Here is a 576,716-nt window from a genome sequence, read left to right as displayed (position 1 = left end):
CTCTGGCATGATGAATCACCCTTCACCATCTGGCAGTCCGACGGACAAATCTGGGTTTGGCGGATGCCAGGACAACGCTACCTGCTCGAACGCATAGTGCCAACTGTAACGTTTGGTGGAGGAGGAATAATGGTCTGGGGCTGTTTTTCATGGTTCAGGCTAGGCTCTTAGTTCAAGTGAAGGGAAATCTTAACCCTACACCATACAATGGCATTGTAGACAATTCTGTGCTTCTAACTTTGTGGCAATAGTTTGGGGAAGGCCCTTTCCTGTTTCAGCATGACAATGCCCCCGTGCACAAAGCGAGGTCCATAGAAAAATGGTTTGTCGAGATCAGTGTGGAAGAACTTGATTGCCCTGCACAGAGCCCAGACTTCAACCCCATCAAACACCTTTGGAATGAATTGGAACACCGCCTGCAAGCCAGGCCTAATGGCCCAATAGCAGTGCTCGACCTAACCAATGCTCTTGTGGCTGAATGGAAACAAGTCCCCGCAGCAATGTTCCAACATCTAGTGGAAAGCCTTCCCAGAACAGTGGAGTCTGTTATAGCAGCAAAGGGGGGGACCAACTCCATATTGATGCCCATGATTTTGGAATAAGATGTTCGACCAACAGGTGTCCACATACTTTTGGTCATGTAGAGTATATATATTTTTTGTAAAATATTTCCTTCTTTATTATTTTCCCATAACCCTACCACCCCTCCCCTAATTGGAGTAAACTGATTAAATACATGTTCCTTCTTTATTATTTTCCCCTAGCCTTTCCACCCCTCCCCTAATTGGAGTAAACTAATGGTCAACAATACTTAGGCATCCACTTCCAGCTTATAATGTACATACTACATACATTTCACGGGCAGAATATTTTACATTAGTAATCTTTTTGCTTGTTTTTAGTCCATGCTTTCAGCTACCCTCAACCCCTCCCGTCTATCTCTGAAGACCATATAGTTTCATTTATAGTTGCCATATATTTTTCAAGTGTTCTGTGATGTTTCACAAAAGTTCTGAACCTTTCTATTCTCATAGCTTCTACAGATTGTAAATTGTTTTGCTAAAAGTATTATTATATTATTGATATATTTACTTTTACTTTTCAAATTACCCAACAGTGCTATTTGCAGAGTTAGCTCCAGGTAAATGTTGCAAATCTTCCGCCATTCCTGGACCTGCGACCAAAAACAAGCTACAAATGGTCAGTACCAAAACAAGTGATCTAATTATTCTGTCTCTTCGCAGCATATTCTGCAGAGCTGGGATGGTTGTATCCTTCAAAAATATAACATTCTATTGGCTGCAAGAATTTTGTATAATTATTTAAATTGAAAAACTACGTTTTGAATCCGAAGTCGCTTTGTGTATCAATTCATAAACCATGTGCCATGGAATCGGTACATCGAAAATCTCCTCCCAACTATTTTGGAACCTGTATGATGCAGCTGTACATTTTTTGGTCCTTAAATGAAACTGGTATACTTTTTTATTAATCACAATTTTCTTTAGCTAATTTTGGTCTTTAATGCAGGGCCGACAGACAAGTTCCTTACCTTTTCCCCTTTCTACTTGCCTCCTCCATTTTTGCGGTAATGCTTCAATCAGTTGGTTGTAATTTTGGATAGAGAAGACATTTCCATAAATTTTTGTTAAACTGCATGTGTGACAACTCCACCAGTCCTATTGATAATATAATTTACAAAGATTATACCATAAAAAATACAAAATAAAAAGAAAATTAATACATTTGTATATTTTAGTTTAACCATAACATTTGTTATAATATTTGTTTTGAATTCTCTGGTGGATTAAACTGAAATTGCATCCAGCTTTCTATTGTTTGTTTTAAAAATAGCGATATTTTGGAGATTATTTAATTTTCAAATAACAAAAAGTGAGAGGTTGTAGTCTGAATGAAGGGGAAAAGGCCATTCTTGAACACGGGGTGAGCCATTCTTACTAATCTGCTAGAGAACCAGTTTGGATTTAAGTATAGTATGACAAGCCTTTAGTGAGAGGTCCAATGAATTACTATTTAATCATTTCTGCCCTCCAAATTCATATTCATTATATAAATAGGCTTGTTTAATTTTGTCTGGCTTGCTGTTCGAAATAAAGAGGAATATTGTTTTGCTCATATAATTTAAAAAACAAGTCGTAAGGTGTAGGCAGAGCCATAAGTAAATAGGTAAACTGGGATATGACTAAAGTATTAATTAGAGTGATCTTTCCATAAATACACTGGTATTGTACTTTCCATGGTAGCAAAATCATATCTAATTTGTCTAACTTCTATTAAAATGTATTATAGTGAGATCATATCTTTCTTCCGGGATATGAATACCGAGTATGTCCACTTCTCCATCAGTCCGTTTTATTGGTAAATTACACGGTAATGTAAAAATTGTATTTTTTAGCGATCTAATATGTAATATGGTGCATTTATCGTCATCCGGTTTTAATCCAGAGAGGTTAGAAAAATTATATAGATCCTCTCTGAGACTGTCAGACATGAATCGTCAGTGTACAATTACACCTTTGATTTTAATCCCTGGATTTCTAACCCCTTGATATTATTGTTGGATCTGATTTTAATTGCAAAAATTTCGATGACTATAATAAATAGATATGCCGATAGTGGACAACCTTGTTTTACTCCTCTTGACAATTTAATACTTTCTGAGAAGTAGCCATTATTTACTATTTTACACCTGGGGTTACTGTACATAACATTAACCCATTGTATAAGAAATGTTCCTTTTCAAAGTCAGCTATGAATACCAGGCCTGGTTTACCCAGATTGTTTATAGTGTTCTATTGTTTCCAGTATTTGACTTATATTATCGTTGTCACGCCCTGGCCATAGAGAACCATTGTTTCTCTATGGTATAGTAGGTCAGGGCGTGACTAGGGGGTTATTTAGTATATGGAAGTCTGTTGTATTTCTAGTTTTCATATTACTGTCAAATCTACCATGCCATTGTTTTAATTGCTATATTGTATTTACTTCGCCACCATGGCCTATTTATTTATGGCCTTATCTCACCTCATTTGCTCACATTGTATATAGACTTATTTTTCTACTGTATTATCGACTGTATGTTTGTTTTACTCCATGTGTAACTCTGTGTTGTTATATGTGTCGAACTGCTTTGCTTAATCTTGACCAGGTCGCAGTTGTAAATGAGAACTTGTTCTCAACTTGCCTACCTGGTTAAATAAAGGTGAAATAAAAAAATAAATTTCAAGGTTGGTGTGCTTGATATGGTTCCCAATTAGAGGCACCTGGTTATCGTTGTCTCTAATTGGGGATCATATTTAAGATGGATTTTTGCCACCTGTGTTTTATAGGATATTGTTTTGAGTTAGTGCACGTAGCACCTCTTAGTTACGGTTCGTTGTTTGTTTCGTTCTTTCTTTTTTGTTTTGTGCGTTTCTGATATTAAATATGTGGAAACCATATCGCGCTGCACCTTGGTCCAATTATTACGACGATCGTGACAATCGTCCATGTAAAAAACCTGACTGATTAGGATGAATGATATCCGACAATACATTTTTTATTCTATGTGCTATACATTTTTCTAGGATTTTGGCATCACAACACTGAAGTGTAAGAGGTCTCCAGTTTGGATCTTTATATTGACCACCTGGGACCTGTTTCAGTAATAGTGAAATCAGACCTACTTGCTGAGTATCTGATAGTCAACCATTTTTATAGGAGTGGTTAAAACATGTTCTATTAGCCAACGTACAATCAATTGATAATAAAATAGACAAACTACGATCACATATCCTATCAACGGGACATTAAAAACTGTAATATCTTTTGTTTCACTGAGTCATGGCTGAACGACGACATGAATAACATACAGCTGTCGGGTTTTAAGCTTTTTAGTCAGGATAGAACAGTGGCCTCTGGTAAGACAAGGGGTGACGGTCTATGTATATTTGTAAACAGCAGCTGGTGCGCGAAATCTAAGGAAGTCTCAAGATTTTGCTCGCCTGAGATAGAGTATCTCATGATAAGCTGTAGACCACACTATTTACCAAGAGAGTTTTCATCTGTATTTTTCATAGCTGTCTATATAACACCACAAACTGATGCTGGCACTAAGACCGCACCCAATGAGCAGTATACGGCCATAAGCAAACAGGAAAACGCTCATCCAGAGGCGGCGCTCCTAGTTGCTGGGGACTTTAATGCAGGGAAACTCAAATACGTTTGACCAAATTTCTACCAGCATGTTAAATGTGCAACCAGAGGGAAAAAAACTCTAGATCCTCCTTACAAGCAAAAACTAAAGCAGGAAGCACCAGTGACTCAGTCAATAAAAAAGTGGTCAGATGAAGCAGATGCTAAGCTACAGGACTGTTTTGCTAGCACAGACTGGAATATGTTCCGGGATTCTTCCGATGGCATTGAGGAGTACACCACATCAGTCACTGGCTGCATCGATGACGTCGTTCCTAAGGTGACCGTACGTACATACCCCAACCAGAAACCATGGATTAAGGCAACATTCGCACTGAGCTAAAGGGTAGAGCTGCCGCTTTTAAGGAGCGGGACTCTAACCCGGAAGCTTATAAGAAATCCCGCTATGACCTCCGACGACCCATCAAACAGGAAAAGCATCAATACAGGACTAAGATTGAATCGTACTACACCGGCTCTGACGCTCGTCAGATGTGGCAGGGCTTGCAAACTATAACAGACTACAAAGAGAAGCACAGCCACGAGCTGCCCAGTGACTCGAGCCTACCAGACGAGCTAAATTACTTCTATGCTCGCTTCAAGGCAAGTAACACTGAAGCTTGCATAAGAGCATCAGCTATTCCGGACGACTGTGCGATCACGCTCTCCGTAGCCAATGTGAGTAAGACCTTTAAACAGGTCAACATTCACAAGGCCGCAGGGCCAGACGGATTACCAGGACATGCTCTCTGAGCATGCGTTGACCAACTGGCAAGTGTCTTCACTGACATTTTCAACCTGTCCCTAGCTGAGTCTAATACCAACATGTTTCAAGCAGATCACCATAGGTAACCTGCCTAAATGACTACTGACCCATAGCACTCACGTCTGTAGCCATGAAGAGCTTTAAAAGGCTGGTCATGGCTCACATCAACACCATTATCCCAGAAATCCTAGACCCACTCCAATTTGCAGACTGCCCCAACAGATCCACCGATGATGCAATCTCTATTGCACTCCACACCTGGACAAAAGGAACACCTATGTGAGAATGCTATTCATTGACTACAGCTCAGCATTCAACACCAGAGTGCCCTCAAAGCTCATCACTAAGCTAAGGACCCTGGGACTAAACACCTCCCTCTGCAACTGGATCCTGGACTTCCTGACGGGCCACCCACATAGGTAACATCACATCTGCTACACTGATCCTCAACATGGGGGCCCCTCAGGGGTGCGTGCTCAGTCCCCTCCTGTACTCCCTGTTCACTCATGACTGCATGGCCAGGCACGACTCCAACACTATCATCAAGTTCGCCAATGACACAACAGTGGTAGGCCTGGTCACCAACAACGATGAGACAGCCTATAGGGAGGAGGTCAGAGACCTGGCCATGTGGTACCAGGACAACAACCTCTCCCTCAACGTGATCAAGACAAAGGAGATGATTGTGGACTACAGGAAAAGGAGGACTGAGCATGCCCCCATTCTCATCGACGTCGCTGCAGTGGAGGTTGAGATCTTTAAATTCCTCGGTGTCCACATCTCCAACAAACTATCATGGTCCAAACACACCAAGACAGTCATGAAGAGGTCACGACAAAGCCTATTCACCCTCAGGAGACTGAAGGCATGGGTCCTCAGATCCTCAAAAGGTTCTACAGCTGCACCATCGAGAGCATCCTGATTGGCTGCATCACTGCCTGTTATGGCAACTGCTCGGCCATCCGACCGCAAGGCACTACAGAGGATACTGCATACAGCCCAGTACATCACCTTTCGGTTACTAGTCCAACGCTCTAACCACTAGGCTAAGCTGTAGCCCCATACATGATAAACAGAGAGTAGCAGCAGCGTAAAAAGAGGGGTTGGGAGGGCACACAATGCAAATAGTCCGGGTAGCCATTTGATTACCTGTTCAGGAGTCTTATGGCTTGGGGGTAAAAACTGTTGAGAAGCCTTTTTGTCCTAGGCTTGGCACTCCGGTACCACTTGCTATGCGGTTGTAGAGAGAACAGTCTATGACTGGGGTGGCTGGGGTCTTTGACAATTTTTAGGGCCTTCCTCTGACACCGCCTGGTGTAGAGGTCCTGGATGGCAGGAAGCTTAGCCCCAGTGATGTACTGGGCCGTAAGCACTACTCTGTAGTGCCTTGTGGTCAGAGGCCGAGCAATTGCCGTACCAGGCAGTGATGTAACCAGTCAGGATGCTCTCGATGTTACAGTTGTAGAACCTTTTGAGGATCTCAGGACCCATGCCAAATCTTTTTAGTTTCCTGAGGGGGAATAGACTTTGTCGTGCCCTCTTCACGACTGTCTTGGTGTGTTTGGACCATTCTAGTTTGTTGTTGATGTGGACACCAAGGAACTGAAGCTCTCCACCTGCTCCACTACAGCCCCATCGATGAGAATGGGGGCGTGCTCGGTCCTCCTTTTCCTGTAGTCCACAATCATCTCCTTAGTTTTGGTTACGTTGAGTGATAGGTTATTATTCTGGCACCACCCGGCCAGGTCTCTGACCTCCTCCCTATAGGCTGTCTCGTCGTGGTGATCAGGCCTGATCCCTGGTAAGAATACTGTACACTAGCTGCGATTAAGTAAACCTCTAGTTATCCTCCAATATTCCACCCACTAAAACCTCCCCCCATCCCAAGTTGGGTTGTCGTCCCAGTGACTGGCTAACCATCCCTGTACACATGGATCCTAGGGCCTTTAAGTGATATGGGCCCATCCTTTAAAAAGAACACATGGTCAAACCTACAGTACAGAACAGAAAATATATTTTGATTTGTTTAACACTTTTGGTTACTACATGATTCCAAATCTATTATTTTGTAGTTTTGATGTCTTCACAACTATTCTACAATGTAGAAAATAGTAAAATAAAGAAAAACCCTTGAATGAGTGTGTCCAAACTTTTGGTACTGTATATCAACTGTAACTTAGTAAACTCTTAAATTGTTGCATGTTGCGTTGATATTTTTGTTCAGTGTACAGTGCATTCGGAAAGTATTCAGACCCCTTTACTTTTTTCACATTTTGTTATGTTACAAAATACCCCATAATGAACAAAACACATTTTATACATTTTTGCAAATGTATTAAAAATAAATAAATGAAATATTACATTTACATAAGTATTCAGACCCTGTAGTCAGTCCTTTGTTGAAGCACCTTTGGCAGCGATTACAGCCGAGGCTTCTTGGGTATGACGCGACAAGATTGGCACACCTGTATTTGGGGAGTTTTTCCCATTGCTCTCTGCAGATCCTCTCAAACTCTGTCAGGTTGAATTGGGAGCGTCTCTGCACAGCTATTTTCAGGTCTCTCCAGAGATGTTCGATCGGGTTCAAGTCCGGGCTCTGGCTGGGCCACTCAAGGACATTCAGATACTTGTCCCGAAGCCACTCCTGCGTTGTCTTGGCTGTGTGCTTAGGGTCGTTGCCCTTCACCCCAGTCAGGTCCTGAGCGCTCTGGAGCATGTTTTCATCAAGGATCTCTCTGTACTTTGCTCTGTTCATCTTTCCCTCGAAGCTGACTAGTCTCCCAGTCACTGCCGCTGAAGGACATCCCCACAGGTACCAGGTTTCCTCCAGATGTGACACTTGGCATTCAGGCCAAAGAGTTTAATCTTGGTTTTATCAGACCAGAGAATCTTGTTTTTCATTGTCTTAGACTCCAAGCGGGCTCTCATGTGCCTTTTACTGAGGAGTGGCTTCTGTCTGGCCACTCTACCATAAAGGCCTGATTTGTGGAGTGCTGCAGAGATGGTTGTCCTTCAGGAAGGTTCTCCCATCTCCACAGAGGAACTCTGGAGAGCTGTCAGAGTAACCATCTGGTTCTTGGTCATCTCCCTGACCAAGGACCTTCTCCCCCGATTGCTAAGTTTGGCCGGGCGGCCAGCCCTAAGAAGAGTCTTGGTGGTTCCAAACTTCTACCATTTAAGAATTATGGAGGCTACTGTGTTCTTGGGGACCTTCAATACTGCAGACATTTTTGGTACCCTTCCCCAGATCTGTAACTCGACACAATCCTGTCTCGGAGCTCTACAGACAATTCCTTCGACCTCATGGCTTGGTTTTTGCTCTGACATGCACTGTCAACTGGGACCTTACATCGACAGCCCTAAGAAGAGTCTTGGTGGTTCCAAACTTCTACCATTTAAGAATTATGGAGGCTACTGTGTTCTTGGGGACCTTCAATACTGCAGACATTTTTGGTACCCTTCCCCAGATCTGTAACTCGACACAATCCTGTCTCGGAGCTCTACAGACAATTCCTTCGACCTCATGGCTTGGTTTTTGCTCTGACATGCACTGTCAACTGGGACCTTACATCGACAGGTGTAAGAAGAGTCTTGGTGGTTCCAAACTTCTACCATTTAAGAATTATGGAGGCTACTGTGTTCTTGGGGACCTTCAATACTGCAGACATTTTTGGTACCCTTCCCCAGATCTGTAACTCGACACAATCCTGTCTCGGAGCTCTACAGACAATTCCTTCGACCTCATGGCTTGGTTTTTGCTCTGACATGCACTGTCAACTGGGACCTTACATCGACAGGTGTAAGGTCCCTGTCGGTGTAAGGTCCCCCTGTCGATGTAAATTCAATGTCCAATCAATTGAATTTACCACAGATGGACTACAATCAAGTTGTTGAAACATCAAAGATGATCAATGGAAACAGGATGCACCTGAGCTCAATTCCGAATCTCATAGCAAAGGGTCTGAATACTTATGTAAATAAGGTATTTCTGTGTTTTATTTTTAATAATTCTGCAAAAAATTCTAAAAACCTGTTTTTGCTTTGTCATTCTTAGGTATTATGGGTAGAATGATGATGGGGGAAAAAACTATTTAATACATTTTTGAATAAGTCTGTAATGTAACAAAATGTGGAAAAGGTCAAGGCGTCTGAAAACCTTCCTTATGGACTGTATATACACCTCACATGTGACTCGTAATAAGACTAAGCAATTAGCCTATTAAATGAATTATCTGACTCCATAAGATAAATAGCAACAATATGCAAGAGCACTATAGTTTAATTACAGTAATAGGCAATGAAGCAATGTCTGAGAATGGAATTCTAAATACAAGTGTATTTAATTACTTTGTAAAATGAATGGATTCACATAATTCATAAAGCTTAAGTTACAAAGAATTAACAAGCATTACAAGGCATTATTCTAAGCATGGTCAGAAACAGAAAATATGGCTTATGCCATGACCCATATCTCATGGGAGAGGGAGAATGAAAGAGTGTAGGTATCTCACCACTGCAAGTCAGGAACATAAGAGAAATAATAATTCATCTAAGACCCTTTTATTAGCATCTGAGTTTTTTGGGATTCAAATTCTGAGTTGTTGACCAATAGCGTTACTGTAAAGTTAACCTCCAGTCAGATATCAGACCTACATGTTGTAATCACTACAGAACCTCTTCTTCTCAGAGATGTGACAATGGGGTTTGGCAAGATAACGAGGCATTCCTAAGACAACACGGAGGTTATTTTTGCATACAGTTGATAAGAAAAGTCACTTCAGGGGCTGGGTCGCCCTACACGCATGCACACCAAACAGTTCAGCAAGATGATACACCTTAGAAAAACGTTTTGTAAAAAGTTGTGGTGAATAGGATTTTCTAAATGCATGTCAATCGATCCTCTCTTTCCAAAGTAAAACAAAATCATTATTACCTCACTATAGAAAATTATGCTGAGAGATACATTGTTTATTGTTTTGTTTTCTCTCTGAAAATCATACCCACCCACAGAGCATGGATGCCTTTTGTAAGCAAATGTATGCTGATTACTTCCTTCCACTGTGTTCGGTTGCCTCCTTTCCTGGCCAGTGAAATTATTACAAACTGTGTCCACTGTCCAGCCACAGACAGTATGGCAGACATGATAATATGAGCTGCAGAATACAGCCTTTAACAGATGCATCTGATTGAGACATTAATAATGAACTGGGTCTCTAGTTACATTTCTAGAAAGCTACCTTTTAATTCTATCACTCCCTGTGGCTTCTTAATGATAGCATAGTCAGACTTTGTGTCTCTCTCCCTGTTCTAATTTCTTCACCTTGCTCCCTCAGGGGGGTATTATGAAAGAAAAATAAATTTCCCCCAGATTTATCTCCTGAAAAAAAATATAGAAATATGTGGTTTTATAAACCAGACAGAAATATGTAAGGGGCTCAATTAAACGTGGAGGCAATCTTGTTATTGGGTCATTCTGAGTAAACTCAGCCACAGTTGCAGTGTGTGCAGGATTTGTATTTCCTTCAAACCCAAGGCCAAGGAACATAGGCCAGAGGGTAAGACGGGATATTGAATTTCAAACTCTATTAACTTGGATAATCTATAATAGCACAGTAAAGTCTATCACACTAAGATAGAACAACATTAAGGACGGATTAGTTTATTTTACATTGCATAAATAATTATGCAGATCAAGATGGTTAGAGTTTTTAAAATAATTTCACTGTGACTACTTGCTCCCATTTTCACAAAATGAATGTCCCCACTTGGCACACTGGGGACCATTTTCATAGATGTTCAACAATTGAAAAACATAATAAACAGCTAGTAAAGAATATGCAATGCATGGTGCTATGTATTGCAATTTTGACAGTTCGCTGTATCCCATGAAAAACAAAAATAAACAGCTAGTTAGTAATACATACTTAATGCATGGTGCTTTGCACTTTCATTTTGCAAGTTCGCTGTATCCTTTATGATTGGCTGTCATTGAGAGTAACATCTTCAATGCTCTTCAATGGTCATTTCAATGCTCCCATCTTACAAGGACAAGGGATTTCCAAGCCATATATCATATTTGCACTGCTATCAAAGTATTCAAATGACCTCTAACATGTATGTATATGTCATTTTTTTCTGGCCTTGTAGGCAGAGTTTCTCTGTCCAGTGTCTGTGTTCTTTTGCCCATCTTAATCTAATTATTTTTATTGGCCAGTCTGAGATATGGCTTTTTCTTTGCAACTCTGCCTAGAAGGCCAGCATCCCGGAGTCCCCTCTTCACTGTTGACGTTGAGACAGGTGTTTTGCTGGTACTATTTAATGAAGCTGCCAGTTGAGGACTTGTGAGGCATCTGTTTCTCAAACTAGACACTAATGTACTTGTCCTCTTGCTCAGTTGTGCACCGGGGCCTCCCACTCCTCTTTCTATTCTGGTTAGAGCCAGTGTGCGCTGTTCTGTGAAGGGAGTAACATTTAACATTTAAGTCATTTAGCAGACGCTCTTATCCAGAGCGACTTACAAATTAGTACACAGCCTTGTACGAGATCTTCAGTTTCTTGGCAATTTCTCGCATGGAATAGCCATTTCTCAGAACAAGAATAGACTGATGAGTTTCAGAAGAAAGTCCTTTGTTTCTAGCCATTTTGAGCCTGTAATCGAACCCACAAATGCTGATGCTCCAGATACTCAACTAGTCTAAAGAAGGCCAGTTTAATTTCTTCTTTAATCAGACAACAGTTTTCAGCTGTGCTAGCATAATTGCAAAAGGGTTTTCTAATGATCAATTAGCCTTTTAAATTATAAACTTGGATTAGCTAACACAACTATGTAGATATTCCATTAAAAATCTGCCGTTTCCAGCTACAATAGTCATTTACAACATTAACAATGTCTACACTGTATTTCTGATAAATTTGATATTTTAATGGACAAAAAAAATAGCTTTTCTTTCAAAAACAAGGACATTTCTAAGTGACCCCAAACTTTTGAACGGTAGTATACATATGGGATGAGTAGTGCAAAATATGTAAACATTATTAAAGTGACTAGTGTTCCAATTATTTAAGTGGCCAGTGATTTGAAGTCTATGTATATAGGGCAGCAGCCTCTAAGGTGCTAGTGATGGTTATTTAACAGTCTGATGGCCTTGAGATAGAAGCTGTTTTTCAGTCTCTCGGTCCCAGCTTTGATGCACCTGTACTGACCTCGCATTAGCAACTAAATCAGTGTCAAGATCAGTGCTTAATTTATAAACTGGGAGCTTCCAGAACAAAAAGTGAACCTGACAGGAGGGTGACCTGGGGGGCTCTGAGGTACCTGAACGCATGAAAGAAAAATCACTTTTATAATAAAGCATTGCATGCGTTATAATCGCTTTTGTGTACTAGCATAGAGCAATAGAGTAGAGAGAGGCGCTTGCAGAAGTTGCACATGTGGAGAACATTTTTAGTAGCCTATGGTCTGGGAAAAAAATTTGCCTTTGTAAACGCATTTCATGCAATTCTACATAATTTTAGATGACTGAATCTTTTTAATACCTTACAAATCTCGAAATGACAGGCTATACTTTGACACTGACAAACTGAAAATCTGAGATCAATAAAAAGGACTTTGTCTTGAATCCATCAATAGCCTAGGCCTAGGTGTGTGGAGACACACACATATTGTACAATATGAGGAAGAAATTATAGTCCTAAAAAAGCTTTTCTTCAGTTTCACTGACTCACCCAATGATGTGCAGCTCACTCACCGGCGATGGCCGATGTGCTCATGCCAAAAGCTTCTCTCTCTCGTTTTACTTTGTAAAACAATGCTGTTCGCTCAATAGGTCTATTTTGAAGTTGCATGCGTTGCATGCTCATGTCTATCAGAGCAGGGAGAGAGGGAGATATCATAGAAAGTGAATTTCATTCTAGTTCTGAGAGAGACACAGGCCCTTCTCTCTCTCACCACAGCAATGGCCATGCATTGGTCTATACAGGCTACAATGTTGCGCAAACCATAAACCCAGGCCAGCCCAACACAAGTCAATTCTTAGAATATCAGGCACTGTTTTCACATTAGGTTTTTTAGGGGGCAGCCAGGAGATTTACAGAGGAGTCAACATGAAAGAATTCTGATTGCTTTTATTCTCATTTTTACATTGCAAACATTGAAAATAATGTTTCATGTTACGAGAGGTACTGGATCCTGGCAAATGGGTTCCGGAAAGAAACAGTCCAAAACAGAGGTCAAGATCATTTTCTGAGTCAAAATGCAAGCCAGGGTCTACCACTCAGATTGTTTAAAAACATCACAGGAGGTTGGTGGCACCTTATCTGATTGGCCAGAGGTTGCAGTTGATTTAAAATGTATGTAGTTCTGTTCTTGTCTACTGATGTTCTGTATTATGTCATGTTTTATGTGGACCTCAGGAAGAGTAGCAGGCTCTCTGGGCCTGCTGGGTAGGCGAAGTTCTACCTTCAGACACATGAAATGGTTCAAAATGGGAACACTTTGTCTTCCCGGTTCTAGGGCTGCTGAATCAAGTGCACCTACCACTAACAGCGTGAAAAAAATGCTTCTATGTTGTATACCACAGTCGTCATATTAGGGATATCTAGGTGAAATGTCCAACATTTTCCAGAAACTCGGGACATGCTCACTCAGGGAAATCTATTTGAAATATCAGTTTCTCTTGAATCCAGGACATGTTACTTTCACTTTTTTGTTTCCTTCGTTACAGGTTATGAAAATCTATCGTCTGAGGCTGCAGCAATATCCCTTGACTTTACCTGAAATGATACAAGATCACCGGTGAAGTGCAACCAGTGGAACGGAAGAAGAATTCCTCACTACTGGCAGAACATAACTTCTAATAGTTATCTATGTGGGACTGATACCAGTGTGGAAGAGCTGGTCACTTTTAAAGGACTTGGTGAATGATTACCTTACCAATAGGACGATTGAATATTATTCTCTTGTAGATTAAAAATAAATTGTGAGTTTCCTCCTAATACAGGACATGGTAGGAATCGTAAGGGACATCATTACACCTGTTAATACCTATTTTCTATAACTTTGTTTTGAAATCTATTTCTTATTGTAACAGCAAGTACAATGTGTCCTTTGTGTTTAATAGAAATGCAAGGTGTTTAATGTGAATTATTTTATGCTTACTGCTAATGTTGTTTATACTGTCTATTTTTTCATGTTTTTTATTGTTTTCTGAAAATACATTTTAAGTATATTTCTTTTTTTAATGTCTAGGGGGGGGTGTAAGATTATGTCAAAGATAAATACACAAGAGACAGAGGATGAGAGGTCAAAAGGACGAGAAGTCAATACAGAAATAACGATTAAGGGAAATAGTGTTTTTTCTGTAATAGGGAATTACTGATCAATGGTTCAGAGACATGTCTTCTGAAATAGGATACTTGTTATCTGGTCAACCACAGGCTAGCGCTGGTTTATAAAACTACATGCTGTCCCTTTGTTCTGGGGAGAGCATCACTAGAGAGCATCACTAGAGAGCATCACTAGAGAGCATCACTAGAGAGCATCACTAGAGAGCATCACTAGAGAGCATCACTGAGGACAGGGGAGAATGACCATCTACCTCCCCATATGATTTGTCCTCTTTGAATAAACCAATTTTCCTCCCCCTTATTTGCTTTGGAGTTTGTGTTATTGAAGAATAACATAAATTGCTAACACATTCAATATAATGCAGTACCGCGGTCGGCCTTGATCTTCCGTGGCTTCAAGCACAATGAGAGGGGGCAGTCGTTCTCCTCTGTTTGGAATCAACCTATGTGAACATACTATGGCATAATACAGGTTATTTATCTTTAGAGTAATCTCAGTACCCAGAACAAAAGCACATGTGCCCTCGGGCCAGCTACTGGATTTGGTTCTGGGAGCAGAGATTTACAAATTTGGACAAACGAGTAACAGACAAGTGCCCCCTTCTAAGAAGTCCATTGGATTTTACAATCTGGGCTGCATGTATTTTGGTATTTTATTAGGATCCCCATTAGCTGTTGCAAAAGCAGCAGCTACTCTTCCTGGGGTCCACACAAAACATGGAACATAATACAGAACATCATTAGACAATGCCCTATATGGAGGCATCTGTTTTTGATGGAACTATTTTGCAGTTTAGCAGTTAGCCCCTACAATATGATTGCAGTGAAGGATGCATTCAAAGTCACTAACTTTGGTTGACTTCAGTGGATGAAGTAACGTGCTTGAGCTCTTACTCAACCCTTAAAGGGATAGTTCACTCAAAATCTTTTTTGTATTTTGTTAATTAGTCGACCGTTAGAATGATTAGAATCCCCCAACCCCAAAAAGTGCATATCAACAACAATTTTGCGTTTTGATAAATGTTTCTACAAATTTATGTTTTACTTTCCAAACCCCCAAATGGTGAGTCATATTGGAGGCAATGGAGTAACTACTGGTAGCTCCAATTCTCAGATCAAACTGCTTTAGAGTCACAGGGGAGATGGGTTTGGGGTTCACTGCTTTTGAGTCTGACCAGCAGTGGTGTGAGAAGATAGAGTGAGAGTTCTGAGACAGGCTCAGTGCTTTTTGATGCAGACCATAGAAGGGATGGCAGTGCCAGACATAGGAAAGGATCAACAGTACGTTTCTAGTGCATGGGCAACACAGGTAGCTGTTGGAAGAGATAGTGCTAATGTAAAAGACTACTCTGATTAAGATGGGGAGAGGAAAGTATTTTGATCGCAATATTGTGGAAATTAAACATTTCTAATAAAACACAAGGCACAGAGAGACAATTTCTAGGAGGAAGAAAGCTTAGTACAGAAATAATGTTTTACGTAGCTGTAGGGTCAGCAGATAAGTTCCCTCTGTATGTCCAATAGAATTAGAGGAAAGTTTGATATTGACATCAATTATACATTAGAATAACAGGTTTGAAAAATTTTCTAAATTTTTTGGTCACAAGCTGTTCTATTAGGGTTTTGAGGAAAACATGTATTACTACATGAAATAACATTTTCTTCCTCATTACAGAAACCAGCAAATCAAGAAATGTTAATTGAGGATGTCAAATGGAAATTATTGCATAATTTGAGACAGTTATATAATTTGCATTTACTGTAAATACACAATGTACACAACACACAAAATGTGTCATTCTTGAATTGCAGTGGCTTTTGGGCATGGCATTTGGGGAAAAATGTTGTACATTTTTCTAGATTTGATTTAAATGTACATTTATTTATATATTTTGGCTTGAATGTTAGTTGTATGATTCATATACATACAGTGTATTATGTTTCTCATGGTTGTGAGGAGGTGTGCCTTTCTGTCCAATGAGGTAATTTCTGGATGATATTTCTGTCAGGGGTCGCTCATCAATGTTTTGCAAATATCTCTATTTACATTTCACATGTGGCCAATAATGCATAATGGAATGGATGATGGGTTGAAAATGCACATTAGATATATAATTCGCGCCCGGTGCAGCTGTCACTAACATTCTTATATGCAAACAGCATGTGTAAAATAACCACTTATTTAAGTGTAAAGATGTATGAGCAGGTAATGAAAAGTTATGTTTGTCAGAACAGTAGGCCTACAATTAATTAAGAGACCAACAATAATGGCATGACTTAAAAGGTACATCTACTGAACTAAGGAAAAACACTACCCAATAAAGATTCATATTTGAACACACCCCAATGTCTCTGAATCTTTAACAGTGATGCTAAATCATGACTGTATTTTGAGAGTTATCATTGAATATACAGTTGTAATCACAGAGGGGCTCAAAGATTACGGCTCTCCTTTTTCACATTTGATTTAGGAGAGGACGTGGGGCCTCTCACTAGAGAACAGACTCCCATTATATTGCTCATTTCTCTTCATAATAGAGCTGTCAGTGGAATGTGTGGCAAAAGAACAAGCTCTCACACATTCAGATGCATGCATGCACGCACGCCACAGGAGGCTACTGAGGGGAGGACAGCTCATAATAATGGCTGGAATTGAGTGAATAGAAGGGTATCAAACACATGGAAACCGTGTTTGATGTGTTTGATAGCATTCCATTTATTCCATTCCAGTCATTACGATGAGCCAGCCCTCCCCAATTAAGGTACCACCGGCCTCCTGTGATGGACACGCACGCCCTCTCTCTCTCTCTCTACCTCTCCCCTGCCTGCCTCTGTCAGAGTTAAACACCCACAGATTTGGGGGAAATTAAATTCTCTCCGCTTGAACCAATAACAGGGTCATTTATTATCATTACACTGCTCCAGTATGCAACAGAGACCAGATCATGATTCCATATGTGTTATTTCATAGTTTACAATGTAGAAAAACCCTTGAATGAGTAGGTGTGTCCAAACTTTTGACTGGTACTGTATATATACATAAAAATAAAATAACAGTCATGGGAAACACAAATGAAACATCACAAATCAACCAGAAAAACAGTCACATTCCTCCACAAATAAGTCCCCAATTAATGCTTTAAATTGTCCGAAAGCCACCAGAACATCAAGATGAAATGTATTTGGAATTTTGTTCTAGCAATACGGTGCATTAAAACTAAAAGCAGATTTACCTAGCTCGGTGGAGACCCTAGGAACCTCAAGAGTTAACCAAGCCTGTGAGTGGGTTAGCCAACTCAGATGTTTATACTTCAACAGCAAAGTTAGATAAGATGGAAGTGTATGAAGTACGGCCTTGTAAACAAAAAGGAAGTAATGTAGAGATCTACGGCCTTTAGTGAAGTCCAGCCAACCTTTTGATGCAGTGATTAGTATCAAAACTGTCACATGTAACAAAACGAAGGGCACTATGGTAGATGGCATCCAAAGGTTTAAGAGTCGTAGCAGCTGCACTTTGACAAATAATATCACCATAATCAAAAACAGATAAAAAGGTTAACTGAATAATCTGCTTCCTACTGCTTAGAGAGAGCCATCTGTTTCTGTAGAAAAAGACAACTTTAAATCTGAGCTTCTTATTGTCAAATCCATATCATTCCAAATGCCTAAGTATTTATATGCGGGAACACGTTCAGGGCTACACTTGCTTCAGCCTGCAGGGCCATACTTGCTTCAGTGTGTGAACCTGTGTGTCAATGAAGTGTTCCTGTCTCAAGGTCAAACCCTGAGGCCTAGAAATCAATTGTACTCTATACAACTCAGGTAAGTGTCGCTCTGCTCATTCTCATGGTTATAAGAGTTAATTGCATTCAACAAGTTCCTTTTGGCACGTTCTTCGAGATATGGCTAGGCAGTTCTTTGAATAGTAGAATGTACAATATTTCCATGGTAATGTTTTCTTTTCCATGATAACGTTGTTCAGTCCCCTGAACGGTCACATGCAGAGAAAGGTGAGACGATTCTATTGTGAATAGACCTCCCCTGCTTTCCCATCCTCTTTTCTCTGTAGGACCATATGTGAACACAACTATGGCAGGACATTATTTTCCCGGAAAGGGAGCGAGATGAATAATACACAGGGATTATTATATCTTTCTCGATAGCCTGCGTGATGTCGCCGCTGTGAAGGGCCAGTTGCTCATCCTAAATTACACAGTTGGGTTTGCTGTTCTCTTCTGTGTCTTCCCACTGCTTAACTGCCATCCTGTCCAAGGTTTGGGCCACTTCCATGCCGTTCGTCGCTGACTGTTAGGGGAATCAATCATGTTATTGAATTTGGAGGATGAATTTGTCTTTGAATTATTCTTATATAAGTTCAATATGCTTTATTAAACCTACAAATTAATAACAGGGAGGAGTCTTAAAGTAACTGTCCAGTGTTTCCCGATTTCTATTAAATATGACCTATAATTACTTACGATATGAGTGAAATATGTTAATATGTTCGTGTATACCGATCATAAAAAATATAAGTAGACCACTGAATGGCCAGCTCATCCTCCTCTAGACCGCTGTTTGGCCAGCTGATCCTCCTCAGAGATAACATGTTCTATGAGGAAATAGCAAACATTTTTTTTAAGTTTAAGGTGGGGTTTTAAGTGTTTTTTTTCTACAATTTATGCTTTGGCCACGAATATGAGTATAGGACGAGTCAACAAAATTATTTGGATATGAGTAGAATCAAATATTAACTTTTAAAAGTCTGATTTTTACCAGGTAGTTACTTTAAAGGGGAACTGCACACACTGATTTGGCCTCATTTTTTGGCTTGCTCCTCAAGAAATTCTGGTGGCCATGACAGAAGCCAAATGTGAGTTGGCTTGGGGGTGTGGTTTGATGTGGGTGTTTCTTGGGTGTGTCCTTGCTACCACCAAGACACACCCATCTGCCAGAACCATGCCCAACAGGTCAGACTTAACCTACCTAAGTCTGGTCTCCCCATCAATGACAATTGGTGAGCAGGCAAAAGGTGAGACTGGAGGTAAGGTCTTTGCCAGCCTCCCATTGATGGGCATGGCAGCGTAGATCAGCTCCTGGCCCCAAAGATACTGGTCGGTCACACACAACCGTACACAGAGCACTGATTATGTTTTAATGGTGGTTATGATTAGCATGGTGGAACCAACCTGATAGCTGCATTCACCTTTCTATTTCACTTCAGATATCATGATATGTGAAGTGAAATAGAATGTTATGCACAGAGATCAGGCTTGGTACACCAGCCCAGGTTATGAAGGTGAATTGGGACAAAACTCAAAACTGTTTTGATCTTTGATCTGGTCAAATGTCACCAACCTTATTCAAGTGTCCTCTCTGTTCCATTTATAGGAATGCTCACAGCAAGGGCATGTTTGCCTGATGCTAGGGATCCCTTTGCTGGTCTTCTCTATGTTGCATGTTCGACTGCAAACTGGACATCTCTCGAACAACTGCAGCAGGCAATCCTCATAAACAATGTACTTCTTCATCTTATGAGGTGGTGTTGACTGGGAGGGCCTGTGACCGGGTGAAACAGCCAAGTGGTAAATTGCATTTTGTTATAAAATAATATTTCAAATAGTTTAATTGCAGGAAAGCACAGGCTGGAAAGCTGTAGGCTACCAAAATATTTGATAAACTTCCAAATATTGTTTTACAAAGTAAAACGAGAGAGAGAGAGAGCAGCAGAGAGGTTTTTGGCATGAGCTCATTTTGAACTCATTTTGGCATGAGGGCATCCTCACCAGCAAGTGAGCTGTGCATCATTGGGTGAGTCAGTGAAAGCATTTTTAGGACTATAAAAAAAAGCTGTCTTGAACACATCGGAGATTTCCCAGCTCCTAATTCCCAGTTGTTTTAAACAGGACAGTCATGTAGAATTGCATGAAATGCGTTCATAAAAGGCCCAACATTTCCCAGACACTAGGCCACAAAAAATGTTCCTCATGTGTGCAACTTCTGTAAGTGCCTCTACTCTACTTCTCTATGCCACTACGCAAATGTGATGGTATGCATGCAATGCTTTATTATAAAGGAGATTTTTTTCTCATGCTATTCAGTACCTCAGAGCTCCCCACTCTCGCACTCACTTTTTATTTTCCCCGGCACTAAGCCTACATGGCCCAACCATAAAGATCCTTCAAAGTCAACTCTAATTGATCTCATCTTAACAAATACACCAGAGAAATATAATACTACTGGTACTTCGCCCAAGACATTAGTGACCATTTCCCAGTTGTTTGTGTTAGAGATGTGAGAATACAAAAATGTAAGCCTTATGTCATCACAAAGAGGAACTTAAAAAAAACTTCAGTGAAGAGGCTTTTTTAGTTTTATTGACCTTGATTGCATTTCAGCTATCCCTGAACCTGACTTAGCTTTGAGCCTTTTTGCAGATGTCTTCAATACTATTGTGGATAATCATGATCCCTTTAAAAAACGTACCGGTTAAAGGTAGATCGAATGCCTGGTACAGTCTGGAATTATTAGAAGTCATTCATAAACGAGATGATGCTTGGGTCAAGGTCAGGAACACAAGCTTAGCCCCGGACTGGCAAACTTTTAAGAAACTGAAGAATCATTGTGTAAGACAAATTAGAAAGACAAAAATCTGATTATTATGCAACTGCTCTTTCAGATTGTAATGGGAACCAGACTAAACTCTGGAAAACTATCAAATCCCTGAAGGGTTCTACTTCCTCCTCTCTGCCAAAACAAATTAATTCAGACACTGGCCTCATTATGGAAATATATACTGTCATTAATGCATTTAATCACCATTTTATTTCAGCGGGCTCTCTCTTTTTAAGAACTTCTAAGCGTATGCACCATGATATTAGGCTGGATGCTGATAGAGGAAACTTGCTGAATGACGAGATAAATGATAGTCAAAGCTTTTCTTTTAGGCTATTTACAGGGAAAAAAAGTCCTGGATGCTTTGCTAGCAATAGACAACCAAAAATCCACAGGGGTCGACCAATTGGATCCCGGTCTACTTAAGTGTGCAGCGCCCATCATCATGTTGGCTCAATAACCCTCATTTTTTTTATTTGACATCATTATTAGGAAATATTCCAAAAGTATGTAAATCCGCTCTTGTGCTGCCACGCCATAAGGGCGGGGATAGTAGTGATCTTAATAATTATCGCCCCATTTCAAGGCTAACTTGTCTAGCGAAGATTCTTGAATCCTTGGTAAATGTACAACTTTCCTATTTTTTTATCTGAGAAATGTATTTTGAATGTAAACCAATCAGGGTTTAGGCCTGGGCATAGCACTATTACAGCAACCACTTTCGTTTTGAATGATCTTGTCAATACTTTAGACACTAAAATGAAATGTGCTGCTTTGTTCATGGACCTGTCAAAAGCTTTTGATACTGTTGATCATGCTATTTTATTGAATAAGTTGACCTCGATAGGCCTGAGCTCTGACGCCTGTTCATGGTTTCATGATTATCTTAGTGACAGAACTCAGGACATCGTGGTTGATGGGGTTAAATCTGAATTTCTTGAAGTACATAAAGGTGTGCCACAGGGGTTGATTTTGGGATATTCCCTTGTTTACAGAGTGGGAGTGCAGCAGGCAAACCCAGTGATGCTACTGGTTCCTACTCATCTAGAGTTGTGACACAGACACTCGATCAAGCATTTAAAAAGGCAGCATTTATGCACCCACACCAAAAACTGCTCAAGACCTCACTGCAGCCTTTTCATATTACATTGCAAAGGACATGATGCCATTTCAAATTGTTGAGAGGCCTGGCTCTGAGGCTGATGAAGGTTGCCGTGCCTCACTACAAAGTGAGTGCTGCGAATTTTATTTTATTTGCTTACTTAAGGTTGTGTTCATTTAAACCCGCAGTAGGGAAACTTTTACCTCTCATGGCCACATGGTGCCATCTTTAATGTTAATGTTATTATTTTCATGTTTATGCACACAAAAAGTACATAGTGCTGCTAATTTAATTTGTTGTTTTTCAATATAAAACTTGTTGAAATTATTTAAGTGTGTATCTGTACTTTTTGAACATTTACAGCACATTTTAACAATACCGCGAATATACTGATAACCATGATCATTTTGGTCACTATAATAGTGATATGACATTTTCATACCGTTTCATCTGTACTATTATGTATGCTGTTGATCAGGCTGTGTCAAAACTACAGTCAGATTTTATAGCTATGCAGGAATCCCTTGCTGATTTAAAACTTGTGCTAAATACAGGCAAAACTAAATATTGTTTTCAAACTCTTGTAAGAATGTTTCAGATTAACTACATTGTTCACTCATTCGATGGTTCTCCAATCGAACGTGTTCCCGCATATAAATACTTTGGCTGTGGAGGCAAAGTCAATCCGTATAGGGCCCTTGATCCTTTGAATGATTTAGGGGAGATGAAACAATGGAGCCCGTTTCAATGAAGTGAAGCAACGTGGGTAAAGGGGCGATTTGCACGTGGAGCTTGGCAAAAGGGGGCATGATTTGTTGACATAATTGTAATCCAAACCTTAATTTACTCATTGTGACACACTGAGGTTCCAAACTCTGACTTTATGACCAAAAATATTCTATATACACATTGTAGTCAATTTTGACAATAGAATAAAATGTTTGACTCATATCGATGCCACAGGCCGTTTTCAAAGGAATTAGTTGCTTTTTAGGGGCAGTCACTCTTTAAACATGGTCTGACTGTGAGTGAATGTGGTCACACAACCACAGATTATAGTAAAATAGACAAATTACTTATTCGAAATTTTACACAGGCACACAAAATTACTTTTTTTCTTGTCCGTGGGGTAGGGGTTAAGGTTAGGGTGTAAATAGTTGCAAAGTTGCTAATTAGCTTAACAAAAATCTAGCTAAATGGTATAGTCGGTGTGCGTTCTCAATGGACATTGTTAAATAGCGTGCTTTGTAAATTCGCTCTGGCTATTTGTTTGGATTTCAGAGCAGTCTTGTCTGAATGTACTAGAACGCAGAATAACTGATGGTTTTATGAGCGGTCAAGGCCCGTTGATTATGGCCGGTGTCAGTAAACGTTAGGGAAAATAACGTAATTTAAATTATTGCCAACAGCGCAGTTAGTCACCAACGCTTTTAATAACACGGACAAAGCCTAATCAGCTCTGCTGGGTGAGTAGAATGGAGAGTGAGGATGTGTTTTGTTGTTTGTGTCTGGAAGTAGCTAGCAAGCTAGCGCATTTTAGCCAGTTAGCTTGGGTGCTTAACCCTGCTCCTTGGCAGATTTTGGGGTTGAATAATCCTTGTGAGAATCAAGGACAGTGGATTAGTCAATGGATTAGGTAACATTAAAATTGGCAGTATATATGGGCGAGAGCACGAATTATGTTTACAAATAGTCAAACTGTGCATCACACCGCATTTAAATGTAATCGCTAAAGGGTGTAGATTTGAGGGTTCTGTGTTGATACAATATGTAGTAAATTTGTTATCGGTGTAAAAAGACGAATAAACTCATATGCCAAACATCGCCACATTAGTAAACTATTTGGTAGAGCAGGATCACAAGGCATCATATGGGAAAGTACAACCAGCGAGGCAAGAGAGAGCATAGTAATTAAAGTGGCCTCCCTGTGAACAGAAGTTGTGTTTTGACTATATATATCTTTTTTTATTCACCTGGTAGTTGTGTTATGTGCCAGATGTTAAGACTATAAACCATAATAATTGGGTTATTTGCGGGATGTATTTGTAATTTCAATAGTATTGGGTCTATGTTACTGACAGAAATCTGAGTTTCTGATTGTGATTCAACTGGTTCCATGTTTTTCTTAGCAGCCAGTGTTTGTTTTAAGATGTAAACTGAACGTTTTAACAGCTTGCTTAGTTCTAATTTAAAGGCTAATTTATTCAACATGAATTGCGAGGCAATTTTGAGGTAATACGTTTTTGTGGCCTAAATGGTCTGCTGGAATAATCTAATGAGAATGGAGTCGTATTTGAATCCTGAACGGAATATATGCTTGCAAACAATTGCAAGTGTTTGTTTTATTACTTGTAGCCTAATCAGAAGAAACATTTACCTAAATCTAATTAATTCTAATAATAGCGGATAGGCAATTGAGAGAGCTGTGACCATGATAAAACTAGGCTACAACAGCAATGGATCAAATTTGTAGGTAGTAAGAGGCTGTAGTATTGTGCCCACCGAAATGTTTTTTCCTTAAGAATTGGCTGATGTATTTTATACATTTGGCGCATTACAGGTTAATCTTAAAATAAGACGTTTAATAAGTGTGAAGCAGAAAGGGAATATCCAGCAGAGGGTGGTATTAAAAATATAATATTGTCGTATTGTTAGGGAAGACTACAATAAAAACATTTCCTTCTAGTAAGGAGAGAATAATCATGTTTGGATTCTTTTCTTTACTAAACCTTACGATGTGTGACAGTGACAAAGACTTTGATAAGGAGGGTTGACGTACACTTAATGAGTGTTGACAGTATGTGAATGGTAATATGTTAGTTTTTTTTTTTATAGCACTCTAATGATGCAATATTTTAGTGATTTGAAAAGCTGAGGTTTCAATACAAGATTAAATGATGAGTAGAGAGATTGAGCCTTGAGAATGTAAAATAGATTAGCTGTGGTTGAAAGCGAGCAGGCAGTGGGACGTTTGAAGTAGAGGTATGAGAAACGTTCTTTGACAGTTTCTGATTATTGTTGCTCGGTTTTGTAGTTTAGGTAACACCAGTAAATTGGAGCAGGAAGGTAATGTCATGTTGTGGAACAGTGTCAAGTATTTAAAGTAAATGTTTTAGTATTGAAAATTGAGCTGATTGAATATTGAGCTGACGAGGCCAACTTTTTGTAGGTCCTAGATTTGTTAAAACAGGTTTTATGTTTTCACTAAATTAATACAACAGGTTAAACTGATAAGAATACCAGAAAGGGGCTCTGGGTTTCTTTACTTTAGGTGTCTATTCCACTTAATGGAACACTGTATTATCTGATGTGTTTGAGTAGGATTCTTTCTTCCAGGACTGATGGAAGTCCACTACAGTATGTCTGTTAAGGGAGCTCCCACATTAAATAAGGCCTGGCAAATTTTGTTTGTTTTTACCCTACATTATGAATATTTGTAATTTATTTTTGTAATAGTATTTTTATTGAAATTTCACAATTTTCACAGCAACAAAGATAAAACAAAAAATACAGAAATTAGACACAAAAGCTCAGTAAAAAAAAAAAGGGATTGGATCCAACACATGGAACGTACAGTGTAATCCTGAGAAAGGTAAACAACTACCATTCTAAGTAAATCCTTGCAGCAGAATAGCTGATAAATCAGGTTCTAGGTAATTTAAATAAGGTTCCCACAGTTTGTAGAACTGATCTGTTTTAGAATGTAATGTATAGTTGAAGTCGGAAGTTTACATACACCTCAGCCAAATACATTTCAACTCAGTTTTTCACAATTCCTGACATGTAATCCTAGTAAAAATTCCCTGTCTTAGGTCAGTTAGGATCACCACTTTATTTTAAGGTGAAATGTCAGAATAATAGTAGAGCGAATGATTTATTTCCACTTTTATTTCTTTCATCGCATTCCCAGTGGGTCAGAAGTTTACATACACTCAATTAGTATTTGGTAGCATTGCCTTTAAATTGTTTAACTTGGGTCAAACGTTTTGGGTAGCCTTCCAGAAGCTTCCCACAATAAATTGGGTGAATTTTGGCCCATTCCTCCTGACAGAGCTGGTGTAACTGAGTCAGGTTTGTAGCCCTCCTTGCTCATACACGCCTTTTCACTTCTGCCCATGTAACAGTGTAGGTTCCGTCCCTCTCTTCGCCCCAACCTGGGTTCGAACCAGGGACCCTTGCACACATCAACAACTGACACCCACGAAGCATCTTTACCCATCGCGCCACAAAAGCCGCGGCCCTTGCAACGCAAGGGGAAACCCTACTTCAAGTCTCAGAGCGAGTGACGTCACTGATTGAAACGCTATTAGCGCGCTGAGGTCAGGGTGTTGTGATGGCCACTCCAATACTTTGACTTTGTTGTCCTTAAGCCATTTTGCCACAACTTTGGAAGTATGCTTGGAATCATTGTCCATTTGGAAGACCCATTTGCGACCAAGCTTTAACTTCCTGACTGAGATGTTGCTTCAATACATCCACGTAATTTTCCTTCCTCATGATGTCATCTATTTTGTGAAGTGCACCAGTCCCTCCTGCGGCAAAGCACCCCCACAACATGATGCTGCCACCCCCGTGCTTCACGGTTGGGATGGTGTTGTTCGGCTTGCAACCCTCACCCTTTTTCCTCCAAACATAACGATGGTCAAACAGTTCTATGTGCAGTTGTATACCGTAGTCTGGCTTTTTATGGAGGTTTTGGAGCAGTGGCTTTTTCATTGCTGAGTGGCCTTTCAGGTTATGTCGAAATATAGGACTCGTTTTACTGTGGAAATAAATTCAGCCAAAAAAGAAACGTCCCTTTTTCAGTACCCGGTCTTTCAAAGACAATTCGTAAAAATCCAAATAACTTCACAGATCTTCATTGTAAAGGGTTTAAACACTGTTTCCCATGCGTGTTCAATAAACCATAAACAATTAATGAACATGCACCTGTGAAATGGTCGTTAACCTGTTAGGGCTAGGGGGCAGTATTTACACGGCCGGATAAAAAACGTACCCGATTTAATCTGGTTATTACTACTGCCCAGAAACTAGAATATGCATATAATTATTGGCTTTGGATAGAAAACACCCTAAAGTTTCTACAACTGTTTGAATGGTGTCTGTGAGTATAACAGAACTCATATGGCAGGCAAAAACCTGAGAAGATTCCTTACAGGAAGTGGCCTGTCTGACAAGTTCTTGTTCTTCTTGACTCTCTTTATTGAAAACTGAGGATCTTTGCTGTAACGTGACACTTCCTACGGCTCCCATAGGCTCTCAGAACCCGGGAAAAAGCTGAATGATGTAATTCCAGCCCCTGGCTGAAAAACATTAGCGCCTTTGGTAGGTGGTCTATCAGAGGACAATGACTGAGGCGCGTGCACGAGGCGACTAGATGTATTTATTTTCTCTCTCTTTGTACTAAAACACAGATTCCCGGTCGGAATATTATCGCTTTTTTTACAAGAAAAATTGTATAAAAATTGATTTTAAACAGCGGTTGACATGCTTCGAAGTACGGTAATGGAATATTTAGAATTTTGTCACGAAACGCGTCGGGCGCGTCACCCTTCTTTACACTTTCGGATAGTGTCTTGAACGCACGAACAAAACGCCGCTATTTGGATATAACTATGGATTATTTTGAACCAAACCAACATTTGTTATTGAAATAGAAGTCCTGGGAGTGCATTCTGACGAAGAACAGCAAAGGTAATAACATTTTTCTTATAGTAAATCTGACTTTGGTGAGGGCTAAACTTGGTGGGTGTCTAAATAGCTAGCCCTGTGATGCCGGGCTATCTACTTAGAATATTGCAAAATGTGCTTTCACCGAAAAGCTATTTTAAAATCGGACATAGCGAGTGCATAGAGGAGTTCTGTATCTATAATTCTTAAAATAATTATGTTTTTTTGTGAACGTTTATCGTGAGTAATTTAGTAAATTCACCGGAAGTTTGCGGGGGGTATGCTAGTTCTGAACGTCACATGCTAATGTAAAAAGCTGGTTTTTGATATAAATATGAACTTGATTGAACAAAACATGCATGTATTGTATAACATAATGTCCTAAGATTGTCATCTGATGAAGATCATCAAAGGTTAGTGCTGCATTTAGCTGTGGTTTGGGTTTATGTGACATTATATGCTAGCTTGAAAAATGGGTGTCTGATTATTTCTGGCTGGGTACTCTGCTGACATAATCTAATGTTTTGCTTTCGTTGTAAAGCCTTTTTGAAATCGGACAGTGTGGTTAGATTAACGAGAGTCGTGTCTTTAAAATGGTGTAAAATAGTCATATGTTTGAGAAATTGAAGTAATAGCATTTCTAAGGTATTTGAATAACGCGCCACGGGATTCCACTGGCTGTTACGTAGGTGGGACGAAATCGTCCCACTGGCCCTAAAGAAGTTAAGACATTAACAGCTAACAGACGGTAAGCAATTAAGGTCACAGTTATGAAAACTCAGGACACTAAAGAGGCCTTTCTACTGACTCTGAAAAACACCAAAAGAAAGATGTTTAGGGTCCCTGCTCATCTGTGTGAACGTGCCTTAGACATGCTGCAAGGAGGCATGAGGACTGCAGATGTGGCCAGGGCAATAAATTGCAATGCCCGTACTGTGAGACACCTAAGACAGCGCTACACGGAGACAGAACGGACAGCTGATCGTCCTCGCAGTGGCAGAGACCATGTGTAACAACACCTGCACAGGATCGGTACATCCGAACATCACACCTGCGGGACAGGTACAAGATGGCATCAACAACTGCCCGAGTTACACCAGGAATGCACAACCCCTCCATCAGTGCTCAGACTGTCCGCAATAGGCTGAGAGGCTGGACTGAGGGCTTGTAGGTCTGTTGTAAGGCAGGTCCTCACCAGACGTCACCGGCAACAATGCCGCCTATGGGCACAAACCCACCATCACTGGGCCAGACAGGACTGGCAAAAAGTGGTCTTCACTGACGAGTCACGGTTTTGTCTCACCAGGGGTGATGGTCGGACTCGCGTTTATTGTCGAAGGCCTGTACTCTGGAGCGGGATCGATTTGGAGGTGGAGGGTCCGTCATGGTCTGGGGCGGTGTGTCATAGCATCATCGGACTGAGTTTGTCATTGCAGGCAATCTCAACGCTGTGCATTACAGGGAAGACATCCTCCTCTCTCATGTGGTACCCTTCCTGCAGGCTTATCCTGACATGACCCTCCAGCATGACAATGCCACCAGCCATACTGCTCATTCTGTGCATGATTTCCTGCAAGACAGGATTGTCAGTGTTCTGCCATGGCCAGCGAAGAGCCTGGATCTCAATCCCATTGAGCACATCTGGGACCTGTTGGATCGGAGGGTGAGGGCTAGGGCCATTCCTCACAGAAATGTCCGGGAACTTGCAGGTGCCTTGGTGGAAGAGTGGGGTAACATCTCACAGCAAGAACTGGCAAATCTGGTGCAGTCCATGAGGAGATGCACTGCAGTACTTAATGCAACTGGTGGCCACACCAGAAACTTGGCTTTCTATTTCTCAAAGCCTCCTTCACTCATGCTGCTAAACATAGTCAGTTTTACAAGGGTATCTTACCGATCCTTGACTTCGCCGATGTCATTTACAAAATAGCCTTTACACATGTTAAGTTTGCTGAAAATAAACGCAGTTGACAGTGATAGGACGTTTTTTGTTGTTGCTTTGTTTACATACTTTTGTACCTGTTTCCTCCAGCATAAGGTCCTTTGATGTTGTTCTGGGATTCATTTGCACTTTTCGCACCAAAGTACATTCATCTCTAGGAGACAGAATGCATCTCCTCCTGAGCAGTATGACGGTTGCGTGGTCCCATGGTGTTTATACTTGCGTACTATTGTTTGTACAGATGAACGTGGTACCTTACGGCGTTTGGAAATTGCTCCCAAGGATGAATCAGACTTGTGGAGGTCTACAATTTCTTTCCTGGAGTCTTGGCTGATTTCTTCTGATTTTCCCATGATTTCAAGCAGAGGCACTGAGTTTCAAGGTAGGCCTTGAAATACATCCACAGGTACACCTCCAATTGACTCAGGCTAATTGACATAATTTATCAGAACCTTCTAAAGTCATGACATCATTTTCTGGAATTTTCCAAGCTGTTTAAAGGCACAGTCAACTTAGTGTATGTAAACTTCTGACCCACTGGAATTGTGATACAGTGAATTATCCATGAGGTGCAGAGAAAAAGGTGAACTCTGTTGGAGGGATGAAAGGTTCTCCAGACATCAGCATACCGCAGATCCTCTCAAATAGCTTTAATTAAACAACCTAGCTTGAGGAGAGGGTGAAGGTATGCTGCTGGGAAACTTGTCAATAAGGGGGTTCAACAAACAATTACAATATCCTCCAACCACTGCAGTGTCTGAGTTTAATTCTGAGAAGTGTAGAAATACCTTAGTGAGGAAATCAAGGGGGAAGTAAATATTCATTATGGAAATGTCCTGCCCTTGTAAAGTACCTTTAATTACAACAAAATGCCAAGATTTATCTTTCACACATTTCAACACCTTAAGTGGTAGGTTATTTTTCACAAGAATTTCCACACCTCTACTTCTGGATGTAAATGATGAGTAAAACACTTGACCAAACCCCCCTTGTTGCAATTTCAAATGCTCCGTCACGTCCTGACCAGTATAGGGGTTATTTGTGATTGTAGTTTGGTCAGGACGTGGCAGAGGGTATTTGTTTTATGTGGTTTGGGGTGGTGGTTTTTTTCGAAGGGTGTTTGATTTATTATTTCCGGGTTATGTTCTGTTTTTGTATTTCTATGTTCTTTCTAGTGTAGTATTTTCTATGTTAGGTAATTGGGTGTTGGACTCTCAATTGAAGGCAGGTGTTTGTAGTTGCCTTTGATTGAGAGTCCTATATATAGGGATGTGTTTTGTTTGTTAATTGTGGGTAGTTGTCTTTAGCACTGCTGTTATGTGTATAGCCTGTTAAACTGTCGGTCAGTCGTTCTTCGTTTTGGTGTTCACTTTATTTAAAATAAATATTCAAGATGAGCATCCACATTCCTGCTGCGTTTTGGTCCTCTCTACCCGAAGACAGACGTTACATGCTCCTTGTCATCCAAATGAGTTTCTTGCAACAGAGCAATATCAATATTTAATTTTTTTCAAAAAAGATAGTACTTTTTTCCTTTTAATGGGGTTATGGCTCCCTCTAATGTTCCATGTACATAAACGGAGTCTGTTACCTGCCATTGCACTTTGACCGACCAATATGCATACTGAATCCTACTATAAAGATAGGGTGGTACCCTTTCCCATGTGTTGAACTCTCCCCATTCTCACCGAGCCTAAACAAACTATATGAACCCTGAACACGAACTATACTACACCAGAAAAATAAACATGTAAAGTTCCAAGGGGGGTTTCCTGCTAGCTAACATGCAGGGGATTTCAACTCTCCAATGTAAACTCTTAAGTCTGCATAACCACTCTATAGCCTCATCATTTAAACATATGAAAATCAATAAAAGAAGATTGAGGCTCTTCCACCTAAGATCAAGCCTGGACACCAATATCGATTCCCACAGATCTCAATCTGAGCTAGGGTGGCAGTTACTGTAACAATAAAAATGTTACTGAACAAGAGCACTTGAGAACTCACAGCACTGCTTCATGACCAGACTTGAATAAAAAAGTTATCCTATGCTGCAAAGGAGCAGGGTGAAGATATTTACCCGAGAGAGTCAATAAACGCAACAGCCTCTTCAGGTGTGTAAGGCTTCTTAGGCGTTCCGTTGACCATAATCTTCAATGTGGCCGGGTACAGCAGTGCGTAGTCCATCTTCATTCTCGTGAGTTGAGCCTTGACCTCATTAAATGCCTTGCGTCTTCGTACAACCGCTGTGGAGTAACCATTGAAGAATGAGACCCTTGGACCTTCGCGTTGACTATCGTCAGATCCGATGCGTCTGGCCGCGTCCATGACGCGCTGCTTGTTGGTGAAGTTGTGGAACTTTATAACCGCTGGCCGTAGGCGCTGGTTATCGATGTTTGAGAGCGATGGGCTCTATCTAGCTTCATACGTCCAGCCTTAGTATCCATTTGTAGGTACCCAGGAATCCATTCCTCAAAGAATTTAACTGAACGTTTCCCTTCAGTATTTTCCAGGAGTCGCACCACACGGATATTGCAACTGCGTCCTCGGTTATCCAAGTCATCAATGTGCGCCGCCATTTCACGCATTTGTTTCTCAAGTGCCTTTATCTTAGATGTAGTTGAAATTTCCACAGTAGCAATTCTTCCTTCCGCCTCATCAACACCGTTCTTATTATGATATCGATCACTTTAGTAATGTTATCAGTCATCTTTTGAATCACCAGGTCCATCGTGCCTGGATCTGCAATGGTATAAGCTTCGCTAACGTTAGTTAGCTCATCCTGCATATCTACGGGGTGGTGGTTTTAGTCGAGTTCTTAGTAGTTCTGCTGGGCATGTAGTCGGAAACTTTTGAGAAATAGCCGTCAAGACTTATTGTAGGGTAATTTATTTCGAAAATTCTACCACTTTTTCAAGCTAAAAGATGAATATAAAGAAAGAAATTAACGAATGCCACGGGAGCTCTCTGAAACAGTGTTCTTTACGGTGCCATTTTTCTTGTTAGTGTTTTAATGCTGTCTGATTTATTATGAGTGGTCTATTTTCATTTGGTCTTATCGGGTTTTTCACAGTCAGAGAAAATGTACCTTAAACCTCTTACATCTAGATGTTCCGCTATCCAATGATAGAGCGTGGCGCGAATTACAAACACCTTAAAAATCCCAAAACTTCAATTTTTCAAACATATGACTATTTTACACCATTTTAAAGACAAGACTCTCCTTTATCTAACCACATTGTCCGATTTCAAAAAGGCTTTACAACGAAAGCAAAACATTAGATTATGTCAGGGGAGTACCCAGCCAGAAATAATCACACACCCATTTTTCAAGCTAGCATATGTCACAAAAACCAAAACCACAGCTAAATGCAGCACTAACCTTTGATGATCTTCATCAGATGACACTCCTAGGACATTATGTTATACAATACATGCATGTTTTGTTCAATCAAGTTCATATTTATATCAAAAAACAGCTTTTTACATTAGCATGTGACGTTCAGAACTAGCAAACATACCGAAAACTTCCGGTGAATTTACTAAATTACTCACGATAAACGTTCACAAAAAACATAACAATTATTTTAAGAATTATAGATACAGAACTCCTTTATGCAATCGCGGTGTCCGATTTTAAAATAGCTTTTCGGTGAAAGCACATTTGGAATATTCTGAGTAGATAGCCCGGCCATCATGGCTAGCTATTTTGACACCCACCAAGTTTGGCACTCACCAAACTCAGATTTACTATAAGAAAAATTGGATTACCTTTGCTGTTCTTCGTCAGAATGCACTCCCAGGACTTCTACTTCAACACCCAATGTTGTTTTGGTTCCAAATAATCCAGTTATATCCAAATAGCTGCGTTTTGTTCTTGCGTTCAAGACACTATCCGAAGGGTGACGCGCCGGCGCGTATCGTGACAAAAAATGTCAAAATATTCCATTACTGTACTTCGAAGCATGTCAACCGCTGTTTAAAATACATTTTTATGTGATTTTTCTCGTAAAATAGCGATAATATTCCGACCGGGAGACCTTGTTTTCGTTCAAACACTGAAAATAGAAAATGGAGTCTTCACATGCACGCGCCGCCCGTGTCATTGTTCTCAGAATGACCACTTTCCAAAACCCCTACTGTTTTTCGCCCAGGACTGCAGAGTCATCATTCCCCGTTCTGGTGCCTTCGAAAATCTCACGTTACAGCAGAGATCCTCTATTTTCGATAAAGAGGCTATAGAAGGACAAGAAATGGTCAGACAGGGCACTTCCTGTATGGAATCTTCTCAGGTTTTGGCCTGCCATATGAGTTCTGTTATACACAGACACCATTCAAACAGTTTCAGAAACTTTAGGGTGTTTTCTATCCAAAGCAAATAATTATATGCATATTCTAGTTTTTGGACAGGAGTAATAACCAGATTAAATCGGGTACATTTTTTATCCGGCCATGAAAATACTGCCCCCTATCCTAAACAGGTTAAAGGGGCACACATGGAATTTTCTGAAGTTCTTCTTTTCTGAGTTTTAATTTAACACGTTAATTATTTTGATAAGAAATGTAGTGAAGAAACTTACTGACAGTTGTGGCTGTTTTGCGTGATGTTTTGTTGTCTCTACCTTCTTGCCCTTTGTGCTGTTATCTGTGCCAAATAATGTTTGTACCATGATTTGTGCTGCTACCATGTTGTTGTCGTCATGTGTTGCTACCATGCTGTGTTGTAATGCGTTTCTGCCTTGCTATGTTGTTGTCTTAGGTCTCTCTTGTTGTGATGTGTGTTTTGTCCTACATTTAAAAAATAATAATTTTTAATCCCAGCCTCCGTCCCCGCAGGAGGCCTTTTGGTAGGCCGTCATTGTAAATAAGAATTTGTTCTTAACTGACTAGCCTAGTTAAATAAAATAAAAAAATACTGTAACCGTTGAATATGAAATATTGGTTATATGTTATTGTTTTTACATAATCTAATAGAGAAAGAGAATTTATTTGATAATTAATAGTTATGTGTGATTAGGACCACGAGAAGGATAGACCTGTCTCTAGTCTATTTTACTATGAAGTTATGGGTACAATTATTTTATTATGGAGTTATTAAGGGTAGTAATTTAATTTGATTTGTGTCAAAATGGGGGAATTACAAGATCCTTTGAGGTTTTTGAATTGAAGTTTACACACCTTGAGTGATATGTAGGAATGTATCGAATGATGTCTTTTTTATTTTTAAAAAATACAATAACATTCATGGCCTTGTTGAAAAAAAAAGAAATACTCCTGTATACTGACAGTTGACAGCATATAGACAGCATTATCACACTGTCAACCTTATCACACAGGGTCAGGAAATTATCCAGATCATCCAGCAGACCCAATCTGGTGTGATTTATATATATATATACTGCTCAAAACAATAAAGGGAACACTTAAACAACACATCCTAGATCTGAATGAAAGAAATAATCTTATTAAATACTTTTTTCTTTACATAGTTGAATGTGCTGACAACAAAATCACACAAAAATAAATCAATGGAAATCCAATTTATCAACCCATGAAGGTCTGGATTTGGAGTCACACTCAAAATTAAAGTGGAAAACCACACTACAGGCTGATCCAACTTTGATGTAATGTCCTTAAAACAAGTCAAAATGAGGCTCAGTAGTGTGTGTGGCCTCCACGTGCCTGTATGACCTCCCTACAACGCCTGGGCATGCTCCTGATGAGGTGGCGGATGGTCTCCTGAGGGATCTCCTCCCAGACCTGGACTAAAGCATCCGCCAACTCCTGGACAGTCTGTGGTGCAACGTGGCGTTGGTGGATGGAGCGAGACATGATGTCCCAGATGTGCTCAATTGGATTCAGGTCTGGGGAACGGGCGGGCCAGTCCATAGCATCAATGCCTTCCTCTTGCAGGAACTGTTGACACACTCCAGCCACATGAGGTCTAGCATTGTCTTGCATTAGGAGGAACCCAGGGCCACCACACCAGCATATGGTCTCACAATGGGTCTGAGGATCTCATCTCGGTACCTAATGGCAGTCAGGCTACCTCTGGCGAGCACATGGAGGGCTGTGCGGCCCCCCAAAGAAATGCCACCCCACACAATGACTGACCCACCGCCAAACCGGTCATGCTGGAGGATGTTGCAGGCAGAACGTTCTCCACGGCGTCTAAAGACTCTGTCACGTCTGTCACGTGCTCAGTGTGAACCTGCTTTCATCTGTGAAGAGCACAGGGCGCCAGTGGCGAATTTGCCAATCTTGGTGTTCTCTGGCAAATGCCAAACGTCCTGCACGGTGTTGGGCTGTAAGCACAACCCCCACCTGTGGACGTCGGGCCCTCATACCACCCTCATGGAGTCTGTTTCTGACCGTTTGAGCAGACACATGCACATTTGTGGCCTGCTGGAGGTCATTTTGCAGGGCTCTGGCAGTGCTCCTCCTCCTGCTCCTCCTTGCACAAAGGCGGAGGTAGCGGTCCTGCTGCTGGGTTGTTGCCCTCCTACGGCCTCCTCCATGTCTCCTGATGTACTGGCCTGTCTCCTGGTAGCGCCTCCATGCTCTGGACACTACGCTGACAGACACAGCAAACCTTCTTGCCACAGCTCGCATTGATGTGCCATCCTGGATGAGCTGCACTACCTGAGCCACTTGTGTGGGTTGTAGACTCCGTCTCATGCTACCACTAGAGTGAAAGCACCGCCAGCACTCAAAAGTGACCAAAACATCAGCCAGGAAGCATAGGAACTGAGAGGTGGTCTGTAGTCACCACCTGCTGAACCACTCCTTTATTGGGGGTGTCTTGCTTATAATTTCCACCTGTTGTCTATTCCATTTGCACAACAGCATGTGAAATTTATTGTCAATCAGTGTTGCTTCCTAAGTGGACAGTTTGATTTCACAGAAGTGTGATTGACTTGGAGTTACATTGTGTTGTTTAAGTGTTCCCTTTATTTTTTTGAGCAGTATATGTGTACATATGTACACACACATATATATACACACATACATACATATAAATAAAACATACCTTATTTACACAAGTATTCAGTCCCTTTGCTATTGGGCTCAGGTGCATCCTGTTTCCATTGATCATCCTTGATGTTTCTACAACTTGACTGGAGTCCACCTGTGGTAAATTGATTTGGACATGATTTGGAAAGGCACACACCGGTCTATATGAAGGTATAGTTACTCTGACAGGGCTCCAGAGTTTCCCTGTGGAGATAGAACGACAACCATCTCTGCAGCACTCCACCAATCAGGTCTTTATGGTAGAGTGGCCAGACGGAATTCACTCTTCAGTAAAAGGCATGACGACAGCCTGCTTGAAGTTAGCCAAAAAGGCACCTAAAGGACTCTTAGACCATGAGAAACAAGATGCTCTGGTCTGATGAAACCAAGATTGAACTCTTTGGCCTGTATGCCAAGCGTCACGTCTGGAGGAAACCTGGCACCATCCCTAGGTTGAAGCATGTTGGTGGCATCATCATGCTGTGGGGATGTTACATTTACATTACATTTAAGTCATTTAGCAGACGCTCTTATCCAGAGCGACTTACAAAATGGTGCATTCACCTTATGATATCCAGTGGAACAACCACTTTACAATAGTGCATCTAAATCTTTTAGGGGGGGGGGGGGGGGGGGGTTAGAAGGATTACTTTATCCTATCCTAGGTATTCCTTAAAGAGGTGGGGTTTCAGGTGTCTCCGGAAGGTGGTGATTGACTCCGCTGTCCTGGCGTCGTGAGGGAGCTTGTTCCACCATTGGGGTGCCAGAGCAGCGAACAGTTTTGACTGGGCTGAGCGGGAACTGTGCTTCCTCAGAGGTAGGGGGGCCAGCAGGCCAGTGGTGGATGAACGCAGTGCCCTTGTTTGGGTGTAGGGCCTGATCAGAGCCTGAAGGTATGGAGGTACCGTTCCCTTCACAGCTCCGTAGGCAATCACCATGGTCTTGTAGCGGATGCGAGCTTCAACTGGAAGCCAGTGGAGAGAGCGGAGGAGCGGGGTGACGTGAGAGAACTTGGGAAGGTTGAACACCAGACGGGCTGCGGCGTTCTGGATGAGTTGTAGGGGTTTAATGGCACAGGCAGGGAGCCCAGCCAACAGCGAGTTGCAGTAATCCAGACGGGAGATGACAAGTGCCTGGATTAGGACCTGCGCCGCTTCCTGTGTGAGGCAGGGTCGTACTCTGCGAATGTTGTAGAGCATGAACCTACAGGATCGGGTCACCGCCTTGATGTTAGTGGAGAACGACAGGGTGTTGTCCAGGATCACGCCAAGGTTCTTAGCACACTGGGAGGAGGACACAAGGGAGTTGTCAACCGTGATGGCGAGATCATGGAACGGGCAGTCCTTCCCCGGGAGGAAGAGCAGCTCCGTCTTGCCGAGGTTCAGCTTGAGCTGGTGATCCGTCATCCACACTGATATGTCTGACAGACATGCAGAGATGCGATTCGCCGCCTGGTTATCAGAAGGGGGAAAGGAGAAGATTAATTGTGTGTCGTCTGCATAGCAATGATAGGAGAGACCATGTGAGGATATGACAGAGCCAAGTGACTTGGTGTATAGCGAGAATAGGAGAGGGCCTAGAACAGAGCCCTGGGGGACACCAGTGGTGAGAGCGCATGGTGCGGAGACAGATTCTCGCCACGCCACCTGGTAGGAGCGACCTGTCAGGTAGGACGCATTCCAAGCGTGGGCCGCGCCGGAGATGCCCAACTCGGAGAGGGTGGAGAGGAGGATCTGATGGTTCACAGTATCAAAGGCAGCAGATAGGTCTAGAAGTATGAGAGCAGAGGAGAGAGAGTTAGCTTTAGCAGTGCGGAGAGCCTCCGTGACACAGAGAAGAGCAGTCTCAGTTGAATGCCCAGTCTTGAAACCTGACTGATTAGGATCAAGAAGGTCATTCTGAGAGAGATAGCAGGAGAGCTGGCCAAGGACGGCACGTTCAAGAGTTTTGGAGAGAAAAGAAAGAAGGGATACTGGTCTGTAGTTGTTGACATCGGAGGGATCGAGTGTAGGTTTTTTCAGAAGGGGTGCAACTCTCGCTCTCTTGAAGACGGAAGGGACGTAGCCAGCAGTCAAGGATGAGTTGATGAGCGAGGTGAGGAAGGGGAGAAGGTCTCCGGAAATGGTCTGGAGAAGAGAGGAGGGGATAGGGTCAAGTGGGCAGGTTGTTGGGCGGCCGGCCGTCACAAGACGCGAGATTTCATCTGGAGAGAGAGGGGAGAAAGAGGTCAAAGCACAGGGTAGGGCAGTGTGAGCAGGACCAGCGGTGTCGTTTGACTTAGCAAACGAGGATCGGATATCGTCAACCTTCTTTTCAAAATGGTTGACGAAGTCATCCGCAGAGAGGGAGGAGGGGGGGGGAGGGGGAGGAGGATTCAGGAGGGAGGAGAAGGTAGCAAAGAGCTTCCTAGGGTTAGAGGCAGATGCTTGGAATTTAGAGTGGTAGAAAGTGGCTTTAGCAGCAGAGACAGAAGAGGAGAATGTAGAGAGGAGTGAGTGAAAGGATGCCAGGTCCGCAGGGAGGCGAGTTTTCCTCCATTTCCGCTCGGCTGCCCGGAGCCTTGTTCTGTGAGCTCGTAGTGAGTCGTCGAGCCACGGAGCAGGAGGGGAGGACCGAGCCGGCCTGGAGGATAGGGGACAGAGAAAATCAAAGGATGCAGAAAGGGAGGAGAGGAGGGTTGAGGAGGCAGAATCAGGAGATAGGTTGGAGAAGGTTTGAGCAGAGGGAAGAGATGATAGGATGGAAGAGGAGAGAGTAGCGGGAGAGAGAGAGCGAAGGTTGGGACGGCGCAATACCATCCGAGTAGGGGCAGAGTGAGAAGTGTTGGATGAGAGCAAGAGGGAAAAGGATACAAGGTAGTGGTCGGAGATTTGGAGGGGAGTTGCAATGAGATTAGTGGAAGAACAGCATCTAGTAAAGATGAGGTCAAGCGTATTGCCTGCCTTGTGAGTAGGGGGGGAAGGTGAGAGGGTGAGGTCAAAAGAGGAGAGGAGTGGAAAGAAGGAGGCAGAGAGGAATGAGTCAAAGGTAGACGTGGGGAGGTTAAAGTCACCCAGAACTGTGAGAGGTGAGCCATCCTCAGGAAAGGAACTTATCAAGGCGTCAAGCTCATTGATGAACTCTCCAAGGGAACCTGGAGGGCGATAAATGATAAGGATGTTAAGCTTGAAAGGGCTGGTAACTGTGACAGCATGGAATTCAAATGAGGAGATAGACAGATGGGTCAGGGGAGAAAGAGAGAATGTCCACTTGGGAGAGATGAGGATTCCAGTGCCACCACCCCGCTGGCTCGATGCTCTAGGGGTATGCGAGAACACGTGGGCAGACGAAGAGAGAGCAGTAGGAGTAGCAGTGTTATCTGTGGTAATCCATGTTTCCGTCAGCGCCAGGAAGTCTAGGGACTGGAGGGTAGCATAGGCTGAGATTAACTCAGCCTTGTTGGCTGCAGACCGGCAGTTCCAGAGGCTGCCGGAGACCTGGAACTCCACGTGGGTCGTGAGCGCTGGGACCACCAGGTTAGAGTGGCACGCGGTGTGAAGCGTTTGTATGGCCTGTGCAGAGAGGAGAGAACAGGGATAGACAGACAAATAGTTGACAAGCTACAGAAGTGTTGTTTCTTGTATTATTGTCTCCTGTGTCTTTAGAGAACTGTTTCACTTTGATATCCTTTTTCTTCTGTCCTGATTTTCTCTTTCTTTTCTTCTGTTAACTAGATATTCTTTGTTGTTCTTCGTTAGCTAGCTAGCTTCATTGCTTATGTTCTTCAGCGGCATGGATTGGGAGAAGTCAGGATCGAGGGAAAGATGAACGGAGCAAAGTACAGACATCCTTGATGAAAACCTGCTCCAGAGCCCTCAGGACATCAGACTGGGGCAAAGGTTCACCTTCCAACAGGATAACGACCCTAAGCACACAGCCAAGACAACGCAGGATTGGCTTCAGGACAAGTCTCTGGGTGTCCTTGAGTGACCCAGCCAGAGCCCAGACTAGAAACCGATCAAACATCTCTGGAGAGACCTGAAAATAGCTGTGCAGCGACGCTCCCCATCCAACCTGAGAGCTTGAGAGGATCTGCAGAGAATGGGAGAAACTACCCAAATACAGGTGTGCCAAGCTTGTAGCGTCATACCCAAGAAGATTCGAGGTTGTAATCGCTGCAAAAGGTGCTTCAACAAAGTACTGAGTAAAAGGGTCTGAATACTTATTTAAATGTGAGAGTTTTTTTATTTTTAATACATGTGCAAACGTTTCTAAGAACCTTTTTTTGCTCTGTCATTATGGGGTAGGGTGTGTAGATTGATGAGGAAAATATACATTTAAGAATAAGCCTTTAACGTCACAAAACATGTAAAAAGTCAAGGGGTCTGAATACTTTCCAAATACACTGTATGACATAATGAGGCTCATTTACTAAATGCGGCTGTTGTAACATTTGGATTTTCAACTCCTGATAAGAAACCCATCAAATTTGAGCACCTACTACATCAAGGATCAAGCAAGTAATTGTGCAATACCAGACATGTTGGTATGGAGTTGACGTTTAGATTTACTGTAAGATGTTGCGGTTGAGTTAAGATTAAAAACAATTTATATTTTATCAAAAATAGCACCAATGATCATAACTCTGAAATTTCCCTTAAAATAAGACCAAATAAAAAGTGTAGATACTACACAAATGCTGCCTTAATTAGCAGCATGAAGGGAAAAACAGTAAACTGCCATATTTCATATAGAAACTAGCCCTTTCTGCTATGATACCACCTGCATACTTTACAATGCAATAGAGGGCCAAAGGATCATTTATGATAGGCAAAAGCCTATTTTTGTCACAGTCTTGAAGGCCATGAACAATTTAAAAGCAACACAGGTTTTGGTTCATCACCAACCTTTGTCCTTCACTTTGAAATCACATCTGAAGACAAAGAAATGTTGACCAGAAAAAGATAGACTCATGCTGTAAGTAGGGTAAGCACTTACAGAGGACATTAATGAGTTGTTGGCACTGGAATGTGGGGTTCTTAAAAGGAGATTGAGTTTCAGGGTGGGGTTCTCAGTGGTGGGCTCTCTCGCTGACCACGTCCTGCAGACGTTTGAGCAGCACATCCTCGCTCTCGGGACACACCCGTTTGGTGGGGGACTCGCCCAAGTAGTCGCCCTCCATGGAAAAGGCCCTTTTCCTGCTCACCCCGCCCTGGCGGATCATCCGGTTGATGTCAGTCAGTTCCTGCGGAAGGAGGGGGTAAAGCACAGGTGAGCTAACATTAACATACAGACAGGAAGTAAAGGAACCTTTGCCCCTGGGAGTGCCCCTGAGCCAAAAGGGGTCCCCTAAATCCTGAGTGGCGCAGCAGTCTAAGGCACTGCATCTTAGTGCAAGAGGTGTCACTACAGTCCCTGGTTCGAATCCAGGCTGTATCACATCCGGCCATGATTGGGAGTCCCATTGGGCAGCAAAAAATTGGTCCAGCCTCGTCTGGGTTTGGCAGTCAATGTAAATAATAATTTGTTCTTTTAACTGACTTGCCTAGTTAAATAAATGTTTTAAAAAATCTGCCTCCTAGCGTACACCTGGCCATTAAATATATTTGAATTATTCCAATCATTAAGCCCTTGACTACTTCAATCAGGTGTGCTAGTTCAGCAAAATTGTGAAATGCCTGGAGCTCCCTGAGGAGAGGTTTGAGAAACATCAAGGTAAATGGACTGAAATATTGTCCATAAATTACCTCATTGGAAAGGAAGGACCATACCTCCCCACACTCATGTGCAAAGCATATTGTTTGCCTTAAACTATGGACAATGTTGATTCATGAGTTAATACATTGATTTATGTTAAAGCATGTGTAAATGAACCATACAGACTACACAATTTGATGTAAAAAAATGTGCATCTAAACTTCTGTACTGCCTCTTCAAAATACAAAACACACATGCATAAGTGTGGGGACATACTTTGGAGGGGCTGCCGTTGATCTTGTAGGTGTAGGCAGAGTTGGGGGTGAGACAGGAGCCGTTCTTGTGTGGGGACACGTAGATCGAGTGTCTCTGGGAGATGCGGCGGGGGGACAGGGGCTGGGCTCTCATCGAGGGGAACGGGGACAGAGGAGGGGCCTCCATCTGGAAGACAAGAGGGAACAAACAACTAGCTTACAAACCTCAAACTTCTGACTAGATACTGACAGTGAACTGGTGTCAGGACAGAAGTATGCTCATGGTTAAAGTTTAATTAGTCATATGGTATATACTGTCCAATGAAATGCCAACTTGCAGGTTCCTTCGACAACGCAACAATAAGAAATAATAAAATATAACACGAACAGAAAGTAAATGGCACAGTAGAATATAAAAAAGCACAATTTATAGTAAAATATTTACACAGGGTATCATGGAAGGGGGGATTAGGGGGCAATTGTTTAAATTGTGCAGTATTAGCAATAGTACAGAAGAGTCTGGTATCAGCAGTTGTGATATGTGTGTAGCATGAATGTATATGTATGTGTGTGTGCGCATGTGTGCCAAGGTGCAGAGAGTCAGTTCAGATTGCTTGTAGATAGAAATGGTCTCCGAGCCTGTTGGTATCATACCCTGTTGTCCATGCTGGGGGCGGCGTATCGGATGGCAAAGCCCTTAATCTTCAGCACATAGACAGAGTTGTAGAACTGGATGAGGTCGCCTCGCTCCTCGCCTTGGACAAGAGCCTCCTCTCTGCTGCTCTGGTCGGCTTTCTCAGCAGCTGAAATTAAGGCTGGTGGGTGCATTGTTCAGTAATGGATACTCATATCACCAAAGAGTCTGCCTACCGTATTGTTAGCAGTTGATGTTATTCTTCAATAACACAGACCCCAAAGCAAAACAGGGGGAAGAAAACAGGTTTATTCAAAGAGGACAAACCATGCTTGAAAGTTGGTGGTCATTTCTTTCCTGTCCTCGATGATTCTCTCCACAGAACAAAGGGACAGGATGTAGTTTTATAACCCAGCCCTAGCCTGTGGTTGGCTAATTAGAATTCCTTGCAATAAAACTGGGCCAATGGTCAAATTTGAAGTATCCTATTTCAAGTTCAATGTATTAACAATTTGGACCAATGAGAACTTGTCATGTAGCTATGAGTCCCAGACTGAAATTCCTCCCATGTCTCTGACCCATTGATATTACAGAAAGAAAACACTATTTCCATTAATCATTAGTACTCAATTGACCTCTTGTCCTCTGCGTTGCGTATTTATCTTCAAAATATTCTTACAGTATCAATATATTTTTTCAGAATTTCTGTGCTAGAAACAAACCATATGAAACCAACATTTTAAAACAGCTGGACATTCATTCAGGTTACATTCAGTGGAATTCATTTCCAGAGTCTTTCTCAGGGCCGAGGTATCTTTTAGTGGTCCGAAAATAACTATCCGAACCACCTGGCTATACTCCAGTAGCGGACAGCTGCAGATAGAAAGGCTATTTGGGGGCGTGCTGTCTTACATTTTCCACCAGAGGTGGGTTCCACTTCCATGTTCTCGTCTGAGGGCTGTTCTCTGGTGCTGCTGGGCCGGATGAGGACACTGCGGTAGACCTGTGGAGTGAGTATAAACAAGAGCCATAAGGAACATCACTCAAATTATTTTTTACTTCACGACAGACACAAATTCTATATGTAATATAATATTAGTGGTCTATATTACAATCTGTTTTCTGACTATACACCAGAAAAATGCACCTCCCTCTGCAGAAGTGTTTGAGAAGATCTTGAAATAAAGTACTGAAGAATTCAGAAAAATCTGGCATGTAGGTTACTTACATGACTGCTGGCTTGTGGTTGACTGCGGTAACATTTCATGATGTCCTGGAATGTGTGGCCATCTTTCGTAATCTACAACATTCATATGTATACTATTAATAGGAATCCAAGCAACAATCACTCAGATGAGAAAATAAATGTTGAATGTCTGTATGCTTTATGACTGCGTTTGTGCCAGGGACCGGCAAGACATGGCCTTCTTCCTCTGGGTACAGCTTTCTTAAAACCCAAAAACAAAACAAAAATCTGTGTGTTCTCTCTATATCTACTACCCTAACACATAATTGTTTTAAGATCGCTTGATGGTCCATGTCATTACTATTTGATTATCTATTGAAGGACACCTAGGGCTATCAGAAACAAATGTGTAAAAAAAAAAAAAAAAAGAACAGGCCAAGACAGGAAATTCATCGGAAAAATATTGGGATCATCTGGTAGTAAGTGTGTAGATGTGTGTAGAAAAGTGCTTTCAAATGAGATGTGTCCTACGCGTTTTGTGGGTGTCGTAGAGGGAAACATTAGACACGTGTTCCTGAGTCTTAGCTTTCAGCAATGGGATCATAATAGCTGATAGCTCCAACTGTTCAAAAGTTGTTTTTTTTAATTACACGCTCTGTCACAACTGTCAATAATGGATAGAGGTTACTCACGTAACTACAGTTCTATGAACCAAGCAGCGCATTCAATGGATTTAATAATATTGGGGGGACAAAATAGCCCTCAAATATTGGGAGGACTTATATGCTGAATATGCAGTCAGAATAATATTCTACAGTGAAAATGGGTCAATTCTGTTGAAGGTTATATTGAGTCAGTAAGATAAGGTGATGATTAGGAGGCTTCTTTATGATATGGGCCATCCGGAGTATGGCATTTATCGCAGTAGGATGGACACACATTGTAGTATTGAGTCAATTGTCAGATTACAGTTTCTTCTCAAGGAAATGTGCCATAGATGCGGTAGGGGTCAATCGAACTCGACCAAAACAATGGAATTGCGATGGAAACACGTGGGGGAAAGGGCCATGGGGAAAGATCCAGAGTCTCCTCATTGCCCCCTGGCAAAATCTACCTACATTTACGCTATTGTTTGTGTATTTCAAACTGTTGAGGCAAAGAAATATATATATATTTTTAAATCGCAGTATAATGCTTTTTGTATGGATGTCAACCCCAACACATGTTCATGTCATTGTTACCAATCAACTGCATCACAGTTAAAAACAACAACTGACTACCACCAAATTCAGTATGCGAGCTATGCTAACCAGCTTATAAGAATGGGAGTTAGCATTTAGCAGTCACTTCTAAAACTGAAAAGGGACAACTTCCATATGTTATGAAGTGAAAACAGTCAAATATATCAAAATCGGACTTAAGTAACCACATGGAAGGCCTGTTACAATACATAAATCCTGACGGACTTGACGAATAGCCACTCTGTTAGATCAGATTTGTTAAACGTGCACCATTCCATTGACTCCTGTACTACATCTGTTTAAATATGAGATTGAGGCAAGCAGTTCAACACCGGTAGGTCTCATTATTCACCATTTTGGGCAGTTTGTCCAGTATAACAACTACATAAGCATGTGCATCCATAGAATTAGAATGCCATTCAAATGCCATTTCTGAGCCAGCCATGTCACACAACTAAACAATACATTGCAAACATTCCGTTTAAACATTCTGGTGACTAGGGAACATAGAACACCAGTTTTAACAAGACAATCTAGCATATTCCTCCTGAGGTATAGTTATTACAGCCTAGAGAAACACATCAAGATCTGTGCCAAGCCACCCTCCAAAAGCTCCAGACCGGGAGTCTACGACTCCACCAAGTCCCGGCTCAAGGGCACTGACCTAGCCGCCGGCTACATCAAGCGATCCATGGTGTGATGCACCAAGGGACCTGGGCCGGTCTGGAAATTATCACTCTTTTGTATGTTTGATTCAACGGACAGATAGGAAGAGCAGTGGGGCTGAGATTCGAGAACAGACATATGTGCTGTTGGCATTGGTGGTGACTGCTAGACCAACCTCAGACCAACTGTTGCTCAAAAGATGACCTCTACCTTGGATCAGCGAGGGTTCCAAAAAGAGGCAGTAGTATTGTATACAGAACCACCAAAATCCACTGTATTCAGAAGTGTCTTAAATCCACAAACACCTGCAGTTCTTCAATAAAATAATGAATCCAAAGAACTCATTACAAATATTTTCAGTCAGATTTCTTGATGGTGCAGAAAAGTATTAGATATTCTATATTAAGAAACAAGGGAATGCATTTGTCAAATTTGAATATAAAAGGGTATTCTCTGTTTTAATAGGGAATGTAAGTATAACAATTTTCCTATGAATTGAAAAAGATAAATTAATAAAATCACTTTATTATGGTCCACATAAGAAATAAAAACAAGAAAGTACCATACTAAGTACTAGGTACCCTGTATGACACAGAAATAATCAAGTCATTGTCAATCCCTCTGTTCAAGACCAACAGAACATCGCTGAACTCATTCAGTGAATCCAGAAACACAGGCGCATAGAAAGCCATTTAGCAGTTCTCTCTCAGTTCTCTCTCAATGAATGCATTGATAAAGGTAAAACAACCAAAAATAAACAAATCTTTCTTCTCAGTGCTTTAGTACCTTAGAGATTATGTAGATGGCACAAAGGAGGAGCTGGTCCAGGTGTCTGTCTTTCATCAGCTCTGGACACTGGACGATGGAGTGCTCAAAGCAAGTCCAGATCTTGCCCCGCAGCTCTGCAGAGATGTCCAGCCTCACGCACAGGTCTCTCAGCCGCACACTGGCCAGGTGGTACACCTACAGAGAGCAAGAGGAGGGGGTGAGAGAGAGCGAGAACGCGAGAGGGGGGTGGGCGAGAGAGAGAGCGAGAGGGCGAGGTGGGGGCGAGAGAGCGAGCGAGGGGGGCGAGAGAGAGGGCGAGGTGCGGGCGAGAGAGGGGGCGAGGTGCGGGCGAGAGAGGGGCGAGGTGCGGGCGAGAGAGCGCGCGAGAGCGAGGGGGGGGGGGCGAGCGAGCGGGGGCGAGAGAGAGAGAGCGAGCGAGGGGGGGCGAGCGAGCGGGGGCGAGAGAAAGAGCGAGCGAGGGGGGGCGAGCGAGCGGGGGCGAGAGAGAGAGAGCGAGCGAGGGGGGGCGAGAGAGAGGGGGCGAGAGAGAGAGAGCGAGCGAGGGGGGGGGCGAGAGAGCGAGCGAGGGGGGCGAGCGAGCGAGCGAGGGGGGCAAGAGAGCGAGCGAGGGGGGCGAGAGAGAGCGAGCGAGCGAGGGGGGCGAGAGAGAGCGAGCGAGCGAGGGGGGGCGAGAGAGAGCGAGCGAGGGGGGGCGAGAGAGAGCGAGCGAGGGGGGGCGAGAGAGAGCGAGCGAGGGGGGGCGAGAGAGCGAGCGGGGGCGAGAGAGCGAGCGAGGGGGGGCGAGAGAGCGAGCGAGGGGGGGCGAGAGAGCGAGCGAGGGGGGGCGAGAGAGGGGGGGCGAGAGAGAGCGGGCGAGGGGGGGCGAGAGAGAGCGGGCGAGGGGGGGGCGAGAGAGAGCGGGCGAGGGGGGCGAGAGAGAGCGGGCGAGAGAGCGAGGGGGGGCGAGAGCGGGGGCGAGAGAGAGCGAGCGAGGGCGAGAGAGAGGGCGAGGGAGAGCGAGGGGGGGCGAGAGCGGGCGAGAGAGAGAGCGCGAGAGAGCGAGGGGGGGCGAGAGCGGGGGCGAGAGAGAGCGGGCGAGGGGGGGCGAGAGAGAGCGGGCGAGGGGGGGCGAGAGAGAGCGGGCGAGAGAGAGCGGGCGAGGGGGAACGAGAGAGAGCGGGCGAGGGGGAACGAGAGAGAGCGGGCGAGGGGGAACGAGAGAGAGCGGGCGAGGGGGGGCGAGAGAGAGCGGGCGAGGGGGAGCGAGAGAGAGCGGGAGAGGGGGCCGAGAGAGGGGGGGCGAGAGAGCGAGGGGGGGCGAGAGCGGGGGCGAGAGAGAGCGAGCGAGGGCGAGAGAGGGCGAGGGGGGGCGAGAGAGAGAGCGCGAGAGAGCGAGGGGGGGCGAGAGCGGGGGCGAGAGAGAGCGAGCGAGGGCGAGAGAGGGCGAGGGGGGGGGCGAGAGAGAGAGAGCGAGGGGGGGCGAGAGCGGGCGAGGGGGACGAGAGAGAGCGAGCGAGGGCGAGAGAGCGAGGGGGGGCGAGAGCGGGCGAGGGGGACGAGAGAGAGCGAGCGAGGGCGAGAGAGCGAGGGGGGGCGAGAGCGGGCGAGAGAGAGCGGCGAGGGGGGCGAGAGAGAGCGGCGAGGGGGGCGAGAGAGAGCGGCGAGGGGGGCGAGAGAGAGCGGCGAGGGGGGCGAGCGAGAGCGAGGGGGGCGAGAGAGAGCGAGCGAGCGAGGGGGGCGAGAGAGAGCGAGCGAGCGGGGGGGGCGAGAGAGAGCGAGCGAGCGGGGGGGGCGAGAGAGAGCGAGCGAGCGAGGGGGGGCGAGAGAGCGAGCGAGGGGGGGCGAGAGAGCGAGCGAGGGGGGGCGAGAGAGCGGGCGAGAGAGAGCGGGCGAGGGGGGGGCGAGAGAGAGCGGGCGAGGGGGAACGAGAGAGAGCGGGCGAGGGGGAACGAGAGAGAGCGGGCGAGGGGGAACGAGAGAGAGCGGGCGAGGGAGGGCGGGCGAGGGGGGGCGAGAGAGAGCGGGCGAGGGGGGCGAGAGAGAGCGGGCGAGGGGGGCGAGAGAGAGCGGGCGAGGGGGAACGAGAGAGAGCGGGCGAGGGGGAACGAGAGAGAGCGGGCGAGGGGGAACGAGAGAGAGCGGGCGAGGGGGAACGAGAGAGAGCGGGCGAGGGGGAACGAGAGAGAGCGGGCGAGGGGGAACGAGAGAGAGCGGGCGAGGGGGGGCGAGAGAGAGCGGGCGAGGGGGGGCGAGAGAGAGCGGGCGAAGGGGGCCAGAGAGAGCGGGCGAGGGGGGGCGAGAGAGAGCGGGCGAGGGGGGGCGAGAGAGAGCGGGCGAGGGGGGCGAGAGAGAGCGGGCGAGGGGGGCGAGAGAGAGCGGGCGAGGGGGGCGAGAGAGAGCGGGCGAGAGAACGAGGGGGGGCGAGAGCGGGGGCGAGAGAGAGCGAGCGAGGGCGAGAGAGGGCGAGGGGGGGCGAGAGAGAGAGCGCGAGCGAGGGGGGCGAGAGAGAGCGAGCGAGCGAGGGGGGCGAGAGAGAGCGAGCGAGCGAGGGGGGCGAGAGAGAGCGAGCGAGCGAGGGGGGCGAGAGAGAGCGAGCGAGCGAGCGGGGCGAGAGAGAGCGAGCGAGCGAGCGGGGCGAGAGAGAGCGAGCGAGCGAGGGGGGGCGAGAGAGAGCGAGCGAGGGGGGCGAGAGAGAGCGAGCGAGCGAGCGAGGGGGGCGAGAGAGGCGAGAGAGGGCGAGCGAGCGAGGGGGGGCGAGCGAGCGAGGGGGGGCGAGAGAGCGAGGGGGGGCGAGAGAGCGAGCGAGGGGGGGCGAGAGAGAGCGAGCGAGAGCGATGGGGGGCGAGAGAGAGCGAGCGCGAGAGAGCGAGGGGGGGGCGAGAGAGAGCGAGCGCGAGAGAGCGAGGGGGGGCGAGAGAGAGAGCGAGAGAGCGAGGGGGGGCGAGAGAGAGCGAGCGAGGGGGGGCGAGAGAGAGCGAGGGGGGGCGAGAGAGAGCGAGGGGGGGCGAGTGTGGGGGGGGGGGCGAGAGAGAGCGAGGGGGGGCGAGAGAGAGCGGGCGAGAGAGCGAGGGGGGGCGAGAGCGGGGGCGAGAGAGAGCGAGCGAGGGCGAGAGAGAGGGCGAGGGAGAGCGAGGGGGGGCGAGAGCGGGCGAGAAGGAGGGCGAGAGAGAGAGGGGGGGCGAGAGCGGGGGCGAGAGAGAGCGGGCGAGAGAAAGCGGGCGAGGGGGGGGCGAGAGAGAGCGGGCGAGGGGGGGCGAGAGAGAGCGGGCGAGGGGGGGCGAGAGAGAGCGGGCGAGGGGGAACGAGAGAGAGCGGGCGAGGGGGAACGAGAGAGAGCGAGCGAGGGGGGGCGAGCGAGCGAGCGAGGGGGGGCGAGAGAGAGCGAGGGGGGGCGAGAGAGGGGGGGCGAGAGAGAGCGGGCGAGGGGGGGCGAGAGAGAGCGGGCGAGAGAGCGAGGGGGGGCGAGAGCGGGGGCGAGAGAGAGCGAGCGAGGGCGAGAGAGAGGGCGAGGGAGAGCGAGGGGGGGCGAGAGCGGGCGAGGGGGAGGGCGAGAGAGAGAGCGCGAGAGAGCGAGGGGGGGCGAGAGCGGGGGCGAGAGAGAGCGAGCGAGGGGGGGCGAGAGAGAGCGGGCGAGAGAGAGCGGGCGAGGGGGGGGCGAGAGAGAGCGGGCGAGGGGGAACGAGAGAGAGCGGGCGAGGGGGAACGAGAGAGAGCGGGCGAGGGGGAACGAGAGAGAGCGGGCGAGGGGGGGCGAGAGAGAGCGGGCGAGGGGGGGCGAGAGAGAGCGGGCGAGGGGGGCGAGAGAGAGCGGGCGAGAGAGCGAGGGGGGGCGAGAGCGGGGGCGAGAGAGAGCGAGCGAGGGCGAGAGAGGGCGAGGGGGGGGCGAGAGAGAGAGCGCGAGAGAGCGAGGGGGGGCGAGAGCGGGCGAGGGGGAGGGCGAGAGAGAGAGCGCGAGAGAGCGAGGGGGGGCGAGAGCGGGGGCGAGAGAGAGCGAGCGAGGGCGGGGGCGAGAGAGAGAGCGCGAGAGAGCGAGGGGGGGCGAGAGCGGGCGAGGGGGACGAGAGAGAGCGAGCGAGGGCGAGAGAGCGAGGGGGGGCGAGAGCGGGCGAGGGGGACGAGAGAGAGCGAGCGAGGGCGAGAGAGCGAGGGGGGGCGAGAGCGGCGAGGGGGGCGAGAGAGAGCGGCGAGGGGGGCGAGAGAGAGCGGCGAGGGGGGCGAGAGAGAGCGGCGAGGGGGGCGAGCGAGAGCGAGGGGGGCGAGAGAGAGCGAGGGGGGGCGAGAGAGAGCGAGCGAGGGAGGGCGAGAGAGAGCGAGCGAGCGAGGGGGGGCGAGAGAGAGCGAGCGAGGGGGGGCGAGAGAGAGCGAGCGAGGGGGGGCGAGAGAGAGCGAGCGAGGGGGGGCGAGAGAGAGCGAGGGGGGGCGAGAGAGAGCGAGGGGGGGCGAGAGAGAGCGAGGGGGGGCGAGAGAGAGCGAGGGGGGGCGAGAGAGCGAGCGAGCGGGGGCGAGAGAGCGAGCGAGCGGGGGCGAGAGAGCGAGCGAGAGCGAGGGGGGCGAGAGAGAGCGAGGGGGGCGAGAGAGAGCGAGCGAGAGCGGGGGGGGTGAGAGAGAGCGAGCGAGGGGGGGCGAGCGAGAACGAGGGGGGGGCGAGAGAGAGCGAGCGAGGGGAGGCGAGAGAGAGCGGGCGAGGGGAGGCGAGAGAGAGCGGGCGAGGGGAGGCGAGAGAGAGCGGGCGAGGGGAGGCGAGAGAGAGCGGGCGAGGGGAGGCGAGAGAGAGCGGGCGAGGGGAGGCGAGAGAGAGCGGGCGAGGGGAGGCGAGAGAGAGCGGGCGAGGGGAGGCGAGAGAGAGCGGGCGAGGGGGGGCGAGAGAGAGCGGGCGAGGGGGGGCGAGAGAGAGCGGGCGAGGGGGTGCGAGAGAGAGCGGGCGAGGGGGGGCGAGAGCGGGCGAGAGAGAGCGGCGAGGGGGGGCGAGAGAGAGCGAGCGAGGGGGGGCGAGAGAGAGCGAGCGAGGCGAGAGAGAGCGAGCGAGGGGGGGCGAGAGAGAGCGAGCGAGGCAAGAGAGAGCGAGCGAGGGGGGCGAGAGAGAGCGGGCGAGAGAGAGCGGGCGAGGGGGGGCGAGAGAGAGCGGGCGAGGGGGGGCGAGAGAGAGCGGGCGAGGGGGGGCGAGAGAGAGCGGGCGAGGGGGGGCGAGAGAGAGCGGGCGAGGGGGGCGAGAGAGAGCGGGCGAGGGGGGCGAGAGAGAGCGGGCGAGAGAGCGAGGGGGGGCGAGAGCGGGCGAGGGGGGGCGAGAGCGGGCGAGAGAGAGCGGCGAGGGGGGGCGAGAGAGAGCGAGCGAGGGGGGGCGAGAGAGAGCGAGCGAGGGGGGGCGAGAGAGAGCGAGCGAGGGGGGGCGAGAGAGAGCGAGCGAGGGGGGGCGAGAGAGAGCGAGCGAGGGGGGCGAGAGAGAGCGAGCGAGGGGGGCGAGAGAGAGCGAGCGAGGGGGGCGAGAGAGAGCGAGCGAGGGGGGCGAGAGAGAGCGGGCGAGGGCGAGAGAGCGAGGGGGGGGCGAGAGCGGGCGAGAGAGAGCGGCGAGGGGGGGGCGAGAGAGCGAGGGGGGGCGAGAGAGAGCGAGGGGGGGCGAGAGAGAGCGAGGGGGGGCGAGAGAGAGCGAGAGCGAGAAACATTTGAGTTATTTGTAGCAGCTAGTACTACGTACACCATTATTCATCATTTTTGTTGCATGTAAAAATAAAGGCCCCCTGTAGATAGTGACTGTGTGCTGTTCTCTGAGATAGATACGTGGAACAGCTGGGGGTAGGACAGGTTTGCGAACCACTGATATAGGGAATAGGGTGCCTTTGTGCCCTCTGTTTCACCTTCCTGAAGAAGAGGGCCAAGGAGCCGGTGCGTCGGGGCCGGCTCTGTTGGGGGTCTGGCTGGGCCTGGGGTGCCGGAATGGGCCGGCTGGGGGAGGCTGTCAAGAGGACCTGGGCTGTAATGGGACTGCCGGGCTCCCCTCTGGTCTGCACCTGGATCAGTGTGATGCCTCCCAGATCATTCTTTATACCTGGGGATCACATTGGCACACTGTACTCAGAACAGGGGGGACGATTGGCTTGTGGAGGCGTTGCACAATTTCATATCAATAAAATGACAAAAGTGTGTTACATGTAGAGTTGAAAAGGGAGGGTATATTACTAGAAGCTGATTTCAGCAGTAAACTACCAGAATTTTGCTCGCTTTCAAATTTGAATAATTGTATAAAATGACATCTAGTGGCCTTTTTGTGTACTTATCACAGGGTCTGTAAATTCTCTCTGGCCCTCTGTGTGGCCTAAATATAAACCATCAACTCAGTGAACACCATTGGTGTTTAATATGAGGGTGTCAGGATTAAATTGATTTTATTTTTTACACACTTATTTTACCGTGTCGATATTTCAGTTGTAAATGTTTTGGTGACAAATTGGTAGCAGTTGTGAAAAAAGTCAATAGTTCGAGTTATTTGAAAATAATACCATTGTTGAGAAGATGCTTTTTTTCTCCACTAATTAGGTAATTTTCTCTTGAACTATATGGTCTATTCACTAGAAATTCATGGACACAGATATAAAAAATGAATACTATATATTAATACTAAATAGTTACACTATAAATGTCCAAAGTAACCATAGATTACTGAAAATTCAGGTAACTAGTTGTGTGTGTGATGGTACCAAATTGATAATGATTTAAAGTCGCTATTCAATCTTCTAGAATAACTTAATACATTCTATATTAATTCATTTGTTAGCTGAAGTCTGCAGACCATTTATCAGAGATTGTTATACAAGATACGGACAAAATAAATCTGAGGACACCACTATCCTCTAGAAGCGTAGTGGTATCCTTTCGGGTTTGTTGTCATTTTTTAAAGGCCTTCTCCTTAATTAAAAACATAAACATCAGCCACAAGATGGGTATGGGTAAATCCAGTGGTGTAAAGTACTTAAGTAAAAATACTTAAGTACTCCTTAATTAAGTAGCTTTGGGGTATCTGTATTTCACTATTTATATTTTTGCCAATTTACTTTTGCTTCACTACATTACTAAAGAAAATAAATGTACTTTTTACTCCATACATTTTCCCTGACAGCCAAAAGTACTCGTTACACTTTGAATGCTTAGCAGGACAGGAAAACTGTCAAATTCACACGCTTATCAAGAGAACATCCCTAGTCATCCCTACTGCTTCTGATCTGGTGGACTCACTAAACACACATGCTTCATTTATAAATTATGTCTGAGCATTGGATTATGTCCCTGGCTTTCAGTAAATAACACCATCTGGTTTACTTAATAAGGAATTTTAAATGATTTGTACTTTTCCTTTTGATACTTAAGTATACTTAAAACCAAATACTTTAAGACTTTTACTCAAGTAGTATTTTACTGGGTGACTCACTTGAGTAATTTTCTATTAAGGTAGCTTAACTTTTATTCAAGTATGACAATTAGGTACTTTTTCCACTGCTGGGAAAATCAATGTTAATTCCATCACTATTTGACAGCATCCCTTTCGGTTTAAACAAATCTTTCCATACATGTTTGCACATAGAAGAAGTGGTCAGAAAGTTACTTTTTAGACCCGAAGTCCAAAACATTCTGGTGAAGAAAAAAAAAATAGTTTGAATAAAGAGTCATTTTCAACTTTACGTCAAGTATCTAAAAATGCGTAAACAGCTATTTGTTTTCCATATTTGCATTAGGGCTGGGAATTGCCTGGGACTGATATTAATCACGATACTTAGGTGCCGATACGATTTTCACGATTCTATATGTATTGCGATTCAATGTTCCAAACATACAGCTCACCATGTCTGCTGCTGAGGGACAAGAGAGCCACGAGAAAAATTTGTTTTGATCAGTCATGGAAATAAGTGCTAAAATCGAATTGGCTCCCTATTTAAAAATATGGAGAACAATGTAGCATAGACCCTATTTCACATCAGCTGAGGTTGTGTTTTGCCTACCATCTGTTGAGATACAAAATTCTCTTGAATACAGGGTGGGGTGTCATTTCTATCATAGAAATATAACTAATTTAATGAACCTATCCCTTCAGACCACTGCAATATAGCTGGTACACCATTGAAATGTAAAATTGAATTTATTTTTTACTTCTAATTACAACCACAAAGATGACTGCCGGTCCACCCACTGCCAACTAAAAATTGTCATGTCTATTCTATTATCTACATTTCAATAGGTTTCCTCTTTGTGGTACCATTTGAAAGTACATTTATAAGCCAAAACATGACAACCAGCCTGTATTCAAGAGCATGTTGTGTCTCAACCGATGGCTGGCACAACACAAAAACCTTAGATCAGAGATGTGCGCCACACAAAAATCTGAACTCATCATGAGGGGCCGCAGCAGCTCACGGGTTGTATACCTCAAATAAAACATTTCATGTCACATGCACAGAATACAACAGAGAAATGCTTACTTATAAGCCCTTAACCAACAATGCAGTTAGGAAAGAATTTCATAAAAAACAAATAATTAAAGAGCAGCAGTAAAATAACAATAGTGAGGCTATATACAGGGGGTACCAGTACAGAGTCAATGTGCGGGGGCACCGGTTGAGGTAATATGTACATGTAGGTAGAGTTATTAAAGTGACTATGCAAATATAATAAACAGAATAGCAGCAGCGTAAAAGAGGGGGGCAATGCAAATCGTCAATGCAAATGGGTAGCCTTTTGATTACATGTTCAGGAGTCTTATGGCTTGGGGGTAGAAGCTGTTTAAAAGCCTCTTAGACCTAGACTTGACGCTCTGGTACCGCTTGCTGTGCGGTAGCAGAGAGAACAGTCTATGACTAGGGTGGCTGTAGTCATAGACTGTTCCTACATCCATACCAACAGTCTGAGCTGGCCCTAGCCTTTTGGGGTCCCTAAGTGACATTGCGAGCAAAACATTTTAAAGGTCACCCTCTTGACAATGTTTGATCCGGGGGACTACAAAAAGCAACACTAGCTGCCAATCCCTACCTTAGATGTAAAATATGGTCTAAACTACAACAATAATTGAGGATAATGGTATATTTATTAAAAAATATTTTCCCCCCAGAAGTTATAAAATAGTTTGACAACCCTGTTTGTAAGCTTTTAAATTATGTTTATCTTTTCCAGTGATTACGACATGGATATGGCATGGTATGCAAAATGGGTAAACTCTGAGCACTTTTATCTGTTAAATGTTTTGGCATTCAGGTCCAAAGTCACTTCCTGAGCACTTCTACAATGGGCAAATATGTATGGAAGATTTCATTCAAATCAAAAGGGGTGCTATCAAAAAGTGATTGAATTCAAATGGATTTATCCATATATATCATTAATTTAACTGACCAAAAATGTGTATAAATACCACAGCGTGTGATAAGTTATCGCAGCTGTACCTTGCAGTGGGATGCTGAGCTGCTGGCCGTTGGCTGTGGTCATATTGAGTATGGTGGGAGTGTCGATCTTCAGCGTCCCGCCGGGCGTGAACATGAGCCTCTTGGCAAGGGACGGGGACTGCTGGGCCTGGCTGCTGCTGTCGTCCCCAAACAGACGCCGCTTGGCACTGCCCGCCGCCGGGGAGCTGTAACGGTCGTGGACGGATAAGGGCGACGGAGGAATGTCTGGGAAAAGGACAAGAGGTTCAGTTTGTTAGACTTAAAAGAGCATTCATTTTCCTGGGGAACTTAGCATAAGCCTGAGTAGAAAATGACGAGGCTTTATTTCATCGTAACACAGACTGGCACAGAGTTCAATAGAGCGTTCATGTTATTTTGAGGACAATATGGATGTACAGTCTTCTGTTATCAAAAGGGACATTAAAGTCACACCACTCCATGTGAACCCCAAAGATTATTATACAAACTCCCTCTAGTGGCTGAATGAGGACACACTGACATAAAATACTGACATACACCAAAAGGAGAAAAATAAGAAATGCTGACATATTGGCTCTCTCGTTTAATATTTTCTCAATTCCTCTCTACCTGCCTCTTTCTGAAGCAGATTTGATAAGGTCCATGTAACTTGTCCTCCAATGCGGTTGAGGTGGCAAGGAGATACAATGCGAGGAATCGTGGAAAGACTAATTGAGATAGAGGCTCTAACACCTCAAGGTGGCGGCCTACCTTTGCGTGCGCTGCTCAGGCCCGTCCTAAACTCGCGGATGCGGGGGTGGATGATGGGGGAGAGGGCCACCAGAGGGAGGTGGGAGGGACCAGCACTGCTGTTCCCCGTGTCAAAACTACTGGGGAAGTTCACCTGGATACGATAGGGGGAGGAAGATCAGTTAGGAATAGTTAAGAATTGATATATTTGTAAATGGTTAACTGACACCTCGCCTTATGGGAATTCCATTGTTACCTAGGATCATGTACTTTTACTATTATATGGCTTGCATTATTGTAATTTGAGGGGTTTAAGTGCCAAATCAAAATGCACTAGGCACAGTTAACCACAAAAATACTTTGTCAGTTAAAGACAGAGCCAGGATCTAACTCAACACATTCCAAAAGCTAAATTAATGCATCTTATAATATAACTTATTCACCACGATAACACAACAGTAAAAAAACATTTTCTGATGTACAATGCACATCCCCATGGGCTGGCTTTGTAGTTGTAGTGTTTCTGGGTGCTCACCTCCTCCACGGTGGGGACCTTGTTGTGAGCCTGCTCCAGGGCCTCCCACAGCACAGAGTCTGCTGTCCAGGCCCGGCACTCCAGCACCTGCTCTTCGATGGAGTTCAGGTGCTTCACCATGTCCCGGGACAGACCCTCCTCCGAGCGGATGAACACCTCAATCACCTGCATGTACACATTTTCAGCGTAGGTTGACATCAGATAGTGTGTGTGTGTGTGTGTGTATACCAGCAGACATTTTTATTTCACCTTTGTAGCACCAGGTAGGCCAGTTGAGAACAAGTTCTCATTTACAACTGTGACCTGGCCAAGATAAAGCAAAGCAGTGCGACAAAAACAACTGAGTTACAAACAAACGTACAGTCAATAACACAATAGAAAAATCTATTGAACTGAGATTGAGATTGCCTGCAATGACAACAAGCTCAGTCCGATGATGCTGTGACACACCGCCCCAGACCATGACGGACCCTCCACCTCCAAATCGATCCCGCTCCAGAGTACAGGCCTCAGTGTAACATTCATTCCTTTGACGATAACCGCGAATCTGACCATCACCCCTGGTGACCCAAAACCGTGACTCGTCAGTGAAGAGCACTTTCTGCTAGTCCTGTCTGGTCCAGCGACAGTGGGTTTGTGCTCATAGGCGACGTTCTTGCTGGTGATGCCTGGTGAGGACCTGCCTTACAACAGGCCTACAAGCCCTCAGCCCAGCCTCTCTCAGCCTATTGCGGACAGTCTGAGCACTGATGGAGGGATTGTGCGTTCCTGGTCTAACTCGGGCAGTTGTTGTTGCCATCCTGTACCTGTCCCGCAGGTGTGATGTTCGGATGTACCGATCCTGTGCAGGTGTTGTTACACGTGGTCTGCCACTGCGAGGAGGATCAGCTGTCCATCTTGTCTCCCTGTAGCTCTGTCTTAGGTGTCTCACAGTACAGACATTGCAATTTATTGCCCTGGTCACACCTGCATTTCTCATGCCTCCTTGCAGCATGCCTAAGGCATGTTCACGGAGAAGAGCAGGGACTTTTGTTAAAGTGACTACGGATAGATAATAACAGAGTAGGAGGGGGGGGGATATTTGATTCGAATCTACTGTGATTGAGTGTTTGCGTGCGAGTGCAGCTAGTCGGCGGGCCACTTACCTTAAAGAAGTAGAACGGTCGTAGTTTGAAGATGCTGATGATCCAGGGGAAGGTGCGCTGGGAGCTGTAGGCAAACAGCACCACCTCAAGACAACAGGCCATCAGAGAGCAGTGGAAGATGTCCTGCTCCAGCAGCACCTACAATTTTCAATCATTGGCACACTGAATGTCCAACAGTCTGATGCAATGCACCATCACACCTTAGCTTTGCTATTCTTCATATCTGTAAGCGTTAGTTACCATATAGATGTGTGCCATAGCACGAAACAGAAGAAAGCAGTCTGAAACAGCGAGGCACTATCTGAACTCGTCCAATAAACACTTTTTCAGTTTTCATTTCAGATACTGTGTACCCTAATGAACACGACCCAGTGCAACTTACAGCCATGTCTTTGCCGTGTAGCCTCCTTGTCTCTTGGGCCATGACATTCTCGAGGATCTTGTAATAGAGGATTTCAGCCAGCTTCATCCTGTTCTCAGCAAAATCTGAACGAAGGGGCCAAGAAATGGCATTAGAAAGAACATACAAGCTTTCATTGACCCATTATCTTAATTCAATAGTGGTCTTGTGTCTGCTTTTTGCCTGATCAAACTTAGAAGTAATATGCATGGAAAGCGGAACATGCACAATAGAGCGGGACACCTCGTAATTTTGAGGCATGTTTGACAGAACACTTACGGTAAATAGCAAAAGAGTGTCTGAGCAGTTGCGTACTAAGTCCACTTTTTGTACTAATGTTTACTTTTTGACATTTGTGGTGTACCCCTTCTCCAAGAATATTTAACCCCTATTTCTGCATGCTCAATGTATTCCATCTGCATGCGTGTCTGGTATCTCACCCATGTGTGATCCAGGCAGTTCCTCTGAGTCCTTTGTGTAATGTTGCTTGAACGTCTCGCCCAGGGTTTTTACTCTGCCCAGAATAGCTACGATGGGGTCCCGCGAACATGACCTACATGTGGAAAAAGTCACAGGGCCAAAACAGTTAAACACCACATACCTTCCAACTCAAGTCGCAGTGGCCTCTGTTTCTTCTCTCCCTGGGACTTGATTTATCAACCAAATCACAGTTGGGCGCAATTACATTTCAATGGGAAAATTTGAATTTTCGTTTACTTCCTGAATTGTAATTGACCCAAAACCAGATTAACATGCCAAGTTTACACAAACTATTTAACATGTAGCGAGGGTTTCTCCGACCCTTGTTATAAACCCAGTCCTGGACTAAAACACACTTTCAATGGAGATTCTCCAGAGATTCCAAATTTTTAATCCAGGACGAGGCTTCATCTCAGATCTGGGTCCATGAAAATGTCCCTATAAACTACATCCACATTTGAGGCAGTGGATGTGCGCTTACTTGAAAATCTGCATCAGGGCCTCGCTGGGGGCGCTACGCAGGCCCGAGACCATGCTCTGGAGTCGGCTGACGCTTTGCGTGGCCGAGGACACAGGGGTCACCAGTAGCTCCTTCTCCTTCAGGTAACGCCTGCCTGTCAGAGGAGTGGAGGGGGCAAGGGTGCGCTTCTGCACACACACACACACGACAGAACAAGGTTTTATTTCCTCTCAAAGTCACATGATCTCTGTTTAAGCTCCTTAAAAGGTTTTTGATTAGTGACTGAAAATGGGATGGTAAACAGCCTGAGTGGAATCACACTGACATTTTATTCACAAAATTATTATTTAGCGAGATAACATTAGCAAAGATGTGGCGAACACAGACAAGACAGAGGGCATTTTGTTTTAGCAGTAGGCGGCAATTTAATTTGAAAAATCTATATTTTATAATTAATCAGGAAAAAACATCTGTTCAGTTAGTTTGCGGAGATGGTGCCATAAATGAGCCTCATCCCTGTTGATTTTCAGCTGCATGTTTAGGAATTGAACTGGATTCAGCCATCTACCTTCTCAAAGTGCTGTTGCAGGTTGCTCTCCACCTGCATGCGGGCTGACAGCTGGCAGGCCCGGGGTTCTGGTGCAGCCTTCCTGGGTGTCCCGATCTCCTCGTCGGCATCCGCCCCCAGGAACACCCTCTCGTCAAAGTCCCCCACAGTCAGTACATACTCCTCATACTCCCGGTTTATCGCTTTACTGGGTGGCACACACGTTATCAGACCATAAGCAAGCAACGTTAAACACAAGAAGTTTCAAACGTGACCGAGATTGATAACATTCTAGGCACCTCTAAAAATGACAGATTAGGATTCAATAACAAACTTACTTGTTATCTATGAAGTTTGGTGTATCCAGGAGATCTGTGAGCAGCTCCTCATTCCCTTTAAGTATCTGGAGGAGAAGACAATGTATGAGTCAACACACTGGGCTCTGGGGGCTTAACAGTTCCCTCGCAGGGATCAAACGGGACTGATGCAGTTTCCCATATTTTCAAGGATCATTTTATTCTAGTCCAGACAAAAAGATGTTCCAATTACTATCTCCCACAGGATTTACTATATTCAAAATAAATTATGCCGGCATCTGTATGACCTTGGCTGGGGGGGGCATGTGTCTGAACATTTTATGTGTAGGGGTTTGTGGTTGGATTATGGAATGCGTACATTACTGAGCTTTTGTGTGTGTGGGGCATAGTCGTTTTAACCCACCACAGTACTCCTCCAGATAGCAGGTTGTCATTGTTTTAATGAGGGGTCTCACCTGCCGCTCAAAGAGCCTTTTAATGTAGGGCTTGAAGTAGTGCTCCTTGATGCCCTTGGCTTCCACCACCAAGCCGTCGTGTAGCTCACACAGCCGATCGATGACACATGGCGGCTCATCCGGGGTGTTGTTTTCCAACCTGAAGATGCTGGGCAAGCCTGAGGACAAAGGAAGCCAAGGTCAAAGAACATTTTTACATTTTGTTTATCTCCACTCTTCAGTATGTTATTGATGCATCGCCACTGATTAATCTGCCCCTTTCTCCATTTCTTTCATATTCAAAAGTATAATGCTATTTTTCAGAATTCAAGTCTGAACGACTAAGTCAAATAAGTGTCATCAGCTCGCTTCATTTTATTTATTACCTTTTCTAATGTAGCTGTGTTTTGTTATTGGTTGCAAATCACGTAGGGCTGGGCGATAAATCAATATCAATAATTGAGGTAATTACTTCCCTCAATAACGATATAAAAACGCTTTGATTAAGTTTCAATATTGTCGATAAAGAATAATTAGGTACAGCAGTCCATTTTACCTCTGACGCAGCAGGAACGTGCAGAGAAGTGACAATATGCCCACTAAAAACCACTTAGCACTTTGAGTTATGGAGTAGCCACTATTAACCATGTGATGTAGGCGAAAACAGTGGCAGGTGATAGCCATGGAGTAGGCTCAGCTTCCAACTAAGAAATGATTGATAAAAATGGTTCAACCATTTCAGTTATTTGTAAGTGGTTTGGCTTTTTGAAGTCCGACAAAGAGCAGAGCAACGTTTCGTGCAAATTGTGCCGTAGACAGGTGGCTACCAAGTCTGGTAATACAACAAACCTTGTTCACCATCTGAAGCAAAATCACTCTTTGGAACATGATGAAAGTTTGAGTTTGTGCCATGGTATTGATAAACGCCCCTCAAGCACCAGCCAATCTAAGGATGTTCGCCCGAAGCAGACAACACTGACAGAGTTTATGCCCTACGAGCAAACATTGAAATGACAAAAGACATCACAAATGCTATTATGCATTGCATTGCCAAGGACATGCTACCAATTAGCACAGCCGAAAAGTAAGGTTTCATCAAGAGGCTTATCAATTGAATTGACCCCAGGTACGTTCTCTCTGGCCGCAAACATCTCTCACACCGCACTGCCTAAACTCTACGCCGACTGTAGGGAAAACGTTTAGGAACCGCTTAAAGATTTTGCGTATATTGCTACTACTACATATCTGTGGTCTAGTCACACGTCAGAGCCTTATATTAGCCTCACTATCCACTATATGACAGAGTGGAATTTTCAAAATGCCTTCAAACATACTTTCCCGACAACCACACGGGTGAAGCTATAGCAGAGGGGCTCATTGACACTCTCGCCTCCTGGGAACTCAGTCAAGACAGACAGGTCTGCATTACAACGGATAGTGGTGCGAACGTGGTGAAGGCCGCTCAAATCAACAAATGGACCAGACTGCAACGTCTTGGACATTATCTGCACTTGGCCATTGGTAAGTAACTTTGTCAATTGTGTATATTGAAGTAATTGATGAGATGAAACTAAATGTGCATTTTTTTATTAAGTTCAATATTACATTTGTACATAACTAAAGGGATTGTGATTTTAACATTTTATTAAAATCTCTTGATTTCTCATAGAGAGTGGGTAGATACAAACGAGTGGATCGAGCAATTGGTGTGTAAGAAAGTGGTAGGTGCCTTTTCCTATTCGTGGAAAAAGAGACCTGGCAGTTGCTCAAAAAGAACAACCTAGAACAACACAAGTTGGTGACAGAGCAGCCAACCAGGTGAGGATCATGTCAACAGATGATGCAAAGAGTACTGGAGCAGGAGAAAACCATTTCGCAGGTCTTGTCCAGTGACAAGACCCAGAATTTAGCTCCCACCTATAGAGATATACAGTTAACAAAATTAATTAGGTTGGAGTCACTAAAACTAGTTTTTCAACCACTCCACAAATTTCTTGATAACAAACTATACTTTTGGCAAGTCGGTTGGGACATCTACTTTATGCATGACAAGTAATTTTTTCCAACAATTGTTTACAGACAGATTATTTCACTTAATCACAATTCCAGTGGGTCAGAAGTTTACATACACTAAGTTGACTGTGCCTTTAAACAGCTTGGAAAATTCCAGAAAGTGATGTCATGGCTTTAGAAGCTTCTGATAGGCTAATTGGCATCATTTGAGAAAATTGGAGGTGTACCTGTGGATGTATTTCAAGACCTACCTTCAAACTCAGTCCCTCTTTGCTTGACAGCATGGGAAAATCAAAAGAAATCAGCCAAGACCTCAGAAAAAAATTGTAGCCCTCCACAAGTCTGTTTCATCCCTGGGAGCAATTTCCAAATGCCTGAAGGTGCCACGTTCATCTGTACAAACAATAGTACCCAAGTATAAACACCATGGGACCACGCAGCCGTCATACCACTCAGGAAGGAGACGTGTTCCGTCTCCTAGAGATGAACGTACTTTGGTGTGAAAAGTGCAAATCAATCCCAGAACAACAGCAAAGGACCTTGTGAAGAGGCTGGAGTATCTATATCCACAGTAAAACGAGTCCTATGTCAACATAACCTGAAAGGCCACTCAGCAAGGAAGAAGCCACTGCTCCAAAACCGCCATAAAAAAAGCCAGTCTACGGTTTGCAACTGCACATGGGGACAAAGATCGTACTTGTTGGAGAAATGTCCTCTGGTCTGATGAAACAAAAACAGAAATGTTGGGCCATAATGACCATTGTTATGTTTGTAGGGAAAAGAGGGAGGCTTGCCAGCCGAAGAACACAATCCCAACCGTGAAGCACGGGGGTAGCAACATCATGTTGTGGGGGTGATTTGCTGCAGGAGGGACTGGTGCACTTCACAAAATAGATGGCATCATGAGGGGGAAAATGATGTGGATATATTGAAGCAACATCTCAAGACATCAGTCAGGAAGTTAAAGCTTAGTCGCAAATGGGTCTTCCAAATGGACAATGACACCAAGCATACTTCCAAAGTTGTGGCAAAATGGCTTAAGGACAATAAAGTCAAGGTATTGGAGTGGCCATCACAAAGCCCTGACCTCAATCACATCAAAAATGTGTGGGCAGAACTGAAAAAGCATGTGCGAGCATGGCTCGGTTACACCAGCTCTGTCAGGAGGAATGGGCCAAAAGTCACCCAACTTCTTGTGGGAAGCTTGTGGAAGGCTACCCGTAACATTTGACCCAAGTTAAACAATTTAAAGGCAATGCTACAAAATACTAATTTGAGTATATGTAAACTTCTAACCCACTGGGAATGTGATGAAAAAAAAAAAAAAGCTGAAATAAATCACTACTATTATTCTGACATTTCCCATTCTTAAAATAAAGTGGTGATCCTAACAGACCTAAGACAGGGAAGTTTTACTAGGATTAAATGTCAGGAATTGTGAAAAACTGAGTTTAAATGTATTTGGCTAAGGTGTATGTAAACTTCCAACTTCAACTGTAGGTGTTCTTGAGTCCATCAACCAGGCATTGACCCCACTCCTAGAATTCACAGATGCTCTGTCTGGTGAGTCTTATGTCAGTGTGTCTTACCTGAAGCCAGTACTACACCTATTCAATACAGAGGTCACGAAACCTGATGATGAAACAGAGCTCACCCAAACCATCAAAACGATAGTCATGGACTATCTGAATGAGAAATATGATGACCTAGCCACAGATGACCTCCTGGACATTGCCTCGTTGGTCGACCCTTGGTTTAAAACACATTACATCAAAGAGGAGAAGGTGGGCCACATAAAAGCAAGAGCTGTCTCAGAGATGGTCAATGAGGGACATGAAAACCCAAGCCCAGCACAGGGAGACGTTGCTGCTGCTTCACCACAACTGCCAGCTAAAAAGAGAAAGTCACTGGGCAGTTTTTTTCAAAAAGCCATGCTCCACCACCACAGGTCTTACTGAAATCCAACTGGTAGAAAAGGAACTCAGCTGCTACCTTCAGTCTCCTGATGCTGACAGTGAAACCAATCCACTGGACTGGTGGAAGACCCACCAAAAACAACTTTCCCCAAGTCAGCCACCCGGCAAAGCGCTACCTGTGCATTCCTGCGACCAGCTCCGCCTGAGAGTGTATTTTTAGCACAGGTGGCAACATAGTGACCTGCCATAGGGCAACTTTAAAGCCAGAGACCGTAGACAGACTTGTCTTTCTTGCTTGTAACTTTTAAGACAACAACTACCCCAACTTCAACTGTTATGTGCCATTAGGCTAACAGTTATAATGCATCTTTTTTATTTATTGTTCATAACTTGTAAGGGTTTACAGTTAAATGTTATTTGTGAGTTCTACTTCTGACAATAAGAAACATTAAAGCCTTGTGTGTTCAAGCATTCTTGAGTCTGAAGCAGATATGCACCTTTTGAACATTTGATTAATATCGTGATAATTATCGTTATAAAAAAAATATATATATATCTATCTATATAGTGATAATTTATTTGCCATGTCATCCAGCCCTACTTTTACGTCAATTATAGTGTGCTACCTTTGAAAAGTGGGTTGACAAGGTCTTTCCTGTTGGAGCATAGAAGGGCATTTCCAAACACCAAGTCCAAGCAGCAGAGCAGGAGGTGGTATGAGTTCACCAAGTCATCGCCAATCATACGGAAATTTCCTACAATCACAATCGGGGAGTAGATTATGTCACTAATAGGTGGGACTGAAGGCATTGGGTTAAATTAAACAGAATTTCTCACATTGGTTAAAACATGCTAAAGAGAACTGATTACATTTCCTAGCTTACCTTTAGTGTACACAAACAGGGTCCAGCAGAATTTGAATACATCGCTGACGTGACAGGGCAGGCGCCTAACATAGTGAGAGGAGAGATAGGGTTTCCGTTATGGTAGCATTTCATGCAGTCGTCTGAAAAACTTGCAATTAATATTTCAAAAGTGATAAGATCTCTCTTTGGTAAAGAGAGAGCGAGCGAGCGCCCGACCGACAGCGAGAAAGCGACAGACAGCGAGTGAGCGAGGGCCCGACCGAGAGAGCGAGCGAGAGCCCGACCGACAGACAGCGAGCGAGCGCCCGACCGACAGACAGACAGCGAGAGAGCGAGCGCCCGACCGACAGACAGCGAGCGAGGGCCCGACCGACAGACAGCGAGCGAGGGCCCGACCGACAGACAGCGAGCGAGGGCCCGACCGACAGACAGCGAGCGAGCGCCCGACCGACAGACAGCGAGAGAGCGAGCGAGCGAGGGCCCGACAGACAGACAGCGAGCGAGGGCCCGACAGACAGACAGCGAGAGAGCCCGACAGACAGACAGCGAGAGAGCCCGACAGACAGACAGCGAGAGAGCCCGACAGACAGACAGCGAGAGAGCCCGACAGACAGACAGCGAGAGAGCCCGACAGACAGACAGCGAGAGAGCCCGACAGACAGACAGCGAGAGAGCCCGACAGACAGACAGCGAGAGAGCCCGACAGACAGACAGCGAGAGAGCCCGACAGACAGCGAGAGAGCCCGACAGACAGCGAGAGAGCCCGACAGACAGCGAGAGAGCCCGACAGACAGCGAGAGAGCCCGACAGACAGCGAGAGAGCCCGACAGACAGCGTGAGGGCCCGACAGACAGTGAGGGCCCGACAGACAGCGAGCGACAGCGAGAGAGCGACACACACACACACACTGGCCCGAAATGTTTAAACGAGAATTTTTCCATATATTGACACATCCTATGTGTTTTAATCAAATTAAAATATTGTTTTAAGCACAGTGTTTGATTCAATAATTAAGACACACAAATTACTAGAGGGAGTGATTTGACCGGACTCAGACTTGCTGTGCAAATTTGATTTATTTATTTTTAAATGGCGAGTGACTGACTAGCACCCGTTGTCTCGCTCTCCTCCCTGCTCCAGCGACCACCACAGAACATCAAAGTGGTCCATGTTGCTGAAGCTGCATCATAATTACAGCCATTTCTGACTGACAAGTTCTGTTGCCGAAATCCCTAATTTGTTTAGGAAAAACATTACCTTTTCCCTCAACCCTTGCTCTCTTTACATGACACATGTATGCATCGCATGCATGTGACCAAAGACCTATTCTCATGGGACTAGTATTACTAGAGAACATTGGTTATGCAATTATTTCTCCAGAATGTCTGTCAGTTTCCTTTAAGCAAAATATTTAGTTAACATTGAGTGTGACTCCAGTTCTTGCTTACGTCTAGATGTGTCTTCATGTAAATGTTGTAATGTAATTTAACTTTTTTTGTAGTATGCATTTCTTAAATTTTATTATTTTCTAATTCATTCAGGCCCTGTACAAAGAACTCGTTACACGCCACCGTCAGCACAGAAACCAAGATGACAAACTCCTGGAAGTCCACTTCGCCATCTTTGTTTTCATCCAGATCACTCATGATCTTATTCCAGAGGACGATTCAGACGGGATACTTTTTTTACTTTTCTTTTTTATAAAATAGATGGTTATGTCAGAAGCCTGGAAGTTCTTATTCAATTCATATGCACAAAACAAACAAAAGCATTCACTGTGAAAGTTGATAGGCTACTTGTAGGCCATTCATACATAGCTTATGTACAAAACTTAAATCAATTTATTGAATCAGTTATTGTTTTCTTGCGCAAACCGCGAGCAACACCTATAACAAACTCTGAACACCGTAACACGTGACAACACAATGGATGCAGAGGATGTGACAAACTCGAAAAGAGAAATGTTTACTGGTTGCTTAGGAGGTAAAGGGAAAAGCAGATGTTTGGATTCAATTTGACTAGTTGTGGAAAATACTGGAGATAAAGAAAAATAAGTTAAGGACCGAGGGCTGCGTGCATATTGTGTGTGCCAAACAGGTGCTGTATAGATTACAACAATGTTTCTGACTGTTTGGAACAATGTAAACTCTAAATAAATTACAAGTGTACCAGCAAACACTACAGCAAACACTAAAAACAGTCGCATTCATTTGTGAATGCAATTTACAAAATGGAACAGTTTATTTAAGCTAATTATTTAAGACTTGCTTTATTTTAGAACTAAAATAAAGGGAGGCGGACAGACAGAGTGGGCCAGACAAACAGAGAGAGAGAGGGAGAGAGAAGGACAGACAGAGGCAGAAAAAGGGGGCTAGAGAGAGAGGTGTAGGCCTTTACCTGTGTTTTCTGCTTCTAGGCTGTCGTGGGGGTTCCCCTTGAGGATCCTGGAACATGTCCATGAATATGGGCTCAAACTTCCGAAAGATCACAGTTGACACTTCAAAGGTTCTCTCCAGGCGGCCCATGCGATTCCGAAATTCTTGAGACAAGTTGGACATATCCGACCATTTCTTCATCTTGTTGAAGAACTGAATCAAACTGAAACCAATGTATGAAAATAAATGACATTAACTTATGAGTTATGGAAATAATCATATAGTGCACATAAACAGTGCCATCAAAGCATTCATACCCATGACTTATTACACATTTTGTTGTGTTAAAGCCTGAATTAAAAGTGGATTACATTGGGGGGTGTTTCTCACCCATCTAAACACAATAACCCATAATGACCAAGTGAAAACATGTTTTTAAAAATGTTTGCAAATTCATTGAAAATGAAATATAGAAATATCTAATTTATTCAATACTGGTTAGAATCACCTTTAACAGTGATTACAGCTGTGAGTCTTTCTGGGTAAGTCCCTAAAAAGCTTTGCACACATGGATTGTACTGTTAGGTTCTAATTTTTCAGAGTAAATAACTCACACTAGAGAAGCTTAATTCTTCCCAAAGGGTCGACACACCTGTATTCAGACAAAAAAAAACATTTCACAAAAGCACCGATATTTAACGCTTTCTCCTAGGCCGAGTCTCCTCCTCCACAACTTAACAGCCAATGCACCTCTGCTGATAGACAGAACCATAGTGATATCTGTTCTTCCTCACTTCATCTAACCTGACCTCTACCCAAAGTACTCACTCCTCCCCAACTCAAGGCTGTCATGGTTATTGATACCAGACTGTCTCTCTTCTCCTGATGGATAACAATAACATATCCTGACAATGTAAACGTTATACATTACCCTCTCTCCCTCAGTGACATTGTTAGTTTCTAAGATCTCCACCCGTCTCCCCTTATCAATGCCTGTCACATGTACTCAACACATTCCTAACTTAGTGTTTGCAACTATATACTTTCCTCCAATAACCCTTACCTTCTGGTGTACACTCTAAACCTAAGCACTCCAGTGACATGACTAAGTATGTCTTCATATTCTCAGAACCCAACAGTACAAAATGTGTCCATTATTATTTTCTAAATTCAAGCCCTTTCAAATTGGTTGTTGATCCTTTCTAGACAACAATTTTCAAGTCTTGCCATAGATTTAAGCAAATTTAAGTCAAAACTGTAACTCGGCCACTCGGGAACATTCCTTGTCTTCTTGGTAAGCAACTCCAGTGTAGATTTGGCCTAGGTTATTGTCCTGCTGAAAAGTGAATTAAATCACCCAGTGTCTGGTGGAAAGCAGACAACCAGGTTATTCTCTAGGATTTTGACTGTGCTTAGTTCCATTCAGTTTATTCCTTATCCTGAATATCCCCAGTCCTTAACGATTACTAGCATACCCATTACATGATTCAGCCACCACTATGCTTGAAAATATGGAGTGGTACTCAGTCATGTGTTGTATTAAATTTGACCCGAACATAACACTTTGTAATCAGGATTTAAAAAATGTAATTGCTTTCCCACATGTTTTGCAGTATTACTTTAGTGAGTTTATGCAAACAGGATGAAAGTTCTAGAATATTTGTATTATGGATTAACTTCAAAGTTCTATCACGGCCATAAAACTCTGTTTGAAAGTCACCATTGGCCTCGTGGTGAAATCAACGAGCGGTTTCCTTCCTCTCCGTCAACCTGAGTTAGGAAGGATGCCTGTATCTCTGTAGTGATTGGGCGTATTGATACACCATCCAAAGTGCAATTAATAACTTCACCATGCTCAAAAGGATATTTAAAGGTCAGCTTTTTAAAAAACAATAGGTGTCCTTATTTGCGAGGCATTGGAAAACCTCCCTGGTCTTTGTGGTTAAATCTGTGTTTGAAATTCCCTGAATGACTGAGGGACCTTACAAATAATTGTGTGTGCACGGTACAGAGACATTCAAAAATTACACTAAACACTATTATTGCACAGAGTCCAAGAAACATTTGACTTGTTCAGCAAATGTTTATCCCTGAACTTATTTTGTCTTGCCATAACAAAAAGGGGTTGACCCAATACATTTTTTATTAGTTTGGAAAAAGTGGAAAAAGTAAAGGTGTGAATACATTCTGAAGGCACTGTAGACATGTGGGAGGTTTGGGGACCAAGCCTCTTAACACTGACCTCAGTTTTGACGTCCTGAGTATTCGAGTCAGGGACACACAGTTGCCTTCCATCACCCCCTTACCCACAGTGGGTGTGGAGCCCTTTCTGCAGGCTGCATAGAGAGAGCAGGCTAGCCAATGAACTACTTCCCCCTGAAAGAAAGACAAGTCAGAAGTGTATGGCAAATGACAGTAAGTCACAGTGCTTTATGCTATACCGTATATCTGGGTATTTCGAAACAGACAGTATGATTTTCAATACGGTAAAAAAGTATGAATATACACAAATTTGGAGGGTTGGGGGCAACCCCAGCTAGCAGGGTCTGCAGGGGTGCGTGCAACACCACTACTTAACTATTTCAACCCTTCTACAATTTCAGCAGCCCCGCAGAAATCAAATTAACATTAAAAAATATCATAACCTGTCTATTTAAGCTAGATTTCTTTTTTTGTTGTTGCATGGGCTGTCTCAATCCACCACATCCGCTGATATCGCCCATACGATTCTGCGGTGAAAGGTGGCAGAGCTACAGCGGTGTTTGTCAGACCACGAGACATCGCCCTGCCACCAAAAAAAAAGAAAAGAAAATGTCTTCTCACGAAAACGTTAAGGCAGCCCACAGCACCTCTCTGATTCAGAGGGGTTGGGTTATATGTGGTAAACACATTTTAGTTGAATGCATTCAGTTGTACAACTGACTAGGTATCCCCCCTTTCCTTTTCCCTAATAGCATTGATGCCAAATTTAATGTTTCAAATACTTTTGCTATATAATTCTTTGATACGGGGTCCATATCAAATAGAAAAATGATCCTTGGTATGACCATATTTTTTTTTTTTTAGCTTAGTAGAACCCCCCCCCGATGTGCAAAATAAATGTCAAAGCTGATGTGCATACCTATGTAACGTAGGTAGACAATGTAATGACGCCACAAAAAAAACATATAGCGCTACATGTGCAACACAGCATTCCTAACCTAGCCCACTATGTCTGCTGTGTGGATTAAGCAGTCAACAAGTCGAGCAGTTATTTGAAAGACTAAGAACATTTCTGCGAGACAACTCAAAAGGCCAAATCCATTAACGCCAAGATAATGGAATTCAACAGTTCTCTGTCGTGGATGATGTTGGCTTTCACCGACTGGTTGAGCACCTCGAGCCCCGGTACACACTACCAAGTAGGCACTATTGTTCAGACGTTGCCCTACCGGAGTTACACAGTATTGTTGAAACACACATCAATGAGCTACTTGCTATGGGTGTCACTGCTATTAGCTTCACGACTGACATTTGGACCAGCAATGTCAGCCTCATGAGCATGCCGAGTCTGACAGCACAGTGGGTCGACGAGGATTTAGTACGAAGGAAAGCCATATTACATGCTCAAGAATGTGCTGGTTCTCATACCGCTGCTGCCATTTCAATGGCATTTGAGAACAAGTTTGAAACTTGAACACACTACTAGCTCAATTCGAACAAATGACTCGAGAAATAAGCTCATCAACTGTGTCATGACTGGCCTGTGAGGATCAGGTTACAATGGATCACAGCTCTACAGAGATCTTTCCCTCCCGCAGAGCAGGAGAGGTATAGAGGGATTGGTGGGGGGGTTATGACTAGAGGTCGACCGATTAATCGGAATGGCCGATTTCAAGTTTTCATAACAATCTGTATTTTTGGCCACCGATTTGCCTGTGTTTTTTTTTTTACACCTTTATTTATCTAGGCAAGTCAGATTAAGAACACATTCTTATTTACAATGACGGCCTAGAAACGGGGGTTAACTGCCTTGTTGAGGGAGGATTCGTTTTTGCAACCTTCGGTTACCAGTCCAACGCTCTAACCACCTGCCTTACATTGCACTCCACAAGGATTAACAGGCTGACTACCTGTAACGCGAGGGCAGCAAGAAGCAAAGGTAAGTTGCTAGCTAGCATTAGATTTATAAAAACAATCAATCTTAACATAATCACTAGTTAAACTAGTAATATCATCAACCATGTGTAGTTATCTAACGTGTCCTGCGTTGCATATGATCGATGCGGTGCCTGTTAATTTTCATTGAATCACAGCCTACTTCGACAAACGGGCTTTGATTTAACAAGCGCATTTATGAAAAAAAGTACTGTCGTTGCACCAATGTACCTAACCATAAACATCAATGCCTAACAGGAATATTTAGACTTAGTCACCTGTTAGATAAAATACGGAATGGTTCCGTATGTCACTGAAAAAAATACTTTTGTTTGAGATGATAGTTTCCAGATTCTACCATATTAATGACCCAAGGTTCGTATTTCTGTGTGTTTATTATATTATAATTAAGTCTATGACTTGATAGAGCAGTCTGACTGAGCGGTGGTAGGCAGCAGCAGGCTCGTAAGCATTCATTCAAACAGCACTTTTGTGCGTTTTGCCAGCAGCTCTTCGCTGTGCTTCAAGCATTGCGCTGTTTATGACTTCAACCTGGGTGGGTATAATTTGTGGAACGTTCCAACAGGAATCTATTCCAAAAACTTTGTAAATAACAAGGTTTCCAAAAAACAACGCATACAAAGTTGTATAGCGGCAGAATAAGATACTGGGTAGGGAGTGGTCTATTTCATTGCGTTTTTCACTCATCACGTTTATTCCGAAAAATGTCTGTCCTCACATGTCTGTTTGCCTATGGACAAACATTAAGAATAAGCTACGTGGTGAGTTGAGGCCTATTCGGCAGCTAGTTAGCTAGGTTTGTATGCGCTGCTACTTTGTATGCGTTGTTGGTTGGCAACCTTTTACTTTACGTTTTTTGGAACAGATTCCTGTTGGAACGTTCCACCTCTTCAAGCCTATCAACTCCCAAGATTAGGCTGGTGTAACCGATGTGAAATGGCTAGCTAGTTAGCCGGGTGCACGCTAATAGCGTTTCAAACGTCACTCGCTCTGAAACTTGGAGTAGTTTTTTCCCTTCCTCTGCATGGGTAACGCTGCTTCGAGGGTGGCTGTTGTCGATGTGTTCCTGGTTTGAGCCCAGGTAGGAGCGAGGAGAGGGACGGAAGCTATACTGTTACACTGGCAATACTAAAGTGCCTATAAGAACATCCAATAGTCAAAGGTATATGAAATACAAATCGTATAGAGAGAAATAGTCCTATAATAATATAATAACTACAATCTAAAACTTCTTACCTGGGAATATTGAAGACTCATGTTAAAAGGAACCACTAGCTTTCATATGTTCCCATGTTCTGAGCAAGGCACTTAAACATTAGCTTTCTTACATGGCACATATGGCACTTTTACTTTCAACCAAATTGAACATGTTTCATTATTTATTTGAGGCTACATTTATTTTATTGATGTATTATATTAAGTTAAAATAAGTGTTCATTCAGTATTGTTGTAATTGTCACCATAAAAAATAAATAATAATAATAAAAATAAAAAAAACAGCTGATTAATTGGCCTTCTGGGTCACCCAATAATAGGTATCGGCGTTGAAAAATCATAATCGGTCGACCTCTAGTTATGACCTCACATCCATCGTAAAGTATAAGGCATCAGCTCAACTCCTTCCTAGTCTCTAATGTGAGAGACTGGAATGTGTGTGCCTTAGGAAGAGTTTACAGCCCGAAAATACAGAACATCAAATAAATGGACTTTGGGACATTATATTTCATCAGACAAAATGGTGGTAACAATGGTAGATGGAATATGAAAATTAATGTCGATTTTGTTATGTTATTAATAGTTAAATAAAGACGTTATGACGAACACATTGTAACTTGAGTTTTCATAATGTATATGTGCTGTTTACATACTTTGTTGTGTAGAGAATATCCAGATGAAAGAGAATGTTTTGGTAACGATAAGACTGATATTAGTTGTCTAAATGAGATCCTACTAAATCCTAATACCTTGCAACGAGATACATCCCAGGGAACCCAGAGGGCATGTCAAAGACGGAAACGCCCCTTGTGACCCGAGGGCATAAAACATGCGAGTTAAGAATTTACCTTCAGACTAAGTTTACCATGCGCTGCAGCCGAGGTTTACGACTTGTCGTGGCCCCAAAATGCAACACGAGGTTGATGACAAAGAAAATCTCTAAACATTCAAGTTTATGGTGGAGTAGCTATTCTGTATCTAAGAAGGTGAATTCAAGAAGGACCAACCGGTTATTCTCTTCAAATCATTGGTTGTCTACACGGCCCTCCTACCCAAGATGGGAGCGTCGACACGGCTGATAAGCCTCCTAAGAAGACTACTCTCACAGAACGAGTGCAAGGAAACCGACAACCAAGAGAAAGTACATTGATTGTCCACACGATGTCTGAGACTTACACCCAGTAACGAAAGAAAAGGGCGTCGGCCAAACCTATCCCACTAAGCGGAACTCATTCCACAAAGAGATACCCAATGGAGACCTTCAACAGGTAAATACATCTATTATAATTCTGACCCATAAGAGCAGCAGTTTGGGGCAAGGTGTTAGGGCTAAACTAAGCATAGTTTACAAATGTATCCAAGTGAGCTTTTCTCTCGAGCACTCGCTCTTTAAAAATCTCCATCTTGTACAACACCTGTCATATTGTGCTGGTCTGCTAGGGACCTGTTGCCATTGTACTAAGTTCTAATCAATAGCCTAGACTGTGTGTGTGTGTGTGTATGTATATATATATATAATATTATCATTTAGCTTGTTAGTAAATAAATACTCAATTTGTGTGGTACAGAACGATTTAATGAGACCCGGGTTTGTGCAGATTTACAAATTATGCAACTTTCATAATGCGGCTGATGAAATTAATCAAGTGACTGCTTTGAAAACGATATTCGGGAATCGTTAACTCATTAAACAAAATTTTCCTGTGGTGCCCCAGGTTACTGAGTTAATGGTTATCGGTTTACATGAAATGTCAGCTGGACAAAATGGAAACAGTAACACTGTGCACCGAGGAATAGAGGGCACGGACAGACAGAGCTGAAAACTTCACTGCTTGACAAGCATGATGAAATCCTAGTTGAGAATGAAACGACTAAACAAATGAACAGCTAAACAGCACGGCAAGTACTGGGGCGGCAGGTAGCCTAGTGGTTAGAGCGTTGGACTAGCAACCGAAAGGTTGCAAGATCAAAGCTGACAAGGTAAAAATCGGTCGTTCTGCCCCTGAACAGGACCCCCTGTTCCTAGGCCGTCATTGAAAATAAGAATTTGTTCTTAACTGACTTGCCTAGTTAAACAAAAGGTCAAATAAATTTAAAAAGTGAAAGAAACAGGTTTCGATTATGTTTTACTGGTAATGGGGACATACGAAAATGATAAATTAACATTTTGGTCAGAGAGTGTGTGTGTCCCAACTATTTAACCCTACTTTATGCCACCTTCCAAGAAGTCATTGTCAAGTCCCTTGTCAGTGCATAAAGTAGCATCATCGCTATTTAAAAATAATAATTCAGAACAGGCAACAGACTTACCTGTGTGTGGTGAACATTAGCAGCAACAATTGAATCGGCATTTAGTGCCTTCAAAATAAAAGTCCCTAATTGAGTGAGGCAAACGGATAGTAAGTGAAATCATGGCATATATTTGGACTAGATAATGCTAAACAAGGTTGGAATGCTCAATAAATTCAACAAGACAATTATTGGTTAATTGGACAAAAAACAAAAACATGTTAAAATCTGTTGAAATCCCACAGTGGGTGTAATAAGGCGTCCGCATGCTTCCCATTCGAAACAGCTTGTGCCTCTATTATGATGATAGTGTGAGCTTTGTTTGTTTAGTCTTCAGCAATAGTTTGAGCTGTTCGTGCACCCTATATTTGAGGCAAATCGAAGTCTGTAGCCAAAGTCTACCGCTCTTAAATTATTATTATTTATTATTAAAAATTAAAATAAAACAATAAAAAAAATTGGTGATTAGTCAACAGTAGGGATTCTTCAATTAAGTATTTGTTGTCATTCAACGAGTGGCGAATCATTTCCACGCACATTTTTTTAACTTGAGAAATACTGCTCCAAACATCTTTCACTAAACAAAAATATAGTAGGAAGTTTACATAGACCTTAGCCAAATATATTTTAACTCAGTTTTTCACAATTACTGGCATTTAATCCTAGTAAAAATTCCCTGTCTTAGGTCAGTTAGGATCACCACTTAATTTTAAGAATGTGAAATGTCAGAATAATAGTAGAGAGAATGATTTATTTCAACTTTAATTTATTTAATCACATTCCCAGTGGGTCAGAAGTTTACATGTCCTCAATTAGTATTTAGTAGCATTGCCTTTAAAATGTTTAACTTGGGTCAAATGTTTCAGGTAGCCTTCCACAAGCGTCCCACAATAAGTTAGATGAATTTTGGCCCATTCCTGCTGACAGAGCTGGTGTAACCGAGTCAGGTTTGTAGGCCTCCTTGCTCGCACACGCTTCTTCAGTTCTGCCCACAAATCTTCTATAGGAATGAGGTCAAGGCTTTGTGATGGCCACTCCAATACCTTGACTTTATTGTCCTTAAGCCATTTTGCCACAACTATGGAAGTATGCTTGGGGTCATTGTCCATTTGCGACCAAGCTTTAACTTCCTGACTGATGTCTTGAGATGTTGCTTCAATATGTCCACATCATTTTCCTCCCTCATGCTGCCATCTATTTTGTGAAGTGCACCAGTCCCTCTGCAGAAAAGCACCCCCACAACATGATGCTGCCACCACCGCGCTTCATGGTTGGGATGGGGTTCTTTGGCTTGCAAGCCTCCCCCTTTTTCCTCCAAACATAACGATGGTCATTATGGCCAAACACTTATATTTTTGTTTCACCAGACCAGAGGACATTTCTCCAAAAAGTACGATCTTCGTCCCCATGTGCAGTTGCAAACCGTAGTCTGCCTTTTTTTAATGGTGGTTTTGGAGCAGTGGCTTCTTCCTTGCTGATCGGCATTTCAGGTTATGACGATATAGGACTCGTTTTACTGTGGATATAGATACTTTCGTACCCGTTTTCTCCAGCATCTTCACAAGGTCCTTTGCTGTTCTGGGATTGATTTGCACTCTAGGAGACAGAACGCGTCTCCTTCCTGAGCAGTATGACGGCTGCGTGGTCCCATGGTGTTAATACTTGCGTACTATTGTTTGTACAGTTGAACGTGGTACCTTCAGGCTTTTGGAAATTGCTCCCAAGGATGAACCAGACTTCTGGAGGTCTACAATTTATTTTCCTGAGGTCTTAGCTGATTTATATTGATTTTCCCATGATGTCAAGCAAAGAGGCACTGAATTTGAAAGTAGGCCTTGAAATTCATCCAAAGGTACACCTCCAATTTTCTCAAATTATGTCAATTAGCCTGTCAGAAGCTTCTAAAGCCATGACACCATTTTCTGGAATTGTCCAAGCTGTTTAACTTCTTTGGGATGGGGGCAGTATTTTCACGGCCGGATAAAAAAACGTACCCAATTTAATCTGGTTACTACTCCTGCTCAGAAACGAGAATATGCATATAATTAGTAGATTTGGATAGAAAACACTAAAGTTTCTAAAACTGTTTGAATGGTGTCTGAGTATAACTCATATGGCAGGCCAAAACCTGTGAAGATTCCATGTAGGAAGTGCCCTGTCTGACAATTTGTTGTCCTTCTGTTGCATCTCTATCGACATTACAGCATCTGTGCTGTAACGTGACACTTTCTAAGGTTTCCATTGGCTCTCTAAAGCCGCCAGAAAGTGGAATGGGGTGTCTGCGGTCTCTGGGCAAAGTACAGCAGCAGAGTTTGTAAGTGGTCAGCCTGGGGACAGTGAGACTGGAGATGCGTGTTCACGAGACTTCTCCATTTTTTTCTTTCAGCCTTTGAATGAATACAACGTTGGAATATTATCGCTATTTTGCGAGAAAAATAGCATAAAAATTTATTTTAAACAGCGTTTGACATGCTTCTAAGTACGGTAATGGAATATTTTGAATTTTTTTGTCACGAAATGCGCTCGCACTTTACCCTTCGGAGGACCTGAGCCCTAGGACCTTGCCTCAGGACTACCTGGCTTGATGACTCCTTGCTGTCCCCAGTTCACCTGGCCGTGCTGCTGCTCCAGTTCCAACTGTTCTGCCTGCAGCTATGGAACCCTGACCTGTTCACCGGACGTGCTACCTGTCCCAGACCTGCTGTTTTCAACTCTCTAGAGACAGCAGGAGCGGTAGAGATACTCTCAAAGATCAGCTATGAAAAAGCCAACTGACACTTACTCTTGTGTTACTGACTTGTTGCACCCGACAACTACTATGATTATTATTATTTGACAATGCTGGTCATTTATGAACATTTGAACATGTAGGCCATGTGCTATTATAATCTCCACACGGCACAGCCAGAAGAGGACTGGCCACCCCTCATAGCCTGGTTCCTCTCTAGGTTTCTTCCTAGGTTGTTTTTCCTAGCCATCGTGCTTCTACACCTGCATTGCTTGCTGTTTGGGGTTTTAGGCTGGGTTTCTGTACAGCACTTTGAGATATCAGCTGATGTAAGAAGGGCTATATAAATACATTTGATTTGAACGCACGAACTTGGATATAACTATGGATTATTTGGAACCAAAACAACATTTGTTGTTGAAGTAGAAGTCCTGGGAGTGCATTCTGACGAAGAACAGCAAAGGTAATCCAAAACTATAATATGAATATAATTATTGGCTTTGGATAGAAAACACCCTAAAGTTTCTAAAACTGTTTGAATGGTGTCTGTGAGTATAACAGAACTCATATGGCAGGCAAAAACCTGAGAAGATTCTGTACAGGAAGTGCCCTCTCTGACCATTCCTTGAGCTTCTTGGCTCTGTTTATTGAAAACTTAGGATCTTTCCTGTAACGTGACACTTCCTACGGCTCCCATAGGCTCTCAGAACCCGGGAAAAAGCTGAATGATATCGAGGCAGCCCCTGGCTGAAACACATTAGCGCCTTTGGTAAGTGGCCGATCAGAGGACCATCAGACTGAGGCTCGTGCACGAGGGGATCCCATGTTTTTATTTTCTCTCTCTTTGAACGTAAACACGCTTTCCCGGTCAGAATATTATCGCTTTTTTACGAGAAAAATTGCATAAAAATTGATTTTAAACAGCGGTTGACATGCTTCGAAGTACGGTAATGGAATATTTAGAATTTTTTGGTCACGAAATGCGTCGTGCGCGTCACCCTTCTTTACACTTCGGATAGTGTCTTGAACGCACGAACAAAACAGAGGATATTTGAACATAACTATGGATTATTTTGAACCAAACCATCATTTGTTATTGAAGTAGAAGTCCTGGGAGTGCATTCTGACGAAGAACAGCAAAGGTAATAACATTTTTCTTATAGTAAATCTGACTTTGGTGAGTGCTAAACTTGGTGGGTGTCTAAATAGCTAGCCCTGTGATGCCGGGCTATCTACTCAGAATATTGCAAAATGTGCTTTCATCGAAGAGCTATTTTAAAAATCGGACATAGCGAGTGCATAGAGGAGTTCTGTAACTATAATTCTTAAAATAATTGTTATGTTTTTGTGAACGTTTATCGTGAGTAATTTAGTAAATTCACCGGAAGTATGCTAGTTCTGAACGTCACATGCTAATGTAAAAAGCTGTTTTTTGATATAAATATGAACTTGACTGAACAAAACATGCATGTATTGTATAACATAATGTCCTAGGGTTGTCATCTGATGAAGATCAAAGGTTAGTGCTGCATTTAGCTGTGGTTTGGGTTTATGTGACATTATATGCTAGCTTGAAAAATGGGTGTCTGATTATTTCTGGCTGGGTACTCTGCTGACATAATCTAATGTTTTGCTTTCGTTGTAAAGACTTTTTGAAATCGGACAGTGTGGTTAGATTAACGAGAGTCTTGTCTTTAAAATGGTGTAAAATAGTCATATGTTTGATAAATTGAAGCATTTCTAAGGTATTTGAATAACGCGCCACAGGATTCCACTGGCTGTTACGTAGGTGGGACGATTCGTCCCACTGGCCCTAGAGAAGTTAAAGAAGTCGAATGAGGTAGAGTACCTTGTGATAAGCTGTAGAGTACACTATCTACCAAGAGAGTTCTCATCTAAACTCAGCAAAAAAAGAAACGTCCTCTCGCTGTCAACTGCCCTTATTTTAAGCAAACTTAACATGTGTAAATATTTGTATGAACATAATTCATCAACAGACATAAACTGAACAAGTTCCACAGACATGTGACTAACAGAAATTGAATAATGTGTCCCTGAACAAAGGGGGGGTCAAAATAATCAAAAGTAAGTCAGTATCTGGTGTGGCCACCAGCTGCATTAAGTACTGCAGTGCATCTCCTCCTCATGGACAGCACCAGATTTGCCAGTTCTTGCTGTGAGATGTTACCCCATTCTTCCATCAAGGCACCTGCAAGTTCCCAGACATTTCTGGGGGGGAATGGCCCTAGCCCTCACCCTCCGATCCAACAGGTCCCAGACGTGCTCAATGGGTTTGAGATCCAGGCTCTTCGCTGGCCAAGGCAGAACACTGACATTCCAGCCTTGCAGGAAATCATGCACTGAACAAGCAGTATGGCTGGTAGCATTGTCATGCTGGAGGGTCATGTCAGGATGAGCATTGAGATTGTCTGCAATGACAACAAGCTCAGTCCGTTGATGCTGTGACACACCGCCCCAGACCATGACGGACCCTCCACTGCCGAATCGATCTCGCTCCAGAGCACAGGCCTCGATGTAACGCTCATTCCTTCGACGATAAACGCGAATCTGACCATCATCCCTGGTGAGACAAAACCGTGACTCAGAGAAGAGCACTTTTTTCCCAGTCCTGTCTGGTCCAACGACGGTGGGTTTGTGCCCATAGGCAACGTTGTTGCCTGTGATATCTGGTGAGGACCTGCCTTACAACAGGCCTACAAGCCCTCAGTCCAGCCTCTCTCAGCCTATTGCGGACAGTCTGAGCACTGATGGAGGGATTGTGCGTTCCTGGTGTAACTCGGGCAGTTGTCGCCATCCTGTATCTGTCCCGCAGGTGTGATGTTCGGCTGTACCGATCCTGAGCAGGTGTTGTTACACGTGGTCTGCCACTGCCACTCCTGTCTCCCTGTAGCTCTGTATTTGGCGTCTCACAGTACGGACATTGCAATTTGTTGCCCTGGCCACATGCGCAGTCCTCATGCCTTCTTGCAGCATGCCTGAGGAATGTTCACGCAGATGAGCAGGGACCCTGGGCATCTTTCTTTTGGTGTTTTTCAGAGTACTAAGGCCTCTTGTGTCCTAAGTTTTCATAACTGTGACCTTAATTGCCTACTGTCTGTAAGCTGTTAGTGTCCTACCAACCGTTCCACAGGTACATGATCATTAATTGTTTATGGTTCATTGAACAAGCATGGGAAACAGTGTTTAAAGCATTTACAATGAAGATCTGTGATGGTATTCGGATTTTTACGAATTATCTTTGAAAGACAGGGTCCTGAAAAAGTGACATTTCTTTTTTGCTGCGTTTATATTATTCATAGCCGTCTATTTACCACCATAGACAGATGCTGGCACTAAGACCACACTCAACCAACTAAGGACATAAGCAAACAAGAAAACGCTCATCCAGAAGCGGCGCTCGTAGTGGCCATAAAAATGACTTGTATTTTAACAGCAACGGTTCCAACCTAGACTTGTTTTCAACAAGAACTTCTACAGTAATATGTACAGTAGGCCTGAATTTTTCATCTTCGTCTGTATTGTTACTTAGGGTTGCACTATCAGAAGCTAGCTAACTTGCTTTGGCTAATGTTAGCTTTTAGCTGTGTACAAGGCCAGGGGATTGTTTGAAAGAGAAACTCATACTATTATGAGATAGTACTCCCTTATTTCTGCTTATCGCCTTTTATAAAATGAGAATGCCTTGCTGACCGATTTACTGTCGAAGCACTGTTTCCTGAAGCATTCTGACCTGTCCTGAAAGAATTCCCTGGGTATACCGTCATGCTGTGGATGTTTGGTCAGGACGTGTCGTTATATGAATTTGTTCGTTTTGATTGACTCATTACTAAACACTTCCCTGCACAAAACACATTGAAGGAGCTCCTCGTTAATTCTCAAAGCTTGTATGAAAGAGAAACTCATCGGTGTATTGATTTTTCATGACGATTGAGCTCAGTCAGAACTTGTTGCGAGCATGAGTCCATTTGGAGAGTGGGAATGACAAGTCAGTGGCTTACAGCGCATCATCTGCTGTTGAACAACAGCGCTGCAGCATGTGTCGGAGTGATCTTCCAAGAAAACTCCTGAAAAAAGATTTGGTAAACCAAGAAGCACACGGGCATCTCCCACACATGCAGCTGCCAAACTGAGCAGACACCGCTGCTAAGCAGAGAGTGCACTGAATAGAGACCGCAGTTGCACTTGGCCAAATCAATTAATTAAATAATTATACATTTACTCTTACACGTCGCGACCCACCATTAAGAGGTTCTCGACCCAACTTCAAGAAAGGCAGCTCCATAGGAATGAATGGAATTCTACAGCATTTCAAATTAGGCCTAAAGGTTTCAAGGACAAAATTACACGTATAGAAGTATGTTTTTGTTGTAGTTGGGACAGTAAAATTAGCCATCTAAAAAATAGATGGCTAATCAAAAAAAAAAATGTTTTATGTTAAACTCACAACAATAAAAAAATATCTGCATTAATATTGTCAAATACAATACGTGGGGAAAAAACGAACGGAGCCTTCCTTTAGCTTCCGTTTTGGAAGCTGAGATGACGTTCCAAGATGGAGGTTCGGTACACAGCGCCCCCTATCAGTCATCTGCTGTATATATAAATTGTTGGTTAAAACCAGCTAAAACAGTGTACATACATTAAGTGTGCATTTTGCAGTTGGGAAATTATCTTTGATGTGATATGAAAGTAGAAGGATTTGTTTATAGAACGGTACCGCAATTGAGAATCGATTCACAATTACATGGAGTATTTGGCTGTTTTGGCTTCCACAACCAATTTGCCTTTAAAAACATGTAAGGTCCATGGAATAGAAGGAGTAACGTTTGCCCAATAATGGACTTAAAAGGAGTCAGTTACGTTGAACTCATAACAAAATCGTCCTCCATAATCTTAAACGGAACTGACCGCGACTGGTGTGTTCCCAAATGATCAGACAAAACAAAAAAGGTAGGTAACTAGTTAGCTAACTAACCAACCTGATGTCTAGCATTGTGACCGATTTCGCAATTTACCAGTTCCCTGCCTTGGCAAGTGGGCTGGTTGATGGAAAATAGTGTTGACTATGTTCAGCTAACGTTAGCTAGCTAATGGCTATATGCGCTAACCAACTAACGTTCAAAACGAACGACGTTAGTAACATTGCTAACACAACGAACGTTACCAAATATGAAGAGGGGATAATAGCTTAACATGTACGTTACGCTGAACACACGCGACAGGAGACTTAAGAACGTCCATGTCCGGCCGCATTGTTGATCCCACAATATCTGATCCCAACGTCCTAAACAAAGTAACGCTAAGAGGCTACGTATATCCAAAACTATTAAGTACCTAGTTTAATAATATAGCTAGCTACTGTTAATTAGCTGGCTAGTTTACCTCCAGTGTGTATGTATTCCAAATCGACTTGAAGTTTTGCATGGCTTCAGATGCCGTCTGTTCGTCCATATTCAGCTCCTGACAAAGCATTTCCAAGCTCTTTCGGACGGAACTCTCGTCCGTCCGCCCGGAGTCGGAATCTGACTCGTCTCCCCGCATTTGTAAATCTAAATTACAGTGGCAGAGAAATAAAAATATATAGCTATCTATGTCAACAAAGCAGTCCGGAGACACCCACAAACAGACCACCGGTCACTCAATTCCCATAATGCACTGTGGTGCAATTGGCGCGAAAACGGATCCTTTCCGACCAATGAGTAAAGGCCCCAAAGGACAAACAAAGGAACGTAAAGAGGGCTGCGTTTCAAAATCAAAGTGTGCAGTCCGAATCCTTAAAAGACACCCTATCCCCTCAGCCCTTTTATTTTGTATTTTTTGTTAATTAACAACAAATCAATACAGGAAGTACATGTGGGATCATGTGAACCTTAAGTCTTAATAGCCTTAGAAAAAAAAAACAAAGCCAAGTCTCTCAAGGGAGTGGAAGAGGAACTGATGCTCTACTGTGTCAAATGCTTTATAAAAATAAAAAAATAATATGAAGCTATCCTCGGTTATTAGGTCTGAGTAGTCAAGTATGTCTAATACTAGTCTGATATTAGAAATATGTCTGTTCCTCATAAAGCCAGACTGTGTTTCATCAATGATTGCATCCAGGACTTCTTTAATTATTTTTGCAAGTAGTAAGGCTAATATCTTATAGTCATTATTAAGAAGACAAATTGAACGCCAGTTATCGATGAGCAGCACTTCTTTTTTAGGCTTAGGTATCAGTGTTATTAACCCCTGACTCATTGTAGGAGGAAGAACATTGTTAATACTCTCTAAAAAAAGACTTCAAATAGGAAGGGAGCTACTTGTTAAGAAAATAATGTGTAAAATTCTGATGTAATTCCAACACCTGGTGATTTATTGTTCTTTAGATGTTTGATAGACTCAATAATCTCTTCAATTTTAATAGGTTCATCACACTGTTTAGATTCTATCAGTCAAAAAACATATCTGTCGATTCCTGACAGTACGTAGAGCTATACAGAGTACGTAGAGCTATACAATTGCTACAGTATTTAGCGATTCATTTTTGGTCACCTGTAATAACACCAATGTTTAACTTATGGATAGTGTTATTTGTAGAGTGAAATTTCTCAAGTCTAAAGAAATAGGATGAATTCTGTTCTCCTGCCTCAATCCATTTTTTCCTAGATCTAATAAAGGCTCCTAATGCTTTTAATCTATATATACTGCTCAGAAAAAATAAAGGGAACACTAAAATAACACATCCTAGATCTGAATGAATGAAATAATCTTATTAAATACTTTTTTCTTTACATAGTTGAATGTGCTGACAACAAAATCACACAAAAATAATCAATGGAAATCCAATTTACCAACCCATGGAGGTCTGGATTTGGAGTCACACTCAAAATTAAAGTGGAAAACCACACTACAGGCTGATCCAACTTTGATGTAATGTCCTTAAAACAAGTCAAAATGAGGCTCAGTAGTGTGTGTGGCCTCCACGTGCCTGTATGACCTCCCTACAACGCCTGGGCATGCTCCTGATGAGGTGGTGGATGGTCTCCTGAGGGATCTCCTCCCAGACCTGGACTAAAGCATCCGCCAACTCCTGGACAGTCTGTGGTGCAACGTGGCATGGTGGATGGAGCGAGACATGATGTCCCAGATGTGCTCAATTGGATTCAGGTATGGGGAACGGCGGGCCAGTCCATAGCATCAATGCCTTCCTCTAGCAGGAACTGCTGACACACTCCAGCCACATGAGGTCTAGCATTGTCTTGCATTAGGAGGAACCCAGGGCCAACCGCACCAGCATATGGTCTCACAAGGGGTCTGAGGATCTCCTCTCGGTACCTAATGGCAGTCAGGCTACCTCTGGCGAGCACATGGAGGGCTGTGCGGCCCCCCAAAGAAATGCCACCCCACACCATGACTGACCCCCCACCAAACCGGTCATGCTGGAGGATGTTGCAGGCAGCAGAACATTCTCCACGGCGTCTCCAGACTCACGTCTGTCACATGTGCTCAGTGTGAACCTGCTTTCATCTGTGAAGAGCACAGGGCGCCAGTGGCGAATTTGCCAATCTTGGTGTTCTCTGGCAAATGCCAAACGTCCTGCACGGTGTTGGGCTGTAAGCACAACCCCCACCTGTGGACGCCGGGCCCTCATACCACCCTCATGGAGTCTGTTTCTGACCGTTTGAGCAGACACATGCACATTTGTGGCCTGCTGGAGGTCATTTTGCAGGGCTCTGGCAGTGCTCCCCTTGCTCCTCCTTGCACAAAGGCGGAGGTAGCGGTCCTGCTGCTGGGTTGTTGCCCTCCTACGGCCTCCTTCAGTCTCCTGATGTACTGGCCTGTCTCCTGGTAGCGCCTCCATGCTCTGGACACTACGCTGACAGACACAGCAAACCTTCTTGCCACAGCTCGCATTGATGTGCCATCCTGGATGAGCTGCACTACCTGAGCCACTTGTGTGGATTGTAGACTCCGTCTCATGCTACCACTAGAGTGAAAGCACCGCCAGCATTCAAACGTGACCAAAACATCAGCCAGGAAGCATAGGAACTGAGAAGTGGTCTGTGGTCACCACCTGCAGAACCACTCCTTTATTGGGGGTGTCTTGCTAATTGCCTATAATTTCCACCTGTTGTCTATTCCATTTGCACAACAGCATGTGAAATGTATTGTCAATCAGTGTTGCTTCCTAGGTGGACAGTTTGATTTCACAGAAGTGTGATTGACTTAGAGTTACATTGTGTTGTTTAAGTGTTCCCTTTATTTTTTTGAGCAGTGTATTTACTGCTACCCCAGTTATCACTCCTTTCATTGGTGCCCTTTTCTTGAGAATGAAAAAAAATCACATATCTTGCACCCATTCGTTTTACTCCGAGCGCATTCTCCATCTGCCCAACAGAAACACAAACAATTATCACTAGACCACTTCTGGTTACCCTCACCGATTCCACATGACCAAACTCTTTTTTCACCCACCGTGAAACCACAAATGGATCAGCCAAAAGGCAAGAGTCAGCTTTTTCCATAAACTTCACTCCTACGGTCACAGACTCTTCTTTTTCCTGATCCTTGGTGCATACCTCGGTCTCAAATCGGTCTCCGATAAATTCACAGCACCTACCACCTCCGATACTTCACCCTCATTCACTTCCATTTCTCCTCCTGCCTTCAGCTCCCTCTGCTTACACTTACTACCATTCTTCTTTAACATACCATTGCCCTTTTTTCCACCATTTGTATCCGACTCAAGCTCCCCCTCTTCTTCCCTCTCTCTCAGACCTCTTCTCCCCTCTTTTTCGCTCCATTCATCCTCCGTTTTCCAAGTCTCCTTATGATAATACTGCTGCCCCACTCCTGACACCAATCTTGTTGTTGCCTTCTCTAGGGACTTCATTTCCCCAGAGACAGTCAGGTGTCATCCAGCCGTCTTCTCCGCCCTAAACCCTCAGCTCTTCAATTACGTTTTACATCGTCACATCCAAGTGTGCCTTAAAGGGGAATGGAAACACTATGATTTAGAACGCCAGCTAACTGTAAATCGCCATATTGGCATTGTTGCGTCACTGACAGGAGAGAACATTTTGAAACTCCCAAAAATGGCTGAATTTACCAGGTAGCTCAGAGTCTGAGAATTAAATAATGTTAGTTAGGGAGCCAATAAACCTACTGAAGCCGTTCATGTTTGAACCGATCGTTGCCCCAGATCAAAGAGTTTGTTCTCGTAGCAGTAACAACACAGATATGTTTCCTGAAACACCTCAACTAGAGGGTCGACGTAGGCAAACAAACTGGTGTGAGTGGGAATGCTGCCAGGTAATGGCTAGAGTAGGAGAGTATGTGTTGTAGAGAGATGGTGGCGATATAGCACAAAATCCCAGCGCATGGTAGCAGCATTACATCCAGTCAGAGATTCCTGTCAGTTTGTCTGGCGATGTATTTATTGGACATGTCGGTGCTCAATATACATAATCATTATCCTATAACGATGTTTATCATCAGCGCCTTCAGATTAGACAACTGGAGTTCCAATCGCAGACAGCATCATGATTCATGAAATCTCAATCTAAACAATAATGGGGCGTCCTCATTATAAATACGTTGGGATTTAGTTTCGGTATCAGACTAACTTTTCTTATGATTTTGTTTGCCGAGCATACAGGCTGGCAGTTTATTGGCAATTCACCCTATGGGCACGAGAGAATTGGATGAGGTGTATGGCATCTCATCCCTGCGTGTGTCGTTTCTTCCATAAGGTGCGCATAGACAGAAGCAAAGGCATTGAATAAAACCAGTTAATTTAGTAAATCTAGCCTAGTCTAAGACATAGGCCTAATGCCTGCACCTTATGTAAAAATAGTTAGCTTGTCCACTATAACAACAGGTTCAAGCGTAACCACAAACTTGCTTTGAAGATAAAACTACTTTCAGTGCGCACTAATCCCGTGTCCCTGTCGCTAGAGTAGTAGACCTCTTCTCAACTAGCTTTGTCTGCCATCTATTGGAAAGGAATAGTAACTACACTGGGCAGCTAGTCAGAGTCAAAGCAGACTTTAATAATATATGCCATTTAGCAGACGCCTTTATCCAAAGCGAACTGGGTACATGGTAGTGGAAACAGATCATAGAAACAGGATTACAATTTTGATATCATGGATGGTCAGTCTTAGCATCTATAGCTCTGTCTTTGAATTTGAGAGTGGTTACATTTCTCCAGCCTCATCCATCAGCTTTTTACCAAAAGAGGAGCAGGGAGTCACTTTGTTATTGTTTCTACTGCTGATTACCACTTTAAGAAGTTAAGATGCAGAATAAATAAACCCCAAATATGTTACAGATACTATAAAAATGTCCCATCACTCAGTGAATACACAGCATCCAGCACAGCAAACAATCAAAGATATTTTACAAAGTCCTTTTTACATCAAAATAATAACCACAGTGGTTATAGAGGGCGAAACAGTTCAACACCTCAGGAGCAAATGTCAGTTGGCTTTTCACTGCTGAGCATTAATAGGTTGAGAGAGAGAGAGAGTTGAAACAGCAGAACCGGGACAAGGTAACACATCCATTGAAAAGAAAAATAAATCAGTGGAAAAACAATTCCACTCCGATTCCCTTTATGGATGGGTGTATCTTTGAATTCGCTGTTGAATGGCCAGTTCCTTCTTTATTTTCGGAACACCATCCCGCTGATCGATAGTATATCTTGGCTCACACTGTGATGATTGTGATTCTGAGCCCTCAGGTTCATACAGTGAGTTATGGTCTTCATTGATCTCACTCTCTGTCAGCTCCATCTGTGTTATAGGGGCAGGACTCGGTTGTATACTGATGATCGTGAGCGCAATCTAGCTGGGCCCTGAACTCTTTAATGATGGTCCCGGTAGACCTCTTCTCCACCGCAGCACAGGAACACTGGCACCAAGGGGTCAGTTTGGCATGCTGTACTAACCATTCTTTCAGTTGGTAGAAAACAATTAAGGCATCTATTAGGCTATAGTTAATCACTGCATATACTTGAAATAAAACAATAGCCTTGGAAATAACATGGATTTGCATGTACCACCTGCCTCCTGCACAGTCTCCTCCAGGATGAAAACATCATCCTTAAAACAAACTTTTTGTTAAGACAACTGAACCCACATATATCAGTTGGCATTAACAAGCTACCTGTTGTATGCTTTGTCAACACACACCACACACACATTTATTTTTCAGCAAACATTAGCTATGTCAACTTCAGTCTAGCTAAATGAGGTGGAGCTAACAAAACATTACAAAAAACAAATTTGTCAACAAATTGTATTACAGTACTTGACTATCTGAGGTGGAAGCTAGCTACTGTAACTAACGTTACTTAATAACGGGTACACAGAAACTGTGTTGCAGTTGAGAGTTGCTTGCTAATATTACTTTCTGGGGGATGTTACACAAAACACACAATTAGCTAGTTACGTTCAACTAGAGTTGCAACAAAGTTGTCCAGTGTCTAATGCTAGCCTAGTCAACAACAGCCATGACCGGTTAACGTTACCGCTGGGGCTCCATTGCATCGACTCCTCCGTTCAGTCGCTTTTGATGATGGTCGGTCGGTAACCCCTACACCATAACCCTCAATGTCAAATGGAGGGCAGAGGGCTTCAACATAGGCCTATGACTCCTTTCTATTCGGAAACTCCCGGTTGCCGCATAGTAAGTGCCCTTCATCGCGAAGTCTGCCTCCGCGAAATGCTGTCTGCAGATCCTACTAGCTCGAGCTTGCAAGTCCTTCCTCTTCAGGACATGGAGCCACTTCTTCAAAAGTTGTATGTCCTTGGGCAGCCGATGGTAGTTTACCGAGGATTTTTTTGGAGCGGGTTGCATTGAATTGTTGGTCGGTCATGTTATTAGGGTGCACATATAGTCAGTTTATGGACGTGAACGTGGGTAACTTTTATTTACCCTATTTAGGCAGTCCATGTACCGCATATAGATGGCTGTCTACCTCGGGATGGAACCGTCTACCATGCCATGGTATACAAAGTAATCGTTAATAAGCGTTATGGTGTAATGTAACTAAGCTTTTAATTTATAGAACTGAGGTTCGTTTAAATTTTTTCAAGAATCAATAAGCCAAAGCCCAATGACGTTCCTATTCATTTGCTAATTTAATTGGGCTTCAAGGTAGGCAAAGGTGCATAATTACTGTCTATATTAATTTACCTTAGGTCCACAATTTGTGTTTTTTTTATATACCAGTCTCAACGTCAACAGTGAAAAGGCAACTCTGGGATGCTGGCCTTCTAGGCAGAGTTGCAAAGAAAAAGCCATATCTCAGATTGGCCAATAAAAAGCAAAGATTAAGATGGGCAAAAGAACACAGAGACTGGACAGAGGAACTCTGCCGAGAAGGCCAGCATCCTGGAGTCGCCTCTTCACTGTTGACATTGAGACTGGTGCTTTGAGGGTACTATTCAATGAAGCTGCCAATTGAGGACTTGTGAGGCGTCTGTTGTAGCCACTCACCAAAAATATGTAATTACATTTCTTCCCAAATGAGCAGTGTTGTGGCACTAAGTGATGGTTGTATGGGGACTTATGGCTCTATCACTTCCTAAGTGTCAAAGGAACTGAAACGAAAAGGAATGAAAGCATAAACAAAAGATATACAAAATATAGTTATCACACCAAAATCATCTAATTGGACTGTATTCTATATACGTCCAAGGTCCTGGCAAAATGACACTATCAATGCATTGTCTAATGTCATGTCTAGGGCATTTCTAATTTGCAGTATGTAGCTTAGGCGCTATCCTAAATTGATAACTACATGATAAGTCTACAGCTGCAAGGCACCAGCTTCGGGCAGTCTACAGGGATGACCTATGGACCTCTTGTGGAGAAACTGGTGAGTACTGTAGTTGTAGAGTCAAAGGCCTCAGAGTACATTTTCAACTTTACTAAGGCTGGTATTTTGTTCGGACCCTTAAGTGATCCGAGCGTAAATCCCCATTAAATGTTCCATTGTACCTGTGCGTTTGTGCTTACACAAGCGCACATACCAAGGGAAAGAAACCAAGTATCCTGGTAGGTTGCAACCTGTTCAGAATTAGTCTGACGTCATCAGATAATTTCCAGGTCAATGCCTGGTGGTCAGTAAGAATTGATGTCGACCTCAAGACATATGTTAAGGGAGCCGTAGTAGTTTTACTACACGTCAATGTGTCTTACACCATTGTAGCGGTGATAGGTATGAAGGAGTCTATTTCATAGCTATGTTATCCACGGAGGAGCTAACCTCACGATGGAAGTACTCTTTAAGCACTGAACCAGTCGTATGCGGTGTGATCATGGTTCATGCCTTCTAATAACTTTCCTCCTGAGTGGAGGGTTCTATTTATTGGTGGCATGTGTGTTAACCATCAGAAGAATGTTTTGGAGATTCCCTTACATGTGTTGCAATCTGAGTGACTACTAACTCTGTCGCTGTTATCAATAGCAATTTGACTTGTGAGGACTCTAATCCTCTTACCAATTGTTGCTGGACTGACTGTGCTGGCATTGGTGCTGGTACTCAAGGGGGCCAGTTATCCTACCGATTTATTCTGAAATATTATCCTACCGGAACACGATGAGAGCATTTTACTAGTAGTTGAACCTACACGTAGCAAGGCATGACTATTTTTGCCATTTGTTTTGGAGGTGGAAGTCCACTGGACTTCTTTTACAACAAGTGTGGTACACCTCAGTAATATCTTAGATGTGTTCTAAGATTATCGCCGCCTAGGGGCCTGTCTGCTCCTCACTGTTCTTATAGGGGAGTTTACAACTAGATTTGTTTTCTGCTCTGGCGGCCTCGTACGGTGTTGCACGTATTCTCGACCCCCCCCCCCCCCACCGGCCTCGATGAGGCTCATCATGGGTCTGGGCTAGTATTCCCCCTCTTTGTGTCTCGGGACCCCCCCACCAGCGGTTGGTGTTGGTATCCGAGGCACAAACGAAAAGGTTGGACCATATGTACGAGTTGTCAGCGGCTGCGTTATGAGAATGGCTGTAACCTTTCAACCAAATCTCCTGGTGTTTGTGCTTCAAAACGTTCAGTGACTGTCGAGGCCTGTCAATCACCACAGCGTCCACATGTGGCAACATCTTCAGTACCTGCGAACTGAGACGAGGATATCTGTCTATGATATCGCAAAGTGTTTCACCAGTGAGAGTCATCGGGTCAGTTGCGGGACTGACGCCATTAGTGTCATTGTAAGGGGTGACAGTCCACCACAAAGCGGAAGATATATCATCAGAAGCAGAGTATGCTCTGCGTATCGATGTTTTACTTGCTGAGATGGCCGCAGTGCTTGTGAAAATGTCCGAAGGGCAAGAGAAGTTAATCTCAACTACAGTATTGCATGACTTCGAGGAGAGAAGTTGTTCATCAGAGACTGCTGGCTCGAAATCATGAAAAGAATGTTCAATCAGGTTTGCTGATGGAATATGTCGAGATATCGTAATCTCCTTCGATCGGATTCTGCACCAAGAGGTTTCAAAAGTATTTTTCCCAAGGGGTGCTTTTGACAGATACCCCCCGTGGATGACTGTGTTGCAGCTAGCGTTAGGGGAAGACAGTGTGGTCAGTGGAGAAGGCACTGTCAATCAATCAATCAAATGTATTTATAAAGCCCTTTTTTTACATCAGCCTATGTCACAAAGTGCTGTACAGAAACCCAGCCTAAAACCCAAAACAGCAAGTAATGTAGATGTAGAAGCACGGTGGCTAGGAAAAACTCCCTAGAATGGCTGGAACCTAGGAAGAACCCTAGAGAGGAGCCAGGCTCTGAAGGGTGGCCAGTCCTCTTCTGGCTATGCCGGGTGGAGATTATAACAGAACATGACCAAGATGTTCAAACATTCATAGATGGCCACCAGGGTCAGATGATAATAATAATCACAGTGGTTGTAGAGGGTGCAACAGATCAGCACCTCAGAAGTAAATGTCAGTTGGTTTTTCATAGCTGATCATTCAGAGTTAGAGACAGCAGGTGCGGTAGAGAGAGTCCAAAACAGCAGGTCCGGGACAAGGTAGCAGATCAGGGTTCCATAGCCGTAGATAGAACTGTTGAAACTGGTTTTCCAATCCATCAGTGGGAGTAACCGATCCATAAAGTCTGCTCCGAGTAGCAGGGGTTCAGATTCGAGGCTGGTAACATACACAGGGTGAACGAGCGATACGTCCTGGAAGTGTAGTTTCAGCATGACTCTCAATGTGAGAGGCAAGGTAGTCTGAGTGAAACCTCGACATGAAAGTGTCGCATCGTTCCACTTTTAACCAACGTTTATAGTTGGCTTCAAAGCCCTTTTGAGATCATTGAACAATGTTTGAGAGATGAGCGATATTGTTGCGCCTGAATAAATTAGCGCTTGACAAGTTAAGCAGTCCTCCAGGACTGTTTCCAGGTATAGCCGTTTAGAGTTGCGTTTAGTGGACATATTCCCCACAAAGTGGAGTGGTCATTCGCAACGACGTGATGTGCCATTTCTGTTCAAGGTGAAAGGAGATCGACTTTTCGGATTTTGAGTGGGCTTGGCTTTTCTGAAGCTTTTGACCTTTTTCTTCGCAACCTTTGTATCAGTCTATAGACAAAGCCCATGGGGCTTGTTTCTTGATCGAGCGGGCCCTGGATAGGGTCTCAAGTGAGACTGGGAGAAATTTGATTTTTAACTTCCTTGCTAAGGGTGTTAATTCTGATGTCTGGCAATTCCCCATCTAATCCTTGTGACTTATCTTTTACCCTTTTCTCCAAATGTTCTTACTTTAGTTCTTCATGTAGTGGAACTTCTAGAGAACATTGGTCTACGTTTTCATCGTCCTTTAACCCTTTGTTACTCTTGTGCTCTGACACTTTGTGTGGGTTGGGTGCAGGAACGTAGCGAATAGGTCGATTGTAGCGGTAGTCGTTCTATATTGTGGAGCTCAACCCCATAGGGGAGCTCTGCTCCTAGTGGTTTACCCTAGGCAGACAGCGAACAGCCTGAGAGGAAATTATGCACACACCTGGATCCAATAGGAGTACAGGTGTCCCTATATAAGGGGACCCTTCCCCCTAATCAGCCTCCCATTATCTTCAGCCTCAGGACTGGACTGAAGAAGCCTAGAAGAGAAGAAATCTCAGGACAAACCTGCTATCGATATCCTGTTCTCGCTGTCGTCCTTCATGAGAACACCTTTTCCACCTCTAAAGGCTCTTTTAAGAGCTCAGTGTTGCTTTGGACCCACACGACTTATGTTTTGTGTGCTTAGGTTCAAAGCATGCTAGGGGCGGCCTCACCGATCCTCAGGAATGCCCTAGCTGCACATTCCTTTCGTTAAAGGAGTGGAAGCGGCTGTGGGCATTTTTCAGAGAGGATACTCCTCTAGAGGACGCCATGTCTATGCTAGCCTCAGGTTCTGAGGCGTCAGACGACGACAGCGCCTCTGGAGATGAGGATATTGGGAAGTGTCTCGGTTTTTCTCTGGAAAAGCCCAGTCTACCGACCGAGGCTGAAATGACCCCCCTTCATAGGGAGAGTGAGGGGAATTTCACATCCATATGCGAGGACGAGATGGACTCAGTTTTCAGCGGCCTCTCTGCGCTCTGATTTTACAGGGCTCATTGAGCAGGCCGCGAGCCATCTGGAGATTACACTGCCCCCCATTCCCTCCGTTCCGGAAGTGGATATAATGGTGGGTGGCCCCTACTCGAGACCAAGACTGGCGGCTGTGCCTTTGGCACCGACCATGCCCTCACTTGCTAAATATGTGGAGGGTGCATGCGAGACGCCTTTAACAGCCAGAGCGCCGGCGAGGACGGAAGAGAGTGCAGCCGTGTGACGGCGCCTACTGTTCATCCCCCACCCCTGCAAAGGGATGGAGGAGTCAATGTGTCTTCTGTTAATAAAGAATATGTTCCATCTGACTTTGTCACAAGAGGAACCTCTTTTCCACAACAAAACTGAGACCGCTCGGATTCCTTCTCTTTCTATCTCTCTCTTCCTCTCACCACTCTGAGTGTAGCACAGCCCACAATGAGTGCGTAGCTGAGCACACAGAGAAGGACGTTGTGAGTTGGAATGACATGAGGAAAGCAAGATGGACGCTTTTAATGAGCCGTCATGCTATACCTCATAAAAACCCTACACACTCTTAGGAGAGAAGTAGCTAACATGCTGACCAGACATGTCGCGTGCGTCGCAAAATACATTTAGAAATCCATGTTATTCAATTATTGTACCTACACTGCTCGCGCGCTCCAACGAGCGTCTGCGATGCCAAGGGCTAAAATAGAACTCCTTTCTATTTCTGAAGCAGATCGCGCTGAAAGTCCTGCCTCTCCCATCTCCTCATTGGTTTATAGAAGCAGGTACCCACGTGCCATCTCCTCAATGGTTATACCCACGTGGGTGATGAAATGTTTTGCCGGTTATCGTGGTAAAAGTGAAGATGCCAATCACCATATAAATTCAAAGATGAAAAAGCCTGGAAGGAGGAGAGATGACTAGAAACGATTCAGTTGGCCGTTTTATGTGTGGATTAATTGTTGGAGTAGAAGACCTTGTGCATTTCAGGTAAAATAACAACTCAATGTTTATATCCCTGGACAAATTAGCTAGCAACAGCAAGCTAGCGAAATAGGACAAATTAGCTAGCAAGTGCAAGCTAACTAGCTGAATTGCCATACATGTTGAATGATTTTCGACCTGTCCCCAAATTAATGCATTGGTTCAGAGTCTGTTCTGATATTTTAACCTGCGTGTCGTGATCGCGTTTGGTGTAGGGGGACAAAATAAATGTATGCACGATAGTGCACAATGGCGCACGCGCGCAGCCGGTTTGGGTTCCGTGTAAGGGTTTAACCTCCCTGGGCAAGGTGGGATGCTTGGCTCCCTGTGGGGACATGTATAGTAGACTTACTGCCTTGTCTTAAAGGGATACTTTGGGATTTTAGCTTCTCCAGAGTCAGATGAACTCATGCATACCATTTTTATGACTCTGCATCCAGTATGATGGAAGTCAGTGGAAGTTTTGCGAGCTAATGCTAACCAGCATTAGCGCAATGACAAGAGCTGTGTTCAAATACTTATACTGACTGTAGTATTTTTGACATACATTGAGTATGTAGTATGCCTATTGGTCATAGTGTGGATATAAATTCAGCAAAAAAAGAAACGTCCTCTCGCATTTATTTTTTAGCAACCTTAACATGTGTAAATATTTGTATGAACATAACAAGATTCAACAACTGAGACATAAACTGAACAAGTTCCACAGACATGTGACTAACAGAAATTGAATAATGTGTCCCTGAACAAAGGGGGGGTCAAAATCAAAAGTAACAGTCAGTATCTGGTGTGGCCACCAGCTGCATTAAGTACTGCAGTGCATCTCCTCCTCATGGACTGCACCAGATTTGCCAGTTCTTGCTGTGAGATGTTACCCCACTCTTCCACCAAGGCACCTGCAAGTTCCCGGACATTTCTGGGAGGAATGGCCCTAGCCCTCACCCTCCGATCCAACAGGTCCCAGGCGTGCTCAATGGGATTGAGATCCGGGCTCTTCGCTGGCCATGGCAGAACACTGACATACCTGTCTTGCAGGAAATCACGCAGAGAACGAGCAGTATGGCTGGTGGCATTGTCATGCTGGAGGGTCATGTCAGGATGAGCCTGCAGGAAGGGTACCACATGAGGGAGGAGGATGTCTTCCACAGCATTGAGATTGCCTGCAATGACAACAAGCTCAGTCCGATGATGCTGTGACACACCGCCCCAGACCATGACGGACCCTCCACCTCCAAATCGATCCCGCTCCAGAGTACAGGCCTCGGTGTAGCGCTCATTCCTTCGACGATAAACGCGAATCCGACCATCACCCCTGGTGAGCCAAAACCACGACCCGTCAGTGAAGAACACTTTATGCCAGTCCTGTCTGGTCCAGTGACGGTGGGTTTGTGCCCATAGGCAACGTTGTTGCCTGTGATGTCTGGTGAGGACCTGCCTTACAACAGGCCTACAAGCCCTCAGTCCAGCCTCTCTCAGCCTATTGCGGACAGTCTGAGCACCTATGGAGGGATTGTGCGTTCCTGGTGTAACTCGGGCAGTTGTTGTTGCCATCCTGTACCTGTCCCGCAGGTGTGATGCTCGGATGTACTGATCCTGTGCAGGTGTTGTTACACGTGGTCTGCCACTGCGAGGACGTTCGCCTGTCCGTCCTGTCTCCCTGTAGCTCTGTATTAGGCGTCTCACAGTACGGGCATTGCAATTTATTGCCCTGGCAACATCTGCAGTCCTCATGCCTCCTTGCGTTCACGCAGATTAGCAGGGACCCTAGGCATCTTTCTTTTGGTGTTTTTCAGAGTCAGTAGTAAGGCCTCTTTTGTGTCCTAAGTTTTCATAACTGTGACCTTAATTGCGTACTGTCTGTAAGCTGTTAGTGTCTTAACAAACGTTCCACAGGTGCATGTTCATTAATTGAACAAGCATGGGAAACAGTGTTTAAACCCTTTACAATGAAGATCTGTGAAGTTTGGGATTTTTACGTATTATCTTTGAAAGACAGGGTCCTGAAAAAGGGACGTTTCTTTTTTTTGCTGAGTTTAGTTAGCATGCTAAAAGTTCGCAGATGTTGTACTAAATTCGCCAAAGTACGAAGTATACAAGCAGTGGACACTGTGCTTTTCTGCAATTCTTAAACCTGTTAGGGACAGACGTTCCGCTAGCGGAACGCCTCACCAATATCCCTTGGTAGAGCGTGGTGTGAAATACAAATACTTTAAAAATGCTATAACTTACATTTCTCAAACTTATGACTATTTTACACCATTTTAAAGACAAGACTCTCGTTAATCTAACCACATTGTCCAATTTAAAAAAGGCTTTACAGCAAAAGCAAAACATTAGATTATGTCAGGAGAGTACCCTGCCAAAAATAAATCACACAGCCATTTTCAAAGCAAGCATATATGTCACAAAAACCAAAACCACAGCTAAATGCAGCACCCACCTTTGATGATCTTCATCAGATGACACTCCTTGGACATTATGTTATACAATACATGCATGTTTTGTTCAATCAAGTTCATATTTATATCAGAAAACAGCTTTTTACATTAGCATGTGATGTTCAGAACTAGCATACCCACCGCAAACTTCCGGTGAATTTACTAAATTACTCACGATAAACGTTTACAAAAAACATAACAATTATTTAAAGAATTATAGATACAGAACTCCTTTATGCAATCGCGGTGTCAGATTTTAAAATAGCTTTTCGGTGAAAGCACATTTTGCAATATTCTGAGTAGATAGCCCGGCCATCACGGCTAGCTACCATCACGGCACTCCCAGGACTTCTACTTCAACAACAAATGTTGTTTTGGTTCGAGCGCATTTTGTGACAAAAAAAGTACAAATATTCCATTACCGTACTTCGAAGCATGTCAAACGCTGTTTAAAATCAATTTTTATGCGATTTTTCTCGTAAAATAGCTATAATATTCCAACCGGGCGACGTTGTATTCATTCAAAGAGAGAAAGAAAAACATGGAGAATTCACATGCACGCGCATCTCCAGTGTCTCTGTTCTCAGCCTGACCACTCACAAAATCTCCTGCCGTTTTTCGCCCAGAGACTGGAGAGACGTCATTCCACTTTCTAGCACCTTCTGAGAGCCAATGGAAGCCTTAGAAAATGTCAGGTTACAGCAGAGATGCTGTATTTTCGATAGAGATGCCACAGAAGGAGAACAAATTGTCAGACAGGGCACTTCCTGTATGGAATCTTCTCAGGTTTTGGCCTGCCATATGAGTTCTGTTATACTCACAGACACCATTCAAACAGTTTTAGAAACTTTAGAGTGTTTTCTATCTAAATCTACTAATTATATGCATATTCTCATTTCTGGGCAAGAGTAGTAACCAGTTTAAATCGGGTACGTTTTTTTATCCGGCTGTGCAAATACTGCCCCCTAGCCCCAACAGGTTAAAGAGCAGCTGCGTATACAACCCCGTGTTGGGCAGATGACGCAATCGCTGTCATGAGGCAGACGCCTCAGTTAGCCTGTTGGGGATAGGGGGCAGTATTTGCACGGCCGGAAAAAAAACGTACCCGATTTAATCTGGTTATTACTACTGCCCAGAAACTAGAATATGCATATAATTGTTTGATTTGGATAGAAAACACCCTAACGTTTCTAAAACTGTTTGAATGGTGTCTGTGAGTATAACAGAACTCATATGGCAGGCAAAAACCTGAGAAGATTCTGTACAGGAAGTGCCCTCTCTGACCATTTCTTGGCCTTCTACACTCTCTTTATTGAAAACTGAGGATCTCTGCTGTAATGTGACACTTTGTGAGGCTCCCATAGGCTCTCAGAAGGCGGCAGAACGTTGAATGATGACTTTGCAGCCCATGGCTGAAAAACAGTAGCACATTTGGTAAGTGGTCGATCTGAGAACAATGAGATGGGCACACGCATGCACGTGAAGAGTCCATTTTAGATTTTGAGTCTTTGAACGAAAACAGGGTTTCCCGGTCGGAATATTATTGCTTTTTTACGAGAAAAATCACATAAAAATTGATTTTAAACAGTGGTTGACATGCTACGAAGTACGGTAATGGAATATTTAGACATTTTTTGTCACGATACACACCGGGCGCGTCACCCTTCGTTACCCTTCGGATAGTGTCTTGAACGCACGAACAAAACAGAGGATATTTGAACATAACTATGGATTATTTTGAACCAAACCAACATTTGTTATTGAAGTAGAAGTCCTGGGAGTGCATTCTGACGAAGAACAGCAAAGGTAATCCAATTTTTCTTATAGTAAATCTGAGTTTGGTGAGTGCCAAACTTGGTGGGTGTCAAAATAGCTAGCCCGTGATGGCGAGCTATCTACTCAGAATATTGCAAAATGTGCTTTTGCCGAAAAGCTATTTTAAAATCGGACATAGCGATTGCATAAAGGAGTTCTGTATCTATAATTCTTAAAATAATTGTTTTGTTTTTTGTGAACGTTTATCGTGAGTAATTTAATAAATTCACCGGAAGTTTGCGGTGGGTATGCTAGTTCTGAACGTCACATGCTAATGTAAAAAGCTGGTTTTTGATATAAATATGAACTTGATTGAACAAAACATGCATGTATTGTATAACATAATGTCCTAGGAGTGTCATCTGATGAAGATCATCAAAGGTTAGTGCTGCATTTAGCTGTGGTTTGGGTTTATGTGACATTATATGCTAGCTTGAAAAATGTGTGTCTGATTATTTCTGGCTGGGTACTCTGCTGACATAATCTAATGTTTTGCTTTCGTTGTAAAGCCTTTTTGAAATTGGACAGTGTGGTTAGATTAACGAGAGTCTTGTCTTTAAAATGGTGTAAAATAGTAATATGTTTGAGAAATTGAAGTAATAGCATTTCTAAGGTATTTGAATATCGCGCCACGGGATTCCACTGGCTGTTGAGTAGGTATACCCTAGAGAGGTTAGTGTAGCGCAGACCCGTGCTGCGTTCACGGAGTGCTGGAACCACAAGGTTACACGTATAACCGAAGTGTCGGCGCCCCCGATTCTCACAGAACGCGTTAGTATTCCCTCCCCCTGGACTGTCCCACCACTTCAGTGTTGGGGGACAGCGGCGGCTTGGGCCATAGAGGAATACAGGTCCTTCCTACTGTCTGTACCACAGCTTCGCGCTCTCCCGCTCTCAGAGCACTATTGGGAGTGGCAGCGAAGCCAGGAGGAGAGGGTGCAGCTAAGTCGGATGCTGGAGAACTCCCTCGTTTTCGGGTGTGGTGGAGACGGTGATGAAGACGCCAGAGAAAGTAGCTGCTCTTGTGAAAGAGATTGTGGAACTTTTGGCAAAGGAGGAGGTCACAGTAGTTCCCCAAGAGCAAAGGAACAGCGGGCTATAGTCGCCCTATTTCCTAGTGCCAAAAAAGACCGACCGAGGCCAATATTGGATTTACGCACTCTCAACGAGAGCGGAGCCAAACGGCCCTTCCGAATGCTTACGACAAAACGTCTACTGGAACGTATTCACAACAGGGACTTTTGTGTAAGCATAGACCTAAAGGACGCATACTTTCATGTACATCCGCATCACAGGAAGTTTCAGCGTTTCACCTTTCAAGGGGTGGCCTAGCAGTATGCGAGAATGCCATTCGGGTACGCCCTGGCACCTCGCACCTTTTCCAAATGTGTGGAGGCGGCATTGGAACCGTTGCACCGTCAGGGGATAAGGATATTAGCCTACCTAGACGACCTACTGGTCTTGGCCCCGTCAGCAGAGCTGACACAGACAGTGATTCATCTCACACGTCTGGGGTTTGCTGTGAATTGGGAAAAGAGTGCGCCTTGGCCCAGTCAGCAGATTGTCTACCTGGGATTACATCTAGACACTGTGACTATGAAGGCTCGAATTTCGGATCCTCGACGGGCTGCCTTGTAGCTATCCCTAAGAAGGTTTTTTCTGAATCACATGGTGACGGCATATTCCGTCATTACACTTTTGGGTCTCATGTCGTCTGCCCACTCCGTGCTTCCGCTGTGACTTCTGCACATGCGAGAACACAACGATGGTTTGCCCAACTACAACTGGACCCAGTGAGGCATCGTCATTGGTTGTTGATAGTTTCCCTCTCGCTCAGAGCGGACCTGAGCTATTGGAGGGAGACCCTTTTGACGCAAGGCGTCCCAATAGGCAGAGTGTCATCCTACATTCCAGTGTACACAGACACTTGTCTTACTGGATGGGGAGGGACATGTCAGGCTCGGGCAGTCGGAGGTGTGTGGCCTCCCTCGGGACGTCAAATCAACCGCCTGGAATTGGAGACAGTTCTACTGGTTCTGACCCACTTCATGTCTACCCTACAGAGCCACGACGTGCTGTTCTGGTCGGACAACCGAACTACAGTAGCCTATATAAATCACCATGGGGGAGTTAGGTCTCCTGCACTCCACCGGTTGGCGGAGGAATTGTGGCTGTGGGCTCACGAGCACCTTCGCTCGTTGACAGCAGCACACATTCAAGGCTGTCAGAACGTCTTAGCAGACCTCATGTCTCGAGGGGTTCCCCGAGACGACGAGTGGCAACTGCACCCCGACGTTGTTCTCCAAATATGAGAATGGTTCAGGAGAGCCGAGGTGGATGTGTTCGCGTCACGTGTGAACGTGCAATGTCCCCTATGGTTTTCTCTACGAGCCCAGGATGAACCGCCACTAGGGATAGACTCTTTTGCGCACCAGTGGACAGATGTTCTCCTGTACGCATTTCCACCACTCTCCTGCATTCTCCCACTGCTAGCCCGCGTGAGAACAGGAGGGCTGTCAATCATATTGATAGCCCCCGATCACCCAGGGGCTCCGTGGTATGCGGAGATGACTCAAATGTTGATTGCGCCAACATGGCCAATTCCACTTCGAGAGGACGCAATGTCTTAGGCTGCAGGCATGACAGAGCAATTGCCTCTAATCGGCCAGCCACTGAGGGTCTGGCTCCTGAGAGGGACAGGTTAGAGTACCATGGGTTATCTGATTCGGTAATCATAACCATACAGGGCTCGCGTGCCAGTTCCACATACAGGACGTATGCCAGCAGATAGAACGTGTTTTCACAATGGTGTGCCACAGAGAATGTGGACCCCCTGTGCTGTCAGGTTGAGAGTGTGCACTCTTTCCTACAGTTCATGCTTGACAAACAGCGCTCACCTGCCACCATCAAGGTGTTCGTGGCAGCGATTTCACCTTGTCATGAGGGGTTTGGCAGAGACACCGTCTTCAGTCACCCTCTAGTGGAGCGGTATCTATTGGGAACGCAGCATCTTAGGCCAGCGGCTAGAGCCACGCTGTCCCAGTGGGATTTAACTTTCGTACTTGAGGCGCTCTGTGAGACACCGTTCGAGCCATTGAATCAAATCCCCCTCAAGATGTTGTCACTGTTGCTTGCCTTGACTACAACCAAGCGTGTCAGTGATTTGTGTGCTCTTTTGACGAGACCCGACTGCCTTGCCATAAATGGCGACTTGAGCAGAGCGGTACTACGTCCTAACCCGGCATTTATGCCGAAGGTTATTAAGAGCTCGTACAGGTCACAGACTGTTGAGCTATGGGCTTTCTCCCCCTTCCTCATGCGGAGCGGAGAGAGGAGCGACTTCATCGCCGGTGCCCGGTGTGCGCCTTGGCGTGCTACGTGCAGCGCACAGCGATGATTAGGTCATCGCCTCAATTGTTTGTGTGTCACGGTGCTAGTGCACTGGGTAGACCACTTTCAAAATAGCGGCTGTCTCATTGGCTTTGTGAAGGCATTGAGACAGCTTATGAGGCAGCAGAGCGACCAATGCCTCAAGGCCTAAGAGCCCACTTCACTCGTGGAGTAGCGGCATCTACGGTCCTTTTCAGAGGAACTGGGGTAGAGGATATTTTTGCAGCGGCGTCATGGTCGCCACCGTCTCCTTTTATCCGATTCTACCTGTTGGACATGTCGTCTAACTCTAGCTCATTCTGTACTCAGCGTGGCTGAGGGAGAACTTGAGTTAAGAAAGGATACAGAACTAGTGGGCTGTGTTCCCATTAGGTCCGCTCTTTTTGACAGAGAGAGAGACACGTGTGACATGACCTTTGTTTGACACTGTCAGTACAACAGGGAATGTCTAGACTGCCACCAGTGTGTCACTGTGCTGGGAAATAGTACTGTAACTTGGTGTTACTTGCATATTGGACTGTTAGCTGAATAGATCCATCGGCCAATTTATTGGACCGCTATACCTATTTTGCCAATTGGACTTGGACCCCTCTGCTACTCGGAACCCTACTAATCCATCACGACTGGTCTATCGACGTCACCGCACGAGGAGGCTAAAACAGACTTTCCTCCGTCGCGACGTCCCTCTAAGGGCCTTCTGCTAGCTTGCTAGCCCCAGCCTGCTAGCTGTCTGAATCGCCGTGTTGCCAGCCAGCCCAACCACTCACTGGACCCCTATGATCACTCGGCTACGCATGCCTCTCCCTAATATCAATATGCCTTGTCCATTACTGTCCTGGTTAGTGATTGTCGTATTTCACTGTAGAGCCTCTTGCCCTGCTCAATATGCCTTAACCAACCATTTACTTCCACCTCCCACATATGCGGTGACATCACCTGGTTTAAACGTCTCTAGAGACAATATCTCTCTCATCATTACTCAATGCCTAGGTTTACCTCCAATGTACTCACATCCAACCATACCTTTGTCTGTACATTATGCCTTGAATCTATTATATTGCGCCCAGAAACCTGCTCCTTTTACTCTCTGTTCCAAACGTACTAGACAACCAGTTCTTATAGCCTTTAGCCGTACCCTTATCCTACTCTTCCTCTGGTGATGTAGAGGTTAATACAGGCCCTGCAGTGCCTAGCTCCACTCCTATTCCCCAGGTGCTCTCATTTGTTGACTTCTGAAACAGTAAAAGCCTTGGTTTCATGCATGTTAACATTAGAAAACTCCTCCAAGTTTGTTTTATTCACTGCTTTAGCACACTCTGTCAACCCGGATGTCCTAGCCATGTCTGAATTCTGGCTTAGGAGACCACCAAAAACCCAGAAATTTCCATCCCTAACTATAACATTTCCCGACAAGATAGAACTGCCAAAGGGGGCGGTGTTGCAATCTACTGCAGAGAGAGCCTGCAGAGTTCTGTCTTACTATCAAGGTCTGTACCCAAACAATTCAAGCTTCTACTTTTAAAAATCCACCTTTCCAGAAACAAGTCTCTAATCGTTGCGGCTTGCTATAGACCACCCTCTGCCCCCAGCTGCGCCCTGGACACCATATGTGAATTGATTGCCCCCCATCTATCTTCAGAGCTCGTGCTGCTAGGTGACCTAAACTGGGACATGCTTAACACCCCGGCCAGCCTACAATCTAAGCTTGATGCCCTCAATCTCACACAAATTATCAATGAACCCACCAGGTACAACCCCAAAGCCATAAACACGGGCAACCTCATAGATATCATCCTAACCAACTTGCCCTCCAAATACACCTGTGCTGTTTTCAACCAAGATCTCAGCAATTACTGCCTCATTGCATGCATCCGTAATGAGTCTGTGGTCAAACGACCACCCCTCATCACTGTCAAACGCTCCCTAAAACACTTCAGCGAGCAGGCCTTTCTATTCGACCTGGCCCGGATATCCTGGAAGGATATTGACCTCAACCCATCAGTAGAGGATGCCTGGTTATTCTTTAAGAGTGCATTCCTCACCATCTTAAATAAGCATGCCCCATTCAATTTTTTTAAAACCAGGAACAAATATAGCCCTTGGTTCTCTCCAGACCTGACTGCCCTTCACCAGCACAAAAACATCCTGCAGCGTTAGCATCGAATAGCCTCCATGATATGCAACTTTTCAGGGAAGTTAGGAACCAATATACATAGGCAGTTAGGAAAGCTAAGGCTAGCTTTTTCAAGCAGAAATTTCCATCCTGTAGCACAAACTCAAAAAAGTTCTGGGACACTGTAAAGTCCATGGAGAATAAGAGCACCTCCTCCCAGCTGCCCACTGCACTGAGAATAGGAAACACTGTCACCACCGATAAATCCACTATAGTTGAGAATTTCAATAAGCATTTTTCTACAGCTGACCATGCTTTCCACCTGGCTACCCCTACCCCGGTCAACAGCCCTGCACCCCCCACAGCAACTCGCCCAAGCCTCCCCCATTTCTCCTTCACCCAAATCCAGATAGCTGATGTTCTGAAAGAGCTGCAAAATCTGGACCCCTACAAATCAGCCGGGCTAGACAATCTGGACCTTCTCTTTCTAAAATGATCTGCTGAAATTGTTGCAACCCCTATTACAAGCCTGTTCAACCTCTCTTTCGTATCGTCTGAGATTCCCAAAGATTGGAAAGCTGCTGCGGTCATCCCCCTCTTAAAAAGGGGGACACTCTAGACCCAAACTGCTACAGACCTATATCTATCCTACCCTGCCGTTCTAAGGTCTTCAAAAGCCAAGTTAACAAACAGATTACAGACCATTTCGAATCCCACCTTACCTTCTCCGCCATGCAATCTGGTTTCAGAGCTGGTCATGGGTGCACCTCAGCCACGCTCAAGGTCCTAAATGATATCATAACCGCCATCGATAAGAGACATTACTGTGCAGCCGTATTCATCGACCTGGCCAAGGCTTTCGACTCTGTCAGTCACCACATTCTTATCGGCAGATTAAACAGCCTTGGTTTATCAAATGATTGCCTCGCCTGGTTCACCAACTACTTCTCTGATAGAGTTCAGTGTGTCAAATCGGAGGGCCTGTTGTCCGGACCTCTGGCAGTCTCTATGGGGGTGCCACAGGGTTCAATTATCGGGCCGACTCTCTTCTCTGTATACATTAAAGATGTCGCTCTTGCTGCTGGTGATTCTCTGATCCACCTCTACGCAGACAACACCATTCTGTATACCTCTGGCACTTCTTTGGACACTGTTAACCTGTTTAGGATAGAGGGCAGTATTTTCACTGCCGGATAAAAAACGTACCCGATTTAATCTGGTTATTACTACTGCCCAGAAACTAGAATATGCATATAATTGTTTGATTTGGATAGAAAACACCCTAAAGTTTCTAAAACTGTTTGAATGGTGTCTGTGAGTATAACAGAACTCATATGGCAGGCCAAAACCTGAGAAGATTCTAAACAGGAAGTGCCCTCTCTGACCATTTCTTGACCTTCTATAACCTCTTTATCGAAAACAGAGGATCTCTGCTGTAACGTGACATTTTATAAGGCTCCCATAGGCTCTCAGAAGGCGCCAGAACGTTGAATGATGACTCTGCAGTCCCTGGCTGAAAAACAATAGCACATTTGGATAGTGGTCGATCTGAGAACAATGAAACGGGTGCGCGCGTGGACGTGAAGTGTCCATTTTACATTTTCAGTCTTTGAACGAAAACGACGTCTCCCGGTCGGAATATTATTGCTATTTTACGAGAAAAAAATCGCATAAAAATTGATTTTAAACAGCGTTTGACTTGCTTCGAAGTACGGTAATGGAATATTTGGATTTTTTTTGTCACGATACGCGCGGGCGCGTCACCCTTCGGATAGTGTCTTGAACGCAAGAACAAAACGCCGCTATTTGGATATAACTATGGATTATTTGGAACAAAAACAACATTGGTGTGGAAGTAGAAGTCCTGGGAGTGCATTCTGACAAAGCACAGCAAAGGTAATCAAATTTTTCTTATAGTAAATCTGAGTTTGGTGAGTGCCAAACTTGGTGGGTGTCAAAATAGCTAGCCTGTGATGGCCGGGCTATATACTCAGAATATTGCAAAATGTGCTTTCACCGAAAAGCTATTTTAAAATCGGACACCGCGATTGCATAAAAGAGTTCTGTATCTATAATTCTTAAAATAATTATGTTTTTTGTGAACGTGTATCGTGAGTAATTTAGTAAATTCACCGGAAGTTTTCGGTGGGTATGCTAGTTCTGAACGTCACATGCTAATGGAAAAAGCTGGTTTTTGATATAAATATGAACTTGATTGAACTAAACATGCATGTATTGTATAACATAATGTCCTAGGAGTGTCATCTGATGAAGATCATCAAAGGTTAGTGCTGCATTTAGCTGTGGTTTGGGTTTTTGTGACATATTTTAGCTTGAAAAATGGGTGTCTGATTATTTCTGGCTGGGTACTCTCCTGACATAATCTAATGTTTTGCTTTCGTTGTAAAGCCTTTTTGAAATCGGACAATGAGGTTAGATAAAGGAGAGTCATGTCTTTAAAATGGTGTAAAATAGTCATATGTTTGAAAAATTGAAGTTTTGGGATTTTTGAGGAATTTGTAATTCGCGCCACGCCCTATCATTGGATATTGGAGCGGTGTTCTGTTAGCGGAACATCTAGATGTAAGAGGTTAACTAACCCTCCAGACGAGCTTCAATGCCATACAACTCTCCTTCTGTGTCCTCCAACTGCAAGTAAAACTAAATGCATGCTCTTCAACAGATTGCTGCCCCCCCCTTGCCCGCCCGTCCAGCATCACTACTCTGGACGGTTCCGACTTAGAATATGTGGACAACTACAAATACCTAGGTGTCTGATTAGACTGTAACTCTCCTTCCAGGCTCACATTAAGCATCTCCAATCCAAAATTAAATCTAGAATCAGCTTCCTATTTTGCAACAAATCGTCCTTCACTCATGCTGCCAAACATACCCTCGTTAAACTGACCATCCTACCGATCCTCCACTTCGGCGATGTCATTTACAAAATAGCCTCCAATACTCTACTCAACAAATTGGATGCAGTCTATCACAGTGCCATCCGTTTTGTCACCAAAGCCCCATATACTACCCACCACTGCGACCTGTACGCTCTCGTTGGCTGGCCCACGTTTCATACTCGTCGCCAAACTCACTGGCTCCAGGCCATCTACAAGTCTCTGCTAGGTAAAGCCCCGCATTATCTCAGCTCACTGGTCACCATAGCAGCACCCACCCGTAGCACGCGCTCCAGCAGGTATATCTCACTGGTCACCCCCAAAGCCAATTCTTCCTTTGGCTGCCTTTCCTTCCAGTTCTCTGCTGCCAATGACTGGAACGAACTGCAATAATCACTGAAGCTGGAGACTCATCTCCCTCACTAGCTTTAAGCACCAGCTGACAGAGCAGCTCACTGTAGGCTGAATCATCATGATCATGCCTACCACCATTGTGTCGTCAGCAAACTTGATGGTGGTGTTGGAGTTGTACATGGCCATGCAGTCGTGAGTGAACAGGGAGTACAGGAGGGGACTAAACACACAACCGTGTTGAGGGTCAGCGTGGCGGAGGTGATGTTGCATACCCTCAACACCTGGGGTTGGCCCATCAGGAAGTCCAGGATCCAGTTGCAGAAGGAGGTGTTCAGACCCAGAGTCCTAAGCTTGGTAATGAGCTTGGTGTTGAACGCTGAGCTGTAGTTAATGAACAGCATTCTTACATGGCCTTCCCTGTGGCTCAGTTGGTAGAGCATGGTGTTTGCAACGCCAGCATGGTCAGTGCAACGCCAGGGTTGTGAGTTCGATTCCCACGGGGGGCCAGTACAAAATTTTTTATGAAATGTATGCATTCACTACTGTAAGTCGCTCTGGATAAGAGCGTCTACTAAATGACTAAAATGTAAATGTAAAATTGTATTCCTCTAGATGGGGAAGAGCAGTGTGGAGAACAATTGAGATTACGTCATCTATGGATCTGTTGGGGTCGGTATGCAAATTGGAGTGGGTCTAGGGTGTCTAGGATGGTGGAGTTAATGTATGCCATAACATGCCTCTCAAAGCATTTCATGATTACAGAACTGAGTGCTACAGGGCGGTAGTCTTCGTGGCATGAAGCCTTAGAGTTATTGGGGACAGGAATGATGGTGGTCATCATAAAACGTGGGGATTACAGAGGTTGAAAATGACTGTGAATATGCCTGCCAGCTAGCTGTTCTGCGCATGCTCTGAGAATGCGTCCTGGAATACCGTCTGGCCTTGCGGATGTTGACCTGATTAACGTTGGCCTTGGAGAGCGAGATCACCCAATCTTCTGGGTCGGTGCTGGCCCTTACACCCGGCACTACGTTGTTGTTCCAACGCGGGTGAAAGCGCAACATGTCATACTCTTTTGTTCCAGACAGCATCAGATACATGAGCTACACATACAGAGACCGAGGGGTGCTGTTCCCCTCAAATTGGATGATTTCTACGGTAAGATTCAGCTACTTGCAAATTGAAGGGAAATTATGAAAACACAGGAGATGAAAGATAAATCATTTTATTTTTATTGGTCAAATATTTGGGGAAGCCTGGCGTGGATCAGAAAACCAGTCAGTATCTGGTGTGACCGCCATTTGCCTCATGCAGCGCGACACATCTCCTTCGCATAGGTAATAAAGGAATGTATATGTTTAAAGTAATGACTAAAGGATTCCACCCTGAAATCATATAATTGTATGAAATGTGTTAGAGTCATTCCATAATGTGTGTGACTAGACCATTGTGTTACTATTTCGCAATATGAGCTGGGTAGAGTTGAGACATTCAAGGCCAACTGAACTGTCGACTTGTGATAACTGAAACCAAATAACAGGAAAGAGGCCTCCCCAACTTAGGTAAGGGGGAGTAACTGTTAGGAATGGCTAGAGGATAATGAGAAATTATGTGTTAGTATCGTGGAAAAATACAGCCCACCTAAAGGGAGGTGGAGTTTCTACTGGTGTGTGTGAGTTATAAAATGACTGTGTTCTCATTTTTGACTTCAGAGTACTCTCTGAATAAATAATTAACCTTTTGCAGAATCTGAGACTTTGCCTAATTATTATTAAACCCAGGGTCTTACAAACCTCGGGGAATTGGTGTAAGCCTAAATGATTGTTTACTTATCACCATTGGGATTGAAAATTCTCGTTACAATATGGTTGATCAGGCTGTCGATTGTGGCCTGTGGAATGCTGTCCCACTCCTCTTCAATGGCTGTGCGAAGTTGCTGGATAATGGCAATTGTGTTCATTTTCTGTAGCATATGCCTGCCCATACCATAACCCCACCGCCACCATGGGGCACTCTCTTCACAACGTTGACATCAGCAAACCGCTCACCCACACGATCTGTCATCTGCCCGGTATAGTTGAAACCAGGATTCATCCATGAAGAGCACATTTCTCCAGCGTTTCAGTGGCCATCGAAGGTGAGCATTTGCCCACTGAAGTTGGTAACGACACCGAACTGCAGTCAGGTCAAGACCCTGGTGAGGACGGTTTCTGACAGTTTGTGCAGAAATTCTTCAGTTGAGCAAACCCAGTTTCATCAGCTGTCCGGGTGGCTGGTCTCAGATGATCCCGCAGGTGACAAAGACAGATGTGGCAGTCCTGGGTTGGCATGATTACACATGGTTCTCTGGCAACAGCTCTGGTGGAAATTCCTGCAGTCAGCATGCCAATTGCACGCTCCCTCAAAACTCGATATCTTTGGCATTGTGTTGTGTGACAAAACTGCACATTTTAGAGCGGCCTTTTGTCGTCCCTAGCATAAGGTGCACCTCTGTAATGGTCATTCTGTTTAATTAGCTTCTTGATATGCCACACCTGTCAGGTGGATGGATTATCTTGGCAAATGAGAAATGCTCACTAACAGGCATGTAAACAAATCTGTGCACAAAATTGGGAGAAATAAGCTTTTTGTGTGTATGGAAAATTTTAGGGATCTTTTATTTCAGCTCATGAAAAATGGAATCAACACTGTAGCGTTTATATTTTTGTAGAGTGTATAATTATATTCAGCCCAAGGGCACAGCGGTCACGAGGCATGGATTTATTTTAGGGGGCATCAACGGTATGCCACTGGGAAATTCGAGGCCTGGAGAACACACTAAATAGCCTATATTGCACTCCCATTGGAGAATCAGGAATGGCATCAGTTTGTAGTCCTAAAACCTGAAAATGAGTTACCTCTTGTTCATTCAACCATCCCTATGGGGAAAGGTTTTGGGATAAATGTTGAAAATAAGGTCTGTGGTTAACACAGACATAAGAGATATTACGTTTTGTTCTGAGATGTCACTTAACATAACCTTTATGAATTATGAAGCCTTTGTGCTTTTCTTATCACATAAATGCTTCAAAATACACAAAAAGTGACTTTACCTGATGAAGAGTCGCACAAAACATATACGATCTCCTAAGCCTGTGTTTACCAGGCATTTATCCAAAAACTAAATTTCCCCAACGAACCATGGTGGAGTTAGTACCTACAAAAAGACGCCATTACTATTTCTTGTTGGCGCGTTATAGCATTTATTTTCATATTTCCATTAGGGTACGCCTACTCTGTGAAGTGTGCATGTGCAATAACTACATTTGTCCTCGCACTCTTTCTAAATACAATTTTTAGAAACTTTGGCAAAGGTTAAAGTCTACAAAACTTAGTCCACTGTTCTTAACAGATTTTGGTTTTCGGAACAGAACTGTATTGAAATCAAATGTTTCATCGATGAGAAAATTTGGTGGTGATTTGAAATGCCAGGCAGATGCTTCAGATTTATACATCCGGTGAAACATTTGTCTCATTGTTCCATCTGTGTAGTTGCTCCTTTGGCTGACACCATGGGTATAATCATTACGCCGATTCGGTTGCAAAACCTTTTGCAACTGTATTGAGATCAAATGTTTTGCAACAAACGGAAAACAAGTTTCAATTAGACAAATTTAGGTAGATCCCTCCCCATTTCGTTTTCTCCATTTGGTTCTTAAACGGTAAACGGTTTCTGTAATGAATGCATCCCAGCAGAGATACTTTTGAGCCATGCTCTTGAAGTCTTCTTGACTTGAGTTCACTGTGTTAGTCACGTGGGTCGTGCGTCAGCCAGGCTAGCTGCTGCTAGCAGTATGGTGAGAAATGAATACCCCTTCACTTGAAAGTTGAAAGTCATCTTTTATTGCACAATAAAATATCACATACCATGTTTTGAGTTAAGTGATTGGTCCACATGGGAATATTGGACCTAGTTCAACAAAAAAATGTAATCCACAACTGTGAATGTTGCCGATGTCAGACAGTACTTTTGTTTTGTAGCATGATATTCCCACAATGTAGCTAGAGCTTCAGTACACCCATTTAGTGAACACTGGCTTTGACTGCATGAGCTGAAAATGAATGTCCTAATCTGTCAAAGGTCCTTATTCAAGCAGCTGTTGAACAGAACCTTGAAGCGTGCATGCATACACACACAGAGTGGTCTGCCATCTCTGTAACTTGGATTGTGGCAATTGTCAGGGCCTATATAACCAGCATGTCCAGGCATGCAATCACAACACACACAGCATGGTATTGGCAAGCCAGAACCTGTATATTTCCCCTGACGTGCAAATACTTTACAGAATTTATGTATAGGGTCTGACACCTAGTGTCTGACCTGACAGCAGAAATAGGTTATAGTACAATTCAGCCCAAAGTTCACACGGATACAACTGACCCTATCCCAATGACCCACAATCTATGGCACGTTAATAAGTGCATTACACTTTTTTCAGGAAATCAAGTTGTCATTTGTTTTTTCAACTATTCTTGCCGCAGGTGATGGCAAAAAGATACAATACACATTCTACAATTTGAAAAGAGCCAGCAAGCCTTAGAAGCGGGACTGTTGTCCCTCTGAACCCTTTGATGTTACAAACCAGGCATAAACATGGAAATGCTTAGATAAGACTTGTACAATAAATACATATGAGATACATGCTTGAAATCAATCTGACTTTACCATAAATTACCAAAGACTAACTGAAAAGAAAACACACAGTAAAAACATTTTCATGACATGAAGACTGAATAAATATTCATTGACCTTCAACTGCACCAATTAGTTGTTTTTCCAAGTTTTCACATACAAGCAAAGTAATGGGAAATAGGTGTGGGCTGGTGTGTTGATGAGATTTTAAGATTGATCAATTAAACTAACGAGTTGGATATTATTAGTTTCCCCAAAACAGTTTGCCTGTCTATCTGAAGACACATTGCTCAGCAAATGTTAGTGGAATATTGGATCCAACATGCTGAATATGTCTACAATTGGATGATCATAGGTTAACATCACATCCACTTCAGTTGTATACATACTGTGCACCCCTGACCTCCTTACGAAAACTGAAGGCCTCGTATGTGAATATAAGCATGTGAAAAGCTTGTCGTTTGAGTGAAATAAGGGGCCACTCATCAGACATGATCAATCAGGAATTGCATGGTATCCTTTACATTGATTACATGAAATGAGATTTGAATACGTTCAGGGATGTTTATGCATTAGTGATTTCGGCCTGGATATACAGAGCATTCGGAAAGTATTCAGGCCTGAGTTTTTCCACATTTTGTTACGTTACAGCCTTATTCTAAAATGTATTAAACTGTTCCCACCCCCCCCCCCCCCCCATCAATTTACACACATTACCCCATAATGACAAAGCAAAAACAGGTTTTTAGAAATGTTTGAACATTTATAATAAAAAAAAAAATAATAATAATCATATTCACCTAAGTATTCAGACCCTTTACTCCGTACTTTGTTGGAGCACCTTTGGCAGTGATTACAGCCTAAAGTCTTCTTTGGTATGATGCTACAAGCTTGGCACATCTGTATTTGGGGAGTTTCTCCCATTCTTCTCTGCAGATCCTCTCAAGCGCTGTCAGGTTGGATCGGGAGAGTCGCTGCAGATATTTTCAGGTCTCTCCAAAGATGTTCGATTGGGTTCAAGTCTGGGCTCTGGCTGGGCCACTCAAAGACTTATCCTGAAGCCACTCCTGCATTGTCTTGGCTGTGTGCTTAGGTTTGTTGTCCTGTTGGAAGGTGAACCTTCGCCCAGTCTGAGGTCCTGAGCGCTCTGGCGCAGGTTTTCATCAAGGATCTCTCGCTACTTTTCTCCGTTCATCCCCACAACATGATGCTGCAATCACCATGCTTCACCGTAGGGATGGTGCCAGGTTTCCTCCAGACGTGACGCTTGGCATTCAGGCCAAAGAGTTAAATCTTGGCTTCATTAGACCAGAAAATCTTGTTTCTCATGGTCTGAGAGTCCTTTAGGTGCCTTTTCACAAACTCCAAGCGGGCTGTCATATGCCTTTTACTGAGGAGTGGTTTCCATCTGGCCACTACCATAAAGGCCTGATTGGTGTAGTGCTGCAGAGATGGTTGTCCTTCTGGAAGGTTCTACCATCTCCACAGAGGACCTCTGTCAGAGTGAACGTCGGGTTCTTGGCCACCTCCCTTACCAAGGACCTTCTGCCCTGATTGCTCTCTTGAAAAGTATTGGCGGTTCAAAACTTCTTCCATTTAAGAATGATAGAGGCCACTGTATTCTTGGGGACCTTCAATGCTGCAGACATTTTTTGGTACCCTTCCCCAGATCTGTGCCTCGACACAATCCTGTCTCGGAGCTCTACGGACAATTTCTTCAACCTCATGGCTTGATTTTTGCTCTGACATGCACTGTCAACTGTGCGACCTTATATAGACAGGTGTTTGCGCCTTTCCAAATAATGTCCAATCAATTGAATTTACCACAGCTGGACTCCAATCAAGTTATAGAAACATCTCAAGGATGATCAATGGAAACAGGATGCACCTGTTGTTGCTTTGTCATTTTGGGGCATTCGTTATGTTTAGATTGATGACGAAAAAAATACATTTTATCAATTTTAGAATTAGGCTGTAATGTAACAAAATGTGGAAAAAGGAAGGGGTCTGATTACTTTCCATATGCATTGTACATACATGTAATCAGCGGAATTTTGACAAATGAGGAAAATATCAAACCTCAGAGGCACTGATGAGAAAAGTAATTTGTTGTTCTCCATATTGTGCTTTTTACGATTGATTAACTTTTTGGAGTATGAATTGGACCATGAAAACAACATCGGAAGATTCTCTCATAACAATGCACTGACTGATGCCACAGTAAGTCCAAATCCTGGTTTTGCATGTATGCATACACTTGAAGGGTCATTTTAAAACAAACAAAATACTTTGCTATATATAATTTCCAATATGGAGATGTAACAAAACATCTATATATATAAAACACTAGCTAAATAAGGCATTTTACTTTTAATATAATCAACAAAGTTTAAAAAAAGAAAAAGTGTCATATTTGGTGAAAGTTTGGCAAAGCAAAACAAATAAATTATATAGTAAAGTTGTGACAAGGCAAAAATAATGTCTTTCAACAAAGAAAGGTGACGCTAAAGCAACACGAGCTAGAAATACAGCTCAACAACGAAATGTCCCCCATGGGCCAGGTTGTATAAGTGTGCACATCCACGCACACACGCGCACAAATAAAAGATTAATAGACAGAATACAGGTACAGGTAAACATTCACTAAAAAGACACTGTGCAAAAATGTGAAGTCAGAAGTTGTTACGCTTAGAAGCGAAGTCTTAAACATAACCCCCCCCCCCATAAAAAAACAGACCCTGTTATGAAATTTAGATTAAAATCTGCTTTTGCATCCATTTAGTGTAGTACAGTACAGTATGCCCAGCAAACCGGGAAGATTTCCAGAACATTAGCAAAGATTCCCATTAAGTTCTAGTTAGGGTTCTATCTATTATTAGGATGATAACATCCCAAAAACATTCTTTTAGTGTTTTTGGGATGAATGAGAACTCAACGTTCTGGGAATGATGAGAACTCAATGTTCTAGGAACTTTCTTGCAACATCAGGCGAATGTTTTATACAAACATTGTATAATCCTCAGCATAACTGTACAGTTTTTGTCTTATGAGAACATTTGCTGCAACCTAACGAATGTTCTGGGAACTTTCACAGAACCAATTTTTGTTAAATACAAGAAAACACTGGTACTGAAGCTAGTAGCTATTTGCCCCAATATGTTGTAAACTAAAAATGTGGTGTGCTTGTAAACAAAAGTAACAGCAATATACAGCTAAATAGATTTACATTAAAAAAAAATATTAATATGAGCTAGTGTACAGGAGTTTAAAATGCATCTGAGGAAAGAAAAGGAGACCACGAACCCTTTAAAACAACGAGGCACTCTGCGACTGCTTTACACACAGTATCTATCTGATCAAATGACAAACCTTTCCCTACCACAGACAGATGGCAATGGACAGATTCATTTTGCATACCCCCCTCTCTCCTAGAGTACCCTCTGTGTGCTTGTCCCTCAATGGTGAGGCACTGGCTCTCAACAGAGCCCTCTGTGACAGATTTGTCTATGGCACCTCTTCACTGCTCCCGCACTGGCACAGTTGACCAAGTCCCAAGCTATTGCCCGGCTAATAACATGACTAGTAGTCCCAGTGAAACTGGGAATAGGTTATCCTTCAAAGTGACTGTGTGAGAATAACATTTACAAAAACATTATCAAACCTCAGGATTGTTCTTTGCCTTCCATTTAATATATATATATATATAATCAAATAAAATGTTTTTGTTGTACTCAATGTGTTCTCTCGATCGGGTATAGTAACATTGTTTTCTCTAAATTTGCCATAATCTTTTTCTTTAAAAATGTTTACAAAGCAGCAATAATAAAACAAATAGGGATGGACAAAAGCTGTCCTATTAATAACTTTGCAGCAGTTGGGGCTGCAAGTTACCTTGCATGCATTGCTTTTAAAATTATATAATTATTAATGAATTATTATATTAAAGACATTTTGAAGGACCTTCAATTAAAATTGCCATTCGTTTCAGGCTTTCGGATGTGAAACAACTTTAGGGGGATATTCATATAATCCTGTTAACACCAAGGAAACTGGGGGGTCAGTAGTCCCTGGACAGCTACATCATTCTGGGTTGTTCATTAGGCAACAAATGGATTAAAAAAACGGACATACAGGGAGGGAATACCTGGACTTGTCCGATAAACGCACATTTTCATTTTCCATTGCAAAATGTTTTACAATGTTTTCCCATTGCGTGCCTTAATGAACACAACCTAGCCCTATACTGTAGTTGCCTTTGAACCCAAGAGTGCTGTCAGCATATTTTGATTGGGAAAAAATATTTTCACATCCTCCTCCTCAGTCAAATAGGCCCCCAGATTCACCTTTTAGCATCCAGGACATACCAGGCGTCTTAAAAGGTGCAATATGCAGAAATCGCTCTGCCATTTTCTGTTTGCTAAAATTCTAGTAGTTTGTCTAATTTCCATTTACATGACAAAATAAGCAATGTATTGTGTACAGAATCATTGATCAATCTAAACCGTTGTGAAATATACACTACCGTTCAAAAGTTTGGGGTCACTTAGAAATGTCCTTGTTTTTGAAAGAAAGCAAAGAAATTGTCCATTAAAATAACATCAAATTGATCAGAAATATAGTGTAGACATTGTTAATGTTGTAAATGACTATTGTAGCTGGAAACGGCTTATTTTTATGGAATATCTAGTTCTTTGTTTCTGGCCATTTTGAGCCTGTAATCGAACCCACAAATGCTGATGCTCCAGATACTCAACTAGTCTAAAGGCCAGTTTTATTACTTCTTTAAATCAGCACAACAGTTTTCACCTGTGCTAACATAATTGTAAAAGGGTTTTCTAATGATCAATTAGCCTTTTAAAATGATAAACTTGGATTAGCTAACACAACGTGCCATTGGAACACATAAGTGATGGTTGCTGATAATGGGCCTCTGTACGCCTATGTAGATATAACATTTTTTTTTTTAAATTGATCAGCCGTTTCCAGCTACAATAGTAATTTACAACATTAACAATGTCTATACTGTGCTTTTATTTAAAAAACAAGGACATTTCTAAGTAACCCCAAACTTTTGAACGATAGTGTACTTTCAATAACCAAAAATGTTTTATTTTCAGCTGTTTGAAGCTGGTGAACAAAACTAAAAGTAAAAGACGCAAAAACTAAACTTAAGAACGGGGAGCATAGAAGTAGTGCACAGAACAGATCTACCGCTTCTTAGACTTGCTTTCAATGACAAATCTATAACTCACATTTCTATGTGAATTTGGTCAGGTTGCCCAAAAAGTTACATATTGCAGCTTTAAAGTGCCACGATCATGATGCAGCAGACCGTCAAGGCTGCTTGATCTGTGACAACCATGTAATACTGATTAGCAGTTCCTCCCTTCCGTCGCTTGCAAGTGTGTGTTTGCATGCAGGAGTGTCCATCACTTTCATGAAGTTCTTGAATGGAGCATGTGTGGGTATATACAGTATAACATAATCACAAGTTTGCTACAGGGCAAGAGCTCTATAAACATTAAGTGGATAATAAAAGTCTTTACAGGAACATTAACTTACACACCACAAACTTTACACTTTTGCACGGTAAGAAAGAGGGAGAAGTCTATTGTGAATCCTGTGCCCCCCTTGACTCTCTCTCCTCATCTCCAGGCAGTTTTTCATCCTCCATCACTCTATTCTCCTCCGTTTCTCTCTCCTCTTCAATGCTCTTCTCTGGGTTGACCTCTGGAGAAGCATGGGAGTCGTTTCCTGTGACCTCCTCCTGAACGTTGTCCTCCATCTGATGCTCCCTAGCCTCTGGCCCGGCCTGGTCAACCTTGCTCTCCCCAGTCTGACCATCGCTGGGTGTTTTCGGAGGCCCACTGTCCGTCTGTAAGTGGCTGTGGCTGCTTGCCTCCTCCACCACCCCTTCCTCCCTTGTTCTTTTCTTCTTCCTCTTAGGGCTGCCAGAGGACTCTGCGGACGGCATGCCTGGCAGCGCCATGATGCCCCCGTGTGGGAGGAACATGTGAGGGTACAGCAGTCCATGGGACAACCCTGGAACAAGGAAAGGGTTAAAGGCCAGGTGGCTGCCACTGCTACTGCTGACGCCACTGCTGCTGCTGGCCGCCGCAGTAGTGATGGCTGCGATGCTGTGGCTGCCTATCGCGCCTTGCTGCTTTTCTTCTGTCGACTGCTTGTCCTCTCTCTTTCTCTCTCTGTCAGACTGCATGCCGGAGCCATCTGCCTGTGTGCTCGAAGACGCCTGACTGGGGCCTCGTGAGGGGCTACTGGCCGCGGAGGAAGCCGTAGTTGTGGTAACTGCAGCCGCTGAGGAGGTGGGAGCGGAGCTGGTGGGCGGCTGCCCCATCAGCCCCTGAACACTGAACATGTGGGGCGCGCCATGTATGCCGTGGAGCATCATGGGAAGCATGCTCAGGCCGTTCTTGGCATCTTCACCAGCGGACACGGCGAAGCCATGGGGGAATCCCATCAGGCCCGTGAGTGGGATGCCCTGGACATTGCGGAGGTTCTGGAGGCTGACCAAGTCCATGCTGCCGATCAGGCTGCCGTTCATGAAGAGTGGGCCCATGGGTGACTCCGAGAGGAGGGGCTTAGGCATCTCGCTGCGAGGACGACGGCCCCGGCGGCGGGGCCCTTGGTCGCGGCACACGGGCTCTGTGAGTATGCGGGTGAACTTTCCCTCGGGAAGAAAGCCCTGGAAACACAAGGCATTAGCTTGAGGAAAATGCAGGAAGTGTTTTGAAGGACATCTGTACTCTTTGTAAGGCAGTAGGTTCTGAGAACTGTCTGCATTAAAGATGTTGAAATGCCAAATTAAAAATGGCATTCTAATGAAACTATTTGACGAGACACTTGTGTGAATGAGAGTGTGTGAAAATTCCATGCTACTCACAGAGTGTTTCACAACATCTGCCCAGTCGGGTGCCACGTAGTACTCAGTATTCGCGTCCAGCCATCGGGAGAGCTCCTTGATTGCTGGAGCCATAGCACCCCCAAGCTACAGAACAGGAATATACAGCCCTTAATCATTTGTACACACACATACCATAAATATAACTGATGCATGTGTGTAATTCAGGTTGTTATCTTGTCAAAGCAAGTCAAACATTACATTTCATGCATATTCCTGAAAGTTATGTCTTATCAAAGGAGTGTATTTGATCAATGTGAAGTAGTACAGTTGGGTGGGGAGAAGTGTCTTCATTCACCTGTTAAGTAGCTAGATTTTCAAGCGAATATTGTAATGTTTCCATCAAAAAGAACTTAGTCGTATAATAACTCCTCATTTACCAAATAAAAAAACAAGTTCTGTGTTTCCATCCCATTTTTAACAGTCGATGGTTTTGCCACAAAAAGTTTTGCAATAAACAACAAATGTGCCAACTCTTGTATGGTGTAGTCAACAGCTCCCAGACAGGGTACAATGCAGAGGGTGATGTAATTATGGATAAAAGCAAGATAATTTGTATTTGTCAATTGGCAGCCAAACACCGTCACCATCATACAAATTAAGACCATCAAAAAGTATTTGGAAATTAGCGTCAAGCTCAGTGTGCACTTTCACCAGCCTGTGAAGTTCTTATTACCTCTGCAGCCTAATAAACTGAACAGTGCATTCGGAAAGTATTCAGACCCCTTGACTTTTTCCATATTTTGTTACGTTACAGCCTTATTCAAAATAGTTTCCCCCCCACATCAATTGACACACAATAGCCTATAACTAGAATGCAAAGACAGGTTTTTATAACATTTTACAAATGTATTACAAATAAAAAAACTGAAATATCACATTTACAGTAGTCAGACCCTTTACTCAGTACTTTGTTGAAGCACCTTTGGCAGCAATTACAACCTTGAGTCTTCTAGGGTATGATGCTACAAGCCTGGCAGACCTGTATTTGGGGAGTTTCTCCCATTCTTCTCTGCAGATCCACTCAAGCTCTGTCAGGTTGGATGGGGAGCATCGTTGCACAACTATTTTTAGGTCTCTTCAAGCGATGTTCGAACGGGTTCAAGTCCAGGCTCTGACTGGGCCACTCAATGACATTCAGAGACTTGTCCCGAAGCCAGTCCTGCATTGTCTTGGCTGTGTGCTTAGGGTCGTTATCCTTTTGGAAGGTGAACCTTTGCCCCAGTCTGAGGTCCTGAGCAGGTTTTCATCAAGGATCTCTCTGTACTTTGCTCCGTTCATATTTCCCTCGATCCTGACTAGTCTCTCAGTCCCTGCCGCTGAAAAACATCCCCAAAGCATGATGCTGCCATCATGCTGTGGGGATGTTCAATCTTGGTTTCATCAGACCATAGAATCTTGTTTCTCATGGTCTGAGAGTCCTTTAGGTGCCCTTTGGCAAACTCCAAGCGGGCTGTCATGTGCCTTTTACTGAGGAGTGGCTTCCGTCTGGCCACTCTACCATAAAGGCCTGATTGGTGGAGTGCTGCAGAGATGGTTTCCCTTCTGGAAGGTTCCCCCATCGCCACAGAGGAACTCTGGAGCTCTGTCAGAGTAACCATCGGATTCTTGATCACCTCCTTGATCAAGGCCCTTCGAACTCGATTGCTCAGTTTGGCCGGGCGGCCAGCTCTAGGAAGAGTCTTGGTGGTTCCAAACTTCTTCCATTTAAGAATGATGGAGGCCACTGTGTTCTTGGTCACCTTCAATGCTGCAGACATTTTTTGGTACCTTTCCCCAGATCTGTGCCTCGACACAATCCTGTCTCGGAGCTCTACGGACAATTGCTTCAACCTCATTGCTTGGTTTTTGCTCTGACATGCACTGTGGGACCTTATATAGACAGGTGTGTGCCTTTCATGTCCAATCAATTGAATTTACCACAGGTGGACTCAAATCAAGTTGTAGAAACATCAAGGAAGCTCAATGGAAACAGGATGGACCTGAGCTCAATTTTGAGTCTCATAGCAAAGGGTCTGAAAACGTCTAAAAACCTTTTTCCACGTTGTCATTATGCGGTATTGTGTGTAGATTGATGAGGATTTTTATTTATTTAATCCATTTTAGAATAAGGCTGTAACATAACAAAATATGTAAAAAGTCCAGGGGTGTGACTACTTTCCGAATGCACTGTACATGCTTTTCCAAGTCATTGTGGGAGGAACACGCAACATCACATGACTGCAAGTTTACTGTGACATGGTTATTCTATTAACATTTGCGCAAAAAAAATATTTCCACTGCCATTTGTCACATAGTATGCCTTCAGGAAGTATTCACCCCCTTTCCCACATTTTGTGTTACAGCCTGAATTTAAAATAGATTAAAGAGATTGAGATTATGTTGTCACTCGCCTACACACAATACCCCATAATGTCAAAGTGGAAGTATGTATTTTTTTATTTAATTTTTTTGCCAGTTAAATTAAACAGAAAAGCTGAAATGTCTTAAGTCACAACGTATTCAACCCCTTTGTTATGGCAAGCCTAAATAAGTTCAGCAGTAAACATTTGCTTAACAAGTCATATAATAAGTTGCATGGACTCACTCTGTGTGCAATAATAGTGTTTAACATGATTTCTGAATGACATCCTCATCTCTGTACCCCGCACATACAATTATCTTTAAGGTCCCGCAGTCAAGCAATGAATTTCAAACACAGATTCAACCAAAAAGAGCAGGGAGGTTTTCCATTGCCTCGCAAAAAGGACACATATGGGTAAAACATTTGAAAAGCAGACATTAAATATCCCTTTGAGCATGGTAAAGTTATTCATTACACTTTGGATGGTGTATTATGGTGTATCAATACACCCAGTCACCACAAAGATACAGGTGTTCTTCCTAACTCTGTTGCCGGAGAGGAAAGAAACCGCTCAGGGATTTCACCATGAGGCAAATGGTGATTTTAAAACAGTTAGAGTTTAATGGCTGTGATAGGAGAAAACTGAGGATGGATGAACAACATTGTAGTTGAGCCACAATACTAACCTAAATGACAGTGAAAAGGAAGCCAGTACAGAATAAAAAATATTCCAAAACATGCATCCTGTTTGCAACAAGGCACTAAAGTAATACTGCAAAAAATTCACCTTTCAGCAGGACAATAGCCTAAAACACAAGACCAATCTACACTGGAGTTGCTTACCAAGAAAACAGTGAAAGTTCCTGAGTGGCCGAGTTACAGTTTTGACTTGACTTGACTATGGCAATCCCTGAAAATGGTTGTCTAGCAATGATCAACAACTAATTTGACAGAGTTTAAAGAATTTTGAAAGAATAAATGGGCAAATGTTGCACAATCCAGGTGTGGAAAGCTCCTAGAGACTTACATCTGTAATCGCTGCCAAAGGTGATTCTACAAAGTATTGACTCGGGTATGAATACTTACATAAATTAGATATTTCTGTATTTCACTTTCAATAAGTTTGCAAAAATGTCAAAAAAACTGTTTTTACTTTGTCATTATGGGGTACTGTGTGTAGATTGGTTAGATTTAAAAAAAAACATATGTAATACATTTTGAATTCAGGCTGCAACACAATATATGTCAAGGAATACAGTGAAGACACTGTATCTAATTCACAGACCAAAAAATGATCCACCACTGAGGAACGTATTTTGTTTTGATAACATTTAGGAAAGTCTAGCTGTCCACAATTTGCTGTTTCCATCAGGCCTGTCGTAGGGCTGGGCGATATGGCTTGAAAATTGCATCTTGTTTTTTTTTCAAACTTCTTGGCGATTCACAATATACAGTGCATTGGGAAAGTATTCAGACCCCTTGACTTTTTCCACATTTTGTTACGTTACAGCCTTATTCTAAAATGGTTTAAATACAACAAAACCTCTCATGGAAAAGCGAAAATAGTTTTATTTTTTGAAAATGTATATAAAAAAAAAAAGATACCTTATTTACAAAAGTATTCAGATCCTTTGCTATGAGACTTGAAATTGAGCTCAGGTGCATCCTGTTTCCATTGATCATCCTTGAGATGTTTCAACAACTTGATTGAATTCAATTGATTGGACATGATTAAGAAAGGCGCACACCTGTCCATATAAGGTCCCACAGTTAACAGTACATGTCAGAGCAAAAACCAAGCAATGAGGTCGAAAACAATGGTCCGTAGAGTAGTATAATGGCGCCGGAGGAGATGGTTGCCGTTTTACAGGCTCCTAACCAATTGTGCCATTGTGTATTTTTCCACGTTATTTCTAACTTATTTTGTACATAATGTTTCTGCCACCGTCTCTTATGACCAAAAATAGTTCCTGCGATTACTCACCGCGTACTGGACAAAGATTGTTTTCTTTAATGAGTCGGTCGCAAAGGATTTACTTCAGACACCGGACAAGGCCCAAATCCCCGTCATTTGTATGAAGAAGAGACAAGAGATATAGGGGTCGTAGGTCGGGGTGCATTGTAAGAATCCGAGTGGGTAACCCGCCTCCAATGTCAGTCCTATCAGCCAACGTGCAATCATTGGATAATAAACTGGATGAGCTCCGATCAAGACTGTCCTACTGACGGCACATTCAAAACGGTAATATCTTATGTTTCACCGATTTGTGGCTGAATGACGACATGCTGGCTGGGTTTTCCGTGCATCAGCAAGATAGAGTAGCTGCCTCCGGTAAGACAAGGGGTGGCGGTCTGTGTATTTTTGACAATAACAGTTGGTGCACGAAATCTAATATTAATGAAGTCTCGATGTTTTGCTCGCCTGAGGTAAAGTAACTCATGATAAGCTGTAGACCACAATATTTATTTAGAGAGTTTTGAACTATATTTTTCATAGCTGTCTATTGACCACCACAAACCGATGCTGGCACTAAGACCATTCATTGAGCTGTATATGGCCATAAGAAAAGAAGAAAATGCTCATCCAGAGGTGGCGCTCCTAGTGGCTGGGGACTTTAATGCAGGGAAACAAAAAAGTTTTACCTAATTTCTACCAGAATGTTACATGTGCAACCAGAGGGGGAAAAAAACCCCACCTTTACTCCACACACAGAGACGCGTACAAAGCTCTCCATCGCCGTCCATTTGGCAGATCTGACCATAATTCTATCCTCTTGATTCCTGCTCACAAGCAAAAACTAAAGCAGGAAGTACCAGTGACTTGCGCAATAGTGGTATTGCGGTCAGATGATGCAGATGCTAAGCTACAGGACTGTTTTGCTAGCACAGACTGGAATATGTTTTGGAATTCTTCCAATGGCATTGAGGAGTACACCACATCAGTCACTGGCTTCATCAAAAAGTGCATCGATGACGTCGTCCCCACAGTGACCCTACGTACATACCCCAACTAGAAGCCATGGATTACAGGCAACATCCGCACTGAGCTGAAGGGTAGAGCTGCCGCTTTCAAGGAGCGGGACTCTAACCCGGAAGCTTATAAGAAATCCCGCTATGCCCTCCGACGAACCATCAAACAGGCAAAGCGTCAATATAGGACTAAGATTGAATCCTACTACATCGGCTCTGGCACTCGCCGGATGTGGCAGGGCTTGCAAACTATTACGGACTACAAGGGAAAGCACAGCCGTGAGCTGCCTAGTGACACGAGCCTACCAGACGAGCTAAATTACTTCTATTCGCGCTTCAAGGCAAGCAACACTGAAGCATGCACGAGAGCACCAGCTGTTCCGGACGACTGTGTGATGACGCTCTCCGTAGCCGATCTGAGTAAGACCTTTAAACAGGTCAACCTTCACAAGGCTGCAGGGCCAGATGGATTACCAGGATGTGTACTCCGAGCATGCGCTGACCAGCTGGCAAGTGTCTTCACTGACATTTTCAACCTGTCCCTGACTGAGTCTGTAATACCAACATGTTTCAAGCAGACCACCATAGTCCCTGTGCCCAAGAACACCAAGGTAACCTGCCTAAATGACTACCAACCCGTAGCACTCACGTCTGTATTCATGAAGTGCTTTGAAAGGCTAGTAATGGCTCACATCAACACCATTATGCCAGAAACCCTAGACCCACATCAATTTGCATACGGCCCCAACAGATCCACAGATGATGCAATCTCTATTGCACTTCACACTGCCCTTTCCCACCTGGACTAAAGCAACACCTACGTGAGAATACTATTCATTGACTACAGCTCAAAGTTTAACACCATAGTGCCCTTAAAGTTCATCACTAAGCTAAGGACCCTGGGAATAAATACCTCCCTCTGCAACTGGATCCTAGACTTCCTGACAGGCCCCCAGGTGGTAAGGGTAGGTAACAACACATCTGCCACACTGATCCTCGACACGGGGGCCCCTCAGAGGTGCGTGCTCAGTCTCCCGCCTGTACTCCCTGTTCACCCATGACTGCATGGCCAAGCACGACTCCAACACCATCATTAAGTTTGCAGACGACACAACAGTGGTAGGCCTGATCACAGACAATGATGAGACAGCTTATAGGTAGGAGGTCAGAGACCTGGCAGTGTGGTACAAGGATAACAACCTCTCCCTCACTGTGATCAAGACAAAGGAGATGATCGTGGACTACAGGAAAAGGGTGGCCGAGCATTCCCCCATTCTCATCGACAGGGCTGTAGTGGAGCAGGTTGAGAGCTTCAAGTTCCTTGGTGTCCATATCACCAACGAACTGTCATGGTCCAAACACACCAAGACAGTCGTGAAGAGGGTACGACAAAGCCTATTCCCCCTCAGGAGACAGAAAAGATTTGGCATGGGTCCTCAGACCCTCGAAGTTCTACAGCTGCACCATCGACAGCATCCTGAATGGTTGCATCACCGCCTGGTATGGCAACTGCTCGGCCTCCGACCGCAAGGCACTACAAAGGGTAGTGCTTACGGCCCAGTACATCACTGGGGCCAAGCTTCCTGCCATCCAGAACCTCTATACCAGGCGGTGTCAGAGGAAGGCCCTAAAAATTGTCAAAGACTCCAGCCACCCTAGTCATAGACTGTTCTCTCTGCTACCGCACGGCAAGCGGTACCGGAGCGCCAAGTCTAGGCCCAAAAGGCTTCTTAACAGCTATTATCCCCAAGCCATAAGACTCAAGAACAGATAAAAAATAATGGCTAGCCTGGCTATTTGCATTAACCCCCCCATTTTTACGCTGCTGCTACTCTCTGTTTATTATCTATTCATATTCACTTTACCTCTATCTACAAGTACGTATTACGCCAATTACCTCGAGTAACCTGTGCCCCTGCACATTGACGCTGTATATATATATATATATATATATATACATACATACATACATACATACATACACACACACACACACACATGTATAGCCTCTTTACTGTTATTGTTGTTTTTTAATATTTTTTTTTTACCACTTATTTTGTATTTAAACTGCATTGTTGGTTAAGGGCTTGTAAGTAAGCATTGCACTGTAAGGTCTCTGTTATTCGGCGCATGTGACAAATACAATTATTTGATTTGATTTAGAGCTCCGAGACAGGATTGTGTCAAGGCACAGATCTGGGACTGCAGAAACATTTCAGGAGTAGCTTCGGGACAAGTATCTGAGTATCTGAATGTCCTTGAGTGGCCCAGCCAGAGCCTGGACTTCAACCCGATCGAACATCTCTGGAGACCTGAAAATAGCGACGCTCCCCATCCAATCTGACAGAGTTTAAGAGGATCTGCAAAAAGGAATGGGAGAAACTCCCCAAATACAGGTGTGCCAAGCTTGTAGCGTCATATACCCAAGAAGACTCGAGGCTGTAATTGCTGCAAAAGGTGCATCAACAAAGTAGTGAGTAAATGGTCTGAATACTTATGTAAATGTGATCAGTTTATTATTTTTAATGAATCTACAAAAATGTCTAAAAACCTGTTTTATCTTTGTCATTATGGGGTATTTATTGTGTGTAGATTGATGTTTTTTTTTTTTAATCCATTTTAGAAAACGGCTGCAACGTAACAAATTGTGGAAAATGTCAAGGGGTCTGAATACTTTCCGAATGCACCATCTTGATTTGTGCAAAGCTGTCATCAAGGCAAAGGGTGGCTACTTTGAAGAATTGAACATTTGTTTAACACTTTTTTGGTTACTACATGATTCCATGTGTTATCTAATAGGTCTGATGTCTTCACTATTATTCTACAATGTAGAAAATAGTCAAAATAAAAAAAACTCTTGAATGAGTAGGTGTCCAAACTTTTGACTGGTCCTGTATACTTCCATACATTTTTTCCTAGCGCTAACTGCGTAGCCCAAACTGTTTGGACGCTATAGACGCTCTAGCTGTCATTGATTGGATTCCAATGCAAAAAATAACAGATCACTCTAGCTTTAACTTTTATTATGCTAATTATATTTTAGCGGGGGAGCAGACAGACTCTAGGAGGTTAACCTACTTTTCTGCAATAATGACTGATCTGGCTTTCAAGTATGTCTATAAAAATAAAAAAAATTCAGAACCATTCACATCCACTAATAATGACCAACTTCTGGTAGTAGGCATTATAGAAAATTAACACAGGTCTCATGAACAATCTCTCAAGGACAAGCCCACATGCTAGTGAGTAGCCAGCTAATCTTTAAATTTAAAGCCAACTTGGATCTATTTGCTTGTTAACAAAGGTAGAACAGTGGAACTGAATAAACCCTCCTGTCCGTCTGCAACTGTTTGAACAACATGGCCTGTTCACTTTGTTTAGATGTTGAAATCAAGAGGCTAAAATGTTGCTAGCAGTGCGTGGTACCGCAATGCTGCGCGCGACAGAAACTGAGCATTAATATTCCAGTCGTTTTCACTGATACTCCCATTTTATTAGGGTCTGCTCTGTTCTCATTTTGGGAGTTGAGACATAAAAAGGGTATCGTTAGAAGGGGAATCAACCGATTCTGTTGGTAGTTGCACAGTGCACACAGCACAGGAGCAAAAGAAAGGAGACCAAAAAGACATTCATAAAAACAAAAAAATATAAAATAAAACTAGATTCTTGCGATGCAGGCATTTGGAACATCGTGCTAAAATACGTTTTTTATCCGACAGGTACTTTACTCTCATATGGTTGAATAGAAACATGATTCATGTCAGTGATGTTAAGTGTGCTTGTGCATCAGTGTTGGTGTGTGGTTGTGTGTCAAAAAGGTTACCCTGCGGCCAGTGCTTCTGTGGACCACGGGCACCCTCTCCTCCCCTGTTAGGGAGTTGACGTCCAGCTTGGTGGGGTCTTTGCAGCGATGTCTCCGCTGTTTGGGCCGCTCCACAAAGCTGTGCAACATCGCTGCGCCAGGAGACTGAAACCCCAGATTTGGCAAGATCAGCACACTACAACATCACCTGTCATCACGTGGTTGGAGAGTTACTTATCCAATAGAACTCAAGAGTATTCTTCAATGAAAGCTTCTCTAACATCAGATATGTACAGTGCAGTATCCCTCAGGGCAGGTTCCATGTGCCGCTACTTTTACAAATGATTTGCCATTTGTCTTACAAGAAGCTAAAATGACTATGTATGCTGACAATTGCACACTAAAGTTGTGGCCAAAAGTTTTGAGAATGACAAAAATATTAATTTCCACAAAGTTTGCTGCTTCAGTGTCTTTAGATATTTATGTCAGATGTTACTATGGAATACTGAAGTATAATTACAAGCATTTCATAAGTGTCACAGGCTTGTATTGACAATTACAGGAAGTTGATGCAAAGAGTCAATATTTGCAGTGTTGACACTTCTTTTTCAAGACCTCTGCAATCCACCCTGGCATGCTGTCAATTAACTTCTGGGCCACATCCTACATTTACGTAATCTACATTACATTTACGTAATTTAGCAGAATGGACTGATGGAAGCCCATTCTTGCATAATCAATGCTTGGAGTTTGTCAGAATTTGTGGGTTTTTGTTTGTTTGAGGATTGACCACAAGTTCTCAATGGGATTAAGGTTTGGGGAGTTTCCTGACCATGGACCCAAAATATCGATGTTTTGTTCCTCGAGCCACTTAGTTATCACTTTTGCCTTATGGCAAGGTGCTCCATCATGCTGGAAAAGGCATTGTTCATCACCAAACTGTTCCTGGATGGTTGGGAGAAGTTGCTCTCGGAGGATGTGTTGGTACCATTCTTTATTAATGGCTGTGTTCTTAGACAAAATTGTGAGTGAGCCCACTCCCTCGGCTGAGAAGCAACCCCACACATGAATGGTCTCAGGATACTTTACTGTTGGCATGAGACAGGACTGATGGTAGCGCTCACCTTGTCTTCTCCGGACAAGCTTTTTTCCGGATGCCCCAAACAATCGGAAAGGGGATTCATCAGAGTAAATGACTTTGCCCCAGTCCCCAGCAGTCCAAACCCTGTACCTCTTTCAGAATATCAGTCTGTCCCTGATGTTTTTCCTGGAGAGAAGTGGCTTCTTTGCTGCCCATCCTGACACCAGGCCATCCTCCAAAAGTCTTCGCCACACTGTGCGTGCAGATGCACTCACACCTGCCTGCTGCCATTCCTGAGCAAGCTCTGTACTGGCGGTGCCCCAATCCCACAGCTGAATCAACTTTAGGAGACGGTCCTGGCGCTTGCTGGACTTTCTTGGGCACCCTGAAGCCTTCTTCACAACAATTGAACCGCTCTCCTTGAAGTTCTTGATGATCTGATAAATGGTTGATTTAGGTGCAATCTTACTGGCAGCAATATTCTTGCCTGTGAAGCCCTTTTTGTGCAAAGCAATGATGACGGCATGCGTTTCCTTGCAGGTAACCATGGTTGACAGAGGAAGAACAATGATTCCAAGCACCACCCTCCTTTTGAAGCTTCCAGTCTGTTATTCGAACTCAATCAGCATGACAGAGTGATCTCCAGCCTTGTCCTCGTCAACACTCACACCTGTGTTAACGAGAGAATCACTGACATGATGTCAGCTGGTCCTTTTGCAGCAGGGCTGAAATGCTGTGGAAATCTTTTTGGGGGATTCAGTACATTTTGCATGGCAAAGAGGGACTTTGAAATTAATTGCAATTCATCTGATCACTCTTCATAACATTCTGGAGTATATGCAAATTGCCATCATACAAACTGAGACAGCAGACTTTGTGAAAATGAATATTTGTGTCGTTCTCAAAACGTTTGGCCACGACTGTACACATCAGCACCTGCAGACAGTGAGCTCACTGAGACTCTTAGCAAGGAGTTACAGTCAGTGTCAAAATGGGCAATTAGCAATACATTGGTCTTAAATGCATAAAACCAAAAGCATTGTATTTGGTTCAAAACATTCTTAGACCTTAACCTCAACTGAAGTTGTGCATAAATTGTGTGACCATTGAACAAGAAGATCAACTCCTAGAAGCAACACTGTTATCATGTTCAAGTTATATTGACAAAGTTGTTGTGAAGATGGGGAGAGTTAAGTTGTTATAAAAACATGTTCTTCTGTACTAGTTGTTGAGGCTTTGATCTTGTCTCATCTTGATTACTGTCCGGTAATATGGTCAGGTGCAGCAAAGAAAACCCTAGTATAGCTGCAGTTGCCTCAAAACAAAGCAGCACTCCTTGCCCTTAACTGCACACACAGAACTAACATCAACAAAATGCATGATAGTCTTTCATGGTTGAGGAGAAAGACTACTTCTCTTCTAGTCTTGAATAAGAAACGTGTGTTTTAAATGCCCACCCACTTGTATAATCTTTTTGCAAACACTTCAAACAGACATACATAATCCACCAAACATGCCACTAAAGGTTGCAAGATCGAATCCCTGAGCTGACAAGGTAAAAATCTGTCGTTCTGCCCCTGAACAAGGCAGTTCCTAGGCCGTCATTGAAAATAAGAATTTGTTCTTAACTGACTTGCCTAGTTAAATAAAGGTACAAAAAGATAAAAAATAAAATGTTACCCAAACCAAAAACAGATTTAATGCATTGCTCAGTTATATATAAAGCCATGTCATCGTGGAATGCTCTGGAACCAGAGGTTACCCAGGCAAAAATAAAAAGTTTAGCTTAAAAAAACAGATTTAAAAAAACATAGTATCACAAGATCGAATTTAACTATACTGAACAAAAATATGAACGCAACATGCAACAATTATATATTTTTTACTGAGTTACAGTACATAAGGAAATCAGTCAAAATAAATACATTCATTAGGCTCTAATCTATGGGCCTTGGAGGTCATAAGCCCACCCACTTGGTAGCCAGGCCCCCCCTTCTTCCACCCCCTCCTCAGACGATTCCGCAGGTGGAGAAGCCGGAGGAGGTACTGGGCTAAAGTGGTTACAAGTGGTCTGCGGTTGTGTGGCCGGTTGGACGTACTGCCAAATTCTCTAAAACAACATTGGACGCAGCTTATGGTTGAGAAATGAACATTAAATTCTCTGGCAACAGCTCTGGTGGACATTCCTGCAGTCAGCATGCCAATTGCATGCTCCCTCAACTTGAGACATCTGCGGCATTGTGTTGTGTAACAAAAGCGCACATTAAAAAAGTGGTCTTTCACTGTTCCCAGCACAAGGTGAACTGTATAATTATCATATTGTTTAATCAGCTTCTTGATATTCCACACCTGGTGGATGGATTATCTTGGCAAAGGAGAAATGCTCACTAACAGGATTATAAACAAATTTGTGGACATCATTTGAGAGAAATAAGCTTTTTGTGTGTATGGACAATTTCTGGGATTTTTTATTTCAGGTCATGAAACTTGGGACCAACACTTTCCATGTTGCGTTTTTAGTTTTGTTCAGTGTATATAAACTACATGACCAAATGTATGTGGACTTCTGCTCGTCGAACATCTCATTCCAAAATCATGGGCATTAATATGGAGGTGGTCATCCATTTGCTGCTATAACAGCCCCTACTCTTCTGGGAAGACTTTCCACTAGATGTTGGAACATTGCTGCTGGGACTTGCTTCCATTCTGCCACAAGAGCATTAGTGAGATCAGGCACTGATGTTGGACGATTAGGCCTGGCTCGCAGTCAGCGTTCCAATTCATCCCAAAGGCAATCGATGCTGTCGAGGTCAGGGCTCTGTGCAGACCAGTCAAGTTCTTCCACACCGATCTCGACAAACCATTTCTGTATGGACTTCGCTTTGTGTACAGGGGCATTGTCATGCTGAAACAGGAACGGGCCTTCCCCAAACTGTTGCCACAAAGTTGGAAGCAAAGAATCGTCTAGAATGTTATTGTATGCTGTAGAGTTAAGATTTCCCTTCACTGGAACTAAGGGTCCTAGCCTGAACCATTATTCCTCCTCCACCAAACTTTAGTTGGCACTATGCATTGGGGCAGGTAGCGATCTCCTGGCATCTGCCAAATCCAGATTTGTCCGTCGGAGTGTCAGATGGTGAAGCGTCATCCATCACTCCAGAGAACGTGTTTCCAATGCTCCAGAGTCCAATGGCAGCAAGCTTTACACCACTCCAGCCGACGCTTGGCATTGCGCATGGTGACCTTATGCTTGTGTGCTGCTGCTCAGCTATGGAAACTCATTTCATGAAGCTCCGGACGAACAGTTTGTGTGCTGATGTTGCTTCCAGAGGCAGTTTGGAACTCAGTAGTAAGTGTTGCAACCAAAGACCGATCATTTTTATGCACTACGTGATTCAGCAATCAGCGGTCCCGTTCTGTGAGCTTGTGTGGCCTACCACTTCACGGCTGAGCTGTTGTTGCTCTTAGATGTTTCCACATCACAATAACAGCACTTACAGTAGACCGGGGCAGCTCCAGCAAGGCAGAAATATGACAAACTGACTTGTTGGAAAGGTGGCATCCTATGACGGTGCCACGTTGAAAGTCAGAGTTTTTCAGTAATAGTCGACTTCACTAATTTGAAGAGGTGTTCACATACTTGTGTGTGATACATATATATATACACACACACACACCAAAAGTAATATTTTCAACAATGTAGAAAATAGTGAAAAAAAGAAAAACCCCTTGAATGAGTAGGTATGTCCAAACTTTTGACTGGTACCGTACGTAGTGCCTTGGGAAAGTATTCACACCCCTCGACTTTTTCCACATTTTGTTACGTTACAGCCTCCTTCTAAAATTGGTAAAACATATATTTTTTTTACACACCATAAATACCCCATTATGACAAAGCAAAAACAGGTTTTTAGAAATTGTTGCAAATGTATTACTAATAAAAAAACGGTCATTTACATAAGTACATTACCCTTTACTCAGTACTTTGTTGAAGAAGCCTTGAATCTTCTTGGGCATGACGCTACAAGCTTGGCGCACCTGCATTTTGGGTAGTTTCTCCCATTTTCCTCTGCAGATCCTTTCAAGCTCTGTCAGGTTGAATGGGGAGTGTCGCTGCACAGCTATTTTCAGGTCTCTCCAGAGATGTTTGATCGGGTTGAAGTCCGGGCTCTGGCTGGGCCACTCAATGACATTCAAAGACTTGTCCCGAAGCCACGCCTGCGTTGTCTTGGTTGTGTGCTTAGGGTTGTTATCCTGTTGGAAGGTGAACCCTTGCCCCAGTGTGGAGGTCCTGAGCGCTCTGGAACAGGTTTTCATCAAGGATCTCGCTGTACTTTGCTATGTTAATCTTTTCTTCGATCCTGACTAGTCTCCCAGTCCCTGCAGCTGAAAAACATCCCCACAGCATGATGCTGCCACCACCATGCTTCACTGTAGGGATGGTGCCAGGTTTTCTCCAGATGTGACATTTGGCATTCAGACCAGAGTCCTTTAGGTGCCTTTTGGCAAACTCCAAGTGGGCTGTCATGTGCCTTTTATTGAGGAGTAACTTCCGTCTGGCCACTAACATAAAGGCCTGATTGGTGAAGTGCTGCGGAGATTGTTGTCCTTCTGGAAGGTTCTCCCATCTCCACAGAGGAACTCCAGAGCCCTGTCAGAATGACCATCGGATTCTTGGTCACCTCCCTGACCAAGGCCCTTCTCCCCCATTTACTCAGTTTGGCCAGGTGGCCAGCTCTAGGAGGAGTCTTGGTGGTTCAAAACTTATTTAATTTAAGAATGATGGAGGCCACTGTGTTCTTGGGGATCTTCAATGCTGCCGAAATGTTTTGGTACCCTTCCCCAGATCTGTGTCTCGACACAATCCTGTCTCGGAGCTCTACAGACAATTCCTTTGACCTCAAGGCTTTGTTTTTGCTCTGACATGCACTGTCAATTGTGGGACCTTATAAAGACAGGTGTGTGCCTTTCCAAATCATGTCTAATCAATTGAATTTACCACAGGTAGACTCCAATCAAGTTGTAGAAACATCTCAAGGATGGTCTATGGAAACAGGATTCACCTAAGCTCAATATCAAGTCACATAGCAAAGGGTCTGAATACTTATGTATTTTTTAAATTTATTTAACCTTTATTTAACTAGGCAAGTCAGTTAAGAACAAATTCTTATTTACAATGACGGCCTACCCCAGCCAAACCCTAACAACGCTGGGCCAATTGTGCGTAGCCCTATAGGACTCCCAATCACGGCCAGTTGTGATACAGCCTGGAATCGAACCAGGGTCTGTAGTGACGCCTCTAGCAGTGCCTTAGACCGCTGCACCACTCGGGAGCCCTAAATAAAAGTATGTTTGTTATTTTTTATAATTTAGGGGGAAAAAAATAAATAAATTCACTTTATGGGGTATTGTGTGTATATTGATGAGTAAAAAAATTATAATTGAATCAATTTTTAGAATAAGGCTGGAAAATGTGGAAAAAGGGAAGGGGTCTGAATATTTTCTGAATGCACTGTATAACTCTTATTCAATTAAATTCCAAATAAATTGTTTTAATGTAATATCTTATGTTGTTCTTGTCTATTACTATTCTGTACTTTCTCATCTATTTATATGTTTTATGTGGACCCCAGGAAGCGTAGCTGCTGCATATGCTGTAGCTAATAGGGATCCTAATAAACTAAACCAAACAATATTCTCTTACTATAAAACCTGGTGAGTTGAACCCTCTTAACATTAACTTTCTCACAATTTCAGAAAACATATGGGTTCCCTCTACCTGCTTATTCCCTCTTGATTCCAGGAATCCTCCAATGGAGAAGGAATCGTCCAACATTGATTTCTGGAGACACTTTCTTTTGACAATGATCAACTCACCGGTGCAAAAGTGGGCAGTTCCATGTTGTAGTTAGGATTCTGCCGCAGCCATTCCATCAGGCCCTTGTTGGCAGCCTCTCTGTCAATGGCCACCACCTCTGGCTGGGTGGGTGTGGAGGGTCCCGGGGGGCACTCTGGTGGGGAGGTGGACGACACCGCAGAATGGCTGACTTCTACCCTACCCTGTAGATGAAACAATTATAGAAAACTCAATCAGATGTCGTTGATTCACCACTCAAATCTAGTATGAAGCTCTAGTGACAACCTTGCGTACCAATGCACATGAATTGCCTCCTCCAAGCACGAAACCACAAGAGTCAACTTTATTGTCCTTCCCCCTGAACTTGGTAGGGGGACAGGTCCACAGTAATTATCATCAAAACCAGGAGGGGCAGAAAACTAGTACCATTAAGCTGTCCTTTTTGCTGTTCACAAAACCAAAAGCACTTCTGACTTTGCAAACCTGTTGTTCCGGCACGTGCATTCCTCTGCTCTTGACGAACCCCATGTCGACTGCCTCCACGTTTCTCCGTCTGCCTCTCCTTCGGCGCATGAAGGCATCGTCGCGCCTCAGGTTGCCGTTGACGATTTGGCCGGTGACTGGGTGGATGAGACCTGCCTGCAGGATCCCGGCCATGTCTACTCCCACCGAGCCCTGCATGGCACTCTGAATGACACTCTGCATGCCGCCCATGGCAGGCAGTTTGTGGGAACTAGGATGGACCTGGTGGCTCATGTGGCCTACAGTGGCTGCCACGTCGCCCCCAATGCCCAGATCGCCGGCCTTGGAGAGGTCCATGGCCGCCTCCTGCCAGCCGTTGAGCAGCAGGGCCCCGTCTCTGTGCGGCACCGTTAGGGGCATCTTCTCCCCTGGATGGCACTGCTTACTGAGCACCACGCCCTCGTACTCAAACGACCGCCTACCCCGCTTTAGTTCGGGCAGATAGGGCGGCGCCACCAGCCTCTCCTGCAAGAGAGGCAAGGATGTCAACCTCCAGCCTCCTGGGCTGCATTCTCCGGCACCTCTTTGCTTGTACTGAACAGGATGGAAATGGAAGGAGAATGGAAGAATATTAAGAAATACTGACAATAGAAAGGTGAATATCCACAAAAACATCAAATAAGATTTTCCACAACAATGGTTATGAATTATGATGTGAGAAAGGGACAAAGCATGAACATGGGATAGTCACCTTGGGCAGGCGGGTGACAGAAGGAGCTGGGATGTTGAAGTTAAGGCTCTGGGATGGCTGTACCCTGGTTGAGATGAAGCCAACCCTCTGGTGCACACTGTTGGGCACACAGGTGTTTGCCAGAGAGCTGGGAGAGTCATACTGCTGGCTGGACGAGGGCCACTTCCCCTTCAAGATGGCGTGACATATACTGTCCAGGCGGTTGATGATCACCCGGTCCTGCAAGGCAAAGTTGCACAAAAAAGCCCCATGTCTCATTCCCCTGGTTCCCAGTATATGGCCCACACACACACCCACACATTTGTGAACAGGGCACGACAGCCCCTCTTCTCCCTCCCTCAGGAGGCTGAAAAGATTTGGCATGGGCCCTCAGATCCTCAAATGGTTCTACAGCTGCACCATTGAGAGCATCTTGACTGGCTACATCACCGCTTGTTACGGAAACTGCAAGGCACCTGATCGCAAGTTACTACAGAGAGTGGTGAGTACTGCCCATGGCAAGCGATACTGTTGCACCAAGTCTGGAACCAATAGGACCCTGAACTGCTTCTAACCCCAAGCCAAAAGACTGCTAAATAGCTAATCGAATGGCTACCTGAACTACCTGCATTAACCCTTTTTTGCAATAACTCAATGCACACACACCGGACTCTACCCATACACTCACACATACTTACACCGACACACACACACTTTAGACCACATATGCTGCTGCTACAGTCTATTATCTAGCCTGAAGCTAAGTTACTTTAACCCTACCAACATGTACATCACAGGGTTTCCATTAGGAAAATGTGGTGCCAGATGTGACCGGGAAGATTTTAATTTACCGTCCATTTTGAGAAATGTTGCATACCCATATGCATTGGGTGCATAACCCATTAGGCATCCACCCATTGTGCTCAGATTGACAGAAATCACATTTAGATTATGGTAATGCATATTAACAGAACATGCAACTCATGTAATGAAGCAGTCAATAAAGCATAATTTTCAAACATTTGCCAAAATGCAATTTGCAGGAAAACACCATTCTAAACAGTGCACCTGGGAAAACACTATTCTAAACAGTGCAACTGATAGTGGTTCCATATGTGACAGAGATGAAAACTTAGAAAGAGGGGGAATCTAAAGATGCAACCACTAGGATGGGTTGCTATTATGACTAGGATTGTGCCTTTGGCTTCTGGACAACATAAAAAAATTCATATGAAACCAATAGAACAGGAGAGAAATGGCATAGTGGCAGGTCCAATAGGGAAGTAAATAAAATACATTTGTGAAAATTATATAATTACTACAGGCTATACATAAATAAATAAAATAATTCCAAATACTTCAAAAGAAAGAATGACTTACCCACAGAGGAATCGAGGATCATTAGCTTCTTTTAAAAAATAGATATGGATTGTTTCAAATCACAAACTTGTAGGACTATGCCTATTTGGGAAGCCAGCAATTTGGACAACACACATGGCAATAGGCAGCCCTAAAATTTCCCGGTTGCTGTAATGCCCCCTAAAAAAAATAATTGCCTTGCGGCCAAAGTGCCCATTGTGCCCTCTTACTTAAATGGCTCTCTCAGATATCTCAATTGTTATTAGCAAATGCCCGTCACGTGATTGGGTCCTTCTCACAGGTGTAGCAGCTCTGAAGTAGGCTACAAGTGAAGACAGACACGTCAGGGATGCAACAGCGCGTGTCCTTATCGAATTCCCGAGGCGCTTATTGAAGATGTTAAAAGAATTGTCCACATATACTTTTCATCACCTAACAAGATGAGGAGGCCTAATGAACAGCAAAAGCACTATGTCAATCTACTATCCCCCATAGTATAAAAGTTGACCTAGTCTGTTGGTCAGCTTGTCCTTCTGTGCGAGAAATAAATATTCCAAACATACTCTGGGACAGTTGTGGAACACTATAGATCCCAAATTAATACAACCACTGTACACCGAAAAACCTTTTAAAGCAATGAGGCTGATGCAACAGATCAGAAAGTTTTATCAACATTTTAAGCTAAACTATTAGGCTATTTCTTCACATTATAAGAGCAGCAATGCGCACACGGCAGAATAGCTACTGTTTTTTTTGTTTTTAAAATCAATTTAATTGGCTATTTTGGTTAATGGCCTAGGTGCCCTATCTGCCTAGGTGGCAGATAGGGCACCTCTTGAAGGCCAAATGGCCTTGACCCTAAAATCACAAAATTTCAGGCCGGTCAGTAGGTCTAACTGATTACTGAGTTGCGGCTTTCAGTGAAAATCATCTAAAATATGCGTGAAGATAATGTGTCTTGAGTATAATTTAAAATCTTGTCTTGTTGCTCTTTGTGCTATGTTGCTCTGTCTGCATGCTACGTCTTGCTTGTCCTACAGTATGTTGCTCTGCGTGTGCTCACTGCTCTCGTCTGTATTGTTATTGTAATTGTTTTTTTGTGCTATGTTGCTCTGTCTGCATGCTACGTCTTGCTTGTCCTACAGTATGTTGCTCTGCGTGTGCTCACTGCTCTCGTCTGTATTGTTATTGTAATTGTTTTTAATAACCTACCCAGGGACTGCAGTTGAAAATAAGCCGGCTGGCTAAAACCGGCACTTTTACTGAAATGTTGATTAATGTGCAATGTCCCTGTAAAAATAAAATAAACTCAAACTGTTGAGACAAGAAGCGGAGGGGTGTGTGGCGAAGATATAGGCGAGTCTCTCTCCGAATGGCTACGCTGTCTTCCGCCAATTCTTGCGCATTCATTGTGTGAATTGTTTACCCTTTGATCATAAAAATAAAATAAAAATATCCTGATTACATACAGTATGCATCCAAGAGTAAATGTACTGTTAATCTCTTGTCTCTTGGTTACACTAATTTCTGTTAATGCATGTATGAATTACAGTCATTTACCATTCTCATTGTTTACAGAGTTCACAAACTGCTACACTCATTTCATAACCATCACTTACAAGATTCGTCATTTTTTTAATTGTCTTTTGTTTGGAGTGCGCCATGTGAGCAATGAGCATGTGTCTGCTTTCTCTGTCCTGGTAATGTTGAGGGCTTGTGCGCGCATGAGCACGCATAGAAGTACCTGGCCTGCTGCGTGGAAATGTAGGAACGTTTTTTTTTTTTACATTGCGAATGATAATACACAGAAAGTATTCACACCCTTTGACCTTTTCCACATTGTCTTGTGTTACAGACTGAATTTAAAATGGATTAAGATTTTTGGGCCCTTGGAGATTGGCCGAAAATTGCTAAGAGCTTAAGAATCTCGATTACTTTTCTTCAGAAGGAGTTTCACCATAGCAGTTTTTAGTGCAGTCTGGAAAGTGAGTGATTAACAATTGCTTGCACTTCTTCAAATAAGACTGTTTTGAATAAAAACTGACAGATAAAAACTGTTTTGAAGAAGGTGGTGGGGATAGGATCGAGAAGGCAGAAGGCGTAAGTTTGATATCACTTTCCTGAGCATGTCTGTGTCAACCAGTGAAAATAACTCCATAGTATCTTTGCGTGGTAGGTTAGGGCACATATCAAACTTCTCAGTTCTTGCTTGACTGATACCCTGCCTAATGTTCGCAATCTTATTACAGAAATATGCCGCAAAGGATAGGAAAGTTCACATAGGTTTGCGGGGGTAGGATTTATCAGGCCATCAATGGTCGAGAAGAGCACTCTCAAATTAATTTCATTAATAGTGATCAAGTTAGAAAAAGTAGCCCGTCTGGCATTTCTATTGCCAGAATATCATAATGGACCTGCAACTTTGACTTTCTCTTCTTCTGCAATTTCTCTTTAACTTATTTGTTTCTTCACTCATCGAAGGTGCTCTCCATTTGGATGTGGTCTTTTTCAACATTACTGGAGCTATGGCATCAATGGTTGCCCTTAATTTGGTATTACATTTATCAACTAAATAATCACAAGAGGAATGCAGAATGTGATGGTGTATTGGTCATACACTTAAAATCTGTAGCAACTTCAGAGATAAGATAGCGTTTCTTAATAATACATTCAGTATTACCCTGTGCTAACAAGGTAGTAAAAAATACACAGTGGTGATCAGATAAAGTGCAGTCGGAAAGTATTCAGACCTCTTGACTTTTTCCACATTTTGTTACATTACACACACACACACACACACACACACACACACACACACACACACACACACACACACACACACACACACACACACACACACACACACACACACACACACACACATATATATATATATAAATAAAATGTAAAACATTTAAAACCTCACCAACCTACATACAACACAATTTTTTCCAAATGTATTGAACCTTATTTGCATAAATATTCAGACCCTTTGCTATGAGATTTGAAATTGAGCTCAGGTGCATCCTGTTTCCATTGATCATCCTTCAGATGTTTCTTCAACTTGATTGGAGTCCACCTGTGGTAAATTCAATTGATTGGACATTATTTGGAAAGGCACACACCTGTCTATATAAGGTCCCACAGTTGACAGTGCATGTCAGAGCAAGTTCCGAGACAGGATTGTGTCAAGGCACAGATCTGGGGATGGATACCAAAACATTTCTGCAGCATGAAAGGTTCAAGAACACAGTGGCCTCCATCATTATTAAATGGAAGAAGTTTGGAACCACCAAGACTCTTCCTAGAGCTGGTTATCAGGGGAAAGGGCCTTGGTCAGGGAGGGGACCAAGAAATGTATGGTCACTGACAGAGCTCCAGAGTTCCTATGTGGAGATGGGAGAAGGACAAGCTGTAGTCCAGGGTGGTTTTCAATAAGTACGCCCCTACAGTTTGAAGATAAACATGTTTCAGTTAGAAACATGTAATCAACTTTGAGCTCAGTAACGAGGTCATTCACGAGAAATAACATTTAAAAGTGCCATATTCACCCCTGGGGCATCTGCCTCAAGGTAACCAATGGAATAACAAATCAAGTTATTAATGTTATAACCACGTTTTCTGATAGTCTCCAATCTATCACAATGGTAGGATATGACAGTTTGTATAAACTCACTATAAGGTGGAGTTAGAGGAACATAAATTAGGTTACTCACAATAACTATAGTGCAATTTCTATGGGTGTTGATATACTTTCCAAGTCCTCTGTTACTGATGATGAGAGGGAGGACCCTGTTCGTTAGTCTCTAAAACAGCTTGCGATGTTGCTGGAAATAATCCTGGAACCCCTGCGTTTAGGGTGAATCCTGTCTCTTTTAAAAAGTGCATGTTCAAATAAAATTTGATTGGTCACATACACATATTTAGCAGATGTTATTGCAAGTGTAGTGAAATGGTTGCTCCCACAGCAAATCAAAGTTGTCACAAAAGGAGACATTCTGGTTGTTGCAGAGTTTCCCGGTACTCGTTTAGGGCAACAAGTCGGCTGAAACGTTCCAAACCCCTTCAATAGCACGGGAGGGGGTAAGGGCTAATTATTTTCTTCCCTGTGCTAGTGAGAGTGTTTACATTTTTTTTATAGTCCTCCCTCAGATTGCCTAAAGCAAAGGTTGTTAAAACCTACGTGAGGGATAATGGTGTCAATATTGGAGTAGTTGGCCAGAACTGTAAGCAGGAGGGAGTTGATGTCATGGACACAGGCTCCTGGGTGACAGTGGACCTTCGCCGGTCCACAGACCGTAGGCAGGCCAAAATCTCTTACCATCGAGCTGCCCACAATGATGGTGCTCGTGATGGAATCCGATGGGGAAGGAAGAGGGGGAGCGGGATGGGACTGCCTCGGGCAGGGGGGGGATGGAGGCTTCGACCCAGGCTAGCCCGACTCTTTGCACCAGCAACAGTTTATGGCATCGGAAACCCCAGGATGGTTGAAGATGGCCCAAGACCCTTCCGTCTTGAGTCAGCGGCCTGCTGAACTGTGGTGGCTGTGGGGGAGGGTGCCACCGGGTCGGCCATCAGCTGGTGGCATACTCCCAGGATCTGTGCTGACTCCCGGGGCCTTGAGAAAATCCAGTCTCCCATGGGCCGTGGATTTGAGCTTAACATCTGTCCATTAGATTGGGACAGATCAACGCCGCCGACTCATCGACAGCTTTGCTATAGGAGGCATTTATAATGGAGATTTGGTTTGCCTTGGCAAGGTCGGTGTACTTAGAAAGCAGGTTATCCTTTTCTCGCAGCCGATCTCTTGCATTTAGGGCAGACAAATCCCTGTCCACTTTTCAGTTCCACCTTATCTTGTGATTAAGTGGAAATCATTTCACACCTAAAGCATTTGTGCCCAGCTGTGGATAAAAACACAGGTGAGCTAGCGCTGCTAGCATAGGTCTGCTCTGTTTTCATGACGGGTAGCAGCTAACTGGTACTTAACAGGAATCCGGAACACAAACTTACGGTCCCAGCCGTAAAGGCAAACTGCGTTGCGGAATCCGTAGCAATAAAAACTTTAGCTATGATTCAAAATGATTTAACCCATAACAGTCCAAGCCCTGTCTAAGTCGGGGGAGGAAGGGGGGTTCTACAAAACTATATGGAATTGTGTTAAGAAGGTCATTCCAAGGATAATTTTGCCATTTGAAGTGCGACATCGGCGGATTGAGACACATCCAATGCAAAAAAACAAATCTCTCACTTAAACAGATTTTTATGGGGATTTTTTTTATTATACTAATAAGATTTCTGCGGGTGCGCGAGCATCCACTCTAGGGGGTAAATCAAAACAATTTCATAGAAACAACAAACCGAATCTAGGCAGTACACTCTGTCTGTTGCGCGCTTGGATGACGTATGTTGTGTGAAGTTGCTTACAGTGAATGTTCCTGAGTGGCCGAGTTACAGTTTTTATTTAAACCTACTTGAAAATCTATGGCAAGACCTGAAAATGGTTGTCTAGCAATGATCAACAACCAATTTGACACAGCTTAAAGATTTTTTAAATATTTTATTTATTACCCCTTTTTCTCCACAATTTCGTGATATCCAATTGGTAGAGAGCGAGAGTTGCACCCCTTCTGAAAAAACCTACACTCGATCCCTCCGATGTCAACAACTACAGACCAGTATCCCTTCTTTCTTTTCTCTCCAAAACTCTTGAACGTGCCGTCCTTGGCCAGCTCTCCTGCTATCTCTCTCAGAATGACCTTCTTGATCCTAATCAGTCAGGTTTCAAGACTGGGCATTCAACTGAGACTGCTCTTCTCTGTGTCACGGAGGCTCTCCGCACTGCTAAAGCTAACTCTCTCTCCTCTGCTCTCATACTTCTAGACCTATCTGCTGCCTTTGATACTGTGAACCATCAGATCCTCCTCTCCACCCTCTCCGAGTTGGGCATCTCCGGCGCGGCCCACGCTTGGATTGCGTCCTACCTGACAGGTCGCTCCTACCAGGTGGCGTGGCGAGAATCTGTCTCCGCACCATGCGCTCTCACCACTGGTGTCCCCCAGGGCTCTGTTCTAGGCCCTCTCCTATTCTCGCTATACACCAAGTCACTTGGCTCTGTCATATCCTCACATGGTCTCTCCTATCATTGCTATGCAGACGACACACAATTAATCTTCTCCTTTCCCCCTTCTGATAACCAGGCGGCGAATCGCATCTCTGCATGTCTGTCAGACATATCAGTGTGGATGACGGATCACCAGCTCAAGCTGAACCTCGGCAAGACGGAGCTGCTCTTCCTCCCGGGGAAGGACTGCCCGTTCCATGATCTCGCCATCACGGTTGACAACTCCCTTGTGTCCTCCTCCCAGAGTGCTAAGAACCTTGGCGTGATCCTGGACAACACCCTGTCGTTCTCCACTAACATCAAGGCGGTGACCCGATCCTGTAGGTTCATGCTCTACAACATTCGCAGAGTACGACCCTGCCTCACACAGGAAGCGGCGCAGGTCCTAATCCAGGCACTTGTCATCTCCCGTCTGGATTACTGCAACTCGCTGTTGGCTGGGCTCCCTGCCTGTGCCATTAAACCCCTACAACTCATCCAGAACGCCGCAGCCCGTCTGGTGTTCAACCTTCCCAAGTTCTCTCACGTCACCCCGCTCCTCCGCTCTCTCCACTGGCTTCCAGTTGAAGCTCGCATCCGCTACAAGACCATGGTGATTGCCTACGGAGCTGTGAAGGGAACGGCACCTCCATACCTTCAGGCTCTGATCAGGCCCTACACCCAAACAAGGGCACTGCGTTCATCCACCACTGGCCTGCTGGCCCCCCTACCTCTGAGGAAGCACAGTTCCCGCTCAGCCCAGTCAAAACTGTTCGCTGCTCTGGCACCCCAATGGTGGAACAAGCTCCCTCACGACGCCAGGACAGCGGAGTCAATCACCACCTTCCGGAGACACCTGAAACCCCACCTCTTTAAGGAATACCTAGGATAGGATAAAGTAATCCTTCTAACCCCCCCCTTAAAATATTTAGATGCACTATTGTAAAGTGGTTGTTCCACTGGATATCATAAGGTGAATGCACCATTTTGTAAGTCGCTCTGGATAAGAGCGTCTGCTAAATGACTTAAATGTAAATGTAGTTACAGTCTTGTCCCATCGCTGCAACTCCCGTACGGACTCGGGAGATGCGAAGGATGTGAGTCTTGCGTCCCCCGAAACATGACCTCGCCAAGCCACACCGCTTCTTGACACACTGCTTGCTTAACCCGGAAGCCAGCTGCACCAATGTGTCGGAGGAAACACTGTACAGCTGGCAACCGAAGTCAGCATGCATGCGCTCGGCCACCACAAGGAGTCGTTAGAGCGCGATGGCACAAGGACATCCCAGCCGGACAGTTTTCAATACATTTGCTCCCATTACTAAAAGCATGTTTTCACTTTGTCATTATGCAGTATTGTGCATATTAAATCCATATTTAATTCAGGCTGTAAAAACAAAATGTGGAATAAGTCAAGGAGTATGAATACTTTCTGAAGGCACTGTTAAAACTCTAGTTCCTCACAGTAAGGTATTTGAAAAATCTTTCCAACATTCTCCCCCTCGATAATCACCAATCTTCGGTATGAAAGATCAATGGAAGTTATAGGCCTACTGCTACATTGGCCTAAAAGCTATGAGTTCAATGCGCTAATTTATTTAGCCGCCAATGGATCACGGTGTATCAATGTATCCATTTGGCAGAGGCTGGTGATGTCGCATTAGTTGACTTTTAACTTTTATATAATTTTAATTCAGATATTCATTATTAACCACGGGATAACGATTTTGAGAAACAAAAACATTATTATGGAAATGAAACTGTTCAACAAAAATGTGCATATGACAATCATAACTGGCACGCAAAACGGTAGAAAATGGTAGGATAAATTGTAAGCTTCCCCAAAATTGAAACTCACGTGCCGCCTATGAAGCCTTTAAAAGAATTGCCTTCACGTTTTCATGGTCGGATTTTGCCACCAGGTTTCAAACAAATAAGTATTTTTTCAAAATGCATACTGCCTCCAGCTCACATTGTAAAGTGGTGGGTGATGTGCTGATAGCCTGTTGCCTGCACTTGAATGGTAAATGGGATACGTGCTTCAATTACCAGTTGAGAAATAAAAGTAGCAGCTCTTTTTAATTGTGCACCAAAACTGTTTAACACGCAATTGCATTTAGAACTGTTTGAGCAAATGAATGGGCTTATAAAAGCACACATTTTACTCGTGGAACATCCAGCTGAGGAGCTGCAGGAGAAATCCCGCTCAAAATAGGACCTGTACGCTGTGCGCGTGTGATAGATGTGTTGGATAAATAAGATACAACTACTGATAAATAAGATGACTAATGAAAATACACACAGACCAATTTAATTCTACAAAATCGACTAGCCTTTCCATCAATGAATAAAAAGCATTATTTTGCAATGGGATTTTTTTGCGGGGCCTGCAACAGTTTTATTTTATTGGCTTTTCATTTATACATTTTTTGGCCAAAACCCCCAAATTGCTGGCTAACGGAAACCCTGGTACTTAGCTACCTCAATTAACTCGTACCCCTGAACATCGAGCTGGTACTCCCTGTATATAGCCATGTTATTTTTGTTATTATTATTTTTTAACCTTTATTTAACTAGGCAAGTCAGTTAAGAACAAATTCTTATTTACAATGACGGCCAAACCCTAACCTGGACGACGCTGGGCCAATTGTGCGCCGCCCTATGGGACTCCCAATCATGGCCAGTTGTGATACAGCCTGGAATCGAACCAGGGTATGTAGTACTGAGATGCAGTGCCTTAGACCGCTGTGCCACTCACCACTATTGTTATTCACTGTGTATTTATTCCTTGTGTCACGATTAGAATTTTTTTTAAAATAAACAAATATCTTTGCATTGTTGGAAAAGGACCCGTAAGTAAGCATTTCACTGTTAGTTTAAACCTGTTGTTTACAAAGCATGTGACAAATAAAATTTGATTGATTTGATGGTCTAGCTGTCAAAATTGGCGACATATCATGAAAATGTATGATTAAGAAAATCTGCTTTTTGGTTAGGGTTTAGCATGAGGTTAAGGCTATGGTTAAGCTTAGGATTAGTTAGAAAATGAATATATATATATTTTTTTTTACTTCTTGCTTTACAGCTAACGCTAACCCGATAGTGACAACCAATTGTCTTGGCAAACATGAAACAAACTGCTTTCGAAGTGGTTTGCGGGTCAGCTCCCTCCAAACAAATCATTAAAATCCAGACGGAAAATATTTACACAAGAAGCAACCTAATATCACACAGTCAAACTCTCAGTCATTTAGTAAGTTCACCATTCTGCCATTCTCAATGTTAAATACCTTTGGCCACTCAGAGAAGGAGTAGAGGGCTTTCTCCTGCAGCAGTTGGGCGATGGTAGGCTCCCTCGCGTCCTGCAGACTGTCAGGCATCTCACACATGGACATGGGGGCTGCAAACCGTGCCACCTCTACATAGCTGTCCACCACGGAGGCTGTTGAGTGGTTAGTACATAAAACAAGATCTCAACTACAGGGCATCAGGAGAAGGTGCGTGGAAAGGTCATTTTCAATGCTACATGTTTAAAGACTGCTAAAAAACTAAAGCCACAGCAATTTTTACCATATTTAATTACCATATTTGAATCTTTACAACTGTCTAGCTGTAGGTTACCTGGAGTTTTTCCCCTTTTTTGGGGCCTCTCCTCGATCTCGTCCTTCACTTCCAGCAGCCCCTTTGCCTGCTCTAGTTTGGGCGTGAGGACAGTGCTGTCAGGCTCCAGGATGTCCGACTTGCTCTCAGAGCTCTCTGGGTCCAGAGGAAACTCCAATTTGATCTGTGGCTCAGGCTGGGACGTGGGGACTGAGGGGGACGGGGGCAGAGACTCTGTTGCGTCAACAGTGGGTAGTGTGTGTTCGCTGAAAGTGCTCTCTGCTTCGGCAGGCCCCTCTGAGGCCTCTTCTGGTTCTACGTCGTAATGCTCCTCGAATGGCCCTGCGAATGGTTCTTCTCGTGCTGGGTCTTTACAAGAGTCTTCCAGAGGCCCCTCCACTGGTTCCTCCTCCTGGGGATCCATGGGTGACATCTCCAAAGGTTCTTCAAACTGCCCCTCTAGAAGCCCCTCCTCCCCTGGCCCCAAGGCCATGTCTCTTTCTAAAGTGTCTTCCCTTGGCCCCTCTAGAGCAGCCTCAAATGACTCTACTGGAGATCCCATTCCCGTCCCATCGCAGGCACCCTCGAAGGGCTCCTCTTGGTGAGAGTCCTCGCATGATATACCTGAGGCTTCCAGGCCCTGCTCCGGCCCCACCAGATACAGACTGTCCACAGACATTTCTTTGTCAAACTCAAAGGCCACATCATCCTCTGCCTCTCTCTCCTTGGAGCTGGGCATGTGGGCGACGGCGTCCGAGTTGCTCAGCTTCTCCTCTGGCTCCTCGGCATCACCCTGGTGGTGGGGGTACAAGGTCATATGGGACAGCGACAGGGGCGGAGGGGGGACGTAGGGTGAAGGGCAGCTTGCGGAGAGGTCGGTGTGCTCCTCAGCAGGCTCCTCCTCGTTCACGCCGATGTCCTTGAACAGCATAAAACTGGAGGGTAGCGGCTCCCCTGGGCCGCTCCGGGATGGGGGGATACCCAGGCAGTCATCAAGCACTCCCCCTGCTCTGTCCTCCCTTCCCCCATCTCCCGGCTGCTCTTCGGGGTCCAGGAACGCCGTCTCAAGGGCGGGCGCCCCCAGGATAGGGTCAGCGTCGTTGAAAATGTCTGCGGCGCCGGCGTGGTCCGTGCTCTCCCAGGGCGCCTGCAGCTCCTGGTCCAGCTCCAGCGAGGGCGCCATGAGGCCCGTCTCCTCAGAGGAGCCCTGCTCCCCCACCAACACGTCGCTGCGCAGCTTGCCCGAGATGATAGGGTCCATTTCGGCCGACTGCTCGCCATTCAGCTCCCCCTGCACACCATACGAGTTGAGCATGCTCTGGCCACCCTGCGCTGAGTTGAAGGGGAACCCGTTGAAGGCCTCCTTGGCAGACTTGCAATGGAGGGAATCTGAGGCCAGGCCCTCTTGCTGCAGTGAGGCCAACTCCAAGGACTCATCCAGAGGGGGGCAGTCCAAGAAGCCCTCCCTGGGCCCAGACACCATACCTAGGCTGCCCCCGGGATCCGTGCCCACTATCTCTGGCGGGTGACCATGGACGTGGATGTGCGGGTGAGAATGGGCATGGATCGACGAGGAGGAAGAGGGGGTGGCTGGGTGGTGGTACTCCGGCGGCTGGGGAGAGTGGCATTGACCGAGGCCCGTCTCATACAGGCAGCAGGGGTGGTGGTGGGGTGAGGGGGTCATGCCTGCGTGGTGCACCCCAGGATGGTAGCCCTTGTGATTCTCCTTCTGGACGTAGTTGCGGTGGGCCTCCAGGAAGGAGAGTTGCGGGTCGTTGAGGATGTAGTAGTCGGTGCGGCTAAGGCCGTGGCGGGCTGCCCCAATCAGGAGGTCGCGGTCGTGTTTGCCACACTCCCACCACACGGGCAGGTAAAGGCTGGGCCGACACAGTTGCAGCCGTGGGCCCAGCAGCAGGTGGCGCAGCACCTGCTCTCTGACCTTGCGCAGCAGTTCGATGCGGTAGAGAGTGCGTGCTGCTCGCTCCTCCGTGATGGGCTCTACAAACAGATTGTGGTCCAGAGGCCCTGACAGACAGATGGAGAGGGCTTACTTTCATATAATTGTATCATTCAAATCACACCATTGCAATGTCACTACTATTGTAAAAATAATACTGTCATAAATCTACTAACTTCCACCTATCTTCCCCATGCTTTCGAAAGCACCGCTAAAATATGCAAACAAATCTATAAAGTGAAGCATCCTTTTAACACAACTTCCTTTGGCAGAGACATTTGTTAATTTAAGGATCCAACCCCTTTTTAAAAATGTTCGCATAAAATGACATGCCCAAATCTAACTGCCTGTAGCTCAGGACCTGAAGCAAGGATATGCATATTCTTGATACCATTTGAAAGGAAACACTTTGAAGTTTGTGGAAATGTGAAATTAAATGTAGGAGCACATAACACATTAGATCTGGTCAAAGATAATACAAAACATGCGTTTTTTTTGTACCATCATCTTTGAAATGCAAGAGAAATGCCGTAATGTATTATTCCAGCCCAGGTGCAATATTTGGCCACTAGATGGCAGCAGTGTATGTGCAAAGTTTTAGACTGATCCAATGAACCATTGCATATCTGTTGAAATGTTGTATCAAGACTGTAGAGGTTAAAGGTTGAGTAAGATGTTGTAGAAGCTTGCAGGATGCATTACTAAGCAACAACAGCTGCAAATACCAATAAAACATCATCATGTAATTATTTCCTTGCTTTGTCTAACTACACTATTTTGAATGTAGGAAATATGTTTTGTGGTTCCAAGTGGATTATTTATTTTGTTTCATAGCACAAAAGTATTCTAGAAAGTTTATCATATTGGCTTTTGCCAATCATAAACTATTTACATATTATAGAAATGTGGGTACATGTGGATTAAATTCTTACTTATTGCACCTTTAAGGGCAAGCTCTCTTGCTCTGCCTCCTGTGGAGTAGTTACCTTCGTCCTTCCTGGGGGGCAATCTGCAGGCGGTGCGGCACATGGACACAAAGCTGCTGAAGTATCTCTCCAGGCTCTCGTCCGTTTTCCTCTCCAGCCGAGCGAAGGAGCGGAACTGACTCCAGTCAAAGGTTTTCTTCTCCGGGTCGTACACTACGCCGAACGACGACACGGTGCGGTAGAAATCTGCTTGCTCACGCCGTGTCCACCTGCTCATAAAAACACAGGCCTACCATAAGCCTTTTATAAAGGGGACATGCACTGACCATGTGACTGCCCAAGGCATCAGCTGTGGGTATCTCAGCCAATAGCAGTCTGGTTTCAGAAACACACATTGAAGTCACATTTCTAAATCCATTTCCGACTTCATTTTTATATTATGTCTTTGACACGCACAATATTTTAGGGCCACAAACAAGGAACCAGTCCAATTTCATCCCCTTGCCTAGCAGGCTTTGACAGATCTTGAAGGATATGCTTTGTGAAAGTTAGTTTATAGGAATGCTAGCTGGAGACATCATCGTATTGCTAAAATATACCCAGGCCTTACAGATCAGTGAACATAGAGGGGGGTAAGGGGCAAAGAACCGAAAGGGAACGGGACCAAGGCAGCACATAATGTATGGGATCAATGACATCACCCACCTTTGCTCTGACATCATCACCCACCTTCTCTGCCACTCCAGGAAGAGAGGGTCAGGTTTGGCAGCGGTTGCCGTGCAGTGCCTAAGCTCCTCCCCCAGTTGCCAGGACATCGGCCCCGGGCTTGCCCCTGGCAGCAAGAAGTCATGACGCAGGGGCTCGCGCCGCATGAAGCGCTGGTAAGCTGTGATGAGGCGACGCAGCCTGGCAGTAAGATTAGGGCCAGCGGGCCACAGAGGGCGACCCTTCAGCTCCATGCCCTCCTGGCCCAACTCTTCCTGGCCAAAGCCCTCCTGGACCCTGTGTCCTGTGTCTGGAAAGTAACAGAATCAGATCAAAGCTTTGTTTACATATATTTACATGCATTTTATAGTAACTTTTATAGACATTTTTGAGATGGGAAAACTTGTTTTTTTATGAAGTTAAACATTTGCTTTTTATGACTGAATGTTAGGTGAAATAAAACTACGTTTTGACAAAATTACACTTCCCCTGAAGGCAATCTATTTGTAGATTAACCCACGTGACACCTGCAGAAAATGATTGAGGTGGAACTTGGAGTTGGTAAGTTCCAGTTTGTAAGACGTTTTATTCAAAAAGACAAGTTCAAAGGTAGCTGAACACTTACCTTGAACAACAATGTCATGCTTGTCCATTGCATCATTGCTGGAGCTGGTTTCATCCTTTTGGAGCAAAAATAAATGATAACTTCACAACTCAACCTTTTCAGATACTGAATCCTTAATTTTCATTTAGCTGAGTCACTCGAGAGTCCATACCTTATTATCAACCCTTTCCACTCCTCCTTCCTCTTGCTTGCTTTCAGGATCGTCTTTCACGTCATCACTTTTGCAATTACTAAAAAGAACCAACAATTAAGATAAAGACCACAAAATGATATCACTTACTCCATCACCAGAGTCAGCTTGACCACCCAGAATGTATTGATGTATTTAGGGGAACTAGATTTGAGGTATTGCTGATACATTACATTTTGAGACATGCAGACATTGGTTGACATTCACATTCGTACACAGCACCTGAGATTCGGTACTGCGGATGTTCATATTACTGTATGCCATCCTACAAATAAGACTTGTGCCCTACGGTAAGGCGGAGTTGGTTCTTGCCTGTCAGTGAGGTCAGCCATCACCTCTCCTCCACTCTGCTCGGCTGAGAGCGCTGTGACATCAGGCATGCCCACCCGCTCCAAGAAGCACAGCTCTGGGTCGGCCCGCATGGCGTTGTACCGCTCGTACCCTGAGGAGACACCAGGTGCCAGGGTTACTGAGCGCCGATGGTGATGACGGCAGTGGCTTTAGACTTAAATCTACTATTCATGTAAAATGTATAATCAATTTATCAATGACTAGTAACCGTGATATGTGGTAGGCTACGTCACATGTGCACCACATCATTACTCTCGCTCTGCTGTGTGTGCATTTTGCTAGCTGTCACTCAAATGGCGAGGGGCTGAAGAGCATTGGCTAGAACTCCAATTGCTAGGGGGCTGGCCCAATTTGGGAAAATGTAGGGAAAAGCACAGCTTCCAGAAAAACAGTCACTGTCAAACTAGGGATTTCATGGCTAATTGAGGTAAGAAAGTAATTCTGCCCATAGATTATGCATGTACGAATTACACATTGACACACAGCCCAAAGTGGGAGGTTTTAAAAAAATACTTCATAGTCGCCAAAGTTCCGGAGCATGTCTTTAAAAGCGGACTCTAATCCACTGATCATCAGGACCTTGATTAGTTAAATAGGATGTTTTAGTGCCGTCTTCGAATAAAAAAAATTGCACACCCTGAAATTCTCTAGAACCAAGGTTGATGTATGATCTTCTGAAATGGCTAAACCATGACTTCAATATACTGGAACATAAAATACACCGACCCAAAATATATACACAACATGTAAAGTGTTGGTCCCATGTTTCATGAGCTGAAATAAAAGATCCCATGAATGTTCCATACGCACAAAAAGCTTAAGCTTGTGCAGAAATTAGTTTACCTCCATGTTAGTGAGCATTTGTCCTTGCCAAGATAATCCATCCACCTGACAGGTATGACATATCAAGAAGCTCATTAAACAGCATAATCATTACATAGGTGTACCAGGCCTTTTATTGGGGACAATAAAAGGCCACTCTAAAATGTGCAGTTTTGTCACACAGCACAATGCCACAGATGTCTTACGTTTTGAGGGAGCGTGCAATTGGCATGCTGACTGCAGGAGTGTCCATCAGAGCTGTTGCCAGAGAATGAAATGTTAAATTCTACCACAACGTCGTTTTAGAGAATTTGGCAGTAAGTCCAACCGGCATCACAACCACAGACCACGTGTGACCACGCCAGCCCAGGACCTCCACATCCGGCTTCTTCACTAGCGGGATCGTCTGAGACCAGCCACCCGGACAGCTGATGAAACTGTGGGTTTGCACAACTGAAGAATTTCTACACACTGTCAAAACCGTATCAGGGAAGCTCATCTTTGCTCGTCGTCCTCACCAGGGTCTTGACCTGACTGCAGTTCAGCGTTATAACTGACTTTGGTGGGCAAATGCTCACTGGCCACTGGCAAGCTGGAGAAGTATGCTCTTCACTAATTAATCCCGGTATCAACTGTACTGGGCAGATGGCAGACAGCGTGCGGTTTTCTGATGTCAACGTTGTGAACAGAGTGCCCCATGGTGGCAAGTGGGGTTATGGTATGGGCAGGTATGGGCAGGCAAAAGCTACAATTGCATTTTATTGATTGCAATTTGAATTTAGCAATACCTGATGAGATCCTGAGGCCCATTATCATGCCATTCATCCGCCACCATCACTTCGTGTCAGCATGATAATGCACAGCCCCACGTTGCAAGGATCTGTACACAATTCCTGGAAGCTGAAAATGTCCCAGTTTTTCCATGGCCTGCATAACCACCAGACATGTCACCCACTGAGAATGTTTTGGATGCTGTCTGGATCGACGTGTACGACAGCGTGTTCCAGTTCCTGGCAATATCCAACAACTTCGCACAGCCATTGAAGAAGAGTTGGACAACATTCCACAGGCCACAATCAACAGCCTGATCAACTCTATGTGAAGGAGATATGTCGCGCTGCATGAGGCAAATGGTGGTCACACCAGATACTGACTGGTTTTCTGATTCAAGCCCCTACTTTTTTTTTTAAGGTATCTGTGACCAACAGATGCATATCTTTATTCAGTCGTGAAATCCATAGATTAGGGCCTAATGAATTTATTTCAATTGACTTATTTCTTTATGAACTGAAACTCAGTAAAATCTTTGAATTTGTTACATGTTGCATTTATATTTTTGTTCAATGTACATACAATTGGATAGTATAGTAAGAGCCATGAGGGTCTGACAAACAGGAGACCCTAGACTAGAGGATTACCGTGTTTGTGTACCCCTATGAGGAGAGACTTATCTGCCTCAGCATCCCACCAGCCTGCTGGGATCTCGATGTAGTCGATATCAGGCAGTGCCACCTCCAGTTTACTGCACAGATCACACACAAATCAGCCATTAACTTTAGTCTGGTTTCCTGGACCTAGATAAGTAGTTGGTATGATTAATGGGTGCCCTCGTGGTGCACTTTGTACCTGGCAGGAATACCCTCCAGGAACTGGGCAGCAGCCTCTCCCAGGACTTCCGCCTTCAGGTAGTACAGCATCCTCACCCTCAGAAGTACCCTTGGCACAACAAGGCACATAACACAACACATAGACCAGTCATCAGCCTCTTTTTTGATAAACACCAAACCACTTAGGGCCAGTGGAGTTGCTAAGCGTTTTCCCCTGTTTTTAGGAAGACATAAAACAAACAAAACTAAAACATGAAACTGTCTTCATTTGTAAAGAAAAGCTGCAAAAGCTTAGTAAATCTAGCCGTTACTCCCTAGGCTTCACCACCTAAAATCATAATTTCAAACAAAACTAGACTATGTAGGTTTTGTAAGCTTTAGCTACCTTAGGAATCCCATTCCTCATAGAGGAGAACATGACTGTTCACCAACAGCTGAAAGTGAGGAATGGGGCACTCACTTGTTGCAGTGCTGTTTGAGGTGTTTCTTGTAGCTGTCGTCATGCAGCACCACCTCTGGGTTGCAGTTGACCAGCCAGTCTGCATGCTTCATCTCGGGCACACTCAGCTGGTTCTTTAATTTCTTACCCTTGCGTCCTCTGGGCACTGGGGCCGACAGACCTGCTTGTGGAAAGGTTGGATTTGAACGATACCAAGTAATCACCTTACTGCACACCAGTCAAAATTAAAGCACAGACTTTGGGATCAGAGTTGGAGCTATGGCTACAGTCATTTGGAGACCATAGGAAACCATCGGACAAGGGTGAGGATAGCTTTTTTTTATGCTAAGGGAAGACGGAGTAGATACAAGATGTAGTACAGATACTGAGTGTGGATTCAAACCCCCATCGCAGGGGGCCATGCATGGTCTGGAGTCAGCTTTCTAGACCATTACGCCAAACGTTGGCACTACGAGTTGCTTTTCAGAGCTTGATTATTCATTTGAGTGTTGTCAACATAACTAGCCATATTGCCTGTCCTCTTTCTCCCACTCCAAATTTGAATGAGTGAATGGCAGCTTGTATCAGGGGATGTTAGTGAGTTTCTCACCAGAGTGGTTCTGCAAGTCCTGTTTATGGCCATCTTTGGCAGGTGTGATGAGGTCCCAGATAAAGCTCTTGATCTTGTCGTCGCCCTTGTAGTGGCGCACGCAGTAGACCAGCAGCGACCGGCACAGCACCTCAATGTCACATTCGGCCAGTTGCCACTTGAAGCGCCCGTGGGTCAGGATGTCCTTCCAGCGACCCCAGCTGTGTGAGCACACGCAGAGGTGGAGCGGGTGGCATGAGGACAGATACACTACACTAGTGTCAGAGTCAGTTGGATACAATACCTAAATACTGTACTCTAATGTAGCCTACTGCAGTGATTCCAAAACTTCTCCTCAAGTACCCCCAGCCAGTGCTACATATTTGATGTATTCCACAACTAATTGGTCAATTAATCACCTAGCCCTTCATTAGTTGACCAATTGAATCAGGTGCGCTAGCACCGGAATACATCAAATAAATGTTACTTATTGGGGGTTACTTGAGATGTTTGGGAAACACTGGTGCAATGTAACTCTGCAGTAATTAGTAAGAGTGCTTACTAAGGTACAATTTGAGGTACAGAGAGCACTTACATAAGGCACAATCATTTTTACAGCAAGGCACAATAGAAAGGCTATTGAAAGTATAACTGAGAAATGTAAGAGGCGGTGAAACTGACCCGAATATGAGCAGGTTCTTCTCGACACGGAAGCACTCTGCACGGAGGTAGTGTCTGTTCCTCTCGCTGAGGCGGCGGGTGCGACAGGGCCTCTCCTCTGAGTCGCTGTCCAGCTCTGAGAACTCCATCAGCTCGTCATCCTCGAACGAGTTGTAGTGGCGTGTCTGCTTCCTCACACGAGGCGTGTCAATCACCAGGCTCTCCTGTCACAGACGGGGGACAGAGGTTCAGGTGTAGGCTTTACTGCAGGCTTGCTATAGAGATGCTAGTTGTAGGCCCCAAGAAACAAAGAGATCTGCTGTCGGATCTGACAATGAATCTTGATGATTGTACAGTCGACACAAATAAAACTGGAGGATCTCAGCATTACTCTGGTACCCTTATCTCCTTTGAGTAACATACAGTTGAAGTCGGAAGTTCACATACACCTTAGCCAAATGCATTTATACTCAGTTTTTCACAATTCCTGATATTTAATCCTAGTAAAAAATCCCTGTCTTAGGTCAGTTAGGATCACCACTTTATTTTAAGAATGTGAAATGTCAGAATAATAGTAGAGAAATTATTTATTTCAGCTTTTATTTCTTTCATCACATTCCCAGTGGGTCAGAAATGTACATGCACTCAATTAGTATTTGGTAGCATTGCCTTTAAATTGTTTAACTTGGGTCAAACATTTTGGGTAACCTTCCACAAGCTTCTCACAATAAATTGGGTGAATTTTGGCCCATTCCTCCTGACAGAGCTGATGTAACTGAGTCAGGTTTGTAGGCCTCCTTGCTTGCACACGCCTTTTCAGTTCTGCCCACAAATTCTCTGTAGGATTGAGGTCAGGGCTTTGTGATGGCCACTCCAATACCTTGACTTTGTTGTCCTTAAGCCATTTTGCCACAACTTTGGAAGTATGCTTGAGGTCATTGTCCATTTGGAAGACCCATCTGCAACCAAGCTTTAACTTCCTGACTGATGTCTTGAGATGTTGCTTCAATATATCCACATCATTTTCCTCCCTCATGATGGAGTGTTCTTTGACTTGCAAGCCTCCCCCTTTTCCTCCAAACATAACGATGATCATTATGGCCAAACAGTTCTATTTTTGTTTCATCAGACCAGAGGATATTTCTCCAAAAAGTACAATCTTTGTGCAGTTGCAAACCGTAGTCTGGCTTGTTTGTGTCATGCACAAAGTAGATGTCCTAACCGACTTGCCAAAACTATAGTTTGTTCAAATAAATTGGTGGAGTGGATGAAAAACGAGTTTTAATGACTCCAACCTAAGTGTATGTAAACTTCCGACTTCAACTGTCTAAAACATATTTCAAGAGCAGCCTTTTCCCATCTTTGTAACACTGCAAAAATCTGAAACTTTTTTTCCCAAAAATAACACAGAAAAGCTGATCCAGGCGTTTGTCACTTCAATATTAGACTACTGCAATCCTCTACCCTCCAGCAACTTGGATAAAGCACTAAATAAACTTCAGCTAGTGCTAAATACGTCTGCTCGAATCTTGACTAGAACCCCAAAAATGTGATTATATTACTCCAGTGCTAGCATCTACACTGGCTTACTGTTAAGGCTAGGGCTGATTTCAAGGTTCTACTGCTAACCCACAAAGCATTACATGGACTTGCTCCTACCGATCTTGCCGATTTGATCCTGCCGTACATGTACTACATGACCAAAAGAGGTGGACACCTGCTTGTCAAACGTCTCATTCCAAAATCATGAGGATTCATTTGGAGTTGGTCCCCCTTTGCTGCTATGACAGCCTACACTCTTCTGGGAAGGCTTTCCACTAGATGTTGGAACATTGCTGCGGGGACTTACTCCCATTCAGCCACAAGAGCATTAGTGAGGTTGGGCACTGATGTTGGGCGATTAAGCCTGGTTCGCAGTTGGCATTCCAATTCAGGGCTCTGTGCAGGCCTTTGCAGTCAAATTCTTCCACACCGATCTCAACAAACCATTTCTGTATGGACCTTGCTTTGTGAGGCACCATCGTGTCAGTAGAGTGGTCATAATAGTTTGTAGGCCAAACCGTTCGGACGCTACATACAATTTTGTGAGAAGACCAATTTTCGGGATGTCGCATGGTTTGACAAACACCTCTCTAGCTCTGCCTCCTTTCACCGCAGATGCGGATGGGCGATTTCGGCGGATGTGGTGGATTAAGACGCAGCTCATGCAAAAAAACATCTCTATTCTATACAAATGGATTTTGATGGGGATTGTTAACTAGATTTCTGCGGGGGCGCGACCATTGTAGGCTAAGGGTTACATTTTTACTGAAGACTTATCTTTTCAGTAGGTACTATAATTGAGTGTAGTCTGGCACAGGAGTGCGAAGGTGAACAGCAAGGCACTGGATTGACAAACCACCCTTGCTGCCTCTGCTCCACTGGGATTCTCTGCCTCTGACCCTATTACAGAGGCTGAGTCACTGGCTTGTTCGCGCTCTCCATTGCCGTCCCTAGGAGGGGTGCATCACGCCATGCCAGGCTTTTGTTGCTATACTCGACCTGAGTGGGTTTAGTCACTGTCGCGATCTTCCTGTCCAGTTTTGCGCCCCTCTTGGGCTCGTGAAGCGGGGGAGATCTTCGTGGGCTATACTCTGCCTTGTCTCAGGATAGTAAGTTAGTGGTCTGTTGCTTTCCCTCTGCAGGTGTGGGGGCTGTGCTTTGGCAAAGTGAGTGGGGTTATATCCTGCCTGGTTGGCCATGTCCGTGGATAACTTTGGACGGGGCCACAGAGTCCCCCGAACCCCACCCCCCGTCTCAGTCTCCAGTATCTATGCTGCAATAGTCTTTGTGCTAGGGTCAGTCTGGTGTAATTCTCCTTATTGGGTCTTATTGGGTGTCCTGTCTGATCTTAGGTATTCTCACTCTCTCCCCTCCTGGAGGAGCTGAGTCCTAGGACCATGCCTCAGGATTAGCTGGCCTGTCGACTCCTGGCTGTCCCGGTCCCCAGTCCACTTAGTGATCCAGTTTCTGCTGTTCTACCTGCGGCTTTGAAACCCTGACCTGTTCACCTGTCATGCTACCTTGCCTCCAGAAATAAAAGCTTCTCCCAAGTGGGTATGACACCTATTCCCGTTGCCTGCTGCACTGCTGCTTGGATTCCATTTGCCAATCTGTTCACCGTCTGCCCTGGCCTGTCTCCGCCTGTCTGGTATAGGTACCCCCACCACACTCCCACCTCATTCCGAGCTTTCGCTCACCTCCAGCACACACACACTGTTGGTGTGAGTGACTCTGAACTTACAATGGCTAGCCCCAAGTCGTTATATATTTAATTTAATTCTTGTGCATTTTGCTATTTGCCTAATGACTCCTGCATGCTTTGTTGACTACGAACTTTCTAAACCCAACCGTGGGACAGACTATGTTTATTTCCCAAACTCAGAACTCTGACCCTATATTGGTTTCACAGACTTTTGGCATCCCATCCTATTCTAACCACCTAGCTGGCTTTGTATTCATGTTACCTGATGAAATTGCTGTACAATATGATCTTGTTGCCATCTAATTCACATTCAGATGTCATAAATAAGCACTGCAGAGCTCTCCATGTCCTGTGACGTGCCTTGATTGTATTACTGTTGATGATATCTGGAAATGTGCATGTACACCCTGGCCCATCTACTGTTGCTAGCCCAAATTCTGACTTGTGCTCTGATATCTACTTCACTGATTGCTGCTCTCGTAAAAGCCTGGGGTTTCTGCACATTAAGACTAAACGCTTATTACCTAAAATGGATCAATTGAAAGTGTGGGTTCACAGCGCGATTCCAGAAGTGTTGGTCATTACTGAGACGTGGTTAGGGAAGAGTGTTTTGAATACCTTTCTGGTTAACCTTTCGGCAAGACAGATCTTCCAAAGGTGGGGGAGTGGCAATCTTTACCAAGGATCACCTTCAGTGCTCGGTTGTGCTCGGTCTCCACCAAGTCTGTCCCCAAACAATTTGATTTGCTGGTTTTAAGTATTAAACTTTCAAATGGCTCTTGTTGACTGTTGCTGGGTGCTATCGTCCCTCATCAGCACCAGCCTGTACCCTACCTGTTCTAAGCTCTCTCCTGGCCCCATACACCCTGACTACACTGCTCGCGTCGCAAAATATATTTTGAAATCTATATTATTCAATTATTGCACCCACACTGCTCTTGAGCGTCTGCGTTGCCAAGGGCTAAAATAGAAGTCAGATCTATTTGTGACGCATATCGCTCTGCAAGTCCTGCCTCTCCCATCTCCTCATTGGTTTATATAAGCAGATACCCACGTGCCAGCTCCTCATTGGTTATACCCACATGGGTGATTGAAAGACAAACTGTGTTGTCGGTCGTCGTGGTAATACTATGAAAGTTCAAAGAAGAAAAAGCCTGGAAGGACTAGAAACGAGATGACTAGAAACGAGTCGGTTGACCGTTTTATGTGTGGATTAATTGTCGGAGTAGATGACCTTGTGCATTCCAGGTAAAATAACTACTCAATGTTTATATCCCAGGACAAATTAGCTAGCAACAGCAAGCTAGCTAGCTAAATTGCCATAAAGGTTTAATGCTTTTCGACCTGTCCCCAAATTCGTGTTCGCGTTTGGTGTGGGGGGACAAAATAAATGTATGCACGATGGTGCATGCGCACAGCCGGTTTGGGTTACGTGTTACACTAAGTCTGAATTTGTCCTACTACGTGACCTAAACTGGAACATGCTTAAACCACCTGACCAAGTCCTAAAGCAACGGGACTCCCTAAACCTTTCTCAGATTATTACCAATTCCACAAGGTATGACTCCAAACACCCAGAAAAAGCTACTCTCCTCGATGTTATCCTCACAAATAATCCTGATAAGTATCAATCTGGTGTTTTCTGTAATGACCTCAGGTGATCACCGCTTTACAGCCTGGGTTCGTAATGGCTGCTCAGTGAAACGACCTGTCCTGATTTGTCATAGAAGCTTGCTAAAAAACTTTAATGAGCAAGCCTTCCTTCATGAACTGGCCTCTGTAAAATGGTATAGAATCAGCTTGATCCCCTCTGTCGAAGACGCTTGGACATTCTTTTTTGTTATTTTCAGTGGTATTGTTAACAAACACGCCCCCATGAGAACAATTTGATTTAAAAACAGGTTCAGCCCCTGGTTCGACCGTGATCTTGCAGAGTTACTCCACCTCAAGAATTGCATTTGGCGAAAGGCTCGGCACACGCATACTCAGGCTGACTGGCTCTCCTTCAGGCAAATGAGAAATAAGTGCACTCAGGCTATCTGGAAGGCCAAAGTTAATTACTTTAAGGAGCAGTTCTCTCTCTGTGGGTCTAACCCCAAGAAGTTCTGGAAAATGGTTAAAGACCTGGAGAATAAACCCTCCTCCTCACAGCTGCCCATGTCTCTTAATGTTGATGATGTGGTTGTTACTGACAAGAAGCACATGGCTGAGCTCTTTAATCACCATTTCATTAAGTCAGGATTCCTATTTGACTCAGCCATGCCTCCTTGTCCGTTCAACGTTTACTCATCTCCCACACCTTCTAATGTGACTATCCCCGATGCGTCTCCCACTTTTTCCCCTGACCCGCTACAAAGTTTCTCCCTGCAGTCCGAGGTGCTAATGGAGCTCCTGAAACTTGACACCAAAAAACATCTGGGTCAGATGGTTCAGACCCTTTCTTCATTAAGGTTGCTGCCCCTATCACCGCCAAGCTCAACTCCGACCTTTTTAACCTGTCTCTCCTTTTTGGGGAGGTTCCCATTGCTTGGAAGGCAGCCATGGTTCTTCCTTTATTTAAAGGGGGAGATCAAGCTGATCCTAACTGTTATAGGCTTATTTCTATTTTGACCTAGTAATCAAAAGTGTTGGAAAAACTTCTCAATAATCAACTGACTGGCTTTCTTGATGTCTATAGTATTCTCTCTGTTACGCAATCTGATTTCCGCTCAGGTTATGGATGTGTCACTGCAACCTTAAAGGTCCTCAATGATGTCTCCATTGCCCTTGATTCTAAGCAATGTTGTGCTGCTATTTTTATTGACTTGGCCAAAGCTTTTGATACGGTAGACCATTACATTCTTGTGGGCCGGCTAAGGAGTATTGGTGTTTCAGAGGTCTTTGGCCTGGTTTGCTAACTACCTCAAAGAGTGCAGTGTATAAAGTCAGAACGTCTGCCATCTCAGCCACTGCCTGTCACCAAGGGGTACCCCAAGGCTCGATCCTAGGCCCCACGCTCTTCTTAATTTACATCAACAACATAATGCAGGCAGTAGGAAGCTCTCTCATCCATTTATATGCAGATGTTACAGTCTTATACTCCACGGATGTTGTGTTAAATGCTCTACAACAAAGCTTTCTTAGTGTCCAACAGGCTTTCTCTACCCTTGTTCTGAACACCTCCAAAACAAAGGTCATGTGGTTTGGTAAGAAGAATTTCCCTCTCCCCACAGGTGTTATTACTACCTCTGAGGGTTTAGAGTTTGAGGTAGTCACCTCATACAAGTACTTTGGGAGTATGGCTAGACGGTACACTGTCCTTCTTTCAGCACATATCAAAGCTGCAGGCTAACATTAAATCTAGACTTGGTTTCCTCTATCGCTCCTCTTTCACCCCAGCTGCCAAACAAACCCTGATTCAGATGACCATCCTATCCATGCTAGATTACGGAGACATCATTTATAGATCGGCAGGTAAGGGTGCTCTCGAGCGGCTAGACGTTCTTTACCATTCGGCCATCAGATTTGCCACCAATGCTCCTTATAAGACACATTACTGCACTCTATACTCCTCTATAAACTGGTCATCTCTGTATACCCGTCGCAAAACCCTCTTAGGCCTCACTCCCCCCTATCTGAGATATCTACTGCAGCCCTCATCCTCCAGCCCTCATCCTCCACATACAACACCCATTCTGCCAGTCACATTCTGTTAAAGGTCCCCGAAGCACACATATCCATAGGTCACTCATCTTTTCAGTTCGCTGCAGCTAGCGACTGGAACAAGCTGCAACAAACACTCAAACTGGACAGTTTTATCTCCATCTCTTCATTCAAAGACTCAATCATGGACACTGTTACTGACAGTTGTGGCTGCTTTGCGTGATGTATTGTTGTCTCTACCTTCTTGCCCTTTGTGCTGTTGTCTGTGCCCAATAATGTTTGTACCATGTTATGTCCTGCTACCATGTTGTGTTGCTACCATGTAGTTATCATGTTGTGTTGCTACCATGCTGTGTTGTCATGTGTTTCTGCCTTACTATGTTGTCGTCTTAGGTCCCTCTTTATGTAGTGTTGTGTTGTCTCTCTTGTCGTGATGTGCATTTTGTCTATTTATATTAGGGATGCACAATATATAATCGGTGAACATATAGGAATCGGTCGATATTTGCTAAAAATGCCAACATCGGTATCGGCCCGATGTCGAGTTTAAGAGTAATAACATTTCAGCGAGACAACTCAAAGGCGAAATCCATTAAAGCCAAGGTAATGGAATTCATTGCCCTTGACAATCAACCAACCGTTCTCTGCCGTGGGTGATGTTGGCTTTCGTCAACTGGTCGAGCACCGGTACACACTACCAAGTGCGCTATTTTTCAGATGTTGCCCTACCGGAGTTACACAGTAATAGCATCACTGCTATTAGCTTCACGACATACATACTATGGACGCCGTTTGGGTCTTTGCGTTTCAAAAAAGATACAGTAGCGAAGTCAAAGCTGTACAAAAAAGTCTGCAAACAAGCAAACACCGGCCACGAACAATGTGTTTACAATACCGCGTTGGTAAAAAGCATAATTTGTTCGACCGCAACTTCTGGGGTAGCTAGCTTTAACTTCATTATTCATAGCAATGATTTAGGAATCCTTGTGAGTAAGTATTAGCTAGGTTGCCACTTGTTGTTCGCCTATTGAAATTGAACTTCAGTTCATGAAAATAAATAGTTGCCAGCTACTTAACCTTGTTGCCCAAAGCTAACGTTATAAGCAGCCAGCTAGTTTCATTTGGCTAGTAAGGCTCGACCAGACCGGGTTGTGTTGTGCAGCTAGCCACAATAAGGACTGGGCACAGTTTGCCTTCAAAATAAAAGTATGTCATTGGCAGTGATGCAAATGAATACAAATAGAATTATGCCATACTTTTATTTTGTTAGCTAACCACAAAGTCCACTTTTGTGGCACGCTTCACATAGATGGTCCGACCACCATTAATCAAATAATAACTGTCTTATGAATTAGGGTTATTTTAGATGACTATAGCTACTGAAACAGATTGTCGTTTTGCTATGTTTTGGGGGAAGAACATTGTTTGCATCCATGAGCTAGCTAGCTTTTTTTTAATGACCAGCACTGTATGTGCGCGTGACAACTTTACCAGCATCATAGCATACGTATCGATGAATCGTTGTGACATGAAATATGAGCAATAGTGTAATCAATGTGTAATAACTACGTAAAAAATGTATGAATGTGTTAAAGTATTATGTGATGTGCAGTCATATTCAGATCCTGATTGGTCACCACTGTGATTATTATTTGACCCTACTGGTCATCTATGAATGTTTGAACATCTTGAAGAACGATCTGGCCTTAATGGCCATGTATTCTTATAATCTCCACCCGGCACAGCCAGAAGAGGACTTGCCACCCCTCAAAGCCTGATTCCTCTCTAGGTTTCTTCCTAGGTTCCTGCCTTTCTAGGGAGTTTATCCTAGCCACTATGCTTCTACATCTGCATTGCTTTGGGGTTTTAGGCTCAGTTTCTATATAAGCGCTTACAACTGCTGATGTAAAAAAGGCTATATAAATTAATTTGATTGATTTATGGACACACTGTTAATCTACGTCAGGTATTCCCAAACTGGGGTACACCGTCGGGGGTACGCCAAATAAAAATGTGATTCACACTTTAAAAAAATATAAAAATTCAAACAGTACATTTATATTTTCCAATGGGGCTATACATTTGGGTGAGGTTTTTTTCTCGCCCGAGTAGCCTCGTTTCACTGCCAAAAATAAAATTCAACCATCTAGTGTTGAGCGAAATAACAACACAGTGTCAAATACAGGTAGCCTAGTCAAATAATTAACATCCAATCACATTAACCGTTACTCTCTCGCGGGAAACCTTCACTCTTGCGCAGACATTTAGAAACAAAACATGACAATTTGAAAAATAGGCCACGGGAGTTTTTTGAGCGAGAATAAAGACAACTTTCAAGTAGTAAGACATGTATAAAAGCAACAGATACCATTAATAAGAAGGGGCTAGAAGCGTCTTATATGGTGAGCTACCGAGTGGCTAGGACAGGCAAGCCCCATGCTATTGTGGAGGACTTAATTCTTCCTGCTGCCACAGATATGGCTGGGACAATGCTGGGGGAAAAGGCCCCAAAAATTACACAGACAATGTCTCCATCAAACAACACTGTTTCACGACACATCAGTGAAATGGCAGGACATGTTTTGAAAAAATGACTGCTTCTAATACAAGCCAGTGAATTATATGCGTTACAGCTGGATGAGTCAACAGACGTGTCAGGCCTGGCACAGCTCCTGGTATATGTCCATTTCGTTTATGGGGGGTCAATTAAGGAAGACATCCTCTTCTGCAAACCACTGGAAACCAAGACAACATGAATGGATATTTTTAAAGTACTGGACAGCTTTGTGACATCAAATGGACTTTGGTGATCAAGATGTGTTGGTATCTGTACTGATGGCGCAAAAGCCATGACAGGGAGACATAGTGGAGTGATAACACGCGTGCAAGCAGTTGCTCCCGAGGCGCTTGCAGCCAAGGGAATGCCTGACAGCTTAAAAGATGTTTTGGACACTACAGTGAAAATGGTTAACTTTGTTAAAGCAAGGCCCCTGAACTCTTGTGTATTTTCTGCATTATGCAATGATATGGGTAGTGACCATGTAACGCTTTTACAACATACAGAAGTGCTCTGGTTATCAAGGGGAAAAGTATTGACACGTTTTTTTTTAATTGAGAGACAAGCTTAGTTTTCTTTACTGACCATAATTTTCACTTGTCTGACCGCTTCCATGATGACGAGTTCCTCACATGACCGGCCTATCTGGGTGAGGTTTTTTGTCTCCTGAATGATCTGAATCTATGATTATAGGGACTCTCTGCAACTATTTTCAATGTGCGGGACAAAATTGAGGCTATGATTAAGAATTCTGAGCTCTTTTCTGTCTGCATTAACAAGGACAACACACAGGTCTTTCCACCATTGTATGATTTTTTTGTGTGCAAATTAACTCAAGCTTACAGACAATGTCAAATGTGATATAGCGAAGCACCTGAGTGTGCTGGGTGCGCAATTACGCAGGTATTTTCCTGAAACGGACGACACAAACAACTGGATTTGTTAACCCTTTCACGCCCTGACTCCAGTCCACTTACCGATATCTGAACAAGAGAGCCTCATCGAAATTGCAACAAGTGCTTCTGTGAAAATTGAATTTAAAATCAGAAGCCACTGCCAGATTTCTGGATAGGGCTGCGCTCAGAGTTTCTTGCCTTGACAAATCGCGCTGTTAAGACACGGATGCCCTTTGCAACCACGTAGGCACCCATGCATAGTACTAGCACACAGTATACAGCACAATACACATGGCCCAAACAAATGCCATCTAACAGTCTTCAAACAAATACATTTGAAGTAAAAGACATAAGATGTGTACACACACACGACTAACAGACAACACACGCATACACAGGCCAAAAAAACTCACATTACAAATATACAGTACAGTGTACACCATATACAGTACACACACAACTCACAAAATGCATACGCAGCACACTAACACTATATACAAGCAAGCTCTAATACACACCATACACACACAATTAATTCAACTGCACCCTCTCCTCCTCCCTCTGCTTTGCATGCTGTTTTTTTTTTTTTAATCTCATTAATGCAACCCATCTGTTCGGCAGGTTGAGGAGTGCCAGATATTTAAACCGTTTTGCGAGGCCTATTCCGCTTTCTTTTCCAACCCGCATTCTGAGTGGCTCTTTTGATCTGCAGCGACAAGCTTTTTCTGTAGCCCCTCCAACACCAGGCAGTGGCTACACCCTAGTCTGGGATCACCAGTCGTCCCACAGCGCCCTTCCCTAGTTCCCCACCCTTTCCTTCCCTCCCCTCTTACCTTCTCTGCTTTGGAATCAATCTCCAGCTCTGCTATTTTGGCCCATTTCTGCCAGAAGTTGGGATCGTCCAGGGAAATATCAGTTCTGTTTCCAGAAGACACAAAGCTGGCCTGGAAATGACAAGGAAAACAAAAGCATGCACACACACACGCAGGCATCAACTGGACTGGATCCATGCAAGTAACATACACTGGGATGTGCTGAGAAAGCTGATAAGGTGCGAAATCTGACATTGGTAAAAGATAAGAAACTGAAACTTGTGGATACTGGCTAACATGTCATTCTTCCAATAGTTCTATACTACAGCCTAACATGCTGACCAGACCGCACGCACATGTGCGCAAGTTGATTTTGTCCACCCACACCAGACGGGATCAGGACATGCCGGTTGAAATGTCAAAACAAACTCTGAACCAATTATATTAATTTGGGGACTGGTCGAATAGCATTAAACATTTATGGCAATTTAGCTAGCTAGCTTGCTGTTGATAGCTAATTTGTCCTGGAATATAAACACTGGGTTGTTATTTTACCTGAAATGCACAAGGTCTACAATTAATCCACAGATAAAAGGGTAAAAGTTTTTTTGTAGTTCTCTCCTCCTTCAGGCTTCTTCTTCTTCGAACTTTATATGGTGGTTGGCAACCAACTTTAATGTCCATTACCACAACCGACTGGACTTAAGTGTGGACCTCAGTTCTTTCAATCACCCACATGGGTATATGCTCCTAAAAACCAGTGAGGAGATGGGAGAGGCAGGATTTGCCGCAAGTTGAGAGTCACAAATAGAACCAAGTTCTATTTTAGCACCTGGCTACGCAGACGCTCGCGAGCAGTTTGGGTGCAATGATTGAATAACATGTATGTGTACATTTATTTTGCAAACGCTCGTGCACGTGACGCGTCCGGTCTGGTCAGCATGTAAGGATTAGAGTTTAAGATATAATGTAGGGGTAGGGTTTGGCAAAGGTGGAGCCCTTGACACTCAAACTTTAATTTCCTCATTGTAGTTGAGCACAATAATGTAATACTCTAATCTCAAACTACCACCATCCAGCAAAGTAATACAGTGAGGTTTTGGGACAGTGAAACCCTTCATGTTGTTTTGGCTCTGTACTCCAGCACTTTGGATTTGAAATGATACAATGACTATTAGGTTAAAGTGCAGACTGTCCATATCAGGTGAACTGTTTTGAAATGACAGCACTTTATGTAAATACATTTTAGGGAACCAAAAGGACAAATTCACTTTATGTGTATTAAAGTAGTCAAGTGTGTAGTATTTGGTCCCATATTCATTAATCATGAATGAATGGTGAATAATGATGAGTGAAACATTTAGAGGCACAAAGATCATACACCCCAAGACATGCTAATATACTGACTCCTCACAAACGCACACCTACTCACATACAAGCTGCTGCTACTCTGTTTATCTTATACCCTGTTTCCTAGTCACCTTACCCTATACATACTGCATCTCCTCCATCACTCCAGTATCCCTGCACATTGTAAATATGGTATTGGAACTGACCCTGTATGTAGTACGCTTACTTATTGTGTTTTTGATATTTATTCCTATTTCTCGTGTGTTTTTTCTAGTATTACATTGTTATTTATTAATGCATTATTGAGTTTGCAAGAAAGGCATTTCACTGTACTTGTGCATGTGTCATTAAAAACCTCAGCATTTTTGGGGTCTATGATATTTATGCCTCTAACTTTCACACTCATCGTTATTCACGATTCATTCATGACTATACGTAATCATGGTAGAAACCAGATTAATGTAGAAGTGTTTAGAAACATATTCCTTATTTGTATTTTTTGTAATTTTTACCCTTTTTTCTCCCCAAATTCGTTTAATCCAATTGGTAGCTACAGTCTTGTCCCATCGCTGCAACTCCCGTACGGACTCGGGAGAGGCGAAGATCGAGAGCCTTTCGTCCTCTGAAACATGACCCTGCCAAGCCGTGCTGCTTCTTGACACACTGCTTGCTTAACCCGGAAGCCAGCTGCACCAATGTGTCGGAGGAAACACCGTACAGCTGGCAACCGAAGTCAGCGTGCATGCGCCTGGCCCGCCATAAGGAGTCGCTAGAGCGTGATGGAACAAGGACATCCCAGCCAGGCAAACCCTCCCCTAACCCAGACGATGTTGGACAAATTGTGCGCTGCCTCATGGGTCTCCCTGTCGCGTCCGGCTGCAACACAGCCTGGGATCGAACCCGGGTCTGTAGTGATGCCTCAAGCACCGCAATGCAGTGCCTTACAGGCTGACTACACCGCTCGCGTTGCGTGTGCGAGCGTTGCAAAATAAATGTAGAAATCTATATTATTCAATAATTGCACCCACACTGCACGAGCATCTGCGTTGCCAAGGGCTAAAATAGAAGTCAGTTCTATTTCTGACGCAGATCGCGCTGCAAGTCCTGCCTCTCCCATCTCCTCATTGGTTTATAGAAGCAGGTACCCACGTGCCATCTCTTCATTGGTTATACCCACGTGGGTGAATCAAAAACAAACGAGGTCGGTGGCGGTAATGCACCTGTTGCTTATCGCAATATGAAGTCAAGAGAAGAAAAAGCCTAGAAGGAGGAGAGATTACTAGAAACGATTCGGTTGACCGTTTTATGTGTGAATGAATTGTCGGAGTAGAAGACCTTGTGCATTTCAGGTAAAATAACAACTCAATGTTTATATCCCAGGACAAATTAGCTAGCAACAGCAAGCTAGCTATATAGGACAAATTAGCTAGCAAGTGCAAGCTAGCTAGCTAAATTGCCATAAAGGTTTAATGCTTTTCGACCTGTCTCCAAATTAATGTAATTGGTTCAGAGTTTGTTTTGATATTTTAACCTGCATGTCGTGATCATGTTTGGTGTGGGGGGACAAAATAAAGTTATGCACGACAGCGCACGTTGGCACATACGCGCAGCCGGTTTGGGTTCCGTGTTAGACCGCTGCGCCACTCGGGAGGCAACATATTCTATTCTTATTACAATAAGTGACTCAAATGACAATTCGTTATTTACCATTAATTTGTATTGGCCACAAAATAATCTGAAACACAAACAAAACAAACTGCAAATGTATCCAAAAAGTTTGTAGAGTAACAAGCATTATGTAGTCATTGCGTGCTAGGAATATGGGATCAAATACTAATCATTGCGTGCTAGGAATATGGGATCAAATACTAAACTTTTGACTACTTTAATACACAAGTGAATTTATCCGAAAACTTTTGGTTCCCTAAAATGGTGGGACTATATACAAAAAGTGCTGTAATTTCTCAACAGTTGACCCAATATGGATGAAAATGCACTCAATTTATAGCTGATAGTCTGCACTTTAACCTCATAGGCTAATTGTATCACGGTATCATTTAAAATTCTAAGTGCTGGGTACAAAGCCAAAACAAATGTGTCGCTGTCCAAATACTTTTGGACCTCATTGTAGATTTAGGTTGAAGGTTAAGGGTTAGGTTTACAATTGAGTTTACCTTGGCAAATGTGGAGCCCTCTGTCTGGATGGTGGTGGTCTGGATATGGGTCAGAGGTTAATGGTCAGAGGTCAAGGGTATAAGGGTCAGGATTTACCTTGGCGAAAGTGGAGACCTTGCCCTCTGGCTGGATGGTGATGGTCTGGATATTAGAATCAGGGGTTAGAGGTAAGACTATAAAGGTTGGGATTTACCTTAGCGAAGGTGGAGCACTTGCCCTCTGTCCGAATGGTGATGGTCTGGGTATCAGGGTCAGGAGTTAGAGGTTAGGAGTATAAGGGTCATGGTCTTACCTTGGCAAAGTTGGAACCCTTGCCCGCTCTCTCGATGGTGATGGTTTGAATATTAGGGTCAGGGGTAGAGGTCCGGGTAAAAGGGTCAGGGTTTACCTTGGCGAAGGTGGAGCCCTTGCCCTCTGTCTCAATGGTGATGGTTTGTGTGCGGCGCTGCAGGATCTGGTCGATGTCCTCCTCGCAGAACTTGGAGCCCTCGTCCTCCTCGTCCATCAGCGCTCCATATGCCCCCTTCCTCAGCAGGTCCTCCACCTCAATCTTGGTCATCTGCTGCATCTTTGGGACACCATGCCCCCCATTAGTTAAGAAGCCATAGCAACAGATCTCAGATCAGCTGGACCCAATTACAGATCAAGGTTGAGGTCAATTCCATTTGAATGTATTTCCTGAATTAGATAAGGGATCCTTAGGAATCAAAAACAGCTGAGAGATCTAAAAATCTGTGTTTATTGGTATATTTGGTAGGGATGTGGAAAATCACAAAGCCGTCTTCTGCTGGCACGGCTAGTGAAAGTTTGATGAACGAGTGGAGGGGTACTAAACCAGGATAGTCCAAAGGAACATGTTTAGCATGTCCGCCGACAACTATGTTGTACTGCAAAACAGGCAACAAAAGCGTTGAGGGACTGCAGTGCTGAGTGTGGATGACCATACAAATGTCAAAGATTACTACTACATGAAGGTGGTAGACAACGCAATGTTTATACAAAGAAAACCCTGACATCAAACATTCATCCTTTATAGTTTAACCTGGTCCTAGATCAGTTTGTGCTGGCATGAGGCTGAATGACAATAGGAGTTGGCAAGACAGCACAAACAGATCTGGGACCAGGCTGTTATAGCACAGTCTCTCACCCCATTGAGGCTGCCCTTTCGATTGATGTCCTGCAGCACGGCCTTGTCTAGACCCAGCTTCAGACTGGCTTTGTCAAACATCTCCCTCTCATAGGAGTTCCTAGTGATCAGTCTGTACACCTTCACTGCTTTACTCTGGCCGATGCGGTGGCAGCGAGCTTGGGCCTGGCATGGACAAACACAGAGCAGTTTTTGACAAATAAGGCTTAGAACTGTTGTTATATTAACACTGCCATTAACAGTGTGTGAAGAGTAGTCTTTTTCTATATGCCATGTCATACTCCACGCACACATGAAATCTGCTGGAAATATACTACCCTACCAATCAAATTGGTCGAAAATTAGTTAATGTCATTTTTGCAACATTAAATACATGCTTAATCATGTGGACAAGTATCCTGCCTCTATTGTATTGTGTTTTGGAGAAAATGGGGGTCATGTTAACAGTAACTGCATAAAGTTACTGTGAAACCAAGGTAAATAAAATCTATTTTTCTCAGTTCCACGCTATGAGCGTAACTGCCCTTTTGCTTGGTAGGGCAGTATATATAGCCGCCGCTTTTATCTGAAGAAACTTACAGAGTGTATACATTTTCGTAGGGGTGAACCCAGCAGGAACGGAACCAACAATCCCGACATTGCTCTATCAACTGAGCCACACAGGATAACCATACAATGACAATACAACTTTACTGTCCATAGTTACAGCGAACAACGAAAATGTGTCTTGTATTTGCAGTGCAGCGCACGTGGTTGGAGAGCATGTTGTGGGGTTAAGTGCATTTCTCAAGGGCCCAGCAGTAGGGGATTGTTGTTAGGAACTGAACCCAGCAGCCCTTCAGTTGCCAGATCAATTTCTCCCTTTTTTCGAACAGGCGACCTTTTGGCTACAGGTCCAAATCCTTAGCAGCTGGGCTACATACTGCTCCATGAAACCACTTCAGGAAATTAGTATAATACTTTTAAGTCCAGGACTGGGTTTAATCGAGGTGTGAAAAACGTGCCCTAAGTGGTACTGAACTTTGTGCTGACTAACCTGTAGGTCATTCTGGGGGTTCCAGTCCGAGTCGAAGATGATGCAGGTGTCTGCAGCGGTCAGGTTGATGCCTAGGCCCCCAGCACGAGTACACAGCAGGAACACAAAGCGGTCCGAGTCCACCTTACAGAACCTGTCAATCGCCGCCTGGCGCAGGTTTCCCCGCACTCTGCCATCAATGCGCTCATAGGTGTACCTGCAACCAAATATAAAACATATGAAAATACTGTAACGACCTCAACCGAACACCCAGCAGAAGGTTTGGATCTTTTGGCGTAATGGCTAATCTGTTCAGCTGACAGTCGCTGGACCCAGGTTTGAGTCCTGGTTGGGGTTACCCTCGAATTCGCGACAAAACACACACTCCCCTATGTACACTTTATATAGAAATGAGTGGATTTGGCTATTTTAGCCATACCCATTGCTGACAGGTGTATCAAATCAAGCACACAGTCATGCAATCTCCATACACAAACATTGACAGTAGAATGGCCTTACTGAAGAGCTCAGTATCTTTCAATGTTTCACCGTCATAGGATGCCACCTTTCCAACAAGTCCGTTCGTCAACTTTCTGCCCTGCTAGAGCTTCCCCGGTCAACTGTAAGTGCTGTTATTGTGAAGCGACAACGACTCAGCCGCGAAGTGGTAGGCCACACAAGCTCACAGAAACGGACTGTTGAGTGCTGAAGCATGTAGCACGTAAAGATCGTCTATCCTCGGTTGCAACACTTACTACCGAGTTCCAAACTGCCTCTAGAAGCAACGTCAGCACAACAACTGTTCGTTGGGAGTTTTATGAAATGGGTTCCCAGGACCGAGCAGCCACACACAAGCCTAAGATCACCATGCGCAATGCCAACCGTCTGCTGGAGTGATGATTTCTCTGGAGTGATGAATCACGCCTCTCCATCTGGCAGTCCAACGGACTAAACTGGGATTGGCGGATGCCAGGAGAACACTACCTGCCCAAATGCATAGTGCCAACTGTGAAGTTTGATGGAGGAGGTTAGGCCCCTTAGTTCCAGTGAAGGGAAATCTTAACGCTACAGCATACAATGACAATCTAGGCTATTCTGTGCTTCCAACTTTGTAGCAACAGTTTGGGGATGGCCCTTTCCTGTTTCAGCATGACAATGCCCCCGTGCACAAAGCGAGGTCCATACAGAAATGGTTTATCGAGATCGGTGTGGATGAACTTGACTGGCATGCACAGAGCCTGGACCTCAACCCCATCAAGGACCTTTGGGATGAATTGAACCGGCGACTGCTAGCCAGGCCTAATTGCCCAACATCAGTGCCCGACCTCACTAATGCCCTTGTGGCTTAATGGAAGCAAGTTCACGCAGCAACCCTATACTCCAGCATTTTGGATTTGAGATCAAATGTTTCCTATGAGGTGACTGTACATAATGTCACCTTTGATTTTAAGGTATTTTCATACATATCTCATTTATCATTTAGAAATGTAAGCACTTTAAATATCTAGTCCCCCCCATTTGAAGATGTCATAAGTGTTTGGACTCATTTCTCTTATAGTGTACTAAAGTAGTCAAAAGATGGGCAAAAGAACACAGACATTGGACAGAGGAACTCTGACTAGAAGAAAACCTTTCCCGGAGTCGCCACTTCACTGTTGATGTTGAAACTGGTGTTTTGCTGGTACTATTTAACTTCTTTGGGATAGGGGGCAGTATTTTCACGGCCGGAAAAAAAAACGTACCCGATTTAACCTCTCTAGGGTAGGGGGCAGTATTTTCACGGCCGGATAAAAAACGTACCCAATTTAATCTGGTTATTACTCCTGCCCAGAAATGCATATAATTGTTTGACTTGGATAGAAAACACCCTTAAGTTTCTAAAACTGTTTGAATGGTGTCTGTGAGTATAACAGAACTCATATGGCAGGCCAAAACCTGAGAAGATTCTGTACAGGAAGTGCCCTCTCTGACCATTTCTTGGCCTTCTATAACCTCTTTATCGAAAACAGAGGATCTTTGCTGTAACGTGACATTTTCTAAGGCTCCCATAGGCTCTCAGAAGGCGCCAGAACGTTGAATGATGACTCTGCAGTGCCTGGCTGAAAAACAGTAGCGCATTTGGATAGTGGTCGATCTGAGAACAATGAAACGGGGGCGCGCGTGCACATGAAGAGTCCATTTTCTTCTTTGAATCTTTGAACGAAAACGAATTCTCCCGGTCGGAATATTATCGCTATTTTACGAGAAAAATCGCATAAAAATTGAATTTAAACAGCGTTTGACATGCTTCGAAGTACGGTAATGGAATATTTTGAATTTTTTTGTCACGACATGCGTCCGCGCGTCACCGTTCGGATAGTGTCTTGAACGCAAGAACAAAACAGAGGATATTTGAACATAACTATGGATTATTTTGAACCAAAACAACATTTGTGGATGAAGTAGAAGTCCTGGGAGTGCATTCTGACGAAGAACAGCAAAGGTAATCCAATTTTTCTTATAGTAATTCCGAGTTTAGTGAACGCCAAACTTGGTGGGTGTCAAATTAGCTAGCCCGTGATGGAGAGCTATCTACTCAGAATATTGCAAAATGTGCTTTCACCGAAAAGCTATTTTAAAATCTGACACCGCGATTGCATAAAGGAGTTCTGTATCTATAATTCTTAAAAGAATTGTTATGTTTTTTGTGAACGTTTATCGTGAGTAATTTAGTAAATTCACCGGAAGTTTTCGGTATGTTTGCTAGTTCTGAACGTCACATGCTAATGTAAAAAGCTGGTTTTTGATATAAATATGAACTTGATTGAACAGAACATGCATGTATTGTATAACATAATGTCCTAGGAGTGTCATCTGATGAAGATCATCAAAGGTTAGTGCTGCATTTAGCTGTGGTTTGGGTTTTTGTGACATTATATGCTAGCTTGAAAAATGGGTGTGTGATTATTTCTGGTTGGGTACTCTCCTGACATAATCTAATGTTTTGCTTTCGCTGTAAAGCCTTTTTGAAATTGGACAATGTGGTTAGATTAACGAGAGTCTTGTCATTAAAATGGTGTAAAATAGTCATATTTTTGAGAAATTGAAGTAATAGCATTTTTAAGGTTTTTCAATATCGCGCCACTTGATTCCACTGGCTGTTGACTAGGTGGGTCGATTTCGTCCCACATACCCGAGAGAGGTTAATCTGGTTACTACTCCTGCCCAGAAACTAGAATATGCATATAATTAGTAGATTTGGATGGAAAACACTCTAAAGATTCTAAAACTTTTTGAATGGTGTCTGAGTATAACAGAACTCATATGGCAGGCAAAAACCTGAGAAGATTCCATGCAGGAAGTGCCCTGTCTGACAATTTGTTGTCCTTCTGTGGCATCTCTATCGAGATTACAGCATCTGAGCTATTACGTGACACTTTCTAAGGCTTCCATTGGCTCTCTAAAGCTGCCAGAAAGTGGAATGGGGTGTCTGCTGTCTCTGGGCAAAATATAGGAGCAGAGTTTGTAAGTGGTCAGCCTGGGGACAGTGAGACTGGAGATGCGTGGTCACGAGAACTCGCCATTTTTTTCTTTCTCTCTTTGAATGAATACAATGTTGCCCGTTTGGAATATTATCGCTATTTTACAAGAAAAATATCATAAAAATTGATTTTAAACAGCGTTTGACATGCTTCTAAGCACGGTAATGGAATATTTTGAATTTATTTGTCACAAAATGCGCTCGCACGTTACCCTTCGGATAGTGACCTGAACACACGAACAAAACGGAGGTATTTGGATATAACTATGGATGATTTGGAACCAAAACAACATTTGTTGTTGAAGTAGAAGTCCTGGGAGTGCATTCTGACGAAGAACAGCAAAGGTAATCCAATTTTTCTAATAGTAATTCTGAGTTTAGGCTGCCCCGACGTTGGCGGGTCTGAATAGCTAGCCTTGATGGCCGAGCTATGTACTCAGAATATTGCAAAATGTGCTGTCGCCGAAAAGCTATTTTAAAATCGGACATAGCGATTGCATAAAGGAGTTCTGTATCTATAATTCTTAAAATAATTATGTTTTTTGTCAACGTTTATCATGAGTAATTTAGTAAATTCACCGGAAGTTTTCGGTGGGTATGCTTGTTCTGAACATCACATGCTAATGTAAAAAGCTGGTTTTTGATATAAATATGAACTTGATTGAACAAAACATGCATGTATTGTATAACATAATGTCCTAGGAGTGTCATCTGATGAAGATCAACAAAGGTTAGTGCTGTATTTAGCTGTGGTTTTGGTTTTTGTGACATATATGGTTGCTTGGAAAATGGCTGTTTGATTATTTGTGTCTATGTACTCTCCTAACATAATCTAATGTTTTGCTTTCGCTGTAAAGCCTTTTTGAAATCGGACAATGTGGTTAGATTAACGAGTCTTATCTTTAAAATGGTGTAAAATAGTTGATTGTTTGAGAAAATTGAATTGTGGTATTTTAGTTGGTTTTGTATTTCGCGCCGTGCGATGCCATTGGCTGTTGGCTAGGGGTTCCGCTGGCGGAACATCTGTCCTCAACAGATTAACTTCATCGGGGTATGGGGCAGTATTTTGACATCCGGATGAAAAGCATGCCCGTAGTAAACTGCCTGCTTCTCAGGCCCTGAAGGTAGGATATGCATATTATTAGTAGATTTGGATAGAAAACAATCTGAAGTTTCTACAACTGTTTGAATGATGTCTGTGAGTATAACAGAAATCATATGGCAGGCAAAAACCTGAGAAAAAATCCAACCAGGAAGTGTGGAAATCTGAGGTTTGTAGTTTTTCAAGTGATTCCCTATCCAGTGTACAGTGTCAATGGGGTCATTTTGCACTTCAAGGCTTCCACTAGATGTCAACAGTCTTTAGAACGTTGTTTCATGCTTCTACTGTGAATGGGGAGAGAATAAAAGCCATTGGAATCAGATGACTGAGAAAATGACATGAGCTCAATCGCGCGCACTCACATGAAAGTTAGCTGTGTTCCTTTTCATTTCTGAAGACAAAGGAATCGTCCGGTTGGAATATTATGGAAGATTTATGACAAAAACATCCTGAAGATTGATTCTATACATCGTTTGACATGTTTCTACGAACTGTAATATAACTTTTTGGCTTTTCGTCTGAACTCACTGCGCGAGCACAGTGGATTTGGATTACTCGACTGAACGCGCGAAGAAATTGGAGGTATTTGGACGTAAAGATGAACTTTAACGAAACAAAACAAACATTTATTCTGGAACTGGGATTCCTGGGAGTGCATTCCGATGAAGATCATCAAAGGTAAGTGAATTTTCATAATGTAATTTTTGTCATTTCTGTTGACTCCAAAATGGCGGGTATCTGTATGGCTTGTTTTGATATCTGAGCGCAGTACTCAGATTATTGCAAAGTTTGCTTTTGCCGTAAAGCTTTTTTGAAATCTGACACAGCGGTTGCATTAAGGAGAAGTGTATCTATAATTCTTTGAATAACAGTTGAATATTTTATCAACGTTTATGAAGAGTATTTCTGTAAATTGATGTGCTCATTCACCGATAGTTTTGGGAGGCAAAACATTTCTGAACATTACACGCCAATGTAAAATGGGGTTTTTGGATATAAATATGAACTTTATCGAGCAAAACATACATGTATTGTGTAACATGAAGTCCTATGAGTGCCATTTGATGAAGATCATCAAAGGTTAGTGATTCATTTTAGCTGTATTTCTGTTTTTTGTGACAACTCTCCTTGCTTGGAAAATGGCTGTGTGGTTTTTCTTGTTTAGGCGCTGTCCTAACATAATCTAATGTTATACTTTTGCCGTAAAGCCTTTTAGAAATCGGATGTGGTTGGATTAACGAGAAGTGTATCTTTAAAATGGGACATAATAGTTGTATGTTTGAGAAATTTGAATTATGAGATTTGTTGTTTTGAATTTGGCGCCCTGCTATTTCACTGGCTGTTGAATAGTGTGTCCTGCAGACACTAGCATCCCACATACCCCAGAGAGGTTAATAACAAATGTGTACGCCATCTGTAAATTCGAATACAATTGTTAAATTACGAGCCTAGTTTGTTTAGCCATGGAAAAAGTCAGGAACCTTCCCCTAGCCATGATTGGCTGAGATAATGGATGGGCTGAACATGCCAAGAGATGAGTTCGGATTGGTCTGCCACGTAGCACGCTTATGTCTTCAACACGAGCTGCTCAGTATGTGTAGATAATCCTTGCTACAGTGGCTTTTGTGAAAGATATAATGTTAGCCATGGAGAACTACACAAGTATTGCTACTGATCTCAACATTGCTGCCCTGAATTTAGCAGGCGCTATCGACAAAGATCAGTGGGGAAAAGTTGTGATGGACTACTTTCTGTAAACAGTCAGTGTGAACCGGAGTGACTTGACACAACGGGTCAAACGAGCTGTAGCTAGCTGTAGCTGTAGCTAGCTACAAACAGAAAAGCGTTCATCCATGTATACGGGTAAGAGTCTAGCTAGCTACATTTTTAGATATTATACGTTTCAAATTTTATCAGAAAGTAGTTTTCGTTGCAAGTTAAAATCGTACTGTTAGCTAGCTAGCAAACGTTAGTTTGCTGGCTCGCTAGCTAACGTTACATGTATTATCTGTGCAGTAATGTTATTTGTAATCCCAGAAATACATTTGCATTGCTAGTTATAGCCTAATGTTAGCTAGCCAGCTGACATTGAACCTAGTTGGTTAGCTTTAGCTACCTGCAGATTCATACTACAGCATTTCATGAATGGTGGCTAGCTATGACAATCTGTTTGTACTGTAGCTATGGGTTGGGATTGTGGTTCATTGTTTAGCTAGCTAGCTACATGTCTAAACAAAAGACTCCTCTTTGCCAGATGATTACAGGACCCATCAAGTTAGCCAGGTGTGTCTGGGTGATTACGGCCATCTATTGTATTTCATGAACATGTGTACATGTCGAGACAATAGTGACCCATCCACTTAACTAGATGTAGCTGGGGGGTGGTTATAGCATTTCTTTCACATAACCCATCAATTTAGATAAGTGTGTCTAGGTAAACCTCATCTAATAATTATGAAATATTTTTATCTGGAGACTTTCTTATTTTTGATATTGCGACAATGCAAATATTCAAGTAACCATTTCACTGCACCATGTACACCTTTTGTATCCTGTGCATGTGACAAATAAACATTGACCTGCACCAAAGTCAGATTAGGATATAGGCCAAGGACTAGATAAAGTGTATTTTTACCTGGAGTTTTTATCCTATTGTAGGCTACTACTTTCACCACTTTTAGTCTTGAAATCTTTGGTTGTTTACTACACTATAACTGCCCTAACCCCGGCTCTATCCTTAGCCCCAGGCTCACCTCCTCTGGATGAGGTAATCCTCCAGGATATCCAGGCAGCGCACCATCTGGGAGAAGACCAGCACCTTGTGGCCGCCAGCAATCAGCTTAGGCAGCAGTTTGTCGATGAGCACCAGCTTCCCCGCCGCCTGAATCATGGCCTGGAGGTTGAAGTCCCAGGCATCGGGGCTGTGTGTTTTCCTGAAGCTATCCAGGATCTTCTCCTCCGCACCTGGACGTTTCCATCGAAAATTTACATTTTATTATGAACTGTGAACATTTTAAGTGTTTTTGTGTGTTTGTGTGTCCACATGTCACCTTTGATCAGGTAGGGGTGGTTGCAGCACTTGCGCAGCTCCATCATGGTGTTGATGAGGTTGGGCATGTTATGCTGGTTGGCCCCCTTGGCCAGGAAGGTGAAGTTCTTCTCAAGGATGGCACGGTAGTACTTCTTCTGCATGTTGGTGAGCTCCACCTCAATGATGGTCTCCTCCTTGGGTGCCAGGTTCTTCTCCACGTCGTCCTTCAGTCGCCGCAGCATCATGGGCTTCAGGATGGCCTGCAGCTTCTTCACCTGGGGTAGAGGAGAGCAGGGTTGGGGTCAAAGGAGGACAGAGGAGGTTAGGATCTGATGGTCTGCAGTAATGAGACTTAGAATGTCTAGTGTAGCTACAGACTTAACAGCATACAGTTTGGACTTAGACAATTCAATTGTTTGTTTAGTCTGGCCTGGACACAACATTATGTTTACTGTGGCGCTATTCATAACAATATGTTTAAATTGCCCACACCTGCACTGCAGATGCAACAACTTGATACCGACACAGATTCAAAAACTGCTTGATGATTTAAAGTGCAGGCTTTCCATTTTGTTCAGTAGCATGTTAACTGCCATTAAGTATATGATACAATGTTTAAAAGGAAATTGTTGAAGGGTATCTCTGAGAAAGAATCAACATTCCCATAAATTCCAAAGGTAGGTTTCCCACTTTGCTACACTAAAAGGGTATCTCAGAGAAAAATAAATTAAAAATTAAAAAAAATAATCACCTGTTCCTCAGTCTTCAGATCTCCAAACTCCTCTAGGAAGAGGCTCTCTGAGGGGAACTGTAGGGGCTCCAGGAAGTTGAGAAGACTGAAGAGCTCCTCCACCGAGTTCTGCAGAGGGGTACCCGTCAAGAGGACCTTGTGTTCCTACAGGGGGTGGTAGAGGTGTAATACACAACAAAATGGTACTCAGATTTGAGTATTAATACATAAAAAAACATTTATACAGCTTTTCAGGTCACTCAAAGACACGTATCATCCATGTAACTCAACAGAGATTCCCACTCGCTAGTCTGGCTCATTACAATGTTTATTTTTGTGCAGTATGTCCCTCTTGACCAAGGAAGGGCATCCATGCTACCATCAGCCTTGGCTGGTGCTGCACTGAATTGGACTACAACGACAATGCAGACGGCCAAGAAAGTTAGCTAGCTACCCCCTCACCAGGTTCATGAGCTTGAGTCCCTCCAGGAGTTTACAGTTGCGGTTCTTGAGGCGGTGGGCTTCGTCGATGACCACGCAGCGCCAGTGGATCTTCTTCAGCTCTGGACAGTCGGCCATGATCATCTCAAAGGTGGTGATCACCCCGTGGAACTTGTACCCGCCTGACACTATGTTTCCCTAGACACAGAGAAAGACAAAAGGTGGAGTAAAATAAAATAATTAAGAATACCTTTAACACTTCTTTAACACACACTTTTTAGAGCAGTTCTTTAAAACACTGCTTTAACACTTTGATGAAAACCGTTATGTTGTCCTCAGGGAGTTCTGGTCCTAAACATTTAATCCTACTACAGTAAATTAAAAACAATGCCATGGCATCAGATTGCTGTCCTCTTCGATCAAATATCAAAACGTTGAAGTCGTTTGTGTGAAATCCTCACATTTTGCAGGGTTGATATTAGAACTCATTCGAATATCTTGTAACATTAGAAGGTCACAAAAAGTGGGGGCGTGGATGAGAAAACCAGTCCATCTGGAGTGACCACCATTTGCCTCATGCAGCACGACATCTCCTTCACATAAAGTTGATCAGGCTGTTGATTGTGGCCTGTGGAATGTTATCCCACTCTTCAATAGCTGTGTGAAGTTGTTGGATATTGGCGTGAACTGGAATACGCTGTCGTACACACCAATCCAGAGCATCCCAAACGTGCTCAATAGGTGACATGTCTGGTGAGTATGCAAGCCATGGAAGAACTGGGATATTTTCAGCTTCCAGGAATTGTGTACAGATCCTTGCGACATGGGGCCGTGCATTATCATGCTGAAACATGAGGTGATGGCGGCGGAGAATGGCACGACAATGGGACTCAGGTCATGGTATCTCTATGCATTCAAATTGTCATTAATAAAATGCAATTGTTTGTTGTCCGTAGCTTATGCCTGCCCATACCATAACCCCACCGCCACCATGGGGCACTCTGTTCACAATGTTGAAATCAGCAAACCACCCACCCACACAACGCCATACACGCTACGCTGTCTGCCATCTGCCCAGCACAGTTGAAACCAGGATTAATCCGTGAAGAGCACACTGCTCCAGCATGCTAGTGGCCATCGAAGGTGAGCATTTGCACACTGAAGTCGGTTATGACGCCGCACTGCAATCAGGTCAAGATCTTAGTGAGGACAATGAGCACGCAGATGAGCTTCCCTGAGACGGTTTCGGACAGTTTGTGCAGAAATTCTTTGGTTGTGCAAACCCACAGTTCCATCAGCTGTCCGGATGGCTGTTCTCAAGACAATCCCGCAGGTGAAGAAGCCGAATGTGGAGGCCCTGGGCTGGCATGGTTACACGTGTTCTGAGGTTTTGAGGCCGGTCGGACAAACTGCCAAATTCTCTAAAACAATGTTGGAGAGAAATGAACATTCAATTCTCTGGCAACAGCTCTGGTGGACATTCGTGTAGTCAGCATGCCAATTGCACGCTAACTCAAAACTTGAGACATCTGTGTCATTGTGTTGTGTGACAAAACTACACATTTTAGAGTGGTCTTTTATTCTCCCCAGCACAAAGTGCACCTGTGTAATGATCATGCTGTTTAATCAGCTTCTTGATATGCCACACTATTAGGTGGATGGATTATCTTGGCAAAGGAGAAATGCTCACAAATAGGGATGTAAACACATTTGTGCACAAAATGAGAAAAATAAGCATTTTGTGCATCTTTTATTTCAGCTCATGAAACCAACACTATAGATGTTGTGTTTATATTTTTGTTCAGTATACTTTACCTTGAGACTCTACTTCCTCAACATGAGTTCCTCAAACCCACTTGAGGCATGACGTACAGATATTGTCAGTACCATGGTACCACATTTCCAGAGATACTAATGTCCCTATACCTCAAATAGAAAGGCTGTATAAACACATATATATTTATACACTGCTCAAAAAAATAAAGGGAACACTTAAACAACACATCCTAGATCTGAATGAAATAAATAATCTTATTAAATACTTTTTTCTTTACATAGTTGAATGTGCTGACAACAAAATCACACAAAAAGAATCAATGGAAATCCAATTTATCAACCCATGGAGGTGTGGATTTGGAGTCACACTCAAAATTAAAGTGGAAAACCACACTACAGACTGATCCAACTTTGATGTAATGTCCTTAAAACAAGTCAAAACGAGGCTCAGTAGTGTGTGTGGCCTCCACGTGCCTGTACGACCTCCCTACAACGCCTGGGCATGCTCCTGATGAGGTGGCGGATGGTCTCCTGAGGGATCTCCTCCCAGACCTGGACTAAAGCATCCGCCAACTCCTGGACAGTCTGTGGTGCAACGTGGCGTTGGTGGATGGAGCGAGACATGATGTTCCAGATGTGCTCAATTGGATTCATGTCTGGGGAACGGGCGGGCCAGTCCATAGCATCAATGCCTTCCTCTTGCAGGAACTGCTGACACACTCCAGCCACATGAGGTCTAGCATTGTCTTGCATTAGGAGGAACCCAGGGCCAACCGCACCAGCATATGGTCTCACAAGGGGTCTGAGGATCTCATCTCGGTACCTAATGGCATTCAGGCTACCTCTGGCGAGCACATGGAGGGCTGTGCGGCCCCCCAAAGAAATGCCACCCCACACCATGACTGACCAACCGCCTAACTGGTCATATACGCACGCACGCACGCACGCACGCACGCACGCACGTAATCTGCCTGTTACTCAGGCCTAGAAGCTAGAATATGCATATAATTCGTAGATTTGGATAGAAAACACTCTAAAGTTTCCAAAACTGTTAAAATAATGTCTGCGAGTATAACAGAACTCATATGGCAGGTGAAAACCTGAGAAACATCCAACCAGGAAGTGGGAATACTGAGGTTTGTTGTTTTAAGTGAATGCCTATCAAATATCCAGTGTCTGTGGGGTCAGATTGCACTCCCTAAGGCTTCCACTAGATGTCAACAGTCTTTAGAAGTTGTTTCAGGCTTCTATTGTGAAAGGGGAGCGAATAAGAGCACTCTAAGCAGATGGCCCATGGAGTCCTGGGAGTGCCACCAGATGAAGATCATCAAAGGTTAGTGATTCATTTTAACGCTATTTCTGACTTTTGTGACACCTCTCCTTTGGAAAATGGCTGTATGGTTTTTTTGTGGCTAGGCGCTGACCTAACATAATCGCATGGTGTGCTTTCACCTTAAAGCCTTTCTGAAATCAGACACTGTGGCTGGATTAACGAGAAGTTTATCTTTAAAATGGTGTATAATACTTGTATGTTTGAGGAATTTTAACTATGAGATTTCTGTTTGAATTTGGCTCTCTGCAATTTCACTGGCTGTAGACCAGGTGTTCCGCTAGCGGAACCCCCTTCCCAGAAAGGTTAAAAACTGAGAAGGTCACTTCGGGTGACTTTTTAAAAGGATATTCTACTCCAAAATGTATTAAAATAAAATTGTGTTGACACCATCTGAAATATATATATATTTTTTTATTTTACTTAACTAGACACTACCAGTCACGGCCGGATGTGATACAGCCTGGATTCGAACCAGGTACACCTCTTGCACTGAGATGCAGTGTCTTAGACCACTGCGCCACTTGGGAGCCCCAAATATAATTGCCCTTTAAAATCATTATAACCTGTAGCATAACAGATGCAGCATAGCATCTTTAAAAAAATTGGCTTAAGCTTGGGGTTGCCAGGGCATCATGCTTTTAGGGAAAGAGGATCATTTTGTAAACATATGAAATTGCAAAGTTGACTAATTTCAGTTATTTTATCCCCAAAAATTTAAAAATAACATGACGGAAATCCGTCACAGTGAAGAAGAGGTTTAACCCTTGCACTCACACATACCCTCACACACACCATGTTGGCTCACCTGCTGGTCCTTGTGGTACATCTCGTACTGGTGGATCATCTGGCGGCTGATCTGGCTGCCGTGGTAGACGATGACATTGATCTCCGTCCAGGTACGGAACTCCCTCTCCCAATTGGTGATGGTGGAGAGGGGGGCGATGATGAGGAAGGGCCCCCGCAGGCCCATGGAAAACATCTCGAAGAGAAAGGTGATGGACTGGATGGTCTTCCCCAGGCCCATCTCGTCAGCCAGGATGCAGTTCTTCCTGTATGGGAAGAGGTGAGAAAACTGTTGTGACAAACAGGAAGATGTGGGAATCACGGTGGTGTCAAACACAAAAACAAAATGTCATCAAAAAAGACAAAAGGTGCGGGTGTTGACCTTTACCATAGCGGGTGAGTAAAAGGTCATCTCGGAACATAGAACCAAATCTCACATGTGCTGTCCAGCTAACTCAGTTTGATTCTGGGGTCTAAGGTTTTCAAATCTCTTCTGAGCGGAAGTAACATTTAAGTAACAATCCACATTAAGCCTCTGCCAAAGCCAGTCCCCAGCCCCTCCCATTCAAAATAACCCACCTGTTTACAATCCAAGCGGCACGCGATGCACTGAATGACAACATATAGGTATCTAACAAATGTTTTTGATGCAAATATTTCACAGGTTAGCAGTTTAAAGTTAGTCCACCACACCAAAAGTTGTCATACCCGCCATCTCAGCCTTGACTGATTAAAGTTCGGGACAATGACAATTTATCTACATCACCAGAGTCAGCTGAACTCATGGATACTCATGGAAGTTCGAGGTCGCTTTGTGAGCCAATGCTAACTAGTGTTAGCGCTAGCTTAGCGTAAAGACTGGCTGTGCCCGAAGACCTCCAGTCAAGGAAATATTGTTTGATATCAGTGTACCATAAATATTTGGTTAATTTGAACACCTGATCTCACCTTTTGATCTTGCCTGGTTTCAATATGTGTTATTTATTTCTGGGCACAACAAACCATTTGTGATTTTGATGTGAACAAACTGAACAGCTGTCTGAGCCTCTTGTAAGGGATGCAACACCACTGTATTGTCCATCAGAGTGGATAAACAACAAAACAAAAAGCGATACACGGCAATTACTTTCAACGAGCTACTCAAATCTGTCATAAAAATTATACTCCGACACAACTGCACAAACAGACCAATTTCTCTGCATTTGAAGATTTGATCTGATTTGTGTTCATCATTAGAAAATCAAACATAATGTTCCATTACACTACCAGAGAAGCAGCTGTAGACTTTTTTTTTTGTAATGAAATCCACTCCAGGTTCTAAGACACTTTTCATAGATTTAAAAGGATCAGACGGGTGTAGGCATTATGCTAAATAGAAATAACCTCCTAAGACTTACAGTTCCGGGCAATAAAAAGTTATTTCTAAACATTTTGCCGCATTGAAAGAGACATGCAGAACGGCGTGTGGCAGGAAGCACAACTGCAAGTTAAATTGTGTTCTACATTGCAAGACAGTCAAGTGAGTTTCACATTAACAACTTACCGAAGTCATTTATGTGGACAAAAAAATATCACACTTGATCAGGGAAAACAGCAATATGCCTTTACGGGAATTGCCTTGGTCGAAACATGATGCAACTTAATTTATTCAGGGCCAGTCAGTGGTGTAAAGTACTTAACCTGTTGAGGGTAGGGGGCAGTATTGACACGGCTGGATAAAAAACGTACCCGATTTAATCTGGTTACTACTCCTGCCCAGTAACTAGAATATGCATATAATTATTGGCTTTGGGTAGAAAACACTCCAAAGTTTCTAAAACTGTTTGAATGGTGTCTGTGAGTATAACAGAACTCAAATGGCAGGTCAAAACCTGAGAGATTCCTTTACAGGAAGTGGCCTGTCTGACCATTTATTGTCTTTCTTTGACATCTCATTCCATTACAAAGGATCTCTGCGGTAACGTGACACTTCCCATGGCTCCAATAGGCTCTCAGAGCCCGGGAAAAACCTGAATGTTGTCATTCCAGCCCCAGGCTGAAACACATTATCGCCTTTCTCAAGTGGACGATCAAGGGACTGTGGGCTTAGGCGCGTGCACTGGCTGCCCCCGTCTTTGTGTTTTTTCCTCTGTTTACCGAAAAGGAGATTCCCGGTCGGAATATTATCGCTTTTTTACGTGATAAATTGCATAAAAATTGATTTTAAACAGCGGTTGACATGCTTCGAAGTACGGTAATGGAATATTTAGAATTTTTTTGTCACGAATTGCGCCATGCGCACGACCCTGATTTACCATTTCGGATAGTTTCTGGAACGCACGAACAAAACGCCGCTATTTGGATATAACGATGGATTATTTGGGACCAAACCAACATTTGTTATTGAAGTAGAAGTCCTGGGAGTGCATTCTGACGAAGACAACAAAGGTAATAACATTTTTGTTATAGTAAATCTGATTTTGGTGAAGGCTAAACTTGCCGGGTGTCTAAATAGCTAGCCCGTGATGGCTGGGCTATGTACTTAGAATATTGCAAAATGTGCTTTCACCAAAAAGCTATTTTAAAATCGGACATATCGAGTGCATAGAGGAGTTCTGTATCTATAATTCTTAAAATAATTGTTATGCTTTTTGTGAACGTTTATCGTGAGTAATTTAGTAAATTGTTAGTAAAGTCCCCGGAAGTTTGCGGGGGGTATGCTAGTTCTGAACGTCACATGCTAATGTAAAAAGCTGTTTTTTTATATAAATATGAACTTGATTGAACAAAACATGCATGTATTGTATAACAATGTCCTAGGGTTGTCATCTGATGAAGATCATCAAAAGGTTAGTGCTGCATTTAGCTGTCTTCTGGGTTTTTGTGACATTATATGCTAGCTTGAAAAATGGGTGTCTGATTATTTCTGGCTGGGTACTCTGCTGACATAATCTAATGTTTTGCTTTCGTTGTAAAGCCTTTTTGAAATCGGACAGTGTGGTTAGATTAACGAGAGTCTTGTCTTTAAATAGCTGTAAAATAGTCATATGTTTGAGAAATTGAAGTAATAGGATTTTTAAGGTATTTGAAAATCGCTCCACTGGATTACACTGGCTGTTGCGTAGGTGGGATGAATTCGTCCCGCCTAGCCCAGAGAGGTTAAGTAAAAATAATACCCAAGTAATTTTTGGGGGTATCTGTACATCACTATTTATATTTAACTACTTTTACTTCACTACATTCCTAAAGAAAATAATGAACTCCCTGACACCCAAAAGATCTCGTTACATTTTGAATTCTTAGCAGGACAGGAAAATGGTCCAACTTATCAAGAGAACATCCCTGGTCATCCCAACTGCCTCTGATTTGGTGGACTCAATAAACACACATGCTTTGTTTGTAAATGATGAGTGTTGGAGTGTGCACCTGGCTATCCATAAATAAAATTTAAAAAGTATTTGGTTTGAAATATACTTAAATATCAAAATTAAATGTAATTGCTCAAATATACTTCAGTATCAAAGGTAAAAATCCTTTCAAATTAATTATATTAAGCAAACCAGACATCAACTTTTTCTTTTTTTTTTTTTTAATATACGTATTAGAATTTGTACCTGCTCTCGTTGGACTTGGCCTGCAGATTTTCTACCTTTCTCTTCAAATCTGAAAACGTTGTGAAGCTATGCCCATTTTCTGAAGAATTTTTGCATTTTCTTAACCTGTTTGGGATAGGGGGCAGTATTTTCACAACCAGATAAAAAACGTACCCGATTTAATCTGGTTACTACTCCTGCCCAGAAACTAGAATATGCATACTGTTTGAATGGTGTCTGTGAGTATAACATAACTCATATGGCAGGCCAAAACCTGAGAAGATTCCATACAGGAACTGCACTGTCTGACAATTTGTTCTCCTTCTAGGGCATCTCTATCAAAAATACAGCATCTCTGCTGTAACGTGACATTTTCTAAGGCTTCCATTGGCTCTCAGAAGGCGCCAGAAAGCGGAATGACGTCTCTGCAGTCTCTGGGGCGAAAAAAAGCAGGAGTTTTTGTGAGTGGTCAGGCAGGGAACAATGACACTGGTGTGCGCCTGCACGAGACGACTCCATCTTTTTCTTTCAGTCTATGAATGAATATAACGTCGCCCGGTTGGAATATTATCGCTATTTTAAGAGAAAAATAACATAAAAATTGATTTTAAACAGCATTTGACATGCTTCGAACTACGGTAATGGAATATTTTGAATTTTTTTGTCACGAAATGCGCCCGCGCGTCACCCTTCGGATACTGACATGAACGCACGAACAAAACGGAGCTATTTGGATATAACTATGGATTATTTCGAACCAAAACAACATTTGTTGTTGAAGTAGAAGTCCTGGGAGTGCATTCTGACGAAGAACAGCAAAGGTAATCCAATTCTTCTTATAGTAAATCTGAGTTTGGTGAGCACCAAACTTGGTGGGTGTCAAATTAGCTAGCCTGTGATGGCCGAGCTATCTACTCAGAATATTGCAAAATGTGCTTTCGCCGAAAAGCTATTTTAAAATCTGACACCGCGATTGCATAAAGGAGTTCTGTATCTATAATTCTTAAAATAATTGTTATGCTTTTTGTAAACGTTTATCGTGAGTAATTTAGTAAATTCACCGGAAGTTTGCGGTGGGTATGCTAGTTCTGAACATCACATGCTAATGTAAAAAGCTGTTTTCTGATATAAATATGAACTTGATTGAACAAAACATGCATGTATTGTATAACATAATGTCCTAGGAGTGTCATCTGATGAAGATCATCAAAGGTTAGTGCTGCATTTAGCTGTGGTTTTGGTTTTTTTGACATATATGCTTGCTTTGAAAATGGCTGTGTGATTTATTTTTGGCAGGGTACTCTCCTGACATAATCTAATGTTTTTCTTTCGCTGTGAAGTTTTTTTGAAATCGGACAGTGTGGTTAGATTAACGAGTCTTGTCTTTAAAATGGTGTAAAATAGTCATATGTTTGAGAAATTTAAGTTATAGCATTTTTAAGGTATTTGTATTTCGCGCCACGCTCTACCAAGGGATATTGGTGAGGCGTTCCGCTAGCGGAACGTCTGTCCCTAAGAGGTTTAAGAATTGCAGAAAAGCACAGTGTCCACTGCTTGTATACTTCGTACTTTGGCGAATTTAGTACAACATCTGGGAACTTTTAGCATGCTAACTAAACTCAGCAAAAAAAAGAAACGTCCCTTTTTCAGGACCCTGTCTTTCAAAGACAATACGTAAAAATCCAAAACTTCACAGATCTTCATTGTAAAGGGTTTAAACACTGTTTCCCATGCTTGTTCAATGAACCAAACAATTAATGACCATGCACCTGTGGAACGGTCGTTAAGACACTAACAGCTTACAGACAGTATGCAATTAAGGTCACAGTTATGAAAACTTAGGAACACAAAAGAGGCCTTACTACTGACTCTGAAAAACACCAAAAGAAAGATGCCTAGGGTCCCTGCTAATCTGCGTGGACGTTTCTTAGGCATGCTGCAAGGAGGCATGAGGACTGCAGATGTGGCCAGGGCAATAAATTGCATTGCCCGCAATGTGAGACGCCTAATACAGAGCTACAGGGAGACAGGACGGACAGACAAACGTCCTTGCAGTGGCAGACCACGTGTAACAACACCTGCACAGGATCAATACATCCGAGCATCACACCTGCGGGACAGGTACAGGATGGCAACAACAACTGCCCGAGTTACACCAGGAACGCACAATCCCTCCATAGGTGCTCAGACTGTCCGCAATAGGCTGAGAGAGGCTGGACTGAGGGCTTGTAGGCCTGTTGTAAGGCAGGTCCTCACCAGACATCACCGGCAACAACGTTGCCTATGGGCACAAACCCACCGTCACTGGACCAGACAGGACTGGCAAAAAGTGTTCTTCACTGACGAGTCGTGGTTTTGGCTCACCAGGGGTGATGGCCGGATTCGCGTTTATCGTGGAAGGAATGAGCGCTACACCGAGGCCTGTACTCTGGAGCGGGATCGATTTGGAGGTGGAGGGTCCATCATGGTCTGGGGCGGTGTGTCACAGCATCATCGGACTGAGCTTGTTGTCATTGCAGGCAATCTCAATGCTGTGGAAGACATCCTCCTCCCTCATGTGGTACCCTTCCTGCAGGCTCATCCTGACATGACCCTCCAGCATGACAATGCCACCAGCCATACTGCTCGTTCTGTGCGTGATTTCCTGCAAGACAGGAATGTCAGTGTTCTGCCATGGCCAGCGAAGAGCCCGGATCTCAATCCCATTGAGCACGCCTGGGACCTGTTGGATCGGAGGGTGAGGGCTAGGGCCATTCCTCCCAGAAATGTCTGGGAACTTGCCTTGGTGGAAGAGTGGGGTAACATCTCACAGCAAGAACTGGCAAATCTGGTGCAATCCATGAGGAGGAGATGCACTGCGGTACTTAATGCAGCTGGTGGCCACACCAGATACTGACTGCTACTTTTGATCCCCCCTTTGTTCAGGGACACATTATTCAATTTCTGTTAGTCACATGTCTGTGGAACTTGTTCAGTTTATGTCTCAGTTGTTGAATCTTGTTATGTTCATACAAATATTTACACATGTTAAGGTTGCTAAAAATAAACGCAGTTGACAGTGAGAGGACGTTTCTTTTTTTGCTGAATTTATATCCACACTATGACCAATAGGCATACTACATACTCAATGTATGTCAAAAATACTACAGTCAGTATGAGTATTTGAACACAGCTCTAGTCATTGCACTAATGCTGGTTAGCATTAGCTCACAAAACTACCACTAACTTCCATCATACTGGATGCAGAGGCATAAAAATGGTATGCATGACTTCATCTGACTCTGGAGAAGCTAAAATCCCAAAGTATCCCTTTAAGACAAGGCAGTAAGTCCACTATACATGTCCCCACAGGGACTATGTCAAGATTTCGAGGAGGAAGAGGGGGATAGGTGTCCTACCTGTTGTACCAGTTGAAGAGCAGCCAGTTCATGCCTTCCAGCTGGTACTCTCTCAGCTGATTCCCATTTCGGTAGTCTTTGGACTTGTCCAGCTTCTGCCACTTGTCTGGCTGCGGTCTCTCCTGCACAGAGTGCGCACACACAGGGATGACTGTCCATCTCAAATAAGAGCCACACACACCCACGTCGAATGGACCAGTACATGTGCACCCCCCCTCCACAGAACACTATCAATTCTCACAATCACACAGAGATAGTCCACAAGCTACTCTCCAACAACAGAACACCTAATTCAGACACATTCCTGATTGTTTCTTTGTTTAAAAATGTAATTAACAATCAAATCAAAGTTTATTGGTCCCGTACAGATTTGCAGATACTATAGCAGGTGCAGCGAAATGCCTGTGCTTCTACCGCCAACAGTGCAGTAATACCAAGCAATATTTTTTTTAAACAATACACATATAATACAGAATATTTTTAAAAGTATACATTCTGTAGGTTACAGGGGAGGGACTTTCTATTTACACTCACCACAAATTTGTATTCAGGGATTCTCTTGATCTCCTCGAACTCCCGAATCTTCCCCGGGTCCACGTCTTCTTGAAGCTCCCATGTAGCCTCCTCATAGGACAGGGAGCACCATTTAACTAGGTAGTGTGTCACCTCCTGTAAACATACACGCACACACAGATATAGAGTGACAGTCGGTCAATGAGTCAGTCAGACACGGATACATACAGAATGTAGCCAGTGAGTCAGATACACTAAATGAAGCAAATGCACGCGCGCATACACACACACGCGCTTGCATAAAAAAGGTCAGTGGTGGTGAGTAACTGGCTTTCCCTGTCTCACCTCTCCTGTCTCTGTATCTGTAGTGATGGCCACCTCCAGAACTCGATCCACTTCTATGTAGTCAGGGTTAAAGAGGTCTTCATCAGGCTACATGGAGGAGTAGACGTTAATCAATATAAATGTGTTTCATGTGATACTTTACATAGCTATAAATGTTATGCAAAGTACAAAATGTACACCACTACAAATCAAAAACACTGTCACAGAGTAGCCAACAGTACATTTTTATATACAAACATAAAATATCCCCCAAAAATTCCGAAAAATGTGAGATGCGAGTAGGCTCACCTCAACAAATATGTGCTTCATTTGGGCCTGCTTAGTCCTGAAGCGCTTGATTTTTTGGTGTATGCGAGGGTCCTTCTCCAAATCCTCTAAAGTTGCCCATTTACAATGCAGGTAGGAGCTGTGAGCAAGAGTAAAAGGGGGGTTAAATTATATATTCAAGGGGAAAAGCATCTCAAGTAGTGTGTACACAATGCACTAAATTAAACTAATCCCACCATTTAAGAAGCAATCCCACAGGCCATAGTATCTTAACAACATGTACGGTTTTAAGAACATGGAAATGCATCGTATAACATAGATAAATATGAGAAAATCCTCCTTTTGACTGGGCGTAGCATTGAAAACCTCTCGAGAGCTATATCATCATAATGTGTCATACACAAAGAATTCTTCAAAGGAATTGGGACTATTTGATGCTACAGAATGTCTGTTATCAGATAATCACTGTCATTGTGGCCTTCCACCTTGCTAAGCACACTTACAAATTTCTGTACTTGACATAGAACTCCTCTGACTCCTCAGGTGTCTCCTCAGGGGATGCCTGGAAAGAAAAGAGAAAAGAACTAGAGAAAAACTAAAACATCAAATAAAGTAAACAAACATGTTGCTAATCCACAGACACCTTGTTGTTAGAGTGTGATACATACAAATATACACACACACACACAGTACCAGTCAAAAGTTTGGACACACCTACTCATTCAAGGGTTTTTCTTTATTTTTGCAATTTTCTACATTGTAGAATAATAGTGAAGACATCAAAACTATGAAATAACACATATGGAATCATGAAGTAACCAATAAAGTGTTAGATCAAAATATATTTTAGATTCTTCAAAGTAGCCACCCTTTGCACACTCTCAGCATGCTCTCAACCAGCTTCATGAGGAATGCTTTTCCAACAGTCTTGAAGGAGTTCCCACATATGCTGAGCACTTGTTGGCTGCTTTTCCTTCACTCTGCGGTCCAACTCATCCCAAACCATCTCAATTGGGTTGAGGTCGGGTGATTGTACAGGCAAGGTCATCTGATGCATCTCTCCCCTTATTGGTTGAATAGCCCTTACACCGCCTGGAGGTGTGTTGGGTCATTGTCCTGTTAAAAAAAAAATGATAGTCCCACTAAGAGCAAACCAGATGGGATGGAGTATCGCTGCAGAATGCTGTGGTAGCCTTGCTGGTTAAGTGTGCCTTAAATCACGACAGTGTCACCAGCAAAGCACCCCCAGACCATCACACCACCTCCATTCTTCACGGTGGGAACCACACATGTGGAGATCATCCGTTCACCTACTCTGCATCTCACAAAGACACTGCGGTAGGAACCAAAAATCTCAAATTTGGATTAATCAGACCAAAGACAGACTTCCACCGGTCTAATATCCATTGCTTGCGTTTCTTGGCCCAAGCAAGTCTCTTCTTCTTATTGGTGTCCTTTAGTAGAGGTTTCTTAGCAGCAATTCGACCATGAATGCCTGATTCACACAGTCTCCTTTGAACAGCTGATGTTGAGATGTGTCTGTTACTTGAACTCTGCATTTATTTGGGCTTCAATTTCTGAGGCTGGTAACTCCAATGAACTTATCCTCTACAGCAGAGATACGCCTGGATCTTCTTTTTCTGTGGCGGTCCTCACGAGAGCCAGTTTCATCATAGCGCTTGATGGTTTTTTGCGACTGCACATTGACTGACCTTCATGTTTTAAAGTAACTAATTGGCTCAAATGCGTTAAGGAGGAAAGAAATTCCACAAATGAACTTTTAACAAGGCACACCTGTTAATTCAAATGCATTCCAGGTGACTACCTCGAAGCTGGTTGAGAAAATGCCAAGAGTGTGCAAAGCTGAAAAGGGTGGCTTCTTTGAAGAATCTCAAACAAAATATATTTTGATTTGTTTAACACTTTTTTGGTTACTACATGATTTCATGTGTTATTTCATAGTTTTGATGTCTTCACTATTATTCTACAATGTAGAAAATTGTCAAAATAAAGAAAAACGCTTGAATGAGTAGGTGTCCAAACTTTTAACTGGTACAGAATATATATTTATTTTGCCGAGACCTTTGCTAAAGATCCGAGAGACAAGTCACATGGCTTCCTCAGATTCTCATCAGATCATCCGAGAAGCCTCCAAGGTAGCTAGCTAGCTAGCTTGTAATCCTGCAAGTGTAGCTAACCTTATTAATAGATGTATGTAATAATTGTTAGCTAAGAAACAGTAAAGTTACGCTAGCTAAATAGTTTTTTGGGTTAATATACAGATTACCTGGCTGGTGATGTCATTGAGCTCAAGAGATACAATTAAACTGTTCACGATTTTCAGAAGAGTTTCAAAGGAAGATAAAAAATAGAAAAAAAAAACATTCTACTCCAGTTTAAGTCACCAGAAGTGACCTTCAGTTGTTCAACAAAATAAATCTCGGCATCCACTGCTGAAAATAAATATAGGGGAAACGTGTGCGTGTCGGGCGGTGTACCTCTTTCTTCGCAGTTCGAACCGACAGGATTTTCTCAATGATGTTCGCCTCATCTTCAGGGGGCTCCTGTGACGGAGGGGAGAGAGGGGATTACTTACGCAGGGTAAGAGTGTGTTTGGCCTTACTGAGGGGGACAGAAGTTGGGCACAGCAGAGAGAGGGGGAGAGGAGAGACTGTGGCTGTGTCCAAAATCTATGCAGCCAACTACTTACTAAATGTATAAACCATACTAAAAAAAATACTATTTAGTAAAATCGTATGCAGTAAGCTACTAGTTCTCAAACCTCTCCTCGGGACCCCCCTGAACTACCTCAAGGGCTTGATGATTAGTTGGCAAGTTGAATCAGGTGTGCTAGCTCTGGAATAGATCAAATACATGGAATGGCTGGGCGTCCCTTAGGACTGGTTTAAGAACCACTGCAAAAAGCAACAAACATACAGTCATCCACAATGAGAAGTCATCATCTAATGCGCAATTGGGTTGTTCCCCTCCATTCATTCATTTTGGTACATCTCGTTCTCTTATCTGATAATCAGCTGTTGTCAAAAGACGATTCTCTTCGTCAATAGTGCAGCAAATTCATACTAGATGAAAAGTCTAAATGAGTATGACATAATCAGCTGTTGTCAAACACGTGTGTCTGAAAAGACAATTCTCTTCCTCAATAGTGCAACGAATTCATACTAGATGAAAAGTCTAAATGAGTTTTTCAAAATTTAACATAAAACCTTTTTGGCATACCCAAAAGGCCTATTAGGATGATAGTACGAGTATTCAGACATGGCCAAAGACAAAGAACAAGATTGCTACCTCAGCCTGCCAGGCGAGAGTGGCAGCGTTGAGGGCAGGGATGCGGCCTGTCCCCAGCACAGCGATGGTCTCCCCGTCATCATCTACCACCTTGAAGTCCAGGTCCTCGTTGTACTTTCTGCGCTTCACTTGTCGCCCTGAGCGACGCTTCTACCAGAGAAAAAAGATAGAAGGGGGTTGAGGGGTGGCTTGGGTTAACTTAGTGTAATCGATTCAAGCAATAGCTACTGTACGTAGATAAATACTGTATACTGATAAAATATGTTACTTGGGGAGTGTCAGCATGATAAGTACGTAGATTGTGGTGTTAAACAAACCACCGCTTTCAAGTAAACTGAAAATCTAAGAATACAGTATAGGCTACACAAATTATACACACACAGCTATACTAATGTACACTACTACATAAAAACATTGTAATAGTGAGGTTTTAGAGAAGCAAGTGTCACTCAGCCCATCCTGCCCTTCCCCCAGCCCTCATGCTGTTAGTCAGTTCCTCACAGTGTTGTCAAGGGGGTCGATGCTCTCCTCTCCCCCCACGACCAGCGTGGACAGGGAGGCCGCGTCGTCGCTCTCTCCAGCCTCCTGGAGGACAGCCACGCTTTTCCTCTTGCCCTTTTTCTTCTTCTCCACTGGTACTGGCCCTTGTAGGACTTGCTCTCTGTAGAGGCACAGCAGGGTTGGCACCATATAAATACTAGAGAATGTCTATTCTAGTAATTGTATTTCTATGGTTGGAACTAGGGAGTGTTTGTAATCCGTACTCAACTGACCAGTGGGTCATGCCTGCAATGTGTGTTTAACGCCTTACCTCCTCACATCTCAGCAGCTATACTAGCAGAGAATGCCCACAGCTGGATGAGTGGGACATTTTCTTTTCTTGGTTATGTTTTTTTTGGAGTGTAGATAAGAGTGCATAGGTTTTAAAAAAGTTACCCACAGTATTCGGGTTTCTAGGTTTCTTCCTAGGTTTTTGGCCTTTCTAGGGAGTTTTTCCTAGGGAGTTTTTCCTAGCCACCGTGCTTCTTTCACATGCATTGCTTGCTGTTTGGGGTTTTAGGCTGGGTTTCTGTACAGCACTTTGAGATATCAGCTGATGTACGAAGGGCTATATAAATACATTTAATTTGATTTTGATTTATTCATATCTCAAATCCGTCCATCCTGCAGAGTGATTAGGAAAATGCCCCCCACTCTGCTGCGGAAATTCCAACCAGACCACAGAATTTTGCTAAATATTAGCACCGGACAAATATTAACTCCCACAACTACATCACCTAAAACAAAGGTTCAAGGACATGGTACAACCTGGAAAAATCTCCCCTTTGGGAAAAATCCAATCTCTCAAACTGAGAGGAGTTGAAGCAGAGTTACAGCAGTGAGTCTGACTTCCAAACATTGAGTTATAACCCACCTAAATGAATTTAATTGTATTACGCCCCACTAGAGAAACCATGTCTCTAACTAAATACAACCAAGTCTTTAACCGCAACCCACCCAAGAGAACCTGGTTGTGACCCATCAATCGAGAAACCGAGTGAAATCGAGTTAATCGAGTGAAAGCACTAGTGGTAAAAAGCCCCTCACCTGGGTTTGCGGCCCCTCTGCCTGGGAGGAGATGGGGCGCTCTTGCATTTTGCGGGGGGCTTGACCAGGGGCGGGGCCTGCACCTGGACCTTGGGTTTCCTCCCTCTCTTCACCTCTTTTGGTGCCTCTTTCGGTGACTTCCCCTCCTTCACCTTGACCTCCAACTTCATGGGCGCCTTAGACTTGCATGGCAGCAGCTCCTTCCCTTCTTTCTGCTGCCTCTTTTTCTTTGGTTTGTTGTCCTTCTCCGAGCCCTTGTGCTGCCAGGCGGCACCAGGCTCGCCCTTTTTGTCTTTTTTCTTTCGTTTCTTCTTCGCCCGCCGCCCGCCCCCTCCATCATCCTCCTCGCTATTGAGGGGTGACGAGGGGGCGCAGGGGCTGAGGCTGCCTGAACTAGTGCCCGCCTCGCCCATCCTGGGGTGCTTGGCGTGGGACATGCAGTGATTGATCTGCCCACCTCCTAGGACCCTGATCTGGTCCTTGGAGCCTAAAGGTCCGCTGGGAAATTGAGTTTGTGCATTTTGGTCTGTGGCAGTAGAGGCTGCTGTAGCTGGAGTGTGCTTTAGTAAGTGGATGGTAGACATCTGGAAGAAAACAAGAAGATGTGTTAATGACTCGATGAAAATACGCTAGATAAAATAATAAAATGGGTGTCATGCCTCTATCTTCCACTCATAATGAGAGTAAACACAGAACTGTGGGCTTACTGCAAATGCAAATCCAGTCATTGTTCAGAATCATTACACAATGGCTTTAGAAAATAACTAAATCACCAGAAATGTCTAGGATTTTACCACTGGGCTTTCTTTAAGGGTAGTCTTTCTCAGTAAAATTTGGCACATGACAAATGTTTATGTATCAAATTAGAGGTTAAAACCCCAAAGCCTGCAAATCCTCTGAAATATTTTATGCCATTCTCAGAATTCCTTTACGGTTCTGAATTTCTTCAATCCTCTGCATTTCCATGTTCCCCTCTCCCTTCCTCAAATGCACAGCTGGGCTGTCATAATGCAGTTAATTATACGGAGAAATAAAATCTATACCCTTCCCATGACACATTATGACTCGCCCTTGAAATGAAAGATGTCAGTCAAGAGGGCCCGCGCTGGTCTACCGATTCTGTGATATAGTAAAGATGTGCACAACCCTGACGTTGTGGGTGGGGGGAGGGGCATTATTTGTTATGGGGTGTCCAGATATTAAACATGATTTTGGCATGCATAGCCATCTGTACACGAGCTGAAGCAATCCATTAGTGAAGGTCAAACACACAGGTGAAATCGGCATGCATCACCAGGGTGTTCGGAGTCTGACCCAATTTGACTAAATCTGTTCCTCAATGCTTTTGTGTTAATATTGTTACAGAATTATGAGCACATGAAACCATAACTTTATTCAAGACTCATGCCAAGAAGTGTACTTTTACAGCTACAAAGATACAAAAGTAGACCCAGAACTCATTAAAACTCAAGGACACATAAGGTCAGAGAGAAGTCCTTGGTTTTCATATAGCAACAATATGTTCTTATAGCATCACCAATTGTACCCATGAGCACTGAATCACTTCCAGCAGAGAATTGTGTGTAGAGAAGGCAGATATGGCACGATTCATGTGATATGGGCTAATATCGTCGCGGGCCCATTTTGAGCAACATGTTATTTATAAACCAAGGCAGAGCACATGTGGAGGGGTATATGGGACGACTTAGACATGCAATTTCTGCCATGCGGCGTTTATTTGCAGCCTGCCTCATGCAGGTATGAGGATAATGTCAATGAAACAGACTCCCAAGCGCCAGTTGGAATCAGGGCTGTTGCCACGGAAACAGGGTCTGTACCAAGCTGTGGGAAGCAGCAACGTAAACACGCAGTCTCTGTGGTAACTCTTTCATTGCCAGCTCGCGGGACTATTTGGCATTTCCTCCGTTTAGCATTTGATTGGACAGACGCTACCCGATAGCCTGCATCGGTCAACAGCTGCTTTTTCCAGTCTTCAGGCTTGGTTGAACCATTGAAAGAGAAAAGGTCCCGTGTGGCTCAGTTGGTAGAGCATGGTGTTTGCAACGCCAGGGTTGTGGGTTCGATTCCCACGGGGGACCAGTACGGAAAGAAATGTATGAAATGTATGCATTCACCACTGTAAGTCGCTCTGGATAAGAGCGTCTGCTAAATGACTAAAATGTTTTTAAAAAATGTAAATGTAAAAGGCCAACCACTGTCATTAGGACATAGCCTTGGTCAGATAGTCAAATTCCACACACACACCTTGAATGGAGCTCTTAGGATTGTGAGATGGAAAACACACAGGTTCAGCATTCATGTAAAAGAGTGCCACCAAATAGTGGAGGTCTCAAAAGTTTAAATTATAGTGACAAATCGGCCTGGGCCCTCGGGTTAGAAGGGTGAATGACCAGTAGGAGACAGATGTACAGAACACACATTTATCACCACAGAACAAACAGACACATACACACACGGCAATAGGAAGTAGACTAATGGAATAGATGAAAGTGACGTGGTTTTCTGTAATGGAATAGAACAGGGAATCTATTACACATCAGCAAAGGCTAATAGCAATGAGGCATGTAGCACAGGCTAACAGTAATAGCACCGCTATGTAACAGTTATAGCTGTAATGTACACAATATAAATGACTACGGATTAGCATGTAGCGACTAATAGCACTGGGCTTGCGAGCAGGACGTAGCACCATAATCATGTACATGTACATAATCATGTACACCATGTACATTAGCAGTGAACTAGCATAGTATACAATATGTATAGACATTAGCAGTACCTGGTGGTAGCAAAACACAGTAAGCTATACAGTATGAACAGGATCTGCTATAAGGCTAGGCCATAGCAGTAGGCAATAGCATATAAAACTATATTACATTTTAGTAATTTAGCAGACACTCTTATCCAGAGCGACTTACAGTTAGTGCATTCATCTTACGATAGCTAAGTGGGACAACACATATCACAGTCATATTATGTAAATTGTTACTCAATAAAGTAGCTATCATCAAAGCCAGATCTAGTAAGGAAAAAAGTCATGAGATCAGAGGTGGCATAATGGGGCACTCTGGTTAGGGTGTTTGGTTTCAGCATAGCCTGAAGGTGGGGAGGGGCAGGTCCTCTTGCTGCTCCGTAGGCAAGTACCATGGTCTTGTAGTGGATGCGAGACTGGAAGCCAGCGGAGTGTACAGAGGAGCGGGGTGACATGGGAGAACTTTGGAAAGTTGAACACCAGGCAGGCCCCAGCCTAAGTTACAGGGGTTTGATGGCACAAGCGGGGAGCCCAGTCTACAGCGAGTTGCAGTAGTCCAGACGGGAGAGGACAAGTACCTGGATTAGGACCTGCGCCGCTTCCTGTGTGAGGTAGGGTCGTACTCTACAGATGTTGTAGAGAATGAGCCTGCAGGAGCGAGTCAATGCTATGATGTTTTCAGAGAATGACAGGGTGTTTTCCAGGGTCAGGCCAAGGTTCTTTGCACTCTGGGAGGGGGACACCATGGAGTTGTCAATCGTGATGGAGAGGTCTTGGATCGGGCAGGCCTTCCCAGGGAGGAAGAGCAGCTCCATCTTGTTGAGGTTGAGCTTGAGGGCCGACATCCAAGCTGAGATGTCTGCCAGGCACGCAGGAGGGAAGGAGAAAATAAGTTGAGTGTCGTCCGCATAGCAATGATAGGCGAGACCATGCGAGAATATGATGGAGCAGATTGACTTGGTGTATAGAGAAAAGAGGAGAGGGCTTAGAACCGAGCCCTAGGGGACACCAGTAGTGAGAGTACGAGGTGCAGACACAGATCCTCTCCATGTCATCTGGTAGGAGCGGCCTGCCAGGCAGGATGCAATCCAAGAGTGTACAGAGCCTGAGACGTCCAGCCCTGAGAGGGTGGAGAGGAGGATCTGATGGTTCACGGTGTTGAAGGCAGAAGATAGATCTAGGAGGATGAGAACAGAGGAGAGAGTCAGCTTTGGCAGTGCGGAGAGCCTCCGACACACAGAGAAGAGCAGTCTCGGTTGAGTGACCCGTCTTGAAACCTGACTGCTTAGGTTCAAGATCGTTCTGAGTGAGAGAGTTGGTCAGACAGCACGTGTCACGTTTTTTGGTAAGAAAATAACGAACGGATACTGGTCTGTAGTTTTTGATGTCAGCGGGGTCGAGTGTTGGTTTCTTGAGAAGGGGAGCAACTCTGGCCATTTTGAAGTCAGAGGGGACGCAGCCAGTTGTCAGGAATGAGTTGTTGAGGGAAGTAAGGATTGGGAAAAGGTCTCCAGAGATGGTCTGGAAAAGGGAGAAGGGGACGGGGTCGAGCGGGCAAGTTGTCAGGTGTCCGGACCTCACTAGTAGCAGGATCTGGAGAGAGAGGGGAGAAAGAGGTCAAGGCGTAGGATAGTTCTGTGTGAATGGGACAAATGGACTCAATAGGCTGAGTGAATGAGGAAAGGATGTCGTCAACCTTCTTTTCAAAGTGGTTAACAAAGTCATCCGCAGAAAGGGAGGAGGGAGGGGGTAGAGGATTAAGGAGGGAGAAGGAAGAAAAGTTTCCTAGGTTTGGAGGCAGAAGCTTGAAATTTAGAGTGATAGAAACATTCTTTTGGAGAGATTGGAAACCCAAATTGGTCTACATGGACAAGTTCTGGCCTGGTTTAGATCTTATCTGTCGGAAAGATATCAGTTTGTCTCTGTGAATGGTTTGTCCTCTGACAAATCAATTGTAAATTTCGGTGTTCCTCAAGGTTCCGTTTTAGGACCACTATTGTTTTCACTATATATTTTACCTCCTGGGGTTGTCATTCGAAAACATAATGTTAAATTTCACTGCTATGCAGACGACACACAGCTGTACATTTCAATGAAACATGGTGAAGCCCCAAAACTGCCCTCGCTAGAAGCCTGTGTTTCAGACATAAAGAAGTGGATGGCTGCAAACGTTCTACTTTTAAACTCGGACAAAACAGAGATGCTTGTTCTAGGTCCCAAGAAACAAAGAGATCTTCTGTTGAATCTGACAATTAATCTGGATGGTTGTACAGTCGTCTCAAATAAAACTGTGAAGGACCTCGGCGTTACTCTGGACCCTGATCTCTCTTTTGAAGAACATATCAAGACTGTTTCAAGGACAGCTTTTTTCCATCTACGTAACATTGCAAAAATCAGAAACTTTCTGTCCAAAAATGATGCAGAAAAATTAATCCATGCTTTTGTTACTTCTAGGCTGGACTACTGCAATGCTCTACTTTCCGGCTACCCGGATAAAGCACTAAACAAACTTCAGTTAGTGCTAAATACGGCTGCTAGAATCCTGACTAGAACCAAAAAATTTGATCATATTACTCCAGTGCTAGCCTCCCTACACTGGCTTCCTGTTAAGGCAAGGGCTGATTTCAAGGTTTTACTGCTAACCTACAAAGCATTACATGGGCTTGCTCCTACCTATCTTTCCGATTTGGTCCTGCCGTACATACCTACACGTACGCTACGGTCACAAGACGCAGGCCTCCTAATTGTCCCTAGAATTTCTAAGCAAACGGCTGGAGGTAGGGCTTTCTCCTATAGAGCTCCATTTTTATGGAATGGTCTGCCTACCCATGTGGGAGACGCAGACTCAGTCTCAACCTTTAAGTCTTTACTGAAGGCTTATCTCTTCAGTAGGTCCTATGATTAAATATAGTCTGGCCCAGGAGTGTGAAGGTGAACGGAAAGGCTGGAGCAACGAACCGCCCTTGCTGTCTCTGCCTTGCCAGTTCCCCTCGCTCCACTGGGATTCTCTGCCTCTAACCCTATTACAGGGGCTGAGTCACTGGCTTACTGGTGTTCTTCCATGCGGTCCATGGGAGGGGTGCGTCACTTGAGTGGGTTGAGTCACTGACGTGGTCTTCCTGTCTGGGTTGGCGCCCCCCCCCCCTCCCCCTTGGGTTGTGCCGTGGCGGAGATCTTACTGGGCTATACTCGGCCTCGTCTTAGGACGGTAAGTTGGTGGTTGGAGACATCCCTCTAGTGGTGTGGGGGCTGTGCTTTGGAAAAGTGGGTGGGGTTATATCCTGCCTGTTTGGCCCTGTCCGGGGGTATCATCGGATGGGGCCACAGTGTCTTCTGATCCCTCCTGTCTCAGCCTCCAGTATTTATGCTGCAGTAGTTTATGTGTCGGGGGGCTAGGGTCAGTCTGTTACATCTGGAGTATTTCTCTTGTCTTATCCGGTGTCCTGTGTGATTTTAAATATGCTCTCTCTAATTCTCTCTTTCTTTCTTTCTCTCGGAGGACCTGAGCCCTAGGACCATGCCTCAGGACTACCTGGCATGATGACTCCTTGCTGTCCCCAGTCCACCTGGCCATGCTGCTGCTCCAGTTTCAACTGTTCTGCCTGCAGCTATGGAACCCTGACCTGTTCACCGGACGTGCTTGCTGCACCCTTGACAACTACTATGATTATTATTATTTGACCATGCTGGTCATTTATGAACATTTTAACATCTTGACCATGTTCTGTTATAATATCCACCCGGCACAGCCAGAAGAGGACTGGCCACCCCTCATAGCCTGGTTCCTCTCTAGGTTTCTTCCTAGGTTTTTGGCCTTTCTAGGGAGTTTTTCCTAGGGAGTTTTTCCTAGCCACCGTGCTTCTTTCACATGCATTGCTTGCTGTTTGGGGTTTTAGGCTGGGTTTCTGTACAGCACTTTGAGATATCAGCTGATGTACGAAGGGCTATATAAATAAATTTGATTTGATTTGAAAGTGGCTTTAGCAGTGCATACAGAGGTAGAGAAGAGGGAGTGAAAGGTTGATAGGTCCTCTGGAAGTTTAGTTCTTCTCAATTTTCACTCAGCTGCCCGTAGCCCTGTTCTGTAAACTCACAAACAGTCACTCAGCCAGGAGGGGAGAGCGTAGCCGTCCGGGAGGAAAGGGGACAGTGCGAGTCATAGGATGCGGAAAGGAAGGAGAGTAAGGTCGAAGAGGCAGAAGGATATAGCAGACGGGAGAGAAAAGATTGGAAGAGGAGAGAATAGTGGGACAGAAACAGCGAAGATTGCAATGGCCATCTGGGTAGAGGCTGAGTAGCTAGAGGCAGTCAGAAAAGGAAACAAAGTGATCAGAGACCTGGATGGGGGTTGCAGTGAGATTAGTAGGCGAACAGCCTGTAGTAAAGATGAGGTCAAGTGTATTGCCTGCCTTGTGAGTGTGAGGTCAAAAGAGGCAAGGAGGGGAAAGAAAGAGTTGGAAAGAAATTAATCGAAGGTAAAGGTTGCATGTGCTTCATTCTATAGCTAGTGAACTCCTGATACAGTGCATTCGGAAAATATTCAGACCCCTCCACATTTTGTTGCATTAGAGCCTTATTCTAAAATGTATTAAATAATTATTCTACACACAATACCCCATGATGACAAAGTGTAAACAGGTTTAGATATTTTTGCAAATTTAAAAATAAAAAACTGAAATAACAAGTATTCAGACCCTTTGCTATGAGACTCAAAATTGAGCTCAGGTGCATCCTGTTTCCATTGATCTTCCTTGAGATGTTTCTACAACTTGATTGTCCACCCGTCCACCTGTGGTAAATTCAATTGATTGGACATGATTTGGAAAGGCACACACCTGTATATATTAAAGGTCCCACAGTTGACAGTGCATGTCAGAGCAAAAACCAAGTCATGAGCTCGAAGGAATTGTCAGTAGAGCACCGAGACAGGATTGTGTCGAGGCACAGATCTGGGAAAGGGTACTAAAAAAAAAAAAAAATTGTTACCCTTCCTCTGCAAAGTGAAAAGGTGTCCCAGAGTTTGAGTTAGAGAGAGCGGAGAGAAAATGCCCAGGAGCACTGTAAGGGTTTTCTACAATTCATATAGCCTAGACAGAAAGTCATTAATGAACATGAAAACATACCATGGTACAGTGGTTGCTCCTCTAAATGTTTTGCGACTATGCTGCGGTACTTAGAGGTAATTTGTGATTTAGTACGGTACCCTGTGTCACCACTTCATTGCTCCAAACCAGCGCAAGGGGGAGTTAGAGCACTGATTATGCTTTTGGGTCTACTGTGTCTCTAACTAACAATGAATGGGCGACATAAACCTAAATAGAAACTGATAATTGTGTTCGACTTCAGTATTACTTACTAAAACTGTTGCTACAATAAGGTTATTATTTTACTCTTACTGTAGTAGTGTAGCCCACTCCCGACCAATCACGTTGTACGAAAATCAAAATCATCTCCAAAATATTATTTTTTAAACAAAGCGATTATTAATTTAGAATTATATAAAAGCCCCTTGGATATTCTCAGATATATTATTAACCCTGTTATTAGCAGGACAATATATATTGGTAATGGCTCCCGAGTGGCGCACAATGGGATTGCCTTGCAGTTCTCTAGCTGTATCCCCTATTATGCATCACATCGACCGTGATTGGGAGTCCTATAGGGTGGCGCACAATTGGCCCAGCATTTCTCTCCCTCTAAAAACAGAAATAAATGTTTTGGCCTTCACAAATATTATTTTGGCCTTTATTCAGATTACAAATCGCTCACTTTAGTTAAAAAAAAAATGAAATAGGTTTTGGAGGCCATTTTGGAGATTCTCTGTACTTTGATACTTTGTGGATGGGGCCTCCCCAGTGGCACAGCTGTCTAAGTCACTGCACAGCAATGCAAAATGAGTTGCTACAGATACCTGTGCCGGCCACCACCGGGAGACTCATGAGGCGGCTTTTGGTTTGTATTTAGAATCCTCCAATAATCCAATCCTCTATATGTAATTATTGGAGGAGAGTCATGTCATATTTTTTGATAAACTGTAGGCCTACCGTAACCGACATGAATCTCACTAGTGTTGAGTAATGTGCTGTTAAAAGTGGCGTAGGTCTTATTTAAAGATCATATTGAAGTTAGAAGCAATAGGATTTGAAGCAATAGCCTACAACGGTTTGCACTGCTCTGAGACAAGCACTGGTCTTGATAAATCAATGAGATGTTTTATTTTGACTGAATCTCTTTTCGGGTATTGGTTAGACTACAATTATGGTGTAGAAATATTAATCTCTTAGTGTAACCTTTATTTAACTAGGCAAGTAAGTTAAGAACAAATTCTTATTTAAAAAAGGACAGCCTACTTCTTCCTCCCCATCGGGGAATTGAACCCGTCTCCCACGTGCCCGCACAACATGGGGATTCTTTAGCTAAATAGCCAAGTACTGTAGCCTACTCCCATTGTACAGCGCCATATTTTCTGTTCCATCCTAACGGAAATCCAGAGGGTTTTTCGTTTTTCTTGGAATAGAAACACCATAATATTAAGCAAATTAACTAAGCAAAATTTCTTAAAATCAGTCCCATATACTATGTTCTTACAAAAAAAGTTTTAAATTCACCGGCTGTTCAGGCACCCTACATTTTTCACCAGGCAAGCAGAAGTTAGTAGCCAAAGTATACGCCCCATCGTCAGCGACTGGTCAACAGTAGGGATTCTTCAATGAGAGATGACTCGTCCTCATGCAAATGTTTTCACTTGAGAAAAACTGCACAAACACCCAAGTCAGATGCAAAATTGCATGACTAAGATCTCCTCTGCAAAAACGTCAAAATGAATGACAGATTTTATTGCCTCTTTTTTCAAATTTTTCAAGCGAAGGTCTTATGCAAGTACACTCGTTCGGTTCGCCAAGCCGAGCTCAACGAGGCCCCAACCGAAACTGAAGCACGCTGAGGTCTTAACCCACTCATTGAACGTTCACCAGTTTGCAAACAATGGGCAAGGCTGCAAACAGAAACTGGCAGCGCAAAAACTGAAAAAGACCAAAAAGCCAGGAACATGTCTTACTCAAAAATAAAAGACAAAATAATATTCCTCCTACCACTTCCTTCCATGCCTTCGGTCTGTCACTATCCCTGTCAAATCCATCCAGGCTCCTGTCTCCAGGACCACAAAGCTGCCGGCACACTGTTCTGAGGCTTCATGGCTCTACGTATCCCATGTACTAGCGACTGCACACACACACACAAACACATGGCGGCACGCACACCCTAGTGACGTGCTGCAGTGTACTCGCATGCAAGCCAACTCTGTCGACCACACAGAAGCTGCCTGCAATCAAATTCCCTATGAATCAATACAGCCTTCTGAGCTGCCGATCGCCACAACTGCAGTCAGGTCAATGTTTCCCCCATTCTACCTCCCTAAAGACATTGGCTGTGTCCGAATACCCATACTAGCGTACTACATAATTAAACTGCATACTATTTACTCATTGTTGCACACTATTTAGCAGGTACCGTTTAGTAAGAATTATACAGTATACCACGGCCTGCACTGCAGTATTTTATTTAACTAGGCAAGTCAGTTAAGAACAAATTCTTATTTACAATGACAGCCTACCAAAAGGAAAAAAAGCCTCTTGCGGGGACAGGGGCTGGGATAAAAAAAAAAAATTATACAATTAAATTAAAATATAGGACAAAACACGCATCACGACAAGAGACAACACAACACTACATAAAGAGAGAGACCTAAGACGATAACAGCAAGGCAGCAACATATGACAACACAGCATGGTAGCAAAACAACACTGCAGCAGCACAAAACATGGTACAAACATTATTGGGCACAGACAACAGCAAAGGGCAAGAAGGTAGAGACAACAATACATCACGGAGTAGCAGCTCCTGATTGGCTAAGTAGTTGCGGCGCGTCCCTGTGTGGGTGGATTTTTCCAAATTCAACAGACAAGCATCGCACTAACCAGCCTGAAAATAGCTCATTTCCAATTTGATTAATTTCTCTAAATTTTGACTAGAATAGGAATGGAGTTATAGGCATAATTACACGTTTGACCTATAACGTAGCAGACCATGTATCCCATCAGTCATTTTTATAAATAGGATAGAAGACAGAAACAGATCATTTGGTTCGACACATTCAGAAATCAAAAGATGTTTTAGTATTTAGTTTAAAAGCTCTGACAAGAGAACAAGAAAGACGTTTCAGTAAGAAAACAGAAAATAACACTTCTGTTTTCAAAGATGAAGCTAGCCTGTGATGCAATACTCGTGATCATTTTAAAAAGAACAAAAGCTACTTAGCCTACATTTGAACACCACCGTAGAAGCTTCGGGCATCTCCCCAATTAAATTTGGCTACTTGTAGAGAACTAGGGCCTATCACCTGCAGCGCACCTCTTCCAATGCATTGTGGAAAAGTGTGCATCGAATACTGCGCATTTAGAAAGTATTCAGACCCCTTGACTTTTTCCACATTTTGTTATGTTACAGCCTTATACCCCAAAAAAATTCCCTCAATCAATCTACACACAATACCCCATAATGACAAAGCAAAAACAAATAAAAAAATAACTGAAATATATAATTTACATAAGTATTCAGACCCTTTCCTCAGTACTTTGTTGAAGCACGTTTGACAGCGATTACAGCCTAAAGGCCAAATGTATTGGTTGCATACACATGGTTAGCAGATGTTAAAGCGAGTGTAGCGAAATGCTTGTGCTTCTAGTTATGACAGTGCAGTCATATCTAACAAGTAATCTAACAATTTCACAACAACTACCTTATACACACAAATGTAAAGGGATGGAATAAGAATATGTACATATATTTATATGGATGAGCGATAGCCGAGTGGCATAGGCAAGATGCAATACATGGTATAAAATACAGTATAAACATATGAGATGAGAAATGCAAGATATGTAAACATTATTAAAGTGTCTTTACTTAGTGACTAGTGATCCATTTATTAAAGTGGCCAATGATTTGAGTCTGTATGCAGGCAGCAGCGTCTCTGTGTTACTGATGGCTGTTTAGCAGTCTGATGGCTTTGAGATAGAAGCTGTTTTTCAGTCTCTCGGTCCAAGCTTTGATGCACCTGTACTGACCTTGCCTTCTGGATGGTAGCGGGGTAAACAGGCAGTGGCTCGGGTGGTTGTTGTCCACACCACCCTCTGGAGAGCCCTGCGGTTGAGGGTGGTACCGTGATACAGCCCGACAGAATGCTCTCAATTGTAAATCTGTAAAAGTTTGTGAGGGTTTAAGGTGACAAGCCGAATTTCTTCATCCTCCTGAGTTGAAGAGGCGCAATTGCGCCTTTTTCACCACACTGTCTGTGTGGGTGGACCATTTAAATTTATCCGTGATGTGTACGCCGTTGAACTTAAAAAAAAAATTCCACCTTCCCTACTACTGTCCGGTCGATGTGGATAGGGGGGTGCTCCCTCTGCTGTTTCCTGAAGTCCACGATCATCTCCTTTGTTTTGTTGACGTTGAGTGAGATGTTGTTTTCCTGACACCACACTCCGAGTGCCCTCACCTCCTCCCTGTACGCTGTCTTGTCGTTGTTGATAATCAAGCCCACTACTGTTGTGTCATCTGCAAACTTGATGACTGAGTTGGAGGGGTGCATGGCCACGCAATCATGGGTGAATAGGGAGTACAGGAGGGGCTGACCACGCACCCTTGTGGGGCCCCAGTGTTGAGGATCAGCGAAATGGAGATGTTTCCTACCTTCACCACCTAGGGGCGGCTTGTCAGAAAGTCCCGGGACCAATTGCACAGGGCGGGGTTGAGACCCAGGGCCTCAAGCTTAATTATGAGCTTGGAGGGTGCTATGGTGTTGCATGCTGAGCTGTAGTCAATGACAAGCATTCTTACATAGGTATTCCTCTTGTCCAGATGGGATAAGGCAGTGTGCATAGCAATGGCATCGTCTGTGGACCTGCTGGGGTATGCAAACTGAAGTGGGTATAGGGTGGCAGGTAAGTCTGGAGGTGACATGATCCTTGACTAGTCTCTCCAAGCACTTCATGACGACAGAAGTGAGTGCTACGGGGCGATAGTAATTTCGTTCAGTTATCTTTGCCTTCTTGGGTACAGAAACAAGGGTGGCCATCTTGAAGCATGTGGGGACAGCAGACTGGGATAGGGAGCGATTGAATATGTCCGTAAACACACCAGCCAGCTGGTCTTTGCATGCTCTGAGGACGCGGCTAGGGATGCCGTCTGGGCCAGCAGCCTTGCGAGGGTTAACACGTTTAAATGTCTTATTCACGTTGGCCACGGTGAAGGAGGGGCCCGCAGTCCTTGGTAGTGGGCCGCGTCGGTGGCACTGTATTATCCTCAAAGCGGGCAAAGGAGGTGTTTAGTTTGTCTGGAAGCAAGACGTCGGTATCCGTGACGTGGCTGGTTTTCTTTTTGTAGTCCGTAATTGCCTGTAGACCCTGCCAAATACGTCTCGTGTCTGAGCCGTTGAATTGCGACTCCACTTTGTCCCTATACCGTCATTTTACTTATTTGATTGCCTTGCGGAGGTGCGGAAGGAATAACTACACTGTTTATATTCAGCAATATTCCCAGACATCTTTCCATGGTTGAATGCGGTCTTCTTGGGTATGACGCTACAAGCTTGGCTCACCTGTTTTTAGGGAGTTTCTCCCATTCTTCTCTGCAGATCCTTTCAAGCTCTGTCAGGATGGATGGGGAGCGTCGTTTCACAGCTATTTTCAGGTCTCTCCAGATATGTTCGATCTGGTTTAAGTCTGGGCTCTGGCTGTGTGCTTAGGGTCGTTGTCCTGTTGGAAGGTGAACATTTGCCCCAGTCTGTAGTCCTGAGTGCTCTGGTGCAGGTTTTCATCAAGGATCTCTGTACTTTGTTCTGTTCATCTTTCCCTCGACCCTGATAGTCCCTGCCGCTGAAAAACATCCCCATAGCATGATGCTGCCACCTCATTTCACAGTAGGGATGGTACCAGGTTTCCTCCAGAAGTGATGCTTGGCATTCATGCCAAAAAAATTCTCTTGGTTTCATCAGACCAGAGACTCTTGTTTTCTCATGGTTTGAGATCCCTTTAGGTGCGGACCCCGTTTAAAACAGCCATCGGTTTCCGTATAAATTCACAATGCAGCTGTGCTGCTGCCAGCAATGATTTGTGTCTCGTCCCTTTCAGATGGTTAATCTTACATCTAGACGTTCCACTAGCGGAACACCTGCTCCAATATCCAATGATAGGCGTGGCGCGAAATACAAACTCCTCAAAAATCAGAAAACTTCAATTTTTCAAACATATGACTATTTTACACCATTTTAAAGACAAGACTCTCCTTTATCTAACCACATTGTCCGATTTCAAAAAGGCTTTACAGCGAAAGCAAAACATTCCATTATGTCAGCAGAGTACCCTGCCAGAAATAATCAGACACCCATTTTTCAAGCTAGCATATAATGTCACAAAAAACAAAACCACAGCTAAATGCAGCACTAACCTTTGAAGATCTTCATCAGATGACACTCCTAGGACATTATGTTTTACAATACATGCATGTTTTGTTCAATCAAGTTCATATTTATATCAAAAACCAGCTTTTTACATTAGCATGTGACGTTCAGAACTAGCATACCCACTGAACACTGCCGGTGAATTTACTAAATTACTCACGATAAACGTTCACAAAAAACATAATTATTTTAAGAATTATAGATACAGAACTCCTTTATGCAATCGCGGTGTCCGATTTTAAAATAGCTTTTCGGTGAAAGCACATTTTGCAATATTCTGAGTAGATAGCTCGCCATCACGGGCTAGCTATTTTGACACCCACCAAGTTTGGTACTCACCAAACTCAGATTTACTATAAGAAAAATTGGATTACCTTTGCTGTTCTTCGTCAGAATGCACTCCCAGGACTTCTACTTCAATAACAAATGTTGGTTTGGTTCCAAATAATCCATAGTTATATCCAAATAGTGGCGTTTTGTTGTGCGTTCAAGACACTATCCGAAGGGTAACGAAGGGTGACGCGCCCGGCGCGTTTCGTGACAAAAAAATTCAAAATATTCCATTACCGTACTTCGAAGCATGTCAAACGCTGTTTAAAATCAATTTTTAATGCGATTTTTCTCGTAAAAAAGCGATAATATTCCGACCGGGAGTCGGAATGCGCTACCGTTTTTCAGCCTTGGCCTGCAAAGTCATCATTCAACGTTCTGGCGCCTTCTGAGAGCCTATGGGAGCGTTAGAAAATGTCACGTTACAGCAGAGATCCCCTGTTTTGGATAGAGATGATCAAGAAGGCCAAGAAATGGTCAGAGAGGGCGCTTCCTGTTTGGAATCTTCTCAGGTTTTGGCCTGCCAAATGAGTTCTGTTATACTCAGACACCATTCAAACAGTTTTAGAAACCTTGGAGTGTTTTCTACCCAAAGCTAATTATATGCATATTGTAGTTTCTGGGCAGGAGTAATAATCAGATTAAATCGGGTAAGTTCTTTATCCGGCCGTGAAAATACTGCCCCCTATCCATAACAAGTTAAGCACTGCGCGTTTTACCATTAATGTACCTAAATTCCATCTCGCAAAGTTTGCATTTCCTTCTCATTTCCCTTCTCAAAGTATTGCCATATAGGACTTCGCTGTTGTTGCTTGCCTTTCTCTGCCATTTTTCCAGCAGTGTTAACGACGATGATGTAGTGGTGTAGAGTCAACTCCAAAATAATTGATTCCTTGACTATTTCTGAGTGTCAAGATTTAATTCCACTAGGAATCGACTCCTAAGATTCAGTATTTTTGGAACGGATGAGACTGATTCGTTGCCATATTTCCGAGAACACAGATACTTGCATCTTTCATAGCGAGCTAGCTAGGGACAGAGAGAGAGGGCAGGGGCACAGTATAGGCATGTATTGACATTCATATTGCACTGTACAGCTTAACCTACAGATTGGGGATCAAAGAAATGGGGTAAAGCTGTACAGTGTAATACGAATGTCAATACACATAATGGGCTGACTGGGGAGGTCATTTCACACATTCACAGTCCCACAATAAGAGCTACAACACTAATATTTGTGTAAACTCTTCACAGTTGTGTTCTGTGGGTGTCACCGATTAGACTGATTCCCCATTTCATTGCTTCACATTCCAACCTTGTTTAACATTATCTAGTCTGCATCACTTTCAAAGAGGTAATTCTATTTTGAAGGCAAACCGCAAACTCCACTATTGTGCCTAATCCTTATCGTGGCTGGCTTCACAACACATAACCCGGTCCGGTCGAGCCTGACTAGCCAGATGAAGCTAGCTGGCTGCTTATAACATTAGCTTTGGGCAACAGGGTTAAGTAGCTGACTAGCCATTTATTTTATTGAACTTACTCACAAGGATTCCTAAATCATTGCTATAATGAAAATGACTGCAGTTTCTACTGGTTATTGTTTTCAGGCTGGTTGGATTGGTGCAAGCTAGGTACCAAGCTAAAGCTAGCTAGCTACCCCAGAAGTTGCGGTCGAACAAATAATGCTTTATTACTAACGTGGTATTGTAAACACATCATCCGTGGCCAGTGTTTGCAGACTTTTTTGTACAGCTTTGACAGTGCTACTGATAGTAGTGGTGGCGCTTGGCTTGCAGGTGCAAATTCAGAACACACAACATTCTATAATAGAACTGTGTTATTTGACATGTGAAATTAAAAGCTAATTTAACGTGTCAAATAGTGTATTTGTCAAATAGCGTTATTTGACGTGTATCTTTTTTGACACGCAAAAACCCAAACGGCATCCCATAGCATGTCGTGAAGCTAATAGCAGTGACGCTACTACTGTGTAACTCCAGTAGGGCAACATCTGAAAAATGGTGTACTTGGTAGTGTGTACCGGTGCCCGACCAGTCGCAAAAGCCAACATCATCCACAACAGAGAACGGTTGACTGTCAAGGGCAATGAATACCATTATCTTGGCGTTAATGGATTTCGCCTTTGAGTTGTCGTCTCGTTGAAATGTTCTTACTCTATCAAATGACTGCTTGACATTGTGGGCTAGGTTAAGAATGCTGTGTTGCACATGTAGCGCAACATTTTACGTGGTGTCATTACGTCATGTAGGTAATGTCATTACATTATATAGGTATGCGCATCAGCTTTGACAACGGTTTTGCACGTAGGCGTTAAACTAGAAAGACATCGGGCCGATATCGATGTTGGCATTTTTAGTTAATATCGTCCGATTCCGATATGTTCACCGATATATCGTGCATCCCTAGAAAATACTCTTCATAACTTTAATTTGTTTTAATGCTTTTATGATATTTCAGTTAGTAGGATTAGGATTTTGGTCGTTTGGTTCACAATGGCAAAGGATTTATTTTCTGGCCTCGCATGCATGCATCATTTGTCTTTTAATGCTTTGCTCAACTAAGTTTATTCAAATTTCTTATTTGAAATGTACAGTGGATATAAAAAGTCTACACACCCCTGTTAAAATGCCAGGTTTTTGTGATGTAAAATAATGAGACAAAGATAAATCATGTCAGAACTTTTTCCACCTTTAATGTGACCTATAACGTGAACAATTCAATTGAAAAACAAACTGAAATCTGAGGGGGAAAAAATAAAAAACCCACAATAACCTGGTTGCATAAGTGTGCACACCCTTAAACTAATACTTTGTTGAAGCACCTTTTGATTTTATTACAGCACTCAGTCTTTTTGGGTAGGAGTCTATTAGCATGGCACATCTTGATGTGGCAATATTTGCCCACTCTTCTTTGCAAAAGCGCTCCAAATCTGTCAGATTGTGCACAACCCTCTTCAGATCACCCCAGAGATGTTCAATTGGATTCAGGTCTGGGCTCTGGCTGGGCCATTCCAAAACGTTAAATCTTCTTCTGGTGAAGCCATGCTTTCGTGGATTTGGATGTGTGCTTTGGGTCGTTGTCGTGCTGAAAGGTGAACTTCCTCTTCATCTTCAGCTTTCTAACGGACGCCTGAAGGTTTTGTGCCAAAATTGCCTGGTATTTGGAACTGTTCATAATTCCGTCCCGGTTCCAGCTGAAGAAAAACAGCCCCAAAGCATGATGCTGCCACCACCATGCTTCACTGTGGGTATGGTGTTCTTTGGGTGATGTGCAGTGTTGTTTTTGCTCCAAACATACCTTTTGGAATTATGGCCAAAAAGTTCAACCTTGGTTTCATCAGACCATAACACATTTTACCACGTGCTTTTGGGGGACTTGATGTTTGTTTTTGCAAACTTCAGCCGGGCTTGGATGTTTTTCATTGTAAGAAAAGGCTTCCGTCTTGCCACCCTACCCCATAGCCCATTCATATGAAGAATACGGGAGATTGTTGTCACATGTAGCACACAGCCAGTACTTGCCAGAAATTCCTGCAGTTCCTTTAACCTCTTGACGGTCGCCTAGGATAAGGGGCGCCACAGCGCATTTTGAAAAAAATGTGTGCCCATTTTAAACGGCCTACTACTCAAACTCAGAAGCTAGGATATGCATATAATTAATACTTGTGGATAGAAAACACCCTAAAGTTTCTAAAACTGTTTGAATGGTGTCTGTGAGTATAACAGAACTCATATGGCAGTCAAAACCCCGAGACAGATCGAAACAGGAAGTGGAATTCTGAATTGAACTCAACTTCATCACGTTGCCCATTAATCACACCGTGAGCTATGGTTCATTGAGCACTTCCTATTGCTTCCACTAGATGTCCCCAGTCTTTACAAAGTGATTTGAGTCTCCTACTGTGAAAACTGACAGAATGACACGCTGTGGAACGTGGTCACACGGAGAGGGCCATCACCATTATGACGCCGGCGCCCCTGGCTACCCTCCCCTTTCGAAACGTTTATAAAGACAATGCAATCGTCCCCCTTGAATGTTATTGGAGCTCTGGTTGAAAAAGGCCCTAAAGATTTATGTTATACAACGTTTGAACGAACCTAAATAAGAAAAAAATGCATTTTGTTGAAAGAGTAGCCCCGCGCACGTCGGAACTTTTGGTGCAGCCTTCAGAACGCGCTAACAACAACAAGCTAATAGAACATAAAGGATGAACTTTTTCGAACGAAACTACATTTGTTGTGGACCTGGGATTCCTGGAAGTGCCTAAGGATGAAGATAATCAAAGGTAAGGGATTATTGACAATAGTATACAAGACTAGATTTGATATGCGATTGTTCCAAGATGGCGCTGACCTGTATTGCTAGCCTATTGTTCTGAGTATCGCATCCCCTTTTATCGCAAAGTGTGATTACCCAGTCAAGTTATTTTTAAATCTGGCATTACAGGTGCATTCAAGAGATATTCATCTATAAATCTTAGAATGACAATATTACATTTTAAAAATGTTTTCGAATAGTAATTTATTAAATTGTAGCGCTGTTTCATCGGATGCATTTGAGGGAAAATAGTCAACGTTACGCACCGATGTAAAATGCTGTTTTTATATATAAATATGAACTTTATCGAACAAAAGAATGCATGTATTGTGTAACATGATGTCCTAGGTGTGTCATCTGATGAAGATTGTCAAAGGTTAGTGCTGCATTTAGCTGTTTTTTGGTTATTTGCAATGCATGTGGTTGGTCGGAAAATGGCTATGTGGCTACTTTTACGATATACTCCTCTAACATAATCTAATGTTTTGCTTTTTCTGTAAAGCCTTTTTGAAATCGGACAACGTGGTTCGATTCAGGAGAGGTGTATCTATAAAACGATATAATTTGAATTTTTTTTTTTTTTTTTTTAATTATAAAATGTTGTTATGCTAATGGCGATAGGATTTTTCGCTGGATGTCGAGGCCGCACAGGGGTTAATGTTGCTGTAGGACTCTTGGAAGCCTCCCTGACCAGTTTTCTTCTCGTCTTTTCATACATTTTGGAGGGACGTCCAGTTCGTGTTAATGTCTCTGTGGTGGCATATTTTCTCCACTTGATGATGACTGTCTTCACTGTGTTCCATGGTATATGTTATGCTTTGGAAATTATTTTGTACCCTTCTGCTGACTGATATCTTTGAACAATGAGATCCCTCTGATGCTTTGGAAGCTCTCTGCGGACCATGGCTTTTGCTCTGAGATGCAACTAAGAAAATGTCAGGAAAATCCTACTAGAACAGCTTAACTTTATTTGTGATTAATCAGAGTCACTTTAAAATGATGGCAGGTGTGTAATGACTTCTATTTAACATGAGTTTGAATTTGATTGGTTAATTCTGAACACAACCACATCCCCAGTTATAAGAGGGTGTGCACACTTATGCAACCAGGTTATTGTAAGGTTTTTATTTTTCATTTTTCCCTCTGGAAGATTTCAGTTTGTTTTTCAATTGAATTGTTCACATTATAGGTCACGTTAACAGTAGAAAAAGTTCTGACATGATTTATCTTTGTCTCATTCTTTTGCATCACAAAAACCTGGCATTTTAACAGGGGTGTGTAGACTTTTTATGTCCACTGTATACCTTGCTATAGTTTCTTCTCTCTCGCTCTCATTATTACCTTAGGCCTCCCATGTTTTTGAGTTATTCAAAAACAAACTTAACTTTGCGAGCCTAAAACTCTATTAAATTCATTCATTGTTTGATAATGAAACAGAGCAGCAGAAGAAATCTAGCATGCATTAAACTGAAAAAGTGGCTTAACACTAGAACTTTCAGAAGCCTTTCAGCCTAAAAGTACCCACTAGAGAACATTGCCAGGCAACCCTTTAGCATATGCATCAGAGGTGCAGCAAACATAAGCACTAACGATGGATAAATAGTGCATTAACTATTATAAAGGATTAATTGCATGAAGAAATATTTGTGGAAATAAAATTGAGATTGTATAATTATACAAAACATGTCCTTGACTCAAAGTCCTACAACAGAAAAGTAGGCCAAAAGCCTATTTCGTTTAACTTACAATACAAACATAAGTGTAATCCATTTGATAAACTTTATTTGTAGATTTGATTAGTAAGAGTTATAGTAATTAATAAATTCCAGTTACAGCTTCTTTTGACAAAGTAGAAACAAAGATAATAATAATAATAATAATATAACCAGACAGGTGCACAGGTGAAATTATTTGCTGCATTCCTAAACAAAAGCACCAGTGCATGAACAATTTTAAAGTATGAATTGCATAAATAAATAGCATATTTTAATTTTAAGTTCATTATGTTACTAGTTTTTGCTTAGTAGCCAAAGCAATGCTGCCGCGTGAGTGGTCATGTGCTGAAAGCATGGACAGCACGGATATCCTTGGAAAAAGTGACATTTGGAAATAAAACTGCACTCCTCTTGAATTATGAGTTATTTGACAAAAGTAAGTGTAACAGAAATGGCAGAATGTGCTCTTTCACATACTTTATAGAAATCAAAGTGATGACCCTTTCCCTGCATCTGTAAATAACAAGATGCCCCCATCTTTTCATGTACAATTTGACAACTGATAGGCCTAATATTGTCACTCATCAGATTTTTGTCCATTTAAATCTTGCCTATAGGCTAACTCTTATTATGTGTGAAATTTGTTTTCTTATAGTTTAGGTGTTGTGTCGACGGGCCGGCTGCGCAGGCTGGCTGACATCGTTTGTTTCCCACACATCAAGTTGGATAGAGTCGAGGATATGTTTTGCATTATTCTAAAGGCCCACTGTAACACATACCATGTTTTTTGTTTCCCTTACAATAAATTATATTATTAAGAGTTACAGTAATTAAAACAGTCCTGTAACAGCTTATTTTTACAAAGTAAAATGTAAAAGAGAATGGTGTCAACCCCCAAGGCGCGTTTCAAATTATTTGCTGCTGATGAAGGCATAAAGTCATTATTACACTATTGTCTTTCTAAATTAAAATCAACCTCTTCGCCCTCCTTATCATTCAGTTATGCCTAATTTAAATTCAATTGTGAAGTAAGGTGCACAATTATCTCCCATTCATCTATTTGTCATTCATTCAGTGAGAAGTGAGAGACGAATTAGCTCCTGGCTGGTTACCACAGCCTACAGCACATTGTCTTGGCGGGTTAAGTTAGGAATAGGCGTGGGAAAAAAAACAAACAAAAAAAAAAAAACAGGTAAAAAGGCTCTAAATACTTTGTTTGTGATTTCAAAATTCGTACAAATAAGCAGTGTAAAATACAAACATTTAGGAAAAGTCAGGGAAGGGGGTGATAGGAACATGGAGAGGAAGAAGAGAACGTCACCCTTGTACCACACAGCTTACTTTGAATTTGGATCTGATACAGTGCATTCGGAAAGTATTGAGACCCCTTTACTTTTTCCATAGTATTGAGGCCTCATTCTAAAATGGATTAAAATCATTTTTTTCTCCTCAAGCTACACACAATACGCCATAATTTTTGCAAATGTTTAAAAAATGACAACTGAAATATCACATTTACATAAGACTTCAGACCCTTCACTCAGTACTTTGTTGAAGCACCTTTGGCAGCAATTACAGCCTTGAGTCTTCTTGGTTATGACGTTACAAGCTTGGCACACCTGTATTTAGGGAGTTTCTCCCATTCTTCTCTGCTGAACCTCTCAAACTCTAATGTTGGATGGGGAGCATCGCTGCACAGCTATTTCAGGTCTCAAGAGATGTTTCGATCCGGGTTAAACGAGCAGTGTGTCAAGAAGCAGTGTGGCTTGGCAGGGTCGTGTTTCGGAGGATGCATGGCTCCCGACTTTCGCCTCTCCCCAGTCCGTACGGGAGTTGACAGAATGCGAAGAGTGTGCAGAGCTGTCATCAAGGCAAAGGGTGGCTACATTGAAGAATTTAAAATATGTTCTGATTTGTTTAACACTTTTTTTTGTTACTTCATGATTACATACATGTTATTTCATAGTTTTGATGTCTTCACCATTATTCTACAATGTAGAAAATAGTAGAAATAAAGAAAAACCCTTGAATGCGTAGCTGTGTCCAAACTTTTGACTGATACTGTATATATTTTTAATACAGATCTTATTTCAACGCACAAAATCAGTCATTCAAACGAAGTCCGATTCTGGTTCATCCTTGGGAGCAATTTCCAAACGCCTGAAGGTACAAAGTTCATCTGTACAAACAATAGTACGCAAGTATAAACACCCTGGGACCACACAGCCGTCATACCGCTCAGGAAGGAGACGCGTTCTGTCTCCTAGAGATGAACGTACTTTGGTGCGAAAAGTGCAAATCAATCCCAGAACAACAGCAAAGGACCTTGTGAAGATGCTGGAAGAAACAGGTACAAAAGCATCTAAATAAACAGTAAAATTAGTCCTATATCGACATAACCTGAAAAGCAGCTCAGCAAGGAAGAAGCCACTGCTCCAAAACCGCCATAAAAAAGCCAGACTAAGGTTTGCAACTGCACATGGGGACAAAGATCATACTTTTTGGAGAAATGTCCTCTGGTCTGATGAAACAAAAATAGAACTGTTTGGCCATAATGACCATCGTTATGTTTGGAGGAAAAAGGGGGAGGCTTGCCAGCCGAAAAAAAAACATCCCAACCGTGAAGCTCGGGGGTGGCAGCATCATGTTGTGGCGGTGCTTTGCCGCAGGAGGGAATGGTGCACTTCACAAAATAGATGGCATCATGAGGGAGGGAAATTATGTGGATATGCTGAAGCAACATCTCAAGACATCAGTCAGGAAGTTAACGCTTGGTCGCAAATGGGTCTTCCAAATGGACAATGACCCCAAGCATACTTCCAAAGTTGTGGCAAAATGGCTTAAGGACAATAAAGTCAAGGTATTGGAGTGGCCATCACAAAGCCCTGACCCCAATCCTATAGAAGATTTGTGGGCATAACTGAAAAAGCTTGTGCGAGCAAAGAGGCCTACAAACCTGACTCAGTTACACTAGCTCTGTCAGGAGGAATGGGCCAAAATTCACCCAATTTATTGTGGGAAGCTTGTGGAAGGCTACCCGAAACATTTGACCCAAGTTAAACAATTTAAAGGCAATGCTACCAAATACAAATTGAGTGTGTGTATGTAAACTTCTGACCCACTGGGAATGTGATGAAAGAAATAAAATCTGAAATAAATAATGCGCTCTGCTATTATTCTGACATTTCACATTCTTAAAATAAAGTGGTGATCCTAACTGACCTAAGACAGGGAATTTTAACTAGGATTAAATGTCTGAGTTCAAATGTATTTGGCTAAGGTGTAGGTAAACTTCCGACTTCAACTCTATGTAGACTATATAGTGCCAAGAATAATGGGTTAAATACATTTTGACATTTTGTCTTCATAAGTTTACTGATCTTTCTTCTATCGCTCAGATATAGGACAGACACCATCTGTTGTTCCAAGTACTTAATCTGTTATTCAATGCGTTTGTATGGGCTAATAATTTTCATTCAATAATTTCTAAATATTTATTGGGGATACTTCAAGAGGTCTTCAAAATCAAAAAGCTAAATGATCCTTGGTATGGCCTTAAGAGAATTCCATATAACTTAGTAGAACCCCCCCACCCAGACAGGATTTAGACTGTTATTGTTTTAAGAGCATGACCACTAAAATGTGCAGTTTTGTCACAATATGCCACAGACGTCTCAAGTTGAGGGAGCGTGCAACTGACATGTTAACTGCACGAATGTCCACCAGAGATGATGCCAGATCATTTAATATTTATTTCTCTACCATAAGCCACCTCCAATCTTGTTTTAGAGACCACATCATTCCAAGACATCAACAGCCAGCTTCTTCACCCGTGGGATCGTCTGAGACCAGCCACACGGACAGCTGACCAAACCAAAAATGTTGGTCTGCACAAACAAAGACTTTCTGCACAAAATGTCAGAAACCATTTCATGGAAGCTCATCTGCGTGCTCGTCGTCCTCACCAGGGGTCTTAACCTGACTTCATCTTCAACTGCTCAGCTACGATGGCCACTGGCACACTAGAGAAGTCTGTCCTTCACGGATAAAACCAGTTTTCAACTGTACTGGGCATATGGCAAAGTTCCTCTATGTGTGGGCAAGCGGTTTGCTAATGTCAATGTTGTGAACAGAGTGCCCCATAAGCTACGGACAACGAACACAATAGCATTTTATCAATGGCAATTTGAATGGGGCTCCCAAACGGTGCAGCGGTTTGGCACTGCACCAAACATAACACTTTGTATTCAGGACATGAAGTTAATTTCTTGGCAAAATGTTTTACAGTTTTACTTTAGTGCCTTGTTGCAAACAGGATGTGTGTTTTGGAATATTTTTTATTCTGCACAGGCTTCTTTTTCACTCTGTCAATTAGATTAGCATTGTGAAGTAACTACAATGTTGTTGATCCATCATCATTTTTCTCCTATCACAGACATTAAACTCTGAAACTGTTGGCCTCCTGGTGAAATCCCTGAACGATTTCCTTCCTCTCCGGCAACTGAGTTAGGAAAGGCGCTTTGTAGTGATTGGGTGGATTGATACACCATCCAAAGTGTAATTAATAACTTTACCATGCTCAAAGGGATATTTTTTATGCTTGTAACAATAGTTTCCCTTCTTTGCGAGGCATTGGAAAACCTCCGTGGTCTTAGTGGTTGAATCTGTGTTTGAAATTCACTGCTCGACCTTGCAGATAATTTTATGTGTGGGGTACAGAGATGAGGTAGTCATTCAAAAATCATGTTAAACACTATTATTGCACATAGAGTGAGTCCATGCAACTTATTATGGGACTTAAGTACATTTTTACTCCTGAACCCATTTAGAATTGCCATAACAAAAATGGGTCAAATACTTTTTGACAAGACATTTGAGCTTTTCATTTTATTAATTTGTAAAAAATAAAAACATAATTCCAGTTTGACATTATGGAGTATTGTTTGTAGGCCAGTGACAGAACGTCTCAATTTAATCCGTTTTAAATTCAGGCTGTAACACAACAAAATGTGAAAAAAGGTAAAAGGGGTGTGAATACTTTGTGAATAAGTTTGAAAAAAAAAAAAATTGAGATATGATTTTCAGCCCATATCGCCCGGCAATAAAAAGCTGTATGTTGTCTCGCAACTTCAGTAAAGCAGAGCCTATAGGCTAGGATATACATTAACCTTTAACTAGGCAAAATAGTTAAGAACAAATTCTTATTTTACAATGACGGCCTATCCCGGCCAAACCCTCCCCTAACCCGGACGACACTGGGCCAATTGTGGGCCACCCTAAGGTACTCCCGATCACGGCCGGTTGTGATACAGCCCGGGATCGAACCAGGGTCTGTAGTGACGCCTATAGCATTGAGATGCAGTGCCTTAGACCACTGCGCCTCTCGGGAGCCTATTCTACACGCAACAGACCGAAGACTGAACACACACTCGCATTATTAGTGGAGAGAAAGCAGGGGTAGAATCATTAGTCCAAACAGTAGCATGCAACTAAAACAAGAGTTTTGGTCCGTTTACTTCCGTTCCAAAGCTTTTTGCAACTAAATCGGCGTAATGAATACGCCCCCAGGCGAGCCAGAGCAAGCAGGCAGAAAGAACCTTTGTGCGCATATATGCTGCACATACCAAAAATTAGGAACCCCCCTTTTGGCATTAGAACAGCCTCAATTCGTCAGGGCATGGACACTACAAGATGTCGAAAGCGGTCCACTGGGATGCTAGCCTACGTTGACTCCAATGCTTCCCACAGTTATTTCAAGTTGGCTGGATGTTGTTTGGGTGGTGGACTATTCTTGAAACACAAGGGAAACTGTTGAGTGTGAAAGCCTCAGCAACATTGCAGTTCTTTAAACAAACAAACTGGTGTGCCTGGGACATACTACCATGCTCCTGGCACCTACTAACAAAAGGCACTGAAATCCATTTCGCTATTGTCTCAAGGCAAAAAAAAAAAATCCTTCTTTAACTCATCGAAGTGGATTTAACAAGGTCACATCAATAAGCTTTCATCTGGATTCACCTGGTCAATCTGTCATGGAAAGAGCAGGTGTTCTTAATGTTTTGTATACGGCTTGGTAATCGGTGTCTCGCAATGTCTTGTCTTGCAGGCCTCGCAAATTCACAAAAGTAGCCATTGCCATTTCTTGATGGTGAGAAGATTCTGATTTCATTCTCTTTCCTGGCAAAATGTAAACTCAGCAAAAAAAGAAACGTCCCTTTTTCAGGACCCTGTCTTTTAAAGATAATTTGTAAAAATCCCAAAAACTTCACAGATCTTCATTGTAAATGGTTTAAACACTGTTTCCCATGCTTGTTCAATGAACCATAAACAATTAATGAACATGTACAGCGGGGAGAACAAGTATTTGATACATTGCCGATTTTGCAGGTTTTCCTTCTTACAAAGCATGTAGAGGTCTGTAATTTTTATCATAGGTACATTTCAACTGTGAGAGACAGAATCTAAAACAAAAATCCAGAAAATCCCATTGTATGATTTTTAAGTAATTAATTAGCATGACATAAGTATTTGATCACCTACCAACCAGTAAGAATTCCGGCTCTCACAGACCTGTTAGTTTTTCTTTAAGAAGCCCTCCTGTTCTCCACTCATTATCTGTATTAACTGCACCTGTTTGAACTCGTACCTGTATAAAAGACACCTGTCCACACACTCAATCAAACAGACTCCAACCTCTCCACAATGGCCAAGACCAGAGAGCTGTGTAAGGACATCAGGGATAAAATTGTAGACCTGCACAAGGCTGGGATGGAGTACAGGACAATAGGCAAGCAGCTTGGTGAGAAGGCAACAACTGTTGGTGCAATTATTAGAAAATGGAAGAAGTTCAAGATGATGGTCAATCACCCTCGGTCTGGGGCTCCATGCAAGATCTCACCTCGTGGGGCATCAATGATCATGAGGAAGGTGAGGGATCAGGCCAGAACTACACGGCAGGACCTGGTCAATGACCTGAAGAGAGCTGGGACCACAGTCTCAAAGAAAACCATTAGTAACACACTACGCCGTCATGGATTAAAATCCTGCAGCGCACGCAAGGTCCCCCTGCTCAAGCCAGCGCATGTCCAGGCCCATCTGAAGTTTGCCAATGACCATCTGGATTATCCAGAGGAGGAATGGGAGAAGGTCATGTGGTCTGATGAGACAAAAAGAGAGCTTTTTGGTCTAAACTCCACTCGCCGTGTTTGGAGGAAGAAGAAGGATGAGTACAACCCCAAGAACACCATCCCAACCGTGAAGCATGGAGGTGGAAACATCATTCTTTGGGGATGCTTTTCTGCAAAGGGGACAGGACGACTGCACCGTATTGCGGGGAGGATGGATGGGGCCATGTATCGCGAGATCTTGGCCAACAACCTCCTTCGCTCAGTAAGAGCATTGGAGATGGGTCGTGGCTGGGTCTTCCAGCATGACAACGACCCAAAACACACAGCCAGGGCAACTAAGGAGTGGCTCCGTAAGAAGCATCTCAAGGTCCTGGAGTGGCCTAGCCAGTCTCCAGACCTGAACCCAATACAAAATCTTTGGAGGGAGCTGAAAGTCCATATTGCCCAGCGACAGCCCCAAAACCTGAAGGATCTGGAGAAGGTCTGTATGGAGGAGTAGGCCAAAATCCCTGCTGCAGTGTGTGCAAACCTGGTCAAGAACTACAAGAAACGTATGATTTCTGTAATTGCAAACAAAGGTTTCTGTACCAAATATTAAGTTCTGCTTTTCTGATGTATCAAATACTTATGTCATGCAATAAAATGCAAATTAACCTGTTGGGGATAGGGGGCAGTATTGACAATTTCAGAAAAAAATATGTGCCCATATTAAACTGCCTCCTACTCAGAAGGTAGGATATGCATATTATTAGTAGATTTGGATAGAAAACACTCTGAAGTTTCTAAAACTGTTTGAATGGTGTCTGTGAGTATAACAGAACTCATATGGCAAGCAAAAACCTGAGAGAAATCCTACCAGGAAGTGGAAATCTGGATGCATGGGCTCCCTTCAAGTCGTTTCCTATTGAATACACTGTGACGTAGTAATAATTGTGCACTTCCTACGGCTTCCACTAGATGTCGACAGTCTTTACAAAGTTGTTTGAAGCTTCTACGATGAACAGAGCCCGAATGACAAGGAGGGGAAGTTGTTGAGGCAGGGGGTGACATCACTTCTTGGGGCGCGTTCACGAGCGAGGATCCTCCCGTTCCAAAACCTTTATCAAGACACAGGAACCGTCCGGTTGAAATATTATTGAATCTTCACGTTCTGAAGGCCCTAAAGATTGATGTTTTACAACGTTTGGCATGTTTGAACGAACGTAAATACAACTTTTTTTAACTTTGTCGCGACATCGTCAGCGCGCTTTCTACACTTGGAGTAGCTTACTGGACGCACGAACAACAAGGAGTTATTTGGACATAAATTATGGACTTTATCGAACAAAATAACATTTGTTGTGGACCTGGGATTCCTGGAAGTGCCTTCTGATGAAGATGATCAAAGGTAAGGGAATATTTCTAATGCAATGTGTGATTTTAGATGTCCCCAAGATGGCGACTATCTGTATAGCCTAGTGTATTTTTCTGAGCTCAGTACTGAGATTATTGCAAAGAGTGCTTTCCTCGTGAAGCTTTTTTGAAATCTTTCATAGCGTTTGCATAAAGGAGATGTTCATCTATAATTCTTTGAATGACAGTTTAATTTTGTATCAATGTTTATGGCAAGTATTTTTGTAAATTGTGGCGCTGATTCACCGGCAGTATTTGAGGGAAAATATTTTCTGAACGTCACGCGCCGATGTAAAATGCTGTTTTTATATATAAATATGAACTTTATCGAACAAAAAAAATGCATGTATTGTGTAACATGATGTCCTAGGAGTGTCATCTGATGAAGATCGTCAAAGGTTAGTGCTGCATTTAGCTGTGTTTTGGGTATTTGTGATGCATGCTAGTTGCTTTGAAAATGGCTGTGTGATTATTCTTGGCAGGGTACTCTCCTAACATAATCTAATGTTTTGCTTTTGCTGTAAAGCCTTTTTGAAAATCGGACAACGTGGTTCGATTCAGGAGAGGTGTATCAATAAAATGGTGTAAAATAGTCATATGTTTGAGAAATTGAAGTTATAGCATTTATGAGGTATTTGTATTTCGCGCGACGCGATTCCACTGGCTGTTGACTAGGGTGGGACGCAAAACGCCACCTCGCCCAGACAGGTTAATTACTTAAAAATCATACAATGTGATTTTCTGGATTTTTGTTATAGATTCAGTCTCTCACAGTTGAAGTGTACCTATGATAAAAATTACAGACCTCTACATGCTTTGTAAATAGGAAAACCTGCAAAAATCGGCAGTGTATCAAATACTTGTTCTCCCCACTGTACCTGTGGAACGGTCATTAAGACACTAACAGCTTACAGACAACGGTAGGCAATTAAGGTCACAGTTCTGAAAACTTAGGACACAAAAGAAGCCTTACTACTGACTCTGAAAAACACCAAAAGAAAGATGCCCAGGGTCCCTCCTCATCTGCGTGAACGTGCCTTAGGCATGAGGATTGCAGATGTGGCCAGTGCAATAAATTGTAATGTCCGTACCGTGAGAAGCCTAAGACAGCGCTAGAGGATGGACAGCTGATCGCCCTCTGTGGCAGACCACGTGTAACAACACCTGCACAGGATCGGTACAGCCGAAACATCACAGGATACAGGTACAGGATGGCAACAACAACTGCCGGAGTTACGCCCGGAACGCACAATCCCTCCATCAGTGCTCAGACTGTCCGCAATAGACAGAGGCTGGACTGAGGGCTTGTAGGCCTGTTGTAAGGCAGGTCCTCACCAGACATCACCAGCAACGTCGCCTATGGGCACAAACCCACCGTCACTGGACCAGACAGGACTGGCAAAAAGTGCTCTTCACTGACGAGTCGTGGTTATGTCTCACCAGGGGTGATGGTCGGATTTGCGTTTATCGTCGAAGGAATGACCCTTACACCGAGACCTGTACTCTGGAGCTGGATCGATTTGGAGGTGGAGGGTCCATCATGGTGTGGGGCGGTGTGTCACAGCATCATCGGACTGAGCTTGTTGTCATTGCTGGCAATCTCAACGCCGTGCGTTACAGGGAAGACATCCTCCTCCCTCATGCGGTACCCTTCCTGCAGGCTCATCCTGACATGACCCTCCAGCATGACAATGCCACCAGCCATACTGCTCGTTCTGTGCGTGATTTCCTGCAAGACAGGAATGTCAGTGTTCTGCCAAGGGCAGCGAAGAGCCCGGATCTCAATTTCACTGAGCACGTCTGGAACCTGTTGGATCGGAGGGTGAGGGCTAGGGCCATTCCCCCAGAAATGTCCGGGAACTTGCAGGTGCCTTGGTGGAAGAGTGGGGTAACATCTCACAGCAAGAACTGGCAAATCTGGTGCAGTCCATGAGGAGATGCACTGCAGTACTTAATGCAGCTGGTGGCCACACCAGATACTGACTGTTACTTTGATTTTGACCCCCCCTTTGTTCAGGGACACATTATTAAATTTCTGTTAGTCACATGTCTGTGGAACTTGTTCAGTTTATGTCTGTTGTTGAATCTTATTTTCATAAATATTTACATGTTAAGTTTGCTGAAAATAAACGCAGTTGACGGTAAGAGGACGTTTCTTTTTTGCTGAGTTTACTTTCCAGGTCTCTCTCAAATGCCAGCTGGGCTTGTCGTTGATGTAACATGCTGCGTCTGTGTTCACTGAATACGTTCATCAGGGTGGAGAAGGAATTTTCACACATTGCTGTAGATGCCCCAAACGTTCTGAATGTCATGGGATGTACAGAATATGTGGAATTGTGCTAAATGCTTTTGCAAGTTCCTTGTCTTTTCTCAGCGTGTATTTCAACAGACAGAAAAAGTCGACTGCTTTCCTCTCCCATAGTGTCAATCACATCCAACTTCCCTTGCAAAAGGAAGCTCATTTACTGCAATTAACTCCACAATGTCTGACAAAGACAATTTCTTCCTTTTCCCATTGCGCTTCGTGTTTGTTTTGTCTTCCATAAAATCATGCATTTCAAATGCTATTTACAAGAGGCATGCTTCCTCAGCCCTTTAGTGTTGTCAGTGGCCTGTTTCCAATTTGAGAAGCCAGTTTGAGTGAAAGCTCTGTTCGAATTAGCATTGGAGCCGAAGATACATTTTCTACAAGGAAAACAGAGGGCTGTATCTGCCTTATGGGAATATTCAAGCTACCCTCTTTCCTTGAACCAGGCGATACAAAAGGCCCGCTTTCTCCCATTGAAATTTATGGCTCGGGTATGTGTCAAGACAAACCTACACTGGCTCCTCATCACCGAGGTCGTCAGGTGCTAGTGGCTGGGGGTAACAAATGTGCAGGACCAGGTGCTTGTTGTGATGTTACCCTTGTGCTGCTGGTGCTAGGCCATGGCTATTTTCGATCTCGTATGTCTGCTGGGGAGGGGGGGGGGTTGCATTTGCTGCTCAGCTCTCAACTTCGGTGGTTGGGCTAGCAGGCTGTTCGGTGAGCTCGGCATCGACATGGTGGTCTTCAGTTTTTTTGTTCTTGGCAATGACCAGCCATTTTCAGATATCTATGCTGATCAAAGCTTAGCCAACTAGCTATAATTATTCAGTGTGCCACTACCAAAACATAACGAAACTAGCTGTAGCTGTCTGCAAATGTCAACAACCCTTTTCCCCTCTGTGAAAAAAAAAAAAGTCAATTTGACCCCCCCCCCCCCCCCCCCCTGGGATCCAATGAGCTTCCTAAACAAGGTAATGAAGGCGGTACCTTATGGCATTGCATTATTAGATACCCAATCAGAATGGATTTTGGGATTTAACTACTAAATATTACATTATAACACCCCCCGCCTCCTCAAATCATGAGCGCACACCGGCATACAGTGGCAAAACCGGATATGGTAATTTACCTTTTCACACGTACCAACAAACGGGTGTGATCATATTCTACAATGGTCCCTGCAGTGTACGCTCAAACAGTTTTGATTAGAACGCTTATTCAGAACGTCCAGTTTTGACTGACACAAAAGTCAGCATGAGCAGCCACACTGCTATTTCACAGAAACATTTTGCACAAACACAGTCCTTACAAAGTTATGTCCTGAATGTGACCCATTTATTTTTGGATGCAATGTTCAGACATTCACAGAAGTAGCAACAGCATACACAATCATCCAAACCGAAAAATGTAAGCTACATTAGGAAATATTGTAGGCTAACTGAGGAAATATTGACATAACACAAGCAGTCATATTTAGACAGATCTCGGCTGACAGAAACCACAATATGAATTAGCTAATAGCAATTACTATTTATAATTAATCACATCACGGGTGAGCTCAACATTGTTCAAAATAATTGAAAAATAATTGAGTAATAATTGAATTAACACTATGGAAATCTAAAGTAATCTAACGTTGGGTAGTTAGAGCGCCCAGCCTTGTTGGTTTTTCCTGTCAACAAAAAACAAGAGACTAGATGAGTTTAGTCTGTTTGCAGTTTGCATGTTGGAGGGGGTGTGTCGTCTACGATCATTCACTTCCCTTCATTCACTTCCGGAAGTTTACTTGAAAGATGAGTGAACCATTCCTTCACCTCATTATAACATATTTCGTCTGGCAGATTACGTGACACCCAGAATGCATTGTACACTGCTTAAAAAAATAAAGGGAACACTTAAACAACACAATGTAACTCCAACTTCTGTGAAATCAAACTGTCCACATAGGAAGCAACACTGATTGACAATAAATGTCACATGCTGTTGTGCAAATGGAATAGACAACAGGTGGAAATTATAGGCAATTAGCAAGACACCCCCAATAACGGAGTGGTTCTGCAGGTGGTGACCACAGACCACTTCTCAGTTCCTATGCTTCCTGGCTGATGTTTTGGTCACTTTTGAGTGCTGGCGGTGCTTTCACTCTAGTGGTAGCATGAGACGGAGTCTACAACCCACACAAGTGGCTCAGGTAGTGCAGCTCATCCAGGATGGCACATCAATGCGAGCTGTGGCAAGAAGGTTTGCTGTGTCTGTCAGCGTAGTGTCCAGAGCATGGAGGCGCTACCAGGAGACAGGCCAGTACATCAGGAGACGTGGAGGAGGCCGTAGGAGGGCAACAACCCAGCAGCAAGACCGCTACCGCCGCCTTTGTGCAAGGAGGAGCAGGAGGAGCACTGCCAGAGACATGAAAAATGACCTCCAGCAGGCCACAAATGTGCATGTGTCTGCTCAAACGGTCAGAAACAGACTCCATGAGGGGCGTATGAGGGCCCGACGTCCACAGGTGGGGGTTGTGCTTACAGCCCAACACCGTGCAGGACGTTTGGCATTTGCCAGAAAACACCAAGATTGGCAAATTCGCCACTGGCGCCCTGTGCTCTTCACAGATGAAAGCAGGTTCACACTGAGCACATGTGACAGATGTGACAGAGTCTGGAGACGCCGTGGAGTACGTTCTGCTGCCTGCAACATCCTCCAGCATGACCGGTTTGGCGGTGGGTCAGTCATGGTGTGGGGTGGCATTTCTTTGGGGGGCCGCACAGCCCTCCATGTGCTCGCCAGAGGTAGCCTGACTGCCATTAGGTACCGAGATGAGATCCTCAGACCCCTTGTGAGACCATATGCTGGTGCGGTTGGCCTTAATGTTCCTCCTAATGCAAGACAATGCTAGACCTCATGTGGCTGGAGTGTGTCAGCAGTTCCTGCAAGAGGAAGGCATTGATGCTATGGACTGGCCCGCCTGTTCCACAGACCTGAATCCAATTGAGCACATCTGGGACATCATGTCTCACTCCATCCACCAACGCCATGGTTGCACCACAGACTGTCCAGGAGTTGGCGGATGCTTTAGTCCAGGTCTGGGAGGAGATCCCTCAGGAGACCATCCGCCACCTCATCAGGAGCATGCCCAGGCGTTGTAGGGAGGTCATACAGGCACATGGAGGCCACACACACTGAGCCTCATTTTGACTTGTTTTAAGGACATTACATCAAAGTTGGATCAGCCTGTAGTGTGGTTTTCCACTTTAATTTTGAGTGTGACTCCAAATCCACACCTCCATGGGTTGATAAATTGGATTTCCATTGATTATTTTTGTGTGATTTTGTTGTCAGCACATTCAACTATGTAAAGAAAAAAGTATTTAATAAGATTATTTCATTCATTCAGATCTAGGATGTGTTATTTTAGTGTTCCCTTTATTTTTTTGAGCAGTGTATAATGTCAACATACATGGCAGCATACATAGCTGGAAAATAGCTTAGCATTACCTCATCATAATCAGTACAATCTTCAAAAAAGTATTTTAAACACATAGGTTGCCATTACAATAGGCAATAATAGGAATGCATTAGTCACCAGTACTTGAAAACGTGAATAAAACTGCAAATACATTATGCTTCATACATACATCATGCTAGAGTAGAAGCAACTACATGATATACAGAAAATAAGGCACTCACTTTGATAGGAATGCACACATGTCCAAAGTTATTATTTCAAAGGGAAACAACAATGGGGGCAATGCGAGCGCCAGCCAGAAAATGTACCAGTTCGTGCAAAACTGCGCAAATATCTGCATACTTGATGTGTGGAAAAAAATGGGGAAGGGCTCTCCTCGAAGAGGGAAGTTTGTCCGCCTCAGTAAAACCTCAAACAAATTTTCAGCAACACTGAAATGAGCTACTTCTATGTGAATTAATGAGGAGGCGGAGCACACCGCAATTCAAACTGTTGTTAGAAAATACAACTTGTTAGAAAATAATTTGAAATTGACAAGTTGAAACATAGCCTATAGATAATTAGCTGGCAGCACGTGTTAACTCCTTGTTGTTCGCGCGTTCAGTTCAGCTACTCCAAATGTAGGAAGCGCGCGGAAAATGTCACGACGAAAAGTTTAAAAAAAAATTGTATTTACCTTCGTTTAAACATGTGAAACGTTGTAAAACATCAATCTTTAGGGCCTTTAGAACGTGAAGATTCAGTAATATTTCAACCGGACCATTCCTGTATCTTGAAAAACGTTTTGGAACAGCGCTTCCTCTCTCGTGAATGCGCGCCAATGAATTGATGTCCTTCCCTGGGTGACCAACTTCCCAGCCTTCTCATTCGGTCTCTGTTCATCGTAGACGCCTCTAACAACGTTCTAAAGACTGTTGACATCTAGTGGAAGCCTTAGGAAGTGCACAATTATTACTACATCACTGTGTGTTCAATAGGTAATGACTTGAAGAGAGCCCACGCATCCAGATTTCCACTTCCTGGTAGGATTTCTCTCAGGTTTTTGCTTGCCATATGAGTTGTTATACTCACAGACATCATTCAAACAGTTTTAGAAACTTCAGAGTGTTTTCTATCCAAATCTACTAATAATATGCATATCCTAGCTTCTGAGTTTGAGTAGGAGGCAGTTTAATATGGGCACATATTTTTTCCGAAATTGTCAATACTGCCCCCTATCCCTAAAGGGCTTTAAGAGGTTATTAACTGTCCTGTTTTGGAACAGTGAGTGCATTCTGACATCACGTGCATAAAACAACTCACGCTGGGGCAACCGTTAAGAAATACTTGGAACTCACGTATGAAAAAGGTTAACAATAATAATTATTATTATTAGTGTGAGTGCTTATATTTGTCTTGTTACGCACAAGTATAATGTAAATGTGTTTTTAGCATATCCAAACTCCCCGTGACACACCAGCAGGGAGTGGGGTCATGGCCAGGGTCGCAATTGTACTAGAGGTCGACCGATTATGATTTTTCAACGCCGATACCGATTATTGGAGGACCAAAAAGGCCGATACCGATTAATCGGCCGATATATACACACACACACAAACTCTGAAGTGACAACGATACTGAAGTCTGCTTAGGAGACAAATACTCTCAACTGTTTGAATAATAAAAATAGAGTTTAAGTTACCTGTGATGAATGCTGAAAACAAAAACTGTAATTTCTATATGCAGGAAATCCTATTTTAATAATGGGCATGGTAAGAATTGACTACCAAAGTGCGAGTCATAATTCCCATGACACCTTCTAGCAAAATCTGAAAAGCGGTTCCTTCATTTATTCCATAGGATATTTTTTAGAATAACTTAAAATAAGGTCTGTGTTTGGTTTAGGCTTACACCACCTTGCCAATTTTATAACTGTGTAGATATCCATAGGATAACTCTGATCAATATAAGCAAAGACAAAACATTTTGTAGAGTGGATTTATGAAAATATGTTGACAAACGTTACCTAGTGAGATTTACACGGGTATCAAAATGCTGAGGCGGTTTAAGCACAAAACACAGACCTTATTTGAAGTAGATCAAGACATTCTCTATGGAAGACATGAACGGTAAAATAACAAAGGAACCCCTTTCAAGTTCAGCCGCAAGTTATTACAGGAATTATGACACGTCGACTATTTCTCTCTAAACCTTATACCTTTGACTATTACGAGCCTGCTGCTGCCTACCACCGCTCAGTCAGACTGCTCTATCAAATATCAAATCATAGACTTAACTATAATATAATAAACCTTAGGTCATTAATATGGTCAAATCCGGAAATTATCATCTCGAAAACATTATTATTTCAGTGACATACAAAACCGTTCCGTATTTTATCTAACGGGTGGCATCCATAAGTCTAAATATTCCTGTTACATCGCACAACCTACAATGTTATTTCATTGTTCCGTAAAATTCTGGCAAATTAGTTCGCAACGAGCCAGATTCTGTATACCCTGATTCTGCGTGCAACGAACGCAAGAGAACTGACACAATTTCACCTGGTTAATATTGCCTGCTAACCTGGATTTCTTTTAGCTAAATATGCAGGTTTAAAAATATATACTTCTGTGTATTGATTTTAAGAAAGGCATTGATGTTTATGGTTAGGTACAGTCGTGCAACGATTGTGCTTTTTTTCGCAAATGCGCTTTTGTTAAATCATCCCCGTTTGGCGAAGTCTGCTGTCTTTGTTAGGAAGAAATAGTATTCACAGTTCGCAACAAGCCAGGCGGCCCAAACTGCTGCATATACCCTGACTCTGTTTGCAAGAGAAGTGACAAATTTTCCCTAGTTAAAAGAAATTCATGTTAGCAGGCAATATTAACTAAATATGCAGGTTTAAAAATATATACTTGTGTATTGATTTTAAGAAAGACATTGATGTTTATGGTTAGGTACACGTCGGAGCAAAGACAGTCCTTTTTCGCGAATGCGCACCACATCGATTATATGCAAAGCAGGACAGGCTAGATAAACTAGTAATATCATCAACCATGTGTAGTTAACCAGTGTTTATGATTGATTGATTGTTTTTTATAAGATAAGTTTAATGCTAGCTAGCAACTTACTTTGGCAACGTAGTTAGAGCGTTGGGCTAGTTAACATAAGGTTGCATCCCCAAGCTGACAAGGTAAAAATCTGTCGTTCTGCCCCTGGACAAGGCAGTTAACCCACCGTTCCTAGGCCGTCATTGAAAATAAGAATGTGTTCTTTAACTGACTTGCCTAGTTAAATAAAGGTTTAAAAAAAATATATATATATTTTTGGCCACCGATTTGCCGATTTAATTTTTTTTATTTATTTTTTGTATTAAAAAAAAAAAAAAAAAAAATATTTTTTGAAATTATATATAATTTCCAAAAATACTTTTTTTTTTTTAAATACAAAAAATAAATAAAAAAAATTAAAATCGGCAAATCGGTGGCCAAAAATACCGATTACCGATTGTTATGAAAACTTGAAATCGGCCCTAATTAATTGGCCATTCCGATTAATCGGTCGACCTCTAAATTGTACAGCACCCCTGGAGCAATTAGGGTTAAGTGCCTTGCTCAAGATTTAGGGTTAAGTGCATGCCCAGCTTTGCCATCCCCATAGCGCCGGTCCTGTACCGACAACCCACAATATGACGTTTGGGTGTTTTGTCAACCAGTCTATTGCCTTTTACTGCACACATAGTGCCAATGTCAGAAGATTGGGTAAAATAAACAGACATCATGGTCACAGGAGCGTCTAGCTAGCACAATCAGTGCAGTGATGAGGTATAGGCTACATCATATTCAGTTTCTCTTTTGTGTTACTAGAGAAACATACATAAAGGACTACTAAACAGATGGTCCACAGACTGAATAGTTGATAATAAAAGTACAAAAATGTAAAGATGGTGCACTTTTGATGAGCTTGCAGCGACATGAGATGATGTTTTCCACAAATTAGTCTTAAGGTACCTGTAAGGTTATCTAAAAAAATTGTTCTGTTCCTGCACTTATAAACCTTGTTCCTCCAATTATCTTTCAAGAACAATATCAGGAGTATTTGAATTTATTCCATTGAGCAGGCCTAGTTCTCCTTTATTACACTTTGTGTAATATGTGTAATATCCAAGATGGCGTAGCAGTGCAGACGTGGTTTGTCGTTCCCTCGTGTACTTTATGTAATTTTGGTATTTATTTCAATTTATTTTCAATCTCTGTTCCATATTTAAATTAAATATACCTTCCGGTAACCCGCCTCACCCAATGTGATACGGATCCGCTATTGTTTTAGACCTTATAGCCAGAACCTCCATCAGGAGCTAGCCATCAGAAGCTAACCAGCTACTAGCGAATTAGTCAAATACTTATTTCCCTCATTAAAATGCAAATCATTTTATAACATTTTTGACATGCGTTTTTCTGGATTTTTTTGTTGTTATTCTGTCTCTCACTGTTCAAATAAACCTACCATTAAAATTGTAGACTGATCATTTCTATGTCAGTGGGCAAACGTACAAAATCAGCAAGGGATCAAGTACTTTTTTCCCCTCACTGTATTTAGTCATTGTCAGCCACTGCCAGCGGCCTTTACCTTCCACACACACAGCAGACGTTTTTTAGCCTGGATAATACTTGCCAGCCTGCCAGTATCAGACCATTTTCTCCACTACAACACCGGATTCCTGCCGTAAGCCCTGGACCATTACTCCTGATCATCACAGCTAGCTAGCTGCCACCAAGTGACCCAGCCCCGAAGCTAGCTCTGCGCCAGGCCCACCTCACAGCCTACTCACTGATCACTCGGCTACACAGCTGATGCCTACCGGACTCTACACCAACATGGCTAGAATCCACTACTCCACCGGATCCTTGCATAAGCTCTGCATCGAATCATCGCTATAGTGGCTAATGCTCCTGCCCCGAAGCTAGCACCAGTTAGCCACAAGCCAGGCACATCTCCCGGCTAGCAAACGAAATTACTGCAACTACAATACCTCTTTCGCCATCTGGCCTGGACCCTTTGTCGACAGAGCGCCCTGCCGTACCACCACGACTGGTCTGCCGACAGAACTCCATCCGCTGTGCCGTCAACCGGCCTTTGCCGGACGTCGGAGCAGACGCTTCTACTAACCCCCGCCTGCTAACTTTAAACGATGTGTCTCCCGCGTGCTAGCGTAGTAACGACTACCCCGCGGCTTAACTGTTCCATCTATTGCTGTTCACTGGACCCTATGATCACTTGGCTACATAGCTGATGCCTGCTGGACTGTTCATTAACCACGGTATTCCATTTTGTTTATTTTTTGGGGTTTATCTGTCGGCCACAGCCTCGAACTCAGGCCCTGCGTGTAGTTAACCGACCCTCCCTGCCCATTCATCGCCATTTTACCTGTTGTTGCTGTCTTAGCTGATTAGCTGTTGTTGTCTTACCCGTTGTTGTCTTAACTAGCTCTCCCAATCAACACCTGTGATTGCTTTATGCCTCTCTCAAATGTCAATATGGCTTGTATACTGTTGTTTAGGATGTTTTTTTAAATGTTGTTTACTGCGGAGCCCCTAGTCCCACTCAACATGCCTCAGATACCTCCTTTATCGCACCTCCCACACGAGGTGACCTCACACAGCATAACTAGCGCGTCCAGAGATGCAACCTCTCTTATCATCACCCAGTGCCTGGGTTAACCTCCACTGTGCCCGCACCACACCATACCCGTCTGTACATTATGCCCTGAATCTTTTCTACCACGCCCAGAAATCTGCTCCTTTTATTCTCTGTACAACGCACACGACCAGTTTTGAGATCATTTAGCCATACCCTCATCCTACTCCTCCTCTGTTCCTCGGGTGATGTGGAGGTTAACCCAGACCCTGCATGTCCCCGGAAACTCTCAATTGTTGTCTTCTGTAACCGAAAAAGCCTTGATTTCATGCATGTTAACATCAGAAGCCTCCTCCCTAAGTTTGTTTTACTCACTGCTTTAGCACACTCCGCCAACCCTGATGTCCTTGCCGTGGCTGAATCCTGGCTTAGGAAGGCCACCAAAAATTCTGAGATTTCCATACCAAACTACAACATTTTCCATCAGGATAGAACTGCCAAATGGGGAGGAGTTGCAATCTACTCCAGAGATAGCCTGCAAAGTTCTGTCATACTTTCCAGGTCTATGCCCAAACAGTTCGAGCTTCTAATTTTAAAAATGAATCTCTCCAGAAATAAGTCTCTCACTGTTGCCGCCTGTTATAGACCCCCCTCAGCTCCCAGCTGTGCCTTGGACACCATATGTGAATTGATCCCCCCCCCCCCCCCCCCCCATCTTCAGAGTTCGTTCTGTTTGGTGACCTAAACTGGGATATGCTTAACACACCGGCAGTCCTACAATCTAAGCTAGATGCCCTCAATCGCACATAAATTATCAAGGAACCCACTAGGTACAACCCTAAATCTGTAAACATGGGCACCCTCATAGATATTATCCTGACCAACTTACCCTGCAAATACACCTCTGCTGTCATCAACCAGGATCTCAGCAATCACTGCCTCATTGCCTGCGCCCGTAATGGGTCTGCGGTCAAACGACCACCCCTCATCACTGTCAAACGCTCCCTAAAATACTTCAGCGAGCAGGCCTTTCTAACTGACATGGCCCAGGTATCCTGGAAGGATAGTGACCTCATCCCGTCAGTAGATGAAGCCTGTCTGTTTTTTAAAAGTGCTTTCCTCACAATCTTAAACAAGCATACCCCATTCAAAAAAATGTAGAACTAAGAACAGATATAGCCCCTGGTTCACTCGACTTGACTGCCCTTGACCAGCACAAAAACATCCTGTGGCGTACTGCATTAGCATTGAATAGCCCCCGTGATATGCAACTTTTCAGAAAAGTCAGGAACCAATATACACAGTCAGTTAGGAAAGCAAAGACTAGCTTTTTCAAACAGAAATTTGCATCCCGTAGCACTAATTCCAAAAAGTTTTGGGCCACTGTAAAGTCCATGGAGAATAAGAGCACCTCCTTCCAGCTGCCCACTGCACTGAGGCTAAGAAACTAAATAAATCAAATCAAAGTTAATTTGTCACGTGCGCCGAATACAACAGGTGTAGACCTTACAATGAAATGCTTACTTACAGGCTCTAACCAATAGTGCAAAAATGTATTAGACTAAATCTACGATAATTGAGAATTTCAAAAAGCATTTTTCTACGGCCGGCCATGCTTTCCACCTGGCTACCCCTACCCCGGCCAACAGCTCTGCACCCCCCACAGCAACTTGCCCAAGTCCCCCCCGCTTCTCCTTCACCCAAATCCTGATAGCTGATGTTCTGAAAGAGCTGCCAAATCTGGACCCCTACAAATCAACTGGGATAGACAATCTGAACCCCTCTCCAATATTATCAGCCGAAATTGTTGCAACCCCTATTACTAGCCTGTTCAACCTCTCTTTCGCATCTCTGAGATCCCTAAAGATTGGAAAGCTGCCGCGATCATCCCCCTCTTCAAAGGGGGAGACACTCTAGACCCAAACTGTTAGAGACCTAAATCCATCCTGCCTTGCCTTTCTAAAGTCTTCGAAAGCCAAGTTAACAAACAGATCACCGACCATTTCAAATCCCACCGTACCTTCTCCTTTATGCAATCTGGTTTCAGAGCTGGTCATGGGTGCACCTCAGCCACGCTCAAGGTCCTAAACGATATCATAACCGCCATCGATAAAAGACAGTACTGTGCAGCCGTCTTCAATGACCTGGCCTAGGCTTTCGACTCTGTCAATCACCGCATTCTTAGCGGCAGACTCAATAGCCTTGGTTGGTTCTGCCTCGCCTGGTTCACCAACCACTTCTCAGACAGTTCAGTGTGTCAAATCTGAGGGTCTGTTGTCTGGACCTCTGGCAGTCTCTATGGGTCCCACAGGGTTCAATTCTCGGACCGACTCTTTTCTCTGTATATATATCAATGATGTCACTCTCATTTTGTCACTAAAGCCCCATATACACTACCCACCACTGCGACCTGTATGCTCTCGTTGGCTGACCCTCACTACATATCCGTCGCCAAACCCACTGGCTCCAGGTCATCTATAAGTCTTTGCTAGGTAAAGCCCCGCCTTATCTCAGCTCACTGGTAACCATAGCAACACCCACCTGTAGCACACGCTCCAGCAGGTATATTTCACTGGTCATCCCCAAAGCCAACACCTCCTTTGGCCGCCTTTCCTTCCAGTTCTCTGCTGCCAATGACTGGAACGAATTGCAAAAGTCACTGAAGCTGGAGTCATATCTCCCTCACTAACTATAAGCATCAGCTGTCAGAGCAGCTTACCGAGCACTGCACCTGTACACAGCCCATCAGTAAATAGCCCACCCAACTACCTCATCCCCATATAGTTTTTTTTTGCTCTTTTGCACCCCGGTATCTCTACTTGCACATCATCTGCACATCCATCTCTCCAGTGTTAATGCTAAATTGTAATTATTTCGTCACAATGGCCTATTTATTGCCTTACCTCCCTAATCCTACTACATTTGCACACTGTATATCGTTTTTTTCTATTGTGTTATTGACTGTACGTTTGAATGTGTAACTCTGTTGTTTTTGTCACACTGCTTTGCTTTATCTTGGCCAGGTAGCAGTTGTAATTGAGAACTTGTTCTCAACTGGCCTACCTGGTTAAATAAAGGTGAAATAAAGAAAATAAAATTGTGTAATGTACTTTAATTAATCCATGCCAGTGTGTTGTGTAATGTTGCCACTTATGAATTACAATTCTAAAAGCAAAATCGCTTAGGGTTGGCCTCGTTCTTGTTATTCTCATTGTACAACATTTATTCAGCTACTGAGGAAAATAGCAGTTCAATATAAAAGTGCTCCTTTATTAAACCAATGTGTTTCGGCATTAAAGCATTCATCATGGTGCATGTGTACAGGCAGAACAGGCCAAGTATATAGTTCCAATTCTAAATGGGCATCTGCCCGCATCACAGTCCCACAGGCCAAAACCAAGCGACAGTGCTCCATGAAGAAGCAAGCCCATCTTTCAGCCTGATCTAGCGTCCCCCGTCCCTACTCATCACCATGGGCTACAGTAGATTAGTCCATACAAAGTGCAACATTTTCTGTCCGAGCCCTAATCATGACCTCCATTCCCCGTTCTCGCTCTGTTTACAGCTGAAAACCCAATGAAACATGAATTGAAAGGAATTTAACCAAATCACCTAACTAACCATCTGGCATAGCAGGGGTGTGAAGAATGTCCTTGTCCTTCTAAGACATTCTTCTGAATGGGATATCTAGTCAAAGACAGTAGAGTAAGAAGAGGGGCAGAAACTGCTTCTCCAATAGAAATCTTAGATCAAGCTTGTAGGCGATGTCATGGTGACTTTGGCTAGCTGAACTCATGGGTAGGAACACATCATCGGGTCTAACATTCGTCTTGTGCAGGCCGTCAAATCAAAGGCACTCCTTGGATATATAGTTGTTTTTGACGAAAATGAAAACGTGTCAGTTCGTCACTTTCACAAAATTAGAGTAATAACATGTTCAACTACTTAGGACATTGGCTCGAATCTAGGATGTCCTTTTAGAAACTCTATGGTCAAGTCTCGAGACGAGTCTAGTCCATTGAGGTAGCATGATGGTGGACAAGCATGGACTTGTCAGAATCAGGTATGTGCCACTTCTGTCAACCTAACTAACATTTCCATTCTCGTTTCACCAAGTTTTATATCCTAATTTCAGGAAACTAGGCGTATGCCGCGGGTCACTACGTCACAGGAGACCCATTTGAACGTAAAATTTATTTTTTTGCGTTTTTTGGGGGTAGAAATGCTTTCTGGAACATGTGAACTTTCATGTGCCTTAATTACAGACTTGTATGCCATCTGAACTACCAATATATACATTTTTTTTTAAATACGATCCTAGTTGGTTTAGCCACAGAAAGACAGAAACCTTTCCGCTAGCCATGATTGGCTGAGATAATGAGTGGGCTGGACATGCCGAGAGATGTGTTTGGATTGGTCTGCCATATAGCACGCTTCTGTCTATTTGAGCTGGTCAGTATGTGTAGGTAATCCTGCCTAACGCAGCTTTTTTTATTTTTTTTAGAACTACATAAGTGTTGCTCTCCACTTTCTGAAGGACTGAGTTTTGAAATCAGTAGAATTTGAGTATGATAGCTAAGGAGAAAACACCTGTCTCCAGAATACATCTTCAAACTAAGGGCAACCATGGCATCCGAGACAGTGAGAGGCATCCATCCATGATATACACAACCGTTCAAAAGTTTGGGGTCACTTAGAAATGTACTTGTTTTTGAAAGAAAAGCACATTAAAATAACATCAAATTGATCAGAAATACAGTGTAGACATTGTTAATGTTGTAAATGACTGTAGCTGGAAACGGCAGATTTTTTATGGAATATCGACATAGGCATACAGAGCCCCATTATCAGCAACCATCACTCCTGTTTTCCAATGGCAATTCTGTTTGCAAAGCTGAAAACTGTTGTGCTGATTAAAGAAGCATTAAAACTGGCCTTCTTTAGACTAGTTGAGTATCTGGAACATCAGCATTTTTGGGTTCGATTACAGGCTCAAAATGGCCAGAAATAAAGCACTTTCTTCTGAAAGTCGTCAGTCTATTCTTGTTCTGAGAAATGAAGGCTATTCCATGCGAGAAATTGCCAAGAAACTGAAGATCTCGTACAAGGCCGTGTACCACTCCCTTCACAGAACAGCGCAAACTGACCCTAACTAGAATCGAAAGAGGAGCGGGAGGCCCCGGTGCACAACTGAGCAAAAGGACAAGTACATTAGAGTGTCAAGTTTGAGAAACAGACGCCTCACAAGTCCTCAACTGGCAGCTTCATTAAATAGTACCCGCAAAACACCGGTCTCAATGTCAATAGGGAAGAGGTCGACTCCGGGAACACCTTTCTTCTAGGTAGAGTTCCTCTGTCCAGTGTCTGTGTTCTTTTTCCCATCTTAATCTTTTCTTTTTATTGGCCAATCTGAGCTATTATTGGCAACTCTGCCTTGAAGGCCACACTTAAGAGGATGTGAATGATGCTGAATGGGTGTAGATAAAGAATAGCTCTCCAGTAGGTACTAAAACATTCAAAGGCCATTTTCTCAAAAATGAAGTTACAAGTTCATCAAGTTTCAAAGCAGAATTACTTTCCCATTGTTCCTCAAATGCAGTGAATGATATACAATTTTGTTGCTCTGTGTCTCTGCTTTTATCCAATGTAAAAAAAAAAACACAATTTCAAATTTTGCTACATAAGACCGAATCAAGGCGGTCGGTCACATATAATAATCCAGGAGTTACAGTAACTTGATGTGAGATTGAGGAATAAAATGCAAGAGGCATTGCATTGTTGTGTAATGTTGTCAGTTACTAATTTTAATTCAATAAGCTAAATTGTTAAGGTTTGGCCACTTTCCTATTTATCTCATTGTACAATATTTATTCAGCCACTGAGGTAAATTCATGATTTTAATTAATATTCTTTTGAATAAACAACTCTGTAAATAAGCAGTATCATGGGATTTCCAGCAGCCACAAACCCATTTCAACTTGTTGGTGTGATCATCTGCTCAGGAAAAAAAATTGCCGGCATGCCAATGGCACGGTCTCCGACCAAACATTTTAGAGGCCCTACTCTGGCCGCAGAGACAACATTTTGCTGTTTTAAATCTACTTTCCTGCTATTCTACACATTTTGCCATGGGGCAGAGAGAAAGATTTACAGTTTAAAAGCTAATTTCCTACAATTGTACACATTTTGCCATGGCTTATGCAGTGTTCTTATGCTATCTATCTAAGTGACTCAAACATTATAACAAAATCAATGGGCCATGACATGACACTTTTGGAATGTTAGATTCTCCAGGTCTGTCTAGTTTTTATTTTGGTGGTTGTTAGTTCTCAAAGATAAATATAGCACTCCAATATCTATATCTGGTTTTAGTTGTTTAAGTTTACATTGAAAATATGTTTTGCCATTCTGAAATAAATAAATATATATTTTCTGGGGTGGCGGCAACAATTTAAATTGTTTAAACAATTTACATGAACAAAGGGGAAACACTGCACATTGATTCTGTTGGAGAATGGAGGGATTTGGAGCTGTCATAGTCATATAACACACTTGATTAAAGACTGATCCTTCACTTTGTTTGATAAGGAATGGGACTATCGTTCAAGGAACAATGTGTATATCATCTACGAAATTACCATTGAACTGTAGGAAATATTGCAAACTGTGGCTTTAAAACAAATTGCATCTATCATTACAGAATGTGTCTTCAAATATCACCATGGTTTAGAATGAAATCCTGCCATTAACAAGGCCCTCACGAACCAGCACCTCAGGCCCTGAGGACCCTAAGGCTAATGAACAGAGTTCTGTGTGTGGCCTGGGTTCAACATCGAACATGGACAACTCAGTGAGAAATGAGCAGAGACCAAGAGACTATACTCTTATTGTATGGTAACATGTGTGATGCGTCAGACACATAGGTCTGACTCATCCTTCAATTCCATCTGTGAAGGAACTTAGGATCATAAATATCGACCCACACACTTTGGCAACTCAAGGCAGAATTGAGCTGAGTGGCAGTGCTATTCTTGATTTTTATATTTCAAGGTTGCTGAAGACATTTGTTTACAACTTAATATGCATGTAAAGACACAAGAAAACAATGCAGGTCAAAAAGATACAAACCTGTTTGTCCTTATTTTGTATCTTCATGTTTCTCTTCACCGTCGCTGCATCTATGACACAGAAATATATTTCTTTATTAAAGTGAAAAACAAAACACACTAACCTTAATAGGACCTGGTCAAATTATTTGCAAGGGGGGTGGGGGGGGTTATTTCTAGTTGACTAGTCCTGTAGAAAGTTATTCTGCATCAAAGATCATTTATATTAGTAATCTTAAAATGGAAATTAAACACAGCTGATTGCAAAATACAATAAACTGGTGATCATTGGTTTGTCACATTTCTCCATCGATAGATTTTTGTTACACTACACCAGGCCTTTTTTGTGAGACATTAAATCTAGGCCTCCATGATTGGGCACCATGAATAATTACAATGTAATTACTGCAAGTCTGACTCATGTATCAACTAGTCTAGGCTATATGTGAAATAAAATGTGCAACTAAAAGTTAGACACTTGTAAATTACAGCACAACACTGAAAGAAAGTAGTGAGCCAAACTAGGAAACAAACTACGGGATTAAAACAACCAACAAATGCACTATTGCTTTCTAAATGAAGTTTGCCCTAAACTAAAATCAGACAAAAACGTACTCGCTCATAGCGAGCTCTTATTTGGGGATAGCATTTTTGTTTAGAAGTTTACAAAAGGAACCTTAAGTGGTGCAGGGGGCTATTTTACCTGTGCAACCTGGGTCTTTGTTTTCTGTTGCACAGAGGCGCACCTGGTGTAGATCGGCTACAATAAAATTCCATAGGAATAATTTACCTACCATTGGGAACGTGCCTTTAATGGTAAGGACTTGTGCTGGCTATCATTAAGTAGTAGCCTATAGAACTGAATTGCTACAAGTTGGCTGGCAAATTGATCGTTCTTATATGATTAAGACCGCGTTAATCATCAAAACATCTCCGCCAAAAAAACACTACATCGGCGGGAACCGTGTCCTATTTATATTAGCGATCTATCGAGCTAGCCAGTCTGCTAACTCTAATGTCACTGCAATGATGTTATATATTCCAGTCCTTACACGTGTTAACACCCCCTTAAACTCCTCGCAGGGACACCGCCGCTACCCCTCAATAAGACCTCACCTACCCGGGAAACACTCACCAGTCAGGCCATCAGCTGCCGAACACTGGGTTTTACCCCCGCATTTATTTCCAAGGACACAAAACGCCATGACAGTTTAGAAAAATGCATACAAAATTTGAGGGGGGGTGGGAGACGGCGGAAAAAAACTCCGTACAATTTCTTAATCCTCTTAAAGCACAAGAGCAGAGGAGTTCATTCATGAGGGATGCACGAGTTCGAGACTCCCCAACCATACCACAACACAAGACCCAGCAATACAACACAGAGTAAAAAAAAAAGTTAAAAAACCTACTTACCTAAAATGGCTACTGCTGCAGCCAAAATACAAACAGCTATTATTTGGTGAAGTTTAGCACTGGCCGCCTGCTACAACAGCCTAACCTTAATTGGACCCGTAACATTCTATTTTTCATTGGCTGCACCATAGCGCAGCTGGGTCGATGGATATTTCCATTGGTTCTCCAGCTGTCAAACAAGGAGTGCCGTTCTACGTTTGTCTGAGAGCTACATATTGCATATCTTTGCTATTCGGGATCACTGGGACGTCCATACCACCATATAAATTGATATTGTAAATGTGTAGGGTTATGTTTAAGGTAAGGGTAGGGAGTGAGGTTAGGGTTTACGATAGGGACGTCCCAATGATCCCATATAGCACTAACCCATTTTGCAAGCACCATTGTGCACTTTTAGTTATTTGCGTTGATGTGCACCCTTTATGTGATTGGTTGTATAGTAGTAATTCGCTTACCATAAAACCGCACGAAAACCTCCTTTTTCGGCCATGAAAGTCATTCGGTTTTCGCTCCTTCGTTTAACACGTTTTTTTTCGTGGTCTCAATCTAATGGTTTCATTGCTGTACGGCTCTCCGGTGGATTTATATTTCTTCTTCCTTGCATTCACCAATCATGGTGCTTTCGTTGAAGGAAAAAAAATGTAACATTCCACGTCTTTGCTCATGTTTAATTTCCCGGATGTGAAATTTCCTGGATTTTCACGCGTTGGCATTCTTCAGTATTTAATCAGCAAAATGTATTTTGTCGGGCAACTGCTGTGAAGTCTTCAGAGTTAGTGACACATTTTGTGATTCCCCATATGGGGTGGTTGTAGATTGTTGTGAGTTAAACCTACACGTATCATTCAGTCATAACACTGTTTTGAAACATGTTTGTATAGGGACATATGTATGGTGAGGTGTCCTGGTTTACCTGGCTAATGCTCAGGTAGGTCACTGTCTAGTTTCCTAGCCTCCCCTTGCTGTAGGCTAGGGTTTACTGTACAAGGGAGATATTCAGTGGCTTGGACAGTTCACCTCGATTATTGTCTGACTTTCTCTTGGCTATGCTATAGAGTCAGGTGAATAAACCAGTTGAATACAGTGAATAAACCAGGTGAGTCAGGTGAGGTAAGATTATTTATAGCTCATGCCCCTCTTGACATCAGGTGGGATAGTAAATTGAAGTCTGTAGTCCTATTCCAGCTTTCATCCTCATTCTACTGGTATCCAGTAGCAAGCCCCGCCATCATTTTAACTTTTCAATATAGTCCAATCAACATAAGCTAAATATGATGTGGCTGTCCATGGTTCCTATTTCTGTGTGTGTGTGCAAGTAGAAAAAAAAAAACATGTTGACTCACCCTACTTGTAGAGAAAAGCCAATGCCATCCTCCTCTCTTTCATGTTGACAAAACGGTCTATCACTCTGTCATACAGTACACTTTTATTTTTTGTTGTCCTAAGCTAGCTGGATAAAATGCTTGCTCGTTAGCCTAACTTCCATTCATGGGCAACGTTAGCTAGTTAACATTAGCCTTCTACATCTAGCTACATATTTAACTTCCATCCTCTCAGGCAATGGGATTTGATAGCAGTGACGTCAAAGCCAAGCTGGCTTCCCTTGACACGTTTTTTTGATGCGCCAGGACCATTCACAGTTGAGGTCGCTAAATTTAGCTCAATGCTGATTGGCACATTTTTTATACTTTTTTTGTCAAGGAAGGCCAGATGCTCGCTGACTTCCCTTGCCATCATAAAGGAAAATTATGAAACATAGAGACTAAAGATATATTATTTTATGTTTTTTTTTTTCTTTGTCCGTTTTTTGGGGAAGCCCGGTTCCCCTTGGCATCCATGATCCCAAATCCTGGTACTGTAGCACATGACTAACTTCCTCTGGGATTCAATCAATCAAGCACCACATGCACCATTGGTAACAGGTTAACAATTGTGCTGAATTCTAGGCCTATCAGAAAGTACCCATTGTTAATGCATAACCACCTACTAACTAGATAAACTAAGTGGAAACAGTATGCCTGTAAAATAAAGTGCTACCAACCTCCCCACACAGAAGACCTTTTCCTAATGAGATCTCTCTTCTGAAAATAAATGACTTCATTTCCATCAAAGGATTCTGGAGTTATACAAAATTGCTTAATACAATCTTAAATATTAAATCTTAAACAATGCTTACAGAATGACACTATGAGCATTGTTATTGTAACATTGTTACCGCTTTTGTATTGTAACTTTGCTATAACTTTTCATAATGTAACAATAACAGTTGTTTTAACATCTCTACCACTTTTCATGATCTCACAATAAGCATGGTTATTGTTGTTGCCACTGTTCATCATGTCACAATAAACTTTAACATTGTTACCACTTTTCAACATGTCACAATAAGCGTTGTTATTGTAACATTGTTACCACCATTCATCATGTCACTAACTTTGGTCACACTTTAATCAAACAGTGCTTCTTCTTGGTCAGGTTTTATTATAAAATAAAATGTGTTCTCGATGACTTACCTGGTTAGTTAAGGCAAAAACAAGCTTGATAGATAGGGTATTCATAAAGTATTCATAAGCACTACATAAATACTTCACAAATAATGTTGCCACCATTTATATACATGGTTGGGGAGTAACGAATTACATGTAATTCGTTACATGTAGGCATTAGAAAAAAACAGTAACTAATCCGTTACACTACCAGCAAAAATATTGTAATAAGATTACAGATACTTTTGAAAAACTAGATGATTACTTCAGGATTACTTTTAAATTCATAAAGGATGTTTGCGAATTTTTTGTTTTTTTTGACACTTCTCTGTTTTCTCAATGACAATCAAATCAGCATTGAAAAAAGGCGCAAATTTAAGTTAGTTCCACCTGAGCGAGTCTGACCACAAGTCAGAGACCACTATGATGACACACCAAATGTGTTTGATGGATTGCAGGAAAAGAGCAAGAATCGTTTTTTGTAGGCTACAGTCCAAGCTATGTCTTGCTGCTGCTGTCGCCATCCAAAGATTATCCAACTTGAATAAACGCTTGGAGGTAAGGATGACAGCAGTGGTGTAGTCTACGGCGATACGGATATCACTTATTATTGATATCTACTTACCGCATTGATGTGACTCACACTGCTGCACTCTCATTTAGCTATTTGGGCCTTACGGATTGCGGTTGTTTTGGATGGCTGTTCACACATCTAAATGTGTATTTGAACCCAATAATGGTTGAATTCAAGAAGTTTAAGTTGCCTATCAATCAGTGTTTTTAAACCAATGGACAGCCAGTGAAAAATGAGCTCCTGCAACAGCTGCATAGTGCGGATCCCAGCCTATGGAATAAAAGTGGGGCTTTTATTGCTCAATCTAATTCATGCTGAGAAAAAAAAATCCATAGGCCTAATGGACACATGCTCAAACTCACACCATTTTGATAGACTTAAAGAGGCAATCTGTAGTTGCTCCATCCATTTTTGGATTTATAAATTCTAATTTTATATATATACTGTATATATACAGTTGAAGTCAGAAGTTTACATACAGCTTAGCCAAATACATTTAAACTCAGTTTTTAACAAATAGTTTTGGCAAGTCGGTTAGGACATCTACTATGTGCATGACACAAGTAATTTTTCCAACAATTGTTTACAGACAGATTATTTCACTTATAATTGTCACGTCCTGGCCAGTATAAGGGTTAATTAGTATTGTAGTTTGGTCAGGACGTGGCAGAGGGTATTCGTTTTATGTGGTTCGGGGTGGTGTGTTTGTTAAAAGGGTGTTTGATTTAGTATTTCCGGGTTTTGGTTTATGTTTAGGTATTTCTATGTTTAGTCTAGTGTGTCTGGTTCTATGTTGAGTTAATTGGGGTTGGACTTCCAATTGAAGGCAGCTGTTTGGTGTTGCCTTTGATTGGAAGTCCTATATTAGTTGGGTGTGTTTGTCTTGTATTTTGTGGGTGATTGTTCTGTGCTGAGCCTTATGCTTTGCCAGACTTGTTGTTGTTGTTGTTGTTGTTCGTTCTAGAGTTTGTTATTTTGGTATTCATTTTTGAAAATAAATAAACGTCAAGATGAGCCTGCACTTACCTGCTGCGTTTTGGTCCTCTTTCACCGACGACAACCATGACAATAATTCACTGTATCACAATTCCAGTGGGTCAGAAGTTTATATACACGAAGTTGACTGTGCCTTTAAACAGCTTGGAAAATTCCAGTAAATTATGTCATGGCTTTAGAAGCTTCTGATAGGCTAATTGACATCATTTGAGTCAATTGGAGGTGTACCTGTGAATGTGTTTTAAGGCCTACCTTCAAACTCAGTGCCTTTTTACTTGACATCATGGGAAAATCAAAAGAAATGCAAGCCAAGATCTCAGAAAATATATTGTAGACCTCCACAAGTCTGGTTCATCCTTGGGAGCAGTTTCCAAATGCCTGAAGGTACCACACTCATCTGAACAAACAATAGTATGCAAATATAAACACCATGGGACCACACAGCCGTCATACCGCTCAGGAAGGAGACGCGTTCTGTCTCCTGGAGATGAACGTACTTTGGTGCGAAAAATGCAAATCAATCCTAGAATAACAGCAAATTACCTTGTGAAGATGCTGGAGGAAACAGGTACAAAAGCATCTATACCCACAGTAAAACGAGTCCTATATCGACATAACCTGAAAGGCTGCTCAGCAAGGAAGAAGCCACTGCTCCAAACCGCCATAAAAAAGCCAGACTAAGGTTTGCAACTGCACATGGGGACAAAGATCCTACTTTTTGGAGAAATGTCCTCTTGTCTGATGAAACAAAAATGAAACTGTTTGTGGCCATAATGACAATCGTTATGTTTGGAGGAAAAAGGGGGAGGCTTGCAAGCCGAAGAACACCATCCCAACCGTGAAGCACAGGGGTGGCAGCATCGTGTTGTGCGGGTGCTTTGATGCAGGAGGGAATGGTGCACTTCACAAAATAGATGGCATCATGAGGGAGGAAAATGATGTGGATATATTGAAGCAACATCTCAAGACATCAGTCAGGAAGTTAAACTTTGGTCACAACTGGGTCTTCCAAATGGACAATGACCCCAAGCTTACTTCCAAAGTTGTGGCAAAATGGCTTAAGGACAACAAAGTCAAGGTATTGGAGTGGCCATCACAAATCCCTGACCTCAATCCTACAGTATATTTGTGGGCAGAACTGAAAAAGCTTGTGCGAGCAAGGACTACTACAAACCTGACTCAGTTACACCAGCTCTGTCAGGAGGAATGGGCCAAAATTCACCCAACTTATTGTGGGAAGCTTGTGGAAGGCTACCCAAAACGTTTGACCCAAGTTGGCACAATTTAAAGGCAATGCTACCAAATACTAATTGAGTGTATGTAAACTTCTGACCCACTGGGAACGTGATGAAAGAAATAAAAGCTGAAATAAATCATTCTCTCTACTATTATTCTGACATTTCACATTCTTCAAATAAAGTGGTGATCCTAACTGACCCAAGACAGGGAATTTTTACTGTGTCACGTCCTGACCAGTAAAGGGGTTATTTGTTATTATAGTTTGGTCAGGACGTGGCAGGTGATATTTGTTTTATATGGTTTTGAGTGTGTGTTTATGTAGAGGGGCGTTTGATTTATGTATTCCTGGGTTTTGGTTTAGTTCTATATTGTATATTTCTATGTCGAGTCTAGGGTGTTTATTTCTATGTTTAGGTATTTGGGATTGGGGCCTTCAATTGGAGGCAGCTGTGTGTCGTTGCCTCTGATTGAAGGTCCTATAATTAGGAGTATGTTTGTTTTGGGAATTGTGGGAGGTTGTTCTTTGCATAGCTGTGTGTTGCCTGCAAGACTGTTTGTCGTCTGTTTGTCGTCTGTTCGTTTTGTTTTGGTAAATAAACATGAGCATTCACGTACCCGCTGCGCCTTGGTCCATTCACTACGACGGCCGTTACATACTGGTATTAAATGTCAGGAATTGAGAAAATCTGAGTTTAAATGTATTTGGCTAAGGTGTATGTAAACTTCCGACTTCAACTGTAAATAGCAATTTTCAGTAGTGCTCAAAGCATGCCATTCCATGAGCGCAGCATTTTTTTCCCAACTCGAATCAATGAGCCCAATCAGTACTCCGTGACAACAAAATGATAAACAACATAGTAGGGCTGGTTAATAAGTCCTTAGTTTAGTGGTTATGCTCAGGTAAAACAAGTTGGCTAATCTATACTTCCGCATTTCCAAGTCCTTTTCTTGAAGATCAAGGGGTATAACATTTATTGGAATGACTGGAATTCTGATAGACTTAGTTTTTTAATGTAAAGATTTAATTTGGAGTCCTTGGAGAATAAGAGCACCTCCTTCCAGCTGCCCACTGCACTGAGGATAGGAAACTCTGTCACCACTGATAAATCCACTATAATTGAGAATTTCAATAAGCATTTTTCTACGGCTGGCCATGCTTTCCACCTGGCTACCCCTACCCCGGTCAACAGCACTGCACCCACCACAGCAACTCGCCCAAGACTTCCCCATTTCTCCTTCTCCCAAATCCAGTCAGCTGATGTTCTGAAAGAGCTGCAAAATCTGGACCCTTTCTTTCTAAAATTATCTGCCGAAATTGTTGCAACCCCTATTACTAGCCTGTTCAACCTCTCTTTCGTGTCATCTCAGATTCCCAAAGATTGGAAAGCAGCTGCGGTCATCCCCCTCTTCAAAGGGGGGGACACTCTTGACCCAAACTGCTACAGACCTATATCTATCCTACGCTGCCTCTCTAAAGTCTTTGAAAGCCAAGTCAACAAACAGATTACCAACCATTTCGAATCCCACCGCACCTTCTCCGCTATGCAATCTGTTTTCAGAGCTGGTCATGGGTGCACCTCAGCCACGCTCAAGGTCCTAAACGATATCTTAACCGCCATCGATAAGAAACAATACTGTGCAGCCATATTCATTGACCTGGCCAAGGCTTTCGACTCTGTCAATCACCACATCCTCATCGGCAGACTCAATAGCCTTGGTTTCTCAAATGATTGCCTCGCCTGGTTCACCAACTACTTCTCTGATAGAGTTCAGTGTGTCAAATCGGAGGGCCTGTTGTCCGGGCCTCTGGCAGTCTCTATGGGGGTGCCACAGGGTTCAATTCTTGGGCCGACTCTTTTCTCTGTCTACATCAATGATGTCGCTCTTGCTGCTGGTGTGTCTCTGATCCACCTCTACGCAGACGACACCATTCTGTATACTTCTGGCCCTTCTTTGGACACTGTGTTAACTACCCTCCAGACGAGCTTCAATGCCATACAACTCTCCTTCCGTGGCCTCCAACTGCTCTTAAATACAAGTAAAACTAAATGCATGCTCTTCAACCGATAGCAGCCTGCACCTGCCCGCCCGTCCAGCATCACTACTCTGGACAGTTCTGACTTAGAATATGTGGACAACTACAAATACCTAGGTGTCTAGTTAGACTGTAAATTCTCCTTCCAGACTCACATCAAACATCTCCAATCGAAAGTTAAATCTAGAATTGGCTTCCTATTTCGCAACAAAGCATCTTTCACTCATGCTGCCAAACATACCCTCGTAAAACTGACCATCCTACCGATCCTCAACTTCGGCGATGTCATTTACAAAATAGCCTCCAATACCCTAGTCAATAAATTGCATGCAGTCTATCACAGTGCCATCCGTTTTGCCACCAAAGCCCCATATACTACCCACCACTGCGACCTGTACGCTCTCGTTGGCTGGCCCTCGCTTCATACTCATCGCCAAACCCACTGGCTCCAGGTCATCTACAAGACCCTGCTAGGTAAAGTTCCCCCTTATCTCAGCTCGCTGGTCACCATAGCAGCACCAACCTGTAGCACACGCTCCAGCAGGTATATCTCTCTGGTCACCCCCAAAGCCAATTCCTCCTTCGGCCACCTCTCCTTCCAGTTCTCTGCTGCCAATGACTGGAACGAACTACAAACATCTCTAAAACTGGAAACTCTTATCTCCGTCACTAGCTTTAAGCACCAGTGTCAGGCCCTGACCTGAGAGAGACGGTTTATTTCTCTATTTTGTTAGGTCAGGGTGTGGGGTGGGCATTCTATGTTTTGTATTTCTTTGTGTTGGGCCGAGTATGGTTCCTAATCAGAGGCAGCTGTCTATCGTTGTCTCTGATTAGGAATCATACTTAGGCAGCCTTTTCCCACCTGTGTTTGTGTGTAGTTGTTTTCTGTTTCGTTAAATGTGACCTGACAGAACTGTTGGCTTTCGTTTTGTTTCTGTGTTCTCAGCATTAAATCTTTATGAACACTTACCACGCTGCGCTTTGGTCCCCTTCCTCTAACGACAGCCGTAACAACCAGCTGTCAGAGCAGCTCAGATTACTGCACCTGAACATAGCCCATCTATAATTTAGCCCAAACAACTACCTCTTCCCCTACTGTATTTATTTTGCTCGTTTGCACCCCATTATTTCTACTTTGCACTTTCTTCCACTGCAAATCTACCATTCCAGTGTTTTACTTGCTATATTGTATTTACCTCGCCACCATGGCCTTTTTTGCCTTTACCTCCCTTATCTCACCTCATTTGCTCACTTTGTATATAGACTTATTTTTCTACTATATTATTGACTGTATGTTTGTTTTACTCCATGTGTAACTCTGTGTTGTTGTATTTGTCAAACTGCTTTGCTTTATCTTGGCCAGGTCGCAATTGTAAATGAGAACTTGTTCTCAACTTGCCTACCTGGTTAAATAAAGGATAAATAAATTGAATCATATATGTAGTAGAAAGCGATGGGTTAGAGGAAGCCTACATAACCAACCCACAAAACTAAAATTGAACATCCATATATGGCCAGCAATGTAAATTTAACATTGATTTAGCTTGCAATAGATGTCGTTCAATTGGTAGCATACATTTTTCTAATGCCTCTTAAGTAACAGTAATGTAATCAGATAACGTTACCGAGTTTGGGTAATCCAAAAGTTACGTTACTGATTCCAATTTTGGACAGGTAATTAGCAACTGTAATGGATTACATTTAGAAAGTAACCTACACAACCCTGTTTCATGAGTATGAGTTTCTGAAGCATGTAGTCTTAGTTTTGAAAAGACTCTATAAAGTGCGTAGTTCGTTCAAAGTGGGACTAAAACTTTTAATGCAAGTCGGTACACGGCGGCTGTTTGCTGTGTTGTTTTCCAGGAAGTGTAGTCCCTGCTCTTGAGACTCAATCAAAGCATTGGCAAGATAAGCAGAATTGCAGGTGTAGCCTCCTGTACAGACATTGGGCAGGGTCAGTTTTTACTTCAGAATATCGAAAATGAGTAAATACATACTCAACTGTTATTTTACGAATTCAACAGCAATTTGTTGTCATCAAGAGAGAATAAGTACACTTTTTTTTTTAAACAGAAAGAAGTGATAAAATCAAAAAAACAAAGAAGACATCTGCAGGTCATTCCAATGTTGGAAAAAAGTTTCTACATTGTATTTTTAGTATTTATTAGGATCCCCAATTAGTTGGGTCATGTTCTTTATGCACCAAACAGAAAAAAAACAGACTAATACCAGGAGTAACTACCTGGGCTTGTCCGTTTCAAAAAGTTTCAAATTCAAGTTTTATTGTAGTTCAGTAATACTGGTTAATAAACGATCATTGGGAGTTCTTGTGTAAAAATCACAATTACAGCTCCGCGCTTAGAATTCCCCAATCCATATGCGACTTGAGCATTTGATGAGAAACATATTTGGTTCTGTAAGGGTTAAAGAAGTTAGGCATCTGTTCCGTGCTCCCCTGCAATCCCCGACATTTGTCTTGTTTCCCTGCGCTCTCCCTTCTCACTCCTCTCCTAATTCGCTTGGAACTCAGCCCAGAGAAAGCTAGAAAGTCCAATCTTTTTTTAATGATTTCGACCTTAAACTTCTTTGCTTTTCTCAGTGAAGTTGTTTCTATCTTCTAGTCATTGTTTCAAGCAAGTTGGGATAGCTGGTACTCACTGTCTGGCTCCATTAGGAGGTACTATCTGCCTGGATTTTCCTCTCAAATTCATTAAGAAGAAGCCAATGAGCTGACTTCCTGATTAGTCAGTTCCACTCCATAGCCTAACCATTTATGTTCATTCTCCATATAATATTATATGAATGCAGAAATGGACTGGCCGTAGGGCAGTGCGGTCAAATGCCAGATGGGCTGGTCCATCTTTCGTCTAGTTGGCCTGTCTGGGTTTTCTGGATGGACTGGTGTGTTAGTACGATTGACATGCAATAATTTCTATCTTCCCTCATCCATGGAAACTAAGTGATGCTGTAGACCCACAGGTAAGTGGGGTGAATAAACTGCACTTCAATGGAGAGATGAGTCTAATTTATTTTGCATGTTACACATTCAACAACAGAGGGCGCTATTATGTCACATTAGCCATATGCACAGACAGGTCATATACAGTACAGATCACTGGCAACATACAGAACAAGATATCAGTACAGCTGAATGCATGGTCTCTTGCTGTGATGGGAGCAGTATTTGTGTTACTCCAAAACAGTACATCTAGAATGCTAAAATATGATCAGTTTTAATCAGATAAAGGTGGATCATGAAAGTATAAACATTCCATGGTCTAAACTAAGTCTGTGAATATTTGGTGTATGTCATTGATATGTCAGCATGAACCATCAACAGAGTGATTAGACCAGTAGCATAGTCTGTAAACATACAGCAAGTAAAATATTAAGCGTAGGGTAAAGATTGATCAGATCCAGTAATAGGATTCTGTTTGTTAAAGCTATTCTTTTTCACAATGGAACTGGGTGAGAGTTACAGGATATAAAGATTTTGCTTTTATGTGGCTCTTTGACACATGTTGAAGAGCCAATCACAGGTACCGAAAGATTCTCTCCACACACAGATGCTTCAACTCTATCTACTCCGTCACATGACATGGGGAGTGAAGTGGAGCAGCTAAATAAGTCTCTTGCATTCCTTATCTCTTTTTGCACGTGGTCAAAGCGAAAGGGAGAAAGTGTTTAGATGTCGCCCTTCTCTCAAAATGTTATATTTGGGACCTCTAGAGACATTTTGTGACAGGTATTGTGGGTTAATTTAATTAAATCTCTCAGTTTTGCTGGTTTCCCCACATGACACCTCTTGGGTTATTCCTTTGTGTAGTAGAGTTGCAATAACTCTGTGTAATAGAGCTGTATGGACGGTGCGATTGCCAAGTTTTCTGTTTAAGTCAAGCTGCCAAACGTGGAACTGACCAAGGGGAGGGGGAGAGGGCTCTGAGGCATTTTAATTTACAGCTTTGAAGTAACTCTGGGCCAGCAAGACAAAGAAGAGAAATGACACTGAAAACAATGGGCGGGGGGAAGAGAAGGAGAGAGAAAAAGAGAGAGAAATGACAAAGCATTGGGGTTGGGGAAAAGAGTGCAGGGGAGGAGTGGAGTGGAGACCCTTAACTTGGACGTGAGAGGAGGAATGACACGGAGCAGGAGAGAGAGAGGATGCAGAGGAGAGAGTGGGAGCAGAGAGAGCGAGAGAGAGTTTGCTGAGAGCTATTTGATGTGTCGAGCCTCTCTTCCAAGCAGCTTCTCGGAATCAAGTGTCACTTCTACCTCCTGGAGCCTCTCAGCTTAGCCGTCTCTCTGCAATCAGGAGTCAGCAGGCAGCTGCCCAGCCTACACACACACACACACACACACACACACACACACACACACACACACACACACACACACACACACACACACACACACACACACACACACACACACACACACACACACACACACACACACACACACACACACCAATAGCTCTGGAGATGAGCAGCACAGAGGCACTTCAAGAGGCTGTCGGATACACATTCACCATAGGATAGGAGTGTGTTTTCTATCAGGTAAGGTCAAACATTTGCTTTCAGTGCTATTACTGTACTTCCATTATTTACTTTGCCTCTTTCTCTGTCAAAGGTATTGCATGCTTTGGCTGTGTTCATTTAGTGTCCACCTTTACATTTCAAGGCAATCGCTCATCATGACTTTTAGCCCAAAAACATGTTTGCATTTGCCGAGAGCCTATACAGATGATAAAGTTGTTTACAGTGCATGTCGGCCATAGTTTCTCATGAACCCCTTGGACTGTTGCTTGCCAGATCAAACATAAACAACAAGGCTGGAGCAGAGGTTTGACTTCTGCAGGGTGATATTTCAAAACAAGTAAGCCTCATGTCTTCTCACAAGTCTGCAGCCTCCGTGTTTATTTTTCAAACTCTGGCACGTGCTCACGGAAAATGGTGAGCCACAATCTATCTGTTGGGAAAACTTGAGGGGACTGAACGCTTTCAAGCTGTGCTTTCCACAGGTGCGGGAACCTCAAGCTTCGAGTTAAATACTGTATAACGTTGCATGGAGGTTGTGTAGAAGTGGTGTTTTTGTTTACTGTACACTAGGGCTCTCTTTGGGCTACTTTATCTTGGGGTTTCTCCCAGAGATTGTAAAGCTGATGATGTCTATTCTGAAGTAATACCCGCTTTGGTGTGAGTAATGAGGGCTAACAGAGCTTTGACACACGCTAATCAAAAGCAGCCTCCAAGGAAGAGTCAGACAGGTCCCATGTAGGCTTATTAGCAGGGTGACAGGGAGGGTTGCTGCAATCCTTAATTTAAAGATAAATAGGACTAAATTATGAAAAATGGCTAAACTATGCCTCTTAAAAATGACTGAACAATGCCTTAGACCCAGGACATGCTTTCAATGGTACTATCCCACTTCGTAGTGTACTGTTATCATGACCCTCCATCCCCTCCACCCTCGTCCACTCGATCCCACCCATCAATCCCCATCCCACCCTTCCTCCACCACCCCCCTGCAACTCGCATTGATGCCATTTTGTGAGAACCTGAAACTGAATTCCAGATTAAACTACTCGCTTGAGAAATATGAAACTCTGAAAGGGAGAGAAAATCCAAGCCAGGAATGAATGTTTCAGTTCCAGTTGTGAGAACAGTTTTTTCCCCCATACCGTATGGCGATGGAATTCAGTGAAGAGGTAAATGTTTTTAAATCAAAGTGAAAAATTAAGACGTCAGTTGAGCAGCTCTCAGGATCCATTACCTTGCATAGACATTACCTTGCATAGCCAATAACCTTTTTCTCTTAGAGTGTAGGTCTATCTCTGTGATGATAGTTATTCTTGTAAATCGGGACAATCCCATCTTTTTTCCCCAAAATATTTTTACTTCATTTTAACAACATTTGAAATATATATTTGTATACACCACAGTATCAGCTATCACACCATGTACAGTGCTTTCAGAAAGTATTCCCACCCCTTGACATTTTCCACACTTTATTGTATTACAAAGTGGGATTAAAATGGATTGAATTGTCATTTGTTTGTCAATGGCCTAAACAAAATACACTCTAACGTCAAAGTGGAAGAAAAAATCTAATATGAAAAAAATCTAATATAATTTATCTTTACTAGATATTCAACCGCCTATTGTAATGGGCGTCGTAAGGATTAGACCAAGGTGCAGCGGGAACGTGTATACTCATCTTCTTTATTAAATCAAAAGAAGGAAAAACAAACAAATCACGTATACAAAACAACGAACGACACTAAACAGTCCTGTCAGATGCACTGACACAAAACAGGAGACAACTACCCACAAACCCCCATAGCACAAACACCCCTGTACATAGGACCTTCAATCAGAGGCAACAAGGAACAGCTGCCTCCAATTGAAGGTCAAACCAATTAACTCAACATAGAAATAGATAGACTAGACTGAACATAGAAATACACTAACATAGAACATAGACCAAAAAACCCCAGAACACTCTAAACAAACACCCCTCTTACATAAGCACATAGACCAACAAACCCGAGACACTCTAAACACATTTTTTTTGAATATCTTAAGTAAACAAATTAGCCTTACGGAAAGGAAACAACAACAAATGGCTGTCCAAATACTGTAGAAAGTAAATGGGAAAAATTGTAAATTATCTTTATATTCCGCTTTATAACATTGAGTAACCCCTACTGTACAGAACTGTATCGTTTTACTGAGAAAAATAAAGCTTTCAAATGAATTACATATTAGACAACAGGCCATATAAGAACGGCATGTGAAGATTGATTAGTACAGTTGGTATAGAATGTTTGGCTAACAGAAAACAAATGGAATGTGTTAGCTAGCATTAGCAAAAGTTTGCAAACTATTTCCTTTTTAGACTGATACGTGGCCTCTGTGTCCCCCATGTTCCCTCCTCAACCCCCAGGGAGGAAGCCTCCTAGCTTGTAGTGCACTACATAGGGAATAGGGTTAATTTGGGACACAACAACACACATCCCTCCCTGGCTTCGAAATAATACCCAGAATGGTGCCTAACACCCAAAACATTGATTACTCTGAGAGGAAGAAATGTGTAACACTGAAGCGAGAAAAGAGACTGTGTTACGGAAACATCCTCAGAAGGCTCCCTTGTAACAGTAGGCCTACTGAGTTGCAATGGTTAACTAGACATTATGAGAGAGTTAGCCTGTCCATACCCAATAATGAATAGGATTGTGTCACTTTCTGTGGCTTTGGAGAACAATGGCATCTACTACAGGAAGGTATTTGTGGAACTATGCCATGGCACACATAGAAAAATTCAATGCACCCCCATCCTCTGGAGTCAGATATCCGGTTTTACTTTTCCAGATGACCATTTACATTAGTAATGTATGGAAGCATTGGCATATGCTGATAAAAAGGTACAGTGCTGATAGGAAACAAGGCTTTATCATGAAGTTATTGAGCAAGGAGTTCTGCTGAACGTTAGTTGTTGTGGGGGCAAAAGTTTTGCAGTGATTTCAATGGCTATACTTCCCACTGGTGTACCAGAGCATTTAATACTGATTCTTCCGCTGTCAATTCTTATTTTTCTTCCCGCAATGGGATTTTGCCTCTGCCTGGAACATAAGTCGTTTAGAAAATAAGAATGAGGAGAGAAGTAATAGAGGAAGGATGGGAATGGGATGCAGGCCTGTGAGTGTTTTGCATTTCAAACGAGAGCCAACATCCCATTGCCTCCAACTGAGGTGTGTAGAGAGAGAGAGAGAGAGAGAGAGAGAGAGAGAGAGAGAGAGAGAGAGAGAGAGAGAGAGAGAGAGAGAGAGAGAGAGAGAGAGAGAGAGAGAGAGAGAGAGAGAGAGAGAGAGAGAGAGAGAGAGAGAGAGAGAGAGAGAGAGAGAGAGAAAAAAAAGAACACTTACTGGACAGTATATACTGTCCTCTGTGCCCTTTATTGTATCCATTACGGCCTAAAGTAAATACGGTCCAATGTAAGTCGTGAATGTCCCTTCAGGGCCACTGTACAGGAGCCATGATCTCAGGAGTCTAGTCATGGGGGAAGCTTGTTATGCTATTCCCTATGAACATGTAGTGCACTACTTTTGACCAGGGTCCATAGGGAATAGGGTGCCATTTGGGATGCAGAACTAATACAGCCCATCTGGCATTCCACACAAACAGGATGCAGGGCACCAGTAGCTCTGGGATCCATTAAAACAAAACAGAACAAAAATATCAACTTGAAAGAAGCCTTGATTGAACTCCTCGTGGATCTGTCTCTGTCTGCCCTGTCATCTCTCAGGCTTTCAAGTGGCTATCTACAAATACCAAAGGGGAGAGAGTTTGGGCTTGGGTTTAAACCAAAAAACCCAGCCTTTAATTTTGTTGACACTGTGGAAATTGTGTGACCCTATTTGTTTCTAAAGGGAATTGTTAAAACCATTTGTTTGTTTCCCTGAAATATTGACTGTTTAACCAGTCTCCTCATCACCAGTTTTAAAGGCCCAGTGCAGTCAAAAACTTTATTTCCTTATTTCATATATATTTCCACACTATGTGGTTGTAATAATACTGTGAAATTGTGAACATGATGATAATGCCCTTTTAGTGTAAGAGCTGTTGGTAAGAGCTGCCTGAAATTTCAGGCTGTTTTGGTGGGATGGAGTGTTGGCCTTCCAAGGTGACATCACCATGCAGTAAAGTAGTTAATAGACCAAAAAGAAAGACAGTTCCAAACCTCTCTGGCAATAACATATCATTTTCAGATAATTTCTTCAGTTTTACGGCTAATTTCCTGCAATTCTACACATTTTGTAATGACTTACTGTATGCCATGTTAATATGATATCTGAGTGACAATTATTAACAAAACCAATGGGGGCACCCTGGAGGTCAGGGCCCCTGGGCACGTGCCCTGTGTGCCTGGTCGGTATTCGGACATGATTACTACTAAGTATAGATAGCTGGCTAGACTAACCACCACTCTCAAAATTGTTAGCTGACATGTCTAATTGATTGACTGTCTGTGACTGAAATAACAAGAGAAAAACTGCTAATGCACTACCAAATTTCAAAATTGCACCTGGTGTTTTCTACTATTCTCACTCTCAATAGTAAGTTGAGACCCCGACTGAGTCACTCCCCCTCCCCAAGAGTCACCCCCCCCCCAATAAAAATGAAAAATGAAAAATTATAATATTTATATATTTTGGATTTGGGGGCCCACTAGCGACCACTTACCTCGCTTATGCTTGGAACTGGCCCTGGTCATCACATTTTATTAGCATGTTTTTTGGGGGAAAACAACAGTTGTTTTTGAACAATATGGTGATCGTAATGATGCAGAATGTTGCATGGGAAAGACATTATATTCACATAATGTCAAAATGCACATAAAACTTTCTTCATATAAAATATTGAAAACTATAATCTGTTTCTATGCAATTTTACCTGCTGGCTAGTGAATAGCCAGACACAGAGTCCCACCTCCCTTTCCCTCCCTATGCCAAGCACTGCATTCAAGTAATGCATAACAGAATCGGACATCTTTTCCAGGTTTGCCTTCAATTCACAGAGTCAGCAGGAGAGTAAATTAGAATGTATTCCCTCCTCACTCTGCACACGCATGTGCACACAAGCACACACACACACCTTAAATAATTGTCATTGTCTGCCTAGATCGACGACACACATTTAGATAAAGATATATGTATTGGTCAATTGCACATAAGGTCCAACCAAAAGTTTACTTCTGCTTTGAACCCACCCCATCGAAGTACACATATACATAAACATATGTAGGTCTTGGAGAGGTGCGGGACATCCTTTGATGCTCCACTGTATAGACCTACATGAATACCCCAAGCACCGTCTTTTATGTAAGTCAGGAAGTGGAGTCTTTCCTATTTTATTCTTAAGCATAATCATCTTTGTATTGATTCCGGAGGGATTTTCATAACAGCTTTGAATCAAGATGGCGCCGAAGAACATGGCTGACGTTTTACATTCTCCCAACCAATTGTGCTATTTTGTTATTTTTTTGTTTTGTGTAACTTATTTTTTTTACTTATTGTGTACATAATGTTGCTGCTACTGTCTCTTATGACCGAAAATAACTTCTGGACATCAGAACTGCGATTACTACCAAGACAGTCGTGAAGAGGGCACGACAAAACCTTTTCCCCTCTCAGGAGACTGAAAAGACTTGGTATGGGTCCCCAGATCCTCAAAAGTTCTACAGCTGCACCATCGAGAGCATCCTGACCGGTTGCATCACCGCCTGGTAAGGCAACTGCTCGGCATCTGACCATAAGGCGCTACAGAGGGTAGTGCGAACGGCCCAGTGCATCACTGGGGCCAAGCTTCCTGCCATTCAGGACCTATACAATAGGCGGTGTCAGAGGAAAGCCCATAAAATTGTCAGACTCCAGTCACCCAAGTTATAGACTGTTTTCTCTGCTACCGCACAGCAAGCAGTGCTGGAACTCCAAGTCTAGAACCAAAAGGCTCCTCAACAGCTTCTACCCCCAAGCCATAAGACTGCTGAACAATTAATAAAATCGCCACCGGACAATTTACATTGACACCCCCCCCCCTTTTGTACACTGCTGCTACTCGCTGTTTATTATCTATGCATGGTCACTTCACCCCCACCTACATGTACAAATTACCTCAACTAACCTGTACCCCCGCACACTGACTCAGTACCAGTGCCCCCTGTATATAGCTTCATTATTGTTATTGTTATTGTGTTACTTTTTATTATTACTTTTTATTTTTGTCTACTTGGTAAAACATTTCTTAATTTCTTCTTGAACTGCACTGTTGGTTAAGGGCTTGTAAGTAAGGATTTCACGGTAAAGTCTACACTTGTTGTATTCGGCGCATGTGACAAATAATGTTTGATTTGATTTGATTTGAATGTCTGAAGTTGCACCCTATTCCCTATACACAATGTACACTATCGGCCCTAGTCAAAAGTAGTGCACGTTATAGGGAATAGAGTGCCATTTGGGACATTGCCTGGAAGATCGATATGAATGGCCTTCCTATTGTTAAGAGAAAGGTTATAACTGATGAGCACAATACTAATATGGGGAAAGGGCAACAATCGTTCAGATATAATTTTTCACATTTGGCACTACAAAACAGGGTTTGACTTGAACTTTAGAGGCAGAAATGTCATTTGATTTACATTTGATTCACTTTCAGCAAATAAATAATGCTGATAATTATGCCATGATGAAGATATGACAACAATAGGGGAATGATTAAGATGCCATGATAAATCATGCAGGGGCCAAGTTCATCACCAAAAGGGAGCAGAGAGCAAGCATGGAGAGAGGCATGCAGCATCTGGAGAAAACATTTTGACTAACCATTATATACCCCGAATATCTTAAAAAATGTATAAAACGCTCCCTGTATGTGAACGATGTGTTTAAAGGAAGTTTGTGCTTGCTTGTATGGCGCTAAAGCGTCTCATGGTTTCGGGTTACAGAATTAGTATCAAGGTTTAATGGGCCTTTTCTTTACGAGAGGGTCTCTCTGGTGAGGGTTCCAGTGGTTAGCCTGTGGTCCAGGTTGTGTGCGTGTGTGTGTGTGTGTGTGTGCTTATTTATGTGTTTGTTATTTCTTTGAATGTATATGTCTGAGTGTGGGGGTATACATACACTATATAAACAAAAGTATGTGGACACCCCTTCAAATTAGTATATTTGGCTATTTCAGGCACACCCGTTGCTGACAGGTCTATTCAATCGAGCAAACAGCCATGCAATCTCCATAGACAAACATTGGCAGTAGAATGGCCTTACTGAAGAGCTCAGTGACTTTCAACGTGGCAACATCATAGGATGCCACCTTTACAACAAGTCAGTTCGTAAAATTTCTGCCCTGCTAGAGCTGACCTGGTCAACTGTAAGTGCTGTTATTGTGAAGTGGAAACATCTAGGAACAACAACGGCTCAGCAGCGAAGTGGTAGGCCACACAAGCTCACAGAATGGGACCCCTGAGTGCTGAAGCGTCTGTCCTCGGTTACAACACTCACTACTGAGTTCCAAACTGCTTCTGGAAGCAACGTCAGCCTAAGATCACCATGCGCAATGCCAAGTGTTGGCTGGAGTGGTGTAAAGCTTGTCGCCATTTAACTCTGGAGCAGCGGAAAGGTGTTCACTGGAGGGATGAATCACGCTTCACCATCTGACAGTCCGACGGACAAATCTGGTTTTGGTGGATGGCAAGAGAATGCTACCTGCCTGAATGCATAGTGCCAACTATAATGTTAGGTGGAGGAGGAATAATGGCCTGGGCTGTTTTTCATGGTTGGGACTGGGCCCCTTAGTTCCAGTGAAGGGAAATCTTAACTTTACAGCATACAATGACATTCTAGATGATTCTATGCTTCCAACTTTGTGGCAATAGTTTGGGTAAGGCCCTTTCCTGTTTCAGCATGACAATGCCCCCGTGCACAAAGTGAGGTTCATACAGAAGAACGCTACCTGCGAGATTGGTGTGGAAGAACTTGACTGACCTGCACAGAGCCCTGACCTCAACCCCATCAAACACCTTTGGGATGGACTGGTATGTCGACTGCGAGCCAGGCCTAATTGCCCAACATCAGTGCCCGACCTCACTAATGCTCTTGCGGCTGAATGGAAGCAAGTCCCAGTAGCAATGTTCCAACATCTAGTGGAAAGCCTTCCCTGGAGAGTGGAGGCTGTTATAACAGCAAAGACGGGACCAACTCCATATTAATGCCCATGATTTTGGAATGAGATGTTCAACGAGCAGGTGTCCACATACTTTTGCTCATGTAGTGTATATGAGTATTGTGTAGGTATATTGGGGGACGTGTGTAGCCTAGGTCTATCTATGTGTATGTTTGTGTCGGGATCCCCTCCTCTGTGCCCTATTGTGGACCTATCTGCCCATTGGAGAGGCTGTTTCTTAACAATTACTGCTGACCTGTGAGTGATTTACACAGTCTCTTGGTGGGGCTGGCTCTGGATTTGTGAGTAGCCCCCTTATGAGAGAGCAGCATACATCATACCTCTCACATGTAAACACAGGCCCCCTTCTCCAATGTACACAAGCACATGTGAAGCTGGAAACACAAGGAACTGATTTGGGGCATGTCTCTTTTTCCCTCTCTCTTGGGTGGGATGCGGGGAGCATTCATACAGTATGTTTGCATGTACAGCAAACAAAGTTTGGACACACCAACTCATTCAAGGGTTTTTCTTTATTTTTCCTATTTTCTAAATTGTAGAATAATAGTGAAGACATCAAAACTATGAAATAACACATATGGAATCATGTAGTAACCAAAAAAGTGTTAAACAAATCAAAATATATTTTAGATTTTAGATTCTTCAAAGTAGCCACCCTTTGCCTTGATGACAGCTTTGCACACGCTTGGCATTCTCTCAACCAGCTTCATGAGGAATGCTTTTCCAACAGTCTTGAAGGAGTTCCCACATATGCTGAGCACTTGTTGGCTGCTTTTCCTTCACTCTGCGGTCCAACTCATCCCTAACCATCTCAACTGGGTTGAGGTCGGGTGATTGTGGAGGCCAGGTCATCTGATGCAGCACTACATCACACTCCTTATTGGTCAAATAGCCCTTCACAACCTAGAGGTGTGTTTTGGGTCATTGTCCTGTTGAAAAACAAATGATAATCCCAATAAACGCAAACCAGATGGGATGGCGTATCACTGCAGAATGCTGTGGTAGCCTTGCTGGTTAAGTGTGCCTTGAATTCGAAATAAATCACAACAGTGTCACCAGCAAAGCACCCCCACACATCACACCTCCTCCATGCTTCACGGTGGGAACCACACATTCGGAGATCATCCGTTCACCTACACTGCGTCTCACAAAGACACGGCGGTTGGAACCAAAAATCTAAAATTTGGACTCATCAGACCAAAGGACAGATTTCCACCGGTCTAATGTCCATTGCTTATGTTTTTTGGGCCAAGCAAGTCTCTTCTTATTATTGGTGTCCTTTAGTAGTGGTTTCTTTGCAGCAATGAAGGCCTGATTCACGCAGTCTCCGTTAAACAGTTGATGTTGAGATGTGTCTGTTACTTGAACTCTGTGAAGCATTTATTTAGCCTACAATCTGAGGTGCAGTTAACTCTGAGTCTTCATTTCCTGTGGCAGACCTCATGAGAGCCAGTTTTATCATAGCGCTTGATGGTTTTTGTGACTGCACTTGAAGAAATTTTCAAAGTTCTTGAAATTTTCCGTGTTGACTGACATTCATGTAAAGTAATGATGGACTGTTGTTTCTCTTTGCTTACTTGAGCTGTTCAAAAAATTCCACAAATTAACTTTTAATTAACAAGGTGCACATGTTAATTGAAATCCATTCCAGGTGATTACCTCATGAAGCTGGTTGAGAGAATGCCAAGAATGTGCAAAGCTGTCATTAAGGCAAAGGGTGGCTACTTTGAAAAATCTTAAATATCAAATATACTGCACAAAAAAATAAAGGGAACACTTAAACAACACAATGTAACTCCAAGTCAATCACACTTCTGTGAAATCAAACTGTCCACTTAGGAAGCAACACCGATTGACAATACATTTCACATGCTGTTGTGCAAATGGAATAGACAACAGGTGGAAATTATAGGCAATAAGCAAGACATCCCCAATAAAGGAGTAGTTCTGCAGGTGGAGACCACAGACCACTTCTCAGTTCCTATGCTTCTTGGCTGATGTTTTGGTCACTTTTGAATGCTGGCGGTGCTTTCACTCTAGTGGTAGCATGAGACGGAGTCTACAACCCACACAAGTGGCTCAGGTAGTGCAGCTCATCCAGGATGGCACATCAATGCGAGCTGTGGCAAGAAGGTTTGCTGTGTCTGTCAGCGTAGTGTCCAGAGCATGGAGGCGCTACCAGGAGACAGGCCAGTACATCAGGAGACGTGGAGGAGGCCGTAGGAGGGCAACAACCCAGCAGCAGGACCGCTACCTCCGCCTTTGTGCAAGGAGGAGCAGGAGGAGCACTGCCAGAGCCCTGCAAAATGACCTCCAGCAGGCCACAAATGTGCATGTGTCTGCTCAAACGGTCAGAAACAGACTCCATGAGGGTGGTATGAGGGCCCGACATCCACAGGTGGGGGTTGTGCTTACAGCCCAACACCGTGCAGGTCGTTTGGCATTTGCCAGAGAACACCAAGATTGGTAAATTCGCCACTGGCGCCCTGTGCTCTTCACAGATGAAAGCAGGTTCACACTGAGCACGTGACAGATATGACAGAGTCTGGAGAAGCCGTGGAGAACGTTCTGCTGCCTGCAACATCCTCCAGCATGACCGGTTTGGCGGTGGGTCAGTCATGGTGTGGGGTGGCATTTCTTTGGGGGGCCGCACAGCCCTCCATGTCCTCGCCAGAGGTAGCCTGACTGCCATTAGGTACCGAGATGAGATCCTCAGACCCCTTGTGAGACCATATGCTGGTGCGGTTGGCCCTGGGTTCCTCCTAATGCAAGACTATGCTAGACCTCATGTGGCTGGAGTGTGTCAGCAGTTCCTGCTAGAGGAAGGCATTGATGCTATGGACTGGCCCGCCCGTTCCCCAGACCTGAATCCAATTGAGCACATCTGGGACATCATGTCTCGCTCCATCCACCAACGCCACGTTGCACCACAGACTGTCCAGCAGTTGGCGGATGCTTTAGTCCAGGTCTGGGAGGAGATCCCTCAGGAGACCATCCGCCACCTCATCAGGAGCATGCCCAGGTGTTGTAGGGAGGTCATACAGGCACGTGGAGGCCACACACACTACTGAGCCTCATTTTGACTTGTTTTAATGACATTACATCAAAGTTGGATCAGCCTGTAGTGTGGTTTTCCAATTTAATTTTGAGTGTGACTCCAAATCCAGACCTCCATGGGTTGATAAATTGGATTTCCATTGATTATTTTTGTGTGATTTTGTTGTCAGCACATTCAACTATGTAAAGAAAAAAGTATTTAATAAGATTATTTCTTTCATTCAGATCTATAATGTGTTGTTTAAGTGTTCCCTTTATTTTTTTGAGCAGTGTATATTTTGATTTGTTTAACACTTTTTTGGTTACTACATGATTCCATGTGTGTTATTTCATTGTTTTGATGTCTTCACTATTATTCTACAATATAGAAAGTAGGCAAAATAAAGAAAAACCCTTGAATGAGTAGGTGTGTCCAAACCTTTGACTGGTACTGTACATTTGGTTGAAGCGAAGTTGAGGAAGAGTTCTGATTGTTTTTGATACTGTGTCTCTTTTAGCCTTACTCTCTAAGTCTAAATGAATGCATATGCATACATACCCATACACTGATAGAATTGAATGATGCGCTCCGTTGCTTTCCTCTCCCTTGTGGTTGGAGGATGAATTACGCACACAATTTCAGGATGTTATCTCCTAGGAAACAACAATTCACATGTCTCTTTACTCAACCACAGCATATGGAGAAACGCTTATAGTCTCTTTACCTCTTGTCCAGTCAGTAAAACTCAAAACAAAAAGGTGGAACATTTTGTGCGCTCCCCACCCTCCACCTTGCTCACTAAATGTTGCTTTCTGGGGATTCTTGGTTTCCCTCTGTAGCCCCTACCCCTTCACCTCCCCATCCCTCCATCTCTGTGAAACAGCTTTTCAGTGTCAGTGAAAACATGTATCTCGCTCTCTCTTACACTCTCTCTCACTCACTCACTTATTCACTCACTTATTCACTCACTTATTCACTCACCCACAATCTGTCAATCCCCTCTCCCAGACCTGTGTAAATCTTTAGGAGAGCCCCAAACAGAGTGAGCATGACTTCTTAACACCATTCTTTCCCCTGAGGAAAATGCTTTGACCACACAATGCTTTTGGGATACACCGTATATTATAAACTGGGTGGATCCAGCCCTGAATGCTGATTGGCTGACAGCTGTGGTATATGAGACCGTATACCATAGGTATGACAAAACACTTGTTTTTACTGCTCTAATTACATTGTTAACCAGTTTATAATAGTAATAAGGCACCTCAGGGGTTTGTGGTGTATGGCCAATATACCACGGCTAATGGCTGTATCCAGGCACTCCGGGATGCATCGTGCCTAAGAACAGCCCTTAGCAATGGTATATTGGCCATATACCACACACCCCATGCCTTTTTGCTTAAATATACGTTGCACAATGGACTTATTTGGGCTCACAACTTTCATACGCTCTATTTCCATATAGGTCCAAATGTTCCAGAGTGTTTCTACCTTACAAATGCCTCCTTAGGAGAGGCTCGTTGTTCTTTTTTTTTTGCGAGGAGAGCAGAGAAACAGACATATTATTATGATTATCAGATTATGCATTGCGAGGCCCTCGTCATCTGTGACGCAGAGCCAAAGGAAGCTGACTGGCTCTTGGGGAACGGTCATGCTGGAGTTAAAGTGCATTGATGAGTAACAGTCCCCTGAGTGAACAGCTATGCTCAACATGCAGAGAAGAGAGGAGAAACATCCCTTCCCAAAACAGTGATTTAGTAACAACGAGAAACACTCACTGCAATAGAGTAGTGATAGGTTGTTCTCAAATGAACTGCTCTTTTTGAATTACTCTTTTTGGTGAACGTCAGGAACCAGATCCCATCTGTAAAATAGCCATTCATTAGGTAGTGAGGAGAGATCCTCATTCTGGTCCACACACCACTCAACGTAGAGCTGTTTTGCAGAAAAATGAACGGCTCTTTTAGGTGAACAGGCCAAAAGATCCGGTTAACCGAAAAGAATGCTCATCATTACAATAGACAACATGCTCAATCAGTCAAAGAAAACTAAAAGGGTTTATACAACGCCAATTCTTTCTATAGTGATGTCAACTTCTTAAGAAGTCGTGGCTAAAAGTTTTGAGAATGACACAAATATTATTTTTCAGTTTGCTGCCTCAGTTTGTATTATGGCAATTTGCATATACTCCAGAATGTTATGAAGAGTGATCAGATGAATTGCAATTAATTGCAAAGTCCCTCTTTGCCATGCAAATGAACTGAATCCCTAAAAAACATTTCCACAGCATTTCAGCCCTGCCACAAAAGGACCAGCTGACATCATGTCAGTGATTCTCTCGTTAACACAGGTGTGAGTGTCGACGAGAACAAGGCTGGAGATCACTCTGTCATGCTGATTGAGTTCGAATAACAGACTGGAAGCTTCAAAAGGAGGGTGGTGCTTGGAATCATTGTTCTTCCTCTGTCAATCATGGTTAGCTGCAAGGAAACACGTGCCGTCATCATTGCTTTGCACTAAAAGTGCATCACAGGCAAAGATATTGCTGCCAGGAAGATTGTACCTAAATCAACCATTTATCGGATCATCAAGAACTTCAAGGAGAGCGGTTCAATTGTTGTGAAGAAGGCAACAGGGCGCCAAAGAACGTCCAGCAAGCGGCAGGACTGTCACCTAAAGTTGATTCAGCTGCGGGATCGGGGCACCACCAGTACAGAGCTTGCTCAGGAATGTCAGCAGGCAGGTGAGGCAAAGACTTTTGGAGGATGACCTGGTGTCAAGAAGGGCAGCAAAGAAGCCACTTTTCTCCAAGAAAAACATCAGGGACAGACTGATATTCTGCAAAAGGTACAGGGATTGGACTGCTGAGGACTGGGGTAAAGTCATTTTCTCTGATGAATCCCCTTTCCAATTGTTTGGGCCATCCGGAAAAAACCTTGTCCGGAGAAGACAAGGTGAGCGCTACCATCAGTCCTGTGTCATGCCAACAGTAAAGCATCCTGAGACCATTCATGTGTGGAGTTGCTTCTCAGCCAAGGGAGTGGGCTCACTCACAATTTTGCCTACGAACACAGCCATGAATAAAGAATGGTACCAACACATCCTCTGAGAGCAACTTCTCCCAATCATCCAGGAACAGTTTGGTGATGAACAATGCCTTTTCCAGCATGATGGAGCACCTTGCCATAAGGCAAAAGTGATAACTAAGTGGCTCAGGGAACAAAACATCAATATTTTGGGCCCGTGGCCAGGAAACTCCCCAGATCTTAATCCCATTGAGAACTTGTGATCAATCCTCAAGAGACGGGTGGACAAACAAAAACCCACAAATTCTGACAAACTCCAAGCATTGATTATGCAAGAATGGGCTGCCATCAATCAGGATGTGGCCCAGAAGTTAATTGACAGCATGCCAGGGCGGATAGCAGAGGTCTTTAAAAAGAAGGGTCAACACTGCAAATATTGACTCTTTGCATCAACTTCATGTAATTGTCAATAAAAGCCTTTGACACTTATGAAATGCTTGTAATTATACTTCAGTATTCCATAGTAACATTTGACATAAATATCTAAAGACACTGAAGCAGCAAACTTTGTGAAAATTAATATTTTTGTCATTCTCAAAACTTTTGGCCAAGACTGTACACTGAACAAAAATATAAACACAACATGCAACAATTTCAAAGATTTAACTGTTACAGTTCAAATAAGGAAATCAGTCAATTGAAATAAATTCATTAGGCCCTAATCTATTGATTTCATATGACTGGGAATACAGATATGCATGTGTTGGTCATAGAAAGCCCCCCCAACCCCCATCCACCAAACTTTCCAGTTAAAACTATGCATTCAGGCAGGTAGTGTTCTCCTGGCATTCGCCAAACCCAGATTTGTCCATCGGACTGCCAGATGGTGACGTGTGATTCATCACTCCAGAGAATGCATTTCCACTGCTCCAGAGTCCAGAGCTTTACACCACTCCAGCCGACACTTAGAATTTATCTTAGGCTTGTGTGCGGCTGCTCGGCCATGGAAACCAATGTCATGAAGCTCTCGACGAACAGTTCTTGTGCTGTCGTTGCTTCCAGGGGCAGTTTGGAACTCGGTAGTGAGTGTTGCAATCGAGGACAGCTGATTTTTACACGCTATGCACTCCAATATTTGTGTGACCTACCACTTCGCAGCTGGGCCATTGTTGCTCCTAGACGTTCCCACTTCACAATAACAGCACTTACAGTTGACCAGGGCAGCTCAAGCAGGGCAGAAATTTGACAACTGACGTGTTGGAAGGTGGCATCCTTTGACAGTGCCACGTTGAAAGTCATTGAGCTCTTCAGTAAGGCCATTCTACTGCCAATGTTTGTCCATGGAGATTGCATGGCTGTGCGGTTGATTTTATACACCTTTCAACAACAGGCATGGCTGAAATAGCTGAATCCACAAATTTTGAAGGGTGTCCACCAATGTTCCCTCAAAAAAAATTTACACAGTAAATTTCAGGTCTGCTGAGCGCAAACTTGAACATTGTGAAAATTCTGTGCAACTTCCAGTGCGTGTTTACTGTGAACACTGGCTGTACCTGCATTAAGTTGCAATTTCAACAGTGGCCATGTATACTACTGTGGCTATGTGATTATTGTGTAGGCCTACCAGAGTGGCCTACAATCAAAAACAATGGAGAAAATGCATCACATAACATTTTTACATGGAAATAGCTGTTCTATCATTCAGCCTACTGTAGCAGCCAATGTGTGATGGTCAATGTAGGCCTACATTCCATGAGACTTTTGATATATATACACTTGTCCTTCAGACAATGTTGCCTGTAATCCATGGCTTCTGGTTGGGGTAAGTACGTACAGTCACTGTGGGGATGACGTCCTCGATACACTTATTGATAAAGCCAGTGACTGATGTGGTGTACTCCTCAATACCATCGGAAGAATCCTGGAACATGTTCCAGTCTGACAGCAAAACAGTCCCGTAATTTAGCATTTGCTTCATCTGACCACTTTTTTTATAGACCGAGTCACTCGTGCTTCCTGCTTTAATTTTTGCTTGTAAGCAGGAATCAGGAGGATAGAGTTGTGGTCGGATTTACCAAATGGAGGGCGAGGGACTCCACACACACGTCCGTAGCCATGAAGTGCTTTGAAAGGTTGGTAATGGCTCACATCAACACCATTATCCCAGAAACCCTAGACCCACTCCAATTTGCATACCGCCCAAACAGATCCACAGATGATGCAATCTCCATTGCACTCCACACTGCCCTTTCCCACCTGGACAAAAGGAACACTTATGTGAGAATGCTATTCATTGTCTACAGCTCAGCGTTCAACACCATAGTACCCTCAAAGCTTATCATTAAGCTAAGGATCCTGGGACTAAACACCTCCTTCTGCAACTGGATCCTGGACCTCCTGACGGACCGGCCCCAAGTGGTGAGGGTAGGTAGCAACACATCGGCCACACTGATCCTCAACACTGGAGCTCCCCAGGGCTGCGTGCTCAGTCTCCTCCTGTACTCCCTGTTCACCCATGACTGCATGGCCAGGCATGACTCCAACACCATCATTAAGTTTGCAGACAACACAACAGTGGTAGGCTTGATCAACTACAATGACGAGACAGCCTATAGGGAGGAGGTCAGAGACCTGGCCGGGTGGTGCCAGAATAACAACCTATCCCTCAACGTAACCAAGACTAAGGTGATGATTGTGGACTAAAGGAAAAGGAGGACCGAGCACACCCCCATTCTCATCGACAGGGCTGTAGTGGAGCAGGTTGAGAGCTTCAAGTTCCTTGGTGTCCACAACAACAACAAACTAGAATGGTCCAAACACACCAAGACAGTCGTGAAGAGGTCACGACAAAGCCTATTCCCCCTCAGGAAACTAAAAAGATTTGGCATGGGTCCTGAGATCCTCGAAAGGTTCTACATCTGCAAAATCGAGAGCATCCTGACTGGTTGCATCACTGCCTGGTATGGCAATTGCTCGGCCTCTGACTGCAAGGCACTACAGAGGGTAGTGCGTACGGCCCAGTACATCACTGGGGCTAAGCCTCCTGCCATCCAGGACCTCTACACTAGGCGGTGTCAGAGGAAGGCCCATAAAATTGTCAAAGACCCCAGCTACCCCAGTCATAGACTGTTCTCTCTACTACTGCATGGCAAGCGGTACCGGAGTGCCAAGTCTAGGACAAAAAGGCTTCTCAACAATTTTTACCCCCCAAGCCATAAGACTCCTGAACAGGTAATCAAATGGCTACCCGGACTATTTGCATTGTGTGCCCCCCCCAACCCCTCTTTTACGCCGATGCTACTCTCTGTTTATCATATATGCATAGTCACTTTAACTATACATTCATGTACATACTACCTCAATTGGGCCGACCAACCAGTGCTCCCGCACAATGGCTAACCGGGCTATCTGCATTGTGTCCCGCCACCCACCACCCGCCAACCTCTCTTTTAAGCTACTGCTACTCTCTGGTCATCATATATGCATAGTCACTTTAACCATATCTACATGTACATACTACCTGAATCAGCCTGAGTAACCGGTGTCTGTATGTAGCCTCGCTATTTTTATAGCCTTGCTACTGTATATAGCCTGTCTTTTTACTGTTGTTTTATTTATTTACTTACCTATTGTTCACCTAATACCTTTTTGCACTATTGGTCAGTGCCTGTAAGTAAGCTTTTCACTGGATGGTCTACACCTGCTGTATTCGGCACACATGACAAATAAACATTGATTTGTTGTGTTGTTTGATGCAAGAAACCACTTTACAAAATAAAATTCAATATTATTTGCATACAATTATTACAGAGAAGACAAATTATGCTACCCTCTGCCTATTGGCTACTTAGTTTATTCAATCTTATCTCAAAATACAACACTGCCCCTTTAAGACAAAAAAAAGCTCTTTACCTGACTCGCTCTGAAAGATGTCTAGAAATGTACACATTTTGTGCTCTTGTAGGAATCAATCACTCCCCTATTGCTCACTACAAATGATCTAGAACTATGCTAATAACTCACCAACTAGCAAAGGATATGAACAAAATGTGCACACGTGGCTACATGCAGCTCTCGCTTTGATCTCAAAACAAGCGCATCTACAAACAACCGCTCATGCTGTTAACACAGTCCAGTTCAAAGCAAATGGTACAGATCCCTATATGGCAATGGTCTATTTGCAAATAGGCCTACTGCAGCTTTTGTTGTTTATGTTAAGCCACACCGGTCTATGTAAAGTAAGGGTTGAGTAGTGCATGTCAAAGCAATAGAATCCTACTCCAATGCATTCTACCTACACCAGGGAATGTGATGAAAGAAAAAGCTGAAATAAATCATTCTCTCTACTATTATTCTGACATTTCTTAAAAGGAAGTGGTGATCCTAACTGACCTAAGACAGGGCATTTTTACTAGGATTAAATGTCAGGAATTGTGAAAAACTGAGTTTAAATGTATTTGGCGAAGGTGTATGTAAACTTCCGACTTCAACTGTATATCTATACACACAGAGGTAAGAAGTGCCTTAAGCTCACTCCACAGCTAGCTTGAAAAGATGCCCATGTTTCTATCGAATAGGTTCCTTTTCTATAGCACAACTGGTTGGCATTTCTTCGAAATAAATGCATGTATGCTGAAAAGAAACCCATACCTGTAAAATATGGTGTTGGATCCTTGATGTTATTGGGCTATTTTGCTTCCACTGGTCCTGGGGCCCTTGTTAAGGTCAATGACACAATCAACTTTACCCAGTGCCAGGACATTTCCGACAAAAACCTGGTTGTCTCGCCAGGAGGCTGAAACTTTGGCCGCAAGTGGATCTTCTAGCAAGACAATAATCCCCAACACACATTAAAATCCACAAAGATTTTTGACATATACTAGATTCTTGACATAGCTCACTGTAATATATCTACTACTGTACATATCATTCTTAGTTTATCTTGTGTACATTTGTCTGGTGTAAATACGTATAGATTACATTTTGATTACTGATACAGTGCTATTTGGATTGTTATTTGAATTCGCCCAAACATTCTTGATTTCTAGTAAAAAAATAAATATATAATGACATTTGAATTATTTGTGTACTTGTTTGACATTTTACTGCATTGTTAAGAGCTAGTAACGTAAGCATTTCGCTGCACCTGCTACAGTATAACATCTGCTAAACTGTGTACACGACCAAAAAAACGGGTTTGAAAGAAATAGTTAATTGGCCACAAAATCAACATTTTGCAATGGCCATTGCAATCTCTGGACGTGAAGCCCATTGAAAACCTGTGGTTTGAATTTAAGATGGCAGGCCATTAGTGCAAATGAAGGATATCAAGGATCACGAAAGATTCTGTATGCAGGAATGGTCTTATATCCTTCCCAATGTGTTCTCCAATCTTTTGAAACATTTTAGAAAAAGGCTCAGTGCCTGTAACGGGCGTCGTAAAGAGTGGACCAAAATGCAGCGGGTATATTTATCATCTTTTTTATTGAAGAAAAAAACACTTAAACAAAACAAACAACGAAAACAGTCCCGTAAGGTGCACAGACTATACAGGAAACAACCATCCACAAACACAAGTGAAAACAAACACAACTAAATATGGCCTCCAATTAGAGACAACAACAACCAGCTGCCTCTAATTGGAGGTCATTGACAAAACTAACATAGAAATAGAAAAGCTAGAAAAGCTAGATAAACACATGGAAATAGATAACATAGAACATAAACCAAAAACCCCGAAACACACAAAACAAACACCCCCTGCCACGCCCTGACCAAACTACAATAACAAATAACCCCTTTCACTGGTCAGAACGTGACAGTGCCTTTATGCTCACAAGGTGAGGTATTGAAAGGAATTGAACAACAGGGGTGCCAATAAAATAAAAATAAAATAAAATGACTTGTTAAACAAAATCTCTTTCGCTGAGTAATTGTATTAGTATAAAATAATATATATAAGGTTGGAGCATACAATATAGCTCAGTATTTATAGCATTTATTTTATGCAGTCTTTTTTTGCTCATCCTTATCAAGGGTGCCAATAATTTTGTAAATGACTTTAGAATGTGGACTAAATTGCTAGACTATGCCACCTTTTAGTATCATGAGGGGATGTATTCAGGCGACTAAATAAACATGCAGGTTCGTAAAAGTCAACACCGACTAAGTGGACTCATAAAATACAGGTTTTTACACTGCCTTGACATAATGTTTTGACTTTGTGTCAAATAAGAGAATAATTCTAGTGAATCTGGGCCAATTCATGGAAAATAGCAAAGAAACAAGCAAACAAGAACTGTGAGTTGTGATTCTCCAGATTGTCTCTTTAGTTTCCACAAGGACATTTTTCTTACTGGATCCTTTCTTTGTGCTAATATTTCAGTTGGCCCAGGCTTGGTAACTGCAGCGTTGTCATGTGGAGAGACACGGCTATCCGAGTCAAAGTGAACCCGGTGTCAAGATTAAAAGACTTTCAGTAACTTCATCGGCCATGAAGTTGCTGAATCTTAATCCTTTTTCAATTCCTACAAATATACCAGCGCTAACATTATTATGGAAATGGTACACGCCGCCCCAAACACCATCTGAGCTATACATTCTCAGAGATCAGAGGAGATGTGTTTATTAAAGCCCTGTGTTGGAACATGTGCGATGATGGCTCTCATGAAGTCAACTCCATCCCACTCAAATCATCCCTGTTTATTTGTCCACTGTTGGGGACAAATCTCTCATAGGGAGAATGTAACCGTTTTCAGATGAGCCAAAAATGCTTTTTTCAAGTTAATCTCGCTGAGTCCCTCCCCTGTTTGTGTACATTTTTTCTCTCGTGGTTGTGTAGATCTGACACTGAAAGCTGAAGGGTCCAAACGTACACAGACCCTGAAGTTACCTCAGGAGATCCAAAGGTCTTTCTCTGAGAGTGTGTGAACGTAACATTTGCCTCTTGTCAGTCTCTGTCTTGATCTCTATTCTAGCCTACACTTTTATTTCACCTCTTGGCATGGTTGTTTCGCATATTAGACAATTTTTTTCATATTTTATTATTATTGGTAGTTACACTCTTGTCCCATCGCTGCAACTCCCGTACGGACACAGGAGAGGCGAAGGTCGAGAGCCATGCATCCTCCAAAATACAACCCTGCCAAGCCGCACTGCTCGCTTAACCCGGAAGCCAGCCAGGCTGGCGACTGAAATCAGCTTGCAGGCGCCCGGCCCACCACAAGCAGTTGCTCGAGCACGATGGGACAAGGATGCACCACCTTATGGGTCTCCCGGTCACGGCCAGCTGTGACACAGCCTGGGATCAAACCTGGGTCTGTAGTGACACCTCAAGCACTGCGATGCAATGCCTTAGACCGCTGCGCCACTCGCGATGCCCTGACCATTACTTCGCTTGGTTACTCTGACCATTACTTCCCTTAGACTCTTTCACAATTACAATTCATCAGTACTGCAGCAGAGATGTGCTATGCTAGAGTATGTCCAGTGACACATTAGACACAAAGTGACATAAAGTATTCTAATAGGCTGATTTGCCTCTTTGCCTTGACTGGAGTCTCTTTGATCTTGTGCTACCTCCATTCATAAAGTATTATGTTGCAAAACAGAAAGGACTATCTTAAACTGGATAACCCTGCATTGCGTCATTGAGTAGATACAGTGGGGGAAAAAAGTATTTGATCCCCTGCTGATATTGTACGTTTGCCCACTGACAAAGAAAGGATCAGTATATAATTTTAATGGTAGGTTTATTTGAACAGTGAGAGACAGATTAACAACAAAAATATCCAGAAAAACGCATGTCAGAAATGTTATAAATTGATTTGCATTTTAATGAGGGAAATAAGTATTTGACCCCCTCTCAATCAGAAAGATTTCTGGCTCCCAGGTGTCTTTTATACAGGTAACGAGCTGAGATTAGGAGCACACTTTTAAAAGGAGTGCTCCTAACCGCAGCTTGTTACCTGTAAAAAAGACACCTGTCCACAGAAGCAATCAATCAATCAGATTCCAAACTCTCCACCATGGCCAAGACCAAAGAGCTCTCCAAGGATGTCAGGGACAAGATTGTAGACCTACACAAGGCTGGAATGGGCTACAAGATCATCGCCAAGCAGCTTGGTGAGAAGGTGACAACATTTGGTGCGATTATTCGCAAATGGAAGAAACACAAAATAACTGTCAATCTCCCTCGGCCTGGGGCTCCATGCAAGATCTCACCTCGTGGAGTTGCAATGATCATGAGAATGGTGAGGAATCAGCCCAGAACTACACGGGAGGATCTTGTCAATGATCTCAAGGCAGCTGGGACCATAGTCACCAAGAAAACAATTGGTAACACACTATGCCGTGAAGGACTGAAATCCTGCAGCGCCCGCAAGGTCCCCCTGCTCAAGAATACATATACATGCCCGTCTGAAGTTTGCCAATGAACATCTGAATGACTCAGAGGACAACTGGTGAAAGTGTTGTGGTCAGATGAGACCACAATGGAGCTCTTTGACATCAACTCAACTCACCGTGTTTGGAGGAGGAGGAATGCTGCCTATGGTCCCAAGAACACCATCTCCCCCGTCAAACATGGTGGTGGAAACATTATGCTTTGGGGGTGTTTTTCTGCTAAGGGGACAGGACAACTTCACCGCATCAAAGGGACGATGGACGGGGCCATGTACTGTCAAATCTTGGGTGAGAACCTCCTTCCCTCAGCCAGGGCATTGAAAATGGGTCATGGATGGGTATTCCAGCATGACAATGACCCAAAACACACTGCCAAGGCAACAAAGGAGTGGCTCAAGAAGAAGCACATTAAGGTCCTGGAGTGGCCTAGCCAGTCTCCAGACCTTAATCCCATAGAAAATCTGTGGAGGGAGCTGAAGGTTCGAGTTGTCAAACGTCAGCCTCGAAACCTTAATGATTTGGAGAAGATCTGCAAAGAGGAGTGGGACAAAATCGCTCCTGAGATGTGTGCAAACCTGGTGGCCAACTACAAGAAACGTCTGACCTCTGTGATTACCAACAAGGGTTTTGCCACCAAGTACTAAGTCATGTTTTGCAGAGGGGTCAAATACTTATTTCCCTCATTAAAATGCAAATCATTTAATCACATTTTTGAAATGCGTTTTTCTGGATTTTTTAGTTGTTATTCTGTCTCTCACTGTTCAAATAAACCTACCATTAAAATTATAGACTGATCATTTCTTTGTAAGTGGGCAAACGTACAAAATCAGCAGGGGATCAAATACTTTTCCCCCCCACTGTACATTGAAGGCCCAGTGCAGTCAAAAACATGATTTTGTATATATTTCCACACTATGAGGTTGGAATAATACTGTGAAATGGTGAAAATGATAATACCCTTTAAGTGTAAGAGCTGTTTGAAAAGACCGCCTGAAATTTCTGCCTGTTTTGGTGGGATGGAGTTTTGGCCTGCCTGGTGACATTACCAGGGGGTAATTAATAGACCAATAAGAACGAGAGATCCTAACTTTTCTGCTAATAACAGCTAGTTTTCAGTTTTACCCTCCCCACTCAGACCATGCCCAGACAGGCCTAGCCAAATTCTTGCTTGTGAAATTGCTCTTTGCTAAGAAGCTATCATTATGACAATTTTAATTGAAAACAGTCAAAGTAAGGTACTTAATTGTTATCCAGAAATGATTTGATGTTGATATACAAATGGCTGCATTGGTCATTACGGCCTCTCAAGCAAATCCTTTTTAGTTGTAGATATAAACATGTGCAAGGCTCTCACCCACACTGGAGACAGGGAACAAGACATGTTTAGATGTTTACTTCTTCAAAGTTAAAATTAATTATTTTCTAGGGTTGTATCTGGAGAATATGCTGTCTTCAAGGACAATTACAATATATTTAAGTAGTTGTATACTGTTGTTTAAAGTGTTGACATTTTATATATCTGGTTTCACTAAGTTGCCTTTATTAGTGAGTAACAGCAAAAATGTTTTTCCTGTCCAAACTATTGCTTAGTTCTGTGCAAATTTCTACCTCCGGCAGGAAATTGCATGAGTTACAACCCGAGGGAGGATGAGAAGTTCTGGGTTCTCAATCTCAGTATCTCTCCATGGCCCTCGCCTAGATCGGCCCTCTGAGCCTAACTTACACAGAGACAAAGAGGGAGTGTGTGTGTGTTTTGTGTGTGTGTGTGTGTGTGTGTGTGTGTGTGTGTGTGTGTGTGTGTGTGTGTGTGTGTGTGTGTGTGTGTGTGTGTGTGTGTGTGTGTGTGTGTGTGTGTGTGTGTGTGTGTGTGTGTGTAATGCTGGCAGGCTATGGAAGAGAGTAAAAAGCCATCTGACACTGGTAAAGAATGTACAAATGAAGTGGATGGCAACAAACTGAGACATATGAGGGGAGACAGTACAAAACTAGGACTGTCAAATTATTATTTTTAAATTTTTAATCAAGTTAATCGCAGAATTTACTGTGATAAATCGAGGTTAATTCCTTATTCTGAATTTGCTGAAATTGAGCTGTAATTTAAGAATTATTATACAAAAAGCAGGAGGCTTAAGAATATTGACATCTTGATTTTGCCCAATGTAACCTTAGGCAAAATCAGGTAAATTGAGAAAGGACACTTTCTTTTAACCTCAATGTCAACTTGTTTTGACAACGCATTGTTGTTTAAACTGTATAGATTATGTATTTTAGATGCTTTCAGTGTGTTTTGAATGCTTTCAGACAATGCGATTAATTGCGATAAAAACATTGTTTTGCACTAAAATGACAAAAAGTTAACTGAAGTTAATTTATTAACTCTGACAGCCCAAAACAAAACGTAAGCCGTTCTTCACCATACAGAATGTCACTGTGCTCCTAGTTTGGAGTGAGGGATGGGACAGAGGGAAGGGAGGAAAGTATTGATGATGACCGCTATGTGTCTCTCCTGTTTATCTGGATTGGAGAAAAGTCCTTTCTAATATACAGGGCCCAGTGCCATCAATACATGTAACCAGATTTCTGGCCAAAACCATTTATGGTTAGTGTCCTTGAGATAAAAGAGAGAGATAAAGTATTCTGGTGCTGTGAGTATGGGTGTTTGATTTCATTATCAATGTAGCAATGTTTACTGTGAAACAAAACAATGAAACTTTATTTATATTTAAAAATTCCCACAGTGTAAGAGGGATCCTAGAAAACCTGGAATTGTAAAATAACCTGAGTGATTAAGGCCCTCAGTCTGTTCACTGTAGGCTATGTGTACAGTAACTAAATCAACATTGTGTGTGTGTGTCAGGCAGGCAGTGGACAATGTCGGTGAAGCTGCGGTTTGAGTGTCCCGCGGATGGGTGCGTGGTCCAGAGGAGCTGCTCCTTCACGAGGTTCAGCCCCGTGAGTGGACGCCGCCGGTGAGTGACATCCTTAGTTGACCACTAAGGTGATAAACAACTATCATATAATATGGTTACGTATAACATGGTCACACACCATGGTCCAATCAACTGAACTGTCAGACCCATGGCTATGGAACCATGATAATCCTGACCAGCTCAACAGGAGCTTGTTCCCTGCAGTCTAAAATACATGTACATATAATCACCCTATCAACCCCCACACATTCACTCTTTATTAGTGTGTATGGATGTCTTTGCTGACAGGGACACACACTTTTCATGCCACTTCATTACAAAGTGATTTTCATAGCAGGTTAGGAGAGCATTTTCCCTAACCCTAACCCTTTTCCTAACCTTAATCTAACCTGTAACGAAAAGGTCACTTCGGTATCGAAGTGGCGTGAAAAGAGTGCTTCCCAGATTGCCTCAGGCACAAATGTTGCTCTGCAAGAGAGCCAATCGCTTCACTTGACCAGTGTTAGAGATAGTCAATCACTATCCAGTACAAGAGACAGTCAGCCTCCTCCCACAACCTCAGTCTTGCCTGCCAATCAAACATCTTGTATTCTAGATAGACAGATATAAATACTTCATTAAGTAACTCAGTCACAAGGACAACAGTTAAACAATCAACAGGTAAATAAAGGTTAAAGAAAATAAAGAACTTTGACTGAATCACTCCAATGCTTGGCTTATGCTTGACTTACAGTACATTATCAATAACGAATATCAATAACGAATAGTGAGACAAGTAGAACTCAAGAGGTGAGCCAGCAGAAGAAAAGACAGTCATAGGGTGCATGTAAATTCGCTCTGGCTATCTACTTCGATTTCAGAGCACTCTCGTTTGAGTGTGCCAGAACGCAGAATAACTGATGAATTTACAAATGTTCAAAACCCGTTGTATATGGCCGGTGTCAGTAAACGTCGGCAAAAAAGGTAATTAAATTGTGCCAGCAGCACAGTTACAGTCACCAGCGCTCTGGATAACATGAAAACAGCATAACCAGCTCTGCTAGGGCGAATAAAATGGTCAGAGTGAGGTGTTCTCTCATTTGTGTCTGGAAGTACCTAGCAAGCTAGCCAACGTTAGCCAGTTAGCTTGGGTGCTTGACTGCTTTTGTGAGGTCAGAACGTTCGGATCAACCCTACTCTTCGGCCAGTGTCCAGTGTGCGCTCTGAATACTCCGGGAGCGAAACGCTCTGAATTTACAAATGGACAATCTGAAAATGCTCTGAATTTTTGAACGCCCAGAGCTCACTCTGAGCACACTCTGGCAATCAGGATCGAATGTACGAACAGACCCTTAATGAATATTCATTCCAACCCAAAGCCCTTAGTTTGCTATGCGCTGTGTATATCATATCATGAGTGTAAGACACAGCTGCCAGTTGGAGAGGGGAGATTTTCAACAATTTTAGTGTCATATTTACTGAAGACTAATACAAACACAGCACATGGGACAGCAACCCGTTCCATCTCATCCCAAAGTTGCTCTATTGAGTTGAGGTCTGGGGATTGCGCAGACCACTCAAGTGAACTGAACTTGGTGTCATGTTTCAGGCGAAGTTTTTCCACACCTCAATTGTCCAGTGTTGGTGAGCACGTGCCCACTGGATACACTTCTTCTTGTTTTATTTGATATGAGTGGAGTGTGATCGTCTGCTACAATAGCCCATCCATAATAAAGGATCGACGAGTTGTGCGTTCTGAGATGACGTTCTGTACACCACTGTTGTACTGCACCGTTATTTGTCTATTGGTCGCCCACCTTTTGCTTGCATGATTTTTGTCATTCTCCTTCGACCTCTCTCATCAACAAGCTGTTTTTGCCCACAGGACTGCCGCTGACGGGATGTTTCTTGTTTGTCGCACCATTCTTGGTAAACCCTAGACACTGTCATGAGTGAAAAGCCCAGGAGAGCGGCTGTTTGTGAAATACTGGATCCGGCGTGCTCAAGTGACTTACAGTAGTGAGTGCATACATTTTTGTGTTGGTGGCCCCAGTAGGAATCAAACCTCCCATACTGGCATTGAAAGCACCATGCTCTACCAACTGTCACACTTTTTTTTGCACTAAAACACTTCTGTAATTCTGATGGGTTAGCAAAGGGGGACGTGATGTCATCTTAAGAACCCAGGAGCAACACACTGGAATGCATTTCCTGCCTCAAAGCAGAGAGGGACAGAGGAAAACTGAGGCTATTTATTTGATTTATTTAACCTTTATTTTGACAGGGAGTCATGCTGAGACCAAGGTCTCTTTTACAGATGAGCCCTGTATCAAACATACACATCAATACACTCTATACACATCAATATACCCATCAAAATACACAAAATGTAAAACACAATCATATAAAACAAACACATTCTTCAGTAAAAAGGCCCTCATTCAGTCATCTGAATTGCCCCAGAGGCACCAACGCTTCCAATTTAAGAGAGCTTCGGAGATTATTCCACAAGTAAGGTGCAAAAAAAAAAAAAATCTGATTAACGTAACTCAGTGGATATCGAAGGAATCTTCAGAGTTTGCCATCCTTGAGACCGAGTCTGGGAGCTCGTACGTCTGTAACAATGAAGTAAGGTACGGCAGAAGTTTATGCAAGTCAAGAGGGCTTTATAAACAAAAAGAGTGCAATGCATCAATCTACGAGACTTCAAAGAGGGCCAGACCTACTTTCTGATACAGAAAGCAATGATGTGTACAGAACCTGTCGCCTGTAATAAAGCGTAGTGCGTTATGATAAACAATTTATCAAAGTTACTAAGTTTATTGTGCTAAGCGTGAACAGCACTTGACGGTGGTCCTCATACATTGTTATTATAAAGCTTTCATTCTGAAATACAGTGGCCTGCGAAGGTATTCACCCCCCTTGGCATTTTTCCTATTTTATTGCCTTACAACCTGGAATTGAAGTACATTTTTTTTAGGTTTGTATCATTTGATTTACACAACATGCCTACCACTTTGAAGACGCAAAATATTTTTTTATTGTGAAACAAACAAGAAATAATACAAAAAACTGAAAATCTGAGCATGTTGAGCAAGCATTCAACCTTGGCAGGTTTGTTGTGGTGCCATATTCTTTCAATTTTTTAATAATGGATTTACTGGTGCTCCGTGGGATGTTCAAAGTTTCGGATATTTTTTTATAACCCAACCCTGATCTGTACTTCTCCACAACTTTGCCCCTGACCTGTTTGGCGAGCTCCTTGGTCTTCATGATGTCGCTTGCTGGTGGTGCCCCTTGCTTAGTGATGTTGCAGACTCTGGGGCCTTTCAGAACAGGTGTTTATACATGTATACAGAGATAATGTGACAGATCATGTGGCACTTAAATTGCACACAGGTGGACTTTATTTAACTAATTATGTGACTTCTGAAGGTAATTGGTTGTGCCAGATCTTATTTAGGGGCTTCATAGCAAACGGGGTGAATACATATGCACGCATCACTTCTCAAGCTCTGTCAGGCTGGATGGGGAGCATCGCTGCACAGCTATTTTCAGGTCTCTCCAGAGATGTTCGATCGGGTTCAAGTCCGGGCTCTGGCTGGGCCACTTAAGGACATTCAGAGACTTGTCCCGATTCCACTCTTGTGTTGTCTTGGCTGTGTGCTTAGGGTTGTTGTCCTGTTGGAAGGTAAACCTTCGCCACTCTGAGGTCCATAGCGGTCTGGGGCAGGTTTTCATCAAGGATTTTTCTGTACTTTTCTCCATTCGTCTTTCCCTCAATCCTGACTAGTCTCTCAGTCCCTCCCGCTGAAAAACATCCCCACAGCATGATGCTGCCCCCCCCATGCTTCACCGTAGGGATTTCCTCCAGACGTAACGCTTGGCATTCAGGCCAACGAGTTCAATCTTGCTTTCATCAGACCAGAGAATCTTGTTTCTTACTGTGAGTCTTTAAGTGCCTTTTGGCAAACTCCAAGTTGGCTGTCATGTACCCTTTACTGAGGAGTGGCTTCCATCTGGCCACTCTACCATAAAGGCCTGATTGGTGGAGTGATGCAGAGATGGTTGTACTCTGGAAGATTCTCCCATCTCCAAAGAAGAACTCTGGAGCTCTGTCACCTCCCTGACCAAGGCCCTTCTCTCCCGATTGCCGGGCGGCCAGCTCTAAGATGAGTCTTGGTGGTTCCAAACTTCTTCCATTTAAGAATTATGGAGGCCACTGTGCTGTCTCGGAGCTCTACGGAGAATTCCTTCAACCCAATGGCTTTGACCTGCACTGTGGGACCTTATATAGACAGGTGTGTGCCTTTCCAAATCATATCCAATCATTTTAATTTACCACAGGTGGACATTTCAAGGATGATAAATGGAAACAGGATGCACCTGAGCTCAATCTCGAGTCTCATAGCAAAAGGTCTGAATACTAATGTATATAAGGTATTTCAGTTAGTTTTTAGTTTTTTGGCAAAAAAAATTCTAAAAACCTGCTTTCACTTTTTCATTGTGGTATATTGTGTGTAGATTGATGAGGATTTTGTTTTATTTAATCAATTTTAGAGTAAGGCTGTAATGTTACAAATGTGGAAAAAGTCAAGGGGTCTGAATACTTTTCGAATACACCATACGACATCTTGGTCCTCTTCCCTGCTATTCAAATCTGAAATCGGAACAGCATTATCTGGTACTGATGCAACGTTACAGCTGTTTTAGTAACTACATTTTCTGTATCTTTTTAAAACAACTGACATTTTCACCACTTTCCTAACAAGTTAGAAAAAAGTAAACTTCTCTGCTATTCAAATATATGACCACACAGACCAATGAAGAGTATGAGAAAGATTTCCACTGTCTGGAAAGAGAAGAGCGGGATGTACGTTGATCCTGCTGCTCTGATTGGATGGAGTGAAGCTGTCTCCGTTCACTCGCTTCATATTTCACCTGATCACTTCTCATCGCACTTCTTTCAGATTTCACACGCAACAACTGTAGTTTAGACACTGACCACAGCTACTGACCACAACCATACACCTCTGACCCAAACTACTGAACCAGAACTACTGACCACAACCACAAAACTACTGACCACAACTAGCTACTCCACCACAACCACACAACTTCTGACCACACACCTACTTACCAAAACTACTAACCACTACTGACCACACCTACTGACCCCAACTACTGACCACAACCACACAACTACTGAACAACATTTCTGACCACAACTACTGACCACAACTACTGACCACAACCACACAACTACTGAATACTATTACTGACCACACAACTACTGAACCACACAACTAATGACCACAACCACACAACTACTAAACCACAACTACTGACCACATCCACAAAACTACTGATCACAACTACTTACCACAACTACTGAACACAACTACAAAACTTGGGACCACAATGACTGACCACTACTAACCATAACTACTGACCATAGCTACTGACCACAACCACACAACTACTGACCAAAACTACTGAACACAACTACAGACCACAACCACAAAACTACTGACCACAATGACTGACCACTACTGACCACAGCGACCGACCACAACCACACAACTACTGACCACAACTACTAAACCAAAACTACTGACCACAACCACAAAACTACTGACCACAATGACTGACCACTACTGACCCCAGCTACTGACGACAACCACACAACTACTGACCACAACTACTAAACCAAAACTACTGACCACAACCGCACAACTAATAACCACAAAACCACTGAACCATATAAGTTATGACCTCAACTACTGACCACAACCACAAAACTACTGACCACAAGCACACAACTACTGACCACACAACTACTGACAACAACTACTGACCAGGTCCATACTGCAGGGACCAAAGAACCTTCAACACAAATACACAACAACACAATTACTTACCACAACTATTGACCACAACTACTGACCGCAACTGGCAGTGTCATAGTATTCCACCTTTCCAACAAGTCAGTTCATCAAATTTCTGCCCTGCTAGAGCTGCCCCAGTCAACTGTAAGTGCTGTAATTGGGAAGTGGAAATGTCTAAGAGCAACAATGTCTCAGCCGCAAAGTGGTAGGCCACACAAGATCACAGAATGGGACCGCCTAGTGCTGAAGCGCATAGAGCATAAAAATCGTCCTTGGTTGTCCCCGGTTGCAACACTCACTACCGAGTTCCAAACTGCCTCTGGAACCAACGTCAGCACAAGAACTGTTCATTGGGAGCATCATGAAATGGGTTTCGATGGCCGAGCAGCCGCGCACAAACTAAGATCACCATGCGCAATGCCAAGCGTCGGCTGGAGTGGTGTAAAGCTCACGTCTAGGAGCAACAACGGCTCAGCCGCGAAGTGGTAGGTCACACAAGTACTGAAGTGCATAGCATGTAAAAATCATCTGTCCTCGATTGCAACACTCACTACCGAGATCCAAACTGCCCCTGGAAGCAACGTCAGCACAAGAACTGTTCGTCAGGAGCTTCATGACATGGGTTTCCATGGCCGAGCAGCCGCACACAAGCTTAAGATCAATGCTAAGTGTCGGCTGGAGTGGTGTAAAGCTCTGGACTCTGGATAAGTGGAAACGCGTTCTCTGGAGTGATGAATCACGCTTCACCATCTGTCAGTCCGACGGACAAATCTGGGATTGGCAGATGTTAGGAGAATGGTACCCGCCGGAATGCATAATGCCAACTGTAAAGTTTGGTGGCAGATGAATAATGGTCTGGGGTTGTTTTTCGTGGTTGGAGCTAGGCCCCTTAGTTCCAGTGGAGGGAAATCTTAACACTACAGCATACAATTGTAATGGCGTCAGGGAGGATGGCTGCCATTTTAGTGTCTCTTAATAACCAACCGTGCTATTTTGTTAGTTTTTTCACATTGTTTGTAACTTACTTTGTACATAATGTTGCTGCTACCGTCTCATATGACCAAAAAGAGCTTCTGGACATCAGAACAGCGATTAGTCACCTTGAATTGGACAAATACTTTTTCTTTAATGAATTGGACAAGAGGGATTTACTCCAGACACCCGAACAGGCCCTCATCCCCGTCATTTGCAGGAGAAAGAGACGGAAGAGGTATCACGGAACGAGATTGTGGTGCCTTGTGAGGATCCGCCGACGAGTGGCTAATTTGCCTTTGTCATCGGTCCTATTGGCCAACGTTCAATTGCTGGATAATAAATTGAACGAACTAAAAGCACATATATCCTACCAACGGGACATTAAAAAGTGTTATATCTTATGTTTCACCGAGTTGTGGCTGAACAACAACATGAATAACATACAGCTGGTGGGTTATACACTGTATCGGCAGGATAAAAGAGCAGCATTTGGTAAAAGAAGGGGTGGCGGTCTATGTAGATTTGTCAAGGTTTTGCTTGCCTGAGGTAGAGTATCTCATGGTAAGCTGTATACCCGATTATCTACCTAGAGAGTTTTCATCTCTATTTCCGTAGCTGTCTACAAACCACCACAGACCGATGCTGGCAATAAGAACGCACTCAATGAGCTGTATACCGTCATAAGCAAACAGGAAAATGCTCATCCAGAGGCGGTGCTCCTAGTGGCCGGGGGCTTTAATGCAGAGAAACTTAAATCCGTTTTACCTCATTTCTACCAGCATGTTAAATGTGCAACCAGCGGGAAAAAAACTCTAGACCACCTTTACTTCACACACAGAGACGTGTACAAAGCTCTCCCTCACCCTCCATTTGGCAAATCTGCCCATAATTCTATCCTCCTGATTCCTGCTTACAAGCAAAAATTAAAGCAGGAAGCACCAGTGACTCGGTCAACAAAAAAGTGGTCAGATGAAGCAAATCCTAAACTACAGGACTGTTTTGTTAGCATTGACTGGAATATGTTCTGGGATTCTTTCAATGGCATTGAGGAGTACACCACATCGGTCACTGGCTTCATCAATAAGTGCATCAATGACGTCGTTCCCACAGTGACTGTACGTACATACCCCAACCAGAACCATGGATTACAGGCAACATCCGCACTGAGCTAAAGGGTAGAGCTGACGTTTTCAAGGAACTGGGCTTATAAGAAATCCCACTATGCCCTCCGATGAACCATCAAACAGGCAAAGCGTCAGGATTAGGATCTATTCGTACTACACTGGCTCCGACGCTCGTCGGATGTGGCAGGGCTTGAAAACTATTACAGACTACAAAGGGAAGCACAGCCGAGAGCTGCCCAGTGACACGAGCCTACCAGACGAGCTAAATTACTTCTACGCTTGCTTCGAGGCAAGTAACACTGAAACATGCATGAGAGCTTCGACTGTTCCGGATGACTGTGTGATCACGTTCTCCGTAGCCGATGTGAGTAAGACCTTTAAACAGATCAACATTCACAAGGCCAGACGGATTACCAGATTGTGTAATCCGAGCATGCACTGACCGACTGGCAAGTGTCTTCACTGACATTTTCAACTTCTCCCTGTCTGAGTCTGTAATACCAACATGTTTCAAGCAGACCACCATAGTCCCTGTGCTCAAGAACACTAAGGTAACCTGCCTAAATGACTACCGATCCGTAGCACTCACGTCTGTAGCCATGAAGTGCTTTGAAAGGCTGATCATGGCTCACATCAACACCATTATCCAAGAAACCCTAGACCCACTCCAATTTGCATACTGCCCCAACAGGTCCACAGATTATGAAATCTCTATTGCACTCCACACTGCCCTTTCACACCTGGACAAAAGGAACACCTATGTGAGAATGCTATTCATTGACTACAGCTCAGCGTTCAACACCATAGTGCCCTCAAAGCTCATCACAAAGCTTTGGACCCTGGGACAAAACACCACTCTCTGCAGTTGGATCCTGGACTTCCTGACGGGCCGCCCCCAGGTGGTAAGGGTAGGTAACAACACATCCGCCACACTGATCCTCAACACGAGGGTCCCTCAAGGGTGTGTGCTCAGTCCCCACCTGTACTCCCTGTTCATTCATGACTGCACGGCCAGGCATGACTCCAACACCATCATTATGCTTGCCGATGACACAACAGTAGTAGGCCTGATCACCGACAATGACGAGACAGCCTATAGGGAGGAGGTCAAAGACCTGACCGTGTGGTGCAAGGACAACAACCTCTCCTTCAACGTGATCAAGACAATGGAGATGATTGTGGACTACAGGAAAAGGAGGACCGAGCACACCCCCATTCTCATCGATGGGGCTGTAGTGGAGCAGGTTGAGAGTCAAGTTCCTTGGCGTCCACATCACCAACAAACTAACATGGTCCATGCATACCAAGATGATTGTGAAGAGTGCACGACAAAACCTATTCCCCCTCAGGAAATTTGATTTGGTAGGGGTCCTCAGATCTTCAAAAGATTCTACAGCTGCACCATCGAGAGCATCCTGAAGGGTTGCATCACTGCCTGATATGGCAACTGCTCAGCCTCCGACCGCAAGGCACTACAGAGGGTAGTGCGTACGGCCCAATACATCACTAGGGTCAAGCTTCCTGCCATCCAGGACCTCTATACCAGGCGGTGTCAGAGGGAGGCCCTAAAAATTGTCAAAGACTCCAGCCACCCTAGTTATAGACTGTTCTCTCTGCTACCGCACGGCAAGCGGTACTGGAGCGCAAAGTCTAGGTCCAAGAGGCTTCTAAACAGCTTCTACCCCCAAGCCATAAGACTCCTGAACATCTAATCAAATGGCTACCATGACTATTTGCACTGCCCCCCCCCCCCCCTTATTATCTATATATAGTTACTTTAATAACTCTACCTACATGTACATATTACCTCAATTACCTCGACTAACCTGTGCCCACGCACATTGACTCTGTACCGGTCCCCCTGTACACAGCCTCGATATTGTTATTTTACGGCTGCTCTTTAATTATTTGTCTTGTTATTCTTTAATTATTTCTTTTTTTTCTATTTTTTTCTTAAAACAGCATTGTTGGTTAAGGGGTTGTAAGTAAGCATTTCAATTTAATACCTGTTGTATTTGATTTGATTTGACAATGACATTCTAGATGATTCTCTGCTCCCAACTTTGTGGCAACAGTTTGGGTAGGCCCTTTCCTGTTTCAGCATGACAATGAACCTTGCTTTGTGCACGGGGCATTGTCATGCCCATGAAACAGGAAACAGGCCTATGAATCTTTCTCCACCAAACTTGGTTTGCACTATGCATTCGGGCAGGTAGCGTTCTCCTGGCATCTGCCAAACCCAGTTTCGTCCATCAGACTGCCAGATGGTGACGCGTGATTCATCATTCCAGAGAACGCGTTTCCACTGCTCCACAGTCCAATGGCCGCGCCCTTTACACAACTCCAGCCGACGCTTGGCATTGCGCATGGTGATCTTAGGCTTGTGTGCAGCTGCTCGGCCATGGAAACCCATTTCATGAAGCTTCCGACGAACAGTTATTGTGCTGACGTTGCTTCCAGAGGCAGTTTGGAACTCAGTCGTGAGTGTTGCAACCGAAGACAAACAATTTTTACACCTGACGTGCTTCAGCACTCGGTGGTCCCGTTCTCTGAGCTTGTGTGGCCTACTACTTCACAGCTGAGCCGTTAAAGTTCCTCAACGTTTCCACTTCACAAAAACAACACTTACAGTTGACCGGGGTAGCTCCAGAAGGGCAGAAATTTGAACTGACTTGTTGGAAAGGTGGCATCCTATAACGGGGCCACATTGAAAGTCACTGAGCTTTTCAGAAAGGCCATTCTACTGCCAATGTTTGTGTATGGAGGTTGCATGGCTGTGTGCTCAATTTTATATACTTGTCAGCAACGGTGTGGCTGAAATAGCCAAATCCACTAATTTGAATGGGTGTTCCCATACTTGTGTGTGTGTGTGTGTGTATATATACAGTACCAGTCAAAAGTTTGGACACACCAACTCATTCAAGGGTTTTTCTTTATTTTTACAATTTCCTACATTGTATAATAATAGTGAAGACATCAAAACTATGAAATAACACATATGGAATAATGTAGTAACCAAATAAGTGTTACACAATTAAAATATAATTTATTATTGTCATGTCCTGGCCAGTATAAAGGTTAATTAGTATTGTAGTTTGGTCAGGACATGGCAGAGGGTATTCGTTTTATGTGGTTCGGGGTGGTGTGTTTTGTTGAAGGGGCATTTGGTTTAAGTATTCCGGGGTTTTTGGGCACTGTTTGGTTTTCAGGTATTCTATGTTTAGTCTAGTATGTCTGTTTCTATGTTTGGTTAATTGGGGTTGGGACTCTCAGTTGAAGGCAGGTGTTGTCTATCTGCCTTTGATTGAGAGTCCCATATATTAGGGTGTGTTTGTGTTTGTTATTTGTGGGTGATTGTTCTGTGTTAGCCTTATGCTTTGCCAGACTGTTTTTTGTCGGTCGTTATTTCTGTTTGTTATTTTGGTGTTCATTTTGTATTCATTAAAACGGCGAGATGAGCATTCACATACCTGCTGCGTTTTGGTCCTCTTTAACCGACGACAAGCGTGACAATTATTTGAGATTCTTCAAAGTAGCCACCCTTTGCCTTGATGACAGCTTTGCACACTCTTGGCATTCTCTCAACCAGCTTCACCTAGAATACTTTTCCAAAAGTCTTGAACTAGTTCCCACATATGCAGAGTACTTGTTGGCTGCTTTTCCTTCACTCTGCGGTCAACTCATCCCAAACCATCTCAATTGGGTTGAGGCCAGGTGATTGTGGAGACCAGGTCATCTGATCCATCACTCTCCTTCTTGGTCAAATATCCCTTACACAGCCTGGAGGTGTGTTGGGCCATTGTCCTGTTGAAAAACAAATGATAGTCCCTCTAAGCTCAAACCAGATCGGATGGAGTATCGTTGCGCCTTTCCAATAATAAAAATAGAAAATATTAAAATAGTAGAAATAAAGAAAAACCCTTGAATGAATAGGTGTGTCCAAAAGTTTGGGGACACATTTTTTGCCCATTAAAATAACATCAAATTGATCAGAAATACAGTGTAGACATTGTTGATGTTGTAAATGACTATTGTAGCTGTAAACGGCAGATTTTTTTATGGAATATCTACATAGGTGTACAGTTGCACATTATCAGCAACCGTCACTCCTGTGTTCCAATGGCACGTTGTGTTAGCTAATCCAAGTTTATAATTTGAAATGGCTAATTTTTGCAATTCTGTTAGCACAGCTGAAAACTCTTGTTCTGATTAAAGAAGCAATCAAACTGGCCTTCTTTAGACTAGTTGAGAATCTGGAGCATCAGAATTTCTGGGTTCGATTACAGGCTCAAAATGGCCAGAAACAAAGTACTTTCTTCTGAAACTCGTCAGTCTATTCTTGACTGGCCAATAAAAAGAAAAGATTAAGATGGCCAAAAGAACACAGACACTGGACAGAGGAACTCTGCCTAGAAGGCCAGCATCCCGGTGTCGCCTCTTCACTGTTGATGTTGAGACTGGTGTTTTGCGCATAGATCTCCTCAGGCCCGTATTCTTCCCAGTCCACCAGGTACTGCCAGCCGCGACCCCGACGGCGCACCTCCAGAAGCCACCGGAGGGTATAGGCAGGATGGTCGTCAATGAGCCAAGAGGGTGGAGGAGCTGCTTAGGAGACAGAGGACTGACGCAGACAGGGATACATGGAAGGTGGGGTGGATCCTGAGAGAGGCTGGGAGTTTCAGGCACACAGCAGAGAGGTTAATGACACGGTCAGTCTCAAAGGAACCAATGAATCGGGGAGAAAGTTTCTTCAATGCCACTTTCAATGGCAGGTCCCTCGAAGAGAGCCATACCCTTTGGCCTGGGGTGTAGACTGGAGCTGAGGCACTGCGACAGTTTGCTTGGGACTGGGTCCTTGCGGAGGCACGGAGAAGAACAGCCCGGGCCTTCCTCCAGGTGCGATGACAACGGCGCATTTGGTCAAGGGCAGAGGGAACCGCAACCTCAACCTCTTGGGCGGGGAACAAGGGGGGTTAGTAACCCAGAGCACACTTGAAAGGTGACATACCTGACGAGGCGTTGGTGAGGGTGTTGTGGGCATATTCAACCCAGGGTAGCTGAGCACCCCAGGAGAAAGGGTTAGCAGAAGTCACGCAGCGTAGGGCAGTCTCCATCTCCTGGTTGCCCCGTTCGGTCTGGCCGTTGATCTGGGGATGATATCCAGAAGAAAGACTGACATTGATACCAAGAGCTGAACAGAAGGATCTCCATACCTGGGATGTCAACTGGGGTCCCCTGTCGGAAACGATGTCAGAGGGAATGCCTTGCAGACGAAACACATGGGATACCATCAGGTCCTCAGTTTCCCTGGAAGATAGGAGCTTGGAAAGGGGAATGAAGTGAGCCGCTTTGGAAAATCTGTCAATAACGGTGAGGATGACTGAGTTACCATTAGATGGGGGAAGGCCAGTGAGGAAGTCTAGAGCTATGTGTGACCAGTGGCGACTGGGTATGGGAAGAGGGTGAAGCAGACCGGAAGTGGGTTTAGTGGTGGTTTTATTCCGGGCACAGACCGAGCAGGTTGAGACAAACTCCCAGGCATCTCTCTCCATAGTGGGCCACCAAAAGTGGTGATGCAGGAAGGCGAGGGTCCGGTTTATACCAGGGTGACAGGTGAGGTGGGTAGAATGGGCCCACTGAAGAACATCAGAGCGAACAGAATCAGGAACAAACAGCATTTCTAGGACCGGTCAGGCTGGTGGCAACAGGTTGGTGGCAACATGCAGGTGGATGGCACAATGGAATCTGGCTGGGAACCAGTGTTGTCGGCAGTGAACTGGTGGGAGAGGGCGTCAGGCTTGGTGTTCCTAGAACCGGGGCGATGAGTGTGAAATTGAATCTACCGAAGAACAAGGCCCACCTGGCTTGTCGGGAGTTCAGACGTTTGGCGGTCTGGATGTAGGACAGGTTTTTGTGGTATGTCCACACAATGAAGGGGAGTACAGAGCCCTCCAGCCAGTGACACTACTCCTCAAGAGCCAGCCTAACTGCCAGGAGTTCCCGGTTACCGACATCAAAATTGTTCTCTGCAGGTGAGAGTTTACGGAAAAGAATGCACGTGGTTGGAGCTTCTAATCAGAGGGAGAACGTTGAGACAGAACAGCATCTATCCCGGTGTCGGAGAAGTCCACCTCCACGAGGAACTGGAGTTCTGGGTCCGGCTGAGAGAGGACCGGAGCGGCGCGGAAGTGAAGTGGCGCTTGAGTTCCAGGAACGCTGCCTCTGCCTCAGGGATCCAGTGGAACAGAGTGGAGGTGGAGATGAGAGTGGTGAGAGGTGCTGCCAGACGGCTATAGTTGCAGATGAAACGTCTGTAAAAATTGGCAAACCCCAGGAAACGCTGTAGCTGCTTCAGGTTAGAGGACGCAGGCCACTCTGTGACTACCATGACCTTGGCGGGGTCCATACGTAACTCCCCCTGTGTAATAATATAACCCAGGAAAAACACAGAGGAAGCATGAAACTCACATTTCTCAGCTTTGACAAAAAGCTTATTCTCCCACTGTCACGAATTCCGCCGAAGTCGGCTCCTTTCCTAGTTCGGGCGGCGTTCCGCGGTCGACGTCACCGGCTTTCTAGCCATCGCCGCTCCATTTTTCATGTACCCATTTGTTTTGTCTTGTTCCCTCCACACCTGGTTTTCATTCCCCAATCACACTACACATATTTATTCCTCTTTTCCGCCTCATGTCTTTGTGTGAGATTGTTTGTGTGTTACGTGTTTTGTAACGTGCCAGGCTGGCATTTGTTATTTCTGTGTTATTTCACGAAGCTTGTTTGTATTGTTAAACATTTATGTTTTGTGACAGTTTTTGCGCGCTTTACACTTTGCCTTGTTGGCTGGAGGTTTTTGACGCAGCTGCGTCCGTCTGTAATCTTTCTCCTGCCAAAATAAAGTGTGCGCCTGTTCACAATTCTCTGCTCTCCTGCACCTGACTTCACCACAAGTACGCACACGCCTGACACCCACAGCCATTGGAGAACTTGGTGAACGTATTGCTGGTGAGCCCCAGGGTCCTTAGAAAAAATATGAATGTCATCCAAATAGACAAAAATGAAGCGTCCAATCACATCCCTCAGCACATCATTGACTAGGTTCTGGAAAGCAGCAGGAGCGTTAGTAAGACCAAAAGGCATGAACAAATACTCAAACTGACCAAGTGGTGTGTTAAACGCAGTTTTCCACTCGACCCCCTCTCTGGTGGTAGGCATTCTGGTGGTAGGCATTCTGGAGGTCGAGTTTGGTGAACACCATGGCACCATGGAGGGATGCAAAAAATGAACTGATGAGTGGCAAGGGACAACTTGTTTTTCGCTGTGATATTATTCAGCCCATGGAAGTCTATGCACGGCCTCAGTGACGCATCCTTCTTATTTACAAAGAAAAAACCAGCATCCACCGGAGAGTATGAAGGCCTGATAAGTCCTGCAGCCAGGGAATCATGGATGTACCTCTCCATAGCCTTGTGCTCGGGGCGAAAGAGGTTATACGACCGGCTACTGGGAAGAGGAGCTCCAGGCAGGAGGTCAATGAGGCAGTCGTACGGCCGATGAGGCGGCAGCGACAGGGCGTTGTGCTTGCTAAACACAGGAGCTAGATTGTGATACTCAGGAGCAACTGTTGACACATCCGGAGGTTCTGGAATGGACTGGGGCACAGACAAGGCAGGAGCAACGGCAGAATGTAAACAATTAGAGTGACAAAATTAACTCCAAGTGGTTACCCTTCCGGCTGTCCAGTCGATCTGAGGGTTGTGCAGCTTTAACTATGGATGGCCAAGAACCAGGGGAGAGTGAGGACAGTCGATTACATGGAAACGGATCCTTTCCTGGTGGTTTCCAGAGAGATGCAGGATGACAGGGACAGTCCTCTCCCAGACACTGTCGCAGACTCTCCCAGACACTCCCAGACAGCTGCCCATGGAGAGCGTTGACATCGAGGGGTGAATCGAGTGAACAGTGTCCAGGCCCAACTGAGTAACGACACCACGGTCCAGGAAACTCTCATCGGCGCCCGAGTCAAAACTGTTCGCTGCTCTGGCACCCCAATGGTGGAACAAGCTCCCTCACGACGCCAGGACAGCGGAGTCAATCACCACCTTCCGGAGACACCTGAAACCCCACCTCTTTAAGGAATACCTAGGATAGGATAAAGTAATCCTTCTAACCCCCCCCCCCCCTTAAAAGATTTAGATGCACTATTGTAAAGTGGTTGTTCCACTGGATATCATAAGGTGAATGCACCAATTTGTAAGTCGCTCTGGATAAGAGCGTCTGCTAAATGACTTAAATGTAAATGTAAATGTAAGATGAGCATACACTCGGCTATGCTTGACCACCTGGTTAATTAATTTCATGTTCCAGCTGATAATGCATGTGGAGCCTAGAGTATGTGAATTAGGCATAGTCATAGTAATCAGAAATTAATGTTAGTACAATCTGAAAGGTCAGAGTAATAAAATATAAAGAAAATAAAAAACAGTTAAAAACAACAAAATACCCAGAAGAAAACCTATGCTGGCCTTCCCCCTGTCGGAAGGCAGCATCTACCTCTCCTAGACTAGAGCAAAATTCTACCATGTTAAACTGAACCTAAGTAGAGCTCTATCCAGGGTGAACATAGTCAAGTTTACACATAGGGAAAGGGATTCTGGAGGGAACCAACTCAGCCATCCAAGGTATCTTATGCAACATGCATATTTGAAGGATAGTAAAACAATATATAAAAAGGAGTTATAGGTATATGTCCCCCCCCCCACCAACCCCATCCACTTGGGATGACTTAAAACAAAAATATGTATACAGTTGAAGTCAGAAGTATTTGTTCTGTCTTTTCAGGTGGATCAAACTGAAATTACAACCAACTTGGCCCCAAAGTGTCTTAATAGGGCGAGCCAGAACAACTTCAATGCGCTTTGACATAGATTCTACAAGTGTCTGGAACTCTATTGGAGGGATGCAACATTTCCATGAGAAATTCCATCATTTGGTGTTTTGATGATGGTTGTAAAAAACGCTGTCTCAGGCACTGAGACGGCCACATCATGTGGTTTATATCGTTTTCATGCTAATCAAACCATTCAGTGACCACTCGTACCTTGTGGATGGGGGCATTGTCATTCTATGGGGCCATAGAGATGTTGTTGGCACTGACAGAGATGGTCACCTCGCTTCGAGTCCTTAGCAAACTATGCAGTATTTTTTTTAATGTATTATTTCTTACATTGTTAGCCCAGAAAATCTTAAGTGTTATTACATACAGCCGGGAAGAACAATTGAATATAAGAGTGAAGTCAACTTATCAACATTGCGACAAGGAATATGACTTTCCCGAAGCGGATCCTTTGTTTGGACCACCACCAGGACATTGGATCAAATCCCAGAGGCCGACCCAAACAACGTCGCTGCAGGAGAGGTAAACGGAGTAGCCTCCTGGTCAGACTTTGAAAGCATGCACACCACCCACCGCTTCCGAGTATATTACGCTCCAATGTCCAGTCTCTACACAACAAGGTGGACAAAATTAGGGCAAGGGTTGCCTTCCAGAGAGACATCAGAGATTGTAACATTCTCTGTTTCATGGAAACATGAAACCATATATCCTGAGGCTGCATTTATTATAGCTGGGGAATTGAACAAAGCTAATTTAGAACAAGGCTACCTAAATTCGATTAGCACATTGACTGTAGCACTCCCGCGGGCAATACACTGGACCACTACTACCATAACTTCCACGATGCATACAAGGCCCTCCCCCGCCCTCCCTTTTGCAAATCCGACCACGACTCCATTTTTCTCCAACCGTCCTACAGGCAGAAGCTCAAACAGGATGTAACCATGACTAGAACCATTCAATGCTGGTATGACCAATCGAAATCCACCTTTCAAGACTGTTTTGATCACGCGGACTGGGAAATGTTCCGGGAAGCCTCAGAGAATAACCTCAATGTATACGCTGACTCGGTGAGTGAGTTTATAAGGAAGTGCATTGGAGAGTTTGTACCCACTGTGACTATTAAAACCTACCCTAACCAGAAACTGTGGATAGATGGAGGCATTCACGCAAAACTGAAAGCGCGAACCACTGCATTCAACCAAGGAATATAACCTACCCTGGGAATATGGCTGAATATTCGCAAGGCAATCAAACAAGCGAAATGTCGGTATAGGGACAAAGTGGAGTCGCAATTCAATGGCTCAGACACGAGACATATGTGACAGGGTCTACAGGCAATTAGGGACTACAAAAGAAAACCAGTCATATCACGGACACCGACGTCTTGCTTCCAGACAAACTAAACACCTTCTTTTCCCGCTTTGAGGATAATACAGTGCCACCGACGCGGCTCGCTACCAAGGACTGCGGGTCCCCCCCTTTCCTCCGTGGCCGACGTGAGTAAGACATTTAAATGTGTTAACCCTCGCAACGCTGCTGGCCCAGACGGCATCCCTAGCCGTGTCCTCAGAGCATCAGCAGACCAGCTGGCTGGTGTGTTTACGGACATATTCAATTGCTCCCTATCCCAGTCTGCTGTCCCTACATGCTTCAATATGGCCACCATTGTTCCTGTACTCAAGAAGGCAAAGATAACTGAACTAAATTACTATCGCCCCGTAGCACTCACTTCTGTCATCATGAAGAGCTTGGAGAGACTAGTCAAGGATCATATTACCTCCCCCTTACCTGCCACCCTATACCCACTTCAGTTTGCATACCACCCCAACAGGTCCACAGACGATGCAATCGCTATCACACTGCACACTGCCCTATCTCATCTGGACAAGAGGAATACCTATGTAAGAATGCTGTTCATTGACTACAGCTCAGCATTCAACACCATAGTACCCTCCAAGCTCATCATTAAGCTTGAGGCCCTGGGTCTCAACCCCACCCTGTGCAATTGGGTCCTGGACTTTCTGACCGTCCGTCTCCAGGTGGTGAAGGAAGGAAACAACATTTCTACTTCACTGGTCCTCAACACTGGGGCCCCACAAGGGTGCGTACTCAGCCCCCTCCTGTTCTCCCTGTTCACCCATGATTGCGTGGCCATGCACGCCTCCAACACAATCTTCAAGTTTGCAGACGACACAACAGTAGTGGGCTTGATTACCAATAACAACGAGACAGCCTACAGGGAGGAGGTGAGGGCACTCGGAGTGTGGTGTCAGGAAAACAACCTCTCACTCAACGTCAACAAAACAAAGGAGATTATCGTGGACTTCAGGAAACAGCAGAGGGAGCACCCCCTATCCACATCGACCGGGCAGTACTGGAGAAGGTGGAAAGTTTTAAGTTCCACGGCGTACATATCACGGCAAACTGAAATGGTCCACCCACACAGACAGTGTGATGAAGAAGGTGCAACAGCGCCTATTCAACCTCAGGAGGCTGAAGAAATGTGGTTTGTCACCTTAAACCCACACAAACTTTTACAGATGCACAATTGAGAGCATCCTGTTGGCTGTATCACTGCCTGGTACAGCAACTGCACTGCCCTCAACCGCAAGGCTCGCCAGAGGGTGGTGTGGTCTGCACAACGCCTCACTGGGGCAAACTACCTGCCCTCCAGGACACCTACAGCACCCGATGTCACAGGAAGGCCAAAAAGATCATCAAGGACAACAACCACCCGAGCCACTGCCTGTTCACCCCACTACCATCCAGAAGGCGAGGTCAGTACATGTGCATCAAAGCTGGGACCGACAGACTGAAAAACAGCTTCTATCTCAAGGCCATCAGACTGTTAAACAGCCATCACTAACAGAGAGAGGCTGCTGCCTACGTACAGACTCAAATCATTGGCCACTTTAATAAATGGATCACTAGTCACTTTAAATAATGCCACTTTAATAATGTTTACATATATTACATTGTTCATATCATATGTACAGTTGAAGTCGGAGGTTTACATACACTTAGGTTAGAGTCATTAAAACTCAAACTATAGTTTTGGCAAGTCGGTTAGGACATCTACTTTGTGCATGACACAAGTAATTTTTCCAACAATTGTTTACAGACAGATTATTTCACTTATAATTCACTGTATTCAGTGGGTCAGAAGTTTACATACACTAAGTTGACTGTGCCTTTAAACAGCTTGGAAAATTCCAGAAAATTATATAATAGGCTAATTGACATCATTAGAATCAATTGGAGGTGTACCTGTGGATGTATTTCAAGGCCTACCTTCAAACTCAGTGTCTATTTGCTTGACATCATAGGAAAATCTAAAGAAATCAGCCAAGACCTCATGAAAATAATTGTAGACCTCCACAAGTCTGGCTCATCCTTGGGAGCAATTTCCAAACACCTGAAGGTACCACATTCATCTGTACAAACAATAGTACATAGTACACAAGCATAAACACCATGGGACCACACAGCTGTCATACCGCTCAGGAAGGAGACCTTTTCTGTCTCCTGGAGATGAACGTACTTTGGTGCGAAAAGTGCAAATTAATCCCAGAACAACAGCAAAGGACCTTGTGAAGATGCTGGAGGAAACAGGTACAAAAGTATCTATATCCACAGTAAAATGAGTCCTATATCGACATAACCTGAAAGGCCGCTCAGCAAGGAAGAAGTCACTGCTCCAAAACCGGCATACAAAAAGCCAGACTACGGTTTACAACTGCACATGGGGACAAAGATCATACTTTTTGGAGAAATGTCCTCTGGTCTGATGAAACAAAAATAGAACTGTTTGTGGCCATAATGACCATTGTTATGTTTGGAGGAAAAAGGGGGAGGCTTGCAAGCCGAAGAACACCATCCCAACCGTGAAGCACGGGGGTGGCAGCATCATGTTGTGGGGGTGCTTTGCTGCAGGAGAGACTGGTGCACTTCACAAAATAGATGGCATCATGAGGGAGGAAAATGATGTAGATATATTGAAGCAACATCTCAAGACATCAGTCAGGAAGTTAAAGCTTGGTTGCAAATGGGTTTTCCAAATGGACAACGACCACAAGCATACTTCCAAAGTTGTGGCAAAATGGTTTAAGGACAACAAAGTCAAGGTATTGGAGTGGCCATCACAAAGTCCTGACCTCAATCCCATATAAAATCTCTGGGCAGAACTGAAAAAGTGCGCGCGAGCAAGGAGGCCTACAAACCTGACTCAGTTACACCAGCTCTGTCAGGAGGAATGCTCCAAAATTCACCCAACTTATTGTGGGAAGCTTGTGGAAGGCTACCCGAAACGTTTGACCCAAGTTGTCACAATTTAAAGGCAATGCTACCAAATACTAATTGAGTGTATGTAAACTTCTGACCCACTGGGAATGTGATGAAAGATATAAATGCTGAAATAAATCATTCTCTCTACTATTATTCTGACATTTCACATTCTTCAAATAAAGTGGTGATCCTAACTAACCTAAGACAGGGAATTTTTACTAGGTTTAATTGTCAGGAATTGTGAAAAACTGAGTTTAAATGTATTTGGATAAGGTGTATGTTACCTTCTGACTTCAACTGTATATACTGTATTTTATACCATCTATTGCATCTTGCCTATGTCGCTCGGCCATCGCTCATCCATATATTTGTGTGTATAAGGTAGTTGTTGTGGAATTGTTATATTACTTGTTAGATATTACTGCACTGTCGGAAATCGAGGCACAAACATTTTGCTACACTCGCATTAACATCTGCTAACCATGTGTATGTGACCAATACAATTTGATTTGATTTTTATACATGACCCAGAGCATGATGGGATGTTAATTTCTTAGGAATTGCTCAGGAATCACACCTGTGTGGAAGCAACTGCTTTCAATATACTTTGTATCCCTCATTTACTCAAGTGTTTCCTTTATTTTGACAGTTACCTGTACATGTAGTTCAGTACTCCCCAACTCTGGCGATTAATATGTTGATTGCGTTGAATCAGGTGAGTTTGTCCAGGGCTACAACAAAAAGGTGTGCTGTTGGGGGTACTCGAGGATTGGAGTGCCCTATATGGTGCAGTACTTTTAACCAGGGTTCGTAGGACTCTGGTCGAAAGTAATGCATTATATAGGGAATAGGGTGCCATTTGAGACGCAATCATCACTGTGTGTAAATGCTTGCCTTCTTCATCCTCTCCTCTATACAGGGTCTCCCCTTTACAGAACTCTTTTCGATCCAAGGCCCTGTCGGGGAAATCTACCAGGGTGCATCCCTCTCCCAGTCGGATGGGAGCCAGTATCTGGGGACAGCAACCTGAGCAGGTGGACCGGATATTCCAGGCCTTACGGAAAGGCCTCAAGTAAGTAGCAACTCCAATCATATGAATATCCAATGGAGTAGACAAGAGTGAAGTTGCCCCTAGTCGCCGATCTAAGGTTTTATGTTTTCCCCTTTAATTGGTAGGGGGGTACACTTGGGGAAACATAAGCTGATCTTAGATCTGTGCATCAGGGCAACTTGCTGTTAATTCAGAAGTCTCATGTACTGCACTGCACCAATCAGCATCACGCACAGTGCTTGGTGGCTGATATTGAGCTTTGTTGGCAGGGAGTATCTAGATGGCCATCAGACGGAGATGGACTTCCTGTCCTCCCAGCAAAGAGACACCAAGAGGAACTCCAGACTGGTGAGTATATAGTAGTTGAGGTTGTTGGATGGGAAAATGGGAAGTATGGGCTCATCGCATTACACTCCTAGATAAAAAAAAGTTGATTTGTTTGTCACCATAGGTTCCAGGTATAACCCTTTGGTGGTGAAAACGGTTCTACTTACAACCTTTTAGTGGACAAACGATTCCACGTAGAACCTTGTATTAATGAAAGGATTCCACTTATAACCAAAAATAGTTATTTTCAGAGGGTTCTCCTACGGGGACAATTGAAGAGTCCTTTATGGTTCCAGATATAACCTTCTTTTCTAAGAGTGTAATGAGTGGAACTGCAGTAAACACATGGAAAAGAAAGCCTCCACAGTCCAGTCACAATGAGCAATTTAGGCTCTTTCTCAACAGTCTTTTCTCAATCTCTCACATCCACTCTTCTCGTCTCCTCAAAACACATTGGAGTAGAATATCTGAGGTTCCTTATCTAGGATCTCTTCCTTCAAAACTGTTTGAGAAAGAGGCTAGGAAAGAGAATGTGAGGAATAAAGAAACAACTTTTAAGACATAGCTTTTGTATCGAGTTCGTAAAATATATAGATCTCTCAGAAATAAACCTAGACATTCCTCTGTTTTCAGGCTTTTCTGTATGATTTGGAGAAGGTGAGATACCGTTTTTTGCCTGCTCTCTTATTATTTTTCAAATGGTCAAAATTAATTGTCATGGGGCCTCCCGAGTGGCGCAGTGGTCCAAGGCATTGCAATGCTAGCTGTGCCACTAGAAATCCTGGTTCGAGTCCAGGCTCTGTTGAAGCCGGCCGTGACTGGGAGACCCATGGGGCAGTGCACAATTGGCCCAGCGTCGTCCGGGTCAGGGGAGGGTTTGGTCGGCAGGGATGTCCTTGTCCCATCGCGCTCTAGCGATTCCTGTGGCAGGCCGGGTGCATGCACACTGACATGGTCGTCAGGTGTACAGTGTTTCTTCCGACACATTGGTGTGGCTGGCTTCTGGGTTAAGCGGGCATTGTGTCAAGAAGCAGTGCGGCTTGGTTGGGTTGTGTTTCGGAGGACGCACAGCTCTCAACCTTCGCCTCTCCCGAGTCCATATGGGAGTTGCAGCGATGAGACATGACTGTAACTACCAATTGGATACCATGAAAAAGGGGTATAAAAAAAGAAGACAAAAAATGTAAAATTACATTTAAAAATTGTTTTCATAAAATGTACCAAAATGTGATTTTGCGATGTCAGGAGATCCGAGCATTGGAGAGATACATAAGAAGACTGGAGTTCCAAATCAGCAAGGTAACAACTTCCATAACTTTCCTAATGCATATTGCTGGTGTTTTTATTTAACAGACATGATACTGAAGAGATGACAGGAAATGTATGACATCTATGAGTCAGAGGGGCAGTGGTTTAGTTTCGAACCCATGCTGTCTCTGGTATACATGCATACCAGGATCAGCAGCACAAACCGCTAGACCACACAGGCCACACTTCTATGACCTCTATGTAGGTCTATGTAGTGTCAATTCTGTTTCCACCACAGTCAAACACTGAGGGATTTTCCCACCAGCCAATGTGCATCGATGCATCAGGAAGAATAACACCATGTGGGAGCAACAGCCTCATAAATAACCAGAGGGAGGACAAAATGGTTGCCTGTTTATATTTACATTTCCAGGTGGAAGAGCTGTACGAGACTTACTGTATCCAGTGGCGTCTGTGTCAGGGTGCGGTGAACATGAAGAAAGCCTTCGCTCTATCGCCCTCTTCACGGGCTTCCAGAGAGAGCCTGCAGGAACTCAACCGTAACTACCGCCACAGCCTGGAGGTATTGCAGGCACACGCAGTCGGGTGCCACACAACTTAATTTACCTCAACAATTTCATGGGTTATCTCACATACTGTATACACAGATCCTCTGGTCAAACGTGTCCTTCGGTTGCCATGTTTATAACATATGGGTGGATATGGGACATAAACAAACAACCAAAAGATTGTTCATCTTCCTGTTTCATGAGTTAATTTGCATGTAATACGCTTAGCAGCCAACCGCTGAGTCTGGAGTCACAGGTCACTGATGGGCACCTGAAGGCCCATTACGCTTCATATTTCATGGATTCTAATACACACCATAATTCTATGTACCATTTCCAGAGGGAAGGTATGGGTCACACGTGAGCTAGCGTAACCCCATTTACCACTGACATAGTGTGGAGGTATGGTTCACAGATGGACTTTGAATCTGCCATTTGTCTTCTCTTGTCATGGGTTCTCACACACAGCATTTCACTATAAGATCTATTAGACATATTCAAGTATACTTTAAAGGATTTTTAAGTAGTTTATAAACAGGTTGATTAGTTCATAGATAGATTATAAACTAACAATAAACAATGTACAAACTACCTATAAATACTTTATAAAGTTAACCTTTGTGTAAAGTGTTACCAAGACATTATAAGTCTCTGATCATGCAGACAACTCTATAGGTCCAGTTAGATCAATAAATAAATTGTGAAAATGAAGTACAGTAGCAATCCACTGCTGATCATAACCTACACATATTTTCAGGATATGTGTGTCATGGAGGGGGAGTTGGAGATTCTCTTGGGAGAGCTTCACATCAAAATGAAAGGTAAAACATATGTTCAACCTTCATCATTCTAGTGAAATGGAATACAAAAAATGGCACACCTCAATGGCAAGCTTCAACTTTGTCTGAAAAATATATTCCAACAGGATTGATCGGCTTCGCTCGACTATGCCCAGGCGACCAATACGAGGTGAGTGCCTCTATCAAAACATATCCCAGTGAAAAACGCTCTGAGGAACCACAACTGAGGTAAAAGACTCAGGCGGTGGCCGAAATGGCACCATATCCCCTAAAGCTCTAAGGACCTTGGTCAAAAGTAGTGAGCTTTATAGGGAATAGGGAACAATATGGGACACGGTCTCAAATATGTATGCTTTTTTCCATCCAGGTTGTGATCCGTCTGGGGAGGCAGAGGTGGAAGATCCGTGGAAAAATCCAGACGGATGATAGGCAGTCATGGGATGTGGAGGAGATGATCTTCCTCGCTCACATCCACGAGAACTTTGAAATAAAGGTGAGCTTTTGGGGGCGGCTTCCCAGACACAGATTAAATCTAGTCCTGGACTGAAAAACTTGCTCAATTGAGAATCTGTATTGAAACTGGCTCTTAATAGTTTTAATCTGTGTCTAGGAAACTGGCCCCTAAAGATTTAGACTGAGCTGCATCTCAAATGACAGTCTAACTCATACATAGTGTATAACTTTTGACTGGAGCAACGTATGGTCACATAGCGCACTACTACAGAGGTAATAAGGTGACATTTGAGATTTAGAAGCAGTTGAAAGCAGTTGATTTTCCCTGTGGAAGCTTCATTTGTGTGTCTGTCAGGTACATCCAGGCACATCAGGATCACACATGACAATACATTCAGATGCTCTCCGGGGGAAGCCCACACACCAGTGTAAACGTCATATCCTGTCAGGGACGACCATGTGGGTAGTGATGACAAGCTTATTCCTGTCCTTTGTGTGCAGAAACACAGTGGCATACAGTGCATAATGTGGATGAAGTTACATTCTCTGTTGATGGGGAAAACAACATCCCTTCTGTGAAAGAGATATGAAGCCCATTTTCTGGCTAAGTAAGGTATCTTTACAAAGGACAATGGATTTCCAGTCAAACTAGTCTAATTGAAATTGCAGACGTTCAAAGCTTGAAACAGTAGTCTTCAAGTGCATGATAATACACCTTAAAAACAAAAAAGGTAAACGGCTGTGAATGAAAAGGATAGAGAAAGAAGAAAGTTGTATTGTTAGGAGTCTACACCTGAAGAATGAGGAGTAAGACATTTCTGACCTTGTGTGACGTTTCAACTGACCAATCATGTGTCTCTACGCAGGTAACAGAGGTCAAGGGACTGGGCTCCCTGCTGGTTGGCATGGTAATGTGTAAGAGTGCTGACTTCTTCATGTCTCGACCCCAGCTCATGGTAGTGGACATCACTGAACTAGGCACCATCAAGCTCCAACTAGAGGTGGTGTGGAAGTAAGTACACCAGTTAGCCATTTTAAAAATGATTTACAAGGTTTAAGTTTATATGCAGAGTACATTGTGACATTGGGGGGGATTCTCTATTTTTTCAAAGGACTTCAGGTGAATGCACAAAAACATGTATGGGTTAGACATGTATTATAAGACATGTATTTTAACGGTAAACATGTATTACCTTTTAATGTGGCATTAACACAACCAGTCATGATATTTTCATCTGAGTGTCAAACAAATCACTTCAAAAAGTAGGCTACCTGTTCACGTTCGTCGACTCAAAAATAATTCCAGCATCCAAACAGTGCACTGTGCACCGGCCATTTGATGAATGGAAATAGACATCTGTTATAAAACACCAAAAAGTGTAATTACATTCGCAGATTGTCATTTGGCCAACACTCTTGTAGCCTGAATTAATTGATGGAAATTGAACTGTTTTTGTAAAAAGAAAAGTTGGGACACCTGAAAAGGGGCTGAAATACAGGAAACAAATACAGTTGTGTCTGTCCTGAGCTCATCGGCATAGGAAACTGTGAGGGCCCAGTTTGCTAGCAAATGTTCAAGACAGATGCAGAGATGCAGATAGGCGGAGTAGAGAGCAGAATGCAATTAAAAGAACCTGAACCAACTGTCACTGGTATAAACCATGACAGAGAGGTGGTGGTGTTGGTTTCATTCGAAATAAACTTTTATTTTCATATTTGTATCAGTATCAGTACACTGTTTATATGGTTATGGTTATAGGGTGCTGAATTATTCCTGATTATACTGAGAAGTTAGTGGTGATGTGTGCAGGTAGGAATATCTTCCTTATAAATAAAACTATACGAACGTGAAACTAGGTAAAAACTAGACCCTGGAGTTTTACCTGTTCAGGTCACATGGTCAGGGAAATCAGCTGGTTCTTATTTATAGGTCATACTGTATGTAGGTCAACGGTTTGGAAGTTGTGTTTTTTTTCTCTCTGAGAATTGAACGTAGCATGTATTAGATCAATATAATGATATTTGCAGCTGCTACTAAGACAGTGCTAGACAGATTTAGATAATTGAAGCATTTTTCTCTGCCAGTTTTTCATTCATTCCTAAGAGAGGGAGGACTGAAACTGACTGAAACACAGACCAGACAATTACTGTACCTCTCCTCTAACATGACCCAGCTGTGAAAGAACAGCTGATCCTATACAGGCTATAGACTACCTCATCCATCCCCTTCCATGGAGACACACACATACACACACAAACATACACAGAAACACACGCAGACACACACACACACACAAATGCTCTGCCCTTGCACCACGACAGATCAGATTACAGTGGGTATATAGACTCCAGGTGGAGGACATTTCATGGTTTCTCTTCACAGTGCTGGTAGTTTAACCAGATCCTAAACCTCGGCCATGTCACGCATTTCTTCGTCTTCTGACGATATAACGAAATCATCGTCGGAAAAGGTAGACCAATACGCAGCAGGTATGTGATTGTTCATTTTGAACATTTATTCACTTCAAAACGAAATACAAAAACAACAAACAAGAAAACGAACGATTCACTGACAGTCTGGTAAGGCACTAGGCTAAACACAGAACAATCACCCACAAAATACAAACACAAACACACCCTACTATATGGGACTCTCAATCAAAGGCAGATAGACAACACCTGCCTTCAACTGAGAGTCCCAACCCCAATTAATCAAACATAGACATACACTCACTAGACTCCACATAGAAATACCTAAACATAAACCAAAACCCGGAATTACTAAATCAAACACCCTTTTTACAAAACACACCACCCTGAACCACAAAACAAATACCCTCTGCCACGTCCTGACCAAACTACAATACTAATTAACCTTTATACTGGCCAGGACGTGACAGGCCATCAATAAGTGCCATCTGATTGCTCCTCCATTCTGTCATGATGACCTGCTTTCTCAGTCAGCACACCAGCCATATAAACTACCTTTTGGTTTACTCTGAGAATGAGTTACACTAAAATAAAAATAAAAATGGAGTACCTGCAAAACACCAGTATCAACGTCAAGAGTGAAGAGGCAATTCCGGGATGCTGGCCTTCTAGGCAGAGTTCCTTTGTCCAGTGTCTGTGTTATTTTGCCCATCTTAATCTAATTATTTTTATTGGCCAGTCTGAGATATGGCTTTTTCTTTGCAACTCTGCCTAGAAGGCCAGCATCCCGGAGTCGCCTCTTCACTGTTGATGTTGAGACTGGTGTTTTGCGGGTACTATTTAATGAAGCTGCCAGTTGAGGACTTGTGAGGCGTCTGTCTCTCAAACTAGACACTCTAATGTATTTGTCCTCTTGCTCAGTTGTGCACCAGGGCCTCCCACTCCTCTTTCTATTCTGGTTAGAGCCAGTTTGCGCTGTTCTGTGAAGGGAATAGTACACGGCCTTGTACGAGATCTTCAGTTTCTTGGCAATTTCTCGCATGGAATAGCCTTCATTTCTCAGAACAAGAATATACTGACGAGTTTCAGAAGAAAGTGCTTTGTTTCCGGCCATTTTGAGCCTGTAATTGAACCCACAAATGCTGATGCTCCAGACTCAACTAGTCTAAAGAAGGCCAGTTTTATTGCTTCTTTAATCAGCACAACAGTTTTCAGCTGTGCCAACATAATTGCAAAAGGGTTTTCTAATGATCAATTAGCCTTTTAAAATTATAAACTTGGATTAGCTAACACAATGTGCCATTGGAACACAGGAGTGATGGTTGCTGATAATGGGCCTCTGTACGCCTATGTAGATATTCCATAAAAAATCTGCCATTTCCAGCTACAATAGTCATTTACAACATTAACAATGTCTACACTGTATTTCTGATCAATTTGATGTTATTTTAATGGACAAAAAATATGCTTTTCTTTCAAAAACAAGGACATATCTAAGTGACCCCAAACTTTTCAACGGTTGTGTACATTCTTTCTCTCTTTCTCTTTCTCTTTCTCTTTCTCTTTCTCCCTCTCTTTCTCCCTCCCTCTCTCTCTCTCTCTCTCTCTCTCTCTCTCAAGTCCGTTTGACAGTGGGGAGATGAGGCCAATCACCACTGCATCCAGCAGGCAGTCCATCCACAGCAGGAAGGGCTCGGTGTACAGCTGGATCCCTCCCAACACACCCAGCTTCACAGAGAAATACTTCATAGTAAGTGACCCAGTCATAGCCTCGTCCCATACTGTATGTGCTATAGCCAACTCTTCTATCCTTCATTGTAATGCTATTGTATGCTATGACAATGAATGATAGAAGAGTTGACCACTTTGGAAATAATAACTGTATTTAATGCTTTCATGTGTTATCCTCTGGGATTGGGACTGTACAGGTGTTGGATCTTAATTTTACCCCTTTCGTCACAAGAGGAAAATAATACTCCAGCAGGAGGATTTGAATAGCTGAACAAATATTTAGAATCGCCACCAGGGGACAGCCGGAAGAGGTGTTTGTATACAATGCAGTACCGTACCTACATTGTACCTTCTGTGGGCTATGTGCAGGCTACAGCGTGTCTTGTGGGATTTCTTATGTGGATTATAATAAATGGACATATCTGTAGGGGCTAGATGTATTTTTAATTGGGGGAAATCTGTTTTTTTTAATCAATTGCTTTAGTATACTGTATGTTGAAGGCAAGCAATAGGCAGAATAAACTATTGTTTTTCTCAGTGCCTGTGTGGTCCAGTGGTTACAGTCACTGAACCTGGCACACATGTGTCAGACACACATATGCCAGAATTGTAATTGGTTCAAATCTGGTCCAATGACTGATGGATGAATATCTATTTTTTAGGCATTCATTCTGCGTGGATACCGGGTTAATTGTGTGTGGTTACAGGGTTAAAATAGAAACAACTCAAAGGTTAACAGTTTAGGTGTTCATTCCGAATTATTAAGGTTAGGGCTATGGTTTGGGGAAGGCTTAAAACAAAATAATAAAAAACGTTTCGCCTATGTATCCATAGTATTCTTAATGCTTGCTAGAATGGTCTAAGCTACGTGCTCCATCTCTGAGCCTCATGAATTGCTGGGCAATATAGTGATCAGCCTGAGCATACGTGAGGCCCACAAGTTAATTTCGTTTATTTAAATTTTTCCTAGAAGTAAAACAAATAGTCTGATAATTTACACAAAGTGTCTCAGCTCAGCGAAATCATCTTTGGATAGGTTCAAATGCATAAACATCTTGACAGCTTTACGAAAGTAAACACTAAAGCCACACAATATAGGCTTTCAATCCACAACAAAGATCAGAACTATATTGACAAGTTATACATAACCTAATTATAAAACGTGGGCGAGCATCCATACTGTAGAAAAGTGTATTGTTCTACATTAGGCCTACCTCTGTCAATCAACAGGTGGCCCAAATCAGCTCATCAACTCAGCCAGGGAAACACAGTAGCCTATTATCGGTTTTCACACCTTTCATTATGTGACAATGGATAGGGTAACGGGTAGCCTCCAGAATATAGCCTTTTGGAATATAATCAAATAACAAGGGGGCTGTTGCAACCAACGATGGCACTAGATTATCGCCAGCTGTTAAACCATCAATATGCGCTAAATTCACACACACAGCTGATCACAATTGCAACCATTATTGGTCACCTCATTACCACTCCCTGAAAGATGATGTCGGTGTTACCCTTAGTCCTGCTTGCAACCAAAGTCTTTCAAGATATGTTTGACTTCTGGTTGGTACTGTAATCTGAATAATTTAGTCCTTTTTTAACAGACTATGGGTGATTTATCTATTTGACAAGCATTCTCTAAAATAGAAATAAAGTATTTCATCGTTTACCATTGCAAATCGACTGTGGCAATTTAGCCAACACTTTGTATGAATGGAAACTGTTGGTGTAGTCTACTGTTATTATTTTATTTGTATCCTATTTATGTTATCGAAAAGTGTCTAGTACGGTCATTTCTTATCGAGATAATGGGTAAAATAACCCTGGACTGTTCATATTTTAAATGTGTGTAACTAAATCAAGTCAATCGAGTTATTTGTGCCGAAAGGGCATGGCCCGGAATCAAACCAACACCGACACAGTAGGCCTACACAGTATGTGCACTCTGGAGGCAGCAGCCCTAACAATTGAACTCAATTTTGACCTTATCATACACTTGACACTTGTATGTCGTAGCCTAGTGAAGACCAATATCTACCTTGTTTTATTAAGCTATAGAAAATGACGGTTGTTGATGTGTATGGCTGCATTTCAGTTTTTTTTTAATTAAATTTTTTTATGTTGCAGTAATAGGACCTAGGCCTAGCGTTTGAGCGATCGAGAGAGAAAATAATTTTGTTAGCAAGCCCTGATCCCAATGACTCGACTGCCCCTGCTTGGAGAGAAAGGGAACTGGTATTTTTCAGAAAGGCCAAATGCAATATTTTATCAAATAATAAATAAATAAAAATGTTGATACTTAGGGGGGGTGGTAATGTAGCTATTTTGATTTTGAATTTTAGGACCCCTGTAGGTATAAAAAGATGTACAAAAATTATTTGATAAAATATTGAATTTGTCCTTTACTGCTATAGGCCCATAGAAATGCATTGAATAACACATTCATAAATAGCAAAACAAACAGTCAAAAAATAGGAATATGGTTTTGAAGAGTCTGTTCTATATCTATAAGAAAGCTCAAGTAATATATAAAAACATTTGGGACACATTTAACTCCTTTTTTTGTTGACGCAAAACTACTTCCATACTTCCATTCATTTTTTAAACCAGTACTAGGTTACCTTCAGAGAAGTCCTGTGATTCTTGTGAAAAACGGAGAACACCATCGTGTTTGTGAGAGTCTTCCCTTTTCCTAGGCCTATAGGCTATAAAACATTTATAGCCATACATTATTTAATGCAAAGCAGTCAACATACACATTGTTTCATATTCTTTAGTAATAGACTCATAAACACAATCACACAATGGGTACAGCTTGGTTCACAGCATCACCAGGAAACTCGAAGTATTGTAGCCTCATGCGGAAGTTGGCACATCGGCTGTACCGACTTCAGACGAGTCCCCATCGTGTTAGTGAGAGTCTTATTTTTCCATAGAGTGGTCAAATTAGTTTGTAGGCCAAACCTTTCAGATGCTTTCGTGAGAAGACAGATTTTTGGGGATTTCTCCTAGTCTGACAAACAGCGCTGTAGCTCTGCCACTTTCCACCGCAGATGCGGAAGGTGGACATAGGCAGGTGTGGTGCATTGAGACGCAGCTATCTCTAGCTTAAACAGACGAATTTTGATGGGGATTTTTTCATTATGTTACTTAGATTGCGTCAATATACTTTTTTTTAACACTATTATTAGGAAATAATTCCTTACAGGCAACTTCAGTTAGTGCAAATGGAGGAGACTGAAAAGAGAACACATGCTTAAAGTATTTTGCTTCCTCTTTCAAAATATATTTTAGTGAATCGTGGATGACTTTGTCATTTGTAACACGTTTCTGTAAATTCGGGTGCGTCTATCGAATAGTAAGGATTAAGATCTGACATCTGTATAAATTAACTATATGAATTTTTGACCACAAAAAGAATAATACAAAAGTTTGCTATAGCACAAGTGTATGGGACTAGGCTAACCTACCTCTATTAGGCAGTCTCACACACACTACTCTGTATGGTATGCCTGCACACTTCATGGTCCCTATCTGTTAAGTCTTACCAAAGAAAACCCTGTATTTTGTATATTTTAATTAAATTATGGATTCTGATCAACAAGCTGTAAAGGCTATTGTATTAGAGGAAATGTATTCTGTATATGTTGGGCTTAGATGTTTTTCCAAGCATGTCTCCCATGTAGCTGTGCAATCCAGGAATCTGGAATGTGTCTCCAGTCCAGATGCCAGGCCTGGACGTATGGATGCAATACTTTTCACACCAAAAGACTTATGTTTTTCATGCTGTCTCTCTCCTTATCCTCCCTCTCCCTTTATACTCTTGAAAAAGGGTGCAACTTTGCACCATGAGGGTTATTTGTCTTATCCTTATGTAACAGTTAGCTTCCGTCCATCTCCTTGCCCCATCCTGGACCCTCTGAACACAATTTTTTATTTTTTTATTTCACCTTTATTTAACCAGGTATGCAAGTTGAGAACAAGTTCTCATTTACAATTGTGACCTGGCCAAGATAAAGCAAAGCAGTTTGACACATACAACAACACAGTTACACATGGAGTAAAACAAACATACAGTCAATAATACAGTAGAAAAATAAATCAATATACAATGTGAGTAAATGAGGTGAGATAAGGGAGGTAAAGGCAAAAAAGGCCATGGTGGCGAAGTACATACAATATAGCAAGTAAAACACTGGAATGGTAGATTTGCAGTGGAAGAAAGTGCAAAGTAGAAATATAAATAATGGGGTGCAAAGGAGCAAAATAAATAACTAAATAAATAAATACAGTAGGGGAAGAGGTAGTTGTTTGGGCTAAAAGATAGATGGGCTATGTACAGGTGCAGTGATCTGTGAGCTGATCTGACAGCTGGTGCTTAAAGCTAGTGAGGGAGATAAGTGTTTCCAGTTTCAGAGATTTTTGTAGTTCGTTCCAGTCATTGGCAGCAGAGAACTGGAAGGAGAGGCGGCCGAAGGAGGAATTGGCTTTGGGGGTGACCAGTGAGATATACCTGCTGGAGCGCATGCTACAGGTGGGTGCTGCTATGGTGACCAGCGAGCTGAGATAAGGGCGGACTTTACCTAGCAGGGTCTTGTAGATGACCTGGAGCCAGTGGGTTTGGCGACGAGTATGAAGCGAGGGCCAGCCAATGAGAGCGTACAGGTCGCAGTGGTGGGTAGTATATGGGGCTTTGGTGACAAAACAGATGGCACTGTGATAGACTGCATCCAATTTATTGAGTAGGGTATTGGAGGCTATTTTGTAAATGACATCGCCGAAGTCGAGGATCGGTAGGATGGTCAGTTTTATGAGGGTATGTTTGGCAGCATGAGTGAAGGAGGCTTTGTTGCGAAATAGGAAGCCAATTCTAGATTTAACTTTGCATTAGAGATGTTTGATGTGAGTCTGGAAGGAGAGTTTACAGTCTACCTAGACACCTAGGTATTTGTAGTTGTCCACATATTCTAAGTCAGAACCGTCCAGAGTAGTGATGCTGGACGGGCGGGCAGGTGCAGGCAGCGATCGGTTGAAGAGCATGCATTTAGTTTTACTTGTATTTAAGAGCAGTTGGAGGCCACGGAAGGAGAGTTGTATAGCATTGAAGCTCGTCTGGAGGGTTGTTAACACAGTGTCCAAAGAAGGGCCAGAAGTGTACAGAATGGTGTCGTCTGCGTAGAGGTGGATCAGAGACTCACCAGCAGCAAGAGCGACATCATTGATGTATACAGAGAAGAGAGTTGGCCCAAGAATTGAACCCTGTGGCACCCCCATAGAGACTGCCAGCAGTCCGGACAACAGGCCCTCTGATTTGACACACTGAACTCTATCAGAGAAGTAGTTGGTGAACCAGGCGAGGCAATCATTTGAGAAACCAAGACTAATGAGTCTGCCGATGAGGATGTGGTGATTGACAGAGTCGAAAGCCTTGGCCAGGTCAATGAATACGGCTGCACAGTATTGTTTCTTATCGATGGCGGTTAAGATATCGTTTAGGACCTTGAGCGTAGCTGCGGTGCACCCATGACCAGCTCGGAAACCAGATTGCATAGCGGAGAAGGTGCGGTGGGATTCGGAATGGTCGGTAATCTGTTTGTTGACTTGGCTTTTGAAGACCTTAGAAAGATAGATATAGATAGATATAGGTCTGTAGCAGTTTGGGTGTAGAGTGTCTCCCCCTTTGAAGAGGGGGATGACCACAGCTGCTTTCCAATCTTTGGGAATCTCAGACAACACGAAAGAGAGGTTGAACAGGCTAGTAATAGGAGTTGCAAAAATTTCGGCAGATCATTTTAAAAAGAAAGGGTCCAGATTGTCTAGCCCGGCTGATTTGTAGGGGTCCAGATTTTGTAGCTCTTTCAGAACATCAGCTGACTGGATTTGGGAGAAGGAGAAATGGGGAAGGCTTGGGCGAGTTGCTGTGGGGGGTGCAGAGCTGTTGACCGGGGTAGGGGTAGCCAGGTGGAAAGCATGGCCTGCCGTAGAAAAATGCTTATTGAAATTCTCAATTATAGTGGATTTATTGGTGGTGACAGAGTTTCCTATCCTCAGTGCAGTGGGCAGCTGGGAGGAGGTGCTCTTATTCTCCCTGGACTTTACAGTGTCCCAGAACTTTTTTGAGTTTGTGTTGCAGGAAGCAAATTTCTGCTTGAAAAAGCTAGCCTTGGCCTTTGTAACTGCCTGTGTGTAACAGTGTAGGTTCCGTCCCTCTCTTCGCCCCAACCTGGGCTCGAACCAGGGACCCTTGCACACATCAACAACTGACACCCACGAAGCATCGTTACCCATCGTGCCACAAAAGCCGCGGCCCTTGCAACGCAAGGGGAAACCCCACTTCAAGTCTCAGAGCGAGTGACGTCACTGATTGAAAAGCTATTAGCGCGCACCACCGCTAACTAACTAGCCATTTCACATCGGTTACACTCACCCCCCCTTTGACCTCTTCCTTTTCCGCAGAAACCAATGATCCGGGTCAACAACATCAATGTAACAGTGTAGGTTCCGTCCCTCTCTTCGCCCCAACCTGGGCTCGAACCAGGGACCCTTGCACACATCAACAACTGACACCAACGAAGCATCGTTACCCATCGCGCCACAAAAGCCGCGGCCCTTGCAACGCAAGGGGAAACCCTACTTCAAGTCTCAGAGCGAGTGACGTCACTGATTGAAATGCTATTAGCGCGCACCACCGCTAACTAACTAGCCATTTCACATCGGTTACATGTGTATATTGGTTTCTAACTTCCCTGAAAAGTTGCATATCACGGGGGCTGTTCGATACTAATGCAGAACGCCACAGGATGTTTTTGTGTTGGTTAAGGGCAGTCAGGTCTGGAGAGAACCAAGGGCTATATCTGTTCCTGGTTCTACATTTCTTGACTGGGGCATGCTTATTTAAGATGGTGAGGAAGGCATTTAAAAAAAATAACCAGTCATCCTCTACTGACGGGATGAGGTCAATATCCTTCCAGGATACCCGGGCCAGGTTGATTAGAAAGGCCTGCTCGCTGAAGTGTTTCAGGGAGTGTTTGACAGTGATGAGTGAAGGTTGTTTGACAGCTGACCCATTACGGATGCAGGCAATGAGGCAGTGATCGCTGAGATCTTGGTTGAAAACAGCACAGCTATATTTAGAGGGCAAGTTGGTCAGGATGATATCTATGAGGGTGCCCGTGTTTTGATAATTTGTGTGAGATTGAGGGCATAAAGCTGAGATTATAGGATGGCTGGGGTGTCCCAGTTTAGGTCACCTAGCAGCACGAGCTCTGAAGATAGATGGGGGGCAATCAGTTCACATATGGTGTCCAGAGCACAGCTGGGGGCAGAGGGTGGTCTATAGCAGGCGGCAACGGTGAGAGACTTGTTTTTAAAGAGGTGGATTTTTAAAAGGAGAAGTTCAAATTGTTTGGGTACAGACCTGGATAGTAGAACAGAACTCTGCAGGATATCTCTGCAGTAGATTGCAACACCGCCCCCTTTGGCCATTCTATCTTTTCTGAAAATGTTGTAGTTAGGGATGGAGATTTCAGAGTTTTTGGTGGTCTTCCTAAGCCAGGATTCAGACACGGCTAGGACATCCGTGTTGGCAGAGTGTGCTAAAGCAGTGAATAAAACAAACTTAGGGAGGAGCCTTCTAATGTTAACATGCATGAAACCAAGGCTATTACGGTTACAGAAGTCATCAAAAGAGAGCGCCTGGGGAATAGGAGTGGAGCTAGGCACTGCAGGGCCTGGATTCACCTCTACATCGCCAGAGGAACAGAGGAGGAGTAGGATAAGGGTACGGCTAAAAGCTATGAGAATTGGTCGTCTAGGACGTCCGGAACAGAGAGTAAAAGGAGCATTTTTCTGGGGGCGATAAAATAGCTTCAAGGTATAATGTACAGACAAAGGTATGGTAGGATGTGAATACAGTGGAGGTAAACCTAGGCATTGAGTGATGATGAGAGAGATATTGTCTCTAGAAACATCATTGAAACCAGGTGATGTCATCGCATGTGTGGGTGGTGATGCTGAAAAGGCTCTACAGTGAAATAAGCCAATAAACACTAACCAGAACAGCAATGGACAAGGCATAGGAGAGGCATGCTTAGCCGAGTGATCATAAGGGTCCAGTGAGTAGTGAGGTTGATTGGGGTCACGGCGATTCAGACAGCTAGCCGGGCCATGGGTAGCAAGCTGGCAGAAGATGGTCTGTTTTTAGCCACCTCGTGAGTTTCCGTCGGTAGATTAGTGGGGTTCCGTGTGGTAGAGGGGACCAATCCAATTGGCAAAATAGTTATAGTGGATTGTCCGAAAGACCTATTCAGATTGCAGCCGATAAGACAGCTAACGATTAGCGGGCCGCAGATGGGCGTTCAGGTTACGTCGCGACGGAGGGGCCAGTTGGATAACTCCCTCGGGCAGATAACGTCGGTAGTCCAGTCGTGAAAGCCCGGTGGGGCTCCGCATCGGCAGTAAAACGGGTCCGAATTGGTGATTGTAGCCCAGGAGTGGCTGATGGAACTCTTCAGCTGGCTAGCTCCGGAATAATTGATGTTTGCTCCGGGACCGACGTTAGCCAATAGTCACTTGGATAGCAGCTAGCTAGCTGCAATATCCAGGTGTAAATGTCCAGAGCTTGCGGTAGAAATCCGGGGATATGGAGAGAAAATAGGTGAACTGGTGAACTGGCTAACTTCTGGCTAGCTTCTGTTGTGGATTTCAGATTTGAGGTGAATAATACGTTTTTTTTAAAACAATTGGTGAGGCGGATTGCAGGAGAGTGTTATGAAGTTGAGTTTTTAGGGAAAAATATATATAAAAAGATATGCGAAGAAAATATGTAAATATATATATACACGGGACACGACAAGACGAGGACAAAGGACGTCTGACTGCTATGCCATCTTGGATGGAAGAATATAGAATAATTGACAAATGTCACAAAGGAAGCATCGTAACCTGTCATTTCACAAAAGCCGCAGCTCTGGCAAAGCTAGAAAAACAACTGCTTCTAGGTTTCAGAGTGGGTGACGTCATCGATTGAAAGTTACTAGCGTGCACCACTAACAACCTAGCCGTTTCACATTGGCTACACATATAGGGGACTGCTTTCTGGTGCTATTTTCCATAGAGATCCTAATAATTATATGGGTTTTTCCAAGAACTACCCTTCAAATAGATCTCTAAAGAACCATTTTGAAACATGGCTTATATATCTGTGGTCTTCTATCTAGTCCATGGTACGACAGCTCCAGCACGACCCAGAGGGCTCCTTCTCCCTGGTGTCACGGGAGTCTCGAGGGGTGTCTCTACTCAGCTTCCTTGCTGACACCTCCCAGGCCCTCAACCCCACCCCCACAAACAGCCAAGGGGGCAGCCAGACCCAAATCAGCCTGACAGAGGACCTAGTCTCAGAGAGCAGCCCACGAGAAGAGAGGACATCGAGGGGACTTCCAGGGACTTCTGAGACAGGGGACGAGTGGCCCCCGACCGACCCGGACACGGGCTTCTCCTCTCCCTCAACACCCGGGGAGACGAAGCGGGGGCCCCTGCTAGCCCAGCAGCAGTGGTACAGCACTCCAGACATCCTCAGGCAGAATGGAGGAGGCCCCAGCCCCAGTTCTAGCCCAAGTCCTGGTAGAGAGACAGACACTGAGACTGTTCCAATAAGGAGCAGCAAAGGGGAGCCAGGTGTGGAGGTGGAGGTGAGGCTGGGGTACGAGGACATTGAGGAGCAGGAGAAGGAGGCTCTAGCCAGGCCGGTGGTGACCAGCAACCAGCACAAGGCTCAGGCTCTGAGGATCAGTGCTCTGTTAGGGGAGCTGGAGTCGGCTCTACAGGGCCAGGAGTGCAAAGAGAGAGAGCTGAGGACACTAGACAACCAGATCCTGCACCTCAACACCATCTTAAAAGTGAGTGCTTAGAGAATGCATTGACACATGCTGTAACCTTTTGAACCCCTTTAACCCTTGGAACCCGTTTCCCCCAACTTTCACTCTCCTAACAGATATTGTTTATGATATTCTAATCCCTGTGAAAAAGCACTTACAATAGAATGTATGGACAGAATGTTGAAGCCATTTACTGTAACACACTATCCCCTCCTAAAACAAAGTGCTGAATGAATTTAAATTGGAAATAATCTGAGTTCACAGCAACTGAAAGAGTTGTTTAATAGCGGAAGGTGTGTGTGTTTGTGTCTGTGTTCATGCAATCATGCATGTGTATGTGCTCATGCGTGCCTGTGTGTCTGCACATGTATGTGTTACCCTCTCAGAATAACCTTTCCTTGCTGAAGAGCTCCTCTGCCAAAACACTGGCTGTGGAAGAGAAGGAGGTGCTGGAGAGTTTTGACTTCCTCTCCACAGACTTCAATGCTGATGAAGACATCTCCTGTATGGGCAGTGTGCGCCTCAAAGACACAGGGTGGGTTGTGAAGAGTCTTCATGAACATACTCCCATTCAGCCATAGACGAGACTGTAGACAGTGATGTAGTTGAGGGTATATGCAGGTATACGCCGTATAGCCTAACCCCTCTGAATCATAGAGGTGCGGGGGGCTGCCTTAATTGACATCCATGTCTTCGGCACCCAGGGAACAGTGGGTTAATTGCCTTGCTCAGGGGCAGAGCAACAGATTTTTACCTTGTCAGCTCAGGATTGGATCCAGCAACCTTCTGGTTACTGGCCCAACGCTCTAACCACTAGGCTACCTGCTGCCCCGAAGAGGGGAGATCTAAGGATGTAACAAATATCATGGGTTGTTAATATTACTATAATGCCTTGGGCTGCTAGACAATGATAGAGGGAAAGGCTTTCCCAGAAACCTTCTCAATTAAATGTTTACTATCTACAAAGTAACCTATGCCTACCTGGCAGAATGATATCATGGTTATTTGCATAAACCCAGTGGCCATTTGTTTCGCAAACTCCATCTCATGTGCTACAGAAACACTGCTAACCAAATAACCGTGCTAGGTGCCTGTGCACTTGAATGAAAGGGTAACTACACACATTTTTTTAAATAATCTTAGATTGTTCCCAGACCTCAAAAGTGGTCTACTGGTTTGGTTTAAGCATTGTTATGCATTTTGTTGTTTTTTTATTTAAAAAAAGTGTGAGTATTAGAACAAAAACCTGAAAAAAAAGGGAAAATTCTGAAACCTGTGAATTCTGCCTCAGTTGAAAGCCTCATTTATCTTTGTCAATAGTAGGCCTGCTATTAGTCTACTTTTACAGTACATATTGGGTTGGTCTGACTGTGAACGGCCAATATAGGTTATTCACACAGGGCGCCTTTCCTTAGCTGGGCAGGATATTTGGTACATTTTTGGCAAATTAGAATATACCTACTTCTCTAGGCACCACTACAGCACTGACTGTAGATAAGACTAGCAGAGTAGCTACATGGATAAAGCTCCAACCCGCCCCCTTGTGGATGGGTAGCGCTATTGCATATGGGATAGACCTAAACAAATATTGGAAATATATCATGACAGAGAGTAGCATAAATCCACAATCCCCATTTCAATCATACACATTTGTGAAATGTGATTTTAATACTATCACATTATAATAACATGGATTAATGTGTAGTCTGTGGATCACCCAACCTGAGATAATTAAGTACAGTAGGCCCACACTGTAGTATTTGAACCTACTGTAGCCCCTACTGTATTTCACTATGTCTCTTTCATCCAATATTTTCATGTCTCTTTCATCCAATAGAATCAGCTCATTCCAAGAAAGCACGCTGAGGAGCCTGGGGCTTTTCTATCAGGAAAGCCAATCACGAGACAAGCTAGATGTTGCCACGCTAACCACTGGGAACTATAGTCTGGACCATGCTCTGGAAACACACCTGGGCATCTGCACTCTACTGCTGGAGGTATGGGGCCTGTCCAATACTGTCAAACACAAGATGGCCATTTTGGTTGTTAATAGTCTGTGTTTAGTAGTCTGTATTTGTCCTTTCTCCTTAAGTGTGAGATCATGTACTTTTCACCGCAAATGTACAAGCATTGGATTGGTGTAAGCATGGTCCAGCAGTCATTTCCTTTTAAATCCAATGGGTAAGTGAACAAGTGCACTCTTCAGGGGAAAGGACAGAGAATTGGGACACAGAGAATAGTTTTAATTTAAAAACAAAGTAAATAGTAATAGAAGTAGTTATAACTGTGTAACTATGCAGCCTAAAATTGAAAGTGTGTAACCAGTGGCCCTAATTTACAGGCAATGAGGAGTTCAGAGTCAGCGGTAGTTCACAGGGACATTTTGGAAGAGATGTCACTCCAAGCAGAGGTACTTGAAAAAGTGAGCAGGTTGATGCTGGAGACGGCAGACATGCTCTCTGTCAATGACAGTAAGTAGCCATCTTTTCTCTCTTAAATGCTTTGTTTTAGAGACTGGTTCAACTATAAAAAAATGTTTGGGGAAAATGACAAAAATAGCTTTCTTTGTGTCAGAGTTTGGGTTAGTAGCCAACAGAGCTGCTTCTGGACCATACATATGGCGAGGGTTCGAAAGCCTTGGCAGTACCTTCAGTACAGGGGTGGCAGGTAGCCTAGTGGTTAGAGTGTTGGGCCAGTAACCAAAAAGTTACTGGATCGAATCCCCGAGCTGACAAGGTAAAAATCTGTCGTTCTGCCCCTGAACAAGGCAGTTAACCCACTGTTCGCCGGTAGGCCGTCATTGTAAATAAGAATTTGTCTATCCCCTTCTTTCTTAATACACAACTTTTTAACGTTGATTTTCTTTTGTTTTTTATCCTCTTATGTTTGTTGTGTAGTAAATATTTCAGTTTTTATTTTCATTGTTTTTATTATTGTTTTCCTGTGTCTGAAATGTGCTGTATAAATAAAGCTTGATTTGATTTGATTTCTGTCTCTCTGTCTCCTGTCCCACTGTAATTGTTTTAAATAAAATGTATGACAGGGAAGAGAAGCTTCATTTCCCTTTAAAAAAGAAGCTTTGCATATGACTAATTAACTTATTATCCTAGATACTGGATATAAATTGTCATGGTTGCATAGACAGAATTACACAACTCTGTCAATAGTGGTCAGTGTGAGGCCTCTGATCTGATTTAACATATCAATAAATGTACAGGTGTACACTCTAAATTTGATGACTCTGTTGTCGCAGACAGGAAATGCAAACTTGTAGTGTATGCAAGATTTAAAAAGACTTCTAAAGTTTGATTTGCCCACCCCAAAAAATAGACCAACCCCTAAAAAATGTGTTTTAAATTATTATCCATATAATAATTCACATTTCCTGTTGCTGCAGGATTATTTTCTTGCTGGTCAAATTAACTTAGTACATCTGTATAACTCATCCTCTGATCTTCCCTAGTTCTCCCAAAGGCCCAGAGACAGAGGGAGTTGCTGGTGTTTTGGGAGGAGTGTACAAGCACTAATTCGCCCCTCTGCTGCCCCACTGACACATTTGTCCAGACCCTGAGGAAACGCTACATCCACAAGGTCAAAGCCAAGCAGCCCGGCCAACCAGACGCAGGTCAGCACCGTAGCACAACAGCTAACTCAATGGAAACAATAAGAGGGTATGGGTTCAGTATAGGCCCTCTGTTCTTGAGGTTTTCTGGCCTGGTTGCTAGTCTTTTACTACTTTGGCCACCTAATTGTTGTCTTGGCAGGTCAAGGCGTATATAGTGTCATTGAATGCAGAAGCAGGTACTCAGGTTAAAAGTGATATGTTCCAGTATTAGTCACAATATCAAATCTGTTGACTGACGCAAACTGTCCCAAATGGCAGCTGTCATCCTTTCCCTCCAACTGCTCCTTTCGGTTTCGTTAAAACAGCTATGCCTAAGGTAGATAGAGGGGTTGTTCCATGAAAAGAATGCCAACAGAGCCTGTCAAATTAATGTGTTGTGTTAGAGGTTTCATGGTGCTTGTATCTAAACCAAAGCAAATCATTTTTAAATTGTATACATATCAGTTGGGGTTTCTATAAGCTTCAATATTAGGTCATAAACCTAGCATGAATGTGCATCCTTGTAGCTGTGTGGACTAATACAGTGAGGGAAAAAAGTATTTGATCCCCTGCTGATTTTGTACGTTTGCCCACTGACAAATAAATGATCAGTCTATAATTTTAATGGTAGATTTATTTGAACAATGAGAGACAGAATAACAACAAAAAAATCCAGAAAAACGCATGTCAAAAATGTTCTAAATTGATTTGCATTTTAATGAGGGAAATAAGTATTTGACCCCTCTGCAAAACATGACTTAGTACTTGGTGGCAAAACCCTTGTTGGCAATCACAGAGGTCAGACATTTCTTGTAGTTGGCCACCAGGTTTGCACACATCTCAGGAGGGATTTTGTCCCACTCCTCTTTGCAGATCTTCTCCAAGTCAATAAGGTTTCGAGGCTGACGTTTGGCAACTCGAACCTTCAGCTCCCTCCACAGATTTTCTATGGGATTAAGGTCTGGAGACTGGCTAGGCCACTCCAGGACCTTAATGTGCTTCTTTTTGAGCCACTCCTTTGTTGACTTGGCCGTGTGTTTTGGGTCATTGTCATGCTGGAATACCCATCCACGACCCATTTTCAATGCCCTGGCTGAGGGAAGGAGGTTCTCACCCAAGATTTGACGGTACATGGCCCCGTCCATCGTCCCTTTGATGCAGTGAAGTTGTCCTGTCCCCTTAGCAGAAAAACACCCCCAAAGCATAATGTTTCCACCTCCATGTTTGACAGTGGGGATGGTGTTCTTGGGGTCATATGCAGCATTACTCCTCCTCCAAACACGGTGAGTTGAGTTGACGCCAAAGAGCTCCATTTTGGTCTCATCTGACCACAACACTTTCACCCAGTTGTCCTCTGAATCATTCAGATGTTCATTGGCAAACTTCAGACGGGCATGTATATGTGCTTTCTTGAGCAGGGGGACCTTGCGGGCGCTGCAGGAGTTCAGTCCTTCACGGCGTAGTGTGTTACCAATTGTTTTCTTGGTGACTATGGTCCCAGCTGCCTTAAGATCATTGCCAAGATCCTCATGTGTAGTTCTGGGCTGATTGCTCACCGTTCTCATGATCATTAACTCCACGAGGTGAGATCTTGCCTGGAGCCCCAGGCCGAGGGAGATTGACAGTTCTTTTGTGTTTCTTCCATTTGCGAATAATTGCACCAACTGTTGTCACCTTCTCACCAAGCTGCTTGGCGATGGTCTTGTAGCCCATTCCAGCCTTTTGTAGGTCTACAATCTTGTCCCTGAAATCCTTGGAGAGCTCTTTGGTCTTGGCCATGGTGGAGAGTTTGGAATCTGATTGATTGCTTCTGTGGACAGGTGTCTTTTATGCAGGTAACAAGCTGCGGTTAGGAGCACTCCCTTTAAGAGTGTGCTCCTAATCTCAGCTCGTTACCTGTATAAAAGACACCTGGGAGCCAGAAATATTTCTGATTGAGAGGGGGTCAAATACTTATTTCCCTCATTAAAATGCAAATCAATTTATAACATTTTTGACATGTGTTTTTCTGGATTATTTTGTTGTTATTCTGTCTCTCACTGTTCAAATAAACCTACCATTAAAATTATAGACTGATCATTTCTTTGTCAGTGGGCAAATCTACAAAATCAGCAGGGGATCAAATACTTTTTTCCCTCACTGTATAGTCAAAATTGGGTAAGTTGAGCCAATGGCAAGTTGAGCAAATTGAAGCAAGGCATTATCACTGGGATATGAGGTAACAACAGGGCCTGGCCTATGTTAAACGTGTAAAAAAAAGTACAAAGTGTTTGTTACGGTAGGTGTTAAGCCTGTGTTAAAAGATGCTTATAACGTTATTAAAAGACAAACAGCGATTGTGATTGTGTTGAATTGTGTTTTGGAACTAAAGATAGGCATTGTTTTTAAAAAAGTAGTTGTAATATTTCCTTCAGTACAGAAATTTGATCGGCAGTTTAACCACTTTTTTATAGACAAGCTATGTTTTCAAAACTGTAATGTTTACATGAATTCAGATTTTTTTATTAAGTTCAACATAATTCTCTTTATGACAGAATGTTAAAATGAGGTGAAATCAATTTTTTTTTTTTTACCAAGTTACTCTTCCCAAAAGGCCCCAAATTGGTGGAATGACCCATAGGCTAGCTGGTATTTGACTGTAGTGGGTCACTGATACATTGTGTCGTCTGCAGTGTTTGCGCAGCTGTTGCAGCAGATTCAAGCTAGCTGTCGGATGGTGCCTATGGCCCGCTACAGTCCGCAGAGGGTCACAGTTTTCCAGCTCTCCACCTACCTGAGGCGCTGGAGCTTCACAGACCTGGGAGAACACATCTCCCGCCTCTCCAGAGAAGGTATCCTGTCAGAGACTCTTTCACACTATCGTGCTGACCTGACCTGAACCAAACTGTGCTGGCTTGGTTTTCATGGCAAGAGGATAATTTACATGCCATCCAAACAAAGCTCCAGTGCTGTACAAAAAAGTATCAAAGATAAAAAGAAAAAGAAGGCACATAGACACAACCGGCGACAACCTTCAACATTGAAGTGTTGCTGTATGACCTCATTCAGTTCCTTGCATTTGAGAAACGTTAGCCACAGTATGTTAATCTTAGGACCATAATGGAAGATTTACGGATTAACAGAACAGTCTTGAGTAGATCTTGAGGGTCGTGAGTATCATACATTTATTTATGCATATTTTAAAGCCCCCAAATCCTATCCATAGGAAACAATGGGGTTTTGTACAGGAAGCAGAGGTACAGGAAGCAAAGGCAAAGACAATGTAGTAGACCACAGCAAAATAGATTCTCATAGAAACAGTTGAAGTCGGAAGTTTACATACACCTTAGCCAAATACATTTAAACTCAGTTTTTCACAATTCCTGACATTTAATCCTAGTAAAAATTCCCTGTCTTAGGTAGGTTAGGATCACCACTTTATTTTAAGAATGTGAAATGTCAGAATAATAGTAGAGAGAATTACTTATTTCAACTTTTATTTATTTCATCACATTCCCAGTGGGTCAGAAGTTTACATACACTCAATTAGTATTTGGTAGCATTGCCTTTAAATTGTTTAACTTGGGTCAAACATGTCGGGTAGCCTTCCACAAGCTTCCCACAATAAGTTGGGTGAATTTTTGCCCATTCCTCCTGACAGTGCTGGTGTAACTGGCCACTCCAATACCTTGACTTTGTTGTCCTTAAGCCATTTTGCCACAACTTTGGAAGTATGCTTGGGGTCATTGTTCATTTGGAAGAACCATTTGCGACCAAGCTTTAACTTCCTGACTGATGTCTTGAGATGTTGCTTCAATATATCCACATAATTTTCCCTCCTCATGATGCCATCTATTTTGTGAAGTGCACCAGTCCCTCCTGCAGCAAAGCACCCCCACAACATGATGCTGCCACCCCCGTGCTTCACGGTTGGGATGGTGTTCTTCGGCTTGCAAGCTACTCCCTTTTTCCTCCAAACATAATGATGGTCATTATGGCCAAGCAGTTCTATTTTTGTTTCATCAGACTAGAGGACATTTCTCCATCTTTGTCCCCATGTGCAGTTGCAAACCGTAGTCTCACTTTTTTATGGCGGTTTTGGAGCAGTGGCTTCTTCCTTGCTGAGCGGCCTTTCAGGTTATGTCGATATAGGACTCATTTAACTGTGGATATAGAACTTTTGTACCTGTTTCCTCCAGCATCTTCACAAGGTCCTTTGCTGTTGTTCTGGGAATGATTTGCACTTTTCGCACCAAAGTACGTTCATCTCTAGGAGACAGAAAAGGTCTCCTTCCTGAGCGGTATGATGGCTACGTGGTCCCATGGTGTTTATACTTGGGTACTATTGTTAGTACAGATGAATGTGGTACCTTCAGGTGTTTGGAAATTGCTCCCAAGGATGAACCAGACTTGTGGTCTACAATTTCTTTTCAGAGGTCTTGGCTGATTTATTTTGATTTTCCCATGATGTCAAGCAAAGAGGCACTGAGTTTGAAAGGTAGGCCTTGAAATACATCCACAGGTACACCTCCAATTGACTCAAATGAAGTCAATTAGCCTATCAGAAGCTTCTAAAGCCATTACATAATTTTCTGGAATTTTCCAAGCTGTTTAAAGCACAGTCAACTTAGTGTATGTAAACTTCTGACCCACTGGAATTGTGATACAGGGAATTACATGTGAAATAATCTGTCAGTAAACAATTGTTGGAAAAATGACTTGTGTTATGCACAAAGTAGATGTCCTAACTGACTTGCCAAAACTATAGTTCGTTACCAAGAAATTTGTGGAGTGGTTGAAAAATGAGTTTTAATGACTCCAACCTAAGTATATGTAAACTTCCGACTTCAACTGTATTTTAGATCCAGGAGAACGTGAGAGTCCCAAAAACATTCCCAAGACATACTATACTGTACATCTGGATGGAATCTGTCGACACTATTCCTATTCCATGTACACCAGAACTAAATTAAGTCATAAACTGGAGCATGTGGGTGCTCTAGGACATGAAAAGACCCATAGTGTGAAACAAAGGACAGGTTTTGTTAGTAGACCCTACAGCTGTGTCTTCAGAAGGCCCAGGGGACCACCCACACCACACACTGAAAGATCCATACTACTGTAAATCTGCATGTGCAGAACGTGATGAGTTACCCGGTGAAGAATGCTGCAGAAAAGCTTAGATAATTGGGCATCTATGGTCTAGCCAGACCTGGGATCAAATACTTTTTGAAATGCATTATATGTGCTTGGTTTAGTGTGCCTGTTGTGGAACCAACAGAAAAGTCCCAAAAGTGCAAAACCATCCACCTGGCACTTCAGGCATGCTCAAGAAAGTGTTCAAAGTATTTCAAATAGTATTTGAACCCAGGTCTAGTCTGAGCTGCCACAGCAGCAGTTGGGAAGCAGCCTAGAGTACTGTATTGGATGGAAGCCATGCATAATTTGTTTTATTATTGTACAATAGGCTATGCATTTTGACTGACAGTGGATGGTTCAGTCTTGTGGTTTTTATTGATAAGCCCTTTTGGGTTTCTGCTCAACATCTCTTCAACATGTGTGTCCTTTATCTCTCTATCTATTTCCTTTCCAACTGTTGTTGTACAAATATTTAACCTGTCTATACCTTCCTTACTGTTTCTGCATTCAACAATACCTACCGAGTTGTTCGGCAAATTAATGACAAGTTGTCTTTAAGCAGATAAAAGCAAACTGGCACCCAGACTTTTAATTATACACTGAGTGTACAAAACATTAGGAACATCTTCCTAATATTGTATTGCACCCCCTTTTGCCCTCAGAAAAGCCGAAATTCGTCAGAGCATGGACTCTACAAGGTGTTGAAAGCGTTCCACAGGGATGCTGGCCCATGTTAACTCCAATGCTTCCTACAGTTGTGTCAAGTTGGCTGGATGTCCTTTGGGTGGTGGGCCATTATTGATACATACAGGAAACTGTTGTGTGAAAAACCCAGCAGTTGCAGTTCTTGACACTCAATTTTCTTGGCCATTTAAGTCTCAAGGCTTAAAAATTATTATTTAACCTGTCTCCTCCCCTTCATCTACATTGATTGAAGTGGATTTAACAAGTGACATAGGTAAGGGATTATAGCCTTCACCTGGATTCACCTGGCCAGTCTATGTCATGGAAAGAGCAGGTGTTCCTAATGTTTTATACACTCAGTGTATAGAAAGGTGAAAATAACTTACAATCTGTTGGTGTGTGTGTGTCAGTGTACCTGGTGTCTGCTCTGGAGAGTCCTAAGAGGAGAAAGGCCTTGAAGAAGCTGAAAGGGAGGCGCATCGTCGAACTGCTGCCCCTGGGCTATACCCTCCAGCGCCTAGCCAGCCTCCAGACAGATGCCAACCACAAGGTGTCCCAGGCTGCCAGCAACTGTCTCTGCAGAGCCGTGGGCTACAAGGCCTTCAGGACAAAGGTACGGACGAGGCCAATAGTTTTAATAGATCGGTGTAACTTTTAAGTCATTACCTGCTTGGTAACACTTTACATGACACCCAGCATCATAAAACGTTATGACACGGTTATAACACTGTCATGACACATATATTTAGACCTGTTGTGACATATTGCGTTATTTTAAGGCTGGTTATAACACCTACATAAGTGTGTGAAAACCTACAAAACCTATACTATGGTAGTTATTTCAAGGCTGGTTATGACACCTACATAAGAGTGTCAAAACCCACAAAACCTACCACACAAGGCAAAACATTCCATTACACCATAGCCTACGTGTCAACAGTATGTTTATTTTAGATTTTTTTAAACATTTTATTGACCATATTAAATTATCTTTGTAATTGCGCACACATTGATGTCAGACATGCACCTACCCCAATGCGTTGTTGCTGATGACTGGGATGAATGCAGGAGCATATTTTAGGAGTAGGATGAGTATTTGTTCTTTCGACTGATATAATGGCATGTATGTGAAAGGCATATCTGGCTTATATGATTATGATGGCCATAATGCTTCTTGTCATTGTCAAAAGTGTATTTTCTTAGTCCAAGTAAAGTGACACAGGATGGTCATAATGCCTCATGACAGTGTCATAAAGTGTATTTTCTACAAGTTATTTCAAATATAATGAAAAAAACATAACTGTAAATAATTCATTACAACAACAAAGGATTTAAGAAACAAACTTTCAAATGGAAGGAAACTTCTTGGCAGGGAAAAACATAAGTTGAATAAATGTGGGTTTTGACACTCTTATGTCCATGTCATTACCAGCCAAAACATAAAGCAATATATGTCACAACAGTTGTAAATATATGGGTCATGACAGTGTTATGACCAATTATGACAGGTTCTGACAAATTATATCAGCTGTTATGACAAATGATGACAGGATTATGACCGTGTTGTGGCACTGGGTGTCAAGTACAAGTTACAAAAAGCTTATAAATGTTTATAAATCCTTCTTTGTTTAAAATCTCTGAAATGTAACTGCATATAATCTAAAATGTAATCGGCATAATCCCCGAAAGTAATCATTTATCATGAGAGGACCATAAACAATAACTAGTAATGGGCTCCTGATTGGCACTGCGGTCTAAGGCACTGCATCTCAGTGCAAGAGGCGTCACTACCATCCCTGGTTTGAATCCAGGCTGTATCACATCCGGCCGTGATTGGGAGTCCCATAGGGAGGTGCACAATTGGCCCAGCGTTGGCCAGGGTAGGCCGTCATTGTAACAAGAATTTGTTCTTAACTGACTTGCCTAGTTAAATAAAGGTTCAATTTAAAAAATGTCAAATTAAAATATTCCAAGAAAGGTTCAATTGTCACCTTTCTGGTAAAAAAATAGTTATAAATTGCTGAGGTGTAGTCACTTTTGAGGACACAGCTGCAAGTACACAGAACAAATATCATGAAAATATGAAACTATACAACAAAAGTGTATGAATAACACTGAAATAACTTATATGCTTTCTAAATGTAGTATAATCAAATTATAAAACCACTAACTATAAGATTTCACCTTCCTTATAACTGTAAAATACATATTTGTATGTTTAGTGTTAGAGAAAATGTGCATATTTTCTTTTGAATAAAATGTCTGCTCCCACCGCTATGAACATCACACAGAGCTCTAGCTTCCTCCCTTCTAGATTGGCTTCCTGAACTCATAAGGAACTAGCCTTTCATCTCATATTAATCTTGTCCATCTATGACAAAGTGTTTTTTGTTTAGAATCTATTAATCATTTTAGATGAATAGCTATAAATCGATCTCTGAAAGTGCTATAGTGATGAAACCACTCTCTCCTGCTGCGCTACGATGTAAGGATTGCAGGCTTTGTCAGTGGCCGTAATTTAGGGTTCAGCCAGGAGTTGATGGACAGTCGGATGAGCGAATGAAACGGTAGGAGGGACATCCCAGCTTCAAGTGGTTTCAAATTTCAAATCTTACGTCACACAGGCGGACAAAATATACTACTGTGTCCATGGGAACCAGGATCGATGTATAAGCAAAAATGTCGGTTGGAACCGGTACCAGAACCAGAACCACACAGGTCTCCTGAACAGGGGACTTTACATCTAATAGGATTTATTAAATGTTATAAATGCTAATGAATTGTAATGCTTATGAATGTTTTATAAATAATGAAATACTAATTTCTTTACATTTATAAATTGTGTAATTATTCTCAAAGAGTCCTGGGATCCATAAGAAACAAATCCATTACCGAAGGACAGCACAACCATCTCATCCTAATATTTAGTCTTTACCGTATCCCTCGGTTGGGATGGTATTTATTACAATTGATTAAACTGAGACTCAGTGATATGAGCAGCAGTGCATATAATTGTCATATTATGCTTTATTAGTGAAGTACTTCGAGGACTGGTTTTGCAGACACAGATTAAGCCTTGTCCAGGAGTAAAAAGCATTCCAAATGGAGATTCTCCATTGAAAGAGTTTTTTAGTCGAGGACTAGGTTTAATCTGAGTCTGGGAAACTGGAACATAAAGTTGTTTATGTCCTTATAATTGTATTATCCTCCTAGGCTATCGTCTACTACACGGAAACCCTGAGGGACAGCAATGTCCAGCTCCAGCAGGCTGCCTGTCTGGCCCTCAAGTGTCTCAAAGTGAGTCCTCTTGGTGTGTGATGTCTTTGTGCCGAAGCCACAGGGCTTCATAAGGAGACAAACACAAATCCCAGAATACACAGATGATCTCTCCTCTGTCTGCCCACATGTTGCCATTCGCCACTCTGCGTCAACACACTCCATCTTATCCTGGACACGAATGCTGTAGTTTACCAGCCCGTTGGCTGCCAATGCTATAATCCTGTTTGTTTTGGCCTGGCAGTTCTCTCTACCACCCTATTTCATTGGGATTTTTTGGTGGCATATTTGAGGGAGCCACTCAAGTGGTAGACGTTTGGCCCTGCTTGAAAATAAAGACACCAAGCCAGTGTAAAGCGAAGGGTGTTTGTTCTTGAGATGTGTTGTGGTTATGTTTTGAAGAGATGGCACACTAGTGGTTTGGTTTATATAACACGCTTTGAACTTTGAACTCCTGTGTTTGGCAGGCGACTGAGAGCGTGGAGCAGGTGGCTGAGTTGTGGCGGTCGGCTGACGAGGACCTACGCAGCACTGCTAGAGAGACTGTGCTATCATTTGGTAATCAGTCAGTCACATGGTGTTTTCATTAACCTGTTAATTTGCATGCAATTACTTGATTACATAAATCATTTTAACTGTCCTGTGTTCATTTGGGCTAGATTTCTACCTAAGATGCATCATTTTCTGAATTCCAATATTGTGTTATTGAGTGAATGATAAGAAACATGGGCCTATATCACAAATCCTCTAAGTAAGAGTACTAATCTAGGTCCCCACAGTTATCCATTATGATTTAAAAGACAAAACTGATCTTAGGTCAACAATCCTACTGTGAGACGCTTTACAAATGTGAGCCTTGAGTTTTCGTAAAGCTGATGCATTTTTTTCTTCTTTTAGGTAAAAAGGGTCACCTTGCATTCCAGCGAATGGACAAGATTTATTGTGAGTTGCAAGACGAAGCATATCAGAACTTGGATACTGAAATCACAATCCTTTAAAGTTGAGAGAAAAGTCATGAATATACCCCCTCTCCCGGTTGGGCTGCCAAACTGCAGTGACTGGATCTGAGCCAGAGGATAACTTAGAATAGGCCAACAGCAAAACATAATGGGCCATAATCCCTGTACATACTCAAATTGTACAGATGATGTACAAAGCAGTTGTCCTGACCTTAGTGTATGGGGCCTTAAACAGTCGCCCTGCTTCATGTACAGGCAAAACCTGTATCATCATTATGTGCTCTGTATGATATAAAACACAAGATATTTATTCTATATTTTAGCAGTATCAATATGAAATGTACACAATACAAATAAAAGTGGATACATGCAGATATTTGCTTCGAACCAAGCATTTTTTGTGTTTATAAATGTTTCTGGAGTGTGACCAAAGTTTAAACCGGCAGGAGCATGTTTGGAAGCATTAATTGGACAGGTAACTCTACAAATAACTCCTTGCCAAGACAAGACCAGCAAAGATGTATTGACAAATTAGCTGGAAAATCTCCCTTTGTACAAAATACTCACTTCCTGTGCATTACAGTGAAAAGCTCCATCTTTGTTTATTTACATCTATGTAGAAATTACATTGGATGTAATTTCTAAATACACCTCACTGACAGGTGTATAAAGGTATTAAAAAGCACAATACTCTAATTACAAGCCAAAAAAGATTAGAACAGAATGACTAACAAAGCCAAAATAACTATTTGCATTATAAACCTCCCAAATATTGAATATATCCTATAAATAAAATTGGCAGCAACATTTTCATGAATGAGCAAATCGAGACTGATGATCTAACCTCTTTTAATGGCAAACAATTTGTCATTAGCTACAGCAACAGAACATAATACAATTAACTTAAGTTTCATTGTCAAAAGTTCTCAAAACCAGACCGGGCAAAATGTGAACATTTCGTGTGGTCTGTGGTTCACTGGATAGCCAGCTGCAAAATGGTGAACTTTCCCTGATAGGTATCACACCGTGCTGGAGTTAAAATAATCCAAAACATTTTGATTAAGAGCTAATTAGCTTGTCCAGCAGTTTCTTTATGGCCCAAACGAAAATAATCAATGTTAATATCCCTCCAGCAGACAGCATTAGAATACTATACTTCACATTTCAATGACTAGATTTACAAAACTTTATAAAAGCATACTTTCGTCTTTTCAAATATTGGGATTCTGTGAAATCTCATTGTTCTTTCAGCAAATATGCATTTTCATTTTTCGGTCTTGGGCATGGGGTTCTCGTTTTCTCAAATGCAGATAGTGGGCAATTGATAACACTTAGAAGTCGATATGAAGCCTAGAAGAACTGAGAAAACAAGGCCACAGCATCATGCTCAGTGTGATAACACCTTCAGAGGGTGAACTTTATTAAATGAAAAGCAGTAGTGGCATTTGAACTCTGCAGAAGTGACATACAGTGCCTTCAGAAAATATTCATACCCCTTGACTTTTTCCACATTTTGTTGTTACAGCACAAATAAAAGAAAATTGATTAAATGTTTAAAAAAATGTGGGTCACTGGCCTACACACAACAGTAAAAATTTGCTTGAGTCACATAAGTTGCATGGACTGTACGCAATAATATTGTTTCACATGATTTTTGAATGACTACCTCATCTCTGTACCCCACGCATACAGATAATTGTAAGGTCATTCAGTCAAGCAGTGAATTTCAAAACATAATCAACCACAGACCAGGGAGGTTTTCCAATGCCTCGCAAAGGGCACCTATTTGTAGATCGGTAAAAATAAAATAAAAAGCAGACATTGAATATCCCTTTCAGCATGGCGAAGTTATTAATTACACGTCGGATGGTGTATCAATACAGCCAATCACTACAGAGATACAGGCATCCTTCTTAACTCAGGTTGCCGGAGAGGATGGAAACCGCTCAGGTATGTCTCCATGAGCCATTGACTTTAAAAGTTAGAGTTTAATGGCTGTGATAGGAGGAAACATTGTAGTTACTCCACAATACTAACCTAATTGAAGGAAGGACGCCTGTACAGAATACAAATATTCCAAAACATCTTTCATGTTCGCAACAAGGCACTAAAAGTTCATTTGCAAAAAATGTGGCAAAGCAATTAACTGTTTGTCCTGAATACAAAGTGTAATGTTTGGGGTAAATCCAATGTAACACATTACTGAGTACCACTCTCCATATTTTCAAGCGTAATGGTGGCTGCATCATGTTATGGGTATGCTTGTAATCGTTAAGGACTGGGGAGTTTTTTCCCGATAAAAAAAGAAATGGAGCTAAGCACAGGCCAAATTCTAGAGGAAGACCTGGTTCAGTCTGCTATCCACCAGACACTGGGAGATTAATTCACCTTTCAGCAGGACAATAACCTAAAACACAAGGCCAAATCTACACTGGAATGGCAGAGTTACAGTTCGGACTTAAATCTACTTGAAAATCTATGGCAAGACCTGGAAATGGTTGTCTAGCAAAGATCAACAACTAACTTGAAAGCACTTGAAGATTTCTGAAAAATAATTATGAGCAAATATTGCACAATCCAGGTGTGGAAAGATCTTAAGAGACTGACACAGAAAGACTCACAGCTGTAATCGCTGCCAACAGTGCTTCTACAAAGTATTGACTCAGGGCTGTGAATACTTATGTAAATTAGATATTTCTGTATTTAATTAGCTAAAATTTCTAAAAACATGTTCTATCTTTGTCATTATGGGGTATTGTGTGTAGATGGGTGAGATTTTATTTATTTAATCAATTTTGAATTCAGGCTGTAATACAACAAAATGTGGAGTAAGTGAAGCGGTATGAATATTTTCTGAAGGCACTCTAGATAACAGGTTCACATCACTCGCTTTCTCTTGACGTCCAAAGCTCAACAGGGAAGGAGGATTTTCATGTTCACCTTCCTGCTACTGTAACTTATACTGATAGTCAGCATTTTCACACCAACACCACATTTGATTTCTACCCTTTGGAAACTTTCAGATTTCTGTAATTAAAACATATGTATTAACATTACTTTTGAAAACTCTAAAAGGCAACCCATGCAAATGTTTAAATCCAATGAGGCCAGGGTAGACGACGTTCACTAAAAACCAGGGGAAAAAGGCAGGGGTGGAGGGCAGTAGTGAGGAGGGTAGGGTAGGCTATTCTCTGGGAAGTGTACACATGCCCACACATTTAAAAGCATTGGATTGGTGTATGCATGGGGGATTAACCATATTTCATACACCAGTCAATTCCTTTTAAATCCATTAAGAAAAGTGAACAAGTGCACACTAAGGGCAGAGGGGTTGAGAATCGGGGTGAAGTCTATGTTTCTCCACATCGACAGTGTCAGGTGGGAGATTTTATTCACAGCCTAGATACAGATTGTCCAGGATCCATCTGCGCATCATGTCAGGGGAAATCCTCTTAGGTGCCCACAATGCTGGGGTCGTGTGCACAATCTGGTAGAGTGGAGTCATGGCAGTGGTACAGAAAACAGTTCCCCCAGCAGCTGTAGCAGATGAAAAACAGCGCTGCCAGGAACACTAAGGCACAAATGGTACATGGCTTCCTCTCCAGCAGGAAGCTGAGCAGGTAGAAGCCCATGAACATTGAGTGGTTGAACCATAAAGCCGGGTTCAGAGGTTTCGGGATGAGGAGAACCGGGAGCAACCACTGAAGGCAGTACATTGTCTTTGAGGGGAAGGCAAACGCACACCAAGCTCAATCAGGTGGCCACAGGGCTGGGTGGAATGACACAGTGGGGTCTCCTAACCATCGCAGTTGTGACGTCGGAGTAGGTTGTAATCTGTTACCTTCAGGTCAGGCCTAAAAGGAGAACATACAATAAATAAAAAAGGTGCAGAAACACAACACAAGCCATCAGTTTCTCTTTGACATGGCAATGAAGAAAGTTTAGCGTAGTGTAGCTATTGGTAGGGTCTTAGGTGACGCTACAAACAATGGACACAGAATTCCACAAAGAAAAGCTGTAAAATCTGTTTCCACTTATTGTCAATAATGTGGTTGTCAAAATACATAAATCATTTGAAAATAATATGGCAGATGTCTAAACATCCCAATACTGTACGTTACGATATTTACGCGATATGAGTCCAAATGTAAAGCATGTGCTGTGCTAAGATCGTTCAAATCTGTGGGACAGCCCTTTTTGCGAAACCGGTGTGTTCATATTTGCTCTTAGCGATGGGTATTCCTCAACTTATCAAAGTAAGATCGATGTGACATTTGAAGTATGGCAAATTCCTCAGGGTGTTGCATGGTCATCGGACGTCTTTTGACTGAAATAAGGTGAAATGTTTTTTCCTTCGTTTCAGATGTTTTCAGACAAAAAAATAGCAGGTAACAAAGTAGAACTTCGTAGCTACTTTTTGATGTATGGTTGTCAGGAATTGGTCCATGCCGTTCACTGAGGCAACGAGCCGGGTGAGAGGCAGTGCTGCACAGCATTGGCTGTTTTGTGCCAGCTGCAAATTTTTGTATTGATGGTTTTATTCTTTCAAGTAAAAACTACCAGAATTCAGTGGCTAAATACCAGTGAATTGAAAATGGGTCCCATCTCTCTTTCTGTGCAGCTGGCTAGCAGGTAGCCCACTGTTTCTTCTGAGCCTAGGCTAATTATTTGATGGAAACATTGCAGTTTATCCTTCCTTCAAACTTATCAACATCAAAAATAACATTACAATGTAACCCAGCTAACGTGTAGGCGTACCTTTGAAGTAGGGCTGACCCAATTAGTCAGTCGATAGGCTGCTGGTAGACCGGGAATTTTTTTGTAGAGCCGTAGCTAGATATATACAGTACCAGTGAAAAGTTTGGACATCAAAACTATGAAATAACACACATGCAATCATGTACTAACCAAAAAAAAAAGTTAATATTAAACATATTTTGATTTGTTTAAAGATACTTCAAAGTAGCCACCCTTTGCCTTGGTCAAAATGTGTTTAATTTAAGAAACCAGACAGGTGATTTGATCTGTGTGACCTTTTTGACCTTTTCAGATAACTTGAAAATAAGATCTAAGCAGTCCTACCCTCATGAAATGAAGTGTTGTGTTGTGTTCCTGAGAAGATTCTCTACAACGAAGTAACGTTACAACACCAGAACTAGGCTGGACAATAGAACGAGTCAAAACTCACCAAAGGCTGGAAAAATGGCCAAAGAACGTTGGCTGAGCTTGGAACACTAGCGCAAGGTCATAGCAAATGAATTGAAACAAACCGTCGCAGAGCCTCTTCTGACTGAAGTGATGCTTAGAATTCCATTTCCCCTAAATGGCACAAAAAAATGTAGCCCTTTTTATTTTACCACTACAATCTGTTCTTAGGACGAAACTGGAAAAAAAATAACTTGTGTAGAAAGTAAACAACCGCACCTTGATGGTGTCAACTGAGCTTATGTCTGCGTAATGAGGAAGTAGGGAAAAAAATGAAAACTTTGGACTATTTCTGGTCTAGTGATCGACGTCCACCGAGCTCACTGCCCAGACTTACTTTATTACAAAAAGGAGATTGTCCTGACTAAAATGGTGTCTGACTTAACCTGTTATGGCTAGGGGGCAGTATTTTCACAGCCGGATAAAAAACGTACCCGATTTAATCTGATTATTACTCCTGCCCAGAATCTAGAATATGCATATAATTATTAGCTTTGGATAGAAAACACTCCAAAGTTTCTAAAACTGTTTGAATGGTGTCTGTGAGTATAACAGAACTCATTTGACAGGCCAAAACCTGAGAAGATTCCATGCAGGAAGTGCCCTGTCTGACAATTTCTTGCCCTTCTTGATTATCTCTATCCATTACAGAGGATCTCTGCTGTTACGTGACACTTCCTACGGCTCCCATGGGCTCTCAGAAGGCGGCAAAAAGCTGAATCGTGGCTTTGCAGGCTCTGGCTGAAAAAAAGTAGCGCGTTTGGATAGTGGCTGGTTACAGTACTGTGAGACTCAGGCTCGTGCCCGCGTCGACCCCATGCTTTGTTTTCTTTCGTCTGTTTACCTAAACGCAGATTCCCGGTCGGAATATTATCGCTTTTTTATGAGAAAAATGGCATAAAAATGGATTTTAAACAGCGAAGATGCTTCGAAGTACGGTAATGGAATATTTAGAAATCTTTTGTCACGAAATGCGCCATGCTCGTGACCCTTATTTACACTTCGGATAGTGTCTTGAACGCACGAACAAAACGCCGCTGTTTGGATATAACTATGGATTATTTTGAACCAAACCAACATTTGTTATTGAAGTAGCAGTCCTGGGAGTGCATTCTGACGAAGACAGCAAAGGTAATAACATTTTTCTTATAGTAAATCTGACTTTGATGAGTGCTACATTTGCTGGGTGTCTAAATAGCTAGCCGTGATGGCTGGGCTATCTACTCAGAATATTGCAAAATGTGCTTTCACCGAAAAGCTATTTTAAAATTGGACACCTCGATTGCACAAAGAAGTTCTGCATCTATACTTCTTAAAATAATTGTTATGCTTTTTGTGAACGTTTATCGTGAGTAATTTAGTAAATTCACCGGAGGTTTGCGGGGGGGTATGCTAGTTCTGAACGTCACATGCTAATGTAAAAAGCTGGTTTTTGATATAAATATGAACTTGATTGAACAAAACATGCATGTATTGTATAACATAATGTCCTAGGTGTGTCATCTGATGAAGATCAAAGGTTAGTGCTGCATTTAGCTGTGGTTTTGTTTTTTGTGACATTATATGCTAGCTTGAAAAATGGGTGTCTGATTATTTCTGGCTGGGTACTCTGCTGACATAATCTAATGTTTTGCTTTCGCTGTAAAGCCTTTTTGAAATCGGACAGTGTTGTTAGATAAAGGAGAGTCTTGTCTTTAAAATGCTGTGAAATAGTCATATGTTTGAAAAATGGAAGTTTTTGTATTTTAGAGGAATTTGTAATTCGCGCCACGCCTATCATTGGATATTGGAGCAGGTGTTCCGCTAGCGGAACATCTAGATGTAAGAGGTTAAACTCTAAATATACACATTGTGAGATATTTAGCGAAATAGAGTGTCATACCCCTATTTCCTCTATAGGAAACAATGGGACGACATCAGAATTCCATGAGAAAAAATTAAAATGTTATCTACCAGAAATTGATCGCAGCATACCTACATTTACGTCATTAGAAAGAATAGATGACCTTGAATTAAACGGTGTAGAACTTTAAAACACATCAATTGAGTTATTTGGCTAAATACAGACATTGCCATTATGTTGGGGAAATAGGGATGTCTAAAAAGCGCTGTCTTTTATTTAACCAGCTTACTATTTATCTGCTACCATTTGCCTTTGTGTTCTACATTTTGTTGTTTGAACTAGCAATAAATTCACTTTTCATTATTCACTGGTCTAATTCGCTGATAGCATGGCATGGCTGGCAGCACACTTCTGAAAACGAGCTGCTCAGCAAAGCATAGGCTCTTAAAACCTCTACGGGATCAGTGTCCCCCCCATGGGACGGTTGAGCTAACATGTGCTAATCACATTAGCCTAACAACAAAGAAAATCCAAGGACAGACATGTCTGATATGGGCAGAAAGCTTAAATTCTTGATAATCTATAACAGCACTGTCCAATTTACAGTAGCTATTGCAGTGAAAGAATACCATGCTATTGTTTGAGAGCGTACAATTATGAACTTAAATGTATTAATCTTGATAGTCTTGATACAACATTATGAACAGATGGTTCATTGGATCAGCCTAAAACTTTGCACATACACTGCTGCCATCTAGTGGCCAAAATCTACATTTCACCTGGGCTGGAATAATACATTATTGCCTCTCTCTTGCATTTCAAAGATGGTAAAGAAAAGAAAAAAGTTTTTTTCCTTTGTATTATATTTTACCAGATCTAATGTGTTATATTCTCCTACAGTAATTTCACATTTCCAAAAACTTCAACTTCAGAGTTTCCTTTCAAATAGTATCAAGAATATGCATATCCTTGCTTCAGGTTCTGAGCTACAGACAGTTAGATTCGGGTATGAAATGTTAGGCAAAAATTGAAAAAAATAAAAATAAAAAAGGGTCCGATCCTTAAGAGGTCTTATGAATTCCTGAGATCAGTCTCAAACCTGCCCCACCGATCCCAGCCAATTGCTGGACTTTCACATAGAGGTTATTAGGTCACACCCAGTTCAAACCACATTTTAAAAATAAAACAAAATGTGGCTTGTCTATCAAGTGTTCTGCTTTGCAATAATACACATCATCAAATAAGTAATAAAGAAACAGCTAAATGCATATAGGTTTTCATAAAAAAAGAAAAGAAAATGCCATTTAGTACTATAATGGTATTTACTAACATTGTATTACTAAAATAGTGTAGCATAGAACACTTTTAGAAACTATCAAAGAATTAGGGTTAAGGCTAAAATGGGTTATACCTATTGTTAGGGGTTAGGGCTAAAATAGGTTATACGTAGGTTTAGAGTTAACGCAAAAAAAACGATTTATTTTATATTTAACGGTTTATAGCTCTTGCTCCTCCTTGTGGCCTTCTGTGGGTACTATATAACTCATTCGCGACACTTGCTGGGCCATAATCAGCTGCGTCAGATCTTCAAATCAATGAGCTCGACCTATCCATTTGGTGGGGGCGCTCAAGATGGCGGCATGAGGGTGTAACATTTCTAGCTGAGGAACAATTTTAGGGTTTTCTCAAAGTTTATAGTTTTAGACTGCAGTTGCAATTAGTTTTTTCACCAAAAAATGATATAACCATACAATATAGCTATCTTTAATATTTTGTAATTAATCAAACCATATTTTTGACGATTTCCAACGAACAAGCTAGCTATCGAAAAGTTTCAGCGTGTGTAGTTAAGTTAGCCTGCTAATGTCTTCATAGCTAGTAGCATCGAAACAGGACATGACCAAACTGTTGCTGAGATAATGGATGTTGAAACTTCCAAGGAGAAAAGAGGCATTGTTGAAACTCACTCATATGCTTTCAGTATAAAAAAGGGGGGTGAATGCGATTCATATCCGAATACCCCAACCAAGGAGCAACTTCCAAGGAAGCTGAGAAGTGAACCATCAATGAGCCAGCTACAGGACAAAAATCGTCCGCATCCTCATGGCTAAAATCAAAGAGAGCGCAGATGACATCATGGATTTGGTGAAAAAGAACACTATCAGTATCGTTAACCTGAAGAAATTGATTGATTTCAATGCTGAGGAAGTAAAAACTGAAGCAGCAGACCGCAACATTGAAAATTCAGGTTGCAAAGCAGAAGAAACTCACTGAAATGGAGTCAAAGGTAAACGAGAATGACTGGTATGGTCGGAGATGGAATCTTTGAATTTATGGAATAGCATAAAAATCTGACGAGAACATCAAAGCAAGAGTGAAGGACATTTGCAGGGCGATAGTCCCGGAGGAGGAGCAAAATGTTGTTGCCGGGTCTCTGGATGTAGTGCACTGTCTGAGTAGGCTGAGAGATGGGGAAAACAACCAGCCACCACGACCAGTGATCATGAGATTCATCTCCAGGACAGCGAGGGATAGGACATGGAAAAGTGCAAAGAAAAATTACTATTTAAAGAAGAACAACCTGAGGTTCAAGGAGGATCTGACAGCATTTGACAAAGAAGATCGGAATCGTCTGTGGCCGATGATTGAGAGAGCAAGGAAGGAAGGGAAAAGTGCATACTTTGCGGGAGCCAAGGCTTTTGTTAATGGGAAAAGGGAAATTCACACTGACGCCTAGCTTGTTGACTCCTGGATTTATCAAGTGAGTTGTGCAGGACTGAGTTTTATTTGCATCTGATAAAACTTTATATTTCTTGAGGAAAGAACATTGTTTGTGTGAGCCAAACTTTTTTTATGGCTATATTTTTTTATGGCAGGGAAATTCGCACTGACACTTAATGTTAGATTGGCTATTCGTTTTACCATCAAGCTATGGTACAATGTTATTTGCAATTGTATAAAAATATATAATTTAGGTCAACCACTTGCGTGGAGCAAAGGACTGTTTTTATTTGCAACTAGTAAGAACTTATCTTTTTGTGAGAACCCGATTCATGTGAACATATACAAGTTTAATATACTTCATATAGTCACTGTGATAGTAAATGTCCATTTGTTTTTTCTATTAATGCCAGAGGAATCCGTAGTATTTTGAAAAGGAAATCTTTATTTTTGTATTGTAAGGGTAGGCGTGCCGACTTATTTCATTCAAGAAACTCATGCCTGTTCCACAGATACTTCGTTTTGGAAGTGTCAATGGGGGAATGATATTTGGTACTAATCGGTCAGCAGGTGTCGCTATTTTAAAAGGCAACTTTAAGGGTCATATAGTGAGTCATGAAGCAGATAATACAGGGAGATGGATTATACTATTGGTATACATGTCAACCAAATTCAATTCATTGTTGTAAATACTTATGCTTCCAATAACAAGTCAGGTAACTATTTTATTTAGAGACATTGAGAGGAAAATAAGTGAAATTATGTCTACATTTCCATTAGCCAAAGTAATATGGGGTGGAGATTAATATAGTATTACATGATAATCTAGATAGATGGCCTCCTAAAGATAGCAATTCTGTTTGTGAGATAAGGAATATATGTCTACGGTTAGGTGTTGTAGATATTTGGAGACATAAGAACCCAGATAAGATTATGTTTACACGGAGTACCAAAGATTTAGCTATACAATCCCGTATTTATTTCTGGCTGATATCTAAAGATATGGCTGACAAGGTTGATACAGTCTCTATGGAACCATCAATTTTAACAGACCACAAATGGATCTCAATAAAGATAAATATGCATGGTTTGTCAACAAAAAAAGTTAGTAAAGGTTACTGGAAAATGAACAAGACTTTTCTAGAGAATGAAGTATTTAAGAAGGAAGTAGCAGGAATTATTGATAAATAGTGGAATTGTGCCTGTGTTAGGAATACGTTTGGAAGTTACTGGGAGCTAATGAAATTTGATATAAGGCTTTTGGCTATTTCAATGGGGAAAGAAATTGCTCGTGCCAAGAGAGAGAAAGAATATTACATAATAAAAGGGAATAATGGATTGTACAAAAAAAAACTGAACGAACTAATCAGGAATTACTGGAGCTATCATCATTGCAAATGCAGTTAGACTGTATCTATGAGGAAAAGGCCTGGGAGCGTTTGTAAGATCAAGATGGAAGGAAGAGGGAGAGAAAAATACAAAAAAGGGCAGGCGAAAAGACTTCCATATGTAAATTAATGATTAATAATATTCCCAATGGAAATCCAAAAGAAATCTCTCAGCATGTTGCCCAGTTTTATCAGAATATGTATACATCAGCCCAGTCAACTTCCAATTATGGATATTTTCTTAGACAATGTAGCAAATATTGCTAAGATAGATAATGATTTCAGGGATTTTTGTGATGATGAGTTACCTGAAATTGAGATAAAAGACTGTATTAAAAGACTTAAGGACAATAGGTCCCCTGGAAATGATGGTTTAATAAGCGAGTTTTATAAAGCATTCAATGATCAATTGATTCCTTTCATTCTTGCTTTGTTTCAAGAATCAATAGAAAAGGGGGAGTTACCGGCTTCCTTAAAGCAAGGTGTAATCACTTTGATTCCCAAACCTAATAAGGATTCTCTTTATATAGACAACTGGAGACCCATTAGCCTGTTTAAAAATGATAGGAAATTATTTGCCCTTGTATTTGCTAAGAGGTTGAAACGAGGCTTGCATCATATAATTGATGAAGAACAATCTGGTTTTATGCATGGTCGATACATTAGTAATAACATCAGGTTGATCTTAGATATGATTGACTATAATGACCTCATCCATGATGATAGTTTTCTTATGTTTGTTGATTTTTATAAAGCTTTTGACACTGTAGAACGAGTTTATGTTCAAAGCAATACATTTTTTGGGGTTACGTGACTTTTTTTTTAAAAGCAGTCCAAACTTTATATAGTGGTTGTACTAGCTCTGTAAAATTAGATCACGGGACATCCCAAAGATTTGATATTGGCCGTGGCATTAGGCAGGGCTGCCAAATTAGTCCATTTTTATTGGTTACTCAAATTATGGCTCCTCATATCAAGAAAGGGAATTTAAGGTGTTTCAGCACTTGGCAATGAATTTAAACTATGTCAACTGGCTGATGGTACCACCATATTTTTAAGAGACCAGAATGAGGTTTCTAAAGCAGTTTCCTGTATTGAAGACTTTTCCTTAGTTTCGTGTTTGAAAATGAATATCAATAAATCAGTCTTATTTCCACTCAAGGATTGTTTTTTACAGGAAGTATATGGTATCCCAATTAAAGATAAGGTTACTTATCTTGGAATTGTTATATGCAAGGATGAAAAACAAAGGAGCGAATTAAACTTTAACCCCATTATTGCGAAAACAAAGGAGAAATTGAACTTCTGGTTGCTGAGAGATATTTCGTTATACGCTCAATTAGAAGGTACAGATTGACACATATCAAATGACCCAGCAGCCATTTTTTTTTATTTTACCATTAACTAGGCAAGTCAGTTAAGAACAAATTCTTATTTTCAATGACGGCCTAGGAACAGTGGGTTAACTGCCTTGTTCAGGGGCAGAACGACACATTTTTACCTTGTCAGCTCAGGGATTCGATGATCGAATGGTTGGTTACAAGTCCAATGGTCTAACCACTAGGCTACCTGCCATAACATTAAATCTTAAACAAAAAGACGACACGACATGTTTTGTTTAGGTTTACACCTTTTTTTGAAGAAAAAAAATATGGTTAACCATGACCAGAAAACGTTTGGCTGGCGCATAGTTATCATACAGTACAGTGTCACCACAAAGTGTACCCAGGCGAAAACTGAGATAACGTTACCTCACCAAGTAGCAGTAAGATTACTTGAGGTAAATCTACGAAGTTAACGTGGGCTCATTGCCAGCAATAGCAAAACAAGCTTTGTGACGCAGAACAATAGGCTAGGAATAGAACACTCGGAAGGTTGGTGCCACGGTGCTATATAACTAATAGCTGGCAGGGTGAAAAATGCTCAAAAATAAGGCAGCTGGTAATATTATTTAACTGGACTCCACGGCGGATGCAATTAACGATTTTTTTTTTTTTTTTTTAAGCGTTAATTTAATGTCCAGCCTACCAGAACCATAGATTAACTTGGTCCCCTTAACCAGCTGCTTTAGCAAGTTTGTTGCAACCTGGCTAATCAAGCTCTGAATCAGTCTATTTGCTTGTTAGTTAATAGAAACAAAGGACCACATGTACACAATTGTCTTATTAAATAGCTAGCTAGTAAAATGTCCCTGCAAATGCAAAAATAGCTACGCTAGTCTGCTAATACGTAGGGCCGAAGTGCCTAACATAGCTACTACTAGCAGTTAGCTAAAGCGGATATGTTGGTTAGCTAAGATCCAGGACAGCAAATTGTCTTTTTCGCATTCAAGGCCGGTTAACTACGGTGGGATTGATTTGGTTGACTAGCTAGCTAACTAACTAGTCAGTAACGTTAACGGCTTCAACAATAAAACAAGTAGTCAACGTTACGTTTGCTTGTTAATAATTAGCAGGCTGGCTGGTGAGATACTATTTACTTTCTTGCATAGCAAGTTACAATAATATGTCACATTGAATCATACATACAAGTTCGTGTTAATACCTAGCTATGTATTTGCATAAACGCTTTAAAGAATAAAACTAGACCTGCCAATTTCCAGGTTCATTCTTGCTCGAGCACACTACTCGACTCCATTGCTGCTGCCTTAAGAGTAGACGACGTTCCGTACTATGATGGGTACTTGGGACTTCCATACACCCCCCATTGCAGTTTAAAATGGTTACGCTTTGAACACACCGACAGTGTTTTATGCAAATAGTAAGCAGCATCATCTGGATATGTATGCAACAAAAGTTCAACATTCACACCGAACACAATGCATCTGCAACGCAACGTTTCAGTGGAAATTAATATAATTCTGGTGTACCAAAATGCCAGACACTGTCGGTGTTAATCGAAGTATTAGGATTTAGGGACGTCCCAAGGATCCCAGATAGCACTGACCTCTAGACGACTGCGTAGCCACCAGCCGTTGTCACTAGATAACACAGCCACAAATTCATAATTATGTCGAAACACCGCACATTTCGGCAATTTATCTTCTTACATTTTGATTTTAAACCTGACCCTAAATGAAGACCGAAAAGCAATTTTTTTAAAAGCCAATTTAGACTGTACTTGTGGAATCTGACTTTGTGGCTGTGTTGACTAGTGACGACCCAGTCCGGCATAGTTTAGCTTTTCCATTGCAGGACCCTAAGAAAAATACTGAACAAAAATATAAACGCAACAATTTAAACGATTTTACTGAGTTACAGTTCATATTAGGAAAACAGTCAATTGAAATGAATCCATTAGGCCCTAATCTATGGATTTCACATAAGTGGGCAGGGGCGCTGCCTGGGCTGGGAGGGCATAGGCCCACCCACTGGGGAGCCAGGCCTAGCCAATCAGACTGAGTTTTTCCTCCACAAAAAGGGCTTTATTACAGACAGAAATACTCCTCAGTTTCATCAGCTGTCCGGGTGGTTGGTCTCAGACAATCCCGCAATTGAAGAAGCCTGATGTGGAGGTTCTGGGCTGGTGTGGTTACACGTGGTCTGCGGTTGTCAGGGCCGGTTGGACATACTGCCAAATTCTCTAAGATGACGGAGGCGGCTTATGGTAGAGAAATTAACATTCGATTCTCTGGAAACAGTTCTGGTGGACATTCCTGCAGTCAGCATGCCAATTGCACGCTCCCTCAAAACTTGAGACAACTGTGGCATTGTGTTGTGTGACAAAACTGCACAACAGGTGCTCCTGTTTAATGATCATGCTGTTTAATCTGCTTCTTGATATGCCACACCTGTCAGGTGGATGGATTATATCGGTTATATCGGTATATCGATTTTTATGTCATCAATGACGTCCAAAGCTCAGTTTGATCATGTGCTTTTTCAAACCGTGTTACAAAATGCTTGCTCCCACTGATTTCGCTGCGGTTCCGAAGCTTTCTTCGATTCCAAGCTGCTTTCAAACACCGACCTCTACTAGACACCGTACTTACAAATATACACTGAACAAACATAAATGCAACATGTAAATTGTTGGCCCCATGTTTCATGAGCTGAAATAAATGATCCCAGAAATTTTCCATACGCACAAAAAGCTTATTTCTCTCAAATGTTGTGCACAAAATTCATCAGACGCCGCCATCACCTCATGTTTCAGCATGATAATGCAAGGCCCCATGTAGTAAGTTGAAAATGTCCCAGTTCTTCCATGGCCTGTATATTCAGGCAATCTATGAGGAACTCAAACTGCTCCTTGGTGATCTGATACCGCCTTCCCTCCAAAGGGGCTTGATAGGCTGCAAAAATAAAATACAATAGATCGTTAAAACATACACTCCTACAAACGTTTTTAGGTTAAAAGACTATAAGAGCACCATATAGAATTTAGGAACAGCATTAGAATGTTTTTTTTATTGACTCTTCGCAAGATAGAAGTGCACACAAAATACCAGACTTGACACAGGAGACAACACAGGACAAGTACAATGATACAATCTCAGCCTTTGCCACCATGCCTTACAAAAAAAATTATACAAATGTAACAACTTGCCATCTTGGTAAGGTTCCCATTGTTGAATGTCTTTCGCCTCTTGCAGGAACTCCTCTGCAACAGCAATTAGATTGCTGGCCATATCTTCATCAATCAAGTTACCTCTTGCCCACCAAAGGCTCTGCAACATGGTCTCCAGCCTGAAAAATAGACCGCAGACCCGATTGGCCCAGTGACATTTTATTTTTATGTAGCTAACAACCCCTAAAGTGTGCTCTTGTCTAAACTCTGCCAACTTGTAGAACCTCTGCCAACTTGTAGAACCTCTGACCTATGATGACAATTGTGCATTGACAGGCGATGCAGTTTTGACTAGCTACAATCTAGCTAGAAAAAATGGCCCATTGAAATTATTCTTCAAAATGGTCACATATACAGCTCTTAGCTATATCATAAATGCAACAAAAATGAGGAATTGGATTTTCACAATATCTCAGAAAATAGACATGCAGCTTCAACAGCTTCCTCTCTGTTACTCTTGTACCGCCACGTACTGTAAGACTCCATCACTAAGTAACTGTATGACTGTGCTCCTTAAGAACAAGGCACACAATGGCTAACAGTCAATGGTATACATAGAAGCCGCAATCATGCTAGTTCATTTTGCTGTGCTGATCATTTGTATCATTGTCATGGGTTTACAAACGATTGATTTATCACAGGTTCGTTTTTGAAAAGTATCAGGATGAATCAACTTCATAAATGTTTTGTGTCCTCGATTGAGGGCATATAGACACTTTCAAGTCAAAACAAACAGGAATGTTTGGAATATACAGTGTGGCGACTTCCTTGAAGATGATGTGATTGTGATAACATGACTTCTTTTGTGGTCTTTGTGTGTAAAATGTGAAGCTGACATCATGTTAACGATCATTCAATTGTCAAACATCAAAATATCAGTATTGCATTAACCGTGGATGAGGGCGCGCAATTCGTTATTTATCTCCGGTATTGAACATACTACATTCCGTCTTAAATTTTATCATTTATTTACATATTATGGTACCTGAGGATCGATTAGAAACGTTGTTTGACTTGTTTGGACGAAGTTTATTAGTAACTTTTGGGATTCCTTTGTATGCATGTGGGAAGGGTGGATTACTGAATCAAACACGCCAACTAAACAGCCTGTTTTGATCACAGATCATGATGAAGCTCGAACATTTCAGCTGTTTGTCATCGATTTAGCCTACAATCGCCTACAGATTTAATACACATGAAGACCTATATTTAATCTGGAATTGACAAACAACAGCCTGACTATGATCCAGGGCCCTCATTTATCAATGTTGCTTAGAAAAGCTTCTAAATGAACTCGTACGAAGAAAATTTAGAATGTTCGCAAATACAAAAAAGTTAGTATTTATCAATTGCTCGTACGCTTGATTTACACACACCTGTAAGTATTTTGCCTTGATAAATCAGACACGTTCTGAAACACTGTGCTAGTGCACGTGAAGTCTCATTTACATAAAGAACCACCCTAAATGACTATTTATGGTCACAAAGCTTCCCTTTAAAGCTGCAAGAAATGTCAGTAATTTCTATCCGCCAACATGGAGAAATCAAAGAAGACAAAGAAAACAAATATTGGACGCAAAAATATAACCTTTGATCACTGAAGTGGAAGCAAACACAAGTCATACGTTCTGCAGTCCTCAGCAATGGCTTGACAAATAAGATAAAAAAATATTGCTTGGGAGCAGGTTAGAGCTGTGGTAAATTAACAGTTAATGAAATTAAAAGAAATGGTTTGATTTGAAAACATATGCAAAAAAAATATATGATCCACAAAAGGGATATAAGTGCAACAGGAAGAGGGCAAGGTGACTCTTCACTGTCTGCTATGGACCAGCACATTGGCAGCATAATTGGAGAGACCTCAGTGTCTGGCATCATTTGTGATGGTGATACTGATGACCCTCTCCCAGACCCTGAAGGAATACCAGACAGACCAACTGATGTTAAGTCAAGCTTTATTTTTGCAACCATATTCAGACATGGACCACATCTAAATATTTTTATATGTAACAAAATAAATATAACAAAACATGACGTCTTCACAGAGGTGGCTGATTTGCCTGACCCCTCAGCCATTTCCAGGCCTACAAGAAGGGTGTCCTCTTTGGTGAGCACTTCAGCTGCTTTGGCTGATGCAGTCCTGAAACAACAAGAAGAGATCAACACAATACAGAGAGAGAAATCAATCATTGAAAGAACTTGTTGATTGTGTCAAACATGTTAGACAAATTCTGGTGCAATGTAAATGTGTTTTCCTTGTCGATTTGATTATATTTCGAAGAACAGATACCTAAAACCGTTGTATGATATTGACTCTTGTCCTCTTGTGGAGCACACTGCAAGCCCTGACAATGTAGCAAACCTAAAAAGGAATTTGCACATTGTATTACATTCACGTAATGGCATTTGAAGGAATGTCATTTGAGGCAAACCTTGCTAGGCTGGTATTGCAGTGTGCCTCCTGTCCCAGACAAGAACAGCCAATGCCATTTCAGCAGGCCTATGGTGCGCTCCACTGTTCTTATGTGTGCGTGGGCTTGGTTGTACGTTGCCTCTTGTTGGTTTGAGGAGTTTGTGAGGGGAGTCATCAGCCATGTTTTTAATGGGTAGCCCCGGTTTCCTGCAGTTATGAACACAACATTCAGATAGTTTCCCAGTAGAGGTCTTACATGGCAAATAAACCTTGCAAATGAAACGTGTTGCTTACCAATAAGCCATCCATCCTCAACAGCTCCTTCCTGGAGGTTAAGGCCGACTGAACTGTTCTGCACAATGAATGAATTATGTGTCCCACCTGGCTGTTTGGCCACTACATTCAACAAAGCCAAATGTGAATCACAGATGACCTGCACATTGACAGAATGGAAACCTTTTCTGTTGACAAAGTTGAATTTGTTCAATAATGGTGCTTTTATTGCGATGTGGTTGCAGTCAATTTCTCCAATGACATTGGGAAATCCAGCTATAGTATGGAAATCCCTTTTCACTCTGGCCTGTTGCACGGAAACTGTATGTATTGTGGGGTCAATTAAATAATGCCATGAGGACTGCAGGCAATATTCGGCTCATGGTTGGTTGTGACCGATCCGCATTCTCCCGTTGGAATGTTCCAGTGGCCAAAAATCCCAGGGTGGAGAGGAATTCGGTATGCACTGGGATGGCATTGGTGCGTTTCGTCTCCCTTTCTAATACTGGTTAGAGTTTGTTGCAGAGATACAATAAAATATGCCTTGAAAACGAAATCTAATAGGTCAATCGTCACACTCAGCAAAAAAATCTGCAAGCTCATTGAAAATACGCTCCCTGCGTAATGCAGCTTGTGCCAGATCCTCCAGCAATGCAAAATTTGCCATTTTGGACAAGTCACAATGCCTCGGTGTTGCTTTTTATATTATTTAACTGGTTTAATTAAATTGCCTCCAACCTTACATTCCACTCTCTTTCTAATTAACTTTATTATTCAATTAGGCTTAAATGGTTTAATGTTTATGAATTCGATAGCACCCTGAGAAAACTATTAGTAGCTTAAGTGTCTATAAAAGAAAAATAAACTATTCATGTATTAACTTTTTTCCACATAGTTTATGATTTGGTCCAGTATGTCAATCCTTTCTACATTTGGTGGATGGTATTTCATTAGCAGTTTGACTTTTCTACCACAAGGTGCTGTGTGTACACATGGTCAGAGGTGTGCTTAAATTTACACACATTCTCAAGTATAAGTACAAATTGATAAATCCCACACTTTGCTTAGAAATGATCGCATGCATGGTTTACGAACATTTCTGTTCGTATGCAACATTGATAAATGAGGGCCTTGACTTTTCCCCACGTCATACTTGTTACCAATCAGGCTAATGTATTCCTATTAATGAGCTTTTATTTTCATATTAATTTGCATAGACTAATCATTGCGATTAATGTTACTTGCCATCTGCTTTTTATGAATTAATAGACATTGGGGTAAAACATTATCATTTTGATGCCCCCCCTCCACATATTAATGTTACTTACCTTGCTGATCACAAAGTCATCTAATTTCCACTCCATTCATATGCAAATACATTTGATTCATACACTGGCTTGTCTGGCTGGCATGTTTTCATTTTTAAACAGGCCTTCCCTTATCTACACAGAAATAACATTATGATTTTTTACAAATCATAGCTACAACAATGAATAATATTGAACTAACAAATACCAAAGGATAAATTACAATTTACAATAATAAACACCTTATGAAACAGCTGTGAAAACCAATCTGGCAATATTTAACATTTAAATATATAAACATTTATATTTTTTTGGTACGTGTGTCCGTTTACTTTCACAGATTTTTTTGGTACACTCACATGGCAATCAGACTGAAATACTGAATTCTGGTGTGTGGAATGGAGAGGATGTGGGTGCTGTGTGGATGGGAGGTTCAGCCTGTCACTTGTTTTCAACAGGCAGTCAGTCTCGGAAGGGGGACTCGAAGAGGGAAACTGCAAAGTCCAGGCGCTGCTGCTCTCTTTGTTCTGAGTGTTTGCAGTGCTAGTGTTTTTAGCTTATCTGTGCATCTCACATTATGTGCCCAGTATGATCGTTTTCTTGCTCTTTCTTAGCAGATGACAATAACAACATGACAATAAGAGTAGCTGATGTAATGAAAAGTTGGAGGGTGGTTGGTAATGGAGGACATCAGGTTGATCCATGTCTGGGTTTTAGGCAGAACCCCCTAGGTCCTGGAGAACAGGAGCAGAGTGAAGGGAACAGGGTAGGAGACAGACGTTAACAAGCAAACACACAGGTTTATCAGGGATGTCAAAATACAGTTATTGAATTATTTAATTTAAATGTTTGATTAGATATGCAATAATGTTAAAGGCAGACAAAAGAAAGTATACCTGTCAGTATTTTTTTTTATGTCAGTGGGCTTGATGTGGGAGGTAAGGGATGGTCCCTTGAAAAGATAGAGAGATGAGTTGTGAGAGAAACTCCAGGGTGGTGTCATGACAACTGGAGTCATACACCTTAACAGTACCAACCTGGAAGCGGCAGTTACTTAATGTGACCGAGTGGTTAGCCTTGAGATTGACTATTTGGAGATACCCCTGGGCCAGTGTTGGTACTTCTGACAGTATGGCGATGCCACCCAATACAAGAAGGCAAATGCAAATAGTTATCATCTGTCACGACTTCCACCGAAGTCGGGTTCGGGCGGCGTTCGGCGGTCGGCGTCACCGGTCTTCTCGCCATCGTCAATCCACTTTTCATTTTCCATTAGTTTTGTCTTGTTTTCCTACACACCTGGTTCTCATTTCCCTCATTAAGTGTTGTGTATTTAACCCGCTCTTCCCCTCCATGTCTTTGTGTGGAATTGTTTGTTGTTTCGTGTATGTACACGCTAGACTGGTTTGTGCTGGGTTATGTCAACCCATCTTGTGTTTAGTGTTCTTAGTGCCTTGTGTTTGTTCGCCGAAATAAAATGCTCCTTTGGCTACCCAACTTCTGCTCTCCTGCGCCTGACTCCCTTACAGCCAGTTACGCATACCTAACATCTGAGATTTTTATATTTACCTTAACGGATGGTGACCCCAGCTAGAAGCAAAAAAGCAGCAAGGTTTCCCAGGTCTCGCCTTCCTTTTGTCCTTCTTCCAAGCCAAGTCATTCGCCCAGATGTCGAAGCACTTGGTCCCCTTGATTCTCATCTGGTGGCTTTCCTTCTGTTTCTCCTTGCGCATTGTCCATGTACAGTCTCACCTTGATTGATAATAGAAATAAATGCAATTATTTCATATTATTACAAATACATCTATTATATCTCTTGGAAGGCCAGAAAATAAATACCTTCGGACAATAATTTTTACCTGATCAAAAATCTCCACATCCTTCTCAGCCCATGCCTGAAGGTGGTCCTCGAAGGCATTCTGATCTGGTTTGACAACTTCCACCACATCAGGTGGAGTTTCAGTGACCTCAAAGTATGTTATACAAAAATAGCACTAGACAAACACTAACGCTAAGTCAATCACACCATTTTTATACATCAGTATATGCAATAATTGTATATACAATTGCATTGTCTACCTCAGTAAACAGCTGTGGCTCCTGTCCGTACATCAGGCGATAGTGTGAGTACTCTGGAGCCTGGACGCTACCGTTGTGTGCAAATATAATTACCTTCAGATTGTCCTCCCACCATTCCTGGTACCCATCAAGGGACTTGCCCATGGCAGTCCCATTGGTCCGTATATCCAAACCTGGAGTCACCATACATCTACAAATTATATATAACTCACTGTACTATCAGTGTCAATTTCAAAAACAAACGCTAAATTATTGGAGGCCTATACAAAACAATGCTACAACCATTACATTATTAACCATTAACATGTAAGCTAACATTCACTGAAACCAACTAGCCTAGAGCTAGCTAACACTTAGCCAAGCTCAATTTGGTGAGCATCAAGCTAGTGAACTGTTAGTGTCAATATCTGTACAAAAATAGAGTCTAACACATTTTATCATCACATCACATATTTACATATTACCTAAAGTAAACCTTTGTTCATAGAAAATAAAACTTTTGTGAAAAAAGTACAGAAAGTTCAGACGCCATCTTAATCCCTTCTCTTACATGTAAACCATTAGCAACCTAGCAAACCCCATTACTTACAATGGGAAAAATACCAACCAGTTTTCACTCTGTGAAAACTCCCTTCAATTGCCTTCAAACATCACCAAACTCATGGTCTATCTAATTAATCATGTTACCTAAAATAAAATGATAAAATGATAAAATGATGAGACAGAGAAATTTTCATTTTCAGTAGTAGTCATTCTCCAAGATTGAAGAAGAAATCTCCAAGATCTCACTAACTCACTCCATTGACATCACAGCTCCCCCAGCGGCAGTAATCATATATGTACATTAAATACCTGGGAGGCCTAGAAATTGATACAAGGGATGGGTCCATAAAATAACAAACAAAATAAAACATAAAAAATATGACCATACATTTGTGTGTCACATACACATGGCATATGCTTGGGTACCACCTTGACATCTCTGATCTGCTTGCCTCAATAAATGAACGCTAGAACATTGGTAGCCAGGATGAGCTATTTGTATGTAGTCTCCTAATAATTGCATAACGGTGCAAGTTAAACACGTTATCTTTTGTTTGCATGTGAGCATGTCTTTTTTTTGTCAGTCCTGTCAATGTTAAGTGATCACACATGCCTCAGCACACACAGGTTACTTTGCCTGCTTGCAAATGTGTGCTAAAAGTGAATGTTTCATAGTAATTCTGATTATCTAAACTCCCGCCACCACCAATGACATTTTTTTTTTTTTTTTTTTTACAGAAAACCACTTAACCACCACTGCAATATAGGCTTACAATCAGAAAAAAAGGTGCTATCTACAAACTAAAATGATTCTTCCACTGTACCCATAGGAGAACTCTTTTTGGTTACAGGTAGAACCCCTTCTGTGTCTAAGTAGAACCCTTTTGGGCTCCATTCCACAGAGGGTTCTACATGGAACCAAAAAGACTTCTCCCTGGAACCAAAAAGTGTTCTCCTTTGGTGACTGCCAAAGAACCATGTTGGAACCCCTTTCTCAAAGAGTGTACTCAACAAGTTTAACCTGTTAAGTTTACACCATTTAATTCTGTACTCAAACATCTGCCTGATATTCAAGATAACACGCAACATAGCGCCATCACCGTTGAAGGTTTTTGTCAACCTCTGCTCAGACTTAAATAGCAGTGTTCCAAGAACCTTCACCAGGGGTGACTGTAGTATCCTCAAAGGGATAAAAAGGAGACATGAGGGCACCCCCACTCATTTTAGATCCCAAGGGGTCTTTATTTTCATACTGTATGCTCTCACTCTCATCACTATCTGCTTTGCCATCTTCTCGTGTCTTTTCTTGGAACGCCATCCATACACACCACACAGCATCTTGTTTACATTTTTCACATTTTAGTCTTCCAGCTTTGGCCTTGGATGGATCTTGTTGCAATGAGATGGGCACAGTCCTTTTCAGTGTGGCGGCAAATTAATTGAACAGGAGAAGAGGATGTGGTTGCTTGTAGAGGGAGAGCTGTGTGTGGTGGGTAGAACAGCTACGGTGACGCTGATTGGTTGCTCTGGCTCATCACTTCTTGACTACAAGAAAGATAGATTTAGAAATTAGTTCGACCTTGCCATAGTTCAACAGCTGAAAAGCCTTCATTCACATACTCCCAGAGATAGGAAGACATTCAGTATTCACTGAATGAAGTAGCCTACCCATCCCCATTTACAATTTCATTCATCAATGAAATAAGTTATACTATAGCACATTCAATGACATTATTATTGTAGACTATACGCAAGCTCAGTTAAGAACAAATTCTTATTTTCAATGACAGCCTAGGAACAGTGGGTTAACTGCCTTGTTCAGGGGCAGAACAACAGATTTTTACCTTGTCAGCTCGGGGATTCGATCTTGCAACCTTTCGGTTGCTAGTCCAACGCTAGGCTACCTGCCGCCCCTACCTTGTACAATACCGTAATCATTGAATGAAGTAGCGTACCCATCCACATTTCCAATTTAATTGATCATTTAGATGAATTATACAAGCACATACAGTTACATTATTGTAGAATAGGCTACTCTTGTATCCACACTATATTAGGACACTGTTATGATTTCATTGGTCTTGTCAGGCATGATTTTAAGGTCTTTAATCAAAGTTGTATATCGTACCTTGTTCCCATCTTCAGTGAAAAGTAGTTATGCATCCCCCATTCAATATAGTTCGAGTGTGAATGTGTAGGCCTAGCGACAATGGAAAAATAAACCCATAGCTCCAGCACACAATGACTTGTAGGGGTAGTGTATTACAATGTAAAATATGTATATGTCCTATTGCACCACGTCTGTATATGTCTTATGTAGCAAAGTTTGAAATTGTGTTTTTTGCATTAGATAAAAGTAGAGACTCAGAGCTATAAAATTGTATATCATACAGTACAGTTGAGGAACAATGAGAACATCCTTTTGCTTTGAAAGTTGATAAACTTAATCTCACTTTTGAGAAAATGGCTTCCACCAATGTAATTGTCTGCATCATTTCCAATCCCATATCTTTTTTTTGGTAAACATATATATGCATACGTATACAAATATATATACATACTTTTTTTTAATATACCTTTATTATTCCCCGCAAGCTCTACCACCCTTCCCCCAATTGGAGTAAACTAATAAACAATAACACTTAGGTTTCTACCTTCAGTTTATACATCTTATAACTATTGTAAAATGTGTATATTTTGTTTGTTTTTAAGTCCTTCCTCTATTTCTGATGTCCATCCAGTTTGATTTCTATTTGTAACTGTGCTATTTCACAAAATGTCTGAACCTATATACATTTTACAGACCCCGTATGTTTTACATTGGTTATCTTGTTATATGTCCCACCCTTCAGCTCCATTCAACCCCTCCCATCTATCTCTCAACACCATCCATTTTGGATTTCTATTTGCCATATATTTTTCAACTGTGCTGTGATGCTTCACAAAAGTACTGAAACGTTCTATTCCCATAGCTCCTACAGATTGTAAATTAAAAATAAACATTTTTGCTAAAATAATGATTATATTATTGATTGATTGACTATGGCTTTTCAAATCACCCAGTATTGCTATCTGCAGTGTTAGTTCTAGGTAAATGTTACAATTCTTCAGCCATTCCTGGACCTGTGACCAAATACGAGCTACATATGGACAATACCAAAATAAATGATCTAATGACTCTGCCTCCTCACAGCAACTCGACTCTGGCTGCGCCGGACGGGCGGGCGGCTCTGGCTGCGCCGGACGGGCGGGCGGCTCTGGCTGCAACAGACGGGCGAGCGGCTCTGGCGGCTCCGGACGGGCGGGCGGCTCTGGCGGCTCCGGACGGGCAGGCGGCTCTGGCGGCTCCGGACGGGCGGGCGGCTCTGGCGGCTCTGACGGCTCCGGACGGGCGGGCGGCTCTGGCGGCTCCGGACTGGCGGGCGGCTCTGGCGGCTCCGGACTGGCAGAACTTGCAGTAGGCCTGGTTCTGGGCGCAGGCACAGGACTCACCAGGCTGGGGAGACTTGCAGGAGACCTGGCTCTAGGAGCAGGCACAGTACTCGCCCGGCTGGAGAGACATGCAGGAGGCCTGGCTCTGTGAGCAGGCACAGGACTCACCCGGCTGGGGAGACTTGCAGGAGGCCTGGCTCTGGGAGCAGGCACAGGACTCACCAGGCTGGGGAGACTTGCAGGAGGCCTGACTCTGGGAGCAGGCACAGGACTCACCCGGCTGGAGAGACATGCAGGAGGCCTGGCTCTGGGAGCAGGCACCAGATACACTGGGCCGTGGAGGCGCGCTGGCGGTCTCGAGCGCAGGACTGGCACCACCCATACTGGCTGGGTGCCCGCTTCACCCCGGCAAATGCGGGACGCTGGCACCAAGCACACCGGCCTGTGGATGCTCGGCCTTGACACCGTGCGCATCACCCCATAGTATGGGGCCTGTCCAGTGAAATGCTCGCCACGGTAAGCATGGGGAGTTGGCTCAGGTCTAACGCCTGACTCCGCCAATCTCCCCGTGTGCCCCCCCAATTTTTGGGGGGGGGGCTGCCTCTCAGCCTCCACTTGCCGTGCCAGCCGATCCTCCCAGAAACGCCGTTCTGCCTTCGCTGCCTCAATCTCCTCCGGCGGGCGACCGTATTCTCCCGCTTGTCTCCAGGGTCTCTGTCAGAATCTCTTCCCAAGTCCATGACTCCAGATAGCTCCTCTCCAGCTCCTTACCCCGCTGCTTGGTCTTCTTGTGGTGGGAAGTTCTGTAACGTCCGTCGTTAGAAGAAGGGGACCAAAGCGCAGCGTGGGTTGGGTTCATCATATTTTAATAAACGTGAACCAGCAAAACAATAAACAAAACACAACGAACGAACAGTATTGCAGGCTACTCACAACTATGCAAAATCAACTTCCCACAAAAGACAGGCGGAAAAAGGGCTACCTAAGTATGGCTCCCAATCAGCGACAACGAAGTACAGCTGTCCCTGATTGAGAGCCATACCAGGCCAAAACACAGAAATACAAAACAAGGATAGGGAACATAGAATGAACATAGAAATATAAAGTATTTCCCAAAACACACAAAACAAACACCCCCTGCCACAACTACAATAACAAATAACCCCTTTTACTGGTCAGGACGTGACAGTACCCCCCCCCCCCCCCCCCCCAGAGGTGCAGACCCCGAATGCACCATGAAACAAAAACTCACAAAATAATAACCCCAAACTAAAGGGAGAGAAGGGAGGGTGGCCACCGTCAACGACGTTACAATCCCCCATATATCTAACATTCTATTGGTTGCAAGAATTTTGTATAGTAATTTAAATTGAAAAATTAGATTGTTGAAATGCGTTGTTTTGAGTATCAATTCATAAACCATGTGCCATGGAATGGGTACATTGAAAATCTCTTCCCAACTATTTTGCAATTTATATGGCACAGCTGTCAATTTTTTGGTCCTTAAATGAAATTGGTATATGTTTTTATTTAGCACACTTTTCTTTAACCATTGATGTTCTTTAATACAGGGTACATACAAATTCCTTACTTTTTCCCCTTCTTGCCACTTCCATTTTTGTGGTAATGCTGCAAATAGTTTGTTGTAATTTTGGGTAGAGCAGACATTTCCATATGTCTGTGTTAGCTGCATGTGTGACATAACTACACCAGTCCTATTTATAATATCATTCACTAAAATTATACCTTTATTAAACATTTCTTCGAAAAATACGTTTTTTTTATCAGTTAGTATATTTGAGTTTAACCACAATATTTGCTGTATTATTTGTTCTGTCTTTTCAGGTGGATTAAACTGAAATTGCAACCAACTTTCTAAGGCTTGTTTAAAAAATAACGATATTAATTACAACCAACTATTTGCAGCATTACCACAAAAATGGAAGTGGCAAGAAGAAGGGGAAAAAGTAAGGAACTTGTATGTACCCTGTATTAAAGAACATCAATGGTTAACCTGTTATGGATAGGGGGCAGTATTTTCACGGCCGGATAAAAAAAGTACCCGATTTAATCTGACAATTACTCCTGCCCAGAAACTAGAATATGCATATAATTATTAGCTTTGGATAGAAAACACTCCAAAGTTTCTAAAACTGTTTGAATGGTGTCTGTGAGTATAACAGAACTCATTTGGCAGGCCAAAACCTGAGAAGATTCTGTACAGGAAGTACCCTGTCTGACCATTTCTTGATCATCTCTATCCAAAACAAGGGATCTCTGCTGTTACGTGACACTCCCTACGGCTCCCATAGGCTCTCAGAAGGCGGCAAAAAGATGAATGGTGGCTTTGCAGGCCATGGCTGAAAAACATTAGCGGATTTTGATAGTGGTCGATCAGAGAACAGAGACTGGAGGCGCGTGCACGAGGCGACCCCATGTTTTTATTATTTCGTCTTTGAACATAAACAACGACTCCCGGTCGGAATATTATCGCTTTTTTATGAGAAAAATAGCATAAAAATTGATTTTAAACAGCGGTTAACATGCTTCGAAGTACTGTAATGGAATATTTAGAATTTCTTTGTCACGAAACGCGTCGGGCGCGTAACCCTTCGTCACCCTTGGATAGTGTCTTGAACGCACGAACAAAACGCCGCTATTTGGATATAACTATGGATTATTTTGAACCAAACCAACATTTGTTATTGAAGTAGAAGTCCTGGGAGTGCATTCTGACGAAGAACAGGAAAGGTAATCAAACTTTTCTAATAGTAAATCAGAGTTTGGTGAGGGTCAAACTTGGTGGGTGTCAAAATAGCTAGCCTGTGATGGCGCGCTATCTACTCAGAATATTGCAAAATGTGCTTTCACCGAAAAGCTATTTTAAAATCGGACACCGCAAGTGCATAAAGGAGTTCTGTATCTATAATTCTTTAAATTATTGTTATGTTTTTTGTGAACGTTTATCGTGAGTAATTTAGTAAATTCACCGGAAGTTTGCGGGGGGGTATGCTAGTTCTGAACGTCACATGCTAATGTAAAAAGCTGGTTTTGATATAAATATGAACTTGATTGAACAAAACATGCATGTATTGTATAACATAATGTCCTAGGGTTGTCATCTGATGAAGATCATCAAAGGTTAGTGCTGCATTTAGCTGTGGTTTTGTTTTTTGTGACATTATATGCTAGCTTGAAAAATGGGTGTCTGATTATTTCTGGCTGGGTACTCTGCTGACAAAATCTAATGTTTTGCTTTCGCTGTAAAGCCTTTTTGAAATCGGACAGTGTGGTTAGATAAAGGAGAGTCTTGTCTTTAAAATGGTGTAAAATAGTCATATGTTTGAAAAATTGAAGTTTTTGTATTTTTGAGGAATTTGTAATTCGCGCCACGCCCTATCATTGGATATTGGAGCAGGTGTTCCGGTAGTGAAACGTCTAGATGTAAGAGGTTAAAGAAAAGTGTGCAAAATAAAAACATATACCAATTTCATTTAACCTGTCTGGGAACCTGGGACCCTAGTCAACAGCCAGTGGAATTGCATCGCGCGAAAAACAAATACCTCATAAATGCTATAACTTCAATTTCTCAAACATATGACTATTGTACACCATTTTATAGATACACCTCTCCTGAATCGAACCACGTTGTCCGATTTCAAAAAGGCTTTACAGCAAAAGCAAAACATTAGATTATGTCAGAAGAGTTCCCAGCCAAAAAAAATCACACTGCCATTTTCAAAGCAACTAGCATGCATCACAAATACCCAAAACACAGCTAAATGCAGCACTAACCTTTGACAATCTTCATTAGATGACACTCCTAGGACATCATGTTACACAATACATGCATTTTTTGTTCGATAAAGTTCATATTTATATATAAAAACAGCATTTTACATCGGCGCGGGACGTTCAGAAAATATTTTCCCTCAAATGCTTCCTGTGAATCAGCGCTACAATTTACAAAATTACTATTCGAAAACATTGTTGAAATGGAATATTGTCATTCAAAGAATTATAGATTAACATCTCGTGAATGCAACCGCATTGCCAGATTTAAAAATTACTTTACTGGGAAATCACACTTTGCAATAAACAAGGTGGTATGCTCAGAAAAATAGGCTAGGCGATACAGATTATCGCCATCTTGGAACCATCTAAAATCAAATATACTATTGTAAATATTCCCTTACCTCTTCATCAGAAGGCACTTCCAGGAATTCCAGATCCACAACAAATGTAGTTTTGTTCGAAAAAGTTAATAATTTATGTCCCAATAGCTCCTTCTTGTTAGCGCGTTCTGAAGGCTACTCATAATGTACTGTAGCGCACGGGACTTGTCGTCACGAAAGAGCAAAAAATATATATTTACATTCGTTCAAACATGTCAAACGTTGTATAACATAAATCTTTAGGGCCTTTTTCAACCAGAGCTTCAATAATATTCGGAATGAGAGAGTACCCATGGGTGCCCGCGTCATAGTAGTAATGGCCCTCCCCCTGTGACCAACTTTCCAAGCCTTTCTTTCGGTCAGTTTTTACCGGAGAAGACTCAAACCACTTTGTAAAGACTGTTGACATCTAGTGGAAGCCTTAGGAAGTGCTAAATGAATCCTAACTCACAATGTGTTTTATAGGCAAAGTGTTGAAGGTGATTCCACAAATCAGATTTCCACTTCCTGCATGGAATCTTCTCAGGTTTTTGCCTGCTATATGAGTTCTGTTATACTCACAAACACCATTCAAACAGTTTTAGAAACTTTAGAGTGTTTTCTATCCAAATCTACTAATTATATGCATATTCTAGTTACTGGACAGGAGTAGTAACCAGATTAAATCGGGTACGTTTTTTATCCGGCCGTGCAAATACTGCCCCCTATCCTCAACAGGTTAACCTGTTTTGCTAGGGGGCAGTATTGACACGGCCGGATAAAAAACGTACCCGATTTAATCTGGTTACTACTCCTGCCCAGTAACTAGAATATGCATATAATTATTGGCTTTGGTTAGAAAACACCCTAAAGTTTCTAAAACTGTTTGAATGGTGTCTGTGAGTATAACAGAACTCATATGGCAGGCCAAAACCTGAGAAGATTCCATGCAGGAAGTGGCCTGTCTGACAAGTTGTGTTTTATCTTGGCTCTTTTTATTGAAGACTGAGGATCTTTGCAATAACGTGACACATCCTATGGCTCCCATAGGCTCTCAGATCCCGGGAAAATGCTGAACGATATCGAGGCAGGCTCTGGCTGAAACACTTTATCGCGTTTGGCAAGTGGCCGATAAGAGTACTGTGGGCTTAGGCGCGTGCCCGAGTCGACCGAATGCTTTATTTTCTTTCCTCTCTTTATCTAAATGCAGATTCCCGGTCGGAATATTATCGCTTTTTTACGAGAAAAATGGCATAAAAATGGATTTTAAACACTGGTTGACATGCTTCGAAGTACGGTAATGGAATATTTAGAAATTTTTTGTCACGAATTGCGCCATGCTCGTGACCCTTATTTACACTTCGGATAGTGTCTTGAACACACGAACAAAACGCCGCTGTTTGGATATAACTATGGATTATTTTGGACCAAACCAACATTTGTTATTGAAGTAGCAGTCCTGGGAGTGCATTCTGACGAAGACAGCAAAGGTAATAACATTTTTCTTATAGTAAATGTGACTTTGCTGAGTGCTAAACTTGCTGGGTGTCTAAATAGCTAGCCCTGTGATGCCGGGCTATCTACTGAGAATATTGCAAAATGTGCTTTCACCGAAAAGCTATTTTAAAAATCGGACATATCGAGTGCATAGAGGAGTTCTGTATCTATAATTCTTAAAATAATTGTTATGCTTTTTGTGAACGTTTATCGTGAGTAATTTAGTAAATTCACCGGCAGTGTTCGGTGGGAATGCTAGTCACATGCTAGTCACATGCTAATGTAAAAAGCTGGTTTTTGATATAAATATGAACTTGATTGAACAAAACATGCATGTATTGTATAACATAATGTCCTAGGGTTGTCATCTGATGAAGATCATCAAAGGTTAGTGCTACATTTAGCTGTGGTTTGGGTTTATGTGACATTATATTCTAGCTTGAAAAATGGGTGTCTGATTATTTCTGGCTGGGTACTCTGCTGACATAATCTCATGTTTTGCTTTCGTTGTAAAGCCTTTTTGAAATCGGACAGTGTGGTTAGATTAACGAGAGTCTTGTCTTTAAAATGGTGTAAAATAGTCATATGTTTGAAAAATTGAAGTTTTAGCATTTTTGAGGTTTTTGAATAACGCGCCACAGGATTACACTGGCTGTTACGTAGGTGGGACAATTTGGTGCCACCTAGCCCAGAGAGGTTAAAATCAATTTTTATGCTACTTTTCTCGTAAAATAGCGATAATATTCCAACCGGGCAACGTTGTATTCATTCAAAGACTGAAAGAAAAAAATGGAGAAGTCTCGTGAACGCGCATCTCCAGTCTCACTGTCCCCAGGCTGACCACTTACAAACTCTGCTGCTGTACTTTGCCCAGAGACAGCAGACACCCCATTCCACTTTCTGGCGGCTTTAGAGAGCCAATGGAAGCCTTAGAAAGTGTCACGTTACAGCACAGATGCTGTAATGTCGATAGAGATGCAACAGAAGGACAACAAATTGTCAGACAGGGCACTTCCTACATGGAATCTTCACAGGTTTTGGCCTGCCATATGAGTTCTATTATACTCACAGACACCATTCAAACAGTTTTAGAAACTTTAGAGTGTTTTCTATCCAAATCTACTAATTATATCCATATTCTAGTTTCTGGGCAGGAGTAGTAACCAGATTAAATCGGGTATGTTTTTTATCCGGCCGTGAAAATACTGCCCCCTATACCACAACAGGATAAATTGCAAAATAGTTGGGATGAGATTTTCAATGTACCCATTCCATGGCACATGGTTTATGGAGATTATTTCCTTTTCAAACAACCGAAAGTGAGCAGGTGTAGTCTGAATAAAGGGGAAAAAGGCCTTTCTTGAACGTAGTATGAGACGTTCCTACCAAATTACTGGAGAACCAGTTTGGATTTAAGTATTACTTTTGTATGACTGATGCCTTTAGTGAGAGGTCTAATGCTTTAATATTTTAGAATTTCGTTATTCGTTATATAAATAGGCCCTTTTAATTTTGTCTGGCTTGCCATTCCAAATAAAATGGAATATTTTTTTGTTCATATAATTTAAAAAGCAGGTCACCAGGTGTTCCTCCTCTGTAATTTAGCCTTCACATGAGTCTTTCTGTACAGATGTTAATTTTACATTATTATTAGGGAAAAAATCCATACAATTAGTTTCAGTTAGTGGAGATGGAGGAGACTGAAACGAAAACATATTCTTAAAATACTTTACTTCCTCTTTCAAAATATCATTCGGTGAATCATGCGTGACTCCATCATTTGTAACAAGTTTCAATAATTTTTTTTGGTAGCATTTCTATATTGAAAATTGAAAAAGAATTTGGTGCATTTTCCCCCATATTCCATCCAGTTCGCTTTATTTTTCATAATATATTATAATGGTTCTTTCTTGAATAAGTTCCCTCCATTTATTTTTATTTTTCCTCTAACTTATTCTGTGCCTCTATGGTACAGTTTTTATTGCTATCTAACTGTACTGTTAGTTCAATTTCCTTTGTTAATATGGACTCTTTTGACTTAAATTGCTTTTGTTTTATAGATAAGTACTGAATTGCATGGCCTCTAAAGGGACATTTAAAAGTGTCCCATACAATAAGGGGATCTGCTGTACCTATGTTGTCTGAAAAAGTCAGTTATAAATTCTTCTGTTATAGTTCTAAACAATTTATCATCTAGTAGGCTTTGATTAAATTTCCAATATCCTCGCCCACGTGGAAATTCTGTAAGCGTAATATATATATGTTAATTATGTAATGATCCGACCACATTCTGTCCCCTATCAACACTTTTTAAAACTCTTAGTGACCTCTTCGAGATAGGATCCCGTTAATGGGATCGTTTGACATAATAGCATGGCGCGAAATTCAAAACAGCAAAAATATCATCATTTCAATTTCTCAAACATACGACTATTTTACACCATTTTAAAGATACACTTCTCCTTAATGTAACCACATTGTCTGATTTCAAAAAGGCTTTACAGCGAAAGCAAAGCATTAGATTATGTTAGGAGAGTGCATAGACAAAAATAACCACACAGCCATTTTCCAAGCAAGGAGATATGTCACAAAAACCCAAAACACAGCTAAATGAAGCACTAACCTTTGACGATCTTCATCAGATGACACTCCTAGGACATCATGTTACACAATACATGTATGTTTTGTTCGATAAAGTTCATATTTATATCCAAAAACAGCATTTTACATTGGCGCGTGATGTTCAGAAAATGTTTAGCCTCCAAAACTTCCTGCGAAGGAGCACAATGAGCACACATATTACAGAAATACTCATAATAAACGTTGACAAAATACATAACAATTATTTTAAGAATTATAGATACAGTAGTCCTTTATGCAACCGCTGTGTCAGATTTTAAAATAGCTTTTCGGCGAAAGCACATTTTTCAATATTCTGAGTACATAGCTTGCCATCAAAGCAAGCTATACAGACACCCACCAAGTTCTGGGGTCACCTAAACTCAGAATTAGTATTATAAATATTCTCTTACCTTTGCTGATCTTTGTCAGAATGCAACAAATGTTGTTTTGGTTCCAAATAATCCATATTTATGTCCAAATACCTCTGTTTTGTTTGTGCGTTCAGGTCACTATCCAAATGCTTAACGCGCGAGCGTAATTTGAGACACAAAAAGTAAAAATGTTCCATTACCGTTCTTAGAAGCATGTCAAACGTTGTTTACAATCAATCTTTATGGTATTTTTAATGTAGAAATGCGATAACAACTTTCTGAAGGCTTTTGACAGCCAATGGAAGCCTTAGGAAGTGCAACGTGACCCCACCGACACTGTAGTTTCGAAAGGCATTCAAAAGAAGAACTACAATTCTCAGACCTTCCACTTCCTGGTTGAATTTTTCTCAGGTTTATGCCTGCCATATGAGTTCTGTTATACTCACAGACACCATTCAAACAGTTTTAGAAACTTCAGAGTGTTTTCTATCCAAATCTACTAATAACATGCATATTCTAGTTTCTGGGCAAGAGTCGTAACCAGTTTAATTTGGGTACGTTTTTCATCCGGCCGTGAAAATACTGCCCCCTATCCCTTTTGGTGCCAGAGAGAATGGCATAAGAAAGTAGTCAAGATGACTAGCTTGATTAAGCCTCCGCCATGTAAATCTCACTAGGTTAGGGTATTTAAGTCTCCATATATCCACTAATTCCAATATATCCATGGCATTCATGATTTCCTAAGTGCCTAAGGGTGATAGTTTGTAGTGTGATTTCACTTCCCTGTCCATAGAGGTATTTAAGACCGTATTCAAATCTCCCACCATAATAATAGTCTAGTGTTGCTTGTAGAGTTGATCAATTCTTATATATATTTTCAAAGATCGGATCATCATTATTTTGACCGTATAGGTTAATAAGCCATATCTGTTTATTGTCCAATAACATATTTCAATTAATCCATCTACCTTGATGATCTGTTTGGACTATTTGTACATTTGGATCAAAATTACTATTAATTAAAACCATCACCCCTTTTGAATTTATTTTCCCATGGGAGAAATATATTTTGCCCCCCATTCCTTTTTCCACAAAACTTCCTGTAGTTTCCTGTAAACAATAGATATTAAATTCCTTCTCTTTTAGCCAGGTAAATACTGATCGTCTTTTCTTATTATCTGCTAAGCCATGACAATTGTAACTGGCTATACTTATTTCACCACTTACCATAATGAGACACAACTTTCAATTCTATTTATCAAAATATATGTTTGTAAACATACCATTAAAAATTAACATGATGATTGAGTGTCTATATAGCTGTACCATGATATTTGATTTGCTACTAAGTAAACCTCCAATTGGTCCCCACTATTTCACCCACTAAAAGCCCTCCTTATCCCGAGTTGGGTTGTCATCCCAATGCCCGGCAGACCACCCCCGACCCCCCATAACCCTGAAAAGACTGTGATCCATCCTTCGAAAAGTGCACACAGTGCCATTTACAGAACAGAAGTAGATCAACTGCCAAATGCATTTCCATCGCCCTCACCTTGATTTCCCTTTTAATCTATTTTCCTTGAAAATTGGATACGGAACTTTACGCCATTCTGCAATTTCCTTCGGGAACTGGTCATTCCTGCCAATTTTGGTCCCAGCAAGTCTTTTACATAGGCTTTTAACCATTTTTTTATCTTTAAAGGAAGCAAATTTGGCAACGATTGGGCGTTTATACCTCTGCTCTCCCTGTCCGAAGCGGTGTACACATTCGAGTTGGATTTTGTCGATAGCTTTGCGTGGAATCTGAAGCGCTGTAAGGAGGAACTCTCTAACTACAGATTCAGGAACTTTCCCTTTCTCTTGGATACCTGTAAGTACCAGATTATCTCTCATGGATCTAGTCTGTATGTCAAGTAAGGCTTCTCTCAGAACGGTGTTCTCCTTTTTAAGTTCATTCACTTCGGTTTCAATCTTATTGACTGTCCCTTTCAGCTTGTTTGTTTCCTTCTCCAATGTCGCAGCTTTTTCATCACTCATCTCGAGGCTTGCCTTCAACTCGTTTATATCCTTACTGACTAATTCAAGTATACCCAGTTTGTCATTTATTGATTTTAACAGATCGGTTTCGACCTTTACCATTCCCGGTGGTGAAAATATTAAATTGTCTGTGTCTGTAGAAGAATCACGTTTTCGATTTGAAATCGGTTCCCCTGTCTTACTCTCCGTCATGTTTGGGTGTTGCTTGTTTTCGTAATATTTGTCGATACATTTCTCTAGTCTTAAGATTTGGTTTGTGTTATTATCCAGATTGAAGGTTATCACTCACCATATTGTGTAGTGCTAATATTTAGTCTAACTTGCCGATATTGAATATTACATTTTTATCTTGAGGTGCTCTACATAACTACGTTCAGTCCGCCAGTTCTGAATAATGAATAATGACAACCTTCTGTTTGCTTGCTTTGTTTGTTAACTTGCTAGCTACTTCCAGGCACAAATGAGAGAACAGCTCACTGAACATTACTCACCCTAGCAGAACTGGTTAGGCTGTTATGTTAACCAGAGTGTTGGTAACTGCCAATGTGGTGTCAGATTGTCCGTTTGAAAATTCAGAGCGTTTCGCTCTCAGAGCGTTCAGAGTGCACACTGGACACTCTGGCCGATGAGTAGGATTGATCCAAACGTTCTGACCACAACAGCAGTCAAGCACCCAAGCTAACTGGCTAACATTGGCTAGCTTGCTAGCTACTTCCAGACCCAAATGAGAAAACACCCCACTCTGACCATTTTACTCGCCCTAGCAGAGCTAGTTAGGCTGTTTTCACAATTTAATTTAGCTTTTTGCCAACATTTACTGACACCGGCCATATTCAATGGGTGTTGTGCATTCGTAAATTCATCAGTTATTCTGCGCTATGGCACACTCAGATGAGTCTTTTGTTAAGACATGTAGCTAGCTAAACAATGAACCATAATCCCAGCTCATGACGTTGCTACGCTGCATGAATCTGCAGGGAGCTAACCAATCAGGTTCAATGTTAGCTAGCTAACGTTAGGCTATAACTAGTCAAGCAAATGGCTCTGGGATACGAATAATAAGATCATACACTTAACGTTGGCTAGCGAGCCAGCAAGCTAACGTTAGCTAGCTAACAGTACACTTTAACTTGAAATGAAACCACTTTGTCAAAATTTTAAACATGTAATATCTGAAAATGTAACTCGCTAGACTTTCTTACCCATATACATCATGGATGGACGCGTCTCCTGTCGGATGCCATGGTTGCCCTTAGTTTGAAGATGTAATCCGGAAACAGGTTTTTTCTCCATCTCCTTAGCCATCATACTCGAATTTCACTGACTTAAAAACTCGGTCCTCCAGAATGTGGAGAGCATACACGTAACGTTAGCTAGCTAACAGTACACTCTAACTTGACATTAGACTTATTCAATTGTACTATGTGATACATAAAAAAGCTGCGTTAGACAGGATTACCTAGACACACAGACCAGCTCAAATAGAAAAATGGGTGCTATATGGCAGGCCAATCCAAACTCATCTCTGGGCATGTCCAGCCCACTCATTATTTCAGCCAATCATGGCTAGCGGGAAGGTTGCCATCTTTTTCTGTGGCTAAACCAACTACGCTCATTTTGATTTAAAAAAACATACTTTCAAACAGCTCTCCTGTGAAGTAGTGACCTGTGACATACGCCTAGTTTCCTGAAACAGGCCACATATTTTCTTTTACAATTGAATTAATCCATTAAATAAATAATACTGTCACATCAAATTGCATTATTATTGTACACTAGCCTACTCCCCTATCGACAATATGTTATCAACTCGTTTTCACCAAAAATAACTTTCAAATTATCCAAATTTGCCTTATCAACACAGTAGGCCTACATATCAACACAGTAGGCCTAAATATTTCCTATCGATATCACAACTTAAATATAGCCTACTTACTACTCAATCGGATCAGGGAGATCTTGATAGTTTCCTTAGAGACGTTGAAAATAATTATCTGGGGCAGACACTCTCGAAAATCGCTTCTGCCTCTTGTAAAAAAAAAAAAAAAAAAAGAATGTCTGTGTCGCCACCGAGCTCTCAAATAACGTGCCCTTCTCTCACTCTATGAATGGTCACTGCAATCCAGATTCCTTTGGATGTCCCTACCCTGAATGCTAAACCCTAAACTATAACCCTTAACGCTAAACTAGAACCCTTAACTAACACTGAACTTAACCATATTACATGTATAGTTGATTGAGGAAGGGATATCCCAACAATCCTGAATAGCATGTGTAACCGATGTGAAATGGCTAGTTAATTAGCGGTGGTGCGCGCTAATAGCGTTTCAATCGGTGACGTCACTCGCTCTGAGACTTGAAGTAGGGTTGCCCCTTGCGTTGCAAGGGACGTGGCTCTTGTGGCGCGATGGGTAACGATGCTTCGGTGGGTGTCAGTTGTTGATGTGTGCAAGGGTCCCTGGTTCGAGCCCAGGTTGGGGCGAAGAGAGGGACGGAACCTACACAGTTACATTGATGCTGTTGACCCGGATTGTTGGTTGCTGCGGAAAAGGAGGAGGTCAAAGGGGGGGTGAGTGTAACCGATGTGAAATGGCTAGTTAGTTAGCGGTGGTGCGCGCTAATAGCGTTTAAATCGGTGACGTCACTCGCTCTGAGACTTGAAGTAGGGTTGCCCCTTGCGTTGCAAGGGCTGCGGCTTTTGTGGCGCGATGGGTAACGATGCTTCGTGGGGTGTCAGTTGTTGATGTGTGCAAGGGTCCCTGGTTCGAGCCCGGGTTGGGGCGAAGAGAGGGACGGAACCTACACAGTTACACATGGACCCTCTGGGAACACCTATGAACTCCTCTATTTGACTGAAAGCCATGGATACAACTCTTATTGGTTGTCTGATGTAGGTTACTGGGAACTGGTAACAACAGAGTCTGTGATTGGCTAACAACATTTAGATCGGTATACAGCGACATAAAATAATATACCATAAGGTGTTAGACAGATTACCTATAGATTGGACATAATCTTTTCTAGGCAATTAGCGATAACAGGATAGCGATAACAGGAAATACACAAGCCGTAGGCTACACTATAGCTCAAGGTGGCTACTTCGCAATGTCGGCTCGCACGGGAAAAACTGTAAATTTCTAACATTATGGTTGAGATTTAATTAATATAAACTATGCATGTTAGTTGCACGCAGATGTTAGTAAGGCGTTGGTATCATGTCAAGTCAGTCAGAAGTTCAATGGACAGCTATGTGGTAGTATGGTTGACTAGGCTTAATTCTGGCACATATCACCCCCCATAGTGCAAGTTACGTTTTTATTGTCATTACTGGCAGCTCCACAACCAGCTGAAGCGATGCGCTCCCTTTCAACCACCAATTTCACAGCACCGTTTGTTTGCGCATGGCCAGTTGCTCTCGAGGTCTTTCGGTCCCCCTCGAAACAACCGGCATCTTTACACTACAACATCTTATCACTGGAGCGTCAACGCTTGGGGGTAGGTCCATTTTTGTGTTTAATATTGATATATCAATAGAGTAGGCTGTCTTTTTTTTGGATAGGATGTTTGTTATAATATTATTGTAGGGTATGCGGTTCTTGTTGAATAGTCCTCAATTGATTGATACTTAGATATAGATAGGCGATATGCTATCGCTCAAAATACCTAATTTAATCCAATACATAGGCTACGTTTTTGTGATGGGAATCAAGGTCATGCCAGGGTTGATTTTGCGCTGTTTTTAAAGGCAATTAAACTGCTATCATGGGCTGAAACAGAAGGTATTTCATGAAATGTAAATCATGTAAAAATGTGTCAGTAGCCCACTGTTCTAGGTATATGTAGCATATATTGTCACAGCTAGACCTTATCTAACTTGTAGATAATCTGCTAATTGTAGGCTGAGCTGATAATGAAAAGGCTGTTCTTGTTAACATATCAACGTTTCTTGAAGCCCTGACTCTCTCCACCCAGTTTAATGATAATCGGAACAGCTGTGTTACCAGTCGCACTACATGGTCTTCCTTCTAGGTTAGAGGGTGGGAGGGATGCATTCATTCCCATAAATAGCCTACAATCAGTGACTTGAGTGAAGTGTTTAAGATTCATAATGTCAATATAAGGATAGCCTCTATATGAATCTGAGAACATATTTTGATAAGACTTTTAATAACACTGCTAGTTTAACTCCAAGCACAGATAGAAATTAATTTGCTTAGAATTAATCATGCAAACACTTATTTATTGTGGCACAGAGTCAGTGAGATTGAAAGCTATGATCTTATGTCCTCTATCCATGGAATTAATCCACTGAGCCACCAGGATGGAGCTAGCATGCCATATTTTTGTAACTCATACAAAGCTGTTCATTTTAGTCTATTAAAACAGACCCCATTTCAAAGGAAAAAAGTGCTCATTAAAATCAGGTGTGGCTAATTAGTGGGCCTGGCCAGCACACCTGAACACACTTAACAGGATAGAGAGTTTTGTTGACACTGAGAATGGAATGTATATGTTTTTAAATAACATTCTTATAACATTCAAATGTTTTCTTGTGGTTTTTATGGAAACTTTTCTTAATTTTCTGAGAACGTGACTTTAAATAGAACCATGAGGAACCCTGCTGAAAATGTTATGCCGAAGTACTGAAATTCCTACAGAAGAACGTTGTTTCTAAATGTTCTCCAAACAATTTGAGATCATTACTTTAATCATGAGGAAACATTGTGCTGAAATTCCCACTTAAGGTCCTCAGAACTTCATGTACTAGTTGGATGTCTCACTCCATGACCAAGGTTGACACACTTCAACGCTTTTATTTGAATTAATTGTTGTTTCGTTATGGCTACATGTTATTTTATCGCATTTGAATAAAGATATATATGGCTTAAAATTAGATTTAAATTGCATTTATATTTCACAAAATATTGCGGACTAATCAAATTTGAGCGGCAGGCACCGCATGCATGATACCTATGCAGCTTGGTAATGCTATTTCATAATTTAAAATATTCCTGCAGGTGTTTGGCAAAATAAGGAAGGGTGGCCGAATCATGACATGAGCAGATCGACTGAATTTCGATGGAGTCTTTGAATGCCGTAGAGCTCTGTGAATTGGGGGATGGCGACAAGCCCGCTGCCTGCGAGGTCACTACAACTCCGCGAAAAGGTACCCAGTCAAGACCTTGGACAGTAGCTAGCACTGGAATCGAGAACACGTCATATCAGGACGAGGAGCACGAGACGAGGTTCAGTCACCAGGGAGCAGACAGCTTGAGGATTCATCGGTCCACATCTAATGACAGGGGCTATCAGTTACAACCCCAGCCTTTCCAGCGAGATGAGCTGTCACACCGCTCTGAGGAGGGACATGAGACTGACTTTAAAAACCTTTCACTCGACTACGGGTTCATATTTGCCATGGTGTTCTTGGTGAGTGGAATTGTACTGGTGGTCATTGCCTACACCATTCCCCGAGAGGCAAAGGTCAACCCAGATCTGGTGTCAGCCCGTCAGATGGAGAAACTGGAGATGTACTACACACAACTGGGCTCGCACCTCGACAAGTGTATCATAGCAGGCCTGGGACTGTTAACTCTAGGGGGAATGCTCTTGTCCATCGTGCTAATGGTGTCCATATGCAAAGGTGAGCTGTACCACCAGAGGACATTTTTCCAACCCAGGAAAACATACGGGTCGATTCACCTCCGGATGAGACAGTTGGGCGAGGGGGAAGAATCTCTGTTTGAATGTGAACTTAGCCACACTGGCACCACAGCTCTAGCCACTAGGCCTACAGATGGAACACCGGTGCACAGTGGCACCCAACAGGAGTAGCACAATATGAGCACATTTCTATCCACAGACTGTCAAGGGTTGTAATCATTGCTTAACGGGCTTTGTAAAAAAGTGAATCCAGCAAGGTAAGTCGACTGTGGTTAAGACTATATAAGAGCACATTTGGAAATACACATCATGTATTGTTAGATGTAGGATCAAATCAGAGACTGAAATAGATAGGCTATGAAAAGCACAATGGGCACCCTTGAGGAATGCATAGAATAGGCTAACTTGACATGGTGCAAATAGATGGCTATCACTCTTTAAGAATTGAATATACAGTATGTCTGGATAACATATCACATCATTAATGAACAAAACATGTACAATATGTATAGGCCTACAAATGTTATTTACATTACATTTTAGTCATTTAGCAGACACACTTATCCAGAGCGACTTACAGTAGTGAGTGCATACATTTTCGTATTTGTTCGTACTGGTCCCCTCGTGGAAATCAAACCCACAGCCCTAGCGTTGCAAGTGCCATGCTCTACCAACTGAGCCACACGGGACATTATCATGTAAGGATACAATATGCCTTAAACTTAGTCACTGTAAACATACCAAGCTCCTGTGAGCCAATAAGCCAAGGTAAATATGTAGCAACTCACTGGAACCACTTAATCTGTTCCAAGAATATACAGCAGCACAAATATATGGTAAGAATATTTGAAGCACATAATCTGTTCCAACAATATACAGCAGCACATATATATGGTAAGAATATACAGCAGCACAAACAAAAAAATCCAAGCAAGTGAAATGTTTGATGTGCATTAGAGGCTTTTGAACAGGTTTTTGATTGACTTAAGAAAACCTTTCTTTTTTTTCATAATGATGTAGAAATATATATATATACATACAACACATTTTGAAGTAAACAACAACTTTTACTTCAAAATGTGTTAAGGGGAAAATGTCCGCACAATCATCCCAGTTGTTTGGACAAATATAGGCTTTATCTTTATAAAGACATCAGAGTCATTCGGTAAAACAGTCATCTGAATCTAATAATGGAAGTGTAGGTGTGAATTTCTCTCTCGCGCGCTCTTGCTCTCATGCTTTCTTTTTTAAATCAGCGAGTTAAACACCAGCACATAAGTCATTTATGTATTATAAATATTAAATCAAAGTTTATTTGTCACTTGCGCCGAATACAACAGGTGTAGACTTGCCAGTGAAATGCTTACTTACAGGCCCTAACCAACAGTGCAATTTTTAAGTAAAAAATAGGTATTAGGTGAACAATAGATAAGTAAAGACAGTGAAAAATAACAGTAGCGAGGCTATATACAGTAGCGAGGCTATATACAGGCACTGGTTAGTCAGGCTAATTGACTTAGTATGTACATGTAGGTATGGTTAAAGTGACTATGCATATATGATAAACGGAGAGTAGCAGTAGTGTAAAAGAGGGGGTGGTGGGTGGCGGGACACAATGCAGAGTCTGAGAGTCCTTTAGTTGCCTTTTGGCAAACTCCAAGCAGGCTGTCGTGTCGTGTGTCTTTACTGAGGAGTGGCTTCCGTCTAGCCACTCTACCATAAAGGCCTGATTGGTGGAGTGCTGCAGAGATGGTTGTCCTTCTGGAAGGTTCTCCCATCTCCAGAGGAACTCTGGAGCGCTGTCAGAGTGACCATTGGGTTCTTGGTCACCTCCCTGACCAAGGCCTTTTTGCCCCGATTGCTCAGTTTGGCCGGGCAGTCAGCTCTAGGAAAAGTGTTGGTGGTTCCAAACTTCTTCCATTTAAGAATGAAGGATGATCAATGGAAACTAGATGCACCTGAGCTCAATTTCGAGTGTAATAGCAAAGGGTCTGAATACTTATGTAAATTAGGTATTTCTGTTTTTTATACATTTGCAAAAAATTGTAAAAACCTGTTTTCGCTTTGTCATTATGGGGTATTTTTGTGTAGGTTGAAGAGTTTGTATTTATTTAATTAATTTCAGAATAAGCCTGTAATGTAACAACATTTTGATAAAGTCGAAGGGGCCTGAATAATTTCTGAGTGCATGTGGTTGTACAAGAGTAACAGAGGATGCTGTTGAAACTGCATATGTATTTTGTGAGATATTGTCAAAATCCAATGCCTCATGACAATTTTTAAGAATAATTTCAATGTGACAAACTTTTGTTTCTTCTCTCTCGACACTACGTCTCTTGTGTCCTCTTTATTTTTCCTCTGTGGTTGACTCTGTTTTTGTTGCTTATCAGCACAATATCAACATTCAGAGCCATCTGTGGATTTAAATATGACAGAACGGTTCATCTGATTGTTGGGATTGATAGAAGCAGTGGAACACGGGTAGGGTTTTTCTACAGTGTATTGAATACTTCTTGTATCCTTTTGAATACCTCGATTTGTCAAAGTAGCTGTAGTGCCATTATGCATGCCATCATACTTTGGTAGAGAGCCCCTTTGGAAGTTTTGTGCATATTTTCCATGGTGACCATCTGGCTAGTTCAGGGTTGGGGTCAATTCCATTGACTGAAATGGAATTGACCGACCCCAACTTAGGGCTGGTCTATTCCTTTAATGAACTTATTGAGCACATCTCATGTAAGACGGTATCAAGGGTCAGGGGTCACGATGTCAGAAGACATTGAGATGAGTGGGGAGGTATAGGCTACTTTTAGTTTTCCACTTGCCAATATGACGACCAGTTAAATCCCAAAGGCATTAGAAGGCACATAGGCCCGGGGTTTAACATGTCTGACAAGTTAAACTCCCTGATCCTATTATTGTAGGCTGTAGATAAAGGGACATTTGTTGAAATGCAGGACACACAAATACTAGAGGTAACAGAAAACAACATGAATGGAAAATGTGGGATAACTACTGAACAAGCCTACTATTGAGTTAATGTGAATGCAGAGTGCAATCCAAAATGGATACTGTACACAGAGTATGTCTGCTTGTTACTCCAGTTTAATTCAGACAGATGCCTTGGGTCAGATCCCCTTGGTTTTCATTTGGGTGTTTTCACCATAGAAATATAATCACTAAAACGTTGAGTGTATACCCATGAGTGATCCAGTCAAATTACTGTGGTCTGAAGGGATTTTGGACATTTCTAGGACTTTATATGGTTTTTACTGTAATTCCTTCTGTTCACAGAACTGACCATTGAGGTGAATTGATTGATAGTTTTAGATTCAAATGATTTAAAAAAAATGAATTAGAGAAGCTAACTGTTCTTGCCAACTATCATAGAATCAAGAACTGTGTCCACTCCATATGCTCAATTTCTACTGGGGTAAGCTCTTAGAATGCATCAGCACAACAGGACACAACATCATCATTGGAAACAACCTCTGCCACTGGTAGTAGACAATGCAGAGATTTTTTTGTGCTAGCGACTGCATGCGCAGCGGATGTTTAGCTGACTAACATGCTGCTGTCCAAGACCTTGGCATAGTAAACATATGACAGAGAAGAGTAATGCATGTCTCTCCCTGTGTCTTATCCCTCTCAGAGGCTATGTCCCACATGGCACCCTAGTGCATCTGATTCTATCAGATCGAGCGTTAACATGTATGCGGATGGTTTGGAGGTATAGCTGTGGTATGAGCTGACAAATCGGTGAGTGGCTACTCTTGTGTGTCACCAACCACTCCCTTTCTTATTATCGCTTCCATGTTAGAAGTTCAAACGGTGATATAAAGTGTAGGTTCTATCTTTGATAGAAATAATGGCAGCCATGTTTTCATGTTAATTTTAGATGTGTGTGTGTGGGGGGGGGTTAAAGTGTTTTCAGAAAGTATTCACATCCCTTTTTCCACATTGTTGTTTTCCAGCCTGAATTAAAAATGTATGAAATTCCGAATTGTTTTTGTCACTGGCCTACACACATTTTTACAAATTAAGTTATTGACAACACTTTGGATGGTGTATCAATACACCCAGGCACTACAAAGATACAGGCGTCCTTCCTAACTCCGTTGCCGGAGAGGAGGAAAAACGCTCAGGGATTTTACCATGAGGCCAAAGGTGACTTTAAAACAGTTACATACAATGATGGCTGTGAAAGGAGAAATCTGAGGATGGATTAACAACATTGTAGTTATTCCACAACACTAACCTAATTTAGAGTGAAAAGAAGGAAGCCTGCACATAATACAAATATTCCAAAACATGCATGCTGTTTGCAACAAGGCACTAAAGTAATACTGCAAAAAAATGTGGCAATGCAATTAACCTTTTGTCCTGAAAATTATAAGTGTTATGTTTGAGGCAAACCCAATACAACACATTACCTAGTACCACTCTTTATATTTTCAAGGATAGTGGTGGCTGCGTCATGTATGGGTATGCTTGTAATCGTTGTAATCGATAGTGACTTGGGAGTTTTTCAACATTAAATGGAATGGAGCCAAGCACCTGCAAAATCCAAGAGGAAAACCTGGTCCAGTTCAGTCTGCTTTCCAGCACACACTGGGAGAATTCACCTTTCAGCACACAGGAGGTTGGTGGCACCTTAATTGAGGAGGACAGGGCTCATGGTAATGGCTGGAGTGGAATGGAATCAAATACAACCACATGGTTTGATGTCATTCTACGGTCGTGACCAAAAGTTTTGAGAATGACACAAATATTAATTTTCAATGTCTGCTGCCTCAGTTTGTATGATGGCAATTTGCATATACTCCAGAATGATCAGATGAATTGCAAAATAATGCAAAGTCCCTCTTTGCCATGCAAATGAACTGAATCCCCTAAAACATTTCCACTGCATTTTAACCCTGCCACAAAAGGACCAGCTGACATCATGTCGGTGATTCTCTCGTTAACACAGGTGTGAGTGTTGACGAGTACAAGGCTGGAGATCACTCTGTCATGCAGATTGAGTTCGAATAACAGACTGGACGCTTCAAAAGGAGGGTGGTGCTTGGAATCATTGTTCTTCCTCTGCCAATCATGGTTAACTGCAAGGAAACACGTGCCGTCATCATTGCTTTGCACAAAAAGGGCTTCACAGGCAAGGATATTGCTGCCAGTAAGATTGCACCTAAATCAACCATTTATCGGATCATCAAGAACTTCAAGAAGAGTGGTTCAACTGTTGTGAAGACGGCTTCAGGGCGCCCAAGAAAGTCCAGCAAGCACTAGGACCGTCTCCTAAAGTTGATTCAGTTGTGGGATCGGGGCACCACCAGTACAGAGCTTGCTCAGGAATGGCAGCAGGCAGGTGTGAGTGCATCTGCACGCACAGTGAGGCGAAGACTTTTGGAGGATGGCCTGGTGTCAAGAAGGGCAGCAAAGAAGCCACTTCTCTCCAGGAAAAACATCAGGGACAGAACAGTCTTATATTTAACAAAAGGTACAGGGATTGGACCGCTGTCGACTGTATTCGCTCCATTCCAGCCATTATTATGAGCCGTCCTCACCTCAGCGGCCTCCACTGTTTCAGCAGGACAATAACCTAGAACACACGGCCTAATCTTCATTGGAGTTGCTTACCAAGAAGAGAGTGAATGTGACTGAGTGGCCGAGTTACAGTTTTGACTTAAATCTGCTTGTAAATCTATGCCAAGACCTGAATGGTTGTCTACAAATGATCAACAACCAATTTGACAGAGCTTGAAGAATTCTGAAAAGAATAATGGTCAAATGTTGCACAATCCATGTGTGGAAAGCTCTTAGTGATTTACCCAGAAACACTCACAGCCGTAATCGCTGCCAAAGGTCATTATTACATGTATTGACTCTGGGTTGGATACATAATCCGGATACATACAGTATTAGTGTTTCATTTTGCATATAATATTTCTTCCACTTTGACATTAAAGTATTTTGTGTAGTCAAAAAATTACAATTAAATGCATTTCACTCCCACTTTGTAACACAACAAACTGTTGAAAAAGTCAAGGGGTGAGTTTTACTTTCTGAGGTGTAGACAATAGAACATCACGCATTAGAGTGTTGGAACTTGTTTCACGGTCGCATGAACTTCTAATGGGGCTGCATGGAATTTGTCAGATATAAAGTTGGGCGTGGTTTCATTTCATCCAATCGCAGTGTCCGTGACAAGGTAACGCAAGGAGTCGCGTGTGATTTTGACAGCTCTAATGCAGTTCTGACACCGCCAAAACAACCGCTATGCAGATGTTGCTAGCACGGATCTGTTACAATCTAGCCCTTAGTGTACTAGAATTAGGAATAGCTCATCATACATTAGGGTCCAGCCAAAGATAATTAATCTGCTTACATCATGAATACCATTACAGATGTAGGATCTTAAATTGAGCCAGTTTGCTACAGCAGGAAAATAATCCTGCAGCAACAGGAAACGTGGATTATAATCAAAGGATATTTTTGTAGGGGTATATCCATTTTTCGTTAGGGCAAATCAAGTCGGAGTAATTTCCGCTTAGGAATTTCTAACTCTAGAACAGCGAAGAGGTGACTCCGGGATGCTGGCCTCTTAGGCAGAGTTGCAAAGAAAAAGCCATATCTCAGACTGGCCAATAAAAAGAAAAGATTGGCAAAAGAACACAGACACTGGACAGAGGAATCCTGCCTAGAAGGCAAGCATCTCGGAGTCGCATCTTCGCTGTTGACGTTGAGACTGGTGTTTTGCGGGTACTATTTAATGAAGCTGACAGTTGAGGACTTGTGAGGCGTTGTCCAAGATCTTCAGTTTCTTGGCAATTTCTCGCATGGAATAGCCCTCATTTCTCAGAAGAAGAAAAGACTGACAAGTTTCAGAAGAAAGTTCTTTGTTTCTGGCCATTTTGAGCCTGTAATCGAACACATAAATGCTGATGCTCCAGATACTCAACTAGTCTAAAGAAGGCCAGTTTTATTGCTTCTATAATCAGAAAAATATTTTTCAGCTGTGCTAACATAATTGCAAAAGGGTTTTCTAATGATCAATTAGCCTTTTATGATAAACGTGGATTAGCTAACACAACTTGCCATTGGAACACAGGAGTGATAGTTGCTGATAATGGCCCTCTGCACGCCTATGTAGATATTCCATAAAAAATCTGCCGTTTCCAGCTACAATAGTCATTTACAACATTAACAATGTTAACACTGTAATTCGGATCAATTTGATGTTATTTTAATGGACAAGAAATGTGCTTTTCTTTCAAAAATAAAGACATTTCTAAGTGACCCAAAACTTGTGTGTGTATATAGTTGCAGTCGGAAGTTTACATACACTTAAGTTGGAGTCATTAAACTTTTTCCCGCTCCAAAAATGTCTTGTTAACAAACTATAGTTTTGGCAAGTCGGATAGGACATCTACTTTGTGCATGACACAAGTCATTTTTCCAACAATTGTTTACAGACAGATTATTTCACTTATAATTCCCTGTATCACAATTCCAGTGGGTCAGAAGTTTACATACACTAAGTTGACTGTGCCTTTTAAACAGTGTGGAAAATTCCAGAAAATGATGTCATGGCTTTAGAAGCTTCTGATAGGCTAATTGACATCGTTTGAGTCAATTGGATGTGTACCTGTGGATATGTTTCAAGGCCTACCTTCAAACTCAGCGCCTCTTTGCTTGACATCATTGGAAAATCAAAAGAAATCAGCCAAGACCTCATAAAAAATTGTAGACCTCCACAAGTCTGGTTCATCCTTGGGAGCAATTTCCAAACGCCTGAAGGTACCACGTTCATCTGTACAACCAATAATACGCAAGTATAAACACCATGGGACCATGCAGCCTTCATACCTCAGCATGGAGACGCGTTCTGTTTCCTAGAGATGAACGCACTTTGGTGCAGAAAGTACAAATCAATCCCAGAACAACAGCAAAGGACCTTGTGAAGATGCTGGAGGAAACGGGGACAAAAGTGTCTATTTCCAATGTAAAAACGAGTCCTATATCGACATAATCTGAAAGGCCGCTCAGCAAGGAAGAAGCCACTGTTCCAAAACCGCCATAAAAAAAGCCAGACTACGTTTTACAACTGCACATGGGGACAAAGATCGTACTTTTTGGAGAAATGTCCTCTGGTCTGATGAGACAAAAATAGAACTGTTTGGCCGTAATGACCATCATTATTTTTGGAGGGAAAAAGGGGAGGCTTGCAAGCCGAAGAACACCATCCCAACCATAAGGCACGGGGGTGGCAGCATCATGTTGTGGGGGTGCTTTGCTGCAGGAGGGACTGGTGCACTTCCCAACATAGATGGCATCATGAGGGAGGAAAATTATGTGGATATATTGAAGGAACATCTCAAGACATCAGTCAGGAAGTTAAAGCTTGGTCGCAAACGGGTCTTCCAAATGGACAATGACCTCAAGCACACTTCCAAAGTTGTGGCAAAATGGCTTAAGGACGACAACAGTCAAGCTATTGGAGTGGCCATCACAAAGCCCTGACCTCAACCTATAAAACATTTGTGGGCAGAACTGAAAAAGTGTGTGTGAGCAAGGAGGCCTACAAACCTGACTTGGTTACACCAGCTCTGTCAGGAGGAATGGGCCAACATTGACCCAACTTCTTGTGGGAAGCTTGTGGAAGGCTACCCAAAACGTTTGACCCAAGTTACACAATTTTAAAGGCAATGGTACCAAATACTAATTGAGTGTATGTAAACTTCTGACCCACTGGGAATGTGATGAAAAGTATAAAAGCTGAAATAAATCATTCTCTCTACTGTCATTCTGACATTTCACATTCTTAAAATAAAATGGTGATCCTAACAGACCTAAGACAGGGAATTTTTACTAGGATTAAATGTACGGAATTGTGAAACTGAGTTTAAATGTATTTGGCTAAGGTGTATGTAAACTTCCGACTTCAACTGTATGTGTAACCGATGTGAAATGGCTAGTTAGTTAGCGGTGGTGCGCGCTAATAGCGTTTCAATCAGTGACGTCACTCGCTCTGAGACTTGAAGTAGGGTTTCCCCTTGCGTTGCAAGAGCCGTGGCTTTTGTGGCGCGATGGGTAATGATGCTTCGTGGGTGTCAGTTGTTGATGTGTGCAAGGGTCCCTGGTTCGAGCCCAGGTTGGGGCGAAGAGAGGGACGGAATCTACACTGATACATATGTAGTGCATTCGGAAAGTATTCAGACCACTTTACTTTTTCCACATTATGTTACGTTACAGGCTTTTTTCTTTTCACTCATCAGTGTACTCACAATACCCCATAATCCCAAAGCAAAAAATCAAATTTTTGCAAAAAATAAAAAAGCTGAAATATCACGTATTCAAACCTTTTACTCAGTAATTTGTTGAAGTACCTTTTGGCAGCGATTACAGCCTTAAGTCTTCTTGTGTATGATGCTACAAACTTGGCACACCTGTATTTTGGGGGGTTTCTCCCATTTCTTCTCTGCAAATCCTCTCAAGCTCTGTCAGGTTGGATGGGGAGCCTCGCTCCACAGCTATTTTCAGGTCTCTCCAAAGATGTTAGGTCTGGTTAAAGTCTGGGCTCTGACTGGGCCACTCAAGGACATTGAGACTAGTCCCGAAGCCATTCCTGTCTTGGCTGTGTGCTTAGGGTTGTTGTCCTGTTGTAAGGTGAACCTTTTTCCCAGTCTGAGATCCTGAGCGCTTTGGAGCAGGTTTTCATCAAGGATCTCTCTTTGCTCCGTTCATATTTCCCTCGATCCTGACTAGTCTCCCAGTCACTGCCGCTGAAAAACATCCCCACAGTATGATGTTGCCTCCACCATCTTTCACCGTAGGGATGGTGCCAGGTTTCCTCCAGACGTGACGCTTGGCCAGAGAGTTCAATCTTGGTTTCAGACCAGAGTATCTTGTTTCTGCTGTGAGAGTCCATTAGGTGCCTTTTGGCAAGCTCCACGTGGGCTGTCATGTGCCTTTTACTAAGGAGTGGCTTCTATCTGGCCACTGCCATAAAGGCCTGATTGGTGGAGTGCTGCGGTGATGGTTGTCCTTCTGGAAGGTTCTGCCATCCCCACAGAGCTCTGTCAGGTAACCAAGAACTCATTGGTCACTATCTCCCCCGATTGCTCTGTTTGGCGGGGCGGCCAGCTCTAGGAAGAGTCTTGGCCTCCATTTTAAGAATGATGGAGGCCACTGTGTTCTTGGGGACCTTCAATGCTAAAGAAATGTTTTCGTACAATTCTCCAGATCTGTGCTTCAACAGAATCCTGTTTCGGAGCTCTGCAGACAATTCCTTCGACCTCGTGGCTTGGTTGTTGCTCTGACACGCACTGTCAACTGTGGGACCTTTTATATAGACGGGTGTGTGTGCCTTTTCAAAGTAATAGCCAATCAATTGAATTTACCACAGGTGGACTCCAAGTTGTAGAAACATCTCAAGGATGATCAATGGAAACAGGATGCACCTGACCTCAATTTTGAGTCTCATAGCAAAGGGTCTAAATACTTATGCAAATAAGGTACTTCTGTTTTTTTATTTATACATTTGCAAACATTTCTAAACCTGTTTTCGCTTAGTCATTATGGAGTATTGTGTGTAGATTGAGGGGAAAACATGATTTAATCAATTTTAGAATTGTGCTCTAATGCAACAAAATGTGGAAAAAGGGGTCTGAATTCATTCCCAAATGCACTGTATATTACAACATAATATTCATTGCTGTCTAATTTGAGTATAATGCAGCCTGATTCTTTGTAATGTTTTCTGTTCTCAGATACAGAGACTTGTGAAACACTGTCTGCGGATGAAGAGGATTATGGGGACCTACTGTATGTTAGTGAATTTAAAACAAAAATACAGTTTAAAAATCAATATGTATAAAGCTATTACAACTGGAGCAGGCCAACCCTGCAGGGTGTGCAGGCTTCTGTTCCAGCCCAGCACTAACACACCTGATTCAATATATCAGAACTAAGTAGTTGATAATCAAGTGTGCTATCGCTTGGCTGGAACAGAAGTCTGCTCACCCAGTAGATCAGGGATCAGTGGAAGGAGGTTCGCCACCTCTGGTATTGACTTTCTTTTGTTCACCTGAAATTATGCTTTAGTAATAATAGCCTACTTGTTACTAAGATGTCCAACCTTTACATATGAGTTAGCTTACTTTTATACTTTGAAATATGAAAGTGATCATTCTTTGAAGTGAAGTGTTTAAACTCGTTTTTCGTGATGAATTACTGTCAATGTTAGTTAATCACAAATCACAATTGTGCTATAAAGAGGGGAAGAGAATATGTCTCTAATTTGTCTGTTTCTGTGGTGTATTCTCAAATGAACAAACGGTACCTGAAAAAAAGAGTGACAATCAAATATCAGCCATGTGAACCTATTTTGCAGCTTGTTATGGTATGCAACACCAATGTAGCCATAGGCCTACAGCAGTGGTTCCCAACTCTAGTACTTGAGTAGTCCTAACAGCACACACAATTCTTCAACTCATTGAGGGCCTGATGATTAGTTCACAAGTTGAATCATGTTTGTTTGTCCGGGGCTTCAGTAAAACTGAACTATTGGGTGTACCTGAGGACCGGAGTTAGGAACCATTGGCCTACTGTATGATGGCATTAGTCTTATGGGTATTTGCATGGCACCCAATTGACAGTCTGCATCTGTCCCGAGAATAGCTTAACTCACACATCGTTTACATTTTGTTGAGCTAGATGTTCTCAATTTAAAAATGATACCCCAAGACAAGGTATGAGGCTAATCGTTATACTAGATTTTGTACATGCCTTGTGCTGACATTTTTAATTGTTTAGTGCAAATCCAACCCTTGTAATCTAGGTGGTGAGATGTCTGGAAGCAGGAGATGATGGGATCCTTATCTTAAAACATACACACAACTACTACCAAGTTCAATGCTCGACACTTTTCTCCCAGAAGGTCTGAGTGGCACTTGGAGGTGCCACTGTGATAATGAAGATTGTCTAAGGCAAACCATCACAAAAATGTAATTCTCTATGTAAATGTGTCTGAATTGTAAAATAAAGAAAAGTTAGGCTATAAGAAATACATTTTATTCAATGGCGCAAGGAAAAGCAGACACAAAATACACTGCTCAAAAAAATAAAGGGAACACTTAAACAACACAATGTAACTCCAAGTCAATCACACTTCTGTGAAATCAAACTGTCCACTTAGGAAGCAACACTGATTGACAATAAATGTCACATGCTGTTGTGCAAATGGAATAGACAACAGGTGGAAATTATAGGCAATTAGCAAGACACCCCCAATAAAGGAGTGGTTCTGCAGGTGGGGACCACAGACCACTTCTCAGTTCCTATGCTTCCTGGCTGATGTTTTGGTCACTTTTGAATGCTGGCGGTGCTTTCACTCTAGTGGTAGCATGAGACGGAGTCTACAACCCACACAAGTGGCTCAGGTAGTGCAGCTCATCCAGGATGGCACATCAATGCGAGTTGTGGCAAGAAGGTTTGCTGTGTCTGTCAGCGTAGTGTCCAGAGCATGGAGGCGCTACCAGGAGACAGGCCAGTACATCAGGAGACGTGGAGGAGGCCGTAGGAGGGCAACAACCCAGCAGCAGGACCGCTACCTCCGCCTTTGTGCAAGGAGGAGCAGGAGGAGCACTGCCAGAGCCCTGCAAAATGACCTCCAGCAGGCCACAAATGTGCATGTGTCTGCTCAAACGGTCAGAAACAGACTCCATGAGGGTGGTATGAGGGCCCGACGTCCACAGGTGGGGGTTGTGCTTACAGCCCAACACCGTGCAGGACGTTTGGCATTTGCCAGAGAACACCAAGATTGGCAAATTCGCCACTGGCGCCCTGTGCTCTTCACAGATGAAAGCAGGTTCACACTGAGCACGTGACAGACGTGACAGAGTCTGGAGACGCCGTGGAGAACGTTCTGCTGCCTGCAACATCCTCCAGCATGACCAGTTTGGCGGTGGGTCAGTCATGGTGTGGGGTGGCATTTCTTTGGGGGGCCGCACAGCCCTCCATGTGCTCGCCAGAGGTAGCCTGACTGCCATTAGGTACCGAGATGAGATCCTCAGACCCCTTGTGAGACCATATGCTGGTGTGGTTGGCCCTGGGTTCCTCCTAATGCAAGACAATGCTAGACCTCATGTGGCTGGAGTGTGTCAGCAGTTCCTGCAAGAGGAAGGCATTGATGCTATGGACTGGCCCGCCCGTTCCCCAGACCTGAATCCAATTGAGCACATCTGGGACATCATGTCTCGCTCCATCCACCAACGCCACGTTGCACCACAGACTGTCCAGGAGTTGGCGGATGCTTTAGTCCAGGTCTGGAAGGAGATCCCTCAGGAGACCATCCGCCAACTCATCAGGAGCATGCCCAGGCATTGTAGGGAGGTCATACAGGCACGTGGAGGCCACACACACTACTGAGCCTCATTTTGACTTGTTTTAAGGACATTACATGAAAGTTGGATCAGCCTGTAGTGTGGTTTTCCAATTTCATTTTGAGTGTGACTCCAAATCCACACCTCCATGGGTTGATAAATTGGATTTCCACTGATTATTTTTGTGTGATTCTGTTGTCAGCACATTCAACTATGTAAAGAAAAAAGTATTTAATAAGATTATTTCTTTCATTCAGATCTAGAATGTGTTGTTTGTGTTCCCTTAATTTTTTTGAGCAGTATACTTTGAATGTCACCCATATAACAATATAGCCTATTATTAAAGTACACTATGTTTAGATAAACAATAGTATTTTACATGTTCTAAATTACATGTTATATATTCATACAGTTAAAAGGGGCACATGTGTCATGTCGACAAGGTGAAGGTGCTCTCTACTCAAATGGCACAACAGAATCATTCAGATTGACCACAGCACATGACAACCATCTTGTACAACTGAGGGATGTCTTCTTTCATATCTGGATAAAGACGAAGTAGTAGAAACTGATGCTGCTGCACCATTGCTCATTTTCACAGGGGGAATCCAGTCAACATGGGTGTCTTGATAGAGGTCTGCTGGTGAACCTACAGTACATAACAAATTAAAAGCCACCTGATGTCAGATTATCACTTACTCAGGTCACCTATACCATCAGGGCTCTTAATTGTTTGGTTGTGTTTAATTCATTCAGCTGTTTTGGTGTCAAATAAAGAGTAAATATGTTGTTGGGCTGGAACAACCAATAGTCAATACAGCAGGTTGTCTTATCCCATTGAGGTCTTTGCTGTAATGTCCATACATTTTCCCTCTTATGAATAAAGTTCTCAACAAATTATCATTGGGTCAGTTCCACTGGACTTATTTTGGACAATAATGTCCTCCTCCAGGCTATATGGACTTCATATTGTACAATTTGGTTCTCCCCTTTTCATGGTCATGTCTCGAAGGTTTTGTCAAATGAACACCATATTCCACTTTTCATAGCAGATTAGGATAATTAAAGTAGCCGGTTAGGAGATTTAGGTTAAGGTTAGGAAAAGGGTTAGGGTTAGCTAAAATGCAAAAAATAACTTTTGAGGTTAATTTGACAAAAGTCCTTCTAGCCATGAACCCTTTACATAGGTCTTTGTTACATGGTTGCTGTCACGTCCTGACCAGTAAAAGGGGTTATTTGTTATTGTAGTTTGGTCAGGGCGTGGCATCCCTGTTTTGTGTGTTTCGGGGTTTTGATGTATGTTCTATATTTTCTATTTCTATGTTCCCTATCTATGTGTTGTATTTCTTTGTTTTGGCCTGGTATGGCTCCCAATCAGGGACAGCTGTATATCGTTGTCGCTGATTGGGAGCCATACTAAGGTAGCCCTTTTTCTACCTGTCTTTTGTGGGAAGTTGATTTTGCATTGCTGTTAGTAGCTTGCGAAACTGTTCGTTCATTGTGTTGCTTCTTGTTTATTGTTTTTGCTGGTTCACCGTTTATATTAAAATATGATGAACCCAACCCACGCTGCGCCTTGGTCTCACTCTAACGACAGACGTTACAGTTGCATTCAAGACAGGTTTGTTTATATTGATCTGTTGTCATTGTCAGCAGAGTAGCCCTAGGTTACAATCATATAAAAAGTATGCTAATGTCTCCAGACATATAAAGTGTAGTAAAATTGTATTAAATGTTTGTCAAAAGGCCACATTTTTTTCTGTGCAAAGGAAAGAAACGTCTCTGATATATCCTATAGGTCTATGCCACTACGTGCTCATTGGATAGTCAATTTAGGCTATTAATCTACCCATTACATTATGAATAGAAGGCTTGCCTTAGTCTGTAAATGCAATGATAGATGCATGTAATTCTTTGTTTGAGGGTGAAGTTTTATGGTTAAAAATAGCTTCCCCAAAATGCAACACATGCTAATTGCTAGATTAAGCTATCTAGCTAGCTAATTTAGTGTTGTTGTTAACACCAAGTTAATATAACCGCTAAACTCTCAATCAGACTTGATTTACGAGTGATGAAATTATCATAAAAGACCCATTACTGACAGCTGTCTGGGTTCCGGTCTTGACGGGCAAAAAGGTTTATTCGCTTTTCTGACAGTTTTTGAGTCTCATCTCATTGGTTTCACCAATGGTGTTTCCCGTTGTCTTTCCTGCCTTGTTAGAGCAGCCAAATACGCTACAGAATATGACTGTAGTGATGAATCAACTAGTTTTAGGCACTGTTATCATGCAGTTTGGGGTAGCCACTTGGCTGTTGTCAGAAGAATAATGCGGTGGTCTTCCAACATGGCTAACTCTATCTTCACTCAGGTCGTCACTAGTTCCCACAGCCATAAAGTCATAAACCCCACCTATTTCTACAATTCTATTCTTAAAATGTGATTTTAAAATATCCCTAACTTAACCACACTGTTAATTAATTGTTACGATATAGCCAATTGGTTCTCTCTACGATATAGCCAATCAGGTTATCATAGGTCATCTAAGCAAAACAAATGTCAATTGCTGTATTTGTCTGCACTGACCCAATAATTATTATTTTGAATGATGATGTTGGAGGTCCCTTAGAGTGCAGGAAGTACACCTTTACCTGATACTGCCTCAGATCAACAGTCTAAACAAGCAGCCTTGCACGAGCGAAATGGTACAGCTCATAGGAGCTTAACTCCTGTAGTAGACAGCTTGATTCAAAAAGCAGACAGGATACTAGTCGGTTGCAGGGCCTTGCCCCCAGTCTATCTCCTTAATGTTGTGGTGGCTCCAAGCAGAGCCATATCAGGTCCCATTTTTACTGTCTTTATTATGACTCGGCTGGGAATCAAACTACCAACCTTCCAATCACATGGCAAACACTCTAACCACAAGGCCACTGAGTTGGTTATACACTAAACCGTGATATGGCCTTTGATTTGTTACATTTGCAGAATATATTAAGCGGAATTAGAAAAACTAGTGAGTCATATCTTTTGTTCATGAAACAGGTTGAACAGTGTTTCCTCCGATACATTGGTGTGGGTTATTAAGAAGCGCGGTTTGTCGGGTCATGTTTTGGAGGATGCATGACCCGACCTTTGCCTCTCCCGAGCCCATTGGGCAGTTGCAGGGATGAGACAAGATCGTAATTGGATATCACAAAATTGGGGCGAAAAAGGGGGGAAAATACAACAACATGTGCTAAATGACTAAAATGTAAAGATTTACATTCATCTGTGCCCAATTTGGTGCTTTTATCACAAAATGCACGATTGTTCCAGATTTTTCAGTTTAGAAGCTTGATGAGAAGATTCATGGCCATGCACAGACCTTTCGGGGTGCATGTGCTCAACAACAAAAAATGCCACCCCGAAAACTGTGGTCACAGTTTCTCAGTGTCTATCTTACAATCTGATGAGTAAAGTATTTTGCAAAGCTATTTTGAAATGGAATAAATTCTGCACTTATTAGCAATAACCAACACAATTCCAGTAAAAATGTAACATTGTAAAAACTACTGTAGCCTACCATTACTATATCCAACCCAATTTACAAATGTTGCCTGTCATTACAGCCATAAAGGTGATGCATTTTCAAAACTCAAGATAGGCTACAGAAATAAACTACGTTTTACACCTGCATTTGGAGCTGAAAGTCATTCATGTTAGCAGCCAATATCAAGTAGGGATACACATTTCTGGAGTCCAGAGAAAGATAAATCATACAACCATATGGCCTACTTGTAGAAGAGGTTGCAGGATCGGATGGAAAGCATGTCATGTCTAGAACGTGCCATCACGTTGGAGGGCAGCCTGCCTACCGAGTGCTCGTTGCCAGCCGGGTAGCCCTTTTCTTCCTTACAAATATCTTAATACATTATTCATCCCATAATATTGAAGACAGTGCAATGTTACAGCTACTTATCTTTAAACATATAGCCAGTAGTCACCCAAACTAGGCCTATCTGAAATACAGAAATTATCAATGAAATCGTCAGTAGTAGATTGCTAAATTGTATTTTATATGGATGATAAACGTAGTTGATAATGATAATCTGTTTTTGTCAGGCAAAACTGGAGGAAATGAAACAAGTTCTTTCTGGTCACTAATCTGGTTTTCGCGTCAGCCTTTGTATGGAACGCCGTTTGGGTCTTTGCGTGTCCATAAAGATACACGTGAAATAACACTATTTGACATGTCAAATAAGCTTGTTGACCAATCAGGACCTGAATATGACTGTACATTATAATTTAACACGTTCATAAATTTTTTTACGTCATTATTACACATTGATTATACTCTCATAGATTTTGTCACTGATGATCCTCATTTGCATGAAGGTCGTTTGGACTCCCCAATTCTCAGGTACTGATGAAAGACGTTCACTCAACTTTCTGTTCTTCTGAGGTAAAGTTAGCTAACTGTTCTTCTGAGGTAAAATTAGCTAGCTACAGTAGTTAATGGCCTTATCGAGCACATCTCAAGTAAGACGGAATCAAGGGTCAGGGGTCACTATGTCAGAAGACATTGAGATGAGTGGGGAGGTATAGGCTACTTTTAGTTTTCCACTTGCCAATATGACGACCAGTTAAATCCCAATGGCATTAGAAGGCACATAGGCCTGGGGTTTAGCATGTCTGACAAGTTAAACTCCCTGATCCTATTATTGTAGGCTGCGGAGCTGCAGATAAAGGGACATTCGCTGAAATGCAGGACACACAAATACTAGAGAGTTAACAGAAAACATGAATGGAAAACGTGGGACAACTACTGTACTAGCCTACTATTGAGTTAATGTGAATGCAGAGTGCAATCCAGAACGGATACTGTACACAGAGTATGTCTGCCTGTTACTCCAGTTTAATTCAGACAGATGCCTTGGGTCAGATCACCTTGGTTTTTCCTTTGGGTGTTTTCACCATAGTAATATAATCACTAAAACATTGAGTGTATACCCATGAGTGATCCAGTCAAATTGCTGTGGTCTAAAGGGGTTTTGTCGATTCTAGGAATTATATTTATATGGTTTTTAATTTCCTTCCGTTCACATTGTAATGGGTCTGTGATAATACATATACATCCTAGAACTGACCATCGAAGTGAGTTGATTGATAGTTTTAGATTCAAATGAACATTTTTGATGAATCAGATTAGATAGAGAACCTAAAATAATTCTCGCCAACTATCATAGAATCAAGAACTGTGTCCACTCCATATGCTCAATTTCTACTGGGGTAAGCTCTTAGAATGCATCAGCACAACAGGACACAACATCATAATTGGAAACAACCTCTACCGCTGGTAGTAGACAACGTAGAGTTTTTTTGTGCTAGCGACTGTATGCGCAGCTGATGTTTAGCTGACTAACATGCTGCTGTCCAAGACCTTAGCTTGTCCCTATAGTGACATGCATAATAAATGTATCTGACAGAGAATAGAAATTGTCTCTCCCTGTGTCTTGTCCCTCTGAGGCTACGTCCCACATGGCACCCTAGTGCATCTGATTCAATCAGACAGACCGCTAACCCGCATTGGCCGACATCCGCATAGTGGATGTTTTGCCGGTGTTGGAGGTGTAACTGTGCTATGAGCTGACAAATCGGTGAGTGGCTGCTCCTGTGTGTCACCAACCACTCCCTTTCTTATTATCCCTTCCATGTTAGAAGTTCAAATGGCGATATAAAGAGTAGGTTCTATCGTTGATTGAAATAATGACAGGCATGTTTTCATGTTAATTTGGATGGGGGATAAAGTGGATGAAGTGCCTTCAGAAAGTATTAACACCCCTTGACTTTTTCCACATTCTTTTCTTTTACAGCCTGAATTTAAAATTAATTACTGGCCTACACACAATTTTATTCAACTCCTTTGTTATGACAAGCCTAAATAAGTTCAGGAGTAGAAATGTACTTAACAAGTCACCTAATAAATTGCATTGACTCTCTGTGTGCAATAATGGTGTTTAACATGATTTTTGAATGACTACCTTATCTCTGTACCCCACACATACAAATCTGTAAGGTCCCTCAGTTGAGCAGTGAATTTCAAACACAGAATAAAAAAAAATAATAATGTACCCCCTTTTCTCTCCCCAATTGGCAGTAGTCTTGTCTCATTGCTGCAACTCCCGTACGGACTCGGGAGAGGCGAAGGTCGAGAGCCATCCGTCCTCCGAAACACAACCCAAACAAGCCGCACTGCTTCTTGACACAATGCACATCCAACCCGGAAGCCAGCCGCACCAATGTGTCGGAGGAAACACCGTAGACCTGGTCAGCGTGCACTGCGCCTGGCCCGCCACAGGAGTCGCTAGTGCACGATGAGACAAGAATATCCCTGCCGGCCAAACCCTCCCTAACCCGGACGACGCTGGGCCAATTGTGCGCCACCCAATGGGCCTCCCGGTCGCGGCCGGCTGCGACAGAGCCTGGGCTCGAACCCAGAATCTCTGGTGGCACAGCTAGCACTGCGATGCCTTAGACCACTGCACCACCCGGGAGGCCCCCTCAAACCCCGATTTAACCACAAAGACCTGGGAGGTTTTCCAATGCCTCGCAAAGAATGACATGTATTGGAGATGGGTAAAAAAAAGCAGACATTTAATATCCCTTCGAGCATGGTGAAGTTATTAACTACACTTTGGATGGTGTATCAATACACCCACTCACTACAAAGATACAGGCATTCCTTCCTAACTCAGTTGCCGGAGAGGAAGGCAAATGCTCAGGGATTTTACCATGAGGCCAATTGTGCTCTGTATGCAGTGAAGTTGTTGTTCTGACTCGAAAGTATTGGGTTACCCTAACGTGCATGTAGCATTTACTTTTCCTGAACTCAACTACTTAATCTGAGTAATGTAACTGTACTCATATATTTTAATTATCCGGCCAGACGACTTCTGACGTCATGTGCGTCAACAACGTTCTGCACTGTATTGACAAAGATGGCTGCCATATTCAAGTGAGGGAATTTCAAATACCTTTAAGGGTTTTCTTAGTAAGAAGAACACACATCTTGAAGTTTTGAAGTAAGGGGCTCATTAACTGTTTTGACAACTACTGTATATTCAAACAGGTTTCAGTGTGTGGCTGGAACTAAATAGTCCCGTTTGTTAACTCCGGTGTTGGCAACGTCAAACCGAAGAATAAGATTACATGCTGACCAGACCGGACACGTTGCGTGCATTGCAAAATACATTTACACATACATGTTATTCAATCATTGCACTAACAACGCTTGCGGGCGTCAGCATGGCCAGGTGCTAAAATAGAAATTGGTTATGTTTCACTATATTGGATCACTCCAATATATTGGTATCACTCCGTGGCGGAGGGATACATCCGAGGTGAGAATTTCCAGATTTACTCCTGTGTACACCTGTGTCATGGCTGAGGTCCGCCCCAATATATAGACCCCATGGCCGCGACACATTCTTTTTCATTTTCTCGGCGGAAGTCCGTATGGTTTGAGGTACAAACTTTTTGAAGTTCGCTTGGTAAGTCACTGGTAAGTGTAATATCTTGCTTGGAAGTAAACTCACTGGCTGTTTGCAGCCTGGAGCATTTGGCCACATGGCCAGCCCCTCCTCTTGAGTGCTCCACACACTACACGTGGTTGATCTGTATCTTCCGCCCGTGGTTTGTCATACTTGTATTTCATTAGCTTTACACTACGACTCCGTGTGCATCCATTAGTATGGTGGTTCTTGCTGCCACAAACTGTAATTTACCTTACACAACTTGCCGACTGGCTTGTTCTATATGTGTGTTCGGAATTGCTTTAACATGCTGCTCCCCGCACCCTAGGCGCGGGTTCTCTGCTAATTACCCTGCAGGTTTTTTTTCTGGTTCTTTCCCCTGCAGTGTGTAAGAGTATCGTGGTGGGCTTTCCACTACTTTAAGACATTAACTTTGGAGTTCCTTAACAGAGTTACTCCATCATATGGTGCTGTTTTTACTGCTTGGATATTAAACCGGAGATAATATTGCAGTTTGCGTATAACAAAAAAACGAATAAATCAAATCAGTTACCTGGTTGCTGTTTTTTTTTGTCTGCCTGCTTTTCACACACGGATCTTCCCCATTTTTTGCAGAGGTACCGGGTAATTTATCCCTCACTGGGTTCCTATTCCTCCAGGCGGGTCACGACATAAGCTCTCCCAGGGAGTCGGACCCCTGCTCCATGGCCTTGTCGGCTTGGCTGAGCTTATGGCTTCCCATTGTGACAGGTGTGATGGTGGCATCCCCCCTGGGGATCCACATACCTTGTGTCTGCACTGCCTGGGTTTGAGCCACACGGAGAGGGTGGTGGAGCATCCTACTAGATGCCTGTTTTGTTGGCTCAGAACGCCTGCGATTGGAGGCCATGTGCAAGTGGGTCGGCCAGGCTCGGAAACAGGCTGAGGATGAGCTCCCTCCCTCAGGAGTGATGCGCCAGTGAGCTGTCCCTCTACTGGGCCCAGTACCCCTCCCAGGAAGCGTGGTCAGAGCCACCACAGGAAGAAACCATCTGCTGCCAGTCCTGGCCGGGGGCAGGAGTCAGACCGCTGGACCACCTTGAATGGAGGGTGCATGCCCTGCATCAGAAGGTTGATAGCTTCGATGGTGACGACAGCTATTCCCTGTTGGCCAGTGATAGGCTGTTTCTTGAGGGATGATGCTGGCACTGTTCACCACCGTGAGCGGGGCTACCAGGCTGACGGGCCATCAGAAGCCGACAGCGGGGCTTCAGTGCCCCCAGCAGCTCGAGAGGCTATGGGGAGCCTACTCACTCGGGCAGCCACTGCACTGGACATCACACTGGTGACTCTCCATCTGTCCACATCTCTGCTGAGTTCCGCGAGGCCTTGCAAGAGAGCTGGGCCTTTGCAAGGGGGCGCTTCTGACTCACAGCAGAGACTTTACCTCCCGGCGCCATCTCAGGCTGGCCCAATCCCGTCTGCCAGCTGCTCTCCAGAGTACATTTTCCACTCTCCTCATCACCCCAGGGCTCAAGATTGGCCCAGGGGTTGATGACGTTCTGGAGCAGACCGATTCGTAGGGACCGGGTACCCTGAAATGGTTCATGCTGCCTCCTCAGGCCCCGGGTTCAAGACAGACAGACCGTCGCCACCCACCCACACCCGAACGATGGTGGGGTCCTGCCCCATCACCTCGTGCTGAGGGATGACAGTGGGGAGGGGCACATTGTGCGGTGGAGCAACAACCTGTCAACTGTCACTGCCATAGGGACGGGCCTGGGGGACCCAGGCGCTCGGGGCGCCAGAGGAGGGCCCCAGCAGGACCCCTGACACACCCTTCCCCGGCCACTACTCCCAATCTCAAAGGGCAAAGTGGGAGGAACGTGTGGAGTCCCCCTGGGTGTTGTCCACAATGCTTGAGGGGTACCGACTCCACTTATTTTGTGGTCCCTAAAAGAGACGGAGGGTTTCGACCAATTCTGGACCTCCGCAACCTCAATGGGTACTGAGGTTAAACATGCTGTCCCCAGCCCGCGTGTTGCAGGCTGTGTACAGGGACCAGTGGTTTGTGATGCTGGACCTGAGGGATGCGTACTTACATGTTCCTGTTAACCCTGCTCATTGGCAGTACCTCCGATTCGCTTTCGAAGGGACGGCTTACGAATTCATGGTTCTTCCTTTTGGCCTATCCTTGGCACCCTGCACTTTTACAAAGTGCATGGATACTGTCCTGGCACCTTTCACGTCCCGAGGATTGTTTGGCCTAATTACCTGGATGATTGGCTGATTTGTGCCCCGACCAGGACCCAGGGCTTGTCAGACAGAGACATGCTCCTGATCCACATTGACGGGCTGGGCATTACTGTAAACGACAAGAAGAGTCATCTGAAAGTGAGGGTGGCCTTCATTGGAATGGAACTGGACTCAGTCCTCATGAGAGCACGCCTGCCCAACAGAAAGTTTCAAGCGATCTTGTATCGATCACTTTCGGCCTGTTGGGCTTGCTGACGGCAGCCTTGTTACTGATTCCCCTGGACCTGCTCCATCTCCGGCCTCTTCAACGGTGGTTCAACTCCCACCGGCTGCACCCGAAGCACCACCGTCACTGCACAGTGTCTCAGGGCATTGTTGAGGTGGCGCTGTCGCTCCTTTCTCTCAGGTGGGGTGGAGATGCTGAGGATGTGCCGCCGGGAGCTGGTCAGCACAGACGCCTCTCAGATTGGTAGGACGGCCAGCGGCTGTTGGCTACCCCCTTGGAGCAGCAGGTGCATCAATACACTAGAGCTCCGAGCTGTACTGCTGGCCCTGCGGTCTTTCCTCCCACATCTGAAGGGAACACATGTCCTGGTCGGGACAACAACGGACAACACCACAGTGGTGGCTTACATCAACCATCAGGGTAGACTGAGGTCTCACCGCCTCCATCTTATAGCACAGGAGCTCCTTCTCTGGGCTCAGGGACATCTAGCATCTCTACGCGCAGCGCACATACCTGGCTTCCTGAATGTGGCAGCGGATATTGTCATGGAAAATCATCTTAAGAACATAATACTCTTACAAGAACTTGTGAATTCAATATAGACTTTAATACGGAGTAGCAAAGCCGAGCCCTTCCATGGAAGGACCCTACCACACACGCAACAGAGCCAAGCCCCTCCATGAAAAATACAAAATTCTCATATTACAGAGTCCTACCTTTATATGATTCTGTCTTTGCATAACGTATAGAGTCCCTTCCCTCTATATGAAAATAGCTTCCCTTGACCGTTCTTTACCATTATCTCTCCATATCAGTTGTTTCTTGTTAACGCCCACATCTGACAGCTGTATAGATTATAATGCTAGCAGGGCCTCCTCATGTGGTACAAAAATAATGCATGCAGTGTATGCTCATCCTCTCCTCTGTACCCCTTTGTCTGGCTATCTTGAGTATTTGGGGCCCTTTCTGCATAACTCAAGTCTGGTTGTCAGGTCGCTATGCCTCCCACCGTGGCCTATTGCTCTATCAGAACCAGATGTCTTCTCCTCTTATAGCCAAAATATTTATGTTCTTTCCCCTTCAGCACAGCTACTTATCTCCCACAATATGCTCTTGAGGGAGGGCCTGCCACCTTGGGACTGGAGCCTACATCCCCAGGTAGTGCAGCACCTGTGGGACAGGTTTGGGAGGGCTCAGGTGGAACTGTTTGCCTCCCTGGACAATGCACACTGCCCCTGTGGTACTCCATGTCGGAGCCACCAGGGCCTCTGGGCTTGGATGCTCTGGCTCACGTTTGGCCAGGGCTGGAGCTTTACGCATTCCCCCTTTTTCCCCTGATCCAGGCTGTGCAGGACAGGACCAGGATGGTGGAGCATCTGTCTCAGGCCGGGGGAACTCTGTGGCATCCGAGACCACACCGCCTCAGTCTGTGGGCTTGGCCTCTGAACAGCACCAATGGTCCATGTTAGGACTACAGGAGGACGTAATGTACACCAGGCAGAGCGCAAGGACACTGGCTACAACCGCGGCATACCAGTTGCGCTGGCGGTTGTTCTGCTCTTGGTGCAGTGGTATTGAGGTTGTGCCTGAGTCATGCAGGGTACAGTATGTCCTCCAATACCTGCAGTATTGGATGAGGATGAGGGCTTGGATGAGGGCTTGGCAGCCTCTACACTGAGAGGGTATTTGGCCGCTATATCTGCCTGCCATGTGGGGTGGATGGACAGGCCAGTGGGGCGCCATCCCTTAATCTCCAGGTTTATGAAGGGGGTTCGTTGCCTGTGTCCAGCTAGGACCCGCTCAATGGTGAGCTGGGAATTGGATGTGGTCTTGGCACCTTTTGAACCGTTGGAGTCTGCCTCCCTGATGGACCCCGGTGGGAGGAGTATATCTCTCCCCCCCAATCCTTCCTTCCTCCCGAAGGTTCTGTCAGACAGGCATGTGAACATCCCTTTTATCCTGTCTGCTTACGACTCCCCGGCAGTGGCGGGGGAGTCTGGGCCTCCCTCCGACATGCTGTGCTCTGTGCGGGCACTGGCTGGCTATGTGGAGCGGACACGGTCAGTGAGAACAACAGACCAGCTCTTTGTCTGCTGTGGTGAGCGAGTCCTGGGGGCTGGGTTATCAAAGCAGAGGCTATCACTGGATCGTGGATACGATTTCGACAGCATACCGCCTGGCTGGCAGGACAGGGCTGGGATCTGTGGTGGCACATTCAAAATGAGTTGTGGCTGCGTCCTGGGCTCTTTTGAGAGGAGTGCCCCTCGCTGATATCTGTGCTGCAACCAATGGGCTTCTTCTTGCACCTTTGCTAGGTACTATCGGGTAAATATAGCACCTCCCTCTGCAGTTGGTTGAGCGGTCCTGGGCATCGCCTCCCCTTCATGGGACTGTGCCGGGAACCCCCATCCACATTGACGGCCCCTGCGTCTCCATTCCTCACTGGGATTTCGCTGCTGGCTGGCTAGGTCCCTTTAGCACCGACTACATCTGGTACGGGTGTACCAATATATTGAAGTGATACATAACCTTCGTTATGTTTCACTATATTGTATGTAACCATGGTTATGTGAGCTATATGGATCAGAGGAGGAGCCTCAAATTATGTAGAGAACGTGTCGCAGCCATGGGGTCTATATATAGGGGAGGACCTCAGCCGTGACACAGGTGTACACGGGAGTAAATCTGTAAATCCTCACCTCGGATGTATCCCTCCGCCACGGAGTGATACCAATATATTGGAGTGATCCATGTAGCTCACATAATCGTGCTTACATACGTAACCGTTGTTCTATTTGTGATGGTCAACGCGCTGCAAGTCCGGCCTCTCCCGCCTCTTCATTGGTTTTTAGAAGCATATACCCACGTGCCATCTCCTCATAGGTTTTTAGGAGCATATACCCACATTGGGGATTGAAAGATGAATTTAGTTGGTTGCCAACCGCCATATTAAGTCCAAAATAATAAGAAAAAGCCTGAGGAAAGAAGAGATGACAAAACGGTATACCAAATTCCTTTCTCATCTGTGGATTCATTGTCGGAGTAGAGGACCTTGTGCATTTCAGGTAAAATAGCAACCCAATGTTTATATCCCAGGACAAATTAGCTAGCAACAGCAAGCTTGCTAGCTAAATTCCCATAAATGTTTAATGCTTTTCGGCCTGTCCCCAAATTAATATAATTGTTTCAGAGTTTGTTTTGATATTTCAACCTGCGTGTCCTGATCACTTCTGGTGTGGGTGAACAAAATCAACGTGCACGCGTCTGGTTTGGTCAGCATGTTAGCAAAGAGGTGAGCGTATATTACCATTGGACAGTTAACATTCGCATGTTGATTGAGTTTTAGTTATTAGTGAGTTCTATGGAGATATCGTGCAATTCAGTTTAGCTAACATTAGTCTAGGTTATGTTAACGCACTGCTTGACAATTGCATGCTATGACCGTGTGTACAGTATGGCGACGGCATGGGTTTGTTATGCCAAGGGTGCACGCGCTGAAGAGATGCAGCTGCAAGTACTTGGTTCCATTGGTGTTAGCATAACCCTAATCTTCTGCTGCAGCGTGGTGGTCATAGTTTATTGAGCCCACTGATCTGGGGAGTTATAAATTATCAACACATATGAATTCCTTGCTGTGTAAAAAGTATTCAAACAAATCTGTGCGATTTGACTTGATAACTCCAATAGCTAGTTTGCTAAACTAACGTACATCGTGCTTGCTAAATAGATAATTGCAAAGCATTGATACGTAGCATGTGGGCTAGTTAACATTAGCCATCAAGCGAAGTCCTGTTGATTAAGTACATTAAGTGCTCTATTTTCTGATTCAGATGCATTTGTTGCATCGACCTGTATCTGATTGTTTTATTTGTATTACTCAGTTAAGAGGTTTTGGTTAAATGGTAATGTACTTATAAGTATCCATTAGCTAAGTTCCAGTATCCAGTGAGATATTTTGAATGCAATCTCAAATGTCTGTCTTGACTCTTGGTTATATTTTAGGTGAAGTTTAAAAAGCCACATTTTTTCTTCCTCCCTTAAGCACAAGCTCAGAATGGTGAGTGGCAGTCCTTAATTAATGCCGCACTTAAAGGTATGTCTCAATGGAAGGCTGTACCATTTGAGTATCCATGAATATCTGTCCTGTGATGCCATAAGATATAGGAATTAGCCTAAACAGGAGTCTATTTAGATAAATCTAAGTGACTAAGGAATGAACACCATTTTAGTTTGACTTTCCGATTTTTCATTCAATGGAGTGGAAATGTAAGTTGTCTGCTGCATCCTTTGAGACACAAGCTAAATTACTTAAACACTACCGTTTGAAGCACAGCTTTTACTCAAGAATAAGCCCACTGCCATGTTTTTATCATGATTGCCTGTGCACATTTCAATCCATCAATGCACTCAAAATTAATTTATCTCGATTCCATCACGTGACAGCGAGAGATAGGTCAGGGAAAATGTATGTATTTTACCCGTCCTATGTGTGGATTCAAACAACCCTTCTCAGAGGTAACACTCTTACGTCATTTAAGGGGACATTTAAAAAGCCATGAGATGGTAACATGCCCGTTTAAGAATTGTGACTATCGCACTAATGTATAGTCCTCATTTAATGCCCACAAGAGTAGGAAACATGCAGTTGCTGTTAGTTCTGACTTCTGTGAAGATGTTGTATGTGTGGAATGTGAGTTTCCCAGTCACTAGGTCAGTTCCTCATGATGAAGAGTGTCCCACTCAGTGCAGACACTTTTGGCCTCCCTGAGTGTCAGTTTGACACAAACGAGTTGAGAGCTCTGTTAAAAAAACATTTGGCGCCTCTATTCTTAAAAATGCTAAGTGTTCTCCATGTTTCTGACTACACAACACAGGAAATAGTTGAGCACTGAAAAATGAACACACCATTAGCGATGCAGCCCTTGACGAAGTAGTCAAGGCAGTCATGGACAGTAATGTTTTTGCCAGTGCCACTGCTTAAGTTGCAGAGATGTCAACTTCTAAGCGCAGGAAAACCTTTGTTGAAAAGAACTACCCTTTAGTCATGTCAGTGCAGTATGTAAAAGAGCTTCCTGTACACACCGCGGTGTATTTTCCTCTTCAAATGCTTTAGGAAATGTTTAAACATGCTGATATCAGGAACAAAATCCAAGAATCTAATGTTGCTCAGCCAGGTCTTTACATGTCCCATAGAGATGGCTCATATTTTCAGAAAAATTAATTGTTATCGGCAGGAGAACTTAAATTGTCATTGCTTTTGTATATTGATGACATAGAACTAGCAAATCCACTGGGCACTTCCAGGAAAATACACACACTCTGTGCAGTATACTGGTGGCTTGCCAATCTACCAAGTAAATACAGATCAGCCTTGCACATGATTCAGCTGGCAGTATTATGTAAGGTGCCTGATCTCCATAGGTGTGGTTATGGATGTGTGTTAGGCCCTTTGTTACAAGACACACTCTAGAACACAATGTGGTTTTCATCGAGTCCATTGGTCAGTGTGTCCAGGGTACTGTCCTGTGTGTTGCAGCTGGCAATCTTGCAGCCCATGGGTTAGCAAGCTTTTTAGAATCCTTTAGTGCTGACTTTATGTGTAGATTCTGTACAGCCACTCGAGACCAATTTCAAACCCATGAAGTTGGTGAGGGAGAATTTAGTAGGAGAACAAGAGCCACCCATGACCTTAACCTGCAAGATGTTTTGAATGGTCAGAGTCAGTATGGTGTGAAGCTTGACTGTGTTTTGAGCCATACCTTGCAATATTTTCATGCAATTACTGGTTTCCGACCTAATATACTGCATGATCTGCTTGAAGTTATTGTGCCTGTTGACTTGGCCCTTTGCATCAGCGAAACGATACGTCTTAAGTATTTCACTCTTGAGTATTTAAACCAGAAAATGGTTTCATTCCCATATCAGTACGCAGACAAAATAAACAGACCACATCCAATCCCAAAGACATTTGCAACCAAAGGAACTATTGGTGGAAATGGGCATGAAAATGCAACCTTGCTCAGACTGCTTCCTTTAATGGTTGGTAGTGATATGCCAGAGGGAGATGGAGCGTGGGCAGTGTTAATGGATTTGAAAGATGTTGTCGAGCTTGTGTTGTCACCAACATTTACAGCTGAAACTGTCCAGTATTTGCAATCTAAAATCAATGATCATAGACAGACTCTGCAAGAGGTCTTTCCTGGGTTTAGGCTTCGACCCAAACATCAGTATGTTGAGCATTACCCTGAGCTCATCAACTATTATGGGGCTCTTGTACACCTTTGGACCATGAGGTTTCAGGGTAAACACCGCTTTTTCAAAAGGGTTGTGCACTCAGAACTTCAAGAATGTCCCGGAAACTGTCAACCAGCACCAACACATGATGGCATATTACCCCAGTGCACCATCATTTTTGTTACCTCTGCCATTGTTTCAACACTACCGAAGTAGCTAAGGACTAGATTGAACAAGAGACAGAAAGTAACACTGTTTACTGCATATCAAAAGTCACTATTGATAGCACTGATTATGCCAATGGCATGTTTGTATCAGTGGGAATGGATGGAGGACTCCCTCAGTTCTGCAGAATTGAACAGATCTTCCTTGGGAATAATGTTTCCTTTCTCTGTAGAAAGTAAGAGTCCTGCTACGTGGACATCTTCGATCCTATGAACTGTCCTCAGGCAACTCAATATCAGAGTTCAACGATACATCCACCCTCTCAGCATACAACACAGGAGGCAGATTGCTACTGAGGCTCAAGAGATTCATACAACTATACTGAAAAGGTGACTGATATTTTCCCTTACTCATGAACAAGGAATTGTTAAATAAAGGAATATGCTATGGAAAAATAATTCATAAAATTAAGTGTATCTATATTTTTCCTCCCACAGATGGCAGAACCTACATACCAGACCTTACTTCACCTCCATATAGCAACGCATATGGTGAGGAAGATGACCCTCTCCTCCCGTCCACAGTCGGTGGATGTCCTGAAGATCATCATGTAAAACAAATTGAATTTGGACTATGACTTCACCCTTCAATACGAAGATCCTGACTTCGATGGACAATTGTGCTGTCTAGTAGACATTGAGGAGTTTCCTGAGGAAGCTGTCCTGAAGGTAATCAGATCAAAAGGTAATGCCAACTCAACCGGATCTGGAGACACAGATATACTGCCCCACGCCAGAGAGTCTCCAGAGTGCCTAGAGAAGTGGCCTGACGGTTTTCCAGGTGCCATCTTTTCCTTATGATATTGAGCACATGCTTAGAGAGGGAAATACTTGCTATGAGAAAACTGGAAAGACTCATAAATTAACAAGAGCCCAGAAGCATGAAATTCTTGAGAACATAGCTAAAGCAATACACAGCTTCAAGGCCTATCCAAGTGGGGGAGAAATAGGCAAGGCTACCAAAGCGCTTGTTACCAAGCACCCATGTCTCAAAGAAGCAGGGATTCAGTCTGGATGGTATGCATGGATGACTAGTCTGAAGTTCAAGATGGGGAACTATCAGACCAAGTTGAGCAGAGCTGGAGTTCCTGAGGTCTATCTGAATGCAGGCAAGAGGAGCAGAAACAACCTAGAGAGTCACCCCACTCAAACATCAAGAGACCCAGACGAGCTGAGGTAAACTTCCTGCCATGCTTCCCGAAAGGGGAAGACCCAGAGTCTCTCAAGCAGCGGAGACAGCAAATCATCAACAAAGTTTCAAAGACTAAGAGAAACCTGCCATTAATAGACAAACTGATGCAGACAACTTTTGCCCTTTGACGAAATGAGATAGTAAATGATGGACCGCCAGTGAAATGGTTCTGAGAGAACTGGCCAGCCCTTCACCTGGAGTCTCAGGTAAAACAGCTTGTATCCCTCTCACTTTCTCTTATTTTGTCTCTGTCTCCCTCTCGCTCCCTTTAACCCTCTTCCCCTTTGTAAGATCTTTCTTTCAGTCAACATTGTGTTCAATGGGGCTTTTGTTTGTGGTTTGTTGTATGTTGATGCAGGTGTGTGCAGAATTCCACCGCATAACAAACATCAATTTGAAGAGCCCGATTCTATGCTGAGCTTACATTTATGCATGTTTCAGGTGGAGGAAACTGAAGAGCCAGACATTAGACACACCACTATCGTCAGCGAGAACTGAACTGAACTGATCATGTCCAGTTCAACCCAGCATGGATTGCTGTTGTGCTAGAAGGTGACATTGTAATGAATGATCTCCACAGGTTGGCTGATGCAATTATGTTGTTATTTGGTTTGATTTACGTCTTGCATCTGAGTTATCCCAAGCAGCTGATCCATACTTCAGACTTCATACAAAAAGTCCTAATGGGCTTGGATGATGGGAAAATGCTTAAACCCAGGCTTTTGTTTCTGAAAAATGACCTATTGGAGCAAGACTAATGATGTGTGGGTCTGTGTGGGTATTTGCCGTTAGAGATATTTACCATCATTGAGGTTGTAGATGTTGTCTCCAACTCATGCACTTACATGGCTGCAAGGCCTTTCTCGTAGATATGTCTTTAATGTGTGGGTCCACATTGTCCCATTAATCGCAGTATAGCCTCACACAGCCAGTTTCCAATCAAAAACCATACATTCTTTCGAAGTTATAAATGTTTTCCTTTCATTGTCATTGATGTTTGACATAAACCATGTCCAGTGGGTGTTATTTTTGACCTCACACATGTTTTAGCTGTTCTGCTCTTCAGTAGAACTCAATAGAAACAGATCTCTTTTTGTACTGCCGCAGTCAATCAACCTGTAAACAATGTGGAGTGCTTGATGAGATAAGCGAGAGTTGAGATTTGATTTCCACTCCAAATAAAGTTGTAACATGCACTATGTTCTGAATGTAATGGAGGTAAGCAAGAGAGTTGGAACAAAATAAAGCTGGAACATATTTTCTAAAATGTATGTATTACAACGGTTATAACAGTTAATGGTTTTTGATCATGGCTGCAGCTTTAATGTGTTGCTCCTCATTTTCCGTTTTTGTCTAATCGCTGCAGCCTCATGCGGACAATGTTTCCAATAGAAAATTCAGTGACACTATTTGGATAGTCCATCTGTAGATGGTCTTTGGATGCTCAATTAACGATCAACAAATGTTAAATTGCTATCAACTAACCCTAACATATCAGCAGAGATACAGTTTACATTTTCTTACTTTCTTGATAGTTTGAGCATGTACAGTAGAGGACTATCCAAATGGAGTTACAGAAAGTTCTTTAGAAGTTCTAAATGTTTTAACCCGGTTTCCATCCAACCATTTCATGCTAGAGCGCACGTAAAGCCCACATGATGAGATTGGACAAAAAAGCGAGGTTCTTTTTTATTTGTCAAACTGCAACCAAGCATCAATGATCATGTCACCAGAATAAGGCCCTTGATATTTATTGGAGAGGAGCACCTTGCACTTTCACCACCCTGTGAAGTTTATCACAACTTATTTCATCTGTAGTCTAATAAACTGAATGCTTTCCCGACAAGTCGTAGTGGGAGGACCACACATGTCATCGTGTAACTCCAAGTTTACTTCAATGTAATGGTATTATCTAAAAATGTCCCCATAAAAGTGTTTCCACTTGTCTTTACTCGCATAAAAAGGTTAGATGGAAACTTGGTTAGTGTCACATTTGGTTATTGTGTTGGAGGCAGACATTTTGTTAAGTTGAATACACAGGCATAGGAATATTAAAGTTTGCATTGTCAACATTTTAAATTGTTTACTTTATTTGATTCCTAATTTTATTTTGTACAGTCTATTTATAGTGATCTACATGATTGTTTTTTATATTATTCAAGCCTTATATATATAAAGATTTCTTGAATGCCTGAAAATTGAGTGTACTAAGAATATAGTATGGTTTGGTAAGTTTTGAGTTAATAGTACTTAACTAAATCGAGGTAATCCGTTTCCGAAAATGGTTTGAGTAAGGTCATAAGAATTTGAGTTGGTACGACTATTGCAATACTCAATGAAGTTGAGTACAGATAAAGCATAGCAATTAAATATGCAGCGATTAAATGTATGAAATTATTTCAACAATATTTTTAAGTTAAGTATAGTTAAAAAATAGAGTTTGCATAAAACTATTAGGTTAAGTACAAGTAATTCAAAATAATTAGGTGTGACCTTACTTTTTACTTTTGAGTTTAACTAAAAAACGAATTGGTTTCCTAAAAAAAAGTGAGTTCACAGAACTTATCGGGTTTTACAGTGCAACTTTAAAACAGTGACAGAATTTAATGGCTGTGATGGGAGAAAACAGAGGATTGATCAACAACATTGCAGTTACTGCACAATACTAACCTAATTGACAGACTGAAAAGAATGAAGCCTGTACATAATACAAGTATTCCAAAACATGCATCCTGTTTGCAACAAGGCACTATAGTAATACTGCAAAAAATGTGGCAATGCAATACATTTTTTATCCTGAATATTATAAGTGTTATGTTTGAGGCAAATCCAATACAACACATCACTGAGTACCAGTCTCGATATTTTCAAGAATAGTGGTGGCGGCGTAATGTTATGGATATACTTGTAATCGTTAGTGACTGGGGACTTTTTCAGTATAAAAAAAGTAAAGGAATGAAGCTAAGCACAGGACAAATCCTAGAGGAAAACCTGGTCCAGATCAGTCTGCTTTCTAGCACACACTGGGAGAATTCACCTTTCAGCACACAGGAGGTTGGTGGCACCTTAATTTAGGAGGATGGGTTCATGGTAACGGCTGGAGCGGAATCAGTGGAATGGAATCAAAGACAAACACATGGTTTGATGCCATTCCATACCCTCCGTTCCAGCCATTATTATGAGCCGTCCTCCCCTCAGCAGCCGCCACTGTTTCAGCAGGGCAATAACCTAAAACACAAGGCCAAATCTGTACTGGAGTTGCTTACCAAGAAGACAGTGAATGTTCCTGAGTGGCCGAGTTACAGTTTTTACTTAAATCTGCTTGAAAATCTATGGCAAGACCTGAAAAGGGTTGTCTACAAATTATCAACATCCAATATGAGAGTTTGAAGAATTATGAAAAGAATAAAGGGCAAATGTTGTACAATCTAGGTTTGGAAAGCTCTAACTCACAGCTGTAAGTTTTTTTTTTTTAATGTATTTTTCTTCCACTGACATTAGACTATTTTGTGTAGATTGTTGACAAAAAAATGACAATTAAATCCATCATAATCCCACTTTGTAACACAACAAAATGTGTAAAAAGTCAAGGGTATGAATACTTTGAGGTGTAGACAATAGAACATCACTCATTCGAATGTTGGAACTTGTAACACGGCTGCCTGAACTTCTAAAGCGGCTTTATGGGATTTGTCAGATATAAAGTTGGGTGTGGTTTCGTTTCATCCAATGGCAGTGTCCGTGACAGGGTAACACGAAGCCGCTTGTGGATTTGACAGCTCTAATGCAGTTCCGCCACCGCCAAAACAACCGCTATGCGGATGTCGCTAGCGCAGATCTGATAGAATCTAGCCCTTAGTGTACTAGAATTAGGAATAGCTCATCATCCTATATTAGGTTCCAGCCGAAGAGCATTCATATCTGCTTACATCATGAATACCATTACAGATGTAGGATCTTAATTTGAACCAGTTTGCTACAGCAGGAAAATAATCCTGCAGCAACAGGAAACGTGAATTATTATGTGGATTATAATTAATGGACATGTTTGTGGCGGTTCATCCATTTTTCGTTTGGGCAAATCAAGCCAGAAATGTCTTAGTGGAAATTACTAACTCTAGAAGACTTTTTAAATCTCAAATACACTACAAGTTTGCATTTCCTGCTGTCCAGAAAAATTCTCATCAACAAAAGTGATCAAATTAAGTGTAACATTCGTCATAAGGAGTGGACCAAAGTGCAGCGGGTATATTGACCATCTTCTTTATTATGAAGGAAAAACCACTTAAACAAAACAACCGGCGAAAGCAGTCCCGTAAGGTGCACAGACTATACAGGAAACAACCACCCACAAAACACAAGTGAAACAAACCCCAACTAAATATGGCCTCCAATTAGAGGTAACGACAACCAGTTGCCTCTAATTGGAGGTCCTACCAAAACCCCAACATAGAAATAGAAAAACTAGATAAACACATAGAAATAGAAAATGTAGAACATAAACCAAAAAACCTGAACCACACAAAACAAACACCCCCTGCCACGCCCTGACCAAACTACAATAACAAATAACCCCTTTTACTGGTCAGGACGTGACATTAAGATCCTACATCTATATTCTTTAAATAAGGCTTGACTTCACTATAAAATATATTGACTGGGAAAAAATACAGTGGTACAGTATCTTTCACTGGCAATCTGAATCTGCTCAAAGAACTATCAGATTAAGTTCGATTATTTTCAAGTATGTTGTACAGTGAAAATTAGGCGACATGGTTCTCTTTTTTCCAAAAAAGAAAGTGTTGTCTTGGGTAGACCTTTCCACTCACAGCCCCTGTCATCCTGTATAGGGGTTGAAAATGTCATTGATAAGAGCCTAAATTGGAATGCAGTGGCTGAACAGTGACACCATATATAGTACCAGTCAAAAGTTTGGACACACCAACTTATTCAAGAGTTTTTCTTTATTTTGACTATTTTCTACATTGTAGAATAATAGTGTAGACATGAAAACTATGAAATAACATGGAATCATGTAGTAACCAAATAAGTGTGAAATCAAAATATATTTTATATTTGAGATGCTTCAAAGTAGCCACCCTTTGCCTTGATGACAGCTTTGCACACTCTTGGCATTCTCTCAACCAGCTTCACCTGGACATTTCCAACAGTCTTGAAGGAGTTCCCACATATGCTGAGCACTTGTTGGCTGCTTTTCCTTCACTCTGCGGTCCAACTCATCCCAAAACATCTCAATTGGGTTTGAGGTCGGGTGATTGTGGAGGCCAGGTGATCTAATGCTGCACTCCCATCACTCTCCTTCTTGATCAAATAGCCCTTACACAGCCTGGAGGTGTGTTGGGTCATTGTCCTGTTGGAAAAACAAATGATACCTCTGCAGCAGAGGTAACACTGGGTCTTCCTTTCCTGTGGCGGTCCTCATGAGAGCCGGTTTCATCATAGTGCTTGATGGTTTTTGAGACTGCACTTGAAGAAACTTTCAATGTTCTTGTAATTTTCCGGATTGACTGACCTTCATGTCTTAAAGTAATGATGGTCTGTCGTTTATCTTTGCTTATTTGAGCTGTTTTTGACATAATATGGACTTGGTCTTTTACCAAATAGGGCTATCTTCTGTATACCCGCCATACCTTGTCACAACACAACTGATTGGCTCAAACGCATTAAGAAGGAAAGAAATCTCACCATTGAACTTTTAACAAGGCACAACTGTTAATTGAAATGCATTCCAGGTGACTACTTCATGAAGCTGTTTGAGAGAATGCCAAGAGTGTGCCATGCTGTCATCAAGGCAAAGGGTGGCTACTTTGAGGCTACTTTGAAGAATCTCAAATATAAAATATATTTTGATTTGTTTAAGACTTCTTTGGTTGACGTGATGAATCTACATGTGAAATCATCAAACACATTTTTACATCATTTGCAAGATTTCTTCAGTAGACAAAAAGTGTGAAAATGAAAATGTTGTTGATGGTTGGTTTGAAGGAATTGCACCATCTTCCTTGGCAATATTATTATACATTTAAGAGAGAGGTAAAGTGAGAGATTCACTGACAAGACAGCGATATGACAGTGAGAGTGTAGACTGTGAAAGGAGAGCACTGAAGTTGCACTCTTGTTTCCACTGACAGTAGCGGTGGAGAACGAGAAACAGAGAACTGCACACACTCAGAATGACAATGAGTGTAAACTCCAGTACAAAGGAGCACAGCACTGAGCACAGGCTATCAGACAGAAGACAGGCTTTTAGATCACAGGTTATTATCAGAACACAGGCAGAGCATCAGCTAGCTAGATTATCACTCAACCACAGACTGATTAATTAGATTTCGCTATGAAAATATAAGCACTGTGTATGATCTATCATGATTCATAAGGCAATCTTTTCAGTTCTTATCTTATTTCATCTTGCAGAAATCTAGAAGAAATGATAAAAATGTATTCGTGTATCCCAAATATATTTTTAAGATACATTTATGGGAATTATGCCATCGATTATCCATTCAAATTCCATTATTCCGGGAGCGTTTATTTTTATATTCACTCAGATTACATGTGCTCTTGTTATGTTCAGCTATGGAGGGCAAGATTTTCTGGGCACACTGTTGCTTGTTCAAATGAAGGATTTGACAATAATTAAATAGTAATATCACAAACTGGAATGTAATAAATATTTGATTACAACATTTTGCAGTAGTTATAAACCAGTCAAATCTGAAAAATGTAAAACGTCTAAAAAGCATCTTATGACCTTTTAATAAAAGCATATTATTTTAAGTTGGGTAGCAGGCATAATAATGTTTATCAATCAATCATTCATTTCTATTGCTGCAGGTGTGTATATGAACAACTTTGTCTGGAAAAAATTAATTGACAGGTATTTTCACATTACATTTTTGGGGAGGTGAGTGGCAAAAGCCAGCATTTGAAAGCAGCATTTGAAAATCAAAACAAATGTTAGCTGCTTGAACATTTCCGACAGATTTGTACTCTAGGAACTCCCAAATTGTGTACAATTAAATTACCTCTAGGTATGTCCCCCAAAAAGTGTCACGTTCTGACCTGTAAAGGTGTTATTTGTTAGTGTTTAGTTTGGTCAGGACGTGGCAGGGGGTATTTGTTTTATGTTTGTTCAGGGTGGTTTTGTGTATGTGTCCAGGTAGAGGGGTATTTGATTTATTAGTCCAGGGTTTTGGTTATTGTTCTATGTTAGTTTATTTCTATGTTCAGTCTAGTCGTTTGTATTTCTATGTTTAACTAATTGGTGTTGGGGCCTTCAGTTGGAGGCAGCTGTCTATCGTTGCCTCTGATTGAAGGTCCTATAATTAGGGGTGTGTTTGGATTTTGGGTAGTTGTATTCTGTTTTGTGCTTGTCACCTGACAGAACTGTTAGTGTCGTTTCTGTTAATTGTATACGTGTTTATTTTGTTTCTCCTTCTTATATATTAAAAAGAGAAGCTGAGTATACACTTCCCTGTTGCGTCTTGGTCCTCCACACACAACACTCGTTACAAAAAGGGAGTGCAATGTAACTTTATTCCTCACACAACAAATGAGTCCGTCAGTTTTATTAAGTGTGTATTCTTCTTGCATTGCGCAGACAGGAAGTGGTCCAAGAAGTGTGTGGAGCGAAGCAGGAATTGCCTTCTCTTCTACATGAACATGTCATCATAGCCTGGCGGCGGCACATGATCTGGGTCTGGCCTGGAAAGATCATAATACATAATTAATACACTCATAAATAGTACTCTTCCACAAAAGCCAGATTCAAGACACAAATCTGGTGGCCAATTTCTGTTAGGGCCCACCATGCCAGCTATTTATTAACTCTTAAATGATGATATAGGCCTATCTCAGATATGATTCAAGAAAGACTGGCTGACCTTAGCTTCAGTTACATAGAAGTGAGTGACGTATTGTATCGCAAATACCTACAGTGCCTAGCATTAGTCTACACACCCCTTGCACAGTCTTCATATTTGTCTTCCTTAAAATACATCTAAAAATATATATTTTTCCGACAGATCTACACAACCTGCTCCACATTTTCAAAGTGAAAGAAAACTATAGAAAATTGTCTAAATAAAAAAAAAGTAACAAAGATGATGTCTTTATTGCATACCTGTATGTTTTCACACCCCAGAGTTAATGCTTTGTAGAGGCACCTTTGGAAGCCATTACAGTTGTGAATAATTATTATTTCTTTTTTTACCCCTTTTTTCTCCCCAATTTCGTGGTATCTAATTGATAGTTATAGTCTTGTCTTATCGCTGCAACTCCCGTACGGACTCAGGAGAGGCGAAGGTCGAGAGCCGTGCGTCCCCCGAAACACAACCCGACCAAGCCGCGTAGCTTCTTGATACAATGCCCATTTAACCCGGAAGCCAGCTGCACCAATGTGTCGGAGGAAACACCGTACACCTGGCGACCGTGTCAGCGTGCACTGCGCCCGGCCCGCCACAGGAGTCGCTAGTGCGCGATGGGACAAGGACATCCCGGCCGGCCAAAACCTTAGACCACTGCACCACTCGGGAGGCCCATGTCAGACACATTTACATGGATTTAAACACTGAAATTGTAATTATTGTGCACTTATCCATTTCAAATAAATTCCATAATAAAAGCGAGGTAACGCTTTATAATAACGTCCAGTAATAAATCATTTATAAGGCATTTATAAATAGTTTGTTCACCATTTCTTAATCATTAGTCCTACATTTGTAAATCTTAGCTAGTACGCTATAAATACACTGCCTTCGGAAAGCATTCAGACCCCTTTAATTTTTCCACATTTTGTTATGTTACAGCCTTATTCTAAAATGGATTAAACACAAACAGTTCCTCAGCAATCTACACACAATACCCCATAATGACAAAGCGAAAAGAGGTTTTTAGAAATGTTGGCAGCTGTATTAAATATAGAAAACAGAAATATATTCTTTACATAAGTATTCAGACCCTTTGCTGTTAGACTCGAAATTAAGCTCAGGTGCATCTTGTTTCCATTGATCATAGTTGAGATGTTTCTACAACTTGAAGACCGCCTGTGGTAAATTGAATTGATTGAATTGCCTAGGAGGCCAGCATCCCGGAGTCGCCTCTTCACTGTTGACGTTGAGGCTGGTGTTTTGCGGGTACAATTTAATGAAGCTGCCAGTTGAGGACTTGTCAGGCGTCTGTTTCTCAAACTAGACACTCTAATGTACTTGTCCTATTGCTCAGTTGTGCACCGGGGCCTCCTACTCCTCTTTCTATTCTGGTTACAGCCAGTTTGCACTGTTCTGTGAAGGGAGTAGTACACAGCGTTGTATGAGATCTTCAGTTTCTTGGCAATTTCTCACATGGAATAGCCTTCATTTCTCAGAACAGGAATAGACTGACGAGTTTCAGAAGAAAGTTCTTTGTTTCTGGCCATTTTGAGCCTGTAATCGAACCCACAAATGCTGATGCTCAAGATACTCAAGTAGTCTAAAGAAGACCAGTTTTATTGCTTCTTTAATCAGAACAACAGTTTTCAGCTGTGCTAACATAATTGCAAAAGGGTTTTCTAATGATCAATTAGCCTTTAAAATTATAAACTTGGATTAGCAACGTGCCATTGGAACACAGGAGTAATGGTTGCTGATAATGGGCCTCTGTACGCCTATGTAGATATTCCATTAAAAAGTCTGCCGTTTCCAGCTACAATAATCATTTACGACAGGAAAATGATCCAATGTCTACAGTGTATTTTGGATCAATTTGATGTTATTTTAATGGCCCAAAAAAATGAACTTTTCTTTCAAAAACAAGGACATTTCTAAGTGACCCCAAACTTTTGAACGGTAGAGTAAGTGTGTGAATTGGATCATTTTCCTGTCAAAATGTAACGAGTACTTTTGGCTGTCAGGGAAACTGTATGGAGTAAAAAGTACATTATTTTCTTTAGGAATGTTGTGAAGTAAAAGTAAAAGTTGGCAAAAATATAAACAGTAAAGTACAGAACTTTACTGTTTATATTTTTGCCAACTTTTACTGATCATACCCAAGAAGACTCAAGGCTGCCAAGGTGCTTCAACAAAGTACTGATTAATGGGTATGAACACTTATGTAAATGTGATATACATTTTTTGTATTTATACATTTCCCTAAAAACCTGTTTTTGCTTTGTCATTATGAGTATTGTGTGTAGGTAGATTGATGAGGGGTCTGAATACTTTCCGAATGCACTGTAGATATAATATTTACAACATTTTAAAGGCAATTGCTTTTAATAATTATCTATTTATAGCTTACTAAAATTTACTAATTTAGGAATAATGATTCACAAATGGTAAGCAAACTACTTATGAATGCCTTATAATTGGTGGACGTTATTAATACCTAAATTAAAATTCTCAATAGAAACATAACTTCTACCCTGGTCTGTGTCTTCCAACGGGCCCAAAGGGGTCAAAGTGGGCCCCAGGTGGCACAGCTCCCTGGGGCAGGACGCCCACGAGAGGGGTCGAACCCTGAGCGGGGATAACCAGCTCTCAAAGGGTCCACGATCATTATTTTACCCCATTTTCGTGATATCCAGTTGACGTTGCCTCATCACTGCGACTCCCCAATGGGCTCGGGAGAGTTGAAGGTCGAGACATGCATCCTCCAAAACATGACCTACCAAGCCGCGCTGCTTCTAACACACTGCTCGCTTAACTCAGAAGTCAGCCGTACCAATGTGTCGGAGGAAACAGCTTGCAGGCACCCGACCTGCCATAAGGAGTCGCTAGAGCACGATGGAAAGCTCCGCTGGCCAAACCCTCCCCTAACCCAGACTGTGCTGGGCCAATTGTGCACTGCCGGTCAAACCCAGGTTGTAATGGCACCTCAGCACTGTGATGCAATGCCTAAAACCGCTGTGCCACTCGGGAGACCAACTGGCATTGGTCTTTTGAATTAGGATGAATAATGATCATGTTGTGCTATTTGCAGTGTTAGTGGTTCAGATAGAGTAATCCCTTTCATAATACTTAGGCCTGATCTTCATTGATCTTCAATTTTGAATGGCCTGCCACATGTCTGTTGTTCTATCCTTGCTGAGTGCAGTAGGGAAACTCACCCAAAGAGATCCAGATTGGCTTCTCCTGCAGCGAATGGAGCCATGGGGTCTGGCCTGAAAAATACCCAATACACATGCACACAATCAGACAGGCTGGGAGAAAATTAGAGACTGCACATAGTTTAGTTTTGCAAGGTATTGTCAGATGTCAAATAAGTCTCACAGTTGATACAGTGGTTGATTGGTTGTTGTTGGATGTATAATCAATTCACGTCTGTTGACAAAAATACCATATCAAATGTACATTCAACGTTGTGTGACGTTGTTCGCCCACAGGGGCATTTACTGAAAAATGTTTTGTGCAGGTGAGTGAATACAGTATCAACACTGTATATATAAACTCAGCATAAACTTCTTTCAGAAGACACTGAGTATACAAAATATTAAGATCAAATGCTCTTTCCATGACATAGCTTTCACCTCATCAGTCTATGATCCGTTATTGATGTCACTTGTTAAATCCACTTCAATCAGTGTAGATGAAGGGGAGGAGACAGGTTAAAGGATGATTTTTAAGCCTTGAGACAATTGAGACATGGATTGTGTATATGTGCCATTCAGAGGGTGAATGTGCAAGACAAAAGATTTAAGTGCCTTTGAACAGGGTATGGTAGTAGGTGCCAGGCGCACCGGTTTATGTCAAGAACTGCAAGAACGCTAATGGTGTCACACCCTGATCTGTTTCACCTGTCCTTGTGATTGTCTCCACCCCCCTCCAGGTGTCACCCATCTTCCCCATTATCCCGTGAATTTATACTGTGTCCTCTGTCTGTTGCCAGTTCGTCTTGTTTGTCAAGTCAACTAGCATTTTGTTTCTCAGCTCCTGCTTTTTCCCAGTCTCTCTTTTCTCGCCCTCCTAGTTTTAACGCTTGCCTGTCCTGACTCCGAGCCCACCTGTCCTGACTCCGAGCCTGCCTACCGACCTGTACCTTAGCCCCCCCGTTTGATTTTGACCTCCGCTTACCCTGAGCCTGCCGGCCGTATGGTACCATTGCCTCACCTCTAATTGTCTGACCCCTGCCTGGCTTGACCTGTCTATTCCCTGCCCCTGTTGGATCATTAAACTATTGTTTATTCGATGTGGTCTGCATCTGGGTCTTACCTTCATACCTGATAAATGGGTTTTTCACGCTCAACAGTTTCCCGTCTGTATGAAGAATGGTGTTGGGTGCAACTCAGGTGTTCCTAATGTTTGGTATACTCAGTGTATGTATTCATTGTGTACTAATTAATTGAGTACCCTAATATTACCCTATGCATAGGATTGGGTATTAGAATAGCTTCTGGTAATTTATACTGAACAAAAATATAAACACAACATGTAAAGTGTTGGTCCCATGTTTCATGAGCAGAAAAATAATTAATAAATCTTATTGCACACAAAAAACGTATTTCTCTCAAATTTTGAGCACGAATTTGTTTACATCCGTTACTGAGCATTTTTCCTTTGCCAAGATAATCCATCCACCTGACAGGTGTGGCATATCAAGAAGCAGACTAAACAGCAGGATCATTATACAGGTGTACCTTGTGCTGGGGACAATAAAAGGCCACGGAAATGTGCAGTTTCGTCACACAACACAATGCCACAGATTGCAATTGGCATGCTGACTGCAGAAATGTCCACCAGAGCTGTTGCCAGAGAATTTAATGTTAATTTCTCTACATAAGTCATCTCCAACGTTTTAGAGAACAACCACAGACCACGTGTAACCACGCCACCCCAGGATCTCCAGATCCGGCTTCTTCACCTGTGGGATCGTCTGAGGCGGGGGTGTTGAGTATTTCTGCCTAATAAAGCCCTTTTGTGGGGAAAAACTCATCCCGATTGGCTGGGCCTGGCTCCCCAGTGAGTGGGCCTATGCCCTCCCAGGCCAATCCATGGCTGCGACCCTGCCAGTTATGTGAAATCCATAGATTAGGCCTAATTAATTTATTTCTATTGACTGATTTCCTCAGCATGTCAGAGCATTTTGTGAAAAAATGTGTCCCTTTGCCCTTTCCTAACCATTGTATACTTCACACAGACAGAATGTAAATCTGCTGTATCATTCTGCTCCCTCTCCCTTGTGGACAAGGGCATGACAACACCAAGGTCGATAAATTGCTGACATCACGAGACAAATCTGATAGGGTCAGAGGAAGCAAAGTGAGGAGAGAGGAGGGAGGGAGTGAGAGAGAGAAAAGGAGGAGGTGGACGCCAAGTGGCAGGCTCCATCTTTAGACCGGTGCCATTTCCTCTTCTTCTTTCTCTCCTGCACCGCACACTATGCCCTGCCCCCATATGTCTGCAGTGCGGGACACTGAGAATACTCCAAATACCCTGTCTATTCTTAGTCTCTGTATCCATTTCACTTTCTCTCCGGCGTGAAGCCGAGGCAAAAAACCCATGCTGTAAATGTTGGCTAAGATGGATATGAGCTGAGATGATGCCCTCCAATACAAGATATTTAAAAAATTTATTTTACCTTTCTTTTGACAGGGAGTCATGCGGAGACCATGGTCTCTTTTACAGATGAGCCTTGAATCAAACATACACATCAATATACACATGAATACACAAAAATTATTCTCCATATACTTTACAGTGTCCCAAAACTTTTTGGAGTTTGTGTTACAGGATGCAAATTTCTGTTTTGAAAAAGCTAGCCTTTGCTTTCCTAACTGCCTGTGTATATTGGTTCCTAACTTCCCTGAAAAGTTGCATATCACGGGGGCTATTCGATGCTAATGCAGTACGCCACAGGATATTTTTGTGCTGGTCAAGGGCAGTCAGGTCTGGAGTGAACCAAGGGCTATATCTGTTCCTGGTTCAACATTTTTTGAATGGGGCATGCTTATTTAAGATGGTGAGGAAAGCACTTTTAAAGAATAACCAGGCATCCTCTACTGACAGAATGAGGTCAATATCCTTCCAGGATACCCGGGCCAGGTCGATTTGAAAGGCCTGCTTGCTGAAGTGTTTTAGGGAGCGTTTAACAGTGATGAGGGGTGGTCGTTTGACCGCAGACCCATTACGGACGCAGGCAATGAGGCAGTGATGACTGAGATCCTGGTTGAAGACAGCAGAGGTGTATTTGGAGGGCATGTTGGTTAGGATGATATCTATGAGTTTGCCCGTGTTTACGGATATGGTGTTGTACCTGGTAGGTATATTAATAATTTGTGTGAGATTGAGGGCATCAAGCTTAGATTGTAGGATGGCCGGGGTATTAAGCATGTCCCAGTTTAGGTCACCTAACAGCACAAGCTCTGAAGATAGATGGGGGGCAATCAATTCACATATGGTGTCCAGGGCACAGCTTTGGGCAGAAGGTGGTCTATAGCAAGCGGCAACGGTGAGAGACTTGTTTCTGGAAAGGTGGATTTTTAAAAGTAGAAGCTCTTGTTTTTCAAGAGAGTCCTGGCCAAGATAGGTGGGGCCAAGTCATCACACAATTACAGACAACATGAACAACTACAAGACTATAACAAAATCATTAAACATCAAATTAAAAACATTGACAGGTCAAGGAATCAGCCTCAAAATCAACGATTTAAAAACACCAATCGTATTTTGTAAGGCGTCCCATGCCGATAGCGCAGAGTACATAAAAGCCCTTTTACCAAATTCAGTTTGGACATTTGGAACAGTTATCAGCATAAAGTCCTGCGAACAAAGAGAGTACCCACCACATTTCTGAACAATAAAAATGCCCAAATAAAATGGTAGTAAACCCAAAATGGCTTGGTAAATAAAAGTGTTTGCAACCGAGGACAGACGATTTTTACGCGCTACACGCTTCAGTACTCAGCGGTCCCGTTCTGTGAGCTTGTGTGGCCTACCACTTCGCAGCTGAGACGTTGTTGCTCCTAGACATTTTCACTTCCCAATAACAGCACTTACAGTTGACCGGGGCAGCTCTAGCAAGGCAGAAATATGACGAACAGACTTGTTGAAAAGGTGGCATCCTATGACGGTGCCACGTTGAAGTCACTGAGATCATCAGTAAGGCCATTCATTCTACTGTCAATATTTGTCTATGGAGATTGCATGGCTGTAAGCTCGATTTTATACACCAGTCAGCAACGGGTGTGGCTAAAATAGCAGAATCCACTAATTGGAAAGGGTGTCCACATACTTTTGTTTATATAGTGTAAATCATTGACATAAAAGGGTTCAAATTAAGAAAAAAAAGAGTGAGTGCATCATTCTCTGCTATGTGTTTAGAAGTGAATAAACCATTATTTCCAATTGATGATCAGCTGAGGCAAAATGGTTATTAAAAGCACCACAAATGTCATTTGTGTTTGTTATGTGACCAGATGCTGTGATAACCTGCTGGGGCAAAGATTTTAGCACTTTCCAGAATTAAGCTGGATTTCCACCACTCTCAGATAGACAATTCAAGAAGTACAGTATGTTGACTTCACTTTTCTAACAAGAGTAAGACATCTATTTCTCAAATGTCTGAAGGACTGTGTTAGATCTGTCCTTTACCTTTAATCTGTTATATGGGGAAGGCTTATCTGCAACATAGTTAAACAGAGAGGTAAAACATTTAAGTGCCTGATCCAAATCAGAGATAAGAGTACACAAACTCCCAATCATACACTGCCAGGTCAATAGATCAGAAACAAATACTACACATTGACCAACCTTTCAAATGCTTGCAAATGCTCTGCATCCACATAACCACTGACATTCACTGTCAGGTCTGACACTTGTTCAGTGGTCGAGTCCTGACATAATAGAAAATAACCACACATATGTCTTACTACATTTCAGAGAAATAACCATTTAAATTTGAGTTGAAAAAAATCATTTTGAATAGCTACAGTACCAGCTAAAAGTTTGAACACATTTACTTATTCAAGAGTTTTTCTTTATTTTGACTATTTTCTACATTGTAGAATAATAGTGAAGACATCAAAACTATGAAATAACACATATGGAGTCATGTAGTTACCACAAAAGTGGTAACCAAATAAAAATATATATATTTGAGAGTCTTCAAAATAGCCACCCTTTGCCTTGATGACAGCTTTGCACACTCTTGGCATTCTCTCAACCAGCTTCATAAGGTAGTCACTTGGAATACATTTCAATTAACAAGTGGGCCTTGTTAAGAAGTTATTTTGTGGAATTAATGCGTTTGAGACAATCAGTTGTGTTGTGACAAGGTAGGGGTGGAATACAGAAGATAGCCCTGTTTGGTAAAAGACCAAGTCCATAATATGGTAAAAACAGCTCAAATAAGCAAACAGAAATGACAGTCCATCATTACTTTAAGACATGAAGGTCAGTCAATACAGAACATTTCAAGAACTTTGAACTCTCAAAAACCATCAAGCTCTATGATGAAACTGGCTCTCGTGAGGACCGCCATAGGAAAGGAAGTCCCAGAGTTACCTCTGGTAACTCTAATGAACTTACCCTCTGCAGCAGCCTCAGAAATGGGCAATTAACTGCATCTCAGATTGCAGCCCAAATAAATGCTTCACAGAGTTCAAGTAACAGACACATTTCAACATCAACTGTTCAGAGGAGACTGCGTGAATCAGGCCTTCATGGTCAAATTGCTGCAAAGAAACCACTACTAAAGGACACCAATAATAAGAAGAGACTTGCTTGGGCCAAGAAACACGAGCAATGGACATTAGACCGGTGGAAATCTGTCCTTTGGTCTGATGAGTCCAAATTTGAGATTTTTGGTTCCAACCGCCGGGTCATTGTGAGACGCAGAGTAGGTGAACGGATGTGTGGTTCCCACCGTGAAGCATGGAGGAGGTGTGATGGTGCTTTGCTGGTGACACTGTCAGTGATTTGTTTAGAATTCAATTCACACTTAACCAGCATGGCTCCCAGAGCATTCTGCAGCGATACGCAATCCCATTTTGTTTGCGCTTAGTGGGACTACCATTTGTTTTTCAACAGGAAATGACACAAAACACACCTCCAGGCTGTGTAAGGGCTATTTGACCAATACGGAGAGTGATGGAGTGCTGCATCAGATGACCTGGCCTCCACAATCACCCGACCTCAACCATATTGAGATGGTCTGCTCACATATGGCTGGGCGGTATACCGTATTTTACTATATACCGGTATTTATGCACTGACCGGTTTGAGTTTTTACTTTACTTTCTATACCGGTATTTTAATGTTTGGTTTGTTAAATGTGATACGCCGTGTGTAACATACATTTTTATAGTTTACTCCGCTACTTGAGTTGTCCCTCTCTGCTCGCTCCCTCTCCATGCCGCTTTCCACATAGACCTAGTCCCACCCCGTCACTCAAGGAGCGCATTTGTTGTTGCTCGACCATGAGACACTTTCGTTCAGTCTGCATGGTCAATGCAGCACATGTAACAATGTTGACAACGATGTTGTTTCCACTTTGATCTTTCTTAATATAAGCCCACAAGCGTTCTATAATTACATTATTAGTTTGTGTTTCTTCCATCTGCAAACAGCTAGTTTGTATTTTCTTAGCAAGTTAACTCGTGTTAGCTAGCTAGCTAACTAGCTAATAAAAGTACTGAGTCAGAGAACGTAGCTACAACCTGATACCAGTACTGGTGGAGGCTTAAATCAACATGTTGTTTGTGCAACAGTATCTTCTAAATCAAAGATGAATAGGCAAAGCATGAATAGGTTGGCTATATGAATAAAGATTTCATGTTGCCAAAGATTATAGGGTCCCCTAGGAAACACTGAACATCACTTTGGTTCCTACCCTGTCACAATAACTCATCCATGGCATTTTCATTCATTGTCATGTCAAAAAACACTGTGTTCAAAGTATTGAAAGTTATTTATATTCTAAATATAGAATTCTAATAAACATTATATTTCCATGATTCCAAAAGTTCACCCAAGTGTTTTGATCTAAATTGCAATTGCAACATTTGGTAAAAAAAAAGGCACAGTGTGGAAATGATCTCAAACGAGTGCAGGAAATGCAGAAATTGATGGAAATGCAGGAAATTATTTTTGGTTGAAGTTGAATTGAACAGTATAAAACAATCCGAATGGAGACAGACCAATTGAAATCATTTAGAATATATGTGTTACCACCCTAGGGTCACGCACTACTCATAAAGCAATTTTAGAACTTTTATTAATCAAAAACGTAAAATACTGTCAAAAATTTGAAAAATACCATGATATTATATTTTGGCCATATCACCAAGGCCTATGCTCACATATGTGGGAACACCTTCAAGACTGTTGGAAAAACATTCCAGGTGACCACCTCATGAAGCTGGTTGAGAGAATGCCAAGAGTGTGCAAAGCTGTCATCAAGGCAAAGGGTGGCTACTTTGAAGAATCTCAAATATAAAATATAGTTTGATTTGTTTAACACTTTTTTGGTTACTACATGATTCAATATCTGTTATTTCATAGTTTTGATGTATTCACTATTACTCTACAATGTAGAAAATAGTAAAAATGAAGAAAAACCCTTGAATGAGTAGGTGTCCAAACTTTTGACTGGTACTGTATATAGTTACCATTAAGTTGAAGATCAAGGTGGAATCCACAGTGATGGCTTTGACCAAGAAATTAGAGTTGTCATCATTTGACTTGGGTGTACAATTCCTTACTTCCGTTCCACCCTGTAGGAAGCAACTCTGACTTCTTGTCACCACTCCTAGGCTAAATAAAATGTCAAAATGCATAGATAATTGTATGTTCTAACAGGTATGTATCGTCAAACTTCATGTGGCATAACTTCACACTCTCATAATAACTCTTTAAAGCTATAATCCTGAGTTTGTGTTTCAGCCCAACGCCAGCCCCGCCACTTGGTTTGGTGTAAACTGAGGGATGAGGCTAAAAGAATGTACCCACACTCAGATTAGCTTTATTAGCATGAATGACAAGGCCATTGTTGCTAAAGCGATGTGTAAAAAAACAAATAATAGTCATGGTGATTAGAGTTAGAATAAACAAACATCTACTAAATAAAATAGTAATAATGTCATAACCTAAAAGCTTTGGTAAGTAAACAAAAAAGATACATATAGGTATAATGATATCATGCAGTGTATGTGTAACAACATTGAATACGTACAATGCGATCATCTATGGAATGTAGGTGTGCATGCAGGTGTCATTAGTGGGTCACACACACACACCAACTTGTGCACCTCATTTTGTATGAGTTTTACCTCCTGTAAATCACAATACCTAGGCTACATAGTCTCTGATCTCTTGGCAGCCAAGATTTAAGGTGTCTTCCTCATACAATTTCCAGACTATGGTCACTCAGTCTGTTATTCAAGTGGGTTTTTCTTCCTTTTACATCGTGGAGGCTAGGATATTCTGCCAATCTACATTTTTGATTTAGGGACAGATAACAAATCAGGTATATTTTGCAATTTATTTTCTCACATTTTCAGTAAGGATGCACGATATATCGGTAAGAATATCGGAATCGGCGGATATTAGCTTAAAATGCCAATATTGGCATCGGCCCAATGTCTAGTTTAATGCCGATGTGCAAAACCGATGTCAAAGCTGACATGCATACCTATTTAACGTAGGTAGATGACATAATGACGCCACAAAAAATATAGAGCTACACGTGCAACACAGTACCCTACTAGAGGCTGTGAACAAGCGATTCGGTGGCATTCTCTCTGAGCCTCTACTGTGTCGCCACCATGCTTAATGCAAAAACCGCTAAGTAGGTATAATGACAAGACCCAGACAAGAAACCGGGTTTACGTGAAATGTTACAGACACAGCTGGACAAGATGGAAACGGACACAGTGACAGTGCGCACCGAGGAAGGGAAGCCACAGACAGACTGAAACTTCACTGCTTGACATGTATGTTGAAATCCTGGTTGAGGCTGAACACAGTGGCGGTTCTAGTCCATTTCAACTGGGGGGGCCAAGCTGGGGCCAGTTGTACTGTTAGAGGGGCCAGTTACATTAGACGTTATTGTTGTCATATCGTTTTCTTCACTGCATTGCAGGCATTAGCAGGCAAAAGACCATGTTCCGTGTTGCCACTGTCTAATAACGGATGTAAAAAAAGAACGATAGCAAAAATTTGTTTTGTAAAAATGATTTCATACTCAACATTTAGGGGGGCCACAAGGGGGTCCAAAATTGTTGTCACAGGGGCACTGCCCCCCCCCCAGAACCGCTAGTGGCTGAACAAATGAACAATGAAACAGCACAGCAAGTAAGTGAAAGAAATAGGTTTTGATTATGTTTTACTGGTAATGGGGACATACATAAATGCCAACAAAATAACTTTTTGGTCAGTGTGTGTGTTTCAACTATTTAACTGTACTAGAATGCTTAAAATGCAACCGGTATCGGTGTTTATGGCAAAGAAAATATTGGATATCGGTATCGGACAAAAATGGCATATTGGGGCATCCCTAATTTTCAGTGTAGTTGATTTTCAATTTGGAATCAATTTGTTTGTTTTTGGTTTTAGGAATGAAACTGTCTTTTGGTTGGTCTTTAATTCCGATGTTGCCAGTGAGCTGCAGAGCAAGCTGACCTAGGGGATCATCCTCTTAGGAGAAATGGTTACTCAGAAGGGCTTTGTATTTAATAGAGCTCTGGTCTGCTTGATTTAAACACTGCCAGAATTTAAATTATATTTTCTGCATTTTAGTCTGTAGAGGGAAAAGTCCCAGTTCTGCCATGCAGGCATTGTTTGAAGTATTTCGGTGGACACCTAAACTACTTTTGATTCATTCTAATTGTAATTACTTAATAGGGCCATTTTTCCATTTGCTGGTTAGGATCAGATATGCTACCATACAGTAGTATTGGGGTCAGAATGGAATACAACATTTTTAACCAAATCTTCACTGGGATATTTGCATTGCTGAATTTGGATTTGATAGCAATTTTTTATTTTTTTTTCACTCAGTGACTTTGTAGCAACCTGAAACTCGCTGATGAGCTTATCTCTAGGCCGAGGTAATTATAGCTGGTACTGTGCTTAAGTGTAGTTCCACTGTAGGTAAACTGGTACCGGTTTCCCTGGGATCTGTCTTTCTTCTGAAAGATCATGATTAAATAAAAAACGCTTACTGTTAGTGCACAACGTTGACAGTCCTGCTCTACAAGGGATAGTTTGTAATCCTTGTTCTGTGGGTGACAACAAAACTAAGTCGTCAGCATACAACAGGCACTCAATCTGTGTGTCATTTAGGGTGAGGCCTGGGGCTGCAGATTGCGCCAACATTGTTGCTAATTCATTTATATAAATATTCTTGTCAAACTGTCAACAGAGAAGCTAGCAAGCAACAAGATATGACAAATAACAGTCTAAAAACCACTTGAGGGCAAATAAATCAGATTAGACTGTTCAGACACAAGTCGCATGGCCAGGAATCAAATTTGTATCTGACTTAAAATTGCCTACGCATAGCCGATTTCCTCTAGGATTTTGCCTGTGCGTAGCTCTATTCCGTTTCTTTTTACCCTAAAAAAAAAATTCTTGTAGCTTTACTATAGTGCCTTCTTGCATGTTTTGGAATATTTTTATTTTCACTCCGTCAGTTAGGTTAGTATTGTGGAGTAATTACAATGTTGTTGATCCATCCTCAGTTTACTCTTATCACATCCATTAAACTCTGTAACTGTTTTAAAGTCACCATTGGCCTCATGTTGTAATCCCTGAGTGGTTTCCTTCCTCTCCGGCAACTGAGTAAGGAAGGACGCCTGTATCTTTGTAGTGACTGGGTGTATTGCTACACCTTTAAAAGTGTAATTAATAACTTCACCATGCTCTCTAGGGATATTCAATGTCTGCTTTTTGTAAAAATATGTTTTTGTTTCATTTCAGTGGGGCAGCAGGTTGCCCAGCGGTTAAGAGCTTTGGGCCAGTAACCGAAAGGTTGTTGTTTCGAATCCCTGAGTCGACTAGGGGAAGAAAAATATGTACCCTTGAGCAAGGAATTTAACCCTAATTGCTCCTCCTGTAAGTCATTCTGGATAAAAGTGTCTGCAAAAAATTTATATTTTTACCCATTACCAATAGGTACCCTTTTTTGCAAGGCATTGGAAAATATCCCTGGTCTTTGATGGTTGATTCTGTGTTTGAAATTCACTGCTCAACTAAGGGACCTTACAGATAATTGTACTCTATGTGTGGAGTACAGAGATTTAATTAGGCAAGTCAGTTAAGAACAAATTCTTATTTACAATGACGGCCTAACCCAGCCAAACCCAGACAACACTGAGCCAATTGCCGATCGCTGCCGATTGTGATACAGCCCGGGATCAAACCAGGGTCTGTAGTGACACCTCTAGCACTGAGATGCAGTGCCTTAGACCGCTGCGCCACTCCAGAGTCTTTAAAAAATCATGTTAAACACTATTATTGCACACAGAATAAGTCCATGCAACACATTTTTTACTCCTGAACTTATTTATGCTTGCCATAACATACTTTCTGAAGGTACTGTATATGATCACATACAGCTGGTCTCAATTAACTCCATGCTTCTTTTTCCTCTTCTGCCTTCAATATTTGCTGATCTGAAAGGTCTGGATAGGTTTAAGCAGTCTAGCGGTGGATCATTCATCATATTGCTTACGCCTTACAGATCTGCAAACATTGAATCGTTAGGTCCAAGGGGAAGGGGTAGGGAGTGAATTGGGATCTGCTTAAAGAGATTGGTCGCATTCCAGGTAGACTACATTGCATTCGCGTTGCACCAAGAAAAACAAATAGTTACGTTTGCTATATCATAAGATGCGGTTAAAGGGGTAATCTGCAGTTGAAACAATAACAAAGGTTATACCCCGCCACCATTTTTGGTAATGGAGTAAAAAAAAACATATTTTGGGTTCTGATGGGGCTACAGTTGAGCTAAGCTACTGAGGCATGTATTAGTGATGTTCTTAAATAATCATTGGGTATATATCATTATTAACTTAAAAGTAAAAAAATGGATGAAGCAATAATAAATTGCCTCTCTAACTGATGTGCTAAACACTGATTCAGGCGTTGTGAAATCTGGCAGGTGACTACAACCTAGTCGGTCTGAATCTCGGACACTAACTCCACGGATCCAAACACAGAGGACTCAGTTGACCTGACACAACCTCCCCTCCTCTCTCAGGGAGAAGAACTGAGGGGCTCCCTCTTCACTTTGATTGTTTTACTTCTGAGACTCCCACATCAAGTAACTCATGCAAGCAGTAAAATCTGATTTAAAAAACATAAAAATACACCTTATGGAACAGTGGGTACAGTGAACACACACAGGCACAGACACACACATACACGATAACATAAGCACTATTCATGTACACATGCATTTTATGTTGTAGATATGGTAGTAGAGTAGTGGCCTGAGGGCACACACACAATGTGTTGTGAAATAATGTTTTAAAAATTGTATATGATTGCCTTAATTTTGCTTGACATCAGGACGAGGATCCTTAATAAATTCAAATACAAAATACATATTTGCATAACAGACTGAAGGTGGAGCAGCGGCATCTGGTTACCCACATTCTCTTCCACTTCCAAGCTTCTCTTTCTTTTCTCTTTCTTTACCTCAGGCGTCAATTAGAGTCGAATTAATTTTGATCGTACCCTTGTTAAAAAAGACAAACATGGATTTTGTTTAGAAAATTAAAAGGTCACTTGTTGTAGCTACAGGGAGATGGTCCAGCTATGAGTTTGAAACATGTATTTCCCTCCACACCCTCTTAGCTATTTTGATGTATGCCAGTAGGTCAAGCCTCCCTGAAGACAATTTGCTAAGAATACAGTCTCACACCATGCAATGTTTTTACTTAAATTCAGTGTTTATTGTGTTTGCAGTTCATTGTGAATTGAAAGACAAGTGTTTTGAAATGTACAGCTACATTACAGTAACCTTGTCTTATGTATTGATGAATATTCAAGCACTCTCCTGTAATAGGTATGGTTTCTGATATCTGTGTGGGTGATGGCAAAGCATCAATACATCTACTGATTTAAGAGATACTGGCGCAAGCCAAAGCAGATGGCAGAAGGGTAAGGAAAGAGTTTCTGTCAACACGGTGGAAAGCTGACCCGATAATGTACATAGAGTGGACATGAGTTGTGCATTACATGAAATTGTAATATGGTCTGTTTTCCACTAACAGACAAAACAAGAAGAAAAAACAAGAGAAGAGGTGAGAGAAAGAGATGAAAGAAAAAGTGGAAACTCCTGAACAATGCACCAAGTCAGCTGTTCCATTGCCACGTGTATGAATAACAGAATATTTAAGTGAACAACTTTTTCTCCATGAGGCCAGATAAAAAAAAAAAGATGTATCAAACCAAAATTCTATTCACTCCTCTTAGATGGCATACAGTAAAGCTCATAATATTGCATATTTATTTTTCATTACATGACACATTTGGAGTAATTCCCCAATATGAATGTATTCCAAGGTCAATCGAATGCACTTATACAATACCTCATACGTGGCACTTTTGCAGACTACAGCTTTGGGCAATCATTGTGTGGTTTATGTTCATGTTTGATATTTGTTTCGTGAGTCTTTGGTTAAACCAATCATTAGAAATGTCTGTAGAACTATATTCAATTCATGCATTTAAACCATATAACTTTGTTGCCAGCATTTCATGGCAACTATTTATCCATGTACAATGAGCTTATCATACTCACTAATTGCCATAAACTGTTGTGAATAATTATTTCACAGATTATGAAGGGTTATGGAGATATTTGTTTTGGCTCTGTGAATGTTTGTAATTCCATCCATGAAGTTATTGACACAATTCATACAATAATTGTCATTTTATGCTTGTCAAGATAATTTTGGGATGCAGAATACACATATGCATTAAATGTATTATTGATTCCAAAAGTGTTGTACAGCCATATGAAGTTGCAATTTTTACAATACATTTATTTTCTAACCTCTTCTAGATTCATAAAAAGATAAATGTACCAACAACCTTGGAGTTCATTTTTTATATCTTAAAATGTGAAATTGTGCTAGCTATACAAGGTCTTTGTTAATATTATTGAATGTCAGTATATTTCTTTTCAACAATCATGCCTCAAATTCCTTTTAGGATCGCCAGTAAATGTTCAAGGAATTTTTTGATTTATGATGTGCTTCGTCATTGGATATAAATATGTATTTTTCTGCAAACTTGGTGAAGTTTGTTCACAAAAGCAAAACTTTATAACAGTGCTAAAAACCATCTCCTCACATACTTTCCCTAATAGATATATTTATTTACAGAACATTATAGGACTTAATATTTTTTATTCAATATAAGGGCAAAGTAAATACAATATTTTTAAATGGAAGTATCTTGCAATTATCATATTTGTTATATAACAATAAAGCACAGTATAAAAACGTCAGCCTAGTTGTTTTGTCTGAAATGTTATCTTATTAGTGTATTTGGACAATATTACATTTATTTGTATTGTTGTTGTTGTCACAATGTCCACAGGTGGCGCCTCTCCCCGTTCGGGCGGTGCTTGGCGGTCGTAGTCGCCGGCCTACTAACTGACACCGATCTATGTTTCTGTTTCGTTTGGTAATGTCTGGTTAGAGTTGCATCCGTTTTGTGTTTAGTAATTAGTGGGGGTATTTATTCTGTCTGTTTTGTGTTTGGGGTTGTTTCGTGTCTGTTGCTGTAGGTTTGGGGGAATTTATGTTACTGTTCCTGAGTTATGATACGCGTTTTGGGAATTAGGTTTGCTGGGCTGCGTCCCGCGCCTTTCTTGTTCGTGTTGGACTTGCCTTCTTTATTAAACACGTTAAACGTACCTGAGTCTCCTGCGCCTGACTTCACCCCTCCTGCAGAACTATTGTATGACAGTTGTGATGAATATAGTTCATGTGTATGGTTGTTTATTTAATTAATATATAGGCAACAACAAAAAATATCCAGGGTTTCCACAAAAAAAGTGTTGCGTTTCATTTAGAAGAAAGTTGTGGATGTGTTATATCCTGACAGATTCCAATTGTCTTGACTTTGGCTGAAGATATAATTTGGTACAAGGCTACCAGCTCCTCCTTGTGGTGTAAATCCATGCATGCAGTGAACATGGAACATGATATGAAGCATACAAACCTACTCGATTGCTTGAACACTGAAACTGGGATTCACATGAGTGAAACTAGGATCTACATGGCCAAAACAATAACTTTTTGCACACAAGTTTGTAATTCTGATTGTTTTCACACTTAATGCAAATGCTAAGCACTTTTTAGCAAAACACTAGACACAAGTCTTTATCACAAGACCCTTTTTGCAAAACAATAGACAACTCTCTACAAGACACAATATTTTTTGCAAAGCATGTCAAACAAAACTAAATACTTTTTTCACGGTCAATAACAATTACTCCCATAATGATATCTTTACCAACAACATGTAAACTCTCTTTGAATAATTGGTAACCTTACAATCAGTCCATAAATAAATATGAAAGTTCACTGGTGAGTTGTTTGGTTTTCCATGGGTTATACAGTAGATCGTATTGATATGTTTTATATTGCCAACTACATTTTATAGGAAAAAAAATTCAGCGTGATGTAGCTGATAGCATATGTCCTCACAGACCAATGAAATTTAATTGAATGGTCGTTTCAGTCACATCTTTTGTACAATGTGTTTATACAGTACTTCAGTCACATCTGCTTCATATTTGGAATTAGGCCTACTTTCAATATTACTGTATTACATTGCTTTTGCAGAGGCCCCCTCATGTTTTAGGAGGGCTTTACATTACAGTACAGTAAAAGCCAAGTCTAACATTGCAGAATACAGTAGGCTTAAATACCTCACTGTAACAGGCTTGGTTTGTAGTACCGTAATACTTACTTTGTTGAGTACTTTCGATGGACATGATTTGATTTATGTTTACTATATTGTAAACATTTACAGCACTAAAATATACAGTATGGGAAGAAAAAATTAAATTCCAAACAGTATCTAGTTTGTTTATTAGTGAAATTCTACACACTTTATTATTTGATCCTAATTCAGAGAACAAAAATACTGCACAATTCTGTAAAATGTTTGATTACCATCTCGTACCATTTACTCTTGTTCATAGAAAAATATGGTATATTGATAATTATGGTTAGTATTTGTTGAGTCAGTATGTAATGAATGGCAAGATGACCTTGTCGTTCAATTATAAATTATACTGTTTTGGAGTTAGTTTTCTGTTAGTTTTCTGACATACGTTTTGGAAGTGCGAGTTCATTTTGCTAAATACATCTTCTCATTAGATGACAAATGATACTGTTAAAAATGTATTACATTTTGTGATAGGTTACTTTAAGTTTTGATGGCATTAGTGCAAGTCAATGAAGGCTCCTCAGAGGAGGAAGGGGAGGACCATCCTCCTCAGTGAACACCCCCCCCCCCCCCCCAAAAAAAGTTAAACATTAAGAAAAGTATCATTTTTAGATAAAACTATATACTAACTAAATATATTCACGTCACCAAATAATTGATTAAAACACACTGTTTTGCATTGAAGGTCTACAGTAGACTACAGATTTCTGCTGAGGCTACTTTCACTTACTTAGCTAGTGTCAAATGCAGCTAGCTAGCTAGTTTAGCCTACTCAAAAACCCGGCTCAAACTGAGAGGGTGTAATGGGTGCCTGTCGGTGGCAGGGAAGTCAGGCACAGGAAAACGAACTTGGTATAAACGGAGTCGTTTAATAAGTGCTCATAAAACTCCAAAACCAAAATATACAAAAAATAATAATAAGTGGGTACAAAACCCGTCGCGCAACGACACATGACTTGCACAAACATACAATAAAACAATCTCCGACAAGGACATGAGGGGAAACAGAGGGTTAAATACACAACATGTAATTGATGTGATTGGAACCATGTGTAAAGGAAGACAAGACATTTACATTACATTTACGTCATTTAGCAGACACTCTTATCCAGAGCGACTTACAAATTGGTGCATTCACCTTTTGATATCCAGTGGAACAACCACTTTACAATAGTACATCTATATCTTTTTTTTTTGGGGGGGGGGGGGGGGGGGGTTAGAAGGATTACTTTATCCTATCCCAGGTATTCCTTAAAGAGGTGGGGTTTCAGGTGTCTACGGAAGGTGGTGATTGACTCCGCTGTCCTGGCGTCGTGAGGGAGCTTGTTCCACCATTGGGGTGCCAGAGCAGCGAACAGTTTTGACTGGGCTGAGTGGGAACTGTGCTTCCGCAGAGGTAGGGGGGCCAGCAGGCCAGAGGTGGATGAACGCAGTGCCCTTGTTTGGGTGTAGGGCCTGATCAGAGCCTGAAGGTACGGAGGTGCCGTTCCCCTCACAGCTCCGTAGGCAAGCACCATGGTCTTGTAGCAGATGCGAGCTTCAACTGGAAGCCAGTGGAGTGTGCGGAGGAGCGGGGTGACGTGAGAGAACTTGGGAAGGTTGAACACCAGAAGGGCTGCGGCGTTCTGGATGAGTTGTAGGGGTTTAATGGCACAGGCAGGGAGCCCCGCCAACAGGGAGTTGCAGTAATCCAGACGGGAGATGACAAGTACCTGGATTAGGACCTGCGCCGCTTCCTGTGTAAGGCAGGGTCGTACTCTGCAAATGTTGTATAGCATGAACCTACAGGATCGGGTCACCGCTTTGATGTTAGCGGAGAACGACAGGGTGTTGTCAAGGGTCATGCCGAGGCTCTTAGCACTCTGGGAGGAGGACACAATGGAGTTGTCCACCGTGATGGCGAGATCATGGAAAGGGCAGTCCTTCCCCGGGAGGAAGAGCAGCTCCGTCTTGCCGAGGTTCAGCTTGAGGTGGTGATCCGTCATCCACACTGATATGTCTGCTAGACATGCAGAGATGCAATTCGCCACCTGGTTATCAGAAGGGGGAAATGAGAAGATTAATTGTGTGTCGTCTGCGTAGCAATGATAGGAGAGACCATGTGAGGATATGACAGAGCCAAGTGACTTGGTGTATAGCGAGAATAGGAGAAGGCCTAGAACTGAGTCCTGGGGGACACCAGTGGTGAGAGCGCATGGTGCGGAGACGGATCCTCGCCACGCCACCTGGTAGGAGCGACCTGTCAGGTAGGACGCATTCCAAGAGTGAGCCGCGCCGGAGATACCCAACTCGGAGTGGGTGGAGAGGAGGATCTGATGGTTCACAGTATCAAAGGCAGCAGATAGGTCTAGAAGGATGAGAGCAGAGGAGAGAGAGTTAGCTTTAGCAGTGCGGAGAGCCTCCATGACACAGAGAAGAGCAGTCTCAGTTGAATCACCAGCCTTGAAACCTGACTGATTTGGATCAAGAAGGTCATTCTGAGAGAAATAGCAGGAGAGCTGGCCAAGGACGGCACGTTCAAGAGTTTTGGAGAGAAAAGAAAGAAGGGATACTGGTCTGTAGTTGTTGACATCGGAGGGATCAAGTGTAGGTTTTTTGAGAAGGGGTGCAACTCTCGCTCTCTTGAAGACGTCAGGGACGTAGCCAGCGGTCAAGGATGAGTTGATGAGCGAGGTGAGGTAAGGGAGAAGGTCTCCGGAAATGGTCTGGAGAAGAGAGGAGGGGATAGGGTCAAGCGGGCAGGGTGTTGGGCGGCCGGCCATCACAAGACGCAACATTTAATCTGGAGAGAGAGTGGAGAAAGAGGTCAAAGCATAGGGTAGGGCAATGTGAGCAGAGGATCGGATGTCGTCGACCTTCTTTTCAAAATGGTTGACGAAGTCATCCGCAGAGAGGGAGGAGGGGGGGAGGGGGAGGAGGATTCAGGAGGGAGGAGAAGGTGGCAAAGAGCTTCCTAGGGTTAGAGGCAGATGCTTGGAAGTTAGAGTGGTAGAAAGTGGCTTTAGCAGCAGAAACAGAGGATGAAAATGTAGAGAGGAGGGAGTGAAAATATGCCAGGTGCGCAGGGAGGCTAGTTTTCCTCCATTTCCGCTCGGCTGCCCGGAGCCCTGTTCTGTGAGCTCGCAATGAGTCGTCAAGCCACGGAGCAGGAGGGGAGGACCGAGCCGGTCGGGAGGATAGGGGACATAGAGAGTCAAAGGATGCAGAAAGGGAGGAGAGGAGGGTTGAGGAGGCAGAATCAGGAGATTGGTTGGAGAAGGCTTGAGCAGAGGGAAGAGATGATAGGATGGAAGAGGAGAGAGTAGCAGGAGAGAGAGAGCGAACGTTGCGACGGCGCAATAACATCTGAGTAGGGGCAGAGTGAGTAGTCTTGGAGGAGAGTGAGAGGGAAAAGGATACAAGGTAGTGATCGGAGACTTGGAGGGGAGTTGCAGTGAGATTAGTAGAAGAACAGCATCTAGTGAAGATGAGGTCAAGCGTATTGCCTGCCTTGTGAGTAGGGGGGGACGGTGAGAGGGTGAGGTCAAAAGAGGAGAGGAGTGGAAAGAAGGAGGCAGAGAGAAATGAGTCAAAGGTAGATGTTGGGAGCTTAAAGTCACCCAGAACTGTGAGGGGTGAGCCATCCTCAGGAACGGAACTTATCAAGGCGTCAAGCTCATTGATGAACTCTCCAAGGGAACCTGGAGGGCGATAAATGGTAAGGATGTTAAGCTTGAATGGGCTAGTGATTGTGACAGCATGGAATTCAAAGGAGGAGATGGGTCAGGGGAGACAGATGGGTCAGGGGAGAAAGAGAGAATGTCCACTTGGGAGAGATGAGGATTCCAGTGCCACCACCCCGCTGACCAGATGCTCTCGGGGTGTGAGAGAACACGTGGTCAGACAAGGAGAGAGCAGTAGGAGTAGCAGTGTTATCTGTGGTAATCCATGTTTCCGTCAGCGCCAAGAAGTCGAGGGACTGGAGGGTAGCATAGGCTGAGATGAACTCTGCCTTGTTGGCCGCAGACCGGCAGTTCCAGAGGCTGCCGGAGACCTGGGACTCCACGTGGGTCGTGCCCGCTGGGACCACCAGGTTAGAGTGGCAGTGGCCACGCGATGTGAAGCGTTTGTGTGGCCTGTGCAGAGAGGAGAGAACAGGGATAGACCGACACATAGTTGATAGGCTACAGGAGAGGCTACGCTAATGCAAAGGAGATAGGCATGAAAATTAACTAAACAACTGGGGAAGCGAGAGAGCAGGCCTCCCTCACTAACAATTCACTGAAACACTAAAATGCTAAAATCTAACTTTTCTAGCTACCACTACAAATTAAAATTGATGTAAACTTCAATGGTTCAATGTTTCCAGGAATAGGCTCAAACTTAGTTTATTCCGCTAGATAACTTGGTACAGTATTCTTCCGTGAAAACCCACCTAGTGCACCGTGTCCTATGACGCTGTAGCTAACTAGCTAACTAGCATGCTAGCATCCTATAACACACGGTTAGCACCAATACTTGGTAACAACAAGCTACCAATGGATCATTCGTGTCCGTGTCTAGTTCATAACGCAGAAGTAATTAAACGTTGGCTAGCTAACACAAAGTCAGTCCTGCTAGCTACACAAGTGGACTACACATCTCGAATGTTCAGAAAGTTAAGCTTACGTTGCAAAAATCTTATTTACTAAAAATGATACAGCTAGCTGGTAGGGTTAGCTAGCTAGCAGTGGGCACGTTGTTGACTATGTTAGAAAATGTAGCTGGCTAGCTAACCTCGATAGTTACTCTGTACTACGCCTTTATCTTGATACAAAGACAACTATGTAGCTAGCTAACATTACCATAGTCAAATCGTTCCGTTGTAATGTATATAGTTTCTACAGTACTGCTAATTGGTAAAGTTGGCTAGCTAGCTGTGGTGTTATGGTGTTGACGCCGTTTTGAAAACGGCGCGAACGAACGAATACAGCTGGCTAGCTAACCTTGTTAGTTAATCAGAGCTACACCTTTATCCTTGATACAGACAGCAGAGACAACTATGTAGCTAGCTAACAATACACTAATCAAATCGTTCCAATGTAATATTACCCACGGAGCGAGGTGCAGCCCGACTACTCACATGGAGAGTTATTTAGACAAAACCAATGGAAAATGAAAAATGGATCAGTAATGGCTAGTAGGTTGGTGACTTTGACCGCCGAACACTGCCTGAACAAGGAGAGGGCCCGACTTCGGCGGAAGTCGTGACAGAGGGATGCTATTTTAGCTAGCTGGCTATGGCTATCCAACACAGGAACTCTTCCAAGTCAAGATAAGCTTTTGGTTTTATAAATGTATTGCCACCGGGGCCCGCCAGTTTAACTGCTAAACTGATCGCTACACTGTACTGCACAATTGTAGAGGGTTTACTAATGCGTTAGTTCTAGTAGCTATGTTGACTATGACGTGACAACGACGTAGGCATTGTGTAGCAGTTAGCAGTCATGATATGAAGGTTTGGCTTGGATTTTGTTATCCGGCTGGTGTGTTGGAAAGGCACAGATAGCTGATGTGTTGTGCACTGAAGTCCACAAGCGAAGGGGAAAAGGTGAAGGGAGGAGAGTGCATAGGTAGATGCGAGAAGGAATATACAACGAGTTGTCTGTGCTTGTCTGGTATGAAAGTGAACTGTGTTTGCGTGTGATCAGGGGTGTATTCATTGCGCCGATTCTGTTGAAAAACCTTTCTTAAACGGAAGAAAATGGAACGAAATGGGGATAAACATACCTGCATTTGTCCAATAGAAACTCTTGTTTGCAACTGTTGGACTAATGATTACACCCTAGATCAAGCAAGAGTGTGCAAGGCGGTATTGAATGTGTCACTGTCTCTTGACCTGTGCACTTACGTTGTAAACTTCCATTCATAGGCTAGGGAATATTTGAGTATCATGTAGTAGCCTAAACCTATCGATGTTACATTGAGCTGGGTGAATGGAATATGAATGACAGTCATCCAATATGCTGTAATAGAAACAAGGCCATGTTCATAAAAATAAAAAAAATCATCCTCCCTCATCTTAAACGGCAACGATCGCTACTGGTGCATTTAGCATTTTGTGTTAACTGATTTGTAAATGTGATCCCTGTTTTGAGAATGTTCAAGCAATCGAGAAAAACTGTAATTGATCAATTAAAAAGTGCTTGACTTGGGAAGGAGCTCACCTGAGCTGAGTACCGGCACCTCAAATGTTATACTGCTTGAGCTCCTACACCTCTTATAGAATATTATAACTTTTGAGCTGTGGAGCTCTTGCACCTAAATATAAACTGTACAGGCACCCAAAATGTGTAATGCCACCCATTTCAGGTCAAGAACTGATTAAGAACCAGGGAGATTATACATTAGTAAACTATGTGAAATGTTTGGACAGGATAGAGCAGTGACAGAAATGGCAGGCAGCACACACAACACAGATTCATGTCCATATTCATTTATAGGAATAATTTATCTTCACCTTAGTATATTAGAATATTGAGTACAGTAGAAGCTTAAGTATAGTATAGTGTATAAGAGGTCATACAATACGTTTTGTAGTGATTCCTATGTTGATGATGTAAAGAATTTTTGCTGGTCTATGGTGTGTAATGAGGAGCAACCAGACGCTGCACTTGACACATTTTTTAATTGCTTATTCCAGTTACTAATAAACCCGCACCCATTATGAAAATGACTATAAAAACTGTTAAATCCCCTTGGGTTGATGAGGAATTGAAAAAGTGTATGGTTGAGAGGGATGAGGCAAAAGTCTGGCAGCCCAACTGATTGGCAAACATACTGCAAATTAAGAAATCATGTTACTAAACTGAATAAAAAGAAAAACAAACTATACTATGAAACAAAAATAAATTATATAAAGAATGATAGTAAAAAGCTTTGGAGCACCTTAAATGTTGGGGAAAAAGGCTAACTCGGCTCCACCATTCATTGAATCAGATTGCTCATTCATCACAAAACCTACTGATATTGCCAACTACTTTAATGACTTTTTCATTGGCAAGAGTTAGTTAGGTTAGGTATGACAAGTTAGGTATGACATGCTAGCAACAAACGCTGACACTACACATCCAAGTATATCTGACCAAATTATGAAAGACAAGAATTGTACTTTTGAATTCCGTAAAGTCCGTGTGGAAGAGGTGAAAAAATGATTGTTGACTATTGTCATGACTCTCGCCGTAACGCTCCTCTTCGTCTGAAGATATGGAGAAATCGCTGTCGGAAAAAGTGGACCAATACGCAGCGGGTTGCGTGCTCATCATATTTTATTTAATGTGAACACCAAGAAGAAACAATAGACCGCCAGGAACAGTTTCGCAGGCTAACATAAAGCAGTGCTAAAACAACAACCCACAAACCCCAGGTGAAAAACACACTCCTAATATATGACTCCCAATCAGGAACAACGATAACCAGCTGTCCCTGATCGGGAGCCACACAGACCAACATAGAAACAGACATACTAGAAAAAAAAATACAACACAAACTTCTTCTGCCACGTCCTGACCAAAATACTACACAACTACTCCCTCTGCTGGTCAGGACGTGACACTCGCTCCTGGGTGAGGATCAAAATTAGCCCCCCCTCTCCCACCAGAGAAGTTGGGCCGGTTTTATGACTTAACGACCGGTCTTAAACTTTCTCTCTCTTGTCTTTGCAGGATTGAGAATGGAATGTCTGAGTGTTACAATAGAGAGACTCTTGCAAAAACTTCAAAAATCTAAAAATTGGATGTTGGAACATTAGTTTTCAAATCCAAATGCTTGGAATGCTTGGTGGGGATCCAAACAATACATCCTATCAAAAGTTTCTTGTTTTGTAATATCATTAAGGATGGTATAACTAAATAACTGTATCTCTGAAAGTGTACGCATTCGAGGGGTCAGGTTTGCATCTAAATGTTGTAAAACTTATATGAGTAAGTATAAGAATACTTTTGTGAAGATGAAATGTGATTTTAGCCTTCTAAATGAGAATTGTTTTTCATGTAAACTTTTTCGAAGTCAGTACCCATGCGAGCACAGACATTGTGGCAATGTGATGGAACCGCTCTCCAAGGTGAGTGCTTATCTTCTTTGGGATAGGGGGCGGTATTTTGACGTCCAGATGAAAAGCGTGCCCAAAGTAAACTGCCTGCTACTCAGGCCTAGAAGCTAGGATATGCATATAATTGGTAGATTTGGATAGAAAACACTCTAAAGTTCATAAACCTGTTAAAATAATGTCTGTGAGTATAACAGAACTGAAATGGCAGGCAAAACCCCAAGGACAAACCATTTCCCCCCCAAAAAGATAATCCACCACTGATTTCAATGGCTGGCACTTTTATAATAGGGCGAAATCAGGCCTGATTGCAGTTCCTAGGGCTTCCATTAGATGTCAACAGTCTTTAGAAAGAGTTTCAAACTGGTTTTTGGAAATATTTGCCAGAAATTGTAGTTTTTCTAGGTCGTTCCCATTTTGGCTGTAGTATTTCCAAGCGCATGAATGAGAACGTGTTCTTTGGTATTTTTCTCCGGTAAAGACAATAACGGTTCTCCGTCTTAAATTTGATCATTTATTTGCCTATTAGGGTACCTATTGTTTGATTATAAACGTTGATTGACTTGTTTGGATAAGTTTATTGGTAATGTTTGGGATTCATTTTGTATGCATTTTGAAGGAGGGAAACCGAGTGGATTTTTGACTGAAGCGCGCCAGCTAAACTGAGTTTTTATGGATATAAAGAAGGACATTATCGAACAAAAGGACCATTTGTAATGTAACTGGGACCTTTTGGAGTGCCAACAGAAGAAGATCTTCAAAGGTAAGGCATATATTATATCGCTATTTCTGACTTTCGTGTCGCAACTCCCTGGTTGAAAATGATTTGTTATGCATTTGTGTGCTGGGCGCTGTCCTCAGATAATTGCATGGTTTCCTTTCACCGTAAAGCCTTTTTGAAGTCTGACATGGCGGCTGGACTAACAACAAGTTAAGCTTTATTTTGATGTATTGCACTTGTGATTTCATGAAAGTTTAATATTTATAGTATATCTCTGGTCACCCCCAAAGCCAATTCCTCCTTCGGCCGCCTCTCCTTTCAGTTCTCTGTTGGAACTACAAAAATCTCTAAAACTGGAAACACTTATCTCCCTCACTAGCTTTAAGCACCAGCTGTCAGAGCAGCTCACAGATTACTGCACCTGTACATAGCCCATCTATAATTTAGCCCAAACAACTACCTCTTCCCCTACTGTATTTATTTATTTAGCTCCTTTGCACCCCATTATTTCTATTTCTATTTTGCACTTTCTTCCACTCCAAATCTTCCATTCCAGTGTTTTACTTGCTATATTGTATTTACTTTGCCACCATGGCCTTTTTTGCCTTTACCTCCCTTATCTCACCTCATTTGCTCACTTTGTATATAGACTTATTTTTCTACTATATTATTGACTGTATGTTTGTTTTACTCCATGTGTAACTCCGTGTTGTTGTATGTGTCAAACTGCTTTGCTTTATCTTGGCCAGGTCGCAATTGTAAATGAGAACTTGTTCTCAACTTGCCTACCTGGTTAAATAAAGGTGAAAAAAAACATTCTCACTGAAGTACATTACCCCTCATATACCAGTATGTTCAGGTAGAAATTGTTGGACTATGACTTCAGATTTTATTTCAAAATATTGTGGGTATCTCTTTATTTGTCTTTATTTCGGTTGATGGCATGAAGTTGAAACAATGACGTTGATTCAAACATACCATTTTAGTATCAACATTGAAACAACGTCAAATAAAATATGTCTACTCAAATATGAAATTCAACAATTTCAACCACCCAATGGTTTAATATAGGATGAAAAGCAGATGTTGATTAAGTGAGAATATGCAAAAATGTCAACATCTAAAATATGATGAAAATGTGTTGTGGATCTGATGTTGCATGTTCAATTTATTCATAACCCCACATGACATGAATTGTGTTGCACATTTTCAATGCAATTTCAAAGTATACATAGTTTTGATGATTACATTGACATTAGATTGATGTAACAACCTGTTAGTAAGGTTAAGTCATTGTATTTCAGTTGAAGGTTTACCCCAATTTCAGTATTTGCATCGCTGGATTAGATTATATGAAAACAGTACTGGTTGATGACTTTGCAAATCCCAAAAGTATTTCAAACATAAATTCAACATCACAATACGTTGACAAATTACGTTGAAACAATGTTGATTCAACCAGTTGTGCACATTGGGTGTGTAAGGACTTCAGTGAATAAGCATTTTTACATTATCTTTATTTTAGTGACCTTGATTGTATCTTAGCTATCCCTGAACCTGATTTCGTTTTAAGATTTTTTGTAAATGACTTCAAGACTTTTGTAGATAATCATACCCCTTTCAAAACTCTAAGAGTTAAAAGCAGATCAAATGCCTGGTTCACTCCTGAATTATCTGAAGTCATTCATAAAATAAATGTTGCCTGGTTCAATGCCAGCAACATAGGCTTAGGCCCAGATTGGCAATCTTTCAGGCAACTGAGGAATCAATGTAAAAGACTAATCAGACAGGCTAAATCAGATTATTATGTAACCACTCTTTCTGATTGTAAGGGGAATCCGGCAAAATTCAGTAAAACTGTCAAGTCTCTGAAGAGTTGTACTTCCTCCTCTCTGCCCTGACACATTCATTCAGACTCTGGCCCCATTACGGACAAAAATGCCATCATTGATGCATTTAATCATCATTTTATATCAGCGGGCTATCTTTTTGAAAGAGCGCCTAGCCCTACTATCTAGAGTGGGCTAAATGCTGAATTGGGAATTTTGCAGATTGACTTGGAAAATGGTAGTCAAGTTTTTGCATTTTGGCAATTTACATAAAAATAAATCCTTGATGCCTTACTTGCTATTGATACCAATAAATCCACAGGGGCTGACGAATTGGAGCCAGGTATGCTCAAGTCTGCTGCCCCCCTCATTGCTGGCTCAGTAACCCATATCTTAAATCTAACATTGTTATCAGGAAATATTCCTCATGTGCTGCCACTCCATAAGGGCAGGGATAGTAGTGATCTTGATAATTATTATTCCATCTCCAGGCTTCCATGTTTAGCTAAGATTCTCAAATATTTGGTACTTAAGCAACTTCGCTCTTTTTTATTTGAGCATGGTATTTTGAATATAAATCAATCTGGGTTTAGGCCAGGGCACAGCCCTATCACTTCAACCACATTAGTTGTTAATGATATTGTCAATGCTTTAGACGCTAAAATGAATCATGCTGCCTTGTGTTTGTGGACCTGTCAAAACAGTTTGATACTGTTGATCATGCTATTTTATTGAGCAAGTTGTCCTCGATTGGACTGGGCTCTGACACCTGCTCATAGTTTCATGATTATCTTAGTGACAGAATTCAGGCCATCGTGATTAATGGGGTTAAGTCCAACCCTACAGGGGTCGATACTAGGACCTGTTCTTTTCACTATTTATATAAATGCTGTTGGTCAATCTGTTAAAAATAAAAAAATATATATATCTTTATGCAGATGATGCTACTATGTACGCAATTTCCCAGACTGCTGACCTGGCTATGACAAGGCTACAGTCTGATTTTAAAAATAAAAAATGCTTAATGCGGGCAAAAATACATTATGTTTTAAAGTTCTCATAAGATTGTCTCAGATGGATTATATCTTCACTCATCGGATGGTTCTATAATCAAACAAGTCCTGGCATACAAATACCTTGGTATTTGTATTGACAAGGATTTCATGTTTAAAAGGCATATGAACGAGCTTGTTAAGAAGATTTTTTTTACAGAAACAGATCTTGCCTCTCTCTAGTTAGCTGTGCAGTCAACCTTTCTACCTGTTCTTGATTATGGTGATACTATTTATCAAAGTGCAGCTGTCACTACTCTTAAACCCATGGAAGAAGTTTATCATAGTACCCTTAGTTTTATCACAGGAGACAGTTTTATTACTCATCACTGCATTCTTTACCAAAAGGTTGTCTGGACCTCTTTAAAGTCACATAGGGGGCTTGGCCGGGTAGGCCATCATTGTAAATAAGAATTTGTTCTTAATTAACTGACTTGCCTAATTAAATAAAGGTTAAATAAAATACAAAAAATAGATCACATCATTATGCTCTTTTGTTTACAATGTCCTGCTCCATAAGCTTCCACTTACCTAACGTCACTGTTAATATTTAAAATGACAAGTTATCAAACACGTTCACAGGGATAGTTATCTTTGGAGACTTCTATAGTGTCTACAGAGCTAGGTAAATTGTCCTTTTAATTTCCTTGCACACTATGTTTGAAATAATCTCCAAAAGACGTTATGATTGGATGCTTTGAAGTTCCTAGGTCAATTCAGGCAGCTGACAGAGGATTTTTATAATGAAGAATGTTATTTTAAAAAAAAATATATGGGGTAGATCAGCTTTAATATAGCAGATAGATTGTGGCTTCCATCAATGTAATTGTCTGCATCTTTTCCAATCCCACATATATATTTTTTGGTAAATATATATAAACTCAGCAAAAAAAGAAATGTCCTCTCACTGTCAACTGCATTTATTTTCATCAAACTTAACATGCGTAAATATTTGTATGAACATAACAAGATTCAACAACTGAGACATATACTGAACAAGTTCCACAGACGTGACTAACAGAAATGGAATAATGTGTCCCTGAACAAAGGGGGAGGATCAAAAGTAACAGTCAGTATCTGATGTGGCCACCAGCTGCATGAAGTACTGCAGTATATCTCCTCCTCATGGACTGCACCAGAGTAGCTGTCCAAACTTTTGACTGGTACTGTATATATTTATTTTCCCCTAACCGTACCACCCCTCCCCTAATTGGAGTAAACTAATGGACAACAACACTGTGGCTTCTACTTCCAGCTTATACATACTATATCAATTTTACGGACACAGAATATTTTACAATAGTTATATTTTGTTGGTTTTTAGTCCCATCCTTTGCATTCGGAAAGTATTCATACCCCTTCCCTTTTTCCACATTTTGTTACGTTACAGCTTTATTCTAAAATGGAAATAAATATATTTTTTGTCATCAATCTACACACAATACCCCACAATTTCAAAGGAAATGTCTGTAGAGCTCCGAGACAGGATTATGTTGAGGCACAGATCTGGGGAAGGATACCAAAAAATGTCTTCAGCATTGAAGGTCTGCAAGAACACAGTGGCTTCCATCATTCTCAAATGGAAAAAGTTTGGAACCACCTAGTCTCTTCCTAGAGCTGGCTGCCTGGCCAAACTTAGCAATCGGGGCAAAAGGGCCTTGGTCAGGGAGGTGACCAAGAACCGAATGGTCACTCTAACAGTGCTCCAGAGTTCCTCTGGAGATGGGAGAACCTTCCAGAAGGACAACCATCTTTGCAGCACTCCACCAATCAGCACTTTATGGGATAGTGGCCAGATGGAAGCCAATCCTCAGTAAAAAGCACATGACAGCCCGCTTGGAGTTTGCCGAAAGTCACCTAAAGGACTCTCAGACCATGAGAAACAAGATCCTCTGTTCTGTTCGATTAATTGAAAATTATACTTTTTTCAAAGCATCTCTCTTTTTCAAACAAGCATTGCAGAGCTGGCTACAATTTCAATTTCGTCCCCCTGAAAAGATAGAACAAATATTAGAACAAATATTATGGCTGAACTCAAATGTGCTGGTTGATAAAATACCTGTATTTATGGGAAAGATGTTTGAAAAGGGCATTTTGTTCTTAAATTATATTGTAAATTGGAATGGTAGAGTTATGTCCTTCATGGAGTTATCAGAATTGTACGGAAAGGTCTGCTCAATCCAAGAGTACAACCAATTGATTTTAGCATTGCCCCAAATATGGAGGAGGCGGGTGGCAGCAGGAGGAGGTAGGGAACTGGTCTGTCTGCCCAATATAAAGGATCAAAACTGTCGAAGGAATAAAAATAGCATAAATAGGAAAGTATACCAGTTTCATTTCAGGACCAGGATGTTGACAACTGTGCCATACAGACTGCAAAATAGTTGGGAAGAGATTTTTGATGTACCGATTCCATGGTACAGGGTGTATGAGTTGAAATATAAAACAATGCAAGATTCAAGACTTCATGCTTTTCAGCTAAAATTATTATATAGAAAGTCAAAATAGTCAAAATAAAACGATAAAAAGTACATTTGAATCACACAAAGTGGCAGTGTTTTTACAACTAATGCCGGTTTGCCTGAGGCTGATGCCATGCAGGTGTTTGTACACATGCATATACACACACTCTCATTCAAATATACACATACAAGAACACACACATACATGTAATAGTGCCAGACATGCACACAAACATATACAGTTGGCACTGCTGTTATGATTTTAGTTGTCCTTGATGTCCTTTGTTTTAAATGTATTTATCATTCTCTTGGTTGTTGGTTGGGGGGTTCTTGGGGGTGGGGAATGGAATTAATTGTATATTTTTTTATTTAATTTTTTCCCTGGGGAGGGACTGTGGGAGGTGTCTCGAATGGTTGAGGGACAGCTATTGGGGAACTGTGGGGGGATCTTGGAGGGTTCGGGTTCACGTTTTTTGGCCTGGTGGTAGATCGGTCAACATGCCCTTGGGCAGGGCATTGACTCTGGATGACTGGCGTGATGTAGTTATTGAGCGGCTTCACTGCAAGTATATTGTATGTTTCGAATATTCAATACATTTAAAAAAAGATTTACAAAAAATAAAAAAGATTCTCTGTTCTGATGAAACCAAGATTGAACTCTTTGGTCTGAATGCCAAGCATCACATCTGGAGGAAACCTGTCACCATCCCTACGGTGAAGCATGGTGGTGGCAGCATCATGCTGTGGGGATGTTTTTCAGTGGCAGGGACACAGAGACTAGTCAGCATCGAGGGAAAGATGAACAGAGCAAAGAACAGAGAGATACTTGATGAAAACCTTGTCCAGAGTGCTCAGGACCTCAAACTGGGGCGACGGTTCATCTTCCAACAGGACAACGACACTAAGCACACAGCCAAGACAACGCAGGAGTGGCTTTAGTATGTCTCTGTAATCGCTGCCAAAGGCGCTTCAACAAAGTACTGAGTAAAGGGTCTGAATGCTTATGTAAATGTCCTATTTCCCTTTTTTTCATACATTTGCTAAAATGTCAAAAACAGTTTTTGTTTTGTTATTATGGGGTATTGTGTGTAGATTGACGAGGGAAAAAACGATTTAATAAATTTTAGAATAAGGCTGTAACGTAACAGAATGTGGAAAAAGTAAGGGTCTGAATATTTTCCAAATGCACTGTACATTTTATGGGCACAGTATATTTTGTTATCTTCTTAGTTTTAGTCCCAGCGTTCAGCTCCACTCAACCCCTCCCATCTATCTCTGAACACCATCCAGTTTTGATTTCTATTTGCCATATATTTTTCAACTGTGCTGTGATTTTTCACAAAAGTTCTGAACCTTTCTTTTCTCATAGTTTCTAAAGATTTTAAATTAAAGATACAATTTTTTGATAAGAGTATTATTATATTATTGATCGACTATGAATTTTCAAATCACCCAGCAGTGTTATTTGCAGAGTTAGCTCCAGGTAAATGTTAAAATTCTTCAGTCATTCTTGAACCTGCGACCAAAAACAAGCTTCATAGCTTCAGCTTCATGATTCTGTCTCTTTGTAGCAAAATATGCAGAGCTGGAATGAGTTTGTTTTAATTGACTGTGTTTTGTACCTTAATGTGTATTTAATGTGTACAGTATATTGTCTATATTTATGTTTATGCATACTTCCCTGTTGTATATGCTTGTTTTTTGTATTGTGCATGGCTCATTTGTAAAAGAGACTCATCTCAATATGACTTCCCTGTTGAAATAAAGGTAAATAATAATGATAGAGTGCCCTTGCTTTGTTCATTCAACACATTCAAACACTCTTTTCCTTGCTACCCGTCAAACTTCCAGGTCATCAAACACGTACAGATTTTCCTTTGCACCAAACAACTATTCAAACGTAGTCTCTGATGATACTGCTTAACAAATACATCATCCACATACAGTACTCATGTTGTGATGAGAATTGACCACTGGGATGCAGCATGCCAGTGCAACAAAAAAAAGGACGTTTAGAGGCCCCTTTGGGATACTGTGCATAGCTGTGTGTGTGACCATTGCTCAGCAGAAAACTACTTTAACCACCACAACCTCTACAACCCAGGGAATGTGCAGAGTAGGAATCTTATATTTTGTATCCCAAAACCTTTCTGTCTTAGGTTGAGGCATAAATATAAGTAACCCTCACTGTTTGCTGCAACTAAATGTATGGCATCCATATTAGGATGTCCCATAGATAAGTATTTTTAATCTCCATCTCTAAGGACTGGTTTCCCAGACAGAGATTAAGCCTAGTCCTGGACTAAAAAGCAATTGATATTTTCCATTGAGTATGTTTAATAGTCTAGAACTAGGCTTATTATGGGTCCAGGAAACTGCCCCGAAATCATATATAGGGTCCCTCGCAGTACCAGTTATGGATAATGACTTTGTTGGTCTGATTGGAAATTACTAAACCCATTTCCTGTCCAACCAGCCCAAGGAAAGATTGCTTAAACAGCAGATCATCTGATCTCTGAGCCACAGTCCTGATTGGATGAGGGTCAATATAGGCAGCAAAGAGTCACTAAGAAGTCACCAAAACAAAAGCTGCTGCTTCTGGTGACCGACTGCTTTCAACAAACTAGTTCTACTTTTAAGGCTTACAAAAAGGTTTGGTGTCGAAATATACTGTCTGTATAGACACTAAAGGTAAAATAACTTAAAAGTTAAGCTATTAATAGATTTTTTATAAGGCATGTGTTAATGATTTTCTGAACATTTGTAAATCATTATTAAACACTGCATTGTTATGTAGAATAACAGATCATTACACTTCCAAATCAAAGTTTGATGTTTTCAGACCCTAAAAGTAATCTAATCAAGATGAATCCACGTTCCATGACATTGCGTAGATCTAGCTATATGCCTTGAATCAATGAAAGTGTATTTGTCACATGCTTCATAAATAACAGGTGTAGACTAACAGTGAAATGCTTACTTACAGGCCCTTCCCAACAATGAAGAGAGAAAAAAAGAGAAATAATGGAAAAATAATAACAGAAGGAATAAATACACAACGAGTAACGATAACTTGGCTGTATACACAGGGTACCAGCCCCGAGTCGATGTGCAGAGGTACGAGGTCATTTTGGTAGATATGTACATATAGGTAGGGATAAAGTGACTAGGCAACAGGATAAATAATAAAAAGTAGCAGCAGCTTATATGATGAGTCAAAAGAGTTAGTGCAAAAAGGGTCAATGCAGATAGTTAAATAGTAGTCTATTTAGTAGTCTTATGGCTTGGGGGTAGAATCTGTTCAGGGTCCTGTTGGTTCCAGACTTGGTGCATCGGTACCGCGTGCTGTGCGGTAGCAGAGAGAACAGTCTATGACTTGGGTGGCTGGAGTCTTTGACAATTCTTAGGGCCTTCATTTGACACTGATTGGTATTGAGGTCCTGGATTGCAGGGAGCTCGGCCCCAGTGATGTACTGGGGCGTATGCACTATCCTCTGTGCCGCCTTGTGTTCAGATGCCAAGCAGTTGCCATACCAAGCGGTGATGTAGCCAGTCAAGATGCTCTCAAAGGTGCAGCTGTAGAACTTTTTGAGGATCTGAGGGCCCATGCATAATCTTTACAGCCTCCTGAGGGAGAAGAGGCGTTGTCATGACTTTTTTACGACTGTGCTGGTGTGTGTGGACCATGATAATTCATTAGTGATGAACTTGAAGCTATTCGTTGATGTGGATGGGAAACTGCCTCTGTTTCCTGTAGTCCACGAACAGCTCCTTTGTCTTGTGACGTTGAGGGAGAGGTTGTTGTCCTAGCACCACACTGCCAGATCACTGACCTCCTCCCTGTAGGCTGTCTCATCGTCATCGATGATCAGGCCAACCACCGTGGTGTTGTCAGCAAACTTAGTGATCGAGTCGTGCGCGGCCACGCAGGCTGCCACCCCAAATGAATGGAAAAGATAAGCGCTGAATAAAACCTGGAAATTAGACAGTGCTCAACTCTCTGATTAGAGATCATATTTAAGTAGGGGTTTTTCTTCCTGAGTTTTGTGGGTAGTTGTTTTCTGTTTAGTGTATGTCACCTGATGGAAATGTTGTCGGTCGTTTTGTTGTTTTGTTTAAGTGTTATTCATTAAAAGTTAAAATGAGCACTCTACACGCTGCGCCTTGGTCCCCTTTATACGACCAGCGTTACAGAACTACCCACCATGATTGGATCAAGCGGCCTGCCCGGGCAGAAATGGACACCTGGTCACATCAGGAATGGATTGAGAGTAGAGACTGGACTTGGGGCCAGGTAATCGAGCGATATCGGAGCCTACCTGGGAAGAACAAGAGGCAGCCCCCCAAAACGTTTTGGGGGGGGGCACACGGGTAGTTTGGCTGGGCCAGGACTGAGACCTGAGCCAATTCCCCGTGCTTTTTGTGGTGAGCATGTGCCTGCCTCTCGCACTTTCTCTCCAGTGTGCCTCCATAGCACAGTACGTCCTGTGCGTGCTCCTCGCGCTCTCCCTCCAGCGCGCCTCCAGAATCCAGTACGTTCCGGTGCCTGTTTTTTGCACTCTCCCTCCAGTGCGCATCCATAACCCAGTACGGCCGGTGCCTGATTTGAGCACTCGGTCCTCAGTGCGTCTCCCCAGTCCGGTGAGACCGGTTCCTGCTCCTCGTACAAAGCCTCCAGTGATAATCGATGGTCCGACGCCTGTAGAGATGATCCATGGCACTAAGCCTCTAGTGATGATCCATGGCCCGGAGCCTGTAGGGATATTCCATGGCACGAAGCCTAAAGAGGTAATCCATGGCCCGGAACCTGAAGAAGTAATCCTTGGCAAAAAGCCTGGAGGGATTATAAATGGTCCGGAGCCTGTAGGGATAAACCATGGCACGAAGCCTGTAGGGATAAACCATGGCACGAAGCCTGTAGGAATAATCCATGGCCCGGCACCTGTAGAGATAATCCATGGTAAGAAGCCTCCAGTGATGATCCTTGGCGCGGAACCTGTAGAGATGATCCATGGCATGGAGCCAGCAGCAACGGTCACAAGTCCGGAACCTATTATGACGCCTCCCAGTCCGGAGCCTCCAGCGACGCTCTTCAGTCCGGAGCCTGCAGCGACGCTCTTCAGTGCGGAGCCTCCAGCGACGCTCCCCAGTCCGGAGCCTCCAGCGACGCTCTTCAGTCCGGAGCCTCCAGCGACGCTCTTTAGTCCGGAGCCTCCAGCGACGCTCCCCAGTCCGGAGCCTCCTGCGACGCTCCCCAGTCCGGCGCCTCCAGCAATCTCCCCAGTCCGGCACCTCCAGCAATGCTCCCCAGTCCGGCGCCTCCAGCAACGCTCCCCAGTCCGGAGCCTCCAGCGGCAGCCCGCAGTCCAGAACCTCCAGCAATGATCTACAGTCCGGTTCCTTCGACGACGATCCACGGTCAGGTGGTAATAAAGCAGAAGGATCAGCGGGTGAAGCGGGGAGTACGCCCAGAACCGGAGCTGCCTCCTATGCTGGAAGTTAAGGTTATGTGGACTGCATTTGAGCCGCCATAGACTTTTGACTTTTGGGGGGGTACTGTCACGTCCTGATCCTAGTAACATGTCATTTTCTATAGTAGAGTAGGTCAGGGGGTGTTTTGGGTTGTTCTATGTTTTCTATTTCTATGTTTAAGTTCTAGTTTTTCTATTTCTATGTTGGGATTGTTTGGGTTGATCTCTAATTGGAGGCAGCTGATCCTCGTTTCCTCTGATTAGAGATCATATTGAAGTAGGGGTTTTTCTTCCTGGGTTTTGTGGGTAGTTTTCTGTTTAGTGTATGTCACCTGACGGAACTGTTGTCGGTCGTTTTGTTGAAGTATATTCATTAAAAGTAAATATGAGCACTCTACACGCTGCGCCTTGGTCCCCTTTATACGACCCGCGTTACAGGCATGGGATATGGACACACATCTCTATTTTATAGGTCTGAAACCATCAAACTTTCATTTTGTAGTGAAATGTTCCCCCGAGTGGCGCAGTGGACTAAGGCACTTCATCTCAGTGCAAGAAGTGTCACTACAGTCCCTGGTTTAAATCCAGGCTGTTTCACATCCGTCTGTGATTGGAGTCCTATAGTGCGGCGCACAATTGGCCCAGCGTCGTCCGGGTTTGGCCGGGGTAGGCTGTCATTGTAAATAATCTTTTCTTCTTATTTGAAGAACTGACAAAGCAAAAACAGGTTTTAGAAATGTTTGCAAATTCAAAATGGGAAAAATGGATATATCACATTCACAAAACTAAACTTTACTCAGTACAATGTTGAAGCACCTTTGGCAGCCTCAAGTCTTGGGTATGATGTTACAAGCTTGGCACACCTATATTTGGGGAGTTTCTCCCATTCTTGAGATCCTCTCAAGCTCTGTCAGGTTGGATGGGGAGCGTCACTGCGCAGCTATTTTCAGGTCTTTCCAGAGATGTTCGATCGGGTTCAAGTCCGGGCTCTGGCTGTGCCACTCAAGGACATTCAGAGACTTGTCCTGAAGCCACTCCTGTGTTCGCTTGGCTGTGTGCTTAGGGTCATTGTCCTGTTGGAAGGTGAACCTTTGCCCCAGCCTGAGGTCCTGAGCACTCTGGAGCAGCTTTTCATCAAGGATCTCTCTGTACATTGCTCCGTTCATCTTTCTGTCAATCCTGACTACTCTCCCAGTCCTTGTCGCTGAAAAACATCCCCACAGCATGATGCTGACACTACCATGCTTCACCGTAGGGATGGTAGGGATGGTGCCAGGTTTCCTCCAGGCTTGGCATTAAGGCCAAAGAGGTCTGAGTGTCCTTTAGGTGCCTTTTGGCAAACTGCAAGCGGGCTGTCATTTGACTTTTACTGAGAAGTGGCTTCTGTCTTGCCTGATTGGTGGAGTGCTGCAGAGATGGTAGTCCTTTTGAAAGGTTCTCCCATTTCCACAGAGGAACTCTGGAACTCTGTCAGAGTGACCATCGGGTTCTTGGTCACCTCCCGACCAAGGCCCTGCTCCCACGATTACTCAGTTTGGTCGGGCGGCCAGCTCTAGGAAGAGTCTTGGTGGTTATAAAGTTCTTTCATTTAAGAATGATGGAGGACATTGTGTTCTTGGGGACCTTCAATGCTGCAGAAATGTTTTGGTACTCTTCCCCAGATCTGTACCTTGACACAATCCTGTCTTGGAGCTCTCCGGACAATTCCTTTGACCTCACGGCTAGGTTTTTGCTTTCACATGCACTTATATAGACAGGTGTGTGCCTTTCCAAATCATGTCCAATCAATTGAATTTACCACAGGTGGACTCCAATCAAGTTGTAGAAACACCTTAAGGATGATCAATGGAAACCGGATGCACGTGACCTCAATTTCGAGTCTCAAAGGGTCTGGATACTTTTTTATATTTAATAGAGTTGCAGATATTTCTAAAAACCTGTTTTTGCTTTCTTTGTCATTATAGGTTATTGTATGTAGATTCATGAGGATATTTAAAAAAATATATATATATTTTTTAGAAAAAGGCTGTAGCATTACAAAATGTGGAAAAAGGGAATGGGCCTGAATACTTTCCAAATGCACTGTATGCTAATATCGTGGCAAGAGTAAATAGCTGCATGTAACTCAGCAGCTAAGCAGAACATGAAATCGCTAGACTGCCCTTTTCTGTCATGCTTATGTTTGCAATACTGACAACAAAGTTTCTATGAACATGTCGATAATGTATTTTGTGTAAAACGTAAAAAGAACATGAAATCACGCTTATGCTATCTGATGCAAACAGTTTTGTGTACAACATGAAGTTTGTAGGCTACACCAGTTACCAGACAAAGGCGATCAAGGAGGGGGGAGTGGAGGCGGAGCAATCAGCACAGCAGCTAAGTAAGCAGCGGAGTGGGCAGTGGTGATTTTAGCACGTAAATCTTGGTGGGGCAAAAAAAATAAAAAAATGCATGCCTAGCAAAGCCACTACACAACACTAAACAATACATTATCTGCACTATAACGGTGACAAATGGTGCCCACAAACTGTTAGGGCCTACATAAAGCTGTTTCAACAGCAGAGTCCCAACACCTTACCACTGCTACACCTGGCTATCATCAGAGCCTGGTCTGGCACCAAAATAGTTCATTCAGCCTCATTTACTGCCTCTAAAAAAAAACATATGAGATATGGCTGACTTGCTTAAACAAATGTGGTTTCTACTAAAAATGTAGATGTACAAACTATGGCATAAGGGGACAATAAGAGGCACTTCTTAATTTCTATTAAGACATTAATGAGCGAGCTAGCACGGACATAGTCAATATAACTATTAGTTCCGCACTTTTGAAATATACAGTGACAGAATTCAGAACATGGGCCGTTCTTAAAATGTTCTCCCTGTACAACAAGTCAGAACTGTACGATAAATAAATGTGGCAAACAGCCAATATTCGATGATCACATTTCTCTAAAACAGGCTATAGGCTACATGTGCACCACCAACAGCAAACAGCTTACTACACAACACACACTTAGTATTACTTTCTTAGCTACAGTATACATATCTCCCTGGCATATTACATCATTTATGCAGCAGCATACAAGACATCTTTGAACTTGAACAGGAAGGTGGCGCGGCGGTCCATCGTGGGCAAATTTTGTCATCAAACGTTGTCATCAAAGTCTGGCATTCTCTGGATTTATGGTGCTTTCAAGCCAAATGGTAATTCGTGGAAAAAAAGGTTGAATCATGATGACGTCAGTGATCTTCAGGTCGGAGTTCTAGAAAGAGGCTTGAGTTCCCGACTTGCAATTCCGAGTTGGATGACCGTTCAAAATGTATTTTCCCAATCGGAGCTTGTTTTTTGGAGGAGTTCCCAGTTGTCTTGAATGTGGCAGAAGTCATGCTGTATTGACAGCATGGCCAATGTTGAATGTTTATCCTTTTAAGCTTTTAAAAAGAGATCCTTTAACCCAAACTTGGGACCACACACCCACTCCACTGAATAGCAGGCTAGTGATTGCTTTGCAACCCTTGCAGTTAGACACTGATTCTTTCCAAACTCATTGATGAATTTGCGATTTCCAACTTGTTGTGTAATATTTATGTCCAATTACCGATGAGCACTGATATGTTTTATCTCTAATTTATCTTCTTTATTTCTGTTCATATGACAAGGATTGAAAATAATTTTCCAGTAGATTGTCGACTTGATTCATGATGATGACTGCTAGCTTGCTAGCTAAGATTTTGAAAGTATGATGTTGACATGATCAGTCCAATCAAAGCTACGGTAGATATGTCATTTGACTTTGTTTTATCTGTGGCCAATGACCTTGAGCCTTCTTGGATGGGCACTTCTGATGTAACTCTATGGCAGCACCCAAGGTGCTTGAAATTTCGAACTCTACCCTTACATTTTGCGGTGACGTAGTGTCCCCATGAGTGACAGAACACTTAGCCAAACACAGAACATTACCAACCCCTACGCTCCGTATTTTCCGGCAAGCACTGAGCTTGGCTGAAACACCTGCATTTTGGAGCTGCCTTAATCAAGAAAGCAAAAAAAAATACCGAGTTTGTATGCGGCTTTAAAAAATGTACATTGTTTGCAAACTGATGTGACACGTATTAATGCAAAAATAACATGCAAAACAGGCAACAAAAACAGGGTGGGCTCTGCCCTACCTGCCCTGAATGACGGGTCGCCACTGGGAGTGGGCACTCAGCTATGTCAAAAAATTGGGATACAGAAACTATGTATCAGCCACTCTGCCTGTTTTATACAATTGTATGAACTAAATGAAAATGTAGTACAAAGATGTAAAATGATGAACACAATCAATAACATAAACAGACATCAAAGCAAAACACTTTTGGTAACACAATGTATTATACCAGCCTTCCATGTGAGCTGTTAATGTCATATAATGACACATTTTTGATACTGTTGACATTAGCTTTTGACTGCATGTGTTAAACACCTTAATACAAGTGAAGATATGTAACTTCCCTTTGGACTGTTTTGGCTGTCTTACCACCTGATGATATTCTCAAAACCAGTTCCACTACATTTGACTCTTCACTCAAAAGTGAAAGCGGAGGAGTGAATGGTCACAAACAAACATTGAAGCTTGGGAGAACAGGGCTGAAGATGTGGCCACCAGCCCTCAGCCCTGCGCTGAAAAAAAATAAAAAATAACTGCCGAACAGCAGGCAGTGTTTACTCAGGTGTTTGAATAATGAAAGATACCTCCTGTTGTTGAAAAAGATTGGTGCAAATAAAATCAAACTTGATTTGTCTCATGCGCCGAATAAAACAAGTGTAGACCTTCCTGGGGGGGTCAATGTAAATAGTCCGGTAGCCATTTGATTAATTGTTCAGCAGTCACATGGCTTGGGGGTAGAAGCTGTTAAGGAGCCTTTTGGTCCTAGACTTGGTGCTCCGGTACCGCTTGCTGTGCGGTAGCAGAGAAAACAGTCTGACTTGGGTGACTGGAGTGTCTGACAATTTTTGGGGCTTTCCTCTGTCCATCATTGAGAAATGCCACAGTTCTAAATTAAATTCTAAACACATTTCTACAAGAAGAATCTTTTTATAGATGTATAGGAATTATAGATTGGCCAATTTCACTCCCCTTCATTAACCAGCCCACTGGGCATAAACTGGCAGAATCAATGTTGTTTCCACATCATTTCAACCAGATGTTGAGTCAATGTGGAAAAATTATTGGATTTTGAAAAAGTAATCAACATAAGGGCTTTTTTTTAACCAACTTTTAACCTAAATCCAATAACATGTTGTCATTGTTTGTTGATTTCACATTGAATTCACGTTAGTTGACAACTCAACCAAATGTTAATCAAAACTAGACGTTGAACTGACAGCTGACAGGTTTCCATCCTACCTTTTTATAGGCATTAGAGCCAATTTATGCTTGATCTGAAAATGTGTTCGGAGGCGCCATATGGATGGTGTAGTGCAATTACAGAGCCTCTCGAGGCATGCAGAGGCCAAATTGAGCTCCGTATAGCTCCGCATTGATATGATTGGTTGACGGTAGGTGGGGGCGGGAGGTCCAGTATAAACACAAACTCCCTTCCTTGATGATTCCCTTCACAATAGCTCTGCTCAGTGAAGCGCAAGAAGTATAAATGCCCCGACAGGCCTGATGGAAACAGCTAATTTATTGGTAAACATTCCAAATGTCAACAAAACTATATACGCCAGACAAGGTGGGACCTTTGTGTCAGTAAAAGGAATTATGCGAGAAATACCTGGTGGAAATGCCTTAATGCGCAACTATTAATAAAATAACCATCATTTCGAAGTACACTTGGAGTTGCGCGATGACACGTTGTGTGGTCCTCCCACTATGACTAGGGAAAGCATGCTGTTTATTAGGCTACAGATCAAAATAATTTATGATGAACTTCACAGGGTGGTGAAAGATCACGGTAATGAGCTTTATGCTCTTCTCCAGTAAATGTTGAGGGTCTTATTCCGGTGACATGATCGATGTTTGGCTGCCGTTTGACAAATACAAATAATCTTGCTTTTATCCATAACAATCATGTAGGCTGGCCTACCCGCACTGTATCTGCGAGGTGTTCGAGTTGTTGGCTAGAACGCACATGCCAAGACCAGGGGCGTATTTATTATGGAAGCCGTGTACCGTTTTAACCAAAAGGAAGCAAACAGAGCAAAATGAGAGTTTCTATAGGACATTCAGGTACGTCCCTCCCCGTTTCGTTCAGTTTGCTTTCGTTTAAGAAACATTTTGCAACAGAATCGGTGGAATGAATACACCCCTGAGTGGGCACAGTTTTTGTGACCAAACTATCGGTAGAGCTGAAAATGCGATGGGAAAAAAATAATTTTGTATGCACTACGTCATCACGCGTTTCTTTTTATCCCCAACAAGTCAGTTTGGTGGAAACACACCACAGGTGGAAAAATGTTTATATTTTCTTGCGGATTTGAGAATATTTGCATGAAAATCTGTCGCAAATTTGATGAAAACCTAGCTATTGAGTAGCTAAATTCTTTTGACCCTACAGACAAAGTTTTGTCCTCTAACTAGATGGAGAATTCTGGTGAGTTTGAGATTTCATAGATATGATGGGAACATGGTAGGTAAACTATATCTATGTCAAAATAAACAATGTTGTGAGGCTTGGAGTCAGTGGTGGGGCATTGGTTTTCAAAAGGGGCATGGGGATGGAACAATCTCCCATGTCCCTTATGGTGCAGCAGGACCATGAGGAATGCTGGCTAGGAGAAAAAGCACCAGCTGAACACTGTTCCCATAACGAGGGCATGACAACCCTATAATTGATTGCCTAAAGACTTAAAAGGTGTGCAGCTCTCACTCTGCTGGAAAGAGCATACTTGGAGGTGGTTGAGAAACACTAGGCTGTGACTGGAGCAGAGGTGGATGGAAAAGTAGGAGGGTTAGGAGTTGAGGAAGATGGCATGGAGTGTAGATGTGGAGGAAGAGTAGTGGAAGTAAAGGCTAAGAAGAAGAGGAAGACCAATGAGCCTTTGCAGGTCTCATCAGAGGAGAGTAGTGATGAGGGAATGTTGTACAGAGAGAAGTGGAGTTCAAAGTGTTGGTGAAATTTAAGGACAAGGATGGAGTCACGGCTGTGAGATCACATTGACTAGGGATTTGGAGAGGAAAGTAGGAGAGGTTGTGTCTGCTGAAGTTCTTTGTGATGGAAGTTTGGTGGTGATGTGTATCGAAGCTAAACAGCTTGAGAAGGCTCTCAATCTCAAGCTCGTATGTAAACGTGTGGTTGATAGTAGCCTGCGGCAGTGGGTGAAGGGAGTTATTACAGGAGTTCCAGAAATTGCTAACATGAAATAAATAAAGGGCCACTTGAAGGGTGCTCTTTCATTGAGGCAAAGCGCCTCCAGATGACACAAGATGGGAAGAAAGTTGATATTCTGTCAGTGCTACTAAACTTTGAGGATCCGTTACTGCCAGAAGTTAGGATTGGGTATATGAGTTACTATGTGCGAGCTGATCCGAAACCATTGTGTTGCTATAACTGTCAAAGGTTTGGGCATATGGCGGTGGTATGTAAAGGAAAAATGAGGTGTGGGGGAGAACATGCATATAGGTAATGTGGAGACGGGGTCCAGTTAAAGTGCTGTAACTGTGGGGTCGCCCATAGTGTGTCATATGGGGGCTGTGCAGTGATGAAAAGACAAGTGGAAATGCACCAGGTGAGGAGTGAGTGTAAAATCTCGTATGCAGAAGCAGGGAAGGTAGTTCATGCAGAAACAAGTGGGGCACCTAGAAGAACAGGTATTCCAGGGCAGATCGGGATGCAGGTTGGGAGTGATGTAGGGAGCAGAATGGGGGAGAACACAAACATTGGTAGTAAACATGAGGAATGTTGTTACATTGGTAACAGCAGCAATCAATTGCACAGAACAATTACAATCTAAGACTAGGAAGATGCAGACAAAAGTGGAGCAGGCAGTGAAGTATCTTGGGATCACAGAACTGACATAGGAAAATATGCAGGATGACCTCAATAAGATTGAGAATCAGTCTAGCTATAAATCATGTATCAGGAATCTGCAAGGGGTAGTGATCGCTATCCTATAATGTGTACTGTAGTAATGAGGGTGGAAGATTCAGCAAGAAATGGATTGAGGAGATGGATATTTGGGAGTGGTGTCAGTTTCAGGCGTTGAGTGAACAGGAGCTGTCTCAGGTTGATCTCAGTTAAGATATAAACTCAGCAAAAAAATAAACGCCCTCTCACTGTCAGCTGTGTTTATTTTCAGCAAACTTAACATGTGTAAATATTTGTATGAACATAACAAGATTCAACAACTGAGTCAGAAACTGAACAAGTTCCACAGACATGTGACTAATAGAAATTGAATATTGTGTCCCTGAACAAAGGGGGGTCAAAATCAAAAGTAACAGTCAGTATCTGGTGTGGCTACCAGCTGCATTAAGTACTGCAGTGCATCTCCTCCTCATGGACTGCATCAGATTTGCCAGTTCTTGCTGTGAGATGTTACCCCACTCTTCCACCAAGGCACCTGCAAGTTCCCGGACATTTCTGGGGTGAATGGCCCTAGCCTTCACCCTCCGATCCAACAGGTCCCAGACGTGCTCAACGGGATTGAGATCCGGGCTCTTCGCTGGCCATGACAGAACACTGACATTACGGTCTTGCAGGAAATAACACACAGAACGAGCAGTATGGCTGTTGGCATTGTCATGCTGGAGGGTCATGTCAGGATGAGCCTGCGGGAAGGGTACCACATGAGGGAGGAGGATGTCTTCCCTGTAATGCACAGCGTTGAGATTGCCTGCAACGACAACAAGCTCAGTCCGATGATGCTGTGACACACCGCCCCAGACCATGACAGACCCTCCACCTCCAAATCAATCCCCCTCCAGAGTACAGGCCTCGGTGTAACGCTCATTCCTTCAACGATAAACGCGAATCCGACCATCACCCCTGGTGAGACAAAACTCAGACTCGTCAGTGAAAAGCAAACCCAGCGACGGTGGCCTACAGGCCTACAAGCCCTCAGTCTAGCCTCTCTCAGCCTATTGCGGACAGTCTGAGCACTGATGGAGGGATTGTGCGTTCCTGGTGTAACTCGGGCAGTTGTTGTTGCCGTCCTGTACCTGTCCCGCAGGTGTGATGTTCGGATGTACCGATCCTGTGCAGGTGTTGTTACACGTGGTCTGCCACAGCGAGGGTGATCAGCTGTCCATCCGGTCTCCCTGTAGCTCTATCTTAGGCGTCTCACAGTACGGACATTGCAATTTATTTCCCTGGCCACATCTGCAGTCCTCATGCCTCCTTGCAGCATGCCTAAGGCACGTTCACGCAGATGAGCAGGGACCCTGGGCATCTTTCTTTTGGTGTTTTTCAGAGTCAGTAGAAAGGCCTCTTTTAGTGCCCTAAGTTTTCAGAACTGTGACCTTAATTGCCTACCGTCTGTAAGCTGTTAGTGTCTTAATGACCGTTCCACAGGTGCATGTTCATTAATTGTTTATGGTTCATTGAACAAGCATGGGAAACAATGTTTAAACCCTTTACAATGGAGATCTGTGAAGTTATTTGGATTTTTACGAAATATCTTTGATAGACAGTGTCCTGAAAAAGGGACATTTAGAAACAGTGAGTGATGGAGTAAGAGGAGTAATAGTAGTGGCTGCAAGACAGGTGATACCTTATGGTACAGGAGGGAGAAGGAGCAACAAAATTCCCTGGTGGACTTAAGTGTAGAGAAGCTGTGAAGAGTAGGAACAGGGCTTTCAGAATTTTGAAAAGGTCCCATAATTACCAGCGCCTGATACAGTATAAACAAGCACAATCAGTAGTAAGGAGAACCAGTAGGACAGCTAAGAGGGATTATTGGTGCCAGTTCTGTGGAAACATAGGCAGGACCACTCCTGTGGGAGAGGTATGGGGAATGATTAAGAGGAAAAGTGGGGAAACTTTTGCAGTGAGAGACATGGAGAAGGCAGAGATGTTAGCCCAGGCATTTGTGAAACTCCATTACTCAAATAATTTGACAGAAGAGAGGCAGCGTGGAAGAGAGAGCGGGTCAGAGTCGACTATCCGGTGGTGCTGGATCAGAGAGAGACAGTGGGGATGCATTGAATGCCCTTTTACATTGGCTGAGATGAAGAGAGCATTAGCTAAAGCTGGGGTAACGTCTCCAGGCAAGGAGGAGATGTGTTACATCATGATGGCTCATCTCAGTGACACTGCAATGGGGAAAGTATTGGGCCTTTACAATAAGGTGTGGCAAGAATGGAAACTGCCTGAAAGTTGGAAGCAGGCTGTAGTGGTGCTGATACGGAATTCAGGGAAAGGCCCTACTAGTCCTTCAAGTTATAGGCTGATAGCATTGACATCTCATTTATGTAAACTTATGGAAAGGATGATAACGGAAAGGCTGACTTACTTTCTGGAGAGCAGAGGCTTAATGTCACCAGATCAAAGTGGGTTCAGAATAGACAGGGGAACGATTGATCCTGTAGTGTTCCTTGAATCAGTCATGCGAAAGGCACAGGCAAATATGGAGGTGGTGGTAGCCGTTTTCTTCGATTTAGAGAAGGCCTATGATATGATGTGGATGGAATGCCTACTTATCAAACTGGATATCATGGTGGTTGGAGGAAGGGTTTTTAACTGGATAAAGGATTTTATTTTTGAGGTGGGTTGCTAGCGGATCGCCTGCGCCAGAAAGATTAATGAACACAATGACTAAGTTGGATGAAAAAAACAGCGGAACTCATTGAAGTCACTGATCAAATGATTGATGAGAGAACCCAGGTGAGAAAATGGAAAAATGTATCTCCAAGCAAGCGGAGGAAATCTCATCACTGACTCTTGCGCCACACTCAAGACCTCTACCTGTAAACCATGGCAGATAAGTATGAGGCCGAACATAGCCAGTGCGACACTCACGTGTCTAAAATAGGTACTCTAAGCGCCTAAGTGAACAATGCTATGCAGCAGAATAACACCCTTAGGCACCATCTGGAGGAATTCTAGAACAGTCACGCGCTACAGTGTGACTACCCAACCAAGCAACCGGAGCTCGGTACACAAAGGAGTTAAGACGACAAAAGATTTCAGACTTTGCCTCTCTCAGGTGTCCCTCAGTCTTCTCCTCTTGGCCAATTGGCACAGAGTAATATGGCGCCTCCTCGCCAACAAAGCCAAAGCTTCGCTTCTCATCTTGGCCTTTCGGCCCCAATTTCCCCACAAGATGAAGCCAACCCTCTCTGCGCATTTGGCACGGAATGCCTTGACAAAACCGTCTAAAACTTCTGCAACTTTGACCCCGTTCCATGGAAACCAAACGATAGTGATACTTTCTTAGCAGACATAGAGGACTCCTTGGATGGCTACCCGAACGCTACGGGTACTGACAGGCTTTACCTTTTGAAGCAAATGTCGAATAGACACGTGACAAGGTTCATCCGTCAACAACAGCAACACGTGCAAAACGACTACGTGAAACTTGCCACGGCTTTGAAAATAGAATTCAGTGGTTCGGCAACTCGCAAACACAACAGCTCGCTGGCTAACATTGTCAAACAAGCTTGGAAGGAACATCCACAAGCATGTTATTTATCATAGGCTTCGTTCAGCTTACTTTGGCCTACTCACTGAAACAGGAATGGAAGAGCTATTTCCATTCAAACAAATGTTTCTGTCGAACATGTATCACCGCTTCATTAACTACTTGGGCCCTACAGCTCACGTTGGTCTGCTAATCTTACAACTCAGAGAACTTGCGAGCACAGCTTTTGAGGCATCAAAAGTGAGCCGCGCTAAGAGCCCTGACATCTCGGGTTTGAAGATTGAACTGGAGCACTCACTCCAGTTAGAGGGTGCGTTAACAGGGATAGGAGCATTGAAAGATGACGCACAACAAAGGTATCTACCACAAAATAGCTATAAACTACGTTGCCAGCAAAATGACTACCGCTACAATCAATCTGATCGCTATGTTCCTGCACCCAACCCACACAAAGTGTCAAGGCACAAGGGTAACAATGGTGACAAACGGTTCAAAGATGACCGAAGCATAGACCAATACTCTCTAGAAGCTCTGCTAAGAGCATTGCTCTACAAATGCGGCAACATTTTGAGAAAATGGAAAAAGATAAGTCACCATGACTAGGCGTGGATTTGCCGGACAACAGGTCCGCCGAAATTAACTCCATTGGCGAGGACGTAAACAATCAAATTACTCCCTCTCTCAATCGAAACCCTATCCAGGGCCCGCTCAATCAAATAAACAAGCCCACGGGCCTTGACTATAGACTAGGATTCAAATGTTGTGACGCACAAGGTAAACATTTACACTTGGATCACTTAACATAAGAAGTTAAGTGATCCTAATATAAATCCTCTTTATGAAATCTGAAATGTTCCATTGTACATGTGCGTTTATGCTTACACAAGCGCACATACCAAGGGAAAGAAAACCAAGTATCCTGGTAGGCTGCAACCTGTTCAGAATGAGTCTGACTTCTACAGATAATTTCCATGTCAAAGACCGTGTGTCAGTAATAATTGGTGCCGACCTCAAGTCATATGCCAATGGGACCTGCAGTGGTTTTACTACAAGTCAATTTGTCTTATACCATTGTAGTGGCGATAGGTATGAAGGAGTCTCTCATTAGCTCCTCTGTGGATAACATAGCAATCTCAGGACGGAAGTACTCTATAAGCACTGAACCAGTTGTATGCGTTGTGATCATGGTTCATGACTTCTAATAACCTTTCTCCTGAATGGAGGGTTATATTTATTAGCGGCATGTGTGTTAACCATCAGAAGAGTGTTATGGAGATTCCCTTCCACGTGTTGCAATCTCAGTGACTACTACCTCCTCTGTCGCTGTTATCAATGGCAATTCGAATTGAGGTCTCTAACCTTCTTACTAATTGTGGCTGGACTGACTGTTGCTGGCATTGGTACCCAAGGGGACCAGCTATCCTACCGATGTATTACAAAATGCTATCCTACCGGAACACATGATTAGAGCATTTTATTATATGCATTGTAGTTGAGACTACACATTGCAAGGAATGATTATTGTTACCATTTGTTTTTGGATTCTAAGGTTATCCCCGTCAAGGGGCTTGTCCGCTTCTCTCTGTTCTCGTGGGGAGTTTGCAACTTGATTGGTTTCCTGTCGTGGCCTGCCAGTAACCACAGCGTCCCCGTGTGGCAACCGTTCCAGTACCTGAGAACCGAGACAAGGATATCTTTCTGCGATATTGCACAGTGTTTCACCAGTGGGAGTCATTGGGTCAGTGGCGGGACTGACACTGTTAGTGTCATAGAAAGGGATTTCAGTCCCTTTCAAAGTGGAACATGTATCATTGGAAGCAGAGTCCACTCTGCACGTTGGTGCTATGTTTCCTGAGATGGCCGTGGTGCTTGCGGAAGTGCAGACGAGAAGTTAATTTTAGCAACAGCATCGCATGATTCCAAGGAGAGAAGTTGCTAATTCACAGAGACTGCTGGCTCGAAATCATGAAAAGAATACTGCCCTCCCAAGCAAAAATGCCGTAACTGCTCATAGTGTGGAACTGAGATAAATTTCTTAAAAGTTTAATTGTCCAGCCAAATGAATTCTAGGGAGATCATTGGCAATGTAGTGATCTGTTGCCTTACTATGAGTACATTTTGTATTCATGTTGACCCTTAAACAGCAGTTATTGTCTTCTTCAAGCATGATATGTTATAAATTGCAGGGTAATACCAAAGCAAAGAGCAGTATCTGCCATTTTCATTTATTAGTTTACTATACTTCTCATTTATGCAGAGTCAGTAAAGCCTGAGGAGTCTGAGGAGTCTCAGTACATTGCGCCGACAGGAATAAATATCTCTGACCATAACTCCATCTTGCTCCTCCCGTGCTACAGGCAGAAACTCAAACGGGAAGTGCCCGTGCTTCGTACTATTCAACGCTGGTCTGACCAATTGGAATCCACACTTCAGGATTGTTTTGATCACGTGGACTGGGATATGTTCCGGGTAGCTTGCGAAAATAATCTAGATGCATATACGGATACGGTGACTGAGTTTATAAGGAAGTGTATAGGAGATGTAGAACCCACTGTGACTATTAAAACCTACCCTATCCAGAAACCGTGAATAAATGGTAGCATTCGCGTGAAACTGAAACCACTACATTTATCCATGGCAAGGTGACTGGTAATATGTCAGAATATAAACATTGTAGTTATTCACTCCGCAAGGTAATCAAACAAGATAAACGTCAGTATAGAGGTAAAGTGGAGTCGCAATTCAATGGCTCAGACACGAGACGTATGTGGCAGGGACTACAGACAATCACAGACTACTAAAGGAAAACCAGCCATGTTGCCGAGACCGACGTCTTGCTTCCAGACAGGTTAAGTACATTCTTCACACGCTTTGAGGATAACACAGTGCCACCGACGCGGCCCGCTACCAACGACTATGGGCTCTCCTTCTCCGTGGCTGACGTGAGTAAAATATTTAAACGTTTTAACCCTAGCAAGACTGCCGGCCCAGACGGCATCCCTATCCGCGTCCTCAGAGCATGCGCAGACCAGCTGGCTGGTGTGTTTACGGGCATATTCAATCTCTCCCTATCCCAGTCTGCTGTCCCCACATGCTTCAAGATGGCCACCAGTATTCCTGTACCCAAGAAGGCAAAGGTAACTGAACTTAATAACTATCGCCCCATAGCACTCAACTCTGTCATCATGAAGTTCTTTGAGTGACTAGTTAACCTCTCTAGGGTAGGGGGCAGTATTTTCACATCCGGATAAAAAAAACGTACCCGATTTAATCTGGTTATTACTACTGCCCAGAAACTAGAATATGCATATAATTGTTTGATTTGGATAGAAAACACCCTAAAGTTTCTAAAACTGTTTGAATGGTGTCTGTGAGTATAACAGAACTCATATGGCAGGCAAAAACCTGAGAAGATTCTGTACAGGAAGTGCCCTCTCTGACCATTTCTTGGCCTTCTACACTCTCTTTATTGAAAACTGAGGATCTCTGCTGTAACGTGACACTTCCTACGGCTCCCATAGGCTCTCAGAGGGCGCCAGAACGTTGAATGATGACTTTGCAGCCTATGGCTGAAAAACAGTAGCGCATTTGGTAAGTGGTCGATCTGAGAACAATGAGACGGGTGCGCGCGTGCACGTGAAGAGGCCATTTTCAACTTTGAGTCTTTGAACGAAAACAGGGTTTCCCGGTCTGAATATTATCGTTTTTTTATGCGAAAAATCGCATAAAAATTGATTTTAAACAGCGTTTGACATGCTTCGAAGTACGGTAATGGAATATTTTGAATTTTTTTGTCACGATGCGCGTCCGCGCGTCACCCTTCGGATAGTGTCTTGAACGCAAGAACAAAACAGAGGATATTTGAATATAACTATGGATTATTTTGAACCAAAACAACATTTGTGGATGAAGTAGAAGTCCTGGGAGTGCATTCTGACGAAGAACAGCAAAGGTAATCCAATTTTTCTTATAGTAAATCTGAGTTTGGTGAGTGCCAAACTTGGTGGGTGTCAAAATAGCTAGCCCGTGATGGCGAGCTATCTACTCAGAATATTGCAAAATGTGCTTTTGCCGAAAAGCTATTTTAAAATCGGACACCGCGATTGCATAAAGGAGTTCTGTATCTATAATTCTTAAAATAATTGTTATGTATTTTGTGAACGTTAATCGTGAGTAATTAAGTAAATTCACCGGAAGTTTGCGGTGGGTAGGCTAGTTCTGAACATCACATGCTAATGTAAAAAGCTGTTTTTTGATTTAAATATGAACTTGATTGAACAAAACATGCATGTATTGTATAACATAATGTGCTAGGAGTGTCATCTGATGAAGATCATCAAAGGTTAGTGCTGCATTTAGCTGTGGTTTTGGTTTTTGTGACATTATATGCTAGCTTGAAAAATGGGTGTCTGATTATTTCTGGCTGGGTTCTCTGCTGACATAATCTAATGTTTTGCTTTCGTTGTAAAGCCTTTTTGAAATCGGACAGTGTGGTTAGATTAACGAGAGTCTTGTCTTTAAAATGCTGTAAAATAGTCATATGTTTGAGAAATGGAAGTAATAGCATTTCTAAGGTATTTGAATATCGCGCCACGGGATTCCACTGGCTGTTGAGTAGGTGGGACGATTTCGTCCCACATACCCTAGAGAGGTTAAGGATCATATCACCTCTACCTTACCTGCCACCCTAGACCCTCTGCAATTTTCATACCGTCCCAATAGATCCACAGAAGATGCAATCACCATCACTCTGCATACTGCCCTATCCCATCTGGACAAGAGGAATACCTATGTAAGAATGCTGTTTCTTGACTATAGCGCAGCATTCAACACCATAGTACCCTCCAAGCTCATGATTAACGTTGAGGCCCTGGGTCTGAACCCAGCCCTGTGCAACTGGTTCCTGGATTTCCTGACGGACGCCCCCAGGTGGTGAAGGTAGGAAACATCACCTCCACTCCGCAGATCCTCAACACATCCTCAACACTGATCCTCAACACTGATCCTTAACCTCTTACATCTAAACGTTCCGCTAGCGGAACACCTGCTCCAATATCCAATGATAGGCGTGGCGCGAATGACAAATTCCTCAAAATACAAAAACTTCCATTTTTCAAACATATGACTATTTCACAGCATTTTAAAGACAAGACTCTCCTTTATCTAACCACACTGTCCGATTTCAAAAAGGCTTTACAACGAAAGCAAAACATGAGATTATGTCAGGAGAGTACTCAGCCAGAAATAATCAGACACCCATTTTTCAAGCTAGCATATAATGTCACAAAAACCAAAACCACAGCTAAATGCAGCACTAACCTTTGATGATCTTCATCAGATGACACTCCTAGGACATTATGTTATACAATACATGCATGTTTTGTTCAATCAAGTACATATTTATATCAAAAACCAGTTTTTTACATTAGCATGTGACGTTCAGAACTAGCATTCCCACCGAACACTTCCGGTGAATTTACTAAATTACTCACGATAAACGTTCACAAAAAACATAACAATTATTTTAAGAATTATAGATACAGAACTCCTTTGTGCAATCGAGGTGTCCGATTTTAAAATAGCTTTTCGGTGAAAGCACATTTTGCAATATTCTGAGTAGATAGCCCAGCCATCACGGCTAGCTATTTAGACGCCCACCAAGTTTAGCCCTGACCAAACTCCGATTTACTATTACAAAAGTTTGATTACCTTTGGTGTTCTTCATCAGAATGCACTCCCAGGACTGCTACTTCAATAACAAATGTTGGTTTGGTTCAAAATAATCCATAGTTATATCCAAATAGCGGCGTTTTGTTCATGCGTTCAAGACACTATCCGAAGTGTAAATAAGGGTCACGAGCATGGCACATTTCGTGACAAAAGATTTCTAAATATTCCATTACCGTACTTCGAAGCATGTCAACCGCTGTTTAAAATCAATTTTTATGCCATTTTTCTCATAAAAAAGCGATAATATTCCGACCGGGAATCTGCGTTTAGGTAAACAGACGAAAGAAAACAATTCATGGGGTCGACTCGGGCACGCGCCTGAGTCTCACAGTACTGTGACCAGCCACTATCCAAACGCGCTACTTTTTTTCAGCCAGAGCCTGCAAAGCCACGATTCAGCTTTTTGCCGCCTTCTGAGAGCCCATGGGAGCCGTAGGAAGTGTCACGTAACAGCAGAGATCCCCTGTAATGGATAGAGATAATCAAGAAGGGCAAGAAATTGTCAGACAGGCCACTTCCTGTATGGAATCTTCTCAGGTTTTGGCCTGCCAAATGAGTTCTGTTATACTCACAGACACCATTCAAACAGTTTTAGAAACTTTAGAGTGTTTTCTATCCAAAGCTAATAATTATATGCATATTCTAGTTTCTGGGCAGGAATAATAATCAGATTAAATCGGGTACGTTTTTTATCCGGCTGTGAAAATACTGCCCCCTAGCCATAACAGGTTAACACTCTCTGTTCACCTATGACTGCGTGGCCAAGCACCCCTCCAACTCAATCATCAAATTTGCAGACGACACAACAGTCGTAGGCTTGATTACCAACAATGACGAGAGCCTACAGCGAGGAGGTGAAAGCTCTGGGAGTGTGGTGTCTGGAAAGCAACCTCTCACTCAACGTCAACAAAACAAAGGAGATGATCATGGACTTCAGGAAACAGCAGAAGATGCACCCCTTTATCTACACTACAGTTCAAAAGTTTGGGGTCACTTAAAAATGTCCTTGTTTTGAAAGAGAAGCAAATCTTTGGTCCATTAAAATATAAAATTCATCAGAAATACAGTGTAGATATTGTTAATGTTGTAAATGACTATTGTAGTTAACCTCTATGGGACCGGCGGGACGAATTCGTCCCACCTACGTAACAGCCACTGCCATCCTGTGGCGCGATTTTCAAAATCTTCAAAATCATATTACTTCAATTTCTCAAACATATGACTATTTTACAGCCATTTAAAGATAAGACTCTCGTTAATCTAACCACACTGTCCGATTTCAAAAAGGCTTTACAACGAAAGCAAAACATTAGATTATGTCAGCAGAGTACCAAGCCAGAAATAATCAGACACCCATTTTTCAAGCCAGCATATAATGTCACCAAAACCCAGAAGACAGCTAAATGCAGCACTCACCTTTGATGATCTTCATCAGATGACAACCCTAGGACATTATGTTATACAATACATGCATGTTTTGTTCAATCAAGTTCATATTTATATCAAAAACCAGCTTTTTACATTAGCATGTGACGTTCAGAACTAGCATACCCCCGCAAACTTACGGGGAATTCGCTAACATTTTACTAAATTACTCACGATAAACGTTCACAAAAAGCATAACAATTATTTTAAGAATTATAGATACAGACCTCCTCTATGCACTCGATATGTCCGATTTTAAAATAGCTTTTTGGTGAAAGCACATTTTGCAATATTCTAAGTACATAGCCCAGGCATCACGGGCTCGCTATTTAGACACCCGGCAAGTTTAGCACTCACCATAATCATATTTACTATTATAAAAATGTCATTACCTTTTGTTGTCTTCGTCAGAATGCACACCCAGGACGTCTACTTCAATAACAAATGTTGGTTTGGTCCAAAATAATCCATCGTTATATCCGAATAGCGGCGTTTTGTTCGTGCGTTCCAGACACTATCCGAAATAGTAAAGAAGTGTCGCGCGCTTGGCGCAATTCCTGACAATAAAATTCAAAGTATTCAATTGCCGTACGTCGAAGCATGTCAACCGCTGTTTAAAATCAATTTTTACGTCATTTTTCTCGTAGAAAAGCGATAAAATTCCGACAGGGAATCTCCTTTTCGGCAAACAGAGGAAAAAATCCCAAAGGCGGGGGCGGTCGGGGTCACGCGCATAAGCTAGTGTCTCTTGATGGGCCACTTGAGAAAGGCGATAATGTGTTTCAGCCTGGGGCTGGAATGACGACATTCTCTTTTTTCCCGGGCTCTGAGAGCCTATGGACGACGTGGGAAGTGTCACGTTAGAGCAGAGATCCTTAGTAAATGATAGAGATGGCAAAGAAGTTCCAGAAATGGTCAGACAGGCCACTTCCTGTAAAGGAATCTCTCAGGTTTTGACCTGCCATTTGAGTTCTGTTATACTCACAGACACCATTCAAACAGTTTTAGAAAATTTAGGGTGTTTTCTATCCATATGTAATAAGTATATGCATATTCTAGTTACTGAGTAGGAGTGGTAACCAGATTAAATCGGGTATGTTTTTTATCCAGCCGTGTCAATGCTGCCCCCTAGCCCTAACAGGTTTTAATAATCATTTTCTATTACATGCATATCCTGGCTTCTGGGCCTGAGTAACAGGCAGTTTACTTTGGGCATGTCAGTCAGGCAGAAATTCTGAAAAAAGGACCCTAGCCCTAAGAATTAATAGCATAATGTTTTATATTTGGGCTTGGGGAGGGTATCAAGTCAGGTCGAGTCAAAAGGCTCAAGTCCAAGTTAAGTCACGAGTCATTGGTGTCAAAGTTGAGTTGCAAGTCATTATATTTGTCCAAGTCATGTGACTTGAGTCCACACCTCTGGAGGCACCCGTTTTTGTTTTGAGAAGTGCAGGTATCCACCCAATACACTGCATGCTTGACATCCCTCTCCCTCTCCATAGCTATTATGTAAGATGAAGTAATCTCCTCTGCCTTTTGACCAGCTGTTCCTTCATGACATACCACTGAGATAGTTTTCTTCTTTTGAGACTTCTTTCCAATGGTGGTCAAATGTCTCATGATAGGCAACAATTATTCTTGTGAACCCTGCTGTTTTCACACTTGGCATGCGAGGGAGCATGATGACTTTCCACACATCAATGCTCCTCTCAGGCCAATCTTTCTGTGCATCAGCCTGGTAATGGCTTCTGCTCTGCCCTGCAGACTTCTTATGTTCCTCATATTTCCTACATTGCATGCAGTCTGGGTTGGTGATGGTGAATTCAGGTGATGCATGGCTGTTGTCTTGGCAGGCTGGGTTTCCATGGCCTCATTCACGCTGCTCTATCTTCAGATGACCCTGCACCTGAGAGCTCGCACTCCTCCTCTCCAAGCTTCACAAAGCTGATAGATTTCGTAACCGTAGCTGGCATCTTTGTTCTTACATTTCCCATTTTAGTCATTTAGCAGACGCTCTTATCCAGAGCGACTTACAGTAGTGAATGCATACATTTCATAAAATTATTTTCCTGTGCTGGCCCCCCGTGGGAGTCGAACCCACAACCCCTGGTGTTGCAAACACCATGCTCTACTAACTGAGCTACAGGGAAGGCTCCTTGTCGTCATTATACTGGCTTGTGAAAGGATTCACACCCCCTGAATATTCCCCATGTTGTTGCCTTACAACCTAGAATTAAAATGGATTTTTGGGAGGTTTGTATAATTAGATTTTCACAACATGCCTACCACTTTGAAGATGCAAAATGTTTTTTATTGTGAAACAAACAAGAAATAAGACAAAAAAAATGAGAACTTGAGCGTGCATAACTATTCACCTCCCCAAAGTCAATACTTTGTAGAGCCACCTTTTGCAGCAATTACAGCTGCAAATCTCTTGGGGTATGTCTCTATAAATATTCTTAGGGCTAGGGGGCAGTATCCTGAATTTCCGCCTGTCTGACGTTCCCAAAGTAAACTGCCTGTTACTCAGACCCAGAAACCAGTATAGGAATATAATTGGTAGCATTGGATAGAAAACACTCTGAAGATTCTAAAACTGTTAAAAATAATGTCTGTGGCTATATTTGAACGATATGGCAGACAAATCTAAACGATATGGCAATGGCGCCAACTAAACTGACTTTTTGGGATAAAAAGAAGGATTTTATTGAACAAAACGACCATTCATTGGCTGTGCTGGTTGAAAAATATGTTGATGTGGGGCGTTGTCCTCAGATAATCGCATGGTATGCTTTCGCCGTAAAGCCTTTTTGAAATCTGACAATGCAGTAGGATTAACAAAAGGTTAAGCACATAAAAAATATAAGACACTTGTACGTTCATGAATGTTTAATATTACTAATATTTATTTGAATATTTATTCAAATTTCACTGGATGTTGTCGGCTTCTATCCCGCTAGCGGGACACCGAGCACCAAGAGGTCTCTATAAGCTTTGCACATCTAGCCACTGGGATTTTTGCCCGTTCTTCAAGGCATAACTGCTCTAGCTCCTTCAAGTTGGATGGGTTCTGCTGGTGTACAGCAATCTTTAAGACATACCACAGGTTCTCAATTGGATTTAGGTCTGGGCTTTGACTAGGTCATTCCAAGACATTTAAATGTTTCCCCTTAAACCACTCGAGTGTTGCTTTAGCAGAATGCTTAGGGTGATTATCCTGCTGGAAGGTGAACCTCCGTCCCAGTCTCAAATCTCTGGAAGACAAACAGGTTTCCCTCAAGAATTTCACTGTATTTAGCGCCATCCATCATTCCTTCAATTCTGACCAGTTTCCCAGTCCCTGCTGATGAAAAACATCCCCACAGCATGATGCTGCCACCACCATACTTCACTGTGGGGATGGTAATCTCAGGGTGATGAGAGGTGTTGGGTTTGCGCCCGACATAGCATTTTCCTTGATGGCCCAAAAGCTCAATTTTAGTCTCATCTGACCAGAGTACCTTCTTCCATATGTTTGGGGAGTCTCCCATATGTCTTTTGTTGAACACCAAACGTGTTTGCTTATTTTTTTCATTAAGCAATGGATAAAGCCCAGCTCTGTGGAGTGTACGGCTTAAAGTGGTCCCATGGACAGATACTCCAATCTCCGCTGTGGAGCTTTGCAGCTCCTTCAGGGTTATCTTTGGTTTCTTTGTTGCATCTTTCATTAATGTCCTGCTGACCTGGTCCGTGAGTTTTGGTGGGCGGCCCTCTCTTGGCACGTTTGTTGTGGTGCCATATATCCATTTTTGAATAATGGATTTAATGGTGCTCCGTGGGATGTTCAAAGTTTCTGATAACCCTGATCTGTATTTCTCCACAACTTTGTCCCTGACCTGTTTGGAGAGCTCCTTGGTCTTCATGGTGCCGCTTGCTTAGTGGTGTTGCAGACTCTGGGGCCTTTCAGAACAGTTGTATATATACTGAGATCATGTGACAGATCATGTGACACTTAGATTGCACACTGGTGGACTTTATTTAACTAATTATGTGACTTCTGAAGGTAATTGGTTGCACCAAAATCTTATTTAGGGGTTTCATAGCAAAGCGGATGAATATATATGCATGCACCACTTTAAAATAATATATTTTCACTTCACCAATTTGGACTATTTTGTGTATGTCCATTACATGAAATCCAAATAAAAATATATTTAAATGACAGGTTATAATGCAACAAAATAGGAAAAATGCCAAGGGGGATGAATACTTTTGCAAGGCACTGTATGCATTAACCGAATATTGACGTCACTTGGGAGGTAGAGGCGATATGGGGCATGCTCTCGTCTGTAGTGGCTGATTTGGGGATGGAAGGACTCAATGTGTTGCAGGATTGGATTCATGTTCAATTTGCTCGCTGAAGCTTTCTTTGATCCTTTGGTGGAATCAGTTTGCTGGCGATTGACTTGCCCATCATCATGACAATCAACTTGTCATTTTTGGGGTGGTAGCCCAATGTTGTCAGAAAAAACACTTTGCACACCTGTTGTGCAAAACTGCTCTGGTTTGGAAGATGGTACACAAATTACCTGCTGTGTCGACTCTCAGCGCCAGCAGTGATATTTTTCTTAGATTGCTGTGCCACCATGTGGAAGATCCATGTCCTCTTCTCCTTATACTTCATCTCCCAATACTTTTCCCATATTTCCTGAAATATATATCTGAAATATTCTGAGTACATTGCCTCTTGCATTTGGGACCACATGGCTTACCCATTGGTGGAATCTTGGATTTCTTGTTTGATAGTACGTCTGGAGTTTGTTACCACGGGTTCAGCTGCCACTTGTGCTGAAACATCCAACTCTGAAGGTGGATGATAATCCTCATTATTATCATCGGCAATTGATTTCTCATCTAGTAGACTGATGTCTAAGGAGTCAGAGACCACCCACTGGTTCTCTATTTCTTCAAATAGTGTTGACAATGTGATTTCAGTTGAAGGGGGCAGATCAGGAATCTTTGCTGGAATATGGCCCTGAAACTCAAATGAAATAAATAGAGCAACTAATCAGGGTCATGCATCCTAATGATTATATTCTGTCATGGATTATAATAATTAATACTGACATTTTGTGGTGTGCAAACATATGATCAAAATCCTTTTCCCTTATTCTATAATATAGGATATAATCAATGTTGATTTTATCTTGTGCAAACATTAGCATGATACTTTTCACTGTCATAAATCAGTTAATCTATTCATTTCATACCTGCTCCCAAAAAGGCTCTTAAATTTGCATCTTTATTTACAAATAAAAATAAATTGCATGGATGGACATTGACAGGAATAAAACCTAGTATTGACATGGTTGTATGGTCCTAATGCACCCAAACATGGCAACTTTAATCTGCATAGATACTAATCATCTAGGCTACGGGGACTGGTGGAAGTCATTTTGGCAAAACAGTTTTTTCCACATTCATGTAATGATGGCACTAAAGCAGACACATTGAGCACACATTTGGCATCCCAAAGCTTGTTGTACTAATTATATATGCCACCAACAAAGGTGATGGATACAATTTGGGATTTTAACTTTCCTAAACCGGGATAGTTCCACAACACTGGAATATAAAAGATGCACGTCTAACTGACCGTCAGCTGGCTAGAGATCGTGTGTGTGTGGTGTAACGTTACTGATTCAAATAACCCATGGAATGTCAGAATACAATTATAGGGATTATATTAATTCTAGGTATAATAGATTGAAGCTAGTATAAACTGCTGATCGCCTCATATGAGAGCATGTAGCACAAATCTATTGCTTCATGCTAATGCTAGCAAGGTAGGTTTTGATGTTATGGTAGGGGCGCGTCAGTTTTAGCTAGATGGCTGTCACTGGCTGGAAATCGTGTGTGGTGTACTGATTCAAAGAAACCATCAGATAAAATTTCAGAAGAATAATCAATTGCAGGGCTAATAGTTTGAAGTTAATATCAATTGCAGATGTCCTCTTATGAGTAGCATTGTTAGTCTATGCTCATTAGCTAGCTTAGCTTGCTAGCTAGCTAATTAATTTTGAACTCAGATCTACTTAGCTAGCTAGTTCTTACCAGTGTCTGGATGTCGGCATTTCAAAGTAAGTTCAACAATTATTTTCCCCCGGGAATGCTGTGCCATGAAGTTGTCCCTAGATTAGCAATGTATGTGTGTGTAGCTGTCAGGCAGTGTCATACAGGTTCGATTGCATCACTATCAGAATAAAATGATATGATACCAAGGTAAAATGCAGTAACTGCAGCCAAGGGCAGGTTGAAACCAAGCAAAAAGGCAGTAAGTTCAGGTACCGCCATTTACCTTGGTTTCACAGTAACTTTTTGCAGTTACTGCTAATATGACCCCCATTTTCTCCAAAACACAATACAATAGAGGCAGGATACTTGTACACATGATTAAGCATGTATTTATTATAGCAAAAATGACATTAACAAATTTCGACCAAATGAGCAGTTACTGCCTTTTTGCTTGGAAGGCAGAATAGTCAATCAGGTTCGCTGATTGAATGTGATGAGATATCGTAATATCGGCTTGAGTCAGATTCTGCACCAAGAGGTGTCAAAAAATATTTTTCCCAAGGGGTACTGTCAAGATGCTCCTTGTGGATGACTGTGTCACAGTCAGCGTTAGGAGAAGCCAGTGTGGTCAGTGGAGACCACACGGTTACCTGTGGCCACAATTGGTTGTTTTCCCAATCCATTAGTGGGACCAAAAGATCCATCAAGTCTGCTCCTAGTAGCAGATGTTCAGTTTCGAGGCTGGTAACATACACAGGGTGAGCAAGCAATACGTCTTGGAAGTGTAGTTTCAGCATGAGTCGCATTGTGAGAGGCGAGGTAGTCTGAGTGAAACCTCGAAGTCCATGTCGCATCATTCCATTTTTAACCAACATTTAGCTGGGTTCAAAGCCCTTTTAAGATCATTGAACAATGTTTGAGAGATGAGCGATATTGTCGAGGCTAAATCAATTAGCGCATCACAAGTCAATCAGTCCTCCAGGACTGTTTTGATGTATGGCCTCTGAGTTGCGTTTTGTGGTAATATTCCCCACAAAGTGGAGTGAATGTTCGCGAAGCCTTGATGTGTCATTTGTGTACATGGTTAAAACATATCACTCATCGGAGTTTGAGTGGAATTGGCTATTGCAATGTTTACCTTGTGCATCACAACATTTGAATCCTAGTCTATAGTCAAAGCCCGTGGGCTTGTTTCTTGATTGAGCGGGCCCTGGATAGGGTTTCGATTGAGAGAGGGAGTAATTTGATTGTTTACGTCCTCGCCAATGGAGGTAATTTCGGCGGACCTGTTGTCCGGCAAATCCACGCCTAGTCATGGTGACTTATCTTTTTCCATTTTCTCAAAATGTTGGCGCATTTGTAGAGCAATGCTCTTAGCAGAGCTTCTAGAGAGTATTGGTCTATGATTCGGTCATCATTGAACCTTTTGTCACCCTTGTTACCCTTGTGCCTTGACACTTTGTGTGGGTTGTGTGCAGGAAGATAGCAATCAGATTGATTGTAGCGGTAGTCATTTTGCTGGCGATGTAGTTTATAGCTATTTTGTGGTAGATATCTTTGTTGTGCGTCATCTTTCAATGCTCCTATCCCTGTTAACGCACCCTCTAACTGGAGTGAGTGCTCCAGTTCAATCTTCAAACCCGAGATGTCAGGGCTCACTTTTGATGCCTCAAAAGCTGTGCTCGCAAGTTCTCTGAGTTGTAAGATTAGCAGACCAATGTGAGCTGTAGGGCCCAAGTAGTTAATGAAGCGGGGATACATGTTCGACAGAAACATTTGTTTGAATGGAAATAGCTCTTCCATTCCTGTTTCAGTGAGTAGGCCAAAGTAAGCTGAACGAAACCTATGATAAATAATATGCTTGTGGGTGTTCCTTCCGAGCTTGTTTGACAATGTTAACCAGCGAGCTGTTGTGTTTGCGAGTTGCCGAACCACTGAATTCTATTTTCAAAGCCGTGGCAAGTTTCACGTAGTCGTTTTGCACGTGTTGCTGCTGTAGACGGATGAACCTTGTCACGTGTCTATTTGAAATTTGCTTCAAAAGGTAAAACCTGTCAGTACCCGTAGCGTTCGGGTAGCCATCCAAGGAGTCCTCTATGTCTGCTAAGAAAGTATCAGTATCGTTTGGTTTCCATGGAACGGGGTCAAAGTTGCAGAAGTTTTAGACGATTTTGTCAAGGCGTTCCGTGCCAAATGCGCAGAGAGGGTTGGCTTCATCTTGTGGGGAAATTGGGGCCGAAAGGCCAAGATGAGAAGCCAAGCTTGGGCTTTGTTGGCGAGGAGGCGTCATATTACTCTGTGCCGATTGGCCAAGAGGAGAAGACCTGAGAGAGGCAAAGTCTGAAATCTTTTGTCGTCTTAACTCCTTTGTGTACGGAGCTCCGGTTGCTTGGTTGGGTAGTCACAGTGTAGCGCGTGACTGTTCTAGAATTCCTCCAGATGGTACCTAAGGGTGGTATTCTGCTGCATAGCATTGTTCACTTAGGCGCTTAGAGTACCTATTTTAGACACGTGAGTGTCGCACTGGCTATGTTCGGCCTCATACTTATCTGTCATGGTTTACAGGTAGAGGTCTTGAGTGCGACGCAAGAGAGTCAGTGATGAGATTTCCTCCGCTTGCTTGGAGATACATTTTTCAATTTTCTCACCTGGGTTCTCTCATCAATCATTTGATCAGCGACTACAATGAGTTCCGCTGTTTTTTCATCCAACTTAGTCATTGTGTTCATTAATTAATTCTAATTGATCGTGCTTGGTCTGCAGCATTTGGACTAGAATTACTGCTCATGCATGTTATCAAGTTGGGTGTGCCTTTTTATAGAAAACTGGTCAGATTTATCTAGTTTCCTGGTTCTGTCTACCCGTCCCTTCATGTCAACCATTTCTTGCTCGTTCTTCTGCTGTGCACTGCGGTACTGGACCGATGTCAATCTCTGCTGGAGGCCATAGATCAGGGTTAAACTAGAGAGAACCTTTTACAAGGCCTGTTCATGATGGTCTATTTTGGTGGGTGTCTGATGCCATTTCTGCTGTTTTCTTGATTATGGCATAGTTTGGGTTTATATTGCTGCTGAGGTCAGCGATCAATCCTTCTACGGGTGAGGGTTCACTAATTAGCGGGGGAATGGGGACCACCCCCTCTGATAGCTTGCACAATTATTTTTAGAATTTTTTTAGTTTGGGTTTTGAGTCGTTGGAAGCTACAAAAATGATTTGAATCTATTTAACGGTAATGAATCATCAATAATGGATCAGTAATGGGGGAGTTGGACTTCAATGAATTTGCAAAAGCTATTTTAATTGATTAAGCAATGTTAATGATTAATCATACCTGAGAATTAATAAACCTGAAAGTGTTGCTGTATCTAGGTTAATACTGACAAGTTTAATATGTCTCATTGGTTGGAACAAATGAATTTGGTCCTTATCCAAATTATCAACCTGGTATAAGGTTTGTTTGGCAATTTAACTTCCTTGTTAAATCGAATGAGACAATAATATCCAATCAATTGAGATTGGTTGGATATTATTAAAGTGTATCCAGTTGTTACAAATGTCAGGAGACATTGTCTCTCAAAATGGGTACATAATTCTTTTTAGTAAAAAATGACTGTCAATTCTTCACCACAAGGGGTCACTTACCCCTGAAAGCTGAACTCACAAGGGATTCCAGCAGAGGCCAAGGCACAGGGTTTTGCCCTGAAAGCTGAAATCACACGGGATTCCCACAAAGCATGGGATTTCGCCGTGAACAAAGAAAAATGGCTGCTCTTTCTTTGTTTGCTTAGCATCAAATGCAGAGCTAGCCGTTGTACTGGAATCTTAACTTCCAAGCACATATACAGGGTACCCTTCAATACAGGACCAGTGGTTTACTAACAACGTCTTGCGTTCAACCCAATAAGTGTTTTTTCTAGCGATGTTACCGGAACACGCTGTAACATAAAGAAATACTCGCCGTGGTCTACTCATGCTCCTGAAACGCGAGAGACAGTGATAGTACTTTTTTTGGCCAAACAAGTCTATTTCTTGAATCGGCTGGCACATATGGCCTAGCTCTTAGAAATTCAGTAATTCTCCCTACACCGGAGGGAAATCACACACACTCACTCTCAACAATAATCCTGCCTACAGCGCTTATTGGTGTATAACTTTATCTGCTACACACTTCATATAGACTGAATTCAACAGCAAGGCCTAATTCTGTCTTAGATTCCTCGCACGGGGGCTCCAATATGTCGTAATTTTACTTTTATTAATCTGATAAATGTTATTTATTTAATCCACTAACTATGTTTAATTGTTACCCAGATTTAAATGAATAATGTAACAATTAACATTACGATTTGGGGCACCACGGAATAAGTTGTTTAGAGAGTTACCATCTCCCAAATTAAACTCTAATAAGGTCTTTACCTATAACATCGATAAACAGTCATCTTATTAATCATTATCAAATACTCCTTCTGAACGATCGTAACCTTCTTGGATCTGCAAAAACCCCAGCCTTGCGTATTATTCAGTACTACACAAATTGGTATAATCATTTATTTACTAGCTAACTAAATAATAACACAGAATATACACACACACACTTACATGAGACAAAGGTCCCTAGTCGACTGACACGATATGACGGCTTGTTACCACATAGATGGAGAGCGGGTAGGGGGGAAGAGAGAGAAAAAGGGAAACATTCTATAACTATTGTCCCATTAACCATATACTTTGTACACGAACCGCCACCCGTTTGGAATAAGAAATCATGAATGTATTTACGCGTGAAATGCCTTTGTTTGTCGTTTATCTTGGTTGGAACCAAACCTTCTCGGAAAGTTGTTGGCCTTCCAGCTGTATGGCTCTGATTGTCCAAAAGGGGTCTCCCCTTTCCCATCTTCTACTGGTGTTCACTCTGGAAGATAACCAGCCATGTCGACGGTTCCCATTGGTGATGAGCATAGTAGAATAGTCTCCACTTAGATTCGCTTTTCTTGAAATCTGACTTTTTAATTTTTTTATTTTACCTTTATTTAACTAGGCAAGTCAGTTAAGAACAAATTCTTATTTTCAATGACGGCTAATCAGCTGTACCAGTGATTGTCTGAGGTGAGCTTCTTGCCTCTTCCTCCTCATGTTGGTATTCAGGATTGGGACCAGGATGGACATGAGCTGCAGCTCTTCTAATGGAAGTTGAGGTTATTTCTTCACCTCGTGTTGAGGTTCAAAGTTTTAACCACTTCCCCCATGCTTTTTCCTATAACCCCCCCCCCGCCCCCACACACAGAAACAGACGCACACACACGTATTTAACACACAAATGCACACAGATGCACGCACGTACAAACACACACACCTTCAACATCTCAGGTGGGTCTTAGTTACACTCAATGCAATGTCATGTCATCACCGTAACGATAAACTATAAAACCTTACCCACAAACCCCCAGCTAGGCCCAACAAGGAACAACCAATTTTACCCCTCATTGGGTTAACACATTTTAGGAGACGCTATTCATGGCCCAATTGCACCGAGTCCCATAAATGTGCATTCCCTAGAGGGAAGGCGTTGTTAGCAACACGAAGTAGAATATATGTCAGAGGGTTAGTGGCCATGGGTTTAACACTAGACAGGCCTTGAGTACTATAGACTCTGTATGGAAGCAAATTCTTTCAGTGGATTAAAGTCATGGCCATGTATAGTAAATTACATTCTTGGAGGAATTATGATATTGTTTCAATGACGTGTATTGTGTGCAATGCACAGCTTGAAACACATGCAGGACCCTTGAAGCGATGTATCTGTTCTTGTCATGATTTTGATGGTTGTATTTATCATATGGTTGCAGGACTTGACTCTATCACACGTTCTCTCTCACTTGCTGTCTTTTTCTCAATCTACTCTCTTTCTATTCTTCTTTCTCATTGTCTCTATTCACCCTAACCACCTCTGTCCTGCCTCTCTCTCTCTCTCCTTGTCTCTCGCTCTGTCTCTCTCTCCTTCTCTCTCTCTCTCTATCTCTCTCTCACTCTCTCAGGACTTCCACTTACTTCCTGTCCCCACATAGATTGTGGCAGCAGGGACCTCTTACCCAGAGTCTCCTCACTGGAGGTCTCTGCTGTAGTCTAATCATTTACATTTGACCTTCCTCTTCCTTCCCCTCACATTTTTAGACACATACACACCGTCACCGACACACACTAGTCCAGTCTGTATTATTCTCTGGACCTGCTTTTCATTATAGTGAGAAAGTATTTAAAAAGCCTAATTTTACTGGGAACAAACCAGAATTTGCTTCTCTGTCTCTATGTGCTCAGCAGCCCAACCATGGGAATGGTGCCCTGCTTCTCATCCAGATCTATTCTGAAACAGTTAAAGAAAGATGCCCCTCTGCCCATTTATGCAATTAAAGAATATTGCTGATTACCAAAAACATTTGTAACAATCTATGATCACTGGGGCATCTTAAAAAGGCTATACAGAATGTTTTCCTCTGGTGGTGCTCTTGAGTCAAAAGGGGTCCCCTTAAATGGACAGACATTATTGTCCTGAAATTACCTCATTAAACAAAAAGGGCCAAACCTCCCCACACCCATGAGCAAGATAATATATTGTTTTCCTAAAACTACGTTTTTGTGGGGTTTTAGGAGATAAGAAATTGATTAATGTATGGGAACCTTACAGAAAACATTAAAGCAAAAATGTGACATAAATATTAGCAATTAAATATCCTAAATGCATCTTGTACAAACTAATAATATGATTTGCCTCTATGATCAGACCTAGTGAAATTCCTCGGTGTAATGTCTGTACAACATTAGCTTATTCCAAACCCTAATAATATATATTTTTTAATGAAATTGCACATTTTGTCTTGGGAGGGGTGTCCTTTTATTTTACAAACATGGATGTTATCAGGCAGGGCTTTGGATTGGAAAACATACGTGGGGTGTGCTCCAAATGAAATAAGAAACAATGGTAAATGTGTTCATTACTGTGGCTGATATCAGAGAAATAGGCTCCAATCTGGTAAGAAAAACAGAGATAAGATAGGATTTACGCAGGGCTGGATTCTCTATCCAGGAGTGCATATGGCAACATTCTGTGGCAATTTAAGAAACCACCCCTTCATTTATTTAAGAGGAGCCCTGGGAGCTCTTTAGAACAACATGTTGATTGCTTGTTTAAAGACGCTAGCTGTTGGGATTTGTAATCAAGTACCTGTGGTCGACAAAAAGGTTAATCAAACAGCAAGAAATCCAGAAACACTGAACCACTATGAGACAAATATTTGATAGACATCGGTAAAAGCTGTCCTGGAGGGTGGGGGTTGTACTTTAAAGCTTTAGGACCATAAAGCTGTCAGTTACCGCTGGCAACCGGGTTACCTCCTGTAGTCTGTACTGTTAAAATGTCAGAAACTTGTCAAGTGATCCCTCTGGTCTCTTCTTAGCAGCTGATCGGTCACCCAACAGGAGCGCTTTTTTCTGATTGGTCAAGAGTGAGTTTTATGGCATAAATAAAATTTCAATGACATGTTGGTTATACAGTTGAAGTCGGAAGTTTACATACACTTAGGTTGAAGTCATTAAAACTTGTTTTTCAACCACTCCACAAATGTCTTGTTAACAAACTATAGTTTTGGCAAGTTGGTTAGGACATCTAGTTTGTGCATGACACAAGTACTTTTTCCAACAATTGTTTACAGACAGATTATTTCACTGATAATTCACTGTATCACAATTCCAATGGGTCAGAAGTTTACATACACTAAGTTAACTGTGCTTGGAAAATTCCAGAAAATTATGTCATGGCTTTAGAAACTTCTGAGTCAATTGGAGGTGTACCTGTGGATGTACAGTCATGGCCAAAAGTTTTGAGAATGACACAAATATTAATTTTGACAAAGTCTGCTGCCTCAGTTTGTATGATAGCAATTTCCATATACTCCAGAATGTTATGAAGAGTGATCAGATGAATTGGTGCTTGGAATCATTGTTCTTCCTCTGTCAACCATGGTTAACTACAAGGAAACACGTGCCGTCATCATTGCTTTGCACAAAAAGGGCTTCACAGGCAAGGATATTGCTGCCAGTAAGATTGCACCTAAATCAACCATTTATCGGATCATCAAGAACTTCAAGGAGAGCGGTTCAATTGTTGTGAAGAAGGCTTCAGGGCGCCCAAGAAAGTCCAGCAAGCACCAGGACCGTCTCCTAAAGTTGATTCAGCTGCGGGATCGGGGCACCACCAGTACAGAGCTTGCTCAGGAATGGCAGCAGGCAGGTGTGAGTGCATCTGCATGCACAGTGAGGTGAAGACTTTTGGAGGATGGCCTGGTGTCAAGAAGGGCAGCAAAGAAGCCACTTCTCTCCAGGAAAAACATCAGGGACATACTGATGTTCTGCAAAAGGTACAGGGATTGGACTGTAGAGGACTGGTGTAAAGTAATTTTCTCTGATGAATCCCCTTTCCGATGTTTGGGGCATCCGGAAAAAAGCTTGTCCGGAGAAGACAAGGTGAGTGCTACCATCAGTTCTGTGTCATGCCAACAGTAAAGCATCCTGAGACCATTCATGTGTGGGGTTGCTTCTCAGCCAAGGGCGTGGGCTCATTCACAATTTTGCCTAAGAACACAGCCATGAATAAAGAATGGTACCAACACATCCTCCGAGAGCAACTTCTCCCAACATCCAGGAACAGTTTGGTGATGAACAATGCCTTTTCCAGCATGATGGAGCACCTTGCCATAAGGCAGAAGTTATAACTAAGTGGCTCGGGAACAAAATATCGATATTTTGGGTCCATGGCCAGGAAACTCCCCAGACATTAATCCCATTGAGAACTTGTGGTCAATCCTTAACCTGTTGGGTCTAGGGGGCAGCATTTGCACGTCTGGATAAAAAAAATGTACCCGATTTAATCTGGTTACTAATCCTACCCAGTAACTAGAATATGCATATACTTATTATATATGGATAGAAAACACTCTAAAGTTTCTAAAACTGTTTGAATGGTGTCTGTGAGTATAACAGAACTCATTTGGCAGGCAAAACCCTGAGACATTTTCTGACAGGAAGTGGATACCTGATGTGTTGTATTGACTTTAAACCTATCCCATTGAAAAACACAGGGGCTTAGGAATATTTTGGCACTTCCTATTGCTTACACTAGATGTCACCAGCCTTTACAAAGTGTTTTGAGTCTTCTGGAGCGAGATCTGACCGAACAAGAGCCATGGAACGATGATGTCCCATTAGACACCTGGCGCGCGAGTTCATGTTGGGTACCCTCGTTCCAATACGTTATAAAAGAGTATGCATTCGTCCACCTTGAATATTATTCATGTTCTGGTTAAAAAAGGCCCTAATGATTTATGCTATACAACGTTTGACATGTTTGAACGAACGGAAATATATTTTTTCCCCTCGTTCATGACGAGAAGTCCGGCTGGCTTACATCATGTGCTAACGAGACGGAGATTTTTGGACATAAATGATGAGCTTTTTTGAACAAAACTACATTCGTTATGGACCTGTGATACCTGGAAGTGACATCTGATGAAGAGAATCAAAGGTAATGGATTATTTACATAGTATTTTCGATTTTAGATCTCCCCAACATGACGTCTAGTCTGTATCGCAACGCGTATTTTTCTGGGCGCAGTGCTCAGATTATTGCAAAGTGTGATTTCCCAGTAAGGTTATTTTTAAATCTGGCAAGTTGATTGCGTTCAAGAGATGTAAATCTATAATTCTTTAAATGACAATATAATATTTTACCAATGTTTTCTAATTTTAATTATTTAATTTGTGACGCTGACTTGACTGCCGGTTATTGGAGGGAAACGATTTCCTCAACATCAATGCCATAGTAAAACGCTGTTTTTGGATATAAATATGAACTTGATAGAACTAAAAATGCATGCATTGTCTAACATAATGTCCTAGGAGTGTCATCTGATGGAGATTGTAAAAGGTTAGTGCATCATTTTAGCTGGTTTTATGGTTTTGGTGACCCTGTCTTTGACTTGACAAAACATTACACACAACTCTTGTAAATGTACTGTCCTAACATACTCTAAATTTATGCTTTCGCCGTAAAACCTTTTTGAAATCGTAAAACGTGGTTAGATTAAGGAGATGTTTATCTTTCAAATGGTGTAAAATAGTTGTATTTTTGACAAATTTGAATTTTGACATTTATTTGGATTCAAATTTGCCGCTCTTGAAATGCACCTGCTGTCGATGGAGTGCACCACGGGTGAAACGCTAGCGTCCCACCTAGCCCCAAGAGGTTAAGAGGCGGGTGGACAAACAAAAACCCACAAATTCTGACAAACTTCCTAGCATTGATTATGCAAGAATGGGCTGCTATCAGTCAGGATGTGGCCCAGAAGTTAATTGACAGCATGCCAGGGCGGATTGCAGAGGTCTTGAAAAAGAAGTATCAACACTGCAAATATTGACTCTTTGCATCAACTTCATGTAATTGTCAACACTTATGAAATGCTTGTAATTATACTTCAGTATTCCATAGTAACATCTGACAAAAAAATCTAAAGACACTGTGGCAGCAGACTTTGTGAAAATTAATATTTGTGTCATTCTCCAAACTTTTGGCCATGACTGTATTTCAAGGCCTACCTTCAAACTCAGTGCCTCTTTGCATGACATCATGGGAAGATCAAAATAAATCAGCCAAGACCTCAGAAGAAAATTGTAGACTTCCACAAGTCTGCTTCATCCTTAGGAGCAATTTCCAAACACCTGAAGGTACCATGTTCATCTGTACTAACAATAGTACGCAAGTATAAACACCACGGGACCACGCAGCGGTCCTACTGCTCAGGAAGGAGAAGTGTTCTGTCTCCTAGAGATGAAGGTACTTTGGTGCGAAAAGCGCAAATCAATCCCAGAACAACAGCAAAGGACCTTGTGAAGATGCTGGAGGAAACAGGTACAAAAGTATCTATTTCCACAGTAAAACGAGTCCTATATCGACATAACCTGAAAGGCCGCTCAGCAAGGAAGAAGCCACTGCTCCAAAACCGCCATAAAAAAAAGCCAGACTACGGTTTGCAACTGCACATGAGGACAAAGATCGTACTTTTTGGAGAAATGTCCACTGGTATGATGAAACAAAAATAGAACACTTTTGTTTGGAGGAAAAAGGGGGACCAAGCTGAAGAACACCATCCTAACCGTGAAGCACAGGGGTGGCAGCATCATGTTGTGGGGGTGCTTTGCTGCAGGAGGGACTGGTGCACTTCACAAAATAGATGGCATCATGAGGGAGGAAAATTATGTGGATATATTGAAGCAACATCTCAAGACATCAATCAGGAAGTTAAGGCTTGGTCGCAAATGGGTCTTCCAAATGAACAATGACCCCAAGCAAGTTGTGGCAAAATGGCTTAAGGACAACAAAGTCAAGGTATTGGAGTGGCCATCACAAAGCCCTGACCTCAACCCTATAGAAAATGTGTGTGCGATCAAGGAGGCCTACAAACCTGACTCAGTTACACCAGCTCTGTCAGGAGGAATGGGCCACAATTCACCCAACTTATATTGGGAAACTTGTGGAAGCCTACCCGAAACGTTTGACCCAAGTTAAACAATTTAAAGGCAATGCTACCAAATACTCATTGAGTGTATGTATACTTCTGACCCACTGGGAATGTGATGAAAGAAATACAAGTTGAAATAAGTCATTCTCTCTACTATTATTCTGACATTTCATATTCTTAAAATAAAGTGGTGATCCTAACTGACATGGAATTTGTACTAGGATTAAATGTCAGGAATTGTGAAAAACTGAGTTTAAATGTATTTGGCTAAGGTGTATGTAAACTTCCGACTTCAACTGTACCACTAACTGATAAGAACATTGGCTTGATGGCAGAAATGTAAAGCTTCATGACGCTTGAAGGGAAATAACATTTTAAATAGGTTAATGTGTAATGAATGTGTAAAGTCTGTATAAAAATTGTACAATTCAATATGCATTTCTATAACTTGTTTCACCCCTATAAAAAAGTGATAGGACTCACAGGAAGCTTGTAGGGATGACCTCAATGTCATAAATAAAATGAATTGCCTAGTGGTGTGATACACACTGCACCGTACATTTTTCTGCATTCCCCTGAGAGTTAGCAGCATTGTGGGATGTTCCCCTCTTTGGTTTGAAGGAGATAGCGGAATTCATCAGTCTGTAAAAGTTTAATCCTGTAAAGGTATTCCTTTCAACTTTTGTCAGTTTCTCCTTCTGAACCAAAGAAAACTAGAAGCTTGTAAGTATTACTGACTTTTAAAAGGTGTTCTGATTATCCTTGTAGGTAATCCATTAATAAATATTATGTTGACATTTTATTCACATAAAAATCTTTAAAGGGAGGTACACCAAGTTACAAACAAATGGATTTGGTTTGCTTTACACTGTAAGCAGTCTATGGACAAGATATGACAGCAATCCATGCTTTGGTCTTGTTTAGTCTCGTGTCTCTAAATGCTGCATTTGTATGGATTGTTGTCATACGGTAATTTTGTAATTTGGGTGAACTATCCCTTCAAAGCAGAAAACACAGTAGTTCTTTAGTTGAGAGAGGTGCTCTGTTGTCTTCTTTCAATTCTGGCCCATCTGATAGCACCTCAAAGAGTCACTGGGGGACGATGAAAGAATGACTGTTTGCAATCCAGTTTCTCCATTTCCAAAACATACATTTGTATAAATTCAACATATATAATTTAAAAGGACACTGGGCTCATGAACAATTATTACAGGTTATTTTTTTTACAATCCTAAGAATTCAGATAATCATCAGTGTGATATGGTCACAAATCGTAAGTTACTGTTGGCTCTACTTTTGCCTTTCATCTGAAAATGAGTAGATTTCTCGACAAAGTGGAGCTCCTTATTTCAACACTCTTAATTTCTACCATACAAATAATTTTCTCTCTATGTTAGAGCAATTAATTTTATTATTTTATTTTAGCATTATTTTACCAGGTTGGTGTCATTAAGATTGACAATCTATTTTACAAGAGAGACCTGGCCAAAATAGCAGCACACAAAGTTACAGACACATTTAAAATAGAAGCACTACAATTTTAAAAAACCCATCAATTTACACATTGGTGATGGTTTGGGGAAGTATGGTGCAACTATGACCCAAAGTATGGTGCATGACAATGACCCAAATGCAACAAAGGAGTGGCTCAAGAAGAAGCACATTAAGGTCTCCAGACCTTAATCCCATAGAAAATCTGTGGAGGGAGCTGAAGGTTAGAGTTGCCAAACGTCAGCCTCGAAACCTTAATGACTTGGAGAAGATCTGCAAAGAGGAGTGGGACAAAATCCCTCCTGAGATGTGTGCAAAGTTGGTGGCCAACTACAAGAAACGTCTGACCTCTGTGATTGCCAACAAGGGTTTTGCCACCAAGTACTAAGTAATGTTTTGCAGAGGGGTCAAATACTTATTTCCCTCATTAAAATGCAAATCAATTTATAACATTTTTGACATGCGTTTTTCTGGATTTTTTTGTTGTTATTCTGTCTCTCACTGTTCATATAAACCTACCATTAAAATTATAGACTGATCATTTCTTTGTAAGTGGGCAAACGTACAAAATCAGCAGGGGATCAAATACTTTTTTCCCCCACTGTATCCCGCAGCAGCTACTCTTCCTGTGGTCCAAACACATTAAGGCACTTACATTTCACATAAAACAAAAGATAAAACAGTACATCATATAACGTTATTACACCACTACATATCTACAATACAAAATGTATAATACCACCATACAACGTTATTTCAATGTACGTGTGTGTAGAGTGCTAGCTTTTGTGTGTGTGTGCGTGTCTGTACCTGTGTGTGTGTGTGTCTCTTCACAGTCCCCGATGTTCCATAAGGTGTATTTTTACCTGTTTTTTTAAAAATGATCTGATTCTACTGCTTGCGTCAGTTACCTAATGTGGAATACAGTTCCATGTAGCCATGTCTCTATGTAGTAGAGTGGAACGGCAGGTAGCCTAGTGGTTAGAGCGTTGGGCCAGTAACCGAAAGGTTGCTGGATTGAATCCCAAGCTGACAAGGTAAAAATCGGTCATTCTGCCACTGAACAAGGCACTGTTCCCTGGTAGGCTGTCATTGTAAATAAGAATTTGTTCTGAACTGACTTGCCTAGTTAAATAAAGGTAACATAGTACTGTGCACCTCCCATAGTCTGTTCTGGACTTGGGGATTGTGAAGAGACCTCTGGTGGCTTGTCTTGTGGGGTATGCATGGGTGTCTGAGCTGTGTGCTAGTAAACAGACAGCTTGGTGCATTCAGCTTGTCAACACTTCTTACAAGAACAAGTAATGATGATGTCAATCTCTCCTCTACTTTGAGCCATGAGAGATTGGCATGCATATTAATAATGTTAGCTCACAAGGGCCAGCCGTCCTGCTTTGTTCTGAGCCAATTGTAATTTTGTCTTGTCACCGAAAACCCTCACTAACTTTTACAGGTGCACAATCGAGAGCATCCTGTTGGGCTGTATCACCGCCTGGTACAGCAACCGCACCGTCCACAACCGCAGGGCTCTCCAGAGGGTGGTGTAGTCTGCAAACTACCTGCCGCCCAGGACACTTACAACACCCGATGTCACAGGAAGGCAAAAAAAGAACCACCCAGCCATCAGATTTTTAAACAGCCATCACTAGCACAGAGAGGCGGCTGCCTACCTACAGACTTGATATCATTGGCCACTTGGAACACTAGTCACTTTAATAATGCCACTTTAAGAATGTTTACATATCTCGCATTACTTATCTCATATGTATAAACTGTATACTGTATCCTACACTATTTATTGCATTTTAGCCACTCTGTCACTGCTCATCCATATATTTTATATTTATATATTCTTATCCCTTATCCCTTTTCTAGATTGTGTGTGTTAGGTTTTGTTGTGGAATTTGTAGATATTCGGTTTTGTTTTAGAATTGTTAGATACTGCTGCACTGTCGGATCTAGAAGCATAAGCCTTTCGCTACACTCGCAATAACATCTGCTAACCATGTGTATGTGACCAATAAAATTTGATTTGATTTGATTTACTTGGAAGCTTAGCAGAAGTAGACATGCTCATATTATTTATTTTAATGCAGGGGGAACTGCACACAGTGGACGTCCTACTAGATCACGCCACCTCAGTGCTAACAGTATACCTCTAGTTCATAGGCACATGATTACTGCATACAATTGCATACAATCACACCCTAATCTGTTTCGCCTGTCTTGTGCTTGTCTCCACCCCACACCAGGTGTTTCCCATTTGTCCCCATTATCGCCTGTGTATTTATACATGCCTTTCAGTTTATCTGTTGCCAGTTTGTCTTGTCATGTCCTACCAGCATGTTCCCGTATTGCCGGTGTGCTAGTTTTGTTTTTCTTAGTCGTCCCAGTTCTGACCTTTCTGCCTGTCCTGATCCTGCCTGTCCTGATCCTGCCTGGCATCCTGTAACCTGCCTGACTCTGATTTGGATTACAACTCTTTGCCTGCCTTGACCTACCTTTTGCCTGCCCCTTGAACTATAATAAACTCTGAGACTCGTACTATCCGCCTCCTGTTTCTACATCTGGGTTTTAGCCTGAGCCGTGATAGTAGGATCAGCAGAGGCAGTTAGAGAGACATAAATTAGGTTAATTACATTGTCTACCAATGCCCATTGGTATAATGTACATTTGCTGAAGTATTATAATACCTCAGTGACACAATGGTAGGGAGTAACTGAGCTGGGCTTGGGTCATTGATAAGACATTGTCTCAACGCAGCCTTATAATTCTTTGAAAAGATCCAGGAATCCAAATTATTCAGGTGAATCCCATCCTCCTTATAAAATATGTTTTGCTTCAAAAATGTATTGAAATTATCAACAAAAGTTACACCCATTGAGCTGCAATAATTACTTAGCCAGTAGTGAAGAGAAAGAATCCTGCTAAAGCGTTCAATGCCACAGTTCAGAGAGGGCACAGGGCCAGATATGATGGGTCTTTTATTAGTGTCTAGCAGAGAATCAATCAGCTCTTTAAAATTCAGATTCAACTGTTCAGAGTTGCCAACTGTTCAGAGACCGCTGTCTTCGGCTTCCACGGCTCGTGACATGCGACCATCGTTGATTGGCATGCTCTTTCAACTCCGCTATCAGATGTGGGAGGAAAGGCAGTCAAAGGTCCACTGGCGAACGAACTACGGGAAACACCGGCCAGTCGGACAACGACAAACGCCAAGGCAGAGATGCATCCAACAAGCGATAACGTTGTCCAGCCACCGGCGTGGAATAGGTAAACATTCCACTCTACGTTTTCCCCAGTTTCTTACGTAGGCTGGTGACCTGCTTGTTAACCTCTTACATCTAGACGTTCCGCTAGCGGAACACCTGCTCCAATATCCAATGATAGGCGTGGCGCGAATTACAAATTCCTCAAAAATACAAAAACTTCAATTTTTCAAACATATGACTATTTTACAGCATTTTAACATTCACTGTCTTCTTGGTAAGCAACTCCAGCGTAGATTTGGCCTTGTGTTTTAGGTTATTGTACTGCTGAAAGTTGAATTAATCTCCCAGTGTCTGGTGGAAAGCAGACTGAACCAGGTTTTCCTCTAGGATTTCACCTGTGCTTAGCTCCATTCCATTTCTTTTTTATACTGAACAACTCCCCAGTCAACCTGTTGGGGCTATGGGGCAGTATTTTCACGGCCGGATGAAAAACGTACCCAATTTGAACAGGTTACTACTCTGGCCCAGAAACTAGAATATGCATATTATTAGTAAACACTCTGGATAGAAAACACTCTGAAGTTTCTAAAACTGTTTGAATGGTGTCTGTGAGTATAACAGAACTCATATGGCAGGCAAAAACCTGAGAAAACGTCAAGCAGGAAGTGGAAAATCTGAGGTTGTAGTTTTTTCAAGTGATTGCCTTGACTGCATACAGTGACTTAGGGTTCATTTTACACTTCCTAAAGCTTCCACTAGATGTCAACAGTTTTTAGAACAGTGTTTGAAGATTCTATGGTGAATTTGATGGGTATAACAGCACAAGGAAGTAGGTGTCCCATTATAAGGCATGGGCTCAGTCACGCGCAAGGACTTGGGAGCGAGCTGAGTTCATATTCACTCCTAAAGAGAACGGATAGGTCCGGTTGGAATTTTATTCAAGATATATGATAAAAACAACCTAAAGATTGATTCTATACATCGTTTGACATGTTTCTACAAACTGTATTATGACTTTTTTGACTTTTCGTCTGGACTAAGTAAGCATGCGCATTGTGGATTTGGATAGTGAACCTAACGCGCGAACAAAATGGATTATTTGGACATAAATATGAACTTTATCGAACATTTATTGTGGAGCTGGGGTTCCTGGGAGTGCCTTCTGATGAAGATAATCAAAGGTAAGTGAATATTTATAATGTAATTTCTTAGTTTTATTGACTCCAAGATGGCGGGTTTCTGTTTGCTTGTTATTGGTGTCTTCTGCGCTGTACTCAGATTATTGCAAATTGTGCTTTCGCCATGAACCTTTTTTGAAATCTGACAAAGCGGTTACATTTAGGAGAAGTGTATCTATAATTCAGTGCATAACACTTCTATATTGATCAAAGTTTATGATGAGTATTTCTGTAATATGTGTGCTCATTGTGCTCATTCACCGGGGGGTTTGGAGGGAAAACATTTCTCAACATTACACGCCAATGTAAAATGCTGTTTTTGGATATAAATATGAACTTTATCGAGCAAAACATACATGTATTGTGTAACATAATGTCCTAGGAGTGTCATCTGATGAAGATCGTCAAAGGTTAGTGCATCATTTTAGCTGAATTTCTGGTATTTGTGACGCCTGTCCTTGCTAGGAAAATGGCTGTGTGGTTTTTCTAGTGTTGGAACTGTCCTAACATAATCAAATTTTATGCTTTCGCCGTAAAGCCTTTTTGAAATCGGACAATGTGGTTGGATTAACGAGAAGTTCATCTTTAAAATGGTGTAAAATAGTTGACTGTTTGAGAAAATGGAATTATGTGATTTTAGCTGTTTTGAATTTGGCGCTCTGATTTTCCACTGGCTGTTGTCAAAATCAATTCCGTTAACGGGATAAGAACGGGAAGGGGTCCCCTAGAGGTTAACAATTACAAGCATACCCATAACATGATGCAGCCACCACTATACTTGAAAATATGGAGAATGCTACTCATTAATATGTTGTATTGGATTTGTCAAAACACGCCTTTTTCAATTTAGGACAAAAAGTGAATTGCTTTGCCACATGTTTTGCAGTATTACTTAAGTGCCTTGTTGCAAACAGTATACATATATTCTGTACAAGCTTCCTTCTTTTCACTCTGTCAACTAGGTTATAATTGTGGAATAACTACAATGTTGTTGATCCATCCTCAGTTTTCTCCTATCACAGCCATTAAACTCTGTAACTGTTTTAGTCACCATTGGCCTCTTGGTGAAATCCCTGAGCAGTTTCCTTTACCTGGCAACTGAGTTAGGCAGGACGCCTGTATTGATACACCATCCAAAGTGTAATGAATAACTTCACCATGCTTCTTTGTGAGGTATTGGAAAACCTCCCTGATCTTTGTGGTTGAATCTGTGTTTGAAATTCACTGCTCGACTGAGGTAAGTTACAGATAATTGTATGTGTGGGGTAAAGAGATGACGTAGTCATTTTAAAAAATCATGTTTAACACTATTATGGCACAAAGAGTGAGTCCATGCAACTTATTGTGACTTGTTAAGCAACATTTTACTCCTGAACTTATTTAGGCTTGCCATAACAAAATATTTGAATACTTATTGACTCAAGACAATAAGTATTCCATTCGTAAACATTTCGAAAAACATTTCCACTTTGACATTATGGAGTGTTGTGTATAAGCCAGTGACAAAAACATATATATTTAAATGTAGGCTGTAACACAACAAAATTGTGGAAGGGGTGTGAATACTTTCTGAAGACACTGTACTTAAACATGTATTGGAAATGCATTATTTGGTATTATGGTGTTGCAATGTGAACAAACACATTTCCACTAACTGGATTCAGCAATGTCAGATTGCCCCTTTAGAGGTATGCAATACTGATAGTATTAGTACTTCTGTAATAGGAGACTTCAGAAAAATCTAAATGTCGCACTTCTGAACATTTCATTAGATATCAATATATATGATCATTGCCATGTGCGGTATTTTGCCATGGAGCGACAAAAAGTAAATGTCATATATTGCAGAATGACTACGAAATTACCAAGCTGTCGAGTTACCCCACCCTATAGTCAATTTTCTTTCTCATGTCTATAAATGCTACTGATTCATAAGAGCTGAGACCTAAAACGGGAAAATAAATCAGCCTTATCACACTCAGACAATCGAAACAGTGAGGATGTCATGCAGTTAGGCCATTTATATTATGGTACCCTCTGCCAGTCTGTGGTGAGTCTTTCCCCCCAGTGGTGATTGTGCAGGTGGAGAGCATTACGAATTGTAAGGCAGGTTATGACCCCACCGTTCACAATCCTTAAAGAATGGCAGAATCACAAGAGACACCACCTGGTGAAGTAAGTTTAGTTTTTTTCAAGCGGCCATCTTATCTTCAATTGTACCTCTACCTCAGATGAGGCTGGTGGGAGGAGCTATAGGAGGACAGGCTCATTGTAATTGCTGGAATGGAATGAGTGGAATGAAGTCAAACGTGGTTTCCATATGTTTGATGTGTTTGATATCGGTCCATTAATTCCATTCCAGCCATTATAATGAGCCCATCCTCCCATAGCTCTCCCAACAGCCTCCTCTGAGGTACAGTTACAGTAGAAGATTGAAAAAAACTAAACTTACTTCACCAGCTGGTGTCTCTTGTGATTCAGCCAAATGGGCCAAACGAGCTGTATCTAGCTAAAAACCAAATGGAAAATACACACTGCCGTGAAGTGTTCATCCATGTATATGGGTCCATGTATATGGGTAAGAGTCTAGCTACATTTTCAGATATTAAACATTTCTAATTTTGTCAGGAAGTCATTTTCATTGCAATTTAAAGCGTACTGCTAGCTAACGTTAGTTTGCTGGCTCACTAGCTAATGTTATGTGTATGATCTGGGTAGTAATATTATTCGTATCACAGAAATCATTTGCATTGCTGGTTATAGCCTAATGTTAGCTAGCTAGCTAATATTGAACCTAGTAGGTAAGCTTTAGCTACCTACAGATTCATACCACAGCATTTCATGCATAGTGGCTAGCTATGACAATCAGTTTGTACTGTAGCTATGGGTTGGGATTATTGTTCATTGTTTAGCTAGCTAGCTAGCAAGCTAGCTACATGTCTAAACAAAAGACTACACTTCGCCAGATGATTACATGACCCATCAAGTTAGTCAGGTGTGTCTGGGGTTGATTACTGCCATCTATTGTATTTCATGAACATGTGTACAATAGTCTAGACAATAGTGACCCATCCACTTAGCTAAATGTGACTGGGGGATGGTTATAGCATTTCTTTCACATGACCCATAATTTTAGACACGTGTGTCTGGGTAAGCATCATCTAATAATTAGAAAATATTATAATATCTGGTTAAAACACACTATATCAAATCAAATCAAAGTTTATTTGTCACATGCACAGGATACAGAAGGTGTAAACGGTACAGTGAAATGGTTACTTGCATATTTGCATAGTAGCAATATCCAGATAAAAATGTGAAGAACAACATGACCTGAACCAAAGAGAGTAGGATATAGGCTAAGGACTAGATAAAGTATATTTTTACCTGGAGTTAAAAATATTGTAAGCTGCTACTTTTATCACTTTTGGTCTTGAAATCTTTGGTTGTTTACTACACTACCTTACTCACTCTGTTTAGCACATGGCTTCACATGTGAATCCTTAAAGAGTTGAGTGGAGATAAGGCTTAAGAGGTGGTAAACGATGCTGAATAGGTGTAGACAAAGAAGACCTCTCCAGTAGGTGTAACAAAACATTCCAGGGCCATTTTCTCAGAATTAGGGTTACAAGTTTATCAACTTTCAAAGCAGAATTAGTTTCTCATTGTTCCTCAACTGCAGTGTATGATATACCATTTTGTAGCGCTGAGTCTATACTTTTATCCAGTGTAAAAAACACTATTCCAAAAGACCGAATCGAGGCGGTCGGCCACATATGTAATATTATTGAGATTTGGGGTTACCAGGCTTTACCAACCAACAAAATGAAAGGAATTTATTTTGAAAAGATCAAATTTATAATACGAACTTTGACGGATGCTGACCTACACTCCACAACAGTGGTGGGAAAAGTATGAAATTGTCATACTTGAGTAAAAGTTGTGAAAATCAGACAGTACTTGAGTAAAAGTCTAAAAGTATTTGGTTTAAAATATACTTAAGTATCGAAAGTAAAAGTATAAATCATTTAAAATTCTTTATATTAAGCAAAGCAGACGGCACCATTTTCTTGTTTTTACAATTTACAGATAGCCAGGAGCACACTCCAACTCTCAGACATTATTTACAAAAGATGCATTTGTGTTTAGTGAGTCCGCCAGGCCAGAGGCAGTAGGGATGACCACGTAATAGTAAAATAAATCACACTACTACTCCACAATCCCAAACAGAAAACCTGTGATTGATTTGGCAGATCTTGTCTTACTACCAGGAAGGGTTTGAACTGCCAAAATGGTCAGTTGAAACAGTCAAACAGGAAGTCATTGAGAAGGTGTTAACCTTTCACTCCATGTCTCAATCTGTTGCTATGAATGTGTCCTTTGGGTGTGATATAGAGACTCTGCTCTGCTCCCCAGACAGCAATCAAGGCAACAGAAATCCAACCTCCTCCTCCTTCACCTTCTCCTCCACATCCTACCACCACTCAGGCCACTGAAGATTGACTTGGAGTCAACTGTCGGAGTGTGATTTGACATAAGGGCTATGACTTTGCTGTAAAACAACCAAGTAAAAATCAACATAAAAAGACACCAAACAGCATGATGACCACCACATGCAAGAGTTGAAAAAGAATGCAGAATAAAATATATCACTAATGTTCCCACAGGAAAGGTGAAAGGGGTAGTTTATGATTTTCACTTGCTGAAAGTCCTGATTTCAGTCAAAATAGAATATTCAAGAACCTTCACCACGCTTCTCTCCCAGTTCTCATGAGAATAATTTTAAGCAGGGCAAAAAGTCACTCCCTGTGACCTCTCTCCCTAAGGACTGCAACAGCCGCAACATAAAATACAAGACAAACTATGCCAAAAATAAGGATCATGTAGAAAATAAATAAAGGGCAAAGAGGTGCAGTATACAAAAAATGGTTTCACCAACGAGCTGCATGCTATGGTATATTTGCTGACTACAGTAGAACTCGATGAGGGTGTATACTCTATTACTCTATACTCTATACTCTATTACAAATGTTTTATTCAGGAAATTGCAAAATTACATATTTTCATTTAGTTGACTGATAAGAATATGCTAATTTGGCATGCTCTCAAAAGTTTAGATGCATATGAATTAATCAATACTTCAGAAAACAGTGAAAAGTGACCAAAAGTGCCTTAGAAAAAAAAGCAACAAGCCCTGCTTCATGTGCATTTACTTATGTATGTTTCCTAACCTGTGCTGAAACGGGGAGAGACCATACATGGCATCTTTAGCCCCAGAGTGGACAGAGCAGATTAGTGGAGCGAAGAGACGGGGTGATCTAATAGACCTCCCTCAGCTCTCCCCCTCCCCCCAACCCTCAGATAAGAGGGGGCAGAACTATTTCACTTTGGCCATTTCTGAAACTCGACCCACTGGAGTGGGATGGGAGGAAAGCATTTCTCTCTTTTTTGGACATTGAAGATTGAGACTCATTTGGAGCTGCTCTCTCTCTCTCTCTCTCTCTCTCTCTCACTCTCTTGTTCTCTTTCTGTCTCTCTCCCCCTCCCTCTCTCTTTCTCTGTGGCTATTTAGGGGTCAATGTTTGTGTCTGTTCACTTACGTAGCACAGGGGCCAGGGAAAGTTTAGAGGAAACAGGGACCTGCGGGGAGAAAAACAGGACTTTATCAAGAATAATAAGAACCAAAGCACAGTCAAAATACATCTAAATTAAGAAGAAGAGAACACAAGGGCTTCCTCTCCTTTTTCTGCTTGGAACCATGTGCATCCATATCTCAAGTGAGTGAGTGAAGTGGGGGGGAGGGGGCACTTTTATCACAACACCTCGGCACAGGTGCTACTACCTGGGCGTTAAGGGGTGGGGAGCACCATGAGGAAAATCCTGTTGGGTTGGGGGCTGATGCTGGTGGCTGGGGTAATGGGGGCTAGCGTAGTGGGTGCTAGTGGAGGAGGAGGAGGTGGTAGAGGGCAGAGGCGCAGAGGAGAAAAGCGCAGGGGGCTCCATCGTGTCCAGCACGGCCACTGCAGCTACACCTTCATCCTACCAGAGATGGAGCGCTGTCAGGCCAGCCCGGACCAATACGGCAGCACCAACATGGTTCAAAGGGACACACCACCCCATGCAGAGAGTGAATGGTCTGCACAGAAATTGCAGCACCTGGAGACGGCCATGGAGAACAACACGCAGTGGCTGCAGAAGGTAAGAGCTGATACCAGTACCTTTATTTTTCCTTTATTTAACTAGGCAAGTCATTTAAGAACAAATTCTTATTTACAATGACGGCCTACCCTGGCCAACACTGGGCAAATTGTGCACCGCCCTATGGGACTCCCTATCACAGCCGGGTGTGATATAGCCTAGATTTGAACCAGGGACTGTAGTGACGCCCTCTTGCACTGAGATGCAGTGCCTTAGACCGCTGCACCAATCGGAGCCAAATATATTGTTCTGATATTGTGAGTTTAGAAAGAGGACCAAGAGCAGAGCAAAGAGCAGTAGATCAGATGTATCATGAGCAGTGGTCCTCAGTGAGCAATGGTGAATGTAGACCACACGCAAGTTTCCCTTGTTTTATTGTTCTTACTTAATTGATCGCATTAAAACATTAGCTTCCACATGGTGTTTTGGCTGAATCTCTCTGTGCTTGCTTCCAATAAATGAAATAACCAACAACAAAAGTTAAATTGGAATCTGTATAGGGGAGAGTGAGGTAAGTTGAGCCAAAGTGGTAAGTTGAGATACCCTTCTTTCAAGGAAACCATACACAAAATGTATAATTTGACCAAATATTTGGAGTCTATGATGAAAAAAACACATGGAAATGTGGTAAACAAGTTAGGTTAGAAAAACTGATTTTAAGCCAGTCAAATGGATTTATTGTGTTCAAGGTTTCATAATGCTTGTATCTAAACCAAAGTAGATCATTTAAACATTACATCAGTTGGAGTCTCTATAAGCTTCAATAGGAGGTCCTAAACCTAGCCTGAAAGTGCATCCTTGTAGTTGTGTTTGCCTTGGGGTAAGTTGAGCCAATGGTGGAACCAATGGCAAATTGAGCAAATTGAAGTCTTTCTTCCCAGGCGTAATGCAAGACATTATCGCTGGGATATGAAGTAACATCAGTGCCTAGCCTATGTTAAAAGGGTTTAAAAAGTATGAAGTGTATGTTAAGCCTGTGTTAAAATATGCTTAAAATTATTAAAAGACAAAAATGTGATTGTGATGAATTGTGTTTGGGAAATAAATATACACATGGTTTTACAAAGGTAGTGGTAATATTTCATTTAATACAGAAATGTGTAGGCGGCTTAACTTAACCTGTCCCTTGGCTCAACTTACCCCATGCCTGGGGTAAGTTGTGCCAAGAGACCACTTTTGTTGTACAAGCTATGCTTTCAAAACTGTAATGTTTACATGAATTCTGATTTATTTCCAGGTATACACAACATCATGAAATATACAGTGCATTCTAAAGGATGGCATTCAAGCCATACTCCATTTTACAATAAGGCTGTAACGTAACTGTCACGTCCTGACCATAGAGTGCTCTTATTTTCTATGGTAAAGTAGGTCAGGGAGTGACTGGGGGGTTTATCTAGTTTCTTTTTTATATGTTGTGCTCTAGTTTCTTTTTTCTATGGTGGGTTTTTTGTATGATTCCCAATTAGAGGCAGCTGGTCATCGTTGTCTCTAATTGGGGATCATATTGAAGTAGTTGTTTTTCCCACCTGTGTTTGTGGGAGATTATTTTGAGTTAGTGCATGTTGCACCTTTGTCGTCACGGTTTGTGTTTTGTTTATAATTTATTGTTTGTTTGGCTAAGTTTCACAACATAATAAAGATGTGTAATGATACTCACGCTGCGCCTTGGTCCGTTTCTACACACAAGCGTGACAGAATCTCCCACCACCAGAGGACCAAGCAGCGTGGCCAGGAGGAGTGGACATGGGAGGAGATCCTGGACGGCAAGGGGCCCTGGACGCACATTGGGGAGTATCGCCGTCCAAGGGAGGAGATAGAGGCAGCAAAAGAGGAACGGCGACGATACGAGGAATTAGCACGGCAACGACGTAAGCCCGAGAGGGGGGGGGGGTAGGCACACGGGGAGATTGGCGGAGTCAGGTTTTAGACCTGAGCCAACTCCCCGTGCTTACCGTGGGGAGCGTGTGACCAGTCAGGCACTGTGTTTTGCTGTGATGTGCACCGTATCTCCAGTGCGCATTCACAGCCCGGTGTGCTCGTTGCCGGCTCCCCACATTTGCTGGGCAAAAGTGAGCATTCAGCCAGGATGGGTTATGCCGGCTCAGCACTCCTGGTCTCCAGTGCGTCTCCTCGGTCCAGGATATCCTGCACCGGCTCTACACACTGTGTTGCCAGTGCGCCTTCACAGCCCAGTGCGTCCTGTGCCAGCGCCCCGCACTTGCCGGGCTAAAGTGAGCATTCAGCCAAGACAGGCTGTGCCAGCTCTACGCTCCAGCCCTCCAGTGCGCCTCCACGGTCCAGTATATCCTGCACCGGTTCTACGCACCAGGTCTCCAGTGCGCCTCCACAGCCCAGTACGTCCTGTGCCTTCTCTTCGCACTCTCCCTGAAGTGCGTGTCCTCAGTCAGATACGTCCTGTGCCTGCTCTCCGCACTCGCCCTGAGGTGCGTGTTACCAGTCTGGCGCCACCTGTGCCGGTCCCACGCCTCAGGCCTCCAGTGCGCCTTCCTGTTCCAGAGCTTCCGGCGACAGTTTCCAGTCCAGCGCTTCCGGCGACAGTTCCCAGTCCAGAGCTTCCGGCGACAGTTCCCAGTCCAGAGCTGCCAACGACGGTCCACAGCCCGGAGCCTCCTGAGATGGTCCACAGCCCGGAGCCTCCTGAGATGGTCCGGAGCCTCCTGAGACGGTCCTCGGCCCGGAGCCTCCTGAGACGGTCCGCGACCCGGAGCCTCCTGAGACGGTCCGCAGCCCGGAGCCTCCTGAGACGGTCTGGAGTCTCCAGTGACGGCCCGGAGCCTCCAGCGACGGTCCGGAGTCTCCAGTGACGGCCCGGAGCCTCCACTGATGCTGGCGGATTTGCAGGATGAGAGGGTTCTTCGTCCTGCACCAGAGCCGCCTCCAATGTTGGCGAATTCGCAGGATGAGAAGGTTCTTCGTCCTGCACCAGAGCCGCCACCAACACTAGACACCCCCCCAACCCTCCCTTTTGGTTACAGGTTTTGCGGCCGGAGTCCGCACCTTTGGGGGGGGGGGGGGGGGTACTGTCACGTCCTGACCATAGAGTGCTCTTATTTTCTATGGTAGAGTAGGTCAGGGCGTGACTGGGGAGTTTACCTAGTTTCTTTTTTATATGTTGTGCTCTAGTTTCTTTTTTCTATGCTGTGTTGTAGTTTCCCAATTAGAGGCAGTTGGTCATCGTTGTCTCTAATTGGGGATCATATTTAAGTAGTTGTTTTTCCCACCTGTGTTTGTGGGAGATTATTTTGAGTTAGTGCATGTTGCACCTCTGTCGTCACGGTTTGTGTTTTGTTTATAGTTTATTGTTTGTTTGGCTAAGTTTCACAATATAATAAAGATGTGGAACGATACTCACGGTGCGCCTTGGTCTGTTTCTACACACAAGCGTGACAGTAACAAAATGTGGAAAAAGTCAAGGGGTCTGAATACTTTCCGAATGCACTGTATGTAGATATCTTTGTTAAAAATAATATTATATTTCCCTTGACGGAGTGATGCTTAACGTAAGAGGCTCAACTTACCCCACTCTCCCCTACGGTCTACATTCATCATCATTACAATGCTGCACAAGAGTAACAACGGTAATCAAGCCTGAACAATATGCAAATTTTTTGTTACGGTGCTGCTTTTGAAAATCATATCTCAGGAGAATTACTTTAATGAACCAAATGAACGTTTCATTATTTCCACTATAATTGGCCCTATAAGTAAATTCAAACTGTGCTCAACCAATGGGAAACCGACACCGAAGAAGAAATGGAAATTAATTGCTTTGAAATACCTCAGTTCTAATCTATATTCTGCATTCTGGAGTGTGAAGACCAGTTCAATTTGATTTATTGGGATTATGCTTATGGGGATTCATCGAACAAATGATGAAAAGAAGAATAAAGTACTGTGTGTGTGTATGTGAGTGAGTTTGAGCATGTGCAAATCGATTGTGTGCGTTGTACCTCCCACTTCGATAAAACATGCAAAGGATTAAGTAAAAGAGCTCAAGACTGCCTCACCTCAACAGGAGAGAGGAGGATGACCCTTGACCTTCTGGGTTCACAGAGGTCAGTTTACCATATCAAATCACTGCAGAAAATGTAGGTATTTTACCCAACCTTCAACAAAAAATGTACCATTGCATTTGACTTTTTCCTACTGAATATTCTAACGCTCTGAATGCATCAGTGTTTGTGGAGAATAATATTGAATTTACATGTTTCCTTGTAAACACCAGTAAGTGAGGTAGTTAACAGCAGGTTGTTTAGCTTGCTGCCAAATGACTGACTTCAAATGAGGCTCTCATTCATGGGACCCAGCCTGGTATGGACAGAGTGGAGTCTCCCTTTGATGTGGCAGAGTGCTCTTTCCCTGATAGCCAGCACGAATCACTGGCTACAGAAAGTGTAGATCGGCTCCAAAGAATGGAGAGAGAAAGAATGGAGAAGGCAGAAGCCATTTGAAGTTTCAGCTTTTTTTATGGCTGTAGTCCAAAAAGGCTTCTCTGGAAAAGAGCTCTGCCACCATCAAAGACACAGGGAACGGTGATTGTATGTTCTATTTGAAAGAGCTTGAGATATGGTCGGGACTCAGGTTGTACTGAGTGAAAATTCTGCCACTTGCCAAGTGGGGAAAATCACATTTACGATGCGCAGCCCTCACAGTTAAAAAATAAATACAAATATTTAACTAGGCAAGTCAGTTAAGAACAAATTGTTATTTACAATGACATCCTACACCGGCCAAACCCGAACGACACTGGGCCAATTGTGCACGGCCCTACAGACGGTTGTGATACAGCCTGGATTCGAACCATCTAGCACTGAGATGCAGTGCCTTAGACCGTTGCACCACTCGGGATGCCCACCACTTCATATGATTAGGGCTTTCTAGTGACATACTGTAGTGGAACCATAAACTTTCAATATGAACATGGAAATGCTTGCTACTTTGCACCTGCTGATTTCCCTGTGCCTCATTATAAATTACAATGCTCTTTAGAGTGTTGGGCCAGTAACCGAAAGGTTCCTAGATCGAATCCCCGAGCTGAAAATGTACAAATCTGTTGTTCTGCCCTGAACAAGGCAGTTAACCCACTGTTCCTAGGCCGTCATTGTAAATAAGAATTTACTCTTAACTGACTTGCCTAGTTAAATAAAGGATTTTTTTTTTAATGGGACCACACACCATGCTATTTTAGACATTCCCTAATGTGTTCACAAAACAAGACAGACCTTAATTAACCAGTTGAGCTGACAGCCCTGTTTCGCAATGGCTTTAGTCATCAATCTAGCAAGAGGGCAATATTTTATTAACGTAGTAGTGCCCCCCCCCCCCCCCCCTAGAAAAATATGACCTTTGGCTTTCACCTGGAATTGTTTATTTACTGTGTATTCGGAAAGTATGCAGACCCCTTGACTTTTTCAACATTTTGTTACGTTGCAGCATTGTTCTAAAATGTATTGAGATCTTCTTTTCCCTCATCAATCTACACACAATACCCCATAAAAACAGAATTTAGTATTTGTTTGCAAATTTATTAAAAATACAAACCTGAAATATCAAGCTTGGCACACCTGTATTTGGGGAGTTACTCCCATCCTTCTCTGTAGATGGGGAGTGTCGCTGCACAGCTATTTTCAGGTCTCTCCAGAGATGTTAGATCAGGTTCAAGTCCGGGCTCTGGCTGGGCCACTCAAGGACATTCAGAGACTTGTCCTTGAGTGGCCCGAAGCCACTCCTCCGCTGTCTTGGCTGTGTGCTTAGTGTTGTTGTCCTGTCTGAGGTACTGAGCGTTCTGGAGCAGGTTTTCATCAAAGATCTCTCTGTACTTTGCTCCGTTCATCTTTCCCTTGATCCTGACTAGTCTCCCAGTCCCTGCCGCTGAAAAACATCCCCGCAGCATGATGCTGCCACCATCATGCTTCACCGTAGGGATGGTGCCTGTTTTCCTCCAGTTGTGAATTTTGGCATTCTGGCCAAAGAATTCAATCTTGGTTTCATCAAACGAGAGAATCTTGTTTCTCATGATCTGAGTCCTTTTGGCAATGTCTCAGCAGGCTGTCATGTGCATTTTAATGAGGAGTGGCTTCTGCCTGGCCACTCGACCATAAAGGCCTGATTGGTGGAGTCCTGTAGAGATGGTTGTCCTTCAGGAAGGTTCTCCCATCTCCACAGAGGAACTCTGGGAACATCGGGTTCTTGGTCACCTCCCTCAGTTTGGCCGGGTGGACAGCTCTAGGAAGAGTCTTGGTGGTTCCAAACTTTTAAGAATGATGGAGGCCACTGTGTTCTTGGGGACCTTTGTACCCTTCCGCAGATCTGTGCCTCGACACAATCCTGTCTCGGAGCTCTACGGACAATACCTTCGACCTCATGACTTGCTTTTTGCTCTGACATGCACTGTCAACTGTGGGATCTTATATAGACAGGTGTGTGCCTTTCCAAATCATGTCCAATCAACTGAATTTACCACAGGTGGACCCAATCAAGTTGTAGAAACATCTCAAGGATGATCAATTGAAACAGGATGCACCTGAACTCAATTTTGAGTCTCATAGCAAAGGGTCTGAATATTTATGTAAATAAGCTATTTCTGTATTTAAATTTTTATACATTTGCAAAAATGTCTAAAAACCTGTTTTCGCTTTGTTATTATGGGGTATTGTGTGTAGCTTGATGAGGGAAAAAAATCGATTTAATCAATTTTAGAGTAATGCTGTAACGTAACAAAATGTGGAAAAAGTGAAGGGATCTGAATACTTTCTGAATGCACTGTATAGTTATCTGGTTTAGGAACATCCATATTACACCTTCTTTACTATTTTTCCAAACATATCATGACATTAGTGATAGTCAAAATCTGTTAAATTAGTGAATGTCTAAATCAACATTTGGGCCATTCAAACAGTGTGCATCCCTCCTATAGACAATGGGAGAAGGGATATGTAAAGGTCTAGATTTAGTTGTTCTGAGCATGTTCAATATGTCTACCTCCAACATAATACAAATGTTTGACTTCCACACAAAATTACTTCTTTATTTATTTTAGGTTTAAGGAAGTGTGTAGTTGCATTCTTTATCTTAGAGCTATGAAAGTTATGTATTTAGATCCACATGCTCAAGACAAATTCAGCAATTGCTTTCCCATGTCTGTGCCACGAAGCAGTCGAGCTGGATAAATGTTTTTCTAAGGACCGCCCCTTTGATGTAAAGTTGTAGTGAAGTGATATAAATGGATGGAGTGATGCAGCCAACCTTCAGGGGGAGGCAAAAACAAGTTAATTCGACATAAGACATTTACATGGTCCTAGGAAGGTCTGGAATGCTGTCTTCTGACTTATAACATTGTGGGAAATCAATCAAAAAAGTTATGTAAACATATACACTACCAGTTTAAAGTTTGGACACACCTACTCCTTCAAGGGTTTTTCTTTATTTGTACTATTTTCTACATTGTAGAATAATAGTGAAGACATCAAAATTATGAAATAACACATATGGACACATTTGTTAAACAAATAAAAATATATGTTATATTTGAGAATCTTCAAAGTAGCCACCCTTTGCCTTGATGACACTGTTGGCATTCTCTCAATCAGCTTCACCTGGAATGCATTTCCAACGGTCTTGAAGGAGTTCCCACATATGCTAAGCACTTGTTGGCTGCTTTTTCTTGACTCTGCGGTCCAACTCATCCCAAACCATCTCAAATGGGTTGCTTGTGGAGGCCAGGTCATCTGATGCACCCCTCCATCACTCTCCATCTTGGTAAAATAGCCCTTACACAGCCTGGATGTGTGTTGGGTCATTGTCCTGTTGAAAAACAAATTATATTCTCACTAAGCGCAAACCAGATGGGATGGCGTATCGCTGCAGAATACTGTGGTAGCCATGCTGGTTAAGTGTGCCTTGAAATCTAAATAAATCACAGACAGCATCACCAGCAAAGACACCCGCACACCATCACATCTCCTCCTCCATGCTTCACGGTGGGAACCACGCATTCGAGATTATCCGTGCACCTACTCTACGTCTCACAAAGACACATCGCATATTTGGATTCATCAGACCAAAGGACAGATTTCCACCGGTCTAATGTCCATTGCTCGTGTTTCTTGGCCCCAGCAAGTCTCTTCTTATTATTGGTGTCCTTTAGTGGTTTCTTTGCAGAAATTCGACCCTGAAGGCCTGATTCACACCATCTCCTCTGAACAGTTGATGTTGAGCTGTGTCTGCTACTTAAACTCTGTGAAGTATTTATTTGGGCTGGTAACTCTAATGAACTTATCCTCTGCAATAGAGGTAACTCTGGGTCTTCCTTTCTTGTGGCGGTCCTCATGAGAGCCAGGTTCATCATAGCGCTTGATGGTTTTTGCGACTGCACAAATTTTCCACATTGACTGACCTTCATTTCTTAAAATAATGATGGTATGTCGATTCTCTTTGCTTATTTGAGCTGTTCTTGCCATAATATGGACGTGGTCTTTTACCAAATAGGGCTATCTTCTGTATACCACCCCTACCATGTCACAATACTTATAATCGCTCAAACGTATTAAGAAGGAAGGAAATTCCACATATTAACTTTTAACAAGGCACACCTGTTGATTTAAATGCATTCCAGGTGACTACCTCATGAAGCTGGTTGAGAGAATGCCAAGAGTGTGCAAAGGTGTCATCAAGGCAAAGGGTGGCTACTTTGAAGAATCTAAAATCTATTTTGATTTGCTTAAATCTTTTTTGGTTACTACATGATTCCATGTGTGTTATTTCATAGTTTTAATGTCTTCACTATTATTCTACAATTTAGAAAATAGAAAAAATAAAGAAAAACCCTTGAATGAGTAGGTGTGTCCAAACCTTTGACTGGTACTGTACTTATTTTTTAAAGTAATTATAGTGCCCAATTGCAGGTACTGACAGCTTAAAGTGAATTTCTTTACATAAATCTTATGGGTTTGGAGTTTGTTGGCAACCCCTAGAGTTTGAACGATCTCGCTCTCTTTCCATCTTGCCTTTGGAGAAGAGAACCCACAAACTTTGATGCAGAAAGAAACGTAGAAACCAACTAGAAACCAAAGTTGTAAAGTATATAATTACTACTACAGAAGAATCAAGTGCTTAGATAATAAGTGTGCTGAACCAGAAGGTAATTGGGAGTCTTTTCCTTTGATGTTGTGAACGAAGAATCTTGGTGAGTTAGCTAGCTTTGTGCTAGCTGAGTTCTATGCCTGTCTTGATGAATAACTAAGGTGTACATAATATTTTGGATCTAAAACCAGTAAGGATATTTACATAAGCATGAATGCTTTTAATATTGATGATCATTTTGCATTTTACAGAGGCTCGTCATCTGCAGCTTCTACAATCCTCATCATCACCTTATCTCTAGAGGGACATTTGACTGGTACATCGTGATAGGAACTGAACTGAACTGAGAAAATTGAGTGCACTCACATTTAATTTTTATTGGGTACCCAGTTTATTATTTTGTATTATCGTTTTGGACAAAACTGTATTGTTGTGAATGAATGGTCATTGCGTCTGTGATACTTTGTTGTGCATTGAACTTTGAACATAAGAAAACAGCAAAAACAAACTATTTCAATAATAGATCAACTTCAACTTCAAACGTATATCACTGAGTCATTGTAGTATTCTTCCTTCACAGATTATCTGTTTGAGTATACTTTGACAATGTCCCAGTGCCGTCATTCTTTATAGTGTACTTCAAACAGGTTCTATCAATCTCTATATGCCAGCTCTAATAATACTTAATTAATAGCAATGATTCTTTGAATACGCAGAGTTTCTCCTCCTTTAATAGTGCATTAACTAGTCCCTGAAGCCTTAGTTAACAGATTTTGTCTCTCGGTTCTCGCTGGTTTCATTTCCCTGCAGGGAGTGAATTGGAGTGATTATTAAAAATGGGAGGAAATGTTGGGAATAGTTTGAGAATGTTTTCACTGCAGGCTGTGGAGTTTATGGAGAGGGGAGTGCGTTTGCAGTGTCTTTAGCGACCTCGTAAAGGCCTTTGTTACGGGACTCCCCTCTAACGCCAGATCTCAGATCAGCCTCTGCTGATTACCAGCTTATCAATCAGAAGGATCTGACTTCTGCAGAAACACATCAAAAGCTCTTACAGCTTTAATTTGCCACATGTTGATGACGAGAACCCTTGTTCAAAGCCCCATACGAAATGCCATGCCCTTGACAATATGTGAAGTTCATTCTGGGAAAAGAAGGAAGTCTTAGAGGGATTCTGCTGTAGTTTGTGTAATTTGTACAGTTTGAGAGGCTGAAAGATCCTACAGTAACATGTCTCATAACGGAAATTCAATCCCGGAGTAAAAGTTTAGAAGCTTGCTTTCCATGTGGCATTGTCAGACAACATTAAAGAAAGAGTGCGTAGATGGTGAAATACATATGATATATAAAAATACGGCAACATTTTACAGCATTTGATTAAAAGTCTGCCCTTGCGGTTTGTTTGAATCCTAGCCTTAATCCAGTGTGTGCCAATGTCACAGTCATAACCAGACGTTGGCTGAATTTAGACAGGCAGCCCAATTCTGATATTTTTTTCACTATTTGGTCTTTTGGCCAATCAGATCAGCTCTGAAAAAGATCTGATGTGAAAAGATCTGATGTGATTGGTCAAAAGACCAATTAGTGTAAAAAAGATCAGAATTGGGCTGGCTGCCTGTTGCTGCCTGTTTGTGTACATTGGGTTGACTCAGATCAGTGGAGGAGGCCGCCATGTGCTAAATAAACATTTCTCCCATGATTATCATTCTTGAGGAAGTGTCTCAGAAATCTCCAAGACCGTGATGGTCGAGAGGGGCTGCACTCCCAGAGTTGTCGCCTGCAACGACATCAGTCAACATTGGAGTGGAAGGAACCATCCCCACTATCAGTCTCCCAGACAGTGATAAGGACGTCTCTTAAATCCCTCGTAAATCGTTGGCTTGAGTGTTGCTTCTGTCTCCGTTCCAACTGGTTTATGTTCGAACTATGACCGACAGAGCCAGGCTGGAGCTTCTATGGCTGTCTCTAAAGTCAGATAGATGTTAATGCATATGTGACTGTATCAATGATAATACTGTAAAATGGTGATACAATACTGTCTGTAATATCTGATATTCATTGCTCAAAACTAAATTGTATCTTCTGTTTGTCATGTACGCTGGCAAGAATGAGGGTTTATACATGCTGTCTGGCCTTGCCTTCTGCTTTGTAAAGTCCTTGAGCTTTTAAACAATGCTAAAATAGCCAAATACATTAGCAACCCCTGTGTACACTGGTTCACTAATCAACCAACAGATTTCCCATTGTACGAACATACTTACAAGATTCATTTGTCAATTGGCCTTTCCTATAGAAAGGTTATTGAAGGAAGCAGTTGGCAGAAACAAAAACATAACTTTCCCATTATTTCCTTGACAGCAACGTCGAGCACTTGGAAGCAGACAGGGCGTGACATTGCTCTACCAGAATCTGATCTGAAATCAGATATATTAGCTCTTAATCAAGCACGTTATCTGGAGTCTATGCCTGTAATGCCTGGAGATCACATGTAAATAATGTAATGCAAGAGGCACACTAGCAGGCTGGCTTACCATAAGGATGGCTTGGAACAGAGCTTAAGGTAGGCCTATCAGTATGTTTGATGATGCTAGCTCCCTACACAGACACAAACTTGGTTTGTTGCTTGGATTTTAAAGCTAGACTTTGGTCAGTGTGTACTTTACCTGCTATTACTTATTCCCTTTTAGAGGGGCTGAGGTTGGTAGACACAAACTGTGTTTGCTGCTTGGATTTAAAAGTTAGACGCTGCTCAGAGTATAGTTTAACTGGTATTCCTTATTGCCTGTTTGAGGGTGCCAAGTGACACCCACTCCAAATTACTCTGAAACCAACTCCAAGTGACTCTGACACGACTTCCAAGGATGTGTGACGTACATGTGGGGGTTGGTAGCCCAAAGGCAGACAGTGTTAGCTGTAAATATACTGTGTCATGTTAATAGGTGTCATGCTAATGGATCTGACACCATGGTTGCATCCCAAATGGAACCCTATTCTTTAATAGTGCACTACTTTTGATCAGAGCCCATCTAAGTGCACTATGTAGGGAATAGGGTGCCATTTGGGACGCATCCCATGACTCAGAATAAAATTAGTGAGGATTCAACTACCAGTAAAACAGTGCGTCTGCCAAACAGTGAGGGTCTGGCATCCAATCAGACTTTGACAACAATACTAATATTTAATCATTCATTAGAGTAATGCAAACGCACTTGCTGTTGGATAGATTCTCGTTTCGTTTCATGAAGACAATCTATCAACAACTGCTTTGCCTTCCTCACTTGCCAGGTACAATAAATACATATGATAGCAATTTTGATTTTGAGAATACGTTGTAGGAGAAATTTCTGAATTCCAAATGATTCTGTTGAGAGTTCAAACTGCACATTACTGTGATATTATGAAACATTAGATGGATTCAAATAGCTGTTTTTACAAGACATGAAACTCTGGTTGAAGAAAAGTAAAGAACACATGAACTGAACACCATCATTTGGCCATTACTGTAGCAAAACATTCTTCCAGGGCTTTTAATAACAAATATGTGCAGAGTTTCTTTCCAAAACGCTATAAACTAAGCGGCCAGTTAATTAGGTACACCACTCCGTTCACAAAAAAACATTTCAGAGTCATGTGGCCACGTGAGGCATCGAGGCATTCAGTTACTGTTCGATTGAACGTTAGAATGGACAAAACGAGTGACCTAATCGACTTTGATCGTCAGTGCCAGGCGCACCGGTTCCAGTATCTCTGAAATGGTCGACCTCCTGGGCTTTTCACACACAACAGTGTCTGGGGTTTACAGAGAATGGTGCGACAAACAAAAAACTTCCAGTCAGCGGCAGTCCTGTGGACAAAAACAGCTTGTGATGAGCAGTCGAAGGAGAATGGCAAGAATTGAGCAAGCTAACAGGCGGCTCAAAACAGTGGTGTGCAGAACGGCATGTCGGAACACACAACTCGCCGGTCCTTGTCACGTATGGGCTATTGCAGCAAACGACCACACCGTGTTCCACTCCTATCAGCTAAAAACAAGAAGAAAGCGGCTCCAGTGGGCATGCGATCACCAACACTGGACAATTGAGGAGTGGCGAAAATATATATTGCCTGTTCTGACGAATCATGGTTCCTGTTGCGTCATGCTGATGGCAGAGTCAGGATTTGCCGCCCCATGCTGCCTGGTGTCAACGGTACAGGCTGATGGCAGTGGTGTAATGGTGTGGGGAATGTTTTGTTGGCACACGTTAGGTCCCTTGATACCAATTGAGCAACAGTTCCATGCCCCGGAGAATTCAGGTTGTTCTGGAGGCAAAATAAAATCAAATCAAAATTATTTAAATAGCCCTTCGTACATCAGCTGATATCTCAAAGTGCTGTACAGAAACCCAGCCTAAAACCCCAAACAGCAAGCAATGCATGTGAAAGAAGCACGGTGGCTAGGAAAAACTCCCTAGGAAAAACTCCCTAGAAAGGCCAAAAACCTAGGAAGAAACCTAGAGAGGAACCAGGCTATGAGGGGTGGCCAGTCCTCTTCTGGCTGTGCCGGGTGGATATTATAACAGAACATGGTCAAGATGTTAAAATGTTCATAAATGACCAGCATGGTCAAATAATAATAATCATAGTAGTTGTCGAGGGTGCAACAAGCACGTCCGGTGAACAGGTCAGGGTTCCATAGCCGCAGGCAGAACAGTTGAAACTGGAGCAGCAGCACGGCCAGGTGGACTGGGGACAGCAAGGAGTCATCATGCCAGGTAGTCCTGAGGCATGGTCCTAGGGCTCAGGTCCTCCGAGAGAAAGAAAGAAAGAGAGAATTAGAGAGAGCATATTTAAATTCACACAGGACACCGGATAAGACAAGAGAAATACTCCAGATGTAACAGACTGACCCTAGCCCCCCGACACATAAACTACTGCAGCATAAATACTGGAGGCTGAGACAGGAGGGATCAGAAGACACTGTGGCCCCATCCGATGATACCTCCGGACAGGGCAAAGGGGCGTCCGACATGGTACTAGATGAGAGTACCTAATAAACTGTACACGGAGTGTATATCCATTTTCAGAAATGTTGGTAAATTAGCTTTTATTGTTAAAATAACTAATGAAAGAGGTAGGTTTGATTTTTCACTATCTAATTATGGCATGGGCTTGTTCAATGACAGACATGTATTTGTTTGAATCTATCACTTTATGGTTTTATTTTAGAGAGACTAATGATCATGTTTCTTTTGCAAAACCCTATATATCTGCCTCACTCTCAGAGAAATAAGTAGTACTACTAGGTTTTACACAGTCAAATGTAAAAAAAAAAAAACTATATATTTGTGACATCAATATAAAAAAAATTGTCAAAACAGTAATATGAGATTTGTACATAAAACGTTTACATTTGCCATTTTACTCATTTAGCAGATGCTCTTATCAAGGGCGACTTACAGTTACAGTGCATTCATCTTAAGATAGCTAGGTGAGACTACCACAGAGAGTCAAATATACAAGTTACATCAATAAGAATCATAGCTTTCACCTAGATTCACCTGGTCAGTCTATGTCATAGAAAAAGCAGGTGTTCTTAATATTTTGTATAGTATTTTGCAAAATAATATATATACAGTACCAGTCAAAAGTTTGGACACACCTACTCATTCAAGGGCTTCTACATTGTAGAATAATAGTGAAGACATCAAAACTATAAATAACACATAGAATCAACTGTTAAATAAATCAAAATAGATTTTAGATTTTAGATTCTTCAAAGTAGCCACCCTTTGCCTTGATGACAGCTTTGCACACTCTTGGCATTCTCTCAACCAGCTTCACCTGGAATGCATTTCCAACAGTCCTGAAGGAGTTCCCACATATGCTGAGCACTTCTTGGCTGCTTTTCCTTCACTCTGCGGTCCAACTCATCCCAAACCATCTCAATTGGGTTGAGGTTGGTTGATTGTGGAGGCCAGATCATCTGATCAATCAATCAATCAATCAATCAATCAATCAATCAATCAATCAATCAATCAATCAAATGTATTCATAAAGTCCTTTTTTACATCAGCAGATGTCAAAGTACTATACAGAAACCCAGCCTAAAACCCCAAACAGCAAGCAATGCAGATGTAGAAGCACGGTGGCTAGGAAAAACTCCTTAGAAAGGCAGGAACCTAGGAAGAAACCTAGAGAGGAACCATGCTCTGAGGGGTGGCCAGTTTTCTTCTGGTTTTGCTGGGTGGAGATTATAAGAGTACATGGCCATTTAAGGCCAGATTGTTCTTCGAGATGTTCAAACGTTCATAGATAACAAGCAGGGTCAAATAATAAAAATAGTGGTTGTAAAGGGTGCAACACGTCAGTACCTCAGAAGTTAATTTCAGTTGGCGTTTCATAGCCGAGCATTCAAAGGTTGAGACAGCAGGTGCAGTAGAGAGAGAGTCGGAAACAGCAGGTTCGGGACAAGGTAGCACATCCGATGAACAGGTTAGGGTTCACTAGCTGCATGCAGAAGAGTTCAAACTGGAGCAGCAGTACGACCGGGTGGACTGCGGACAGCCAGGAGTCATCAGGCCAAGTATTCCTGAGGCATGATCCTAGGACTCAGGTCCTCCGGGAGGGAAGGGAGAGCAGGAGAGAGAGAGAATTAGAGGGAGCATATTAAAATTCACACAGGACACCAGATAAGACAGAAGAATTATATCAAGTATAACAGACTGACCCTATCCCCCCCGGCACATAGAGTATTGCAGCATAGATACTGGAGACTGGAGATTGAGACCGGGGTTGGGTCGGGGGACATTGTGGCCCAGTCCGACGATACCCCCGGACAGGGCCAACCAGGCAGGATATAACCCCACCCACTTTGCCAAAGCACAGGCTCCACACCACTAGAGGGATATCAACAGATCACCAACTTACTACCCTGAGACAAGGCTGAGTATAGACCACGAATATCTCCTCCACAGTAAGGAGGCCTGCGTCTTGTGATCGTTGCGTACGTGTAAGTGTGTATGGCAGGACCAAATCAGAGAGATAGGTAGGAGACAGCCCATGTAATGCTTTGTAGGTTAGCAGTAAAACCTTGAAATCAGCCTTCGCCTTAACAGGAACGCCAATGTAGAGAGGCTAGCACTGGAGTAATGTGATCACATTTTTGGGTTCTAGTCAGGATTCTAGTAGCCGTGTTTAGCACTAACTGAAGTTTATTTAGTGCTTTATCTGGGTAGCCGGAGAGTACAGCATTGCAGTAGTCTAATCTAGAAGTGACAAAAGCATAGATTTGTTTTTTTGCATCATTTTTGGAAAAATGTTTCTGATTTTCGCAATGTTGTGGAGATGGAAAAAAGCTGTCCTTGAAATATTCTTGATATTGTGGCGTACAGCAGATCAGCCACCAGGGGGAGACTCGTCGAGGCCTGGTGACAGACGAAGTATACATCACGAGGCGATGGTTCCATCTGCTGGACGTGCCAGGTCTCGACAGGCTTTCCGGCCAGGACTAATTGGGGCAGATTGGGGATTGGTGAGTAATCAAGGGCTGATTGCTCACCAGCTGTACAACTCCCATGAAGCTGCCAGAAGGGAAGCACATGGGGGAGAGACTGGGGGAGGAAAGGACTCCGGTATAGTTAGGGACGGTACCAGCGGTAACAGGAGGGAGTTCAGTTTTTGATGCCCACAGGATCCAGCAAGACCCGGAGCCCAGAAGACGGTATCCCATAGAGGGTCTCTTGGGGGAGACCTATTCTTTTCTTTTGGATTATTATTTTAATAAACACCTTTGAAACTGACCTAATCCTACTCTGTCCGTGTCTGATCTGTGTAAACGTTTTGACCCGACCCCCTGGTCTGCCACAATATGTTCGTCAAAAGAGAGATCAGGATCCAGAGTAACGCCGAGGTCCTTCACAGTTTTATTTGAGATGACTCTACAACAATCAAGATTAATTGTCAGATCCAACAGCAGCTCTCTTTGTTTATTGGGACCTAGAACTAGCTTCTCTGTTTTTTCTGAGTTTAAAAGTAAAACATTTGCAACCATCCCTTCCTTATGTCTGAAACACAGGCTTCCAGGGGGTTGAGGTCAGGTGATTGTGGAGGCCAGGTCATCTGATGCACCACTCCATCACTCTTCTTCTTGGTCAAATAGCCCTTACACAGCCTGGAGGTGTGTTTTGGGTCATTGTCCTGTTGAAAAACAAATGATAGTTCCACTATGCGTAAACCAGATGGGATGGCGTATCATTGCAGAATGCTGCGGTACCATGCTGGTTAAGTCTTTCTTGAATTCTAAATAAATCACTGACAGTGTCACCAGCAAAGCACCCCCAAACCATCATACCTCCTCCTCAACGCATCACGGTGGAAACCACACATGCGAAGATCATCCGTTCACCTACTCTGCGTCTCGCAAAGACACGGCAGTTGAAACCAAAAATTGCAAATTTTGACTCATTAGACCAAAGGACAGATTTCCACTGTTCTAATGTCCATTGCTTGTGTTTCATGGCCCAAGCAAGTCTCTTCTTCTTATTGGTATCCTTTAGTAGTGGTTTCTTTGCAGCAATTCGACCATGAAGGCCTAATTCACACAGTCTGCTCTGAACAGTTGATGTTGAGATGTGTCTGTTACTTGAACTCTGTGAAACATTTGTTTGGGCTGCAATCTGAGGTGCAGTTAACTCTAATGAGTTTATCCTCTGCAGCAGAGGTAACTCTGGGTCTTCCTTTCCTGTGGTGGTCCTCATGAGAGCCAGTTTCATCACAGCACTTGATGGTTTTTGCGACTGCACTTGAAGAAACTTTAAAGGTTATTGAAATTTTCCACATTGACTGACCTTCATGTCTTTAAGTAATGATGGACTGTCATTTCTCTTTGTTTATTTGAGCTTTTCTTGACATAATATGGACTTGGTATTTTACTAAATAGGGCTATCTTCTGTATCCTAACCCTACCTTGTCACAACACAACTGGCTCAAATGCATTAAGAAGGAAATAAATTCCACATATTAACTTTCAACAAGGCACACCTATTAATTGAAATGCATTCCAGGTGACTACCTCATGAAGCTGGTTGAGAGAATGCCAAGAGTGTGCAAAGTTGTCAAGGCAAAGGGTGGCTACTTTGAAGAATCTCAAATATTAAATGTATTTTGATTTGTTTAACACTTTTTTGGTTACTACATGATTCCATATGTGTTATTACATAGTGTTGACATCTTAACTGATATTCTATAATGTAGAAAATAGTAAAAAATAAAGAAAAAGCCTTGAATGAGTAGGTGTATCCAAACTTTTGACTGGTACTGTATATTATACGCACCTAAAATATATGAACAAAAATTGGAGAACGTTAATATTTTACATACACATGAAGGTACCCATAAGCAATCATTTCTGGTTAAAAAACACACGTGAAAAATGTGTGGATGTAACGTTTTAGAAATAAACTTCATGTATTGCTTATAAGATGTCTTTACCATCATGATTCAAAGAAATATATGAGCAGTTGACATCTTCACAAGGATCTGACATCATGTAACAGTAATATGAGTTTAATCAGACTCAAAATAAAAATAACACAGGGTTTAACATAATCCAATAGTTTGCAAACAGTTGTTTTCTGTCACGCCTGCTCCCGCTCTTCCCCCTGGCGCTCGAGGGCGCAGCATTACGTACTCCTGCCACCATCATTACGCACACCTGCCTTCCCTGTCACGCGCATTAGCAATTATTGGACTCACCTGGACTCAATCACCTCTGTCATTACCTCCCCTTTATCTGTCTGTTCCCCCGCTCTGTTCCCCGCTTCAGCATTGATTGTCATGTGTCCTTGTATACCCATGTGCTGACGCTGTTCCTGTCTTGTTTCATGTCTGTTCTGATTAAATGTTTGACTCCCCGTACCTGCTTCTCTACTCCAGAATTATGCTGAAGCCACCAAATGAAGCATCGGGGAGTGCTGTCTTTCCGGTTGGTGGTAACGTCGGGTCTGGGGGCCGCCACCGATGGAACCGGGGGTGCCTAAGCCAGCTCGTCAGGCTGTCACACCCTAGCTGGCTTGAGAGGTTTCGTGCGGGAAGGCGTCCATCCCACGTCAGTCCTCAGCCGGATCGTCAGGTTATCACACTCAGCCGGCTAGTCAGGTTGCTACGCCTCTGTCGGATCATCGGGCTCCCACGCCTCAGCCGGGTCGTCAGACTCCTATGCCTCAGCCGGCTCGCCAGGCACTCACGCCTCTGCCGGTTCGTCGGGTTTTCACGCCCTGCCGGCTTGTCCAGCGCCGTGCCTCGGCCGGCCCGTCAGGCTCGCCCAGGTGGGATGCTGGATGGTGCCCCTAGAGGGGACAGGACTGTCACGCCTGCTCCCGTTCTTCCCCCCTGGCGCTCAGGCTCTCCAGCATTACACACTCCTGCCACCATCATTACGCACACCTGCCTTCCCCCGGCACGTTCATCAACGATTACTGGACTCACCTGGACTCAATCACCTCTGTTATTACCTCCCCTATATCTGTCTGTTCCCCCGCTCTGTTTCCCGATTCAGCATTGATTGTCATTTGTCCTTGTATACCCGTGTGCTGATGCTGTGCCTGTCTTGTTTCAGGTCTGTTCCGATTAAATGTTTGACTCCCCGTACCTGCTTCTCTACTCCAGCGTCAGCCTTTACAGTTTTCACTCTGCCAGGCTACCATAGCATGGTATCCTCTGATTTATTTACCACAAATACTATGTTGTAGTTCAGACCATTTCTGGATCTGTACTTATCTTTTCAAAGATGATGGTGTTTCTCATAAACTCTAACTACCCCTCACTCTTTTCACTCTTTAGGCTCTCTTCCATTGAAGTTTACTCAGTCTTAGCCTTAGCAGTGTCTATTAGGCATTGTGTGTTTGTTTATGTTCGCTTAGGGAGAGGAATCTTTGCACTTGCACTAAAGCACTGCACTTTCCCTTTGCACAGGGTCAGCTCTCGCCTTGCGATTGGTCGCAGCATGATTTTAATTGCTAAGTAAACATGGTTTGCTTCCAGCTGACTTGTAACTTTGATAATGATAATTAATGCTGGAATCTGGTTCAATCAAATATGGTCTTAACCCTCCACCTCATAAATTATTGAAAGTGAAGGGAAACAATGAAATCGTTTTTGGGGTACTGTTTGCTTTGCTCTTAGTTCTCCTCTATACAAACCGAGATTGTAGTGATGGCGTCCTCAGTGTGTCTCTTCATAACATTTTCACATCCTGTTTTTCCTATGATTGTTGATTTCTTTAGTGACACTCTTTGTAATGAAGAGGTGTGCCTAAACAGAAACAAACAATGGCGTAGAGGATGTGTCATGCCTTTATGTCCGTACATATTTTTTTAAATAGATATTTTGTAACACTTTACCTTAAAGCCGACAGGTACAGTAAATGTAAAACTTCCTATAAGCATGTAAGAAACCCCTTGTAATGTCTTACTCCTATTTCATAATGATCCCGACTAAATAACAGCTATTTTCAGTCTATTCAAATATTATTAACCCGATAAGCTTAATAAGACATTGTACGGGTTCGTATAAATGCTCATAACAAGCCTGTGATCTGTCACTTCTCTATCAGAAATGTTCAAGAATTGCTCAAGAATCTATGTCAGACAGTAAAATGTTCATGCATCAATACACAATGTGTCAATATGAACATACATATTTCAATCATATGCATGACGTGGAAAACATTCAATATAGCCTTTAAGTCTATCCTATCTAATCCATGCAATTGTTATAACAGATATACCAATCAGCATTTGTATAATATGGATGATTCTCTACAATTCAGAGTTGATCAACATGTGTTAACTTGAACAAAATTACCGTAAAATAATAAAAAAATGCAATATTTACTTTAAAACCTTCTATAAATCCTCTTATTTTACTGCATATTTATCAATGAACGTGATGGATGATTTTATGACTACATCCTCTGATGGTGGCTCATATTTTCAGACCATCTTTTACATTCGCTGGATTTTTTTACCTTCGGCAAATAGGATTCAGTATATTATGTCTCTGACTGTTTCTTTGAATTTTGGGAATCATTTTACGCTTCACTATAACCTTTCACAACTCTTTGATGCACCTTCAACTCTGAGAGGGTCCCAATATGATAAAGCCATTAGTCATGGCAATTTTAACTGAACAAGCTTTTTAAATGCTGCATGGCAAGCCATTGGAAGAGCTCTATATGGCAACATTATGGCTCATTAACATATTCCATTCTGTAAGGAAGATTCTCAGACCAAGAACTGGACTCCAGTCCTTCCTTTCATGTTGAATTACAATGAATAAATTGTGGACACATTCCAGAGTATGATGTGCATGTGGCTTCAATGTTAGGCTCCCTTTTAAGATATACTGTCATATTATATGAAGAAAGTGCTGTCGAACAAGCACATGCCGTGAGATTTATCTATGTCCAAAAGGCCAAGTATTTGTCTTTAACATGGACATGTGTTATCAGCGGCAGAGCTAAAAAGTCAGACTCTTTTTGATGAAAATAACTTATTTCTATGAGGCTTATTGGCAGCCAAGGAGCTTTCTGTAGCCATGGAAATAGTATGATCAGATGGGGAGTGTTGCAGTGGCGATATCAGAGTTTGAGGGTTGGGGGGGTTGATGGGTTGGGAATGGGGGGAGATTCCCAGTACATGTGGCAGAGCGCCAGTCTGCTCACAACCATGCAGGGTCTCTAGAGACACCCCTCTCCATACCCTGGAGCCAGGCCAAGCGCCTAAAACATTCCCTTTTTATCACAGAGAACCAACAAGCCTTGTTCACGCTCTACCATCCACGGCAAGGTCTCCTCAGCAGGACAGCATATAGTTGGACAATGAAACCCCATGGCTGATGTTGGCCACACTTTATTTGTGTAATCCGGATAGCCCATCTGTAGATGCTCTACATATGGTCATACTATCAACAAACTATCTGTTGATAAGCAACTGCTTGGTTTAGACTAAGGGTAAGGGTTAAGTTTAGGGCTAGGGTAATGGTTAAGTTTAGGGTTAGGTTAAGGGTTAGGGTTAGTACATAGTTTGTTGAAATGTTACTGATAGTCTGTAGATAGACAGATAGTGTACAGATGGACGATCCAAATAAAGTGTTACCCTGATTTTAATTAGATAGACAGATCTAGGTTGACTTTGTCCCGTTCCTTGTTGTCAACATGATTTCTAGTTCAGTGTGTAATGTAGTGCCACTCTGGGGGAAAGTGCACTTTCCTGAGATGCTATCCAGGCTAATTGAGCATGTTACATGAGTTCAAGACACAAGGCAAGGTAAAACAGCGTAGAGATGTTGGATCTTAATTTGAGCCAGTTTGCTACAGCAGGAAATGTGAATTATTATGTGGATTATAATTAATGGAAATGTCTGTATGGCTTGATACATTTTTCGTTTGTCAAGTCTGACATTTCAAAGTGAAAATTACAAACTTTAGAAGCCTTTTTAAAACTCAAATGCACTACTACTTCGCATTTCCTGCCTTGCAGGGAAATTCTCAGTAACAAAATAGTGATCAAATTAAGATCCTACATCTGTAGATGGACAGACTCAACAGTACCTGAGTTACAAAACATTGTTAATCTTAGATGTCCGTCAAATGCCATCTGTGAAAATACATTGACAACGGAGTTTGTTAATAGCTATTATTAATAGTCATGTGGGGGCTATTTATTATCATAGTTCATAAAATAAGTAGGGCTACATCTAACGTCAAATCCCTGTGTTTCAAAAATGAAGTAATCTGTGTGCCAAGTCAAATGGCTTGAAATAATAGGTCTTTGATTAACAAGGTTGATAAGCAGGACCTTTATGTGTTTTGGGTTTGAACTCCATATGCATATACACAGTAGTGTATGGTCATATGGTCAGTTTAAAACCATATCCTCCCAACCAGGGTTTGAGTGTAACTGATGTTACATGTAATCTGAGTACAATTTTTGTTAAACTGTAATCAGTTACGTTACCAGCAAAAGTACTTATAATCAGATTACAGATACTTTCGAAAAACTAGATGATTACTTTTTAGGATGTTTTTGCGAAAAAATACATTGACACCTGTCTGTTTTCTCAATGACATTCAATTCATTATTATAAAAAGGCGGAAGTTTAAGTTTGTTCCACCTGAGCAAGTCTGACCACAAGTCAGAGACTACTATGATGACACACCAAATACGTTTGATGGATCCTCTTTGTCTTCTTCTAATGCCTCTTGAGTAAAGTAATCCAAAAGTAACTGAAAGTAGTCAGATTATGTTACTGAGTTTGGGTAATCCAAAAGTTATGTTACTGGTTAGAATTTTGGACAGTAACTAGTAACTGTAATGGATTACATTTAGAAAGTAACATACCCAACCCTGCCCCCAACCAGGCATTCATATAGTACAGTGTGCGGGTTATGGCCCTGCACCATAGCAAATAATGCCTTTCTCACCCAACCATCACCTACTTCCCTCTTCGGGTAACATTTGCCATGAATGGAAGCTGAGGAGGACAAATGGGGTGTGAGATTGATGCATTATTACACTAGTCTTTGAAACAAGGCACTGTCGCCAAACCCACTGGCTCCAGGTCATCTACAAGACCCTGCTAGGTAAAGTCCCCCCTTATCTCCGCTCACTGGTCACCATAGCAGCACCCACCTGTAGCACGCGCTCCAGCAGGTATATCTCTCTGGTCACACCCAAAGCCAATTCCTCCTTTGGCCGTCTCTCTTTCCAGTTCTCTGCTGCCAATGACTGGAACGAACTACAAAAATCTCTGAAACTGGAAACACTTATCTCCCTCACTAGCTTTAAGCACCAGCTGTCAGAGCAGCTCACAGATCACTGCACCTGTACATAGCCCATCTATAATTTAGCCCAAACAACTACCTCTTCCCCTACTGTATTTATTTATTTTGTTTATTTTATTTTGCTCCTTTGCACCCCATTATCTCTATTTCTACTTTGCACTTTCTTCTACTACAAATCTACAAATCTACAAATCTAAATCTAGTGTTTTACTTGCTATATTGTATTTACTTTGCCACCATGGAATTTTTTTGCCTTTACCTCCCTTATCTCACCTCATTTGTCCTTGTGTGGCCCAGCCAGAGCCTGGACTTTAACCCAATTGAACATCTCTGGAGAGACCTGAAAATAGCTGTGCATCGACGCTCCCCATCCAACCTGACAGAGCTTGAGAGGATCTGCAGAGAAGAATGGGAGAAACTCCCCAAATATAGGTGTGCCAAGCTTGTAGCTTCATACCCGAATATGACTTGAGGCAGTAATCGCTGCCAAGGTGCTTCAACAAAGTACTGAGTAAAGGGTCTGAATACTTATGTAAATGTGAACTTTTTAATACATTTGCAAACATTTCAAAAAATCTGTTTTTTGCTTTGTCATTATGGGGTATTGTGTGTAGATTGGTGAAGCGGAAAAAACAATTTAATCAATTTTAGAATAAGGCTGTAATGTAACAAAATATGGAAAAAGTCAAGGGGTCTGAATACTTTCTGAATGCACTGTATATGTTGACAGAGCTAGAGAAAGGGCATAAAACAAGACCTTTAGCTTGCTTGCAGTACCCATTGTTGACTTTGTCCATCTGGTCCTGATTTGGGCCTGGATGAGTGAGATGTTTGTTGCAGCTTGTTTGTAGGGGATTAGCAACCTCCCCCTGACCCTCCCACATACTCAGAGAGTGTTGCGAGGCTTACACGGTACAGTCATAGTCATTATATGTTTTAGGTTGCAGCAACACAACAGTACAATGTGATAGGAATGGACTTGAATGCTGTGTACACTAAACAGATAATATTCTACATAACAATATGTTTTTGATTACCTGTTATTGTGGATAGTTTTCAGCTAGAGGATTGTGGGTAATGAAGAATCCACAGTGGTCACTTTTCATCAGGGATTAGATGTTGCTTGGCACCACGTAAAATGGAAGGTATGTTTAGGTCAATATTAGCATAGCCCACTTCCATACATAAGACCCTAAAGCTTTGTAAACACGCCAGCTCTTCTCAATCATCAGTACATCATTGTATCTTGTGCCTGCCAACTGCCACCTGGTGTTGAGTAACTGTTTTGCCCTTCTTTACTCAAACATCTATGGTAATAAGAAATACCCAAATAAGAGTTGCTAAACTCATTTTAAAGGTTGTAGCTTCAGTGGTTGGTCATTGTTTATTTTCAGTGTGTGGTGGAAGATGATGTACTAGAGTTTAGATAATCATATAAAATTAAAATAAGTTTAGCCCAAATTAGGCCTCCACAAAACTCCCACAACTGCATACAATTAGATTCAAACCAGCATACAAAAGATGCTGAAACTGCTTCTCTAACAGAGTGATGAAAAAGAGGAACACTTGAACATTCAACAACATGACTCTCTGTAAAAACTATGCTGTCCTATGAACACAAATTAAACAATATTTTAAAAACCATTATACATAACAATAACATTTACATAATGTTGTTGCAGAACACTCTTTTAGAGTGACATTTGAAGGCGGACAATGTTTCCATCCAACATAAACACATTTGGTTTGTATTGAGGTTAAACTGAGCAATGTTCAGGGGAGTTTTCCATGCATCTCCCAGATGATACCAAAACATCCACATTGTGGACTTTCAGCAATAAGAATGCTTCATGCTGTGTTTTTTTCAATTGGAATATGTTTGTGCAGCACCCAAGATGGCTCTGTCCGTATTCTATAGCAACATCTTTATCCCATATCATGTAGAACCAGCTGATCTTTTAACCCTCTCCATTTTCTCTCTATGAGAAATAAAAAGAGAGGAAAAAATAACACCTTTATGAAACCAGCCATAAGACCTTTATGAGTGTTGCAGTATCATTCATAACAATCGTCTTAACACATTCATTCAACATCATTTGTAAGGATTTTTTTTAAGTCCCCTCAAATAGCTATATTTATTTTTGCTGTCACCCCCCTGACCACACTATTCATGCATGAGAGCACCAGGTTAGTCACAGACCATTACCCAGGTAGCTTTAGGGGTTTATTTACTTTGCTCAAGGCCACAATGGTGGTAGGGGTTGGAACAAGACCTGAGTGTAAATAGTATATTTCAAATACTCTAACTAGCATTTCTTGATGATTGATCTTGCCTGGCGCAATGGAACCAATGGAATAGTCCCAAAAGTGCAAACCCCATCCATCTGGCACTCCAGCTGGCTCAAAATGCTCAACAAATTTGAACAATTTCAGATATTATCTGAACCCAGGTTTGGATGGGGAGCAATAGTGGACATGCACAAAGATGGTGGCCTCCATGCACTTACCACAAATGCCTTGTTTTTCCTAATTCATCGTATTGTAGCTTGCTTTCTTTTACTCTTTTTTGTATCTGCATCAGCATAGTATACATGATCCCAATTCTAGTTCAAGTCACCAGCAATTAAAAAAAACGAGGTGCATTACATTTAACATTTACATTTAAGTAATTTAGCAGACGCTCTTATCCAGAGCGACTTACAAATTGGTGCATTCACCTTATGATATCCAGTGGAACAACCACTTTACAATAGTGCATCTAAATCTTTTAAGGGGGAGGGGGGGTTAGAAGGATTACTTTATCCTATCCTAGGTATTCCTTAAAGAGGTGGGGTTTCAGGTGTCTCCGGAAGGTGGTGATTGACTCCGCTGTCCTGGCGTCGTGAGGAAGCTTGTTCCACCATTGGGGTGCCAGAGCAGCGAACAGTTTTCACTGGGCTGAGCGGGAACTGTGCTTCCTCAGAGGTAGGGAGGCGAGCAGGCCAGAGGTGGATGAACGCAGTGCCCTTGTTTGGGTGTAGGGCCTGATCAGAGCCTGAAGGTACGGAGGTGCCGTTCCCCTCACAGCTCCGTAGGCAAGCACCATGGTCTTGTAGCAGATGCGAGCTTCAACTAGAAGCCAGTGGAGAGAGCGGAGGAGCGGGGTGACGTGAGAGAACTTGGGAAGGTTGAACACCAGACGGGCTGCGGTGTTCTGGATGAGTTGTAGGAGTTTAATGGCACAGGCAGGGAGCCCAGCCAACAGCGAGTTGCAGTAATCCAGACGGGAGATGACAAGTGCCTGGATTAGGACCTGCGCCGCTTCCTGTGTGAGGCAGGGTCGTACTCTGCGAATGTTGTAGAGCATGAACCTACAGGATCGGGTCACCGCCTTGATGTTAGTGGAGAACGACAGGGTGTTGTCCAGGGTCACGCCAAGGTTCTTAGCACTCTGGGAGGAGGACACAATGGAGTTGTCAACCGTGATGGTGAGATCATGGAACGGGAAGTCCTTCCCCGGGAGGAAGAGCAGCTCCGTCTTGCCGAGGTTCAGCTTGAGGTGGTGATCCGTCATCCACACTGATATGTCTGCCAGACATGCAGAGATGCGATTCGCCACCTGGTTATCAGAAGGGGGAAAGGAGAAGATTAATTGTGTGTCGTCTGCATAGCAATGATAGGAGAGACCATGTGAGGATATGACAGAGCCAAGTGACTTGGTGTATAGCGAGAATAGGAGAGGGCCTAGAACTGAGCCCTGGGGGACACCAGTGGTGAGAGCACGTGGTGCGGAGACAGATTCTCGCCACGCCACCTGGTAGGAGCGACCTGTCAGGTAGGACGCAATCCAAGCGTGGGCCGCGCCGGAGATGCCCAACTCGGAGAGGGTGGAGAGGAGGATCTGATGGTTCACAGTATCAAAGGCAGCCGATAGGTCTAGAAGGATGAAAGCAGAGGAGAGAGAGTTAGCTTTAGCAGTGCGGAGAGCCTCCGTGACACAGAGAAGAGCAGTCTCAGTTGAATGACCAGTCTTGAAACCTGACTGATTTGGATCAAGAAGGTCATTCTGAGAGAGATAGCAGGAGAGCTGGCCAAGGTCGGCACGTTCAAGAGTTTTGGAGAGAAAAGAAAGAAGGGATACTGGTCTGTAGTTGTTGACATCGGAGGGATCGAGTGTAGGTTTTTTGAGAAGGGGTGCAACTCTCGCTCTCTTGAAGACGTCAGGGACGTAGCCAGCGGTCAAGGATGAGTTGATGAGCGAGGTGAGGTAAGGGAGAAGGTCTCCGGAAATGGTCTGGAGAAGAGAGGAGGGGATAGGGTCAAGCGGGCAGGTTGTTGGGCGGCCGGCCGTCACAAGACGCGAGATTTCATCTGGAGAGAGAGGGGAGAAAGAGGTCAAAGCACAGGGTAGGGCAGTGTGAGCAGGACCAGCAGTGTCGTTTGACTTAGCAAACGAGGATCGGATGTCGTCGACCTTCTTTTCAAAATGGTTGACGAAGTCATCCGCAGAGAGGGAGGAGGGGGGGGAGGGGGAGGAGAATTCAGGAGGGAGGAGAAGGTGGCAAAGAGCTTCCTAGGGTTAGAGGCAGATGCTTGGAATTTAGAGTGGTAGAAAGTGGCTTTAGCAGCAGAGACAGAAGAGGAAAATGTAGAGAGGAGGGAGTGAAAGGATGCCAGGTCCGCAGGGAGGTGAGTTTTCCTCCATTTCCGCTCGGCTGCCCGGAGCCCTGTTCTGTGAGCTCGCAAAGAGTAGTCAAGCCACGGAGCAGGAGGGGAGAACCGAGCCGGCTTGGAGGATAAGGGACATAGAGAGTCAAAGGATGCAGAAAGGGAGGAGAGGAGAGGAGGGTTGAGGAGGCAGAATCAGGAGATAGGTTGGAGAAGGTACAGCAGAGGGAAGAGATGATAGGATGGAAGAGGAGAGAGTAGCGGGGGAGAGAGAGCGAAGGTTGGGACGGCGCAATACCATCCGAGTAGGGGCAGATTGAGAAGTGTTGGATGAGAGCGAGAGGGAAAAGGATACAAGGTAGTGGTCGGAGACTTGGAGGGGAGTTGCAATGAGATTAGTGGAAGAACAGCATCTAGTAAAGATGAGGTCAAGCGTATTGCCTGCCTTGTGAGTAGGGGGGGGGAGGTGAGAGGGTGAGGTCAAAAGAGGAGAGGAGTGGAAAGAAGGAGGCAGAGAGGAATGAGTCAAAGGTAGACGTGGGGAGGTTAAAGTCACCCAGAACTGTGAGAGGTGAGCCATCCTCAGGAAAGGAACTTATCAAGGCGTCAAGCTCATTGATGAACTCTCCAAGGGAACCTGGAGGGCGATAAATGATAAGGATGTTAACCTCTCTAGATAGGTGGCACCAAATCGTCCCACCTATGTAACAGCCAGTGTAATCCCGTATTCAAAAACCTCAAAAATGCAAAAACTTCAATTTTTCAAACATATGACTATTTTACAGCATTTTAAAGACAAGACTCTCGTTAATCTAACCACACTGTCCGATTTCAAAAAGGCTTTACAACGAAAGCAAAACATTACATTATGTCAGCAGAGTACCCAGCCAGAAATAATCAGACACCCATTTTTCAAGCTAGCATATAATGTCACATAAACCCAAACCACAGCTAAATGCAGCACTAACCTTTGATGATCTTCATCAGATGACACTTCTAGGACATTATGTTATACAATACATGCATGTTTTGTTCAATCAAGTTCATATTTATATCAAAAACCAGCTTTTTACATTAGCATGTGACTAGCATGTGACTAGCATTCCCACCGAACACTGCCTGCCGGTGAATTTACTAAATTACTCACGATAAACGTTCACAAAAAGCATAACAATTATTTTAAGAATTATAGACACAGAACTCCTCTATGCACTCGATATGTCCGATTTTAAAATAGCTTTTCGGTGAAAGCACATTTTGCAATATTCTCAGTAGATAGCCCGGCATCACAGGGCTAGCTATTTAGACACCCAGCAAGTTTAGCACTCAGAAAAATCACATTTACTATAAGAAAAATGTTATTACCTTTGCTGTCTTCGTCAGAATGCACTCCCAGGACTTCTACTTCAATAACAAATGTTGGTTTGGTTCAAAATAATCCATAGTTATATCCAAACAGCGGCGTTTTGTTCGTGCGTTCAAGACACTATCCGAAAGGGTAAATAAGGGTGACGAGCATGGCGCAATTCGTGACAAAAAAATTCTAAATATTCCATTACCGTACTTCGAAGCATGTCAACCGCTGTTTAAAATCAATTTTTATGCCATTTTTCTCATAAAAAAAGCGATAATATTCCGACCGGGAATCTGCGTTTAGGTAAACAGACAAAAGAAAATAAAGCATTCGGTCGACTTGGGCACGCGCCTAAGCCCATTGTACTCTGATCGGCCACTTGCCAAAAGCGATAATGTGTTTCAGCCAGAGCCTGCCTCGATATCGTTCAGCTTTTTCCCGGGCTCTGAGAGCCTATGGGAGCCGTAGGAAGTGTCACATTAGAGCAAAGATCCTCAGTCTTCAATAAAAAGAGCCAAGATGAAACACCACTTGTCAGACAGGCCACTTCCTGCATGGAATCTTCTCAGGTTTTGGCCTGCCATTTGAGTTCTGTTATACTCACAGACACCATTCAAACAGTTTTAGAAACTTTAGGGTGTTTTCTATCCAAAGCCAATAATTATATGCATATTCTCGTTACTCGGCAGGAGTAGTAACCAGATTAAATCGGGTACGTTTTTTATCCGGCCGTGTCAATACTGCCCCCTAGCCCTAACAGGTTAAGCTTGAAAGGGCTGGTAACTGTGACAGCATGGAATTCAAAGGAGGCGATAGACAGATGGGTCAGGGGAGAAAGAGAGAATGTCCACTTGGGAGAGATGATGATCCCAGTGCCACCACCCCGCTGACCAGAAGCTCTCGGGGTGTGCGAGAACACGTGGGCAGACGAGGAGAGAGCAGTAGGAGTAGCAGTGTTATCTGTGGTAATCCATGTTTCCGTCAGCGCCAAGAAGTCGAGGGACTGGAGGGTAGCATAGGCTGAGATGAACTCTGCCTTGTTGGCCGCAGACCGGCAGTTCCAGAGGCTGCCGGAGACCTGGAACTCCACGTGGGTCGTGCTCGCTGGGACCACCAGGTTAGAGTGGCAGCGGCCACGCGGTGTGAAGCGTTTGTATGGCCTGTGCAGAGGGGAGAGAACAGGGATAGACAGACACATAATTGACAGGCTACAGAAGAGGCTACGCTAATGCAAAGGAGATTGGAATGACAAGTGGACTACACGTCTCGAATGTTCAGAAAGTTAAGCTTACGTTGCAAAAATCTTATTGACTAATGATTAAAATGATACAGTACTGCTGGCTGGTGAAGTAGGCTAGCTAGCCGTGGCTGCGTTGTTGACTTTGTTTGAAAGTGTAGCTGGCTAGGTAACCTCGATAGTTTCAGTGCTACACCTTATCATGATAAAAAGGCAACTATGTAGCTAGCTAACACTAGCTAACCTGGCTAGCTAACCTCGATAATTACTCTAAACTACACAATTATCTTAGATACAAAGACAGCAAAGGCAACTATGTAGCTAGCTAACACTACACTAATCAAATCGTTCCGTTGTAATGTATTAGTTTCTAGAGTGCTGCTAGTCGGTAGAAGTTGGCTAGCTAGCTAGCAGTTGTTGACTAAGTAGGAGAACGGTGGCGCGGCGCGGCGGACGAAAATAGCTGGCTAGCTAACCTCGATAATTACTCTAAACTACACAATTATCTTAGATACAAAGACAGCAAAGACAACTATGTAGCTAGCTAACACTACACTAATCAAATCGTTGAGCACCGTAGTTCAAAAACTCTGTGGATAGTGTTAAAACAATGACGTCATATCTGTATTCAGCCATCTTTATGCACTTTTGCCATTGATGTCCTTGTAACGTGTTGAGAAACCTTGCCTGAGAACAGAATAGTTGCGTTAGCTCCACAAACTAATGCAATGGCTTATGCTCAGCAGAGGCTAACACAGTTATAACCAAACCAGATCTTGGCCATGAAAAGTCCAGAACTTTCCCAGCAAGATAAATGCAGCTCACATTCAGTCCAAAAGTGGGCCAGCAACTACAGGAAGCTGTTCGGGCCACTTACCTCAAGCCAGATCTGGCCCATAGGAAAGTGTGAATATCCCACATTCAGACAATGTCTGAGCCATATGATGTGCACTGACCCATTTGTGTCACAAAACAACCAGATATGCCCCGCAGACGGTTGCTGTCTGGGCTTATTACTTTACAAAATGTCATTGTAGTTGAAGGTATAATGTGTGGTATTGCAATTAGATGATGCAGACAAGGGGTTTAATGTCAAAGCTGGAGGTTTTAATATATTTTAAATGGATACAGTCACAGTCTACAAAATCAAATCAGCCTAGCTGAAATTTGAATGACTCTAACGACTCTAAAGTTTCTAAGTGTCTAAAATACTTCCCTCGATTCCACCATGTCTTCATGAATACCAGTGAACACATAATGCAACATTAGTTTTTAATCAAGTTCTTGGAATATCCACTCTTATCCCAATTTATCTGAGGTTTACCACACTTTCTTATCTTTATTAGGAAATGAATTATTCAAATCAATCTAATTTTCCTAGTTTAACGGAGGCCTTCCTCCATGCCACTGGAAGTGAATTTAGCAACAGAACCTCAGGCCATTGCTTCAGTCCGTGTTTGGGCTTGTCATATGAGAGTGAAGTGATGGAGGATTAAAATGGTTTTACTACTAACAGTTCTACTGGAAAGCAGTCAAGAGCCCAGGAGCAGGAAGTTATTGTTTTGTTCAGCCGAGTGGAGTGGTTGACTTCAGGCAGCAACCTAGACAGAGGCAAACCCAAAGATATTAAGGATTTGGGGGGATTACAGAGAAACGTGTGCGACTGGCCAAGGATACTGTATGTGTTTTAGCTTTGGACTCATTTGCAAAATGTCTTAAGTTGGAGAACTTTTGTTTCGGTTACCCTGTGTCCCCAATTTCAGGAATTGTATTTTCAAATGTAATAATCATACGATGAATTATAGCAAATTAATTCTGAGAGTATTTTCAACAGTGTTTCACAGTTTACGACAAACCTGGCTTCAAATAGTATTACAAATCTTTAAAATACTTTACCTGTGCTTGATTGAGTTTGCCTTGTACAATGGAACCAATTGAATAGTCAAAAAAAGTACAAACCCACCCATCTGGCACCCCAGACACGCTCGAGCAAACACTATTTGAACCCAGGTATGCGTGATAGTGGGATGAATCCATGTCTGTTGTTTAAATTGATGTACCCTAATGGTTAAAAAAAAAATGTAATCTAGGCCTATCTCTAATCCTAACCTTAACTAGTTTCCATGCTTTACCCAAAATCACTAACTAATCCCTAACCCACCCCTAACCATTCGCTAACCACTCACTTACTTGCTAAATTGGACGTTTTGAATATGCAGGTTTTTTCATTTTTGTGGCAGTGATTTTCAACTAATGTGTGCATTCTTTGAGGGATCATCTTGATGTGTCCACTTGTCATGCAATGAGACCATTTGGTATGACTGTGTATGATTGACCTGTAATGTCTCACAAATGCTGGGATGGAGATTTATTGTATGTGATACCAGCCTTCACAACAGCTTGAAGGTTACAAGTAAGTGCTAATAAAATAGGGGGTGTCAATTGGGTGTGGCAGGGCAGTCACCATACCTTAGCAACACCAACAGTTTAAAATAGGATACTAAAATCATTACAATCTTGATAAATAGACAAATACAGTTTAGCGGTATTAGCCCGACTGACTTTAGGACCATGCAAACACCTGGGAGCGGGAGGGAAGGCTGTTTGTATGGCTGGCTGGCTGGCTTCATGGAGAGCCCATCGACTCAGCTGCAGGAAACAGCGCAATCTTTTCTCAAAACAGAGCAGATGCTGAGCTAGTGCGTAGCAGATAATTCTTGTAGGACATGGGTTTGTAGAACGTTAAGTCCCCTATTGACTGAGGTGAATGAAGCTACCCTGTAGCTCAGTTGGTAGAGCATGGTGTTTGCAATGCGGGGGGCCAGCACAGAAAAAAAAAAAATGTATGAAATGTATGCATTCACTACTGTAAGTTGCTCTGGATAAGAGCGTCTGCTAAATTACTAAAATGTAAATGTAACAAGGTGATAATGGCTGGAGTTGTTTTTGCTGTTCTCCAAAATAAATTATTCAAGTTTTTAAATTGTGTAGAAATGCAGTAAATGAGCTTCAATTTTATAACAATTCCTTGGAGGGAAATTCCCTATCACACTGCCATACCCTAGGTTTAGCTTAAATGACTAGTTCCAGACACACTTCTATACAGTTGTTACCTAGTTCTTTATCAGTGCCAGTTCCCTTTTTTTTATTGGGGCTGTTTGGTCACACAGTCACTCCGAGGTACTAGGATCAGAAAGAACGAGACATCTGGTTTAAATTAACAGCAGTTTAACAGACCCTTAGAAAGTGTAGCTGTGTTCCCAAACTCATATTATGGGCAGGTCTTGTGTAATTTTAATCCAAAGGCAGGAAGCGAGGGTCAATTAACCAGTGAAAGCACACTGTGTCTTTGGGGAACCAACAAAAAAACTTGACCTTTTTGTTTCTTGTTTATGTCAATTAATTTCCCCCCACTAAACCTCCGGTCCCTGCCATGGCTGAATCAGGTGGAGTTATTAGCCATTGCAAAAGTAATTAGAGTGTCAAGGGAACCTTGACGAGGAAAATTGGCCATATTCCATCTACTTCCTCTAGTTGTTTTTGTCTTGTCAACAAAACCAAGGGCACACTGATGCCTGTGAATAACTTGAACCTTTAAAATGCTATCATTCTAATGTTCTACTGACCACATTAGAAATATACCCCAGGGATTCCTGTGTTTATTACAGTTAAGATAAATGTATCTGCTCCCTCTGCTTCTCAGTGTTTTCTGATATCGTGGGGACAGAGTATTTATTTGTGCTGAGTTTGACTTAGAGGCCACTTCTCCGCACCTTTGCTGGCACCAGTGCATGTTCCCAAAGAGCCCAGGTCATAAGATGACTGCAAAGAGGGATGCAGTATCTCTCTTATAACAAACAGCCTGTCCCCACCCTGGGGTGCTCAGGCATTGTGGTTATTTAAAGCAATGTAGAAATTTGTGCCACTCTGACTGAACTCAATGACTGGAAATGTTGAGACTTCAGATCATCTGTCACTGTGTGTGAGGGATAAAAATTATTTTAAAATATACATTTTTCACAACAACCTTTTCCTAACTTATGCATCATTTGTTTCCATACTTACCCTCCAAAATATGGAACAATTACTGCACAAGGTGGGAAGGTAAACTGAAATTAATCTACTGTGGAATACAAAAACCTGGGGCTCTAGAAGTTAAACATTTTTTTTGTGTGTGTCTGCAGCTAGAAAAGTATATCCAGGAAAATATCAAGATGGAGATGGTGCATATTCAAGACCATGCAGTACACAACCAGACTGCTACCATGCTGGAAATCGGAACTAACCTGTTGACTCAGACTGCAGAACAGACCCACAAGTTAAACGTTGTCGAGGCTAAGGTAATGGCTACATCTGAGTTATATGTGATCATAATCTCAAAGATGCTTCTTAAATGAGATGTTCCATAAAACTAATTAACAATGAGGATAAGCATGAAACAAAAACGTATACTGTACAAAAATATATCCTAAGAGACACACTATGGAACTTAAGTTGCTAATAGACGTTAATATTTGGCTTGAATGTCTGCTGTTTGGTTCAAATGATATACACTACACAAAAATATAAACACAACATGTAAAGTGCTGGTCCCATATTTCATGAGCTGAAATAAAAGATCCCAGAAATGTTTGATACACACAAAAAGTTTATTTCTCTAAAATGTTGTGCACAAATTTGTTTACATCCCTGTTAGTAAGTATTTCTCCTTTGCCAAGATAATCCATTCACCTGACAGGTGGGGCATATCAAGAAGCTGATTAAACCGCATGATAATTACACAGGTGCACCTTGTGCTTGGGACAATAAAAGGCTACTCTAAGATGTGCGGTTTTGTCACACAACACATTGCCACAGATTGGCATGCTGACTGCAGGAATTTCCACCAGAGCTGTTGCCAGAGAATTTAATATTAATTTCTCTACCAGAGAGAATTTAGAGAATTTTGCAGTACATCCAACCGGCCTCACAACAACAGATCTTGTGTATGGCATCGTGTGGGAGAGCGGTTTGCTGATGTCAACGTTGTGAACAGAGTGCCACATGGGGGGTTTGGTATGGGCAGGCAGGCATAAGCTACGGACAATGAACACAATTGCATTTTATTGATGGCAATTTGAATGCACAAAATACTGTGACGAAATCCTGAGGCCCATTGTGAAGGTATCTGTGAGCAGATGCATGTCTGTATTTCCAGTCATGCGAAACCCATAGATTGGGTTCTAATTTATTTATTTAATCATATGAACTGTAACTCAATAAAATCTTTGAAATTGTTACATGTTGCATTTATATTTTTGTTCAGTATAATATAAATCAATTTGTTGAAACCACACCAATCCTTAGTTTTAGGCAAAATGTTTGCTCATTTGTTTAGGGAAGATTGCCGCTCTCTGTCCAATAAGGTCATTTCTGGTAAATATTTCTATCCAATTATAGGACACCTTTTGGCTCAAGAACACCATCAGAGGTAGAAGTTCTGCATAGCCTCATAACGCTAATTTGTCTCTCTGGTCAACAGAATAAAACTGTGGAATGTATTTTTTTTTAACATTGCTCACAAGTTGGTGGAATCTGTTTATTTGGTAACACTTTATTTATATTGGTGACATAGTAATCATTAAGGAAGGGATAAAGGCTGACGTTCTGTACATTACCTTGGAAATAATTGACGACGCAGTGAGACGAGGCTTTATGAATGCTACATATCACCACTCTAAGTAAAGTGTTACCATTTATTGTCATTATGTGTAGGTTATGAACCAGACATCAAGAATTGAGATCAAGTTGTTGGCGAACTCATTATCTACAAACAAACTGGAAAAGGAATTATTGGTACAGACTTCTAAAATCACTAAACTGCAAGACAAGAACAGGTACAGTATAACATTTTGATATCTGCATAAGTTTGATATTTCCTCATTAAGACATGGTACAATCTCAATTAAAATAGCTGTTACATATTTCTGCAGCTTTGAGCTGAAAATAATTTATGTTGAAAAGACATATCAGTGCAAAGAACCATGTTTGAAACCATAATATTATTCCTGTACTGAGGAATCTTGGACAGTGCACATTGCAGTAAAATGTATGTAATGAGAAATTCAAAATAATGCTTCAAATCTACAATATAAACTTTTATTTCACCTTTATTTAACCAGGTAGGCCAGTTGAGAACAAGTTCTCATTTACAACTGCGACCTGGCCAAGATTAAGCAAAGCAGTGCGACAAAAACAACAACACGGAGTTACACTTTTTACACTTTCTTTCTTTACACTTACACTTTCTTTTTTTCCCCAAGATGGCGTAGCAGTTCAGACGTCCTCTACCCTCCTCTTGTCGTGTCCTGTGTATATATATATTTACATATTTTTTTCTTCACTTATCTTTTTATATATATATATATTTTTAATTATAAAAACTCAACCTCAAAGCACTCTCCTGCAACCCGCCTCACCAATTTAAAAAAGAAAGTATTATTTACCTCATCTGAATTCCACAACAGAAGCTAGCAAGAGGTTAGCCATTTTCACTGGCTAACATTGAAGTTCAGCTAGCCACGGTTAGCTGTCCTCAGCTATCCATTAGCTCGAAAAGCTATCGCCAGTTTTTGTACAGCGCGACTCAGACCAGAGCATACCGGACCTATTCTCTCTCCTTTCCCCGATTTCTACCGCAGGCTCTGGACATTTACACCTGGATCTTGCAGCTAACTAGCTGCTACCTGAGTGACTATTGGCAACGTCGGTCACGGAATTAACACACATTATTACGGAGCTAGCCAGCTGAAGAGTTCCGTCAGCCACTCCTGGGCTATTCCTGAGCTAGCCAGCTGAAGTGTCTCCTGGGCTACAACTCACCTATCCTGACCCGTTTTACTGCCGATGCGGAGCCCCATCGGGTCTTCACGACTGGACCACCGACGTTATCTGCCCGAGGGAGTTATCCAACTGGCCCCTCCGTCGCGACGTAACCTGATCGCCCATCTGCGGCCCGCTAATCGTTAGCTGTCTTTTCGGCTGCGATCTGAATAGGTCTATCAGACACTTTTCTTGGGCCACTATAACTAACTATTTTGCCAACTTGGACTGGTCCCCCCTTCCACACGGAACCCCACAGACGGAAACGCACGAGGTGGCTAAAAACAGACCTCCCTCCCATCTTCCACCAGCTTGCTACCTATGGCCCGGCTAGCTGTCTGAATCTCACTGGACCCTTTGATCACTCGGCTAAGCATGCCTCTCCTTAATGTCAATATGCCTTCTCCATTGCTGTTCTGGTTAGTGTTTATTGGCTTATTTCACTGTAGAGCCTCTAGCCCTGCTCATTATACCTTATCCAACCTCTCAGTTCCTCCACCCACACATGCTATGTCATCTTCTGGTTTCAATGATGTTTCTAGAGACAATACCTCTCTCATAATCACTAAATGCCTAGGTTTACCTCCTCTGTACTCACATCCCACCATACCTTTGTCTGTACATTATACCTTGAAGCTATTTTATCGCCCCCAGAAACCTGCTCCTTTTTCTCTCTATTCTGGACGTCACAGACGACCAATTCTTATAGCTTTTAGCCGTACCCTCATACTTATTCTTCTCTGCTCCTCTGGGGATGTAGAGGTGAATCCAGGCCCTGCAGTGCCTGGCTCCACTCCTACCCCCCAGGTGCTCTCTTTTGATGACTTCTGTAACCGTAATAACCTTGGTTTCATGCATGTTAACATTAGAAGCCTCCTCCCTAAGTTTGTTTTATTCACTGCTTTAGCACACTCTGCCAACCCGGATGTCCTAGCTGTGTCTGAATCTTGGCTTAGGAAGTCCACCAAAAACGACCAAAGGGGGCGGTGTTGCAATCTACTGCAGAGATAGCCTGCAGAGTTCTGTCCTGCTATCCAGGTCTGTACCCAAACAATTTGAACTTCTACTTTTAAAAATCCACCTCTCCAAAAACAAGTCTCTCACCGTTGCCGCCTGCTATAGACCCCCCTCGGCCCCTAGTTGTGCTCTGGACACCATATGTGAACTGATTGCCCCCCATCTATCTTCAGAGCTCGTGCTACTAGGTGACCTAAACTGGGACATGCTTAACACCCCAGCCATCCTACAATCCAAGCTTGATGCCCTCAATCTCACACAAATTATTAATGAACCCACCAGGTACAACCCCAAAGCTGCAAACACTGGCACCCTCATAGATATCATCCTAACCAACGTGCCCTCTAAATACACCTCTGCTGTTTTCAACCAAGATCTCAGCGATCACTGCCTCATTGCCTGCACCCGTAATGGGTCAGCGGTCAAACGACCTCCACTCATCACTGTCAAACGCTCCCTGAAACATTTCAACGAGCAAGCCTTTCTAATCGACCTGGCCCTGGTATCCTGGAAGGATATTGACCTCATCCCGTCAGTAGAGGATGCCTGGTTATTTTTTTTAAATGCCTTCCTCTCCATCTTAAATAAGCATGCCCCTTTCAAGAAATTTAGAACCAGGAACAGATATAGCCCTTGGTTCTCCCCAGACCTGACTGCCCTTAACCAACACAAAAATATCCTGTGGCGTTCTGCATTAGCATCGAACTGCCCCCGCGATATGCAACTTTTTAGGGAAGTTAGAAACCAATACACACAGGCAGTTAGAAACGCCAAGGCTAGCTTTTTCAAACAGAAATTCGCTTCGTGCAACTCCAACTCTAAAAAGTTCTGGGACATTGTAAAGTCCATGGAGAATAAGAACACCTCCTCCCAACTGCCCACTGCACTGAGGATAGGAAACTCTGTCACCACCGATAAGCCCACTATAATTGAGAATTTCAACAAGCATTTTTCTACGGCTGGCCATGCTTTCCACCTAACTACCCCTACTGCATTCAACAGCACTGCACCCCCCACAGCTACTCGCCCAAGCCTCCCCCATTTCTCCTTCTCCCAAATCCATTCAGCTGATGTTCTGAAAGAGCTGCAAAATCTGGACCCCTACAAATCAGCTGGGCTTGACAATCTGGACCCTTTCTTTCTAAAATTATCTGCCGAAATTATTGCAACCCCTATTACTAGCCTGTTCAACCTCTCTTTCGTGTCGTCTGAGATTCCCATAGATTGGAAAGCAGCTGCTGTCATCCCCCTCTTCAAAGGAGGTGACACTCTTGACCCAAATTGCTACAGACCTATATCCATCCTACCCTGTCTTTCTAAGGTCTTCGAAAGCCAAGTTAACAAACAGATTACCGACCATTTCGAATCCCACCGCACCCTCTCCGCTATGCAATCTGGTTTCAGAGCTGGTCATGGGTGCACCTCAGCCACGCTCAAGGTCCTAAACGACATCGTAACCGCCATCGATAAGAAACAATACTGTGCTGCCGTATTCATTGACCTGGCCAAAGCTTTTGACTCTGTTAATCACCACATCCTCATCGGCAGACTCAGTAGCCTTGGTTTCTCAAACGATTGCGTCGCCTGGTTCACCAACTACTTCTCTGACAGAGTTCAGTGTGTCAAATCAGAGGGCCTACTGGCTGGACCTCTGGCAGTCTCTATGGGGGTACCACAGGATTCAATTCTTGGGCCAACTCTTTTCTCTGTATACATAAATGATGTCGCTCTTGCTGCTGGTGAATCTCTGATCCACCTCCACGCAGACGACACCATTCTGTACACTTCTGGCCCTTCTTTGGACACTGTGTTAACAACCCTCTAGACGAGCTTCAATGCCATTCAACTCTCCTTCCGTGGTCTCCAACTGCTCCTAAACACAAGTAAAACTAAATGCATGCTCTTCAACCGATCGCTGCCTGCACCTGCCCGCCTGTCCAGCATCACTTCTCTGGACGGTTCTAACTTAGAATTTGTGGACAACTACAAATACCTAGGTGTCTGGTTAAACTGTAAACTCTCCTTCCAGACTCACATCAATCATCTCCAATCCAAAGTGAAATCTCGAATTGGCTTCCTATTTTGCAACAAAGCATCCTTCACTCATGCTGCCAAACATACCCTCGTAAAACTGACCATCCAACCAATCCTCGACTTCGGCGATGTCATTTACAAAATAGCTTCCAATACCCTACTCAACAAGCTGGATGCAGTCTATCACAGTGCCATCCGTTTTGTCACCAAAGCCCCATATACTACCCACCACTGCGACCTGTACGCTCTCGTTGGCTGGCCTTCGCTTCATAATCGTCGCCAAACACATTGGCTCCAGGTCATCTACAAGACCCTGCTAGGTAAAGTCCCCCCTTATCTCCGCTCACTGGTCACCATAGCAGCACCCACCTGTAGCACGCGCTGCAGCAGGTATATCTCTCTGGTCACCCCTAAAGCCAACTCCTCCTTTGGTCGTCTCTCCTTCCAGTTCTCTGCTGCCAATGACTGGAACGAACTACAAAAATCTCTGAAACTGGAAACACTTATCTCCCTCACTAGCTTTAAGCACCAGCTGTCAGAGCAGCTCACAGATCACTGCACCTGTACATAGCCCATCTATAATTTAGCCCGAACTACTACCTCTTCCCCTACTGTATTTATTTATTTTATTTATTTTGCTCCTTTGCACCATATTTATGTTTTATCTCTGAACTTCCTTCAAACTACAAATCTACCATTCCAGTGTTTTTCTTGCTATACTTTATTTACTTTGCCACCATGGCATTTTTTTGCCTTTACCTCCCTTATCTCACATCATTTGCTCACATTGTATATAATCTTATTTTTATTTTTTTCTACTGCATCATTGACTGTATGTTTGTTTATTCCATGTGTAACTCTGTGTTTTTGTATGTTGTCGAACTGCTTTGCTTTATCTTGGCCAGGTCGCAATTGTAAATGAGAACTTGTTCTCAACTTGCCTACCTGGTTAAATAAAGGTGAAATAAAAATAAATAAAATAAAACACAAGGGATAAACAAACGTACAGACAATTACACAATAGAAAAATCTATGTACAGTGTGTGCAAATGTAGTAAGGTTAGGGAGGTAAGGCAATAAATAGGCCATAGTGGCGAAATAATTACAAGTTAGCATTAACACTGAAGTGATAGATGTGTAGATGATGATGTGCAAGTAGAGATACTGGGGTGCAAAATAGCAAAAAAATAAATAACAATATGGGGATGAGGTAGTTGGGTACAGTTTTCATTGAGAAATGTGACAGATTTCCCATAAAAGTTCTAGATGTAACAGATAGACTAATGTAATTTGTCTTAAATGAGAACATGGGGCTCACAGCTGAATCTTGTTTTGCACTCTGTTTTGGTTACACAGCAGTCCATATGGGGTACCGTAGACAAATATAATGGGCCACTACATCATACGGAAATGGACTCTATAAGGGGATCCTTTCTCAGCTTCTTGATCACCATTACAACTGAACTGGTGCCCATAATCAACAGCAGCAGGCCACAGCAACATAAAAATTATTCACTGCACATAAATTTGCATTAGGAATAATCATAATTTATGTTGCTTTGCAATGGTCAGCATGTTGAATTTATAATTTTGCACAAATATAGTTTGGCTCTGACATCCACTAAAGCTATGAAATCAGTCATACGGTATGCGGTATAGGATAATGATACAATGGATTTAAGTCTATGTGCCTCAACTCAGATCTCACGTTGCCAATGTAAGGGTTTTGAATGCCCAAGTCACTTAGTGTTGCTATGACTATTATTTACATGGTTTTTGGTATTTACATAGTTCCGGTGTAATTACAGTGAATGTACAAATTGTTACATGTAGGGATTACAACAATAATATCTGTGTGCAGTTTCAACCAAACTCATAATTACCCTGCTAGGATCTTACCCTCGTTTGAGATATTTTCATATACAGTATGTGTAACGTCAATGTGATGTCTATGTATGAATGTCAACAGGTTTACTGAGCTATGCATATAGTTACATTATGCCTGTATCACGTTTTAAGGTATGACCCAGCTGCAGACAGTGTTGAAGAAACAAAAGTTTATTCTTTAAAGAGGAGCAGGCAAACGACAGGTCAGGTCAGGCAGAGGTCAGTAACCCAGAGTAGTGTGGCAAAGGTACAGGAAGACAGTGTCATAAGCTTCGTCTTCTGATAAGGAGAAATCAGTATCGGACCAATACGCAGCGGATTGAGTGCTCATATTTACTTTTAATTTGCAAAGTGAACACGGAAAAAAAATAAACAAAGAACGACAGTTTCGCAGGCTATACACAGCAGTGCAAAAACAATCTCCCACAAAGGGACAGGTGGAAAACAGGCTCCCTAAGTATGACTCTCAATCAGAAACATCGATGTACAGCTGTTCCTGATTGAGAGCCACACCAGGCCAACAAAGAAATACACAACATAGAAACCCTAGAATCAGGGGCGAAAATCTGATATCAACTTTGGAGGGGACAATTACATTACATTTTCTCAAGAGCAATTCCTGAGGGGGACACCAAAAGTAGTGCTGTAACACATAGCCTACGTTTAATATGGTAAATGTACACTGCTCAAAAAAATAAAGGGAACACTTAAACAACACAATGTAACTCCAAGTCAATCACACTTCTGTGAAATCAAACTGTCCACTTAGGAAGCAACACTGATTGACAATAAATTTCACATGCTGTTGTGCAAATGGAATAGACAACAGGTGGTAATTATAGGCAATTAGCAAGACACCCCCAATAAAGGAGTGGTTCTGCAGGTGGGGACCACAGACCACTTCTCAGTTCCTATGCTTCCTGGCTGATGTTTTGGTCACTTTTGAATGCTGGCGGTGCTTTCACTCTAGTGGTAGCACGAGACGGAGTCTACAACCCACATAAGTGGCTCAGGTAGTGCAGCTCATCCAGGATGGCACATCAATGCGAGCTGTGGCAAGAAGGTTTGCTGTGTCTGTCAGCGTAGTGTCCAGAGCATGGAGGCGCTACCAGGAGACAGGCCAGTACATCAGGAGACGTGGAGGAGGCCGTAGGAAGGCAACAACCCAGCAGCAGGACCGCTACCTCCGCCTTTGTGCAAGGAGGAGCAGGAGAAGCACTGCCAGAGCCCTGCAAAATGACCTCCAGCAGGCCACAAATGTGCATGTGTCTGCTCAAACGGTCAGAAACAGACTCTATGAGGGTGCTATGAGGGCCCAACGTCCACAGGTGGGGGTTGTGTTTACAGCCCAACACCGTGCAGGACGTTTGGCATTTGCCAGAGAACACCAACATTGGCAAATTCGCCACTGGCGCCCTGTGCTCTTCACAGATGAAAGCAGGTTCACACTGAGCACGTGACAGACGTGACAGAGTCTGGAGACGCTGTGGAGAACGTTCTGCTGCCTGCAACATCCTCCAGCATGACCGGTTTGGCGGTGGGTCAGTCATGGTGTGGGGTGGCATTTCTTTGGGGGGCCGCACAGCCCTCCATGTGCTCGCCAGAGGTAGCCTGACTGCCATTAGGTACCGAGATGAGATCCTCAGACCCCTTGTGAGACCATATGCTGGTGCGGTTGGCCCTGGGTTCCTCCTAATGCAAGACAATGCTAGACCTCATGTGGCTGGAGTGTGTCAGCAGTTCCTGCAAGAGGAAGGCATTAATGCTATGGAATGGCCCGCCCGTTCCCCAGACCTGAATCCAATTGAGCACATCTGGGACATCATGTCTCGCTCCATCCACCAACGCCACGTTGCACCACAGACTGTCCAGGAGTTGGCAGATGCTTTAGTCCAGGTCTGGGAGGAGATCCCTCAGGAGACCATCCGCCACCTCATCAGGAGCATGCCCAGGCGTTGTAGGGAGGTCATACAGGCACGTGGAGGCCACACACACTACTGAGCCTCATTTTGACTTGTTTTAAGGACATTACATCAAAGTTGGATCAGCCTGTAGTGTGGTTTTCCACTTTCATTTTGAGTGTGACTCCAAATCCAGACCTCCATGGGTTGATAAATTGGATTTCCATTGATTATTTTTGTGTGATTTTTGTTGTCAGCACATTCAACCATGTAAAGAAAAAAGTATTTAATACGATTATTTCTTTCATTCAGATCTAGGATGTGTTGTTTAAGTGTTCCCTTTATTTTTTTGAGCAGTATATATTGAGGAACCAAAGAAATAAGGTGTTTGCCGTACTCCTAACTACCAGTACCCAAAACTACATAACTAATCACAACAGCAATACCATTGCCTTTAACAAATCTTAGTTCAGTCACCAGTTTAAGTTGAGAGTGGGGGTATCCATGACATTTTCCAATTATGTTCCTATTTTACAAGATAAAAAAATTGAGAACCTTTCATAATGTTGCCAAACAAAGACTCAACAAACTTACCTGAGACTCCCTGTCTCTGCCAGTCTGTCCCTGCATATCTGTCCCCAACTCTGCTGTCTGTGTGCCATCCGTTGCCTGCTCTGCCTAATGACATCATTGTGAAACATTTCCATTAGAATTTCATTTCTTTCTTATGAACATTTGATCAACTAGTCTTTGAGATATTAGGCTACTAGGGTTCTTACTTTGCGTTTTGGTGTACTGAAAAATACTCTGATGTCCGTCTTTTTTCTGCCATTTTTCTGCCATTTTTCTACCTGGTTGGCTACACACACACAGTATGTAGGTTATTTACATATGATGCAACCTTTTGTAATGTTAATCGTTTGTTTCATATTGGCTGGCTTCTAACAATAGCTGAATTTGCAAAGCTAGCGAGCACCAATTCAGTGGTGTTTGCTATAATCTTTGCTACCCGGGTTAAATAAAGGTGAAATAAAATATATAAATAAAAGTTCCCTTGCGACAATTTAGCTTTTGCAACGAGACCATTAAATATATTTAAAACAATGGTAGAAGAGAGTGTAGTTCTGTTCAGTTTATCGCTAACCTTATCACAGGGACTTTGAAGCACTAACTTACATGCATGCTGATCTTGGAATAAATTGACGATAGCAAAGATTCCATCTTTGACGACGCCACATAAATGGAATAGGTACTAGCTAGCTTAATAGTTCATATTTGCGCGCTAGCTCTGCATATTCAGCTAGTGTGTGTGCGCGATTGACTGGATTAACCTCACGTCAGTTACGTGCATTGAGTGCCTTTCAAACAGTAGATACGACCTCTACGTTACCTCGCAAGCTAAGGAACTGGCAGTGGATCAAACCATTGTGAGGCAAAGGGTGGGGGGGGTCGCAATCTTTTGAAACTTAAAAACGAGCTATTAAGTGTCTATAATCAGCACAATTGCTTTCATTGCGTATTATTAATATTATTTAAATTACATAGTTATGTTTCAGTGATATATTGGGGGGGACAAATCATATTTTTTCCAGGATGGGGGGGTCGTGTCCCCCCCGTCCCCCCCGGGATTTCCACCCCTGCCTAGAATACAAAACAAGAACATAAACCAAAAACCCCGGAACACATAAATCCAACACCCCTCTACATACACACACACCCCGAACCATATAAAACAAATACCCCTCTACCTAAATACATAGCCCAAACCACATGAAACAAACACCCCCTGCCACGTCCTGACCAAACTATAATAACAAATAACCCCTATTACTGGTCAGGACGTGACAGTAACCCCCCCAAAGGTGCAGACCCCGGATGCACCTCACACAAATAACCAAAAATAACCCCCAAAAAATAAATCCCAAATCTAAAGGGAGTGAAGGGAGGGTGGCTGCCGTCACCGATGGCTCCTGTGCTACACCCCCCCTCACCAAACCTCCTACAGTGGAAGTGGCTTAGGCTCAGGCCTTAATCCCCTACCGGACCAAACCACCCCCACTGCATACCTCTGCCTGAGGCCAGTCACTGAAGACCCTGGACTGGGCTCTGGGAGCTCTGGACTGTAGGGCGACTCTAGGAGCTCTGGACTGTAGGCCGACTCACTCGGTTCCGGACTGTAGGCAGACTCACTCGGTTCCGGACTGTAGGCCGTCTCACTCGGTGCCGGACTGTAGGCCGTCTCACTCGGTGCCGGACTGTAGGCCGTCTCACTCGGTGCCGGACTGTAGGCCGTCTCACTCGGTGCCGGACTGTAGGCCGTCTCACTCGGTGCCGGACTGTAGGCCGTCTCACTCGGTGCCGGACTGTAGGCCGTCTCACTCGGTGCCGGACAGTAGGCCGTCTCACTCGGTTCCGGACAGTAGGCCGTCTCACTCGGTTCCGGACAGTAGGCCGTCTCACTCGGTTCCGGACAAGACACTGTTACCGGTTACTCTAGACGAGGTACTGTTGCCGGACACTCTGGACGAGGTACTGTTGCCGGACACTCTGGACGAGGTACTGTTGCCGGACACTCTGGACGAGGTACTGTTGCCGGACACTCTGGACGAGGTACTGTTGCCGGACACTCTGGACGAGGTACTGTTGCCGGACACTCTGGACTGGGACTGGGCTGACGCACTGGAAGCCTAATGCGTGGGGCTGGTAGTGGAGGTACCAGACTGGGGACACGCACCTCAGGGCTAGTGCGGGGAGCAGGAACAGGACGAGTTGGACTGGGCTGACGCACTGGAAGCCTGGTGCGTGGTGCTGGTTTAGGAGACGCCAGACTACACACCTCAGGGTCAGCACGAGAAGCAGGAACTGGATACACCGGGACATGGGTAAGCACTGGAGGTCTGGAGTGCACCTCTTGCACAACCCGTCCTGGCTGGATGGAAATAGCAGCCCTGCACAAGCGGAGTGCTGGTACAGGGCGAACTGGGCTGTGCAGAGGCCTGATGGTTGCCGTGCGTAGAGCAGGCGTAGGGTAGCCTGGGCCTAGGAGGCGCACTGGTGGCCAGATGCGTTGTGCAGGCATCCTCCTTCCAGGCTGGATGCCTACTCTAGCACGGCACTTGAGAGGGGCTGGGATCTCTCGCACCGGACTGTGCGTGCGCATAGGCGAGATCGTGCGCACTTCCGCATACTCCGGCGCTCTCCCCTCCAGTTGCTTCCCATAATAAGCACGGGGAGCTGGCTTAGGGCTCACCCTTGACCCAGCCAAACTACCCGTGTGACCCCCCCAAAAAAATTATTGGGGGTGCCTCTCATGCTTCCCCATCGGCGCGTACACAGCTTCATACCAGCGCCTCTCCGTCTTGGCTGCCTCTATCTCCTCCGGTGGGCAACGATATTCCCCAGCCTGGTGCCAAGGTCCAGCCCCGTCCAGAATTTCCTCCCATGTCCATGATTCTACTGGGCACTGTTGCTGCTCCCTTCTCCGCTGCTTGGTCCGTGGTTGGTGGGAGATTCTGTCATAAGCTTCGTCTTCTGATAAGGAGAAATCAGTATCGGACCAATACGCAGCGGATTGAGTGCTCATATTTACTTTTAATTCGTAAAGTGAACATGAAAAAAACTATAAACAAAGAACGACAGTTTCGCAGGCTATACACAGCAGTGCAAAAACAAGCTCCCACAAAGGGACAGGTGGAAAACAGGCTCCCTAAGTATCAGAAACAACGATGTACAGATGTTCCTGATTGAGAGCCACACCAGGCCAACAAAGAAATACACAACATAGAAACCCTAGAATACAAAACAAGAACATAAACCAAAAACCCCGGAACACATAAATCCAACACCCCTCTACATACACACACACCCCGAACCATATAAAACAAATACCCCTCTACCTAAATACATAGCCCAAACCACATGAAACAAACACCCCCTGCCACGTCCTGACCAAACTATAATAACAAATAACCCCTATTACTGGTCAGGACGTGACAGACAGGCAGGCTCAGGGTCAGGGTAGGCAGAACAGTCAGAGACGGGAAACTAGAAAACAGGAGCAAGGAACAGGGGAACAAAACGCTGGTAGGTTCTACAAACAAAACAAACTGGCAACAGACAAACAGAGAACACAGGTATAAATACACAGGAAATGATGGGGAAGATGGGCGACACCTAGAGGGGGGTGGAAACAAGCACAAAGACAGGTGAAACAGCTCAGGGCGTAACAGCCTGCCCATGTAAATACATTGTTTTAGAAGCACAAATGAAGGTTAGCCTTGTTTCACTCCAACAGCAGTTGTGGGAAGATGTAATTGAAGCAGGTTACATCTTTATAAAACCACTGATATACACTGACCTGCCTGTTTCATCCACTCTTTGAGCTAAATTTAGAATCACCAGATGTGTGCTTTGGCCAAACATTCAGTTGCAGTGTTGTTCATCTAGTGCTATGTTCACTTTGCTATCCTCTCATCAAGTTACATACATTTGGCTTGTTTCAGTGTTTAGTCAACCAGAGTCCACATCTATTTTCAGCTACGACCCTAGAGCATGGGTTTATCTACTCGATGGTTAGTGTTTTTTTGGAGTTACTTACAGATGGAAGTAGTGAAAGTTAATTAGTTAGCTTGGTTGTCAAGAGACTACGGGGCCTGTTCAAATACTTATTTGTCCTTCTATCATTGTGGCTATCACCTTAAATGTGGTTATTCTGGTAAAGCAAGGGTTCAAGTTTACACCAAAACTGTAGATTAATGATTACTCAACGTAGGGCAGGTACAGTAGGGAGGTAGAATGCTTTATCAAAGCACATAGTATATCATTTAAAGTCAACAGACATGCAGTTGACATGTTGCTGATAGTTTGTAGAGCATCTACAGATGGACTATCCAAATAAAACCCGGCCCCTTTTGCTGAGTAATTTAGAGAACAAGCGACAAAAGAAGGCTTGATAATCAAGATACTACGAAATATACTTTTCAACTATCTTCTCAGTCACTTGGAGAACAAGGTGCAGGTGTTGGAGTCACAGCAGCGGGGCGAGCTGGAGGACATGAGGGAGGAGAAGAATAAGCTACAAGGATTGGTGAGAACCCAGATGACAGCCATCGAGGCTCTAGAGAGACAGCTGAGGGTGGCCAGCACCAACAACTCAGCCCTGCAAAGGCAGCATCAGCAGCTCATGGAGTCGGTCCACACGCTCATCAACATGGTGTCTACCGGTACAGGTAGGAACACATTCAGAAGCTCAGGTTTTGTCAAATGCAGTTGCTTTCTGATAAGTCCACACTCGGCTGAAGAGATCAGAGTCGAACAACCTTTTGTTGTTTTAATTGTTTTTTCGACAGGACAGTATGAAGTTAGGGGAACAGACAATAAAGCAGGAATGACGGGAAGGAAGGCCACAGACAGCGACCAAACCAAGGCTCAAACCACATTGCAGAGGTGCATACATGGTCCGGGAGTTGAGTGTTATAACTCAACCAGACTCCGGCACTCTGTTGAAGTGTCAATTCAAATCCAGTACACTCCAGTGTCTAACTCCAGATAGATAGAATGTTCATAATGTCATTGTGACATATGTCTACAGACAGACAGTTGATAGACATGCTGTAAACCACCATTAGTGCACACTTTCACGACAATGAAAAGATCAAACATTATCAAGCATCAACACCTAGGTCTGTTCTGGTGAAATAGAATCCACTGATGGATCAAAGCCAGTTCCTCTGTCACGACTTCCGCCAAAGTCGGTCCCTCTCCTTGTTTGGGCGGCGTTCGGCGGTTGACGTCACCGGTCTTCTAGCCATCGCTGATCCACCTTTCATTTTCCATTTGTTTTGTCTTTGTTTTCTACACACCTGGTTTCATTCCCCAATTACATGTTCATGTATTTAACCCTCTGTTTCCCCCATGTTTTTGTGCGTGATTGTTTCTATGTTCATTCGGTACGTTATGGCTGGATTTCAACGGGTGCTGTTTTCACCCGTGCGTAATTGATTACCGTTTATTGTTGGTCAAGTGTATTGTTACCTTGTGCCTTTATTTTGAGTAAAGTACGTTGCTCACTCATTCTGCTCTCCTGCACCTGACTTCATGCACCAGCTACACCCACCTTCTGACATCCTCTCTAGAGTCACAGCTTAAGGCTGGGTTGGAGCTAAAGACGTGGCTTGTTTGTTTGATGGGTCAACATGAAAATGTAAAGACTTTGGGTGGGCCACAATGTGTACAAGTTTGGGGACCATTGCACATTAATAAATTCAGATAAAACTAACATTCGGGAAAATGTGTTGTGCGGTCTTAATGACATCCAGTCGTTAATGATACAGAGAGCGAGAGAAGGAGATGCGGCCATGGTTGGGAGCTGTCTTCATGATGTTTTTGGCCGTGTTGAGTCAAGTCTTGGATTCACTTCACATGCTTCCGAACCACACACTTTGATAACTCCCATTTGAACTTCCCAATCAACATCTTGCCTGAGTAGGACATGTCTGCATCTGTTTCTGGAGACATTCCCAACTCAAATGAGACTGCTTTCAATTATTGTCATAAGATGGTTGTCTACCCTTTGTAGATTTTTAACAAAACACTTATTTGTGGCTTTGTTTCAAAATGTGTGTGTGTGTGCAGGGATATTGCTGAGAGACCAGAGGTTTTGTGATTGTGCAGAAGCCTATAAAGCAGGACACAACATCAGTGGAGTCTACTACATATACATCAGTAACATGACCGAACCCACCCAGGTGAATAAATAACACTGTCATCATCCTCACGATCCATCATGAGTATACTGCATGTTTCAATCCAACTCTTAAGTTGTCAAGTTTCTCGGTTCAAGTTTTTCCAAGTACAGCTGTTAGAGCAAAGTTTTTTGAGTGGTGCCTCTGTCGTTGCTGAGTGCAATGACTAGATTTTAGTTATTGTTTCACCAGGTGTTTTGTGACATGGAGACTAGTGGTGGAGGCTGGACATTGTTCCAGCGCAGGGTCAACGGCAGTGTGGACTTCCAGAGAACATGGAAGGAATACAAAATGGTGGGTACTCCTGACATCCTCCAACCTTGGAGTTCACAGCTGACGTTAGGGATGTTACTGTACTGTACCTACATGTGTTAGATTTGTTGTGCAGGTGCTGAGAATAATGTTCTTGTCCCAATAAAGCCTTGTGTAAAATGTTTTCCCATTCATCCATTGGACAGCTTGGACACCTATTCATCCATTGGCAGACCAGTTCAGATGCCAAGAGCTGACAAAGCATCAAATATGGACTACTTGAACTTAAAATATAGATGTAAGATGCCCTTGTGTAATGGTGTGATCATCCGATGTTTGTCTGTAGGGTTTTGGGGACCCTGCGGGAGAGCACTGGCTTGGGAATGAGCTGGCGTTTCAGATGACCAGTCAGACCCAGTATGCCCTGAGAGTGGAGCTGAGAGACTGGGAGGGGAACACACCCTACTCCCACTATGACAAGTTCCAACTGGCCAGTGAGAAACAACAATACAGGTACAGTACTCTACCTTATGACTTCACGATGTCCATATGGAAAACGTAGCTCTTTCTAAACATATTTTTCATGGCTGAACACAATTTTTTACTTCCCAGTAGGGTGCTGAGGATGCTGCAGCACCCGCTGAAAAATCTGAATTAAAAACAATATTTATCCAAAAATATAACAATAAAAGATAAGGTAATTTTTTCACAAAAGTAGTGCACTTGGCCTTTACTAGTATTAGCAGACCGATAGAACAGTATCTTGTAGGATTCAATAGTTGGAATTGTAATAGTTGTTGCCCTGTCCCTTTCTCTGCAAATTGTAATTCTATTGGAATACAGAAATAACAATACCCTGTCCTCAAACACATCAAAAAGGTGAAAAGTTATGGGCATAGACACAAAACATCCACATCAAATTAAATATTTTTCTTGATCAAATAACATGGAAAACAACCACTTTTGTGCAGTATTAATTTACCATCCTTACAAACGACTTCATGTAAATGTACATTACTGTATTGTACATAGGCTGGTTATCTAGGTTTGTACCTGTAGACTTTCCATCACCATGAAGAAAAACTATGCACACTACAGTAATTGAGTACATTGAGACATCAAGTGGTTTTTGATGATGTGGCTCAGTTGGTAGAGCATGTTGCTTTTTGTATTTTTATTTAACTAGGCAAGTCAGTTAAGAGCAAATTCTTATTTACAATGACAGCCTACACTGGTCAAACCCGGAAGACACTGGGTCAATTGTGCGCCGCCCTATGAGACTCCCAATCACGGCCGGTTGTGCTACAGCCTGGAATTGAACCAGGGTGTCTGTAGTGACGCCTCAAGCACTGAGATGCAGTGCCTTACACTGCTGCGCCACTCAGGAGCCACAAAGGTAGTGCCCAACGTGGGGCTTGCAATGCTAGGGTTTTTATATTCCACAAGTAAACACTCAAATACATTTGGTTGAAATGTTTTTGCCTTTAGTAGTCCTGTATTAGTGGACCAATATAGACTTCTTCAGTGCAGGCATTTTTTTCCCCTGCCTGAACCACGAGTAACACTGAGTCACAATGTCGATGTGGTCATTTCTTTATCTGACTCAAAGGACCACAACAAATAAAGCATATAAGCCAGAGCTAGGCTGCCAGTATAGAAATAGGTACAGTCACAGGATTTCTGGCAAGAACCATGCAAATATGTACACAGTTCAAGTTTACTATGTCTTTGCCACCACAACAAAACTCATTGCACATGAAGAATCCTGGATCTAATGATATAGGAATACATATCAATGTTGTTATTAATCATATATCACCTTTCCTTTACAAGGAAAATAATAGTGCTTATTGTATATCTGAAAGCCATGTAAAATGACTTTGAAAAAAAGTCTACAGTATTCGCTTTTTCCTTCAACTTTCCTCACAATATTATCTCATAGCTATTTTCTTGTATGGAATTCTAAATGTGATTTTGGCATAAGAAATCCATCAGTCCCAGTCAAGCTGACGTTCCCATCTGCAGGCTGTTCTTGTGGGGCTACAGTGGAACAGCAGGAGAGCAGAGCAGCCTGGTATCGCATGGCACCAGCTTCAGCACCCGTGACGCCGACAACGACAACTGCCTGTGCAAGTGTGCCCTCATGCTGACTGGGGGTAAGGGTTAAAACTTCTCCTCCATGAGGGAATTTAGGGCATTATGTTATGTGAAAGTGACATACAAGCAGTAACCCCTTTTCTTACAGCTAGCTGACTTGAGGCATGCTGCCAGTATGACTTCTCACTCTTGTAAATTAATAACATAGCTAATGCCTTTCATGTCATGATATAAATATATGTTTTTGTTTTCATCAAATTACCTGGGTTTCAACATGTCATAACATGCCATCAGTTTTTTATGACGTGTTGTGACATGTATTGTTGACCTTGCAGCAATGTTATGACAAGAAAAACACAGTATAAGCTCAAGTAAAGTTAATCAGTTGTTTTAATTGTTAAGTACCTTGGTGTGACATATACATTGGGGAAAGAAAGTATTTAGTCAGCCACCAATTGTGCAAGTTCTCCCACTTAAAAAGATAAGAGAGGCCTGTAATTTTCATCATAGGTACACGTCAACTATGACAGACAAAATGAGAAAAAAAATCCAGAAAATCACATTGTAGGATTTTTTATGAATTTATTTGCAAATTATGGTGGAAAATAAGTATTTGGTCACCTACAAGCAAGCAAGATTTCTGGCTCTCACAGACCTGTAACTTCTTCTTTAAGAGGCTCCTCTGTCCTCCACTCGTTACCTGTATTAATGGCACCTGTTTGAACTTGTTATCAGTATAAAAGACACCTGTCCACAACCTCAAACAGTCCCATTCCAAACTCCACTATGGCCAAGACCAAAGAGCTGTCAAAGGACACCAGAAACAAAATTGTAGACCTGTACCAGGCTGGGAAGACTGAATCTGCAATAGGTAAGCAGCTTGGTTTGAAGAAATCAACTGTGGGAGCAATTATTAGGAAATGGAAGACATACAAGACCACTGATAATCTCCCTCGATCTGGGGCTCCACGCAAGATCTCACCCCGTGGGGTCAAAATGATCACAAGAACAGTGAGCAAAAATCCCAGAACCACACGGGGGGACCTAGTGAATGACCTGCAGAGAGCTGGGACCAAAGTAACAAAGCCTACCATCAGTAACACACTACGCCGCCAGGGACTCAAATCATGCAGTGCCAGACGTGTCCCCCTGCTTAACCTGTTTGGGCTAGGGGGCAGTATTGAGAATTTTGGAAAAAATATGTGCCCATTTTTAACTGCCTCCTACACCAACTCAGAAGCTAGAATATGCATATTATTGTTCAGGTTTGGATAGAAAACACCCTAAAGTTTCTAAAACTGTTTGAATGGTGTCTGTGAGTATAACAGAACTCCTATGGCAGGCAAAAACCTGACAAGGTTTCATGCAGGAAGTGGCCTGTCTGACAAGGAGTCGTGCGTCTTGCATCTGTTTATTGAAGAGTAAGGATCTTAGCTGTAACGTGACAATTCCCAGGGCTCCAATAGGCTCTCAGAAGCCGGGAAAATCCTGAAGGATGACGAGGCAGCCTCAGGCTGAAACAGATTATCACCTTATCCAAGTGGCCGATCAGAGGACCATTGAATGAGGCGCGTGCGCGATTAGCCCCCGTGGAGTATATTCATTAGGCTGTTTAGCTTATTGCAGATTCCCGGTCGGAATATTATCGCTTTTCTACGAGATAAATTGCATAAAAATTTATTTTAAACAGCGGTTGACATGCTTCGAAGTACGGTAATGGAATATTTAGAATTTTTTTGTCACGTTCTGCGCCATGCGCGCGACCGTGGATTACCATTCTGATAGTGTCTAGAACGCACGAACAAAACGACGCTATTTGGATATAAAGATGGATTATTTGGGACCAAACCTACATTTGTTATTGAAGTAGAAGTCCTGGGAGTGCATTCTGACGAAGACAACAAAAGGTAATCAAACTTTTATAATAGTAAATCTGATATTGGTGAAGGCTAAACGTGCTGGGTGTCTAAATAGCTAGCCCTTGATGGCTGGGCTATGTACTTAGAATATTGCAAAATGTGCTTCATCCGAAAAGCTATTTTAAAATCGGACATAACGAGTGCATAGAGGAGTAATGTATCTATAATTCTTAAAATAATTGTTATGCTTTTTGTGAACGTTTATCGTGAGTAATTTAGTAAAATTGTTAGTAAATTCACTGGAAGTTTGCGGGGGGTATGCTAGTTCTGAACGTCACATGCTAATGTAAAAAGCTGTTTTTTGATATAAATATGAACTTGATTGAACAGACATGCATGTATTGTATAACATAATGTCCTAGGTGTGTCATCTGATGAAGATCATAAAAGGTTAGTGCTGCATTTAGCTGTGGCTTTGGGTTTATGTGACATTGTATGCTAGCTTGAAAAATGGGTGTCTGATTATTTCTGGCTGGGCACTCTCCTGACATAATCTAATGTTTTGCTTTCGTTGTAAAGCCTTTTTGAAATCGGACAGTGTGGTTAGATAAACGAGAGTCTTGTCTTTAAATAGCTGTAAAATAGTCATATGTTTGAGAAATTGAAGTAATAGTATTTCAAACGATTCAAAAATCGCGCCACTGGATTAGACTGGCTGTTACGTAGGTGGGACGAATTCGTCCCGCCTAGCCCATAGAGGTTAAGCCAGTACATGTCCAGGCCCGTCTGAAGTTTGCTAGAGAGCATTTTGATGATCCAGAAGAGGATTGGGAGAATGTCATATGGTCAGATGAAACCAAAATAGAACTTTTTGGTAAAAACTCAACTCATCGTGTTTGGAGGACAAAGAATGCTGAATTGCATCCAAAGAACACCATACCTACTGTGAAGCATGGGGGTGGAAACATCATGCTTTGGAGCTGTATTTCTGCAAAGGGACCAGGACGACTGATCTGTGTAAAGGAAAGAATGAATGGGGCCATGTATCGTGAGATTTTGAGTGAAAACCTCCTTCCATCAGCAAGGGCATTGAAGATGAAACGTGGCTGGGTCTTTCAGCATGACAATGATCCCAAACACACCGCCCGGGCAACGAAGGAGTGGCTTCGTAAGAAGCATTTCAAGGTCCTGGAGTGGCCTAGCCAGTCTCCAGATCTCAACCCCATAGAAAACCTTTGAAGGGAGTTGAAAGTCCGTGTTGCCCAGCGACAGCCCCAAAACATCACTGCTCTAGAGGAGATCTGCATGGAGGAATGGGCCAAAATACCAGCAACAGTGTGTGAAAACCTTGTGAAGACTTACAGAAAACGTTTGACCTGTTTCATTGCCAACAAAGTGTATATAACAAAGTATTGAGATAAACTTTTGTTATTGACCAAATACTTATTTTCCACCATAATTTGCAAATATATTCATTAAAAATCCTACAATGTGATTTTCTGGATTTTCTTTTCTCATTTTCTCTGAAAATGAAAATTACAGGCCTCATCTTTTTAAGTGGGAGAACTTGCACAATTGGTGGCTGACTAAATACTTTTTTCCCCCACTGTACAGTGGGCTCTGAAATTATTGACACCCTTCATAAAGATTAGCAAAAATGACAGGGTATAATAAATAATTCAAATACTGAGCTATATTGTATTTCCAAAACATTAAAATTGTTATTTTACACTAATACAATTGCTCAAAAAAATAGATTTTGTTTACCAAGGAATATTTCTTTTTTTCAAAAAGGTAGGGGACAAAATTATCAACACCCCTATTTTCAATACCTCACCAGCTAATGGCAGTGAGCCTATTTATAAAATGTTTTATGATATTGGAGAACACGTTTGGAGTGATATTAGACTATGCCTCCAGACAGAATCATTCCAGATCCATGATATTTCTTTGTCTGTGCTTATGGACTGCCCTCTTCAATTCAAACCACAGGTTTTCAATGGCAATGGCATTCAAGTCCGGAGACATAGATGGCCATTGCAAAATGTTGATTTTGTTGTCAATTAACCATTTCTTTGTGGATTTTGATATGTGTTTGGGGTTATTGTCTTGCTGATGGATCCACTTGCGGCCAAGTTTCAGTCTCCTGGTAGAGGTAACCAGGTTTTTTAAAGTTCATGAAAAAAATGGGGGAAAAATTTATGAAACGTATGCATTCACTACTGTAAGTCGCTCTGGATAAGAGCGTCTGCTAAATTACTAAAATGTAATGATGCTGTTGACCTTAACAAGGGCCCAAATATCAGTGGAAGCAAAATAGCCCCATAACATCAAAAATCCACCACCATATTTTACACTAGGTATGTGGTTCTTTTCTGCATATGATTCCTCTTTTCAACACCAAAACCGACCACTTGTGTGCATGGCCAAAGAGCTTTATTTTCATGTTATTCAACAAATGTAAACGGCTAGAGTTTGCTAAACGGCATTGACACTTGGATTGGAACCGGTGCTACGGTAAGATGGCATGAAAACAGAGCTCTTTTGGCCCAATATGTCCTCCAATCTCATAAAACATTTTAGGCTAAGTGCCGTTATCCTCGCCAGGTTAGTTATTGAAAGTTATTATAGAAAACAGGGATGTTCATTTTAACCCCTACATTTTTTGTATATATATATATATATATATTTATTATTATTATTATTTTATTTTTTTACTTAAACAAAATCAATTTTTCTGAGCAATTGTATTAGTTAGTATAAAATAATATATTTCCCAATTTTATTGAGCGTACAATATACTGTAGCTCAGTATTTGAATTATTTACTTTATACAGTAATTCTTGCTCATCTTTATCAATGCTGTCAATCATTTCGGACCCACTGTAAATACCTACATACTAAAAAAAAATGTTTTTCCAGTCTACATGTTTGTATATAACTATTATTTTGTTTGTGGTACTATAGTATTGGTCAAATACTGATTCAAAGGGTCACAGATCATTTAATTTTACTCTTTGTTGTGTAACACCCTGATAAACTCATTGCACTCCATACAGCAGTTTCAATCTGAATGGCTTACTCTCTTGACTCCACTGGGCACAGACATCATTTCAACTTCTAGTTTTAATTTACTTTGGGTTGAGTTGTCAACTTATTTCAATTCAATGTGAAATCAACCAAAAAGTTCACCCTGTCATTGGATTTAGGTTAAAAGTTGGGTGAAACATTTTTGAAGTTCTCTTACTGTCACGGTTGTGTGTAGAGACGGACCAAGGCGCAGCGTGCTTTGAGTTCCACATCTTTTATTTAAAGAAACTCACAAAACAAAAGGAAACAAACAACAAACCGTGACGACAGAGGTGCTACATGCACTTACTCAAAATAAGATACCACAAAACACAGTGGGGAAATGGCTGCCTAAATATGATCCCCAATCAGAGACAACGATAAACAGCTGCCTCTGATTGGGAACCATACCAGGCCAACATAGAAAAAACAACCTAGATAACCCACCCTAGTCACACCCTGACCTAACCAACATAGAGAATAAAAGGCTCTCTATGGTCAGGGCGTGACACTTACGTAGATGAATTATTGCAAATCCAATCAGTTTTCCACATTGATTCAACGTCATCCCATACATATTTTTTTGGTTTAAATGACATGGAAACAACGTTAATTAAATAATTTTTTGCCCAGGGGGTCTTGACTCTAGGCCCAGAGCTAAAGACAACAAGACAAGGCATTAACGCAATTTCTGTGATCTTCACCAGATACAAGCATTCCAGCTCCTATCTCCTAAGTGCTATGTAAAACACATCCCGCCTCAAACCATTCCCTCAGTCATACATAGTCCCCAATCAAGTATATTTATTCTACAGCTAAGGAGAGAGGGAAACTCCAAGATAAATAGCTTTTAAATACTAAAACTTTGATTGATTCTGAAAGTTGTTTAAGTTAATTGCTCCAGCACAGCTGGAACCCCTTTCAAAATGTTTGAAACTATAGTCATCCATAATCAAACCACTTATGGATACAACCTCTTGACACATGCCATCCAAAGCAAACAGCAGTGAAGTGATATTAGATTAATCAGAGATGAATTTGCAGTATCTCTCCGAGGCGCGAGTGTGGTTCTCATAGCAGGATCCATGTTTGCTTTGAAATGGAATAAGAACCGTATGCACAGCAGGTTAGCACACCACTACCATGAGTCAAAACACCACATTTGGTGAGAGAGAAAGAATTTGGTTGGAAAAGGGGGGGGAAAAATGATTAATTGAGGCTTAAGGACTGTATGGCAAGCTGTTCACAAGTGTCGGTTTCACTTTAATTGCTGTAACCATTTTGCTAACACAAAGACATATCTCCCTGAGTCCATCCTGCTATAACCCAACCACTCTTTCTGTTCTTTAGGTTGGTGGTTTGATGCTTGTGGCTTGTCCAACCTCAATGGCATTTACTACACCGTGGGCCACAACATCCGCAAGCTGAACGGCATAAAGTGGCATCACTTTCGGGGACCGAGTTATTCACTTAGTTCGACAGCCATGATGATCCGACCATCCGACTTCTAAGACCGGACAGTAATTTGGAGAGGAGAAGGGCTGTGAATGGGAAAGGGACAGAAATTTCTTTGCCTCATTGTCTCCAGGACAAAGACAAACAGGTGTACATTTAAGTTTTTAATAACAAACAATCAATCAGTCATTGTGTGACTGGGTGTTATTTAGTACAAGCGAAAACGTTGGGAGTCACCAGAAGAGACCAGACTGATAGTCTCCATCACTTGGCATCTTTATGCAGTGTAGATCTGGCCTCAGCTCTTTTTAATATATACTATAATGTGCCAGATTCGCAGTCCTCTGATGTCTTGCTTTACCACATTGTACTAGTGATGTCAAAAATACACATCTACACAGCTCCCTCACACCCTCAGTGTTTATTCCAGAACATTCTGAAGTTGTCATCATCAAGACAACATCAAATGAATGTATAGGAATGTCTCATATCCATGAGCCAAGAGGACTATTTTAAATAAACCACAGAGAAAGACACCAAGACAAGTAAATAACAAAAAGCTAATAACTTGAAAAGAAATGGAGGACATTTTGGCCAGAATGTGCCAGAATATTTTATGATTGACAAGATGTGATATGGACAGATCATACTGTGAGGTCTGCTTATGAAATATTTCAACGTTCCTACTTTTTTTTGCAAAATTGTATTTGCGTGCTGTAAATGTGAGCTAAACGTTGACTTAATTGTTTTGCATAACTGGATTGTATGTTTAAAGTTTGGGTTCATTGCTCTGCCATTTCGTGTGAATCTGTTAATATTTCTCTAAGCTTGTTTTTTCTATTATCTCTACAGTAACACATGAGTTAAGCGTGCATAAAAGGAACGTAATTCCCTTTTTATGTACTTTTCTCTATATGCGCATTCTGACCTTGAATTTAAGCATGAGTATAGAATGCTAATCACCCACTATAAGTTTGGGGTGGAGATGAAATAAATGAAGTTGTGGCGGAGGTGTGTCTACAGATACGCTGTATTCTGACCTTGACTTAATTCCCTAATAATTCAACCACATTTATGCGTGAGGAAACCATTAATAAAGTTTAGCGAACCAGTTCCAAGTGGAAAAAGCATCTTCTATATTTTTTCAGATAGAAATAACACCATTCTCCATGCACTGTAAATTACAACTTGAGCTATTGATACGAGCTAAAAGACATGTAGTCTAATTAAATCGTTATGGAGCAGCGAGCAGACCAAGCCATAACAGTTTGAACCTGAGGCATGGCCGTCATCACACAGTTCCATGATTAGTGCAGGCAATAGACAAGGGTATAACCTACTATAGTACACTATTCTCCCTATTATAATTCTATAATATACACTCATCTTCCAACATTACCATGGGTTGAAAAACTGAATGTGGCAATTTTAAGAATGATTCAAACCACCGTGTTCTTTATTTTGTGCGTAAAGGCTCTCCAAACCTGTTTTTTTATGATTCATAAATACTTTCCTAAAACTAAATAATCTACAAAATCATAATATTTTTAAATATACCAAATGGTCTGGAAACCGAGACGGATACTGTTAAACTTCAATTAAACGCTCAGTCTCAAATAGCTGCCTGTCCCTTTTAATAGCCGGGCAATGTCACATATTTCATCAAATTAACGGCTGTTTCAAATAGGGTATTTAGGAATTGTTTATGAGGTTAACATGACTATTTTAAGGTCTCTCCAGAGATGTTCGATCAGGTTCAAGTCCGGGTTCTGGCTGGACCACTCGAGGACATTCAGAGACTTGTCCCGAAGCCAATCCTGCATTGTCTTGGCTATGTGTTTAGGGTCATTGTCCTGTTGGAAGATGAACCTTCACCCCAGTCTGAGGTCCTGAGCGCTCTGGAGCAGGTTTATTAGTCTCCCAGTCCCTGCCGCTGAAAAACATCCCAACAGCATGATGCTGCCACCACCATGCTTCACCGTAGGGATGGTGCTAGGTTTCCTTCAGACGTGACGCTTGGCATTCAGGCCAAAGAGTTCAATCTTGGTTTAATCAGACCATAGAATTTTGTTTCTCATGTTCTGAGAGTCTTCAGTTGCCTTTGGCAAACTACAAGTCGGCTGTCATGTGCCTTTTACTGAGGAGTGGCTTCCGTCTGCCCACTTTACCATAAAGGCCTGATTGGTAGAGTGCTGCAGAGATCATTGTCCTTCTGGAAGGTTCTCACATCTCCACAGAGGAACTCCGGAGCTCTGTCAGAGTGACCATCGGGTTCTTGGTCACCTCCCTGACCAAGGCCCTTCTTCCCCGATTGCTCAGTTTGGCTGGATGTCCAGCTCTAGGAAGAGTCTTGGTGGTTCCAAACTTCTTCCATTTAAGTATGATAGAGGTCACTGTGTTCTTGGGGACCTTCAATGCTGCATACATTTTTTGGTACCCTTCCCCAGATCTGTGCCTTGACACAATCCTGTCTCGGAGCTCTACAGACAATTCCTTCTACCACATGTCTTAGTTTTTGCTCTGACATGCACTGTCAACTGTGGGACCTTATATAGCCTTTCCAAATAATGTCCAATCAATTGAATTTATCACAGGTGGAGTCCAATCAAGTTGTAGAAACTTCAAGGATTATCAATGGAAATAGGATGCACCTGAGTTCAATTTCGTATCTCATAGCAAAGGGTCTGAATACCTATGTAAATAAGGTATTTCTGTTTTTTATTTTTTATTTGCAAACCTTTCTAAAACTGTTTCGCTTTGTTATTATGGGGTATTGTGTGCAGATTGAGGAGGGAAATTAATTAATTAATTTCATACATTTTAGAATAAGTCTATAACATAACAAAATATGGAAAAAGTCAAGGGGTCTGAATCAAAATAAAAGTGACACAGTGTGTAAAAGGATAACACATTAGTGCAGGAAATGAAGAAATTGATTAAAATGCTGAAAGTGAGTGCTGGAATTAAACAATGAACTATGCAAATTATCAAAAGCTATGTACATTAAAGAAATAGACACCTGGCTCAAATAGAAGCATGTCTCTAATAAGGGCCTGTTGTGTTCAGTGATTAATGGAAGTTTTATGGTATATTTAGATGGCTTTCTTTCATTGATCCCTAATATTCTGAACCCATTCTCGCTATATATTCTAGTGAGTCTGTCGACAAAATTCGAACTAAAAGGTACACCATATTTAAAGGAGCACTGTGGAGAAATCGCTCCACCATTTCCTGGTTGCAAAAACTGTAATATTTAGCCTAATTTCAGTTTATTGACAAAACAAGTTTCAAGTTTTATTGTCACATGAACAAGTCCAGTGAAATGCCTTGCAAACTCAAAACCCAGCAATGCAATAATCAATAGACGTTCCGCTAGCGGAACACCACTCCAATATCCAATGATAAGGCGTGGCGCGAAATACAAACTCCTCGAAAATCCGAAAACTTCAATTTTTCAAACATTTGACTATTTTACACCATTTTAAAGACAAGACTCTCCTTTATCTAACCACACTGTCCAATTTCAAAAAGGCTTTACAACGAAAGCAAAACATGAGATTATGTCAGGAGAGTACTCAGCCAGAAATAATCAGACACCCATTTTTCAAGCTAGCATATAATGTCACAAAAACCAAAACCACAGCTAAATGCAGCACTAACCTTTTATGATCTTCATCAGATGAAATCCTAGGACATTATGTTATACAATACATGCATGTTTTGTTCAATCAAGTACATATTTATATCAAAAAACAGCTTTTTACATTAGCATGTGACGTTCAGAACTAGCATTCCCACCGAACACTTCCGGTGAATTTACTAAATTACTCACGATAAACGTTCACAAAAAACATAACAATTATTTTAAGAATTATAGATACAGAACTCATTTATGCAATCGTTGTGTCCGATTTTAAAATAGCTTTTCGGTGAAAGCACATTTTGCAATATTCTGAGTAGATAGCTCGCCATCACGGGCTAGCTAATTTGACACCCACCAAGTTTGGTACTCACCAAACTCAGATTTACTATAAGAAAAATTGCATTACCTTTGCTGTTCTTCGTCAGAATGCACTCCCAGGACTTCTACTTCAACAACAAATGTTGGTTTGGTTCCAAATAATCCATAGTTATATCCAAATAGCGGCGTTTTGTTCGTGTGTTCAAGACACTATCCGAAGGGTAACGAAGGGTGACGCACGGACGCGTATCGTGACAAAAAATTTCAAAATATTCCATTACTGTACTTCGAAGCATGTCAAACGCTGTTTAAAATCAATTTTTATGCGATTTTTCTCGTAAAATACCGATAATATTCCGACCAGGAGTCGTTGTTTTCGTTCAAAGACTGAAAATGTAAAATGGCCTTTTCATGTGCACGTGCACACCCGTCTCATTGTTCTCAGATCGACCACTATCCAAATGCACTACTGTTTTTCAGCCAGAGACTGCAGAGTCATCATTCAACGTTCTGGTGCCTTCTGTGAGCCTACGGGAGCCTTAGAAAGTGTCACGTTACAGCAGAGATCCTCTGTTTTGGATAGAGATGACAAAGAAGGCCAAGAAATGGTCAGACAGGGTACTTCCTGTACAGAATCTTCTCAGGTTTTGGCCTGCCATTTGAGTTCTGTTATACTCACAGACACCATTCAAACAGTTTTAGAAACTTTGGAGTGTTTTCTATCCAAAGCTACTAATTATATGCATATTCTAGTTTCTGGGCAGGAGTAATAACCAGATTAAATCGGGTACGTTTTTTATCCGGCCGTGAAAATACTGCCCCCTATCCATAACAAGTTAAGATGGAATAAACTGTTTTCAGTACCGGAGAAAAACAACAAGGAGCGCGCCCTCATTCACGCGCACCAAAACACTAGAGTCCACCTGAGTGACACTTAAAAAGAATACAAATACTTCTTCATTTTTCAAAAAAAAAATCGAACAATTTCTAAAGACTGTTGACATCTAGTGGACGCCATATGAACTGCAATCTTGGTCCTAATATTTAGGCTTTCTCATAGAAAAGCATTGGAAAATCCAATGACCTCAACAACAAAAAATTCCTGGATGGATTGTCCTCGGCAGGCGAAACCCCAAATCGGTTCTGTTATACTCAAAGACATTATCTTAACAGTTTTAGAAACTGTAGAGTGTTTTCTATCCAATACTACCATGCATATGCATATCCTAGCTTCTGGGCCTGAGTAACAGGCAGTTTACTTTGGGCACCTCAGTCATCCAAACTTTCGAATACTGCCCCCTAGCCTTAAGAAGTTTTAATTGTAGTGTGACAGTGAGGCAGCCCTTACATGATTTTATTGTAACATTTGACTGCTATGTTATTATCACTTTTGTATTGTTAATATTGTCATTGATTTGAATGAAAAGCAAAAACATACATGTGAACTCATGTTAATGCCAGCTGTGCTAATGTATGGAACTTAATTATTAGGCCTCTTACGCCATTGTGCTGATGCAGTATTCTCTTCCCCATCAGTACAGAAGTAAAATATTTGGAAACATAGGCCTATACAAAACAAGGAGCACTGAATAAAAGGTATTATACTGTAAATTGTCTCTTAGTACAGCAATATTCCAGTGAGTTGTTTTCTCATAAGTGCACATGATAGATCTTTATTTGAACTGTAACATTTGAACCCGCCAACAATATGTCATATAAATGAGAATTATGTATTGGTTGATTGCAAAGAGCTCAGCAGGATTGTAAAGAAAGGTAATGTATTCCTCTGTCTTAAAAACTGGTTCCATTTGTTCGTACTAAATTATTTTGTACAAGCCAACACAAACAGTAGCATATGAAACAATCCCTGTTGAAAACACAGTTAAGACCCCAAAATCTCCCTAACACACCAATTCTATCTCTGCAGCTATATAATGTTTACTTGTAACATCTCAGTCAAATATTGATATCGCTTTTAAATTGGAAAATAATTGTTTCTATGCTCTTTGTTGCGGTGAAGATGACTGCCTTTGCTAATAAAAACAGTATTATGACATTGAATGTTTGCTTTTTTACTTGTGTGTTATAACTATAAAAACATAATCATCATTACATTTTTATTTTCATTTATATTTTGTAAGTCAAGATCAATTGCAATGGTCATTAGTGATTAACATTTTCATTGACACTAAAGGGCTTTGTTATCATTGAAACAAGGAAAATGCATCTTATCGATGATTGTAATTCCATGTTGGCAGAGCCTTTATTTCACGGTTCCCGTCGTCTTCTCGCTCAGAACTTGAACAATACCAGGTCTCTCTATTATGTAGCTCTCCAATGTGTAGATGGAGGGGATAACATCCATGTGGAAGTACTTATGCTCCATTGATTGTATCTATCCAGTGCTGTTGTTGTCCCAATTCATTTAACTTTTTTCATAATGTGTTAGATAATTTAACAAAGGACTATTGACAAAGAACAAGTCATTTTAGTAGCATTAGATTGAATCGTCCGTCTCATTTTTAATTCAGCCTAAACGTGAAAGTTGGTTTGGTGTCTCAAACTTGAACGGTTCAAGAGTTACTGTTGGTGAGTTATTTGATGCACATTTATGCAAATGTGTATAGTTATAGTGGATTAAAGTTTTGAAGAGTTGGAAGTTAGGATAGCTTGAACATGTGAAAGTTAGTTTGGCGTCTCTAGCTTGAACTTTTAGAACCCAATATAATTCTAGAATGCTGCTGTAGATTACTGAGAATTTTCAAGATAAAGCTCAATTTCTCACACATTTCAAACAAACAGACATAGCTCAAAACAAAGAACAAATTACAATTACAAGTTAACTTAGTTTTAAAGAGCACAACCTCTTCTTTAATATGACACCACGATCCATGGAAATGTAGGGTCTCCTCTCTGGTGTGCTCTACCTCTTCCTCTCCCTTTGCTTCCTACTCTCCCTCTGCTTCTTCCTCTCCCTCTTCCTCTCCCTTTTCCTCCTCTTCTACCTCGGATTCCTCCTCTCCGTGTTCCTCTTCGTCTCTATATTCCTTTCCCTCCACTCTCCTCTCCCTCCTCTTCATTCTCCTCTTTCTCTCTCCCTCAACTCCTACCTCCACATCTCTATCCCTCCAATCATCTCTAACTCCTCTTCCTCCCTGTCTTTTGCTGCTGAGCCCTGACTCTCCACATCACTTCCCTCGCTTTCACTGACCTAGAGGAACAGGGAGAGAAAGAAAGGAGCGGAGCAACAAATAGGATACAATTGTGGTCAGGAACATAATCTCTCTCTTCCTTCCTCTCTTTTTCTCAAGCATACACATACTCACTTCCTAATAATCCCATCTGAGAGGTTTCCGTAATAAATTGTGTGATACACAATTGAGTTACACGCCTCCTATTACACACACACACACACACACACACACACACACACACACACACACACACACACACACACACACACACACACACACACACACACACACACACACACACACACACCACACACACACACACACACACACACACACACACACACACACACACAGTAAACAGTATCATC

The 576,716-nt window shown here is 42.6% G+C and overlaps 6 protein-coding genes and 1 non-coding gene across 20 annotated transcripts; 3 read left to right on the top strand and 4 right to left on the bottom strand.

Moving 5' to 3' along the window:
- Nucleotides 1–40,846: 40,846 nt before the first annotated feature.
- Nucleotides 40,847–84,765, bottom strand: rbl1 (retinoblastoma-like 1 (p107)). 2 transcript variants are annotated; one of them, XM_014131642.3, is made up of 22 exons: nucleotides 84,479–84,765; nucleotides 70,928–71,061; nucleotides 68,708–68,908; nucleotides 66,329–66,393; nucleotides 66,071–66,199; nucleotides 61,537–61,694; nucleotides 61,103–61,167; nucleotides 60,786–60,972; nucleotides 60,239–60,405; nucleotides 59,718–59,830; nucleotides 59,260–59,363; nucleotides 58,878–59,015; nucleotides 57,733–57,897; nucleotides 57,219–57,351; nucleotides 56,490–56,714; nucleotides 52,923–53,113; nucleotides 47,089–47,265; nucleotides 44,438–44,509; nucleotides 44,122–44,212; nucleotides 43,230–43,390; nucleotides 42,598–42,762; nucleotides 40,847–41,869 (listed from the first exon to the last, which is right to left on the bottom strand). In XM_014131642.3, exons 1-22 carry the CDS (start codon nucleotides 84,635–84,637, stop codon nucleotides 41,696–41,698), a joined length of 3,174 nt encoding a protein of 1,057 aa, XP_013987117.1. In that variant the 5' UTR covers nucleotides 84,638–84,765; the 3' UTR covers nucleotides 40,847–41,695. The 2 variants fall into 2 exon arrangements, with proteins under 2 accessions (XP_013987117.1, XP_013987118.1); XM_014131643.3 differs by having other exon boundaries at nucleotides 43,230–43,378.
- A 28,747-nt stretch (nucleotides 84,766–113,512) lies between these two features.
- Nucleotides 113,513–250,696, bottom strand: chd6 (chromodomain helicase DNA binding protein 6). Of its 8 annotated transcripts, none has more exons than XM_014131640.3 (38): nucleotides 250,529–250,696; nucleotides 248,683–248,732; nucleotides 200,969–201,552; nucleotides 199,883–200,042; nucleotides 199,382–199,531; nucleotides 198,571–198,636; nucleotides 196,576–196,634; nucleotides 196,094–196,211; nucleotides 195,806–195,892; nucleotides 195,482–195,616; nucleotides 194,948–195,069; nucleotides 188,000–188,243; nucleotides 184,107–184,283; nucleotides 183,666–183,809; nucleotides 182,934–183,189; nucleotides 182,637–182,847; nucleotides 175,283–175,478; nucleotides 174,247–174,411; nucleotides 173,488–173,667; nucleotides 169,596–169,706; nucleotides 158,445–158,647; nucleotides 157,785–157,984; nucleotides 157,196–157,358; nucleotides 156,755–156,844; nucleotides 156,547–156,650; nucleotides 154,268–154,397; nucleotides 153,917–153,995; nucleotides 153,766–153,820; nucleotides 153,141–153,450; nucleotides 152,496–152,704; nucleotides 149,574–151,577; nucleotides 149,243–149,394; nucleotides 138,512–138,730; nucleotides 137,782–138,354; nucleotides 137,319–137,501; nucleotides 130,382–130,525; nucleotides 121,227–121,331; nucleotides 113,513–121,028 (listed from the first exon to the last, which is right to left on the bottom strand). In XM_014131640.3, the coding sequence occupies exons 2-38, from the start codon at nucleotides 248,707–248,709 to the stop codon at nucleotides 119,934–119,936; spliced, it is 9,210 nt and encodes a 3,069-aa protein (XP_013987115.1). In that variant the 5' UTR covers nucleotides 248,710–248,732; nucleotides 250,529–250,696; the 3' UTR covers nucleotides 113,513–119,933. The 8 variants fall into 8 exon arrangements, with proteins under 8 accessions (XP_013987115.1, XP_013987114.1, XP_013987109.1 ...); XM_014131639.3 differs by lacking the exon at nucleotides 250,529–250,696 and adding an exon at nucleotides 250,074–250,182; XM_014131634.3 differs by lacking the exon at nucleotides 250,529–250,696 and adding an exon at nucleotides 249,796–250,013.
- Nucleotides 250,697–261,372: 10,676 nt separating this feature from the next.
- On the top strand, nucleotides 261,373–341,181 carry ripor3 (RIPOR family member 3). 3 transcript variants are annotated; one of them, XM_014131631.3, is made up of 22 exons: nucleotides 261,373–261,959; nucleotides 287,461–287,572; nucleotides 309,599–309,751; nucleotides 310,000–310,078; nucleotides 310,691–310,714; nucleotides 311,303–311,356; nucleotides 311,739–311,888; nucleotides 312,632–312,695; nucleotides 312,800–312,843; nucleotides 313,042–313,167; nucleotides 313,994–314,139; nucleotides 317,178–317,307; nucleotides 326,510–327,187; nucleotides 327,574–327,701; nucleotides 329,004–329,163; nucleotides 329,508–329,637; nucleotides 330,630–330,791; nucleotides 333,443–333,601; nucleotides 336,983–337,185; nucleotides 339,786–339,869; nucleotides 340,316–340,406; nucleotides 340,746–341,181. In XM_014131631.3, the coding sequence occupies exons 2-22, from the start codon at nucleotides 287,475–287,477 to the stop codon at nucleotides 340,844–340,846; spliced, it is 2,964 nt and encodes a 987-aa protein (XP_013987106.1). In that variant the 5' UTR covers nucleotides 261,373–261,959; nucleotides 287,461–287,474; the 3' UTR covers nucleotides 340,847–341,181. The 3 variants fall into 3 exon arrangements, with proteins under 3 accessions (XP_013987106.1, XP_013987103.1, XP_013987104.1); XM_014131628.3 differs by having other exon boundaries at nucleotides 261,379–261,959; nucleotides 287,465–287,572; nucleotides 327,553–327,701; XM_014131629.3 differs by having other exon boundaries at nucleotides 261,379–261,959; nucleotides 327,553–327,701.
- A 458-nt stretch (nucleotides 341,182–341,639) lies between these two features.
- Nucleotides 341,640–354,846, bottom strand: blcap (bladder cancer associated protein). Of its 4 annotated transcripts, none has more exons than XR_014379701.1 (2): nucleotides 345,996–353,709; nucleotides 341,640–344,661 (listed from the first exon to the last, which is right to left on the bottom strand). XR_014379701.1 is itself a non-coding variant. In XM_014131627.2 (2 exons), the coding sequence occupies exon 2, from the start codon at nucleotides 344,521–344,523 to the stop codon at nucleotides 344,260–344,262; it is 264 nt and encodes an 87-aa protein (XP_013987102.1). In that variant the 5' UTR covers nucleotides 344,524–344,661; nucleotides 354,553–354,846; the 3' UTR covers nucleotides 341,640–344,259. The 4 variants fall into 4 exon arrangements, 3 of the variants coding, with proteins under 3 accessions (XP_013987102.1, XP_045547328.1, XP_082815112.1); XM_014131627.2 differs by lacking the exon at nucleotides 345,996–353,709 and adding an exon at nucleotides 354,553–354,846; XM_045691372.2 differs by lacking the exon at nucleotides 345,996–353,709 and adding an exon at nucleotides 354,557–354,695.
- A 25,439-nt stretch (nucleotides 354,847–380,285) lies between these two features.
- Nucleotides 380,286–386,924, top strand: LOC106565039 (transmembrane protein 74B). Its single transcript, XR_014379700.1, has 2 exons — nucleotides 380,286–380,756; nucleotides 382,280–386,924. It is a non-coding gene; the product is annotated as a transmembrane protein 74B (transcript).
- Nucleotides 386,925–421,401: 34,477 nt separating this feature from the next.
- Nucleotides 421,402–432,762, bottom strand: LOC106565055 (proteasome inhibitor PI31 subunit). The gene is given in 9 exon segments (XM_045692115.2): nucleotides 421,402–421,652; nucleotides 424,347–424,424; nucleotides 424,426–424,486; nucleotides 424,826–424,836; nucleotides 425,032–425,085; nucleotides 429,671–429,753; nucleotides 432,529–432,604; nucleotides 432,606–432,673; nucleotides 432,757–432,762. Coding segments are annotated over 9 exon segments (489 nt in total). The 3' UTR covers nucleotides 421,402–421,600.
- A 75,302-nt stretch (nucleotides 432,763–508,064) lies between these two features.
- Nucleotides 508,065–575,215, top strand: angpt4 (angiopoietin 4). Its single transcript, XM_014131625.3, has 9 exons — nucleotides 508,065–508,857; nucleotides 544,203–544,358; nucleotides 545,773–545,894; nucleotides 558,714–558,946; nucleotides 560,352–560,464; nucleotides 560,654–560,755; nucleotides 561,060–561,226; nucleotides 562,739–562,869; nucleotides 569,089–575,215. The coding sequence occupies exons 1-9, from the start codon at nucleotides 508,528–508,530 to the stop codon at nucleotides 569,247–569,249; spliced, it is 1,515 nt and encodes a 504-aa protein (XP_013987100.1). The 5' UTR covers nucleotides 508,065–508,527; the 3' UTR covers nucleotides 569,250–575,215.
- Nucleotides 575,216–576,716: the final 1,501 nt, after the last annotated feature.

Source organism: Salmo salar, chromosome 12, assembly GCF_965601325.2.
Source record: "Salmo salar chromosome 12, fSalSal1, whole genome shotgun sequence".
Taxonomy (NCBI): domain Eukaryota; kingdom Metazoa; phylum Chordata; class Actinopteri; order Salmoniformes; family Salmonidae; genus Salmo; species Salmo salar.
This window is presented reverse-complemented; position numbering and strand designations above follow the sequence as displayed.

What these genes read in the sequence shown, in the direction of transcription:
- rbl1 (XM_014131642.3), bottom strand. Translation starts at nt 84,637, where the DNA reads ATGCGGGGAGACGAGTCAGATTCCGACTCCGGGCGGACGGACGAGAGT. An exon ending in TGTCAACCCACTTTTCAAAG is followed by an intron (nt 61,695 to 66,070) that starts GTAGCACACTAT and finishes CTTTGTCCTCAG; the next exon opens with GCTTGCCCAGCATCTTCAGG. An exon ending in GACCGTTCTACTTCTTTAAG is followed by an intron (nt 57,898 to 58,877) that starts GTAAGTGGCCCG and finishes GTGTACATGCAG; the next exon opens with GTGATTGAGGTGTTCATCCG.
- chd6 (XM_014131634.3), bottom strand. Translation starts at nt 249,865, where the DNA reads ATGGCGTTTTGTGTCCTTGGAAATAAATGCGGGGGTAAAACCCAGTGT. An exon ending in GACTCAAGCTCATGAACCTG is followed by an intron (nt 183,810 to 184,106) that starts GTGAGGGGGTAG and finishes CACCCCCTGTAG; the next exon opens with GAACACAAGGTCCTCTTGAC. An exon ending in CAGATGTTGTGAAACACTCT is followed by an intron (nt 121,029 to 121,226) that starts GTGAGTAGCATG and finishes TTGTGTTTCCAG; the next exon opens with GGCTTTCTTCCCGAGGGAAA.
- ripor3 (XM_014131628.3), top strand. Translation starts at nt 287,475, where the DNA reads ATGTCGGTGAAGCTGCGGTTTGAGTGTCCCGCGGATGGGTGCGTGGTC. An exon ending in GTGCGCCTCAAAGACACAGG is followed by an intron (nt 327,702 to 329,003) that starts GTGGGTTGTGAA and finishes TTCATCCAATAG; the next exon opens with AATCAGCTCATTCCAAGAAA. An exon ending in GCCCGGCCAACCAGACGCAG is followed by an intron (nt 330,792 to 333,442) that starts GTCAGCACCGTA and finishes TGTCGTCTGCAG; the next exon opens with TGTTTGCGCAGCTGTTGCAG.
- blcap (XM_014131627.2), bottom strand. Translation starts at nt 344,523, where the DNA reads ATGTACTGCCTTCAGTGGTTGCTCCCGGTTCTCCTCATCCCGAAACCT.
- angpt4 (XM_014131625.3), top strand. Translation starts at nt 508,528, where the DNA reads ATGAGGAAAATCCTGTTGGGTTGGGGGCTGATGCTGGTGGCTGGGGTA. An exon ending in ACACGCAGTGGCTGCAGAAG is followed by an intron (nt 508,858 to 544,202) that starts GTAAGAGCTGAT and finishes GTGTGTCTGCAG; the next exon opens with CTAGAAAAGTATATCCAGGA. An exon ending in AGTGAGAAACAACAATACAG is followed by an intron (nt 561,227 to 562,738) that starts GTACAGTACTCT and finishes TCCCATCTGCAG; the next exon opens with GCTGTTCTTGTGGGGCTACA.